We start from the raw sequence: 520,690 nt of genomic DNA on the forward strand, positions 1-520,690 counted from the left end.
ATAATAATAAATAAATAAAATTATACGAGCTCTGACTGCATCGATGTGAAAGATGCACTTCTCAAGAGAATGTCAAGGAATTTGCAGCGCTATACAAATAAAGCGTAGTAACAATAATAAAGAACTGCGGGGCACTTAAAGCAGTCTCAAACTGGGTTATTTCTGCAGTATGGATTGGACCTCAAGCATTTTTAATTAAAGTCCAAAACACACTGCAGAAATAATCCCGTTTGAGACCGCTTTAACTGCCCTGGCTGAGTGCTAGGGAATCCTGGGAACTGTAGTTTGTTGTGGCGCCAGAGCCCTTTCCGACAGAGAAGCCTAAATGTCTCACAAAGCTAAACATACCCAGTCTCTCCTCATAAGGCTTTATGGTTTCCAGGCCCTTCACCATTTTAGTCTCCCTCCTTTGGAGACATGGCTCCAGTTTCTCAATCTCCTTTTTCAATTCTGGGGCCCAGAACTGGACACAATATTATCCCAGGTGGGGCCTGACCAGAACAGCATAGAGTGGCACTATGACTTCCCTTGATCTAGACACTATGCTTTTATTGATGCAGCCTAGAATCGCATTGGCCTTTCTGGCTGCAACATCACACTGTTTATGTCCCCAGTTTAATCCTCTTGTTTGTGAAATGGTTTTGGGTATACACACCGTATATATGTACATTGTATTTACAGTGGGGCCTCCTTATCCATTGGCTTGCCATCTGTGGATTTAAGCATCCAGTGACAACATGGTCCAATGGCAGTGCGCATGTCACATCACCGTTAGGGAGAAGGGGACCTGAGGTCCCATGTTTTGGTATCCACAGGGGGGCCAGAATGGATCCCCTATGGATACCAAGGTCCAACCATATTGTATTTATTACGGTTCTTTGTGATATGTGACATATAATGTAGATCTATTGGATCAAATGAAGCCACCCTCTGGAAGGCATAGCCAGGGCATGGCAAAGAGGGCAAAGTCATGTTTTCAATCATGCTGTGCCGCGTACAACAAACAAAAAATTGTAGATAGACAAATGAGTGCATTAGGGAAATAACACTTTAATTAAACCCATCCTAAGCACCACAATTCCTCTGACTTCACATTTTAAAATATAACCTTTAACAAAACTGATGCAGTAATTGAAGTAAAAGGGGAAAGGAGCTCGAATGCTTTCACTGCAGCCATCCATGATGCTGCCCAGAACCAGGATGGACACTTTGCAGACACTTCCCAAGCTGTTGTGTGGCTTTGAATTGTGGGCTTTTTATGCTTTGTATGCTTTATAGGGAAATAGCAATAGGAGCAGGAATGCCGCCTGCATTGCACTTGTTGTTGTGTGCCTTCAAGTCATTTCTGACTATGATGACCCCGGGGCCTAAGGTGACTCTATCATGGGTTTTCATGGATGAACAGGGAATCGAACCCTGGTCTCCAGAGTTGGAGTCCAGTGCTCAAACCACTACAAATTGGCTCTGATTGTCTCCACATTGCATTGCCCCTTCCCATTCCTGAAATGTGGCCCTAAGAGCTTTCCTAAATGGAATGCAAACCCCAAACTAAATAGGTTTCCCCATACAGACACTTTTTAAAAAAGGGTTTGAGAATTCAAAAACAGATTAGCAGCATGTAAAACAACAGGGAAAAGAATAAAAGAGTGAAGAAAGCCAGTGGTAATTTGCAGGAATCTGCAGTATTTGGAGGCATTTATAATATTATAATTATTAAAAATAATAGCAAAATAAATAATTGAGTGGAAAAGGGCATGTAAATAAACGCAGTATTAGAAGGCTAGGCCATTCTGAAAGGCACTGGGGGACCTTGAGCAAGTGACACTCTCTCAGCCTCAGAGGATGGCAATGGAAATCCTCCTCTGAAGAAACTTGCCCCAAAAAACATATTATAGGTTTGACTTTGGATTGCCATAAATCAGAAATGCTTTGAAGGCACACAACAAAAAAAAGTGTTGCAGTCCAAAACATTTGCAGTATACAAGGCCGTTAGCCTTTATTTTTATCAACCATTTAAATTTTGCATTCTAATGCAAAGCAATCTTGTAGCACCTTTTGAGACTAACTGTACAAAAGAAGTCGTAGCATAAGCTTTGGTAGACTTGGTCTACTTCCTCTGATGCAAGTCTATGAAAGCTTATGCTACTTCTTTTGCACAGCTAAAGCTGGTACAAAGATCCCTTTGCATCCTAAGTTTCCAGACTACCACAGCTATTCTACTTGCATCCTAAAGTGAAAGTTACCTAACACATATCATCTGTTATGACAAAGAAGCCTCCTTGACTATCAAACCCTTCAGATGTATTGGATGAAGTGTACAAGCCTCATAATCCCCAGGCATTGGGACCACTGACTGTGGGCGATGGGAGTTGTAATCCTGCACATCTGGACGGCGCCAGATTGAGGAAGCCTTCTCTGAGTTGATGTTATCTCTTTTTCTATTTTCATGGAATATCACTTGAGGAATTTGGAGATAAGCAACAACCTATATAAATATGCTGAAGATATTTTAAATATTTCTGGGGTGAGGTGGAGCGTCCGATGCCATACTGGTTTCCCTTTGGCTCGGCCACAAAAGATATAATGGCCTGTCAGGGCTGTGGCCTCTGCCACTCTGTCGCTGTTCAAAGTGGACATTAGCCTTTGTCCCTTACAGTTTATTCAAGGAACAGATGGTTTCCCTTGCAAACACAGAAATCTGCCTGACCCTTGGGTTTCTTGGCGGCTGAAAAACTCAAAGGCTTTGCTTTATGCATGCGACATGGATCAAGGCTTTAAAAAGATGGATAGTTAGGATAGTTTCTCACAGACACATGCGATATAAAGTGTGATGATTTCTGGGAAAATAGCTTTGTTGTTCAGGGGGGAAAGCCACTGACCTAGACAGCAGCAATAGTGGGCCCTCAAAGTGCAGAGTAGCATCACCAAATAAGAGAGGGCTGTTTAAACAAGAGAGATTGTTGGATGAGCCAAAAACCACTGGGAAGCTGATAATAACAAATGGGAAATGCAATGAAATGAAAAATACGTTCGACTTGGGCTTGGATCCTCTTAGTGTCTCATGCATATCTAAGTTTGCAGAAGCAGTTGGATATTATTGTGCAACGCAGAACGGCTGTATTCAGGTTGATGTCCAGAAGCAGAGATGTCCATGTGGTGCCAGTGTGCATGGTACATTCGTTTCCATTTGCACTGCATATGGGTGCACATTTATGTTGCACATGGTTGTGCACTACAGATAGAGATGTAGCCAATGTGATTCTAGGCTGCATCAATGGAAGTATAATGCCAATGGAAGTCATAGTGCCACTGTATTCTGCTTTGGTCAGACCTCACCTGGAATATTGTGTCCAGTTCTGGGCACCACAATCAAGAAGGACATGGACAAGCTGGAGTGAGTCCAAAGGAGGGCGACCAAAATGGTGAAGGGTTTGGAAACCATGAAGCTCTGTGAGGAGAGACTTAGGGGGCTGGGTATGTTTAGCCTGGGGGAAAGAAGGTTAAGGGGTATGGGGTCATATGGAGGATGTGGCGAGCTTGTTTTCTGCAGTTCCAGAGACTTGGATCGTCCTAGTCCATCAATGAAGCCGTTAGCCACGCTTGCTCTCAAAAGGGAATATAACGGTGGAAAAATAATTTAATGCTCCTATCATTGGACACTTTTGAAATGGTAAATGCAGTCTGGATTGGACAAATTAGATGAAGAGCTTTCCAGAATTTAACCAAAGAGGATGACACAGAGAAAAGGATAAATTCAGGTTTGTTCTTCCTTCCTCCACCCATCCCCAATATAAAAGGTAAGATACTTTAGCAATGCAGAGGCCATGGCCTCATTCCAGGGAAACCACAGGTCACTGTAAAACAAATTGTCAAGCTGTGAGGTGGAAAATGAATAGGAGACATGAGGCCAAGGGAGATAGTGGCTGACATCTTGCATCATGGAGACAGTTGCAGCTTTACACTCAGGCAGTTATGGGGAAGATGTGCAACATAGTAAATGGTGACATTATGCCGCTCGATGGGCATGGTGCATTGATGTGCATGTGAGATGTGCCTCAATATACAGCAATGCATGTCAATACACAATGCATAGTGCTCACCAGTGTGTCAGTTAGTCAGTTGTTACCCAAGTGCAATGGCACCACATTCAAACTCTGCTTCTGCACCCAAAACATTAATATATCAGAATAGTGCAAAAGTTTGATAAGTCAATTTATACCTGCATACATCAGCAACAAGATGCCATCTGATTTCAGAAACAGTCATATAAGGCACATATACTTGCATAGCCTTCCCATTCTTACCACCATCCCCTCTCTATGGCTCCCACTGTCTTGGTTTTTTGAGGCACAGTCTGAAAGAAAAGCCCGTTTCTTGGCACCAGGGTTCAAGAAAGACATGTCCAGAGGAGGGCAACCAAGTTGGGGAAAAGTCTGGAAACCTTACAAGGACCAGCTTAAGTGTATGTGTTCTGTTGTGTTCCTTCAAGTCTTTTCCAACTTACGGTGAGCCTAAGGGGGTTTTCTATCCCCTATCATAGGTTTTTCTTGGCAAGATTTGTTCAGAGGAGGTTTGACTGAGGCTGAGGGAATGTGACTTGCCCAAAGTCACCCAGTGGGTTTCATGGCCAAGTTGAGAGTTGAACCCTGGTCTCCAGAGTCATAAACCAGTGTTCAGACCACTATGCCATGCTGGATCTCTCAACTTGCAACCTGTGAAACCAAAGAGGAACACCTTTGTTGCGTTCCTGTAGGTCTGAGCCACAGATTGCCACTGTCTTTTAAGAAAGAAAAACATCAGACATTTGGGGTTTAGCCGTATAATAAAAATCTCATCACTGTCACATTTATAATCCAGATGTCTCAATTGAGACCCTCATATACTTTTTTAAAGAAAACACACCTGCACTCACCTAAATCTACAAGTGCTCTGTTTGTTTCATCTTTCCCTCCCTAATTTATTACAGCGTCTTTAATTTCCCTTTCCCTTCCCCTCTGCTGAAATCCAGGATGAAATAAATGCCTCTTTTTAGTAGAAAGCTCAGAGGCTTTCAGAAAGACGTCCGCAGCTGCCAGTATCTTTATTTTTTTTTAAAGGGGTAATAAATTATGTCACAAAAAAACTTCTCCGTATGTTCTTGGTGTTTGTTTAAGTTTTGGGATGATCAGGAACTACCAATAGACAGGATGAGCTCTATCTGTTCATCTCACCCCTTGGCAAGGTTTCATTTATCGCTGGTTTTCCACCAAACAAACAAAAAAAAGGAGTAGTAATGGAAGCTGTTTCAAGAGCGGAGATATAGATATAGATGGGAGGGGGGAAAGAGAGGGATAGATTTAGTTCACAGCAAGAGAAGCTCAATAGTAAGTGCTATTTGTGGTTGCATCTGATTCTGCACTGCAGAAATAATGCAGTTAGACATTGCTTTAATTGCCATGGCTCTGTATTATGGGATCCTGGGATTTGTAGTTTGTGGTGGCACAAGAGCTCTCTGAGAAGGAAGGCTAAATAGCTCACAAAGCTACAGATCTCAAGACTGCATAGCATTGAGCCATGGCAGTTAAAGTGGTGCCATTAATTCTGCAGTGTAGATTAGACCTGAAAAGCAATATGGTTGTTGTGTGCCTTCATGTCATTTCTGACTTCTGACTTCTTATGAGAAACATTCCAAAATCTTTGAATCTTTTCATAGTTTGGAACTATACATTACTACCCGCCAAGTCTTTGCCCAGCAATGTGGCATTAAAAGTACATAGCTTGCTTTGAAAACAGGGAACCCTAAAAGGGAGCTTGTTGTTGTCGTCGTGTGCCTTCAGGTTGTTTCTAACTTATAATGACCTTAAGGCAAACTTATCATAGGGTTTTCTTGGCAGGTTTCTTCAGAAGGGGTTTGCCATTGCCATCCTCTGAACCCCAGGCCCCAGAGTTGTAGTCCAACACCCAAACCTCTACACCATGCTAGATTCTCTTAGCAATATAGTAGTGATCTTTAAATGCCAGAAAGGTATTGTCATGTAGAAGATGGAAAGTCATCCACTGCTCCAGAGACTTGAATACAAACCAATGGATTCAAATTACAAGAAAAGAGATTCACCTAAACATTAAGAAGAACGTCTTTACTGTAAGAGGTGTCTGAGAGTGAAATAGACATCTTTGGAGGGTGGTGGACTTGTCCTCTTTGGAGGTCTTGAAAAGGAGAATGGTTTCTGCAACCTTGGACTGATTCTGGAGATTTTACAGCAGATGAAAATGTCCAACCACTGCCATAAGGAAACATATTAGTGCAAACATGGCCACTTATGCAAACATGGCCACATGGATAGTGGTGGAACCTCCTTCTTTGGAGATCTTTAAGAAGAGGCTGGATGCGCAACTGTCGGGGGCACTTTGATTGTGAGTTCCTGCATGGCAGAATGGGGTTGGACTGGGTGACCCTTGGGGTCTCTTTGAGATCTGTGATTCTATGATTCACTATGTCTCTGTTTGACTTGACTTCTGACTAACCAGAAGGCTGTCTCTCATCTTTGTACCTGCCATTCCTTAGCTTTATCCAGTCCATTATCAACATCAGATGAACCTCCTTCAATTTAGATCAATGATTCCCAAACTCTGGACCTCCAGGTATTTTGGACTTTAGCTCCCAGAAGCCACAACCATTTTGGCCAATGGTCTGGGATTCTGGGAGCTGAAGTCCAAAAACACCTGGTAGGCCAGAGTTTGGGAATCACTGATTTAGATGGACATGAAACTATTTGGTACCCTCAGGAAACTGGTTGCACTGAACCCCGTAATTCTGAATTACATCTCTCATTAGTGTCATGTCTGTGTTAAGTAGCAGGGGTTGAGAGTTGAAACACCGAGGAGGCACCACAGAACAAGAGTGGGAATAATGCAGCTTTCCAGATGTTGCTGGACTACAAATGCCAGCAGCCCTAGCCAGTAGAGCTAATGGTGATGAATGCTGGAAGCTGCAGTCCAACATGGGATGCTTGGAAGGGGCCACAAGGGCCATCTAGTGCAACTAAGGAGTGCAAGAATATATTGCTAGGGCGCTCCCCAAAAAGATGCTCATCCAACCTCTGTTTAAAAAGACCTCCAAAGAAGGAGACTCCACCACTTTCTGAGACAGTCTTCTCCACTGTGGAACAGTAAATAAGTTCTCCTTAATGCTTAGACGGAATGTCTTTTCTTGTCATTTGATTCCATTGGTTTGTGCTCTATTCTCTGGAGCAGCAGAAAACAAGCTCACTCCATCTTTTACATCACATTCTTTCCTACAAGTCGCCTGCTGACTTATGGCAACCCCATCAATTCCATTGGGTTTTCTTAGGCAAAGAACACTCCTGAGGTAGTTTTGCCAGTTTTGGTTTGAGCATTGGACTATGACTCTGGTGACCAGGGTTCGATTCCCAGTTTAACCATGGAAACCCACTGAGCAAGTGACATGCTCTCAGCCTCCTGGGAAGGCAATGGGAAATCTCTTCTAAACAAATCTTGCCAAGAAAACCCCATTATAGGTTCAACATAGGGTTACCATAAAATGACCTGAAGGCTCACAACAACAACAACACCGCTGAAACCGATCCTCCAGCACCTGATCTTTGCTGGCAGTCTCCCATGCAAGTACGAGGACTGACCTCCCTTAGCTTCCAAGATACCTTTAGGCTTTTTAGGCCTACATGTGTCCATACATAGACATATTAATTTGTAATTAGGGCAATAGGAGAATGCAGCATGTGCTTTAAGTATTCAGAACCAGTATACCAACACACCACCTTTTAAAACAGTCTCTAGTAACTTGAAACCACTAAACCAGTCTGTCATTCATCAGCATGCCAGGGAGCACCTCATGCTGATCCTTTGGTCTTTAGTTTGTCCAAATGGATGGGATGGGAGAAAAGATGGCTCAGTGTACCAAGACGGGATGCTTCATTGCAAGGGTTCCTGGCTGGTGTGCTCCGTCTGGAAAGAGGGGGATGTAACTTCACACCCTCCAACATTTCACAGATGAAAACAGGGATACATGTGGCCAAGGAACATCAGAGCGTGTTCAAGTTGGCAAAAACTATTAATGAAGAAGAACACATGTTGGGTGAGGCTGAATCAGTTTCCTTTTGCTTGAGCCTACTGGGAAGGGCAAGATTCTTCCCCATCTCTTCCCTAAAGAGTTAATCAAGTACAAACTTGAACTAAATTTGCAGCAACTCAGTGGATTCAAACTACAGGAAAAGAAATTCCACCTACATATTAGGAAGAACTTTTTGACAGTAAGAGCTGTTCGACAGTGGAACACACTCCTTCCTTGGAGATTTTGGTGGAGTCTCCTTCCTTAGAGGTTTTTAAACAGGGGCTGGATGGCCATCTGTTGGGGATGATTTGATTGAGAGTTCCTGCATGGCAGAAAGGCGTTGGACTGGATGGCCCTTGGGGTCCCTTCCAATGCTAGGATCCTATGATTCTATGAATCCATTGCTCTCAGTCCTAGTCTTTGGAGCTGCAAAAAACAAGCTTGCTCCATTCTCCTTGTGACACACCTTTAAATACTTAGGGCTATCATATCATCTCTTAACTTTCTCTTCTTCAGGCTAAACATACCTAAGAGAAACCAGGCCATTTTTAAAGGATCTGAAAAAAAGTGATGTGGCAAAGGATTTATCAGGACTGACTATCAAAACATGGCATCATAGGATGGGTGTTGCTGTAAGGTACCGTTGGCCCTTAGTATACCAAAAACCATGGGACCTCAAGTCCTATGGGTTTTAATGGTGGCACATGCGCATGCACACCTACACAGCTGCGGCTGTGTGCATGAACTGCCCTTAGGACCAATGGGGCTTGCCATTTGCGGATGCTGAAATCCACAGATGGCAAGCCCATGCTTGGAGCAGGCTGTATAAGCATGTTTATTCAGTATTGTAGTGTTTTAGTTAAGTAGAAGAATGATGGGAGGCATTGTACTAGTGGAAATAATTGGTGGTGATTCAAAGGGATGCTTGGTGCCAGGAATGTGCAGATGTGCGTGGGAGGAATTTTCTTAGCGTTTGCTGGTGGGAAACAGAAAGTATGGATCATGAGATCAAGACAGTATTGGAAACTGTGGGAACGAGGGGACAAAACTGATTGTTTTAACTGATGTTGCTTGTCTGTTAATGGTTGTTGTCCCCTGGCGCGATCCATGGGGAGAGGCGAGTAAGTTATTATTATTATTATTATTTGCAAGAGGGGGTTGGTATGTTTTAATTTGTAAATGAATGAAGATGGAGCCAGCAAGGTTTAGAGGTGGGATAATGTTAATGTTATCCCAATGTCTGGAGATGATGGCACTTCTTCAGTTGCTAACACCTACAATTTATTTTTCTGGAATAAAATTTTACTGTTTGCAATGCAGCAGATTTGTTTGCTGAACTCCTGGGGCAAAGGCAGCTCTTGACGCTGTCTCTGCCAAATCTGGACAGTTGGAGGGCCTGTAACTTCTCCTGCCTTCTCCTCCATCCTCAATGAACAAGGAGTGAAGACAGGAGGAAGGGATATCAGCGCCCAAAGACATGCAGATGACACCAAACTACCAGCTGAAAACGTTACAGACTTGGAATGATCGCTAAAGAAAGTCAGAGAAAAATGTGCAAAGGCAGGCCTAATGTTAAACTTAAAGTGAACAGAAACAATGATCACAGAGGATTTACATAAATTCAATCTAGGTAACAAGAAAACTGAAATAGTTTTAAGATTTCTCATACCTTGGATCAGACATCGATCAGAATGGAGACTGTGGCCAAGAAATCAGAAGAAGATTAGGAATGGGAAGGGCAGCCATGAAAGAACTACCATATATACCAAACTATAAGTTGAGAAATCTATGCCCCAAAGTTGACCCTAAAATCCTGGGTTATGTACAGGTCAATAACTAGTACTGCTTAGAAAGGCCCTAAAACAAGCAAACCTGATGGTCCACTCTTGGTGCCTTGAGCCGCTGTGTTTTTCTGTGTGTGTGTGTGTGTGTGTGTGTGTGTGTACACAAAAGCGGCTCCCAGTCCGATTTGCAGCCTTTTCTTCCCATGGATAAACTCCCTATTTAACACCACTTGCTTTCCTTCTCAATCCGATATTAAAACCTCTCCTCCGGCACCTGGGATTTGGTGTTAGGTGGTTGGGAGAGGTCCAGAGAAGGAGGGATGGAAGTGGTATTTCCCCCTTTCCATCCTTCCTTATAGGCCCCTAAGTTTTACCCTCGTTTTATCCACTGGTCATATCAAAATCCATGATTTTGACCCTGAACCCTGCCCTAGACCTATAAGTGAGGTCAACTTGTACATGTGTATATACGGTAGACAAAATTCTAAAGTGTAAGGATATAATAATAATAATAATAATAATAATAATAATAATAATAATTTCTTCAAGCCATTGTATTCTCTATTACCACGTATGGATATGAGAGCTGAGCAGACAGGAAGAAAATCAATTTCTTTGGGATGTGGTGTTGGAGAAGAGTGCTGAGGATCCCATGGACAGCCAAAAGGACAAACCAATGGGTCCTTGAACAAATCAACTCTGAACTTTGCCTGGAAGCCAGGATGACAAAACTGAGGTGAAGCTGTTGTACTTCAGACACATCATGAGAAGGAAAAGACAATAATGCTAGGAAAGGTAGAAGGCAGAAGCAAACCAGGAAGACCACATGCCAAATGGATAGACTCAGTTGGGGAGGTCATGAACCTGAATTTACAAGACCTGAGGGCAGGGAGGCTTGGAGACATCTCATTCACAGGGTTGCCATGAGCTGAGTTTGAGTTGAAAGCAGCTAACAACAACAACAACAACAACCATCCTCATCCCAGGAGGGCCATAGAAGTGACACCACAAATTATTGCACTGGGTGACACCAATCCAAGTGAAGCCACAGCTTGGATCCCATCCTGGGAAAAACAGAGTGTAGAAATTAAGCAAACAATATTTGTTTCTCCAGCCCACCTTCACCATTCTCTCATTGCTGATGCCTCTAAAGAATATTTAGCTAGACGGAAGACAGGAAAAGTTGGCTTGGGGCCTTTGAAAGCTTTGTAAAAAGGAGCTTTACTGCCAGAGGGTTTGTTAACTAATGTATGCATCTAACAAATTGAGTTTACCACACTGGGGTGAATTTCGGCATTAAAGAGAGATTAAAGTGCATTTAAAGCATCCTGTAAATGAAGCGGAAATGGCAAGTAGTTGCGTGAATGATTATCACACACAATTGCAATAAAAGTGATATCAGAAATGCATTGTCGCTGAAATCCCAAAAGTAAAAAAATGTGTGCTAATGCTTCTTTGTGACCACTTTAATGGCAGTTTTTGTGCGACGTTGTGTGAAATCGTTTCACGTAATTATGCTATTTTTCAGGATATTCACGGGATAAACTCCTGATCTCCTTCGTGTGATAAACTACTGTGAAAGCCACGAGGCATAATGGTCTGAGCATCAGACTATATCACTGGAGACTAGGGTTCAAATCCCAGTGGGTTTTCATGGCTGATTAGAGATTTGAACCCTGGCCTCCAGAGTCACACTCCAACACTCAAACCACTACGCCATGCACATGCTTAGTGACATTACTAGGGGTGTCCTTTGTAGCGTCATTGCAGAAATAAAGCAGTTTCACACCACTTTAACTGCTACAACTCAATGCTATGGAATTCTGGAATTTGTAGTTTTGTGAGTTTATTAACCCAGAATCCCACAGCATGGAGCTATGAAATTTAAAGCAGTTTTAAGCTCCATTATTTCTGCAGTGCGGCCACAGCTGCCTATTTAAAAAGTAAAAAAACTTCGAGGAGAAGCAATGCCCCTCTATTTCTGACCAGGAAAGGGAAAGACTGGCCAGTCTGACGAAGCCAAGGGCCAGCGAAACTGTTCTGGGGGCCGCCGCAGACGATCCCAAACCCATCCCTTAGCCAGCCCTGAATTAAATTTGCTCCTAGCCCAGCAAATACCTGCATTAATAAAAACCACAGAAATGTTAACAGGACGAAATTCTTCCCTGCACGCCTCATCGGCCGCCCAGCGGGATCCACCTCAACCGATGACTAAGTAAATGCAGTTTCCACTGGGCTCCAGTTGTCTTTATTTATTTCATTTCCAGGCCCATTTCTTTGCAGGGCCTCACTCCCAAGCTGCTTCCCTTCAAGCGTCACATTATAGACCCCGGCGCTGTTCATTTCATTTACAGCCCTCGCAACTCATGCCAGCGCAAAGAGAAAGATACATAAATGGGCACTCGCCTTGCGTGTGTACATATATACTCACATGCACACCAGCTGCAAATTGGTCGAGAGCGAGCCAGGAGATGGAGAATATATTTGGAAAATATATTCGGAGAAGCCTATATCCATCAGGGCTGGCCTGAAAAGATATTTTTGCTATCTGAGAGAAAGCAGCAAATGAGGACAATCCCCCCCCCAGTTACTTTGCAAAAAGCCCCCACAACAGAGTGACCAGACGTCCTCCTTTCACCGGACATATTTGCAGATGACACCAAATTAGGAGGAATAGGTAATACTCCAGAGGACAGGATCAAAATTCAAAATGACCAGAATAGACTAGAAAGCTGGGGCAAAGCTAACAAAATGAAATTCAACGCAGAGAAATGTAAGGTACTGCACTTAGGACAGAAAAATGAAATGAACAGATATAGGATTATGGGGGATGCCTGGCTGTAGGAGAGACTTATCAGTGTGAAAGGGATCTAGGAGTCCAAGTAGACCACAAGTTGAATGTGAGCCAACAATGTGATGCTGTGGCTAAAAAGGTCAATGTGATTCTAGGCTGCATCAATAGAAGTATAGTGTCTAGATCAAGCGAAGGAATAGTGCCACTCTATTCTGCCTTGGTCAGTCCTCACCTGGAATACTGGGTCCAGTTCTGCTGCCTTTCTTACAACACTGGATGCCTTCCAGGTGAGTATTCAGGTGAGGCTCGACCAAAGTAGAATAGAGTAGCACAATTACTTCCCTTTAGTCCAACCCTTTGCCATGCAGGAATTCTCAGTCAAAGCAACCCGATGGATGGCCACCCAGCCTCTGTTTAAAGCCCTCCATTGCTCCATCTACTAGTCTCTGGAGTTATAGAAAACAAGCTCGGTCCATCCTCAACATGACCGCCTTTTAAATACAGTGTGCCCTTGATATCTGCTGGGGTTTGGTTCCAGGACCAAGCCCCCCCCCCCCCCCCCGCCCCGGATACAAAAATCTGTGGATGCTCAAGTCCCATTAAACTTAATGTTAAATGGTGTCTCTAATAGAAAATAGAAAATCAAGGTTTGCTATTTGGAAAGTATACTTTTTTGGGGGCAACATTTTCAAACGGTGGATGTTTGAATCTGTGGATAAAAAAATCTGTGGATAAGGAGGGATGACTGTATTTAAACAAGGGCATTGTATCACCTCTTGACATTCTCTTCTCCAAGCTAAATATACCCAGCTCCCTCATAGGGCTTGGAGGTTTCTTGACCATTCAGTACTTTGGTCACCCTCCTCTGGACACATTCCAGCTTGCCAGCTTTGAGGGATTCAATCTCCTATAGCTATTATTCCAGCTCACTCTGGTGGGAGCATCTTTTCCCTTGAAAACCAGATCTTGTGCCCTGTCCAGGATTGCAAGAATTAGTGAGCAATGATGGCAATTTCTCCCCGTTGGACACCGCTGTCCCTGGCTCCTTCCAGCTCCTCGGGGAGGGAGCCATTCAGTAATGATCTGCTGGCACAGCAGCCAGAGGGGAAGAAGATCGCCTTTAAGCAGACCCAAGAGAGGAGATTCAGTTCTGCTGCAATTAGGCCTAATGATGTGGGCTGGATCTATGGCACGGCCATTGACCACAGCAGCAGTGAGAAAGACATCCAGCTTTGTTTAAAGGCATCGGTGCGAAATTTTGCAGCCCTCCGGGTGCTGCATACTTTCCACCGCATTTGACGGTGTTATCAGAATATTTTGTTGCTCCAGCCATACATACTGGATATGCTCATGTATAATAAGTCTAGAAATTTTAGTAAAAAAATTGACCCAAGGAATCTGAGTCGACTTATCCATGGATCAATGTAAATACTGTACTTTAATGCTTATATATATAAAAAAGGAACCATCCCCTGGTGAAAGTGTCATCTGTCCTGGAAACATTGACCCTCTTCTACTCTCTCATCCATTCATCCTTTAGCGTGAGCACAAACAGTTATTTCTGCTGGAATGTTGTAAATTCTTCGGCATTGTTTTCCTTTGCTTCATAGATCCTTTGTTACATGGCTCTAAATCAGTGGTTCCCAACCTGTGGGTCGGGACCCCTCTGGGGGTCGAATGACCCTTTCATGGGGGTTGCCTAAGACCATTGGAAAACACCTAATTACAGTTATGAAGTAGCAATGAAAATAATTTCATGGGTTTGGGTCACCACAACATGAGGAACTGTATTAAGGGGTCGCGGCATTAGGAAGGTTGGGAACCACTGCTCTAAATTTTACCATCGACTTATCCATGGGTCATATCAAAATTCATAATTTTGTCCCCAAAAACCTGCCCTCAACTTATACATGAAGTCAACTTATACTCAAGTATATACAGTATATCATTTACTTTGTTATCTTATCAAACACATTGTCATGAGTACATTATTACTTACGCCGTTTCTTTTCATAATATTTCAAAACTGGGTTCCATGCCTGTTCAACCTCAATGACAGATGAAAACTGGGACACTTTTGTGGCCAAGTGGCTCCTCTTCCTCCTGGAGAGAAGTGACCAGTGGGGTGTCCAGTGGGGCTCTGTCCTGGTCCCAGGGCTATTCTTAGATAAAAGAATAGAGGGCATGCTTATCAAATTTGCAAATGACACCAAATTAGAAGGAATAAATGGATCCTGGATCAAATCAAGGCTGAATTCTCTCTAGAAGCCAAAATGACTAAGGTTCTCATACTTAGACTCATCCCAAGATGGCATGATGGATTAGAAAGGACAATCATGCCATAAGAAAAGAAGGAGAGACTCAAGCAAAGAAGCCATAACTGCCCTGAGTTTGCAAGACCTGAGCAGGGCTGTTAATACTAGAGTGCCTTAAGAGGGATTTCATTTATAGGGTTGCCATAAGTCAAATCACTTAACAACCAAAAATTGGGACCCAAGTGATTGTTTCCAAAATAGGCATGTACATGGTTTTAACTGTTTTAAACTTTTAAGCTGTTTTAACTTATTGCATGTGTGTTGTTTGCCTTCAAGTCATTTCCAACTTAGGCCGATCCTAATAGGGTTTTCTTGGGAAGTTTCTTCACAGGTGGTTTGCCCTTGCCATCCTCTGAAGCTGAGAGAGTGTGACTTGCCCAAAGTCACCCAGTTGGTTTCATGGCCTAGCAGGGATCCGAACCCTGGTCTCCAGAGTCGCAGCCCAACGCTCAAACCATTACGCCACACTGTCTCACTTTCTAAATTGTATTAAAAACAGTCAAATGTAGCTGTACATGCAAATGTAGCACTGGACAGTCTCCTGACTGGCTTCCCATATTTAGGAAAAGAAGCTTCAAGGGAGCCTCTCTGTTCTGATGTTGCTGAATTATAACCAGTTTAAGGAAATCTGATTCTTATTTGGCCAGCATAACGACAATGGCTTTTTCTCCCAAACCGACTGTGTTAGTCAACATGCTTCCCAGCAGCAATTAATGTTTTTAACAGCAATTACTGTTAAAAACAAACAAACATTAATTGCTGCTGGTAAGCATCTTACTTATCTTCTGCCCAAATTAGTTTTTACATTGAACTATCACCACTGGCCCGGTTTGCAATTGAGGGTCATTTTTCATCTATCTGGCAAAGGGAGCTGGAATACACAAATCTTGATGCCAACACACACACACACTTTATTTTTTCTGCAGTAGTTGTACAAACACACCCTGCATGCGCTAGGAGTAACTGCAGTAAAGGATGTAAAACTTCATATCGATTTATTAACTACTGAGAGACTAGCTCTGGGTGTGTCTGCACCACACAGTTATATCTGTTTCAGACCATTTCAGTTTTTGTGTCTCCACCTTCGATAGTCCTGAGATTTGTAGTTTGCTGAGGTACTAACATGTACCGGGGTAACATATGAAGGGAGGGACCAAGCCAGAGGGTGAAGTGGTTTGCATGTTGGACTGCGAATTTGGTGACCAGGGTTCGAATCCCAGGTCAGCCATGGAAACCCACTGAGTGACCTTGGGCAAGTCACACTCTCTCAGCCTCAGAGGATGGCAAGAAGAAACTTGCCCAGAAAATCTCACGATAGGTTTGCCTTAGGGTCACTATAATGCAGAAACAACTTCAAGGCACACACAAAAAAACTATTCTATATTATAGGCAGGCATTCAGGGTACTATGAGAACTTTAGTTCAGGTGAACGGACTAATGCTGTCTTCCAAAAATTCTAAATACCTCAGTTGACTCAAGTTCAACTTGTGGTCTACTAGGACTCCTAGATTCCTTTCACATGTAGAAGTCTCCTTAAGCCAGGTGTCCCACGTCCTATATCTATGTGTTTCATTTATTCCGCCTAAGTGCAGTACTTTACATTTCTCCCTGTTCAATTAAAATCAATCCTCCTGTAACTTCAAACCTGGTCCTTTCTTCCAGGGCAGCAGAGAACAAGCCTGACTGGTCCTCTATGTGGAGCCTTTGAGATATTTAAAGAGTGTGATCATGTCTTCTCTTCACCAAGCTAAACATGTCCAGCTCCTTCACCATCTCCTCCTATGTCTTGTTCTCCAAACCCCTCTTCATCCTCATTGCCCTTCTCTGAACCTGCTCCAACTTGTCTGTTATCCTTCTTAAATTGAGGCTTCTGGAACTGAACACAGAACCCCGGATGAGGACTGACCAATGCTGAATATTGGGGGATTGTTACTCTTTTGAGATGTGGGTGCTGGAGAGGTTCATATGGACAGACCAAAAAGTCAAACAAATGGGTCCATGAACAGATCAAGCCAGAACTCTCCCTAGAAGCCAAGATGATCAAGTTGAGGTTGTCATATAATAATAATAATATTTATTTGTATACCGCCCTATGGCAAACCAATCCGGGCGGTTGACAACAGTAAAATATAAAATATAACAATTAAAAACACTTTATCCCCCCCCCCCTTAAGACAGTATTAAACAATATAACATATTAAAAACACAATATCAAAGCATAAAAACAACAATTAAAAACTAAAACCCCTGATATCCCTCTGTTGATCCTCAACCATCACTAAGATGGGGCCACGGGAGGAATGACGGAATCAGGGAACCTGGGCCGGGATGGTTAATCTGGAAAGGCCTGCCGGAAGAGATCCATCTTGACCGCTTTTTTAAAGCTGTCTAATGATGTTATCTGACGGATCTCATCCGGCAGGACGTTCCAGAGTTTGGGGGCGACAGCAGAGAACGCCCTCTGGGAGGTTGCCGCAAGCCTAGATTTTAGAGGCTGCAGTAAGTTCTTCCCAGAGGACCGGAGAGCGCGGGGAGGATTGTACGGGAGGAGGCGGTCCCTGAGATAGCTTGGACCCAAGCCATTTAGGGCTTTAAAGGTGATAACCAACACCTTGTACTGGGCCCGGAAGCTGATAGGCAGCCAGTGGAGGGACCTCAAAACCGGAGTAATGTGGTCCCTCCTGGATGTTCCTGAGACAAGCCTGGCTGCCATGTTTTGAACCAGCTGTAGTTTCCGAACCAGGCACAAGGATAGCCCCATGTAGAGCGCATTACAGAAGTCAAGGCGTGAGGTTACCAGCGCATGCACAACCGTCTCGAGATCCCTTACTTCCAGAAAAGGGCGCAGCTGGCGTATCAGCCGAAGCTGATAACAGGCACTCCTGACCGTCGCATTCACCTGATCTGTCATCAGGAGCGACGAGTCAAGGAGCACCTCCAGACTGCGAACACAGTCACTGGAGGAGAGTGTGACCCCATCCAGGACTGGAGGTTGCAACCCAATTCTTGGTTTCGGGGCTGCTACCATGAGCACCTCCATCTTGTCTGGATTCAGTTTCAATCTGTTTTTCTTCATCCAGCCCATTAGGTCCTGACCTTTGGTCATGGTCACATCATGAGAAGGCAGGACTCACTAGAAAAGATGACAATGTTTGGAAAGGTAGAAGGCAGTAGGAAGAGAGGAAGACCACATGCCAGATGGATGGACTCAGTGAGGGAGACCATGGGCACGAATTTGCAGAACCTAAGCAGTGGAAGACAGGGGGTCTTGGAGATATCTCCTCCACAGGGTTGCCATGAGTCGGGGCAGTTAACAATAATTATTCTCCCCTTTGAGAAGTTATGGGTCCACAAACTACTGGGCGGTGGAGGAAAGCAGGGTGTAATCTGAGTTTTGAGTCCTTCACACCGATCTCAGCCCCCAATGAGTTATAGAGAAGGGGAGAGCCAGAGGGCCTGCCAGCCAGTATTTATGTCAGAAGATTCAGCTCTCCATCCAAACAGGCACCATGTCTTGCCAAGAGTCCGGTGCCCAGGAACCGTCAGGTTTGTTTTCCTAAAATGTAGCTTCATTGACAATAAATCAGAGAGCTGGAAAAACATTTAGGAAAGGAAAGCAGGGAAAGATAGAGGGAAACAAAAAATTGCCCAGTGCTCCAAAGCCATGATGATTGGTGGCTGGCCGAAGGAAGAGAGCGAGCAAATCACCCCAATCGGATGGAGGGACTGGGCCTTGCACGGAATGGAAAGAAAGACAGATTTTTTTCCATGCTAAAAACGGGTTATTGAAAGAAAAAGTGGAGGGAGGAGGAATTACCCTGCACCATTGGTGGCCAAGGCTATGGGGGGGGGGGGGGGGACAGATGAATCACAGAATCCTAGAGTTGGAAGGGACTCCAAAGGTCATCCAGGCCAACCAAATCAATCAATCAATCCCATTCTGCCATGCAGGAAGACACCATCAAAGCACCCCCGACAGATGACCATTTAGCCTCTGTTTAAAAACCTCCGAAAGGAGACTCCACCACACTCCAAGGGAACGTCTTCCACTGTCTAACAGCTCATACCATCATGAGATTCTTCCTAACATTGAGGTGGAATCTCTTTTCCTGTACTTTGAATCCATTGTTCTGCATCCTATTCTCAGGAGCAGCAGAAAACAAGCTTGCTCCATCCTCAATATGACATCCCTTCTAATACTTAAACATGGCTATAATGTCAGCCCTTACCCTTCTCTTCCCAAGCCTAAACACAGATGAGATTAAATGCTTCTGGATAGCTTCAGATTTCATATGTGAAAACTACAGGAGCAGCCATGCTGATCATTAAACAAAATATGGTGATGTCAATCAGAATGTGCAAAAACAAAAGGAAAAAAAGTTAACTTCAGAAACTCATTGGTTTCTTCATCAGGCAAATATGTTGTTTTAAAAAACACTATGCAAGGGAAAGATAAGAAATGCTGTTGGAGTCCCCCATGTCTTCAGTTTTGCATCTTTCTCTGAAGATGCCAGCCACAGATACAGGCAAAACATCAGGAATAAACTCTTCCAGAACACAGCCACATAGCCTGAAAAACTAACAAAAAAACATGGATGCCAGCCGTGAAAGCCTTCGACTTCACATTGGATGATCTCCAGTTAGTTGACCATACCATACTATGCAGGATGGCCCAAGGCTGAGACCCAGTGGAAGGTAGCTACTTGTGACCATCTTGGCCTTCCCCAAACATATGCCTGCTCCAGATGTGTTGGACTCAGACACAAAGTGTTCATGGTAGCTGTAGGGAAGAGACCAGCAATTTGAGAACTCAGGAAAAGCAATAAATGGAGTAATAAGCATTGCTGATTTTCAGAGTTGTCTCTTTGGTTTCCTGGCAAAGCTCCTACATGTCTTTACTTATGGCACAGCAGGCAGAAATCCAACAGGGGAAGTGCTCCCCATCATTGTACTTTCATGCAAAGGATACACTGTACCCGCTGTGCCTGTGTCTGAAGGTAAAGGGATCCTACCACCTTTGCAGAAAGAACGAAAGCTGGCAAGGATGGCAGGTTCACCCCCGTGGGCAGTGCCCTTATCTTGCCCAGTCTTCTGCCAAGGCTCACCACCTTTCCTCCATCCTGAAAATCTATCTGAATCACCTCTTATCTCTCTGTGGCAATGACAGACAATCATTATAGGAACAGGTTCCCTCCCCAAAGATTTATGTGGTTTCCTTAACTCATTGGAAATATGACAAGGCACTGAAAACCTCATGCTCTGTCTAGGATCTATCAGAACAGCAGGCCAAGGAAAACCCTCCTATGTGTCATCCTAGGCCATGATTCTATTTTGAAGTCATCTTTACCACAATGAGTCCTGACATCCAAAGGAAATTCCAGAAGACAACCGCTGCTTAAAGGTTAATGCTCTTATTAAATAGCATTTAAGAGGCAAGGTTATTAAGGGGTTGACAATGCACAATTACCTCTCCTAGACAGCAAACTTATTCTGAGACATATGATGAAATCTATTTATCCTTCCCTGCCCTCTTACTTCAACAATCGGTCAATGAATGCATTTGTTTCTACACTAGAGCCTGCTAGTGCTGATGAAATACTTGTTTTTCTGCAGCAAACTAGAAGTAGACTATGTACAGCAATAGCAGTACTAGGATAAGTGTCCACCTTGCGTGCGTGACCTTAAATGCGGTCTTTTTAAGCCTCCCATCCAGCTAGAGTCTGGGGTACCTTCAAAGAGAAACACAGATGCCTTGCACCTGTATAGAGTAGCCTAAGGCCTACCGGATAAATGAATGTGCCAGCCCTGAATGAAGCTTCTTTTTGGATGGTTAGGGGCACCTCCCATCTAGGTTGTAACTGTAGCCTGCAGAGAGATTTGAATTAACTAAAATTATTTAATCTATAAAAAACCCCAAAAAACTAGAGCTACACATTCCAAAGTGTCCCTTTAGAATTCAAATAAGAGTCATCATCATCATCATCATCATCATCAGCAGCAGCAGCAGCAGCAGCATTTTCTATGCTGCCTTCCTTGCAGAAAGGGAGCCAAGGTGGCTCACAAATAAGACCATTTAAAACGTTACAGTCCAAAAGCCCTTTTCTAGTGGATAAAATCCAGTCAGAAAGTAGGGTTAAGGCTATGCTAGACAGTGAGTTTAGGCAGCAAAGGCGAGAGGGAGGAATAAGGCAAGGCAGGAGTGGACAATGTGTGTGGGTGTGTATGTATGTAATCTCTGCTGATTTTTAATTTTTGCCCCATGATGGGCTGCATTTTTGTCAGGACAGATGTGATACCATGTCATTTCCAATCTGGGTCAATTTTGGCAGGGTTTGGAAGGTGGGAAATAGCAAAACTGCAGCATTTGAAGACTGCCATTTTGCCCAATTCCAAGCATTTTTCATGCATGTACCCCAAAACAAAATATTTGGAGAGATCTCCAGGGGATGTCCTGGAAGGCTGCAGAAAAAAGGCTGGGTCCCTTGTGGTGTAAAGTGTTGTCAAAAAATACACTAACTCAGGGGAGAGGGAATTTCTTGCAGAAAGAATAGCAGATATTTACTCTTGACACGAGCCGCCCCGACTTCCACCTAAGCCACATTTTATGAGACTCTATTTTCTGCATTAGTTGTCTGCATCACCGCTATGTTATCTATCTCCTGGAAACTTCCTCACCACTACAATTTGTAGGTATGGTTTTTTTTAAAAAATAGGCAACCATTTCCTAGCAAGCGCAGGACATAATGGCTGAAATTCTACAACAAACCAGTGCAGTGTAACCCTATGCAATTCCATGGCCCCTCTGTAAACTTCTTGCTGTGTGCCTTCAAGTTGCTTCCAGCTTTTGGCAACCTTAAAGTGAAGAAGTCATAGACTTTCTTGGTAAGACTTGTTCAGAGTGGGTTTGCCTTTTGCTAGCCCTTAGAGTGTGTGAATTGTCCAAGATCACCCAGTGGGTTTGCATGGCCAAGCATGGATTTGAACCTTGGTCTCCAGAATCATAGTCCAATGCTCAAACTACTACACCACGTTGGCTCTCCCTCTATACCTTAACAACTCAGGAGCAGCTCCTACTGCTGCTACTTACAAGTGGAATGGGGAGGTATTGGGAAGACAATTTAGATGAGGCAAAAGCAGCTGGTTTTGGCTCAAAGAGAGGAAGAAAGGAGGTCCACTCCCAAAAGAGGAGCACCCCATTTTACTTCCCCTCAGAGCCCACACCAGCCACATTTCATCATCTGAAATACACACCACCACCAGTAAGCAGCAGCAAAAAGACTTTCCCCTCTGGTGCTTGACAGCTGCTGGAGAATTAGGTTTTACAAAGGGTGAAAGGAGATAAGAGAACAGGTCCCTGCTGAGTCAAAAAAGCTTACACACATAAAACATATATACATAAGAAGAAACATACACATGATGCTAACAGGATATTGTCCAATATTCCCAGAAGGGGTAGAAAGTTGGGAGTGTGGTGTGTGTGGGAGATACACTACAAAAAGGCTCCAAATATTGGTTGAACCCAAATTAGGATGAAAGGTTTCCTTCCCTGAGTTCAACCAATTCTGTAAATATAACAATTGTAGTCCTGTTACATGCAAGAGATTTCTTTATTCTGGCACAGAGTTGCCATCTCCCATCAATTACGACCAAGAAAGGAGATCTGTGCCATACCAACAACACAGCAGGCAGAAAACCAACAGTTGCAGCTTCCCCCAATGTCTCTAAGCAGCGATGGGGAACATGGCAATGATGCGAGGGACTGCCTGCCACACAATTGTTTATGGCACAGATCCTCTCTCAGGGAAGATGAAGTGACCCTAAAAGCAACAGTCCTCCATGGGCTTCTTTCTGCTAATTTTCAGTGGGAAGCTATTTGGGTCTGCCACCTGTTTGGCTTAATTTTACATTTTTGATTGTGCCACTAACATCACCATCAAGTTGCCAACTTTTCCCTCCTGGCAGTACACCTGTGTCTGTAAACAGCTGCACCAGGTGCAGGCATGAGTTGAGAGGCCCATGGTGACTCATAGAAACCTGGGCATTTGCCCTCAGTTTTTGGCCTACTTGGAATGGCTTTCAACAGTCCAAATTAAGAGCGTGTTAGGTATGAGGAAGCCTGTAAGCCAAGCACAGCACAGAGGCCAAACTCTCCTGGTTGTGCCAAGACAGTGGAAAAAAAGCTGAATCGTAAATCTGTGAAGGACGGAGAGTGTACTACCTGAATACAACTCCACAATGCACACTCACAAAGTGTCTTCTTCAAGGCCTAGAGCTGCTCAAGAGCTCCCAGGGAAAAAGCTAATGCTACTTTGAAAACAAGCCTTGCAAAAGGTCCTTTTTTTGGACTACAATGGTCAGAATCCCAGAGCCACCTCAGTCACTGGGTGAAATTCACTCCACAAACTGCTGCGAGGAATAACTTGAGAAAGCAACTGATGTATGAGGGTTTATTTGTTTATTTATTTTGAAAACAGGTTTCTTTGTGAAAGAGTACACGAAAGAGAGCATAATCCCCCCCACCCTTACACACACTTTTGTCAGTCATAAAATGTAGACTGTCTTGCCATCAACCAGCACAGAAGTGTTGGGGCATGCACTGGGCTGCTGACTCCAGTGGGAACTTCCTCCTGGTAGGTTTCTGACATCGGATGCAGGGCCAAATGTCCTCAATGGTCTTATCTCTGGGAAGAGAAAGGGCAAAGGAGATGGGAAAAGGTCAATGCTTTGTTCACATGATGCCTTTCTGTTTGGGAGCTTGGAGGTGAGAATCCTACAGCCTGAGTCCTGGCAAGGCCCAACAGCATTCAGCAAGAGTGTGAATGGCAGCAGGCATTACACAGGGCAGGAATAGACAATGTGTGCCCTTCTGGATATTGCTGGGCTCCAACTCCCATCATTCTTCACTACTGGCTAGCTGGCGGATGAGAGTTTTAGGCCAACAGCATATTAGAGGAAGGATAGGAATCATACAGCCATCCAGATGTCACGGAACTTTAACTCCTCACAGCCTTAAACCACAAACACACAGAGACACACATACACTGGTGAGGAATACTGAAGGTTGCAGTTCTGCAGCCTGAAGGCCGCACAATCTCTTCCCCAAATCTAGAGCAGTGGTTCTCAAACTCTGATCCACCAGTCATTTTGGACTGCAAGAAGTCCCAGCTAGCTTGGCCAGCAATACACTCAAGTCTCATACATCGAGAGGATCAAAGATGGAGAACCACCGATCCCAGCAAAGCTGGGAGATGTGACTTTTTTTTTTACTGCAAGCTGGAGTTAAAAAAAGGAGCTGTAGTGAAAAAACTTTTCAAAAGTACAGGCTACACGCAATCCACTCCTACCTAAGTGGATTTTCTGCAATATGCTAGCAGCCAGTTTCATCAGTGGTTCAAAGGAGTTCCTCTGAATGAACACCTCCGAAACGAGTGTGCCATTTTCTTTTCTTTTTTTTATCAAAATTCCTTTCGCAGACAGATTGGCCTTTTAGAAACCACTTGGAAGCCATGAACTGACAGATCATCCTCTATTCAAGGCACAGCCCACAAAGGGCTTCCTCTCTCTTTGGTTCCAGTCATTTGAACTGGGTGGGGGATGCAGGGTGACACACTGCCTAAAAATGCTCAAATGCCAAGCTGTACAGGAAACCTTTCTGAAGGCTTTACATTCACCCTCCAGCCCTCCCCAAGTTCAGAAACAGGCCTCACTCTACTGTCCCACAAGAACAGACCAGTGAAGGCAAGAGGGGCCCTCCTTCCCTCCTTGCTGCATCTTCTCACAGTACTTGCTGTGTGGTAGAATTCAAAGATACAGCTGTGTTAGTCTGTAGAATCAGTATGTACAGAGATATTGTAGCACCATTGAGACTAGCTGAAAGAAAGAAGTTGGCAGCATGAACTTTTGTAGACCAAAGTTTTCTTCCTTCCAAATGCATTTCAGGAAGTAGGCTTAAGTCTACGAAAACTCATGCTGCCCTCGTCTTTCTTTGAGTTAGTCCCAAAAGTGCTACAAGATCTCTCTAAGTCTTTCCTGTGGTATCGCAGCACATCCCCCTAACCCTGGCTCAAGCACAGCTGTGTCTCTGGAGTGAAGGGACCCAGGATCAATGACGCAGGGCAGAGGACGCAGAGGCAGCACTGAGAGAGTGGCCCACTGCTCAAGATTCTCACTGGCTGCTAGATTTTAATTTCCTGCTAAACTTCCTGCCTCTTACAAGCTAAACTTCTTACCTCTCCAAAAGCTAGCTAAACATCATGCCACACTGGGCTATTGGGGCAAAAAGTTGCACACAGACAAAAAGCAATTCAAAGGCATAGCCATGTTGGTCTGCAAAATTAGCATCTAAAGGGATCTTGTAGCACCTTTGAGACTAACTGAAAGAAAGAAGCTGATAGTGTCAGCTTTTGCAGACTTGAGCCTACTGATGTATGTTTACTGAGAAAGTAGGCTCAAGTCTACGAAAGCTCATGGTACTAGTCTCTTTCTTTCAGTTAGTCTCAAAGGTGATGTAAGATCCCTTTGTATAAAGACAAAAAGTAAACATGCTTTTTGCCCACAAGCCACTAACTAAGGTGGGTGACCTTGGCAGGACTGGAGGGCATTTTCCATTAACCCATCAGACCCACTATTGACCTCATCAACCCCTTCTTGTGAATTTGGAAGTGACCAGCTGATCACTTCTAGTTTCTTGCAATTTGTGTATGTGTGTGTGTGGTTAAGACAAGATATTAGAAGGAGGGATGTTTTAGTGGAGAATCAAACCCACTGGAGTTTGGTTTTCTCTTTCAATACAAAGTGCAAGAGACTGGGGGCTCTGTGGCTACAAAAAGAGTGCTGGCAGTCCACACATGGTTGGTGACCATATAATTCCCATTTCTGCATGAGGGCACTTACTGCCATAGAAGTGGCCAATGGTCTCTATCTTAACTGACTCTCTGCCTCCCCGCCCCCCCACCTTTCCCCAAAGATTGGGACTCAAGGAGGATTACAAATTAATATGTTTACAATATTGTGAAAAATATACAAAATGTCAACATTAAAAAAGAACTAATAACAATATTAAAACATTTTGAAACATAAATGATTATTTTGCTAATGATTCTTTAGCCTATGCTAAACAAGGATGCAAATCCAGGTAACACAACCTCCATTTCCAGTCTACCCCTCAGTTGTCAATGATTGGCCCAAATGGGGAGGGCTACTTTGTTATGCCCCACTTGTTAAAGGGCAAAAGGTTGGGCCAGAAGGGGTCTTCAAGCCCTCCAGCTAAGAAACCCCTCTCTCTTACGTACCCTTGTATCCTAATCGTCAATGTACTCAAAAGGCTCTGGAGGCTCCGGTTCCTGTTCTTCCTCTTCAATCTTTGGCCCATGAGCTGCCACAGGCTCCACTAGTTCTTCTGTATCCTCACTGGTGTCTCTCAAGACAATGATGCCACCAATAGAAAGCTGGAAATGAGGAAGCACAGAGTCAAGGCTGCCTCCACATTCCACATGAGGATCACAGCACTGTCAAGGAGACCACTGGCATTTAACCACTGCACCACCAGGGCTCCTTATTAATACCCTGAAATAGTGATAAGACAGTCAGCCAGGGGGAAGAACTGAATAGGGTTTTGGGAAGTCATGAATGACTGAACAGTTCAGGGATTGTTTGATTTGGTTGTGCATTAATAAAAGACGTAGCTGTGCTGGGCAGGACAAGTTTCTAGGATGAAGGACCATCGCCTCCCAAAAATAATATTCTGTGGTGAACTCGCCACGGGTCAGCGTAAGAGGGGTGCTCCAAAGAAGAGATACAAGGACTCCCTGAAACAATATCTCAGGCTTGGCCAAATTGATCACCAACAATGGTACGCTCTGGCCTCACATCGGGAGGCATGGAGACGCACTATCTATGATGCTGCAGCCTTTTTTGAAAGCTCACACTGAACAAGTTTTGAAGAGAAACGACAACGCAGAAAGAACCACAACTTGGAAATGTTACCCAAGGAGACATTCTCCTGTGCTTTCTGCAACCGGACTTGTTTATCTCAGATCAGCCTTTTTAGTCATCAACGTGCTTGTAGAAAGCGCGGGATGAGTCCTTCCTGAATCTTCGTTCACAAAGAAAAGCCAGAGGAATAAACTTCTACCTATAATTTTTTGAGGGTTTTTTGGGCTGTGTGGCCATGTTCTGGAAGAGTTTCTTCCTGACATTTTGCCAGCATCTGTGGCTGGTGAAAAGTCAGGAAGAAACTCTTCCAGAACATGGCCACACAGCCCGAAAAGCCCACAAAAACTATGGATGCTGGCCATTAAAGCCTTCGACTTCACAAACTTCTACCTGTTTGTTGTTGTTTTTTTACAACTGTGTCTGGCTGTTCTTGTAGTTTTGACAGACAGGAACACTTACCACAAGTGAACCCACTGAACAACATATCCAATAGTCTATATAGGGATCACCTTAAGGCACAAGTACCCAATCCAGGTAGGGATCTTGGGGGAAAAGGGGAAAAGGGAGTGATAGGTTCCCAAAGGAGAACCTGGGGGGCCAGTCTGGAGAAGGGATCTGTTACACCCCCTGCTTCATAATGTTGCCTGCCAGAAGAAAGACAGCTGTTGGAGACCAGAGGAAGGAAGGAAATGCGCATGCGCAAAGGGATGGGAAACAGGCGGCCCATGAGTACATACAGGCTCCAGGACTGTTATTGTGAGACATCCCCCCCCCCACCCTGAAATCATGCCACCGAAATCTTGTGGCAAGTCATATTGCTAAATTGTGGCAGCAGCCCAGGAGAACCCCATTTAGAGAAAGCATTTTGCTTGCTTCAAATAGTGTCTTGATTCCAAAAGTCAGCACTAAATTTGGAAAATCCTGTTTAAAGAAAGCAAAACGTTGGCTGCAACTGGCTTTTTAGCAGATTGATTTGAAGGGCAGAAAAGAGACACCAGTCAAATTGTCTATCCCAGATATAAATGGATGGCATGAACTGAACCCACCTCCTGCCACAGGTTTCTCCAACTGTAAGTAACACATTGGGCCACTGTTAAGGGCAGCAGAGTGGGAGTGCGGCCGGTAGACAGATCTGGCTTGAATGGAGCCAGGAACAGGATGACAGCCTGCCAGGGTATTCCCCAGAGATGGTCCCAAACATTTTGATGCCCATAAATTCAGAGCTTGGAATTTTGCTATTCTTAAACTGTCTCTTGTCAACAGATGATATCAGCAGTGGGATTTCCTGCCTCAAGGACCAACATTTTGGGGCTAGCTGCACCAGGCCTCCCTGCTCTCCCTTGGTGCCGTCCAGTAAGGAACCCCCTGATTTAATTGTCTCAAGTTATAAAAACTGATCCATATTCTGTGGTATGAAAGAGGCTGCCAGTGGCGAGCTGCACTTACAGGTTTGAAAGGCTGGTATCGGCAACTCTCTGGCATTGTGAGGACCTTGAGCTGGGCAGGCATCACCCGGGCTGGATTATCAAGGATCTGAAAAGACGGCTCAGGCTCTTTCTTCTTTTCCTTCTCTTCCTTCTTCTCTGTTTCATCCTATTTAGGTACGGAGAAATGAAATAAACCAAACAGGCCACAAGTTAATGTAAATAAAGGACAGGAACATTTCCTCATAAACATTCATATTCACAATGCCAGGATTTGACCTCATCCCAGCTCCTTGCTTGCCATATTCTTAATGGCCACCCCCCAGGTCTGGCTGAACCTCTCCTACAGTGCTGCCATTCCTTCCCTTCCCTGTCTCATGGGGCACAGTGGCATTCTGGTTGTAGCCAGCCTGCTTCCAAGGCACATGGACACAATGTGGCAGCCAGGAATGCAGTACTAGCAGCTACAGCAACTGACAAGCATGTGGGTACAGGGTTGTTGCTACTCTATGTGAATATACTGTTCAGGTGTTCTCTCTTTGATAGCACCATATTTCTAAGAATTAAAAGCAGGAAAGGCAGGGAATCCTAATGGCTTGCTGTAAACAATAACAGAATCCTAGAGTTGGAAGGTACTTCAAGGGCCATCCAGTTCAACCCCATTCTGCCATGCAGGACAACCCAATCAAACGTTCGCAACAGACCATGCAGCCTCTATTTTAAAAACCTCAAAGAAAGAAACACCATCATTCTCTGAGGCAGCATTGTATTCCATTGTCAAACAGCTCTTACTGTCGAGAAGTTCTTCCTAAGGTTGAGGTGGAATTCATCCTAGTCTCTAGAGCAGCAGAAAACAAACTTGCTCCATCCTCAATATGACACCACTTCAAATATTTAAACAGGGCTATCACGTCCCCTCTTAACCTTCTCTTGTCCAAGCTAAACATACCCAGCTCCCTAAGTCTCTCCTCATAAGGCGTCGTTTCCGAATCTTTCACCATTTTGGTCTCCCTCTTCTGGACAAGCTCTAGCTTGTCAATATCTCTCTTGAACTGTGGTGCCCAAAACTGGACATAGCAATAGAAAGAGAAATTCCATATTGTGGTGGTGTATCATAAATCTACACTCATGCAGTTAAAGTGGTGGTTGCACTACACCACTCTTCTCCTAAATATTCACACTGTACAATCAGTTGCGTATGTCCAATAGAGACTACTGCTTCCACAGTACCAGTGAATCAAGGGGTATACTGAAGGCACTGAGTAGCAGCTATGCACTATCCAAGAACATGCAGCTGCATGTGCAAGAGTTACATCTGTGCAACTCTGCTTAAGCAATTGTGAGCTGAATATAGACATTGTACAATGGTGAAAAAAAGCAGAGCTACACTGTCCTTAGGTAAACTCATTAGCTCTTTTGGTTTTTCCTACCATCTCTATGCCGATGACACCCAGTTATATCTTTCCACCCCTGACCTTTCTCCAAGGCTTGAACAGCAAGTCTCGTCTTGCCTTACAGCTGCCTCGCAGTGGATGCGCCATCGGCGTTTGAAGCTCAACATGTCCAAGACGGAGCTTCTTGTCTTTCCTCCTAAGCCCACCCTTCAACACTCCTTTTCTGTCTCTGTGGACAACATTTCTATTCAACCAGTCCAGCAAGCCCGGAGTCTTGGTTTTATCTTTGACTCTTCTCTGTCGTGTATCCCTCAGATCCAGACCACAGCCAAGGCTTGTAGATTCTTTTTGTATAATATTGCCAAAATCCAACCATATCTCTCCGCCTCTACTGCCAAGATCCTGGTCCATGCCCTAGTGATCTCACGACTTGATTACTGCAACATCCTCCTGGCTGGGCTTCCTCTTTCTCACCTCCGTCCTTTAATTTCTGTCCAGCATTCAGCTGCACGCATTATCACTTCCACCCACTGCTCTGACCACATCTCTCCTGTGTTGGCATCCCTTCACTGGCTCCCCCTCCCTTTCCACATTCAGTACAAACTCCTGCTGTCGACATTTAAAGCCCTCCATGGGCTGGCCCCTCCTTACTTATCAGACCTTCTTTCTCCTCACCTTTCCACTAGGGCCCTCCGTTCTGGTAGTCAAGGCCTGCTGTCACAGCCCAGGATTTCCTCTGCCCCATCCCGGATTCGCCCCATTTCACTCGCTGCCCCTCACTCCTGGAACCTTCTTCCCCCGCGAGCAAGAGCCATCACTTCTTTAACCAGCTTCAAAACGGAGTTGAAGACCATCCTGTTCAGGGCAGCGTTCCCAGGCATTGCATAATTGTCACTTGCTATTTGATGTTCTTTTGTTGTCTGTTTTATTGAATCATTTCCTGTATTGCTATGCATTTTATATGTATTATCCTACTAGAGATGCCCCTTCCCCACCACCACTCCCTCTGTGTCGTGTCTTTCTAGATTGTAAGCCTGAGGGCAGGGAACAATCCAATTAAAAAGATTGTATGTATAGTGCTGTGTAAATTTACAGCGCTTTATAAATAAAGGTTAATAATAATAATAATAATAATAATAATAATAATAATAATAATGTGGAAGGGAACCTATATGTTCATAAAACAACAGCTGGATGCGAGTCATATTTTTATGCTGGTCCAGACCAAATTCAACTTCTGGGCTGTAAAGCTCTCTTTAAAGATGGCAGCAGCGAGAAACTGGCTGACACAGACTGTCCTTTGTGGTTGTCTTTAGCGAATCAAGACTGGAATGCAAGCCTTTTTGTTTCAACCAGCCTTGTTAAAATATCTCAAAGCCTTTGTCATGCTTTCTCTCCTACTTAATCTTTTCAGGTATGTAGCTTGTCCTGACGAGAAGTGAGGAGGGCTTTACATTCCCTGAGAGTTGGAAAGGAGAAGTGGAGCCTGGAGGACGGTGGCCACCCACTCGGAGCCAAAACCACAATAAGATTGAGACAAATGGTCCAGCTTTTGTGTTTTGCCTTCATCAAGAACTCACCAGGAGGTCTTAGGGCAGCCATGATCTCAGCTTCAGCATGATGGTTGATAACAGCACCAGCAGCAGTGATGGTCCTACTTGCTGAGCTTGGAAATGTTCCTTTTTGGATCACAACCCCACATACTGGCTGTGGGATTTTGGGAGGTATTATACAAAAAAGAAATTTTTCCAAGCAGTGCTGAAGGGGATTATGTGGAAAGTACTTAAAAGCCTTCCTGAGGGCTACAAATCTAACCTCTCTGCTCCTAAACTAGACACTATCCCTAAACTCTCATCTACCTGCCCCAAATACCAGCTCCAGGTCTTAATATGAACAAGAGGTCTTCACTGCCCTCCTCTTTCCACACTGCTATGACTGCTGCCAATTTGGGACCCTCTTTCTCTGAGACCTATGTACTCTATCACTCAAAAGACAAAGGCTGCACCTTTTTTTGCTCCCACAGAAGTTGTTGTACTGCAACTTTCAACAGTCTTAGCTGGCATAGTCAATCATGAGGAATGCTGGGAGTTGTAGCCCAGCAATGTCTCTGGAGAGCTGCATGATTTCCCACCCCGGGTGAAGTAAGTGGGCAATGCAACAACGAAGAGGAAGAGGAGAAAGAGCAAGAAGGGACAGAGATTCAGGGACCGACCCTGGTCTTACATCTACCCCATGGAGCATCCTTCAGCAGAGTTCAATTTAAATGTGGAAGCACATACTGTGTGGTACCTACAAGAACAAACAATTCTAGCAAGTGATCCTAGCCAAATGGTACAAAAGAAACTGAACCATGCTAAGAAAAAGTGGTGTCAGCAACTTGTGGCCCTTCAAATGCTGCTGGATTGCACCCCAAAACCCTTGGGCTACGCTAGTTAAGAATGGCTAAAAACCCTAAAGGCAACAGATCCCATCAGCTCTTGGAAGCACAGAAGGCTCAGGGAATGCTGTGGATATAGTATATCTTGATTTCAGTAAGGCCTTTGACAAGGTTCTCCAGGACATTCTTGGAAACAAGCTTGTAAAATGTGGGCTAGACAAGGTAACTGTTACATGGATTTGTAATTGGTTGACTGGCCGAACCCAAAGGGTGCTCAACAATGGCTCCTTTTCATCCTGGAGAGAAGTGACCAGTGGGGTCCCACAGGGCTCTGTCCTGGGGCCAGTGTTATTCAACATCTTTATCAGTGACTTGGATGACAGAATTGGGGGCACACTTATCAAACTTGCAGATGATACCAAATTAGGAGGACACCAAATTAGGACAGGATCAAAATTCAAAATGACCTGAATAGAGTAGAAAGCTGGGCTAATGCTAACAAAATGAATTTTAACATGGAGAAATGTAAGGTACTGCACTTAGGGCAGAAAAATGAAATGCACAGATATAGGATGGGGGATACCTGGCTGAATGAAACTACGTGTGAACGGGAGTCCAAATAGACCACAAGTTGAACATGAGTCACCTGTGTGATGTGGCAGCTAAAAAGGCCAATGCAATTTTAGGTCGCATCAATAAAGGTATAGTGTCTAGATCAAGGGACGTAATAGTGCCACTCTATTTTACTTTGGTCAGGCCCCACCTGGAATACTGTGTCCAGTTCTGGGCACCACAATTCAAAAAGGACATTGAGAAACTAGAGCATGTCCAAAGGAGGGCGACTAAAATGGTGAAGGGTCTGGAAACCATGCCCTATGAGGAACGCCTTAGGGAGCTGGGGATGTTTAGCTAGGAGAAGAGAAGGTTAAGAGGTGATATGATAGTCCTGTTTAAATACTTGAAGGGGTGTCATACTGAGGAGGGAACAAGCTTGTTTTCTGCTGCTCCAGAGAACAGGACCCGGAACAATGGATGCAAGCTCCAGAAAAAGAGATTCAAATCAACATTAGGAGGAACTTCCTGACAGTGAGGGCTGTTCGACAATGGAACAAACTCCCTCGGAGTGTAGTGGAGTCTCCTTCCTTGGAGGTCTTTAAACAGAGACTGGATGGCCATCTGTCAATGGGGATGTTTTGATTGAGAGTTCCTGAATGGCAGAATGGGGTTGGACTGGATGGCTCTTGTGGTCTCTTCCAACTCTATGATTCTAGTACTTGGAGGGGAGACCACCCACAAATATCAGTTGCTGTAGGCTATTTTTCAGAGGAAGGAACTGGCAAAACCACCTCTGTGTATTCCTTGCCTAAAAAAATCCTATGAAATTCACGGGGTCATCATAAGTCAACTGGTGGCTTGAAGGCACATACACACAGATGCCAGCTAAGGCCCCTGCAGGCCCACAGGTTGCCTGACTGGTACCTGGAGCTTAATGGGAGGAGGGACAGGTAGTCTTTTTTGATCTCTAACATTGCACTTAGTTGAAACGGGAGGCATTTTAGAGATCCGCTCAACCTCTTGGGGAACATTGTTTTTTATGGGACAACCAGAAGAAAATGATGCCTTGAGACCACTGGGAAGAAAACGGGGTGTGAGTGTATAGCAGCCATCCGTTTTCCTGACAACTTTTTCTAGATTCTGATGGAATCACGGCTTCCCTCCTCAAAGCAACCCTTCAGAAGCAGTCTCCTTATCCAATCCTATAATTCTGTCCCCCAAGCTGTGGTTAAAAATAGCCCTTGTTCGTTTATGACCATTTCCTTGCTCTTCTTTTCAGCATGGCTTGGGGTGTAGTGTTTTGCTTGAACTGTGGGATTTCTTTCTAATGAGGGGCCGGACATTGGGATGAGCAAATAAGGGCCAGGCACAGAGAGAAGCTGCCCTACTGCCCATAGCTGATCCTCTGTCTCCCTCTCCATGCTTGATAGATTCCAGACACCACAATCAGTCTCTGCAAACCAGATAGCTTCCTGCATGTGAGGCGAAACAGGATGGGCTCTTGGGATAAACTTGTTCAACTACGCTCCTACCATGAGACTGCTGCAGAAGCTACTGAGATATTGGGGGGGGGGGGGGGGCAGAGAGCAAAAAGGATTGAATTTATTCTGAGATGGCTGGATTTAAAGCAAAACTAGGATCTTCATCATGCGTTACAGCACAACAAAAAGTCAAAATAAGCAATTGCAAAATACAGTCTGCCCTTGTCTTACTTGGACTTTGCATACGCTGCTTTGAGTATATGCGGTTTGTGGGTGGAAAGGGGGGAAATGGCATGCAGGAGTGTGCCACCATACTAATTAATGAGACTTGAGCATAGGTGGTTTTCCCCATATGCGGGAGAGAGGGGGTCTGGAACAAATCCCCTGCGTATGGGGAGGACAGACTATTTAGTGCTGCATAGCAATAGCATGTATATTTCTATACTGCTTATCAGTGAACTCAGCACTCTCAAAGCACTCTCTGCAAGGCTGAGTCAACCTTGGAGCCCCTGGGATCCAACTCACAACATTGTGGCTGCAGTACCGGCATATAACCACTGTGCCACTGCGGCTGACCAAATGGTATCAGAGTTCAGGGTCACCTTTTTCTTTTTCTTCTGCAGTAGTAGTAGTAGTTAAAAGCAAGATTTATCTACCTATTGACTTTTGAGTTAAGTGTCATAGCAAGAATGGAGAAAACCAAGTCTGAACTCTCCCTATAAGCCAAGATGACTAAGCTGAGACTGTCATGCTTTGGACATATAATGAGGAGCCATGACTCACTAGAAAACAATACTCTTTAAAGTGGATGAAGTGAGAGCCAGCATGGTGTTTTGAGCACTGGACTAGGATTCTGAGAGTCATGCCAAACTAATCTTACCTCTTTTTTTGAGAGTTACAAACTTGGTAGAGCAGTGAAGTGATGTGGATGCAGTATACAGTTGGCCCTCTGTATCCACGGATTTTTCATCCATGGATTCATGAAAATGTTCAAAAATATATATAAATTCAAAAAAGCAAACCTTGATTTTGCTATTTTATATAAGGGACACCATTTTACTATGCCACTGTATTCTGACTTGCACATCCACAGATTTTGGGGGGTCTTGGAACCAAACCCCAGAAGATACCAAAGGCTTAGTGTATTTTGATTTCAGTAAGGCTTTTGATAAGGTCCTCATGATATTCTTGCAGGCAGGTTGATGAACTTTTGGCTAGACAGTGTTATAGTTAGGTGAATTTGTGATTGGCTGACAGATTGAATATGGACAATACTCACTGATGGCTGCACTTCACCCTGAAGAGGAGTGACCAGTGAGGTGCCACCTGAATTCAGTATTAACACCTTTAAAAATGACTTAGATGCTGGAATAAAAGGCATGCTCATCAAATTTGCAGATGACACTAAATTAGGGAGAGTAGCTAATATTCCAGAAGACAAGATTAGAATTCAAAATGACCATGACAGATTGGAGAACTGGACCAAAACTAACAAAATGAATTTCAACAGAGATAAAATGAATTTCAACAGAGATATATGTGAAGAGGAAAAATTAAATGCACAAATACAGGATGACTGACACCTGGCTTAAAGAAGTACATATGAAAAAGATCTGGGAGTCTTAGTAGATACAAACTAAACATGAGACAACAGTAAGGCAGCAGCCAAAAAAGCCAATGCAATTCTGGGTTGCATTAACATAATAATAATCATAATTTGTGTTATCTATATACCGCTATTCCAAAGATCATAGCGGTGAACAGCAAGTAAGCTAATTAGCAAGTAAGCTAATTTGCCCCCAACAGTCTGGGTACTCATTTTAGCGACCTCGGAAGGATGCAAGCCTGAGTCGAGCTTGGGCCCTTTTGCTGGTCTTGAACTCGCAACCTTGTGGTTTCGAGTGAATGGCTACAGTACAGGCATTTAACCACTGCACCACCAGGGCTCCAACAGGAGTATAGTGTCCGGATCAAGGAAAATAATAGTCCCATTCTATTCTGCTTTGGTCAGACTCATATGGAATACTATGTCCAGTACAGGGAATCCAGTTCTTCAAGGCAGTCAACAAGTTGGAACATGTCCAGAGAAGAGTGACTGAGATGATAAAAAGATCTGGAAATCAAGCCTTATGAGGAATGACTTAGAGAGCTGGATATGTTTAGCTTGGAGAAGAGTAGACTGAGAGATGACAATTATAGTTAACTTTAAGTAGCTGAAGGGACGTCATGTAAAAAAATGGGGTGAACTCTAGAACATGAACCAAATGGATTTATATCACATGAAAAGTGATTCCTCCTAAATATTAGGAAGCATAGTTTTACTGTAAGTGCTGTTCAAAAGAGGGACAGGCGGTGTCAGAGGATGGTGGATTTTCCATCTTTGAAGGTCATTAAGCAGAAGTTGGATGGGCCTCTTTTAGGAGTACTGTAATTGTGTATTCTTGCAAGGAAGGAGGTTGGATTAGATGACCCTGGATGTCCCTTCCAACTTTAGGAGTCTATGATTCTGTTTGTCTCCCCCAACTTTCAACATGGCCAAATGAAAAGAGGCACAGCCAGCTAAGTTCTGAGGGCCCTTAGACTCACAGTTACTCACTCTACTCTAGGTTTTTAAGGGCTTTCTCAAGGTTTACAGCCATCCAGTTTGAGTTGACCCTGGAAATCGCTGCCACAAGATTGATGAGTTCTGCACAATAATTGGCAGCTGCGCTTTGGGGGCAACTGCAGATTTCCAGACCATCTTCAAAGACAGCTGTAAGTGGAGCACTTGACAGTAATCAAAACTGATATAATGGGAATGAGTGAGTGATGTCAGGTCTGTTTCTCTTTTAGAAAATTCAGCAGCTGGCAAAAGGGCTGACATTGGCGGGAAGAGGAATGGCTCTTGGCTGCTACCACCGCTTCCATGTGGAGCTTTATAGAAGAGAAAATACTGCCCCTGTTCTTGGAGGCCTTCACAGCTCTTGCCAAGATGTTGTCTGTATGCCTTTCTAGGGTAATAGGACAGTGTTGATTTAATATAGTGATAATTTAATGGTGTTCCCCTGTTGACTGATACTGAACAGAGTCAGAGATCATTATTAAGTGCCCAAAGATCCACTAAGACAGAAGCAAGATTGCTCACAGCCAGAAGCTGGGTGGGATGACCTCATGGGTCCCTTGTCTTCCCAACATCCCACCAGAGCATTCCTGGAAGACATTTCAGAGGTGCTGAGAGATTGCAGACTTACCACTTCCATTTTCTCCTCCTCTTTTTTCTCTTTTTCCTTTTCTTTCTCTTTCTTCTTAGCCTTTGCAGTGATCGACAGGACAGCAGTGGACACCTGAGGCATTACAACAAAAACAAGCCAATAAAGGTTCTTTGAGGCACATGCAAAGAGCATGCTCAACTATAGCAGGATGTGGACAAGGGAGAAGAAGGGGTCAAGATGTGTCCAGATGGCCTCAGGGGCAGTGTTCCACACAACAGGATTGCTCAACTAAACGTGGATGCATTTCACACTTGCTCACAAAAGATTTGTTTTGTGCAGACCACTGTACTTCTGAGTGCTTAATATATCATAACTTAATACACCATAGTTGCTATATTACTAAAACAGAAGCCTAATCTAATGACTAGTTCCAACTAGTGCAAACTCAAGGTGTATCTGCACTACGGAGGTTTATCAGTTTCATACCACTACTACTGTCATGGCTCCATTTTACAGGATCCTGGGATTTATAATTTGGCAAGATACATACACTCCTCTAATACAAGGTGCTAAAGCACTCCCCTGCGCTACAGTAGAGAATACTGTGTCCCTCACCAATCCACAAATCCCAGGATTACACAGGATATAACCATGACAGTTAAAATGGTATGAAACTGCTATAACTGTGCAGACAGCTACACCTTCACCAATTCAGTTGCTGAATAACAAGTCAACAATTACATAAATTCCACTAATTCAATGGGTCTACTCTAGCTGGGGCTAGCAATTGGAATTTGGCCAAAGGGAAACCCATCACCGTCCTGCTGAAAAGTTGATAAATAACACAACACTGTGGAGGGGGGAGGACAAGAGAAAAAAAGAAAAATACGGTGAGGGAGAAAAAAAGAAGAAAAAAAGAATAAAATGTGAAACTTTTTCTGGGTGATCTCAAGCCAGGCACTGGAAGGACTGAGCATGCAGAAACCCAACTGGCAGCCTCTTCAGAGGCCAGGCTTCTTGGCCACCCAAATGATCCCATGACTTCTCAATGCAAAGATGGTACAACTTGGAAGGAAGCTGGTCCAGAGCACTGAAATCATGTAAAGAGAAAACGTCTGCGGCCAGAGAAATTTTGGGCCCCTGGCAATTCTCTTCTGTGAAATCACTGTGTGGGCCTTAGACAAATGACTCCTTTCCAACCTCAGTTTGCCTCATCGTTACCTGCAATATGGGGAGAATAATAACCACCCAAAGATTAAAAGGGAATAACAAAATGTGGTGGGAGATTCAGGGCAGATAAAAAGGAAGCCCTTCTTTACATGGTATATAGTGAAACAGTCACTTTCACAAAATGTTAAGGCTTCCAGGTTGTACAGGTTTAAAGGAGACTGGATGCACTCATGGAGGATGAAGGTTCCCAGAGGCTGGGGCTATCCATGGTTATTAGACAAAATGGTTATGCATCACCACAAGAAGCAGAAGGAATAGGCAGGCCTCTGTATATAAGCTGCTGGAGAGTGCAGTATGGAGGGTGCAGTTACAATCTCTGTGTTTTCAGAGGGAACTGGTGCAGAACAGGCCAAAATGCTGAATACAGAGTCATATAGGATGCAAAAGCCCATTAAAAACACCTGCATCAGCTCAGTACCATTTGTGTCCTATCAATATTCAATACTTCGAGCTGCTTTCAGGGTCAATTTGCAGTTTACTGTTCTGTTTCTTTAAAGAGACATGTATTGCCTTCATCAAAGTTCAAATGCAGTGGGTAAATGAAACAAGTAATGTGGGAATACATGGCCATTTAAGTCTTGTGGTGATGCATAACCATTAAGCCTGTTATAACTCTGGTGGCACAATGGTTAAATGCCTGTACTGCAGCCACTCACTCAAAACCATAAGGTTGTGAGTTCAATACCAGCAAAAAGGGCTCAAGCTTGACTCAGGTTTGCATCCCTCTGAGGAGGGAGCTAAAATGAAGACCCAGCTTGTTGGGGGCAATTAACTTACAGTTGTAAACCGCTTAGACACTGCTAGTTTGGTATGAAGTGATATATAAATGAAGCTGTTTTGTTTGTTTGATTTTATGATGTTTGGAACGAGTGGGACACTCACCAAGGATTCAGGGTTGCCTGGTTCCACCACCACCATGTACACCTGTTTGCTGCAAACTTGGGTTAGCTAACATGTTATGGCTGATATCCTATTAGTGACATACACAAGAGTGTAATGCATGCCTCCATATATCTGGTTTTGGTTACTACCGAGGTTGGTATTCTCCTCTCTACAACAATCAATGCATCACCCTCCATCTCCCATTTCACTGATAACCTCACTCCACGGCCATTTAGAGGTTGATGGAGAATAGTAGGGGGAATCAGAGAAGTGTGGACATGTCTCCATAGCCAGACATGATTCAATGACATCATCAGCTGGGACCTCCAGAAAATACTGACAGACCAAGGCAGATAATGTCATAGTTCTGTGCCTGATTATGCAGACGTAGCCAGACACTTTTTAAATCCCCTTCATTCTCCAACAGCCACTAAATGCCTTCAGTGACTCAAGAGTGAGTCCGGGAGGGAACTGAGAGGACATATGTAATATATTTCCCTCTTTGAATTTTAAGCTACACTCTGCAAAATAGGATTTCAGCCAATGTCTGTAAAAGCCCATAAGAAAGCTGAACACATCAGAGTGGCTAGAGAGGCCAAGCGGTAGCAAAGGAGCTTGTACTAGATGCCAACAAAGCCCTAGCTGGTTCTTGGACATCTTGCTGTGATGTGTGTGTGTGTGTTTTGGGTTTTTTTGCCAATGCCAGAGGCAAACATGACAGTGGTACACCCACCTTTTCCTTCTCCTTCTCTTTCGGCACCTCCAAAGGGGCTGGGTAGGCAAAGGTGGAGGGCTTGACGTTAGATCTGTACTGCACTTTTGGCATCTGCAAAAGGAAGACAGTTCTGAGAGTACTGTTAAGAGGCTTGTGGCAGACCTCATGCAGTGTGTGCTTGTGGGGAGACGCACACAAATCACGTAATGCATAAACGCTTCCTCTAGCACTCTCCGGAAGCTTTGGAGTCATCAGCGGGTGTGTGTGCTCCTCTGGAACATCATTATTCCATTAGCAGGCAATTTAGCCTGGTGAGGCATCTTTACTTTCTCTAGCTCCCGCATGGTACAGCATATTGTTTACTCTCTGCTTCGTTTCCTTGCTTTTACTTTTCAAGCTACAAGTGGACAAGCCACCTTCTACAGCAGGGTTGTGCACACAGAAAGCAATCAGTTTGGTACTGGCTACCAAATTCAGTATCTTGAGAATGTCAGGCTTAAAAAACACAAACTAAGTTTCCAGCTCTACTGGGCTGCAGAACTAATTCTCAGAAAGGTGGAAACCACCTCTTCTAAAGGGTAGAGCATAAGAAAAAACATTATAAAATAGGTTTCTAAGAACAGTGACCATATTGCTGTATGCAGTCTTCTGCTCTTCCCACAACTTTCACTAGCATCTCTTTCCTCTGTTCCACTGCCAGCCCAAATGCCACAAGCTCCATCTTCCTCATCCAAGTTCTCTTCTACTGGGCTGCTTTACCAGCTAACCAAGCACAAGCACAACTACTTTCAGGAAGTTTCTGATGATGATGATGGAAAGTGAAGCAATCACAGAGCTCAGACGAGAAGGCAAACTCCCTTATAACTAGGTGTGGTGGACAAAATGTTTTCCCTGACCTATTGGTTTCCTATATCTGAGGAAAGTTTAGTCAAGTTGTGCAGCTGCCAACATTCTGAAATGGTAGATTTAAAAATGCTCACCAGCTCATTCACTGGCTATGAGAATGAAGCTGCCAATCAAATGCCAGTTGCACCAGTCATTCTGCTTGTGGCAGACTTTCAGAATTCGAAATCATACCATATTAGCCTGAATCAGTGTGTAAAGAGATTTAGCACCTTTGAGACTGAGACTAAGCTTTTATAGACTTAAGTCGACTTAATCAGATGCATGGAGTGAAGTGCCAATGGACAGACAGCGAGGAATAGCTTCCTTGATGGCGTCAATCCACTTGTAATGTGCTCTCCCTCTCCCTACCATCTTCCACTTTACCAAGCATTATTGTCTTTTCTGATGAGCCATGCTGTTTCATTATGTGCCCAAATTATGCATTTGATGAAGCAGACTTAAGTCTATGAATCAATATGCTACTAACTGCTTTCTCTCAGTTAGTCTGAAAGGGCTTACAAGATCCTTTTGCATACAGGACAAAAAGAGGCAGCCTGGTTGCTAAGGCATGTGCACTTCACATGCAGAAGCTTTAGACTGTCTAAAATTGTGTTGTAAATCTTCTCTCATCCAATGGTTCTTATGGGGACCAAAGCAGATGAAGATGTGCTGGAAAGTACAGAACCATAGAATCATAGAATCGTAGAGTTGGAAGAGACCACAAGGGCCATCCAGTCCAACCCCCTGTCATACAGGAACTCTCAATCAAAGCAGAAATAGTCCAGAAATATAAGAGGAAAGGAAGGGGTGCTACTGATACACCAAATGGATGTTAATACCAGCTCTAACAGACCAGCAATACTTTAACTAATAATAACTAGTGGCTTAGCTGGCTCTTTGGTAAAGACAAGCACAAAAGCAGCAGTGGAACCTCCATGTTCGGAGGGAATATACTTTTGAACTCCAGATTTCAGAGTGTAAAGAACAGGGGAAGTTGTGCCTTTGTGCTCTCCCTACCTTATTCATAAGCTTCTTAGATATGCTTGGCTAGCCACAGATAAGAAACAGATGCTAGGATCAGATTCTAGGCTATGCCAGTTCAAGTGATGGACATGGCAGCAAAAGAAGGAAAAGTAGGTGGGCACACTGGGAAGGCAGAGACAGCTACCTTCATCCAAAGAGGAAGCTGGACACATCTCAGCCACTTATACCTGCAATTACAAGTTTTAGGCAGGTTGCCTTGGAAAACTGTCTGTGCAGGATAGCAGATTTCCCAAGGCAGCCTTCTTAGTCTGAGGACCCATCCAGGAACCAGACGCTTCAGAGACAGGCTACTTTGAAATACCCAGCTTCCTCTCCAGAGGCAGTAAAACAGCTTTCCCCTGCCTTGCTCCTGTAACTTCCACACTATCCTGAAAAAAAGTGGATTTTGTTAGTACAACCAACCACTGCAGTGGTGTAGGGCACCAACAGGATTCCAGCCTAAATGTGAGATATTTCAAGAGAGAAAAATGCCCTCAAAGTGGCTATATTTTTAAAAACAACTAATATGTTTCAGAAAAGTATATCAAGCCTTTGTCAGGGACAGAGGGATATAGAGTTTGTGCACTCTGGAAACAGATGTGAAAGGCACAAACTTTTCTTCCAGCTATACTAATGAAGAGTCTACTTTTCTTAAACTTGTCAGGCACTTCAGTTAAGTACAGACATTTTGAGAACTGTGTTTTTCTCCTGGTAGTTTAGTTTGGTTTTCAAACTATTTTTTTCCTCTCCGTACTTCACAAGAACTGAAAGCAAAGCAAAGTGCCATGTGGAGATTTTGGAACACAGAATTACCCTAAGAAGGCAAACTGGGCAGGTTTTTATATCTGTTACAGAGTTTTGCTCGAGGGTATTGGCACTACAACTGCCAGTAAGGGGAACATAAAGCCCTGATTTACCTGTTAGAGGATTCAATGAAGGGGGCTGCATTTTGAAGGTGGGCAATGCAAATTACTTGCTAACATACCCAAAACAAAACCCTCTCTACTCTCCAAAGTGGCAAGCCACTTCTCCTTTGCTGCCAATGAGGAAAAAATGTCTCCCAGTGCTCAGGGTGGCAAAGAAGATAATTATGGTCTCAGCTCAGAATGCATTTTCATCTAGGTTTATTGGAGACGTAAACTTTCCAACCTTGCCTTGACTCACATTTTCAAGCTATTTGAGTTGGACCTACTGATTTACAATCACTTTCTTAATGTAACCAAGAAATGGCTCCCTTTCCACCCCAAACCTAATAGCTGAGGCATCTTCTCATCATGTTTTCCACAGCTGGGAGCACAATATCCTCTCTGAGCAGGAAGCTTGAAAGATTAACCTTTCCAAGTGCCAATGTGATGCTGTGCTTACCACTGATGCCCACAGGACTCAAACAGCATCTAAACTTAGTGTGTGTGTATGGGGGGGGAGGCACAGCTCCACCTCATATATTTAATTAGAAAGGATGATACAGAAGATAAGGAGGAGATGGAGTTGGCAGAAGCTTTCAGGGATTGAGCCTGGAACTTCTACACACAATGCTTAAGTATCATTGTGCTTGCCAATGAAGCCACGACACCCGAAAGCAGAAATCCCAGTACAGGGCAAGGAAAATATTCCATGAATACAGGACTGCACAAGTCTGACAAAGAGTTGATCACCAACTAGGTGATCTTGAACCAATTCTTGAACATGGAGAGTATCAAGTCCAATGAGTACTGACAACCATTTCAGTCCATGGAACACTTACCTTTAGGTCTTTGTTAAGGCCAATGACACAGGTTGGGGTGAAAGCCAGAGACAAGAAGTGAGAGAGTGGAAACCAGAACCAGAACTGGGTGAAGACCAGCACTCCAACCACTGAAGGCATGTGTGTGTGTCCAGTCCTTGACTGCAGTGAAATAGTGACATTGTGGCCACCTAGGGAACAATGGAGGCAATGGTTTTGATCAACAGGAACTCCAAGGAACTGTAGTGGTTACGTAATGTGTTACATACAATCAAAGCTGTTAGATTTGCAAACAAGGTGGCTAGGAAGCATGCACCAGTAAGAATTCATTTTCCTTACTCTTACCTCTTGCTTTTTATGTACATCCACTATCTAAACATATATGGCTTTTTTAATTTGTCTTTTCTTTTCTACATGGCAATTTTATCTATTCCTCTATTTAATTGTTATTATCTTAGAGTGTACGCCTTGGGCAGGCTTTTATATACTCCTTAATTTTACCGACTTTGTACAGCGCTATGTATAATTACAGCACTCTAGAAGTAAAGTTTAATAATAATAATAATAATAATAGAACAGAGCTTGCAGAAGTTGTTTTGGACTATGTGTCTCAGAATCCCCAACTGACATTGTCAGTGTCCCTAGACCAAAGGCTGTAGTGGCTGTAATCTCCCCCAAAAGAAACATCCACATGATTATTGTAGAGATCATTTTATCAGTGGCTAATCTGACTAGGTGAGCATGCAGCCTCTTAGAAAAACTGTCAAGAACCTGAGAGCAGAAATGCTGGATCAGACCAAGTATCCATCTAAACCAGATCCCTGTTTCCATCTGTGGTCAGCCAGGTGCTTCAGAATGTGCACGTAGAATATGAATCATCCTGTCCTGTTTTCACCCCTCCCCTGCCCAAAATCTGAGATACACTAGCTGAGAACACAAAGGTCCTATTCAGATGTTCTGCAGATATGTGGCACAGTAAAAAATTATTTGCATTCACAACTTTTCTGCATGCTCTTTTTTTTATTCCTGATACACTCCTCAGATCCTATCTTTCTACTGTCTCACCCACCTACAGTAGTTGGAAGCAAAATTATTTTTCCACTCACTTTTCCTCTCACCCATCTGTAAATCCTAGATCTTCTGCCATTTCACAAACCCTCTAAGAGTCTAAGGAGAAGGGAAAAGTCTTCCAGGGTTCATAGTCCCCACCCACCCATGCCTCCCTTCCAACTCAGAAGCAGCTTCAAGATTTGCTTCTGTCTCTCTCTAAAAAAACCTCAGCAACAGAATTAATCCTGCTGAGTATCCAAACTCTGCCATTTCATCCCCACAGTACAAAGATCAGATGAGTCTGTCAGGCTGATGTTACACAGAAGCACCCAGTTAAAGTAGTTTGGCCCATAGACGGTGTTAATCTGATTTCCTGTTCTCCATCCAGTTTAGCTCAAGTTGAACGGTGATCATTGGTGAGTACTGGTAAGTCCAGGGGACAGAGGGCATGAGCTGTTAGGTGCAGGCAAGCTTTAGGCCATTTCCATGGGAGACCTACAGACCCAGTTACAAACAGGGACTTTTTGTGGTCTTGTCCAGTCCATGGTAGTGGGCCAGAATGTGATATGGTCAGATGAAAAGTCATAATCATATCACAGGTAACCATACGGAAAAATTCTAAATGTGTAAAGCAATGGTGGGTAAGTGATGGGGATTAGGGGACTGCACAGTCCCCCACACAGGGAATCTTGGAGGACTGCACCTCAACCTCATCTCTCTTATTATTTTTTCCCTGAAATGTTCTCTAGCACCACTCTCTGGCCCAGGAAGGTCTTCTGTTCCAACAAGTCCCAGGTCACTTCTCTCTCTCTCTCTCTCTTTTTTTTTTTTTTTTTTTTGGGGGGGGGGCTAAAAAGCATGATAAACATGTTGCAAAATTGCCCTCACAACCCTCCTAGGGCAGTGGTTCCCAATCTTTCATCCTCCATGTTTTGGACTTCAGCTCAAAGAAGCCCCAGCCAACTTGGCCAACAGTCAGGAAATCCAAATCTTCTGGGGGACTAAAGGTTGAAAACCACTGTCTTAGGGTGCAGTTGGAGGTAGGTCAGGGCAAAAACGGAGGTGCTTGGGAGCCAAAGGCATGCTATGGACTACACTTTCCCCACCCCTGGTATAAAGTATATTCAGGAAAGGGGATATTCTGTCTGCATTGCTGAAGATTGTGGGCTGTCTGCCCATCTATTGTGGTGTAGAGTACACACTCTCTCTCATCACTCACACACACTCCTGTCTGGAGTTCCTTCAGGATGCTTTTGCATGCCAAGCACATGTTTCATGCTGAAGCCCATCATGACTTAGGTTTATAAAACTCTGGAATTTTATTTTTCAACATTTACCCTTTAGATGGAGACTGCCTAAAATCTGGCATTTCTTGAGCAGCTGACCTCATCCCTGAAGTATTGCATTCACCCTGTTACTGTTTTTGTTCTCTTAGCATGTCATCCTCTCTTTCTATTGGCCTAAATCTTTCTTCAAGCTTGTCTGGGGAACAGGGAAGGTGTGAGAGGCTTGTGTTGTGTTGCTGCTCATCTCAGAAGAATTCTCTTTCAAGTCAAGCTTCAGGGACTTGAAAAATGGCGTGAACATAAAAACAATCAATCAATCAATCAATCAACAAACAAAACTCATCGAATTTTTAGATTCAAGATCAGCTTATGCCCAACTGACTTATGGACAATCGGCTCAGAAAAGGCAGTAGTAGGTGCAGCTTGTTTATCTTCATCTTTGCTCCTCACATGCAGCCCTGTTGCTGAATCACGGGGCTTCTTCCTATGCAATGCCTTCCCTGCTGTTGGCTCCAATTCTAGTCCACGCTCTGGTGATCTTTGTTCTTCTCCTCTTAGGCTTGCTCTGGTCAATGCTTGACACATGGCATGCTGGCTGGAGGGGCTTCTGGGAATTGTAGCCCAAAACAAAAACATCTCCAATTTCTGAGAAAATTAAAGCTGCCAAAATTACTACCCCATCACTCAGACCATGTGTTAGCTTTGCTTCCCTTGGATCAATCATTCCCCAGGGGAGGAAGCCATCTCATTTGTCTCGTTCCAATGATGTCCCTAGGACATGGCTAAGGAGTGTAAGGCCATCCCAATGTTGCTGAACTTCAGCTTCTAGATTGTCTTCAGCTTCAACATTGTCTGTGCTGGTCAAGGCTGCTGGGAACTGAAGTGCTCCCAATTGCTCAAGGACAACATGATTGCCACCCCTGTGCCCCTGGAACTATGATATATCATGACGTAATGTTGTTCCCACAGAGCCATTCACCAGGAGGGATACTGTATGGAAATGTCAACCAATGTGTTATTTATGAAAGTGAGTGGAAAGCTATCTGTTACCCCGATGCTCAATGGTTTGATTATTCAATTACAGCCACTCAGACCTCTAATTGCTCTTTCTGTAACTTTCTGAGATGGCTCTGGATCTCTAAGCCCCATGAAATTACTACAGTCTAAACAACGTAGGAAAAAATCACGATTATACCTCCTAAGACAGAACGTTAACCCAGTTTATCCAGGTAGCTAGCCATCTGGGCAGATCCAATTGCAGGATAGCTACAACTCAGCCAAATGAGTCAAACACCCAATAAAATCTGGTAGGAAGAAACTCATGCACCTCCCCAGAATGCTGATATGCTTTCAACTAATTAGTTTCTAATGACTTGCTACTAACAAAAAAATTGTGACAAAAGACATTCAAATGTGGGTATGAAATGTTTAACATACGGGTTTAAGGGGACATTGGAAAAAATGTTTCTTGAAGACTCCTCCTGCACCTTGAAGATATATGTTTAAATGCCTGATGCTGCCATGAATTTAGTAGAGTGGCCCTTCGCAAGCCAGTAAATTCTAGCCTGTGCTATGAGCAATAATATGGGGACAATAATAATTTCCCACCTTACAGGGCTATTGTAGAGATTACTGATATAACATACATAGATTCCTCTGAACACTCTGTCAGCCCCCTAGAGATTGTACTCTCCAGATGAGTTGAACTATAAATGCTAGAGTCCCCAGCTGGCTAGCTAGCTTCTTATATCAAAGTGACACCCGTCCAGGGACAAATGCAAATGTTCTAGGGCAGAGGAGATAAAAGGCCATTGTAACTTAGCTATACCAGCCACAGCACACAAGATGGCTAACCTGAGCTCTGCAGACGTACTAGCTGAAAATGTAAGCCTCCACAGCTCATTGCCTCCAAAAAGGATTTTGCACTGGGCTACAGCAGTAATGGAAATCAGGAATTAAATGTAGCTTCTTAAGAGCCTCTTGGGGAGGAAACAGGAGGATGTTGGTGAGGCTCCACCAATTCAAAGCTTACTTTAGCAGTGCAGCCATTTCTTTCAGTCCACAATTAATGTGCAAGTAGCAATCTGTTGAAATGCAGATTTCTATCAGGGATAGATTTGATGTCCTGAATTATGTAGAAAATGTTGTTATACCTAATAGGTAAATTAAGGTAAAGTGTAGTTATGTGTGCAATATATGTTATGTTATAAGGTAACGGTCTGTTGAGAGGGGTGAGAGAATGGGATGTTGGGATTGACTGGCAATTGGCTGAAAGTTTGAAGGGATTAAAAAAAACACTATTGGTGCATACCAGTTGGATGGAGGAGTTAGAGATGTTAGGAGAGTCAGAGCTGAAACAGACTGGCTCAAAATGCCAGCTTTCTGGCAGCTTGGAGCCGTGGCATACACACAACGCATGCCCCGCCGCTGCTAGGAAGTTGCTGGGCTGCCCACAAGTGGGCTGGCTTTGCTGTGCTCTGGCAGTGAACCATTTACATGCTGTACCCTGCAGAAGCACCATAAAGCTGCAGCAGGGAGGAAAAAGCCATCTTTTTGCTGACTCAAAAAGGAGTGGCATTTTGCCTCTTCTTTTTGGGCCGGCAAAAAGCCAAATTGGGGCTGCGGTGTGCGGTTGCCGTGGCCCTAACCCAGCTCTCTCAGGGGTGGCTTCAAGCCCCTTAATCAGGGGTGGCTTCAAGCCCCTTAGTCAGAGATTAGTTAAAGTCAGGTCAGAGCTAGTTAGGCTATGAGTGAGAGATGTGAGAATTGCTGTCAGTCAAGATTTAAATGTATAAAATAAGTAATCTTTGCTGTTATGTTCAGTTTCTGGTTAATAAATCATTTTTGTATTTTGAGCCTCTGGAATGCTAAATAAGGACTATTGGAAAGATGAGTTTGGACATTTGTTGCCTGTAGTGCCAGCAGTTATTCAAAGGCGGTGGTGTATGGTGAGGAGATTAGGTGAATAAAGTTTTGAGCAGGAACAATGAGGGTAGAATTCAGAGACAAAACCATGTTATTCTGGAATACCAAAAATCTCTTTGCATACAGAAATCATGAGGATATCTCAAAGGCCTCCACATTTGATGCCAGAGTAGTGGGCAGGCCAAGGCATTGATAAATGGAAGCCCCCCCCCCCCCCCCCAATGGTCAACACACGACCAGACAATTTCATGAAGTTTGGAATTTTTTTTAGGCCCCTGTCCCTCCCGCATTGTTAAAACATGGAAATGAAGCAGCACAAAACCCCAACACTTCATCTTTAAGCAAGGTGCATTGGGAGGGTGCACCTGGTTTTCAAGCAGAATAATGTTTGTAAAAGCATTATTTAGCTAGAAAGCAAGCCACACACTTCCGATGCTCCTTGTGTTAAAGGCAAAGGCCAGCCTTTTCGAAGTCATGCTGCACCACCACATTTTGGCAGTGCAATGGCAAACCCAGCAATGGCAGGAGTAGGGACAACCTACTAATCTATCACCAATGAGAGAGTAATGTGCCCTCCAACTTGAAGTTGCCTGACTCCTTTACATGCTATGGCAACAGTAATAAAATCTCCCAAAGTGAGTGGTCTTTAGTTTTTTGTGCACAATTTTTTGCCTGAATCCATGCAGGCACTATCCACTTAATGAACTATGCCTCCTCCTCCTCCCAAACTGAAACAGGCACCTGCTTACTACATATCCCAGAATGTTTCATGCAAGAAGAATACAAACTGGTGAAACTGCCTTTCATTACATCACCACCATGGCAGACAACATCATCTGGTCAGCAGACAAATTGATGATAACATCTACATTAGTACATATCCCCTTCACACTGTACTTTAACCACACAAAAACAATGTAATTACATTTAATGCACATCCTACCCTGGCATCTATATGCAGAAGGCAGATTAAAGCTTTGTGCCTGTATTTTTCATGTGCTAAAGCAACCAATTGTTTTGTATTGCCTGCTTAAAGCATCTCTTTTTGATGTGTTTGTTTACCAGGCTACTACATGTAAAACTGCTAGAAGTTGGCATCTATCTATCTATCCATCCATCCATCCGAATATTTATACACCATCCTCTATCTAAAGATGTGGAAGCAATGTACAATAAAATCAATAAAATTAATGACATCCTGTTTTTAACTTGTCAAATTGTTTAATATGTTTTTACTCTAAGTTATTTTTTTCTTGTTTTAAAAATCTTTTAATCTACTCGAATTGGTTTTTCTCATACTCCCCCCTGAGATCTTGCGATACAAGGTTCTATTTAAATATTTCAATAAAGGACAGAATAAATAAATAAATAATAAGCACTTGGTACTAGACAACAAAGGAAGGATTCGGTGTGAGAACTGAAGATATGTCTGGTTTATTAAAAAACTCAAACCTTGTGCAAGCTGGCAAGTTAACTACATTTATTCGTTCAATGTGTTGAACCAATTAGGTGAATGAATGAGATGATTTTTGCGGGACTGACTGAGCGCATCAGTTCACTACAGCAACAAAAGTTACCTGCATCCAATATGCCCTGGGCTAGGATTGCTCCAAACTTGGCCATGACGTCATCATGTTTATCATTAATGACTTTGGAGTAAAGCTGTCTGAACTGGCTGACCTGCAAAAGAGAGAGAGAGAGAGAGAGAGAGAGAGAGAGAGAGAGGGGGGTAAGATTTAAACATAAATATCAAAGAGAGTTACAGAAATCCAATGCACCATGGTGTATAAACAGATGGCTCACAAATCCAAAACATTAAAAACAAACCTTATTTCCATAGTATTTTAAGCACGCTGCTTTACAGCTGTCTTAAGAAGAAGGTGTGAAAACACATAAGAAAAAATACACACTATGCTTGCAACTCTTTTTGGGGACTTTAGTTTTCCAAATATAGAAGAATTTGGATACCCACCTCAGCAAGTGGGTAATGTGGATCAGTGGAAACAATAGTGGCCCAACATGTTTATGAGCAGCAGCCACCACCTGGTCATGGTGCAACCAATAAACCTAGCCAAGACATTTCTGTACAAGCACAGAAAGTATGTTCCTACAGCAGGAAGCTATTCCTCTCCGTTACTCAATTCTCCCAATAAATCATACCGAATTATGGAAGCAACTAATATGATTCCTTCCTAAGCCAATTCCTCTGCATGTTTAGAATTGCTTTAGCATAATGAATGGAGCAGTGTTTCCGTAAAAGCTGCTTGTGAAGGAAAACAAGGAAGCTACCGACAGACACACACATATGCACACACTCTTTAGTTCATTGGATGAATTTGAAATCTTGTAGAAAATCTTTGGGATGGAAGAGGATTCACAAGGGCTCTGATGTTCCCCAACATGAACTCATTTAGGGCTTGTCATCTCCACAGAAGTTTCAAGGAGAAAATTCAATCCAATGGTGGGGGGGAGACACAGACTAGGATATTTCGAATTGTACAAAGTGATCTTTTTTGAAGATGATTATCTTCTGGGGGAGACTTGAAGGGTCCATCCAGACTTGTGACTTGTGACTCTCTGTACACTGGCAGCGCCAACATGGCATTCCTGTATATGTCAGACCCACCACCCATCCAGCTTACATCTGCTACACATAGCCATTTACTACACTTGATTCTTATGTACTAAGAGTCAAGATACATACACTTCAAGAATTATGGTAAGAATTATGGTAATTCTGGAAACTTGCATATGTGTGTTGGTGGAGACCTGCAGGAGGAAAAGAGATTAGATGATGCCAACTCTGTCCATCCTGGTACTTTCCAGATGTGTTGGGCTACAGACTAAGTTGGAGGCGGCTGCCCCATATCTGGTTAACCCTACAATCCCTCCCCTGAACTGAGGTTCTCAGGGTGCCAAATTCCTCTCTTGGTACAAGAATCTACTCACAAGAAACACACACAGGTCTAAAATCATCCAACAAAGCAGGAAGTGTTCGGCTTAAGCATCTTTCAACACTTTGCACAGCAAAAAGGAACATTCCCAATGAGGAGGAAAGTAAAAGGCATAGCAGCAAAGACGTTGAAAGATTAAAGCCAGGTTGCTTTTCACTTGGGGTGCTGCCACTTCATTCCTGTGGCTCCAAGGATTGGTGGGTTCAAGTTGTTTATATGCCCTTGACAGTTGCTATAAACTTTGAATTTTTTTTTAAGTTGCTAGCCCACACGGTCCATGATCTGGAATTCACACAGTAATCAAATCTTCAGGGAAACAGATCCTGGACAAAGCTGGGAGACATTCCGCAGATCTGCTAATGTTCACGCTGGCGTCCGCAGTCTGACAGAAAAAGGCCTCTGTGTACAATGGGGCAAAGACAGCTGGCTGGGTCCCTACTTGAGGATGGAAGTGATTCATTAGCACCACAGGTTACACACAAGCCTGAAGGCCAGGGACTGGTGAGGAGCATCCTACTGGAAGGTGACCTGACTAAAGTGGGTATTAACAGCTTAAACACATGTAAGATCTCAATTAAAACTGAAGATACATCACCATATCAAAAAAAAGGCTCACCTTCTAGAACATGGATGAGAAATAATTACTCACTTCAGAGCCTAGACACCAGCTCCTGGAACCCACCAGCTATGGGCATTGTGGCCTGGAGATTTTGGGAATCCTTGTCCAAAGTGACTTACTCAAGTTCTAATAATAATAATAATAATAATAATAATAATAATAATAATAATAGGATTTATTTATATACCGCCCAATCACTGGGAATCTGGGCGGTTTACAACAGAGGGGATAATAGACGGTTCCCTGCCCTCAGGCTTACAATCTACAAAGACACGACACAAAAGGAGAAGGGAATGGTGGTGGGGGGGAGAGGATCAGGTCCAGCATTCTTCTCTCCCTCTGAGGCCTGGAACAAGGCAGATGGACTGGAGGGAGGGCCCTTCTTCTTCTCATCCCCTTGCATCCTCATCCACAAAGTATCATTTCCAAGCTCTGATTAAGAGACGCTCTCTGCTTGCTGTTGCTGCACCATTCTCTCTATGCAGTGCCCGATTTCTAGAGATCCATCTCCTTCCCCCAAGAGAAGGCCAAAATGAATCTTGCACCACCAGCCCCTGTCCTTAGATCTCTGAAAGTGAAATATCTAAGTCCACAATTATACATTAGACATACAGAGTAGGAACGGCAGGACAGTGATGATTCATGCAAATGACCAGCAAGCAGTCTTTTCTACAGGCAGGTACTTTTGCTTCCACAGAGTATTAATTTATTCGCTACTTCACAGTCTGCTCGCAGGATCGTAGCAGCATGCGGTTTGCAAATGAATGAGTTAACTAAACTATGGACAAGGCTCATTTTTAGTAACAGGAACAGATTAGATCACTCACACTCTCTTTCACACACACATACGAAGATGAGTAACATTTCTGTAGTTTAGACTCTAATGGGGTTGGAAGGGAGATCTGAGCTGGAAAATAATGCATTAATTCTCCCATCTCTAAAAGTGATGCTTTTTTTAAAAGGCTTGTCTGCATTTGATGGGAACATTATAAAAAATCAGCAGAAAGCTTAACCATACGGTACTTATTTAAGATGGCATATCAATGCTATAGTTCAGTACCAGTTTTCTGAAAGCCCCCAGCCTGTACTAAATTAGAAAACTGGGTGTAATGGAGAAGAAACCTCCCTCTTTTTATGATTCAGGATATTTGTTCCAAAGGAAGATTTAGTCTTTCTTGCTTTCACCTAAACGATATAAAAGTCCTTTGCATGTGAAGGAGGGCATTGATTATATTTTCATTTTTTCAAGAGAAAATAACAGACATTTGGGAGAGTGTGAAAAAACTTCCTCAGATTTTCTTTTTAAATCAGTGAAATGCTTTTTCAAGACAAGGATTTATTCACTCTACAGCACACTCTACATCAATATGGAATGTTCTTTGTTTAAGCTGTACAGTTTAATCTTCACAGCTTCATTAAGTGCAGCCTGATATCCAAATATGCTATTAGCCCTTCATGTTGTGACTGAAATGTTTTGTCCAATAACTTCCTTTTGATTATGACAAAATGTGCTATTTTCATTTTTCCTGCTTTCAAGATGGCAATGACTAAGACAAGATGTACTTACAGGCTGCTGCGATCTGCTTCTCTCTCGCTGTAGTTACCTGATATATTCACAATTTCATTTGTACAAAACTAACAGATTTATCCATCTGAGACTGCAATCCTTGGCATGCTTACTTGAGAGTAAGCATCATTAAAGAGAGTAGCTCTTACCTCTGGGTAAACATACACAGGGTTAGTTATGAAAGCTACCTTGGGGAGAATTTCTATCCTTAAAGGCAGTGTACAAAAAGAACTGAATATAACTGCTCTGTAAATCTCATACATGTGCCAAAAAATGGTTAATTTTATATGCTGTCCTTTAAACTATGTATTTATTTTATTGTTAAAGCAGTAAAAAAAAGGCTTGGTAAGAAAGTAAATGGTAGTTATATGCCATGCCCCATGTCTATTTTTAAAACCTGGGAAAACTTTTCCCCCCAGGGATTCAAAATTTTTTGGAAATTTCACATTTCTATTTAAATCCAGTAATTGTTTCTTCCTCCGAATCACCATGAGTACATTTCTCATGTTCTGAAGAATTATGGAGGCCTCAAAACATGTCTAGTACTCTTGAGACTCCTCAACAAGTGTGGGGCAGACAACTAAATCTATAATGTGGCTTTAAACAGTGTGGAAGGGCCGTGGGGGCAAGAACTGCTGCAATTGTTGGCTGTTTTGAGCTCATTTTGCCTTTTGGGGGTTTGGGGGATTTGGAAGGTTCAGCCATAAAAACGTCCCCCGTGGGCCACAAGTGGACCACTTTGCCCACCCTTGTAGTACAGAATCCCAAAAATCAGGCATCTGCAGCCTGGTACCCCCCAGATAGTTTGGATACATGTCCCAAAAGCCTGCAGCTGGCCCTATATCTCAAATTACGAGGAAGAGAGGCAACACAAGGAAGTCCTTCTCTGCAACCCTCATTGAAATGAAGAGGGATGAACGAGAACACTTCCCTTTACGGTAAATGTTGGACTACATGTTTCCAACCCAACTCTACTCCAGACCCCTTTCTTAGTGGGAAACTGTTCCACAACCTCAACTCTTTTAAGTGGGCCAGAGCAGCAGCCAGAACTCAGAAGAATGTGCCGCATGGCATTATTTTTAGAACAAGGTATGAAACCGGAGGGCGTCCTGTCCTCCACCCTTGACAGAATTTCATGGCTCTTTGAAGCTTTACAGTCTTGGAAAGGGCCTGCGGGGATTCATTTGGGTCTGGTCCAGGGCAATGCTGGAACACAGGCAGTGATTCACTACACCTCCTTTACAGCCATTTAGCACCATTGACAGAACTATGCAGCTACCAAGCTCCACAGAAGTTAAAATATGACCAACCATGATGTTAAAACAATCAGTCAGGAGGACTATGATGTATATGAAGGGGTGGGTGAAGTATGTGGACTGCAACTCCCATCAGCCCATCCAGTAGGGTTGCAAAGAATATTCATAAATATTTGAAAAATGGATGAAAGCAGGTTTTCAAATGTCAGGAAATCCTGAGTCAAGTCTAGGTGGGTGAGAATCTTCACAGTTCAGGACCTATTCTGAACGAGTGAGCAAGCAAGCAAATAAATAAATATGTGGGTTTGGGCACAGAAAATAGTATTTTCTGCACAGAAACAGTAGTTTGTTTGTTTTTTGGCAAAGAAAACAATATTTTCTGTAAAAAAAACCCAGTTTACTGTACAGAAAACAGCACCTTCTGTGTAGGAAAATTGCTTTCAGTGCAGAAATGGAGTATTGAAATAGAAAAATTGTGTTGTTAATAGCCCTTGAGTGGATTGCAGCTCACAGCGAGCCTTTGGTGAGATAACTCCAAGCCCCCCTGTCCTTCACTACTCTGCTTAGGCCCTGTAGTTTCATGCCTGTGGCCTCCCTGATTGAGTCTATCCATCTGGCATGCAGTCTTCCTCTCTTTCTACAACTTCTACCTTTCTTGGCATTATTGTCCTTTCTAATGAGTCATGCCTTTTTAAACACATTATAAGTCCCCAATTATAAAGAGTACTCAAAAGCAGCCAAGAGAAAAACTGTTTTATTTGCATTTTGTCAGGAAGAAAAAAAGTTATGAAGCTGCCTTGGATCTCATCTCAGGAGAAAGGCAGGACATAAATTCAATAAATAAATAAATCCAGTATGGTCAAGGGTAAAGAATACTGAAAAGTGTAGTCCAGCAACATCTGGAGGGCTGCACTTTGCCCACTCCTCCTCTTGAATAATGTAACTGCTGTCCAAAAGCAGTGGTGGTGAAGGTGGGTATAATTTGACTGCCTTTTTGGGCTCCTTCAGGCCATTTTAGGCCCAGAAGATGACTTTCTCCCAAAGAAAGTGACCCAAAAGTTGACTTTCTGATCACTACCTGATGGGAAAAGGCTTCTTCTGGGCCCAAAAATGCCTGAGAGAGTTAAAAAAAAGTGGCAAAATTCTCTCCACTGTTTCCTATGAACTTGGAAACAATTCCAAAGGGTAAACCCCTGACAGTTGCCCACCCCTGTTCTAAAGGAATCTTTTGGCCATCCTTATCAAAGAAGAGTTATACCAGCCTTCTCCAATGCTATCTGCTCTAGAAATTTTGAATCAAACCCACACTAGCCTGCTGGCCATATTGCCTGGAGCTGGTGAGGTTTATATGATTTATTTATTTGATTTACTGTATATACTCAACTATATGTCAACCTCATGGGCAAGTTTGGGGCCAAAATTATGAATTTTGATATAACCCATGGATATGTTAAGGGTAAAACTTAGGGGGAAGGAACAAAGAATTCTGGCAGGCATAACTGTTTGGGCTCACACTAAAGTCTGGATAGATGAGGAGGAAACTATGGGAAATGGTGGCTGTGCGATATGGGAGAGAGTGGGAACCGGGCACAGGTGGGGATAAGAACATGTACACATGTTGAAAAGGATGTAAACACAAATCAAAGAAAATGGAGACTATGTTATCAGTGATTACAGACTGTAACTTTAATGTAACTTTGCCTGATTTCAACCCATAAAAGCTGGCAAACACACAGAAATGTCTTATTCAGATCCCTGAAAGCCCAATTCCCTTTGGTGCACCTTTGAGGGGAAGTGTCAAAGAGCTGCCACTGCCACCATTTTGCCACCAAGGCATTCAAAAAGGTCAGATGCAGCACTGCAACAGAGTAGAGAGGGTTGGTGCTTTTTTAAGGTTCTCCTGGAACTGACTAAACTCTCACCTTTCATTACTCTACTCAGAGAAGATGATGGTTCCTTTTTTTATAAGAGTTAAGGTACAGTACCTATACTGCCCCACGGATAGGTCAACTCAATTTTTAGGTCAATTTTTGACTAAAATTTCTAGATTTATACATGAATATATACAGTATATTCTGCCTTTCACCCAAGATAGGACTTAGGGTGGCTATATCCCAAAACTTCTGTAGGGTACTCAGTTGAGGAAGAGTGAATTATATGAACAGCCTGGATCAGGCATGGGCATTATGTATTGTATCCTACCGCCATGTCTTGGAGAAGACTGTGTCCAAGCCACTTTATTTGATCAGAGATTTTTGGTGATCAGTCAGGAACAAGAGACGCCTAAATCCAATCGCTGATCCCAACCAGAGTGGTTAATTCCTGAACCATAAGTTAATGCTTATATAAAACCCACTGATTCAATTAAACCTGACTGTACTGCTGACTCAGAAGACTGATATTCCAAAGGTACATATAGGCTGGGATGTTTAAGTTACAGTTCAGAAACAAAGCCAAGAGAAGTTCCAAGGAGTCTAAGGAAAGGAAGAGCAAGAAGTAGAAGGGGCATGGATAGGAAGCAAGGCAAGAAAGTAAGGCAAAACACTGGATCTCTTTGCTGCAGACAGGATATACTCATTGCCATAGGCAGGAAAAGGAAGGTTCAACATAGTAACGCAGCTGGTGAAACTGCCCAAGTTGACATTTTGAGCAGATAAAAGGTTCCAACCCATCTCCCAAGGAGCTCCTTAGTTTGACACTTCCTAAGGAAAGCTGAGTGAGGAGGGCTTCACTTAGGCCAAAAGAGCAGAACTGGCCTTTGTGAACAATTTTGTTTAATTTGTCACTCTTGAAGATCAATTAGCTAGCACCTCATTGGTAGTAACAGGCCTGTTCTTTGAAGAAAACAGTAACACACACAGACACAGACACATATTCTGATGAGAGCCTTACTTGTGCTTAAAATATTTTATTACCACACATGATGCTCAGCAATGGATGCAAACTACAGGAAAAGAAATTCTACCACCACATGAGGAAGAACTTCCTGACACTGAAGGTTATTTGACAGTAGAAGGCACTGCCTCAGAGTTTAGTGGAGTCTCTTTCTCTGGAGGTTATTAAAGAATGGCTGGATGGCCATCTGTCAAGAGAGCTTTTGACTGTATATTCCTGCATGGAAGAAAGGGATTGGACTGGTTGGCCCTTGGGTCTCTTCCAGCTCTAGGATTCTATGAGTCTACCATTGGAAGACCACAGGTAGAAGAGTCTCAAAGAGCAACTAAATATGTGGCACTGAAACATTAAGCTCTTCCAGTAAAAGAATATACATGAAGTAAGACTTATCTGCATAAACTAAGACTGAATAATCACAAAGGCAGACATAAGGGTGAAATTAGTTGAAAAGCTTGGGGAAAAGTCTGCTGCCTTTCTTTCCCACATTTAAGTCTCAAGAACTGGTTAAAAGTCTGGTTTCACTGAAGGTCTCCTGGGAAGTTCCAGTAATGCAGGTCTGGGCCATGTGGGCTGACCAATGGAGTGAGAGCTGGTTTCATACCAATGTCTCATCTGTCACTTAAGAATTTAGAAGGCAGCTCCATTCAAAACACACCACCCCCAAGGTGACACAAAGGACGCACCACGCCTAAGATACAGAATGAGTTATCGAAACTGAGTGTTTTAGCTTACCCTCATATTAAGAGAATGATTCTCCCTATCACATAAAAGTAATTTAAAGTCTTGTGTTTCCTCTGTGAAAGTGCAATCAAGCTTTTCCATACCCTTGTCAGGTGGAAAATGACAATTATGGACTTCTTAGCAAGAAATGGAAAGTAACAAGTTACAGGCAACACTATTTTCTTTAATCTTCCTGGTGAGAAGAAAGAACCATATGAGTCTACCTGAGTTGTAAGACTCTGAGGGGAGGGATTTCTCTTGGTCTCACCACTGTCATGGTCCCACCTGATGTGGACACAGGAAGCATATTTTCCATGGCTGCTCCTGGGCTCTGGAACTCTCTTCCTAGAAAGCTTATGCTGGTCTCCTCCTGGTATCTTTCTGGTAGCAAGTGAAGACATTTTTTTGTTTTGACAGGTCTTTACAATACTCAAGGAAAGATCCAAGCTAGGTGCATGGCAGTGTCATTGCACAGCTTTTAATTGTTCCTTTATGAGAGACCACACTGGGATGCTGGGAGCTTTAGAGCAAACAAGGAATTGTTTCAAGCCCTGCCATTGTATGAAGATAGTTTGGTAGCTATCCTTGGTACTTATATATAAACTGACAAACCAGTATGGTGTAATGGTTTGGGTGATGGACCTATGACTCTGGAAACCAGGGTTAGAATCCCTGCTCATCCACTGAAATCGACAGGGTGAATTTGGGCAAATCACACTTTCTTAGCCTCAAACAAAGCTGAAGAGAAGATCCAGAAGAGGATGATCAAAATGGTGAAAGTTCTCCTCTATGAGGAGCAGCTTAGACAGCTGGGATTCTTTAGCCTGCAGACGAGAAGGTTAACAGGAAACATGATAGACATGTTTAAATATTTGAAGGGATGTATGATATGGGAGAAGGACCAAGCTTGTTTTCTGCTGCTCCAGAGACTAGAACACAGAGCAATGAATTCAAACTACAGGAAAAGGGATTCCAGCTAAACACTAGGAGGAACTTCCAGACAGTAAGAGCTGTTCAACAGTGGAACACACTGTTAATGTATAATAATAATAATAATAATAATAATAATAATAATAATAATAATTATTATTATTATTATTATTATTATTTATAGCCCGCCCAATCACAAGGAATCCAGGCGGGTTACAACAGTAAAAATAAAGATAATAAAATAAAATACAATAAATAAATAAAATACAATAAAATTAAAGAGAGCGAAGTGAGTACATTCACAGTTAGGCCTGATGGAAGTTGGGCCTCTCTTTTTCACTCCCTCCCAGGTCTGATGGTGATGTCATGGAGGGAGGGCTCTTCTTCTTGAGGCAGGATTTTATTTTAATTAATTTTAATTTAATTCTTCTCATTAAATTTAAGAGAAGAATTGGTGGACAGAGTGACATAAGTCACAGTAAATGGGGAGTAGAACTAGGTAGGGAAGGCCTGCCGGAAGAGATCCGTCTTAAGAGCCTTCTTAAAGGCTGTAAGAGTAGAAATGTCACGGATCTCCTTCGGCAGGTCATTCCATAGCTTCGGAGCTGCGATGGAAAAGGCCCTCTGGGTGACTGAAGTTAGCCTAGATTTTATTGGCCTCAGAGGGAGCCATCAGGCAGACCAGCAACATCTTGGACTGCCTGAAGGAAGAGGCCCCTCCCTCCTCAAATGTCATCTCGGCCTCAGAGGGAGCCATCAGGCAGACCCAGCAACATCAGGGACTGTCTGAAGGAAGAGGCCCCTCCCTCCTCAACTGTCACCTCGGCCTCAGAGGGAGCCATCAGGCAGACCCAGCAACATCAGGGACTGTCTGAAGGAAGAGGCCCCTCCCTCCTCAACTGTCACCTCGGCCTCAGAGGGAGCCATCAGGCAGACCCAGCAACATCAGGGACTGTCTGAAGGAAGAGGCCCCTCCCTCCTAAACTGTCATCTCGGCCTCAGAGGGAGCCATCAGGCAGACCCAGCAACATCAGGGACTGTCTGAAGGAAGAGGCCCCTCCCTCCTCAACTGTCATCTCGGCCTCAGAGGGAGCCATCAGGCAGACCCAGCAACATCAGGGACTGCCTGAAGGAAGAGGCCCCTCCCTCCTCAACTGTCATCTCGGCCTCAGAGGGAGCCATCAGGCAGACCAGCAACATCTTGGACTGCCTGAAGGAAGAGGCCCCTCCCTCCTCAACTGTCATCTCGGCCTCAGAGGGAGCCAGCAGGCAGACCAGCAACATCTTGGACTGCCTGAAGGAAGAGGCCCCTCCCTCCTCAACTGTCATCTCGGCCTCAGAGGGAGCCATCAGGCAGACCAGCAACATCAGGGACTGCCTGAATGAAGAGGCCCCTCCCTCCTCAACTGTCATCTCGGCCTCAGAGGGAGCCATCAGGCAGACCCAGCAACATCAGGGACTGCCTGAAGGAAGAGGCCCCTCCCTCCTAAACTGACATCTCGGCCTCAGAGGGAGCGATCAGGCAGACCCAGCAACATCAGGGACTGCCTGAAGGAAGAGGCCCCTCCCTCCTCAACTGTCATCTCGGCCTCAGAGGGAGCCATCAGGCAGACCCAGCAACATCGGGGACTGCCTGAAGGAAGAGGCCCCTCCCTCCTCAACTGTCATCTTGGCCTCAGAGGGAGCCATCAGGCAGACCAGCAACATCAGGGACTGCCTGAAGGAAGAGGCCCCTCCCTCCTCAACTGTCATCTCGGCCTCAGAGGGAGCCATCAGGCAGACCCAGCAACATCAGGGACTGTCTGAAGGAAGAGGCCCCTCCCTCCTAAACTGTCATCTCGGCCTCAGAGGGAGCCATCAGGCAGACCCAGCAACATCAGGGACTGTCTGAAGGAAGAGGCCCCTCCCTCCTCAACTGTCATCTCGGCCTCAGAGGGAGCCATCAGGCAGACCCAGCAACATCAGGGACTGCCTGAAGGAAGAGGCCCCTCCCTCCTCAACTGTCATCTCGGCCTCAGAGGGAGCCATCAGGCAGACCAGCAACATCTTGGACTGCCTGAAGGAAGAGGCCCCTCCCTCCTCAACTGTCATCTCGGCCTCAGAGGGAGCCAGCAGGCAGACCAGCAACATCTTGGACTGCCTGAAGGAAGAGGCCCCTCCCTCCTCAACTGTCATCTCGGCCTCAGAGGGAGCCATCAGGCAGACCAGCAACATCAGGGACTGCCTGAATGAAGAGGCCCCTCCCTCCTCAACTGTCATCTCGGCCTCAGAGGGAGCCAGCAGGCAGACCAGCAACATCTTGGACTGCCTGAAGGAAGAGGCCCCTCCCTCCTCAACTGTCATCTCGGCCTCAGAGGGAGCCATCAGGCAGACCCAGCAACATCGGGGACTGCCTGAAGGAAGAGGCCCCTCCCTCCTCAACTGTCATCTCGGCCTCAGAGGGAGCCAACAGGCAGACCAGCAACATCTTGGACTGCCTGAAGGAAGAGGCCCCTCCCTCCTCAACTGTCATCTCGGCCTCAGAGGGAGCCATCAGGCAGACCAGCAACATCTTGGACTGCCTGAAGGATGAGACTTCTCCCTCCTTTAACTGTATTTTTATTGTATTAACGATTTTACTGTACACCGCTATGATCATCGCGGAATAGCGGTCTATAAATAAAACATATTATTATTATTATTATTATTAAGTAGATTCTTCCCCGAGGACCTTAGAGTGCGGGACGGACAGTATGGAAGTAGGCGATCTCTTAAGTATTCTGGACCCAAGCCATGTAGGGCTTTGAAGGTAATCACCAACACCTTGTACCTTATATAGAGTTGTATGAAAATGTTCAGATGTGACAAAATGGAAATGGTCATTTACTTTGCAGAAGCCTGGAATTGGCTGCAGCTAGGACTCAAAGCAGCAGGTGATGTCCAAGGTCACAGTGCGTGCCAGAAGCACATAGCAATATGTAAATATACTGTGTTATCTTTGCAAGGGGGAAAATATTCCAAGATGCACAGGAACTTGTACAGGAAGGGGCTGGGCAAGGTGGCCGCATGGCAAATGTGTGTATAAGCCCAGATGTCCATTTGTACAGCTTGTTGGGGGTTTGTAGTTGGTGGTGTTGGTAATTGTTCTCGCGTGTGTCTTTGCAACAAATAAACAGAGTGCCTCTTCGGAGATAAGCCAGGCTTTGGTGTGCATTCATTTGGCAGCTGTTTTCCTGGCATGCTCCAGCAGCTTGCCAGTTGTTTATCTTCACACAAGCTTCCAAGTTTACTCTGCACGCTTATTCTTGCATCAACACACACTGCATCAAAGAGCAGTGGAGTCTCCTTCTTTGGAGGTTTTTAAACAGAGGCTGGATGGCCATCTGCTGGGAGTGCTTTGATGGTGTTTTCCTGAATGGCAAAATGGGATTGAACTGGTTGGCTCTTGTGGTCTCTTCTACCTCTATGATTCCATTATTCCCCTTTGTGCGTATGTGTATGAGTGAGGTGTATATTTTAGATTGAACACCTTTGGCAGGACTGGCTGTTTTTTCTTGTTGTTTTACCTGTAAAGCACTATGTACATTGATGGTGCTATATAAAACAATGATCATCATCAAAAAGTGGTACTACTAATAACACTGCATTCAAAGGCAGAAGCTGACTTCTGATTTCTCAACTAAATGTAATATGCAAAGGAATAAACGGTTGTTGTGTATAAGGGAGTTATCAACCGGTGTCCTTACCATATAACGTGGAATTGGATCAACTCTGAAAAACATCTGCCAAGGCCTTTCATTGCAGGCATCTTGCTTAGTGATTTTATATAAACAGGGAAGCCTAGAAATGTGGAAGTTCTCATATGACTTCTGCTGCAGGTGTACCATTTTAAGCTTAAAACATACTCAAGAAGCAATGTATTATTTAGAGATAGAATTTCACCTTTTAAACTGTTGAAACAACTTGACAAAAGAAGTCCTTCCCAGAAAATACCACAATGAGCTGCCAAGGGGGAAATACTTTTAAAAAGAAAAATTAATGGGGGGGGGGGAGTTTTACTCTTTTGTACATTTTGCAGTTTGCTATAGAAACTGGAATGGTAGAAAATGACTTGTGGCTTTTTGTGATGACAAACCATTACAAAACCTTCATACCAGACTATTAATTTGTATGAACTAAGGCCAATATCCGTGCACCTAGACAACATTCTCTCTCACTGGTATCCAGTCTTGTCTTATAAATGTAAAAATAAAAGAAAAACACTAAATATGTGGGTTAATTTCCTAAAGAGCAACACTTCCGAGAAAGTTTGAGCAAGGAGCAAACTGAAATATGAGTCACCAAATCAGACGATGCATCAGAAAAAGGGAAAGTCCATTTTAGGCTGGCAGAGGATGAAATACTACTTGACTCAGAAAATGGATGGCCTTTCCAGAGCTGGGAAAAGTTACCTTGTTTAAACTACAACTCCCAGAATCCCCCGGCCCACACACACACCTGCTCCAAATCTAGACTAGGAAGGACATGAAAGCCTAAATGCAAAACCAGAAGATGAGACTTGGAGCTGGAAGCTGGACTCAGAAGTTAATTAGACAAATGGAAGATGAGAGCCATAGTGGTGCAGTGGTTGACTGTTGGGCTAGGACTTCAGGAGACTAGGGTTCAAATCCTGAGAAAACATACTCTCTCATCCTAAAAAAAAAACAATGATAAAACCTTCTCTGAAGAAATCTGGCCAAGAAGATCTTAGGACAGGGTTAAGTTGGAGCCAACTTGAAGGCAAAAGATCCAGCATGGTGTTCAAGTGTTGGATTAGGACTCCAAGAGACCAAAGTTCAAATTCCTGCTCACCCACCAAAACCATCGGGTAGCCTTGAGCAAGCCACATTCAGCCTAAGAGGAAGGCAATGGCAAATCTTTCCTGAAGAAATATCACCAAGAAAACCCTATGATATTAACAAGAACAAATATGGAAAGCCATTTTACACACATCCCAGGCTTGTTATTGACGTTTTGTCACTAGCAATGGGAAATTAATGCCCCTACCATTCAGCAGCTATCAGGACTCTGGCCCCCATTCTGTAACACCATTCTCAGTAATGGACTTAAAATAAAAATAAAAAATCTTTTTGAACACGATGGCTGGACGCATCAAGCCAACACTTATGCACCAGAAGCCTCCTTGTTTGTTTTGCAAGGAGCTCTGCTATTTTCATAAATTGTACATGGATCAACACCCAGTAAATTAAGGTAATGACTCAGCCAATTGTCCATTTGTGCTGTGCACATGAACTTGGGCCTTTCAGAAAGAGCTTTAATCTATCTCTATTTAGCTTTTCCTTGTCTTGAGGTTGAGTCACAAAGCCAGATAACTGTGTAATGTGAATACTCATTAGTTTCCTATTTCCATCTCTGATATCCTGCACCTTCAGCATAAATGTTTGTCCCTATTACATAAATGCTCCCATTAGCTGCCAAACAAAGCAATGACATGTAATAAAAATCAGAAAAGAAAATAGTAAAACAAAGCACGCAGGCTAACTAAACAAGCTAATATTGCCATTTCAAATTGGGTTTCAAAATGGATTTTGGAACAGAAGCTGCCTTACTTACCTTATGGGATGACCTTTGCTGAGAGAAAAGCAAGGGAAGTATAGCACTGAGAAAATTACATTCCATGTTATTGACTGTAGTATTTCTTCTGGACAGACTGAGTGAGTTGGGTGCTGGGGACACTGCTCTAGAAATTGTACTCTGGGGCATTAATTTTTTATTCCTTGGGACACTATGCTCTGATGTCTCATTCTGCTCCTCCTTCACACTGATGTGAAATGCCGAAAGAGACTGTTCAGGGCTTTTGGCTTATGACCTATAAAGCCTGTATGGTTCAGGTCCAGATAATCTGAACCTGAAGCCTGACTGGGTTTTGAGATCTTCAAGGGAGGCCCTTCTCTCTCCATCCGACCACAACCACCCCAGGCACATTTGGTGGAAATAGGGGAGTTTAAAACATCACAACAGAAGAGATAAAAGCACAGTACACCATATTAAAAGATCCTTCCACCACATGAGTTTAAGAGCCAAAGGCTCCATCAACCTGAAGAAGCTGGGCACAAATCTAGAACTTCTGTATTCAAAGCAGACATTCTATTACTGAGCTATGACCCTTCTTGAATAGTGTTTACTACTCAACACACTGCAGCTCTTCTCATGCAGAGATAGTATCCTCTGAGATGCTTTTAAATTAGAGATGATGGGAACTGAATCTGCAGCCTTCTGCACAAAAAGCTTTACTCTCTGCATGTTTTCTTTTGCTGGTTTATCAGATCCGTACCAGTCAGCCTCTCCCTACTCCAACTGTGTTCAATCCAACATTCCAGAAGTTCACATGAATCCAAATTTGACCCATGCGCTCCTCAAAGCAATTACATTCCTATGTGCACACAGAGTATTCAGCCAAGTGGAGCCTCTGTATCCACAGGGTTACAAAATTTGATGCTATAAAATCCTGAACTGTTGAACTGGAAAATCTAACCTGGACTACTTTAGGTAAAAACGATGCAATTACATAGGTTTGCCTGGATTACCTACCAGGCAAACTGGGGGTCAACAGTGAATCAGTAAGAACAGAATTTAACAAGACTAGCATGCTGCTTCCTGTTTAAAATGAAAAGGAGAACACTAAGGTGAAACTAAATTAAGATTACAGAACCTCAGAAAAATTAATGATGCAGTACAGGCAATGTCTTGAAGCAGCCAACTCCATATTTAATAAATAACTGAGAAATCCTGTACATATCTCAAAGTGCTACTGAGTAATGTCTCCAGTAGCTCCTAATCCATTTTTCAATGCATATCATCTAAAACAGGGCTGAAGCTTGTGATAAATCTCCATGATTACAGACTGAAGTATTCGTTCACCGAAGTGCACACTATAAAATGAAAGAACTTCTGTTCAACAGTGGTATGGACATGTCTGGCAAATAGAAAGGAACCATGCTGTCAAACCCTCAGCAGTTCCCCAACCCTGCTCTAAAGAAGGAAAAGCTGTTGTCCTTTGCTCTCTGCCTCTTCAGAAAAGTGAGACAAGTGCAATTTATGTGTTCAGATTTCAGAGCAAATGTGTTATACTGATGCTAGATACTCAAGCACCTTTGTATAATTTACTTTGTATAATTTACTGAGCTCAGAGCATTTGGGGGGAGGGGAGGATTAAGTTTTCAAAGCTCATCAGCAAGTGTTCCTCAGAGAAAGCTGACTGTCAAAAACTGCTGCTGGAGGGCTGTGGACACTTTATCTTCTTCAGCCAAAGGCCGTTTCTCTTGTATACTTCTCTGGCTGAAGATCCATCACTCACCTTTGGACAGAGGATCTCTGTCTGCTGGATCATGATAAGGGCAGATGCAATCAGCGCGCCTTGACGCACATAGTTCACCGGATCATTTGTCATCGGCTCCAGCAAATTAATTGCTTCCTATCAGAGAGAGAAAAGAAAGCACACAGATTATTAACCTTACTACTCTTCAAGCACCAGGCTTTCATCAGGATTACTAGATTATGATTCCTATGATTCCTCAAGCACTGCGACTGATGTGTTTTGCCTGTCATGTGGATAACAGAGAAATAAATAGTATGAAAACAGTGGGGGTTTTTTTTAGAAGCACTTGCTCAGTTTATGTTCAAAAGTTCAAGAATAAGTCAGATCTAACGCTTTGCTTAAGGGAATCTGCATTCCTTGGAAATGTACCTGTGAGAACTATTAAGTAAGAATGAATTTCATGTCAGAAATGATACCAATGTTAGGGGTTTTTTTTTGCTGTGTGTTCAGTACCACCAGTCTCAGGGCTACTTCTGATAAATTGCAATTGCACCCACCCCCACTTTCACCATCCTCATAGAGCAGACTCTGAACTGTACCTCCAAAATCTTAGCAGGGTCAGAGCGGTGTATAGAAAATGTGATCAGCCCTTGCAATACATGCAAGTCCCAGACTACACAATATTTTTCAGGTCAAAACATGTATGGTTGAATCCCTTACTTCTTGAGAAATCAAAATTGTTAAGGCTTCCATGTGACGAAAGCTAACTTTTGGTACATAGGTATCAAGGTATCCTGATTACTAGAAATATCTGTCACTTGCCTATTTCTTCCTCCAAGGAGAAAGACTTAAAAGTGTGTTTCCAAATGTAAGATATTTCCATATTACCCAGAAATCTGGAATTTAGGTATGTGCATTTAAGCTTAACACACTCTGGAAGGACTGATTTATATCATTTATAACATTAAATACATGTTTACATCTAGCTATCAAAGCCCAGGACAAAAAAGATTACTTCACACATACAAAGTGATACAATCCAGTCTTACCACAGACCAAGCAAAGAAGGAATGTTGGGTTCTGGGGCTATTACTACCTCGCATGATTGAATTATAGTTGAGGGATTTCCTGAAGCAGGTATGCTTTTTAACATTTACATGAAACCGCTGGGAGAGATCATCCGGAGGCACGGGGCGTGGTGTTATCAGTACGCTGATGACACCCAAATATACTTCTCTGTGCCCCCGACTGAGGCAGTGACCAGGGATGGCATCTCTCCTCTGGATGCCTGTCTGGAGTCGGTAATGGGCTGGATGAGAGAAAACAGACTCAGTTTGAATCCAGAGAAAACGGAAGTGCTCATGATAGGTTCCCCGGGCCCGGGGATGGCTATTTCTCCATCTGTCCTGAACGGGATCTCGCTTCCTGTGAAGGACTCAGTTCGCAGTCTGGGTGTGCTCCTTGACTCGTCGCTCCACCTTACATCTCAGGTGGATGCGACAGTCAGGAGCACCTGTTATCAGTTTCGGCTGATACGCCAGCTGCGACCCTACCTGGGCCGGAGGGACCTTGAAACAGTAGTACATGCTCTGGTAACCTCTCGATTGGATTTCTGTAATGCGCTCTACATGGGGCAACCCTTGTACCATACTCGGAAGCTTCAATTGGTACAGAATATGGCAGCTAGACTGGTCACTGGATCTTCCAGGACCAGTCATATAACACCGGTTCTTAAAGACCTTCACTGGCTGCCTATTCGCTTCCGGGCGCAATACAAGGTGTTGGTTATTATCTATAAAGCTCTAAATGGCTTGGGCCCAGGGTACTTGGAGGACCACCTCTCTCCATACAATCCGCCCCGCACACTCAGGTCGTCCGGGAAGCAGTTGTTAAGAGTTCCGGAAGTGAGATATTCCACTAACACTCAGAGGGCCTGCTCCATCTCGGCCCCTAAGCTCTGGAACTCGCTTCCCGGCGAGCTCCGCTCAGCCACCTCTCTGGACCAATTTAAAAAGGGGCTTAAAACACACCTGTTCCAGCAGGCATACCCCTAATACTCCGAAGTACTCCCACCCTCCCCTCTCTGTTGCACTATTGTGCTAGCTGGAGATGTTAGTGTATTGTAGCAATTGCTGATGTTTTTTGACTAATGTTTTACTGTATGTTTTTATGGACTGTATGTTGTCAAACTTTTATATGCCGTTACCCGCCTTGATCGCTGGAAAGGCGGGCTACAAATAAAATTATTATTATTATTATTATTATTATTATTATAGTATGTGAATTCTGTACTTGCAAAATCAGCCCAAACTTATTTAATGAAGTCTTTAATCTTCAGGAGTGGACTAGATGACCCACTCAGTGAAGCCAATTCCACACTTTTAATTAAAGGCAGGCTGAAGCCAAGTACAACTCTGTCTTTTTTTAATGACTTTTTTTCACTGCACAAGCTTTCCAAAACTTTCATCCTAATTATGTAAAGTTGCCTTTTATAAGGCTGAGTTGTATTTTTGTGCATTTATTGGTCCATGCTTAATCTGTAAGGCTGCGTGAACTCACAGCTATATAAATAGAGGATGCAAGATGGAAGTGCCTCTTTGGTCTAACTAAAAGCTTAACTTCATTTCCAATCTCCTAAATTCTAACATATTAACTTAGCCTTTAAAATATGTTGATGTTGATACAAGCCCCAGAAGACATACTGATATAAACAGATGCCTGAGATCTCTTATTTTAGTAATAAACAATAAAAGTACAGAACTGCAGCCAGGCAGGTTCTATTATCCTGCCTATACAAATTACAGAGAAATAAAACAGACTCAAAGAGTATGTACCAATGGGTTGCCCATTTTTGTCCAGTGCAGGCAAACGTTGGCAATAAGCACAGTAATGAAATGTGCTATACTGCTCATCCTACATCACAGGTTCTCAAGCCTACATCACTCTCAGGAGGGATACTGGGCCCCTTCAAAGGGAGGCAAGGAGGGCCTGGACTTCCACAAGTTCAACACATTTCATAGGACACATGGGCCAAGGGGACTGATCAAATGGCAAGATGAAAGCTGTTTTGGATAGCATACTGGGAGAAAATATATATAACTCAAATAAATAAATAAATGAAATGACATTCTGGATTGCTGAGATCAGTTCTGGAAGATACTGTATACACTTGGCTATAAGTCGACTTCACATATACACCGAGGACAGGTTTTATGGACCAAACTATGGCTTTGATATGATCCCTGGATAAGTTAAGGGTAAAACTTAGGGGCATGTAACAAAGGATCTACAGGATGAAGCAAAGGAAAACAATGCCAAAGAACCTACAAAATTCCAAAACGGATGACTGTGTTCACACTAAAGGTTGGATGGATGAGAAAGCAGAGGGGGATCAGTGTTTTTAGGACAGATTACACTCTTGCCTTTCACCAGGGGATGGTTCCTTTTTAGTTAAAGCATAGTATTGCTATTGACCTGTAGATAAATCAACACAAGTTTTTTGACTAAAATTTCTAGATTTATACATGAGCATATACAGTAATCTACATACATGAAGGAAAGGGAAGAGAAAGATAGAAAAGAGTCCGAATGCAGTGGAATTACAAAGATCATGGCATAAAGAAGAAAGAGGGAGGGATGCAATGTGGAACAAAGACTGATCTCTCTCTAGTGAATACTCTGAGATACAGAAAATCTGGCTAGAGGAAAGGGAAGTTTATACAGAAGCAGGAAATGGCAGACATCAATCACATAGCAAGGTGGAGCAAGGCAAAGAAAGAGGTGGTCTGCAGGAGGCCTGTGTTTCCCCACAGAGAAGCACTGGCCCATGAAAGCCCCCATTTTGAGTCCACCTGAGATTAATGACTCTGACATGCCAGAGTGCTACTGTTTAAGTCTCTCTGTACAACTAAACAGTCTGCACAGTAACCTTCAATCCAGTTTACTACTTAAGGACATGGGAGAAAAGAAAGGTCCGCATGGGCTCACAGCATGCTTGTATTTTTATTTAGAGGCCCAGCTGAATGTAAGAGCTATAAACTGGGTTATAATGGCGTGTTGGAAGTCTCACTTGAGCAAAAGTAGTTTATCAATGGCAATCCTGTTAAAAATACTGGCTTATATTTTTGGATTTTCTGAAAGTTAGGGTCTAAACCAAGGTGCAACAACTGTCAAATTTTGCTTTTAAAGATCCCAGAAATACCCAGTAAGTGTAGGAATAGATCCTTTGAAGAAAAACTCAGTGATAGCTAACATTTTAATAATAAATTATTTGCATATCTCAAAATAAATGTTACACCTTTTTTTCAAAAATATTTTTGTCCATACGTATTTTCTCCCAAGGGACAGCATCAATCAACTACACTTATTTAAATCACACGACAACCCCATTTTTCTATTTTGCAGTCTTGATTTTCCACTGGAAAAAACGTTCCTTGGGAGAGAATCCTTCTGAGAGCTCAAAAGCTGAGGACCAATGTTCAATATGTCATGCAGGGTGCGCAGTGAGGGCAGAAGCTAATTTTTGCCAGAACAGTGAGCCACGTGGCATTTTCAACTAAAAACTGAGGGGGAAAGACTTCTGGAAGTGTCTACTTTTGATGTATTTTTTTTTACATTTTGATTGTCTGGTGGTATTTTAGAGGGACTTAATAAGTGTTAACAATGTGGAACCAACACATTTGAGGGAGAAATTGGCAGGGTTTGGAGGAATTTGAGGTAGTTTTTGCACCAATGTTTTTAAATTGGGGTGATCTGGGGTTTGGGACGGATTAAGAGCAAAAAAAAAAAAAGGGGGGGGGGAGGAGCGGTCCAGGACCATATGTAGCACTTTCCCGATCCCTATTGTAGTTTCTGGTGTGATGAACCTACTGGATAGCTGGTCTTTCTGAAGCTCCTTCCAACCTTAATGGAACCTTAATGGAAGAGGAGGTATAAAAAGCCAGGGGATGGTTTAACCTTACCTTGTTTCCTGTCCCAGCACAGCAGATGCCCAGAGCCATGGCTGCCCCATAACGGACATGGGGGTTATAACTTTCTGACAACAAGGAAACCACACTTGGACACTGTTCAGGAGTCCTGAAAAAGAAAACAAACAGAATCGTTATATTTTACTGGACTTTAGAGACCACTGCATCTTTTGATGTGAAAACTACCAAAGTCCTGCAATCCGATTGAAGGTGACCTGCATTTTATTTTGGCTAAAGAGAATGTGAGTTTGCTGCAGCCTCCCAAGGCAACTCTGACTACTTACATAAATAAGAAGGTGAAGCGAACTGAAGGTCATAGTTAAGACAAGCAGCACCAGGCCTCTTTCTGAAGGGTTTGAGGACTATAAATTGGATCACAGTTTGAGGACTATAAACTGACTCATATGAAGCTACTTGTCACCTTGTTTTCAAACAACAGCTCGAAAGCTGGCAAAAAATGAGCTGCTGTGGAGATGGGAAGAGACAAGACTTTGCACAAATGAAGCAAGCTATTATTCACAGTGGTGGAGATTTTAAGGCTGGTGTACCAACACCTTTGCATTTTGCAAAGGGATCTTGCAGCACTTTTGACGCTGAAAGAAAATAAAATGGTAGCATAAACTTTTGTAGATATAAGTGTACTTCCTCAGATGCATCTGAGACTTAAGTCTACGAAAACTCACATTACTAACTTCTTTCTCTCGGTTAGTTTCAAAGGTGCTACAACATCCCTTTGCATACTGATCCAGACTAACATTGCTATATGTTTGCATTTTATGACCTTTGTATTTTGAATGCTTTAGCAACTATTCATCAAGGAGCTTCTTATAAAATGAGCAATACTATCTTTATTTGTTTTTAGTGTTTTGTGTAGAATGGGTCATAGAACATTAGAACCAAGATCTACTTTCATTAATTGAACAACTGAGGTGGGGGGGGGGGAACCTTCATTTTATGAGCAAGCTTTTAAAACGAATTCCTCAAAAGCAGAAGGATTTCAAAACAAGCTTTATATGACGGGATTATTCCCAAACTGTTAATGTCAGCAAGGTCTTCAGGCAGGTCACCAAAGATTTTTTTTCTCCTTTAAAGGTTTCTGACTTAATTATTTCAGTAGGCAAATCCTACAATAATGAATGGGTGGTCTTAAAGTAAAAGTGCTAAAGGAGCGGGAAACAGACAGTAAAATCTGGTATTTGAAAAACCAATAAAAATGGAGAAAGAAACCTTCCAGTTGAGTGATGAAGGGAATTTATAATAATAATAAAAAATGATGTAAACTCAATTGGCAAAACATTAGTGACAGCCCACCCCCTGATCCCTAGTCCTAGTACATCAGCCAGTCCAGTCTTTGCTAAGTCTCCAGTACTCTACAAATGTCCAGAGGGGTAGTAGCCCTGTTAGATTGTTCCTGCAAAAACAAGTCTGAATGAACCTCAAAGATTAATAAAATTTATTACGGAGTAAGTTTTCATGGACATTGTCCACTTCATCAAATGCAAAGAAGACATACTCCACAGCCACAGTCGACCTTACTTCAAAGACAGTGGCCTTGTCCTTCACACTTATATACTACTCCAGGTCAAACTCGGGAAACCCAATCTTGAAAAGGAGTCCCAAAGTAGAGAGCAGGATGCGAGGGTGTCTATGCATCCCAACCTCTACTACCAAACGTGAGGACCTCCTCCTCTCCTGAAGGAGGGTTTTTCCTCTCATGACACCACCATAGCATCAAATGTGGGGACCTTCCCGATGCCCTCGTGGTTCCTATGGGATAATTTATGCACCAACTCCCACCACTGGACACCACCACCCTTGAATAACTGTGGCCACCACAAACACAATGTGTATGAATTCAAGCATTCCCCAAACCCTTATGCAACATTCTCAGAGGCACACAAAAATTATTAAACTGAAGTTCAACATAAAGATTACTTATTTAAAATTTCAAAATCTTGACTGACCAAAGCTGCATCTACACTGCAGAATTAATGCAGCGTGGCCCTGCCATGGCCCAATGCTGTGGAATTCTGGGACTTGTAGTTTAGCCTTTTCCGTCAGAGCACTCTGGTGGCACAACAAACCATGAATCTCAGGATTCCATAGGATGGATCCATGAACGTTAAAGGAGTGTCAAACTGCATTAATTCTACAGTGTGGCAGCAGTCTCTTACTTGCATCTCATTCATATTCCTAAGTGTGACACTTATCTTTCTCACTTGTCTGTCTGTCTATCTATCTATCTATCTATCTATCTATCTATCTATCTATCTAAATCAAACCTCTATCACTTACTCTCACTCCTCACATTGACACACTACATGCACTTCAACACTATCTGACCCCATCCTCATGTGGATTAATTTTGTTTTAATTTTTTTGTTTTATTTATATACTGCTATTCCAAAGATCATAGCGGTGAACAGCAAGTAAGCTAATTAGCAAGTAAGCTAATTTGCCCCCAACAGTCTGGGTACTCATTTTAGCGACCTCCTCGGAAGGATGCAAGCCTGAGTCGAGCTTCGGCCCTTTTTCTGGTCTTGAACTCGCAACCTTGTGGTTTTGAGTGAATGGCTGCAGTACAGGCATTGAACCACTGCGCCACCAGGGCTCCCTACATTCATTTCTTCCCCCCACCACAGGCTAGTTTCATTGCAAAACTGGACCTGCAACTTCATCTCCATACACAAAGGGTTTGTAATTTGTATTGACATCCTCACACACCAATGGTGTGTGGGTGTGTGTGAGTGTGTGTGTGTGTCTGGCTTCCACACCACCAAATACATCTGAAGAAGTAGACTGAAGTCTACCAAAGCTCATGCTGCCAATTTCTTTCTTTCAGTTAGTCTCAAAGGTGCTACAAGATCTCTCTATGTTCTCATTCCTCACTGTCCAGCTGTTACATACGCCAACTTTTTAAAATCCTATTCAAACAGCCAACAGCTTGTCACTCCCAACAGTTACTATAAAAATGGTACATGCATATTCAGCACAATTGTCTTTTCTTGTCTGCGCATGATATGTACAAAGTCTCACTTTAATCATCTTGGCTTCTAGGCATATACCTAATCTATGCAGACCACATGTGCAAAGAAATGTCTCTTTTAGTCTGCACCCATAATATGCAGATTCATACACAGATAAAGGAGTAAGATCTTCTGACAATGAGTAACTGATAGTAAGTGTTTGTCTCTCCAGTCTTGTTGAATAATCACAAGGTGGATTTCCTAAGAAAATTGTTGCTGTTGTGTGCTTTCAACTAGTTTCTGATTTATGGCGACTCTAAGGTGAACTTATCACAGGGTTTTCTTGCCAAGATTTGTTCAGCAGAGGTTTGCCACTGCCTTCCCCTGAGGATGAGAGAGTGTGACTTGCCCAAGGTCACCCAGCAGGTTTCATGAAAATTACTAAGTACCAATGTGGTGGTGATAACTTCATAAATGTCATCATCACATTGAAAATTAGTTATGCAAAACAGTTCCTTGTGGTATCACTTCATACAGATATTCAAAATAATTGTGTCAAGTACTGTTTCCCATATTGTCCTTAGGGAGCTACCCAAATCAAATTCCACTGGCTTTCTTCTGCACTTAAGTTTTCCACAACTCAAGAAAAAGGTCTTACATACTGTATATACTCAACTATAAGTCGACCCCATGTATAAGTCAAGGGCAGGTTTTGGGTCAAAAATTATGGATTTTGATATGCCCCATGGATAAGTCGAGGGCAAAACTTAGGGACATGTAAAAGGTGAAGCAAAGGAAAATGATGCCAAAGAATTTACAAAATTGTGGCAAGCATAACAGTTTGTGCTCACCCTAAAGGTTGGATGGATGAGAGTAGAGATGGTAGCTGCTTCTTTTAGGTGCTCCCAGGATGGACAAAGTGCTTGCCTTTTGCCTCTCTACTCAGACAAAGGAGGGACTGACTATCTATCTATCTATCTATCTATCTATCTATCTATCTATCTATATCTGAGTTAAAGTACAGGACTTACATTGACCCATGGATAAATCGACTCATGTTTTCTGGGTCAATTTTTTGAACAAAATTTCTAGACTGATACATGAGAATATACAGTATATGGTTGTTGATGCTATTATTAATTGCAAGTGAGACAAGTTGAAATGTTTTTCAATAGGATATTTTTTGCTTCTGTTTCAAGAAAGACTTCTGTTGTTGTTGTTATTTGCTGTCAATTCAACTTTGACTTATGACGATCCTATGAATGGTCCAACAAGCCTCAACTGTTCTGCTCAGGTCTTGCAAACACAAGGGCTACATTCTTCGATTAAGTCTATCCACCTGTGACAGCTCTTCCATTTTTTCTTACTGCCTTTAACTTTACCAATTATTAACATTTTTCCTACTGTGTCATAGCCTCTCATGATACAAAGACCAACATCCTCAGTTTAGTCATTCTGGCTGCCCAAATCATATATTTGCTTCCACAGAACTATCCTCCAGCACCACAGTTTAAATTCTCTTCCTCTCTGTTTTCTTCACTATCCGTCTTTCATAACCATATGCAGAAATCAGAAATGTCATGGAAGGTTCTGACTTTGGTATTCAATGATATATCTCTGCACTTGAGGAACTTACCTAGTTCCTTCATAGCTGTCCTTCCTGGTCCTTCTCTTGGCCCAAACAAAGATACAGAAAATCTATAAATATCTTGTACGCTATATCACTATAAGGTTCAACCATTTTATTGTGTCATCAGCTTTCAGGGATGAAATTCCATCCATCAGATACAAAGGTGGAAATCATGAGACAATCCTCTTAAATATCTTGAGAAGGTAGAAATCTAAAGACATCACATTGCTCCTCTGAAGAAGAGATGACCTTTCAAGAGGGAGCAAAAGCTGCATATCTGTGTGAACTGAGGTGATAAAGCCTATGATCTAATCCCAACATGGAAGAGGCAGCCACACACCTTTGAGCATGGTGCAAACATTTAATTTTCACTCCAGCCAGAAGCCTAGCCCCCTGCCCATGCCAAAAATAGCTATTTGCCTGATGCACAGGACAAATAATGAAAATATTTGAGGCAAATCTATGTATTCAAAAGCCACCCACACAATACATAACTCCTCATAGAAAGAAGGCTGGATTTCTTATGTCCAGAATAAGATTTGATATCCCTACATTTCTATTTTATAAGTCTCACAATACTTTCAGAGGGGGGCTATCTTCAGCCTGTGACACAATCTACAGAAAGAAGTTGCCAGATAAAAAGAATCACTTTAAAAGACACTATGTTCCAAATTTAATGTAAAGAAAATACCACATTTTTCAGTGGGTGACATATTTAGGCACTATGTCCATCATGCATTCAGAAGAAAAGTGGAGACAGTAGTGCTCACTCTGCCTGCTCCTGTCCCATCATCAGGCTTATTGCTGGTACCCTCTCTATGCTGGGAAGGTAAATCTTTCCTCTACCTTTGGTGGCTCCAGAGGTTATCTGTGAGCTTGAACCTCCACAGCTCTAAATTGCATAGGTGAATGTAGAAGGTTTCCAACTGCTGGTGGTTTGCTTCCTAACATGCATAAAGCAAAGAAGTCAAAGATGAGGGGATGATCAGGCATGGCCAATGGTTTCACCCTTGTGCTTCTTTCTCATGTGATGAGGGAAGTCCTGGGGGAAGGGAGAATGCCCAAACAGGGCTATAGTCATTCAGAAACATAGCCATGTTAGTCTGGAATATCAGTGTGCAAGGGGATCTTGCAGCATCGTTTAGACTAACTGTGCAAAAGAAGTTGTAGCATGAGTTTTTATAATTTATAGATTCGGTTTACTTCCTCAGATGCATGGAGTGAACTGATGCCTAGGAAGGACCTTTGTAGACTGTATGTAGTATACCCATGGAAATGAAAAACCTATAGATATGGCACTGAGGTGACAAGTTCAGTTTTAACAATTCCAATCCCTCTGCACAGGGCTGTTACCAGCTAAGATATATGCTTTTAAGACACATCTTAAATTCAGTTTAAGAGACCAGCCATTTCTAGTTTCCACCCCCTTTCAACATTGCTTTGCCCACTAATAAAATTCAAATTCCTTCAAACTCCAAGTTAAACAAAACAGCAGTAAAGGATGGAGACCTTTCTCTGCCTAACAACCTGGGAAGCCATTGCCAGTCAAAGTACACAATCCTGGATTAGATGGAAACAGACCAGAAATAAGATAACTTCCGCTTCTGCATGAGCAACCTATCTGTGTTGTAGATGACCCTGAAGTACTGTAGGCGCTAGCTGGGAGTCAATCAAAACCCTTTCCCAGAGAAACCTTCACCCCAGAGCCATTTTCTAGACTTCTATGCATTTTAAATGCTTTGACTAGCCTGTGACTCACCATAGGGCTGGCTCCTGTTCAGGCTAAATGAGGTTGGAATGGCAGGTACCATTCTCAGCTTACGCAGAGCCACCCTGCTGTTAGGCAGATTTGTGAGGACAGTAGTAAATTGTCAATTATTTCATTGTATTTTTACCACTACAGGGGGTACCATTTGTATTTTCTGCTTGTGACATTGTGTGTGTCAGATGGATTTTTCATCATACAATCATGCTAATCACCTTTTCATCATTTCAGATCATTTGAAAGGGAGGAACATGAAAGTGCATCCTGCCCCAAAAAGTTGTATGGAGGTAAATTTAAAGGGAGATTTCTTCCCCGCTCATGTTTTTACAGGATGATTCTTAAAACACTTCCACACAGTAAGGAATGTTTATTTAATTGACTTCTTCACCTAATGCAGCTTCCCCCAATCTGGTGCCTTCCGATCCTGCTGGACTACAAATACATTTTCCTTAATCCCTTTACAAAGGCACTTAGGTTTATGGTGAAATCACTACATCTATATGACATAGTTAATATTAGTTATGTTATATTAACACTTCCTTGCAAGACACACTCAAATATCCATTAATGGTAGGAAAAGCACTCCAACTCAGACTTTCTCACAATATGGAAATTGCTATAAGCAAAAAAGTATTTTCCATGTAATTTGCACCTTACTGTCTGAAACAATAGCAGCAATTGTATATAACCGATTGGCATTCTAAGGGCATAACATCCCAAAAATATGAGAATGGGTCCTTTTTATAGCACAGCAAAGTGCAGGTCATATTACAAAACATCTGATGTCTTAGGGGCCATACACATAAGCAGAATACACAGGCCAATCCCATGATATCCCAACCACAGTTCTGCCCCCAGCCTGCCACACCAGGCTGCTCCATATAAATTGATCCTTGGCTACAGATGGGTGGGTGTTCACACACCCATCTGCCACTACACCATAGAGCCGCCAACAGCATGTACCCCTTTATCTACTGCCACCATCATGGCCCTCTCAGGAAACAAGATGGTGGCAGCAGGTAAGGCGATACCTGGCTTCATCCACATATCCAGGTGACCCCCTCCCAACAACACAGGGCATGACTGGGGCCTTTTCAGGAAATGCAATGGTGGCAGTAGTTTGGGGGGCACTAAATTATACCAGGGTAACAGTGCCTTGGGATCAGTTCAGAACTGCCAGATCAGCATCCAGTCTGGCTGATCCTGGCCCAGGGTTATTGGCCTGCAGGCCAGAGGGAACACAGGGCTTTTGGTCCATGCATTCAGCCTTTTTGAGGCCTAGAAATCTTGACTGATTTACCTGTGTTCAAGGAATGAGCTGTGGATCAAGTTGTCAACCAACTGTGCTGGAGAGCACCCTAGAGTCTGGCTCTGAATTAAGTATATAAAGATGGTGGGACATACTACCACCTCTCAGTTTGAGTTGAGTAAAACTGAAGTCAAAAGGAGAGAGCTTGCTGGGAATATCCACAAAGCAAGGACTGTTCAACACTTTGAGCACTTGATGCGCTAGATAGATTAGAGATAAAGCAGAGTAGGCTAGTGTCACACAGGCATGCTGACTCCCTAGCTTTAGGGAAGGATTAAAATCCTTCCGATACAACTCAAGAGCAGCTTGTGCCTGACTTTATAAGGAACAAGGAATTATTACATGGTCCAGTAAGAAGAATGGTCATTTGCTGGTTCAGTCCATTTAGAGTTAGGGACATAGACTGTGTGCTACAGGCTTGGAACATTGGATGGAAAAAATAGTGGGAAACAACCTTTTGTGGCTCTTTTCCAGACGCAAAAAACAAAAAGGAGTGGGGGAGAGAATCTCAGCTCATTTGTTGCTTCGCTTTTAGGCGCTGCAGCTGGATGCGCTGGAAAGAGTCAATCAACAGATGATGCCGGCAGACTGCAAGTTTAGGTAACAAATGAACACAGAAGACGCTGCACAGAAGGAGAGATGTAGAGGAAGGGCTGAGGAATACCCAGGAGACTTGTTAAGTATGTAAAAATTACTGGAAGAATCAACAGCGGCAGGACAGAAGGACGGAAGCACCGGATTAAAGTCATTTTCCTCTTCTACTTGACAACAAAAAAGACATCAAGGGCTTAATCTCAAAGTGAATCTCACTGTGTTGGAAATTCAGTTGTGAAAGTGCGTGGCTGGCTGTCTTTGAAAAAAGCAATGCAGGAAGACATAAGAAAAATGTGACAAATCAAGAACACAGACTCTTTGGAGAAACCGATCCAGTTCACCTAGGAAGAGAATACTTCCAAAAATCCCCAATTGAGCAAAAATAAAGTCACGGTAAGATACTGTTCCATCCAAACAACTAAAAGTATAACTATTGTTCTGAGGTTACAAGAAGTGTAACATGCCATGTGTATGGGAAGGTGATTATCGGAATAAACAAATACAAAGGCAGGAGTAAAAGAATTGATTTTTATGCATCTGTCTTTGAGAGGGAAGGAAATGATCAGTTTCCCCTAAATTCAGTGCTACCATGAGCTAAAGTCAATAGTTCAAGAATTTACAAACCTAAAATCTAGTCTGAGATTATTATACTTTCGGATTTGATTAAAGTGAATTCCAGACAGTTCCAGGCTATAAGCCTAGCTACAAATACCAGGGAAAAGTTGGACTGAATTTAAGGGGAGTTCTTTCTGAGCAGACTTGCAAAGTTATGGCTTAACTATTAAAATTATTTGGATGTATATTTTAGATACTATCTATCTTTCCACTTAAAGAGCAGGGAAACATAAACTGACAAGTATCTAGATCAACCGGCCAATTGCAATTCATTTGAAAAATTGAATTCTATAGTTCTATAATTCTATAGAAAAGAACATTTTATCTTTAGATAAAAATAAGAGGAATATGATATTTTTAAAATTTATTCTCCTTTCCCTCTTGATTTCAAGTTTGTTTTTTTGCAACAACATAGATTGTATTTTACCAACAATATATATAAATGTCCACTATAAACCAGCATCCATGTTCAATGTAATAATTCTTGCATGTCAACTTAAAAATTTGTATGTTTACCATTTTGTTATCTAGGGGGAATTTTCAGCACAAGTTCTTGGAATGCCAATGTATGAAAAAACCAGGAGCTAATCTGCTGGACCACTCAACTGCTATTCAGTGTTTAAACTCTTCTCTTTCAAGAACATCCTGATCATTAGAATCTATAATTAGCGATGGACGCAAGTCGGCATGCTCATTTTTAAATTCATGAGCATCCAAGGAAGGAATAGGATAGAAAACTGTGGAAATGTGTGACCAGAGCAGGAACTGTTGCAGTAACAGATTAGCAGTTTACAATGCTGATATTTCACCAGGTCTGTACTAGGAGGGAGAAGAAAACCTAGACTTTGTAAAATGTCCGAACAACACACAATCTCAGAACACGTGTCAATGGATTGCAAAATGAACACGTCAGACTATGGATCTGGGCAACCAGACTATGGCACATTGCGTTGGGCAGCTCTGCTCACCCTAATGGTCATCATACCCACCATCGGAGGAAATATTCTGGTTATACTGGCTGTATCGCTGGAGAAAAAGCTTCAATACGCCACCAATTACTTCCTCATGTCTCTGGCAGTGGCTGACCTGCTGGTTGGATTGTTTGTGATGCCACTGGCCCTTTCGACGATACTGTCTGGTAAGTGTTGGGCTCTAGTTCTCTAAAGAAACAATGCATGCATACATTTTAATGCACTGACACGGTTCAGAGTTCTCCTGACACTTCCTTTCCCTTTGCAACATGGAAACTTAAGCATCCACTGACTCCTCACTCCCTGATCAATACACAAAAACAGAAAACACAGAGAGGGAAATACAAAACACCACTCTGAAATAGCCCTCCACTTGGCAGAGGCTCTCTGCTCCTGCTACACGCAGCTGTTACAGTTTTCGAATCTGAAGAAAAACACACCCAATTCCTATAAAGCCAAGGCAAGGGGTCCATAATATACGCAAACCAGATGCGAATTCTCCATGGTCGCCAATAAGAGGCAACATTCTCACAAGCCCATCTTCCGCAGCTTTGTCACATAAGAGACTGACACTGTTGACTGATCCAACTCTGTGGGGGAAAAAGCTCATTTCAGAGCAACTGTAATTTGTTTGTTTGTTTGTTTGTTTGTTTACAGAGCAACTGTATGCAGGGTTTCCCCCATTTAACATGTTTTCTAACAAGAATTCATCAAATTGTCCTCTGATTTTAAGAAAGCTATGATTCTCATTATGTATGTGGAACTTAGTTAAAATTTCAATTGAGAATTTTCATTGTCATCTCTCTCCCTTCTTCCCCCTCCGGTTTTGCTATGTTACAAAAATCTCTGTCTTCTAAACCTATGGACCTAGAAGAAAGGGCCAAGAAACTTACACCGACAGTTGTAGGAATGGTCTCCGCAGGACATAGGAAAGTGGTGAAACCACATGTCATATTTATTAGTTTATTAGAAATATTTATGAATTGCTTTTCTATCCATGAAGACTCTGATGAACAGGGCTTTAAAGTATGGGAAGAAGCTACAGTTTCAACCTTTAGTGAAGGTGAATTATCATTGGTCTGAAACAGCAAAACACACATACACACTATAGCAGCATCAGCAGCAGCAGCAGTAGTGATGCTGATGCTGCATTTCTGTGATGGCTACACTACTTCAAAAAGCACTAGCACTGTTCATGTGAATCTACTCCTCCGTCTTGTTTCTAGTTTGGAACAAAGAATTCCATATTCTGCCTGTTTCAAGAAACCTGGCCAAAATGACAAGAATTTATTCCAAACACCAGACATTGTATTTCCGGCTATACAATTTACAATGTTCTGAAAAACTGAGAAAATTCATTGAACAGTACTAAATATATTAGTCACGTGTCAAAAATTGCACTGGAGGATTAGTTGCAGTCTTGGAGTAGTGCCTAGGGAAAAGCAGCCCTAATGATAAAATTCTGGGAAGCCTGTATCCTGGCATTAGATACTTAGGTCCAAACACACAATCTGTGACAATAGGTTCACAAGATAATGTTCAAAAGTGGGTCAAACCCCATGAATGGATATAAAATTCACTTTAATAAAATTCATAATTGAAGGCAGAGACTCTCATGTGAAGAGATGGTTAAGAGGTGATATGACAGCCCTGTTTAAATATTTGAAGGGGTGTCACATGGACCAATGGATGCAAGTTCCAGGAAAAGAGATTCCACCTCAACATTAGGAAGGACTTCCTGACAGTAAGAACTGTTTGACAGTGGAACACACTCCTTCGGAGAGCAGTGGAGTCTCCTTCTTTAGAGGTCTTTAAACAGAGGCTGGATGGCCATCTGTCAGGGATGCTTTGACTGAGAGTTCCTGCATGGCAGAATGGGGCTGGACTGGATGGCCCTTGGGTCTCTTCCCACTCTATGATTCTATGATTCTTATTGTGTAAGCTGCTCTGGGATACTTTTGGCTATAAACAGGCATACATGCTTCAAGTAAATAAGTGTTTATTTATTTACTCATATGTTTATATCTTGCTCTGCACTGGGGGATTTCAGGGTGCAGTACAGATCAAATAAACATCTGAAAACAATCCCAGATTAAAACAATAAATTAGCTTGTTTAGGAGAAAATGGCTTAAACATGACAACAAGCTAAGTATCTTTAAAACATCCTTGAAAGCTACAATGATTAAAAACCAAGTAAATTTACATTTAAAGTAATTAAAGGCCCAAATGTTTTAACAATAATAATAAAAAACCTACCCTGTAGCACTGGAAAAACAAAACAAAACAAAAACCAACACTGGTAGCAACCAGACCTTCAAGGGGATGACATCCCACAGTTGGGATGCAACAGCCAAGAAGCTCCTCTCCCATGTCCTCCTGCCCCCCATGATGGGACATAGAGGAGGGAGCTTCCTGCAGACCTCAGTCCTTGGGCAGGTAGGCAGACAGGCAAATACAGCTGGCCTCTTGTACCCACATATTCTGCATCCATAGATTCAACCAACCATTCGCACACAAACATTTCCAAAAGCAACACTTGATTTTGCTGTTTTATACAAGGCATGCCATTTTGCTTTGTTGTTGTTAACCACTTTTGGGTCTATCTTGACCATGGCCTATGTCGCTGTATATAATGGGACTTGAAAATCCAGAAATTTTAGTATTTGTGGTGGATCCTGGAGACAAACTGATGGCCTACTATAGTAGATATAGTTCAGTGGAAAGAAAGCAAATGATATACTATGATCCCTAACATTCCAGTTAGGGCATTCAGGGTAATAACAACTCTGTACAACGTGCTTTACACAGACTATCTTGCTGTTATCCTAGCAACAGCCCTCTAAAATAGGACCTTGTGGCCCACACATCTGCAGATGGTGGTGGTGGGACTAAGAGAAGGTGGCCAACCCAGAGGAAATATTTACATCAGGGATCTTCTTGATTTGTAACAGAATTTCTTTAAGTTATGATGGTAACCAAGGAAGAGATTGCGGCCACAGGCATGTTTGCACCTGAGAGGACAGACAGTGAGCTCTTAAGCACTATGATGAAGTAACAGAAATAAATTCTGCCTAAAATGGGTGGTTACTGCCATTTCTTCTTTTGCTACCAGTACAGCTGGGATGAATGGATATGTCTGTACTCTGGTATCTGACTTGAACAAGGCATCCATACAGGGGCACTTGGTTACGATGATGTGACCTGTCTCCACAATCCCGCTAAACATGACTTAGGCATCCCCTAAGACAGTGATTTCCAAGCTTGGGGCCCCAGATGTTGTCGGGACTAAGATGTCGGTCCCATGTTGGCCATTTTGACGGAGGATGAACAAAGATGAAGTCCAACAATATCTTGGAACCCAGGAATGGACCACCTGCAACACCAGCTATGAGACAAGAGCATGCTCTTTCTACATATTTCCTGGAAGGCTGTTTCCCTATTCAGTTTCCATTGGATTATTTGAGAAATGCTGCAATGTTACACTCATAAACTGAGAGTTGAGGAGGCTGGGGAAGGACCACACAAAAGTGTTTCTGATCGCAGCAAAAAAGTGGCAGATCTTCTAACTAATTTGAGCCTTATTTATGCCTGGCATTTCTCTCTTTCTAGTCTCTAGTTTTCTTTTATTATTACTACATAATCTGCCCATTAATCTCAAGCTAAAGTTGTTGCAATCAAATCATAAAGACACACACATGAGGAATCTTAATTTTAAAAGCTATCTTTTCATTTTGCAGGAAGTTTATATGGGGGAGGGGGGATGTTAGAAATAAAAATTTAAAAGGTATGGTGAAGCTATTTCCGGGCACTTTGAAAACCTCACCAACATAAGAGCTGAATGCGCTTCCATCTTTCTATTTCCCCCCTTTTTTTGGCCTCTGTAGGAACAGTTTGAAGGGAAAGCATTTACACTCGGAGCAAAAAGCCTGGAGTTAGTGGACAGAAGAAAGAACTAGTAATCTCTTAAAAATTCATTAGCCAGATAAATGTATAAATAAAGTGTCATCAGTGCCAAAATCAGCCAATTATGCCCTTTGAAGACTTCACAATTGTTTCCAGAATTGTATAGTATCTTGACACACAATACAAATACTATTTTCTTTGATTTCTGACAGCTATTTATGTGGTGGATCTAAGAAAGGAAATGTATGAACTGTTTGAAACAAGGCCATCTTAAATTTTTATGCTTCCTGAGAGTGATCTGTTGAACTAGTTTGTGCGACTCTGGGGTTCAGTGATTTCCAAATTGCTGGTATACAGTGGACCCTTGTTATACGCTGGAGTTTGCTTCCAAGATCCCCCGTGTATAACAAAATCCGTGTATGCTCAAGTCCCATTAAATATAATGGCAGAGCAAAATGGTGTCCCTTATAAAAAATGGAAAATCAAGGTAAATTTATACTTTTTTGGAACATTTTCAAACCGTGTATGCTTAAATCCGTGTATAAGAAGGGCCGACTGTACTTTCTAAATGCGAAAACTAGTAAATGGGCAGTGTATTTCTGCAAAAGACAGCTTGCTGACTCCACATGGCAAGCTAGAGACCATTTCACTCTACACATTTATAGCACTATGATTCCACTTTAACTATCATGGTTGCATCTCATAGAATCCTAGGATTTGCAATTTAGAGAGGGATATTTGGTGACCAAACTACAAACTTCAGGATTCTAGATGATGTAGTGATGTCAATTAAAGTAGAATCACACTGCCATGACTGTGCAGTGTGAAGGGGTTGACCAACTTCAGACTTCAGGGATTTACACTGGCCCTATACAGACAGGCCAAAATAAAGCTGCTTTAGGTCACTTTGGAGGTATGGTGTTTCAATGATGCATGCATCCTAAGAGTCTGGAAGCTGCACCAAAGCTGCACTCCATTCCTTAAGACTGGAGTGTGGCTTTTGTATGGCTTCTGGACTCTTAGGACACATGTATCATTTAAACAGCATACTTGCAAAGTGACTCGAAGCAGCTTTATTTTGGCTTGTCTGTATCAGGCCACTGTGTTTTATTGGAAGCAATAGATCGACCATCCATAAACTGGTCTAAAACAAATACACTTAGAAAAAAATGATTCTAAGCCCACAAATTTTGAATGCCAGAACCGAATGAAGCTCACTGTGGTTCCACACAAAAAATGACTACTGGCCACTTCAAACTTCCCCCATTTTAGTAGAACAGTTTAGGCAAGACAAAAGTCATTTTGTTGCTGCTGCAGTAGTAAAATAGCCACAGTCTGAAATCCTTTCTGATCAAATTCAAGCTGCTCAGAGGTCCACCAGTACATCTAAACACCATCCACTGCAGCTTTGGCATGTACTTTCCTTAGATACAGCAGCAGTGTCCAATTGAAAAGGTCAATGCTCCAACACATATCCTAAAATATGCTCAAAATTTCTTTGCAAAGCACAGGGGGCCAACACTTAGAGGATCATCAGCAAACAAGGTAATCTAGATGGCATGATCTGATTCAGAAAACTTGAAAGCCAATGATTTAGGCCACTGACAAATGGAGCTTCAGAAACTCACCGTGGCACTTTAAGGACCAGAACAGACAGGCAGGAAAAAGTGGCTTGATGCTGGGTTTTCTGAAAGCAGCTTGAAACCCCAATGTCCATACAGCCCACTTCGAAGGTGGGTCAAACACCATTCCACAAGATGCTGAGCTGCATGTATGGTTATTTTATTTTTGTCACCTTCCTATCATGCATGCAAACTACTGCACAAACACATCACCTGCAACCTCCAATTATCTCTCCCTCTTCTCATCCAGATGCCATTCCAATGGATGCCAGAGTGTATGGTCAGCCAGACAGTCACACATGTGATGCACTGCCTGTATAGTGCATCAGTGTGCCAAGTGATACATTGGCAAAGCACAGTTATGGAGGGGCCCCATACATGCCTCCTTCACTCCATGCCCCCTCCCACTGGCCCGTCTGATTTGTGTATGCTGTAATTACATCCATTGCATTTTTGGCCATTGCGTTTTTGCTTTACCGCCTTGAGTAACACAGCTTCTTTTTGCTCCAGTTTTTAGCCCCGGAGTGCAGCTTCATTCCACTTTCCACCCAGTTTCGCCTATGCATTGTCTAAGCAGCAGGCTTCAACGTGGTTAAAAGCTGCTTTATTTGGCTGGTGCGGATGGTCCCTTAAATATTTTCATAGAAAAGTGTCAGAAGTTAACCCACCATCATAGGAATTGTTGCTGAGTTTCTTCACATTTTGATTCCAAACTACAACAGTGTGCTTATAGGAGACATCGACGTTTAGAGAGAAAGAGCGGTGTGTCCACACACTTGTATAAATGCATGTGGATTTTGCAGTATGAAAATCTAACCCAATTGGGAACGATTAGCAAAATTGTGTAGTCTTCCACACTAATAATCTCAATGCCCATTTAAGCCAAGGTTCAGCAATAATGCAGCCAAGATGTGGCTATTATAACTCAGGCTCTCTCTTAACCATGATTTATTTAACATTTGCAAATTCTAATGACTCCTCTGGTTTAGGTCTAGTTAACAGTGCTACTGAAGTTACATTTTTCAAGCAAGATTCTTAGATGCTTTCTCCAGGCACCAGGGACTGTCCTAGCCAGGGGATTCTGAGATTATAATCCAAAAAAGTAACTTTTCCAAGCACTAATTTGATCACAGAAGGTGCTGAGGGTGGTTTACATGCACAGTCAAAGTGAGATTTGATTTGGAGACCTCAAGGTCTGTAGTTCAGCCTTGGATTCTTCCACATTGTCTCACTATTGCTTCCAGCAGTGTCTCAGTCTTCTGTGGGAAGCTCGTTTTTACTCCTACTTCACTGGGGTGGGATGGGACAGAAATAGATTAATCCAACTAATGCCACAATTGGTCAGCCAAGATGAAATTTGTACTGAATAACATCCAGCATCTTATTCAGTTAAGCACAAAACAATAAAACATGTACACTTAACATTTTAGATAGCAGTCTTAATGTTGCACAGTAAAATATAGTGCAAAAAATAAGGAAATGCAAAACTTTGGCAACAGGGGGTGGGAAGGGGGAAACTAATGCAAGAGCATAAGAAGGTCCCTTTTGCTGCTGGGCATGAATCCCCCTCCTCAAAGGGATTAGACAGCATCTAAGGAGCACTGTATAAAGTGGAGGAAACACTGCATCATTCATTGGAGATCCAGCTAACCACTAGCCATCCTCCTCTTAACATGAAAAGCATACACCTGCACACAAAAAGGCCACACATTACTTGGTTTCAACAACTTTACTTTAAAGCATAGGAAAAATGCTGGCTTTGCTTGATCGAATCCTAGGGTTTCAAACATACCCATTTAATTGGTTATTTGAAGCCTTTATTTCTTCTGGCAAGGCTGCGTTCTGGGAAGGAGAAGTTTTAAAAATCTAATAAATTCGAGAAAGGCTTTTAAAGGGTTGTTCAGCAGCTCACCATCTATTCAACTCTTTCTATTTCAGTCCAAATGCTGTCAATTCTTTTTTTAAAAAAAACCCTAGGGCTTTTTTAAAAACTAATACCCACTATAACAGAACTGGGTGACAGCATGTTGTAGTGGCATGAACAATGGGCTACAACTTTGGAGATCAGGGTTCAATTCCTGGTTCAACCATGGAAACCCAATGGGTGACCTTAGTTGAGCCACATACTCTCAGCCCCAGAAAACCCCATAATACAGTTATCATAAATGAGAAGCAACATGAAGGTACACAACAAATCACAGAACTGACTTGACCTGGGTGTGTGTGTGTGTGTCAACCAAGCTCTTGTCTTTATGACTGCTAAGAGCCAACATGAGAAACAGTCACCACGGGGGACTGTGTTGGACTCACAGGCCACCCAATTGGTATACTGTAGATACTTTGCACTAAGTTGGTGTAAATACTTTGGCTTAGGTGACGGCAACAGAAGAAAGATGGATCAGGCCCAGCACTGGGTGGGCCATGTGGCCATGAAGCCATTGGAGAAATAGAGCCAGTAAATTTTGTGTCTTTCCTTACCACCACTGTGGAAAATGTGCAATGGCTAGAATATTGTAGGAATGGGATTACAGACAGAGACGGCAAAAAACCTCACCAGTAGGACCAGTAATGTGGTGCTATTATCAGCACCATGGGCCCTGTACAATCTCTCTATAGAAATTTCATAACCAGTGTACAGAAGGGTAAAATATCTTTGCATCGTTCTATACTTCTCAACATGCAAATCAGGGGGGCGAAAAGATGGATTGCAGAGTTTCAAATTGCTGGTATAGTTGAATATTTTCATGTGAAAACAAAACAATAGCAGTTCTCTGCGTACAAGAACTTTTGCACGAAAGTGAGAATGCTGAAACATGTAGCCCTCCATTTGTAGTCTTAAGTCCGGAAATAAACATACAATCTTAAAGTTTATTAACAACTATTTCCCCATGGACAAGCAATAGGGAACCTTTGACAACCTGGTATCCATCGGATGCACTGGACTAAAACTGTCATAATCTGACAGTGATGACAATTATTATAATGATGATGGTTATTTATTTATTTATTTATATCTTGCCTTTCTCCCAAAACTGGGACACATTGTTTTAAAAAGAACAATGCCAACATACAAAAAGTGAATGTTAAAGTGGAATTAAACTATTCACATTATTAAAATGATTTAAAATTACACTGTAAATAGATAAAATGTAATTAAAAGATAAAGAGCAATTAAAACGGTTCAGTTTAAAACAACACAGCACCCTCAGCCCATTCCTTTAAAACTTTATCTTTTAAAAGACTTTCAAGAATAAAAGTAATCCTAGTATGGCAAATGTTTTAAAACAGATTCTATACTTCTGTTTGCATTTTGCAATTAGGAACAGAGTGTACAGGGCAGTGGTTTAAAAACAGGGTTCCCACAACACCAGAGAAGTCCTCTGCCTCCATTCTGGATACAGCTGATATGTCTGAGAAGCTGGCTTTTCCATAATAATAAGCAGGAATATAACATTGTTTCTAGTTAAATAAACCAAATGTATGTCTTTTGTCTTTGTGATCAATGTCATAATGCTGTTTTGACACAAGAGAGAAAGACTAACTTTCTGTTCCTTTTGAGAGCCATATTCCTTCAGAGGGCAAGATGGAGCTATATCTTGAGGGTAGGATGGATCAGAACCAGCACCAGGTGCATCCAGAGCCAATCCTACCACCTCCTTCTCTTAGGATCTCCCTCCCAATGTACACTGTTTTTCTCTCTCTCTTCCCTTCCTCCATCCAATCAGACACACTGTTTACACACACGGACAAGGACACAAACACACAGAGCCATACCCCCACCAGATACATAGTTTTTCATCCATCCATTCTCCCTCCCTCTCTTTCTCTCTCTCATATACACACAACAACACTAGATATATATTTTCCATCCATCCTCCCTCCCTCTTTGACACACACACAGAGCACCATACCTCCACCTGATATATATTTTTCCATCCATCCATCCATCCATCCATCCATCCTCTCCCATCTCTCTCTCTCACACAGCTATACCTCCATCTGATATATATTTTCCACCATCCATCCATCCATCCCTTTCTCTTTCACACACAGTGCCATACCTCCATCAGATCCACCCATCCTCTCCCCCCCCCCACACACACACTTTGTTTTCATGTACACAATCACATCAATGCCCACTTCACCCTGCTCCAGCATTAGAGTTTCACCGTTGAAATGCCAAGAGGCCATAGCTCAGTATCTTTTAAACACACCCTGCAGCATGTGTATTATACACTATACGAGTTCCTACTGCTGTCACTACATCTGGTACACTGCATCAACAGAGACCAGTGGAACGATCTTCATGTATCTCAAAATGTAGGGATGCAAGCAACTCATTGCTTTTGTTCCAAAAAAAGAGGGGTGGAATAAGCCTAAGACAGCAACTTGGAATGGATGCCTCTGGAACACCTTGTCCCATTTTAGGGCAGAGAGCTGACAAGGAGAGAAAAGGGAATGGCTCGTGTGTCTTCCTATTTTTACAAATGTCTTTCAGAATAGCTTTTTAAAACTGCTGTCAGATGAATGGGGAGGTTACATCCTCCATTTCATTGAACTAATCATTTTTAGCTGTACTTTGTTTTAATTTGTTGCAGTCTGCCTTGAGCACTGCACTGTAAGAAAAGTGAGGTATAAATGAAACAAATAAAATGAATGGATTAACTCCTATAGCCCTAGGAAAAGAGGTTTCAGCTGAAGGCACCTTCTGCCCCCAAACTCCAAGGGAAGACTCTAACCCTCTGTCGTTTTCTTTTAGAGACACGATGGCCTCTTCCACGGGACTTGTGCCCTGTCTGGCTGTTTCTCGATGTCCTCTTTTCCACGGCATCCATCATGCATCTCTGTGCCATCTCACTGGACCGTTACATTGCCATCAAAAAGCCCATCCAAGCCAGTCAGTACAACTCGCGGGCTACAACCCTCATCAAAATAACAGTGGTGTGGTTGATCTCAATAGGTACGTGGCAACCATCTAAGGGGCAGTATATTTTTCCCTTGCTACATGGGTTGAATGGTGGTGGTGGTGGTGAAGCAATAATGTGCAAAATAAAAGCAGCCTAGAAAGTGTGAGCCAGCCCCTGGTTCAGTTCCTCAGGTTACGTCCAAGCTCTTCATTCCAGAAGCCAAAGCTAGAGCTCTGAACTAGATCCAGAGCCTTAAGCAGAACAGGCAGGAGGCCACACGCTCTGTATTTACAAAATTTCACACTATCTGTCTAAAGGGCTCCTGTTGCACAGCTTACATTTCTTTTCCTGCCTAAAGAAGGTTCAAACCCCAGATCGCACACATGCCTAGATGGTGCCCCTAAGGCAAGCCTCAAGCCAACCAGTTTGTGAAAGAAACATCTGACACCTTGAGAAAAACAGATGAAAGCGTGAAAACCCAGCTAAGTTTGCGGAAAACCGTGTAATATATTTCAGCTGTAAAAGCTGGGTTTCTAGGACAAAATCCACAAACTCCCAAGCCCAAGAAGATAGAATTTCAGCTTCCTATGCTAGTTAATGCTCTCGGCCCAGCAAGCATCCCTTTTCTAACATGTAGGAATCAGACACTGCCTTCAACACTTCTGATTTGAAAATGGAGTGAATTATGGAAAGTGAACGCCCACAATACCAAACAGGGAAAAAAGGACAATGGAGAATGGGTTGGGAGAACTGGGAAATGTTGCTGTTAAGAGAGGTAAAGAGAGATGAGAAACCGTGAGCGTGTTACCGAACGTACACAAAGCAAACGGGTCCAATAATAAATGAGGTGCAAATGAATGGTTTATATTATGCTTCTCTGTGAGTTTTGAACTCTCTGCAGATGGCACACTGCCCACCGTTAATGTCTAGAGGGTTTTAGCACAAAATGTAAACTCCAGACAAGAGAACAAATGAGGGGATGGGAGGAACCGAATCAGTGATTCCAAACTGCTAGCTAGGAACAGCGATGAAGCAAGCACAATAGATTAATTGTACAGTAAACCACACAGAATATGTTTAAAGCAATGTCAAGAATAAAAATAACTCGCAGATCAGTTACACAGCAGACAATGGAAAGGTGGGAAAGGATGCATCCTTTCTGGCCACTGACTACACCCATGATAAAAACACTACTTCCTATATGAGTCAATTCATGAGCTCCTCTGGCAATCAGAGGAAACAATAGGCCACTTTTGAAGGCAAAGAAAGGAAATAGATAAGAGGCAGAACTCTTTGAAAATTGCTTTCTTTAGTGGCATAAATCAAGCACTCCTCATGTTATCATTTATTAAATGTACTCAGTCTCTGAACTGCATCTTCCCTTAGGGTTCAGGGTACTTTAAAAACTGTCTGGAAGATAAATCAGTGAGTGCTGGATTAGAGAGAACATTAGTCTGATACAGCAGGGCTCTTCTTATGCTCTTTTCAGGGCTGTTCCAAGTCCAGTTCAATAAGTTTCTGATTACTAGGTTCTGGGGACTCACAGAAAGATGTTGTGTTCAACTTCTAGTGGTGGGCTTCTCTGAGGCATCCAGAGATTGGAGGAGTTACTTTTTTGGACTACACTGCCCAGAACTCCCCAGCTGGTGTGTCTGAAAAGTGTTCATAGCTAGGTAGTGAAAGCTTTTGATCAGTGCCAGTCCAAGAGGATTCCCAGATAATGTTGTGCTTATAAAACCACCGATCTTTTATTTAAAATACCCGTTCCAATATTTAGAATCCAACATCAATATTGTATGCTCTGAGACTTTAAAATCTAATACTTACAGGGATTTTTTTTTACCCCCAACAACTAACTAAACTTCTTGAGGTAGTTTATAATACATTTAGAATCTACTAAAACAGAACAGTTCTTAGGAAGGAGCAATACAAATCCATCCTCCTAACAGACCTCAGATGTTCCAGATGCTATTTCTGAATTTTTTGACACAATATAGATCCCAGCAGAAATAGCTGCTGAACTAGCAGCCAACTGTGAGCTCTTTACGAGATTTGGCTTCTTCACTGGGCAACCATTGCTGCCTTCTAGACCACTAGAAGCCAAGATGTAGATGTAAAGTCTAATGGTCACAAGTCTCCCATTGTTCTCAGTTTTTCTTATTGGATTTCTCTTTCCCCTCCAGGTATTGCAATCCCAATCCCAATCCGTGGCATAGGAGATAGTGGTAGGAACCTTACAAAATTCACCTGTGAGTTAAAACCTGATCGTTTTAAAGATTTCATCATATACGGTTCAGTAGCTGCTTTCTTCGTTCCTCTGGCTATCATGATAGTCACTTATTTTCTCACCATCCGAGTTCTGCGCAAGAAAGCTTACTTGATCAACAAACCACCTCAGCGCCTGACCTGGAGTACGGTGTCTACAGTATTTCAGCGGGATGTAACACCTGGATCATCGCCGGAAAAAATAGCCATGCTGGATGGCACTAGGAGGGACAAGCCTGTATCTAATGGAAATGAAGAACTGCTAATGCGCAGGATGTCCACAATGGGGAAGAAATCCGTTCAGACCATCACCAATGAACAACGGGCTTCCAAAGTCTTGGGGATTGTATTCTTTCTTTTTCTGCTAATGTGGTGCCCATTCTTCATAACCAATATCACTTCTGTTCTGTGCAAATCCTGCTGCAATGAGAAACTCATCGAAACGCTCATGAAGATATTTGTTTGGATAGGGTATGTTTCATCAGGTGTGAATCCACTGGTCTACACGCTTTTCAATAAGACGTTCCGGGAGGCTTTTGGCAGATACATCACTTGCAATTACCAGCCCTCAACTCCGGGGAATCCCCTTCGGAAATGCTCTAGCAGACTCTCATTCAGAAACTCTGTGGCTGAGAACTCAAAGCTTTTTATGATGCACCACGGAATGAGAAACGGGATTAACCCAGTCATGTACCAAACCCACAGGCTTTGCAGCTCACCAATCCAGTCTTCGTCAGCCATCCTGTTGGATACACTTCTACTTACAGAGAATGAGGTGGGCAAAACAGAAGAACAAGTCAGCTATGTATAGCTGGCTGAAAAAGACAAGCCACGGCATAAGCCCACCGACAAATGCTAGTATGTGTTTGTGGTTTTCATGTTATTTATACAAATCCTAACTATAATTTCAGCCATTTGTTTCCTATAGAAGAGGCGGCTTTTCTTGTTCCAGACCACCTCCATATATATTCCACTGTAACAGCAATTTAACCTGTTACAAAAAACAAAAAAACAAGTATCTGAGCACTGTACTTTATAAACGGAGGAGTTCAAATAAATTCAGCTATGACAATTCTTATGTTTCCGAAATCAGATTCCCCCAAACCCTCTCTTTCAAAAGCACAGTTCTTCAAGGTAATCCCTATTCAGCGTTGAAGGCAAATGAAGAAACAATCAGGACAAATAAAATACTTCTTCACACAATGTGTAGTTAAACTATAGAACTTCGTGCCACTTGTTATAGCAATAGTTGCCAAATTGGCTCTGAAAGGGGACTTGATAAATCCATCCATGGCAACTAGTCAGGATGACTATATGTCACCTCTGGTACCAGAAACAATATGATTTTGTGTATCAGTTGCTGGAAGCATAAAGGAGAGTGGAGATGCACTCATGCCTTAATGGTAGGTTGCCAGAAGGGCAAGGGTTTGGTCATTGTGTGAACAGAATTTTGGACTAGGTAGGTCTATGTTCTTATGATATAAACAAGCCCACTCTTATATACTCACTTTTGTTGAATTACCAAAGCCTTTATACACGTACGCTTAATCTTAGTACAGTGCGCCCTTGCTTTACACGGGGGATCCATTCCGGACTCCCCTGCATAAAGCCAATTCCGCACCTGCTGAAGCCCCATTTAAATGAATGGGGCTTGTGCATGCGGTGGCGTGCCATGGGCACGGGTTCCATTACTCCCAATGGGATGTGCCGTCCCTTCCTCCCCGTGCGGCTTTCAGCGTATGTACAGGCATACCTCAGTTAACAAAATCAACGTGCTCCTAAGCATGACTTCTTTAACATAACATTTTGTATCAGAGGGAGAAGCAACATGGAAAGAATAGAGATAGATTCCTACACCACCAAAAAAAATATCACTTCAAGATGTTTTAGCAAACCTTTGAATCAAAACCGACATGTTTGCCCAAAATAACAAAACAGGTCAAACTGACTAAATGAAAACAATTTGAACCTTCTGCAAACCACTTGAAGGGTTTTTCCAAAATACATCCATTCCATGGATGATGACTTGTTCTTTCACCAGCCTACACTTTCCATTTTGGAGACCAAATATACAGATCTATGGTTGCTGTAATATGTTGCGAGTAGCTGATGAGGCAAGTTTATATCTGTTTTCACCTTTCTGCTGTTCATGCATTTTCAGTAAGGATTCTGCAGGCAGCTGCTGCTTACCTTGTCTGTTGTAGGCAGGCACACGCAGCTACAGGAGAGCTAAAGTAGTATTCAGCTCAAGTTTTATTGCACTGCTTACTACAGACACACCAGTGTAACTCCACACCATAAATATGTGTTCTTCCAGCCCTCTTTCCCCAGCTTTCCAAAGCTGATGCTCCCTACAAAAAACTTCAAGCTAAGGAGAGAATGAGGTGGAAAGGGAGCTGAGCAATCATAAGATTTTGTAAAAATCTTTGGTAGAAGCTTTGTTAATTGAGATATGCCTGTAACAAAATGTACATCTTTAGACCCTTTAGGGCAATGGTTCCCAAACTTTGGTCCTCCAGATGTTTGGGACTTCAGCTCCAAGAATTCCTGACTTTGGCTAAGCTGGCTGGGGTTTCTGAGAGCTGAAGTCCAAAACATCTGGGGAGGGGGGCCAAAATTTGAGAACCACTGCTTTAGGGTCTTGATCATAATACTCCAAAAATGAACATACAGCTATTTTATAAGGGAGCAAATTCAAAATGGAGCAATTACAGCTTTCCCTTCTACTTTTGTTTTCTAAAGACACGTTTTGTTATCCTTCAAAATCTTGGTCCTAGCTCAACTATATAATACTCATTTTGAAAAGAAGCTGCTCATGGTTGTTTAATTTCTGTAGTGTATTCTGCATCCTTGTTCCTGGCCACTGATGGCCAGCTCCCTACTCCAGGAAATCCTGCCCTGACCCACTCTTCTAATATCCAAGATCACCTGTCATAAGAAGAAAGTCTTGTTAACTCAATAACATAAAAGGTCTGTTTAATCCTATGCAGGCAGAAATTGCACCTAATGTAATGTTCCTGAAAGTTCACAAGCAGAATTTGCGGTTTGGGCCATGTCTCTTAACTCCAGGCAAGGAGCCATGTTGTCAGATTGGTCTTTTAATCAAGAAAACAAAACCTTGCAGGATGTAAAATCCATCCCCTGACCACCTGATGGCAGGCAGAGCAACCAAGAGAGCTACTGGATCCTGGAGAAAACTGCAAGGGGGCTAGCTTTGCCCCTACATAAGCAGGCTCTCAAGTTCTGCATTCCAAGGACCTTTCTACACACATACACATACACAGAGCAACCTATATAAATTGTTTTAACACAAACTTTTTGAAATACAGTTAGCCCTCCAAATCCACAGATTCAAGCATCCATGGCCTGAATTTTTTTTAAAAAATATCTAAATTCCAAAAAGGAAACCATGATTTTGCCATTTTATATAAAAGGCATAATTTTAATATGCCACCACATTTAATGGGACTTGAGCAACCACAAATTTTGGTACCCATGGGGGGTCCTGGAACCAAACCACAGCAGATACCAAGGGCTCACTGCACACTGACCAACAAACAGCAGGAAAAGTCAGGATTCTACGATAAGTAGATGACATACCTGAAATGGAATGATGACCTACACCAATGGAATTACTGCTATCAGGGAATCAAGGGATAATGGTTTCCTTTCCCTACTGCAAACCCTGAAACCTGTTGCAGATAACTGTTTATGTATTTAATTAAAATGTTGTCTCTAGGAATCTCTAGCTCCTCCAGTGCAACTCTGTTGGACGTTAACCATAGAGTTGTACTGGAAGACATAGAGAAAACACTTCTCTAGCCATTTGTAGGTCCTCCAGCATAATTCTATGGTCAACCTTTGGCAGATATTGACCACCGAGTTGCACTGGAGGATCTTTGGTTTCCCAAACAGGTGTTCTCTCAGGTTAAAAAAATAGTGGTTCTTTATTTGTGGTTTTCTCACATTCATGGGGGTCCTGTGCCCCTATCCCCAGCGAATGTGGAGGACCCACTGTAAATGGCAAACAGACATAGGAGAGACAGATAGATATGCAACAAGCTTGTAGATCTGCTGGGGGAGAGAATCATGGCCAAGAGGTGACATGCATCCCCCAATCCCACCCACCCCCAAACTGCATATCATATCCTTTAGAAGACTTTGCAAAGGTCAGTGGCACTTTTATGAGCCCCCTTCCCAGTTCAATGCTTTAAAAAGCTTTTTTAAAATATCAGGAGTAAGCAGCTGGAAATCATGCTAAAGTGATCTCAATGCACTCCCCCTGTCTAGCTTCTTTTGGTGGAATGACTGGCTATCTGGGGTCTCAAAAATGCAGAGGTTAGGCCTTCTAAGGTTAGGGCTGATGTAAAATGGCCTTTGGACTCTCAAAACTTTCTCTCTCACACATACACACACACATTTTAGGTACTTTGGCACTGTTTCTGAAATTAACATCCTAGAAACACAGACAGTCAAGAACTGGAGAAGCTCAGTAGAAAAGTAGTTATTTTCTTTTTCTTTTTCCTATATAAGAGGTGTGGAGATGCAAATCCTAGCCCTAGATAATAGTTCAAGTTCACGTGATCTCTCAGATATTATATGGTTTGGAGATATGGGGTGATAATGAAATATGCATTAGAGCACCAGAAAAGGAATACATTTCTCCAGGAAGACTAGGATTGCCCCCAGGGAACGCAGCATCCATCCTTTGAGCAGAGGCTGGCTGGCCCTCAATTAAAATACTGTAAGGAAGCATATGCTACTATTGAAATTTCATAAACTTATGCAGTTATTACCAGATGAGCAGTTGGTAGCAGTGGCATGTTTTTCTTCAAGTAGAATAGAAAATCAAAGTGGCATTATTCATAAATTGTTACAAGTGTATAATTTCCACAAAGCGTTTAGGGGTTGAGTAGCAAAAAAAAAAGAGAACTAAGGGACAAGCTACTGAGGCCAAGCTGGAGAGGTTATGAAATCGTTAAATCTTCTCAAAGATACTGCCTCCCTAAAAAGGACCAATGACCTCAAAGATTTAACATTCTTCCTTGCACACTGCTCTTCTGGACTACGTTCACAGCTTATAACTTCTGACACTTCAGACAGCAGATGCAAATAATTCTGCTTCCCAATGGATATGTATCTGTAATTTGAATCAGATGGAAATATAATTCATCAGACTCTGAAATGCACCTTATAGTATAAAGCCAAAGAAAACATTCTTTGAAATGTATTTATGTGAAAAATTACAATGTGTATTTATGTAAACAATTTGTAGACAATTTGTAACCCACCGGGGAAGCTCTATCTGGAGATCCTGAGCAGAGGGTTCGATTTGAAGGTCCACAGGACCCTTTCCAAGACTTTAATTCTAGAAGATTTGCACACTTTTAAGACAGTCTGGTGCGCTTGAGATTTAATGACACTCTGGATGAAAACACTAGAAAAGATGGAAATATTTAGTGCAGGCCTTTCATAATACTGCAAGTCTAAGATCTTTATAGTGCTAGCTTTAAATTTATTTCACTGGTAAAAGAAGTTTTAATTTGTTTTTAATTTTTTTAAAAAAAATTGAAACTCAAAAAAATGTGGGAAATATATCTGGAAGTTGCCGAGACCAATGGAGAGTACAATAAAGACAATGATGAAAATACCCCAAAATAGAAGGGCTGTGATTCAAATAAAGTGCTTGGAATCTCAAAAGACTAGTAATAAATAGCCCAGTGGAAATGTGCTACTTTTCCTCTTCGTCTCTTCTACAGAGGATGTCACAAACATCTTATCAGCTCTCTCAAATTTCAAAAAGTTTTGCACATGGCATTTGGGAGTGGAGAAGGGATTATTAGTTGATATTTGCATGCTGGTGGTGCCATCCTCTTAAAGAGCTGCGTGATACTTAATCACCAGTTAGTGAATGATTAAAGAACTTGTACAAATAAACCAGCTCTCTATCCTGTATATCTCTACAGTTAAGTAAACATTTGTCCTGCGCACAGACTGCCACAAAAGAAGCTATCCATATTGACATTCTTCAGGTTTTCAAATGCTTCGCGACTGGACGGTACTCACAAAAATCCAATCCAAAGGCCAACCAACTGTAGCCTATTGAAACTGTGCCTGGCTCCACCTTAATGAACTGAGATGAGGGCCATGCTGTGGAGAAATTATTCCTGCAGAGTCATTCTTTCCAATTCCTTTGGCACAGCCGAGATATTTCTGCAATGCTGCAACTTAACTTTCTGCAGTGTTGAGTCAACAGTGTGATGTGGCAGCTAACAAGGCCAATGCGATTTTAGGCTGCATCAATAGAAGTATAGTGTCTAGATCAAGAGAAGTAATAGTGCCGCTATGTTCTGCTTTGGTCAGGCCTCACCTGGAATACTGTGTCCAGTTCTGGGCACCACAATTTAAAAAGGACATGGAGAAACTGGAGCCTGTCATAAGGAGAACAACTAAAATGGTGAAGGGTCTGGAAACCATGTCCTATGAGGAACGACTTAGGGAGCTGGGGATGTTTAGTCTGGAGAAGAGAAGGTTAAGAGGTGATATGAAAGCCCTGTTTAAGTATTTGAAGGGGTGTCACAATGAGGATGGAGCAAACTTATTTTCTGCTGCTCCAGAGAATAGGACCTGGACCAATGGATAATAATAATAATAATAATAATAATAATAATAATAATAATAATAGGTTTTATTTATATACTGCCCAATCACTGGGAATCCGAGCGGTTTACAATAGAGGGGATAACAGACAGTTCCCTGCCCACAGGCTTACAATCTAAAAGACACGACACAAAAGGAGAAGGGAATGGTGAGGGAGGGAGGGAATCAGGTCCAGCATTCTTCTCTCCCTCTGAGGCCTGGACCAAGGCAGATGGACCGGAGGGAGGGCTCTTCTTCTTCAGGCTAGCCCCTGATGGAACTGGGCCAGCCTACTCTCTCCCTCAGAGGCCGAAAGATGACAGTTAGGGAGGGAGGAGCCTCTTTCTTCAGGCTAGCCCCTGATGGTACTGGGCCAGCCTTCTCTCTCCCTCAGAGGCCGAAAGATGACAGTTAGGGAGGGAGGAGCCTCTTTCTTCAGGCTAGCCCCTGGTGGTACTGGGCCAGCCTTCTCTCTCCCTCAGAGGCCGAAAGATGACAGTTAGGGAGGGAGGAGCCTCTTTCTTCAGGCTAGCCCCTGGTGGTACTGGGCCAGCCTTCTCTCTCCCTCAGAGGCCGAAAGATGACAGTTAGGGAGGGAGGAGCCTCTTTCTTCAGGCTAGCCCCTGGTGGAACTGGGCCAGCCTCCTCTCTCCCTCAGAGGCCGAAAGATGACAGTTAGGGAGGGAGGAACCTCTTTCTTCAGGCTAGCCCCTGGTGGTACTGGGCCAGCCTTCTCTCTCCCTCAGAGGCCGAAAGATGACAGTTAGGGAGGGAGGAGCCTCTTTCTTCAGGCTAGCCCCTGGTGGAACTGGGCCAGCCTCCTCTCTCCCTCAGAGGCCGAAAGATGACAGTTAGAGAGGGAGGAACCTCTTTCTTCAGGTTAGCCCCTGGTGGTACTGGGCCAGCCTTCTCTCTCCCTCAGAGGCCGAAAGATGACAGTTAGGGAGGGAGGAGCCTCTTTCTTCAGGCTAGCCCCTGGTGGTACTGGGCCAGCCTTCTCTCTCCCTCAGAGGCCGAAAGATGACAAAGATGCAAGCTACAGGAAAAGAGATTCCACCTCAACATTAGGAAGAACTTCCTGACAGTAAGGGTTATGTGACAGTGGAACAAACTCCCTCAGACTGTAGTGGAATCTCCTTCTTTGGAGGTCTTTAAACAGAGGCTGGATGGCCATCTGTCAGGGATGCTTTGAGTAAGAGTTCCTGCATGGCAGGGGGTTGGACTGGATGGCTCTTCTTCCAGTCTGTTCCAACTCTAGGATTCTATGATTCTCTTGTGTAGGATTCAATTCTATGAATACAGCAGTATGACGCATTTAACCCAACATGGATACATTCTATAAATGCTTACTAAAGAGCAGGGGTCGGCAACCTCCGGCCCGCAGGCTTGATGCGGCCTGCGGAGGCCTTTCCGCCGGCCCCTGCCTGTCCCGGCCGCCACCGATTGCGGCTTTCCCCGGCTCCCGGGTGCCGCCATTTTGAAAAACAAAATGGTGGCGGCCTAGAGGCAAAGTCTCGCACAACCACAAGAAAGGTCGCGCGAGACTGCAGCCGCCGGAGCCCTCGAATAGGGAGGGCTCTTGTTGGGCCCCAGCGACGGCAAAAGGGCCGGCAAAGAGGATGCGGCCTCCAGCACTGGCGGCCCCTGCTGGCTTTTTTGCCGGCCTCTGACGGGGCCTGGGGCCCCATCAGGGGCCGGCAAAGAGGGGGAGGCCTCCTGCGCTGGCAGCCCCCACCAGCTCTTTCCCGGCCTCTGACGGCAAAGAGGAGGAGGCCTGGCCCCTGGGGGGGTGGAAGCTCCGCCCCTGGCATGCGGCTCCGCCCCGGAGGGTGGAAGCTCCACCCCCGGCATGTGGCCCCGCCCCCGGAGGGTGGAAGCTCCACCCCCGGCTTCGGCCCCCCAGTTGTCTGAGGGACAGCAACCTGGCCCCCGGCTCAAAAAGGTTGCCTACCCCTGCTAAAGAGCATATGCCCAAAACAAAATGCCAATGTAATAAGTGCCTAAGCACACTCCACAATTCCTGATAGGGAGCACTGTGATCATTTCAATACATGATTTAGTTTGCTTTCTATATGAGTATTAAACAGAATTGTTAGAAATTTGGTGGTGGTGATGGAGAAAACCATTCTCCCCACCTCTCCTCTGGATGGGAAGGAGATAGTCTTGTTCTACCAGTCCACTGGGCTCAACTGTGTGGGAGACACACTCTCAAAAGAAATCAGAAGATACTAACAACTGTAATGGCAGCAGAAACTTTGGTGAGGGCAGCAAGCAGTGCAGTCTCTGAAGGGTCTGGAGAGCCACAAGGACAGGGGTAGGCAACCCTTTTGAGCCGGGGGCCGGGTTGCTGTCCCTCAGACAACTGGGGGGGCCGAAGCCAAAAAATAAATAATTAAATAATTTTAAATGAATGAATGAATAAATAAATAAATAAACTGGGACAAATGTAGGACAAAATTTTCAAATGGAGGACACTTTTAAAAATAAAAATGGAGGACATGTGAAAAAAATTTGCTGATTTTTAAAAAAATGTTAAGATAAATGCATTTTTCTGAGGCTTCTATAGACAATTGCCCCACCATGCCCCTCGCGCGAGACGCCAAAGGCCTCGGCGGCAGGACAGGGCTGGGGCCGGTCCCAAGGCCTCGCCAGGCCGCATCCAACCCGCGTGCCGCAGGTTGCCTACCCCTGCACTAGGATGTTGTTCATCCCTTGTGTCTGGCATAAACTGGACCATAAAAGAGAGACAACTAGAGCAGTAATCTGGTCTGCATTTACACAGAAAAGAGATACACAGCAATTACTGCAAAATGAACAACTGGCTTTAAACTCAATTTTCATGCTTTTAGCTCTGAAAAGCACTATTCACCTCTTTCCTACTTTTGTTCATTATCAAAAGAAGGCCTTTTGCAATATATAGGAGCAGTGATTCCCAAACTCTGGTCCCCCAGGTGTTTTAGACTTCAGCTCCCAGAAGTCACCTTGGCCAGTGGTCTGGGATTCTGGGAGCTGAAGTCCAAAACATCTGGAAGGCCACAGTTTGGGAATCACTGATAGAGGATGGATCTTATAGGAAACACTTCAGTCAGTTTCTCAGAATGACATCATGGAAGACTTTGAACAGAGATCAAGTCTTGAGAAATTCCCATACAATTTAACTAAAGGCTGAACCTTTTGCCTGTTGCAAATCAAGGGAAGGTGTAAGTGCTGAAGGAATAGAGAGGAGTATATGTTAAAGTGAGATTTAATTTATCCAAATGTTCCAACCCACAGGTTTCCATATGTAGCCACTGTTATGCCACAGTGCTGCATGCAAAGAATTTCACAATCATGGCTCAAAGGGATGCAACACAAATGTCTGGACTAGAAGTCTCTTCAACCCTACCTCAGCATGCAAATTATAAAGTATTCTGGGAGATAAAGTCTAAAATATGTGGCAGGGAAAGCTCTTCTAAATATCAGAATTAGTTCAGAATGGGGATCCACTTTCAGGAATGAGACAGATCTCTGCCTTGACCACTTCAGTGACAACAATGGCATTGGAAGTAAGTACTGGTTACACTAGTGGTCTATTCCCCTCAGTATTATCTTCACCAATGCATTTCCCATTTCCTGCTGCAATATGTGAAGATGCCAAACATTATATCTGTAGTCTCCACATACAATGGGCACTACTACTTTGGACCTTGATCAGTAACAAAAACCTTCCTGCAACCTCAAAGAAGCAAGACTTAAATTAAAAACCATTCATTCAGTTGGCAGACATTAAAGCTTTGGAAGAAATAAATGTGGTTTTATTTGCACTATCTTGTAAATACAATTCCAACCACAGACTCCCGTGCCATTGTCTCTGTTGTTGCTTCGTGCAGAGCACAACATAAGTATCCATTAGGGAGAATAATGGAGGTCCCAATGTATTTAAAAAGTGATCCATCAAATGAGAGAAATTAGCATGACATCCACCAGAACACTTAGCGGATAAGTGACTTCATTTATCCATGGAAGAGGATAGTGATAGCTTGACATGCTACCTTTTAGGCACAGCTGGTAAACTTTATGAGAGGTTGCATCATCTATATGTTAAGGGTAGGTAGCAAAGAGTAAAAGCCTCAAAGAAAAGCACTGAGCCAATAGAATTGGCCACAACTTCCTCTCCTGTGTGGAAGGGATATCTCAGGAGAAATACTAGACAATGAAATAATTAATCCAAAGAACAGAGAGAGTTAAATGGAAAAGAGAGAGTAAAACCTGTGGACTGAACAGGAGCTCCTATGATTACTCTCTGATGTCATTCATGTGGATTTATTATGAATCAAAAACCCTCCTGTCTACTTGCTGGACATCTCTTTGCTCAACAGCTGAAGTGCTCCTCAAGCCATCTTGTTAATGCATTCAGGTGGAATTCTGAAAAACCAACCACCTCTGTACCTCCAAAGTAACAACTTCAGGCTTATGGGGTCTATTTCATTATTTAATAAAACTCAGAGAATGACCAAACAGACCGAGGCACAAAACAGTGATTCAGGTCAGTAGAAAAATACTGTACATTATGGAGAGTGTACTTCTGAGAATACATTCACTCAGACAAAAATCCTCATTATCCTCCAAGCATTTGTTCACTTTAGAAGCCTAATTTGGGACAAGGCAGACATTTATTGCTGTTGGAAATATTTATTTCTGTTATTACTGTTGGAGAATTGTGAGTCAAACCGTTGTGGATCTACTGCAGATGCTCAAGACATACAACCATCTTTCATGTCATGTCTTGCTTGAGCTTCTCCAATTGCTTCTCTTTGGACAATGCCCTTGAATTAACATATCCATCAAGGAATACATACTGTACAGTCAGCCCTCCACATCCACGGATTACTTATCCACAAATTCAAGCATCCACAGTTTAAAAATATTATATATATATATATATATATATATATATATATATATTCCAAAAAGCACAGCTTGATTTTGCCATTTTATATAAGGAACACAGTTTTGCATGCCGTTATTTTTAATGGGACTTGAGCATCCATGGATTTTGGTATCCACCGGGGATCCTGGAATCAAACCCCAGCAGATACTAAGAGCCCATACGTGTGTATGTTGATCTCATATATAGGTTGAGGGCATGTTTTGGGGCCAAAATGAAGGATTTTGTTATGACTCGTGGACAAGTCAAGGGTAAAAGTTAGGGGCGTGTTATAATAAAACATGTAAAGGATGAAAGAAAGGAAAATGATGCCAAAGAACATACAAAATTCCAGCAAGCATAAATGTTTCTGCTCACCCTATGAGGAAGGAAATATGATGAATGAGCAGGGAAACATGGTAAATGGTGGCTATGCAATATGTAGGAGAGGCAGGCAGGCACAGATAGAACTAGGAAAATGTGCACATGTCAAAAAGATGTAAAGACAAGACTCTCTGGCCTGTTACAGACTGCCAAAATAAAGCTGCTTTGGGTCTCTTTGGAGGTATGCTGTTTAAATGATGCATGCATCCTAAGAATCTGGAAGCTGCACCAAAGCTGCACTCCAGTGCTTACGAATGGAGTGTGGCTTTGGCGCGACCTCCGGACTCTTAGGACCCATGCATCATTTAAACAGCATACCTCCAAAGAGACCCGAAGCAGCTTTATTTTGGCAGTCTGTAACAGGCCTCTCTCTCTCTGGCTTTGCTTCGCGAACAAAGATTCAGGAAGGACTCGTCCCGTGCTTTGTACAAGCGCGTTGATGACTAAAAAGGCCAATTCGGGATAAGCAGGTCTGGTTGCAGAAAGCACAGCAGAAGGTCTCCTTGGGTGATGTTTCCAGGTTGCGGTTCTTTCTGCGTTGTCATTTCTCTTCGAGGCTTGTTCGGCGTGAGCTTTCAAAGAAGGTGCAGCGTCATGGATAGTGCGTCTCCATGCCTCCCGATGCGAGGCCAGGGAGGACCATCGTTGGTGATCTATCTGGCCAAGCCTGAGAAGTTGTTTCAGGGAGTCCTTGTATCTCTTCTTTGGGGTGCCCCTCTTATGCTGACCCGTGGCGAGTTCACCGTAGAATACTATTTTGGGGAGGTGATGGTCCTTCATCCTAGAAACGTGTCCTGCCCAGCGCAGCTGCGTCCTCAATAGCATGGCCTCAATGCTGGTGATCCCTGCTTGCTCGAGGACAGCAACATTCGTCACATAGTCAGTCCAGTGTATATTTAGAATTGTGCGTAAACAGCGCTGATGAAAGCGTTCAAGGAGTCGTAGGTGTTGGCGATAGGTGACCCATGTTTCAGACCCATAGAGGAGAATAGACAGTACAATGGCTCTATACACACTGATTTTTGTACTTCGCCTCAGATGTTTGTTACTCCAGACTCTTTTGTGAAGCCTTCCGAATGCGCTATATGCCTTTGCCAGTCTGTGATCGATCTCTTTATCAATCTTGGCGTCTGAGGAGATGATGCTTCCCAAGTAGATGAACTGCTGGACAGACTTAAGCACAGATGTGCCTACGGTGATGTGGGGATGGTAGTGTTCTTCCTGTGGTGCCGGCTGGTAGAGAACTTCCGTTTTCTTCAGACTGACTTCCAGACCAAAGAGTTCTGCAGCTGTTGCAAAACAAGATGTTAGGCGTTGCAGAGCTGCTTCCATATGGGCAACGAGGGCAGCATCATCAGCAAAAAGCAGCTCACGGACTAGATAGTTTAGAGTCTTAGTGCGGGCCCTCAGGCGGCTTAAGTTAAACAGGCTACCATCAGTACGGTAGCGTATGTAAATGCCGTCTTCTTCTTTGAGATCTGCCGTAGCCCTTTGGAGCATCATGCTGAAGAAGATTGTAAATAAAATTGGAGCAAGAACACAACCTTGTTTTTTACACCATTAGTTATTAGAAAGGGCTCCGAGAGAGCATCGCCATATCTGACTTGACCTTGCTGGCCTTCATGTAGCAGGGTGATCATTTGGAGGAATTTGGGGGGGCATCTTAGTCGTTCCAGGATCTGCCACAGACCTTTTCTACTCACAGTGTCGAAGGCTTTGGTGAGGTGGACAAATGTTACTTCAGATACAGTATTAACTCCTACCAAGGAAGGAATCATCCCCTTTTCAGAGAAGAATGGTGAAAGGTGAGAGCTTAGTTCAACCTCAGGAACCTAAAAGAAGCACCAACCCCTTCTACTCTCTTGGTGCTCCTTTGAGGAGTTACATCAAAAAGCCACCACCATTTTCCCATCCAGGCATTCAAAAAGGACAGAAGCTCCACATTCTTTTATGTTTTCCCAGGACAGACTAATCTCCCGCCTTCCACCACTTTACTCAGAGAAGGTGATAGTTCCTTTTTTGATAAAAGTTAAGGTACAGCACTTACACTGACCATTGGATAAGTTGAACCAGTTTTGGGGAGGTTCATTTTTTTGACAAAAAAGATCTAGACTTCTACAGTAACTACAGTGGTATAACTTTATTCCCGTATTATGGAACCCTTTGTTTTCAAGCCCAAGATGTCAATGCTGGGTAAGAGTTTAATATAAGTTGGTTAATAACCTTGGGTATAGCTGGGTAGCTTTGAAGGAACTAGACAAAGTTGTAAAATATATAATTGAATACCGAAGGATTGTCCATGCTATCATAGTTCAGTTTCTATGTATGGTTATGAAAGCTGGATAGTGAAGAAAAATGACAGGAAGAGAATTAACACATTAGATGATGATGGCAGTGAGTTCTACAGATACCACGGGCTGCAAAACAGACAAACAAATGGGTCCTAGAGCAAATCAAGCTTGAACTTTCTCAAGAAGACAAGGTGACTAAGCTGAGTCTGTTGTACTTTGGACATTTCATGGGAAGACATTAGAAAAGTCAGTCATGCTTGGCAAGGTACAAAGCAGTAAGAAAAAAGGAAGACCACATTACAGATGAATAGACACAATCAAGGAAGTCAGAGATGCTGAAGCTGCAACTACGTTTATACCAAGGTGACTTGGGTGTCTCTTTTTCATAGGGTCAATCCAAAATCAACTTAATGGCAATTAACAACAATGGCAAAACTGGTCTGATCTAGCATGGCAATGTATTTTCAAATCAGAGCTTGGAAATGTTACCTTTGCTCACAGGTAATTTAACAGAACCACTAGCCAGGCTTTGGGAATTGCAGTTCAAAAAGTATTTTTTCCCCAAGATCCAGTCCAAATCACCAAGGCCCTTCAAATTAAGTGTTCTGAATGTAACAGAGGCCAGCCAGATGTCTTTGCAAGTCTACAAGCAGAGCATGAAATAAATGGCCATACTCTGTTCATTCTCAGTGTCTGGTACTCACAGGTATCCTGCCTTCTACCCTGTACAATTCAGGCTCCAGAGAATAGGACCTGGAACAATGAACACAAGCTCCAGGAAAAGAGATTCCACCTCAACATTAGGAGGAACTGACAGTAAGGGCTGTTCAACAGTGGAACACACTCCCTCAGAGATTTTGGTGGAGTCTCCTTCCTTGGACATCTTTAAACAGAGGCTAGATGGCCATCTGTCAGGTATGCTTTGGGAGTTCCTGCATGGCAGAATGGGGTTGGACTAGATGGCCTTTGTGGTCTCTTCCAACTCTATGATTCTAGGCAAACCATCGTAGCTTCTTTACAGAAAGTCTTTCTAAGGGAGCAATCCATTTTTGTAAGAGGAAAAAATACTGAATTTTAGACTTTGGCATAGCAACAAAATTAAAAACAAGAACTTAGAATTTGATAAAGGAGTTCCAGGAGACAGCACAAGTATTTCATAGTTTGAAGCTTTTTAATTCAACACAGCTTTAAAATCCAGTGTGACAAATTCAGGCTACATAAATTCAAGTGTATGTGGGTTGACAAAATTCTGCTCTTGGGGTCTTTAAATACAAAAGAGCTTGCCAGGTGGGCTAAGAGGCAAGAGAGCAATTTTAAACTAGCAAACTTAATCTCCCCTATCTTTATTGGGAACAAAATATGAGAACAAGTTCCAGTGGAAGAAAAATGTCCATGGAACACCATTACAATAACTAGACAGGTTTCAAAGAGGCCAAGGAGCACAAGTGTGTACATACATACATGTCAATTTTCTTTTCCAGACACTATATTCACATCCCATGGAATCATTCCAGAAAGACAGTTTTAATGAGAAGAGGAGATGGTCTTTTGTATTTTGGTAATTTACAAGTGATGACCTTACCTCCATTTCTAATCCCTAAACTAGAGGACTGTTTGATCTTGTAACTATTTTGAGAGAAGGCATTTACATCTGAAGATGGATACTACACCGTACGGTACAGCAACACAATCTCAAGTGAAGAGATAACACTGGTAATAGCACAGGAATTTATTGGTAGGAATGAAGATGAAAGGAATGGGCAAATCTTCAATGCTTTCTTTAACTTTTATACTATATACATACTGCCTTATCAGCCTAAATACCCTAAAGCAGTGATGGTGAACCTTTAGAGGCCGAGTGCCCGAATTGCAACCCTAAATCCCCTTATTTATTGCAAAGTGCCATGTCCCTCTGGCTTTCCAGTAACAAACTCTGGCAAACTCTGTGCTGGGGTGACAGCACATGTGCCCACAAAGAGGGTTCTGAGTGCCACCTCTGGCACACGTGCCATAGGTTTGCCATCACTGCCCTAAAGGCATCAGATCCCAGTCTGACCTTGGAAGCTAAGCAAGGTCTGCCCTAACTAGTATTTCCATGGGAAACCACTAACACATACCAGGTGCTGTAGGTGATATTTCAGAGGAAGGAACTGATAAAACCACCACTGAGTATTCCTTGTCTAAGAAAACCCTATGAAATGAATGGGGCCTTCATACGTCAACAGGTGATTTGAAGGTGCATGCGCACACACATTTTAGATATTTTTTATTTTAAAGCACATGCACACATACCATTTTAGCTATTTTTTGATATAATTTAAGTTGTACACAATTTTCGAGTCCATTTATGGAGGAAAGGATGATATAAATCAAATCAAACAATAAAATGGGGTAGGGCTGCACTGGACCTTCCACCGGCTGGATTCCTGGACAAGATTACCTTCCTAGGCCAGAGGTTCCTGTTTTCTGCCCTACAGTTTACTTCTCATGCTATTTTCAGCCATTTCTCCCGCTATTGAACCAGCAATTGGTACCATGTTTGTGCCAATGTGCTATATTTGTTCCTTTCTTTCCTGGAAACTTTCCACAGAACAGCAACCAATCGCTTTCAGACTGGTACTGGTCTGTAGACCACCACTTTTAAGTAGCACTGTCCTAGATAACTGCTTAGTGTCACAGACATTTTGAGAGACGTTATTGACATTGGACTAACCTAAGATATAACACCACCACGTTAGGCTTGGGAGCAGATGGATACCAATGCTCCACTTAAAACAGTCAGAACTGGAACAGATATAGATCCATTTTGGGAAAAATACCAAGTAAAAACTGGAGTCGGTTTCCTGCACATAATATGACTAATGGCTCTGAGCCATTGCTAGCAGGATGAGAACCAATGTGTTAAACTGCAGCTTGGTAACTGAGCAAAGTCCTGTAAAATTAAAGGTTCCAGACACTAAAAGAACACACACATATTAAACATATACACAAGCTACTTCTGTCATCACCCCACTTCCTTCTTTACTACACTTCCAAAAGAGAAGGTTTTTCTTGTTCTCACCTTCCAGCTGATAGAGATAGCTAAATAAACAAAAGGGGATTTTGAAAAGTTTATACGATATTCGCCAGCATAACACCAGCCCTTTTTTGGTCTTTTTGTTTAATACAGAAAAGAACTGTAAAAAAGACAAAAACTTTAAGGTTTTAAAGACATATCAAAACCTAAATGTAGTGTTAAGAAACAGCTTGAAATCAAACACAGGAAGATGCCTTATAATAAATCAAGCCCTTTGTCCATTAAGAACAGGCCTGAACGTGCTTAGCTTCTGAAATCAGACAAGATCAAGCTTACAAAGCAGAGTTGGAAAAGTCTGCAAGTTTTGGACTACAAACCCCAGAATCCCCTGCCAGCAAGACCACTGACAGTGCAGGCTGGAAAATTCTGGGTGCTGTAGCCTAGAAAACGATAACTTTTCCAACTTTGAACAGTTCTGTGTTTTAATCAGTTTTGCATATACTATTTTGACCCTGGAGATGGGAAGGGGAGCAAGAAGGCAAGAGATCTTCTCCCTCGCCTCATAGGAAACTTAGCTCTTGGACCTAGCCCTGGATTCCAAAGCAGTGTGCAGACCAGGGGTGGGTATGAAGAGTAGGTACCCATTTGCATCCCTCCTGTGGGCCACACTGTTTTATTAATTGTATTCATTCATACACTGCTGCATTTTGATAAACCGGCCACCATTTCAGCTGATGAGGAGGGTCTTTTTCCCCAGTGCTTAGAGGGCATTCCAGGGATGTGGGAGACCTAAACCACTGCATTTGGGGTCTTTAGGCAAATCTTTGGGCAAAAAAATGTCCCCAAATCAGTACTTTCTTAAAATTAGTGGTTGGGGGCTTTGGTATTCTGCAGGGGAGGCTTCATGGACCACAGACATGGGGTTTGAAGGCTGCACCTACCCCACTCTTGGTGTAGACAATTACTGTCATTCAGAAATTGTGATGGCTTCCACTGAATCCCATTACAGTATGATGATGAGTTCATCAGTCTGGAGTTTCTTCCAATCTACAGTCCAAATTCAGTTTCAGGGAAGTTCTCCAGTGCAAAATTTCAACGGTAGGCAAAGGAGTAGGTTCAAAAATAGGACTAATATTTTAGTTTTAAACTCTTTCTTCTAGAAATTAAGCCTTAGGAGAGGCAGTTCATAGAATCATAGAGTTGGAAGAGACCCCAAGGGCCATCCAATCCAACCCCATCCTGCCATGTAGGAAGACACAATCAAAGCACTTTCGACAAAGGGCCATGCAGTTTCTATTTTAAAACCTCCAAATGTGATTCTTTCACTGTCAAAATAGCTTTTGACAGTGTTTATCAAGAGTTCTTCCTGATGTTTAGGTGGAATCTCTCTTCTTGTAGTTTTAATCCATTGCTTCATGTCCTAGTTTCTGGAGCAGCAGCAAACAAGCTTGCTCCTTCTTCCATATGAGATCAAATATTTAAACATGGCTATCATTTCACCTCTTAATCTTCTCTCTCGCTAGAAACCGAAATGACTAAACCGAGATGGTTGTACTTAAATATTTGAAGGGATGTCATATTGAGGAGGGAGCAAGCTTGTATTCTGCTGCTCCAGAGACTAGGACCTGGAGCAATGGATGCAAACTGCAGGAAAAGAGATTTCAGCTCAACATTAGGAGGAACTTCCTGACAGTAAGGGCTGTTCGACAGTGGAACAAACTCCCCCAGAGTGTAGTGGAGTCTCCTTCCATGGAGGTCTTCAAGCAGAGGCTGGATGGCCATCTGTCAGGGATGCTTTGATTGTGATTTCCTGCATGGCAGGGGGTTGGACTGGATGGCCCTTGTGGTCTCTTCCAACTCTATGATTCTACTTTGAATATATCAGGAGATAATATAGCTCAACAGAAAAAATAATGCCCGATTAAATGGAAGTCAGTAGGAAAAGAGGGAGACCACACTAGTGGTGAGTTGATTCAGCCAAGAAGGCCATGGCCCTGAGTCTGCAAGACCTGAGCAGAGCAGTGGATAACCAGGGCTCATGGCAGTCTCTTATTCATAAGATTAGGGCCAGGCTGATGAACAGAAAGAACAAAAAGGTGCTTCAACCTTTTGAGAATAAGGGAAAAGACTGTACAAAACCTGAGGTATCAACCAAACCATGGTGTCATGGAAAACTAGTTGTGGGTCCCTGATGAACTCCAGAGGATCACTGTCCCAAATCTCCACATCCATGTGTAAAAAAAGACCTCTTCCCCCAAAGAGTGTATGTCTTGTCCTTTCTACAAACAAGATACTCTGTCCTTCACCAGTAACCCATCAGGTTCTTGCATAGCTTAAGTGAACGTTGTACCTGCAGTTCGTCATTTACGGTAATTGCTTTGATATAACTCTCAATACAGTAATTGTGTGCCTGCTATAAAAGGATTTTCACGTTCCAAACACCCCTTTAAATGAAGAACCATTTTGTTCTACAAGAAGCACCCAATTAAATAAATTCTTCCAGAACATTTATTTCAGAGGATTGCAACTGAATTTGCATAAAGTTGTTAAAGTACATATGCCAAATAACTCTTGCAATGAGCAAAATACTATAAACCTCCCAAGTGTTCTGCTTCCATCAAACATGTTAATTAGCTTCCAACTCAATTATATTTTATGGCTTAGGTATCTCACTTTTTTCCAGCTGAAATCTCTGCTGACAAATACATTTTGAAATACTCCAAAAATGGGAGGGGAGATAAGCTGAAATAATTTAAGATGAGGCTGCTTCATCTTTATATAATAGATGAGCAAGACATTTGCAGTTTGCTTTGGATGCACTGTCACATTTAGCTACATAATATTGTGTCAGGACAATCAGTGAGTCCTTTTTACTCTTAGCTTGCACGTTTTCTTTTAGTGGTCCCATGCTAAGCTCAAACATTTGATTTTAATAAGAAATCCTACAGTGGGCCCTCCCCATTTTCAGGAGGCACAGCACCCTTGAGAAAATGAAAAAAACATAAATTAAAAAACACTAATTTTTCTGCCTGAGAGAACACCTCTCTAGAAATCTCTAGGTCCTCCAGCAGAACTCTATGATCAACTTCTGCTGGCATTTGACCATGGAATCACACTGGAAGGCCTACAAATGCCTAGAAAAGTGTTTTCTCTAGGAATTTCCAGGTCATCTAGTGTGACTCTATGGTCATCTGACAGATTCATGCTGGAGGACCTTGAGATCAGGAGAGAGAACATATTAATCAAATACGCATATGATCAATTACGCAAATATCAATGCTGCAAATGTGGAAGGCTGGCTGTATTAAAATATACCAATTAAAAACACAAGACATTTTTAAAACTATTTCAGTAATGAATTAAAGCATTAAAGTACGAAGAACAGCACACCAATTACACACACACACACACTACACAGGCAAAATTTATACATCAAAAGCCTGTCCAAGTTAAAATGTCTTCATGTGTCAGTGAAAAAAGGGCAGAGAAAAGGCTGCTCAGATCTCCGAAGGAAGGAAGGAAGGAAGCCAGCCCTTCTATGCTTATCTTAACACTCAGACTGGCTTATATAGGGAAATATAAGTCCTACCTCTCGGGCAGATTCCAGATGGTGCCGCTTGGGGACAGTTGTTTGGCCAAGAGGGAGTTCAAGTCGGGCATCCCTCAAGGCACAATTCTGTCCCCAATGCTGTTCAACATTTACATGAAGCTGCTGGGTGAGATCATCTGGAGACATGGGGCGGGATGTTATCAGTACCCTGATGACACCCAAATATATTTCTCTATGTCTCAGACTGATGCAGTGACTAAAGATGGCGTCTTTCCTCTAAATGCCTGTCTTAATGTGGTAATGGACTGGATGAGGGAAAACAAACTCAAATTGAATCCAGGTAAGATGGAGGTACTTGTAACAGGGAGCCCTAATCTGGGAATGGAGTTGTGCCAGCCAGTTCTGGATGGGGTCACACTTCCCCTGAAGGACTCCGTCCGCAACTTGGGGGTGCTCCTGGACTTGTCGCTTCAACTGATGGCTCAGGTGGATGCGACGGACAGGAGCACTTGCTATCAGCTTTGGCTGATATGCCAGCTGTGCCCCTTCCTGGAGCAGGAGACATTGAAACAGTAGTATATGCACTGGGAACCTCTTGACTCGACTTCTGCAATGTGCTCTACATGGGGCTACCCTTGTGCCAAGTTCGGAAATGTCAACTGGTACAAAATACGGCAGCCAGGCTGGTCACAGGCACATCCAGAACTGCCCATATTACACCAGTTCTAAAATCTCTCCGCTGGCTGCCAATCAGTTTCTGGGCAAGGCACAAGGTGTTGGTTCTAACCTTTAAAGTTCTACATGGCTTGGGTCCTGACTACTTGCAGGAGCGCCTTCTTCCATACAATCCACCCCACACACTTCGGTCCTCTGGGAAGAATCTGCTACAACCTAAGAAGACCAGACTTTCAGAGGTGACCGAGAGGACCTTCTCATCAGCCACTCCCAGGCTCTGGAACGACCTGCCGAACAAGATCCACCATGTTGCCACCTTGGATACCTTCAAGAAGGCTATTAAGATGGATCTCTTCCAGCAAGCCTTCCCAGACTAGGTTAGATCCATTAGACTTGCTTCCCCCTCTATAGACACCACTATTGCTACTGATATAAAATTGTTTGATACCATCACCCCCATCCCCCCTCCTCTAGAGGAAGATTGATTTCTTCCGCTAATCTACCCAAAATTTTAATGCATTCCTATTGGATAGTTTTAAAATTTTTGATGTTTAATCTGTTTTTATGGGTTGATCACTGTTTTTATGATCTGAGGGAAGGTTGGGGTTTTGGGGTTTTTAAACTGTAATTTTTAATTGCTTGATGTTTTAGTTATACTGTTGGAATCTGCTTTGATTCCTTTGGGGAAAAGCGGAATATAAATTATTATTATTATTATTATTATTATTATTATTATATGATCTACTACGTGATCTTTAAAGGAACCATTAGCTATACAGGATAAATTTCTTTCTTTCAGTTAGTCTCAAAGGTGCTACATGATCTCTCGATGTACTGATTATGCAGACTAACATGGCTATATCTTTGAGTATTTCTTTCTGTTCACTGGACAATCTGGGGTAATAGTAATGTTCCCAGTTATTAAGCAGGATAGTTTGATAGATCCTGAGGCTATAGTTTATCAGCTTCCAGACTGATTTTTCATTTAGAAAGCTCTAACTCCCAAATGGGCAACATATGTGAAAAGTGGCTTGCAACATCAAAATAAATCAACACATAAAATACAATTAAAATCAACAGCAGGTTTTTTAAAAAGTAACAAAATAGCCAAAAGTACAGAGTTAAATTCCAAATGCCCAAACTAAGGTTTTGAAGCATGTTTAGTATTAAGCAAAGAAGAATTCCTGAGTTTGAACAAGGATGTTCCATTGGCTTTAGTCTTGCTTGCTAAAAGCTGCTCCAGCCCCCTTTATTCCAGCTGCATCCATATAACCGTTTCTTTGGTCTGGATTACTTTCATATCCATTTTGACAATACAAACATCCTGCCAAGACTGCTGCTTTCTTGGATCTGCTGTCCTGTGTTTTGTGGATTTTGGAAAATCTCTACTTGTTTGCTCTAACTTCCCTCTGAATTTGATCTGTACTTTCCCATCAGAAATATCAGGGTCAGTAATCATGGTGACACTATGGTTTTGTTAGCTAGATTCCTAAAATGCAGTTTCCGCTTTTCTGGCAGATCATGGGTGTTGAGCCCAGAAAGAAGCTTCTTCTACCAGGGTGATGTTGGCACCAATGTTACAGGAACTTTTGCATTGAAAATAGGATTGGAGTGGAGATATTCACTCACCACTTTACAGCTATAACTTGCAAGAGAAAACCTCTTCCAAGCTGAGGGAAAACAGCATTTTCCTTCTGCCTGCTCTTTCTTTGAACAGATTCCATATAAGACAATCTTCAAGCTTCCTTTGGTGGTGGCCCCTGGCTTTGAAACATCCCACATAAAGGCCTGGCCAGTCCCATATGAAGCCACAACCATTTGACCCTTCTAGGCATTTTAAGCATTTTAATAATTTGTTTAATTATTTTTGCTTTAGTCCCATGGGGAGCTTTTTGGCTCTGATGGCTGACTTTACTTTTATGTTATATTTTATTATGCTGTGTTGGCATGTATTTATTGGGCTTTAATGCCGAGATGGATTTCAGTCATTTATTGAGATTTCCATTGTTTTATTAACATAATTTTTGCTATTGTACAGTGCCTAAAGTATGGGTTTTATGAGGCATGTAAGAAATATAATAAAACTCTGCTGTGTTTTCTGCTCTGAACTAAAAGTATTATGGGTGCGTGCTTTTGTAGGCAAGATCCAACATCAACAGTTGCGTAACTAACAACAGATTCTTCAGTGCAGGAATCCTAATTCCATGTTGCAACCTAAATAAAACTGGAGCAGCAGTTCAAATGCTACTTAAGGTCTATTCTGTGTTCCACAAATTATTGTGTGTATAACTCTCCTTTAATGGTACTTAGTTTTAGCCTTTGTTGTTGTCCACCTTCAAGTCATTTCCAATGCTGACCCTATCATGGGGTTTTCTTGGCAAGATTTGTTCAGAGTGGGTTTGCGTTTACCTTCCTCTGAGACTGAGAGAGTGGGGCTTGCCGAAGGTCACCCAGGAGGTTTCCATGACTGAGTGGAGATTCAAACCCTGGTCTTCAGAATCCAACCCTCAAACCATTACATCATGTTTGCTTACAGTTTTATCCTTGGGTGTCCAAAATTCTTCATGGGGCCAGAAGACAGACTGATAGCTGGCCCAGGATGCTGGCAGGCCATTTCTTTCTGATAGCTACATCCTGTATCTGAGCAGCAAGTTGCTTAGGTTGAAGCCAGGTCACTGGAAGCAGCTTTGTAAGACTAGTGCTCAGAAATAATTAACTACAATCGATTTGTTAACCTTATTGTTTAACATAAACAACAATAATTTTAAAACACAGCCCAAGCTGATATTTAATCCAACCAGAGTTATTTTTTGAGTGACAAACTTTCCGGATACTTTATTTTGTGGGGAGTTGCAGAGGTTGCCATAATTTACACATTTTGTAAAAATTCAACAATCTATTAACGTCACAATATTATCTTAATATTTAAATATTAAATAATGAACTAACATTCTGCAATGATTTATGTCAACAACAAATTAGTGCTAACATTAACACTGCTGTTGTTGTGTACCTTCAAGTAGTTTCTGACTTATGGTGACCCTAAAGAAAACCAATCATGGTTTTTTTTTTATTCAGAGGAGGTTTGCTGCTGCCTTCCCCTGAGGCTGAGAGCATGTGATTTGCTGAAAGACATCCCATGGGTTTCATGGCCAAGCTGGGAATCGGACCCTAGTCTCCAGAGTCGTTGTCCAAAGCTGACATCATTATGCCACACTGGCTCAATAGCAAGTTATATATGGCCAACTGAACCCCTGGCCAATAACTTGTTTCTCCTGAGTCCCTAAATAAATAAAATAAATTGCACATCTTGACCATCTTTAGTGGCATTTCTAAAATGCAGCAAACAGAAACCTAGCTGTTCTCTCCTCCTGAAAGCTGATAGAATGTCACAGATTTGTGGAACTCCCTCCCTTGGAGACCCAATTGGCACCAATGTTGGGGTCATTTCAGCACTTGGCCCAATCTTGCTTTTTATTAAAGCCTTCAGGCCTAAGCGATTTTATCCAGGTTGCACATATCTTATGTCTGTACTATTTAAAATTGTTTAACCACTTTAAAATGGTCTGGGTTTTAACTGAAAATTTATTTAATGTATTTTAATCATTTAAACTGTTATTACAAGCTGACTCTCCCTCACCCAGATTTCTGAAAAATTCCAAAACCAGAATTTTTTTCATGGGTGGCTGAGATAGTGACACTTTTATTTTCTGATGGTACACATAAATAAATAATGCACAAAATTATTTAAGAGACTCTATAAAATTACCTTTAGGTTATGTGTATAAGGTGTGTAAATAAATTTTGTGTTTAGACTTTGGTCCCATCTCCAAGACATTCATTATGTATGGATATGCAAATACAGGTATTCCAAAATAAAAAGAATCCAAAGTCCAAAACACTTCTGGTCCCAAGCAGCTCATATAACTGAGACTTGACCGGAATTTATCATTTTAAATTGATTTTATTGTAATTCATCCACCCTGAGATTTTCGAATATAGAGCAGGATATAAATATGTTAATAAAGATAGCATGAGGTTTTGTTTTTCTGCTGCCTCTGAAGTCTGGTTGTATTTGTCAATAGATATGGCTTGTAAAAATCTAAAATGCTAACAATATTTCCATCTCCATTTGCATTTCCTTTTACAAAAAACAAATTTAAACACATTCTCACCTGGAAAGCCATATCTGCAGATTAAAAGATTCATTAAGGCATACTTCTGCTTGATTAGGCACAGGGGAGGACTGTTTAATTCCTTTTTGTTTCTATGCCAATAAATCACATACTGCCTTTTGAACAGTTCTTGTATATCAGGAATTAAACAATGTTCTCCTACTGTTCTTCAATATTTGCTCATTTAATCACTTGTAAGAAAGCTGACCACCTTGCTTTCCATGACTCCACGAAGGGACTCCTGACATAATTCTGCAGGATATTATAATCTTCAGCATATTATTATTATTAAGCTTTATTTATAAAGCACTGTAAATTTAAAATTTAACAAAATCTAACAAAATTTAAATTTTGTTAGGCTCTGTTATACTTGGCTTGGATCCAGAGAACCACACAACTGCTGCTGAATGCCTGAAAGGGCTCAAGGCTTGTGTTTCTTTATCAGCAAATCAATGTGCCAATGCAACCCATTTTTGAACCTAAGTTTCAAAGGCAACAAATCTCAAGATATCCACTGGGCTAGCATTCAAGCATTTGGATTCACTTCAAGCAGCTTTTTGGACCGTAGAATGTGCATGGTCTGCCTCTATTATTCCAAATGTAACCTATGGAAAGATGCTGCCACTCAGAACAGATGATGCTAGATTAGAGGATTGATCGTCTGCTACTTAGGTCCTGATGCCTTAGATGCAAAATAGCATAAGGTGGAATTCTGGATCTGCAATATGTCTCTCCTGCACTGAACATCAAAAAGCCACTCCTTAGGGTCAAGGTGAACCTCAAAATGGTGTGCCACAGAGCTCAGATGGCTGCAGCTATGGGACCCCTTGCCAATAATTGGTGGCACTTCCTCCAACCCCAATATCCAACCAAAGATTATAGTTGCTTATGTTAAGGAAAATGCAACATGGGATATACAGTGAAAGAAATAAAACATGTATGTGAGAGTCAGGGTGACTCAGCAGAAGCAATTAGAAGCCACAGAGGTGTAAAAGGTAATGGAATTAGCAAGTCCTAAATGCCAGGGACAGAAATGTAAAGTGGATAATTGAACACACCTGAGAATTGTTAAGTGGTCAAGGCTGAGATGATGAAATCATTAATTGTGGGTTGAACCAAGAGAACCAATGAGAGTGGATGTACACGCCCACTGGGTGGAAACTGACAACAGTGGGTGGTATTTTGCAAGGACTATAATAATGGCTATGAATCCCAATGTATTTTGTGGGTAGTAGTGAGGAGTTGTGTTGGAGCTGTATATAGTAGAATAAAGTAGATCTTTTATATAAGACTACTGAGTTGTCTGGTGTCTTGAGTGAAGATACAAGAGCCAGCTGGATCCTGAAGAAGTGGGAAGACTTCTGTGGAAGCAAGAGTGAGAAGGCTTGGAGAGTTTGTCAGGGTCTTCAGCCTATTCTCTGTAACTCTGCTGCTTTAGAGCAAAGCTTTAACCACTGGCCAAAACTGGTCAGCACCGGTGCGTAACAAGGTGGTGAGTTCGAGCCAGAGGTGAAGAGCTACAACTCCCATCATCCCTGACAGCTTACACAGGCAGTCTCTTTGTAATCCAGGCAATGGCATTTTAAAGGTTTTTGAAAAAACTAGCTTTTTGTTGGGTTTCAATAAGGACTTTCTTGCATTTCATAATGTCTATTGTTAATTGACTGTGAAGTCCACTTCAACTTATGGCGATTCTATGAATCTCTCCAAGAGCTTTGCTTAATTCCTGCAAAGTCAAAGCTTCCTTGAGTGAATCAATCCACCAACAATTCAGTTTCTCTCTTTTCCTATTTCCTTCCACTTTACCAAGCATTATCATTTTATCCAATGAGCCTTGTCATCTCACGATAGTACTTTGATATTCCAAAGTACAATAGCCTCAGCTTTGTCACTTTGACTTTTAGGGAGAGTTCAAACTTGATTTACTGTAGGACCCATTCATTTGTCTTTTTAGTGGCCCATACTATCCATAGAACTCTTTCCAGCATCACATTTCAAATGAGTTGATCTTTTTTGTGTCAACTTTTTTCACTGTCCAGCTTTCACAACCATATACTGATACCAGAAATACTATGGCACGGACGATTTTGACTTTGATATTTAATCACAATGCACCCATCCCATATGCGGGCGTGCCGTATGTGGCTTTCAGCTTACGCTGAAGCCGTACAGCGGGAGAAACAATGGTGCATGCGCTGCGCTACACACACATGCCCCATTGTTTTAAATGGGGCTTGAGCATACAAACTTTTCTCCTACATGGGTTGTATGTGTGCAGAACGGATCCTCCGCGTAGTAAGGGAAGAGCCCGCTATATATATATATCTTTATATGCCAGGATCTTGCTTAGTTCTTTCACAGCTGTCCTTACAACTCTTCATCATCTTGACTACACTCTACGTTTATATTAATGAATGAACTAAAATATAGGACATGTTTAAATATTTCAATACTATATCTTCATTTTGACTTTGTCTACAATTGTAAAAAATGTGACATGCCCCTTTATATCTTAAATTGAGATTTAAGTAACTAAAAAGACGTCTGTATAACATGGATAAAAATCATGGGGTCCTCCAGATGCTGTTGGGCTTCCAACTACCAGAATCCTTCACTACAGGGTCTGCTGACTAGGGTTGCAGGGACTTGCAGTCTAAAAACATTTGGAAGGCCATACAATTCCCGTGCCATGTACAATTTCAAAATATTTTACAACTGAAAGGACATGGTTTCAGGCCATTGTTCTTCAGGTTCTCGGTTTATTATGCTAAGTAGTGCAAATCTGTTCCTTATATTGTCACTAAATTCTGTTGAGATGTTGTTTAGATCATATTTTGGTACGATGACTGGTTTTGTTTTCTTATTGACTTTTACTTTTATTTTTGATATGAGTAATTCATGATGTGTGCCACAGTCAGCCCCTGGTCTAGTCTTGGCTACCGGTATGGAGCTTTGCCATCTCTTACTTCCAATTATATAAACGATTTGGATTTTGTGTTGATCAGCTGGTGATGTCCATGTGTATAGTTTAACCATGAGCTTTCAAAGGTTCCAGAGTCTGAATGGTCTGTGAGGGGAAACAGCAGCCTTGCACATTAACACATACCAGACTTTTGCTCTTAAAAATTTTAAATTTAAGACCAACATTACTTGTCCTTAATATCTGTTTTCTAAGATACGTTTCTGTCGTCACCTGACTAAAACATAGTCCCACGCCAGCAGTTTATGTTAAGAGAAAGACATTCATTTACGAATTCACCAAACAAAGATCAAAAAGTCAATAAACACATGGTGCTCAACAGCTGGGACACAAGGGGTATGCTCAGAGTATTCTAGTCCTCTGAGTGTTCATTAAAGCTGTCCTTCACTCCTTTATTTGGCATGCAAGCTCTCAACTTTGAAATGACTTGAACGCCCAGAAATTAAAAACACAGCCGTTGAGGGGGAAAGACACCCTACAGCAGTTCAGGCAGAGACTGTGTTCAGAGATTCATATGTAGTTCTCAGTGGAAGATAACCAGTGTTTCATCACCTGATGAGAGCGTGTTTGTGCAAACTGAGGTCAACTGGAGGTCTATAAAGGATGCTTGCTTTAAAGTAGGCAGAGTCAGTTGCTCAAGGATGAAAAACAGAAGCTCTCTTATCCTCAAATGTTTAATGTTGGATATATTACCAGGAAACATCACTGGGCTGTGTCTACATGATACGCCAGCACTAAAGGTGGAGTGTATCTTCATCTAGCATATGATGGGATGGGGGGGGGGGAGAGACAAAACCTGAAATCTGCAACAAGGCTTCAGGCTAGAAGCTATTTCCAAAGCTAAAGCTCAGGTCTGGAAAGATTACATGAGGACTCTGACCAATAGGCAATCTTCTCACCAGTCAGTAACCAAATCCTTGCCCCATGCCTCTGGAAACAGGAGACAGATCTGAGGTGAACAGGAATCATGGAGGGATCAGGATCTACTGTTGCACCAGACTCAGCCACGTGAGCTTCGGCCTGAGCCATAACATTTATTGTTGTAGGGTTTTGTGGGCATTGGGCCCTCACATGGCCTAGTTGTCCACAAGAGAAACATTTAGTAGCCTCTTTGCTCTTGGGCCTTCCCTGTGAAGACGATGAGGATTGTTGAGATGCTTGTGGCTGAGAAGCTTGTGGCTGAGATGCTTGTGGCTGAGAAGGCTGAGACTGACGGGGTGGTTGGGGCGGATTCGGTGTAGCAGCCTTGGGATGTTGAGACTGAGAGATGTCCTTGCGTTGAAAGTGATGTCCAGGCTGTGACTTTTTGTGATATCCAGCACTGAGCACTGGAGGTTGGGCTCGCTGGAGGTCCAGGTATGTATCCGTAGCCTCTGCAGCTTCTTGCAGTGTCTTGGGGTCCTTGTCCAACACATGATGGATCACGTCAGGAGGAAAATAAGTCAAGAATTGTTCCAGATCTATGCGAAAGAAGAACTCTTCCAGCGAAGTTATCTTAGCTACCTGCACCCAAAGTTCTCTGTTGCGTTGTATCGCATAAGCCAGGTCGACGGCGGAAGCGTCCGGTTTCTTGGGTGTGTCCCTGAAGCGCCTTCTGGCTGCTTCCAGGGTGATACCAAGGCGTTGACGCACCTTCCGTACGAAGAGCTGAAAGTTCTGCATTTCCCCCCGTGGCATACTGGTTTCCACCTCTCGGAGAACCCCTGAGATCTGGGGCCGAAGTTCCTTCATATACTGATCCTCCGCGACCCCGTGGAGTTCACACGTCCGCTGAAAACTTTCCAGGAAGCTTTCAAAATCGTCGCCGTTCCTGTAAAGGGGAAACCGGCGAGGTGGTTCAAGCCGCACTGATGCTGGTGCAGGTGTAGGTTGGTCGTGGCGCAGCTCATTCAGGAGCTCGACCACCTGTCGCTGCAGCGTCTCATTACGTTCAGCCAACTGTCGATTCTGTTCAGCCATTTGACGCTGTGTCTCTGTGACTGTGGCCAGCATCTGGGCCCACGTATCTATGTTTGGTGGGGATGCTGTGCCAGGTGATGAAGAAGCAACATTGCCTTGGGTCCCTGCATCCGTGCTGGGTGGGGATGCTGGGCCAGGTGGTGAAGAAGCAGCATTGCCTTCCCCTCCTGGGGTCGGCTTAGCAGCCTTCTTTTTTCTATTCATGGTAGAGGCTGTTGCACAGAGCAGAAGCCTATTCTAAAGACTAACTGAAATGCAGACACGCGAAAGCACTAAGAAAACAAACAAACAAAAATACAATAGCTTGCTGAAATGAATGGGTGTGCTTAACCAACTGCACACCATGGGCCAGAGAGGAGAGGGAGAAGAAGAGAAAACCCCAAATCAGGCCAGGAGATCAAAGGGATCTCTGTGTTGCCCCTAGCAACTCCTCCTTGATGCCTTCCTCCCCTTCCCAACTCCTGCGTCCCTCCTCCCCTTCCCTCGAAAGGAGAGATCAGAGAGAGAGAGAGAAAAAAGTCCCTCACTGGCGAGTTTGCAATTCCTTTGTCTCAGCAAAGTGATCAGATCACAGCTTTTTACAAGCTGGATCTCTGTCTGTTGGCTCTCAGCCCAACAGAATTCCCAGCTGTTAGGTTTAAAGGGATGCTGTGGGCAAAGCCACCCCTCGTTTCCCTAACAGCAACAACGCACAAAAACTGCTTTCCTCTCTTCCCACCAAGGAGATTGGAAAGGAAAAAAACCTGAAGCCTACTCTCTGTTTGAAAAGGAAGGCTACCCCCCCTTCTCCTCACACCAGAGCAGACCCACACAAAGAAAAGAAGGAGTGAGAGAGCGAAGGTTTCTCCTTCCCCGCCCCCAGGCAGGTAAAGAGAGAGCTAGAGAGATAGACAGAGAAGAATCCAACACTTTCTTCAAGCACCTAGCTGAAACTACAGCTCCCAAAGCGAAAACACACTTGCCTAGCAAACTATGTTTCCAACAATCCGAAATCCGCATCCCACCGCTGCCACCATGTGATGATTCCCTGAGAGCAATGCCCTGTGCGTGGCCCTTACTCCCCTTTTAAGGGGAGTCCCTTAAAAGAACTTTTCTTCCGCTGCTACCACTCAGTGAATTGTCAATGAACTATATTTCCCAAGCACACACTGAGACTTGCTTGGGAGAGAGATCTAGTTTCCTTTCTTGCTAACCCAGAGCAATCAGTAACCGAGTTAAGGCACGTGTACAGGAGCAAAGAGACAGCAGATGCTTTTAAAAGAAAGAAGTTTATTTTAAAGAAATAGCATAGAATAGAAAGGTATCACTCATGCCAGGCCTCCTTGCCTTGCAGGTCAGAAAACACAGTTACAAAGATATTCATTTCAGGCAAGCTATTAGATAAACATAACAAAAAAAAACTAGACGTACTGACTAACACTGTTCCTGAACTACTCACACAATGATGGGATTTGTAGTCCTTGTGGAGTTCTTGGAATCAGGGAGCTGGCTCCTTGCCAACTCTACCTGCATTCCTGAGCCGGTCCTCCGGCTGCTCAGAGGACAAAAACAAGCCTCCAGTTTCCCCAAACAAAGCCAAGATGGAGAACAAAGGACAAATGGTCCTAGAGGGGTATTTAAAGCCCTCTCTTTGAATCTTTTTGAAACTGCCGCTCTGGCACTGTTGATTGGCCAAGTGAGCCTTACCTCAGCTATGATGTAGCTGCTCATTAGCATGTGATGTCAGCTCTCATTAGTATGTAATTCCCCCTAGATTAACCCTTTGTAGTCAGGAGAAGTTTCCAAATGACAGGATGACCTAGTCATCACAGCAGCCAAAAAGGTAGGGGCTTACTTTCCAGCGAGTTAAGTCTTACTGATTTCAACTGGGGTTACTTCTGAACAGAGATGCGTAAGAGTGCACTGAGTACTAAAAACCAAAATCCCATAACTGAACCTTGCCTAACTTTGAACTCATGAGTATTCAAAAAGAATGTCCAAGACAGCCAAGACGCACAAGTCCAAGACAGCTTATGCTAGAAATTAATTTTTCTCTATTAGCCTCAAAGTGGCTACAGGATTCCCTTGCACTCACTAGGCCACCTTTGGGGAAACGGTTTCTTTGAGGCTCAGTACCATACCCCATCCAGACTGCTGTATAGCAATAATTCTGTTGGGCTACCTTGTAGAATTGTCAAAGGGATTATAAGGCATACATGCAGTGCTTTGGACACCTTGAAAACTTTATCATATAGCTTAGGAGAGAGTCCTACACAAGAGAATCATAGAATATGAGTTGGAAGAGACCGCACGGGCCATCCAGTCCCACCCCTACCATGCAGGAACACTCAATCAAAGCATCCCCGACAGATGGCCATCCAGCCTCTGCTTAAAGACCTCCAAGGAAGGAGACTCCACTACACTCCGAGGGAGTTTGTTCCACTGTCGAACAGCCCTTACTGTCAGGAAGTTCTCCTAATGTTGAGGTGGAATCTCTTTTTCTGTAGCTTGCATCCATTGCTCTGGAGCAGCAGAAAACAAGCTTGCTCCATCATCAGTATGGCATCCTTTCAAGTATTTAAACACGTCTATCATGTCACCTCTTAACCTTCTCTTCTCCAGGCTGAACATCCCTAGCTCCCTAAGTTGTTCCTCATAGGACATGGTTTCCAGACCTTTCACCATTTTAGTTGCCCTCCTTTGGACACGCTCCAGTTTCTCAATGTCCTTTCTGAATTGTGGCGCCCAGAACTGGACACAATATTCGAGGTGAGGCCTGACCAAAGCAGAATACAGTGGCACTATTACTTCGCTTGATCTAGATACTATACTTTTATTGATGCAGCCTAAAATTGCATTGGCCTTTTTAGCTGCCGCATCACACTGTTGACTCATGTTCAACTTGTGGTCTACTTGGACTCCAAGATCCCTTTCACACGTAGTTTCATTCAGCCAGGTGTCCCCCATCCTATATCTGTACATTTCATTTTTCCGCCCTAAGTGCAGTATCTTACATTTCTCCTTGTTGAAATTCATTTTGTTAGCTTTGGCCCAGCTTCCTAATCTATTAAAGTCATTTTGAATTTTGATCCTGTCCTCTGGGGTATTAGCTACTCCTCCTAGTTTGATGTTATCTGCAAATTTGATAAGTATGCAAACAAAACAGGAACATGTGAGCAACCATCCATGGTTACTTCCCTCCCTTTGCCCCTCTCCTCTCTCCTAGTTCTCCTTCAGCCTCTTATTTGGTAACAAGAAAAGCTTACTTTACCAGATTATTAGAAGGATAACTGAGATGGAAGTGTGAGAAAGTCGATCTTTGGCATGTTCTGATGCAAACTGAACTAACCAACATCTCTCGAGATAATATGTAGGTCAGAAGTGAGCAATACAGCAGCTTTCTCATTTCTCTGGCTCTGTTATGCAGTTCTTCACAGTTAAATAGCTATTCTGGCAGGCGTTTTAAAAAAAAGATAACAGCAGAGGAACACACAAGCAGAGAACAAGTAAAAACTAGGAATATGTACATACAAAAGTGACACCAAAAGAAGCGGGCAGATCTTTCCCACATCTAAGTCATAGATGTAAAGCATTTAAAACAGTTGAAGCACTGCATAAATGCTGCATAACAATGCTGTTTTTCAGCCACACTAACATGTCAGGGGTCAATCTTAACTTGTAGGAAAACTGGTGGATTCACTGCATTCCCTCAGCTGAAGACACTGACAACCCTGGCCAGTCCATTATTCTCAGGGAAGACAGAACCAAATGGTTAACCTCAGAAGACACCGTCTGGCAAGAAAACTCTGAGTTTCCAATTATGTTTTTCTACTTGGCTGAGTATTGAAATGACAGTGATATCAGAGAGCAAAAATGTCCCGTAAGAACCTGTTTGGGTGAAAAATTCCCTGGAAGTATGGAAGGAGTGTGTGGTATTTGCCTCTCGACACACACAGGCTGCGTTCAGTTAAACAGTACAAGTTGCCCCTCTGCGCTGGGCTTGGCACAGAGGACTGGCTTCACCGAGCCACACTGTGTTAGGAAAAGCTCTGCAGAGACACCTGCTGCCAGCCCAGAGAAAAAGGAAGAGTGGGAAACCAAATTATACGTGGCACACGCCGGAAACATGCAGGAAGGATGCTTGGGGGCAGACAACAGGAGGCCTTGACGGATCCAGTTCTACAAAGCTACAAGTAATGTAGCCCAGTCTCTCAATGCCTCCCCTCAGAAGTTCAACATGCTCCAAACATTTTTAGTTTTAGATATACTGTTGGCCCTCCACATTTGTGGCTTTGCCTTTTGGATCCGTCTCTACGTATGTCATCTCAAGTAGATGCGTCGGCTAGAAGTGCTTGGTATAAACTTCAGTTTATACACCAACTGCGACCCTACCTCGACCGAAAGGACTTTGAAGCTGTAGTACATAGAATCATAGAGTTGGAAGAGGTAATCTCTCGTCTTGATTTCTGCAATGCGCTCTACATGGGGCTACCCTTGTATCAAATTCGGAAAACTAGTGCAAAATGCGGCAGCCAGGTTGGTCGCCGGATCCTTGAGATTTGACCACATAACACCTATTCTGAAAGATCTACACTGGCTTCCAATTAGCTTCTGGGCGCAATACAAGGTGTTGGTTGTTACCTTTAAAGCCCTACATGGCTTGGGCCCAAGTTACTTATGGGAATGCATCTCCCTATACAATCCGCCCCGCACTCTTAGAACAAATGGGAAGAAATTGTTAGAGGTACCAGCATCTAAATATGCTTCTACTTCCCAAAAAGCATTTAGTATAGCTGCCCCCAGACTATGGAATGGACTCCCAGAGGAGATCCGCCTTGCTACATCCCTGGAAACTTTCAGGAAGGCGGTTAAGACAGAGCTTTTTTGACGTGAATACCCACCTGACCTTCTATGAATTACAGACTGTTCTGTATGGAACAAGAGCATCTGACCCCATGATTGTTGATTTTATGTTTTTAACTGTGGTTTTAACTTGTGTGGTAATAATATTGTAATGTTTTAATTGTATTTTTTAAACTCTGCTGAGATCCTGCCTCAATCCAATTGAGAGAGGCAGGAAGATATAAATAAACTCTATTATTATTATTATTATTATTATTATTATTATTATTATTATTTTGCAGATTTCATTCTTTGATTAATATGTTATCTCTAGGAATTTCTAGGTCCTCCAGCACAATTCTGTTGGAAGTTGACCATGGAGTTGTGCTGAAGAACCTATAATTTCCTAGAAAAAACACTTCTGTAGACATTTGTAGGTCCTCCAGCATGTCTCCATAATGAGCTTCTGGCAGATGTTGACCACAGAGTTGCACTGGAGGATTTGGGGATTCCTAGAGAGGTGTTCTCTTATGTAAAAAGAATAGTGTGCTTTTATTTAGGGTTTTCCCACATTCACAGGGGTCTTACACCCCTAACCCCAGTGAATGTGGAGGGACCATTGTATGCTGATACTATACCTACTGTATAGTATCAGCATACAATTTAGGTCAAAAAATTGACCCCAAAAAAACCTGAGTTGACTTATCTTACCTCTTATTTAAAAGAAAGAACCATCCCCTGGTGAAAAGCAAGAGTATAATCTGTCCTGGAAGCATTTACCTTCTATATTCCCTCATTCAACCAGCCTTAAGACTAAGCACATAGTTATATCTGCTAGAATTTTGTAAGTTCTTTGACAATGTTTTACTTCGCTTCATCCTTTAGATCCTTTGCTATATGCCCTTAAGTTTTATTCTTGCCTTATCCACAGGTCATAGAAAAAGCCATAATTTTGGCCCCAAAACTTGCCCTCGAAATATACATGAGGTCGACTTACAGTCGAGTATATACGTTAGTTACATATACCTATTCTATACAGAATAGTCTCCAGTGTATAATCTTATCACATGAACACAAGGTATGTATTCTGATATTTATGTACTACGCACATTGTGTATCACTTTGAAATTTTTTAAGCTACATAGTTTGCAAATACTCATAAACAAATGAATAAACATAACATTGATTTGATGCTGAATTTTTCTAGATCTCAAACTAGACTAGAACTCTCTCCCTCACCCCTTCTTTTTTCCAAGGGAAAAAGCAGCTAGCAATCAATGCAAAAAAGCAAACATACATGTGAGTGAACAAAAAACAAGGAAGACTTCATAAAGTGTTGAAGTGAAGAGCGAACAAGACTCACACAGGCCTTTTGGGAAGAGCCTTACCCAACTAGAATGGTGGCAAGGCATCACTGCTACATCCAGGCAACAAGAAGGTTTACTTCTTGGCTATATGTAGCAAGATTGGTCTCTCTGATCCTCACTGCCAAAGGTGAACAGGAATTAGAGGAGGACATATGGCAAGAAACAGCCAGAGATCAGAGTTGTTTGCTCTGCATCCTGCATTTCAGCGTCCAATTCGACCCACTGACTCCCCAGTGAAAATTCATGTATAAGCCACCCAAGCTCCTAAACTGACACTTGATCTACCCAGTGCAAATTTAGAGAACTTCCCTCCACTTTGTGTTATTCATCATATTTACAATTCACAAAGAACCTGTCCTATTGCTCTCCACATGGGAGATTTTAAATTTTAAATTTGGATTAAATGTGTATTCTAAAAAATTTAAATGTGGATTGTTTTAATATGTATATATCTTATTTGTCTTTTTAAATTGATGTGTGTTTGAAACTGATGTGTTTTAAATGAAGTTGTTTGTTAACTTTTGTTGTCCATTTTGAGCCATGGGGACAGGTGAGCAAGAAATAATAATAATAATAATAATAATAATAATAATAATAATAATGGGAGGGAGCAGTTGCTGATGATGATCACTGGACTCTAAAGATAACCATCTTTAATAAAAGCTCTAAAGCAAGGACATAACTACTTGATCACCTACAGGAATAATACATTTTCGGTGGTCCATTCAGTGAAGATTACTCAAGTATGAAAGCGAGCTGCCATGTCCTTCTTCTTCAGGAAAAGGTACAAGGTGGCAAATCAGAAAGGTTTTAAAAAAATTAGGTTGAGACAAGCAACTATCATTCTTCCCTTACAGCAAACGCCCAAAAAATAAGTCTGACCTGTGCAAAAAGGGAAAAGGGAGCAGTGGGAATTACCTATTTAAAGTCAGACAATTGGTCTACTAAGTTCAGTCATGTCTGCTCTGGCACAATCTTTCCCATCACTGTGACATTTTGCTTTTCAAACTGAAGATAACAGGGTCTGAAACCGGAACTTTCTATATGTTACGCCAATCATTTCAACTGGCTCACTGTTGTTCCTTTCTCTACATTGTTGTGTTTGGGGTTTTTAATAGATTTGTTTGTTTTGAGATTTTATTTGTATTTTATTATTTCTAGCCACTTTGAATGCCCTTTTAGTGGAACAGTGGGATATAAATTTAAATGATAAAAAGTAGGTACTCTACAACTCTGTTGTTCCTGAGCAGTGTTTGTCATTGCTAATCTAGTTCATGAAAAAGGAATAAATTTGTCAGACATAAATGACACAGACCCAATTTAGGTAGTCTGAGGACATTTTTACCTGCTATCCCAAAATACTTTACTAAGGAGTCACTCTGGAAGAGTCTTTTTAAAACTCTACATCCATAAAATTACTGCAATTCCTTTTCCCTAAAAGTTAACAGCATTCACTGCTTAAATATTGCCCATCCTTGATCTGATACTTCCCAGACACTTCACTTAAACGATGTCCTCTTAACAAGATTTCACAAACCTAATTCCACTGCTGGCAACTCTTAGTGGAAAATTTTAATAAGAGTTATATTGAAACTGCAGAGATGAATCTCACATGCCGGAGACTCTCAAAAATGCAATTCAATCCAATGTTTCTGAGTTCTAAATGAAGAAAGGACTAGATTTATTAGTAAAGCTAGGTCTATTCAGAGTGCTTTGTACTTTGCTACTGGCTTCCTTTTCTGTATTGAAGTTGATTATTACCCAAACTTCCCAAAGGTACATATTTCACAGAAGTGCACAATTTCACATCCGCTTTACCACGGCTCATCTTGGTTTGTAAATATAACCACTCTTGGTTCCTTTAAATTCTCTTTAGGACCATCACTGAGACTGAATATGTCACCTTATCATCAGATCCACATGCTTTGGTATATATGTCTGCCTACAGAGGCTTCGCTATCTGGTAAAGTGGGTTGGAGTACAAGAAAGCTTATGTGTCTTTTTCTGGTTTCAGTCTCAAGGGTGTTATAAGATTCCTTTGAGCTATACATCCAGTAAACAACTCCAATGACATTCTCAACATCCAACATGTTCTGTCTGCGAAGTATGAATCACTACTCTTTGCATCCCTGCTGCTCATCACATTAGTATGATATGGATAACCAATTTCCATTCTAACCACTGTCTAGGAAACCACAGAGTTTCTCAACAGGAAGATTAGCAGTAACAGACAACATCCACCAAGAATGGCAAACCTTACTGTTCTTTTTCTGGAAGAATCCCATTTTGGGAGAAAAGAGGGATATAAATCCAAGAAAGACAGATGCCTTTTCAGGAGAGTACTGGGTGTATTTCACAGTATGCTCTCCATTCCAGAAGGAGTAACAGTGAGGCAGAGCACATCTGTCCTGAGCGTCACTGAAGCAAAATTCACACACCCTAGATCAGAATTTACCACAAATAATACTCTTTATTATAAATGTGCAGGATATAGCTCTGCAATATAGGACTGATATCCAAGTGTAAGTGATTTCCAGAAGCCAGAAAGTTTGAAAGAGACCATGGTTAAGGTGTGTGTCTCACTTTAAGGCTTTCACTATCTCATAGGATACAAGTATTGGTATTATAAAGAATTCTTCCTTACTGAAGGAAAAAATGGTAGTTAATTCTCTGCTTAAAAGGATTGTCTTAATACAAAAACCTGTTGTGGGACTGAGCGGAGGTGTGGGGAAACAACATTTCACTAATATTTTATTTCATTGACTTTCAAGCCCTTTCAAGTATTATCCAACCTGTTGTCCCAGGAGTTGTTATATTATAAATAGAAAACTGAATCTTTACAAGTGTGTGTTTGTGCAGCTGACAGAGGCCAGGAGTTAAAAAATCCAAAGTTAGTATCATCAAAAGGAAGGAGCAGAAGACAACAGACTTGCATCTCTCTTACAATTCCAAATCAGATATTTTATCTGAAGCTTTTAACAGCAGCTGATTTTATTTATCATTTTAAAATAGTTATTTATGACTTGTCTCATAAAATATATCCAAACAGCATAAAAGAAAATGCCATAAAACAATTATTTGCTAAAATGAAACAAAGCTATTCATTACCATCAGTAGACCATACACAAAAACTTACATATCAGTAAATTAGTAAAAGCCAAACCAAATTTTAAGACGTTTTCATTGTGCACCAAAATGCAAGAGAGTAGGCGTACTGTTAAAAAAAAATCAGGAGTGTGATATCCCAGAGAGTGTGTATCACCACAGCTCTTCTTCCTAGCTGTCCCCAAGTGAAATTCTGTTTTCTCTCTGAAAAACTGGACAAATATGCAGCCTTGGACACTAGAAAAATCTTTGTCACAAGAATGACAGCTACAGCATTTGGAGCTTTTCTCCAAAAAATAGCTTAGGTTGAAAGCCAATTCACAAATCAACAGCAGTATGGGAACTGCTTCCCTCTGTTGCAGTCTTATATTTCTCCAGAAACCAATGTAATGTACTCCAGACCACATTAATAAACAACAGACGCAGCATGATAAATGTTCTTGGGAAACACCAGAATAGTAGGAGAAAAAAGCTGTACCTGAACAAAATGAAACCCAGGGATTCAACAGCTGCTCGTCTCACATCATCATTGACATCACTAACCTATCAAAGAAGAAGAAAGTGATGTTATAATCTAAGTAAACAGTTACAAACATGGAAATACGAGTAATTATGTAACTTCTGAGATAAGTATATGGTTTAAAAGTAGGCGTGAATGCCATGCATCATTAGTGTTTGATCTGATCATTAGCATCAGATCACTATGCATCAGCATCTTTCTGGACTACCCAGCTAAAAACTAGTAACTGAGGAACTGCTGTTCTACCCTATGGCCTTTGTGTGCCATCAGGAACCATTTGTTTTATTGGAGGTGTTTAAACAAGAGATTGGCTGGCCATCTCTCAGGGTGCTTCAGTAATAATAATAATAATAATAATAATAATAATAAATTTTATTGATATTTCCCGCCTCTCCCGATGGATCGAGGCGGGATTACAACCATAAAATAGCCATAACATCTAGATTACATGCAATAAAACAATACAGCACTCAAAAAAAATCAGTTTATTTTTTTAAATTTTATTAACCTTTATTTATGAAGCGCTGTAAATTTACACAGTTCTGTACATACAATCTTTTTAGTTAGACGGTTCCCTGCCCTCGGGCTTATAATCTAAAAAGACATGACACAGAAGGAGAAGGGAGTGGTGGAGGGAAAGGGTAAGAGGTCCAGCAGTTCCTCTCTACCTCCAAGGCCTGGACCAAGGTCTTTATTACAAAACAAAACAAATAACATTTACCTAAACCACATAACATAAAACATATAACATATATAACATATAACATAAGCATCTTATCAAAATACACAGTCATCCCTAATCCACATCCCTCCCTCCCTCCCTCAACCCAACATAAAAAAAATCAGTTTAAAACAATAAAAACATCATCTAAAATGCACAATTACAGCCAGATTTTTTTTCTTAGATTCTTTATAATAAATCGGGTGGGTAGGCCCGCTGGAAGAGATCCGTCTTAAGTGCCTTCTTGAAGGCATCTAAGGTGGTAATAAGACGAATCTCTTCCGTCAAGTTGTTCCATAATTTGGGGGCTATGGCTGTATACGCTTTATGGGAAGTTGCTGTTAATCTGATCTTTGAATATTCTAAGAGATTCTTCCCAGATGTTCTGAGAGTGTGGGGTGGATTATGCAGGTTTTAGCAGCATGACAAGGGTTTGGTCAAGCTAGCCCCTGAGGTCCCTTCCAACTCTATGATATTGTCTCCCATGCTACTCAACGCCAACATGAATCTGTTGGAGGAAGTGATCTACAAATTTAGAGCTTGGGTGTCACCAGCATATGGACATCAAGCACTTTGCGCCTTTATCTTGTTTCCACAAAGGTAGTGAAGGCTCTAAATAAAACAATACCTTGTAACAGTTTCACAATGTACAAGGGTGAACCAATAGAAATTCAATCCAGACAGGGCAGAGATACCATCGCCTGAGAATTTCTGCAGTCTAGGGAAGGAATCATTTAACACTCTTGATGTTATTGAACTGCAACTCACAGCTGTCCCCATCACTGATTTTGCAGGCTAGGGGTGAGGACATTGGCTGTCCAACAACATCTGGAGGTTGTACGATCCTCACTCCTGATCAAGGAGGGCATATTCAGTTTGTTTCGGAATGGTCTTCTTACAAACATGTACACATACACACGTGAGTTTTGTATCTTGCAAGGGCTCCTGAATGGCCAAACACAAGCACCTATTAGAACTGCCCTTTACCATTTCAAGTGGTGAGTGATTTCAGCCTCTCTTTCAAAACATGACTATGTTTTTGTCATTCATGCTCATGTCACTTCCAGGACACATTAGTTCAATGTACTCTACATAGAGCAGTCCCTGAAAACAATTTAGAAACCTCACATAATCCAGATTGCCACTGTCAGGATTTTAATGGAAGCCAGAAAAATTAAGCCTTCTGCCATCTGTACTGGTTATGAATGCATTCCTGGATTCAATTCAAAGTGTTCTTTTGGTCTCAAGAGTCTGAAATGACCAGTGGACATGGTGGTTTAACCTTCATGCACCAGGCTGAAATATTTGGTTCCATCAGCAACACAAAACTAGTATACATCCTAGGCACTGTCACCAGAACAGTGGCAAGAAATTTCTCCCAATTTTAGATATTTGTCATGTGAAAACATATTCCAATAAATTTATTGCTTTTTCTACTGAGATACTTTTTATGGCCATTGTAAAATACTGGGATAAAGACATGATGTTATTTGGTTAACCATGACATAGTGAAGGACGAGCAACATGCTCTGGTTGTGTGTAGGTTGGTGCAGGGAAAGGGAGGAGTGGAACTGAAATTCTCATTGGGGCAAAAAAAAATACTTTCCGACTCATTTAGAGCAATTTGTATTATCTTCTTTTATTACTCTCACGCTCTGTGTCAGCATTTCCATTAAACATGTTTCCCAGATTCTTTTCTATCATTTTCCAAAGGAGAAATTGCCCATCTAACAATTGGAAATCATTTCTTGTCTTGCATTTATAAGGGAAAAAAATAAGATCCTTATGATTCAGCTGGGTCTTATATTGAAAGCAGTTGTAGAATAAGACAAAGGTTATTTTCCCCAGATGGGGCATTTTCTGTGATAGCACCAAGAAAGTCCAAACACCAAGACAAACCACCATTAAGAAAGCTTATGATTAGTCTTGGTGTCTAATAAAACATAATTGCTGATCAGCTGGCAAATCAGAAACCATGGTTTGAAGTAAGTTTTCAAGACATGGTTTATTCTACTATTGGTTTCAAGTATGTCTGAACTGAGTGTAGTTTTAGCCACTGCCCCAGCTGCAAAGGCTGATATACAATGGCAATGGACAGTGAAATTACAGACCAGTTTTGAGGGAACAGGAAGTGCAGGTAAACAAGTTGAAACCATGAAATGTGTCTTGTGCACAAGAAGTTGAAACCATATTTTAACTTCTAAACTAAAGAGTAGCACAACCCATGGTTCGCATTAATGTCAGAATTAGCTTGCCCCACAAAACAGCTATATAACAACCAGAATGATCCCATCTTCTCCTCAAGAGCCAGAAGTACTTACAGCAACATGCAGCAGACGTCTGATTGCCTTGTTGTTTCCAGAGCCACAGTAAGCCATTGCGACAGTATACATCCCTGAACGACGGAGGATGGGATCCTGGAAGAGGTAGTACACTTTAACATCTAAATTACTAGTCAAATGGGGGGGGGGGGGGAGTTAGAGGAGTCTTATAGCAAATAGCCAGAACTAAGGTGCATGCAGAAGATTCCAGATACAATTCCCAACATTTTAATGTAGAGTAGGAAAGATGCTGGTTCCAAATCCACAGCAGCAGCTTCTGGTCAGTGTGCACATTCCTAGGTTAAGCCAGTGGTCTGATTAGATACAGTGTTGGTTCCTGGAGCTTGGTTTTCAACTCAGTTTAACCACTGGAAAACTATATTCCTACAGGAATTGATATCAACACCGATTTCTTCCTGAAACTGCTCCATGCAAATTAGAAGAAATCCTTATGTGTGATGCTGCATGGTCACTGTTTTAATTTATTTGAAAATCAGCTAGTATTATAAAATAAATTTGTTGATAACTCTCCTATAGTATTTAGGACTGTTGGGGTAGCCTCTTCATTTTTGGAAATAGTGAAATGTTTTTATCACACATTTATAACAGCAAGGCTTTTTCATAATCAAACCTAAAACATCAGACTATCTTTCAGTTAGTCTCAAAAGTGCTGCAAGATCCCTTTGTATACTGATCTTTCAATCTCACTTACATTAATAATAATAATAATAATAATAATTTGTTTTATTTATATACCGCTATTCCAAAGATCATAGCGGTGAACAGCAAGTAAGCTAATTAGCAAGTAAGCTAATTTGCCCCCAACAGTCTGGGTACTCATTTTAGCGACCTCGGAAGGATGCAAGCCTGAGTCGAGCTTGGGCTTTTTTTGCTGGTCTTGAACTCGCAACCTTGTGGTTTTGAGTGAATGGCTGCAGTACAGGCATTTAATCACTGCGTCACCAGGGCTCATTGCTTGCAATAACGATCAACTGTATGGATTACTGTAAACAATCACAGAATCATAGAGTTGGAAGAGACCGCAAGGGCCATCCAGTCCAACCCCTGCCATGCAGGAACTCCCAGTCAAAGCATCCTCGACAGATGGCCATCCAGCCTCTGCTTAAAGACTTCCAAAGAGACTCCACCACACTCCGAGGAAGGAGTGTGTTCTACTGTCGAACAGCCCTTAATGTCAGGAAGTTCTTCCTAATGTTGAAGTGGAATCTCTTTTCCTGCAGCTTGCATCCATTGCTCCGGGTCCTAGTATCTGCACAGCTGAAAACAAGTCAGCTCAGTATGACATCCCTTCAAATATTTAAACAGGGCTATCATATCACCTCTTAACCTTCTCTTCTCCAGGCTAAACATCCCCAGCTCCTAAAGGTTAGATATTTGCAGAGTGGTGGCACTGAATTTTAGCCTTAACACTGTACTGTTTTATTAGTGTATTATATAAACTGTGAACAAGCTGGTGCCCTCCACCTATTTGGGGGTAATTCCCATTATCACTGATGATCATCCATGTTGACTTAAACTGACAGGATTTTTTGTCTAAAACATCAGGACGACATCACAGTGGAGAAGACTTAATTTTTTGCTTGAATCATGCCATGGATATCTGTTCTTTTGAAGATACAGTATATGGAATATAAAAATTACAAACTAACAGAATTACCCAGCTATGCAGGTGTTAGAAACATCTTTACCATCTAGTGATTAAAAATGGTACTGCAGGGCACAGACTGATTTCAGTGAAGTAACTCTAATGAAGTATTAGAGACAGATTTCTGCAGAGGAGGTTGGCAATTGCCTTCTCTAGGGCTTAGAGAGTGTGACTTGCCCAAGGCCACTAGGTGACCTTCGCCAAGTCACACTCTCTAAGCCCCAGGGAAAGGCAACTGCCAACCTCCTCTGCAGAAATCTGGGCAAGAAAGCCCTAGAATTGTCAGTTAGCTTGAAGGCACATAACAATGACAACACAATAGTTATTCCTCTATTTCAAAAACAAAGTAACTCAAAGGTGCAGATTGCTAGGATCCTAGCAATGTTACCATGATCTTGGAGCTATGGTGGAGAGAGACACACAGAAACACATTCTCTTTTATTATTTTAGACAAGCTAACATCCTAACAGTGTTAAAAGCTAAGAATGAAGATACTTTTAGGTTAAAATTGACAAATTTTGAAGGGAGTACAGTCGGCCCTCAATATCAGCGGGGGTTTGGTCCCTCACTCCCTTATGGATACCAAATATTGCCGGGCCTCAAGTCCCATTATCTTCAGTGGATGCAGAGAAGTATGTGACCACGTTGGTGTGGCTGTGTTCATACGCCACCATGGATGATAATGGGGCCAGGCCATCCATGGATGCTCCAAACCCCAGATGGCTAGCCCGCCAATAAGGAGAGCCTACCATAGTTCAGTGGTTCAGGAACAGTGCAAATCATTTTGCAAGAAGAAAGACACTCACCTTATCTCTGCAAAGACTCTCTATAAGTGCATCTGCTTCTTCCATTCTTCCATACATCACCAAAGCAATGCCAACAGCAAGGCCTCGCAAGATCTTCTCATGCTGGGTTTCTTGAGCATAGCCCACCATGTCCTCAATTGCCTGAGCATTTTTAGATCCTAGCATCACCAGTCCCAGAGCTAGACCAGCCGCCTCACCTTTGAGGAAAGGGGAAAAAAATAAGGACAGATGTCAGGTGCTGTTTTTGCTTCTTACCTGCTATGGTGTTAGGGGAAGAATAAAATACAATGATGTGATATTCAGTGTAACAAATTATATAAAGGAATGGCTATCACACTGATGGTATGCTAACAGAAAAAAGGCCTCAGACATGGACTGTAACATCCAAGGTCACTGGGCCGAAAGATATAAAAATAAAGAACAAAGCAGAGAGAAAGTATTGGAAACAGTATGGGAAAAGGGGGAATCAGGGTTGTTTTGAATGTGTAACAAATCAAGGGCTCGCCAAAATTTTGAAATTATGTGTGTTTCACTTAGATAATGTTAATGCTTGCTGTTTAGTTCTGACAAGAACATCTCAGTTGCTATACTTGCTGAATAAAGGTTTGCTGAGTTTTGGTTCATGAAGCCTGAATTTCTGAACTTGGTTCATTGCTGGAACAGAGTACCTCAACATCCCTGATATCTCCCAAACATATAACAATATAGAAGGCCAAATGGTGGCATAGCAAAATGAAGCAATTTCACATTTTTCATCTCTAAGATTCAAGGTAGGTCTTAGGATAACAAAAAGTAAAAGCCCACCAGTGATATCATCCTTAAATGGTGGTCCTCTCCACCTCCAGATAGTCCCCTAGTAATAAAAGCTAAACACTCTTTCTAAAGCAAACAACAAACAAGAACTCCACTCATTCCAGTGATGCTGAACTTAATTTACATTCAGTAAAGCTGCACTGTAATGCTTCAGAAGCTTTTGTTATAATTTCCCACATGGCAGCCATCATGTAACAAAATGGGGTGAATGATCCTGTGAAAAACAAACCAGAGAAATTATTCACAGCTCAGGTCTTAGAATTGCTGTAAAATGTAGCTCAGCTTCAAATTCACCTGTCCCAACAGACAAAAGCTTCTGTTTGGGATCTGCCACTTCAGAAGCCATATCAAGTCAGATCAAGGGTGAATGAGCCTCTTAAAAGTCCTCCTACAGTTGAAATCTGCATGTCAGGGAGAAGGTTTCTAGCTCAGCCTTCCACTTCATGTTTCCTAGACCTGGAAATTATTTTCCATGAAGAAGCTTTCTACCATACCAGTCCTTATGTGAAGTATGAAGTGGTACATCCCAGGCACAGACCTATTTCCCATACTCACAGAGTTATTTTAAAAGCAGTAACATACCTGTCACTGCATCATCCTGGTACAAGTTTGTTTTCAGGAGATCGTAGACATCCTGACGTGCCGTTCCCATGGCAGCCAAACCAAGCCCCAGGCTACCTCCATGTCGGACAATCTACAAAAATAATAGCAAGATAAATGTCTAAAATGCCAGTACTTCACTTCTCATATGGTCTAGACAGATTGCAATCAACTCCAGAAGTTAATCAGATGACCTGTCAAAATCCCATTTTGTTCCAGTATTTTGCACTGCTGCTCTTGTTGCAGAATGTAAATATTTTTCTAGCTGACCTAGAACAGTATAGGAGTTTGATGTAGTCAAGTAAAGTTGGGTTTTTGCCAATGACACTGCTCCAAATGCCTTCAACTACAGGAGGATTTGCAAAAGATGAACAATTATATCTGGCCTAGCTGGTAATGGCCTGGGAAAACTGACAGGTTCCCCTCATGACCCTGAAACACAATAAGCAAAGAGAATGCCTGTCTGAAGGGGAAACATACTGCCACAACGAGCACTTATGGAGAAGGAGGCTGAATTAAAATAGACCAAGAAGAAACTGCAGAACAGACAGACATAATGAGAATGCGGACAAAGGGGCGGAAGGGGGGGGGGTGTTAAGCACAGGAATAGTTCTCATCTCAGAGAAAAGTGGAGGGGTGTCTTTGTGAGGAAGGAACCAAGGAGGAACAGCATGAACATGCTTGAGATATATGCACATGTCAATGGGAGAGTGACAGTTCACTTTGGATTCCTCACCAGGTTCCTAAGGAGCAGCATGTATAGTTGTTTGAGTGTTGGACTAAGACTCTGGAGATCAGGGTTCAAATCCCTGCTCAGCCATGGAAACCTGCTGGGTGACCTTGGGCAGATCACACTCTCTCAGACCCAGAAGTGGGCAAAGGCAACCACCTCCAAAAAACCTTGCCAAGAAAACCTTGTGATAGGTTCACCTTAGGGCTGCCATTAGTCAGAGTCTTACTCCAACACAAACCACCACACCGGCTCTCTCTTTTTACATACCAAACATAATAATTTTATACCAAGCCTAATTTTGCATGATACATTTTACGTTCCTAAGGTAACAGTGTGACTTTCAATCGGTAAAGGGTGCTAATTTTAATTATCTAAATTTCTCCTCCCTCAAAAATAAGACCCTCCCCAGCCCACAAAAGCCCTGGTTTTCTTCCATGGCTTCAAAATGTCTAAATATTTTATCTAAACGGTACACACATTATTATTTTTGTGGGATTTTCAGAGATGCCAGCCACAGATGCTGGCGAAACATCAGGAATAAATTCTTCTAGATCACAGCCACATAGCCTGAAAAACCTACAAAAAGCTATGTATGCTGGCCATGAAAGCCTTAGACTTCACATAGTACATACATCATTGCTCGCATTCTTCAGCTGATTCAGCAAGTAGTCGATGATGTCACCTCCATGGTTGGCATGGATGAGCCCCAGGGCATAAAGTCCACCCCCCTCCTGATAGGCTGACCCTGGGGATGTGTCTTTTGGCAGGTATGTTGCCATTAACTGAAGAGCTTCCTTCTCATGACCCTGTGAATTCAAGAGGAAAAAAAGATAAAATACAGATTTAAAAAATATCTGAGGCTCTATCTACACTGCAGAGTTAATGTCAGCCCTGGTGGCGCAGTGGTTAAATGCCTGTACTGCAGCCACTCAGGTTTGTGAGTTCGATCCCAGCCAGGAGCTCCGGATCGACTCAGCCTGGCATCATTCCGTAGGTTGCTAAAATGAGTCCCCAGCTTCTTGGGGGCAATTAGCTTACACTTTGTAAACCAGTTAGTACATTGGTAAACGGTATAAAAATGTACTTATTATTGCCATTGCTAATGCAGTTTGACATTGTTTTAACTACCTTGGCTCTATGTTATAGAATTATGGGATTTGTAGTATTGTGAGATATTTAGTATTCTCTGTCAGAAGGCTCTGGTGTCACAACAAACTACAAAACCCAGGATTCCACTGGATGGAGCCATGAGAGTTAAAGCAGTGTCAAACTGCATTAATTATGCAGTGCGGCAGCAGCCCAAATCTCTCCTCCTCTTCCATGGCCTTTAGAAAGATGGCAAAAACCTCCTACTTGAGGAAGAGTGTTTGAACTGCTATCTTACTGCATGAAGTCTTTACCCTCTTTAAGCTTTGCTCTTTCCTAGTTAGTTTCTATATCCCATGATTTTAAATTTTGTCCCACACAGGACCAAAACACACTGCAGAAATAATCCCGTTTGAGATTGCTTTAACTGCCCTTGCTCAACACTAGGGAATTCTGGGAACTGTAGTTTTGTGAAACATTTAGCCTTCTCTCTCGCAGAGCTCTGGTGCCACAATAAACTATAATTCCCAGGATTCCCTAGCAGTGAGCCAGGGCAGAGTTAAAGCAGTGTTAAACTGGATTATTTCTGCATTGTGTTTTGAACCATAGAAAAGAGACCAGTTAATTAAGAATGCAAATAAACACTTAGCAAAGATTCTTTTAAAGATCCACTTCATAGATTATGGGCTGGATCCAGCTTAATTAAATTAACTGATTTTGTTTAATTTAATTTGAGATTCCACCTCAACATCAGAAAGAACCTCCTGACAATAAGAGCTGTTTGACAGTGGAACACACTCCCTCGGGGTGTAGTGGAGTCTCCTCCTTTGGAGATCTTTAAACAGAGGCTGGATGGCCATCTGTCATGGGTGCTTTCATTGTGAGTTCCTGCATGACAGGTTGTTGGACTGGATGGCCCTTGATGTCTCTTCCAACTCTATGATTGTATGATACAACCTACACAGTTAAATACCCAGGCTAAATTGACAGAAAGTAGTTCCAACTGAAACCAAAGACTAGTAACTAACTTGCCCCCCATTAATTTTGGTGTCAAAGTCTGAAAGAGGGTAATGAGGTCCCTGCCCACTGAAAAATTACCCATCCCACTATTAGAGAAGAGAATTTAACATGACAAAGAAGTGTTGAGTTCTCATGCTATTGCATAAACACATTGCACCTGCTTATTTTTTAAAACGCAAAGAGACTACCCAATTTTCTATCATTATCTAACAGCTACACAAAGACATATCCAGCATATTCCTTAAAGCTGGGCTCTGACTGCATTATGAAGATGAAGATAATTTTTAGACAAAATATTATCAAAGCTATGGTACAATAATTTGGTATTACCTTATGTATGACACCGAGGCTGGCTGTAGCAGTAAACTTTGCCCAGTTGGTAGCCCTGGCAAGCCACTCCAAATTATCTCTGCAGAAAGAAATATTGGAAATTTAATAGAGCCCCTTAAGCTGGTCAAACCTTCATAACACAAGGAAATAGCATCAAGTGGGAATCACTGGCCCTTCCAATGTTGTTGCACTGCAATTCCCAGCAGTCTTATCCAACAGAGCTAATGGCAAGGGATGCTAGCAACTGCAGTTCAACAACATCTGGATGGCCGCATGCTTTGTACCTCTGACACCAAATACTGGTAGCCAATGAGAATGAATGAACCAATGATTACTACTTTTGCCATATCTGCCTTGGATTCAATGTTAGCAGCCAAGAACTTTTGCATTCTGAGTTCAAGATGTTCACACAGTGAGCATAAAGGAAACAATGGATTGAAAGAGAACTAAATCATTACGAAGATGCTTATTTCCAACAAGTCTGCTTGACTTACACAAGCCAAGAATACATATAAACACTTTCTTGTCCTGACCAAAGGGCTAAGACAAAAACCCTGTAAGGTTGGTTAGCTTAAGAGGGAGGTCTTGACTGGGCTAGATGTGCTTTATAGGTCAAATAAAACTCTAACTCTAGATCCTGAACAATCAAATCCAACAAACACTATTGAAGGGGAAGCATGCTCTAAGGCAGTGGTTCCCAACCTGTGGCCCTCCATTTGTTTTGAACTTCAACTCCCAGAAGCCCCAGCCAATGTGATCCATAATTAGGAATTATGGGAGATGAAGTCTAAATCCTCTGGACGACCAAAGGTTGGGAACAGCAAGATTCCCACCCCAGATTACATCTCCCTAGCTTGAATTCCCCTGTCTGAATGTTCACATGGTGCCCAACTCAATGTTTTTACCTAAGGAACTGGTCACTGGTTGTTCCACAATGCATAAAGGAGTTTGCTATAACAGTCGCTGTGTGACAGACAGAATTCCGCACTGCATCCTGAAGAAGTAAAATAGCAAAGAGTCACCATTTTAAAAAGACAGAGAACAAAAGCAAGCAGCTAAAATTCATTTAGAGCAATACAAAGTGTTCTGTACAAAGGCTGAAAAGCTAAAAAATGGTTCTGGAAGGGAGTGTGGGAATCTCACATTTTCCAAAAATGTGCCCTTAGTATATTTGTTTTCCTTTCATCTTTTCTGTTATCTGACTGTGGTGCTCTGTTGGCATACTCTTACAATACAGTATTCCTAAAAATATGCTATTAGCTTTTTTCCCCTGTTGGTGCAAGGTTCTATGATTCCTATTAAACAATTTAGAAACAGCAGCAAACAGCAAAAACTTAATTAAAAATAAATAAATATAGAAAGCAAGTCACCCGAAGAAAGACTAATGGAACTGGGTTTATTTAACACACAGACAGCTTAAACAACTTCACCCAACCTGCTATCTTCCAGATGTGTTAGATTACATTTCCCTCCCTCATAGAATCAGATGATGAGAGCTGTAGTCCTAGACATATAAAAGGCAACAGGTTGAGGGAAGTCAGATTAAACTGCTCCTAAACTATGGAACAACCTGCCGGAGGAGATCTGTCACATTTCCACTCTGGTAGCTTTTAAGAAAGCACTCAAGGCGGATCTCTTCCGGCAGGCCTTTCCAACTTAGTTACCCTCCCCAGATATAGAGATATTTGTCCCCTCATCTGTCTATTTCCCCCCGCCAATGTTTCTGCCTATTTTTTGGTTGTTCAATGTTTTTAATGTTTTAATATTATTGTTTAATTCTGTTTTAGTACTGGGAATGGGGGGGGGGGGTGGTAGGTCTAGGGTTTGATTTTTTAACTCTAATGTAATTTGTTGTATTTTATTGTTGTAACCCACCCGGATTCTTCGTGATTGGGCGGGCTAGAAATAAATTATTATTATTATTATTATTATTATTATTATTATTATTATTATTAAAGGATAATACTGTTTGAAAATGTATGGAATGGCACTAGGGGGAATAACCAGCAGCACCCTTGCACAAGGAAGCTGGTTTAAAGGTAAAAATTAAGGTATTCTCTCACAGCAGAAGTCACACAGAAATGTAAGATTCAGCCTTATACCATATCAGGCCATTGATCCATCTGACCCAGTACGGTCAACTCTGAATGACAGTAGCAGCTCCCCAGGTTTCAGCTAGGAATGTTTTTAGGGGAGGGTTGCTGGTTGCTGCATTTTTATCTTTATATTTTTACCCTTGCTGGTACATTTTAAATGATTTTATACTTTTTAAAAACAATGGATTTAATATGATAGCTTATTTGTGTTCTAAGGTTTCGTTTTATTGTCAGGTTCTCAGCTTGGCCACCTAAGAAGAAAAGAGGAATATACATAAAATATGTAAAGAAAGAAAGAGGCCCATCTGGAAACCACTGATATCACCTGATGATCTTGTAACCATATTGACCAGGCTCAACCCTACTTAGCTCCCAAAAATCAGATGGTACTGGTATTTTCTGAAGGGTTTGGTGTTAAACATCTAACAAGCTACCTCTGAGGGAATTTTCTGACTCGTATCCTCTGAGCTACACGGAGTCTCATGCCGCACTCCCCTAGTGATGTGTCCTTCAACATCTGCAAGGCAGAGTGAATGGGGAAGCAGGCTAATCTCCAAGGAGGTCCAGTCCATAATGTTCTCACATTCTTCTGGAGGAAAGACACATCAAACACAGAACAAAGTGCTCAGAAATTTCGGTTGGCCAAAAGAGCTCCAGCCAAGTTGTTAACTGGGGCTGGCTACAGGAAGCAGACAACTCCCTTGTTGCAATGGCTCCACTGGTTGCTGGTCCATTTCTGGGCACAATTCAAAGTACTGGTTTTGACCTATTAAGCCATATATGGCTTGGATCCAGGTTGTCTGAAGAACCATATCTTCCTTTATGAGCCTATTAGAGTGGTATGATCATCCAGAGAGGCCCTTCTCTCTGTCCCACCTTCTTTTCAGGCTTGTTTGGTGGGAAAATAGGAATCATAGAATCATAGAATCGTAGAGTTGGAAGAGACCACTAGGGCCATCTAGTCCAACCCCCTGCCATGCAGGAAATCCAAATCAAAGCATCCCTGACAGATGGCCATCCAGCCTCTGTTTAAAGACCTCCAAGGAAGGAGACTCTATCACCTTCCGAGGAAGTGCATTCCACTGCCGAACAGCCCTTACTGTCAGGAAGTTCCTCCTAAGGCCTTCTCAGTGGCAATGCCCAGAATTTGAAACTCCCTCCCTAAAGAGGCCAGGATAGCCCTATTCCTTGCCTTCCTTCTGTCAGCAAGTCAAAACATTTTTGTGCTGGCTTTTACAAACTGACTGGGTTGGGCTTTTAATGCTATATGGTGCTGCTTTTAAGGTTTGTATACAGTATTTTAATGAATTTTGATATTCTTAATGTTTAATGTTTTATTAATTCATAAATTGTCTCACAAATTGTTTTAATTGTTTTTTAAATCTTATACTTTTATTAGTTTTTATAGTTTTAATGTGTATTGTTTTGAATATTTTCTTAGTCATTTTGAGTCCTATTATTAGCAGAAAGGCAGGATACAAATGAAACCAGGCAGCTTTGGGATTCCTAATTTATCCTTGACTTTACCGGTTACTGGGACACACAGCCTTGAGACACACAGAAAAAAAAGAATCTCTCCAAATTTCTTGAAGCTCTAGGGAAGAGAGGATAAACAAGTCTTACCTTTGTGTTTTTGAGAATCATGAGATCTGTGTTGTTGTTTCGTATTAAGAACTGGAGATGTAATTCAATGGCCATTTCACCACTTAATATTTTTATCATTTTGGGGATCTGGTCTTTTGACTCGGAGCTCTTCAGACATACAAAAGAGAGAAAGGTACAAAAAGATAAGTGATTAGCAAATTCATACAATTTCTCCTACCAATCTTGGTAATTTATTAATTACAGATTGTATAACAGTATGTGGTAAAATGTCTTTTGAAAAATTGTACATGTTGGTAAAGCAAGGTGATTTCTAGTTCATTCTCTAGTGGACATAACATCTCAAACACATTTTTATTATAAATCACTTGGGCATATTGCACAGAAAGATAACACCACATTTAATAAATTAAGAGAAACTTCAAAAGCAAGCCCCTCCTTACAGAAAGACCTCTTGGGATGAATTTCTGCAATTTAAAGAAGAATCTCTTTAGTTACCTATGAATTGTCACTGCCATGAATACTAATAGCATTAACTACCATTAATGTTTAATTACCATATTGTTTAATGAACTTTGTTTTTAGAAAACCAATTAAAATGGCATTTTAAAAAACCTAAAGGCAGAGCATTGGGTATGAGGGGGGGTCAAGCTCTTTGAGCAAATAATACAGCCAAACAATGTTCAAATGCCATTCTACTGAAGAGTACTACGTTTCAGACCGTGAGGCACACAGGCAAGCCTTTCTGTTTTTAAAATCACCAGTTATTCGGATCACTTGATGATCTGAACTGATTCCCTGTGTCTTAATATAATATGAAATACAGTTGGCCCTCCAAATCCATAGATCTTTTTATCCACTGATTCAAGCAGCCACAGCTTGAAAAATTTTTTTTTAGAAAATATCAATTCCAATAAGCAAACTTGATTTTGCCATTTTATATGAGGGACATCAATTGACTATGCCATTATATTTAATGAGGACTGAGTATCCACAGATTTTGGTATCCATGGGGGGTTCTGGAACCAAACCCCAGTGGATATCAAGGGCCCACTGTAAAGCTTTTCCCATCTCGCCTACCTAACTAACCTAGTAATTACTTATTCAGGGATGGCTAACAAACTGTCATAAGCCAGCTCATATACAATACACAGACACAAATAAGTTAAAGATGGATACACAGTTAGTACTTTCCAAACATCAAGGCACACACTATATATTCACAAATCAGACATCTGTTCCTCACTGACAAGTCTGTAGAAGGTATAGATATAAATGTGTCCACTTCTGAAAAATAAGATGGTTTGGCAGTTCTTACCCATAACATGCTAATAGGAGCACTACAGACATGGTATTTGCCCTTAGACAACTGCAAGAGAAATGTAGAGAGCAGAACAAAGGACGCTATGTAACATTTGTCGGCCTCACCAAAGCCTTCAACACTGTGAGTAGAAAAGGTCTGTGGCAGATCCTGGAACGAGTAAGATGCCCCCCCCCCAAATTCCTCCAAATGATCATCCTGCTACATGAAGGCCAGCAAGGTCAAGTCAGATATGGCAATGCTCTCTCGGAGCCCTTTCTAATAACTAAAGGTGCGAAACAAGGTTGTGTTCTCGCTCCAACTCTATTTACAGTCTTCTTCAACATGATGCTCCAAAGGGCTACGGCAGATCTCAAAGAAGAAGACGGCATTTACATACGCTACCGTACTGATGGTAGCCTGTTTAACTTAAGCCGCCTGAGGGCCCGCACTAAGACTCTGAACTATCTAGTCCGTGAGCTGCTTTTTGCTGACGATGCTGCCCTCGTTGCCCATACGGAAGCAGCTCTGCAACACCTAACATCTTGTTTTGCAACAGCTGCAGAACTCTTTGGACTGGAAGTCAGTCTGAAGAAAATGGAAGTTCTCTACCAGCCGGCACCACAGGAAGAACACTACCATCCCCACATCACCATAGGCACATCTGTGCTTAAGTCCATTCAGCAGTTCATCTACCTGGGAAGCATCATCTCCTCAGACGCCAAGATTTTATTCAAATCATTTATTCAAATCTGTTTTATTCAATCATTTCCTGTATTGCTATGTATTTTAAATGTATTATCTTACTAGACAGGCCCCCTTCCCCACCACCACTCCCTTCTCCTTCTGTGTCGTGTCTTTTTAGATTGTAAGCCTGAGGGCAGGGAACCGTCCAATTAAAAAGATTGTATGTACAGCGCTGTGTAAATTCACAGCGCTTTATAAATAAAGGTTAATAATAATAATAACAATAATAATAATATTGATAAAGAGATCGATCACAGACTGGCAAAGGTATATAGTGCATTTGGAAGGCTTCACAAAAGAGTCTGGAGTAACAAACACTTGAGGCGAAGCACAAAAATCAGTGTGTATAGAGCCATTGTACTGTCTATTCTCCTCTATGGGTCTGAAACATGGGTCACCTATCGCCAACACCTACGACTCCTTGAACGCTTTCATCAGCGCTGTTTATGCACAATTCTTAATATACACTGGACTGACTATGTGACAAATGTTGCTGTCCTTGAGCATGCAGGGATCACCAGCATTGAGGCCATGATATTGAGGACGCAGCTGCGCTGGGCAGGACACGTTTCTAGGATGAAGGACCATCGCCTCCTAAAATAGTATTCTACAGTGAACTTGCCACGGGTCAAGAGCATAAGAGGGGCGCCCCAAAGAAGAGATACAAGGACTCCCTGAAACAACATCTCAGGCTTGGCCAGATAGATCACCAACAATGGTCCGCCCTGGCCTTGCATCGGGAGGCATGGAGACGCACTATCCACGATGCTGCAGCCTTTTTCGAAAGCTCACGCCGAACAAATCTTGAAGAGAAACGACAACGCAGAAAGAACCACAACCCGGAAACATCACCCAAGGAGACTTTCCGCTGTGCTTTCTGCAACCGGACCTGTTTGTCCTGGATTGGCCTTTTTAGTCACCAATGCGCTTGTACAAAGCGTGGGATGAGTCCTTCCTGAATCTTCGTTCGCAAAGCAAAGCCAGAGAGAGAGAGACCCATAACAAAAGGAACCTAAAAGACCATGCACAATTCTAATGCAAAATAGTAATTTAACTCTAGACATATTCAAATTGTACTGAAACTGTAGTAAGACCAATAGGCGTAGAGATAATTTTTAAAGAGCCTCTGCATAGTCAAGTGCATCTGGGGGACTGTAGCAGTTGTTTGGATTGTTATTACACTTCACAGAAAGGCCTCAGAAACTCTTTTGCACAGTCACTGTCCACCCGCTACTGTCAAGCAACTGTTAAATTATTTTAGGAACAGGAACAGAGAGTTTATTTACTTCAAAAACTGGTTACAGCAGCTGGCAGATCAACTACCCGCTACAGTCAACCAGCCCCTTCTTACTACTTGAAAGCTTTACTTAGTATCTCTGTGTGAATTAACTCCACAACTTTTCTATTCTGCAATGACAAGGTTAATTTTTCACCAAGGAAATTATTAATATTACTATTGTCCTTAAGTACAGCACCTAGCACTGTACTTTCTTCACCAGAGCTTCTCTTTTAAAACAAACAACCAAACAACCAGAAAACCCTAACCCAAAACCAGAAAATTAGCTTGCCTTGGTTTAAAGATCATTACTTTTGTTGCAATTTCCCCCTGAGTTTTCTGTAATTTTTGGACCGATAAGGAGTATATTTACCTGTTGACACACTAGAAGCATTAGTGTTGTAAAATTACTGAAGCTACTACATAAGAAAGAGTAACAAGGAAAGTCTGGTACTTATGAATAGTTATTTAACAACAATGCAAAATTTACTAAACTCATAAATGACATATGCTTACTCCAATAATACAATTTAAACCATCCATTGGAATAATAAAACCATAGTCAATCTAGAAAATAACCATACAGTAAAAATATTTTAAAGTGACCATTATGTAAAGGTATCCCATCCCTAAAATTTAAAAAAAAAAACACCATCAAGGAAACAATTATATGTGAGTAAGGTATAATGTCCAATAATTCAAATATGTCCATTTAAAGTAGATATAAAGTTTATGAAGTTTTTGATTTAAGTTTTACACAGTATAAAGTCTGAAGATCCTATGAGTTAAAGGAATCTTGGAAATAGGTTTTATAGAACATAAGGTTTAAGATCCTGTGACTTTAAGTAACTTGAAGAGATGGTTCTTTCTAGAATCTTTTAAAACTGTTTCATGAAGTCTCCATCAGTCTTTTCTTTTATCCTTCTTTTACATAACTCAGGTATAATCCTCTAATGTTTTTTAATTCTGTAATGTCTGGTCACTTGGTTCAGAGACTTTCTGTGTGTAAGGGTATACTGCCCTATATTGCCCTTTTAGCTCCTACATAAGCCCAGACTTAACCATGGCTTGGATGAGACCAATGAGTGCCATGTTAGACTAAGACGACTAGGAACTGACGGTGATGATGATGATGATGATGATGATGATGATGATGATGATGATGATGATGATGATGATAATAGATTTATTTCTAGCCCGCCCAATCACGAAGAATCCGGGCGGGTTACAACAATAAAATACTACAAATTACAATAGAGTTGAAAAATCAAACCCTAGACCTACCCGCCCCCCCATTCCCAGTACTAAAACAGTATTAAACAGTAATTTGATGTCTTTGGAGGTTTTTAAACAGAGATTGCATGGCCATCAGTTGGAAGTGCTTTGATTGTGTCACAGAAGTACACAATCAAAGCACTCCCAAAGTTGAAGAACAAAGAACAAAGCTGTTCAACAATGGCAAATGCTGCTTTGAAGGGTGGTGGAGTCTCCTTCTTTGGAATTTTTAAACAGAGGCTGGATGGTTCTCTGTCAAGGTGCTTTGTGTACTCCTGAATGGCAGAATGGGGTTGGATTGAATGACCCTTGGGATCTCCACGATTCTATGAAAAGCAAGTATAACTTTTTTAAAAAACCAAACAAATGCTGGTTGTCTTACAGGTTCCTTTTTTAAAAAATTACTTTATTCCATTTAGTGCCTTTTGTCCAAGGCCCTCAAAGCAGCTGTAAAGTGTGACATCAGCCACTTAAATATTTATAGTTGAAATCAATGGCCAAATAGGACATATTTGATTTCATGTTCTCAGGCACAACCCTTATAAAACACTCTAATGGGCTGAACAGTAAAACAGCAATAAATCTTTACATAAGCTCTACTACTAATGACAGCCCTGGTATTTTCTTGAAAGAAAAACCACACCATTTTAAGTAAAACATTCTACCCCTGAGAAATACAGGATTAGTAACTTTTCCAGCCACAAACAGTCACTATCATCCAAGAGTAACTTGCTGTATACATTCTGACGGCTGTACATTCAGGATGATTAGGACTACAGTTTTGGCCAACTGGTCATTCTAGCTGAGAGTCACAGGATTTACAGTACAAGACATCTGGAGGGCATCAACTTGGCTTTGGGGAAAACAATTAACACTATGCACCAAGGTTATAATAAATCTCATGGTAAGAGGCAATGCTGCATACAAAGAGGAGGTTTTTGATAATGGTACTTACAGTTTGGGCAGATTTTGCTGCAGCAACAGAACTACTTGCTTTTTCCTCTGTCTCCATAGTGTCACTGAAAAATAAACAAATCATCCCTAGCTTGTATCATCATTTATGACAAGACTATATCCAGACATTTATGTCACTAACAGCTTGAGGGTCATCCAAGAAGATTAATGGATTTTAAACTTCTATGTACATTTTTCTGGTGTTCTGTACATTGGTCTTAATATACTAAAGTCACTTTGAATCCCATTGTTGAGGAATGGGTGGGATAGAAATGAATAAAATCAACACTAATATCTATTTCTCATGTTCATTGAAAACCACTGTTCTACCAATCAGCATTTCTTACTATCAGGCCAAGTGGTGATTAAAGTATCCTCCACATATTCCCATGGGATGTTGAATTTAAAGAAACTTTATCTAGTTATTCTGTGGACTAAAGAAAGACAAACTGAACTGTGACTCTCCTGCTGGGTCATCTGAGACGCAACCATCTGAGACACGACCAAGCCATATTGTTACAATGATCTGAGGATTTTTCTCCCTTCCTGTAATTCTATAAGGGAAATATTGGGAAGTCCAGCAAAACTCTCAGTTCTTTCACCAAACAGTAACCCTCAAGGACCTTAATGGTGGAGGACGATTGTGATAATTCAACTGATATGACTTTGCAAATGCACCCACTATGTCGGCAGTATTAGCATGGACAGTACAAGGCAATCCAAACTGCAACATAGCTCTTTATAATGCTTACATTTCAAGGCATAAGTCATTCTTATACTGGCTGCCTTACCCTTCCTTCTCTGACCCAGGGACAGTCCCTGTATTTGTTGACCCAGGGACAGATGCTATAGGGGTGCCAACAGTGCGTAGGTTCTGAATCACAGAAGAGAGGAATTGTTGGCTGGCACTTTCATACAAATCAAAACAGATCTGGTATGCCATGAGAAGGTTGTCCTCCTTCACTAGCTTCTCCAAGATGTCACTAACAGCTTGAGGGTCATCCAAGAAGATGAGGCACTATAGGAAAGAGAAAAAGAAATTTTAAAAAATGATAAGGTATTTCAGCTTGGAAGGAGGAGATTCAGAAGGCCTTAACAAAAAGAGTGGCTGGAATTCTGGTATTTTATGCACACGTGTGCATGTGGTTGTACTTTTTTGTCTTATGACTGTAATGTCTTCATTCAAGTCACAGTTGTATAAGAGAATTTTCACAAGTGTAACAATTTCACTTGCAGTTAAGCATTCTTGGATTGTGCCTAACTTCAACAGGACCCTCACTGGACCATCTGATTCACTGAGAATGCAGAAACAGCCACTGAGCATTCCTCACTGCAAAGCACTGCACATTTGCAGCTGCTTGCACCATGCTGATATTCAGCAGATGGGTAGTCTACTAAAACCATCTGTTAACTGGGTGAGGGTAGATTTACACCAATGCTACTCAAACCTGGAGTCCCTAGACCAGCCCCATTCCTCGGTCATTTCCTAGGGATGGGGGTGGGACCAAATAACTGTATCAAATGGGAACAAATATAGTTCCAATACCTGGCACACAGAAAAAATAATTCTCCACATCAGATAACCTGAGAAGTTACATAAACAGGATGTTGGCTCTCAGCCACCTCGCCTTTCTGCATAATGGTTCCTATAAGAGTTATGGGCACTAAAAGGAAATCTTCCACATACTGAAATCATCAAATGGAAGATAGGATACTGGTCCAGCATATTTATACTGTGTCCTTCCTCAAAACTTCTCAGAACCATGTATATGCAGGTCTTATCATTTTTATTTTTACCAAAGGTCTGTGAGACAGGTTTGATAAAGAGGCTTTGTGGCTGAACAGAAACTGAATTCACTATCTCATATACCACACTGGTGCCTCCTAAGGTCCCACTGGTTAGGAGTGAAGAAAGTAACAACACCAAAAAGTGGTCACAACAGCTAGTGCTGCACTCTAGCGATAATTCCACCCCAGTTACTTCAGTATAAACACCGATTCCTCCTTAATCTGAGGCAAGGAGCACATAGAGAAATTTTGGCAAGGTTCTAGGATGGGCATGCTAGAATTCAGTGGGCAACACCATCTGACTTTCTGCTCTTCTGGAGCAATATAATCGCACCATCATTGTCACCATTTTGGAAACTAGAAGTGATTATGTATCAACTTAGAGTGATCTCTTGGGCTGTTTAGGGATTGGGAGCCGCCTAGAATAACAACCAGTGACCACATAATGGATTTTTACATTGAAAATGTTTTTGCCCCCCAAATTTTGAGTGTGCCAGAGCTTTTAGGGGTTCAGTGACGGTTACAAGGGCCTTATATGGCCCACAAGTTGTACAATTCCCATCTCTTTTCTAAGGCTTATCCCAATTATTTACAATTCTTTAAATTACCTTTTCTTCCCCCACAAGAGGATCTCTACTGATCTGTAACATTTTTATCACACTCTTCCTCCAAGGTGTGCCATCTTCTGGCTGATACTATTCCCAGCCCACATTCCCCCTCCCACTGCCCCAGAGTCTGTTTGCCATGCTGACTGCAAGCCTATGTGCACCTGTACCATTAAAACTCCCACCATAGTACCTGGCACACGTTGATGAAGTCAGGTTTTTCTAGGTTCATGTAGATTTTAACCAGAACTCTCAGCACCTGGTTGCGAAACTGTTTATTCTGCATCAAAGACATGCAGAGCTTTAGGCTGTAGGCCAGCATTCCAGGAACATCATTCTGTGAAATAAAAATATATAGCCTTCAATTATTCTTGTCCAATATTCAATTATTTTTTAGTATCTAAAAATCCAATCTCCTGTCTCTTGGTGGTAAGAAAACTGATTAAAAGCACATCTCATAAAGCTGTCTTGCGGTATACCACCACTACCAAAACAAATTGACTGGATGAACGCACCATTCTCCATGCAACATAAGTAACATTCTGAGGAGTGGTGTCCCATAGGCTCGAAGAGTAAAAACTATGAGGCAAGAATGCCACAGTTCAAGCTTTATTTCTGCCCAAAAGTGGAATACAACCAACACTAGCTGGTCTGTAAAGAATAAGACTTTCTTCATTTCACCCCATTTATCTAATCTGCAGTGTTATCTTAACCTCATTCATCAACTTTACCATGATAAGCATATCATCACTTTCTATCAAGGGTAACAAGAAAGCACCATTGCTTTCTCTAACTTTTATGTTGGCCTCTAGGTTGGAGGTTTCCACATCCCCTCACTATTAAAGAAGGGTGAGTTGTACAAGCTAAGAAGAATTATATAAATTTCCTGATATATTTAAGTCAGCAATTTGCCATTTCCTGCTTTTAATTTGATAAACGCTCTGTGTATGCATCAAAATCATACTATGTGCCTTTGCCTACCGATTCCAAAATGGTTTTCTCAAAGATATCTAGCCTGCGTGTCTCCAAGGCAATCCCAATGGCTTGTTTGTACTTGTGATCATCTAAACAGCGCTGGAACATCTTGTTGACAATCCCTTCCAACCGTGGGTCAACGGCCTTCTTCGCTCCCTCAACAAGGTCAGCATTTTCTACGCACTGCTTGGTGTAATGGTCGATGCACTTTGCTGGGAAAAGAAAAACATGCACCTCACTGCAAACGTCAAGGCACAGTGTCATCATGTTGATATATCTTTGGTGTGGAATACTGGCATATCTGTCTAATCACACTTACAACTGAAATTATGTTCTGAAAACATTTACTTCACAAAATTAATGATTCATTTAGCAATGCTATAGAATCAGTACAAGATCTATTCTCATCTGAACCACATAAAGTTTTTAAAAACATGACTCAAAGATTATAAACGTGGATGTTAAGAAACTAAGTTCCTATCATATGCCAAATTGTGTGTATAGCTCTGATACTGGCTCCAAAAGGTGGATTTCTGGCAATCTCATCTTTCAGTATTTAAAAACACACCAACTCTCAATCCCTCAAAAAACTGTCAGCAAAATAAAAGACACTGCACTGTTTTTTCTAACAATGTTATCTACACCTTTCTCATGTTCTTCAGAGTAGTGCACCTCTAGCCATCAATTTCCAGACATGCCTTTTACTCTCTAAGCAGAAATATGTATTTTCTTGCCCTGGATAAAGCTAGAACTAAAGTACTGGACTTAGATTTAAAATGCAAACCTGCTCAAGAAAAATGAGCAAATTTACACTTAGAATAGAAATATTTTGTGATCTTCAGAAATTATGCATCAAAACACCTGCTTTCTGAATGGCAAAGCACCAAATCTGGGTGCTTTGTGAGACATTTCACCCAGAATATTTATTGACCTTTGCTAAAAATAAGGGGGGGTGGCATACCAGAACCCTCTTCAGTGGACAATGCGCAGCCTTACCAATGATAGTCTCCACATATTCGGAATTGTCAGTGACATTGAAGAGGTTGCCTGCTCCAAGGGCATAATTCAGAGACTCTTCAAATGCACCAAGGTGATAAAACACCTTTGAAGCCACCAAAGCCGCAAATTCACGACTCCGGAAACCAACATCTTCATACAAGATTTCACTACAGAAAAAGCAAGGAAGAAAGACTCAGGTAAATACTGCTCCACAAAGTTTCACATTTCAATCCAATTAGCATCTAGTTGGTGAGGGATCTGCAGGTCCCAAGCAATGAAAAACATCAATTCCAGAAATATGGAGCCATGCATTTTCTATTAACCAAGATGTAGAACCACGACATTTTCGCCCCTGTGCTGTACACCGGGCTAGCCTACTCTCGTGTATAAAGTGTTGTCTCTTACATTTTGTCCACTGACTCAGAGATCTCTGCCCAGAAATCATTGACAACAGCATTCAGTTTGTGAAGAGCAAATTCCTGGGGGGAAAAATGAAAACCAGTCAGAGGAGTACAGAACTATGTGAAATGGTTAAAATCAATGAGTATCTCTAGCTTGAACTCCAAATCACTGTATTCTGTCATGTATTTACTTAGAGTAGGGATTGGGAGAGCAGAGAATGTATAACAATAACACATTTGATTTCTTTGACCTCCTCCTTCCATCTGCCCCCCTTCAAACCTCCCCTATTTTAAAAGTTTTCAGATGAAGAAGTATCCCATGATGTTATGCATCAAAACACCTTCTCAGCTGACACCCAAAACTGGCTCATATCACAATTGCCCACTTCTGCCTAAAATAACTACCATCAGCAGGTTACTCAATAATGGGAAGAAGCAAGCAACTATCTAGATCAGTGGTGGCGAACCTATGGCACAGGTGCCAGAGGAGGCACTCAGAGCCCTCTCCGTGGGCACATGCGCCGTCACCTCAGTACAAAGTTCGCCAGAGTTAGTACCTAAAAAGCCAGAGGAATGCGGCACTTTGCAATAAATAAGTGGGTTTAGGGTTGCAGTTTGGGCACTTGGTCTGTAAAAGGTTCACCATCACTGATATAGATCCAGGGTGGGGAATGTATGACCCTCCACACTTTGTTGAATTGCAACTCCCATTAGCCTTAGCTAGTACAGCCAACTGTGAGGGGTGATAGGAGCAATGGTTCAGCCACATATGGAGGGCTACAGGCTCCCCATCACTGATCTAAACATAGAGACCATTAAAAACATAAGGCAAGCTGTGCTAGAAGTTGTTGGGCAGTTGCGAGGGCATACAACTGCCATTCCATGACTCCTTCCAGGCCATTCTTTCATGCCTCTTTCCTACTTAGAGAAAAACTACCACACTTTCTTCTCCCAAATAGTAAATTATGTGTGGCTGATTATGCAAACCTGATAGGACCCAGAATTCTTCCTCCTTTTTTCATTTGACTTACTTGCTCATCAAAGGCAAGAGTTATTCTCTTCTTGCTTTTCAGCCTAGCAAAGTTTGTCTCAAAGCAGTGTTGGGAACATTTGGTCTACAACTTCCATCAACCCCATCCAGCACGGCCAACAATGCAAGACAGCTAAAACTGTACTTTAAAATATCTGGCTTGTTCCCACCATTACTTTAAAATTTAAAAATTCACTCCAGAGCCCACTAGTATTTATCTTGCCTTGGTTACAGATTCTCTTCTAAGGCTGACATTATATTTTACTTGACCTCTTTCTGTACTATGTACTGCAGAAATCCCTATGTGGTACATATCAACTATTTGCAATATTTAATAAGCGGCCAGTGCAATGTATGTAACTGAAATTAGCTGCATTACTCAGAACCTGAAAAGAAGGCAATCAAAGCTGTTTTTTGACATTAGCTCTTAAGAAACAAGTCAACTTCAGTGCCTAGAACTGTTTCAACTGAACGTCGGTTATAATTTTTGCATTTTCTACCCATCTATCCCGGGAAGGTAATTGTATAGAACCACCATATATGTTCATATCAAACTAATTCTCTGCTATTGTTTTTGGGAAACAGTTAAGAAATACAGTCGGCCCTCCATATTCATGGACTATTTGTCCACAGCTTGAAAGTATTATATATACATATATAAATTCCAAAAAGCAAAGCTTAATTTTGCTATTGTATATAAGGGACACCATATTACTCCCTAATGTATATAATGGGACTTGAGCATCCATGGATTTTGGTATCCACAGGGCGATCCTGGAATCAAACCCCAGTGGATACTAAAGGCCCACTATAAAGAATCATTAGAGGTCTTGAATATCTATTGTTCCTAAGTCAAAACAAAAGTTTACAAGCTTACCTTGAGTTCTGGCTCTTCCTCATCCAGGAGTGAAATAATTCCAGCTACAATACAAAACCATCACAAAAATTAGAGCATAAAAATAATTAGCCTGGCCACAGAACAGTCACAGCAAAAAGAAAAAATGTGGTTATGAAATGTGTGTACAAATTCTGATTTTAAAATTTGACTGGATAATAACTCTATCAGACAAGCGTAGTTAGCTCTAACTTTTAGTATGGCCCCTGACTCTGTCAAGAACTCTTGCAGAAATAAGACTGTGAATCTATGCATATTTACTTGGGGGTAAATCCCACTGAACAGTAGTGAAAATTCAACTATGAGTCTAGGAAGCAATAAAAAATGACTCAAAGCTATTATTTATATCTGACAATCTGTCGCTTATTTTAGAGCAATAATCCACCAATAGCAGAATGGGCTGCATGGACGGATGACAGACTATTACTGGTGGCTGTTTCTTAGGGTAAAAGGTTAAAGCAAGGGTGGGAACCCTGCATCCTACCAGATGTTGTTGGACAGTAACACCCAGCAGCACAGTCAATGGTGAAGAATGCTGGGAGCTGTAGTTCAGCAACCTCTGGAAGGTTTATGATTCCCAACCCTGGACTGTAGAAATTTCCCTCGCCAAAGAATTGTAAACAAACTATCCCAGTAAAAAAATTACTCCAGGTGGTTAAGAAATATAGTGAAGGTTGTGCTCTTTCATTCTTTTTCGGGCAGCAGCCACTAGCGCCAATGTGTGCAGCTGCACCGTCTGCCAATAAATGTTATGGGTCACCAAAGTGAAGGCATCTGTTCAGGTAATTAAAAAATAAGATTATGGATCTTACAGCCTGCTTTTGTATGACACAGATCACATAAATTACAGAGCCACACAAGAGCCAGGTTCTGACTGCTGGGAATGCTAAATGTTTCTTGTAAGAACTAGCAGAAGAGACAGGAACGGGCGGGAGGCAAAGGCACAGGAGTTTCACCCATTTCCTGCACCCACTGTTTCTATTTACTCCCTTTCAGCTTGAAGTATTATCTAACTGCAGTACTATACCCACTCGCCTGGGATTAAGTTCCCCTGAAAGTACAAGCTGAGTTTCCCTTATTTGAAATGCTTAGGACCAGAAGTGTTTTGTATTTTGGAATATTTGCCTTGACATAGTGAGATATCTTGCAGATGGAACCCAAATCTGACATGAAATTCATTTTTGTTTTGTTTACACTTCATGCACATAGCCAGAAGGTAACTTTATACACAGTGTTTTTAATAATTTTGTGCATGAAACAAAGTTTGTGAAGCAAAAGTGTCACTATCTTGGCCACCCATAAGTCCACAAAGCTGGACTGTAAATTAAACAAGTCCCTAGTGCCAACTGCTCCTGCTCCTCTTTCACCAAAGCCCTCCAGCCACCGGAAAAGCATGAGTCCAAATGGCTCTATGACCCACCTGAACCTCACTCTGGGACCCTAAGGATGCCTTCTGAACTCTCCAAAGTCAGATCCCAGATTGCAATATGGCTACACTTCAGGCCACATGTGCGACACTTTAGACAGGATCTGAGAAATAGTCTGCATTCAGCCCCAATTCTTTTATTCGCTTCTCGTATTCAACTGAACCCGTCTGGTACTCTATTTTCTTTTTCTTTTCTTTTTTTAACTGTTACTTAGACTCTTCCTCAAAATTGGAATTAAACTGCAGTCCCTCAGCAATGGACTGAACAGGAACAAGGATTCAGTAAGGCCTTTGACAGGGTTTCCCATGACATTCTTGCAAACAAGCTTGTAAAAGGGGGGCTAGACAAGGCAACTGTTAAATGGATCTGTAATTGGTTGACCGGCCGAACCCAAAGGATGGTCAGTAATGGCTCCTTTTCATCCTGGAGAGAAGTGACCAGTGGGGTCCCACAGGGCTCTCTCCTGGGCCCAGGGCTATTCAACATCTTTATCAATGACCAGGATGACAGAATTGGGGGCATACTTACAAAATTTGCAGATGACACCAAACTAGGAGGAGTAGCTAATACTACAGAGGACAAGATTAAAATTCAAAATGACCTTAACAGATTAGAAAACTGGGCCAAAGCTAACAAAATGAAATTCAACAGAGATAAATGTAAGGTACTGCACTTAGGGTGGAAAAATGAAATGCACAGATATAGGATGGGGGACACATGGCTGAATGAAACTACATGTGAAAGGGATCTAGGAGTCCAAGTAGACCACAATTTAACATGAGTCAACAGTGCAATGCGGCAGCTAACAAGGCCAATGTGATTTTAGGCTGCATCAATAGAAGTATAGGCCCCATACAGACAGGCCAAAATAAAGCTGCTTCAGGTCACTTTGGAGGTATGCTGTTTAAATGATGCATGCGTCCTAAGAGTCTGGAAGCTGTGCCAAAGCTGCGTTCTAGTCCTCTTAAGATGCATGTGTCATTTAAACAGCATACCTCCAAAGTGACCTGAAGCAGATTTATTTTGGCCTGTCTGTATGGGGCCATAGTGTCTAGATCAAAGGAAGTAATAGTGCCACTGTATTCTGCTCTGGTCAGGCCCCACCTGGAATATTGTGTCCAGTTCTGGGCACCACAATTCAAAAAGGACATTGAGAAATTGGAGCCATGTGTCCAAAGGAGGGCAACCAAAATGGTGAAAGGTCTGGAAACCATGTCCTATGAGGAAAGACTCAGGGAACTGGGGATGTTTAGACTGGAGAAGAGAAGGTTAAGAGGTGATATGATAGCCCTGTTTAAATACTTGAAGGGATGTCATATTGAGGAGGGAGCAAGATTGTTTTCTGCTGCTCCAGAGAACAGGACCCAGAACAATTGATGCAAGCTGCAGGAAAAGAGATTCCAGCTGAACATGAGGAGGAACTTCCTGAGAGTCAGGGCTGTCCGACAGAGGAACACACTCCTTCCTCTGAGATTCCGGTGGAGTCTCCTTCCTTGGAGGCTGTCTTTAAACAGGGGCCGGATGGCCATCGGCTGGGGATGCTGTGATTGAGAGTTCCTGCATGGCAGAAGAAGGGGGTTGGGCTGCATGGCCCTTGGGGACTCTATGATCCTAAACACACTGCAGGATGATGGGCCTTGTAGTCCTTGAACCTGCGGCAGAATTCAGAGAGACACTGGTCCAAAGCCCACTGCGTCAATCATCCAATTGGAGGAGGCTGCCAATACTGGGAGCTGTAGTTTCTTGTGGCCCCAGAGCTCTCTGGCAGAGAAGGCTCACTGTCTCAGAGCAAAAACTACAGTTCCCAGCATTCCCTAGGACTGCGCCAGGGCAGCCAAAGCGGCCTGTCTCTGGAAGGCAAGGCAAGGCAAGGCCTGCGGAGGGAGACGAGAGAAAGGGACCCTGGGCTCACCGGCGGAGGTGATCATGGCGGCGCGGGTCGGGCCTCCCTCGGAGAAGCAAACGGCCGGGTCCCAAGGAAGCCTTCGCCAGGAGCCGCTCTCCGTGGGCACTCAATGACCAAGCTGATTTGCCGCTTCCGGAACGCTCACCCGGAAGTGACGCGTTAAAGCCCCGCCCGCGACGGTCCGCCCTTCTAGGCCCCCTCCTTCGCCGTCGCCTCAGCAACCGGCTCCGGGGCTGTCTAACGCAAACGCCTGCTTCGAAGGATCGGCTGCCTAAGGGCCTCAGCGCTAGGGATGCTGGGAACTGTGGTCTTGTGAGACATTTGCGTTGCTGTTGATGTTGGTGTAAACATTGTACTCATTGTATTAATAGGGATTAATTGCATTGATTGTATTAATGAATACAATGGATCCTTTTAAAATCGTATTGCAATTGTAATAAATGGCATTCGTTGCATTTTAGATTACTTATTTTAAATTAATATTACTTTAATAATATATTGATATTATTATATTATATTATTATATATTATGTATTTTATAAATATATATATTATTCTATTATATGTTAATATTTATTTTAATATTAAAATATTAAACACTTTTAATAATAAAAGAGTAATATTAAATATTAATACAGGAATAATAATAATGTATTAATGTTTTACTATTATATTAAAATGAATCGTTATATTAATATTATTTTAATAACATATTAATATTATTATATTTTATATCAATATTTATTTAATATTATATTTAATATAAAATATTAAACACTGTTTTAATACTACAAACAGTAATATTAAAATATTAATACAATGACAAATAACAACAACGACAACATTGTATTAATGTTTTAATATTACTGTGTTTTACTATTGTCAGCTGCCCTGAGCCCCAGTTTTGGGGGGAAAGTGGGATATAATTAAATATAACAACAAATATGATAATAATAATTTAGCCTTCTCTGTAAGAGTTTGGTTCCCCCATAATAAACTACAATTCCCAGGATTCCCTAGTACTGAGCCAGAGCAGTTAAAAGCGGCCTGAAACCGGATTGTTTCTGCAGTGGGTTTTGGACCCACATCTCCATTCTGTGGAACCCTGGGAATTGTAGAACAGGGCTCTGGTGCTGCAACAAACTACAGTTCCCAGAATTCCAGAGCATGGAGCCCTGGCAGTTAAAAGCGGTGTCAAACTGGATTATTTCTGCAGTAAGGATGCAGCCTCGAAGAGAGTCGGGGGTGCGGCTGTTGTTGTTGTGTGTGATTTTTGCCTTTTGGCGACCCTACCTGACAACAGCCCTCTGTGGAGATGCATTTGAAGAATGGCCTCATGTTCACAGAAGTTGTTCTTGTGTGCCTTCAAGTCGTTTTTGACTTTTCTTATGGAGACCCGCCTGGGCGAGAGACCTATCGCACAAGATTTCTTCAGAGGGGGGTTGCCATTGCCATCCTCTGAGGCTGAGAGAGTGTGACTTGCCCAAGGCCAAGTTTACTCCCTCGGGGCGTATTGTGGTCTCCTTGCTTGGAGGTCTTTAAACCGGCTGGATGTCCATCTTTTGGGTATGCTTTGATTGTGAGTTCCTGCATGGAAGAAGGGGGCTTGGACTGGATGAGCCTAGAGTTCTCTTCCAAGTCTCTCTCTCTCTGTGTGTTTGTGTGTGTAGCATGCTTAATGATACCACCAGATGCATGGAATTATAGAGTTGGAAGAGATCATTCACCATTTTAGTCGCCCTCCTCTGGAGACGCTCCAGTTTCTCAATGTCCTTTTTGAATTGTGCGGCCCAGAACTGGACACAGTATTCCAGGTGGGGCCTGACCAGAGCAGAACAGAGTGGTACTATTACTTCCCTTGATCAGTATACACTATCCTTCTATTGATGCAGCCTAAAATCACATTGGCCTTGTTAGCTGCTGCATCGCAATGTTGACTCATGTTCAACTTCTGGTCTACTTGGACTCCCAAGATCCCTTTCACACATAAAAGTTTCATTCAGCCAGGTGTCCCCCATAATCCTATATCTGTGCATTTCATTTTTCTGCCCTGTGCAGTACCTTCCATTTCTCCCTGTTGAAATTCATTTTGTTAGCTTTGGCCCAGTTTTCTAGTCTATCCTTGAACAGATCAGCCTGAAATCTACCTGGAAGCCAAGATGATCAAACTGAGACTGTCATTTGATCCCATCATGAGAAGACATGATTTATTAGAAAAGACAATAGTGCTAGGAAAGGTGGAGGGCAGGAGAAAGAGAGGAGGAGAGTATTCGCGATGTATAGACTCAATTCAGGAGGTCACAGATCTGAACGTGCAGAATCTAAGTCTAAGAAGAGCAATGGAGGACAGGGTCTTCTGGAGATGCTTCATCCACAGGGTTACCATGGATTGGAGTTTACTTGAGGGCAGTTAACAACAGGTAAGTTCTTATGGTGAAGGAAAAAAATAAGAATAATTGACACTAATGCACAAAGTGAAGAATGCTTCAGTGCCCAGAGAGACAGCCTGCCATCCTGCAGACAAGTAAAAAGGGAAGAAAACAATAGTTAACAATGGTTAATGATTATCCCAAACAATGTTGGATACTATAGCTAGTTTGTAATAAAAGCAAACATTACACAATGCCATTAACCTTCCATGGAAAAGTAAACTGCTGTCCATGGCATGGTCCAGATTCCTATGGGGTTTGTCTGAAATAAGAGTTGTCAGGTTAATAATAACCCCAGTCCTGAGAGTTGAGGGCCAAAACCTACAAAGAAGGAATGACAATTTTAGGCTGCATCAATAGAACGATAGTGTCTGATCAAGGGAAGTCATAGTGCCTCTCTATTCTGCTTTGGTCAGGCCCACCTGGAATACTGTGTCTAGTTCTGGGCACCACAATTAAAAAAGGACATTGAGAAACTGGAGCATGTCCAAAGGAGAGTAACTAAAATGGTGAAAGGTCTGGAAACCATGTCCTATGAGGAACGACTCAGGGAACAGGGGGTGTTCAGCCTGGAGAAAAGAAGGTTAAGATGTGATATGATAGCCCTGTTTAAATACTTGAAGGGATGTCATATTGAGGAGGGAACAAGCTTGTTTTCTGCTGCTCCAGAGACTAGGACCCGGAACAATGGATGCATGCTACAGGAAAAGAGATTCCAGCTCAACATTAGGAGGAACATCTTGATAGTAAGGGCTGTTCAACAGTGGAACACACTCCCTCAATGGAGAGTGGTGGAGTCTCCTTCCTTGGAGGTCTTTAAACAGAGGCTGGATGGCCATCTGCCAATGGGGATGCTTTGACTGAGAGTTCCTGCATGGCAGAAGGGGGTTGGACAGGGTGGCCCTTGTGGAGAGCCAGTGTTGTGTAGTGGTTTGAGTGTAGACAACAATATTATTAAAACAGACAGTTAAAAATGGTTTGAAATACACTTAACATCTGAAGTTCCAAATGGGACGTGCAGCCAGTTGAAGTTATTTTCTTCCAAAGAAGAAATAAATGTTCTTCCAGAGCTCAAGACAAAAGATAAAAGATTTCCTATAGCGATTTGGACTTTATATGAGCACTGAAAATTTGTCTAAACAACTCCATTTCCTGGGCCTGCAGGAAAAGTATGGCGGTCCACCCACTTCTTTCCACGTTTGTCACAGCATAAAAAGAAAACAGAGAAGACGAGAGAAAGAACCTAACAGAATCTTTAAGACTGGTTTATTTCAGCACAGGCATTTTGTGAAAGAGAGGCAGTGTGGTGTAGAGGTTTGAGCATTCGACTATGGCTCTGGTGAACAGAGTTCAAATCCCTGCCCTGTTAAAGCGCTTTTGATGATGTTGCACAGTGCGTGAGGCCACACATCAACGTTTGGCACCAGATTCTCCACCTTCGTGACTGTAGTCAGCAGCTTGTGAGCTGGAGAAACACCTCTCCTTTCTCAATGAGCAAAGAGACACTGTAAACCTCTCTCAGATGAGGCTTTTGTTCTTAGAAGAAGTTCCACTGTGTAAAACAGTATATACATCTGTAGCGGGCGAACCCCAAATCCACAAACCCGAAGGCCCGTGGCCTGCCAGAGGACAAGCAGAGTCAAAGAGACCGAACTGGCTAGGATAAAAAAAAACGCTTTATTTTCTTGGCCAAGGGCAGCAGCACGCACACACACAGCAAGGTGGGCGTTATCAAAACTGCAGCGCTGAGGGCCTCTTGCCATCTTCTTTTATGCCCTTCTAACTCTACTTTTCCTAGCGTAAGCCAATCACAAAAGCGAAGCAGCATTGTGTCCTACATTTTCTTTTTGGCATTACATTTGCTTGGCATTACATGTGCTTGCTTGCTTGCTTGGAGCCTGGAATGTGCACAGATAACTGTAAGATACATACTCGGCTAAGCTAGGCTCTTCAAGGCCGCTGGTTAAACACAGGCCATTGTATTCAGAGCCCTCCAGAGGAAGGAGGGGGTGATTATGTGAGTGTGTATACTACTGCCACACATACAGAAAGAAAGGGTGGGGGCCAGCATAGCCCATTTGCACTTTACTCTGTAGGCTCAATCTATGGGCCTTCTGTAACTATTGATTCTTTTGCAAAGCAAAGTACAGAAGCAAGAAAGCATTATTATTATTGTGTTCCTCTCACATCAACACCATCCACCATCCAGACTAGTAGCAACCCACTCTGAGTTAAATGCTCATCACTACTCTAGCCAAGGCTCTGTGGGGCCTACTAGGCCTTGCCTCTCTGGTCTCACAAAGGACCCAACCTCCCTCCTGAGTGACAGCATTCTACAGGACTTCACAGCACTTGCTGAATATCTTTTTATGTCACTTCTTGTTTAAATGCCTAATAATTATGGCTCACAGAAATCCTTTAATGCCTGATTACTATCAAAACCCACATTGTACATTTTCCTTGTGACTCTATATCCCAATATGCCCAACTATGGAAACCCACTGGGTGAATTTGAGTAAGTCACACACTCTCAGCCTCAGTGTATGGCAATGGCAAATCCTCTCAGAACAAATCTTGCCAAGAAAACCCTGTGGCAGAGCTGCCTTAGGGTCACCATAAGCCGAAAACATCTTGAAGGCACACAACAATAACGGATTCTGTGGATATCAGACCACATCTTCAAATGCATTTCCAGCATTAACCCCATCAGTGCATCTGAAAAAATGGATTGTTATTAACAAACGCTCAGGCAGAGATAAATCAGTCTTAAAGGTGGTATTGAAATCCTCCTTCTTTTCTCATCCACTTCTTGTCTTTGTGTGTCTATCTGTCCTGTATTTATGTGCATTTACGCATACGTTCCTGTCCACTTAATAGTGACCCCATGAATGCCATATGATTTGCTGACCTGCAATTTCCACTGTTCCTTGTCAATGGCTATGCTGTCTGGCTCAGCTGGAGGTTACAATCCAATGATATCTGAGAGGCCACATCCACCTCTATGTTAAATGATCAAGGCTGTATCTGCACTGCAGAAATAATGCAGTTTGACACCACTTTAACTGCCATGGCTCAATGATATGGAATTCTTGGATGTGTAGTTTTGTGAGATAGTCATACTTCTCTACCAGAAAGCGCTGGTGCCCAAACAAACAGGATTCCATAGGATGGAGCCATGACCGTCAGAGCAGTGTCAAACTGTATTATTTCTGCAGTGTAGATGCAGCCCAAGATCGAAACCAATCCTGAAACAATGGACCTATAAATAAGAGGATTCCACAGGACTATACACTGGAGACTGCTGTGATAAAATAACACACTTTAGGCTTTAATGGCATTGACTGCAGAAGGTGCACAATGTACTACAAGTGCAGAAAAAGGGCAAGAAAGAGGTGAGCAACACATGCTCAGCTTGCAAAAGGTGGTCCTATGAGGTAACAGTTCACAAATCCAGTTTGAATCTGAAAAGGTGACAAACCAGGAAAGTGTCCCCCCCCCCCCCCCCGCTCTTTAATGTCCTTTCTTTTCTCTCAAATGCAAGGACGCAGCCTAAGGATATTTCTCATCCTTATTGCACATCTCAAGGCAAGGATTCCTGAAGAAGACAGACAACTTCAGAAAATAATTAAAAAATTAAAAAGGGATAAGTCACATTTGGCAAAGGGCTACTGCAGAATATAATTCCAGTGAAAACAAATGTACCACTTCAAATGCTGTGCTCCAGGTTTAAAGGGCACTCCAGTGTGTTTCCTGATGCCAAGAGGATGCCCATTGTTACTGGAATGAAAGCAGGAATGAGCTAATTTTTGCTTTCTGGAAGTGCAAGAATTTCCCTTGCATTGTAAAAAGAAGGCTTCCACAATCAAATTTAGAGAAAGCAGAAGAACTGACAGATGGGCATCAATGTTCTCTTTCTCAAGAGCATATCAGGAGGGTCTGACCCTTAGATTCTGTTATTTTCAGAAGCGAAGGAAGGTCTTTCAATCCCAGCACAGCAGCAAGTGGTTCAACCAAGATCCTAAGTGCCTGCCTCGCCACAGGCTTCTTCATGGTTCCCATTGAGTGCCATGTTAAGTCAATGCCAGTCCTTCATCTTGATCTTGGGGGGTATCTATGTTGGGGTAAAAAAAGAAATGTCAGTTTAGGACAACTCTGTTAGAAATAGAGCTTGCAAGAAATGACATTTTTGGAATGCAGTTTCTAATAGGGGAACTTGCTGCCAAGAAGGTAGCATTAACTTCACAGTTTTAAGCAACATAAGGACTAGAAACTTTATGAACTTAAAAAAAAGATTAGCCAAGACAGGGTGACCAGATGTCCTCATCACAAAGGAGGACAGGGCACCACAAAATGTAGAACGTTCAAAAAATGAAGTAAATTCAGCCCTCCATAGTTGCAGCTTTGACTTTTGCTGATTTGACTATTTGCAGATTTGATTGTTTTCTCTAGGAATCTCTAGGCCCTTCGGTGTGATTCTATGTCAACTTCCACAAAAACTCACACAGAAGGACCTAGAGATTCCTACAGAGAACACTCCTCTAGGGATCTGTAGGTCCTCCAGCTCAATTCTGTGCTCATCTTCTGGCAGACGTTGACCACAGAGTTGTCCTGGAGGACAGAGAGACTTCTAGAGAGATGTTCTTACACATTTTTTAAAATGTTTTCTTTATTTGTGGTTTTTCCACTTTCAGAGGGGTCCTGTGCCCCAACCCCAGCGAATGTGGAGGGTCCGCTGTACATGACAAAACAAAAGACAAAAACAGTAATACAAATATAAATTCAGGCTTCTTAGCCGTGCCAAAAATGGAGAACATTTTGGAAATTCCTCTTGGACAGAAGGGTGAAATGTAGGACATGTCCTGGAAAAGGAAAACATCTGGCCACCCTGAATCAAGATCAAGTATCCAAGTGCAGCAGATGAAGACCTGACCCAGGAGTGTTGCTATGATTAGAATTCAGAGACAAAGCCATGTTAGTCTGGAAAATCAGTAGCAAAGGGGTCTTGTAGTACCTTTGAGACTCACTATGTGAATGAGTATGTAGCATAAGCTTTCATGGACTTGGTCTACTGCATCTGAGGAGGTAGGCCTAAATCTCCAAAAGCTTGTTCTACAACTCCTTTTGCACAGTCAGTCTCAAAGGTGCTAGAAGAACCTTTTGCATCCTATTCAACTACTAACCAGACCTGACCCAGTTTGTGTTGTTTGTTGTTATGTGCCTCCAAGTCATTTCTGATTTACAGAGACCCTAAGGCAGCCTTTCTCAAATAGTGGGGTGGGCCCCCCAGGGGGCGCACGAGGCTCCATAAAGGGGGGCGCGAGGCTCTGTTATGCAGAGGTGTACTTATAACAATTTTATAGACAAATGATACTATTTACAGTCGCGCGGGGGGCGCGAAATGTTTTCTTCTTCCTAGGGGGGGCATGACAGAAAATAATTGAGAAGCACTGCCCTAAGGCGACTCTATCATGAGGTTTTCCTGGCAAGATAGACCCATGGAAGTTAAAGTGACATCAAACTGCGTTATTTTATTATTATTAATAATAATAATAATAATAATAATAATAATAATATAACATACATACAGTAAAATAATATTGGAAAAATGTCTTTTACAGTGTTGCACATACAATATGTAATAAATCACATTAATTATTCATTCTTAATTACCTTATCTGAATCTTATTCATAGTAAACCATTTAATATTAACTAAACCAATAATTTAAAAAACACATGAAATTATTATTGATATCTTCCTTCTTATTACTATCTTCTTTTCAACATATATTGTTCGTAACATATACTATCCACTAAAGTATAATACTATTAATTTATCCATCACCAGACCCCATTATCTTAATGTTACTCTACCCTCCAAAACGGTAACTCTTCCTGTGGAGGTAAACCGCCTTCCTCTTTTACTAAAACCTTTTGGACAAATATTTTCCATATTGCTTCAAAATCATTCCTCTTAATTATTCCTTTTTTAAAACCTTGATTCCACATCTTAACTTTTCATTAATTGCCATTTGCCATATTTCTTTAAACCAGTTTTGTATTTGTAGATCTCCCTGATCTTTCCTCCTTCTTCCCCCCCCCCCTATAATTAGTCTTGCTGCTGTTAATAAAGTTGTAATTAAGTCCTTCATAGCCTAGGTGCAGTTCATGTTATCATATATAGACAATAATGCTGTCTTTGGGCATATTTCTAACTCCATTTCTGTTACCTCTTTAAATACTAATTGCCAAATGTTCCTTATAGATCTGCAGCCGCACCACAGAGGAAGATAAGTACCAATTGCTTGGCATCTCCTCCAACACAGCCTTGAAAGACTGCATTGTTTCTGCAGATGCAGCCAAGGAAGGCTAGGTTTCTCACAAAGCTACACAACTGCTTCCGCAGAGGAACTTGCTTTCTGCCTTCCGGTAATTTCTACGTATGGCGACCCTAAGGAGACCCTATCCTGGGGTTTTCTTGGCAAGGTTTGTTCAGAGGAGGTTTGCCATTGCCTAACCCTGAGGCTGAGACAGTGTGACTTTGCCCAAGGTGGCAAACCCCCAGTGGGTTTAATGGCTAAGCGGAGAATTGAACCCAGGTCTCCAGAGTTGTAGTCCAACACTCAGACCACTACACCACACTGTCTCTCTGACCCTTTTTGTGTCTTCAGGCTATTTAGGCTTCCCTGCAGCACTTACCTTCATTAAACTTGCTTTCATCTGTACCCAAATGTCCTTTTCTTTGCTGCCTCCTTCTGCCCCACGGAAGACACTTTAAGAAGAGAGGGAGTCTCTGCTTCTTGGGTTCCTCCTCACCTTTGAAAAGGGAAAAGAAAGAAAAGAATCAGATATATGCTTGACACAAAGCTGATAGCAGAGAGGTTGCTGCTGATGTTGTTGTTGTGTGCCTTCAAGTTGTTTGTGACCCACGGTGGCCCTAAGGTGAGCCGATTGCAGGAGTTTCGAGGCAAGATTTGTTCCCGACAGAGCGCCATCCAGCCTGTCTGAAAACCTCCTCTACACTCATCCTTCCACATTTGCGGATTTCATTATTTCCCGATTGTATTAATATCTTCTCTCTAGGAATATCTAGGTCTTGTAACGCAACTCTGTGGCCAACTTGAACCAAAACTTGCCTAGATTGCTAGAGAGAGCTCTCTACTTGGCATCTGTGGCGCAATGCAATGGTCAATGCCTGGCAGATGCTGACCGCAGAGTTGCCCTGGAGGACCTAGAGGCGACTTAGGCCTCATTCCCACTGCCTTTTAAGCCGGATCGTGATTCGGTTTAAATAATAAATAATACAATGTGTATTTCTATTTTCCTGCCTCTCCCGGGGGATGGAGGCCGGGTTACAGCCTTGTGTAAAAATACAAGTACAAGCACAACAACAAAGTGCATAAAGAATTGGCAATTACAAACAAGGTTTGAACTGGTTTAAATGATCCTGGTTCCCACGTAATCCGAAGAGGAGGCCATGCTCTGGACCCATTTAAGCTGCGTCTTTGTGGCCCTGATATCTTCCGCTTCTTTTTTGATACATTGATTCCACGCAAGTGTGAACCCCAAGCGGATTGGAATCGATTCGGATGTCCCCTTCGGCCGTCTGGATCCGACTCATTTTGAATCGGTTCCTTCATGAATAGGAGCCAGAAGTGGGTTATTCTGAGGTGATTAGAGGAGAGAAAGTGTGATTGGGGCAAATGGAGTGGGAGCCATCCATTGATTTGGATCAGAGACTGATTTGTCTGTGAGTGGGATTGAGGCCTTAGAGGCACACAACAACAACAACAGCAACAACAACAGCAATCTTTGTGTGCCATCCTAAATCAAGGCAGAGATTGTGGTCAAGAATCCCAAAGAAGACGGAGAGATGGAAATCTCTTTCAGGTGTATTGAATTCATATGGAGTTAATATCTATGTATCTGCATAGAAGTATATAAAGAGTAAAAGGGAGGTCTGCCAATGTCACCTTTAGACTGTCAGATAGTAAGCGCATGGCTGATCTATGCAGAATGGAGGGCTCTGAGGTGGATAGAGATGGCTATGATAAGGCCATGAAAGCCAGCATCTGTGGGAAGAAGGGAGAGGAGGAGAGGCAGGGAAGAAGCAGGGCTTTCCTTGTAGGTTTCCCTGTTGTCTTTGGCGGAGAGTGTCCTGCTCTCAAGGCAGAGTGTCTTGGGATTGTGTTGCAATTGAGTGGTGTTCATGAATACATGGAAAGAGAAGCCCCAGACGAAAGAGAGGCTGCAGGAGGCGGAGGCGGAGGCGGCGCAGTCTCTGCGGAGATGCCTGCCAGGAGGCCTCCTCCTCCTCCTCCTCCTCCTCCAGGGCAAGCGGCCTCTCTTCTCTCGGGGGGCTCCGAGGCGCCTTCCTTCCTTCCTTCCTTCCTTCTGGGGCGGTGCTGACCTTTGGCTGCCTGGCTCCGGCGGAGGGCGGCTCGGAGGGCGCTGCAGGCGGCCGCCCGGACCTCTCGGGCCCCGGCGCCGGGCCTGTGGAGGGCGGCCTGGAGGGTCTGGGGCGGCCTGCCGGGGCCCAGCGTCCTCCGGAGGAGACGCTCCAGTTGGCAGCGGGCCTCCTCCGCTCGCTCCGGCTCCCGCTGCTGGGGCTCCTTCTCCGGCTGCAGCAGCAGGGCCACCCCGACCAGGGCCAGCGGGCGGCGGGGGGCAGGCAGACGGAGGGCCAGGTCCCGCAGCATCTCCCGCAGCAGGCGCCGCTCCCGGGGCTCCAGCAGCGAAGGCGCCCCCGCCAGCACCAGCACCAGCCCCGGAGGAAGGGCCCCGGGCAGCGGAAGAGGCCCCGGGCAGCAGCCCAGCCGCACCCGCACCTCCCGCCGGAGGAGGCCCCGCTGCTCTGCCTCCTCCTCCTCCTGCTCCTCTCCCTGGCCTTCCTCCTCCTGCTGCTCGGGGCCGAAGAGTTCCCTGGCGAAGGCCTGCAGCCCGGCCTTGGTGCCCGAGGGCCCCTGGCCCACCAGCAGCACTCGCCCGGGGCCCCCCGCCAGACCCAACAGCCCCGACCAGGCCGCCATCGCCACGCCAAGAGCCCCAGCAGCAGCAGCCCCGGAGGCCCTCGCCCTCGAGAGAGAGAGAGACAGCCTCCCTCCCTCCCTCCCCCTCTCTCTCCCCCTCCTCCTGCCCCGGAGCTTCCCAGGACAAGGGCCGCCAAGGCCTGGCTGGCCTCCTGGCCTTCGCTGCCCGGGGGGAGGAGGGGGCCTTCCGGAAGAGCTGGGCCCTGATGCTGGGGCTGCCAACAAACAAGGAAGGGAGGGACGCCTCTAGAACACGGGCCCAGAGCCTCCTCCTCCTCCTCTTCCTCCCAGAGACTGAGTTGCCCCAAGAGGCCTTTGCAACTGATGCTCCTCCAGAGGAACAGGGCTGGGGCTCCAAGGCCTTCCTCTCCATTGCTGGGCCCTGAACCCTGCCAGCCTCACCCACAAAACACACAAAGCCTGGCATTGGCCTTTCTTGACTGATCAACTGCTGCCAGGGCTTTCTTGCTCATTGGCACACGGACACTCGCCTTCCCTGGGACACAAGTCTGAAAGGCGGACTTCCTTTGGCTAACGTTTGCAGGGTTTCAGTGGAAGCTGGGCATCGCAATCCCCAATCCCAGAAAGATGCGCTTAGGACTTGGAGCCATGCTCCGCAGAACAATCCTGCCTTTGAGTCTGCCTTCTGGGCTGAACTTGGCTTTGCTTCCAGAGGGACTTTAGTCAACACTGACTAAGCCAAAGGTAACCACACACACAAGGCATACACTTTGGTCTTTATTTACCTTCATGGTTATGCCAACCCTCTCCTAGAAAAAGATCTATTATTCTGGGTAGCCATGTTGACAATGCAGCAAAATACAACAAAATGCAAAATCCACAAGCAGTGATACTTTCCAAAACATAACATACATGATGCAAGCTTCCCTGGCTTCTTCATCAGGCAAAGATGTTAAAAAGCACACAGGGGAAATGGGGGTGATTTTAGGTGCTGTATAGGTAACATCAATTCAACAGGTTGACCTATGCAGCATCTATTTCCCCCTCCCCAGATGCAACATAGAGACTGAGGAATTTGGTGTTACTAAGGCTGCATCCACACTGGAGAAATAATCCAGTTTGAGACCACTTTGACTGCCATGGCTCAATGCTATGGAATGCTGGGAATTGTAGTCGGTTGTGGCACCAGAGCTTTGCTTCGCATTGAGCCATGGCAGTCAAAGCGGTCTCAAACTGGATTATTTCTCCAGTGTGGATGGGCTCTAAGAAAGGAGCAGTTAGCTTTGCACAAGGCAAGAACACCTGGATCTCAAAAGAGATGTTACTTTTGTGTTGTTAATTGGAAGTTCAACTTAGGACAATGACTATCATCACCATTTTCCCCCTGTATGATTTTTAGCATCTTTGCCTGGCGAAGCATCAAACATTAGCATAAATGCATTTCATGAAGTGGAGCTGGACCAATCAAGCTATCGCTGCTTGTGGATGTTGCTGTATTTAACCCTCTCCGTTTTCTTGGGCAGATTTTGTCAGAGGAGGTTTGCCTTTCATTTCTTTAAATTAACTTTTTTTTGGGGGGGGGGCTGTTTGTTCCCATGGGAATTTTGAAATTATTTGCCTCCAAGAGTGTCTTTCTGAAGCAAACAGGATGCCTGCATGAAGAACCATTTTAAACATGGCCCCTTGGTTGGAACATGACTGCTTCAGTCACTAGAATGGTCAGAATCATCAAGTACCGCTCACTAAACCTTTCAATATGTGCCTTGTTGATCTTGCTAATATTGACTTGGGCAAGAGGACAAGGTCTACCTTCCCTGTTGCTACAAAGCCTTGAGCAAAACTACCTCCAAAAAAGACCACGTTGGATAATTACCATGAAGCTGCATTTTGGGTTGTCGAGAAGAGGAGTCCACACAACCTCCTGCCTGTCTCTGGGCGGTGATAGGAGAAACCCAAATGGTATGGATTCCTTCTCTCATCAACCCAGGGAAGAAATTTGGCACTTCTGAGAGGAAACCATTCCAAATGGACGCAGACACATGTACTCAAAAGTATGCACACAATACTTCCTGATCCAAGCAATGGCTTCCTGGTCATAGAAACCCCCACAGAAGAGTGGCAAAGTTCATGCTCCTTGCTGGAAGCCAGCTGCTGAAAACTACACTAGTCTTCAGTGACTGGCAATTGTTATATATGTGGCAATAACTGGTTGCTTGTTTTAGGACTGATTGGTTTTGGGATTCTGGTCAAAGTCCAAAAAATGAAATGAACTAATGCTACCAAGCTCTGCTGATAACAGACAAAAAACACCCAGCCCTTGGAAATGCCCAGGAATACCTCAGTCGGCAGAGCAGGCTTTCCTGGATGTGACTTCTATAACAGAAAAGTTGGTACCAGAGCAGAAACAACACGGGAAGAATAAGACATTTCCTATATGACAAAAGGAACAAGAAGTCAACGTATTTCAGCAAACTTTTATTCAGAAGCAATGGTAAACTCCCTCTGAAGAAACGTGACAGTAAAACCCTATTATAGATTTGCCTTAGGATTGCCGTAAATCAGAAACAACTAATAGCACAAGTGAAATGAAACAACCAGGTTTGGCAAGCCTTGCTCAAGTAAACAATCTATTTTGAACTTTGTTGTTGTTGTGTGCCTTCAAGTAATTTCTGACTTATGACAACACTAAAGCAACCCAATCACAGAGTTCTCTTGGCAAGTTCCTTCAGAATGTCTGCTATCCCCATCCTCTGAGGCTGAGAGAATGTGACTTGCCCAAGGTCACCCACTGGGACTCATGGCCAACCAGGGAATTGAACCTTGGTCTCCAGTCATAGCTCAACACTTAAACCGTTACACTAAGCTTGAACCTTCTAGGGATCGCTTGAAAGGTTCTTCCAACATGCACTGAGGTGCGACATTATATTTCATCACTCTGCTTTTCTTATGCATTTCATTTTGGTAGTCAAGATCAATTTCCCCCTAAACATTCTGAGTGTAGTTGCTGAGGCAGACTCCTCTGCTCTCCCCTTTTCTGTTTCACGGTTTGTGCTTGGCTCAAATAAGCAATTCTGGAGGCAGGTGCTGCTTAACTTGTCTTTTTCAGGCAGACCAAATGTCAACCAACACCACAAAATGCAGGCCATTCAAGAAAAGCCTAGAACATTACAAGATAAAAGCTAAGAACATTACATTCATTTCACATGGTTCACTTACACCTATGCTAAATGTACCATATTTTCTGATGTACTCAGCTGCATTTTTCTGGTGTTCAAATCCCTTGACTTGCAATATAATTACAGATCTCCAAGCAAGACAAATATTTAAAATTGTACTTTACTAGAAACAAACCCTTGACTGAATCTGCATTTATTCTTTTCATCTGTCCATTGTGCTAAAATTAAGAGGGGAAAACGCCTTTCAACATTTCATTGTGTCCTCAAGTAGCCCATTGTCTGACAGGATGGGGTTTGACCTGCTACACACAAGTATTGGATGATTCTTCAAACATTGCACTGCCAATCAAAAACAGGAGCATCACCACAACTGCATTTCTCAGTCCTTTTCCAATAGGATTCTGAAACTGGCTTCCAAGAGTTGTCTACGTGTTTAGTACAAGTCCACAACTGTATAGTATCAACATGGTGTTAGGTGGGTGATGCTGCCTAACTTTGGCCATGTGACATCTGAGGAAATGCATTAATACTTACACATTGTGGTGAGCAGATGGATCTTTCTCAGAAGACCAAGGTGTTGGTTTTCCTCCCCTGCTCTATCTTAGCAGAAAGGGAACACAAAGCTATGTTTCCATCTGTATATGTCACAACAGAGTATGGCTCTGAATTTAGTTGCCCTAGCAGACAATCTCTTTACTCTCAATTACTCCCTTTCCTCATAAGAGCTGTCCCCTTGTAAGAACTGCCTGAGTACATGTCCTGCACTGTTCAGAACTCTGAAGTGCAGCACACAGAATTTAACTTCCAGTCACCTATCAGTGTTCGCTCAGTAGAAAACTGAAGATTGGGAATTGTTTGGCTTATTCCCTATGCAACACTAGGGAGACTCTTACAAAGGTCCAGAACCTTTATTCAAACATTTTCTGCTGCTTGTTATCTGTTCTTCAACTCCACTTCTGCAAAAGGTTTCTATACTTCAAATAAGCACCATATTTTAGATCTATAAGCCATATTTAGTTCAGATTTGTGGAGAAAGGAACAGGGAAATCAATATAGGATCTATCAAGCATTATGGAATTATTTCTCCCACCTGTTAGGCTGCTGAAATTACAAAGTCCTGGGGAAACCAGGACTGGACTTTTTGTGAAAGGACTGAAAGCTCATTTTAGCACTGATGCTAAATGGAAAATCCAGGCTGTTCTTTAAATCTCTTTATCTCCTGAATCTTGCTTTGGATGGTGAACCTTGAGTTTGTGGTAAAAATAAGGCAAAACTAGCAACTCTGAAGCGTGGACCACTGGCTGAAAAATGAGAGAAGTTAAAATCTACTATGAACTAATATGCTTTTTGACAGACATGAAAATGATTACACTGGGATTAAAATTAGCAACATGGAGTTGCTGGAGAGGAACGTATTTCAGATGTATCTTCAGCATCTTAAATCCTCATAAATAACCTGAGGAAGAACACTAACAGTGGAGACTGTCATGAGTAAGAGTTACAGCTTTATTTTAAAAATAACCTGCCATTTTAATGCCTTTGGCAACAACAAATAATTTTCTACCGCCCTTTTAGAAAGCAAATCATCTTACATCTAAAGGACATGGATAATTAACAAAAGGCAAGACAAGACCAAATGTACAAAAGTGGAATATATTTTGAATTTTATTCTCAGTCCAAATTTAAACTCTGGATGGGTACAGCATCTACAAAAGAAAACAACAACAAAAAAGAGAAAGGTTAGGTTTCGCAAGAGGCAACTAGAGAAGCGTCTCATGAATAGCAAAGAAAACCTACTAGTAAAATGATTAGCTTTATGATTTCTGCATTAAAAGGAAGCAATCCTTCAAGAACTGCTAATCCTACACCCTTTTAGGGATTGACAGACATTTAATCAGCATAAACTCTTCTTGGACACACTGGAACTGTCCTAACTGCCATGCCTATTCAGGAGCACAGAGAGAGCTGCTGCCTTTTCAGTTAGCATTCCTAAAAGGCAACAGAAACATCTGAGCAAAGCCCAGAAGGGAGAGAAATCTTTCAATCTGTAAGAAGGCCTCAGAGCACAAGTGCAATGGCCCCCGGTTGCACCAATAACCACAGTCAATATTGCTGGGGCAAGTACTAAAGCTCCTTTCTTCTCAGCTACCTTTACAAGCATCACCAGAAGCAGGTTACATTGGCAGCTGTGGCTGACAAAGAGTCCAGCAAGGATAATTAACCACGGCTTCTATTAGCTGTGGTACCACACCAACATGTAGTGTTTAATTTATTAGGAACCATGGCAAAACAAAGAGCCTCTTGAAACACTTGGTGCACATCCACAGCATGTGATTTTAATTCTTGATGTAGCACCACAAAGCCCTAACAGCTGCTAGCTCCAGTTTTCCACATTGTGAAATACACAACTGCAAGGCCTAAGAAAACAGGAAGATGCAAACCAAATGAGCTACTGACAAAAACTCCTCACTCATCTTTCATTAAGAAAAAATGCATTATCTGTCTTTCCATTCATTAAAACAAATCTTCAGGACAAAAGTATGTTGCTGTTCATTCCAAAGACCAACCAATTTCTTTCCTCTGGGATTTAGGCCTGCTAAAGTTAAACACAGCTCTAGTCCTCACCACTCGGATCCTGTGTCCAATGGCTTTGGCAGGCAGGTTGGATCGGAACTTTGCTCGCACCATGCCGCTGTTTCCATGGGCACGGGTCACCTTCCCCCAGATTACTCGGGTCCTGTTGGGTTTGCCACCAGGAGTTACCGTGTTGCTGAAAAGAGAAACAGGTCAACCATTAAAATCCCGTCATCTGCTATGCTTGGGCCAAATACAGGAATGCTCTATGCTTTCTGAAATTCTACACTTGAGGAACGTATGTGCGTCCCTTGAACATGTGAATGGCATCTAACAAAAAATACTATAGATACACAGACAAGTGTATCTTGTACTAGTCTAGTGATATGAAAACTCTATGATGACTCGCTCACACTTTCATGTTGTCATTCAACAACAAACATGTGAACCAGGTCCCTGGACATAAGACCATCTCCACAATGTGCATTTTATCCTAACCAGTGCTTCAGCCCAGGGCAGAACAAGCACAGAGGAAAACGGGACCCTTCCTTTGGGTAATTTGTGAAGCTGTACAACAGTAATTCCAAATGAGCTAGTCTTACAGAATCAGAGTTCCAGGTTTGCCTTTCTCTGAGGTTGGGAGTGTGACTTCCACAGGGTTACCCAGTGGGTTTTATGGCCAAATGGGGATTTGAACCCTGGTCTTCAGAGTCATTGTCCAATGCTCATATCACTATACCATGTGGGGGTTTTTGTTTGCTTTCTAAAACTGGGACAGTACTAACATTTTGGCAGGTGTCTACTCTATGTGTGTGTATCTTCAGTAGGCACAAGCTTTACCTCATTTAGCCATGTAGCAAATATGATTAAATCAGTAATATGGCAGCAACAAACAAAGGGAAAACCAGGCTAAGAGCACGCAATACATTAAACTCAAGCCTAGTATTCCAAACTGAAAAAGCAGACCAAATGAAACCACAAAGTGATAATTAAGTTTCACTGACCAAGCTAGCAGAGGGGTGTGTGTAATGTCACTCTTGAGATGCAGACACTTTTTTGAGATGAACTACTTTCTTTAAAAAAAGAGGGCAACAAAAAATTGTAACACTAGACAAGAAATAAAGGCAAATATCGCAACCACCAGTACGAAAACTGTTCAGCTGCCTAAAACTTTTATTTCAGTGTACAAAGTTTTTACCATTTTAGCCTAATGACATCATCCCAGGATTTAAGTCCAATTATTTGCCTTTGCAGTTCAGCATCTGACAGAGGCCTTTCCTCCACTGTCTCAAGATAAAGAGATTTCTCCCAATACTCGCTATCTGATCTTTTTCACTGGAGATGCTGGGAAGTGAACCTGGAAACTTCAGCATAGGATGCAGGGGCTCTACTGCTGACCACAGCTTTATAAAGTGTGTTAGACTGAATGAGAGTGACATAAGCCTCCCTGGCCCAGATGTATCACTTTCTGTTGCACTATGACTCTCTTGCTCACTGATGGTACATACTGTAACTGAACCTGAAGCCATATTACTCTAAATAGGAGCATGAAGACACAGCAAAGCAAAACAAACCCATGCTTTTATCCCCATGTATTCCTCCCACTCACTAGTGCTTAAATGCTTATTGTATAATGGCTGAATGTTGTTCTAGACCTGAGCTCATACATTTCCAAACAAAGGAAAATACGCTCTCTAAGTCACAGCAAAGGCTAACACTAATATGATTAGGAGAATACTCAAGAAAGATGCAAGTGTGAAGCACAGAAGAAGGGAACACTCACTTTTTTGCTTTGTAGACATAGGCGCACTTCTTGCCTAAGTAGAATTCTGTCTCATTGCGGGAATAAACCCCCTCAATCTTCAGTAGAGCTGTGTGCTCCCTCTGGTTTCGGAGGCCTCGCTTATAGCCAGCAAAAGTGGCTTTGGACCACAACCTAGGGAAGAAAGTACACACAGAATTAAATCTTGGACATGCCAGCAGACTACGTTACAACGTAAGAGAAGGTTGTGAAGCAGATGCAGTGCTATATGGACTGAATACCGCATACAGCCTTGATTATGACGGGAAACTCCACAAAGCTGAGGAGTTTTAACGTACAATAATACTTTTGCAGTTGACAAGGCAGTGCCACCTGCAGAGTCCCTACGTTCTACAACAAAACTATGTCAGATGCACACATATGAAAAGATATCCTACACAAAGGGGTTTCCAGAGAAAACACTGCCTTACCTGCCAGTCATGGTATTGCTTGAAGTCCTGTCCCCAGCAGGCCTAAAGGAAGGAAGGAAACACAAGGAGTGGCAAGTTGGAAAGTGCAGTGCCCAGTATCAGCTTAAAGGACCTTATTGAGGTGGAATGCTTAATCAGCCAGCCATAGACAGTGAGCAGAGAGAGAGACCAGATACCCCAGACCTTCCTTCCATACAGTTAAGTTGGCAGAACTTAACTATCCAGGAAATTCTCTTTTTGGGATCTAAACGCACTGTTTACAATTTCTTCCAACTCCATTCAGCTTTTAATTTGTATCTGTGGGACTCCACAAACACCATGACGCCATTAAAAACTTACCTACATACATTTATAGGGACAAAAAAGGTTCCCAGCTTAAAATGTAGGGGGGGGGACCTGGGTGGGGCCCCTGCCTTTTCTCCACCTTTCCTCTAATCCTGTGTAAGAAGGCCAATTTAGTACTTTAGAAACATACAGAGGGGATGAAGTCAGACAAAGGTAGTATCTGCTCTGCTGTTCTCTCCTTTCATGTTCTTGTTGCCTTTCTTGTGCCACTGATTAAGTTCTGCAGCTTTACATGACTTAGACACCTGGGAATTATGAATTCAGGGGCTGCGTCAACATTTAGCATGCCTTTTCCCTTGCATGCTCATGAAAGCCGAACAAGGCTTCTCTCCCACTGGATAAACGGCCTTCAATAGCAGTAAGAATACAGTGGGATAAACCCCTCTTCTGCCATCCTCAGCTCCTTTGACAGGTTCATCGTGTCCAAAGGACTCCAGAGCTCTAGCAATACATTGCTCCAAAAGAGGCATCAGTGGGTCTTGGAACAAAGCAAGCCTTGACTGACCCTCTAGAAGCCAAGATGGCTCAACGGAGGCCGTCTGCTGTGGACACAATGCCAGGTGACCGGCCGGAAAGGAGGCCCTGCTGGGTGGGCCAAGCGGAAGGAAGGCAGACTCCGCTCCAAGTGGACTCAGCCTATTATCAAGCCATGGCCAGCCTCTGCAAGACCAGGCCCAGGGCCTCATTCAGAGGCCCACCGGAAGACAAAGCTGGTTGGAGGGCAAATGAAGAGGCAGCGTGGGGCAGTGGTCTGAGGGCAGGATTATGGCTCTGGAGACCAGGGCTTGAACCCTGGCCTGCCTTAGGAAACCCTCCCAAGGGGCTGATGGATTAGTTCTTGCAGCCACGTATGTCCTGCCTTTCTCCCAGTCCAGGGACCCAGGGAGGCTTCAGAAACTCGCCAAGAATGGCTCTTATGCACATATTACATATATATATATATATAGAGAGAGAGAGAGAGAATGGCTCTGATTGATATACAGACACGTCTACATAAAATAGCGGCTCTTGTATATATATACACAGAGAGAGAGACTTACGCGGCATGTCTGTGTATTGTGTCTAAGGAGCATGGCTCTCAAACAGCGTCCTCGATGGGAGCCTTTGTGTGTAAGAGAATCATGGCTCTCATTTCCACAGACAGACATGGCCCTCCTTAGAAGGCAAAGGCAGGGAGACCCCAGGGCCCCAAAGGCCGCCATCCCGGGACTAGCTGCCCTCTCTTCTTCCAGGCGCCCTAAAGAGCCAGCCATCCATCCATCCATCCGACCCCCCGAGGCCTAGGCCTCCTCCCGGCTCCATCCGCTGGGCATCGGCGCCATCCCGCCGCCCTCCTCCCCGGGGCCGGGCTCCTTCCCTCGGCCGGAGCAACCCTCTCCCGCCCACCGGGCTCTGGAGCCGCTTCCCCGCCTCCTTCCGCCGCTTCCAGCCCCGAAAACGGCTCCCGGCTGCTCACCTCCGCGACTCCGGCCCAAAATGGCGGCGAGAAAGAGCGAGCCCCGCCGCGGCGCCTGATGGGATAGCAACCGGCGAGGACCCCCGAGGTGGCCGCGCCATTCGCCTGAGCGAAATGCCCCGACGGGCGCCTCCTCCCTCCGCGCGATCTGGCCCTTGGGCTTTCAAGCCCGGCTTGCCTTCTGTCCTCTCTGGGCTCCGGAAAGGAAATCAGGCGCCGCCGAGGGCGACCCTGGCCTCCTGAAGGCCCCCTCCGGAGGGAGCGGTCACCATGGCGACCCCTGAGGCGGCTCCGGGGTGAGTTTCAGGCCTCCTCTCGACCCCAAAAACAACCAGGCAGAGCGCAAGGCCTGGCGCCTCACCGAGGTCTTCTCCAGGGCTCTTTCCGCACAGCAGAAATAACCCGGTTTGGCGCCGCTTTCGCTTCCACGACTCAATGCTGTGGGATTCTGGGAGTTGTAGTTGTGTGAGGCATTTCGCCTTCTCTGCCAGAGAGGCCTCTCTGAGGCCACAACAAAAGCCCAAAACACGCCGCAGAAATATCAAGTCTGAGAGCGCTCTCGCTGCGCTGGCTCAGTGCGAGGGATTCTGGGAAGTGTAGTTTGTTGTGGCAGCAGAGCTCTCTGACAGAACTACACTTCCCAGGATTCCCTGGCACTGAGCCAGGGCTGTGAAAGTGGTGTCGAACTGCATTCGTCTTGCTGTGCGCCGGCTGTGGATGATGGGAGTGAGCAGCCCAAGAGAGCCTGGCTCTCTGATTCAAGCCTCCCTTTGCTACGGAGACACCATCAAACCCGGCGATGGCTTGCCTTGTGGCTGCCCTCCTCAGTCCATGACTTGAGGGCACACAGCGGCAACGAAGGGCAGTGTCTGGATCAAGGGAAGTCACAGTGCCTCTCTATTCTGCTCTGGTCAGGCCTCACCTGGAATCATCCTGGGCCCAGTTCTGGGCAACACAATTCAAGAAGCAGCTTGAGAAACTGGAGCCATCATGTCTCCAAAGGAGGGAGACCAAAATGGCAAAGGGCCTGGAAACCATGAAGCCCTGTGAGGAAGGCCTGAGGGAGCTGAGTATCTTTAGCCTCTAAGGCTAGCGGAGCAAAGGAAGGGAGACTCTTCCCATTTCTGACTTGTGAACACACTGAGAGAGACACAGAAGGGAAAGTAACAGTGGCATCCAAAACCAGGACACACACAGCAAGACCAAATGAAGGCCATGCCCCACAAGCAGGGGTTGAGGGAGCTGGGTGTCTTTAACTTGGAGGAGAGAAGGGGACATGGCAGCAGCCCTCTCTAAATATTTGAAGGGGTGATATATTGAGAGGAGGAGATGGAGCAACGGGTTTAAACCACAGGAAAAGAGGTTCTACCTAAACATTAGGAAGAACTGCCAGATGGTAGGAGCTGTTTGATAGAGGAAGACACTGCCTCAGAAGACGGCGGAGCCTCCTTCTCTGGAGGTTTCTAAGCAGAGGTTGGATGGCCATTTGCCAGCAGGGCTTTGATGGTGTCTTTGTGCCTTGCAGGGGGTTGCACTGGATGGGCCTCAGCATCTCTTCCTTCCAACACTAGGATTCTCTGCTTCTCTGAAATGGTGGATCCTGGGCCAGATGGCTGACCACACAAATACTAATGTCAACCCAGGCTAAATAGTCCCCAGAGAGTAAAACTGTGTTAATTTGTCAGCGTGGTATAATGCAGTTTTTTGGCCTGGTACGTCAAACCTGCTGAGTTTGCTTTTTTCTGATTCAGGAAGCTCAGTTCAGCTTTTAGGCAACTCACTCACTATATTTGCTGTTAAGTCTTGGGGAAAGAACTGTAATGACTCTGCCCAAAGGAGAAAGAGTAGGGAAAGGCTTATTTATTTTAAGTGAGAGGAAGGGAGATTGGCTGTATACTTGCAGCCTGGGACTATCTCACTCCCAAGTGGCCGCTGGTAAGTCTGCAAATATATCAGGATTCTGCTTCTTTGGGCAGCTCCCCTTCCCTCCTCTGCCCACTTTGGGCTGGTGATGTAGAAGGCAAACACGCCCATCTTTCCTGATGGAAATTACGTGCCAGGGATTTTAAATCTCTTTCATTTCCATCTGGGTGGATGGCTCCCTGTTAAGCACATTGACAGGCTTTGCCATTTTCAGAAGCTGCTTTATGAACCAGCTGTCAGCTGCTCAAGTGTCCGCTGTCTCCTGCTTGGATAGTCAGGAGCCAGCCATTAAAGACTGGCCATGCCCAGTGATACCAACAAGCAAGCTGAAGTTAGAGCGTGTCCAAAGGAGGGAGACTAAAATGGTGAAGGGTCTGGAAACCATGAAGCCCTATGAGGAAAGACTTAGGAAACTGGGTATGTTTAGCCTGGAGAAGAGATAGTTAAGAGGTGATAGGATAGCTCTGTTTAGGTATTTGAAGGGATGTCATATTGAGGAGGGAGCAAGCTTGTTTTCTGCTGCTGCAGAGAATAGGACACAGAGCAATGGATGCAAACTGCAGGAAAAGAGATTCCACCTCAACATTAGAAGGAACTTCCTGACAATGAGAGCTGTTAGTGGAACACACTCCCTCAGAGATTTTGGTAGAGTCTCCTTCACAGGAATGTGGAAAGTGTCCCAGGAAAAGATTGGTTGGTACCCTTCTTAGAAAACTCCTGTTCTTCATAGGAAACCATATATCCAGCCAAATGGCACCTGAAGTTTGGTTTTCCTTTACATGTTATTTTAACCTAAATCTGTCTAGTCAAGATCATGCAGGTCTTTCCCATCATGGAAGACTCTTCCTTACCAGCAGAAACTGCAAAGCACTCTTACCTCTTAGATTAGTGGTTCTCAATCTTTGGTCTTCTAGATGTTTTGGACTTCAGCTCCCAGAATGATTGGCCAAACTGGCCAAGGTTTCTAGGAGGAAACATCTAAAGAACCTGGAGGGACCAAAGTTGGAGAACCACTGCTTTAGATAACAGGTTAAGAGTTTTTTCTCCAAGACCTTTAATGGCTGGTAATGGTTCTGCATTTTATCTCATAGATGTTTAGCTGGTTGAAACAACAACAGATGATCTGCTGGCTGGTTGGTGCTTTGTCCATTTTATTACTTTAATTGGATGACTTTTCTTCCGATCTAATACTGGCTCTACCTCAGAAAAATAACATAAATATTTTCAATAAAAATGTTTCTTTTTATTATGTTTATTCTCTATTCCCTGCCATAAAATAGTAACATGCCAGGCAGTGAACAAGACTCCAAACCAATGACGCAGGAGAGTACAGTGAACTTAAACCAGAATAATTTAAAGGTGGAAAACATGGAGTAGGTAGAATAAAATTTCAAGTAGTACAAACTGCACATCACAAGAAGTCCATTATTTTTCTCTTGGTCTTACCCATTCTCCCAATCCATCCTCTTCCCTCTCTCTTTCTGTTCAGAAGATGTTGCAATCTTCCATGGAGAGCCAAGGACTACATTTTATGCACTGCTAGGTGGGCCAAGAAAATGATGCCACCTGGCTCTATTTGGGATGAACATAATGTTTCTGAACCTACATTTAAGCCACTTGGATATGCCATATTTTTCAGGGTGCATCTACACAATGGAAATAATGTAATTTGGCTTGACTTTAACTGCTATAGCTCCATCCTATGGAATCCTGGATCTGTAGCTTTACAAGGTCTTTAGCTTTCTCTGCCAAAGAGGGCTGGTGCCTTAGCAAACTACAAATCCCAGGATTCTGTAGAATGGAACCATGCCAGTTAAAGTGGTGTCAAACTGCATTATTTCTACAGTGTAAATGCACCCAAGGATTCTTGAACCTTCTGGTTATTATTGTTATTATTATTACTGTATTATTCCCAAAGTCAGGAAAAAGCACACAGCAGTAGTATGAACTGAGTGAGGTTCAGGGCCTTGAGTTCCTCTCTAAGCACTCCTTTGATATTTAAGTAACTGAACTAGACCAAATGGGATAACACAATTATTGTACCATGAATTGTTTATTCTTCAGAGTCTTGGCAAAAGGTTTTGCTAGCTAGGGCTGGGGCATGAGAGATTCAAAGCCTGTGCTAGCCCAGTCTTCCCCAGCCTGGTGCCCTTCAAATGTCCTGGATTATTACAGTCTCTGACCACTGGCCCCACTGGCTGAAGCTGATGGAAATTGTAGACTAAAACATCTAGAAGGCAGCTTGAGGAAGAGTGTGCTAACTGCTGAAATCCCATCCACCCACCCATCACACAGCGCCTGGTAGGTGACTTCCAGTATCTCTTGGCTTGATACCTGAACAATGCCCTGTCTTTTGTCTAGGGTGGTTTCTGCAAGAAAAAAGCCACCGGAGCTGTCAATTCTGGATGCCATCCGACAATCTGCTCCCCTGGAAGACTGCACAGACCAGCTCACCATCCTTGGCTGCATCATGCCAGTTTCGTATGAGGGCAGGAAAGACATCAGTGATGTGAGCACTACACACGCACAACTTTGAAGGGAAACCAAGGGTGTATACACCTTGTTTCCCACACAATCTGGAAAATACAGGTTTCACCCAAAGTATAATATGGTGTCACAAACCCCCCACCAGATGGGAGTGAAGAGCAGTCACTATTTCTTCCCCAAGGTCTCAGGAAGAATCTCTTTCCACCCTCCCAAACCCCTTAACTAAGCCTGTGGCATATCAGATGCAGCTGCTTTGCCATACACACAGACCCTTCCTACATCTGACCTTTAACAGTAGTTGTGGGCAATGATTTCAGGGTAGGCGGCTTCGTTCACCCACACCCTGAGACAATGGGGGGCTGTGTTGTTGTGTGTCTTCAAGTCATTTCTGACTTATGGTAACCCTAAGGCAAGCCTCTCATAGGGTTTTCTTGGCAAGATTGGTTCAGAGCGGGTTTGCCTTTGCCTCCCTCTGAGGCTGAGAGAGCATGACATGCCCAAGATCACCCAGTGGGTTTCCATGGCTGAGCAGGGATTCAAACCCTGGTCACCAGAGTCCTAGTCCAACACTCAAACCGCTACTTCACGCTGGCTCACTACACTTAAAGGACTGTACCCCCTGCTATATTTTCTGTGTCAAACAAAAAGAGGTGTGGCTTTTGTCCCCAAATAGCCTCTGGATGTGTGGACATTTTTGGCATGTTTTAGGGCTCCCTTGGCCATTATCGAGGTGGGAGAGGCTTTATTTGCAACAGAAATTGACCCAGAGTCTTCTGTTTGTTTGTTGTTTTAAAGGCCTCTCAGCAGCTTAAAATGGCCTAAGCTCTCCACCACCAAAACATGGCAAAATTGTCCCTTGCACCTGGCAAAACCCTTTTCTTAAAAACATCTGGTCCCTCTTCAGAAACACCCCAGGAGGCACATGGTGCCCATCAATACTTTACAGTGTGAGATTGGAGTGGATATTTTGCCTTCTCTGTCAGAGAGCTCTGGTAATGCAACAAGCTGCAGTTCCCAGGATTCCATAATATTGAGCCTTGTCAGTTAAAGTGGTGTCTAACTGGAGTATTTCTGCAATGTGGATGCAGCATAGATGGACTAGCAGTTTCTGTGGGAATAAGCAACTTCATATGCTCTGGTGAAATAAAAATCCTGTTGATTTAACAAATGCATCTGAGATTTGGAGAAAAGCAATGGCAAACCTAGTACAGTATATCTGGCACCTGCTTTGGATCATTTTTTAATAGCCTCCTCCTCTCTTCAACAGTTCTGATGGAGCTGGCCAGGCAAAAAGGCAGAGACTCACTTTCCCTCTCAGCCAGCAAAGCTGCCAGACCCAGAAGGCAGCCCTTCCTACCAGTACACTAGTTGACACCCCTCTGAGATGTCACCCAATGTAGTCTGAACCCCCGCGCCCCCTTAGTGATGCCCCTGGTTAGAAGAAATGTATGCTCTAAGTTGCTACCAAGTGTTTTGCTAGATAAGATGAGACCAAGAGTTCCTCTGGGGCATTACGATGATGCCTAGACAAATGTTTCTGGATAGTCTTCAAGGAGGGCCTGAAAGCAACAGCCCTCCAGTGTTGGTTGCTTCCCATATATGCCTCCTAATTGTTTTGCTATGGCTTCACTGAGCTCTTTCCTTCTTCAGCTTCTGTTTCCTTTGTTCACTATTGACTGTTGTTGTTGTTGTTCCTGTTCAGCTCGATGAGCAGGAGCTCAAAGCCATTCTTGGGAACCAGAAGGAGCTGAGCACTAAATACAAGAACCTTATGGAGGCCAGGGCCGAGAGCCAAGCCAAAGTCCCCATTGAGCTGGGCAGGATCACGGAGCTTGGGCGGCAGCTGGAGGATACCAGCAGTGACTTGAAGAAGTCCAACCACCTTTTCAGCTTGGCCACGAAACAAAGCTCTCTGTCATCTGATAACCTCAAGAAACTCCAGGCAGATAGGTGAGACCTGTAAGCCTGAACTTTTTCTTTAAAAGCCCTGCTTTGGAGTTGAGAGGTGCCACCATGGAAACCCAACTCCCTGCTGTGGAGTTAGGAGATGGTACTCCAAAGATAATCTTCTATGGCTGCATCCACACTGTTAATGCGGTTTGACACTGCTTTAACTACCGTGGCTCAATCCTATGGGATCCTAGACTTTGTAGTTAGTTGTAGGACCAGAACTCTCTGACAAAGAAGGCTAAATGCCTCAAAAAACTACAAACTCCAACATTATGTAGGATGGAGCCATGGCAGTTAAAGTGGTGTCAAACTGCATTATTTCCTCTCAACCAAGGATCACACAGTATGTATATATACCCCACTCACTTCCATGCCAGCATTCTCTGAAGATGCCAGCCACAGATGCTGGCAAAGTGTCAGGAATAAACTCTTTCAGAACACAGCCACATAGCCCATAAAAACCACAAAAAACTATGGATGCCAGCCATTAAAGCCTTTGAATTCACCTTCCCTTTAAACTTTCCACTCTACTGCTGAAGGCATGGGACTTCTAGACAGATTGCTCTCATGATCTGTTTGTTTCAGAGCTTCCATTACCCTCAGAAATGTGGAACTCCTGCCTGAGGCATTGTTGTAAAGTTTTATCCCTTTGTCCTGTGCTTCCTGCCCTGGGCTGTGGCTCTCTCAGAAGGTCAAGATTTTTCCTTCAGCCAACAGGGCAGGTGTAAGAAGCTACCTTTCTGTGCACAGACAAATGCAGTAAGTAAAAGAGGAGGATGGATGCAGACCCTGCAGTAAATGTCTAGTTGTTGTTGTGTGCCTTCAAGTATGTTTCTGACTTATGACAATCCTAAGGTGAACCCCTCATGGGGGGTTCTTGGCAAGTTTCTTCAGAGGGGTTTGGCATTGCCATGCTCTAAGCCTAAGGACAAGAGAGTGTCACTTGCTCAAAGTCACCTAATGGTTTTCCATGGACGAGCCGGGATTTGAACTCTGGTCTCCAGTTTAATGAATGAGAGTCACTCCTTTATCATGGGCCGACCCCTTGCTATCTTTCCCTGGCAGGCAATGGGCACATGACGTAATTTGGGACACAAAGGATGAACTGCTGACACTGGGAACCTTTCGAAGCCTGGAGTTAGCTGTTGAGCTAGAAAATGCCAAGAAGGCCAACATGCATGACCTGATCCTGAGGTGAGAGTTTCTTCTAGAAGAAGTCGGCTTCCACTGGGTCAGATCATCTAACCTGTGGATCTTCTATACTGCAGAATTATAGCAGTTTGACACCACTTTAACTGCCATGGCTCAGGGCTATGGAATTCTTACAAATGTTACAGAATGGATTTGTAGTGGTGGACGCTATTGAGCCTTCTTTGTCAGAGAGCTGTGGTGCCACAACAAACTACAAATCCCAGGATTCCTTAAAATGGAGCCATGGCAGTTAAAGCAGTGTCAAACTGCATTAGTTCTGCAGTGTGGCCACACAATATGAAAATGTCTGAGAATGCCTGGGATATTATTAGGAGAGAAACTCCAGATGTACAGCTACTCTGCTTTCTCAAGTGATCAACTAATATTCCATCACTGGATGCTAATAACAGGAAATATTTCCCTAATACCTAGAGATTCATCAGACATTTGGACCAATTTGTCCATGAGCACACAAAAGGGAGACATCCTGTTTGGCTGCGGGATGGGAATAGGAAGGTAACAAGTTGTCGTTAACTGCCCTTGAGCTGGCTCCGACCCATGGCAACCCTGTAGTTCAGTGATTCCCAAACTCTGGTTTTTCAGATGTCTTGGACTTCAGCTTCCAGAACCCTCAGCCATCTTGGCCAATAGTCTAGGATTCTGGGAGCTGAAATCCAAAATACCTGGAAGGCCAAAGTTTGGGAATCACTGCTGCAGGAGAAAGCCTCCTTATCCTCCACTAGCTCTGCATAGCTCCTGTAGATTCTGGCCCATGGCCTCCCAGACTGAATCTATCCTTCTGATGTGTGGTCTTTTCTACTGCTTCCACCTTTCCAAGCACTATTGTCCTTTGCAGTGAGTCATGCATTCTCATGACATGGCCAAAGTAGGACAGCCTCAGTCTAGTCATCTTGACTTCCAGTGAGATTTTAGTGTGATCTGTTAAAGGACCCAAGGAGGGTTTGGACTACACAGGAGAAGCTGGCCTGGGAACATTGTTAGAGGGGTCCCTCTAATTTTCCACATTTTCTTTTCCCTTTTCCTTAAGGGGCTTTTGGGTACTTCTGCTCAGAGGAAGTGAGTCAGAGACTTGCTCTGAAAGGAGCTAGTCTACATAACTATAAGGCCAGTGAATTGAACTCAAGGACAGAGTTTGGGGACAAAGGCTAAGCCATCAGGGGGTCTTTACACTTGTGTTTAGCAGGGGAAACCCACAGTTTTTTCAGAGTTTCCTTAAGACTTCTCAATATGGACACTGAAGGCCCTGCTGCAGTCACCTGCAACACCTGTGGGATGTTTGTCTTCTTGCCTAGGGATATGGGGAACTTTACCTGCCCCAAGTGCAAGTTGGTAGCCCTCTTAGAAGAGAAAGTACAGCAGCTGGAGGTCCAGGTCGCTACACTTCAGCATCATAGGGAGGAAAAGGTTTTCTTGACCAGAACGGACCAGATGGTCCTGGACAGGAAACACACAGAGGAAGTTGCTGGGGAAGAGGAGGTCATTTCACACACAACAGAAGTAGATAGTTGGAGGAAGGTCACACACAGAAGTAGGGAAACCAGGGAACATTCTGTAAGCTTACAGCTACAGAATCGATTTCAATCTCTCTCTACTATCAAGGATGATGAGGAACAACAGCAGGGACAGACTTCAGGGACAGAGCAGGGGACCCAGAGAGCTCCACCAAAGGGAACGGCCGCTACTAAGCCTCGGAGGAGGCGTGTGGTGGTCATTGGGGACTCTTTGCTGAGAGGCACTGAACCAGTGGTTTGTGGGCCTGACAAGATGTCTCGGGAGGTCCCTCCCTGGAGCAAAGATCTGTGATGTGACAGAGAGGCTGACAAGACTAGTCAAGCCTACTGACCATTACCCCTTTCTTTTGGTTCATGTGGGAACCAATGATACTGCAAGGCATAGCCTTCAGAATATCATAAGGGATTATGAGGCTTTGGGTAGGAAGTTGAAAGAGGTGGATGCACAGGTTGTCATCTCCTCTCTTCTCCCAGTCGAAGGGCATGGTCCAGGAAGGGAGAAGAAAATAGCGGATGTAAATAACTGGCTCCGTAGATGGTGCCGCCAAGAACGATTTGGATTCTTGGACCATGGGCTGCGGTTCCATGAGGAGGGACTTCTGGCAAGGGATGGGTTGCATCTCACACCAGTTGGCAAAAACATTTTTGCCAATAGCCTCAAGAATTTGATCAGGAGGGCTTTAAACTGAGTTATGTGGGGGAGGGAGACAGTATTCTGGAAGGCAAAAAGGCTGGAGAAGATAGTCAAACTGACAGAGAGGGAATAAGACAAACAGTGCAAGGGCCCAACAGTGGGAGGAAAAAGAACTTGCACAGGCAGCAAGGAAAGGGAACACATGGTCTTAGATGCCTCTACACTAATGCACAGAGCATGGGAAATAAGCAAGATGAATTTCAACTCCTAGTACAACAAAGCAAATATGATATAATAGGCATCACTGAAACCTGGTGGGATGAGTCTCATGATTGGAATGTGGAAATAGGGGGGTATAACCTTTTCAAGAGAAACAGGCCAAACAGGAAAGGAGGAGGAATAGCCCTATATGTCAGGGACATATACACCAGTGAAGAGATCCAGGACATCAATCCTGGAAGCCAGGTGGAGAGCATCTGGATAAAAATTAAAGGGCAGGGAAACAACAAGGATGTTATGGTGGGAGTCTACTACAGACCCCCAAGTCAGACAGAGGAATTGGATGGTGCCTTTCTAGAACAGATGACCACACACTCAGAAAGGAGAGATGTAGTAGTGATGGGTGACTTCAACTACCCTGATATTTGTTGGAAGTCAAACTCAGCCAAATCCTCAAGATCTAGTAAATTCCTCACTTGCCTTGGAGACAATTTCATGGTCCAAAAGGTGGAAGAGGCAACAAGGGGATCAGCTATTTTAGATCTGATCCTAACCAACAAGGATGACTTGGTTAATGAAGTGCAAGTGGTGGGATCCTTAGGTGGAAGTGACCATGTTCTCCTGGAGTTTGTTATACAGTGGAAAGGAGAAGCCAGGCATAGTCAGACACGCATCCTAGACTTCAGGAGAGCGGATTTCAGTAAACTTAGAGAAATACTGGGGGCGATCCCATGGTCAGGAATACTAAAAGAGAAGGGAGTTCAAGATGGATGGGAGTTTCTCAAAAAGGAGATACTGAAGGCACAAATTAAAACAGTTCCAGTGAGAAAGAAAAATGGGAGGTGTTGCAAGAACCCAGGATGGATGACAAAGGAACTTTCAGCTCAGCTAAATTTTAAAAGGAACAGGTATAAGAAATGGAAAAATGGGGAAATCACCAAAGAGGAATTCAAACAAATAGCTAGCATGTGTAGAGATAAGGTCAGAAAAGCTAAAGCGCAGAATGAACTCAGGCTTGCTAGAGAGGTTAAGAACAACAAAAAGGGCTTTTTTGGATATGTCCGCAGCAAAAGGAAGAAGAAGGAAACAGTAGGGTCACTGCGTGCAGAAGATGGCAAAATGCTAACAGAAGACAGAGAAAAGGCAGAATTACTCAACACTTTCTTTGCCTCAGTCTTCTCAGAAAAGGCAAAGGGTGCTCAACCTGAGGATAATGGAGCAGAGGACAGAATAGGGGAATTCCAGCACAAAATAAGTAAAGAGATAGTACAGGAATACCTGTTTAACCTAGATGAATTTAAGTCTCCAGGACCAGATGAGCTACATCCAAGGGTATTAAAAGAACTGGCAAATGTAATATCGGAGCCATTGGCAATAATCTTTGAAAACTCCTGGAAAACAGGAGAAATCCCAGCAGACTGGCGAAGGGCAAACGTTGTCCCCATCTTCAAAAAGGGGAAAAAAGAGGATCCCAACAATTATCGTCCAGTTAGTCTGACATCAATACCAGGAGGGATTCTGGAGCAGATAATTAAACAAAGAGTCTGTGAACATCTAGATGGCAATTCCATAATCACAAAAAGTCAACATGGGTTTCAGAGAAACAAGTCATGCCAGACAAATCTAATCTCTTTCTTTGATAAAATTACCAACTTGGTAGATGAAGGGAATGCTTTGGATATAGTATATCTTGATTTCATTAAGGCCTTTGACAGAGTTCCCCATGACATTCTTGCAAACAAGCTTGTAAAATGTGGGCTAGACAAGGCAACTGTTAAGTGGATTTGTAACTGGTTGACCGGACGAACCCAAAGGGTGCTCAACAATGGCTCCTTTTCATCCTGGAGAGAAGTGACCAGTGGAGTCCCACAGGGCTCTGTCCTGGGGCCAGTACTGTTCAACATCTTTATCAATGACTTGGAGGAAAAAATTGGGGGAATACTTATCAAATTTGCAGATGACACCAAATTAGGAGGAATAGCTAATACTCCAGAGGACAGGATCAAGATTCAAAATGACCTGAATAGACTAGAAAGCTGGGCCACAGCAAACAGAATGAACTTCAACAGGGAGAAATGTAAGGTACTGCACTTAGGGCGAAAAAATGAAATGCACAGATATAGGATGGGGGACACCTGGCTTAAGGAGACAACATGTGAAAGGGATCTAGGAGTCCAAGTAGACCACAAGTTGAACATGAGTCAACAGTGCGATGCGGCAGCTAACAAGGCCAATGTGATTTTAGGCTGAATCAATAGAAGTATAGTGTCTAGATCAAGGGAAGTAATAGTGCCACTGTATTCTGCTTTGGTCAGGCCCCACCTGGAACATTGTGTCCAGTTCTGGGCGCCACAATTCAAAAAGGACATTGAGAAACTGGAGCATGTCCAAAGGAGGGCAACTAAAATGGTGAAAGGTCTGGAAACCATGCCCTATGAGGAACGACTTAGGGAGCTGGGGATGTTTATCCTGGAGAAGAGAAGGTTAAGAGGTGATATGATAGCCCTGTTCAAATATTTGAAGGGATGTCATATTGAGGAGGGAGTAAGCTTGTTTTCTGCTGCTCCAGAGACTAGGACCCGAGGCAATGGATGCAAACTGCAGGAAAAGAGATTCCACCTCAATATTAGGAGGAACTTCCTGACAGTAAGGGCTGTTCGACAGTGGAACACACTCCCTCGGAGTGTAGTGGAGTCTCCTTCCTTGGAGGTCTTCAAGCAGAGGCTGGATGGCCATCTGTCGGGGATGCTTTGATTGTGATTTCCTGCATGGCAGGGGGTTGGACTGGATGGCCCGTGTGGTCTCTTCCAACTCTATGATTCTATGACCCATTTGTTTTTCTTGCCTTGGTCCAGGCCTCAGAGGGAGAGAACTGCTGGACCTGATCCCCTCCCCCCACCATTCCCTTCTCCTTTTGTGTCATGTCTTTTTAGATTGTAAGCCTGAATGCAGGGAACCGTCTATTATCATCCCCTCTGTTGTAAGCCGCCAGGATTCCCAGTGATTGGGCGGCATATAAATAAATCCTATTATTATTATTATTATTATTATTATTATTATTAGGCTGTCCACAGGATCTTCAGCACTCTTCTCCAGCACCATATCTTAAATGAATTTATTTTCTTCCCATTGGCTTTCTTCATTTTGCAGCACTCAGAGCTGTACATGGGAAGATGGGAAATACAATGGCTTGGCTGACTTCACTGCTCAGTCTTTACACTTTAGGATCTCCCTCAGTGTGGAGTCTCCTTCCTTGGAGGTCTTTAAACAGAGGCTGGATGGCCATCTGTCAGGGATGCTTTGACTGTGAGTTCCTGCATGGCAGAAAGGGGTTGGACTGGATGGCCCTTGGGGTCTCTTCCAACTCTATGATTTTATGATCTTACCTTTTATGGCTGCCCTTCCCATTCCTAGCCTTCTTCTTATTTCTTGACTGCAATCTCTGTTCTGATCAGTCTTTGATCCAACGTATGGGAATTCTTTAACTATTTTGATTTCCTCATTATCTCGGTTGAATATATGTATCTTGAAATCAGGTCATGGGGAGAATTGGGTATTTCTAGCTGGAGGGAGTTCGAACTGTGAGTGCAATCTTGCCAGAATGCTTCTTTGCTCTGGGGGTGAGGAGGGTGCCATGATTTAACCTCATGTATGGTCCGTTTGTACAGTCAGCCCTTGGTATCCATGGATTCAATCCATAACTTGAAAATATTTTTAAAATATATAAATTCCCAAAAGCAAAGCTTGATTTTGCCATTTTATATAAGGGACACCATTTTACTGTGCTGTTGTATTTAATGGGATTTGAGCATTCACTAATTTTGGTATCCATGGGGGTCCTGGAACCAAATTTCAGTGGATACCAAGGTCCCACTGTATATTTGCAAACAGAAAATGTTACAGAGACAAGGGCAGCTAAGCCCTGTAAGTATCTTCTGTCCTGTTTTTGCTGTTTAGAGCCAATGTGAGTAAATTGAGGGCTGTATCTGAGCCCCAGGACCATTTCTGGGGCCCCTTGAAAGGATATGTGTGTGTCAATATTTTGTTTTTGTCAAAAAACATTTTTTGCCCTCAAATGGGGCATTTTGAACAAGTTTTGCCCACCGCCCAGGAAGGCCTTTCTTAAAAATGGAACCAGAGGTGACTTCTGGGTTACTGTTTTGAAAAAAAGGCCCCAAGATGGCCAGGGAATGCCTAAAAACATGGCCTGCATCTGAACTGCAGAAATAATCCAAGTTGACACCACTTTAACTGCCATGGCTCAATGCTATGGAATTCTGGGAAGGGCACAGCTAAAGTAGTCCAGATGCAGCCATGGTGGACATGGCCCCTTTATCCCTAGACAGTGTAGAGGTGCATTTGGGGGCAACAAACAGGGTTTCTTTGAGGAGGGGTGCAGCGGGGAGTGTGCCTCCAAAACTTCTACTAGCCTCCCACAATTGCCCACCCAGGGTTTAGGTCCTTCTTCCCTTCTCTTCCCTTCCAAACAGGGACAAAAGCTCGGCTGTGCCACTGCTCCACTGCTGCCAGAGAACAAAACAGGGAGGCATTCTTTTCTTTTGCACACTGGCTACTTGCCAGGGAATTCCCTTTCTTAACAAAGGCTTTAACAACCACAACAACCGCATCTTGTCTTGTTTGTGCTTTGAGCCACTGTGGGAATTTTCTCTGCCTCCTCTCCCTTCCCCTTCCTTTCTAGGGAAATGATGGGAAGGAAGAAGGTGAAGAGCCTCCAGAAGCAGCTCAGTGACATCAAGAGAGAGAAGGATTATGAGCTGCAGGTGAGCCTGAGACAATGATCTTCCCTCAATTCCCTTCATTTCATGCCAAACTGAAAACAAATGGAATAACCTCCCTTTTAGGAACCCAGCAGAGTGCAGAAGGTTACTGAAGTATGTCTTGTTGTTTTGGGGGCCCAGCCCAGGCACTGAAATCCTACAATCTTAGTTGGAAGGGACCTCAAGGACATTTAGCCTAACCCCCTGTTACATGTATGTTGCATGCCTTCAAGTCATTTCTGACTTATAGCGACCCTAATGCAAACATATCCTGAGGTTTTCCTGGCACGCTTTGTTCAGAGGAGGTTTGCCATTGCCTTCCTCTGAGGCTAAGACCATATGACTTGCCCAAAGTCAGCCACTGGGTTTCATGGCTGAGTGGGGAATTGAACCCTGGTCTCAGATTTGTAGTCCAGCATGCAAACCACTATTCCATGATATATCCAGGGGCAGCTTTGTTGGCCAATACAGCAAAGTACAATAACATTCAAACTCCATAAAACACCAATGCCTTTACTGGGCCAACTAAAATGCACAAATACATGATGCAAGTTTTTGAAGCTCCACTGGTTTCTTCATCAGGCAAATGTGCTAAAAATCATTTTAAATTTATTTTAATTTAGTTTGAAAATCAAAAGTGCTTTTTAAGACTTTTGCTTGATGAAGAAGCCAGTGGAACTTCAAAAGCTTGTATCATGTATGTTGTTCATTTTAGTTGTCCCAATAACCAATGGTTTGTGCAAATGAGAAACCAGTTCTTCTGCAACAGCCTGTCCTAGAGTGACTTCAGAAGCAGGCAGAGCCCCCCCCCCCCCCCTTTAACACCGGAGATGACTGAATAGAATTTTAAAATGATGTTTAAACAGATATTTGTTTGCCCTTAATGGTGGAGCAGAACCTTTCTTTGTGGGCTTAGTTATCCTTCAGATGATCAACTTGTGTTTGGACTACATGGGTAGATGGGTGATGGGGTACACATAGTTAAAGCTCTTCCATTAAAACCAAGCACTATGTTGTACAGTTTGCCCTCCACATCCATAGATTCATCCACAGCTTGAAAATATTCCAAAAATATATAAATTCCAAAAAGCAAACCTTGATTTTGCCATTTTAGTGCGCCATTGTATTTAATGGGACTTGAACATCCCTGGATTTTGGTATTCATGGGAGTCCTGGAAACAAACCTCAGAGCATACCAAGGGCCAATACTAATACCCCACTATATATGTAATGGGACCTGAGCATGCATGGATTTGGGTATCCACAGGGATCCACACTGCATACTGTGGATGCATTGTATACCAAATTGAACACATTAGAACAAGCTGCCTCATCCTTTGATCCTTCAGCTGTTTTGTACTTTAGCTCCCAGAGATCTCCCAGGGATTCTGGGAGCTGAAGTCCAAAAGCTCTGGTGGACCAAAGGTTGAGAACTATTGCGTTAGTAAAATGAAGCTTTTATATGGAGAGGCTTTCAGTGGCATGAGCCCTTAGCCTCCAATCTGATCCAATTGGTTTTCTCCCAGTAAGCAGAAGGCTGAGTCTCTCATAGATACAGACTGAGGTAGAAGTCTACCCAACACGCCTGAAAAGCAGGGCAGAAGACAGTCTAGGCTGGAAGAATGCAACCTAATGATGCGGCAGAGCAGCATGTTGCTTCTGTTTAGGGATATAAATAAATCTTCATCCTTGGAAAATGAATAATTCAACCATTTTGCCCTCACTGCAAGAATGCTGTCGAAAACTATTTTCAGACTATTTTCAATTCAGGGTATATTCTGTGCAATCTATATCTAGATATAGGCATGTGTTTTTGTGTGTAGAAAAATGGCATTTTTTGTGCAGAAAACATTTCTGTGCCAAAAACAAATTTATATGGCATTCTTGAACTGAAAACACCATTTTCTGTATAGGAATCTATGTAGGAATCTTGTTTTCTACATAGAAAATACTGCCTTCTGCACAAAACCCATGCATTTCTCCCCACAGATTCTCACTTGTCTAATCTAGTTTTCCTGGTCAGAATTTTTTGACGCTTTCCAACAATTTTTTGAATATTTTTGGCTGTTCTTGCCATCCCCTTCCTTCTCTCCCACACTCTTCAACTCTCTCTCTTGTTTCATAGAACCGGAATGAGATGGTGGCGTATCTCAAAGACCAGCTTCAAGAGATGAAAGCTAAAACGGAGATGGAGAATCGCTACGTCAAGAAGGACAGAGGGCTCCAGGTGGCTCAAGTGCAGAAGAAATGCGCTGGGGCCGAGACAGATTTGCTGAATGAAATTGAAGTAGGTTCACACTCTTTCCTGGGCAGGCACACTGGGGGCAGCAGCAAGGAGGTCATTTGGGGGAGGAAATGGCACAGGTGAGTTACCAACAGGTAGAAGCTTTAAATGCTCTCAGGCTGCATCTGTACTGCAGAAATAATCCAGTTTGACACCACTTTAGGTGCTAAGGCTCAGTGCTGTGGGATTCTGGGGACTATAGTTTGTTATGGCACCAGAGCTCTCTGACAGAGAAGGCTAAATGGGTAGGTAGTCACAAAATTACAATTCCCAAAATTCCATAGTACTGAGCCAGAGCATTTAAAGTGCTGTCAAATTGGATTATTTCTGCATTGCAGATGCACCCTAAGATACGTAGTTAGTGCAAGGGTGGACAAAGTGTGGGCCACAGACAGTGGTTCAATAGGGATGTGTGGACCACACCGCGTGACTCCCCAGAAGGGTGTCACTTGGTGGGATGATACACCCAGGGGAGCAGCTACTGCCCTCTGGTTCTTGTGTGGCAACCGCTATGTGGCACTAGGAAGGCCTCAGGAAGGTGCAGGGTGTGTATGTGTGGTTGCTTCCTTTCTTTTAAAACTTTTGCATGGATAAGACTTTAGCTGTTCTAATTTGTTGTAAGCTGCCTTGGTGCCTGTTAGTTGCATATTTAGCATATGTGACATCTGTTGTGGATAATTTTTCTAACATTCTCCTTGATAAATTATTATTGCAGTAATAATAATAATTGGAGAGCCAGTGTGGCATTGTACTTGAGTGTTGGACTATGATCCAAAGACTCTGGAGACCAGGATTCAACACCCTACTCAGCCATGAAATGCGCTGGGTGACTTTGAACAAGTCACACTCTCTCAGCCTCAGAGGAAGACAATGGCAAACCTTCTCTGAAGCAATCTTACCAAGAAAACTCCCCTGATAAACCTATAACCTTAGGGTTCCAACTTACGGCAACCTTAGGGTTGCCGTAAGTTGGAAATGACTTGAAGGCACACAACAACAACAACAACGATTCAGTAGTGGTGGGAGAAACATGGAGTTGGTCCTGTTGCAGTGGTGGCTGCTGGGACCCCCCCAAAGAGTCAAGGAGCAGCTGTGGATGTGGGGCAACTTCATGTTTCTGCTGCCACATTACTGCCCATGTCTTTGGGGTCCTGGTAACCCCCGAAAAGATGGACAATAGCAGCTGTAGCAGTAGTCACAACGGCAAGGCTGACTCCACATTTCTGCTGCCACGTCCTCCTTGCTGCCTGCCCTTTCACCCACCTGGCAGCCTCTTCCGGGTCTGGAACTGCTATTGGCCAGGGAGACAGAGGAAGGGAGGAAACCATGGCCGCTGAGGCTTGGTGGGTGGAGAAGGTGATGTTCACCTCCATGCTGATGTTGGCTATGAGTGCGGTGAGCATCTCTTTTCTCTGTCCATTGGGTCACATTTGATTCTATACCTTCAACATTTGGGGCACAGTAGTGTCCTCCCAGTTAGGGTGTCACCCAGTGTGCCCACACCCCATTAGTGATATTCCTGGTTCCTATACAGAGAGAAAAGAGAGAGCTATAAGTTAAATCAGTGATTCCCAAACTTTTGTCCTCCAGATGTTTTAGACTTCAACTCCCAGAATTCCTGGCAATTGGCCAAGCTGGCTGGGACCTCTGGGAGTTCAACCCCAAAACAGCTAGAGAACCAGAGTTTGGGAATCACTGAGTTAAATGAATGACCAAATGAATAAAATAAGTCAGTGGTCCATGGACTAATACCGGCCCCTGAGCCAAATCAGCAATTTATATAGTATCATAGGCCTGTTACAGACGGCCAAAATAATGCTGCTTCGGGTCTCTTTGGAGGTATGCTATTTAAATGATGCATGGGTCCTAAGAGTCCGGAGGTCGCGCCAAAGCCACACTCCATTCCTAAGCACTGGAGTGCAGTTTTGGTGCAGCTTCCGCATTCTTAGGATGCATGCATCATTTAAATAGCATACCTCCAAAGAGTCCTGAAGAAGCTTTATTTTGGCAGTCTGTAACAGGCCATAGTAAATTATTCCCTCCCCACAGACAACATGGCATGATTCAAAATGTAATCATTTGCCACCAAAGACAAATGACAGCAACAGATCATAATCAATTTCCAAAGTGTGCTCCTGACAGCTTCCAAAGCATCATACGGTTCAATGGTGGGCCATGTCTAGAATTTGTATGTGACATGTATGTTATGAATGGGTGCCATACAGTCTCCAAAGTGTCTTCAGCTGTTTTGCCTCTGGCAAGGTGAAGTCTGAGTGTCAATTGCTCTAACAATAGGAGAGTCCAAATTTGATCTGACCACTGACCAAGGATAAACCTTGTAACTTCTTCTGCATCCTTGCTATCTCTGTCCTTGTTGCATAGAGCAAGGTAGTTATAAGATCTTGACACGGGATATTTTCATTTGCTTTATCATAAACTGACAAAAGCAACAAAGAACTGTGCATCAATTTGACTAGTTATGTTAAAGCAATCACAAACCGCCAGCCAAAGTGTAATTATTTTAGGGCAGCAGACCCATGTGTTCCAGTTTGCCAGTATCATTACAGTATCCAGTTTGCCAGTATCCGCCCCCCCCCCCTGCAAACTGTGCATTTTGAGTAAAAATAGTTTATGAGAGCCAACATGGTGTAGTAGTTAGAGTGTTGGACTATAACTCTAGGAGACCAGTTTTTGAATCCTCACATGGACATGGAAACCCACTGGGTGGCTTTGGGCAAGTCACACGCTCTCAGACTCAGAGGAAGGCAATGACAAATTTCCTCTGAAGAAATCTTGTCCAAAACAAAACAAAACAAAAAAAAAAAAAACAATCCCATGATAGGTTCATCTTAGAGTCACCATAAGTCAGAAATGACTTGAAACCACATAACATTTTTACACAATAGCTTATTAATTGGGGTGGGCCCCTGGGGTCTGGACATATGGTCTTGGAGGGAGGGAAGCAGCCCCAAACCCCAGTCATCTGTTGTGCTCAGCCTGGCATGGAATGGCATAGAGTGGATGGGTTTGCTAGAAAGATAGAAAGGGAGCCCTGATGGTGCAGCAGTTAAATGCTAGTACTGCAGCCACAAGGTTGTGAGTTCGATTCCAGGGCTCCAGGGTTGACTCAGCTTTGCATCCTTCCATAGATCGCTAAAATGAGAACCCAGCTTATTGGGGGCAATTAGCTCACATATTGAAAACCGCTTTGAGACTACTTAGTACTGTATTAAACAGTATAGAAATGTAAATGCTATTGCTAAATACTATCAGTCCAGAGAGGCACCTTAGAACATATTTGGTTCAAAGCAAATTTTTCGCTTTCTCCTCTCTCAGAAACTGAGGAATCAAATAGACCAAGAGATGAGGGTTCACAGTGACATTGAGAATTTCCTTAAGCAGCAGCAGGTGGTGAGTAATGATCCATTTTCTGAGGGTCTATTTATGGTAGTACTGAGAGTAAGAAAACCCACACATTTTTTGTCTTTTCCTCCTTCATCCACTTTGGCCAGAGTCTTGCATCCAAGCCTTAAGTTCCCCTACAGAAGCAATTGGACATTTTTGCCTAATGCACAACATACACATTCAGGGATAGGGTTTTCTTAGAATTTTAACTGTATCTTGTTTTATTGTTGTAATCCGCTTGGATTCCAAGTGATTAAGCGGAATATAGATGATAATAATAATAATAATAATAATAATAATAATAATTTGAAGGTTGAATAAGTGGAGTAGCACCTCCTTGTGCTGTCATGGGCACACTTGTGGCTGCGCATTGTGTTGGGCAATAATTTGCACATGGCCCTTCAACACAAAAATTGCATTGAAAAAATTGGGGGGTGGCGGGGGGGGATACACAGTGCTAAGTGTTTGTGTTTGTGATTGTCCCAGAGCATAGAAGAGAAGCTGGAGTACTGGGTGGACAAGTACGAGAAGGAAACAGAAGCTAAGCAGCAAGAACTCAACGCCTTGAAGTCTTCCAGAGCAGCCGACCAGGCAGCACTACAGGAACTGGCCAAGCAGGTAGGAAGGAAAGCAAGCACTACTCAGAAACAGAAACCCTCTCCTTAAAGAGAAAGTTCTCAAGGAGACTGCCAAGTTAGGCACATTCCAGACACGCCAATAGTACGTGCTCGGCACGTACTAGGGTTATGAAAGGGCGTCCGGAACGGACGCCCTAACCCTAGTACCTGCCGAGCACGTACAAAATGGCGGTGCCCATTCTACATGGGCACCACCAATTTGATGTAGCGGACGCTTAGCGTCCGTACGTCGCAGCGCAGAAATGACGCCGCAAGTGTGCCATTGGCACCTTGTGGCATCGTTACCGCGCCGCAAAAAGAACCTGCTTTTTGCGGGTTCTTTTTGCTGTGCCAAGGAATCGCGCAGTTTGTCCGCTGCGGTTCCCTGACGCAGCAAACACCGGCACCGGCAGACCGCCCTTTTGGGTGGTCTGTAAAGTGCCACAGTCTGTTTTCTCATGTGGGGGGAATCTAACAGCACCTCTGAGACTAATATATTTCAGGATGAGGTTTTGTAGACTCCATACCACTTCATTGGATGCATCAGAATTAATCAGATGCATCATTAGAAGCCTCTGTAAGCACATGCATGCATGCGCACACACACAGAATCATAGTGTTGGAAGAGACTGAAGGGCCATCCAATCCAACTGCCTGCCATGCAGGAAATCACAATTAAAGCATCCCTTGTGACAGATGGCCATCTGGCCTCTATTTAAAGACCTCCGAAGAAGGAGACTCCACCACCCTCTGAGGGAGTGTGTTCCACTGTCAAACAGCCCTTATGTCAGGAAGTTCCTCCTAATATTGATGTTAATATCTACACATACACATATGCATACACACATTTTGAGATGTGTGGTGCTGGAGAAAAGTGCTGAGGTTACCACAGATGGCCAAAAAGATGAACTAACTGGTCCTAGAACACATAAAGCCCGAACTCTCCCTAGAAGCCAGGTTGACAAAATTGTCATACTTTGGACAAACCATGAGAAGTAAAGACTCATCAGAAAAGGCAATGATGCTAAGAAAAGAGGGGATAACTCCAGAAGGCTATGAGCAATTGGAGAGACTGTGGGCCTGAGCCTACAGGGCCTGAGCAGGGAGGTAGAGGATAGCGGGCCTTGGGGATTTCTCATGAGTTGGGGATGATCGAAGGTAAACTAACAACAACTAGAACACCACACACACACACACACACACACACAAACACACAGAGTTGTACATACACAAAACATGTTGGTATGATTGGCTGGAATTCATAATCACATCCATAACTGACTTGTGTTCATGATCCTTATATATTCACGATCCTGGTAATAGAGTGGGAAATATACAGAGATCATAAAAGTCTCCCATTACTGCATTACTGGGCATCAGCCACTGTGAGCAATAGAGAGCTCTATTCTCCTGTCAGTCAGGATGCAATATACTCATATTTCCATTCCCCTCCTGCCAGGGATCTCCGATAAAGATCGCTGTCACAATTAACAGACTTCTTCTCAGCAGCAGCAGCTGATGCTGTCAGGCTGGATCGGGTGGACTGAGCCAGCAAGTGCTACTTAGCTTTACTCTTTAAAACCACTGCTAAGACAATTACCAAGAGTCTAGATCAGCTACTTAGTATTCTTATCTAAGAAGCTGGTCTAGAATCTCGGTGTCAGGTGATGTGTTTGCATCTTACCTGCCATAAATTTAGGGGTAGATTGAGTTACAGTGATAGCCTATGCAGTGTAACAAATAATGTAGAAAAATGGTTATTGCACAGGTGACATGATAACAAAATAGGGGAGGCAGGCATGGGTTGTAATGTCCAAGGTCATTTGGCTGGGAAGAAGGTATGGGAGAGAACCAGAGTTGTTTTGAATATGTAACAGAGGAAATACCAATTCACCAAGATTTTGAAATCGGATGTGTTTAATTAAGCAATGTTAATGCTTGCTGTTTAGTTCGGACAATGGCCGTTTCTAGTGTGGACCCAATTACTGAATAAAGGACTGCTGAGTTTTAACTCCTGAAGCCTGAATTTCTGAACCTGATTAACTTCTGGAGATGACACTCAGTCATTGTCTTACTGATGACTTTAAAGAATAGCTAAAAAGGACAAAGGTGGGAAACACCTTTGCATTCAAACCAGCAAGACAACATATTTTGTATTTCTGTCATTTCAGCTCCCCTCCCATTTGTTTATGTCTGTCTTCAGAGGATTAACTTCACACATCTGATGAAACACAGGCTGGCTCCAACTATTAGTTGGATTAGCTGACTATCAGCTATGTTCCAATTCACAGGAATACAGTTTAAAAATACATAAATATCTACTGGATCAGTTTTCTAATACAAAATTAATGTGTTGCAATGCATCCAACCACTGGGTACACCCACATCAAATGGCATTTCAAGGATTTCTTTTGAAAAAGCCATAGCAGCATCCAATAAACTCAAAATATTGTGTGTGTGTTTGCTTGATGAGTTGCAATTTTAAATCTGCTCAAAAGCTAGACATTGAAACTAGCCAATTTTTACTGATCAGCTTTATAAGACCACACAACTCTTAATTCCATTTGATTCTCACTTCAAAGAGATCAACTGACATGTTTTCAAGAGTATTTATAATCCTGCAGTGTCAGAGGATACAGATTGGGTTCAATGCCTGCAGACACCCTTAAAACAAGTTCTAGACAATATGCCTTTGCCTTTTTTGCAGTGCCTGGCATGTGAGCAAGCCATCATTGAAGACCGGAAAGAGAAGGAGAATGCCCGGAAGAAGGTAGAACGGGATGCGCTGGAGATGAAGAGCATCCTGAAGGTAATACTGAGTGGATTGACATGCCTTCCGGGCCTTTGCTGGCCTGAGGATGGGGGAGAGGAGAGAACCTCTCCCTGTTCTCAGGTCTTCTCTGTTCCTGCTCCAAGAGCACACATGCAGGACTTGGTTTTACTTGTTTGATTCTACAGTTAAGGGCAAGGGACCTTTTCTTCCATTCAGGGCTGTATACCAGGGTGGGCTCACCTGCTTTTCCTTTTCTCTCACCCCTGGCAATGCTCTTGCCAGAAATCTGAACTGTTCCCCTTTCAGGGCATTTGAAATCAGAGCAAGAAGAAAAGCAGCATGCTCTGCAGCCTTCACCTAAAGGGGTCTGGAAGGACATGATCTCCTTTTATGTGGCCCTAGTGGCAGCAATATGCAGGAAGCAGCCTTCTTCCTTCCCCCAATACATTTTTACAGTCACCATTTTTGGTGGTGGTGGGTCCTTTGAGGCCTCTGCCCAGCTCTACCTCCAACAGAGCCATCTCCTTAAGACCGTTTTCTGCTAAATAAGTTGTGGAGTTACTCTGGAACTGTAGCTGTATGGTAGGAGAGGCAGCCAACATCACCAAGAGCTGCCTTACCCAGCATGCTCTTGCTCCTTTGAGTCCAAGTGGTGCCCTGGTGGCGCCCTGGTGGCGCAGTGGTTCAATGCCTGTACTGCAGCCATTCACTCAAAACCACAAGGTTGCGAGTTCAAGACCAGCAAAAGGGCCCAAGCTCGACTCAGGCTTGCATCCTTCCGAGGAGGTCGCTAAAATGAGTACCCAGACTGTTGGGGGCAAATTAGCTTACTTGCTAATTAGCTTACTTGCTGTTCACCGCTATGATCTTTGGAATGCGGTATATAAATAAAACAAACAAACAAAACAAAAACAAGTGACTGCAAGATTGGCCTGGAAGGAGAGCGGAAGAAGGAAGCCACACAAGCAATGCCTGAAACCCTACTGAGGCCGTCACCATCTCCAGTGCATCTCTGTCAGCTGTCGCCTGGAGTCCCTTCTGAAATATATTTAGTCCTTTGGGTGTTTACATAGTATATATGCAAAGGATATACATATATATCAACAGTGGGCAAAGTGTGGCTCTAGAATGTTCTAGAATGCCCCAAATACACTATAGGGAGTGTAAAGGATGTTTCACAATGAAGCCCACTGGGAACACATTTTGCAAAATTGTTCAAAGAATTATTTTGCCTTGAATTGCCCCCCCCCCCCCCCCCCAATTTTGGGCTCAGGCCAAGTAGAGGCCTTTTTCGAAACAGGAGGCGAATAGGAAATGGCTTCTGCTCACTTCCTCTTGTTATAATAATGCCTCTCCAAGGCTTAAAATAGCCCCAGAAGCCCCCAAACATGTTAAAAATGTATCCTCTCTCCTTGAGGGCAAAACCTTTTTTTATTTTGTGAAGTTGAAGGCTTTCATGGCCAGCATCCATAGTTTTTTTGCAGGGTATTTTTGGGCTCTGTGGCTATGTTCTAGAAGAGTTTATTCCTGACGTTTCACCAGCATTTGTGGCTAGCATTTTCAGAGAATGCATTCTAGAACATGGCCACAGAGCCTGAAAAACCCACCAAAAACGATTTTTTAATTTTCTTATGGGAGCAGTTTTGTTGAGAGATGTGGCCTTCCAAGGTCTTGGGGAGGGAGGGGACAGAGACATAGTATGGAAAAGCAGCATGCAAAGGGGTCTTGCACCACCTTTGAAACTAAGGCTGCATCCACACAGCAGAAATAATCCAATCTAGCACCACTTTAACTGCCATGGCTCAGTGCTGTGGAATCCTGGGAATTGTTTGTTGTGGCACCAAATCTCTCTGATGGAGGAGGCTAAAAATGTTTCACAAAACTGCCATTCCCAGAATTCCATAGCACTGAGCCATGGCAGTTGAAGTGGTGCCAGACTGGATTATTTCTGCAGAGTGAATGCAGCCTAACTGAAAGAAAGAAGCTGGTAGAATCCAATCTATGAAAGCTCATGCTATCAGCTTCTCTCTTTCGGTTAGTTTCAAAGGTGCTACAAGATCCCTTTGCATACTTATTTTTAAGAAGCAAAGAAGGCAAGGTCTGCTATGTATCGTGAAAGCTCATGCCACCAACTCTTGGTACAAGATCCCTTTGCCCATTCATTTTTAAAAGAGGAAAAGTGGGAAAGGTCTGCTATGTATTGGTTGGAGTGACTGGAGCGCTGTACTGGAGATGGGAGAAAGGGCAGGGAGAGAGAGAAAAACCCTCTCTAGACAGCCCTGTATTGGAGGCTTGTGGAGACCGAGACTCATCCTGGACTCCTACATTTACTGTCCTGGGTGCATCAGCTTGTCTTTCTGATCTGGATTGTGGGGATTTCTGAAACACATGCCAGTGTTTCCCCAGCCAAATGCTTCCTTGGAGTGTGTCCAAGTCAGGCCTTTCTGAGGCTTGAGCTGGCAGCAATAAGATCTATGTGGGCATCAGATGCCGTGGCCAACTTAGTACAGACAGGCAGCAGATGGAGCCCTGGGAGGCAGGCCAAGCCGCTTCCTTCAAGATTTGAGGGAATCCACAAATGCAGGACCGTTACAGAGCAATCTTTCCTGGGAACCCATGATTAGCCATGCATACTGCTGAATGGCTGGAAAGGAAAGCAGGCGCCAAAGGCTTCTCTCTCTGTTTCTCTCTCACCCTCTTCCTTTTCCTTCTTTCAGCTGCAGGCCTGGTGGAAAGGCATGATGGTCCGTAGATTCCTGGGTCCTTATAAGGCCCTTAAAAAACTCTTTGAAGAAGAGCAACCAGTCAATGAAAAAGGAAAGAAAGGCAAAGGAAAGCCTGGACCAAAAAAGAAAAAATGAGGGTGACCAAGGATAGCACCACCACCAGCTTCACACCGTGCTTTTGGGCAACAGAGTGGTTTGCAAGGGGACACCTGTGTTCAAAAATAAAATGTTTAGCACTTAACTCTTTCATTCTAAACAGTGAAGCACGATCTTGTGAAAGTGAGCAGGCACAGAAACACAGGCAGACTTTTTGCATCGGTTACTCTGGAACATGTGCTATTTTGTGCTGTGTTTTAATAATTTTTATTTCATTTAACAAATGGAAAAAGGGAATAAAACATGAATAGACACATCTGACTCATCTAAAGATCTGTTTCCCCCCCTAAGGTTCAGGGAAGCTACAGACAGCAATGTGTATTTCCGATATATTTGAATCCCAGTGGTCCCCTTCATAGATGTGCATGAACTTGTGGAAACCAAACTCTGCACAAGAAGTTACAGAGCCATGGATTCTGTTGATAAATTCCAACTAGGGTAGACCCACTGCATCAACTGTTGAATTGTGAGTTGCCATGTATGTAAATCCCAATGATTCAGTGGGTTTGCTTATCTAGGGTTACCATTCATATGCAGGCCAGAGTCCTCAGGTAGTGGAATGGGCTACCTCAGTGATTCCCAAAGTGGGCGATACACCTCCCGGGGCAGTGGAAGGATCCCAGGGGACAGGGAGGGAAAAGGGAGCAGCAGAAGGGGGCGGCTTTGGTTAAGCTATTGGTGTGCATGAAAGACAAGGGGAACCAGAAGTTTTGGGGACCACAGTGGGGGTGGGGAATTAGAGCACATGGCAGTGGGGGAGAAGCAGCAGCAAAAAAGTGCTTTTAGATTTGGGACCCTTCTTAAGCTTTGTGAGCTTTGTGCCAGGACTTGGCTGGGAGGCTGGAGCTGTTCTGCTGCTCATGCTTTCTCTGGTCAGAGAGGGCAAAGGAAGAGGTAGCAGAAGAATGAGAGTTTTGTGAGGGGAGATGCCTTGAAGTTGTGTAGAGAAGGCACTTTTGGGGGGAAGGAGGAGGTATAGTATGTGGGGTTCATTCTTTGAAAGAGTCCTCCGCTTACAGATTGAGAGTCCTTCCTCACCAGGGAAAACCTTCTCCCTTTTCACCCAGTCATCTTAGGAGGAGCAACTGAACAGCCAGTCAAGCAGTGACAGAGAAGCATCTCACCCATGCCAGTGTTCACTGTGGGGCCAGCACCGGTGAGAAATTTCTTGGTTGCTATTCAGCCAGTTGCTGTTCCCAAGGTGGCCACTGCTCCACCAGCTGCTTAGGCGGAGCTCCTTTTGCATTCACACACAAGAGGCTGAGGAGCAGGAGGAGGTGGCAGTGATGTACTGGATGCAGCCAGGGTAGATCATTTGGTTGGCTGCTGCACAAACAGTAGACCCAGTCTCAAGAAATAGGTCACTGGGTGACCTTGGGTGAGTGACATTCTGTCAGCTTCGGGAGCAAGCAATGGCAAAATTCTGAAGAAATCTTGCCAAGAAAACCTATGATAGGGTCACCTTAGGGTTGCCATAAATCAAAAACCACTTGAAGGGCGCACTCATCATAATCATCATCGTTGTTGTCATCATCACCTTAGCAAACTACCAATGCTATATTGTGCATTCATAAGAAAACTCTCTGAGCAGGCAAGCACAGGATAGGATTGCAACTTGCACTGTAACTTCATAATACAGCATCCAATTTGTAGGGAACTGAGACTGGGTATCCTCTTCCTCTGGGCTACAACCAACCAAGGACACCTGAGACGGGACAAATCTGTTACAGAATAAATGCTTCTGTTCACAGAGGTAGGTTTTAAAGCTTGAGCCTTTATTTCGGATCACCTGGGTTTGGAGTTTATAATATCATGTGCACTAGAAATTGTCCGGCAGCATACAGGCAAAATACATGATATTATGATGTTTATACTTGATAATCTTTGCAAACTATGGAATGTATTTACAGACATACAAATACAGGAAAGAATATCTTTAAAATCCTTTAACTATGCTACTAATTACAGGTTTACAGTCTGCAGAAACAACAAGAGTGAAGTCTTGATCCTCTGGAATTTCTGCCAAGTGCCAGCCCAAAGGGGGAAAATGACTATGTAGAGTGCACTGGAAATGTGTTTTCAGGAGATCTGCAAGATCTATGTCATAATTAAACGTACACAGATTAACCAATAAAACCTTACAATGTTTTCTTTTTTAAAAATAATAGCACCAGTCATTATTGAACAGCCATGACAAGTTCCCTTAAATGTTTTGCAGCAAAGGCCTGTCAAGAACAGCTCCTGCACAAGTCCACTAAAAGGAGAGGTCAGTTTTGCAACAACATGTCTTCTTAAGACACTTTTATCAAGCTTTGTTAGAGGTGTGTGCAGATGCTGTGCCCGAGACAATGCTTGTTAGAATAAGCAGCAACAAAAAGGGAGTCTGATACTCTCCATGCATTCAGAGGGGAAAACGCAACAGACCGCCTTCTGCCAAATGGGCAAACTCTCTTTAAGACCGAAGTTACAGGGTCTGATCCAGCAAGAACTTTAATAATCCCAGAGCCTTACAGGGAAGCAATGAGTGTCTACCTCCCCCAGTCATTATGTGGTGGAGTGCTTGACTCGACCAATATTACACCTGGAGAGATGTAACTTGCCCACTGTTTGTTGCAGAAATAATCCCTCACACACGAGATAAAATGACCCTGTATGCAACAGAAAGAAATGTGATACCTTTTCATTGCTTCCTACACTTGGAGAGATTCAAGGGCACAAACTTCTAACCGTTACCCCAGTGGAAGAAATTCTGATCAATTATTGCTGGGACCTCGGAATGAAAAACGACCTGCTTGAACACTGCTGGTTCTCACAATATTCACAGCTGCTTGATACTCTGAGGGGATATTTTTTAAAAATAATCCACCCTTCTTCAACCTGATATTGTTCAGATGTATTGGATTGCAGCTCCCATCTCTCCCAAGTCAAACAGGACCAGGTTTAAGAAGGCTGATACAACTGCAAGCACTTAAGTGCAGAATGGGGACCCATGTCCAGAAGAAAAGGACAGTCACTTATTGTTGCTTCAACACAGAAAATAGAATTTTATAAACGTTTCTTTAAAAACTTATTTTCACTGAATACAAGGAAAATTGCACATAAATATAACAAAACACAAAAAATTCCCAAGCTATTTCAAACTTGCAATGGAAAACTCAAGTGTGGGTGGGGTTTTTTTTGGTATAATACACCTTTAAAAAGATCCAATTTCCTTCCTGCTTGTAATATCCATCTGAAGTGGAGCTTCTACCATCATGAAACCAGAAAACAAAGAAGTCCAATCGACAGTTAACACATAACCTAGCGCTTAAAAAAAGGAAAACAGAAAAACCAAACATGTCCTTCACTTCCAGCATGTTGGTACTTGCTTGCATAGGAGACATGAGTAGTGGTTTGTTGTGCTTTTTAACTTCTGGCAGCTATCTTCTGCATTGCTGCTTGCGCAGGTGGAAGAGCCCATGCACCAGTCTGCTGGCACGATTGATGCCCAGCACTGCATAGAGTTGGATGTCTTTGGTAGGATAGTGATTCCTTCTGGGTCTTCTTGCCCAGCATGCTGGCAATTCCTGGACCTTAGCAGTTGTGGGACTCAGCCAGCCACACTCCTTGCTCTCCTGACATGCCTTGGACTGAATTTTTGCAGCATCAAACACATCACATTGTTTGAGGTTAATTTTCTCCCCCTGAAGCTTAAGATGATCTACATATCTAGGCTACACAGAGTACTCCTTCCCAAGCCAACATAACATACAGGTCAAGCCCCACAGGCCAAAGGATTCATAGCTTTACAGTATACTAATGTGCCATTTTCAGTGACTGTGTTGAAGCTCCAAAACTGTTTCATGCAAAGAAAAAGATGCAGGAGTGTAAGAGCAATATACAAACCCTTTATGAAATGTCCATCCTAGAGTAGCTTAGTCAAAAGTTTTCTTTCTTCCATTTTGAGAAAGCCTGCCTTGCATAAAGCACACTACGGGATATATGTGAATTGAACAGGTTGCTGAGAACTGGAAACGCAGAAAGAAGGTGCACCTATGGTGCAAATCAGGCCCTCCAAATATGGAAATAAATACATTGCAGAAAGAGAATTGAAAATAACTCGTTACACTTTTTAAATAACCAGTGGAAGAACCCTATTTCACTGCCCCAGTTAGCAGTAATTAAGGCTGCAAAGTTTTATACTGCACCATTCAAGAGGATCAGGATGAAGATCTTCAGTACTTCTACTGCATCCAATGCCATTCTTCAAGAGTTACTACTTCGCTGCAAAACTGTACCCACAAGATACCAAACACCATTTTGCAATGGGACAGATAGTCCTGTGGTGTTTCAAATACTTATGGGGCCGCAGGCAGCCCCTCTAAAAGAAAAAAGTTATTCCAAGTGTATGCTACTGTTTTGCTTTAAAAATTCTTCATGTGTTTTAAGACGGCAGAGGGGCCCAAAGTATCACAAACATCAGGATGACAAGGTCTCTCCTGACACAGGAACCTAGAGAAATACAATTCACTTGGAAGGGTATCAAAATAGAAATTAAGCAAGTGTAGGTGTGGAGGGGAAGGACACAGCTAAGCTGGTGGTTCTCTTTCTAGATTCCTCAGTCAGTTACCTATAAAATTCAGTTAAATTATTCTCTCACTCCCTCAACCTTCCACAAACCCACCTCTGCATTTTCTGTCTTGTTATAAAGATGTCACATGCTATGACCATCTACTCCTCTCCACCTGCAAAGTGTTTTGAAGTCACAAGAAGCAGTGCCTTAACCCTAGCACTTTTAAGATCTGGCTTCTCCAGCTGGCCTCAGCATCCCCTGTAATGGTGGAGGGTTGCATACTGCTTCCTTGCCAACCTAGAAAACAGTGCTTCCCTTAAGTCAGTGGTTCCCAACCTTTGGTCTTCCAGATTAATTTGGGACATCAGTTCCCAGACTTCCTGACTGTTGGGCTACTTGGCGGGGGCTTCTGGAAGTGGGGGCTTCTGGAAGCTAAAGTCCAAAACAAATGGAGGATCAAAAGCTGGGACCAGCTGCCTAAGTGATTATATGGGTTACCTGTTCAACAGGGATTCCAAATGCCCAATGTGCCATGATGCTTCTTAGTCATGGAGTCACCAGGAGCACCACACATGATTGCGAGTGCCCACAACTGACTCTATCTCAAAGTCCCTGTTAGAAATGAGGAGTGGGTGGGTCTGAAGTGTATTACAGCTGGAAAAACAAGACGCAATTCTTGAACCTCCAAATGCTGTGGACTTCCTCCCAGAGCAATAATATCCCGGAGGATAACTCCAGAAATGGCTCAAGCCTGCCTTTGCCACAGCTGCCGGGGTGAAACAGGGATACCCAAGGAACTACTGCCAGATTCAACACTAGCTCTCGTTCCAACTCAACTCAAGTGCTTGCTAGTAGACCCTCACTTTTGAAACTCCTGACATCATTTTCAGCATCATCTGCATACTTTGGAAAGTTACATTTTTAAAAGCACACCAAGGAGACAATCGTTAGGGGCCCAAGTCAATGGGGTGGGAATGGACAAGTGCAAATGGAAAAGCTGTGCAGGGGGAAAATCCCCTTAGAAATTATTCTTTCAGACCTAATGAAAAAGATCTGTCTTTCTGCAATGTCAAGCAGCCTCCATCAGCATCAACGATCCATTGCCCTGTCCAGCTATTTCTACCGTAAAAGACTGATTCGACAACACAAGCCAAATTCAAATCAGGGACCCTGATATGCTTCTTGTGTGTCCTCAGAGTGCCAGAGAAAGACCTCCTGTTAAAAGGGATTTTTGTACAATATCTGGTGAGAGTGAAGCTGAAAACAGAAAGCCATCTAAATCGTTTGCTTCAGAAGGACTGATGGAGGGCTGCAGAAGAGTTTGTGTCGGTCTAATCTGCCAGATAAGGAATGGGTAAAAGATGGCCTTTAGGTTGCATGCCTCCCCTAACCTTTTTTTGAATAAATGTTTGCTTTTTTAACACCAAATGCCCCCATCAGGTGTAGGGAGCAATTCTGCCTTGCTCACCCTTCTCTATAGGTCCAGGAAAGACCTTTGTTAAAGCAGGAAATCATTTCCAGTTTACTTCCTGCTTTTAAAAAGGTCTCTCCTGGGCCCAAACAACATCTCTGACCTCCCCATCTCCAAAAAAGGGCAAAATTGCACTCTAGAGGGTGTGTGTGTGTGTGTGTGTTGGGGGTTGGCAGATGAGTAAAGGGGGTGCAGCCCTACGAGGCCCAGTGAGGGGTGTGTGCAGCCCCCGGGACAGTTGTTCACCCTGTGTTAGATACACATTGTGGGTACAAGCCATGTTGAACTAAAGGAAAACACTAGAATAACGTCCCTCCCATATGCATTAGGTACCCTAGGGATCTGAGTTTTCAATGTTTCTGGGATAAGAGGTCACCTTCCTTCGTTTATCCCACATGCCCCTAATTTTGCTACAGTCACATTTTTTTAAAAAATAAAGCCAACAGCAGATGAAATTCTGTCCTGGTTCTATCTCACCGACTCGCACCGCACAGGAAAAATCACTTTACAGAGATGCTTTTAAAAAAAACAATGAAAGAAAACAGGTTCAATGGAAACTTTTGTGGCCTCCAAAAAAAGTGGAGAAATGAAGCAAAATTATTCCCATTAGGAATCCCGGACACAGATTTCCTTCTTCCAACATAACGCTGCCTGCGTCTGGACACGCTGCGCCAGCAGTCACATCCAGGAGTTCTTCGGCTTGGACAAAGGGGGGAAAAAGAAGCAACAACAAGGTCTCAGGGCTCTTTCTACACAGCAGCCAAGTGTTGCTGCTGCTGCTGCTGTTGTTGGTAGTGATGGTGCTGTTTAGGAGGGGCCCGTTCCAGAAGTGCCTGTACAGTCTCTGCCACCCGCGTCAACCCTCTCTCTTCTAAAATATGCAGAGGCAAACATAATCGCTCCTAGATGGGAAAACAGAAATACAAAAAAAAAGAAGACATAAAGAAAAAACAAAAATGGATGAAAACTAAAAAAAACAGGAGAAAAAAGACAAAACCCAAATTAAATGAACACTGTGCGTGATGGAAATGGGATATTATGAAGAGGAGGGGGCAAAAGTTTGGTGATGGAGCAACATACAGCATGCATGCAGGTTTAGGTCCACAACATTTCCCCCCGCCCCCTCTTTAAAAGGATCTTGGATAGAGGTGATGGGAAAAGCCCTTTCTCTGGCTGAGACCCTATGGAGCTTCTGCCAGTCTGAGAAGATAGGATGCCAACCCACAAGACAAAAAAAGATGGCAAACTTGAGGACAATCCGTTCCATCTGGACAACTGAATTCAACAATCACATCCCTCCCATTGACCCTCAACATTTTGTGTCTTGTTTCTTTGAGACTATACATCTTAGGCATTGTCTGAGTACTAACTTTTTGTAAGCTGCCCTGGGGGTCTTTTGGTTGAAATGCAGGCTGAAAATTATTTAAATAAATATATATGTATGTATGCAAATTAGAATGGAACATATGTTATTTATACTGGAAGTTACTTTGGGGTTGATTTGACAGCGACATCTACAAATGGTTAAGTCCCCCTCACTATCCAGGAAAGAGAGGGATCACATAACAAGATCTTGGGGAAGTGTTAGCTGACAGAGGAATTCTCTTTTAGGGCTCCACACATGGCTAGATTTGAGACAGATGATAGAGTAAGGAGCCCAAGGAAAGAAGAGTAATGCAGAGGAAAATAGGGGGGGGGGGGAGTTCCCTTTACCAAGACAGCATGCCAGTGTTTGAGAGAGAATATGGTTAGCATGGGTCCCAGCAAAGATCTCTGTGGTTCAGCATTTCAGAGCAAGGTGAATCTCCCATAACAACAACCCAGAACAACCAACGGGTAAATGCTCTCCATGTTGCCTCATGGATGCACAAGATAGGGCTATTTTTGAAAGAGAACAAGTTTAAAAAAAGTACCAGGATACCCTAAAAGTAGGTGCATGGCTCTTTCAAAAATCAATGGAGCTACCCTGGCTCTGGGTGAATGATAGGTTCTTGAGAAAGCACATGTGGGATGTCTACCAGAATCCATGGGTCCAAAGCCCATCTGGAAGATTCCAAGAATCCATGCAATGGGTATCATGGCCAGTCAAGGGCCAAAAGATCACTCAAACTACCCTCTCCAACCTGAGAGCACTGACAACCGAAAGGTGTGGGTGGGAAAATGCCAAGCCATTCCCATTGTCATGAGGTATCAGGGTGTCTAGGGCTTCTGCTCTGTGGGTTTGTAACTTGCAGATGAATCTGGCCAGTTTGTTGATCATCAGATGTGAATTGACTCACTTGGCAACGGTCTGTAACATTGCCAGAGACCTAGGAAAGCAAAGGATGCCTAGGACACCAAGGGTCCATTGTATTTGCCTCATATCAACATGGAAGATCAGAACTGCTATGGCAGCTGGAGCTCACATTGTGGAAACCACTGGAGGCCTCCTTCTGTATCACTTTCTCGGTTTGCTTTGGCATGTCTACAGCAGCTTCGCATGGAGCTCCTCCACAAGATCTGGAGCAGTGATTCCTGAACTTTGGTCCTCCAAAAGTTTTGGATTTCAGCTCCCAGAATTCCTGACTGTTGACCAAGATAGCTTGGGTTTCTAGGTGTTGAGGTCCAAACAGCTGGACTCTGCACTTTGACATACTTCCTTGCTTGTATTTTCTTACCATTCAAGGGCAGCCCCTCCCTACTGATGCCAGTGCCATGAGAGAACACCAGAAGGAGATTGGAGAAGAGAAGATTCAGAGGGCAAAGCCAAAAGTAGATTGATTTAAAAGAAAACCTAAGGGAGAAAGGCCCTGCTATCAGGATGAGAAAACTGCGAGGAAAGAGAAAGTGCAAGGAGTAGCAACTCTGTTCTAGGCAAAAGGCAATCTGGGAGAAAGTTTTTAGCATTAACTTTTAAAGCAAAGATTGGGTGATCTCTGTCTTTCCTGGATCGTGGGAAACCATAACCCGTTGTGAATTCCTTTCCATACCAACTTGGGAATCCTACCTTCCACTTTTTGGGCCTTTCTGGTTGCAAACAGACAGATGAATACTCCAGGGGCCAAAAATACAAAACATTTCAAGAAGAAGTGAAAAATAATTACTGTTTTTAATCTTCACTATTTCTACATCAGTATCACAAACCTCACCCTACTTGCTCAAATGTTTGATTATTTTTAACAACTGAAGGTAAACCTTTGGCCATTATTCCCAGGAGAAATGCAGTGTGTAGTTTGGTCTTTCATGCTATCATGAGAGAGACATGCAAATGGGTTGTATGGCATGCAGATCAGCCAAGACCCTACTTTTCAGAACACATTCCCAACAAAATACTCTGTTGCCCAGCGCTGGATTGAGCAACCAGTACTGTGTGTGTGTGTGGACAAACCATGAACAATAATAAGCCAGCCAGACTCAGCGACAGGAACTTTATTTAATCAACACATTAAAAAATAAACAAAACCCAAAAGAAAACCACACACGCATGTGTGTGCACTGCAAATGCACACACACATACAGACACACATAAATAAACAGATAATTGTTAGAGACTATGTAGAAGGTAGAGCAGGGAGGAAGAACTGTTTTTCTTTAAGTTCCAGGTAAACCAAATATTAAAACTATATTTAATATGAAAAATTTGCTACAAAGAATACATGCATAACACATGAATGGGGAGTGTGTGGATATAACAAAAACTGTTCCTGCTACAACTAAGGTAATAAATTTTTAATGCTTAGGGCTTAAATAGGATTTGGTTTTCATGATCTCTCTTTGAGTGAGTACACAAAGAGATCGGTGGAGGGAAACACAAAAGTAAGATACAGTTTGCTTTTCCTGTTTCCAACATATAAAACATCCTTTTCTTCCTTCAGTCATTACGCAGCTAAGAAATTAACATTCTGTTAAGAAGCCACATTATTCTCACAGGCATCCTTGTTGCTTATAAAATGTTCTCCAAAAGTTCCCCATTTAGAAACAACTTTTTCAAAAATATATGAAATCAGTGTTTCAATACATGTTTATACACATAACTGAGGTGCTTTGCCTCCTTAACCAAGTCAGGATCAAGACCTGAAAAATGAACAAAAGCTCTGGCCACCCCCCACTTCTTGCCTGTGGCCTGCTACTGATTCCAGGCTGGGCCAGAGGCAAAATGCTTAAAAAGTCTGTGAAGGAGGATAGGTTGAACACTTGAGGTCTGGGATTTCCCTGATCACAGTCCCCTGAACACACATAGAGAGATTGCAGAAAGACAGTGAAGTGAGTTTGCAGTAGCAAGAAGGACATGAGCACCTTGGAGACTAACATTACTGAGGTATGATGGGCTTCTAGTGACCACCATCTGCTGTACAGTCTGCTGGTGCAAAATTCAAACCGACATGAGGCCAATGCCTCTGGCCTACAAAACAAGCAAGTGGGTCCAAGAGATGAGTCGCATGCTGTAACTCAGATGTTGGGCCACCTCCTTCACATGTCTTTAGAGCCTGGCTATTCAGTACCATACAAGAAACTGAAGTGACTGGCCATACTGAAGGAAAGGCTTGGAAAAAACACCCAGGTTTTATTTTTTATTTACTGGTACTTCCAGGATTTATATCCTGTCTTTCTCCTACAATGGGATCCGAGGCAGGTTACAATATTTAAAAGGTTATAACACTTGAGAGTAATTAAGTTTGACTTATTGCACCAAACCTGAGAGAAGTTACTGAAGTGAAACACTGCACAATGTAAAAGATATTTGGATAGTTTGGAGATGTTTGTTTGGTTCAGTTTGCAGGGGAAAAAGTGCTTCTGTTTTGCTACTACATTTTTACGGCTGGGCTCTCTGGAACCCTACAAAGGGTGCCAGTCCCAGCTCTAAGCTTGCACAGCAATGGAAGATCCATATGCAGGTAAACTTTGATATGGATCTCAGCACCATCTCCAATGCTAGGGAGATTCTGGGACATATCTCTCCATTGAGCCAAAGGTCTTAACTGCTGGTCCTAGCTAAAGCCAATCCACTGAAGGTTAAATTAACACATAACTTAATCCCACTGATTCCATGGTTCTACTATAGCTGGGACTAGAGATTGGATTTATGGCTGGAACTGCTTTCCTCAACCACATTGTGCCCCACAGTTTTCACAAGCATACAAAGGAGACCAATTGAGACTGAGGACCCTTTCACATGATAGCACTGTGCCTTCACTTTAGCTGTCATGGTAACATCTTACAGAGTCCTGGGTTATGTAGTTTGGGGAGGCATTGGAGTACTCTGGCAGAGAATTCTCTACACCCCACTAAACTGTGCATCCAGGATTCCACAGGACAAAGCTACAGCAGCTGAAGTGGAAACAAAATACTATGAGTGTGGGGTGTGAAAGGACCCTTAGTGCATGTTCACAATGAAGGTGAATCAACTGATTGAGCTAGACATGAACCCAACTATCACAAGCCTTCTCGACTGGCTAAGGTCAAGCCCATTATGAAACTCCTACTTTCCAGGACTCCCAGCAGCACAGTGATTCATCTATCCTCTGGGCTGGAAGCCTTTCTGATCTCCTCCCCTTCTATACTTATACCACACAGCAGCAGAAACCTACTCCCATGATTGAATTGGAAAGCATGTCAGTAATGGACTACTGGTCAATCAAATAAGGCAGGAAATCAAGTTTTTTCCAGAAAGAGAAATTCACAGTCAGTACTTAAGTATAAGAAGGAAACTAGGTGCTAACAACAAGTCATGCCCAAGAGTACTACCCAGCAGATGTGCATGTCTGGGGCAGATGGAGGTCATTATGTACCTCTCCTCTACTAAATACAGATGTTGAGTGAGGTAGGGAGAAAAGCTATGATGAGCATGGGACTCATCTCATGGCCCTGTTGCACAGCTGGTAGGCAGGGACGATCTGGAAAACGAGAATACCCATCCTCTTCAGAACCTGAGAGAAGATGTAAGGCCTCAGTGTTGACTTACTGGAAAAGCAGGTAAGGCTGCGAAAAGTGGCAGGTGATAGAAAAAGACAAAAACCACACTGCAAGTAGGTACATGATCAAGGCAGCCACAGTCCTGTCTTGCAAGAGCATAGCAGCTGATGACTGGGACTCTTGGAGGTCTCTGATTCATAGGGCTAGCATTAAGTCAAAGCCTGCTTCATGGCAGGCAACAAGAACACCACCACAACAAAGCCTCAATGAACCAAGAAAAAGGTCCTGGGGGAAAAATGCCTCCCTGATCAGGAGTCCTGGAAAAATCACATGGTCAGTCTGAACAGCACATGAAAGCACATGCCAAACTAACTCCCATGATGCTTCTTAGAATTACCGCTGTGTGTCCGCAAACCAGCCTCTGAGCTACAGTGAGGTAAGACACCAAAGTGGCAGAATACTATGGGACTGGTAATGTGTGTGAAAACCCTGAGAGCTAACCATTTGCAGTCAATTATTCCTGGACAAACTGATACCTGCTTGATTCTTCCAAAAATGTAATTATTGGGATTTGGAACACGGGCAAAAAGGAACTCTTGTGCTGCTGTGCACTTCATTATTTATCTACTTATTTACTGAATTTATACCCTGCCTTTCAAAGGGAATGGGATCCAAGGTGATTACAACTCTACCATTGGTGTTTTAAGAGGCACCAAAGGCATCAGAGGGAGCCATCAGGCAGACCAGCAACATCAGGGACTGCCTGAAGGAAGAGGCCCCTCCCTCCTCAACTGTCATCTCGGCCTCAGAGGGAGCCATCAGGCAGACCAGCAACATCTTGGACTGCCTGAAGGAAGAGGCCCCTCCCTCCTCAACTGTCATCTCGGCCTCAGAGGGAGCCATCAGGCAGACCAGCAACATCTTGGACTGCCTGAAGGAAGAGGCCCCTCCCTCCTCAACTGTCATCTCGGCCTCAGAGGGAGCCATCAGGCAGACCCAGCAACATCAGGGACTGCCTGAAGGAAGAGGCCCCTCCCTCCTCAACTGTCATCTCGGCCTCAGAGGGAGCCATCAGGCAGACCAGCAACATCAGGGACTGCCTGAAGGAAGAGGCCCCTCCCTCCTCAACTGTCATCTCGGCCTCAGAGGGAGCCATCAGGCAGACCAGCAACATCAGGGACTGCCTGAAGGAAGAGGCCCCTCCCTCCTCAACTGTCATCTCGGCCTCAGAGGGAGCCATCAGGCAGACCAGCAACATCAGGGACTGCCTGAAGGAAGAGGCCCCTCCCTCCTCAACTGTCATCTCGGCCTCAGAGGGAGCCATCAGGCAGACCCAGCAACATCTTGGACTGCCTGAAGGAAGAGGCCCCTCCCTCCTCAACTGTCATCTCGGCCTCAGAGGGAGCCATCAGGCAGACCCAGCAACATCTTGGACTGCCTGAAGGACGAGACTTCTCCCTCCTTTAACTGTATTTTGTATTGTATTATGATTTTACTGTACACCGCTATGATCATCGCGGAATAGCGGTCTATAAATAAAACATATTATTATTATATTAAATGCTTAGCCCTTGCTTGAGCAAACAATGCAAAAAGTGGCTGGCAGTTTCCTCCCTATGTTGGTACTTTCCCTCCCTAAACTCATACTATAGTATTGAGAAGAAAGCTGGTATTTGCTTGTTTAGTGACTACAGAATTGGAGAGGAGAGTGCCCGTCCCGTCCTCTGCAGAACTCAACTGATCGATGCACACACTTTGTGAGAGCAACAGGCTGCCATTTAGAGAATTCTTTTATGCACATAGCTCTAATAATCCTTGCCTTGTCCTATATGCCAACTTTACAATGTTCAACAAATACTCATTTCCCCTCTGTTTTATCCAGAACCATTGCCTGGAAATGATCAGAAAATGAAGGGGACAAAACATGTCATAAGATGTTAGTGCTGCAGCTATACCCTAGCCAAAACAGAAGTTAATTGTGTATTTCTGAAAACTATGTCCTATAAGGAGCGGCTTCAGGAGCTGGATATGTTTAACATGGGGAAGAGAAAGTTAAGAGATAACAGGATAGTCAAGTTTAAATATTTGAAAGGGTGTCATATTGAGGATGGAGCAAGCTTGTTTTCTGCTACTTCAGAGAGTAGGATATGGAACAATGGATGCAAACTACTGGAAAAGAGATTCCACCTAATCATTAAGAAGAACGTCCTGATGGGAAGAGCTGTTTGACAGTGGAGCAGATTCCTTTGGAGTGTGGTGGATTCTCCTTCTTTGGAACTTTTAAAAGGCCACATAGCCATCTATTGGGAGGGCTTTGATGGTGTCTTCTTGCATAGCAGGGGGTTGGACTGGATGGCCCTTGGGGTGTCTTCTAACTCTATGGTTCTATGATTTTATGATTTCAGGAAAGGAAGGAAAAGTGGATCAACACATGTCTAGAAGAAAACAAATGATTTAGTATGTGCTTGTAACAAGGGCTTCACATATGGCGGAACTGTTAAGGCATGGGTGGGCAACTATGACCCTTTAGGTGTTTCAGCCTATAACTTCCACAATTCCTCTCCATCAGCAATGCTGACTAGGGATGTTGGGGGCTGTAGGTCAAAAGCACCCAGAGGGTCACAGTTGCCCACCTGTGATTTAGTGAGTGACACACGAGTAAAGGAAGCAGCAACACTCTTAAATCAAGAAGTGCCTCTATACTGAACTGACATATATGCAAAGTTTACAATGATCCTATAATTTCCCTTCATCTGTCATTTGGACTAGCAGGGATTACAGGGCTACATACATGCTGTGATTCTGTGGGAGCAAAGACAACGCACAGAATGAGACACTGTGTGGGTCACTGAGCTTCCTGAGAAACATGATTTTCATTTTTTAAAAAGAGCACAGGCTGCTAGCTACTATGTCTGTTAAAGGCATAGTTATAAGTATCAGAAGTGTGTTTAAGTAAGATTCGCTGTGAGCAAGACTTCAGTAATCCATTGAACCTTTCTCTTAAGGACAGCAAAATTAGAATAAACTAGGAAGAGCTGTTCAGCTCCACACCATTCATATAAAATTGCAATATTCAGGTTTTCTTTGAAGAAAATTATAATTCTTAGCACAGAACACAAACATCTCCTGCTTTAAAGTGTGTGTCTTTAATTGTCACTTTAGTGGTCTCTCTTGGCCTGGCTTAATGGTGTCTTTCACAAACAGTGGGAGGTAGAAAGACTCGTGATTTCTGAAGTGCAGTGCAGACACTGGGCTGAGAAAGCGGAAACAGGCACTTGGCTCAAACGTTTTATAAATCCAGAAAAGTAAAGTCATAAGCCCGCACCAGAAACTGGTATGACTGTGAGGTATGTGGGTCTGAAACAAGGAATGAATAACAGACATAAAAGCAGCCAATCATCCACTTTAAGGGCAGCAAGTTCTGCTGGTAAACACTATAACACAGCCTACAGCAGGGGTAGGCAACCTGCGGCCCACGGGTCGGATGCGGTCCGGCAAGGCCTTGGGACCGGCCCCAGCCCGCTCCTGCCGCCGATTGCCGCCGGAGCCTTTTGCCTCTCGGGTGAGGGCGTGGGGCCTTTGACCTATCAGGAGGAGGCGGGCAAGGGGGGGCAAGCGGCAGGCAAGGGGGGCAATTGTCTATAGAAGCCTCCGAAACATGCATTTATATTAACATTTTTTAAAAAAAAATCAGCAAATTTTTTAGCGTGTGGTCCATGTTTTTTTTTTTTTTAAAGCGTCCTCCATTTGAAATTTTTGTCCTACATTTGTCCCGGTTTATTTATTTATTATTTTTTTAAAAAAATAATTATTTATTTTTTGGCTTCGGCCCCCCAGTTGTCTGAGGGACAGCAACCCGGCCCCCGGCTCAAAAAGGCTGCCTACCCCTGGCCTACGGAATCCACAATGATACATTGTAAGTCTTCCCATTTAGGAAGCAACAGACAGAAAGCAAATAGGAGCTAGTGAACCTAATCTGGGAACTATGAATACATGCAACAAAGTTAGAGCAAGGTATGTCTGTATCTTCCTTGAAACAAACTTCATGCATGCAATGTTTATATTCATGTGTTTACACAGAAAACCTACTCAAGCGATGGTCCTGCCCTCAGCAGAAATTTGCATTTGGTTAAAACAGTGTCTAAATACATGTATTCTTAGAAATGCAAAAATACAGAGAAACAATTGTTCTTTTGTCAGCTGTTTAGCTCCCAAGCAAACTAGTGCAGCAGAGCATGAAGGGTAAGTACTAAAAAGTCTGTATGGATTTAAGGCTGCTAGGGTAAGAAAATTCTGACATTGCTGGCTTTTCAACCATCTCTCTCCTCAAGGCAAGAGGGCAAAATGTTTGTGCTCTGAGATTTACTTTAAAAGTAAAGGTGTCCCTGAGAAAGCCAAGAGCACATGGCATGGACATATTCAAAAGGCCCAAGCTTTAACCTGGATGATACCTGAGCTAGATAAACTGTGCAGAGTCAAGGTGGCGGCTGGGATGGCAGGGATATCTTGTTCCTATTTCCTAAGAGAAACAGGCCAAAAATGGATTCATATCAGTGCTGATGAAAGCATCTTGAACTCTTAAGCAGAGTTTGTATTCTATATGAGTGGACACATATGTAAGCAAAGAATTTGCTTTGAGAGGAATTTCTATATTACAAGATCTGCTCCCTGTTGAAGAAAATTTCCCAACTCTTAGGGAAGCACAAAAGAGCTTGAAAACATGTGGAATATTTTCTGGTAGTATATTAAAAGCCAAAGGAGACTGACCTAGATTTCCAATAGTCAGAATCTCGGTGGGCTCTCGTATTTCCTCATCCCTTTTATTTCCCCCTACTCTCTTTTATGCTGAGCACCAGAAGATGACTTTGGACCCCATAAAGAAAATGCCTAATTTGCTACATACGGCTTTCTTTATGTGAGATTTGAGCATTTAATCAGACACAGAAGTGGCTAATAATTTGCAGCTAAATAAATTATAGATTCCGTGAATAGGTATTTTAGCTACAGAGCAGCTCTCTGAACAGTACTGTGACTATTTATTAGGAAGCTAAAAGAAAGACAGAGAAGCTATGGGTTTTAACAACTGTAGTTCCTAAAAAGAAGAAAGTAAGTCTCTAATTTCTAAAGCATACAAGTGCACTGAGGACTGGTTCTAGAAATGCTGCCTGAAATTCTTCTTGAGTTGAGATCTACTAAAAAAAATGCAATAGCTGGAAAGTACAAAACATATTAAATTAGCACTTCTCTGTGCAAAAATGGTGAGAAGCGCAGTTTGTAGGTATAGGAAAATGTGAGGCGTGTTCCCCACGCAGTGCTTTACATAATCAGTAGCTAAAGGCAACAATAAGAGCTTGAGCAGACAACACTGTAGTGGGCTTACTGGCAGAAATATTAGCTCAAATGGCAGAGGGGATTCATAAAGATAACTTCTCAATGGTTACAAAAACATTCACATTGTGGCCTTTCTTACCCAAGAAGGGTAAAAGTAAGCCGTCCCTTCTTTTAATGTAGACCATTTGTGCCAGTAATTATTTGTGTGACTTATAGTAACATCTGCACTGACTTTGAAGATAGTCTGCCATCTTATTTTCTCCTACATGACCGAACTTGCTTTGCAAATGTAGATATGCTCAGGAAACAGAAAGGAATCTTGGGAAAGCAGCATGGCTTTAGATGATGCCCCAGTCTGCACAAAAATAAGATCCCTGACATATAGGCTTGAGGCTTTGAAGAATCCTGAGCAATCTCCACATTTTGCTTTTAAAAAGATATACTCCTGATATTTTTGAAAAAAGCTTGAGAAAAACATTTTGTAGTTTAATTCTTAAACTAGAAGAGGTCTGAATTGAAAATCTTACCGCGAGGAAGATTTTCCTTCAAGGTAGCATCTGAGTTCTCTCCAGTATCAAGAGTGCTAAACACCATTACTGTCTACCCACGCATCCCAAAATTGAGGAGAGAACTATTTGTTTTACAAAAATATCCAGAACTATATATTTAGAATAAATTAATGTGCATGGGTCTTTTTTTAGCAAGTATTCCAACTGTATAATATGAGTATAAGATGTTTTAACTATACAGATATTTTTTATCTAACAGCAAACTCTGACTGACTAGATCACAGAGTCTTTTCCACACCAAACAGAGTGAGTTGCTGGTGGATTAGAAAGAACATACACAGACAATATTCTCAACTGAAACACAGACTAGTTACCAACCGCTTGGAAGAGCTGGAGCAAGTCCGTGGCACCCCTTGAGCTTTAGTTAGAGGAAAAAGACCCAGCGATAGAACACACAGAGCATTAGCATCAGAGCACAGTAAAATGCCGCAAAGCCACAAAGCTGGGTGGAAAGGGAGACAAGATTGGGTTCTTCTGAATCTGCCCCCAGAGAAAGAAGAGATTCTACTGTCCTTTTAATGCTGAGGTTTAGCTGGAGAATGTCAGAAGGGGAACAGAGACTGTCCTGTCCAGAGTGTGAGCAGGAAGGGAAAACAGACAGAAAAAAAATTAGCGTCAGTCTTAACAGCCATGCAAATATCCTCGAAGAAGTCAAGAAAGTGCAATGCCATCCATTTTTCCACACAGGAACTTTCAATTATTCTTCCGTTATCTATACACGTCTATTCAATAACAAGCAAGCAACTGAAAACTATAAAAAGGAAATGTTGCCAACAGGCCTTTATTTTGTAGGAAGACATTTGATTCCAAGTAGGACCCTTTCTTGGAATACTTCCGGTGGCATGAGGCCATATACACCATAAACGTTTTTTCATTTTTGTTCAATAATGAAAGGCTGGTCTCTGAATGTAGTATCCTGCATAGGTATCCAGTGTGTCTTCAGCTGACACTTTTCTTTTCTTTTTTTTAAAAAAAGGACTGACATTTTTGGACTTTCCACTTTTCTGTCAGACGGGCTAAAGGCAGCGAGGCCCAAAGATTCTTCTGCTTTAATTTGTGCTCATCAAAGCATATAAACAAACACATTTGTGATGGAATAGTGGAAGGAGAAGTGTGGCTCTATGCAAGATACTACCTTTAGAGAACAACAGTTTTTAAAAATTATCTAATCTGCCCTCTCCAAAGGTAAGTATTTCTACATAGGGCCATACTCAGATATTTCTCTATGTTATATATAAATTAAGCAGAAGGGGGTACAACTCCATAATCCAACTCTGCCTGGCCTCAGAAGCAACTATGCATCTTGGGCCAGGCTGCAGAAACTTCACTGTCTTCAAACAAAACCAACAGACCACTGCAGTGAATGGAGAGGACCTGATTATATAATCTCTACACGTATTTCAGAGCTCCTGTGAGCACCAGATTTCAGGAAGTGTCAGTACTTTATTTTAGATCAAACAGATAAAGAATTCAGATTTCCCACAGGATGGAATCTGGGATTTGCTTCCTCTATACAGATTGTATGTAATCCTGATTAGACAACAACTTTTAAAATCAAGCTTCCTTAAAAGTTTGTTCCTGAGAAGAGCTGAACTAATGCTTGAACAACTGCCTCTAGCCCTACTTGGATTAAATGCTAGATGGATCAATGATTCCTATGAATTCCCGGATCATTGTCAGTGCATTGCCTGCTTTGCCTGCTCCTTCCAAACTGAGGTAGAAAACCTGTTTTCCCCTGGTTCCTTGACCCCACTGACAATCAACAGCCCTCAGCTTATCAAGCACAGATTTTATTTTCTCTGCTTTCTTGAGACACAGCCACCCACCAACTCCCTGCATCTTATCCACTGACCCCAGAAGTTTGGCTGGAACCTACCTGGCAAGGGTCAGCCTGTGTTCACTGCTCCTTCTATCCTGTGTCCATCAAAATTTGAATGAAGTGGATTCTCCCAAGAATACAAATAGAATAAGCAAGTAAAACTGGATGGGCAAACTCGTTCTAACCTAGTCAGTTTTATCTTCTCCTTAACTCCACTTAACCCAGTCAGATTGTGGAGAGGCTGTTACAGACTGGAGCAATTTGGGTTTGGTGATTTATAAAAACAAGTGTGCATGACACTTTGTCTCCAACTCCAAGAGACAGAGTAGTTGTTAGGACAGCAAGAAGGGAAAAAGACAAAAATGAGGAACATTGTGGTTAAAAGGTGGCATGGACAAAATGCCTGGAGGACAACGGCGACAAACTCGTTTATTCCTGCCATGTTCAAATCTCATGCACCTTCAGCTGGCAAACTGCAACTTGAAATTCACTTGTGGCCCCTGGTGTTTCAAATACAGCTCCTACTTCAACTCTCCAAATCCTGCCCACCTCTCTGATCTTCAAGGATGCTTCAGTTGATGGCTGCTATTGACAGGAAGAAGTGGTGGATGCATGCTATGAAGGGAAAACTATGAAGGTGAAGGATGATGCTGGGAAAACATGCTGAAGAATAACTAGTACGGGAGCTAGTGGTCTGCATCTATGTATCTTTGAGGTCAGGTAAGGAAAGATGACACACCAAGAAGGGTATGGAATTTGGTTGAAGATTTGCACAGCAGGTCTGAAATCCATCAGCCAATCCAAGATGTCTGTACACTTTTTCTGTGTATAGCTCTTATCTACCATCCAATTCACAAGTGGGAATCATGTGGCTTTCCAGGTGTGTTTGAATGCAACTTCCAGCAGTACTAGCTGGAAAAGCCAATGTTTCATGAATTTTGGAATTTAAGATTCAACAGAGGGCCACACTATTCCTACGCTGATCTATGTGTCAGTATATAAAAAGTAGGATGCAGTGGCTTAGTGCTTAAGACACAAATTCTGATGATTTTAAGTTCGAGGCCCAAGCACCAGGTAACGGAGTGAGCTGCCATCACTAGTCCCAGCTTCTGCCAATCTAGCCGTTCGAAAGCATGTAAAAGTGCAAGTAGATAAATAGGTACTACTTCGGTGGAAAGGTAACAGCGTTTGGTGCAGTCATGCTGGCCACATAACTACGGAAGTCATTTTCGGACAACTCTGGCTCTTCAAGTCAGTAGCAGAGATTAGCATCGCCCCTACAGTCAGTTATGACTAGACATTCATGTCAAGGGGAAACCTTTACCTTTTATATAAAAAATACTGCTGCTTGATAGTAAAGGTCCAGTGATTCTTTGCCAAAGCAGTTGTTTGTATCAAGACACTGCTAATGATTTAGCAGTAAAAAAAAGTTTGTCCATCAAAAATAAAATCTAACAGTAAATGTCTAATTCTTCCAGTGTAATATACCAAACCATACCACTGGAATTGTTAATGCTAAGAAAGTGCAACACATGCTGCCAGACAGATTTTTGTATCATCTGGGATGCTATAAAGGGCAGTGAGTAAAATTCAGAAGAAAAGAAGCTGATGGCTGTCACAGGATGTGCTGAACTGCCTTAATTCTGCCTTGGAGGAGCTTCTGTTTGAAGTCACCATGTACAGCTATTTGAAACATGATGTGTCAAGTCCAGAAATTGTTAGCACAACATTCAAGTAAAGTTAACAGCCAAAGTGAGTATCTATGCTTGGATACCAACGCTCAGAGACCAGCTCAAATGTCACAATATCGAGGAAAGCACTAGAAAAAAATTAAAATTTTCACTTAAAAGTTCTCACAACAACAGGAGCTTGGATTGATGACAAATCTATGGAATCTGAGTAAGACAAATCTGAGATATAAGCAGACAATCTTCTGTTTGCTCTTAAATTGCTGAATAAACAATTTGAAGACAATATAGGGCCCATTTTATGTTTCTTTATAGTGACCCTCAAATTTCTCCTCCGAAACAAAAGCATAATTAGTCTAAATATGATGGGATCTTGGGAAAAGCTTCTTAGGATATATGCACGCTTGAGGGACCTGGGAATGATTAAGAGCACCATGAATGATGCTAACAGAAAAGGGTGCAAAGCCTCCTTATGTTACAATTTTCATTAGTCTCCTTTGAGCAAGTACTGCAAGGTGGTATAGACAAATGTTAATCAAGTTATACTCTACTACTATATTTTATACTTTATGTATTCTACAACCAGTGATATGCTTCCCTCATAAACAGAAAACCCAACCTATCTGCCAACCCAGTATTTGGGGAAGAACCGGTATTCCCCTCAAGTTGCATCAATGTGCTGCAATATTAAGCTTTCTTTTTCCCCCTTAGCTGTCTATTTTTTAATAGAAACCTTCCTTCAGATAAGCACTCAACATTCTTTGATTTTACCTGCTCAGATACAGTATTATGAAAGGTTGGGCTCTTGGGAGGTTAGCAAGCATCTCAATCATACAAAATGGGTGCATGCAGTGTAATTTAAATAAATAAATAAATAGGAAGATTTTCTTTCTTACCTGAGGCACACCAATCTTCCTGCAAGCTTCCAGGAAATTTTCAACGTTGCGTCTACACTTGGCCATTGTTAATTTAGGCTTCAAAAGAGAGGAAAGACACGTGAAACTCTTCATCAGCAATTCCTCATTCAGAATTCTTGAACATTTGTTAGAAGAAATTTTAGACAACTACTTTAGAAGAAAAGCAATGGAACAAAAACTGATGAAGGATGTGCATTTCCTTCCCACACATCATGAATCCTCAACCCTTTATAAGCCGGAGGTCCATTTATCTTTTTCCTTACTACTTGTCTTCAGTATTGCTCTTTTCACTCACTATTTTTCAAATTTCTTTCTTGATTCTACTGCTAGTAACAAATTCTAAAATGACATTATTGCCTCTGTAACTAGGGCAATTAACATGAAAGTCTGATGCTACTGACCTATTGCCAGATGTCTCCTTATACCAAACTGAAAAAGAATTGTTTCATGTTATCTTCTTTGCCAGTTCACTGGACACTCAGTAGAGGCAGGGTCTTCTACGTAGTGTCTCTTTCTCTTTTGAAAATATTACATCTTGGGAAATTTGTAGAGCTAACTCATCCTCATTCTTCTTATCACAACAGCATTTCAAATACAGCACACCACTTTTTGCCATTTTATAGTCTTACTTTTTGGAGGGTTTGTGTTATCTTTCAGCATACCTTATGACAATTTTATTGTGTTTTATTAACCAATCAGAAAATCTTTCAACTGGAAAAACAAAACTTTGAAAAAGGCAAGATATCTAACCAGGTGCAACTTCTATCAAGGTGCTGCAATGTTACCTTTTGAATACTTACAACAGCTGGTGATGGAACATGAATACTAGGAACAGAACGAGGCCGAACATGATTAGCTAAATGGCAAAGCACCACGCCATCAGTCAGTGCTGCTCCAAGATCACTGGGTAAGGACACTTTCAACCGTGCCTCAATATTCTGGAAAGGGAGGGACAGCAGAGTCAGACATTTAGCTTTGTTACCACTAAAAGATATACAGTGTACCCTTGTTATATGCTGGGATTTGGTTCCAAGATCCCTCATGGGTAACAAAATCTGTGGATGTTCAAGTCCTAATAATAATAATAATAATAATAATAATAATAATAATAATAATAATAATAGAGTTTATTTATATCTTCCTGCCTCTCTCAATTGGATTGAGGCAGGATCTCAGCAGAGTTTAAAAAATACAATTAAAACATTACAATATTATTACCACACAAGTTAAAACCACAGTTAAAAACATAAAATCAACAATCATGGGGTCAGATGCTCTCGTTCCATACAGAACAGTCTGTAATTCATAGAAGGTCAGGTAGGTATTCACGTCAAAAAAGCTCTGTCTTAACCGCCTTCCTGAAAGTTTCCAGGGATGTAGCAAGGCGGATCTCCTCTGGGAGTCCATTCCATAGTCTGGGGGCAGCTATACTAAATGCTTTTTGGGAAGTAGAAGCATATTTAGATGCTGGTACCTCTAACAATTTCTTCCCATTTGTTCTAAGAGTGCGGGGCGGATTGTATAGGGAGATGCATTCCCATAAGTAACTTGGGCCCAAGCCATGTAGGCCTTTAAAGGTAATAACCTTTGTATTGTACCCAGAAGCTAACTGGAAGCCAGTGTATACCTTTCAGAATAGGTGTTATGTGGTCAAATCTCAAGGATCCGGTGACCAACCTGGCTGCCGCATTTTGCACTAATTGGAGCTTCCGAACTTGATACAAGGGCAGCCCCATGTAGAGCGCATTGCAGAAATCAAGACGAGAGATTACCAGAGCATGTACTACAGCTTCAAGGTCCTTTCAGTCGAGGTAGGATTACAACTGGCGTATCAACCGAAGTTGATACCAAGCACTTCTAGCCGTCGCATCTACTTGAGATGACAAACGTAGAGATGGATCCAGAAGTATGTATTCCCAAACTGCGAACTTCGTCCTTCAGGGGAAGTGTGACCCCGTCTAAGACTGGTTGATAAATTTCTTTCCCCGGGCCTAAGGATCCTATGGCAAGTACCTCCGTTTTCTCTGGATTCAGCCTGAGTTTGTTTTTCCTCATCCAGCCCATTACCGACTCAAGGCAGGGATTCAGAGGGGAGATGTCATCCTTAGTCGCTGTAACAGTTGGGGACATAGAGAAGCATATTTGGGTGTCATCAGCGTACTGATAACTCCGCGCCCCATGTCTCCCAGCGGTTTCATGTAAATGTTAAACAGCATGGGGGACAAGATGGTGCCTTGAGGGACGCCAGAGGATAGCTGTTTTCTAGAAGAGCAACTGTCCCCCAGCCTCACCATCTGGAATCTGCCCGAGAGGTAGGATCAGAGCCACTGGAGTGCAGTGCCCCCTATGCCCAACTCCCTCAGGCGTTCCAGAAGGATACCATGGTCAATGGTATCGAAAGCCGCTGAGATGTCTAAAGAGCACTAACAGGGTCACACTTCCCCTGTCTGTGCCCAGACGGAGATCATCGATTAAGGCGACCATGGCTTTCTCCACTCTGTATCCTGCCCTAAAGCCGGTTTGAAATGGGTCCAGATAATCAGTTCAATCCAGGACAGCTTGGAGTTGGAAGGCGACTGCTCTCTCAATCACCTTGCCCAAGAATGGTAATAGGGAGAACGGTCTGTAGTTATTTCTCTCCAGGGGATCTAGGGAGGGTTTTTTTAAGAAGTGGTTTAACCACTGCCAATTTTAGCTGAGATAGATATTTGCCCTCCCTAAAGGATGCATTAATTATGGATTGCAATAGTGCAATCATAGCATTCCCTCCCTGGGCGGTCAACCAAGATGGGCAAGGATCGAGAGCGCATGTCATCTTCCTTACACTTCCAAGGAGCTTGTCCACTTCGTCGGTATTTACAAACTCAAAGTGATCCAGTCTAACATGGTCCACAGAGTTTCTGGACACCTCTCTTATTGTTTCTGTTATAAAGCTGGCATCAAGATCAGCCCTTATCTGAGAGATTTTGTCTGCGAAAGTCATTGAAAGCATCACAGCAGACTTTAGTTGGTTGAAGTAAAGGGTTCAGGGTGGGAGGCAGTTGGGTTAGCTCTCTAACCACCCTGAACAGTTCTGCTGGATGGGACTCTGCAGACGCGATATGTGCAGCATAGAAAGAATTCTTTGCTGCACCTTTCGCCACTCCATAAGACTTCAATAAGTTCTCAAGGAGTGTCTTGTTGGATAAGCGCTGATGTTTCCGCCAGCAGCGCTCTAGTCATTGCGCGGCCCGCTTCATTCGTCGGAGGTCTTCTGTATACCAGGGTTTCTTATTCGAAGCAGGCCGGAAAGGACGCTCAGGAGTGATACTGTCTACAGCCCTGGTAATGTCGTTATTCCAGGTATCGACCAGGGCGTCGACAGAGTCGCTGTCAGTCCCATTCATAAAACCCTCTAGAGTTCTTGGAACCTTTCGGGTTCCATCAGCTTTCGAGGGTGGACCATCTTAATAGGGCCTCCACTCCCCCGGGGGGGGGGGGGGGGAATCTGGGTAATCGCCTTCAGTCCCACCTTGACTAGAAAATTGACATAGCAAAATGGTGTCCCTTATAAAAAATGGAAAATTAAAGTTTGATATTTGAAATTTATACTTTTTTTGAACATTTTCAAACCATGGATGCTTGAATCCATGTATAAAAAAAATCTGTGTATAAGAAGGGCCAACTGTACTGTCAAGATGGAACTTGGAAATTCTGGCAAAGCCCACAGGCCACATGTTCTTAAAAAGTGCATCCTGCAGGCACTGTAAAAATGCAGAAAGAAGAGGACTTGGCCGTATCCTGCATTACCACTCGCATTTTTCAGAGTGTGCCACAACATTTCCTCTGAGATTACAATAGTAAATGTGAAAAGGATTTAGACACTTATTGAGACAACATGCATAAAATCTAGGCTGGATGAAGTCTCCTTCCTTGGAGGTCTTCAAGCAGAGGCTGGATGGCCATCTGTCGGGGATGCTTTGATTGTGATTTCCTGCATGGCAGGAGGGTTGGACTGGATGGCCCTTGTGGTCTCTTCCAACTCTATGATTCTATGATTCTAGGCATGCCAAGGAACTAGGAGCAACAGGAGGTTAGGTATGTCTAGAAACACTTCCCACATTACTTGCTAGTCCCTGGACCAAGCTGCAAGAAAACAGCCATGCACAAAGCTGTTAACCCAGGCTGTGGCTTCTGCACAAAATGGTAACAACAGTCCAGTTATAATAATAATAATAATATGTTTTATTTATAGACCGCTATTCCGCGATGATCATAGCGGTGTACAGTAAAATCGTAATACAATACAAAATACAGTTAAAGGAGGGAGAAGAATGTTATGAATGCTGAGGCTCAACTCAATAAAATGTTGAGTCATGACATGCATAATGTTTTAATCAATAACAGAAATTGTATCTACAGTATTCCTCATGAATAATTCAGAACAGCATGGACTTTGGAAACCAAAAAGGTTAGTTAATCTGCATTTTAGTCTACCCTTCCTGGACTTGAGAACTGGCATTATTATTTGTAGAAACCGAAGGCAGATAGCTGTGCATCTCTGGTCCTGACATATAAATTTAAATGATGGAGATAATTACATCAGTAGAAGCCACTGGTATTCAGTGGTGGTTAAAAACAACAGGATCATAACCTTTGGCCCCAAATACAATTCCATCACTTCACACCATTTTGTGATTTTCCGAAAGCACATTTACTTCTTCAAACAATAAAGATGGTGAAAACACAGCAATATACATCAAACTGCCCTTCTAAATCTTCACTGAAAACAAAGGTTTTCCGGGCAGTGCTCCAATTGCCGGATCCTGTCTGATCTGTGCATTTCTATCTGACAAGACACATACACATTCTAGTGCGAAAGCATTCCATGACTTCACAATTATTGGCTCCTGACTTTATATCTTGCTTTGAGGATTTCTTTGGTTAACCACATAACTAGACTAGATGAAATCTGGCATCACATAGGCAGGTCATGATTATTTTCTTCAACCCAACAGAGAAATCTTTGTTACATACTTTCCGCAGTTGCTCTATCAGCTCAGCTTCTTCTTCCCGCAACTTGGAACTATGGTTTGCACAATGGTCTTCAGAGCTGATTGCTGGTGTTGTTGCGGAAGCTGGTGATGATGCAGAAGCTGGTGGTGATGATGAAACAGCTAGAAAGGGCAAACAAAAATAGTGGGAACCATTTTTCAATTCTACAGTTCCACTGCATGCAAAGTGAAGTAGTTTAGGAAGCCTTACTAATAATTTAAGTAAGGCACTCTTGCAACTGGATCTGTTCTCTGTCTTTAACTTGCATCTGATGAAATGGACTATAGTCCACAAAAGGTTATCCTAGGCATATATTTTTCTCAGTTGTCTCAAAGGTATTATGGAATTCCCTTATTTTCTAGTACTTGGCTATGTGCACAGGTAACATGCATAGCTTGCTATTCAATCAGTTTGAATAACCAGTGTCCCTATTTCTTGAATGAGGCTGGTGTGAGAATTTGAAGAGCATTACTCAGAGTTCTTCAGGATTAGAGCTGAAAGAAAGCCTATTAAACCCAAACTTTCTTCCAAGACTCTTTTCAGCATGCCTCTTGAGGTCAAGCATGCAGCTACTAGAAACTAGAGAATCAGCCTTTTTTTTTTAATGGCAACACCCAAACTGTGGAACTTTCTTTGTATGTTCATTCAGCTGTCACCTTTGCTATCACTTTTTAGGTACATCCATTTTGTTTACTCATTGTATTCATTTTTTAACAGATATTATGTGGGTTTATATTTTTATTGTGCTGTCATCTAGTCTACTGCAGTATTTATGATTTTCATTACTGTTTTAAGGAATGTCTATAAACTATGCTGAGAACCTTTAAAATCGAATGGTAGCTGTAAAGATTTTAAATGAACAATGCAAGCAAGCATGGTACAACTTTAATCTATGCTTCACAGAGGCAGAGCATGTGAGGAGCCATTCTGTCACTTGCTGAAAAAGCATCATCATGCAAGTCAGATGTGGGATGGTTCTGCTAAAATGATGATGGGAAATGCACTGTAGCAGCATCCTAACTGTGGAACGCCCTACCCAAAGAAGTTAGGTTGTCCCCATCTCTGTTAAGCTTCCAGTGGGCAGCCAACACACTGTTGTTCTGCACGGCTTTTAATGCTTGAAACTATTTTGAAATTGTCTGTTAGGATTGTTTTTAGTCTGCTGTTTCAAAAGTGTATTTAATGTGTTTTTAAAATGTTTTATTGTTTTTTGTTCTAACTGTTTTTGTTTGTTCATCGTCTCAGGAGCCCTTGTGGGCTGGGAGGCAATATAGAAATATCTTAAATAATAAAATTAAAAGGATGGAAAGTAAAACATCATGATGTTACATTTTGATGTTGGAATGGTCCTCACCCTTCCATCCACAAAATTCAGAATAAAGCGTGCTCTAGGAGAAACAGGACATTTTACCCATTGTTACCTAGCCAAACACAGAAAGTGGATCTTTAAATTTAGTTTTTTAGAAAAAGTAGAAGCAGACAGGTTCTGCTACTTCAAGATTAAAGGTATTGAATGTTCTTCTGTATTAAAAAAAAACCCAAGTACATGAGGGAGAGCCTAATTTCCTTTGCATGTGTCGTCATCCAATGCAGAAGGGTGTTTGTTTTTTAAACACATGGAAGAACCTGTGGTCAGGCTGACCCTCACCTGCAGTCTGAGGCAGTACAGCCCTGACACAGCTAGAACCCCTTTATCAGCTCTTTGTAAGAGTTAGGCCAAATATTATACCATAGCAACACAACTGGTTAACTCAGACGCTGAGACTACGTAGCCATGCTTTTACTTGTCCAAGCTGTACTGCCCACCTTTGGTTGTGTCATCCCTTGCAGCGTTTCGAAAAAGGAAGCTCTCAGGACGCTGAGGAGAATTTCTGTAGGCAGGAGGAGTAGCAGCAGCAGCAGCAGCAGCAGGAGGGCCAGGATATGGAGCAGAAAGGTGAACTGAATGCCGACATGCAAAGTTGGGGAGGAAAGATGTTTAATATTCTGTGCTCACATGGTATAAATAACAAGAGCCATAAAAACAGTCACTGTGAGAACCACATAATTTATAGCCCAGCATTTTAAAGATGTGAGGCAAAGACCAGCTCTTTCCAAAACACTTGGAACCATACCCATTCCATATATCCCTCTGCACAGAAGACTTCTCTACTTTACTGCTTCTGCACAACCTAAATGAGCCTTCCCTAATCAAGTGTTCTCCAAATGTCTTGGATTACAGCTGACTGAAAGCACCAAAAGAGCCTGATTTCCTGCAAAAACATGTGACTAAGCTCTCAGTTCAAAACTGATGTTCAGATTATGATCTTCCTGTAACTTCTGAACCCACACCAATGAGTTGTGTTCTAATAAAATGTGTCTCACACTCGTGGCATAATGGTGCCTTTATCTTAAAGTTTTGGTTTTCTGCTGGATTGCCTTTTAAACACAAGCATGCTGTTTATTAGTGGGAGAAATGTTTGCTTGCTACAACTTCAAAACCACATCAATAGATTATAGGGATTGTCTGGATCAACTTCATTTGTGGACAATTTTCCCATTTACAGTGTGACCCTAACATTGATGCAGCAGTACTACAATATAAATTAGGAGGATTACAAACACTCTGAACATTCGAAAGTGCTATGTAAATGTTTAAATATTAATATTATCTACAGATCTATGGCTGTTGTAAGCCCAACTGCATTGTCTTGTCTTATGGACAAGTGTAATATTTTAGGTGGCCCACAATGACCCTTGTTGTGATGTTTACAGTGGCTCTCAGGATCTGGCCTAAACCTAACACAAGCCAGCTTGCACAATGATAGCCTTCTCAAAGCCCCAGTGATGAATGTGATTTGTCTCTTCTCCCCACTCCCTCTCAATTACCTGTCTGAGAAGCAGGCGAATTTGGTGAGATGGTGGTTCTGTCATCACTCTGTAGATAAAAGAGAGAAATGAAGCAGCAGTAGTAGTATATGACTCATGTTATAGTTTACTAAAATACAATGACAACACACACAGAATACAATTTCAGGGAAGGACAGGTAGGGTAAAAAGTATATTGGGAGGGAGGGATAGCTGACTGTTTAGGACAAGGATGACGAATATGTGCCCCCCCCCGATGTTGTTATATTGCAATTCCCACAATGCCTCACGGTTGCCTTTGTTAGCTAGAGGAGAAAGGGCCCACTGTTCAATCACATCTGGAAGACATGTTCTTTGGCCCCACCGTTAAGGAAGGGGAAAACTTTCTAAAAGATTTATCATAATGCTTCTGAAAATAATGTAATGGGACAACATTATTAATTCTTTGCTCAAATAAATGCATTTGAGACAACACCCACAAAAGAAAAGAAGTTTCAATAAGCCAGCCATCAAAAAGCAAGTACCGTATTTTCCAGCGTATAAGACGACCCAAAGACTACCCCTCTTCCAATGCACACCAAATAAAAATTAAAAAAACAATAGATTTGATTTCAATATGGTAATTTTAATTCAAATGCTTATGACATGCAGGTACTTTCCACAAATCCTGATGAGTGGGTTTTCTTCTAATGCATTTGTACAGCGCCACTCTTTCTGCTTTCATACGGTCACTGCATAAGGCGGGAATGCAGCCGTGGCCATTTTTGAGCTCCCTCCGCCATATGTGGCGACCGCAGATTCTCCAATCCGGCTCAGAAGTTTCAGCACCCGCCCTATAAGATGACCCCCGGCGTATAAGACGACCCCTGACTTTGGATTAAAAAGTAGTCCTATACGCCAGAAAATACAGTAATTAAATGTTGCAAAGACATAAAGCAGCACTTTTGAATACAGGCAAGACCTTCACCAAAGCCAAATAAATACAAAGCCAAAAACTCAAGTGCAGAGATCTCTTTAGTTTCAAATTTTAATTTCCATTTGTAAGGAGTTCTTATTATTGGTCAAAATTTCGGTCATACTCATACAAGATAATCATGTTAATCAATGGGAGTGAACTTGTCAGGGTATGGATGCACACAAGAGGGACTCTTCTGCTCAAGGTACAAAGCATTTTTCATTTTGTAAAACGCTTAAGCAGCAAGCTTTTAAAATTCTCTGACAAACATCCTTCTGTTTCCTGCTTGTTACGTATCTAATGGAAGAAGACAGATTTGGCTCCAAATTTAGGAACAGATTTTAGAAAAACTGCATGCAGACATATTAATGAGCTACAGTTGCTTTCTAATGTCAAGTGCAAAGTTGCCAATGAGAATCAAACTAGAGAACCACTAGAAGCATGGTAGGGAAGGGGGGATCCTGATTCTAGAACCTGAGAAAGAAGGCTAATCTAGAGAGACCAACTGGAAGGATTTCCCCAAATAACCTAGAACTGCTCAGGTGCTGCCTATGAACCTTTCCAATAGTTTCCAGGTCTTACTTATTTCATGAATCAGAGGAGAGACCATTTTCACCATTACCCCTGGCCTGCACTCATCTGATAGATGGGTGCTACATCTGATAACATTTGTATTGTTGACTCAGCATAGTGTAGTAGTTCAGGTATTGGACCAGGACTTTGGGAAACCAGGGCTCAAATCCCCACTGGGTGACTTTGGGAAAATCACACTCTCTAGCGTTATCATATATTGGGAGTTGGCTTGAAAGCACATAACAACAGCATCTTGCAGCAACTGCATTGCATGTTCATAATTTAGTTTTGATTGAAATTATTCTGGAATATAAAAAAGCCACAGAAAAGGATATCAACACCCAATCATTTTCACTATGAAAAGTGAAAATGGTATTTACTAAAGAAGTTTGCAAAGCTTGGGTTCCCCATCCTTGCCTTAAAAGAACATGGGAAATCTCCATTTTGAAGTAAGCCAGGCCAAGAAGAGGGTTCAGCACTGCCCTCAACATCAGATAGGCAGGAAACATAAAAGAGAAATCCAGCCAAGACAGTCACACACACTACATGCTTGTCACCTGGTTGAGTGTCCCCGGCCTCCTTTTAATGGTGTTGGTGTTACTGTCATTCTCAAACACTAAGACAGGCTCAAAGCCATTCTGTCAGGGATAGCAGAGAAGGGGGGAAAGAGAAGGAATAAGGTAGAGAATCACATGTAGAAGACAGAAGGTGCAAAGAAAAAGAAACAAATAGAGTTCTCTTGGCAGCAGGCTTAGTACTGCATACAGATGGATGAAGCTGTCTTATACTGAGGCCTGTTACAGACTGCCAAAATAAAGCTGCTTTGGGTCTCTTTGGAGGTATGCTGTTTAAATGATGCATGCATCCTAAGAGTCCGGAAGCTGCACCAAAGCTGCAGTCCAGTGCTTAGGAATGGAGTGTGGCTTTGGCGCAACCTCTGGACTCTTAGGACCCACGCATCATTTAAATAGCATACCTCCAAAGAGACCCGAAGCAGCTTTATTTTGGCAGTCTGTAACAGTCCTGAGTCAACCTACTGGTCTGTCTAAACCCAATAAACACTACCTTGACAGCATCTCTCTAAGGTCTCGCAGACCTTTTCAAATCCCTGTAACACACCATTTTACTGGCAATACCAAGGACAGAACATGAAGTCTTTTGCATAAAAAACATGTGTTCTACCAATGACCTATGGCCCCTCCTTAAAATTACATTTGCGTAAGACTACTCTTATGCCAATGTGGTGTAGTGTTATAGTGTAGGCTACCACCAATTGGATGGCTAACCTGTAGCACAGGGTTGTTGTGAAGATTAAAAGTTGGTAAGAAATGATTATGTATGCCACCAAGAACTCCTTGAACGAAAAGCTGGTTAGAAATGGAGTGCAAAAAACACAACCAGCCCATCATATCTAGAGATGTGGAGGTCTAGCAAAAAACAATTTTGTGGGGAGAGTAAATGTTTTTTGCCTTTTTCCCATCACAGTCTTTTCTTCTCAGAAAAACTGGAAGAAAAATGGGTCATGGAATGTTCTCTTTCAGAATCAAAAATGAAATATTTAAGACAAGGTGTTCACCTATTTTATGCCCTCCCTCTTATTTCTATACACTATTTAGCAAGTGCACTTTTATGTAAGACTTTATACAGAGTTTAAATCACTGCAGTCTTAGTTTCCTTTTCTCAATACTTTTTATGGGAATGAGTCTCCTTAACACTATGGAGGATCATAGGAGACAAAATAATTTCCCTTGTTTTACTAATGTTGATAGTTTCTTCTATTTTTTATTTTTATTTTTTGTCAGCTCCTCATAAACTAGAAAAAGGAAAGAGGTTTCTTCTAGTTCTGGGGTTGCTCAAAGTTCAGGACTTTATAGCTCCATTTGTAATAAAAAGTAAAATTTGAAGATGTAAATTCAATTTGTCTTTATTTTCTGGGGGAAAACTACCTCTATATTGTTAACTTATCAAGCATGATACATTTATGCCAAGCCAAATTATACATAATGAATTTTATGTACCTTGAGTAACCAAGTGACTTTCAATCTGTTAAGGATGCTACTATTGCATTTTTTCCAATGTTCCCAAAAATGTGAAAAAAACTTTCTCACTCAAAATAATAGAGCATTCTTTCCCCTGTATGTTCAAAATTTTCACAAATTTAACATCTCTAATTCTGTCATGCTGAAATGTTTATAGTATGGACAAGCAAAGTTGTTTCAATTTGGAAAAACCATCAACAACTGCATGACTGTTATGGTCAAAGATTATAAAATGGGCAGAACTATTAATATTTTACTACAGTACTTATTTTATATTATTAGCTTAGTGTTTTCAAATTGCTCTCATTGGGGTGAACTAGTATATTTAACTTAATTTGTATTTTAGCATGTATAATTTGTGTTTTGATTTGAATCTGCTTTAAGTATACAGTTGGTGGGCTTGCCTTCAGCGGCTTTAAGCTCACGCGGAAGTCAAGCCCAGACAGAAATAATGGGGCACGTACTTGTGCTGCGTGTCCTGTGCGCAGCTGCAAGCATGTGCCCCATTATTTCCTATGGGGCTTCAGCATACGCTCTTTTCCCCATATGCAGGGGGAGGGGGGTTCCAGAATGGATCCCATGGGTATGGGGAGGGCAGACGGTACTTTAATTCACTATGCTTCCCACCTATGGGAAAAGGCAGAAGAAAGGCAAACTAGGCAGTCAGAGGAACTGTATTGGCTAGTTACCTTGGTGCATTTCAAAGGGAATGATGATCCCATAAGTTGGTCCAATAACAAATGTGACTGAACAGATTTTTAACATTCCTAATGGGATTCTGAAACATCACTACTACAAATTACTTAATAAAAGCCTCTTCAGATCCCACCAGAAAGACTACTTTTTTCTGTGAAACTTCTGACTGGACAGTATCCTCATCCACAATTTCAATGAAACCTAAAACATATGTAACTGCACTCCTCCATCTCCTGTTATTTCTAAGATTTCCCTTTTGCCTTTCCCTCTCCTCCTTCCCTCCTCAATGTTGGTGTTTAGAGTGTGAAATCCATCAGTCTTGCTTCAGTGAGGTGCCATGTATATTGACAAAAACATAAGTCAGTTTTAGTCCTGATGGGGGAAGTGCTAAATTAGAATGAAACAAATGCTGCACCTGTTATGCTTTCAAGTATCCTTAAGCTTATTTCCAAGGTTCTCTGGTAATTTTGAGGGGCAAGGTTTGCTAACATGGACTGTTATCAGCAGTAAGAATAGCAACTATTCTCCTGTCTTTCTTGTTCTCTGCCAGTGAAATATCCCTAGCCCTTGCACTGCCCCTTTGCTTTGCTTTGCAAACTAAAGATCTTAATTAGATTTTTTGTGGGATTTTTGGGCTATGTGGCCATGTTCTAGAAAAGGTTGATTCCTGACATTTTGCCTGCATCTGTGGCTGGCATTTTCTGAGAATATTTATTTCTCTGAAGATGCCATCCACAGATGTAGGTGAAATGTCAGGAATAATTTCTTCTAGAAGATGGCCACATAGCCCGAAAAACCCACAAAAAACTATGGATGCCGGCCATGAAAGCCTTCAGCTTCACATTTTAATTAGAGTTTCCCACAATATTCTCTTATGAAGTGAAAGCCTTACCCCATATAAAAGCAAGAATAATTCAAAGGACTCTGAAATAGATGTGTAAAAGATATGCTAGGAAAGGCTGGTATTGCCTGAGTCCCAGCCATCTCAATGGTGCTTGCAAATGCTGGATTGTTCCAGACTAACAGGAAACAATGCAAAGACACACTTGAGATAAGAACACAGTGTGCCTGCTTCATAAGCGGGTGCACCATACGCGGCATCCACTTTACATGAAAGCCGCGCTGCAATCAAATGATTGGGAAACGCGTCCCCCCACCACCGTGAGCCCAAGCCCATTCAATAGAATGGGGTTTTGCTTACGTGGAATTTGCCTTATGCGGGGGGGTGGGGTGGGGTGTCCGGAACAGATCTCCCGCATAAGGAGAGGCTCCACTGTATATTACGTCTAACCACAACTCTTACAAGAGGACAAGAAGATAATCTAAATCAGGGGTTCCCAACCTTTTTGACTCGTGGAGCCCTTTTTCGAATCAATTTCTATGGCGAAATAGAGACCTAACCTATGTCTTACAAGTTAATGGTGTTTAGGAGTAGTGTTACTTTTTGTTTCTTATTCTTTAATTTCATTCAATTTTTATTTCATTAATTTTCTTGGAGCGGCTGTAGAGAACCTGGGAAGTGCATGCAAAACCTTAAAGGCTCCACAGGGCACAAGTTGGGAACCGCTGATTTAAACCAAACAAGTAAGTCAAATATATTAGCCTCCATCCCACACAAATCCCACTTTCACAGGATTTATGAAAATCAGGTAGGGAGAGAAAGTGAAGGAAAGCATCTTACATTTACATGTGTAAGAATGCTGGAGGGAAAGGAACACAAAAGAGCAACTCAAGATGACAATATTCTGCACAACATTTTGGTTATTAATTGGATAACTTGGATACTAAAGAAAAACAATCATTTTCAATAGGCTGAAAATTATCTAGTTAGAAAAGGCAAAATGTCAAAAAAAATTCTGTTTCTGATGTTATCCTTAGATATGTTATTGGCACACAGTAAAATTCAACCAAGGACCATTGCAGATATAACATGGCTTGTTTCATACTCTGTTAAGGCCTCGGGGCTGTTGGCACCACTGTTGTTCTGCCCCAATCCTCTTTAAGATTTAGATTTTTACCAACTTTAACCAGAATGAATACCAAAACAGGATTCTCAGACAAACTTAGGAAACCATTTTCTCCTCCTTCCAAGTACTCTTTAGAACTTGGACAGGAAAATTCATACTCTGAATGTAATAGCTAAGACAAAGCGTGAACAAGTCTCATGATTTCACACCTAGATCAAGTTTCACTGTTTCACCTGAGCTGGTGAAACAGCAAGTGCACATGAAAACGACAGTGTACATAACTGAAGACGGTATAAATGAACGAATACCCTGGAAGCATGCAAGTCATGCAAGGGAAAGAAGGCAGAGCAGAAAAAAATTCTACAGACAAAGGAAGACAAGAAAGTGGATTTCAGTAACAATTTTAGGATATCAGCGGTGGAAAGAAATAGCATAAAACATGTAAATGGTATAGGGACCTTCACTGATTTAAATGGTGAGGCAATAAGTGTTTAGTCTTAGTTAAGAGTTTGTCAACATATTCACGGGGATCACCACGAGTCATTCAGATAGCTACTTTCCAAAGCTGCTACAGAAATACAGAAACAAGAGGAGGTCCTCAGTGAATGTCCGCCACACATTATTTAGGCAAAGGGGATCCAGTAGCTCGATGTAGGAACTAGATGATATAGCCAATTATGTATCTTCCAAATTGGTATCACATTCTCATCAAGGATATGGCAAAGCTCAATAGGAGACCAAAAGTCACATTTGGGCACTGTAAGGAATGGGTTATCCACATCCAAGAACAGGACACAGAGGGTTCTAAGATCCTGCGCTTCTGGGATTATCTCTTCTAAAGCTTGTTTACAAACCATGTTTTAATAAGTATGCATTCACAACATCATATCAATCAATGAATCTATGACTGACAAGCAGTACGTTAGAATAGGATGTTCAGGAAAATATCATTGTGAACATTATCTTAAACCAACTTGAAAGAAGGAAGAAATGAGGCTAGGGTCCAAAACATACTGTGGAAATAATCCAGTTTGAGACTGCTTTGACTGCCCTGGCTCAATGCTAGGGATTTCTGGGAACTGCAGTTTTGTGAGATATTTAGCCTTCTCTTTCAGAGAGCTCTGGTGCCACAACTACAATACCCAGAATTCCCTAGGGCAGTTGAGCTAGGGCAGTTGAAGTGGTTTCAAACTGGATTATTTCTGCCATGTGTTTTGGACCTATGGTAAGTTTCAGCACAACTGCTATTGGGCAGGTAGACAGGGGCTGGACAGCCATGTTTTATGCTATTTAGAGCAGTTGAGAACTACTAAATCTGAGCAAACTATAAAGGGCGTGCTAATTATGATCTAGGCAAATGACACATAAACAGGCCACTGCGTGCAGAATTCTTACCACCAGCAAGGCACTATCATCAGTGTGCTGAGACCTTCTGGATGGAAAAGGACACTGGGGATGTGGGAAATATGGCAACGTCAGAAGAAGAAAACACCACAAGACAATATGCAGACAAACAGAGACATCTGGAATTGGTAAGGCTCTTTACTCAGAAGGCACATGGCAGCAATCAGTAAACTATAAGTGAAACAACAGGCGGGAGGGGAAAGAATCCCATTAGCCTTTTAATAATCTCTGCATTCAACACATCTGCAAGTGATTCAGGAGCTATTTTGCTTTCACTTATGGTCTCCAAAAAGGAGCACAACTCAGTATTCAAAGCTGTCCCGTGGAGAACAAGGCAATAGACAGGGCAGAACACACAGACACAGCTTCGGAGGAACTGAAACAAAGATAAAATAAAAAGAATAGAACTATTTGAAACCAGTCCAGAGTCAGGAAGCATAGACTACTGGAAAGTACTGTCTATATATTTCTGGTATATTAAGTTACATTTTGCGATCCAGCACATCACAAAGTAAAACATTATTTTCCATTAATAAAACAAGAAAATCTAGCCTCATGCTGTCCAGAAATGTCTTATGGTGAAATACAAATGCCAAAGGGGCAGGGGTAGGAAGAGCTGAGACTCAACCAAAATTGTGCTTTAACTCAATATGGGACTTGAGTGCTGACAGTGTTACAAGTGTATCATGGTTGCTAGAATTTTATGAAAAGAGCATGCCACAAAGCCAACATGTTCAGCTCTGAAGCAAGTGTGATGCCATGAAGCTGCAACTACACAAAAGCAGAGACTGACTGCTCAATGGTGTTAAGCAGTGTAAATGTAAAGTTCCTTGTTGTTCACTCCCAATAGTTTTTATTAGTAACTTCAGAGGTTTAGATGGGAATTCAGCTAACTTGTTAATCATAAAATGGATAAACAGCAAGGAAAAGAAACATCAGCATCATTAGAAGTGCTTTTTAAAAGCATTCTCAGTATATTATCAGCTCTAGCCTAAGGATTACTATTTTAAGATAATGTTTTAAAAAAATCTAAAGTTATTTACATATGCATATTTACCAGATATAAAAGAGAGACTACAGAAACAAACGTACAGTCCGAAGTGAAAACAGTGAATTGGGGGAAAATTTTACAAGGTAAATATAAAACAAAGTCAACTCTGCCACAGCTAAGTACAGTAGCCAAATATTTTTTTTTATTTTTAGGTCTGTTCCATGGGTTCCAAGTGGAGTTCATTCTCCAGCCAGTAAGCTAACAAGCAAGGCCTAAATCACAAGTATTTCCCATAAAGATTGTAAGAATTACAAAAGGTAGCTTTCTGCTTACCTCACTATCCAGAGTGCTTTGCTTCTGAGGACTCTGGGATGCTTTTTGCTTTGGAAGAAAGAAAAGGAAAATATAGTAAGGTGTTTGCTGGGGGGCGAGGGACGGACATAAGCACACAGACTTAAATCTGAACAAAAGCATGTGATGGTACAACAATAAGGGCAGGGAAGATTTTGGAGACATCAGAGTACTTGTTTCAAGGAGAACCAAAGCAGATGTGACACGTTCTGGTGTTATTACAGTCAAAAGGAGAGGTTTATTTCTCTGAATGAAAAGTATCACAAGGGATAAACATTTTTTTCACAAACATTGACAATTCCTAGACTGAGCTAATGTAATGATCAATATGGCTACTCCTGGATAAATTTAATGACCTGTGAACCCATCTGCCTAGGAGAAAGAGGTTAGAGTTGGAACTATATATAAAAAGCTTGGTCTATGTAAATATAAGAATACCAAGGGGCAGAAAACAGTAAGATTTTCATTCGCTCCCTTACTCTCTCTGTGTTCTGAACTGCCACCTTAAATACAGCTCACCTTTATTTTGAGCAACTGAAGAAGGTAGAAGCTGATATATGGATATATGCAATTAAGTGAGAAGCTTCTTATTGATCCAGTGTGGCGTAGCACTTTGAGTATTGGACTACAACTCTGGGGACCAAGGTTTGATTCCCAACTTGGTGATAAAACCCACTCAGTGACCTTGGGCAAGTCACATGCTCTCAGCCTCAGGGGAAGGCAATGGTGAACCTCCTTTGAACAAATATTGCCAAGAAAACCCCATGGCAGGCTCACCTTAGGTTTACTGTATGTTAGAAATGACTTCAATGCACACAACAGCAATAAGCTCCTTTCAGTAGGAATGAGGGTGTTTTAAATGATAGTGAACAAAATCAGGATTTGTTTTATTCCAACACTAAAGCATGATGAACTGGTAAGAAAAGGAATCATACTTAAAACTGCAAAGGTAACGGTGATATTTCAACCTCAGTATGTAACACTACAGAACTTCCCAATGCTTGAAGCAGGTAGAATTCGTAATATATTACACTGCCCATTTTTACAATTGCATTGAATTCCACTATCTTTTGTTATATTTCCTTCTATATATATAGCCAGCCATATACTGAGACAGCTCCATTATTTTCCAGTCCCAAGCTACCAGCAGGAGAGCTCACCATGCAGTGAGAGGAAAACCCCAAAGAACAGATGATGAAAACAGCTGAAAGTGATTTCAATTCCAGTAAAATGCCAGACACAGAATATGTGGAAGGACTTACAGTTGTATAAAATCTCAAAGCTCTTTCTTTAATACTTCTTCCTCATCAAGTTTCAGAGGAAAGGGGAAAAAAGCAGCTTGTATCTTAGTGTTTTCTGGCAAATGAAGTACCGTAGCCAAGTGCAGGACTTTAACAGGATCCATGTATAATTGCAGACCCTAGTGGGTGGCTTAATGAATTTGAGATGTGGCAGCTCATGGTACTTACCATAAGACCTACTCAGATACATGGGCCACCTCTAAAACTTCAGCTTCTATGAACTGTTCAGAAAAAGAAAAGCAGATGCTCTGAGAGGTGTTTGCATGTGGTAAAGAGGATTTGCTTCTCTTCAGAGTATTCAAAGTAGTTGTGGTCACAAACCAGGCTAAGGGTCTGTTTGTATGTACATATTCATATGTGCTAGAGCATAATGTGGGTAGAGTAATGATGCCTGCAGCATTCTTCTGGGACAGAGATGGGATGGAGAGAGAGATCTTGCACCCTACAGTTCAGAATAATATTTGCATTGCTTTAAAGTGTTCAGTTTTTTAGTTTTGTCAGAGCTTGTTTTATTGCAAGGCGGTATGCTGCTGTTCCTTTCCTCAACAAAAATGAGATTTTTAAATATGTAGCCCCAAGAAAGGCAATATACTAAGGCCCCTGAATACACAGCAAATATGGAACTAATGTCATCACTTCTCTCCTCAGAAGGTTCTTACTTTGACAAAGTCAAGCACAGCTTCCCTTTGGATTTGTTTCGTCCTCATCTTCTCCTCCTCATACTGTAGCGCGGCAAGCTGGGCTTCCCTCCGGGTCCGCTCAACTAAATGCTCACGCTTTTTGTGTAGATCTGCATCTGAGTGAGAGGCCTGGAACAGAATTGTTTTGGAGCATGCATTTTGTAAAACAAAGCAACCAGCCACATGCAAAGCAGAAGGCAGAATGTTTCTGAATGTGCAACAGAAATGCAGTGAGTCTGTTACCTGATTGTGATTGGTGGACAGCAACAGCATGCAAGAAGAATCACTGGAGGCTCTGAGGGGAAAAGAGAACTTTATAGCACACAAAAACATAATGCTGTCTTGGACTTCACTATACATAATACTAAAATACAATTAATATCGACTGCAGAATACAGTTTTTCTTCCAATATCTACTGATATGTAGCAGCACCATAAACTACAACTGCCATAGTTATCAATCATATAAAGTAGGTTTAAGACTGAAATGTTTCCAATGAAAAATTTGTAGTATTGAATAAATTATGCCAAAGATGTTGAAACCAGGTCTTCTGGACTCATGGGTAACAATTAATTATTCACCATTGTTCCAAGACATTGCAAGCTATGATCACTGTTCTCTTTCTTTCACCATTTGTGCTGACATCTCACTATCTCCTGTCCAGAACAAACTATGCTATACTTCTTCTGCACCCATATCACCACATCCTTTATTACACAACTAGAATGAAGGTGAAGATTTATATAATTTATCCAAGTAGTGAGACATGAGATTGTGGGTGGCATCATACCTCAGTGAAAAAATGGAGCCTCTGACTCTTCCCATTTCCCACAAAGCTCTTTCCCATCAGGCACAGTGCTGACAGTCAACTGATAGCCTGGAATCACCAACACACATGTATGTGACCAACAATAAGGAGGTCACCCTTCTTTATTAAGAAAACTGGCCTTCTGCATCCATAGCTTTCAATTCCACACAGGACATCCAACAGAGAAGTGATTGTTGATGTAGCAAAATGCTCAAGAAGTTGCAGCACTAATCTCCAACAATCCTTAGCAGCTTATTACTTCTCCTTCCAAACCATAAGATCTCAGGAAGTCTGGATTCCTGTAACCTCCTTAACTCATGCAAGCACCACAATAAACTACTGAACTGCAGCAAGAAAGCCTTCAAGACAGAATCCACAGAAAACATCTCCAATATATGCTTCCTTGGCAAACAAGGAACAATGTGTAGAACTACGAATGTCATGAAACTTTCATATCTTTTGTTTAGGCTACTGTAGTTACAAAGCAGCACACCCTCACTGCCCTTTTAAATATAATCATGACTCAGAAAAAACTATGGACCTGAGTAAGGCCTGTTACAGACAGCCAAAATAAAGCTGCTTCGAGTCATAGTGGAGATATGGTGTTTCAATGATGCATGCGTCCTAAGAGTCCAGAAGCCACACCAAAGCCATGCTCCAGTCCTTAGGGCTGGAGTGTGGCTTTGGTGCGACTTCTGGACTCTTAGGACACATGCATCATTGAAACACCATACCTCCACTGTGACTCGAAGCAGCTTTATTTTGGCTGTCAGTTTGACAAACAGAAGCTAGAGCATGCCAGGACAAAATGACATAGTTTTCTTTTCCTTTGGCTGTAAATTTCATGTCTTTGTTTTATAATGTCTACTGTTTCTGGTATGTCTTTGTTTTACAAAAGAAAAGAAAAGAAAAGAAAAGAAAAGAAAAGAATGAATTTGGATACACACGCACACATGCGCATGGTTTCTCCTAGTCATTAAAAGCCACTAGGGTCAGAAGTCTCCATCTAGACTTTGCATGCAGAACTCAGAGTATTCCAAAAGGAAACAGAACCCAAGTTCAAGTTTGCACAAAATTATCATGGCACAACAATTTGGTAATATCCTTTTTATTTTCAATACCTTCCTCTCAGTAATGCAAGGTTTTAAAAAAGAGTTAACAGTATTAGGGAGGAAGTGGGTTTCACCATGAGTTTATCATCAACTGACCAGGGAAGAAGCTCAAGTTCCACCAAGTTTATTTTACTGATCAGGGAGGCTGAAGTAGAACTACTTTATACACTTTGAAGTACCACACAGTGCAGGATTCAAGGAAACTTAAAAACGTTTTCCTACCCTAATTTCCCCATCACTGACTTTCACTCTCACAGTGGCAGGGTGAGGCACCCTTCCATAATTCATGAAAGAAAATCCCAGTGCTCCATTATGCAATTTACCGAATGAACTCTCACTCTGACAAAACCTAATTAAGAACCTCATTTGGAATAGCAAAGCATTTGCATTTTAATCTCTCGCTAGTTTTCCTGTTCTCATTATATTATCTGTTATAACTCATACATTCCAAACCCTATATCATTTACATCTCAAGTTTAAGAGCTCCCATTTCCTTATTTAGCCTCAGCAACACCCTCACAGCTTTCCTTCTCCCTCTCTCTCCCCTCCCCATTCTGCAAAGTTAAAGAGTTGGTCTAAACTTACCTCTGTGTATATAGTTATTGTGCCCATGTGTGCCAATTTGGCGTAGTTGTTCATCTCTTGCTCTGTCTTGTAACAAAACAGTATTGTTTTATCTAAACCCTGGCCTGTTGCCAGTTGCTAATTTTCACTGGTATAAAGAAAAGGGCATTTTCTAGTGGTGCCACGTTACTCTACGCCTGAGATCACGGATGCATACGTCAGACAGTTACAAGTCTTCACATACATACATTTTCATATGTGACCGAAGACACACATTTGTCAATGTGTAAATACATTGATTATGGCATAGGCAATAGGATATTATTTGTGCAGTCACTGAAGGATGTTATGCACTACACAATACACAACATCATGGTAAATACACTGATGCAATTAGCTTTTGAAGAAAGGCTTTTCTACACTAAAACTATCAATAAGCCAAACTCAGGCGAGTTACAAACGGCCCTCAAGGGGCAGTTTTCCCGCCGTCGCCATTCGCTGCGTAGGGAAACCCCAGCGGCCAGACCGCGAGGCTTCCCCGCGCAGCGAAAAAGGAGCGCCGAAATGGCACTCCTTTTCGAAACGCGGAAGTGGCGCCGCGTCACTTCCGCCGCGACATGTCTGGACGCACAGCGTCCAAGACGTCAAAATGGCGGTGCCCATGTGGATGGGCGCCGCCATTTACGACGCACTCCGCGCGTACTGGAAGGAAGGGCCGTGAGGAAGGTAAGAACCTTCCTAACCCTAATACGGCCCTTCCTAAACCTAGTACGCGCAGAGCACATACTTTATGGTGGTTTGTAACCCGCCTCAGACTTCATTTTAAAAGGGGAGGGCTGCTGCCATCACTTACCTCTCTGCCCGGTCTAAGTAGCTCTTTAATAGTTGCTGCCGCTCTCTGTCATGCGTCAAGCTCAGACTTTCAGGCCGTTTTAATTCATCCACATCCCTGCAAGTACACACATTCAGTGGGAGGTGTTATTGATCCAATGAAGATGTATGAAAAAAACATAAATGTTACAGCTCTACAAAATAAACCCCAGGCGGCCATTCATTCATTCATTCATTCATTCACTTTATCATCCCACCTTCCTTCCAAATTGGGTTACAACAAAATACAACTAAAAACCTGATGATACAAAAACTAAAGAACAATTAAATAAGCTATGATTTTAAAACAACCACTAATTTAAAACTGTATAAAATCGTTTTAATAACATAACAATAAGAAAAACCGTTAATGTATAAATAACACAAAAATTGTTTTAAAACATAACAATAATGACAAAAAAAATCATTAAACTCAAAAATTCATGTGTGGGGGCTCAGCCTGCTTCTATATTCAAAATACAACATCAACTGTTACAGTCAGTGACATTTTAAAAGATGGACAAATATGGGATCCTTCCTCTGACACTGGAACTTCACAGTGAGGAAATGATCACTAATGATCCTTAATGTGCTGAGAGAAGGGCATGGAATGAGAGAAACAAATGGCAGGGTCACTTTTTGTTTTAAAAGTTCACTTGGACATGGAATGCAAGTTTCAAAGCTGACATTTAAATTTCCAAACTGCACTTAAAAAACAACAACAACTGCTACTGGGAAGAATCTCTGCTAGGTCAGCATTCTAGGTCAGCATTTTCTGAAGATGCCAGCCATAGATGCAGGTGAAACAACAGGAATAAACTCTTCTAGACCATGGCCACATAGCCCCCAAAACCTACACAAAATTAATCTCTGCTAGATCTACAAACTATGGCCTGTTACAGACTGCCAAAATAAAGCTGCTTCAGGTATCTTTGGAGGTTTGCTATTTAAATGATGCATGGGTCCTAAGAGTCCGGAGGTCGTGCCAAAGCCACACTCCATTCCTAAGCACTGGAGTGCAGCTTCTGGATTCTTAGGATGCATGCATCATTTAAATAGCATACCTCCAAAGAGACCCGAAGCAGCTTTATTTTGGCAGTCTGTAACAGGCCAAAAGCTTCTGTTTAAGACAAAGTGAAGAAGTCCATGCATCAAAGCTATCGGATCAACTTCTTTACCACTAACAAGGAGCTTCCTAGAATACCACTTCCTTGGAGCTCCATTTCAGGTGAGCACTAGGAAGCTTCAGGGTCAGACTAATAAAAGTTTAAATCTTTCACGCAAGCATGTACTGGAAAGACTGCATCTTGGAAATGTATGTATAATCATGACTCAGAAAAAACTATGGACCTGAGTAAGGCCTGTTACAGACAGCCAAAATAAAGCTGCTTCGAGTCATAGTGGAGATATGGTATGCAAACAAGCAGATCATGGGGGGGGGGACGGGGGGACAGAGTACGCAAGCATCCAAAGAAACAATGACAACCTGTAAAAAAATACTATCAGCTTCTCATGTAGCAAAGATCATACAGGTTGAGTCTGTCTTATCTGGAAAACCAAAATCCAAAAAATTCCAAAAACCAAAACCTTTTTCATGCACAGCTGAGATAGTGCCAGTTTTCCTTTCTGATGGTTCAGTGTATACAAACTTTACTTTATACACAAAATTATTTAAAATATTGTATAGAATTTTATCTTCAGGCTATGTGCATAAGGCGCAGATGAAACATAAATGAACTTTGTGTTTAGACTTGGGTCCCATCTCCAAGGTATCTCGTTATGTACGTACAGTATATGTAAATACAGGCATTCAAAAACAACAACAAAACCCCAAAACACTTCTTGCCCCAAGAATTGCAGACAAGAGAGACTCAATATAGACATGATCAGATTTGCCACTAGTGCTGCAATTCTCCCTTTCTTGCCCCCCATCCACCATATCCATATGCATATCCTAGGGAAACTTAAGCCTGGTGTGAATTATATCATGTACTGTGTAGCTTTAAAAAAGCTTCTTAAATTGGCGTGAGTTTCAGCAGATCTATTTTTGTACTGATAGCCACCACAGATTTTATTAGCATAAGCTAATTCTAGACAGCCTCCCATTCTTATGCCTTTTTCTAATTTAAACTTCTCAGATCCTGGAGTGAGGATCATCATTATTATGCCCATTTTTGGTTAGGTAATTAAAATCCTACAATCAGTGTTCAAATTCTTTAGAAGTGCATTTACTTTACTTTAATAGTCCCTGCACTGTACAGATCAGGTATTAAACTCGAGATGGGTGGGGTGGGGAGAAACCCCTCTTTTAAAGACTTGAATTTCAGGAAATGTTATTCTATAGCATTCCATGATGAATAACTATCTAGCAAGTCACTTTTTCTGTTCCAACAAAGTTGGTTGGTTACTAAAGCTCTTTATAAAAAGAAATGTTGCATATACTGTACTTTTGTATAAGACAGTGATTCTCAAAGTGTGGGGTGAGATGCTGGGGTGGGAGAGTTGCTGAAGGAGGATGCAAGACTTGGAGGCCCTGATCCTTCCTCCTTGTCCTCTGCTTTCCAAGCATTTTTCCAGCCTGGAGGGGAAAAGAAAGGCAGGGAGAGTGCTTGGAGCAGCTGCCTCTGCCTGAGGGTGGTGGAGAGAAGGAGGAGAGTGGGGAAGCTCACTGGATCATGGCCTCTGGTAGGACCCATCCTGAGCTGCCATTTCTTCTTCTCTCCCCCCCCCCCCCCCCGTCCTATTTACTGTCTTGACTATCAGGAAGAGACACTGCTGCAACCTCAATCAGTATACCTATTTAGTCCAGTGCACACTAGGCACACAAAGTCAGCATCTATGATGGCCGCCAGTGGTGGAGAAGCTGGCAATGCTTCTTGCTTGGGGCTACTGCTGTCACCTCCTTCTGGCTTGTCCCCCTTGGAGACAGAGGAGAAGCAACATTGGTGGCTCCACTCCCAAACAAATGGCACATCAGATCAGCTTCTTGCAAACTGCTGGAACAGAGCATGTGACTGGGCTCACCACTGCCCTATGTCACAACCTCCAGAGGCTCCCCCTGACAGTGATCACCCAGGGACTACAGCAACTGCACAGCCCACTCTTAAAGTGGGCTGTTGCTGCTGCCCCAAATGAGCCGCCAGCAAGGAACGCTTTTTGCACAACTTTTTCTGGTGGCCCTGCACCTTAGACCATCTCTTAGCTGCAATTAGAAGATCAGGATCTACCCACTGACTTGCAGGTTCCTTTTCTTCTGTAAATTAACCAATCCTCCTGCAAATATACCATGGTTCAAGAACAGCATTCATGTATTGAGAACAAACATGATAATAGTAACATACATACACAGGATTTGTGACCCCTTTTGGGGGTTGAACAATCTTTACACAGGGTCGCCTAAGACATCAGAAAAGATATATTTCCAATGGTCTTAGGAACCAAGACACCGCAATTTTATGGCTGTGGGTCACCACAACATGAGGAACTGTATTAAAGGGTTGCAGCATTAGATTGAGAACCACTGTTCTATACTAAAATTGGAATAATATTAAGATCACTAACTCAGAAAACATACTCCATTCTCTGCAGCATGACATCCTGGAGATTGCTAGAACTCTGGACACATGAAACAAAACTACTTACTTGTTATGGTGCAAGTATCTTCTTGTATCTTCTGATCTATGGCATTCTCGGATTGGTACCAGCTTCACTGGGGAGCCCTTAGCAAAAGAAGAAATGGGATACAAAAATAATCAACATTTTCAGTACTCTGACTGGTCTAACACCAGTACTCTTTTCCAAATTAAGTTTGGCATTCCCAACAAGTCCTATTGGTCTTTAAAATGTATGCAACAAAATAAATTTCCCAAAAATAATTGAAGCAGGCAACGAGCTGAACTTGCAGAGTATATTATTAAAATAAAAAGACCACCTGGTGTTTTAAGAAAGCAGTGCCTACAGCTCAAGGTAAAGCTGCATAAGTTACACTTGCACAAGGTGTGAAGTCAGCTGGGGAGCTCTTCTCTGTGTCCCACAGGTAAGGTCAACATATTGTGAGGACACAGAAAATGGCCTTCTGAGCTGTGGCACCCAAGGTGTGGGACTCACTCCCCAGCAGGCCTGAATGCCACCAAATAAATGGCTTCATTTAGGTGCCAAGTAAAGAAGCTGCTTTTTATCAAAACCTTGGGGGCCTGGCCTAAGTGATCCATGCATTGGTTTTAAACTGTTTTAACTTTTCTACCTATTTAACTTGTCAATGTGTTTTAATATATTTTTTGTTTATTTAAATTACAGTGGGCCCTCGGTATCCGCTGGGGTTTGGTTCCAGGACCCCACATGGATACTAAAATCTCAGGATGCTCAAGTCCCATTAAATATAATGGATAGTAAAATGGTGTCCCTTATATAAAAATATGTGGATATGGAGGGCCAAGTATATTTTGATTGTTTAAACTGATTATATTTTTACTTATAAATTGTCCTGAAATCTTGTCACACAGGATAAGTATATTATTTAATAATGAGAGCCAGCATCATGTAGTGGATTGAGAATTGGACTAGGATTCTGGAGACCAGGGTTTGAATCCTGGCTTAGCTGTGTAAACCCACTGGGTGACCTTGGGCAAGTCACACTCTCTCAGCCTCAGAGAATGGCAATGGCAAACAACTTCTGAAGAAACCTGCCAAGAAAACCCCATGATAGGTTCGCCTTAGGGGTAGCCATAAGTTGAAAATGACTTGAAGGCAGACAACAACAACAACAACAACAAATAAAAATATATAGTCTAAAGCGCATCTGAATACAGAAGTATATGTTGAAAGGAATGGTGCACTTTTTTGGCCTGAAGATCACACCTTATGGCAGCTGGGAGGGGGCAGGAGTTACACATGTACATAAAAATAAAAATGTTAACAAGCTGAGGGCCCCTGTAAACAATCTTAGGGGGCCACAAGTGGCCCATGGCCAACTTTCCCCACCCTTCTGCTGCAGTAATGAGGCTCATTAATATTAACTGAAAAATTAGAAAAGAGAACAAAAGTTCAACTGCCGCCAGAAGAATTTACCAGGTTTAGTCAGCCCCTGTGAGACAAAACAATTAGCCATGGGCCTTCACACCAGGGTCATAAGCCAGGTTGTCCACATTAAGCCTGCAGCCATGGCTTATGTTATGCTTGCACAAGAACCATGTGCTTTTCTTGAACCATGGCCAAGAAAGTTTACCTAATTTTTGACTTGCAGGATTAATCTGTCCAGGGCCAGAGCTTAGCTCAGTGTGGTAAACTATGATTTTACTCTGTATTAAAGCTTTTAACCACAGTTAGCGTATCCCTAACCACAGTTGCATGTTAGCTTCTATTGAATCTTAAGGGGAAGGGATTTCATAACGAAAGCATCATCACTGAGATAAACTGCTGTTCAAGTTTTCCTATGACTCTTTGGGCAGGCTATTTGCCATAACTGATTGAGTTTTTCTTAGGTAGTACACTTAAAAATGCAACTGCAACTAAAAATGATTTCATTTCATAAATATTCTATATCTGATTTTAATAAGGTGTCATCTTGGTAAGTAAACCTGTTAGGTTTTTTTTAAGGAGAACTTTGTCTAAACTGCCCATGGGTCTTCCCTTAAAGTTTGCCTTGAGCAGCAATGCCACTCTCTTGAGTCATTACTAGGCTTGCAGAACTAATATATGGCTAAAGGAAATCTGAGCCACTGCAATTTGAAGAATGGTAATTGGGGGAAATATAAAGGACCTTTTTAGCCAGCCACTGAAGAAGCTGTAATTAAGTTGGCCCACAGACATGGAGATATCATCCCACAATGCACAAAAGCAGCACATTCAGCCCCAGGGGGAAGCCCTAATGCACTCAACCGGAAGATCATCTGGGTAATTAAGGAGCAAGTCTCACTGTTGCTTAGCCTGAAGAGAATAATGGTGGCTATGTTGGGTCCTGAGTGCGTATGTGGGATATAACGTGGACCAGACTGTGGGGACACTGAAAGGCTCACCAGAGGAGAACAATAAGTCAATGAAAATGAGCTTTAGCCCAGCTCCACACAGTAAGCAATGTATGAAGGCACAGACTGTAACCCAAACACAGGGCACATAGCTTGTTAAGCAAAGCAGATTATCCCATGCAGGCTGCCTGCGCCACATGGGATGCAACCTGCTGTTCCAAGCCTCCTGTTACACTTACACAGAAGAGTTGAGATTGGAGGCCACAGAGGAGCAAACCCATTACAAGAACGTTTCCTGAATTTTATTTTAGGCTTATTAACAGCTCTTCCATTTCCTACAGCACAGACGGTCACAGCAGGGGACAGTTTTCCCCTCAATGTGCTTGCCACAGTTAAAAGGCCGAATCCTAGGTGATGGTTTTCCAGCCTCCCCCCACCACATCAATTAGTTTGAAAGGAGATGCACAAAAGAAGAATCAATATCAAATGGTACAGTGTCATTAAACCCCCTTCTGAAGTTTGCAAATCCCCTTCAAAATCAATCAATTTACCATTAAGCGCAGAGACTTTAAAAAAAATGTATACACACCAATGCTCAGATAGCACTTTAATACTTTATGTAAGTATTTGGAGGCCAGTATGGTGTAGTGGTTTGCATATTGGACTATGTGCCTGAGGTAAAGAATTCTTGCATTACTTATTTTTATAAGGTGCTCTGGATACCTTTTAGAGGGTTGGACATAGATTACTTAAATCAGGGGTAAGGAATTTGTAGGTTGCAGAGGCCTCCCATTTGGGGGGGGGGGGAAATACTTTTTTGTCCCCAATTGCCATCTAGGACAAAACTTTCCCCCCACAACATGAACTGACCCATGACTTCCAGTCACTTCAACAGAGGCTTCTCATGGGCTGAAACAGGCTAGAGAGCCCAAAATGAGGTAATATCCCCTGCCACCATGTAGGGGGGGAGGTCTGCTAGGACATTAGGGACAGCTTTTTCAGGAGTGGAAGAGGGGGGTGGCCCTAAGGTTCTCTGAGGAGGGGCAATACAGACTCATAATCCCTTGAAGTTGGCCACTCTTTCCTTATCATTAAGACTTCTGCTTTCATCATCCCTGACCATTTACCATGCTGGCTGAGACGAAGCCTGAAGGCCAACAACATCTGGAGTAACATGGGCAAGTCTTGCACTCTTGATCTCATGTTTAAACACTAGAAAGGTCTTTGGCACCACAGCAGGACAATGAAAATGTGGTTCTGTTATCTGGACCTAATCTGTTACTGTGAAGCTATGCTGAAATTATCTGAAATCAGGACATAGCCTCTTTTCTCGTCTCTTTCTTGGAAAGGAACACAGTCTGAGCCACAAAGTAATAGGAAATTCTAAAGTAAAAAAGCTGGTGCAATGAAATTAGTTTGGACATCTAAATTGTAACCTTTCAGTTCAAATACCACAGGGCACATTTAAACCAGTACAATTCTTAAAGATACAAGCAGTACATTGTTCAAGCTTATATTCTAAGTATAAACCCCAAAATTGGCTGAATGTCTTTATTTCTTCAAAAGACAGAAAAAGGAGTACTTTATGGACGCTTGACCTTTATTTTTGCCTTCCCTTGGGCATCAGAAATTGTCATGATAGTATACTGGGTGGGGTGGCCTTGTGCTAAAGGGCTAAGAAACCTCTCCCTCCATGAAGCTTAGTGGGATGGGTCTGGATTCACACCAAACATCCAATTGCTAATGACAGAATATCTAATAGAGGTACAAGCACTAAAACAGAGAATGCAAAAAAGATAGTGAGTAAAAGGCAACCATTACAAATGGATCAGAATGGCATGGATTTATGTATGATAAAGTGACAACTGTATAAACTAACATGTTACTGTATATTGTAATCACCATCATCATCATACTGAAATAATAACAGATGACACCATCCTTTTACCATTTTAGCACCTCTGAAAAAAGACACTTTGCTTACTTCTTCTCTGTGTCAAGGTTTTGATAGTTGTGTAACTATGGGTTGCGTAACTCAAAGGTTTTATTTTACTCATGGTTGCCTTAACAAGGAAATCAATTTGTCCCTGAGAACAGGTTTACATTATTGCCCATATCACACAATTGTACAATAGAAACCACACTTCACATTTAATGAAAACAACTGTGTCTATACCTATTTCAAGTACTCCATAATGCACTTCACACAAAAGTGCAAATATTATGAAACAATCCACACTGTCTTCCCCCAACCCATAACTGGCATCAGTTCTTTCCACTGCCTTTATCCAAGCCTAAGGGCTGCATGGACACCAGCACTGAGCGCAGTTTCGTCTTAATCAGGATCTGAGAGGTTATTGCCTAGATCCACTGAGTCAATAGGATCTACACAAATGCAGCCGTACATACAATTCAGCAGTCAATTATGTAAGTTTACTGTAGTTGGGACTAGCAACTGGATTTTGGCCTAAAACTCTGCGTTAAGAGCAAATGCTGGTTACACTGGAGAGGACATAATGATAGTGAAAGCTGGTTATAGAAGGGAAAAAGGAACCTTGTGTGCAAAGCCAGTGGGTTCACATAATCCCTTCACCACTGTTTAAGAATTGGGGACATTATATCTTGAAGAAATCTTAGGTGGCTCTAGGATTAGGGATGCTGATGGATCCAAGCCAAACTGTGCAATACTGAAGACCAACTAAGAAACAACAATGAAGTTGAACCACAGAAAGAAACAAAATATGAGTTTGGTATTTGTGAAACTATCACATGAGAAGCTGGATAGTTATGAGAAAACATAACCAAGGAAAAACATTACCATCAATCAGGGGAGCTATCAAACATACGTCTATAGACCCTAATAATTGCTTTTGCTCTCATTGCTCCCACTAACATTGATTAGTGAATGTCACAACCAATATCAATTAAGGTGTCAAATATAGTACCAAACATAGGAGTCAAATATAGTATCATGAATTCTGCCTATAAGATTACAGGAGTCTTGCCACTTGAATGAATGCCTTGTCTTAGTTCATCCACATGTAGCACTGGAGCTGCTCAGAGAACTATCTGACTCAGTAAAGTTCAAAGCCAACTAATAAAAACACTAGAGAAAAGAAACATTAACACAAAGAACAGTCACACCATGCATACAACAACCAACTGAATAGGAAGCACCACCTCATGAGATATCCTCCGCTGTTCAATGTATGCCATGAACTGTGAGCTGAGGCTGTCTGACTCCATGCACTTGGGCTGTCTCACCTCTTCCTCCTCCTCTTCAGTGACACAGCTGTCAATAAAGTCGATCTGATCCAGATCATGTTCCACTTGACATACACAAAGAAAAAGACCATAATTAGATAAGCAGCAGGGGAGAGAACAACAGAAGTCGAACTGCAGCTGCACCCTCAGTAACTTTAAGTTTTGCTTGCAGGCACTTCAAACAGGTTTCATACTTAAGATCTGGTTATAAAATCTCTTGCCACCTGCCTGGCCTATAGAACCAGAAATCAAAATGTACATATACTCTTCATAGAAAGTGCTGACTGAGAAGATATTCCAATTACTAAATCTTAAGCAATGAGCCACTTCACGGTTTTGAATACATTATAAAGAAAGAAAAATCTCATGGCATTGGGTTTTTATTACCCATTAATGTAACCAGAATTGTCTAGTTAATAATAATAATAATAATAATAATAATAACTTTTATTTGTATACCGTTTTTCCCTAGATCAAAACAAATCACTTCCAAAGAGGACATTATGCTGAAGTGTATCTAGCAACTTAACTTTGGTTCACCTGCCCTGAATTATCAATTAATTATAAGTAACAAAGTCAGTCTGTGAGGACCACTTCTAGTGACATAATTTGCAGTGACAAGTTGGGGGGGGGGGGAAACTCTGCGTATTGCAAAAGGCTGTCTGGAGTCTAAATTTATCTGTGAACTCAGAAACCACTGTACCAATTTCCAGAATTAGTGATTAAGGTGTACACATTAACATGTACAGAGGTATCAAACTAACCAGTACAGATCTGAAAAATGATTTCTGGGAATGGGCTTTGCTTAGTAAGAAAGTTCAGCAAATACTAAAGATGAATCTTGCAGCCAACTTTTTTATAATACATTGGGTTCTTGTTATCCATTGGGGTTTGGTTCCAGACCCCCACGAACACCAAAATCCATGGATGCTCAAGTCCAATAAATCAAGGGTCCGGAAGCTGCACCAAAGCTGCACTCCAGTGCTTAGGAATGGAGTGTGGCTTTGGCGCGACCTCTGGACTCTTAGGACCCATGAATCATTTAAATAGCATGCCTCCAAAGAGACCCGAACCAGCTTTATTTTGGCAGTCTGTAACAGGCCAAGGTTTGCTTTTTGGAATTTATCATTTTAAAAAATATTTTCAAGCTTTGGGTGTGTGAATCCATAAATAAATACTCTGTGGACACAGAGGGCCACCTGTATTACTGTCTGTTACTTGCAAGCAAGTAATGTGAAAGGGAGGAAGAAAAAGCTTTATAATTATAAAAGGGAAAAAATGAGGACATACACACATTTAGAAGCATATTAAAACTAGAACAAGAGACTAAACCACAGAAGAGTTCACTCCCATTGATCTTGCTACTCATTACATTAATTAGGGCATTGTAAATTCATTACTCCTCCTGTAAGTCTAATAAGGTTTTGCCATATTTGTGCTCATGACAAACCTGCTGAAAATACTACATTTGACCCAGCATCTAGAATTCTTTGGGGACTGAGCTGTTATCTTGCAGATGAGAATCAAATTTAATACCAACCAATATTTTGAAAAGCTATTTTATATAAATTGGTTTTTAAAAATATATTTTATATCATTTTCATGTATTTTTATTGTTTACATGCTGCATGTCACCTTGGGGAGACTACAGTCTTGAAAAGCAGCTTTGAAACTGACTAAAATAATATAAATACATATATTGTACAAAGTGAGGGAGAGGAAGGTTTAAAAAAGCATTGTGCTACACAGAAGTCAACATGAAATAGATTAAGTTTCTCTTAATTTCCTGTTGCCTTGGTGTCTTGTATTTGGGAGAAAGGCAGGACATAAATCTAATAAACTGAAGATACTGTATACCAACATGTTTGAGGGATGAGGAGAATACATCCCTTTTGCCTACTACAAAAACACTAGCTAGGACCAACTGGCACATATCCTCTCTCTCAGAAGGAAGAGATGGTGTTTCCATTACTAGATGTTTCTGCGTAGCTGTATCTGAGACAGAAAAGCACTCCAAATTCTACTTGGCTCTTATCCCTCCCACAACTGCCACCTCTAGATACCATGGATTTCAAGCCATGAAAGGACACAGATTACTCTACACAGCGTGCCAGACTTCCACAGTCAGGAACCAAGGAAGCAAATAAATGTGTAACAAGAATAAAGTTAACAAAATGAGTGGAATTTACCTCCACCATTAGTTACAACTGTGTTCCCTCTGTGTTCCTGGTATTGACTTTCTCTCCTCAGCCTCTGTTCTTTTGTAATCTCTGCCACCCGTAAAGGAAGATCTGAAAATTCATCTGTTGGCTTAATTCAAAATAAACATGATCAAGACAGACACGCTGACTCACATGGTCTTCCATCAAGTTTAAGATCTGGACTACAGTCAGTTCCCACAAAGAGTTCCTCACTAACTACAGAAGGTTAAAGGGTATGCAGCTAAAACCAGAGTCCAAACAATATATAACTTCTCTTTAATTTTTATATTTGTTTTTGCACCCTGCTAATATTAATTTTTAAGCAAGTGAAGGCTTCATAGTTCAGACTGAATGAGTAAATACCTTTGAGTATATTACTCAAGGACAAAAGGAATGTTTAGAAGTGGTGGTAAATGACAGGTTCACAGTTCTAAAGCAGGTTGAGCAGAAAGAAAAGCTCTAGCGCAAATAAAACACATCACTCCTGTGTATTTGTATAGCTGGACAGCACTGGAGTCTCATCCAGAGTCCAGTATGTAACTTTAAAATTCCTTACGAATAGTAATGGTTTGAATGTTGTACTATGACTCTGGAGACCAAGGTTCAACTCCCCACTCAGTCATGAAACCAAGTGACTTCCCCACTGGCAAGGTAACCTTGGGCAAGTCACATGCTCTCAGCCTCAGAGGAAGGGAAGGCAAACCTCCTCTGTACAAATTGTGCCAAGAAAACCCCATGAAAGGGTCACTTTAGGGTTGCCATAAGTTGGAAATGACACAGCAACTACTTTAATGCATCATAATATTTTGTATTTTAATACGATATTTACTAGACATGCACTTGTACTGTCAGAGCCTATAAGATTATTCTTGATTTATTATGCTGGTTTATTAATTTATTAAGACCACTGACTAGGTCCTTTTTAAAATCTCCAAGTAAGAGAAAAAATATACAAGATATTTAACTTATTCTTAAAATTCTGTGAAGCACTGAATCTGAGCAATTCAAATTTACTGAAAGAAATCAACTGAACAATCCGCAAAAAGACAACTATGACCATTTTGTTTCTGAAACTTCCTTTAATGCCTACCACAACTTCATTTCAAATTAAACTTTTAAATCTTTTCTCCCCTTATACGTTTAGTGTTGTAAAATAAGAAGCAGCACAAACTATGCTATTTACATGTCCCTCCCCGACCCTGTTTTGTTAGTTTCTTTTCAATCTGAGATTTGAAAAGACATGCTGGCTTCAGTCTTAGGCGGCTTTAAAATAAGTGTTTCAAGATTACAGCCCTCTGAGTTTTAGCATTTAAGCTTTCTACTGCTGCTGTGCCTTGTTTTCTTTCCCTTTCATATAATTATCCTCTAAACAAAAGCAAACCAAGTACACTTACTTCATTTCCTGACCACCTTTTGTCTCCGCTGTCCACACTATTGAAGCCAGAATCCAGTGCTCCATATGGTCGGCTGGAGTATAGTTCCTCCTGGCTGTCAGGCACATGAAGTTTTAGTTATTTCACTACCAAAGTAACAGAGAAATTCTTTGGGAAAGATTAGATACCCGACACCACCAGGGGACATTTTCAACCTGTTAGTCATAGAGCATTTTCCATGCATAATGGGATCCTGCTAAAGAGGCCCTATTCTTCCAGGCTAAGAAATGTTCCTTTCTGCTAGCCAACTGTTTGGAACCTCTATGTAGTTGCCTTAATCTCCAAAGCATTCACTCACACCAAAGCTTCAAGCCCTGAGAACCTTACAGGAAACCACCTCAAGAAATATACCTTATCAACAAACCAAGATCCCCCAGTCATTGGGATATTCAAATAATAAAGTGGGATAATATTATTATATTGCTATATCTTTGCTACTCTCCTTCTATCACATTTTCTTTCATTCTCGCCCATCTTAAAAAATGACTACCATATATACACGTGTACAAGTCAACCTCATGTATAAGTCTAGGTAAGGTTTCAGAGTCAAAATCATGGATTTTGATTTGACCAGTGGATAAAACGAGGGTAAAACTTAGGGGCCTATAAGGAAGGATGGAAAGGGGGAAATACCACTTCCATCCCTCCTTCTCTGGACCTCTCCCAACCACCTAACATAGACTCCCAAGTGCTGGAGGAGAGGTTTTAACATCATAATAATAAATAATAAAACTTTTATTTCTACCCCTCTTTTTGTAAAAACAATCAAAGGGGCTAACATCAGATTGAGAAGGAAAGCAAGTGGTGTTAAATGGAGGTTTTCTTGCATGGGAAGAGAAGCCTTGTAAATCAGACTGGGAGAGAAAAACACAGTGGCTTGAGGCACCAAGAGCAGGGCATCAGCCTTGCTTGTTTTAGGACCTTTCTAAGCAGTACTAATTACTGACCTGTATATAAATCGACCCAGGATTTTAGGGTCAATTTTGGGGCATAAATTTCTTGACTGAAATAAGATAACCACAGTTTTGTAAGGCCAGAGAACTCAAGTGTTTTGGAAATTCACAAGGTTCCCTAAAATGGGTATTAGTTGGACTTTAAAACCTCTTAACTCCAAATGTATATGATGCAAGCAATCAGATTTTTTAATCAGTTAAAACTTTTAACCTCCCTGTCAACCAAAACGCTAAAAGTAGCTTGTAAAAATCTGGAACATGCTTACACACAACATGGAAAGCAATGCTAAAATCACTTCAGTGTTCTGCATTAAGACCCTATAAAAGTAATCAAACGTATTTCAAACCAGTCCCCAAGGAGCCTGGACATAGCTTTCATTCATTAAAACTAGTCATTTTACTGCCATCACAAGACACCATATGCACGCTATTAGGAGATGAGTGAGAAGATACAGAGAAGAGTGTATGTATGCAGCAGTCTCTCTACTACTCTACATATAAAGAAGTGACTAGACAGTTCAATACCACAAGTATCCCAGACACTGTATTTGGAAACCACCACAGACAGCAACAACATAAAAAGAGACTCATCTGACCCACTACAAATGGTCATTTAACAAAGGATTGGCTGTCTAACTGGCCCTTGATGCCCCAGGGAGTTCTGCAGCAAGACAGCAACAATGGGCAAGTAGGAAGTACAGCCAATGCTGCAGCCAGGCATTGCTAATTGCAGGTCATTCTGTGGCTGGTTGTCACTTTCTTTGAAAAACTGAGAAGCCCTCCTCCTTGGAAAATAAATTTGCAATTATTATTACTCATAAGGCACCATGTTTACACACAACAGAAGGCTTTACTATGAAGCACTGCTGTCTAAACAGGGCAGCTCTCAAAAAGATTATTTACACAGAATGAGTAGCAAATATTAGTACTGCTATAGCATGATCTATTTCAAGTCAGATGACATGAAATAAACCATATTTCTATTTATTATTATTTTTTTAACATGGTCCACCTTGGTTCTCTTCTGCTTGTGTGAGTAGTATTAGGGCATTCTACTCTGAAGTGGTGCCACTGACAACAGAGTTCAGCGTGTGCACCTGTAATCAGTTTGTTACACTGTACCTGTTTGTAACCACACAAACAGGTACAGCCTAACCCCAGTATCTGCAGGGGATCCATTACCATGGTTGTTGCAGATAAATGTAAACCACAGTGAACAGCGAACGCTATTTTCCGGTGGATGCTGACCACAGAATTGCGCTCGAGGACCTCCAGATGCCTAGGGAGACCTTGCTTTCCCCAGACGCTGGTAAGTAAAACTACTGATCCTGCTGATATGGGGTGTGTGTGTGTGTGTGTGTGTGTGTGTGTGTGTGTGACTGTGTTCATGAATTTCACCATGTAAAAGCTGAAGGACACAGAGTTCCCCATTCTGAGAATCTCCACCTGTATTTGTATTTTAAAAACAGCCATTGCCAAATACAGTAGCTGTGAGGGCAAGTCTGAAAGCAAGGCAGCAATGTCTGGTAAAGCCTCTAAAGCTGAAAATGTCTAATCTCTATAATGTCCAGGAAGTAATTTGAACAGGGTTTCTTTAGTAGTTACATGGTAGTTCTTTCTAAAGAATTCACCATCTTTTCCCATGACTACCAAAAGAATGACCTATACAAATGTAAGTGAATTTGCTCAATTCACTTGATCTCTATGTTGCTACAGTGATCCCTCACATTCGCTGGGGTTAGAGACACAAGAGCCCTGTGAAAGTGAAAAAAATGCAAATAAACCCCCCACTATTTTTTACCTGAGAAAAAAACCCTCTCTAGGCATTTGTAAGTCTTCCAGTGCTGCCAGATGTTGCCCATAGAATTGCACTGGAGGGCCTACTCTCTCTAGGAATCTCTAGATCCTCCGGTGTGATTTTTGTAGACAGTGCCCACAGAGTTGAGCTGGAGGGGCTAGAGATTCCTAGTCAAATCTGTGAATAATCAAATCCGCAAAAGTCAAAGCTGCAAATGTGGAGGGCTGACTGTATTTCATTACAGGTGGGTGTAGTTCTTCATGTGCTGACTAGGACATAGGGCATTTTAATGATTTTAAATGCTAACTTGCACAAATCTACTCCTGCCTCATTTAAATGTTACAAGATACTGGAAATTTTTCTTTTTAATCAATTTTTATTGTTTAATTGTTCACCAGTTGTGGAGATTATTATAAGGACAAGATGTAAATTTAATTACATAAAAGTGGAACCTGGAAGGAATTGACATTATAAGAAATGATGAGAGCACAGGATGCCTTTTCATCTGTTCTTGTGGCTTTAAGATTTGCTTTTATGCTTAGTTTTGTGTGTGAACTCATATGTCACAATGAAACAGAATCCTAAAGAATCCTGGCTTGCTGTGAATGAACCAGGAGGAGGAAACACACTGGTTAAGTGTTGCAGCTGCTGCAAGGTGGCGTAGCTAAACAAACCACAGTCCTTTCATTCATGGTTTGTTCAGGGGGATGTCTGAACCCAACCGGAGATGGAACTCTTACCCTGTTCCCATCCTAACAAGTCAAAGCACTGTCTTATTTTGGGTTCAGATATCATACTAAGCCAGGAATGGGCAACAGTTGTGGGTCAGCAGGTCTCTGCACAATGGAAGGAGGTCTACATACTGAATATTAAAAGAAAAAGTGTGTGTGAGAGAGAAACCCATGAGAGAAATTGAAAATGGGCTGAGCCATGCTGTCTTCTTCTCTGTCCAGCATACCAATCAGATCTCTGATATTTTCAGCAAGAGAAGGAAGGAGAAAGAGAAAGCATAGAATCCTTGTATATTCCATTCACCACCAGGAAATACAATCTTCCCCAAAATCGATTAGAGATTTTTTTTCAGGAGCCCAATTTAGCTGTTACAATGAAAGCAGCCTTTCTGAACATTGCTATGTACCAAGATCAAAGACATTTTGCCTGTTGAAGAGTGTGTGTATTGAGACTGCCCTCTGTTGCAGTGTGTCTGCAATCTGGGCAGGGAGGAGAAAGCAAGCAAGCAGGTGGGAAAACTTATTGGCCAAAAATGATTATTGCAAAAATGATTTCATAGAATCATAGAATTGTAGAGTTGGAAGAGACCACAAGGGCCATCCAGGCCAACCCCATTCTGCCATGCAGGAACTCTCAATCAAAGAATCCTCATTGACAGACGGCCATCCAGCCTCTGTTTAAAGACCTCTAAAGAAGGAAACTCCACTACACTCTGAGGGAGTGTGTTCCACTATCGAACAGCCCTTACTGTCAGGAAGATCCTCCTAATGTTGAGCTGGAATCTCTTTTCCTGCAGTTTGCATCCATTGTTCCGGGTCCTAATCTCTGGAGCAGCAGAAAACAAGCTTGATCCCTCCTCAACATGACATCCATTCATGTATTTAAACAGGGCTATCATATCACCTCTTAACCTTCTTTTCTCCAGGCTAAACATCCCCAGCTCCCTAAGTTGTTCCTCAGAGGACTTGGTTTCCAGACTCTTCACCATTTTAGTCACCCTCCTTTGGACACACTCCAGTTTCTCAATGTCCTTTTTGAATTGTGGTGCCCAGAACTGAACACAGTATTCCAGGTGGGGCCTGACCAAAACAGAATATAGTGGCACTATTACATCCCTTGATCTAAAGACTATATTTCTATTGATGCGGCCTAAAATCACATTGGCCTTTTTAGCTGCCGCATCACACTGTTGACTCATGTTCAACTTGTGGTCTATTTGGACTCCCAGATCCCTTTCACATGTATAAGTCTCTCGTTCAGCCAGGTGTCACTCATCCTATATGTGTTCATTTCATTTTTCCACCGTAAGTGCAGTACCTTACATTTCTCTATGTTGAATTTCATTTTGTTAGTTTTGGCCCAGTATTCTAGACTATTCAGGTCATTTTGAATTTTGATCCTGTCCTCTGGAGTATTAGCTATTCCTCCTAATTTGGTGCCATCTGCAAATTTGATGAGTATGCCCCCAATTTTGTCCTCCAAGTCATTGATAAAGATGTTGAATAGCACTGGCCCCAGGACAGAGCCCTGTGGGACCCCACTGGTCACTTCTCTCCAGGATGAAAAGGAGCCATTGTTGAGCACCACTACTTATATTCTCTCTCTCTCTCTCTCTCTCTCTCTCACACACACACACACACACACCACCCACACAGGCTTTAACATACGGAAGAATGAGACTTGAGAAAAAAGCAAAGAAAGCTCTAGAAAAATGTCTGTGTTGACCTCACAGTGAAATATGTTCTCGGATGTCAGGCCCAGACAAGGAACTCTTTGGCAAGTTCCCCTTTTTATTCACTGTGCATCACTCAGCACTACATAACAGAAACACAAACTGCACTCCTAGCACCCATCAACTTAATTTAGCAACTCATAATGTAGCTGACTGTGTAGGGATTTACTAGGCCAAGCCAATAAGAGAGTATGCCAAGAATAACACCGCCTGCTGATGGGAAATGAGGCATTTACACCTGTGGTTAGACCAGTCCATTATATAATCCTGTACAAAAGATTAAAAACACAGAGTAACATTAACTAGTGATTCCCCACACACTATAACCAACAACAATAACAACAAATAAAAACAAACCCAAAACCCATTAATCATTTAATACAGAAAGCAAAGAACTAAAATTTCTCCAAATGCTCTCAAAAACAGTGGATATCAAATCTATGCACACTCACCAAGACCCAAAGCCAATTGGCCGTCTGTCATAATCTGGAAGATCTGGTGCTACCTTGCATGCTTCCATATTCAGATACTTAAATATGTGGACTTTTCCTTTTATGCATATCTACAAGAGAAACAGTAAAATATCAAGGAAGTTTAAAAGCAAAAAAGGAATAGTTTGTATCAGCTGTGTCTCCAAATCACCATCATGTATTAGATAACGATAATTTTGATTAATATAATTATATTTTAATAATGAGAACCAGTGTAAGACAATGGTTTAAGTGTTGGACTACGGCTTAGGGACGCTAGGGTTGTATCTGCACTGCACAAATAATGTAGTTTAACATTGCCTTAACTGCCATGGCTCCATCCTACTGAATCCTAGGATTTATAGTTTGTTGTGGCACTTGAGCTCTCTACCAGAGAAAGCTAAAAGTCTCACCAAACTACAAATCCCAGAATTCCACAGCATTGAGCCATGCCAGTTAAAGTGGTGACAAGCTGCATTATTTTTGCACTGCAACAGCAGCCCACAGGATTCAAATCCCCACTGAGCCACAAAAGTCCACTGGACATCTTTGGGCAAATAACATGCTCTCAGCCTGAGAGGAAGGCAATGACAAGCCTCCTCTGAACACATCTCACCAAGAGAACAGGTCAGAGCCCCAATTGTGGGGAAGAAATCAGATATAAATAAATCTCCTCTTCCTCCTCCTCCTCCTCATTATCATCAAGTAACCAACCAGTCCACTAATAAAAACATTAAAATAATCAGTAAACTAAGTGACCATAGGAGGAGGAGGAGGAGATTGTTGTTGTTGCTACTATTAATAATAATTTCTGGAGTACCACAGCTAGGCTGCTGAGTTCTTCAAAGAAAGTGTTATAAATGAATATATTTTCTGCTTATTTTAAAAACTAATATTTATATTCCACCTTTTATAATCAAAGAACATCAAAAGGGCTAGTGCAATTAAAATTGCATAACAGAAATACAATTTCTATAGTAAAATCACAAGCCTAATAAGTTAACTGGTTTCACTGTCTCTATTTCAGATGACTGCAGCACTAGGAAGGAATTATCAGTCTAACACAATGAAATGAGGATGCAGAGGAGTAGCAGCATACAAATATCCCTCTAGGGATAAACATTCTCTGTATGAGTTCCCATAGTTCTTGTAATCACAAAGATAGTGCCTGATTCAGCTGCCTTTGCTGCGAAAGCTAAAACCATTAGCTGCCTGAAGCTGTTAAACTGTTCTTGCTCAGGACTCTGAGATGTCCTCTGTGAGCTGAGGAGCTGCTATACCGCTTCCAGAGATAACACACTTTTTAAAGAAAATATTCTGGAGAGCCCTTGTTCCTGGGATCCACATCCATCATTATTATGGATTTTTTTTCTTTACAGTCTAATTTGTTATGAAAGGATTTTAGTGAACCTTATTTTTTTAATACTTCACCTTCTTTACTGTGATGTGTCTTGAGTGAAGGGGAATAATTTTAAATAAATAAATAAATAAATAATAAATAATGACAGGCAATTCCAACTTATGGCAACTATGATAGAGTTTTCTTAGCAGGATTTCTCCAGAGTGTGTTTGTTTTTGCCTTCCTCTGAGGCTGAGAGACTGTAACATGCCTAAGGCCACACAGTGGGTTTTCATGGCTGAGTCAACCCCCAGAGTCATAGTCCAAAGTTCAAACCACTACACTACAACCACTGCATTACACTACTGTGTCATCCCGGCACAATAAAACCAAAACAGTCACCCCTTCAAGTCCGTGCACTTGAGATCTGTGAACTTGGAAATCCATGGAGGGGCAACTGCCATTAACGGCAATGGGGAGCGCATCCATGGCGGGCCCCCACATGTACGCACCCCATTCAAGCCTATGAGGCTTGAATACACGCAATATTTGTAACTCGCGCGGGGGGTGGTGGTGGTGGTGGTCTGAAATAGTAACAACAATAATAACAACAACGATGATGATGTCAACATTTCCATTATGCTAAATTCTGTGCTATGACACTGTTTACTTTTAACTGATACACTACCAAGAATGCAGGGTAGAGTTCATATGTAAACATTTATCACCTATCCAAGAAGGAAGATTTTGAGGGGAAGGCCTGCCTAGTGCTTTTTAAAAATCTTTCTGTTACGATAGCAGTGGATTGCACTGTTTTCACTGTATAACTTATCCATGTACAGATAGAGCCGTTAAGAATCACTCACAGAAAAACCAAATCCAAAAGCGCATCACAATATTTAAATGTCCCCATTCCTTAAATAGTATCAGTATGACTAGCTCCCTAAGCAATTTGCCTGCAAAGAGCACATTCAAATTATAATAATTATGAAATAAATATCATAATATTAAGAAAGTGTAAATTAAGCTAAAAAGTAAATGCAAATTTTTCCTACATCAGACTTCTACACATAAAGAGAAACTGTACTCAGGTCCAGTTTAGTGTTGTAACCATCTTCTTATACATTTAATTATTACATTACCTGTGCGGGGGGTGACTGGAGTGGGTTATTATCTAGGGTGATTGTCTGTAAGTGCCTGAGGTTCCGGTAACAAACTGGGATTGTTGTGATTTTATTGCAGGAGAAATCTAAGCGAATCAAAGGCAGCTCAGCCAGCTCTGCAGAGGTACACACAGGTTAAAAAAAATGTTTTACTCAGTCAATCCACTGTAAAAGAAACACAGCATTTGCATGGATGATCAAGTATCTAAAAAATAAAAGCAGTCACACATTTCTCTCCCACAATTCTTACCTTCAGGTAAATGTACCAAGTGATTTCTCCGGAGGTTCAAGTCCCGCAGAGAATCCAGATTACCAATCTGTGATGGAACTGTCTGTATTTCGTTACAACTCACATCCTGGGAAACAGAGAACAGGAAGGATCAGTTGCTTTAATAAATTTAGCTTGTTTATTGTAGTGTGTCTTTGTATGAAAACACCATTTTAGCAGCTCAGAGTCTTGGCCTATAAAGCATCAAGGCAGGCACATTCCCTGCTTTGAAGAAGTCCAGATGGATGGACTCAGTCAGGGAGGTCACAGGCCTGAATCTGCAAGACCTAAGCAGAGCAGTGGAGGATGGGGGGGGGGGGGGGCTTGGAGATGTCTCATACACATGGTGGCCATGAGTTGGGGCCGACTTGAAAGCAGCTAATAACAACAACAATAGCATTCTATAATGTCCCAGTTCAGTCTTCAGTTCACAGGAGTGCAGGGAGCAGAGTTAGGTGAAGCCTCATCCTGAGATTCTGAGATACTGTTGCTGTCAGTCAAAGTAGACAGCACTGGACTAGAAGGAAATGTGGTTTAACTCAGCATAAGGTTTGAATCCCTGCTCGGACATAGAAACCCACTGGGTGACCTTAGATATGTCACAGTTACACATTCTCAGCCTCAGAGGAAAGCCATGGAAAACCCTCTCTGACCAAATCTTGCCAAGAAAACCTATCAAGTTTTCTTCATGTCACCATAATTCGAAAGCGACTTGAAGACACACAATAACACCAAAACTGCTTATAAGTTCAACCTATTTAGATTGGCTACGTTACCTTTGGGACTAACTGCGCAAAAGAAGTTGTAGCATGACCTTTGGTTGATTTGTATCTGAGAAAGTAGACCAAGTCTATGAAAGCTCATGCTACAACTTCTTTTGCACAGTTAGGCCCGTTACAGATGCGCATAAAAGTATGGACTGGGTCCATATTAGGGTTAGAAAGGGGCGTCACTTCCTGACGCCCCTAACCCTAGTACAGACCCAGTCCGTACAAAATGGCGGCACCCATTCTACACGGGGGCCGCCATTACGACGTCACAATTGCGCCGCCTCTAAACGGGGCAGTGCGGTTGTGACATAGTGGGACCGCGTGAGGGCGCCTAGAGTGCCCTTTCTGTGGCCCTGGAAGGAGCTCCGTTTTGGAGCTCCTTCCAGCTTTGCGTCGCTGGGCGCAGCCTTTACATGACTGCGCCCAGCGACACAGAGGAGAAAGGGGCCAAGCGGCCCCTTTCTCCTCCTCCCCACTGCCATCGGGTGTCCTCGGGGCTTGAAGCCCCAAGGACACCCCTTTCCAGGCCACGGGGAAGCGCCCTTTTGCAGCTTCCCTGCGGCCTGCAAAGCGGCGGATTGGGGCCTCGGAGGCTGCCGTTGTGGGCCGGTTACAGGCCACCCCAAACGGGCGGTCTGTAATGCGCCTTAGTCTAAAAAGTTGCTACAACTCTGCATGCTATATATATATAGTTGCATAGAGATACGTGATAAGATGCAAGTACCTGTATTCAAGCAAGTGATATGGCTCTCAAATACAGCCCCCAAATTACCAAAAACTCCTGCAGTTCAACTGAGTTACATTATCTAGTTCTGCTAAGGAAACTGTGAGCTAGCAGTGGTAAATGGATGCACATATTCAAAACAGTAAGAAAGCAGCTACCAAAAATTGCTAATCCCCTACTGGTGACATACTTTGGAAGCAAGACAGTACAGGGCAGAAATACATATTAGGATTATACAGATACACCTTGTAATATTGTTGTATATTTTTGTAGCATTAATCCTCTAAGGTTATCCATGGCCCGGTACAGACAGGATTATTGGGCGCCCTCGTCATGTGCTAGGAGTTGGCCGAGGGGACTCCACCCACACGTGACGAGGGTGCAACAATGGCAGCGCCCTGTACAGATGGGCGCCACCATTGGTACGTGCAGGACGCTTAGCATCCACACGTCACGGTGCCATTATCACCCTGTGAGTGCGCCACTGGTGCACTGCAGCGTCATAATCACGCTGCAAGAAGAACCCACTTTTTGTGGGTTCTTTTTGCTCCATGGGGAAGTCCCGCGGTCTGGAGGCTGCGGATTCCCCACGGAGCAAAACTAAGCGCCGGCTGACCACCCTTTTTGGGCGATCTGTACCAGGCTTAAAACAGTCTTTAAAATATACCTAAAAACACAGCTTCAAATAAGCATTCCTGAAAATTCCAGTTATAAATCTGCAGTTGTTTAGTTGTTTCTTCTCCTCCAGTTATACATTTGCAGAAAACATAAAACATTTTCATGTTTCCAGTTTCCAATCTACATCTGAAACAAAAGAGGAGATGCCGACCTGCCATTTCAACAAGGAAAAGTCTATCAACTGCATGAGTCCAGTGGTTCATCTTCAAGGCCCAGAAGATGTAATTCCCACATCCCTTCAATAAGCACATGGGATTAAATCTCTGAAGGTGCTACAAGAGTAGCCAGGTAAAGTTAATCTAAAAATTAACCTGGGATAATACATAGATGTTACTAGGACAACTTTTACATCAGGGGAGTACCCTTTGGCTCAGCTGTGAAACAACTTGTAATTTTAACCACTACCTTCATGTATCAAACAATGACATCCACCAACTGCCACTCAAAAAAAAATGCGAAGGATTCTGTGAAAAGGATGAAGTATGCACAATCAAAACTGTGTTCTGGCTCTCCTCAGTGTGTCACCATCTCATAAACTAATTGAGCATTTACTTTAGCAACTGACCATAACACTAGACTAAGACAACAAAAATCTGGCAACCATCCCAACTAATTCAAAGAGAGCTGAAGAAAGCAGTATGCCAAGCTTTAAAAGCAGTACACACCAATAACATCCAGCCTGTTGCAACTGGGTTAGAAACAGGGTTTGTGGGACACAGAGCACAGATAACCTCCAATGATATCAAGATATTTGGGGTGTAATTCTTATCTTGATTACTGAACATATGGGCAGTATTTTGCACCCTTCCCTGGCTATATGGCTTCAATCATAAAGGACATCTGTCTAGCATTAATCAGATTGGACAAAAAACTGATGCTTCATCTATAAAGGCTGAAAGAATTAAGGAATTAAATGCTGAACTAGTAATACACTTACAAGCTCCATCAGGTGTCTAAGCTGTCCGATTTCTTCAGGCAGGGAGACCAGTTTATTATTGCTTGCTATCAAAACTTTCAAGGGTAGGCTGCACAGATGAACTGGCAATGTCGAGAGCTGATTCCGGCTGTCCAGGGAGAAGGAAAAAAGTAAAAACCGTAACCGTCAAAACACAAGAGGAAATATTATCAGTTCATGTGCAGCATGAAAAAACAAACAAACTACAATCATGTCAGAGCATAAGAACACCATGTCAGTTTTGGCACATGTGACTTGCACCTTGGGAAGGGGAAACATGAGAATTTGGTATCCATTTTCTCTAGATGCATTTGAATTACAGATACTAAAGCATAAAGCAATGTTTTCGGTCACTCATTTTTAGATCTATTTACAGCATAAGAAACAGTGAACAGCAATATTGTAATAATGTTTAATCCTTAGATCAGGCTGCACAGGGGTCCCAAAAGGCTGTTTTGCTGCCCCCAATGATTCTGCCAGTGCTGATTTTTTAAAAAATGAATTGCTTCCTCCCTTTTCTAATCATGGAGGTAAAAAGAGACCCACGTGGGCATTTTATATTTCCTCAAGGAAAAATAGGGGGCTGCATCTACACTCTCACCTCTGTTTATGGCCCAAACAGTGGGCAACGCTAATTTCTTTTACATTTACTCAACAAACTGGATAAATTCAGAGGAGGGTCACTAGTATTGGCAAGTGACCTGGTAGCAGATTATGAAAAGGGGCAAAACAAAGTTTGATAAAACGTGGTAAACATATTACTAATACTACAAGAATCTCTTGTTGAAATTTAATCTAGTGGACTCAAGGAGATTCACCAACCCAGGTGAAAAAGATTATACTTTCTATTCTTCAAGACATCTCACATACTCAAGATTGGATTACTTCTTTATATTAACACCCCTTGCTTTGGATATAATGGGAACTGAAACTGGGCAACCAACAATTTCAGATGATTCATAATTATTCTTAGCACCCAGAGAACTATTAGAGACCGTATACTCCACCATGGAGAATACTAATTTGCTCATACATAGCAAGACTTCAACTATCAAAAAATCACTAATACAAGGCAAAAAATCCACCAACCACTGGAAATTGAAAAATTAGAAAAGTGCCACAAAAGACAAACAGAAATAAAAATTTACAAGCAACTTGTTTGCAGAACAAAACTTAAATGTTTAGAAATGAATAAAGTATCAACTTCATAAGTACTATGGATTTGGAAATAAAAATTCTAAATTGTTAGAACATAACATGCTTTTAAAAAAGAAGAAACTACAGTCAGCAATACCTCTGATAAAAACTGAAGAGGGAGATCAAATCTGGGACACAAAAAAGGTAGGAGTACATTTTAGGAAATGCTTTGAAGAAATTATATTCAAGCGATTGTACTCCTACTTCAAAAACCAGACAGTATCTCAATGGTGCATAAATTACTAAGATCACTGACAAACATCAGAACATTTAACACTCCCTCATTCAAACTGAATAAAAGATGCAATTGATAAAATAAAATAATCAAACTCCCAGGTATTGATGGTTTTGAACATTTTGTAATAAAAATAAACATTTACTGATACAAAAGCTTCTTGATTTGCTCAATAATATTTTGGCGGCGGTGGCAGCAGGGATTCCACACTCTTTGAGAATATAAAAGTAACAGTGATTTTAAAACCAGGGAAAACCCCGAAGAATCTTATAAGCTAATATCACTGATAAATCAAGATGCCAGACTATTAACCTCCATCATGGCATCTTGATGTAATAAATTCATAACTAACGACATTAATCAAACAGATTTTACACTCAGAAGACAGATGTCAGACTCCATTAGACACAAATAATACACTTCTGGAAATCTCTATCTAACAGACCTCTCCTCTAACAAATATGTCAGGGGATGCCTACAAGGCATTTGACAGTCTTGAATGGAATGTCCTGTATGAAGTCCTACAAAAAATGGATATGGGAGAATAATTTATCTACTTCATTAAAGATTAATACTCAAATACTCAGCACTCCAGCACCACATCTCAAATGCATTTATTTTCTTTCTATCCCCTTTCCTCACTGTCCAGCTCTCACATCCATACATGGTAATAGGGAATACAATGGCTTGTATGATTCTAACTTTTGTGCTGAGTTGTCTATCTTTGCATTTAAGAGTCTTTTCTAATTTTTTCATAGCTGCTCTCCCCATTCTTTCTTTTTAAAAATCCTTCTTCTAATCTAAACAAAGGGTGGAAGTAAATAGGCGTTTGACTTCCTGAAAACCTTGGTAGAAGTAATGTATGTGGCACCTGCTAACTTCCAGATAGTGCCATTCTATTCATTTACACTGTTTGAAGTCAAGGCAGAAGGACAGAAAAATCAACCGCAGAGCACTGTGGGAGGCTTGCAGAAAAGCAAATTAATTTTTTGTGGTCAGTGTAACAGCTCTAAAAATGTAACTATCCAAGGAAAAAGATGTGACAGGTTCCTTCGTGATGAAAGTTCATTGCTCAGATCCTACAAAGTAAACTATGGCTAAAAGGAGATGCCTCCTTCAGGAACCATGTCAGACAGAAATATTTTGGCATTAATGGAAATCTGTAATACCAAAGAGTCATTTCAACAACAGTGAAGCCAAACATTGATTGATCTTTGGCCTGTTACAGACTGCCAAAATAAAGCTGCTTTGGGTCTCTTTGGAAGTATGCTGTTTAAATGATGCATGGGTCCTAAGAGTCTGGAGATCGCGCCAAAGCCACACTCCATTCCTAAGCACTGGACTGCAGCTTTGGTGCAGCTTCCGGATTCTTAGGATGCATGCATCATTTAAACAGCATACCCCTAAAGAGACCCGAAGCAGCTTTATTTTGGCAGTCTGTAACAGGCCTTAGATAACTTGTTCAGGGGTAGTGGAAAGAATTACATGGGTTTTCCAGTGCACCTAAACAGTGCAGGCATGGTCAGTAAATTATTAAAAGACCCTTCCCTCCCTCCAACCTGAACTTCTTTGTTAGCAACAGAAATAGCATTTACATTTCTATACCACTTCATACTGAGCTAAGCAGTCTCTAAGCAGTTTACAATGTGTAAGCCAATTGCCCCCAACAAGCTGGATACTCATTTTATTGACCTCCGAAAAAATGGAAGGTTGAGTCAACCTTGGAGCCTCTTGGGATCAAACTCACAACACTGTGACTGCAGTACTGGCATTTATCCACTGCGTCCCCACTGCACATTACTCTAGCAATGAATGACATTGGTGGAACCTGTTCATTCCGATGGGAAGCTCTGAAGTCTGTTTGGAATTTACTCTATCCTCTGGCCCATCTGTATGGATGTGAGAGCTGCACAGTAAGAAGTTAATAAAATGAACATCAACTCGTTTGAGATGTGGTGCTGGAGAAGATTGCTGAGGATATCATGGACAGCCAAAAATACAAACAAATGGATTCTTGAGTATATCAAGCAAGAAATACCTCTACAAGCCAAGATGATCAAACTCAAGCCATCATATTTTGGCCACATCATGAGAAGGCATGAGTCACTAGAAAAAAAAATAATGCTGGAAACGGTTGAGGAAAGATGAAAGAAAGGAAAACTATATACCAAATTGATAGACTCAATTAAGGAGGTTATGGGCATGAGTCTGCGAAACATAAGCAGAGCAGGCAGTCTTGGAGATGCCTCATCCACAGAGTCTCCATGAATCAAGGCTGACTTGAGCACAGTTAACAACAAGAGCTAGTAAATGCCTTGAAGGGCAGAATTGCGGCAGAGGAGGAGGAGGAGGAGGAGGAGGAGGAGGAGGAGGAGGAGGAGGAGGAAAGCTGAGTCAGTGGCCATTAGGTCTGCCTTGGTTTTTGGGGGTTTTTAAATTATTTTTTAAAAATATAAAATACTTATTTTATTTTATTAATTTTTATTATTTCTTGTTTTTATTTTATTAATTTTATTATTGCTTTTTTCATTATTTTTATTATTAAATATATACACCCCTGTCTCATTTTTTATTTATTTTTTCATTATTTTTATTATTAAATATATACACCCCTGTCTCATTTTTTATTTATTTTTTCATTATTTTTATTATTAAATATATAAATATGGCCAGAAAGGGAAGTCCATTTCTGCCATCTGTCTAGGAATAATGCCAAAATGTCCTCCATTTTGATCTTGCCTTAGAAACATGCATTTAGATTAACATTTTTTAAAAAATCATCAAAAATTTTCGCCTGTCCTCCATTTTTATAAAACATGTCCTACATTTGAAAATGTTGTCCTACATTTGTCCCGGTTTGGAGGTCCTGGCTTATGGCAACCCTAGCAGTAGAGGACAGAGGGGCTCAGAGATGTCTCATACACAGGGTTTCCATGAGTCAAAATCAACTTGAGGGCCACTAACAACAAGAATTGGCCCATTTACCATGCTACGCACTATGCTACACCATGGGGCAACATCATGATGCCTGCTATTTTACCTCTCTGCTTTGGCACCAGTGGGCAGCTGGGTGTGTTTCTCTAATTGAGGTTTACAGATTTTAATAGTCCTGTCTGTGGGATTAAGGCGGGGAAATAACCCATCTCCAAGATACTATCATCCAGTGAAAGAAAATAGCTAAATCTTTAATATTGAAAAAAGAAAAATTCTATTCTTTTTAGTGAAAGAAATCAAACTCCCCACGACAAAAAACTCTTCAAATCGTAGGCTGCCTAGCGTCAATGGCAGCACATCATAAATATTCTGAAATGCACAAAAAGAGGAAGTTGTCGCTCTGACTCATACCCTTTTTTAAAAACACATTGTAAAACACAAAGGAAGCCAAGCAGAGCAGAATTGGCCCAACCACGGTGCCAAAGCAAACTCTATTACTTATTTTTACATTGTTTTAATTATCCTCGCTACACAAACATCATAAAACGCTTCTTGAAATAATACACAGTACTACAGAGTTCGCATTTAATATAATAGAGCACTTTCCTATGAAGTAAGCAGAGATTCAAGTCCATGTGATAACAAGCTTTTAAATGAATATGAAAAGGAACCTAATAGATAATTTTCTGACTTTATCACCCACCATATCCACCCAGCTGCAGCCTCTCACATATCACACTCCAATTGCAACCACAACAATGACTTGAAAAGTCAGAGGATTCCCCATTAGGTCTCTTCCAACTCTATGATTCTATGAAATAGGCCTACAATGTAAAATAAGGAACAGGAAACCTGGAATGTCCTGCCATGCTGAACTAATTCCTTGGATCACAGACAATGTTTTTAATTGAGTTTAGCCCCTGAAAATGGGTCCCGAATGCTTGAAATGTGAGATATGGCTTCCCTTTCCCACAGCGTCCCCCCGCCCCAACAATGCATCACTTTGGCTTATTTTTCTTTCCTTTTTTGATATAGCCTTTTCCAGCCTGATGAGTGAAAAACTGCACAATGTAGGATGCAACTAGTATTATGTCATGGTTACCTGATATTCAGAAATGTTAATGACTGCAAATTCAGAATGGCTTCTGGAATATAACGAATGCAATTCTGGTACAAATTAAGGCTCTCGAGGGAAACAAAGAGACAAGTTTCTGCAGGCAGCTCTGAGAGTCTGTTCCGTGACAAATCTGAAAGAGAAGCAAATACACAGTGTGAGGCTGAATGTACTGAAATGAATGGAGTACAATCCACCGCAGAATGGAATACAAACAGGATGTATGTGGCTAAAAAATCAGTACTTTGTAAATGGCAGCCAAGAAGGATAACAAAAATGAGTCAAAGTATAGTGTCTAGCCAACTGCCAAACTCCTTCAAAATCATACTTCTTTCCTCAAAACAATAATATTTAACTGTCAGTTAGATTTTTTTAAAAAAAAGAATAGTTACAAATGATTTCTGAATTGTGGGAAGGACTGCAGAAAAGGAGTTTTAGAGAACCATGAGCAACAGCAGAAAACAATGTAAAAAAGATTGTTAACATACAAGCACTGCCTTCCTATACACATTTTGCACACCCTTTAGGCAGCAGCAAATAGTCCTCCTTAAAGCAGAAATACCAGGAAGACAGGAGGCACCTCCTTCTGTACAGTAAGCAGAGAAATGGGAACTCCCTGGCTTACTGGGAGATAGCAGAAGCAGGCTTCATCTACAATAAATGGGATTGCATTAGAATGCAAACTACATTATACAGCATCTTCTGCATAGGTTTTAAATTCTGTGCCCTAGTTTAACTGATAGTCATTGGATCAAAGGTTCTCAAACTTGGTAAGGTTTCCTTTGTATTATGTTTCACAGGATGTCCTCTACCAGCTTAATTTCTTAAAACATACTGCAGATTGCTGTATTACGAGGTTACTTTACATGTAGGCTGCAACTGGGCTTGCTTGCTTAAGTTACAAACTTCTAGTGCTTGCTTTATGCTTGTGACACAACCAGAGTTAGGCTCATTTGTACTGGCCACACACACACACATTATAGTGGAAGCTATTCTATTCTAAAACACATGGCACATCTGTTATAGGGTGAATCATACACTCAGGTTTAGAGGTACATGACATAATGTTGGTTGGCTAGCAGTTACACATCTTACTACTTATGATGGGATCACAGTGATGAGAATAACTAGGAGAAGATGACACTATTACCCGATTCCCATGGAACTTTTATCCATTGTGTGTGTGTGCTCCGATTCATACAACATGAGATTATTTCAATCATTTATCAATTCCTCTAGGATCAACTCTTCCAAGTACAGTATAATCCAAATCCACATCAGACCAGAATGAATTGATTTGGATCAAAGATTACTTAAAATAATAAAAAAGAATAGTAGATTTAAATTAATGACATAAACCAGCTTTCCAATTAATTAGTTCATGTATCTCTTTCTACAACTGTAACTGCTACTAATGAAAAATATACTTGCAACTAAAACTGATTATAGAGCTAACACATCTTTTGAATGTGATATTTATACGCACTCATGCAAACAACTGTGAAATTAAGAATTTATGTATGGTTCTCTCTATATTTGTATGGTGTGATTTACAATATCCCTTACTCAAAGTGCCCAGAATCTTCTAGAAGCAAAGGTTTGGCAACCACTCTGAGGAATGTTCTTCCACCGCATGGAATGTAAATGTACACACTCTTCAACTGACAAGAATCTAAATATTCAAAACTTTCAAATTACATCTGCCACTGTGACATAATTATAATGCTTGACCTGAAAAGGTAGGTATTTGCCTTGGCTATTCTTTTAGACGCAAGGATTTAAAACCACACAAAAAACACAACAGGTTTTTTGAGAGAAATACCAACATATTTATAGGATAATTTAAGGAAAACAGCTACTAGATTGTTTATTTCTTTACATTTCTATAAAAGTATTCTTGTGGCCAAATTTATGATTCACATCCATTATATTATGTACATATATTAGTCAAGAGGGCCCTCAAATTCTCCTTAGTTCCTTGTAACCCATCTATATTATCCGTTTCCTATGGTAGGTTTTGTGTGGGCAGGAACCTATTTATCGGTTACAAAACTCTGTAAAACACCATGCACACCGGTGAAATAAGAAGTCTGGCACTATAACAGTAAACCTTTTAATGTTTTGCCATTTGTCTCCCCTTCATCTGCCTCCCAGATCTTCTCACCAACTCCATCTGCCCAAGAATGCTCTTGCCTCCTTTCTCTTGAACTGCAGTTGCCACTGTTTGGACAAGAAACCTTCTAGAAGTAATAGAAGCTGCAAAACACATCTAAGACATATTACAAGTCTCTGCTAATTAAAAATAAAACAAAGCAAAACTACCAATAAATATGAGTCTGGTGGCTGCGGCATCCCTCCGGAGGGAAAAAGGCTGCTGGCAGGCCACCCTTTTGGGGCGGTCTGTCCCACGTCATTGTTATTTCATTTGCACAGTTTTTGGGAAACCTGTTGTGGAGTGACAGCCAATAGCTTGTGGGCTGGCAGAGTTCTACAAGCCACTGACCTAGAGAATGATTCATTTTGGGATCCTATGCTCAGAATAAATTTAAAGAATAAACTCTGGTTGATCTTGGAAACATGATTTTGTGACCCAGTAAAATAGGAACGAGGTATCTTTTCCCACTCTGAACGTGGCAAATCTCAAGGTCAATCTGGGAAACATTTGATCTGACTGTATGTTTTCCTCTTTGGTGCAGCAAGCACTGAAACAAGGCCCCTTGTAATAAATATTACTTGGTTCCAAGTTTGGAGGATTTCCTGAAACAGGAGGGTAGGATGATCTCACGCCTTCCTCCTTGCTGACCAAGGCAAAAATATTTTTTGACCTAGGTTTATTTTAAAACCACAGGATTTAATGCATCTTATGAAACAATATCATTTCTTCTGCCCACAAACCTTTCTTTAAAAGGAACTCTTAACTCTTTTCATCCCCAGCTGGCATTGCTCCAGCTATGCATATTACTATGAAGGCTGTCACGGTGAAGATAGGATGGAGCATTGCACTCTACCTTTCCCAAGGATGGTCAAACTGGTGCATCCACGAGCTAAATTCATTTTGAGATCCTGTTCCAGCCAATAAAATAAACCTGTATGCTACACTTCAAAGAATTTTTAAAATTATAATTTAAAAAAAATTTCCTTGTGTCTTGATTTCGTGACTGTATGATCTTACAATAGACTACCTGTATTAATTTATACTTTTTATACTACTGTTTAAATTTATTATAGCAATATTTTATTAATGTTATAATTTTTTCTTGGTAGTTTTAGACTGTACGCTGTAGGCAGGCTTGTATTTGTATTTTGGATTGTTCTGCTCTGTAAAGTGCTCTGTAAAGCTTATGGCACTCTTTGTTAAGTTCATTCTCTGTGCTCCCCTCCTACCATCTATAAAACGGGGAAATGACCTCTTTCACATAGATGCTGAAAGGATAAACAAAAATCCTGACTTCTAAGGCATTATGAATCAAAGATATCCTCCCATGGAAATTCACCTACATTATAGATGATAAGAGTGTCAGATCTAAAAATAAACCTCACAAAAGGAGGATAATCTGGGCTAGGGCTCAGCATCTTCCCAGCCTTGTCAGAACAGAGGTGGGCTTAGATTCTTTGCCTTAGAAGGATATAATCTCTTTCACTGTCAAAATGTACAGTTAAGCAAGATCCTGTCACTTGTTAAACACTATGAAAGATGATCGTTTTGTAAACCAGCTTCATGTTGATACCTTATGTAATCTTAACTCAGTTCTTTATGTTCAAATGCCTATATTATATATAATTATCACTTGAAAAGCAAAATAAGTCCTCCAATCACTTTATAACATATGCAAAAAGAATGACAAACCGTACAGCACATTGTACTCTTAGCCTAAATACCCTAAAAGGCAACATATGCCATCTGATCTTGGAAGACGAGCAAGGTCAGCCCTGTTAGTACTTGGATAGGAGACCACCAATGATACCAGGGGCTGCAGGCTGTATTTCAGAGGAAGGAACTGGCAAAACCGCCTCTCATGTACTGACAGACAACTTGAAGGTGCACACAAGTGCATGAGCACGCAGATAGACACAGACACAGACACAGACACACACACACCATCAGGAGAATAAGATAATTTCCAAAATCTACAAAGGAGTGTCACACTTATTAGCTAGTCAAAATGCACAAAATGCATCATGCAATTTTTTGAAGTTCCACTGACTTCTTCATTAGGTGAAAGATGTTAAAAAAAAAAACCACACAAGAGGAAGAAAAGTGACAGTGGCGCGATACATACTGGCAAAATATAGAGTGGCGACGGCGGCAGTAGGGTTAGGGAGCATGCACCATTCAGACACTCCCTAACCCTAGTACGTACTAGGGTTAGCCTAGTACGTACTAGCAGCGCAAAATGGTGGTGCCCTGTCTACAAGAGTGCTGCCATTTTGACGTGACAGACGCTTAGTGTCCATGCATCCCGGTGCGTTTGTGATGCTGCAAGTGCACCATTGGCGCACTGTGGCGTCACAAACGCGCTGCAAGAGGAACCCACTTTTTGTGGGTTCTTTTTGCTCCACAGGGAATCCCTGCGGTCTGGAGGCTGTGGCTTCCCCATGGAGCAAACCCGGGTGGCAGCAGATCACCCTTTTTTAGGCGGTCTTTATCCCACCAGTGTCGGAATCACAGGCCTACATGTTGTATAGATGTTGTTTCTGCTCTTGTTCAGTTGGAGGAATGATAAAGTATGCAGAGGCCATGCCTCTCTTAATCATGTGGGGACTTAGACAATGGCTAGTAAAATTTAAACTGCATGGCAGTAGAAAAGTAATCCTTCTTGGGATCCAGGGTGGCCATGTCTCTTGTGAAGCATTAGGTACAAAGTGTCAGGACGTCAGCAGGTATATGTCCTGTTGTTTCTGACCCTTGTGGAAACCCTAAGGTGAACCTATCATGGGGTTTTCTGGGGCTAAGAATGTGTGACTTGCCCAAGGTTACTCAATAGGTTTCCATGACCAAGCAGGGAACCAAACTCTGATCTTCAGAGTCGTAGGACAACACTCAAACCACGGCACCACACTGGCTCTCGTTGTTGTTGTTGTTATGTGCCTTCAAGTAGTTTCTGACTTATGGTGATCCTAAGGCAAACCCATCACAGGGTTTTCTTTGGCAAGTCTCTTCTATTAAAAGATGCTTAAAATTGCAACTGACTCAATGAGTGCAATGGAATCCGAAGTAAAATAACTTGTGGCTCTGCATCCCAGAGAATATGCAGCAGAACTATAATGTTTGGTTTTACTCATCTTCATACAGATTTTCTTCAGCCGTATCTTTTTGTTTACTAACGCTTGCTTCAAGATTCTACACTTAAAGCCTGACTAAGCAGCTACCATAAATCCCAACGATGTATTTTTAGAACGGCAGGCAATCTGGAGCAAAATAATAATTTGAAATTGCAATGTGGTTTTTAGACCAACATGCCAGATGTCTTCTATGAATACCACAAATAAGAATGGACCAGCTTCCCAAATGAACCCTGGAAAAATACTTTCTGTTTTACAGAAAGAAAAAATACCCAAACCAACCTGAGGCCCTGCCTGTTTAAGTAAGCAAAGTAAGTGACTCCACAAAGCTGAACGGTTGCTCTGATCGCTGTCACACAAGGAGACAAGCATGAACAATGGCCCTTATAAGGAAAAGCCTGTTTTTAATAGGCTTCCAATTTTCTCTGCTCCAGCAGAATGAAAGTCAGATTTTCACTGACTTCACAGTAACTTTCAACTCATAAAAAGTTCTTCCCATGCAGCAATTATTCCAGCATTAACAGTACATATTTTTATAAGTATTTTTCTCTTGCAAATTCAAGCATGTTTAAATGTGACAAAGGGATAGCAATAGCATGGAGATAGCAAATGCAGGATTCAATTCTGTCCAAAGACACTTGTCCCTTATTTGTACTTTTTTTAACCAATTATATTCATATGCATATATACATAACTTATACAAATAAACCTACCTAGAAAAGACAGTAATGCTTGGAAAGGTTGAGGGTAGAAGAACGAAAGGAAGACAACATGCCAGATGGATAGGTTTAGTTTGGGAGGCCACAAAGATGAGTCTGCAAAACTTAAGCAGAACAGTAGAAGACAGGGAGTCTTGGAGATGTCTCTACCACATGTTTGCCATCAGTCTAGGTCAACTTGAGGTTAGCAAGTATATTTCTATAACTTGAGGTTAGTTAACAAAAACTAACCTACACGAAGAGCCAGAGCGGTGTAGTGGGCTGTGCATGGGCTACAAAGACCAAGGTTCGAATCCTCGTTTGGCTATGGAAACCCACTGGGCAAGTCACATGCTCTCAGCCTCAATGGAAGGTAAAGGCAAAGTCCCTCTGAACAAATTTTGCCAAGAAATTCTGAGATAGGTCCACTTTAGGGTCATTGTAAGTCCCCAAATACTTGAAGGCATGCAACAACAACAACAACAACAACCTAGCTATATGACTACTGGTGTGAAGGGCTGAGCCTCAAGCCTCTGAATCTAAGGCACAATTAACTCCATTTGGCTTTATACTATACATCAAACTCCTTAAGTCAGCATGAGAGTAAGGATGGGCTGGAAAGAAGAGGCCAATCAATAGAAACATAAGTTCAGAACCAAATGGAACTAAATGGAACAGCAAATTCAGAACGCTTTCCAAATTTATAGGATCCACTCTCCCTGCTGCTTCTTGCAAAATTCCAATAAAATCATCTCTCTTACAGCAGTTGAACCAACCTTTCCCCTCTTTAGGCTCCCAGCCAACAACTTAAGCAGGTTTCTTTTTCAGGCAAAGAGACAACACTGAGCCAAGCTGGTTAAAATAAGCTGAACTAAATAAACAAATGCAACAAGTTAGTTATGGTGCAGAGTGAAATGGATGTCTCAGCTGGCTTAAAAGACCTGGCACAACTAAATAAGCCCACGGTCTTAGAGAACGGGCTTTAAATCAGTCTCTGCTATTGCTAAGCACTCTACAGAAAACTAATTCAAATTGTCATACTTTGAAAAGGGCCGAGACCCCCTTGCGAATAGGTGAAAAATGGCCTGCCCTTGTCTAATTTATTTAGAAGTAAATCAGCACTAGATTGCATTCTGATTCAATCACATCATTGCATTCTAAAATGAGAAAAACAAATACCATGTAGATTAGAATATCGTCAGCTCTTAGAGAAGAAATGTCCTGTAGTTTAGCATATCCTAAACTGTGATGAATCTGAACAACTATTTGTTTGCTTCTTTACAGCAGTGTTGCCCTGTGCAGTCATTCCTGCATGAGGCACATTCAGATGTGCTTTGAAAAATGAAGCCACCAAAGATGCATCTATCACTTTACACATGGAATAGAGCAGTCTTGGCCCGAAACAGACAGGCCAAAAGAAGCAGTTGCCAGCCACTTTGGGAATGTGGCATTCAGATGTCCTATGCCTCCAAAGCGTCTGGAAGATGCTCCGAGGTTGCCAAAGGCATCCCAAACCTGCTGGAAAAAGAGGCAGGAAAATATCAGCTGCTCGTGGCTGCTGGTTCCAGGGCCATGTGGTCACCATGGTCCTGGGCGGATCACTGACAACAAAAGTACAACCGGCCCACCATATCCACAAATTCTGCATTCATGGACTCAACCGTGCATGGCTTGAAAGTATTTTTCTAAAAAATATAAAAAGCATACCATGATTTTGCCATTCTATATAAAGGACACCATTTTATTGTGTCACTGTATAAAATATGACTTGAATAGTCACAGATTTTGGTATCCATCCACAGGGGGTGGGTGGGTCCTGGAATCAAACCCCAGCAGATATCAAGGGCTCATTGTATATAGTCAAAGCATCAAAAATGTAGGGGACTCAAGCTATAGACTCCAAGAATCTCTACATTAATTTTTGTGTCAAATGAACCGACTAGCAGGGGGACTTAGGAGTCACAGATTCATAGAGTTGGAGGAGAATTCATGGGCCATCAAATCCAACCCACTGCTCACTGCAGGATCTCCAGATAAAGCATCCCCAACAGGTAGCTTGTTCAGCCTCTTTCTGAAGACATTTTAATGCACATTTAAAAACTGACAAATTAACAAATATCCATTAAAACTGTATGCTTAGGTACATCTTTACTGCCCCATCCACATGGCCTACATCTACTAAGGTAGATGAAATGTAGGGGGATGTACATATTTTAAAAAGTACTATATCCATTAAAACCTAACGTTTCAACTCTCGTGCACATTATAGTGGGAAAGCAATGGGAAGGTAGGTATAATGGCAGTCTTATAGCACCCAATAACCAAGGAAGCCTCCAAGGTAGATGTGGGGGGGGCATGTTTTCCCTAGATATGTTTACTGATAAAGGGATAGTATAAATTACGCCAGTCACGAAGGAGTTTCAATGTAGTGTCAAGACTTTTTCTCCTAAGACTGTATAATAGTGCCATGAGAAACGATTACGTGACACAGCAAGGTCACCAAATTGCCTTGTTCTATAGCAGACCCTACGTAACGTCTTCAAGAGAATAGTCAGTAGCCATTGAAAAGAAACATTAGGGCCTGAAGTCTGATGTTCGCTTTGAGACTCCAATCCTGTCGCTGACATCATCCTTGACAAAATAGACTGTATTATAATCCCTTCTCTCTGCCCTGCCCCGTCACTCCCACTACTTCTTCCCGACACACACCACTTCAATAGGACAGTTAGCACATTTCCAAAAAAAAAAAGCTGGGTTGGCGCCAACTTACTGGTACTGTACAGCATAAAGCAATATTCAGACATGAACTGACAAGACATGCTTTCAGAAAATCATGACCAAGAGATGTCAAAGTATTAAAGTAAAAGAAATTCTTAACCCAAGTTTAAATTTAGCTCCTCAAGTCAAAAAGGTCACCTTGGTCCTAAAGAGTACACACTATGCTCAAGCAGCAACCACATGTCTATGGCCAGTTATATAATTACAACTATCTTGTGCTGATTTAGCTTTTAAAATGCTGTAAATGGAAAACGATGGTTTTCAATGGATTAGAACAGCTAAGGCTCACTATCTCTTCATCAAAGACTGCAGTGAATCTATCACTTCTGCTGAACCACAAGTCTTTGTCGATCAACATGGAAATTCGGGGTTGGAGGGAGAGGGAGCTATATAAACCTAATCCAGAGAGAAAATTTAAATCATTTGCCCATAGGAACACCACCAGCATGAGGTGAGTGACTCTGCACCCCTCATTTTGTATTCATCAGAAACTGATATACAGAAAATTTTAAAAATCCAAAATTCAAATTGGTGATACTTTGTTACAGAAGATGTAAAAAAAAATTACGCTAGCTTTCAAAGCTCACGGGCTTTTTCAGCAGACAAATATGGTAAAAAATAACCATGCAGGGGAAATAAACATGAGTTCCAAAAGATGTTACAGTGAAAATGTTTTTCTGCTGGCAGAAATCTGAGTCCGCACCTCCCCACCAAAGGAGCCATCAAGGAATAACAGAGAAAAAGACTGGTAAGGAAGGCCATAAAATTTCAGTTCTTTGCTGTAGCCATAAATTCTCTTCTGACCAAGTGGAACCAAAAAGCCCTTATTCTTAAAGCCTATATTTCACAGCAAAGGCCACTCTGAGGGTTCCCATCAAGTAAAATCTTATATGTATTAAGTGGTAGCAGAGAATTTTCAGTAAGAGCACTTCAGTTGTGAAACACAATTCATATACAATTTATGCAGACACCAACTGCTGTCATTCAAAAGGAAGCCCAAATATATTTGCTCAGTGAAACTTTTATTGGCTTTTACCATTCTACAATGTTAGTGTCCTTTTCTATGAAAAGGATACTAACATTGTAGGATGTTTAAATTTTAATGATACTGTTTTAATAATCTGCCAGTTTCCCCAAGTTTCAGATCGTTTTTTATTATTCTTCAGTCATTTAACTGCTATTATCTCTCTTACTCATCCATACAGTACTCTTTATCACTAGAAAAGTGGCTTATAATTCACGCAAAGTTGTTTTTTTTAGTACAGTCCGCACTCCCGATATGTGGGGGATCTGTTCTGGACCCACCCCCCGTGTATGAGGAAAAGAGCATATACTCAAGCCCCATTGAAAGTAATGCGCCCCATTACTCCTGCCGGGGCTTGCCTTCCATTTAAGCTCAAAGCCTCGGAAGGCAAGCCCGCCTATGGGAAGAGCCGACTGTATTCTTAGGTAAAAGATGATAGGACATAAAATACTTGCTCTGGATAATGCATTTTGACAAGATTGGCACTGATATGTATAGTACATAACCAATCAGAAAAACTGAACACTTGCAATTTCCATACTCCAATGACCACCTACTCTTCTGCAGGAAGGGAGTTAGAAAATATATGGAAACCTATGAGGTTCATCTCAAAATGGCAGACAGGTTTCTGAGGGCAGGAGAAGTCACCAGAGCTGACGGGAAGAAGCTAGCATGTCAAAACAGTCAGTGTAGGTATCTTTATGAGCTTTGCATAATTAATTATGCTTGACTGATGGTATCACAAAACAACCTAATCTCATTTCCTCTCATAATCCCCACAATCCCTTTGGTACCCTCTTCTGCATCTAAGAGCTCAGAATGGTCTTCTCACCTCCATTTCCCCCTGCAAAAGAATCTTGTAGCACCTTTAACACTAACTGTGTAGAAGGAGTTCCAGAATAAGCTTTTTGAAGACTTGGTCTATCTCCTCAGAGGCAAGTCTATAAAAGCTTATGCTAGTACTCCTTTTGCAGAGTTAGTTTCAAAGGTGCTACAAGACACATGTGAATACTGATATTCTAGATCAGTGGTCCCCAGACTGTGCTCTTTAGGGGATTTTGGACTTCAGAATCCCTGATTATGCGGCCGAGGCTTCTGGAGCTGAAGTCCAAAATCTCTTAATGAGCACAGTTTGGGGACCACTGTTCTAGAGTAATATGGCTCTGTCTCCACATAAACTAATGCTGTAAGCAATTTTACCCTGTTTCTAAAAGGATAAACATCTCCAGAAGAAGGTAGATGACTGGGTAAATCTTGCAGCAAAACCTGTTTTGCTGTTTAAAAACCAACAAATGTATTAAGGCATAAATTGTCATGGGAGTATAGGCCACTTGATCAGAAGTACAAAAAGCTAGTAAGAGTTTCAGGTACATATAAAGTACACATCAGAAGGGGGAAGGACTGCAGACAATAAACTCAGAAGGAAATTACATGCTACCCACTAAATCCAACTTATCCAATGCCAGCGTAGCCGTGTAATTTGCAGCAATGATTCTGTGAAAGGCCAGGGTCAGCTATGTAATTGGCATTGCCAGGACCTTCTGCCAGAGATCTGGGTTGGTAAACTGTCCAAGACGGAAATTTTTCTGATGCTATATTTTTCCATGGAAAATTTTCCACACTGTATGTTTATCCCCAGTAGTTTGGCCTGTTGTACTGTAATCCATCCTTTAATGAAACAGTAACACCAAATTAGATGCACTGAATCTGATTTTTCTCAGCTTTAAACAGAGCTGGTTAACTAGGATAGAGAGTGATTCAGTGAAACTGAAGGTACTGCAGTTGAAGCGAAACAAAAAGTTAAACTGTTGATACAAATTACATTAGATATAGCTCTCCTTTTTTAAAAATGAAATTAAGTACAGTATGGCCCGTTACAGACGGGCACCCTAGGCTGGACTCAGTCTGTGCTAGGCTTAGAAAGGGGCATCTCTTCCAGATGCCCCTAAACCCAGCACGGACTGAGTCCGTACGAAATGGCGGCGGCCGTTCCACACGGCCGCCGCCATCTTGACGTAGCGGACGCATTGCGTCCGCACGTCGTGCCCCGGAAACGACGCTGCAAGTGCGTGCTTTGGCACTTGTGGTGTCTCTTCCGGGACGCAGGAAAGAGCGCGATTTTCACGCTCCTTCTTTGCAGCGTCCAGGAACCACGCCATTTGGCTGCTGCGGTTCCCGGACGCTGCAACCGGCAGAGGCGTGAAACTGCCCCTTCTGGGCGGTCTGTAATGGGCCTGTGGCCCGTTACAGACGGGCACGAAAGTACGCGCAGAGCGCGTACTAGAGTTAGAAAGGGGCGGTGCTTCCACACACCCCTAACCCTAGTGCGCGCTTTGCGTGCACAAAATGGCAGCGGCCATTCCGCACAGCCGCTGCCATAAGGACATCACGACTGCGCCGCCTCTATATGGGGCGGCGCGGACGTGACGTCCTCGCTCCGCGCCAGGGCGCATAATGCACCCTTTCCGCGGAACAGGAAGGAGCTCCGTTTCGGAGCTCCTTCCTGGTTTGGTCCGCTGGGCGCAGCCTTCAGACGGCTGCGCCCAGCGGACCAAAGGAAAAAGGGGCCAAGCGGCCCCTTTCTCCTCCTCCCCACCACCGCGGGTGTCCTTGGGGCTTGAAGCCCCAGGGACACCCCTTTTCAGGCTGTGGGGAAGGGGCCTTTTGCCACTTCCCCACAGCCCGAAAAGCGGTGGATCGGGGCCTCAGCGGCTGCCGCTCTGAACACTGAGGCCCCGATACAGCGGGGAAAGGGGCGGGTGCAGCCCGCCCCAAAGAGGCGGTCTGTAACCCGCCAGAGTGTCCTAAAAATAGTATTCTCTCAAGTATAGTCATTTTTGCTCTGTTTTGCTCTGTATTTTGTTTCTGCTATCCTCCTTACATTATTATAAATATTCCAGTAAACTAATTTCTGTATGAAGCTTTGCATGAGTTTGAATAAAATATTTAAACCAAATATGACAAATCAGATGACATTATTTAGAGCACTGGAAAATGTTTCCAGAAAACCTACATCATTGGTTTCTGCATGTAATTCCCTTTATGGTTTCACTGTTTTACACCTCTGTCCTCATGTATATTATGGCTGCATCTGTACTCTGCAAAATTAATGCAGTTTTGCATGACTCAGTGTTACAGAATTCTGGGATTTGTAGTTATGTGAGATTTAGCCTTCTCTGTCAGAGACCCTGGTGCTACAATGAACTACAGATCCCAGGATTCTGTAAGACACTGCCACGGCAGTTAAAGCACTGTTAAACTGCATTAATCCTGCAGTGTGGCAGCAGCCTATATAGATGGAATGTTGGCTAACATTTCATGAACCTGATAAAGTGGCTGTACTCCACACAAACTGAAGCTGTAAGCAATTTGTTAGCATTTAAGGGGGGTAGGAGAGTCAGAGCGGTGTAGTGAGTGTTGGACTATGACTCTGGAGACCAGGGTCCGAATTCCCTGTTCGGTCACAGAAACCCACTGGGCAACCTTGCCGCACCCTCTCAGCCTCACAGAAAAGCAATGGAAAAACCCCTCTGAACAAATCCTGCCAAGACAACCCTGCAAAAGATTCATATTAGCTGGAAAGAACTTCAAGACACACAACAACAAAAGTCCCAAAGTCTCAAGATGAAAATTAATCACTGGTGAGATTCATCTGAGAACCACCTCCTTTATTTACATTTTGGGAGGCTCTTACAGATTAAGAAACAAACAAATTTGGAGACACTCACTGGGACAACTTTGATAAGCATAGATTTAGAAGAAAACAGCACACTGGGAGGTATAATGTATGCAACTCTATAATGAGATGTGCAACTATGCAACTATAGTTGATTAAGGGCACCTTCAAAAGTGAGCTCTTGGGCATCTTATCTCTCCAGTTAATGCTTCCCTATTGCACAGCAGTAAATAACTGAAATTGGCTTACCAAGGATCTGGATAAGGCATGTATGCATGTGCCCATACACCTCCCCTCCCGGCTGTGTAACCTAAGCTCTAGGTAATAAGGTCAAAACACGCAAAAGAAGCCATTCCCAAACCCATAAAAAGTATTATTAGCCTAACTAGTGGTCAAAATTACTATTGGGGTTTGCTTTAGTTCCTAGTAAGAGGAAAAACAAAGTGTTAGTATGTAGTTACTTGGCTTGCTAGAAAGGCTGCTTCTCTGAAGCTGAAATATACATCTACTGAAGCCACACAACCCATATTATAGGAACATGGAATGTGACAAACACATGGGAAGCTAGACATAGTAAAACAATAAGTGGAACACTGCAATACTTAGACTAAGGGAGTTAAAGTAGATGGAAATGGGATATTTTGGGTCAGATGATTACACAGTGTTTTACTCAAGAAATGAAAATCTAAGAAGAAATGGGGTGGCAAATATTATTATTATGTTTATTATTAAGTTTATTATTATTGTGTTCATTTGTATAGCACCATAGAGTATACATAGTGCTTTACAAAGGAGAGAAAATAACAATTCAAAATAGAAAGAAAAGCCTGCCTACAACGCACAATCTAAAACCACAAACAAGTTTAGCGAAGAGAGATGCAGCAAAAGCAGTCAGAGGATATAATGTAGAATCTGACTGAATCATGGCAATAAGACTTCAGGGAAAACCCATCAATATAACTATAATTCAGGTTTATGCTTCAGCTACAGAGGCAGAAGAAGAAACTGAAAGATTCTATGCTGGAGTCCAAGAGGAAATTGATCACACACCAAAACAGGATTTCTTGTTAACCACAAGACAACTGATATGCAAAAGAAGGAAACAGAGCAGAATCAAAGAGGGTAGGAAAATTTGGCCTAGGATCAAGAGAGCAGGAGTGTGACTGATTTTTGTGAGGCCAACAGTTGTTCACTGCAAACACACTGTTCAAGCAACCGAAGAGGCGATTTTATACAGGGGTATCACCAATGGTCAATACAGAAATCAAATAAATTATATAACAGAAAGGAGAAGAAGGAGAATGTCCATTCTTTCTACAAAAGTAAGACCAGGAGCAGATTGTGACATAGACCATGATCTGCTAATATCAAAAATCAGAGTACAGCTAAAGAAGAACACTAAAAATAAAAATAAATGGATTCTAGAACAAATCAAGCCTGAACTTTCTCTAGAAGCCAAGATGATTAAACTCAGACTGCCGTACTTTGGCCATATTATGAGAAGGCAAGAGTCACTAAAAAAGACAATGATAACTGGCAAGGCAGGATGCAAGAGGAAAAGAGGAAGACTGCATTCCAGATGGATAGACATAATCAAGGAAGCCACAGTCCTGAATATGCAAGACCTGAGCAGGGCAGTTCATGATAAAGGGACTTGGAGGTCTCTCATTCACAGGGTCGCCCATAAGTCAAAGTCAACTTGATGGCAGTTAACAACAAATTGGTTTTGCCCCTTTTGCCAAAACAACAACAACCACCAAAAAAAATCTGGATAAAAGACCCAAGAAGGGCTAGTGAAGAAGAAAGAAAAGAAGGAGGATGAGTGTAATCAGCAACATTCTAAAGATTATGCTCCTTGCAGATTACAACTTAGAACCTTTCTATGTGTCTATGTCCCTTCAAGTCATCTTCCTCTTCTGAAGATGCTAGCTGTCAAAATGCCAGGAAAAAAACCCTTCTAGACACGGCCATATAGCCCAAAAACCCACAAAAAACTAGGGATGCCAGCCATGAAAGCCTTCAAATTCACACTGAGAGATGGTTTTGCCAGTTCTTTCCAGTGAAATACACGTGTCCCTCCACATTTGTGGCTTTGACATTTGCAGATTTGATTATTCACAGATGTTATTAATATGACATCTCTAGGAATATCTAAGTCCTCCAGCATAATTCTATGGTCAACTTTAACCAAAAGTTGCAGTGAAGGACCTAGAGATTCCTAGAGAGAACACCTCACTAGACATTTGCAGATCCTCCAGCGCAATTCTATGGTCAATGTCTGCCAGATGTTGACCACAGAGTTGCACTGGAGGATCTAGTGATTCCTAAAGAGGTGTTCTCTCAGGGAAAACATAGTGTTTTTGTTTTGTGATTTTCCCACGGGGGTCCTGTGCCCCTAACCCCAGCAAATGTGGGGGGGGGGGGAACAAGTGTATAGCCTAAAGCACCTGGTATTCCTTGATGGGTATTCCATTCAAGTACTAGCCAGGGCTAAGAAAGAAATATTAGATTAGATAAACAGAGATGAATTTCATTTCTATGTGAATTAAAAATTACAACAGACACATTATAAAAGCATTAAACTTTTAATCCTACAAAGAAGTTAATCTGGATCAAACTGGTTGGCATATTACCATGGAAGACAATTTTAAAGATTGAAGGTGTTCATGGCTGGCAGCCATGGTTTTTGTGGGTTTTTCGGGCTATATGGCCATGTTCTAGAAGAGTTTATTCCTGACGTTTCACCACCATCCTCTGAAGATGCCAGCCACAGATGCTGCCGAAACATCACAAATAAACTCTTCTAGAACATGGCCACATAGCCTGAAAAACCCACCAAAAACTATAATTTTGAAGATGTTATTTGCACACCTGCACATGCATACTGTGTTTTTATTTAGAACACAAATTACAGTAAGGTTAAGGCAGAACCTTTCAACTCCTAGGCAGACTTGGTTTTGTAACCAAGGCTCATGCTCCCTTAGGGCACTAGTGTCATAAAGTTTTAAGGTGTGAACAACACCGCCCTGTTTTAACTTATTCTGCCAAAAAAAGCTCTACTGGATTCCAATGATGGAAAGCAATCCTTCACACCAAACCTCAACACAGCCTGTTGGGAAAGGTGACTGGGTCTTTGCCTCAAGTTTAGTTCTTTCTCTCAAACTTTTTACATAAGCACCTTGAAAGAAGCCCAAGTCTAAGGCAACTGGTGCAGTACAACATAAAGCCAAAGCTAGTTCAAAAACAATAGCGATGAAAAGAGAAATATTTCTGCATGGTTTGTTTGGATTTTTCTGGGGGGGGGGGGAGGTACACTGCAATTCAATTCTTTTAATAATTTCAAAAACACTAAACTTTGGCAGGGCTCTCAACTGAATTTTCAAGTGTGAATTCAGATCCTGATACAATGAATTGGGGCTTCAGTTCCTGTTGTTGTTAACTAACATGAAGCTGAATTCAACTTATGACAACTCTATGAATGAGAGACTTTCAAGTCACCGTATCATCAACAACCTTGCTCAGGTCTTGACACTCAGGGCTGTGGCTTCCTGGACTGAGTCCATCCATCCGCAATGTGGTCTTCCTCTTTTCCTAGCTTCAGTTCCACTGGCTTCACATTCTCATGTTGTTCCTACAATTAGCCTCTACTTCAGGTTTGATCCATCTTAATTCAGAGGCCTATGCACAAGTCTGAGCTTCTAGGCTTTCAGGCATCTTGTAAGTTCTTAGAGGAGTTGGGAACTTGTGATCTGCTTGATACTAAACACTCACTTCACCATTGGTTAAATTGGCTAGGGCTATGCTGCAGTCCAACATCTGAAAGGCCTTAGCTTCCCTATACCTGTTTCAAGCACTTTAATTAAAGCCTATTTTCTGGACACAACTCAAAATGCTGGGAATAATGTTTTATAATGCTGATACAAAGTCCTAGAACACTGTTTACATCAAGGAAGGCCTTGCCTCTTACCACAGAAGCTTGCCCAAACATTACAGTCTTCCTTTATAGTCTTTATAGTCCCCCTCCAGGTCCTACAACTAGGCAGGTGATACCTGGTGAGAAGGACTGCTGAAATATGGCACCTCAAATTTGGAATGCTTTTTGCCTTAAGAAACTCCTTCAAGTGCCAAAAAATAAAAATAAAAATAAAAAATGAAATTAGCACCAGAATGTTTCTATTTGTCCAATCATTTCATCATGATGAATATTGTGTTTAATGATCTGGTCTGATTTTATTGTGAAATGCTGCTATTATTGTATCTTATGCTGCTTTACTGCTTATTTTAAAATATTACTGTCTTACTCTTTTAACTGTACATTACTCTGGGATCTTAGGCTGAAGCGTAGCTTGTACTTAAACAAGCAAGCAAACAAGCTATTTACACTGAGATGGTTAAAGAGCAGCCCAAAAGTGACTCTCCCCATAAAGAATTCCAGTTTACTTTCTAGTTGGAAAAAACCTAGGCCTGAAACAGCCAAAGAGGAGGAACAAGATGAAGTTGCCCCTAGGAGGGGTGGAAGATATTTTTGTATTCTTGTGTTTCTCCTTGCAATCGTGAGAAACAATTCAGATAGTGGGTGGAACAACTGAACGTGGAAACCTCCTGAGGTCTCATGGGGGTCAATGTGTCCCCCAAACCACAGCAGTTGCCCAGTCTTGCTTTACCCCTTATTTAGGGAAGGAGAAGATGATTTACTATTGCCAAGGGATGGACCCTGAAAGGCTGTTATAAACTTTAAAATGAATTAATTATACATCATAGAATAACAACAAAACCTTAGCTAATCAAAGATACAATGTCTGTCCATTACTTATTTCTTAGCATTCAAATACATAACTGTATTAGTCTGGAAAATCAGTATGCAAAGAGATCTTATAGCGCCTTTGAGATGAACTGAAAGAAAGAAGTGAGCTTGCGTAAAACTATTGCCTATTTAAGTTCTGAGGAAATAGACTCAACTCTACGAAAGTCCGTGCTACCAGCTTCTTTCTTTCAGATAGTCTCAAAAGTGCTACAAGATCCCTTTGCTTACTTATTTCTTAGTTTTATCAAAGTACAGGAGCCTTCCTTAAGTTTCTACAGCCAGCTACAGGATTATAATATTGCAAACTTGGGAAACAAAGATAAACCGATAAAATCTACACTTTCTGTTCAACACAAGAGACGAGACAAACAGCCAAGATGAGGTTATAAATCAAGGCGGACTGAAAGCCACTGTCCTGGTTCAGGTTTCTGGCACACTCACAGATAGTTGCTAAGGAGGAAGCAACTTACTCCCAGTGTTTACAGATAATGACAGTATAGGCAGTAAATAAAACACAGCCTCTGAAAGCAACCTTGCCTGGAAGGTTCATTGGAAGGAGACAAGCAGAAGAGAAGTCAAAGCCAGCCTCAAGGTCTGAGTGCCAAACAGGGTCATCAGCCAGTCCAAAGGTCAGGGTCTTAGGGATCTGGAGCAGAACCACAGGAAGGCCAGGCCAGAGTGGAAATTGGAAGGAACATGGGTCAGAGCTGCCCCTGAAATTGACTGCAGACAGCTGTCCTTGATTAAGAGGGCTTCTCCTTTGGCTTGGCAAGAAGCCTCATTGATCACTTTTCTTCTGCTCTTTTAATCCACCAGCCAAGACTGAGAGCTTAAGGGTCAGGCCTCCTCATTAATAATCAAGCAATTAATTAATTAATTAATTAATTAATGTAGTGCTGGATCAACTGTTTGATCCAGTTGACCTGGTGGTGCCTGTGTTTGAGCAGTCTCAGGTGAGTCTTCAGGCTGCCATTCCACAGGCTGAGCTGGAGAATCATCCTCTTCCGTTAAGCTGAGTCTTGGCCCAGGGCACCCACAGTTAACAATGCCCTGCAGCACATGAAAATTATGTGGATATTACAAAATAGTTCATCATGCAGAAGGCAGGATTCAGAATACTTTCCTAGCACACTTAAGTTCTACACAGACTGCAGAATGACCTGCCGGAAGAGCTGACTATGTTGTCGGAATTTAAAACAACACTGAAGACTAGTCTCTTCTGGCAGGCTTATCCAGACGATTTTTAAATTGTGACTTTAGATTCTGAATTTTAAATGTGGACAGTTTTACAATGTGTGTGTCTTATTTGCCCTTCTAAACTGTTGCATGTTTTAATTAATGTGTTTTAACTTATGTTGTTCACTGCTGAATTGTTGTTCTCTGCCTTGATCCATGGGAAGAGGCAGGTAAGAAATTACTACTACTACCACTACTACATCATACTGGATTTTCTCTATGAATATGCAATGAATGTGATTCCCAAATGTGTAATCTGCAATGGTTCAGCCCCAAAATCAGTTAGCCTTCGCGTCTTTGTTTAAGTACAAGGAAATGATTGAGCAACAAGGCAAAGCTATTTATTTCCAATCTGGAGAAAAACTTTGGTATTACTGTATCACAGTCACATGCAGGGTGAAAACAACTTTGCTTCTCTTTTCTTTTTTTAAAGCACAGAACCATTATGTAACATCTGTTGAGCAGGAAGTGAGGAACACTGAATCCCATTGACCCTGAAGACGGTGGTGCCCAACAGGACAAAAGCAACAATCTGAGCTGGCACTCAGTCAAGACCAGACTCTAATGTCTGTGAGAAGAGTACTGGAGCTCAGAGACCTGTTCACTCCAAGGGATCAAATGACAAAGCTTATTCATTACATTAATACCAGCATCAAAGATGAACACAAGGTAAATGAGAAAATGTTCTTGGACAGCACACTTTTTGGCAAAACAAAAACCAGGCATGTTTTTCCTTTTCTTTTTGGAGTCTCTTCTGCTCTTAACTTTTTGCAAGGAAGCCATAGATGCAGCAATAGCTCATATTTAAAAGTGTTTCACCAGAAATAAAAATGGCTCAGTAGTACAGAAAACAGTTTGTAAATCAATAAACCTATTCATGCCATTTGTAAAGGTGCTACTGAATTTGCATGAGAAATGAAGCAATTCATTCAGTTTCCCTCTTGCAATGCTGGACATACACTTGCAATTTCTTTCAGTGATGAACAAAAAATTAGCAACGAAGCATGAGACACAGCAACTGATTTGACACAGGTTATGTCTTTCAGCAGTTCAGGTGATCTCCCATCCAAATGCCAACTAGTGAGGAAGTCTAGCTCATGCTGCCAATTTCTTTCTTTCAGTTAATCTCAAAGGTGCTACAAGAGCACTCTACATTATTATTATTATTATTATTATTATTATTATAATATCAAAATGAGGAAGTAGACTGAAGTCTAGGAAAACTCATGCTGCCAATTTCTTTCTTTCAGTTAGTCTCAAAGGGGCTACAAGATCTCTCTACATACTAGTTTTTAACTTGTTCAAGAAAAGCTAGATAACACCATAGATGAAGGGGAAACCTAATATTCTGTGTAACACAGCATGCAAGCAAGAATCAGTTCAAACATTTATAAAAGTCATGCTCAAAGATGCTAATCACAATCACAACACACATACATAGCCAGCAGAATTTAGAGTCCAAGTCTAAAGAGTGTGTTTTGTTTTTATAAAGTCTATTTAAGCTCCTCAGCCACTTTTTTCTGAAAGTGGGCTAAACAGGTTTTTTAAAGGGCCCGTCTGCTTGAGGCCACAAGAGAAAAAAGACACTAGTAGACAGGGAAGTTTGAATTGGATTTAGCATTGATCAGGCACTCTTGGACCAGGCCCCCTGCATTTTACAATATAATGAGCCCAACTTACATAATGCATCAATCCAATATAATCTGATACATTGTTTAGATGCAGACGTCAGTTACATCAGTCTGCATCATCTTCCAAAAACTAAAAATGACAAACCCAAAGGTATAGGTTTCTGTTTCAAAAGCAAAGCAATGCCTGTAGACACTCCCCTCTGTTAAACATACAGACCAAATGTGACAGCATCAGCAGAGAGGAAGCAGGATGTATCTCTCAACACCAAAAGGAAGACTACATCAAGCAACAGGAAATGCAGAACACATACACAGGCTGCTAAGTAGCTCCGAGATAAAAGAAGGCACTAAAAAGGAAAGAAAGCTGGCATTTGACTGCCAAAAAATGTAGAAAACAAACATGTAGAAAAATAAAGCATAGAAAAATATCCAAGATAGCACTGTTGACAGATTTTTTTATTTGTAAATGTTAAGATGCTGATCTGAAGATAGCTATCAAAATAATAGCTTAACCTGTACACAAGGAGTTTCCACATAATATACTCTACAGTCGGTCTGCCCAACTACAATGCTGCACAATTAACTTTTTCCATAAGCATACCCAAAATCATCACATAGCAAGCACACAAGCAAGACAGGTGCTAACTTTATTGAGAAAACCTTTGGCTAGACCTACACTAATTTTCCCCCTGCGGAAAATATAATACATAAGCATCTTATTATGGCCTAATCATTAATGATACTGAGCCCAATTTATTTTGTGACAATTAGACTATTCATTAGCATTCAGACCTGCAAGGTGTCCTGTCTCTGAAGTGTCCAACAAATTAAAAGAGGGGGAAAATCATTCTGTGGAAAAATCACACACATGAACTCTTCTCTGTCTTTTTAAAGGTCAGAAAGGTACGGACTTTTTGGGAAAATCTGAATCAGGAATTTTTCTGCTGCCATAAATCAATATAGAATTAGCAAGCCAGACTTAATTTTATAAAACAAAATAAAAAATACCTCCTTATTAAAAGAACATTAGGATATGAATAAATGTTTTCTTCCCAAAGTCTCAAATAACAGAAGTGAAATACTGGTGGAAATCAAAGTATAGCCAATGTGATTCAAATGCTATGCTCTAACTAATTCAGAACTTTACATGGGACATTTCTGCTGGTATAAATACCATACATCTTTTAACTCAGCAGCATGCATTGTGTTCTTTGGATTCTGAGGGCAAAAACCTTAAGGCAGTGAAAATGGTGAACATATACATTCTAACTTACCTATATGCATAAATATAAATGGTTTCTAGAGAAAGTCACTCGAAAAGTTAATTTCAGCTCTGATTTTAGATCTGTCTAGAATTGTACTTATTTCAATTGCTAACCCCACCAACAAGAAGCAATTCTTTGGATGCTCAGACAACAGCCTGTTTACTAGCAGAAAAGTTTTTGCTTACTAATTTCGGCTGCCCTGTTTGACTTGGACTAATCAAATTTAATAAACATTTTCTAAAAAGGAAACAATTAGTACATAAAAAGGCAGCAGTGAAGAAAAACTTCCCCCTGACATCAAAGAAACAAAAACAAATAGCTTCATTTATATACCGCTTCATACTGAACTAACAGTGTCTAAGTGGTTTACAACTGTAAGCTAATTGCCTCCAGAAATCTGGGGACTCATTTTAGCGACCTCCTCGGAAGGATGCAAGCCTGAGTCAAGCTTGAGCCCTTTCGCTGGTACTGAACCCGCAACCTTATGGTTTTGAGTGAGTGGCTGCAGTACAGGCATTTAACCATTGTGCCACCAGGGCATCAGAGGGAGGAAGATTTAACCACATCCTGGTTTGAAATGCATGCACCTCACTTTACTCTCCAGATTATGACAACATAGAAAGAAGAGGATCAGTTATTGCTCCATAAGGTTCCTAAAACTCTTAAAGCTGACAAACCAATCCTGATAGCAAGACAGCAGAACAGTAGCCAAAATCACATGAGCTCATGGTGCCACTCCCATGAAATAGTCTTGAAAGCAAGTACTGTATCGAATGGAAAACAACTACCTGACAAGATCCAGAAACACTTTTGTTCGTTTTTGATGGCCACACATACTGTTCTGTTAAGAGATGGCTAGAATGCCTGTCTACTTCATGATTCCTTTTTAAAATTTTGGGTTTTTTTATTTTGCAGAACTGTAAATAAAATGACATAGTAAATTATGTTAATATAAACAGAATAATAATAATAATAATAATAATAATAATAATAATAATAATAATAATAGGAGCTACATATGTGTTGAATTCACAGGCTGAATTTTTTCAAGGGGTCTATTCTATTCTAGTTAAGACTAAGAAGTGAACTGAGCCAGAGTGTCCTACTTTGGCTGGAAACAATGCTGCCTACTCTGCTTAAAATACAGCTGGCCATATGTCAAACTCTTCACATGTACAAATCTCTTTCTTAAAATCCACTTGACCCAATCTCTATTGCTAAATTGATTACAGTTTTGGCTACTGGTTCCCTTCCTCCTTCCCCTTTAACCATCTGGGAGGATTCTGCTCAAGTCAAGGCCACAACCTAAATGCATCTTCTGGCAGCATAGTTGTTTCTGTATATACAAAAGGAACAGAGACTCTCCATAAAGACAACACTAACTACAGTCTTAGATGTAAGAAGCCTGAGTGCTGTAGTGGTGTGAGTGTTAGACTCCAACTGTGAAGACCAGGGTTTGATTCCCTGCTTGGCCATAGAAACCCTATGTCAGAAAGGACTTGAAGGCACATGACAACAATCTTAGATGTAATGGGCAAAACTAAGACAAAAAAACCAATTCAAACCAAACAAAAACTTCTTTATAAGCTAATAAAAGAATCAGCTTTCAGTATTTTAGCTGTAAACGTTATTGCTAATAATCCCCCCCCCCCTTTAGCAATATTGGAATGTCTTGTGTGTCAAACAACTACCAAGCTTATACTGCCATCTCTTTAAAAGTTTTACTAACATTTCAACAACTCAAAATTGTAGGAAGCAACTATTTCAAGTAATTTCTCTTCATCACAGAACTCTACTGTTTATTTTGGCGCATTACTGAACTCCAATTCTTAATAGCAGACATAGAGCTATTTGTCAGTTTAGAAACTGATACGATTGGGTAAGACTAGCTCTTTCGGAAGATGGGCTAAGCATCCAAGTAAATATTTGTAGCACCCCTGTCTTTGTTTCAAGACACATTTATTTTGATTTGCCTTAGTACTGATGTACAACCATTCAAAGCTCACTCACTACACTAGCCAACTTCTAATCTAGGCTTAGCCATGAACAAGTCATCAGGAATGCTCTGTGAAGCCAGAGTTCACTATGATGTCCAAACTGGCTAAGAGATTTGAGCAAGGACAGGATCAAAATTTAAAATGACCTGAATAGACTAGAAAGCTGGGCCACAGCTAACAAAATGAACTTCAACAGGGAGAAATGTACGGTACTGCACTCAGGGCGAAAAAATGAAATGCACAGATATAGGATGGGGGACACCTGGCTTAAGGAGACAACATGTGAAAGGGATCTAGGAGTTCAAGTAGACCACAAGTTGAACATGAGTCAACAGTGCAATGCGGCAGCTAACAAGGCCAATGCGATTTTAGGCTGCATCAATAGAAGTATAGTGTCTAGATCAAGGGAAGTAATAGTGCCACTATATTCTGCTCTGGTCAGGCCCCACCTGGAATACTGTGTCCAGTTCTGGGCACCACAATTCAAAAAGGACATTGAGAAACTGGAGCGTGTCCAAAGGAGGGCGACTAAAATGGTGAAGGGTCTGGAAACCATGAAGCCCTATGAGGAACGCCTTAGGGAGCTGGGTATGTTTAGCCTGGAGAAAAGAAGGTTAAGAGGTGATATGATAGCCCTGTTTAAATATTTGAAGGGATGTCATATTGAGAAGGGAGCAAGCTTGTTTTCTGCTGCTCCAGAGATTAGGACCCGGAACAATGGATGCAAGCTGCAGGAAAAGAGATTCCACCTCAACATTAGGAGGAACTTCCTGACAGTAAGGGCTGTTCGACAGTGAAACACACTCCTTCCTCGGAGTGTAGTGGAGTCTCCCTCCTTGGAGGTCTTCAAACGGAGGCTGGATGGCCATCTGTCGGGGATGCTTTGATCTGGATTTCCTGCATGGCAGGGGGTTGCACTGGATGGCCCTTGCGGTCTATTCCAACTCTATGATTCTATGATTCTAAGTCCTCAAAAGGGAAATGAACCTGTGGCCTGCAGAGCTAATTGAAACCTGATGTAGTCTGCCAATATGAAAATACACAGCAAAGCGTGACTCAATCAAGCCAGGAAGAATTCATTAAAGACAATGCACCAAGAGAACAAGGAGAGAGGAAGGGAATAGGAAGGACATTTGTTCAGGACTTTTGGAAAAGATTGGGAGTAGACATATAAACACTCTACTGACTTCACTATTCTGTTGTAATTTAGCCCATATACTTTCATTTGGTTTCTCAAAATTTCTGTATAACTGAATCAAACAGCCCTGTAATAAAAACGGATGGAACAAACTGTTTGTTGCTGTGTGCCTTCAAGTCACTTCCAGCCTACGGCGACCTAAGGCAAACGTATCACAGCATTTCCTGGCAGGTTTTGTTTAGAGGCGTTCTTCATTTTCCCGTTTCTGAGAAGTAATGTAGATCCTTTGTTTGTTTTTACAAAACAAGTGGAGGGCCACTAGCCTGTGGTGTGAAACATTCCCTCCTGGCTACATAGGCCCAGTACAGACTGCCAGAAAGTGACAGCCTGGGGCTGATTTGAGGGCTCGAGATTGCGGAGCAACCGCATGAGCCCAAGCCCTAGTATGCAGCGGCGCCGCCATCATGGCGGCCTCCCATCCACACAGCCCCATGATGAAGCAAGCTTGGCACCATGCTTGCATCATCGATGTGTGACAGTGTGCCAATGACGTACTCATGGCGCCCCCCACCCATGTAGACTTTCAGCGGGTTCTTTTTAGTCCTGATGGAAGCCGCACCGTTTGCTTGGTGCAGCCTCCGTCAGGAGTAAAAATGGGAGGCTCCAGCCTGCCCTTTCGGGGTGCTCTGTCAAGCCCCTCAGTTTCAGCTCAACAGCCAAAGCAGAGAGTATAAGGCAAACTCAAACCACCTGAAGTTACTCCTCCCCTATTTGTAAGATTACACCACCATAACCGTACTGCTGTCAGCCCTCAAGTAACTGCTGACTTGCAGTGAACCTATCACAGGTGAACCTATCTCAGCAAGATTTGGTCAGAAGTAGTTTGTCATTGCCTTCCTCTGAGGTTGAGAGCGTGTGACTTCCTCCTCCTCCCCCTGCACCCCATCACCTCCAAGTCCCATATAAGAAATACAAAACTTCATCTCTCCCAACACATAAATGGTAGAGAAAAATGAAGAACTTTGTGAAGCATCTACAAAGGCAGAGATATGGTTCCCTTGAGTCCTCTGCAATTTATGCAAAAGGACCTGATGTGGGGATCTATGAAGCCACGAATTTCAGTTTCATCCAGTTAGGAACAATAAATACCCAGTCCAAGATGTTGTGCATCTACTTCCTCTAGGGCATCTGTATTGCCATCATTAAAATTATGAAGACCCAAGTTCAAACCCACACTTGGCCATAAAGCCAACAGGATTATCTTCAACTGGTCATAACCTCTCAGATTAACCCATCTCCCAGGCTGCTACCATGACCTCCTTAGAAGGTGTGTAGGCTATGAATGTAGTAAGTGAAATGTTATACACAAGGAAATAACAGATAAAGCACAAACAAAGCATACAGTAATTATAAATAGCAAATAACTAAATACTGTAAACTATATCCACATGTCAAAGCCAAAATCAGCATTATCGTAACACCTACACAGTTTTGTAAGTTTTGAGAGACAAGCTTTGCATGTGATAAGAACATCCTTCCAAAAATCTGCTTGTCAGAAAGGTGGAAGGAGATTCCCTTTATTTTTTGTTAACAAAACTGAAGAAGGGAAACTAGTACTGTATTCAAGAAAGGCTTCATTGTTGTTAAGCCCTTTAGAAGCTCTTATAATATGAGGCATTTTTCCCCAACAGCATTGTAGTTCAGTTTCTGTTCCACCAAATTTCAATGTTTGGATTTAGTTGTCTATCTCTCTGTAATTTCAGTTCATGAAGCCGTTAACAAAAGAGCAATTATGTCTCTGTGCTGTCAAAGCCTATTTTCCTGAGAACAAGTTGAAAATAAAAGCTTTGGAGAAAGTATGGATTTTCTGCTTAGAAATGTTGGATGTTTGATTTAGCACTTCTGAACTGCAGTTGTGAGCCGTTGGGCACTGTCGCCATATGAGCATATAAGTACCTTTTACCATACAGCCTTTCTAGGAATTTGGAGAGCAACTTTTAGTTATTGATGCTAACCTAGCTAGGATGAGATACCACCATTGTATTTATGTTTCACATGATTTAAAAAAAAAACCATCTCAAAGATTATTTGATAGCTACAGGGAAAAAGGGACTACAGCTTTCACCTACCTAGAGTGGCCAGCAAAAATGCTATAATCTCTAGGGAATGGACAGTTAACATCATCACCCGCCCAATGCTTCAGTTCCCCGTGCCTCCAGAAGAGCCAGGAGCTGAAGACTAACCAATTGCTAAAGAGCAGGAAGGGGTACTTTCCCAGGTCTCATTGGGTAACCTTTAAAAAGCAGAATTTGCAGCATAACCTCTTTTTCAACTGTGACTTTTTTTCTTGGTGTGTTAATTCAATTGTGCCTGAGAACAACAATGGATTGGACCAGGGCAAACTGAAACTTAATCCAGGAAAGATAGATGTGCTTTTGGCCACTCAAAAGGCAGATCAGGTAATAGGAACAGAGCTTCACTCCACCAAAAGAGGATGGTTGGTTCATTGTCTGGGTGTTTTGTCTGGATGTACTCTGGAATTTATACACACATGTGGATTTACAGGCTTCAGTGGTGGCTGGGGAGGCCTTTGCATAATGAAACCTAGGTGCCAGGTCAGCCATTCCTGGACATAACTATGGGGACACATGACTTAGTTATAACCTTTTTGAAATGGGAGCCAGCATGGCATATTGGTTTCAGTGTTGGACTACAAGCTCTGGAGACCTGGGTCCAATTCCCTGCTCGGCCATGAAACCCACTGGGTGACCTTTGGCAAGTCACTCTCTCTCAGCCTCAGGAAAGGCAATGGCAAGCTTCCTCTAAACAAATCTTGTCAAGAAAACCCCACATCCAGTCAAATCCCCTGCCATGCAGGAACACAAAATCAAAGTACCCCCAAGAGATGGCCATCCAGCCTCTGCATAAAAACCTCCAAAGAAGGAGACTCCACCACACTCGGAGGCAATGCCTTCCAGTATCAAACAGCTCTGACCATCAAGACATTCTTCCTGAGATTAAGTTGTGATCTCTTTTCCTGTAGTTTGAATTCATCGCTCCTTGTCTCAGTCTGGAGCTGTGGAAAACAAGTCTGTTCCCTCTTCCATATGACATCCCTTCAAATATTTAAACATGGCCATCATGTCCCCTCTTAACCTTCTTTTCGTCAGTCTAAAACATTCCCAACTCCCTAAGCCGCTTTTCATAGAGCATGGCTTCCAGACCTTTCACCATTTTGGTCACCCTCCACTGGACACACTCCAGCTTCTCATTATCCTTCTTGAACTGAGGTGCCTAAAACTGGACACGTTATTCCAAGTGAGGTCTGACCAGAATACAGTGGTACTATCACTTTCCCTAGACACTATATTCCTATTGATGCAATCAAGAATCGTGTTGGCTTTCTTGGCTGCTGCATCATACTGCTGATTCATGTTCTGCTTGTGGTCTACTAAGTCTCCTAGATCCCTTTCACATGAACTGTTGTCTAGCAGATAGTGTTTCCCATCCTGTATCTGTGCATTTTATTTTTTTTCCTGCCTAGGTGTAGGTGCTTCTATTTCTCCCTGTTGAAATTCACCTTTGTTAGCTTTAGCCCAGCCCTCTAATATGTCAAGGTCATTTTGAACTTTAATTCTCCCTGCTGGGGAATTGGCAACCCTTTCCACTTTGGGATCATCTGCAAATTTAATCAGCATGCTCTCTATTCCTTCATCCAAGTCACTGATAAAGAAGTTGAATAGCACTGGGCCCAGGACAGATCCCTGTGGCACTCCACTAGTCACCTCTCTCCAGGATGAAGAGGAGCCATTGCTGAGCACCCTTTGGGTTCAGTCAGTCAAGCAATTTACAAATCCACCTAACAGTAGCACTGTCTAGGCTACATTTTACAGAATGCTGCAGCAAGATAGGCTTGCCTTATGGTCTCCATAAACTCGGAAAAGATTTGAAAGCGCACAACAAAAACAAGGCACTCTACATGGGGCTGCCTTTGAAGAGTGTTCAGAATGCTGTTGATTGGGCCTGGACACAAATAAAATAGCTACTGTTCTGTTTCTGCTGTTCAAAGTGCTGGTTCTGTTCTAAAAGGCTTCATGCAGATTGGGCCCAAGGTTATCTGGAGGACCATATTTCCCCATGTGGACCTACCCAGGTTTTAAGATCTGCAAGAGAGGCCCTTCTCTTTGTCCCATCACCTTCAATCATAAGTTTCGTAGGGACATGGGAAATAGCAAATTCATCCAAGCCATTCTTAAATTATGGACTGCCCACTCCCAGGGAGATCAGGCTCCTGCTCTGTTTTTCTTCATGGGCAAGCAAACACTTTTTATTCAGGAAGGCCTTGAATAACTAACCGGATCTACATGGATCCGGTTAGTTAAAAGCTGGACTTTTAATGTTTTATTTATGTATTTATTAAGGTGGTCTTTTTGTTAATGTTTTAAATTAATGTAAAATTTTGTATTTGTAACTCATTATTAGATATTTTAATCTACTCTAAACTGCCTCTTTAAGTGAAAGGCAGGATACAAATGAAATTTAATAAAATAAATATTGTAAACTACTGGGGAGATTTATAACAAGATAGGAAAGTGGGACAGAAATGTTTTAAATAAACATTCCATGGCCCCATACAGACAGGCCAAAATAAAGCTGCTTTGGGACGCTTTGGAGGTATGCTGTTTAAATGTTGCATACGTCCTAAGAATCCAGAAGCCACACCAAAGCCACGATTTAGTCCTAAGGACTGGAGCACAGCTTTGGTGCAGCTTCTGGACTCTTAGGATGCATGCAACATTTAAACATCATACCTCCAAAGTGTCCCGAAGCAGCTTTATTTTGGCCTGTCTGTATGGGGCCCATGTCTACAAGTTGCAGCTTTATATCTTTTTCAGTGTTATTATAAAAGAACAAATAGTGCTGCTTATGAGCACTTAATTATTCTCAAACAGCTACAATGAAAATATTAATTACAACAGATGGGAGCCTGAGTGACAACTAGTTTCCCCACAAATTGCTGTAAATGTATAATAAATAAACACTAATGCAGATGGTAAAGAGAACAAATGGAGTATTGTTTATGATTCTAACTAATCATTCATTCTGAGGATGATTTTGTGCAACTGCTATTCACATACAAGCTTTCCATCACAGGACAATAAGACCTGTTATTACAGCCTCAAGTCTCCTCTTTTCTTTTCTTGATGCATGAAACAGCTTCAGAGTCAGTGCAATATAATGGGTAGTGTTCAAACTGGATCCAGAAAACCTGGGGTGAGATCCACTTGGGATGCTGCCACTCTGCCAGAATAAAGCAGTCCGACACTGCCATAACTTAATTTTACAGAAGTCTGGGACTTGCAGTTTTGTTAGATATTTAGCCTTCCTGTCAGAGAGCTCTGGTGCCCCACCCCACCACAAATCCCAGAATTCCATAGCATTCAACCATGGAAGTAAGTGGTGTCAAAGTACTTTATTTCTCCAGCGTGGCAGCAGCTTTAGTCATATTTAGAGTATCCCAGTTAAAATGAATGGCACTTAAGTTAGCTTTGAATAACTTAAATCCAATTTATTCCAACAAGGCTACTCAGTGACTATATCTGGATCCATAGAATTTCATAGAAAATTCTATGGTCCAGATATAGTCACTGAGTAGCCCTATTGGAATAAATTGGATTTAGGTTATTCAAAAGTAACAAGCTGTGGCTTTAATTCCTTGCCCAGCTATCAAGTTCAATCCTTGAACAAATCTCTCTCAGCCCAACCTACCCCACAGAGTCATTATGGAGGCATTACTCAATGCATTCCTTGCAGAAATGGCAGAATATGAACGTGATAAGTAAAATATAAATATAATAGCTTTGGATATGATATATTGTCAAAAACATCTCACATGTTACTGGAAAAATCAAAATTTTACACCATCAATCATAATGCTTTGTTCTGAATCCCATAAATCAGAATGTTTAGATTCTGGATGTTTCTGCACCACAGGGACAAGTGGCTTCATAAGCAACAACTTGGACTGAGAACCTGGACTTGTATGAAAATAAGGACATGACCAGCAAGCCAAGATAAAAGGCCCCGGTTCAACTCAACCTAATTTTTCTTGTTTTCTCCTTTGTAATGCTTAGGATAAGAAGACCACAGCAAGGTCTCAGACTAAGCAACTAAGACAAAAAAGGAGCCATTCACCTGATACGGCATTGCTATGACTTTCACCCTGAAAAACAAAATGCTTTGGAGTATCCAAAACAAACACAGTTACTATTGGCAACCATATAGTAAAGGGAAGGTAGCTTATTTTACACACCACAGGGTCCAGACTGCCTGAACTGACTTGTATATTGGAGGGCCAGGGCAATTTTTGTTCCCACACCCAAACTTTGTTTCGACTCAACTTATCCATGGGTCAGTATGGGCAATGTTTACATTTGGGATAATCAGAACACTGAACCTATCACTCTGATGTGGTAATAATGCTTTTTGTGAATCAGAAATTTACAACAAAGCATTTTTCCTCCATTCATCCAACAGGAAGTTGTAATAATGGATGGGTGGAGGAATGGAGTAAACAACTGCATCTGATGAGAATCAACACAGGGCACAGAGAGAGTGCCTACGTACAGCAAACAGAAGAGCAAAATGGAGGAGCGCCTACAGTCCTTTTTACTGACCGAAAAACATGAAGAAGTGGGTCATTCTCTTAAACAAGTAAGGGGGGAAATTTCATTGAGCCTGTCTACTCCCAGTTTTACCATCACTTAAACTGGTAGCATAAAATCTCTATTACAAGAGTGGGCAAATTGTGGCCCTCCAGATGATAGTGAGTTGAGATTCCCATCAGTCATTCCCATTAGCTATATCCAGCAACATCTGGAGGGCTCCAACTTGCCCATCATTTCTAAGAAAGCTCTGTGCATCTATCATGCTTTCTTCATCATTTGTTAAATCTCAAAGCCAGTAAATACCTTTTGTAACATGACAGCCCTATTGTTCTTGAGTCGAGGACTACCTAACACTATGTAGGTCCCCGAGAATTACTATCCTAAAAAAGAAGACACACATTTTATTAAACACCTCTCATTTGTCCCCTGAAAGCAACCCTTATTCACCATAGGTGATCATAAGAAGTATTTGTAAATCTGATGCGGGTCCAAAACACACTGCAGAAACAATCCAGTTTGAGACCTCTTTAAGTGTCCTGGCTCAGTGCTAGGGAATCCTGCAAATTGTAGCTTATTGTGGCACCAGAGCTCTCTGACCAGAGATGGCTAAAGGTCTCACAAACTACAGTTCCCAGAATTCCCTAGCATTGAGCCAGGGCAGTTAAAGCGGTCTCAAATTGGATTATTTCTGCGATGTGTTTTGGACTGTGGTACTACTTTCTTGCAATGTGTTAATGATTATAAATATTTTAATGGTTGCAGATATTTTAAGTAAAGGTAACCTGCCTTGACAATAGCTTTATCCACTGGACGCAAAACCACTTTAAATCACCATAAAGTGTTATAAGAATGTTTTACTACTACTACTACTGCCATGTTTATATGATTTCAATGTTTTTTGCACTGTACGAAACCAAAACAGTTTCCTTTCAAAGGCAGACCAGCAATGAGATTGAGGCCAAGGCTTGGTAAGGCAACAGTAAATATGGGGTAAGAGGCTTAATTTCATTCCCTGTCAGTTTTCATTTAACTGACACATTACGCATGAGAAAGCACTAAGTTGTTTTAGGCAAGTGCTGCTGATATTGCTGTCTTCCATTTATTTATTCATATCTACTTGAACTTCTCTCATCACTAACCTCAAACAGGGTGGGGTTTTTTTTAGTGGAAATGGGGTCATAGCTAAACATTGTTCACTCCATTTCATAGCGCTTCTATGAGATCTGTTGAATATTTTATATCTCTGTTCAGAAAAGAGTGAATAAAATGTGCTCCTCAGAACCTTTCCTGCTTGTTGTTATTGTGTGCCTTCAAATCATTTCCAACTGCAACACTCTTATTCTGAAGTGTCCAGCATCACAAAACTCATAGTAATAGTAATAAACAAGCCAGGCAAGTTCCATCTCTGGAGTCAACTATCTTTTCCTATAAATATTCTTAGAATTCAAAGCTATAGCCATGCTAGTCTGTAGAATCAGCATGTAGAGAGATCTTGTAGCGCCTTTGACTCTCAAAGGTGTGGCAAGATCTCTCCACATATAAATATTCTTGTTCTTATTTTGTTGTTGCTGCTGTATGTCTTAAAGTCATTTCCGACTTATGGTGATCCTAACCGCTATTGCAGGGTTTCTTAGCAAGTTTCTACAGAAGGGGTTTGCCACTGACATCTTCTTAAGCTGAGAGAGTGTGACTTATCCAAGGTGCCTTGTCCAGTGGGCTTGGTTGAGCGGGCATTTGAAGCCTGGTCTCTAGAATCATAGTCCAATGCTCAAATCGCTACACCATGCTGGCTCTCTGTTCATACTTTAGCTCTATACACAAGTAGCCCTTGCTTAATTTTAATAAGCAGATTGCAAAGCAACCCTGCCCATCACTTTGAGTGAGGTTTCACAACTCTGGCTTGCTAACAAGAGAGAATAAGTGGCAGAACTCAAAGAAAAGACTTGATGTCACTTTTCCTTGAAAAAGCATTCAGTAAAAGCAGTTCCCATTCCTCCAATCGCACTTTGCACAATGCAGCACTAATGACATCTGACATTTCTAAAACGGAGAAGGGTGTGGGTGACTGTGTATACTGTATTCTGCCCCAAACATCACAGCAGCGCAGAAAACATAAGCAATTATTGATTCTGTAGAGAGAAAAGCAAACAGAGATGGATTGGAAACCACACTACATTATACAGTACATCCAACCTTAAATTTTCACACTTAAAAGCTGGTCCAGACTATCTGCATCACTGTCTTAAATATATTTAATTATAAATGTAAATAACTTTGACTTTATTTTCATATAAGTGTGCTCAGAATACAAACACATTTGATTTCATTTTGATGAGGTAAAGGCCCGAAAGTGAGCATAAGCTGCAGATACAATATCACAGTGTCACATTTTGAAACTGCTGTGATTTTTAAAGACACATGTCATTCGGCAAGCCTATCCAGACAATTTTAAATAATGACTTGTTAATTTGTGCATGAACTCTTACGAGTGTATTTTAATGATTTTATAGTATTGTATTGTATTAACTGCGGGTTTCTGTTGTTTTAATTGTGTTTTGTATTTTAACATGCTGTACCCAGCCTCAAGCCTTAAGGAGAGGTGGTAAAGAAATAAAAGTTGTTGTTGTTGTTAACATGTGCTATGAACCAGAAAGTCACCAGAACAAATCTCAGTTCAGGGAGTTTAACCCGCTAGCTGGCCATAGGCCAAACAGCCCAGCCCCTTGCTAATGCTGGAATTATCCAAAGGCACACACAATACTAAATAGTTTAAAAATAGGTTTCTCAAATACTATGTTTATTAATGTTTTTGGAATTTTCTGCAAAGCCACAAAAGTACAATAATATCATAACAAGTTTATGACTCACTATACTATCACCACAATGTCGACATCATTTTGCCAATCAACCATATCCTTCATTCATGATTATTCACAACGTGATGTTGCTCTTCCCAGGGTCACTGAGCAAGTCCCAAGGTTTGTATCCAGAACATTTTTGGCTGGATCCTTTTTCCTGTAGACACCTGATCTTTTTGAAACATACCAAGTTTTTCAATAGTTTTATCAGTTTCAAAAATGTGCATCCATGGATGGTAATATCTGAATCCATTTGACAATGAATACTGAGAGGTGTCTCAAAGCTGAATCCTTATGTTTATATTTGTAATGAACACTTCCAGTCATAATCACATGTTAAATCATATGAAGTAAAAACTGTACTTCCAGTTACTGAATTATACTTCTTCCTGCCCAGCTATTTGTCTGCTCATCTGGGTCCATCCACATTCTCTTCATCCTACGCAGTCCAGTTTGACAGCTTGCTCTCATTTAGAGAAGCCTCTAAATGCTTAATCCACTTTGTGTTATTTTAATGATCTTAAATACTGGCTGTCATGTTCAGGTTCAATTTACTTATAAATGTGCTATGAAAATGGCCATTCTTCTCAAGGCCAAGGCCATATTTAGAGTGGAATGTTCAATTGTGCAACAGGTAGCTATAACTTACATGTCCACGAGAGGAGATTTTGTTGGGGTTTTTTGCATGCAGACCAGAATGGTCTTACACCATAAATCAGAAATGACTTGAAGGCACACAACAACAGCAACAACCCCAGAGCCCAAACTCTAAATCTTCTCAACATTATGGCTAAACTACTTTTAATCATTCCCCACCTTATCCCCAGATCTACAGTGGGCCGTTGGTATCTGCTGGGCTTTGGTGCCAGGAACTCCCCTGGATATCAAAATCTGTGGATGCTCAAGTCACATTAAAAACAACGATGTAGTAAAATGATAGCCCTTATATAAATTGGCAAAATCAAGGTTTGTGTTTTGGAATGTATATATTTTTGTAATATTTTCAGGCCTTGGATGTTTGAATTTGTGGATAAAGAATCTGTGGATATGAAGAGCAGAGTGTATACCTAATAGTGCCCACTCCAACTGCCCTTAAGCATTGCCTCCACTGTCTGTTGGGATGTCTCACACGTATGGCCTCATGCAATTTGTGAAGTGTGAGTATGGAAGACAGGGAAAGAGATCCTAATGTGACATTACTACACACCACTTTTTCCTTGCAACTCAATGTTCCCAGAAGTGTACTATTTTTGCTAGCAAGTTTTTGAAGGAGGGCCTCCTTTTAGTCTCTCTCTTGTCTGAGAAACAGAAAGGAACCATGCTTCTAAATCACAACCCCTATGACACTCCTTCTCTCTTACACATCCTTTCGTTTCAACCATAACACTGGGAAGGGAACAGAGATTTGTGTGAAATTACCAGGATGGTCCCTGGCCCCTTCCACATCTTCAGCTTCAAAGTAAGGAACAAGCTTTTCATTCATCATGCTTGTTAGAAGGCAATATGACATATGTATGCTGAGCATAAATGGTTGAAACCTCAGGATCTCTATGTCCTATTGGTAAAGAATATAACTTTGCCAAAGCAAGTCCATCCACCATTAGCCACTACTGAGTGTTGTTAATTGCCTTATTGCATTGCAACTTGTAGGAGGTGTTGTACAGCAGTGGTACTCAAACTTTTTACGCTTGGAACCTGCCGTTTAGATCAAACAGTGCCTTCCCACTCAACACAGTATATGAATTAAAATACATTGTTATTTAGTGTGCATATTTTCATTTGCACATACATGTATATTCATATTTTAACATTCTATAAGGAAATAACATCATTCAAATTAGAACCCATGCATCTGGGGAAGTAGGCTTAAGTCCGCAAAGGCTCATGCTACCCACTGCTCTCTTTCAGTTAGTCTCACAGGTGATGCTCAAATTAGAACAATTTTATTTAAGTAAATTCAACTCAACGCATGTGTAAATTTTACACACAAAAAGTTTGGGAAGCGGAAGAGGTGGAAGGATCAGGGCCTTCATGTGTCACCCCCCTAACAATTCTCAAGCCCCCCTGCGGGTCCTGCCCTACCTTTGGGAACTACTGCTGCACAGCAACAGGTTGTATGTTTCTACTCACATTAATCCTTTATTAGCTTTACCTCTTCTTATCCCCAGGCATTCTTCCTTCTCTTAAATTTTGATTGTGAAGCTCCTCAGGGCAGGAACCTACTTTATATTCTCTCTGTCTCTCTCCATGTAAACAAGTCAGCTGATGACACCATATAACATATAACCATTACTTCCCTCTGTGGATTATTTTCCCACAAGGCAGATGGGAAAGGTTAATAAACATTTTAATATTTAGGCAAAGCTACACCAACATTTGCCACGACCCAGTCTACTTCTGTAAGTCCTTTTTATTTTGCTTGTTTTGCTCTGGACGCATACTTTCGGAAAGAGGTTTGTAAGCCACATAAGGTGTGACTACTATATTTTAAAAGTTCTGCTAAATTTGTATGTACACAGCCAAGTCTACTCATGTTTCTTTATAAACTGGTCCTAATGATTTCTATGGGACTTAATTACAGAACTGTAGAGCTGGAAAAGGTCCAAAGTGCTTCTCAGCATTTCTGATGTGGGAGGCCAGCTTTTTTATTTTTAATATGCCCAGGAACAGTGCCATATTTGTGCCCATTGGCTACTAACTGTTCCTTTCTTCCTGGAAATTTGACATGACCAATACCTCCTCTCTCTACTGCTGTCAATACAGGACCCCCAAGGCCAAAGTTTCTCTGACCCAACCTCTGTTTAAGGCTCTCAAATGAACAAAAAGCCCACAACTTTCACTTGCAGTCCACTGACTGTCAAACAACTCCTTCCATCAAGACATTCATCCTAATGTTTCAGTGGAATTTCTTTTCTCGCCATTTGAACCCAGCAATCCAGGTCCTACTCTCTGGAGCAGCAGAAAACATGCTTCCTCCATTTCCTATACAACAGCTCTTCAGATATTTAAACAAGGTTGATTATATCAAGGGCTTGGCTTCCAGGCCATGGACTATTTAGGTTACATTCCTCTGGGAGTTCCTTCTTGAACTGCAGTGTTCAGAACTGGACACTGTAATCCAGGTGATTTGTTATTATGACTTCCGTTGCTTACAATAGTACTACACCTCTGTAATGCAGACTACAACTGCATGAGCTTTTTTGCCACAGCACCAGCCTGGCTTATGATCTACCAGGATCTTCAACATTTTTGGGACTGCAAACTGTTATTTGGAATTCTGTGTAAATATAGGTAATGCCACTCACTTCATTGCCCTCCCTCTTCTGCACCCCTCTCCAAGTGAAGCTTCTCTATGTTTATAGGGAAGTAAGCCTCACTAAGGCTGCATCCGCACTGCAGAAATAATTCAGTTTGGTACCACTTTAACTGCCATGGCTCAATGCTATGGAATTCTGGGGACTGTAGTTTTGTCAAAGAGCTCTGGTGCCATGACAAACTACAAATCCCAGGATTCCACATCACTGAGCCATGGGAGATAAAGTGATGTCAAACTGGATTATTTCTGAAGTGCAGATGCAGCCTAAGGTTGGGCAATGTGTGGTCCTCCAGATGCTGTTGCATTACAATTCCCATCAGAATGGCTGGCTATGAAGGATGCTGGGAGCCATGGTCCAGGAATTTCTGGAGGTGAATGCTTTGCCCGCCTCTCTGCTCCAAATCCATTATGGGTGTTTTGCCCTTAAGTGAGCAGGTACATTGTAAAAACAATTTTACACACATAAACCTCTCACTGGGAAAGAATCAGGCTGTTATTGTTGTGCTGTTAATCTGTAACACACAAACATGTCATTTTATTATTTTGAATGTAATTTGTATCCCGCCCTTCCTGACAGGAGCCCAGGAGGTGAATCCCAGGCACAAACCAGAGCCATGATGCTGGGCCTCTCTTACCACACCTGATCCCATCTCTTCTCAACACTACTCTCAGCCTCATTTTGTTTCTTTATTCCCCACTTTTCTCCCAAAATGGGGATCTGGCCCCTCTTTGGTCCAAAACACACTGCAGAAATAACCCAGTTTGAGACTGCTTTAACTGCCCTGGCTCAGGGCTAGGGAATCGGGGAATTGTAGTTTACTGTGGCACTGACAGAGAAAGATAAATGTCTCACAAACCTATGGTTCCCAGAACCCCTTAGCATTGAGGCAGGGCAGTTAAAGTGGTCTCAAACTGGATTATTTCTGCAGTGTGTTTTGGACTTGAGAGTATAGCTCCCCTGCTTTTTTTTAAATGCAGATCATCCACAGCCACTTAAGTTCTGGCTCTAAAATAAAGTTGAATAGTTTGGTGTGTCAAAAGCAAGAGAGATTTTTAAAAGAGGCACCATTCCTTTGCGCTCTCTCTCTCTCTCTCTCCTTAAGTCCTGCATTAAACCACAACTGAACAGCGAGTGTTAAAACTCCCACAGAATTAAAATTAAAAAAGACAGGTCCAGGCTGAGACTGACTTATATGAAATGCTGGGCACCAGAAGTGTTTGGGATTCGGGAATCCCTGTATTTGCATATACATCCATAAGGAGACCCCAGCCTAAACAGGCAGTTCATTTATGTTGCATATATGCATACGGAGCCTGGAGCTCATTTTACTCAATATGATAAAATAATCTTCTGCGTGAAACAAGGTTTGTGTCTGCGGAAACATCCGAAAGAAAAGGTGGCACCGTTTCAGTTACTCATGCAAGAAGTTTTTGGTCTTGGAATACTTTGGATTTCTTGAGTTCTGGATAAGAGACTCAGCCTGTCTCTCACAGAATGATTTAAGTCCTGCCACTAAAACACAGGCAAACATGTTGCGTTATCTTAACATCGCCAAGGAATGAGGATAAAAACAGATCTGGCTAAATCTTTCTCCCATCATCTCTCTCACAGACAGAGGCGGCTAAGCCAGAATTAGAATACAAAGCAAGGCATCGCTAAATCTTTCTCTCGCTGCTGTCTCTTTTTTCAGGGACACACAGGGCTCACTCCTGGCACAAAAACACAACTGAGCATGTCTTTAAACCGCCACAGAATGGGACTGTTTTTTGATAAGAACAGATAAATCAGCCACACACCTAGTTGACTTCTGGCCCTGAAGCAGGTCTGGATAGCTTTGTGTCCCACAACCAGCACAGGGTTATGACTGTTGTTTTAAAGAAGAAAACAGCCCAGCGAAATTATGGCATCACAGCACAACTGAGTGTGTGAAACTACCACAGAAGGAAAACAATGTTAAAAGACACCGGCTGAAGGTACAGCTGCAGGAGAGAAGAAAGACGAAGAGTGTCTTGGCCATGGACCCATGGCCTCTCCTCCCGCCATATAATCTCCATCCATATATACAGATAGATAGATAGATAGATAGAGGTGTGTGTGTGTGCATATGCATATATACAGTGGGCCCTCAGTATCCACTAGACACCAAAATCTCCAGATGCTTATGTTCCATTAAATACAATGGCGCAGTAAAATGATGTCTCCTATATAAAATGACAAAATCAAGGCTTGCCTTTCATAATTTGTGTGTGTGTGTGTGTCTGTGTGTATATATATATATATCTTGAAAATGTTCAAACTGTGGCTCCTTGGATCTGGGCAAAAAAAGAATGTATCTGTGTATATGGAGGGCTGACTGTACACACACATATTCACACACACATCACTCTTTATGTTTACACACAGGTCTATATAAACACACATATATAAACATCTATTGACACCTCCCTCATATATTCTCACTCTCTCTCTCACACACATCTTCACACACATGAACCCACATATACATCCACACACCCACAAGTATATATATGCACATAGATAGATGTATTCTCTCTCTATGTACTGTGTACACATAGACACTGACACACATATATATTCACACGTATTCACAAACATACCTATTTGCACACAAATGTATCTATATACATACATAGAAAGGCATATCCCTACTCTCACATCCATACACATTCTCACTCATGAAGACACACAGACCTACAAACATAGACCTGTATATAGTCACTCACGCAAACACAGCTATAGAGGCAGATACATCTTCCCGCTCACAACCACAACCAGACCTATTTACACACATAGCTATCCACCCCCACATTCTCCCTCTTCCAGACTCCCAGATGCATCTCTCTTCCCCCACATTCTCCACTGACACACACTCACACCTTCGCCCCAGCCCCGGGGCGCCCCCTCGGGGCCCATACCCCCCGGAGCCCCTGCCCTCTCCCGCGGGGGACCCACCGGCCTTCGTGGTGTCGCTGAGGTCGTGTCCGCTGGCGCTGGCTCTGGGGAACTCGCGCAGCTTCCTGCCGCTGAGGCTCAGGGCCCCGCTGGCCGACGCCTCCTCCAGCGCCCGCTCCAACGATCGCCGCCACGAAGAAGGGCCCGACGAGGACGAGGACGAGGCCCCCGGGGCCGCGCTCCCTCCGCCCGACATCAGCGCCACGGACGGAGACCCAGCGCCGCCGCCCTCCGCCGCCAGCGCCGCCACCGCCGCCGCCATCCTCCTCCTCCTCCTCCTGCTGCTCTTCCCTCAGAGGAGCCTCCGCTCTGCGCATGCGCGACCGCCGCGGCCGCCGGCCCGACCGAGGGAACCGCGACGCGCATGCGCGGCGAAGGAAGGGCGGAAGTCCGCCAGCAAGGGCTCCATGGAGGGAATGCGCCTGCGCGGAAAGGCTTAGGAGGGAAACGTATACATCCCCGTTACTCTGGGAAGCTAAGCAGGGCCAGGCCCGGCCAGCCCTTGGATGGGAGGCCGCCAATGAAAACCATTATTTCACAGGAAGGAACTGGCAAAAACACCTCTGAGGATCCCTTGCCCAAGGAAAGGCTGGAAAACGCTAACACTTTGAAGGCACACGGGGCCTAAATGCCCCAAAGGCACCAAGCTAAGCAGGGTCACCCCTGGTTAGTACTCAGATGGGAGACCACCAAGGAAGACCAGGTACTGGAGGCTCTATTTCAGAGGAAGGCACCGGCAAAACCACCTCTGAGGATCCCTTCCCTAAGAAAGCCCTATGAGATTCATGGGATGATAGCCATTACTTGAAGCCAAACAGGGTCTAAATACCCTAAACTGGGGGCCAGATGATCCCATCGGATCTGGAGGGCCAGCCCTGGCTAGTACTTAGATCATGGGATACATCTTAAATGTTTAGAAGGAAGTACTTAAGATGGCAGACCACCAAGGAATTCCAGGGGCTGAGAAGGAACTGGCGAAACCAACCGGCAGCATTTCTTCCCTAAGAAAACCTTATTAAATTAACGGGGTCTCCGTCAGTCAAAGGACTTGAAGGTACACACACTTGAAGGCATGAAAGTTGGAGGAGGGAACACCGAGTCAAGAGAGGGAGACGACACCCCATCACTTCTGGCAGAAGACAGCAAACACTGGGAACAATTTCAGAGAACAAAGTCAAGCAAGAAAGTGCCAAGGCAGGTTGATAGTTGAACATTAAGAAGAAGAAGAAAATGATCACGGCTGATTTACGTAACTTTCAAGTGTAACGATCTCATCCCTGGGAGCAAACATTGATGGAAATGGGGACCGCAGCCAGGAAATCGGAAGAAGATTGAGAATGGGGAGAGCAGCTATGAAAGAACTACAAAAGATCCTAAAATGCAAAGATATGCAACTGAGCAAAAAGGTTAGAATCATACAAGCCATTGTATTCCCTATTGCCATTATGGATGTGAGAGCTGAACAGTTGATAGGAAGAAAATCCATTATTGGAGATGTGGGGCTGGAGACCAGTGCAGAGTGCATGGATGGTCAAAAAGACAAACAAATGGGTCCTGGAGCAGATCAAGCCAGAAACCTCCCTGGAAGAAGCCAAGATGACCAGACTGAGACTGCCATACTTTGAGCACATCCTGGGAAGGCACAACTCACTGGAAAAGACAATCATGTTGGAAAGGTAGAGGGAAGTAGAAAGAGAAGAAGACCACATTCCAGATGGATGCAGTCTATTAAGGAGGTCATGGGCATGAATTTGCAGGACGTAAAAAGAGCACTGGAGGACGGGGGAAAGGGGGTGTCTTAGAGAGGTTTCATTCGGGGTCACCATGTATCGGGATCAACTCGAAGGCTGTTAACAACAACAAGGTAGATGTTTGAATATTTCAATGGATGTCATACTGACGATGGAGAAAGCTTGTTTTCTGCTGCTCCAGAGACTAGGACACAATGGAGCAATGGATGCAAGCTCCAGGAAAAGAGATTCCACCTCAACATTAGGAGGAACTTCCTGACAGTAAGGGCTGTTTGACAGAGGAACACACTCCTTCCTCAGAGAGTAGTGCAAGCTCCGTTCCTTGGAGGTCTTTCTTTTTTTTAAGTAATTTTATTGTGGAAGGTCAATCAAGACAACATACAGTACATGGGCATAAAGAAGATTGGGGGGAACTTCTAGACTACCTAGAGAAGAGGATGGAGGCCTTCTTTCAGGGGTACTTTGAATGTGTATTCCTGAGTAGCAAGGGGTTGGACTGGATGGCTCTCGGGGTTGCTTATGACTCTCCACTTTCTACAGAGTGTTCCTGCACACAAGGATTCTATTCAACCAGTCCAGCAAGCCAACAGTCTTGGTTTTATCTTTGACTCTTCTCTGTCGTGTATCCCTCAGATCCAGACCACAGCCAAGGCTTTTAGATTCTTTTTGTACAATATTGCCAAAATCCAACCATATCTCTCCGCCTCTACTGCCAAGATCCTGGTCCATGCCCTAGTGATCTCATGACTTGATTACTGTAACATCCTCCTGGCTGGGCTTCCTCTTTCTCACCTCCGTCCTTTAATCTCTGTCCAGCATTCAGCTGCACGCATTATCACTTCCACCCACCGCTCTGACCACATCTCTCCTGTGTTGGCATCCCTTCACTGGCTCCCCCTCCCTTTCCGCATTCAGTACAAACTCCTGCTGTCGATATTTAAAGCCCTCCATGGACTGGCCCCTCCTTACTTATCAGACCTTCTTTCTCCTCACCTTTCCACTAGGGCCCTCCGTTCTGGTAGTCAAGGCCTGCTGTCACAGCCCAGGATTTCCTCTGCCCCATCCCGGATTCGCCCCTTTTCACTCGCTGCCCCTCACTCCTGGAACCTTCTTCCCCCACAAGCAAGAGCCATCACTTCTTTAACCAGCTTCAAAACGGAGTTGAAGACCATCCTGTTCAGGGCAGCGTTCCCAGGCATTGCATAATTGTCACTTGCTATTTGATGTTCTTTTCTTGCCTGTTTTATTGAATCATTTCCTGTTTGCTATGTATTTTATATGTATTATCCTACTAGAGATGCCCCTTCCCCACCACCACTACCTTTGTGTTGTGTCTTTTTAGATTGTAAGCCTGAGGGCAGGGAACAATCCAATTAAAAAGATTGTATGTACAGCGCTGTGTAAATTTACAGCGCTTTATAAATAAAGGTTAATAATAATAATAAGGATTACTTTACATCCCTAGACAAATAAGGTTGTCCTAGAACTTTCTTCCCAGTGAATGTGGTAGCATTCTGCTACTTATTTCTTCAACTGACTGGTGGGTAGCAGTCCCAGTACAGGAGTTGGCATCCCTTTGCTGGGTATGAGGCTTCCAGTACAGAAACAACTGGTGCAAAATGCAGCAGCCAGATTGGTCACTGCAGCATCTAGGTCAGACCACATAACGCCAGTTCTAAAATCGCTTCACTGGCTCCTGATTAGTTTCCGGGCGCAGTACAGTGTTGGTTTTTACCTTTAAAGCCCTACGTGGCTTGGGCCCAAGTTACTTGAGGGAACGCCTCTCCCTACACAATCCGCCCTGCACTCTCAGAACTACTGGGAAGAATCTATTGGATTATCCAAGGACCAGATTAAGATCTACTTCCCACAGGGCATTCACTGCTATGGCTCCCAAATTGTAGAATGGCTTGCCAGAGGAGATCCTTCTTACACCTTCAAGAAGGCACTCAAGACAGATCTCTTCCGGCGAGCCTATTCCCCTGATCTGCTATAACAATTATAAGAAGACACTTCATTTTGAGCATGTATTGGAAGTTAGATGTTGTTAGGGAATTTCTATAGGATTGATTTATTCTTGTGTTTCTATGGACTTCATTTTAAATAAATTGTAATTTTAACTGAACTGTAATTTTAAATGCACTGTTTGTACTCCCGCCTCGATCTGCAGGGAAAGGTGGGAAATATAAATAAAACTATATTATTATTATTATTATTATTATTATTATTATTCTGTCTTACCTTTTGATTTCCCAGCTACAGAATACTAACAATTGTAACAATACCCCTTGTCAGTGCCTAAATATGCAAACATACGTTTTGAAAAAATATATATTAATGTATATTAAGAAGCTCCATTTCCATTTCAGCTGGCTTTTACAGTAACTGTCTTCCCATCACAATTTTAATTACTTAAATAAATGATGTGGTCTGAGCTTTGGATTATGATTCTGGAGATCAGGATTTGAACCCCCGCTTGAGCATAAAATCCCACTGGGTGACCCTGGGCAAAGTCGCACTCCCTCAGCCACAGAGGATGACAATGTCAAACCCCAGCTGAAGAAACTTGCCAAGAAAACCCTATGATCGGTTCACTTCTGGGGTCACCATAAGTCAAAAATAACCCAACAACAAAGCAATTGAGTTTGCTTTCCTACCCATTGCTGGAATCTGAGTGAACCATAGAATCATAGAGTTGGAAGAGACCACAAGGGCCATCCAGCCCAACCCCATTCTGCCATGCAGCTTTAATTTTTTGGGAATTCAATTCCATACTTGAGAGCACTCTTCTTACAGAAAGCACAGCCAATCTATTCATAGAATCATAGAGTTGGAAGAGACCACAAGGGCCATCCAGCCCAGCCCCCTGCCATGCAGGAACTCTCAATCAAAGCATACCCAACAGGTGGCCATCCAGCCTCTGTTTAAAGACTTCCAAGGAAGGAGACCCCACTACACTCCAAGGAAGGAGTGTGTTCCACTGTTGAACAGCTCTTACAGTGGTGGTTTCCCATCTAACTAGAGCTGACCCTTCTTTTCTGATTTTTCAGAAATCGGAAGATACCAGCCACAGATGCTGACGAAACATCAGGAATAAACTCTTCTAGAACATGGCCACACAGCCCTAAAAACCACAAAAAACTAAGTATAGTCCTTAGGTTTTTGTGGGTTTTTTCGGGCTATGTGGCCATGATCCAGAAAGGTTTCTTCTTGGCGTTTCACCAGCGTATGTGGCTGGTATTTTCAGAGCCCAAAAAAACCCACCAAAAACTATGGATGCTGGCCATTAAAACCTTGCTTTGAGGAAGAAGCAGGCTCTATTAGTTAGCAGATAAGGATTTTTTAAAGGATATTGGAGCAAGACCCATGCCAGGAAATGAATTGGGCCCCTAAATTGCACCTAACAGTTAATCCAGCTTTGTGACCACTGTATCTTAACCCTCATCCTTTACAGAAGCACTAAATGCACATTTAAATAGCTCTCTATCTAATCTCAGCCAGCCAAGGCAAAGCTATTAGGGCAAGCGCTAGGCTCAAAATCCCTTAGTGATAAAGAGCATGGCAGATTTCCGACTGGTGACTTGAAGTTGCATGAAATGGGAAGCAGATTATAAAGGAGCAGAGCTCAGGCAATACGTATGGCTGCTAAGTAAGAGGCTTAGAGGAAATGTTGGTTTCCAGTAAGTTCATCAGGACTTCAATGCTTCATCACTAATTTTTTAAAAACACTTATACAAAAACTGAAGGCAATATCATAGAATGCACTGGTCTCCCTTTCCCCAAGCAGGACCATCCTAGGACATATACATATCTATTCATTCATTGACTACAATGTCTTTAAACCAGTGACAATGGCGGGATACAGACCACCCAAAAAGGGCGGGATACAGACTGCCCAAAAATGGAGGTCTGCCGCTGCCCTGGTTTGCTGCGCGAGGGACAAACTGGGTGGCTCCCTCGTGCAGCAAAAAGAACCCGCAAAAAGCACGTTCTTTCTGCCGTGCCGTTATGTTGTGGCGTCACAAAGGCGTCGGGACGCTATACGCCCATCACATCAAAATGGCGGTGCCCGTATGTACAGGGCACCGCCATTTTGACACCCTCGTCACGTGCGAGGGGTGAGTTGCGTTTGGAAGCGCCGCCCCTCGCACATCACAAGGGCGCCCCGTAGGGCCCGTCTATCCAGTGCCAATGATAGAATTTTCAAATATACCTCTTCAGTGTTGTGAGCCCAAAAAGTAATTTTTCAAATACACGTGGTTCACAAAATAACTTCCCCAAGTTATGTAACCCTCCTTAAGATTAGTGTGCTATGCAAGTACTTATATGTCGTATCAAAGATGTGGGAGATAGTAAGTGCTAAGTGATCTCTTGCAAATAAGCGGTTGCAAAAGTCAGTCTCAAGTGCACACCACCACAGCCTTGGAACATTTTTATTTTTAAAAAGTGTAACAGTTTTAGAATAGTATTAACTTCTCAAAAAAAATACCAAAAGGTACAGCTTAAAGCATATTCTCCTTAAATACAAACTAGCTTTCTTGAGATGCATTGCATCAATGTTTTGCATCCATGTTGATGCAAAAGGATTTTTTTTACTTGCATCCTGGTAGAAATCAAACACAGGATGCTTATCAACATACCATCTACATCAGTTCTAATAGATTTCTTCAACAGAATTCCTACTAACAAAACGTAAAAAACCCTTTAATATTCCAAATGTGTTGTTGTTTTTCATTCCAAAGTTACAGAAGGTATTTCAAAGAATTAAAAAGAGAAGAATTTAAACACTAATTTTCATGGGTGCATGACTACCTTAAAACTGCTCTAAGCGGGGCTCTAAACGGGTCTCCACGACTGCCAGGGAGGTTTTTGCCATGACCCTTTATGATAAACACATTATTTGGGACTTATTTTTTAAACAGAAAAATAGATACTGTCTCAAATATACCAGGTCTCTGAGACTGAGCAAACCATGAAGAATCCTTTTGTCGATGTTCCCCAAATGCACCACTATGGACATGCTTAGTCCAGGAAGCAAGTGGTATCATGACAGGCCTGGCTCAAGCCATGCCTCTTAACATGGCTAACCTCAGTTAAGTCTGGATGCCAAACTCAGGGATGCTCAACCTTGTACACATCCTGAAAATGATAACGCATGTCCATTTAAATTAAAAAAGCCAGCACACGTGAAGGTTTGAGTGTTTGCTGATATGTTGACTCCACCGCTTCCAATCCCTTGGTACAACAGGAAGGTTTCTTGATCCCCATTACACTCACCTGTTGAAACTACTGCCAACTACAGGAGTCACAAAAGTCACATTTCTACAACACAACAAAGTAACAAATAAAATAATTCATCCGGTAACACAAAATGGTCATCAACGCAGAGTTTCAGCTTGTGAATTCTAAAGCAAACAGTCACTGTTTTTTTAAAAAAAGAAACCTACCACACACATTGGTTAAACATTTTACCCACAGAGACCAATGTGTTCATTTCTCAAGCACAAGGACTAGATTCATATTGACCCTCAGATGTGCCTTACTAGTAACTTAAAAAGTGTGATAATAGGTGTGATGGAAATGGCTCATTACACCTATTTTCCTCTGCGAAATGTTGCATTGTTATATCACTGCTTGTTTCCAAACAACTGAACTTCCAGTGCGTCAGGCAAACTGCAGAACTTTAAAGGATCCAAGAACTCTGAAATAAAGCAGCAGGAAAGTGGCCAGGAAGGGGTCAATGTTCTTCACTGCAAGGTGGATGCCAAGCGATATTTCAGATGTTGGCAGCAAGGTATAATAAAATGACACGAGTTGTTGCTTTGTAGCAATGGATGGAGCAAAGACCAATTCAGCACCAACATCCGTTGGCTGCTTAAGAAATCAAAGTCAGCACATTTGCCTTTTCCCTCCTTGGGGTTATGTGGGCATTTTTCCTCTTCCAGGTAACATGAAACTATTAAATAAGCATACTGAATTTTCTTGTTTTTATGGTCCACTATCATCTTAGGGTTGTGTTTTTTCTCCAACTATTTTAAGTGAAATCAATCTTTATTTTAAAAAAAAAACCAAACATGTTCAGCTTCATCAGCATCTTGAGACAAAGTCCAATATATCCCCATACTTTTTGGCCCACTGTTACTTAGAAAGATGGGATGTCTCTTGGTGGCCCCTAGCCCACAGTTACAAAACGGCTGCCTTTGTTCTGAGAGATGGTCGTCCGTTGTTCCTTCAGGATCCCAAAACGTTCATTGAGGGTCATGTTAGTCTATAAACAAAGGAACACATAAGTTACCACAACATTCATGCATTGAAATAGCCTGAAGAGGGATAAAAATGACAACAATAACTGGTTAACATTGTCATCATTATCATCCTCCATCCATTTACAACCCCACACCACCTCTGATTTTTCTCAATAACTGGACTCAAGGCAGCTTACAAATGATAAAACGGGGCACCATAAAAGCCCATCACAGTTAATTCCTAAAAGCCTGATGTAATAGGAAAGTTTTGACTTGCTAGCAGCAGGGGAGCAAAGAAGGAGCCATCCTAGCTTCCCAGGGAAGGGAGTTCAAAAGTCTGGGAGCAGCCAGGGACAAAGTCCTCTCCTGTGTTCCCACCAAACAAACCTGTGAAGATAGTGGGACAAAGAAAGATCTCTGCCAAAAATCTTTGAACATGAACAGACTCATGCTTATTTTCAGCTGCTTCCCTTCAAACATTAATGTATGTACTAAGAAACCATGCCCTATGAGGAGTGGCTTAGGGAGCTGGATATGTTTAGCTTGGGGAAGAGAAGGTTAAGGGGTGACATGATAGCCCTCTAAATATTTGAAAGGGTGTCATTTTGAGGATGGAGCAAGCTTGTTTTCTGCTGCTCCAAAGACTAGGACACAGAGCAATAGATTCAAGCTACAGGAAAAGAGATTCCACCTAAACGTTAAGAAAAGCTGCCTGATTCTAAAAGGTGTTTGACCGTGGCATACACTGCATTGAAGGGTGATGGGGTCTCCTTCTTCAGGAGTACTTTGGCAGTGATTTCCTGCTTGGCAGAATAGCATTGGACTGGATGACAAAACAAACAGCTTAATTTATATACCACTTCATACCAAACTAGCAGTGTCTAAGCGGTTTACAACTGTAAGCTAATTGCCCCAACAATCTGGGTCCTCATTTTAGCTCCTTCCTTGGAAGGATGCAAACCTGAGTCAAGCTTGAGCCCTTTTGCTGGTACTGAACTCACAACCTTATGGTTTTGAGTGAGTGGCTGCAGTACAGGCACTTAGCCACTGTGCCACCAGGGCTCCCTTAGGGTCTCATCCAACTCTATGAGTATATATATATATATTCTAGGCCTTAATTGTAGAAGTCACAGACTTGAGATGGAACCTTGGGGAAGGGATATCCTATTTTCTCAGGTATCTTTAGTCCATAAAGTTAGGTCAGGCATAGGCAACATGTGACCCCCCCCCCCTCCCAGTCAAACTTTGTAGCTTCTACCATAGGTTTTTTTTGTTTTTGTTTTTTTGTTGTTGGTTTTTTTTGTGGTGTAGTTGCAACAGTGGAAAAATTGTTGCACTTTCCTACATACACAACGCACCTGGTGAGCATGTGGCTTATTCTTAATATGGACTGCACTTCCTGATGCTCTGAGAATTATAACCCACTTCAAAAACCATTTGTGGCTGGTGAAACGTCAGGAAGAAAATCTTCTAGAACATGGCCACATAGCCCAAAAAGCCCCACAAAAAACCAGTAGTCATGGTTTGGAATACAGCCCATGGATATTCTGGAGGTCAAATGCAGCACCTTAGCACCTAGAAATTGCCCAACAATGAAGATGGGGGGAACCTAGCTCCTAGATAATGTCGACTGATCCTGCAGGTGTCTTAGTTCTGCAAGAAATCCTAAGAAGAAAATTAGCAAACAGGAGAAAGAGGAACCACAAATTTTCCACAGTTTGGCTCATCTTCCGGAGTAACCAAGCAGAACCCTTCTTCAGATGCCTGAACATCTTCACTGCTTTGACTGGCTGGTTCGTTCGCCTGCTCAACAACCAGGCCTTCCAAGTGAGTGAACAGTGCTAAACCAACACTTGACCCTAGTATGAGCTTCAGTCAACATCTTTCTCCCCCACTGGACCTTGTAAGTGAACCAAGACAAGTGGTGATTCAATAAAAGTGGAAGCAATGAAAGAAAAAGGGGAAAGAGATTTATGCCACTGTCAAAAAGTCTCCTCAAACAGCTGTGAACACAAACTATTTACCTTAAGTGCACCTACTGAACATATGATTGCAACTTGGCTTAGTAGGGGCAGAAGAGAGGGCCTAGGTTCAAACTGTTTAAGAAATATTGCATTAAGGTCCAAGCAGAGATGGTCTAGATGTGGAAGGATGGAAATCAATCAGACCAGGGGGAAAATGGTTTATCTTGATCAGAGTGGATTCAGTGGAGCAGACTGTAAGGCTTCCAATTTTGGAAGAACAAGAAAGAGGAAGCATAGTTGAAAGGGGGAGAAAAGAAGCAAAAATGAACGGATGTAGGGAAAATGTCTTTTTTTATAAAGTAACGTGCTGGGGGAGGGAGGCAAGGCCTATCAATAGAGAAAGAAAATTATGTGAAATACCTTATCAGACCACTTTCTTGCACCTGGAATGTGCAAGTAGCTGAAAACCATTTCAGAAAGAAAGCTCTAACGTTCCACAGCAAGCTCTGAAGTATAATGAAGCAGCCCAAATATTATCAAGTAAAATAAAACAGCCCAATATGGGGCATATTTTTGTGTCAACACAGCACTGCTGTTTTATCTGAATGCAGGATAGCTTGGAATAGCTAACCTGTTTTCCAACACTGTTAATGTCAAACTGCAGTGGGACTCCTTTAGGAACCTTCTTCTCCTCTGACTGTTCCCGCTTCATAAGAAAGGGAGGTATAGGCGTACTGCTTGCCCTTGGCTTCAAAGAACTGTAGAGAAAGAAATTATAATGGCACCTTAAACAGTTGCAGCTGAAATGGTTTATTTCACCAAAACTTAAAATAGGAAGGGAAAAGGGTCTACTTCCAAACTAACGATTACAAAAGAGGAAGACTGATTCAAGACATGTGGCCTTATGTCTTGAATCGGTCTTCCTCTTTTGTAATCATTAGTTTGGAAGTAGATCCTACTGCTGGACTTAAACGCTACAAGCAATCCTTGCCAGCTAGGAGTATATTTTCTTCAGTTCCCATACCTATCCCCATCAACCAAGACTTTGGAAAGTAAAGTGGCTTTACTCACATTGGAGAAGGAATTGCACCAGGATTGTCAATAGATACAGTCAAAATTCCTCCATTAGTAGTGGATGTTCGCCATCTGGTTGGGAGAAATAAGAACCATATTTCCAGACCAATATACGGTCAACCCTTTGGCATTATATAGCACACATTCCTCCCTAGGTGATACTTTAACTATAGCACAAGAATGGAACTCTGAAGTGCTGGGTAAACAACTGCCAGTCCAGGAGACGTTATACAGCAGTTAGCCACAAATCCCCCCTGTGTACAGACAAATAGTACAAGAAATTAGCTGTGCAATGATAAAACTCATTTTTTGTGTGTGTTAGCTATTTGTTTTCAGCTGACTGCACTGACAAGTCCATTTTTAAACTGGATAAGTGAAGACTATCAGGACAAAACAGCTGGCTGGCTGAGAAATTATGTTTAGCCAATCAATATAGGCTCCCACATGGGAAGCAACAATTTTTTAACTTTCTGGTTAACATGTCAGTATGCTTTGTGTCTGATGAACCACAGGAGAGCTGGCTAGAGAAAGATTATGTTGTCTACAGCATGACAGCATATGACTAAATCTGCAGTTCTGCTTCAAGCAGCTGAATCTGGTGTCATAAAGAAAACCCATAATTAGATTGGAAGGAGGACAGTCACAGGCAAATATCCTCTCACATTTGGGCAGAAACTCTGACTCTTTGATGGCAGAGCTGAAGGTTTGTCACTGCATTAGAGCTAGTGAAGAAAGGCTCTGCTAGAAGCAACCACTCAGCCAGCAAAATTAAGAAGACACACAGTTTTTTTCACCAATGGATCTTAAAAACAAGAAGCAAAATGTGGTAGGCTTTGAGGTGAAGAAGCATCTGGACAGGCCAACTGTCTATCTCGGTGATCTCAGGATCATGGCCTGACTACAATGTAGAGCTTGGACATAATGCATGCTTCTTCATTTACAGATTAAATTGTTTTAAATGGTTTTAAAATGCTTCAAACTGTTTTAAATTACCCTATAATGTTTTATATGGTTTTAAATTGTTGTTTTACTCTCTGTACCCCAACTTGAGATCTTCTGATATAGGACAGGGTATAAATAAAATGAACTGTCCTAAATTAGCAACAAAGCACAACCCTTCTGGTACTCCACTACTCCTGCTGCAGCTCTTACTGCTTCCAGCTTCACAAGGCAACAGATATTTCCAGTTGCCAGAATCAGACATACATCAGCAATCTGGTTCTAGTAGCATTAAAAGCTGTTACACCAGCCAATGATAAAATAAATTATCAGCCTGAACATCCACTCATAATCTGTGATTGGTTGAGCCATCTAAATTAGAAGACCTACGGACGAGTTCCTTTTGCGCCCTGGCCACTGAGATCATCTTCTGGATGTACTTGTGCTTGCACCTAGGAGAGGGAAAATAGAAATATTTAGTCATACAAATACAGCAAGCAAGTTGAAGCCCATGGGGGGTGGGGGGAATTACCGAGAGTGTTGGGAGCAGGGAAAAACTGATGAAGGAAGTAATTGCCACTACTCAATAAACCATTGTAAACTTTGTCTCAAACTTAACTAACACAGACCTCCTAACTGGTTTAGGGGTTGGCAGTCACATTTTCCACAAGAACCCATGTATGTGTTGCAATAGGAATCTACAGAGCAGACTGGCATAATAACAATACGATGGTCAAGCCAACTGTTAATTGCTTTGAAAATAAAGAATTTTAAAGCAGAATGTATCAAAATAAGCCTCAATATACAGAGACCCTCATTTTAAAGGGCTTAGTGAATCCCAAAGGTCAGGTGATGTGTGGGAGATTTCGACATTCTAAAGTATTACTGTTCCAAGTCCACAGGCCCATCCAGTGCTGCAAAGACTGGGTGTCTAGTAATGTACTGAATAAAATGCTCTCTCACATATCTTTTGCTCTGAGTGCCCCTCCTTGCCCCTCCAACTCAAGTATTTTGTTCTTGCTCTCCCAAGAGTTGCTCCCAACTTCCAACACTGTGTAGGCACTATGTTCAGGACCTCACTTTACAGCTACCTGGCTTTGCTTTAAGATAGTCTGCTTCTATACATATGATCTGCTGCTTCAGTACATATGCTCACATCAGTGGAATGAAACCACAGTTGACTTTCCAGAAAAAAATTCTGATCTCCCCCCCCCCCCCAAAGGAATGATGTACATTCCACTTTTTCATTTTTGATTGAAAGTTTTGCCAAAACATGAATCAAGTCTATGCAAATCCTGCATTATCATCGTACAATCCATCCTATCTGATGTCCTTAGGTTGCACCTTAGATGCACAATGCATACCCAAGACTACACTCTGATATGAACTCTTCTAGTAATGCTACCAAATCTTAATAGCTATCATAAAACAGCATTAGAAGCAGATCTCAGGTGTGTGTTTTTTTAAAAAATCACTTTTAGCCACGTTTTCTTCAGATTTTATCTGGATTATCAGACACCTCAACTAGAGAAATGCAGGAAGAGTTTAGCACATTTGCTGTGTCTTCTACAATACCTTCAGGCCCCTCCTGAAGAGAAAAGTTGCCTGGCGTGTGTCTTTCTGCTGGTATAACTTATTCCCAATCCTGGCAGAAGGGGATTGTATATTAGTTCTGTAAACAATGATAAAATATTATAATAATTATCAAAACAGTACATTACTCTGTTAAGAGGAAATATAACAAATAAATATCACAAAAATACATTTTCCCTGCCTCAAGGTTACAATCTAAATTTTCCCCGAGGAGAGTCTCAAGGAAAAGGTACAAACAAGAAATGTCAAATATGTGGAAATTCAGTATTTCCAGCTATCAAACAGGTTTTAAAAAATGGATAGAACCAAACAAATTTATCAACCCCAAGTAGACCACTGTAAATGCAAGTCACTGACTCTCAGTCTCAAATCAAAATCTCTCAGTCAGCATGGCCTCAAGTAACATTCACAAGCTCTGAAAATGACCTGGGCACAGCCATATGTAAAGACTTGTCAAATCTACTTAACAGAAAATATTTGATATCAATACTTTCATTATCCTTTTTCAAGAAAGGGGGAAAGGGGGGGGGGAATGACACGCTTACCTTTATCCAGCTTTGAGTCAAATTTGCCATTACAGACAAATGAGAAGAGATGAGAGATTGGATGAAATGGACTGCTGATGAACCCACACACAAAAGACATCCATTATGCACACCCTGTGCTTATAGAAAAGCCCCAGAAAGCGGTGGTTCCTCTACATCAGAGACATGCTGTGACAGCTGGCCATATAATTACTGCTTTTAAAACTGACTCCTCTTTAGCCTCCGCAGGAGAAACTCCTTCTCTGCTATCTTTTTTTTTTTTTTTTTTTGAAAATTATTGTTTGAACACCGCATCTCATACTAAAGGGACGGTATCACTTATCTACAAACATATCCTGGAAAATTCATATGGGAAAGGCCAATATATGCACTCATTCTGGCAAACAGAACTGAAAGCCATGATTTAAGAGGCTGTATGGGGTCATATTTGGTCTTCACCCCCTCCATACAAATTCCACTCAGCATCCATATACCCTGAAAACCATTCATAGATAGTATCTCACATCTGTTATACTGTCCAAAATAGTTAAAACACTTTCTCCAGATTGCTGGAAGGGTTGTAAATCTAGAGGCTCTTATATACATATGGGGATTGAATGCCCTAAAGTGAGAACATTCTGGGATGCAGTCCTTTAATAAATTTCATGTATCACTGCTCAAACCATAAATTTTGTTCAATTTTAATTTTGCTTTCTATATTTGTTAAATACAATTCTAACTTGTAACATAGGAAATTGATCATTTTTCTCCTCACTATTGACAGATTAGAAGTAGCCAAATGTTGGAAGTCAGGTGACCTGTCCACTGAAAACTGGTGGGTTAGAATTTGGGGTATGTGATTGATTATGTGCTATAAAGAGATTTTGCATTGGTCACAGAAGGAATGAAACATTTCAAGCAGACTGGATTATCTTTATTGACTATATTTATCATCACTCCCTTTGGATCCAACCTCCTACGTCATAGGATCATAGAATTGGAAGAGACTGCAAGGGCCATCCAGTCCAACCCCAGTCTGCCATGCAGGAAATCTCAATCAAAGCATCCCCAACAGATGGCCATCCAGCCTCTGTTTAAAGACCTCCAAGGAAGGAGATCCCACCACACTCTGAGGGAGTGTGTTCCACTGTCAAACTACATCACAGATGGATCTCTGGATGGACACTCTACAGCTAGATAGGCCAGATTCCCTGGCTCTTGCAGAGGACCAGTTTTGTAACTCTGCTGCAAAAATTATTCATCTGACACATACCCTTGGCCCTGTAGTTAATGGTTGTTGTTGCTGTTTTTGTCACGTTATGCAAACTTTGTATATTTTAATGGAAAACCTAAAATAAAAAAATATATATTTTTAAAAAACGAGAGATGGGGAAGTTGAGAGGTTAGAAGAGAGAGGGAGAGGGAGGAAGAAAGGAATGAAATAAAAGGAATGAGGAAAAAGCAGTTTAGATGAAGGGAAGAAAGAAAGAAAACAAGTAAAACAAGAGGGCGAAAGGATTATATAGCAGAGTCAGAGGGGCTGAACAGAAAGCCCTTTTACCCTACTGTTTGGGCAGCTTTGGAGCGCGGCATTTTGATGCCACATGTCCAGAAGCTGCCTTGAAGCTGCCCAAAAGTTGGGTGGCTGCCCAGACATTGGTGGCTTCATGACAGCCCAATGGCATGCAGCATGAAGGTCCAGCAGCATGTGGCATGCAGCCACAGTGAGGCCGGCAAAGCCGGCTTTTCCCTGATTGAACAAGGAGGCGGATCCAAGGCAGATTGGGGCCACGGCATGTGTTTGCCGCAGTCCCAATCCGTCTTTGGAAAGGGTGGGCCGTCTGTTCTGGCCCTAACACATAGATAAGTAAAACAGATTAAAGTTAAGAATAAAGGCTTGAAAGCAATGAGATATACAGAATACTAGTTTCGCTCCAGAAGGTCCACAAAATAATGTCGCTGTAGGTATAAGTGTTGTTTGTTATGTGATTGTTCAATGTATGTATGAATATATGTTTCATAATTTTTAAAAAAATTAGCCAAAACCTGACTTCTCTTCTCCTGCTCCAAGTTCAGCATAGTTTATCCAAATATCAGTAAGGCCTTTGACAAGGTTTCCCATGACATTCTTGCATACAAGCTTGTAAAATGTGGGCTAGACAAGGCAACTGTTACATGGATTTGTAACTGGTTGACCGGCCGAACACAAAGGGTGCTCAACAATGGCTCCTTTTCATCCTGGAGAGAAGTGACCAGTGGGGTTTCCAGTGGGGTTCTGTCCTGGGCCTAGGGCTATTCAACATCTTTATCAATGACCTGGATGACAGAATTGGGAGCATACTTATCAAATTTGCAGATGACACCAAATTAGGAGGAATAGCTAATACTCCAGAGGACAGGACCAAGATTCAAAATGACCTGAATAGACTAGAAAGCTGGGCCACAGCTAACAAAATGAAATTCAACACGGAGAAATGTAAGGTATTGCACTTAGGGCAGAAAAATAAAATGCACAAATATAGGATGGGGGACACCTGGCTGAATGAAACTACGTGTGAAAGGGATCTAGGAGTCCAAGTAGACCACAAGTTGAACATGAGTCAACAGTGTCATGCGGCAGCTAAAAAGGCCAATGCAATTTTAGGCTGCATCAATAAAAGTATAGTGTCTAGATCAAGAGAAGTAATAGTGCCACTGTATTCTGCTTTGGTCAGGCCCCACCTAGAATACTGTGTCCAGTTCTGGGCGCCACAATTCAGAAAGGACATTGAGAAACTGGAGTGTGTCCAAAGGAGGGCGACAAAAATGGTGAAGGGTCTGGAAACCATGTCCTATGAGGAACGACTTAGGGAGCTGGGGATGTTTAGCCTGGAGAAAAGAAGGTTGAGAGGTGATATGATAGCGCTGTTTAAATATTTGAAGGGATGTCATATTGAGGAGGGAACAAGCTTGTTTTCTTCTGCTCCAGAGAACAGAACCCGGAACAATGGATGCAAGCTACAGGAAAAGAGATTCCACCTCAACATTAGGAGGAACTTCCTGACATTAAGGGCTGTTCGACAGTGGAACACACTTCCTCGGAGTGTAGTGGAGTCTCCCTCCTTGGAGGTCTTTAAACAGAGGCTGGATGGCCATCTGTCAAGGATGCTTTGATTTGGATTTCCTGCATGGCAGAATGGGGTTGGACTGGATGGCCCTAGTGGTCTCTTCCAACTCTACGATTCTATGATTCTATGAAATAGCACAGATGGGTAAATTCACCCATTATGACACCAGAGAGAGAATTTCTCTTGTACACAGAACATTTTCTCTTTATCAAGTAATTTATTTCCAGATGACTGGAAAAAGTACATTTCTTTCTCCTACAGCTGTCAAAATGGAATTGTCAGGGGAACAAAAATCATTTGAAAGGGCTGGCATTTTCAAATGGCACATAGATCTCACCTTCTGTTTAACAAGGTAGGCCTCCTGAAAATAGCTCCTTGCTTCCTCTGTAACTCAGATGGTCTTTGAATGGTTGTCTTCCTTTTCAAAACTGAGTAGTTTCGCTGTATGTTCTTTTAAAAAATAGAAGTCTGTATTAGAAGTTAGGCCTACACATTCCCAGAGAACAGGCAGTGTGAAGCCTATTTAAAAAAATTACTATATACTACCCATTCTTTGGGCATTTAAAATACTCATAGATTCACTGCAGAAATAATCCATTTTGACATTGTTTTAACGGCTTTGGTGCTAGGGAATCCTGGGAAATGCAGTTTTCCAGGCACCAGAGCTCTCTGACAGAGAAGGCTAAATGTCTCACAGAACTACAGTTTCCAGGATTCTCTAGCACTGAGCTAGGGCCTTTAAAGAGGTCTCAAACTGGATTATTGCTCCAGTGTGCTTTGGACTTCAGTTAGCTATTAAGATGCCATGAGACTCTGTTTTATTTAAAATAATTTTACAACATCTTCTATTACAAAGTTCAAGCTACTGAACAATACAGTAACAAAGAAAGATCCAACACTGAAAATGACACTCTTTTCTCATTATATTGAGTAAATCCGAGCTACCTGGCTGGACCCCAGAAACCTTGTTGTTTTTACATGGGTATTTTGTACAAATAAGGAAGGAATGTTTGGAATGGTCTCTTATGCTTTCAATATAAATGTATAGCTTCCTCATTTAGCTATACAACGTATTCTTCTTTCTATAATTGTGTATGTGAAGTAAGGGAATAAAGAGCTTTTTATCTTTTAAATTGCCTTTTATTCTTCTAATGAATGTGTATTGTTTTAATACTGTAAATAGTTTAATTCTATTTCAGTGTTTTCTTTTTGTATGTTTTTAATTGTATTGTTCTTTTAAATTGTGAGCCACTTTAGTTTCTAATTTTTTGGGAAAGCAAGACATAAATATAAATATTAATATAATAATAATAATATAACTGTTTAGCCTGTCTTAAAAAAACCGGCTTTTGACAAAGAAGAAGTAAAGAAATATGGAGAAATATGGAGAAGAATTAAAAATAGATGTATATGTTAAATATGGATATGTATGGAATAATGGAATGTATATATGATTTATGTAAAACTAATAAAGAACATTTGAAAAGACAAAGAAAGCTGCTTAAGCATTGGAAGCTGCTCATCATCTGCTGTTAATCTGTTGCTGTGCATGTTGGCTTTATTGAGATGTCTGGATTATTTTTACTATTTGTAAATTTCACATGTGTCTTTTGAATAATACAAGATGGCATGATAAAACCTAAAAAATAAATAATAATACTATATGGTACATAAAACTGAATGATCTTCCAACAGCTTCAGTGAATGAATTAAAACTGAAAGTCATAAACCATTGTTGCAAGTAAGTCCACAATGTTAGTAACATGCTTGTTGTCGTGTGCCTTCAAGCAGTTTCCAATTTATGGCAATTCTAAAATGAACCTACCATGAGGGTTTTCTGCGGCTGAGAATGTGTAATTCACCCAAAAACACACAATGAATTTCCTTGGCTGAGTGAGGAATTGAACCCTAATCTTCAAAGTCCTACTCCACTACTCACACCACTACCCTCCATTGGCTCCTAATATGCTAACACTTAGTTATATATGCATGGATGCACGCGCATACACTTCCTGTTGCCCGTAGCTTAAGAAAGGACATTTTGTGAAGTTTCCAGCCTGGTCACCAGGAGGCAGCTCTTGCCTTCACGAATCCAGCCACTGGAACAAGAACCTCCCCACTTTACCACAACACAAGATTATCATACTTGTAGTTAGTGGAGATGGGAGTCTGGTCCTTCCTGGTTGCACCTATCTACCTATCTCAATTTTTCTTCCTTTGCTTCAGCTTTCAGTCTGGTTTCAATAATTTGTTTCTTTCTTTTCACTCAATTTTTATGTGTTTTATTTTGATGGTGTGTAAAATTCAACAGTTCTAAGCCTTTGATAGGATTCCATTTTGGACCAAAAGGCCAGAATAAATACTTGTCATACGCTGGGGTTTGGTTCCAAGATCCCTCATGGATAACAAAATCCGTGAATGCTCAAGTCCCATTAAATACAATGACATAGCAAAATGGTGTCCCTTATAAAAAATGGGAAATCAAGGTTTGATATTTGAAATTTATACTTTTTTTAACATTTTCAAACCGTGGATGCTTGAATCCGTGTTTAAGAAGGGCCAACTGTATCTTAAAATTCACTAAGGCTGCTATCTTATGCACATTTACTTGAGAGCAATTAAAATCAGTTGACTTCTCCAGGCACTCTTTTATCTCCATCCCAAATTGTCACTCAAGGCCTGAGAGGAGTCTAGTTGGTTCTCACCCACGTATTTTTATGCATTATAAATGGCTTTCTAAGAGAGCTTTCACAGTGGAACAAATGGAGTAAACCAAGCAAATGAAACAAAAATCACAAAAAACCATCTTCCTCTTTCTTCGCCTCCTCCTCTAACTATCACTTCCTCCAACTCTGAGAAATAAAGAACCGAAGAAATTTTCTTGACTTCTCCATTCTTAAGCCTTTGTAGGTGATTTAGAATGAGGGGCTCCAAGAGCTACAATAGGGGTCTAAGGACCACATACCATCTGTGGTGGGCAATTTGCCCACCCTGCAACTGCATTCTGAGTATAAATGTGTAAGATTGGGTTGCAACATTAAGGAGGAAGTGGAAAAAATCCACCACATTAAATACATCACCTGGACTAGGTTTTAGAAGGAGGAAAAAAGGTACATGCATGGGTGAAGCAGGCAAGGGAGGAAACTGTTCATGTTCTCCATCAGACACAATAACAAAGTCTCTGGGTTAATATAAGACTTGTCTACCCTTATTTGCATTGAAGGATAAAGCAAGAAACACTTCTGCAGTGCCTGTCATTTTTGAAATGGAAACACAGGAGTTACTCTCATTGCCAGCTCTGTCAAAACCATAACTGGGGGAAACATATCCTGAAGACTTGTGGAAGATGGCAGATCTGGCACCGAGTCCAGCATAGCAATTCCATTCACGGAAGGAGAGGCCGTTAATTGATTTTTTAATTACATGGTAGAATAGTGTAGATAATGGTGTGGTTTTTATCCTGCATGTCTTTAATTTTTGTTTTTAATGTACTTAAGCTATTTTTTACTATCTGATTTTAATAGCATTGTTTTTTAAACTCTATTTTTGTTTGTAAATTTTAGCCAACTTCTATTTTCAATTATTTAAGCCACCTTGGTTCCCTTGGTGGGAGAATGTTAAGAGTACCTCAGTTTACAGAAGGGTTTCTTCCATAAGTGGACCAACTATGCTGGATCCCTTCCATTTGAAACTATGGAGCAGACAAAACACAATCACAGCAATTTTCAAAACATAGCAAATCAGACACTTGTTGCATGCTTTCTAATAATGTCCAACTTATGGTGACCCCTAAAATCAAACTATTAATGGGTTTTTTTTGGCATGACTTTTTCAGAGGAGCTTTGCCACTGCCTTGCTTTGACACTAAGAGAGTGAAACTTGCCCCTATATCATCCAGTGGGTTTCCATGGCTAAGCCCCTGGCTCCGAGTCCTAGCCCAACAGTCAAACTACCACATCGCTCTAGCTCTCAAATCACATACACAAAGGTGGAGCAATGTCTCCCCAGAAACCCACTTATTCACCTTTTCACTGAGAGGTGATCTGTTGAGAGGGCTTATGCCTTTGTGGGTTCCTAATGCTTTTCTAGCTGCCAGGCCAGTTTTAACAGTGTATGGGTGCCTCTTCCCTGCTAGCCTCCTTCTGCGCCCGAAGCGGTTCTTGCCAAAACCTGAAATGGAGAACAATAAATAAGAATATGGTAATAGGGCAAAGGACAGAACTAAGACTGAAATGAAGCCTTCATCTCAAGTGGCAATGAAACTAAAAATTTGGAAGGGAGGAGGAATCTATGTCAGGTTTATTATAGAAAGAATAAAAGGAAAGAGAGAATGGAAATATATTTATCCCTTAGATGTAAAATTACTTTAACAGTTTAGGAAGATAAATGCACTTTATATGACTTGTCACATGCCCCTGCATAGTTTTATACACAAAACAGACAACCTACTTGTGTATTCCTGGATTCCCCACTTGGTTCTCCTCATCCTAAATTGTTGTGTGCCATTCTGTTGAACTCCCCTCTTCATTCTGGGGATATACTGCTTCCTCTCTTCTTTCTTATTCAGTTTAATGATATCATCTGTAAAAAAAAAAGGGGGGGGCAGTGCTTCAGCATCTCAGGGGAAACAACAATTCCAGAACTTGCATGCTGTCTACAAACTTCTCACACTTTCCCACAAGTAAACATCCAGAATCAATCAATCCTTCTGGAAGCCATGATCCCTAGCAGGCACTGAAACCAATATTGTCTGTTTAAAGTTGACTCGCAAAACCCACAAGCAGAAGTAAAACTCATCAACTCTGTATTTTGCTGCCTGTGTCCTTGTTCAGACTTTAAGCTAGCAGCAGACAATCCACATCCTGCAAGTATCTTTCTTGAATGAGTGCTCCCATTAAACCCATTTCTTCCTGAGCTTAGTTGAGAGATTGGCCACCGAGATCTTTTGCCATGCTAGCCTCTTTGCTCTCTGTTTCAAACACAAGTTTCTTGAGAGAAGAACCACAGGGTGAAGTAGTTGGGACACTGTAAGGGATGAAAGAGTGCCCAAAGGCTTCTCTGTTCTGACAGATAGGAAGCAGTCCCCTCTCCACCTGAGCAGAAAGAGAGAGGCTCACTAGACCTTTAAAAGGCATTCTTCCACATGCATGCTGCATGCCAGTGGACCTTCTGGGAGCATAGTTTCTGTAAGAAGAGGTCAGATACAAGGAACATGAGTGGTGTAGGAGCAGTGGAGGGTTGTGGCTGTGCTCACCTCACCCATGCAAGGTCAGAATAGAGCAATGAGAGGTAAAATGGTTGTCCATCATCCCTTTCAAAAATCAACAACGTGTAAACTTTTTATTGTCATAGCATGTTACCTGCAATATAGGCCAGTTTCTGTCTCTCACGGATGGGAACACAGACAGACACATAGCCCAAGGAGGGGCCACAGCACAATTAAAGTTCATACACTTTGCATGGTCCAGCAGCATCTTCACATAAATTTTAAGAAGTCAGAGAGCAGGAGGAAGAAATTACCTATACTGTTGTTATTATTATTATTATTATTATTATTAACCTTTATTTATGAAGCGCTGTAAATTTACACAGCGCTGTACATGCAATCTTTTTAGTTAGACGGTTCCCTGCCCTCGGGCTTATAATCTAAAAAGACATGACACAGAAGGAGAAGGGAGTGGTGACGGGAAAGGGTAAGAGGTCCAGCAGTTCCTCTCTACCTCCAAGGCCTGGACCAAGGCAGATGGACTGGAGGGAGGGCGAGGCTTCATAATGGATGGTTAATCATTTTCCAGGGAAAATACATACTCTCAAGCAGGATAATGCATATACAGTACATAGCAATACAAGAAATGGTTTGATAAACAGGCACCAAAAGAACATCAAATAGTAAGCAACAATAATGCAATGCCTGGGAAGGCTTCTCTGAACAGGATGGTTTTCAACTCTGTTTTGAAGCTGGTTAAAGAAGTGATGGCTCTTGCTTGTGGGGGAAGAAGGTTCCAGGAGTGAGGGGCAGCGAGTGAAAAGGGGCGAATCCGGGATGGGGCAGAGGAAATCCTGGGCTGTGACAGCAGGCCTTGACTACCAGAACAGAGGGCCCTGGTGGGAAGGTGAGGAGAAAGAAGGTCTGATAAGTAAGGAGGGGCCAGTCCATGGAGGGCTTTAAATGTCGACAGCAGGAACTTACACTGAATGCGGAAAGGGAGGGGGAGCCAGTGAAGGGATGCCAACACAGGAGAGATGTGGTCAGAGCAGTGGGTGGAAGTGATAATGCGTGCAGCTGAATGCTGGACAGAAATTAAAGGACGGAGGTGAGAAAGAGGAAACCCAGCCAGGAGGACGTTACAGTAATCAAGTCGTGAGATCACTAGGGCATGGACCAGGATCTTGGCAGTAGAGGCGGAGAGATATGGTCAGATTTTGGCAATATTGTACAAAAAGAATCTAAAAGCCTTGGCTGTGGTCTGGATCTGAGGGATACACGACAGAGAAGAGTCAAAGATAAAACCAAGACTGTTGGCTTGCTGGACTGGTTGAATAGAAATGTTGTCCACAGAGACAAAAAAGGAGTGTTGAAGGGTGGGCTTAGGAGGAAAGACAAGAAGCTCCGTCTTGGACATGTTGAGCTTCAAACGCCGATGGCGCATTCACTGCGAGACAGCTGTGAGGCAGGACGAGACTTGCTGTTCAAGCCTTGGAGAAAGGTCAGGGGCGGAAAGATACAGCTGGGTGTCATCGGCATACAGATGGTAGGAAAAGCCAAAAGAGCTTTTCCTACCATCTTTCCACATACTGGAGATGTGGAAAAGCCTTATCCGCTAGTTATGGGCAGAATGGCAAAGAGACTGATGATAAACAGCAGCTTTATATTATTCCTCTGTGTGTATGTGTATATGTTCATATGTGCACATCTTCAGGTCTCCTGTTGACCTATGGTGAAACTGCATGAATTCCTTGGGGTTTTCTTAAGCAAGTCATCGTCTGAGGTGGTTTTGCCAATACTTTCCTCTGAAATAGAGTCTATAGCACCTGGTATTCATAGAATCATAGAGCTGGAAGAGACCACAAGGGCCAGCCAGTCCAGCCCCCTGCCATGCAGGAACTCTCAATCAAAGCATACCCAACAGGTGGCCATCCAGCCTCTGTTTAAAGACCTCCAAGGAAGGAGACCCCACTACACTCCGAGGGAGTTTGTTCCACTGTTGAACAGCCCTTACAGTGGTGGTTTCCCATCTAAGTACTAACCAGAGCTGACCCTGCTGAACTTCCAACATCAGATAGGATCTGGTGCCTTTTAGCTTCTCTCCAGCTGTTTTACAGGATTAGGAGAGTTCCTGTGATGTTTTTTGAGAGCACTGAAGCTTGTGTACCTATGCAACAACCTAAAATTCTCCTATTCCTCCTTAGGGCACCAGTTGAGCAAGGAGTAGCTCTTTCCCTCACTCACAGATCGTGTGCAAGAATAACCAAGCTTCACTTAGAAGCCCCTTTTCTTTCACTGACTAGGCACAGTTTGATCACAAACATGCATGTCTACACAACCAATTACAATATACAATTCTTTCTTTCTGCAGTTTAAGGCCAGCTGAATCCTCGGATGGCCTGACAGCACTGAAGGCTACAGGGAGGGAAACAAGTAAATAAAACCCATGCACAAGGAGGGAAATTAATATTTAGATAAACAAGAGTCGTTTTTGAATCTCAAAAATGTAGCTTAACTGCATGAAGCCAATTCTTTCTGTCAGTAATTCAGAGTGACCCAATTTTTCTTTGGCAAAATGTATTGTAATTTACTCAGCACCACTTCTGCATTGCTGCAGACATTTGTGGCTTGCTTCTGTTCCAGCTATAAAAATTAGAAACGTAATGCTAGAAGAAGTTTTGCAAGAGTTATCATCACAGTCTTTGCTACAGCACTGTAATGCCATACACTGCTTTACAACCCTTATCATGGTCATCCTTGCCAACAGTGATTTAGAAAGAGGCATTGTCATAATCCTGCTGGCCTTGAAAAAGGGGTAAGTACAGTTATTTAAGGGGAGCATTCAGCAAATGAACATTCAAGTCAAAACTGACACTCCAGCTGTTCCTAGCCCTTAATTAGAAAACACTCCCCTCAACTACAGATGGATTGTTGTTGTTGTGTGCCTTCAAGCTGTCTGCCACTTATGGTGACCCTAAGGCAAACCTATCATGACCTTTTCTTGGAATGTTTATTCAGAGAGGATTTTCCATTGCCATCTTGTGTAGCTGAGAGAGTGTGACTTGCCCAAGGCCATCCAGTGTGTTTACGTGGCCGAGTTGGGATTTGAACCCTGGTCTCCAGAGTACTAGTTCAATGCTCAAACCACTATGCTATACTGGCTCTTACAGATTATTATTATTGTTATTAACCTTTATTTATAAAGCGCTGTAGATTTACACAGCGCTGTACATACAATTTTGGCTTCTCTTCACTTGCTCAACATAAAAAAGCACCATTTCAAAAGTGCAAATATAAAAGTTAAGCTTTATAAGCTTAATAAATAGTGCAGAAATACAAAAAGTGACAGTTTTATTGACAATGAAATTTCACATAACACATCATGCAAGCTTTCAAAGTTCCACTGGTTTCTTCAATTGGTGAAACTTGTTAATATATCATACAGGAGAAGAAAAGCTACAGTGTTGGAGTCACAGGTCTAGAGTGAATACTATGATGAAGGACCTAGAGAGTCCTAGACAAAACACTTCTCTTAGTATTTGTAGGTCCTCCACTGGAAGACAACCATTCTATAGTTGCCTTCTAGTGGATGTTGAACAAAGAGTTGCACTGAAGGACCTATAGATTCCTAGAGAATTTTTTTTAGAGATCTTTTATTTGTGGGGTTCCCACTTTCATGGGGGCCCTGTGCCCCTGACCCCAGCAAATGTAGAGGGCCCACTGTACAAAACACTTATGGCTTTACTATCACTCTAGCAGGGCCATCTGAAAATTGGATTAATATTCATGAAAAGATCATGCTAAAATAGATCAGTTAGTCTTGTCCAAGCCATGGAATTCCTCATTACCATGTATGGATGTGAGATCTGGACAGTGAAGAAAGCAAATAGGAAGAAAATCAAATTATCTGAGATGCAGTGCTGGAGAAGAGTGCTGAGGGATACCATGGACAGCTAAAGGGGTCCTTGAACAGATTCAAGCCCTGAACTACCCCTGAAATCCAGGATGACTAAACTGAGACTGTTGTACTTTGGCCACATCCCAAGAAGGCATGACTCATTAAAAAGGACAATGATACTAGGGAATGTAAAGGCAGCAGAAAGAGAGGAAGACCATAGGCTTGAGGGATGGATTTAATTAAAGAGGCCTGCAGGACCTGAGCAGAGACGTTGGTTAGACTGAAAGCAAGGAGGTCATGGACCTGAATTTACAGGACCTGAGCAGAGGAGTGGAGGACAGGGCATCTTGGAGAAGTCTCATCCACAGGATCACCATGAGTCAAGCTCATCTCAATATTTTTAATACAGCTGGCCTTTCTTATACACAGATTTTTTTATACACGGATTCAAGCATACACAGTTTGAAAATGTTCCAAAAAAGTATAAATTTCAAATATCAAACCTTGATTTTTCATTTTTTATAAGGGACACCATTTTGCTATGTCATTACATTCAATGAGACGTGAGCATTCACGGATTTTGTTATACATGGGGGATCTTGGAACCAAACCCCAGCGTATAACAAGGGTCCACTGTAGACTGTTTCTTTAATTATAAAACGCTTTTGCAATACTCCTTGTTAAATCTATACAGTTGTCCCTCCACACTTGTGGCTTTGACTTTTGTGGATTTGATTATTCACGGTTTTGATTCATATGTTCTCTCTAGGAATCTCTAGGTCCTCCAGTGCAACTCTGCCATAAGTTGACCACAGAGTTGTGCTGGAGAACCTAGAAGTTCCTATAGAAAACACTTCTCTAGGCTTTTGTAGGTCCTCCAGCATGATTCTATGATCAGCTTCTGGCAGATGTTGACCACAGGCATGTGCTGGAGGACCTGGAGATTCCTAGAGAGTTGTTATCTCAAGTAAAAGAATAGTGGGGGGTTTTATTTCCACATTCTCCTATATTCACAGGGGTCCTTCAACTCTAACCCCAGTGAATGTGGAGGAACCACTGTGTTTTCTTTTAACTTATACAGTAAGCCACATTTTTAACTTACAAAGGGGTCCATATCGAGGGATATTAAATCTAAATGAATAAATAATTCCAGAGAGGCGTGGGAAAAGAGAACAGGGTACAGTTGCTGTCTGTCTTAGTACACAATAGCATGGTGTGCCTCCCATTTTGAAGTTAACACATCAAATCAAGTGTTTCTCTGAAGAGTACTCTGTTACCTTAGAGAACATTCTACTACACAAAGCTCTGTCAGACAACAACTTACAAGACAGTTAAAAAGAAGGATCAAACAAAATCCTTGGATGGCCATGCCAAAGCCTATTAGCTGCGATACAGAGGCAATTAGGGTACTTTTGATCTTAGCACTCTTCCATTTGGCAGCTGGTTTTACTTTGGTTTTATGTGCTGCAGGGTTTTTACTATTTCCTGCTGGCCTTATTATAGGCTATTTTTATTCACTGTATTCTTGCTTGTATTTTATGTTCCTCATATACACTACACCACCCAGAGATCTCTGGTTTTTAGGCAGTCTAAACATGCAATAAACAAATAAAGCCCACGTTTCCAAACTTCTGTTTTGTGGGAACCAGAGAAGACAAAGCAGAGAACAGGAATCCAAAGCAACCACAGCACTCTCTCCTCAGTAAAGAGGGCTAAAAGGAAACTTTGGCCTGTTACAGACTGCCAAAATAAAGCTGCTTCGGGTCTCTTTGGAGGTATGCTGTTTAAATGATGCATGCACCCTAAGAATCCGGAAGCTGCACCAAAGCTTCACTCCAGTGCTTAGGACTAGAGTGTGGCTTTGGCGCGATCTCCAGACTCTTAGGACCCATGCATCATTTAAATAGCATACCTCCAAAGAGACCCGAAGCAGCTTTATTTTGGCAGTCTGTAATAGGCCTTTGATTTTATCATGATGTACAATTCCCTGTTCCCACTCCACATAAGAGACAGTTGCTGAGCAAAGTGGAAGAAGGGAGAAAGATTATGTTAGGCCAGAATTGAGTACCTTCAGTAATTTGACGGAAGATACATGAACACTTACTTTCTGAAAGTTCTACAACTTTCTAATTTTAATCACATATTTTACAAGCTCCATTTTGAAATGTGTCAAATTAACCCACCCTTGGAGAGGCTGAACTGCCACATCTGTGCAAGGAAACCATGGCCATCCTTCCACAGCCGGGAGGCAGTCTTCATAGAACAAAGGCTTGTACAGACAGACAGACAGACAGACAGACAGCAGGAGGCTTCCCCAAGGGGCAAGTAATTCTCAGGCTTACCCACATCAGAAGTAAATGGATCATTGAACCATTCCCAAAGTGTACAAACAGAGCAGAATTACCTACCCACATGCAAACCAACAGGATGCTTTCATTAATTTATGTCCTGAGTTGCAGCACCAGCCGTTCTCTCTTTACACTAGTGTACCCCAGGGACAAAGCTCTCTTAAACTTTCAAATCAGTCTAGATTTTAAAGAGGCCATTTGCTTTTTATTGTAAACTAAAAGAAGAGATGGAATGGCAAGTTGTTGTCTTTCTCCAGCTCTCCTCACAAATATTCATCCAACCATTGCAGCGTTTTGCAGGCAGGCAAGTGATTCAGGTGCCATCTTGAAAGACAATCTCTTTAGTGGACAAGGGAAGAAAAGTTTTCTACTAGCAGGATCTACCTTGATGTTTAATTTATTTTATTCTGCTAGAACCCCAGGTCCACCAACTGGCGTTAGATATAAAGCCATGACTCAGGAAAATCAACAGAGAATGTCAGAAATTGATTTTCAATACTAGAAGTAGAGTTTACAGACAAATCTTCTCTCATATGAAATAATTACATTCTTCCCAACTACCGTTCTATTCCAATTAATAAATAAATTCAGAAGCTACTTTGAACAGAGACAGTGAACTTTTTTATTTCCCTCAAAAACAATGAATGTTGCCTAAATACTTTCTAGCTGGGTATACCGTTAATGAGCAGGTAAGGGAAAGTGGGCTAGGAGGGGGTGTTACCATGGTCCACAAAAATAACTTCACCTTGATCAGGATACCTATCCGTAAAACTGACCACATTGAGTGTATGTACCTTCGCCTGAAGTCCAGGGATAGCCTGGGGATTCTGTTGGTTTATCAATCACCCCGTAGCTTAACAGACTCCATAGCCGAGCTGACACAACTGCTCTCGGAGCTGGTGTTGGAGACCCCCGGGCTTCTTGTTCTGGGGGACTTCAACATCCCCCTCGAGACCAGTTCTTCTGATCTCACTGGCACAGCTTGGGAGTTCAGACTTAGATGCCGGCATTAGTACAGAGTCAACAAGAGAAGCGTCTAGTGACTCCATTAATGAGGTTATCTTGGATCAATTTCAGTCTATGAGTACTGATGATGTACTCAAGCTGCTTGGTAAGGTGAAAAAAGACCACCTGCCCTCTCGATCCCTGTCCATCTTGGCTGGCCATCCAGGGAGGTGAGGCAACTTTGAAGTTGCTACAATTCATAATCAATGTCTCCCTCAGGGAAAGTTGTTTTCCATCGAGCCTGAAATTAGCAGTGCTGAAACCCATTCTAAAGAAACCTTTCCCTGATCCCCTGGACAAAAATAATTATCGGCCAGTATCTCTTCTTCCCTTCTTGGGTAAGGTGATTGAGAGGGCGGTTGCAAACCAGCTCCAAGCAGTCTTGGATGACACCGATTATCTCGATCCATTTCAAACTGGCTTCAGGTTGGGATACGAAATGGAGATTGCTCTGTTCGCCTTGGTCGATGATCTCTGTCTGTGCATTGACAGGGAAAGTGTGGCCCTGTTGGTGCTCTTGGACATCTCAGCGGCCTTTGATACCATAGACCATGGTATCCTTCTGGAACACCTGAGAGAATTGGGAATCGCTGGCTCTGTCTTGCAGTGGCTACGTTCCTACCTCTTGGGCAAATTTCAGATGGTGATGCTGGGGGACAGCTGCTCCTCTACGAGAGAGCTGACATCTGGTGTCCCTCAGGGCGCCATTCTGTCCTCCATGCTGTTTAACATTTACATGAAGCCGCTGGGTGAGATCATCCGCAGACATGGGGCGGGGGGTTATCACTACGCTGATGACACCCAAATTTATTTCTCTATGTCTCGGACTGTTTCAGTGACCAAGGAGGGCATCTCCCCCCTGAATGACTGCCTGAAGTCGGTAATCGATTGGATGAGGGAAAATAGATTTAAGCTGAATCCAAATAAAATGGAGGTACTCGTGATAGGTAACCCCAATCCAGGTATGGAGATAAGTTTGCCAGTTCTAGATAGGGTCACACTTCCCCTGAAAGACTGCATCCGCAACTTGAGGGTGCTCCTGGATTCATCGTTTCAACTGTCTTCTCAGACTGATGCAACAGCTAGGAGTGCCTGTTATCAGCTTCAGCTGATATGCCAGTTGCGCCCCTACCTGGAGCAGCGGGACCTGAAAACGACTGTACATGCTCTAGTAACCTCTCACCTTAATTTCTGCAATGCGCTCTACATGGGGCAACCTTTGTGCCACGTCCAGAAGCTCCAATTGATATAAAACATGGCAGCCAGACTGGTCGCTGGAAAATCCAAGCTCAACCATATTACACCTATTTTAAAATCACTACATTGGCTGCCTATTAGCTTCCGAGCTCAGTACAAGGTGTTGGTTATCACCTATCAAGCCCTACACGGCCTGGGTCCAGTCTACTTGAAGGAACGCCTCCTCCCATACAATCCTTCCTGTACACTCCGATCCTCCGGGAAAAACCTTTTACAATCTAGAAAGACCAGACTGGCAGTGACCTCCCGGAGGTCCTTCTCTGTCACCGCTCCAAAAATATGGAATGACCTGCTGGAAGAGATTCGCCAATTATCCTCGCTTGAGGCTTTCAAAAAGGCGACAAAAATCTTTCTCTTCCGGCAGGCCTTCCCCGATTGATAATGACCAGAACCACTTGAATCCCCCTCATTATTATTTTTCTTATTTGCGGTTTGTTTTTTAATTTTGATGTATTGTTATGTGCTTTTTAGCCATGTTTTACTGTTTAATTTTATAGTTGGGAGGGAGGGTTGGGCCGGGGTCTTGTTTTTATTGTTGTAAATTGTATTAACTTTGCTGTTACCTGCCTCCATCCTCAAAGAGGAAGAGGCGGGATATAAATAAATATTTATGATTATTCTAAAGGCAGCAGATCCTATCTGACATTGGAAGCTAAGCAAGGTCATCCCTGGTTACTACTGGGATGGGAGGCCAACAACAAATACAAAGGTGTTGTAGGCTCTATCTCAGAGGAAGGAACTGGCAAAACCTCTGGGAATTCCTTGTCTAAGAAAACCCATGGAATTCATGGTGCCACCCGAAGTCAACAGAGAACCTGAAGGCAAATACACTCTTACTTACAACCACTGGTACTTGGTAATGAACTGTATTATCACCCAGAGATCTACTAACAGAACCTGATCTAGCTGTCAGCCACCTCAAGCCTTAAAAAGACAACACAGTGAGAAGTGTCACTATATGGAGGCCTACTCAATAAAAAGTAAGTCATTTAATTTAAAAAGGAGGAAGAGAGGAGACACGAGTTTTCATGGATATAATCCCACTTTTTTGGATGCAGCATTGAGTGATATTAAGGCCGCAGGAATAAAGCATATTTACACATGTGGGAGTGGGACAGAATGTAATACGATCCACAAAGATGCAAATTATGTCCCTTGTCATAAATTTTTAAAGACCTGTGTAAGGTCATACAGGTCTTCCAGATCTTTACAATGGTCAGTTAGTGTTGATGTGTGAAAGCAATATACACTCTTCCCTCCCCATTCGCAGACTTGAGATCTGCAATTCTGGTCCTTCGCAGACAGCAAGCAGAGAGGGACAAAATTGGGCACGCGCCTGGGGGAGCTCGGCCCCATTATAACCAATGGGGCTTGAATATCTGTGGTATTTCTGATTTGCGGAGAGGTGGTAGTGGTCTAGAACAGATTCCCCGCAAAATTGGGAGGGACGAGTGTATTTGCTGACCAAAATGGCTCTGTCTTGTTGGACTGAGCAGACGCAACTGTATCTGCAAAAAATAGATTTTGTTGTGTGGATTGTTCCAGGGCCAGGTTGATAGTAGTGTGGAAGTTGTTGAAATCCTGGTGGAACTTCTCAAATGACTGCTTTCCATATGGCCATATTACAAAGATGTCATCAAGAAATCATAGGTAGAGTTTTGTGGGTGCATATGCTGAGGAAGCAATGTTCGAGGTCAGCTGTGAAAATGTGGTACCATGCAGGTGTCCATGGCAATGCCAATGATTTGGAGGTACATGTTATTCCCATAGGTTATGAGTAAATACAACATGGCAGAATTTGGTAGATATGTCTCCTACAGGCTCATTCAGGATGGTATTCTTGATGGATTGTAATCCATCTTGATGTGAGATGTTTTCAAAGGGCTGGGTGCTCTTTTAAAATTTAGAACAAGGGGCATAATTTCCATCTTTCTAGGTCCTATTACATTCTATCCCACTCCCACAGCTGTAGAAATATGCATTATACCTGAGGTTTTAACATCATTCTGTACTGCATCTGACAAAGTGGGTTTATATATACGTTAAAATAAAACCAGTTAATCTTAAAGGTGGTGTCCCATTCCTTTTTTTCTCCTCCTCCTGTTCTCATTTTTATGCCGCAAGAGACTAACATGGCTACTTCTTTGAAAACTGTAACTGATTTAGGATGTGTATCAGTACACTCAAGGAAAAAATTTCCCAACACTATTCAGATTCTGGCCTTCAGACAGGCTAAGCATAATCTCTTCATTATTAGCACAGAGTAGCAAACAAAAGGTGTAAGGCACCAAATTTATAACTCCTAATGTTACTGCAGCTTACGTCCACTCTGACTCAATGCAGGTATTACCATACAAAACCAGTTTGTGAAAGTGTAATGTCCTAATTCTACATCAAAAATCAATGTTTCCCCCCAGCACTAGGAGACAGAATGGCAGATCTGTAAAGATCCTGGTAGATCACTGGATGACCTTAAGCAATCTATAACATTCCCTCTGCAGTCCCAGATTTATCCTCTACTAGTGTACAGTGGACCCTTGTTATACGCTGGGGCTTGGTTCCAAGATACCCCGTGTATAACAAAATCCGTGTATGCTCAAGTCCCATTAAATATAATGAGATAGCAAAATGGTGTCCCTTATAAAAATGGAAAATCAAGGTAAATTTATACTTTTTTGGAATATTTTCAAACCGTGTATGCTTGAATCCGTGTATAAAAAATCTGTGTATAAGAAGGGCCGACTGTATGTGCCTTCAAGGCAGTTATTGGCACATAAATTAATGAATTTCAAAACTGTGAACAGTATTCACTACTACTTAATATTTATATGGTATGGTATGCTCAATGGTGTAAAAAAATTGTCGTACACTTACAAACCAAGTTGGCATAGTTCTGACAAAAAAGGGTGATACGGAGGATCCGACGTCAACGTTCTATAAAACTGGAAGTGGAAAGTCAGTAGTACAGGCCAGCAGACAACAGGGTATGTGTCATTTCATAGAATTTAGTTTTGACAAGGAAGAAACATCAAGATCTTTCAGTGTGAAACAGTACAGAGAAACATTGTCACTTAACCCCTCCTTCAAATCATGGAAGTTGGTCCAAATACAGGGACTACAAAAGTTCACACTTTCCTTTCTGGACATGTTGCCAAAGTAAGTACAGTATATTCCTGAAATGACCAGCCTGAAAGCTTCTTCACACTTCTTGGCTTAGGAAAGAGTAGGGTACTAAGAGTCTCTGTGAAACTGCAAAGGTGAACCAAAGTCTCACCAACGCCAGTTATTAGTCTCTCTGATAATAAAAACCCATAACCATTGGCACTCAGTAGCTGAGGTCCTACATCACTTTAGCTTAACGTAAATATCCACCAATAGAGTCATGTTAAACAACTCTTGTAGGGAATGCCAATGTAGTGCAATGTATATGGATCAATGGTCAATGAGCATGGTTGACAACATGTTGGGCAATTGCAATGCATAGAAACCATGTGAATACACATGCCACTCTGTCCACTTTAATGTTCTATCACATGTGCAATAGTCCTGCATATCCAACTATGTTGATACCATCAGCTGAACACAATTCTTACACAGGGTCATTGCAGACCGGACATTAAGGCAGGTCTGGGGGCAGAGTCGGGGTGTGGCATCCATACGATGCATGCCCCAACTCCACCTCCTGGCAGTGTGATGCCGCACACCGCACAACACAGTGTGTGGTGTCATGGCACTCCTCTGGTGTGGTGTCATGGCACTCCTCTGGTACTGCATTTAGATGACAGCTCCAGAGGAGCACCATAAAGCTGCAGCACAACGGCTACAGCGCCCTTACCAGCTCCTTTTTGTGCCCTTGAAAGGCCAGATTAAGGTTGCGGCATGCGGTTGTTGCGGCCCCAATCTGGCGAAGATGGAGGCGGCTGCAGGCCTCCCCTTAGGTGCAGTCTGCACAGCCCACTGTGTTCAAAAAATGTCACTCCACATGAGTAGCCATTGTTGTGTGAATGCAAGCCACTTCCGATTGATGATGATTTTATCATATGATTATCTTGGCAAGAGCTGTTCAGACTGGGTTTGCCATGGCTTTCCTTTGAGGCTGGGAGAGTGCCACTTCCCTAAGGTCGCCCAATGGGTTTCCATGGCCAAGAGGGAATTTGAACCCTGGTTTCCAGAGTCCAAGTCCAGCACTCAAACCACTACTGCCTTCTGGTGCCACTTATGTCTGTATAAATCATTAAAAATGTCTGGCATTGATGAAGCACTGAATTCAAAACTGTAATGACAATACCTTTTCCTTAATGCACACTTCAGTCATTCTGGCTGTTAGATCTGCAGTTAAAGATCAGCAAATTGACTCCCCCCCCCTTTCAATGCAACCTTATGGATGAAGAGGAAACTCCCAGTTGCTTACAATGGCAGGTACAAAGACAGAATGTATGTATTCTTCCAGATCATCTCATATAAATTGCAGAGGTAAAATCCTGCCTACATGGAATCTACCTCTTTGGAGGAAATTGGACTGATGACATGCAAACCCAGTAAACCTACACAAGCACATGTTGTGATAAGAGTGTTGGACCTTAATAATCTCAATTCATGTCCATAAAGAGCCATGAAAGTAAATGGGTGAACCTGGGCCAGTCATGCCTTCCCAGCCTGGCTTACCTCGCAGGGTTATTGTGATGATCAAAAGGAAAGGAAGAGAGTAATGTATCACAGTACTGGTCCATAGACCACTGCTAGGCTGCAAACCATCAGGTTCCAGTTCATGGTAAGTTTTGAGGAAAGACATTACTGTAACCAATGGAAGCAAGTTAAGTTATAGGCCTCAGATACATTGGAAACAATAACATACAGCCCTCCACATCAGACAGGTTGAGAAGCATTGGTGTATAGCCCATTGAGTCAAAGGCAGGATACAGTTGTAATTCACAGACTTGGTAAAAAATAGACGCTCTCTTTAAATTTAAATTAAGAGAACCCTCCAGATTAAACTCATGCCAGAGAAGCATGCCTCAGCCTTGCCTTAAGAGGTGCCAGGTTGTTCTATAGAGCAAGTTCTAGAATGCCTTCTCTCAAACCTCTTCCTCCCCATAAATGCCTTACCTAGGAGAGGAAACCATTTTCTAATTTTATTTTAAACACTATTTTAACACTGTAATAAATTAATTCTTTTTTAATGTACCTCTTTTCTATGTTTTTAACCGTATTATTTTTTAATATTGTGAAGCCGTTCTGAGTCCCAGTTCTGGGAAAAGAGCGGGATACAGATAAATTTAATAATAACAATAAATAATAATAATAATAATAATAATAATAATAATACAAGTCCCCCGCTATGAATCACCTTTTAAGCTTCAAGGGGCTGCCTAAGGAACTAGTCAAGACGACTGGTCCATGTAGTCCAGGACTGTCAATTGTCAGGTTTGGTTTACATCTGCCTCCATCTCAGTTAACAGCTAGAAGCTTAAGCTTATTTCCAAACTTGCCAGTCATTCCGCACAGAGAAAAGTAGGACAAAATAATACTAGCTCAAACCAATACTAGCCTTCTAAATTGTGTCCAGTACCAGTCAAATAATCGCCTAAAGGAAGCATCCAGAGCCCTTGTCTTTTCCACTCCAACCAAAGGCCTCTAGTGATATAAATTCTATTCCTTGTTTTCTTTTAACTGCCTCCTTCCTGTTGATCCATAGATTGCAAGCCATGGAGAGCCAAACCTGTCCTCTGGTACACTTCCGTGGCAAAGGATGGCAAAATGACAACGCAGAGGGTGGCTGCAGGAGGGCCAAAACCAAGGCACTGCCACCTAAAGAATTCCTCCGTCCCCTAAAAGTATTCCTTCTGAGATGCATCTGAGAAAGCAGACGGAGCTCTAGGGAAGCTCATGCTGCCAACCTCTCTCTTTCTTTCGGTTCGTCTCAAAGGTGCTGCAAGATCTCTCTGTGTACTGATTCTACAGACTTACATGGTGATGTTTTGGGACTCTTTTCTCCAGGCTGAACATGCCCAGCTCCCAAAGGCTCTCCTCACAGGGCATGGTTTCCAGACCCTTCACCATTTTGGTCACACACTTCGACCAAAGATCGTCTCCAAAAAGCACCCTTTTTGAATTGTGGCGCCCAGAACTGGACACAGGATATTCCAGGTGAGGCCTGGCCAAAGCAGAAGAGAGTGGCACGATCACTTCCCCAAACTGTGCCCTTTAAGAGATCTTGGACTTCAGCTCCCAGAAGCCTCAGCCATGTTGGCCAACAGCCTGGGTTTCTGGGAGCTGAAGTCCAAAATCCCTTAGAATGGTGGAGTTGGAAAAGACCCCAAGGGCCCTTCCTTCAGTCCAGCCCCATTCTGCCATGCAGGAACTCTCACTCAAAGCATCCCCAATGACAGATGGCCATCCAGCCTCTGCTTAAAGACCTCCAAAGAGGGAGACCTCACCACTCTCCACTGCGCATCCTCAGCCCTCTGCCTCTACAGCTGGAGGCTCCACCAAGCCCCGCCCCCTTTCCTGCTGCCACTCAGCCTCGCCTTGCCCCGCCCACCTCCCTCGCCCCTTTAAACCCTTCCTGCAATACTCGCCCTCCCCCGCAAACCGATTCCTATGGTTCAGTCCATCTATTCTCTTCCCCCAGAAAACACAGATGGTTCGTTCCGCGCATGCGCAATCACAACCCCCCCCCAACGCTCGCCTTTACAACCGCCCCCCTTTCGCCGCCTCACCCAAAGACATGTCGATCTTCTCCAAGGTTTCGCTGCTGGGGCTCCGGAGCGGGGCGCCGAAGCCGCTCATGGCCGCCGCGCCGTCGGGATCCTCTCGCCACACAACCGTCTGACGGCGGCGAAGCTCGCTCTCTGTGTATATTTTTTTTCGCTTCTGCGCATGCGCGGAGGGCGCACGACGCATGCGCGACGGAAGCCAAACGCCTCCGTCGCTTGCGTCGACCCACGGACGGAGGGTGGGGTCTGTTGCTAGGATTCGGCGCGCATGCGCAGGAAGACCGCTGCTTTTATTGCTTCGTTGCGAGCGAAACATCGCCCCCTGCAGGAGAGGAGGAGCAAGCGCGGGTTCATTCCAATGCCATAAATGCAAATAGAATCTGGACAAATAGTAGATTTAACTCAAAAGTGTGTTTTTTTCCTTTACACAAACCCTTGGTTTTATTTATTTGTTGTTGTTGTTTTGTTGTTGTTATTTAAATTTATTTTCTAAATATAAAACACAAAAACAAATACAAAAACATCTGTTCTGTCATTACACTGTTACAGTCACAAATTGTAACTACTGTATTACATTTCTACTACAGTCTTGTATAACATTTACCTAACATTTGCAATGTCCTCTATAACTCTATAACATTAACACTATGTCTAAATATGTTTCCACAGTCTTTTCTTGGCAATTAATCCTGTCGCTAGAAAGTAAGCATTATTTATCTTTATTCCCCCCAAAAAAACAAAATATTTATTGGTTAAAACAGACATAACTGAGCAAGACTTCGAGGGCAGTCAGTAGCTTATGCCAATACTTAAACAATAAAAAGCTAAATAATAATGATAATAATAATAATAATAATAATAATAATATCTCCATCTTTGGAAGTTTCTAAACAGAGGCTGGATGGCCATCTGTCCCAAGAAGGGATTTAATTGAGAGTTCCTGCATGGCAAAAGAGAGTTGGACTGGATCAGGGCCCTGGGGTATCCTCCTCCAACAACAACAACAACAACAACAATATGTATTTATTTATACCCCCCACTCTTCAGCCAAAAGGCTATCAGAGCGGCTTAATTAGACATTAATTAATTAACCCTCCAACTCTGAGATTCTATGATCCTAATAATAATCTGGTCATTTGCTTGAGTTTTAACCTTTTTTATAAAAAAATTCTCATCTCAAAAATGCCGAGACTCAAAAGGTGTAAAATCATTTAAAAGCGTAAATCAGAAACACAGCAAACCTTCTCCCTAAAAACAACTCACTGCAACCAATTAAACAGTAAGCGGCCCTAGGATCCTTTTCGCTCCCTCCCTCCCAGGCTTTCATGGCCAGCGGCAGCCATCGTCTTCTGTAGGTTTTTCAGGCTGTGTAGTTGTGTTCTGGAGGAATTTATTCCTGATGTTTCGCTACCATCTGCAGCTGGCATCTTCAGAGAACGCTGGCGTGGAAGAGAGTGGGGTACATTATACACACACACACACACACACACACACACAGTGTGGCCCTTGGTTGAGAGGAAGTGATTTCCATGTTAATCTCTGTTAATGGTCTGTTGTTGAAGGGCAAGGCCTCAGGATGCCTATTTAATTAATGATCCATTGTCTATTGGGAACCCCCCCCCACCAGTTTTCATTTGCATTTGCTGGGTCTTCATTTTGGTATTTTTCAGGACTGTAGCCAAACTTTGTTTAATGTCAAGTCAAAAGCTTTCATGGCCGGCATCCATTGTTTTTTGGGGTTTTTTCAGGCTCTGTGGCCATAGAATCATAGAGTTGGAATAGACCGCAAGGGCCACCCAGTCCAACCCCATTCTGCCATGCAGGAACTCTCAATCAAAGCATCCCCATTGACAGATGGCCATCCAGCCTCTGCTTAAAGACCTCCAAGGAAGGAGACTCCACTACTCTCCGAGGAAGGAGTGTCTTCCACTGTGGAACAGTCCTTTCTGCCAGGAAGTAAGTTCCTCCTAATGTTGAGCTGGAATCTCTTTTCCTGCAGTTTGCCAAGTTCTAGAAGAGTTTGTTCCTGAAGTTTCGCCAGCATCTGTGGCTGCCATCTTCAGAGAACGCTGGCATGGAAGAGAGTGGGATGTTCCCAGCAAACAATGGATCTCTAATTAAAACCTCTTTGCATATAAACCTTTTGAGGGAGCCATCAGGCAGACCCAGCAACATCTTGGACTGCCTGAAGGAAGAGGCCCCTCCCTCCTCAACTGTCATCTTGGCCTCAGAGGGAGCCATCAGGCAGACCCAGCAACATCAGGGACTGTCTGAAGGAAGAGGCCCCTCCCTCCTCAACTGTCATCTCGGCCTCAGAGGGAGCCATCAGGCAGAGCAGCAACATCTTGGACTGCCTGAAGGAAGAGGCCCCTCCCTCCTCAACTGTCATCTCGGCCTCAGAGGGAGCCAGCAGGCAGACCCAGCAACATCTTGGACTGCCTGAAGGAAGAGGCCCCTCCCTCCTCAACTGTCATCTTGGCCTCAGAGGGAGCCATCAGGCAGAGCAGCAACATCTTGGACTGCCTGAAGGAAGAGGCCCCTCCCTCCTCAACTGTCATCTCGGCCTCAGAGGGAGCCAGCAGGCAGACCCAGCAACATCTTGGACTGCCTGAAGGAAGAGGCCCCTCCCTCCTCAACTGTCATCTTGGCCTCAGAGGGAGCCATCAGGCAGACCAGCAACATCAGGGACTGCCTGAAGGAAGAGGCCCCTCCCTCCTCAACTGTCATCTCGGCCTCAGAGGGAGCCATCAGGCAGACCAGCAACATCTTGGACTGCCTGAAGGAAGAGGCCCCTCCCTCCTCAACTGTCATCTTGGCCTCAGAGGGAGCCATCAGGCAGACCCAGCAACATCAGGGACTGTCTGAAGGAAGAGGCCCCTCCCTCCTCAACTGTCATCTCGGCCTCAGAGGGAGCCATCAGGCAGAGCAGCAACATCTTGGACTGCCTGAAGGAAGAGGCCCCTCCCTCCTCAACTGTCATCTCGGCCTCAGAGGGAGCCATCAGGCAGACCAGCAACATCAGGGACTGCATGAAGGAAGAGGCCCCTCCCTCCTCAACTGTCATCTCGGCCTCAGAGGGAGCCATCAGGCAGAGCAGCAACATCTTGGACTGCCTGAAGGAAGAGGCCCCTCCCTCCTCAACTGTCATCTTGGCCTCAGAGGGAGCCATCAGGCAGACCCAGCAACATCAGGGACTGTCTGAAGGAAGAGGCCCCTCCCTCCTCAACTGTCATCTCGGCCTCAGAGGGAGCCATCAGGCAGAGCAGCAACATCTTGGACTGCCTGAAGGAAGAGGCCCCTCCCTCCTCAACTGTCATCTCGGCCTCAGAGGGAGCCATCAGGCAGACCAGCAACATCAGGGACTGCATGAAGGAAGAGGCCCCTCCCTCCTCAACTGTCATCTCGGCCTCAGAGGGAGCCATCAGGCAGAGCAGCAACATCTTGGACTGCCTGAAGGAAGAGGCCCCTCCCTCCTCAACTGTCATCTCGGCCTCAGAGGGAGCCATCAGGCAGACCAGCAACATCTTGGACTGCCTGAAGGAAGAGGCCCCTCCCTCCTCAACTGTCATCTCGGCCTCAGAGGGAGCCATCAGGCAGACCAGCAACATCTTGGACTGCCTGAAGGAAGAGGCCCCTCCCTCCTCAACTGTCATCTCGGCCTCAGAGGGAGCCATCAGGCAGACCAGCAACATCAGGGACTGCATGAAGGAAGAGGCCCCTCCCTCCTCAACTGTCATCTCGGCCTCAGAGGGAGCCATCAGGCAGAGCAGCAACATCTTGGACTGCCTGAAGGAAGAGGCCCCTCCCTCCTCAACTGTCATCTCGGCCTCAGAGGGAGCCATCAGGCAGAGCAGCAACATCTTGGACTGCCTGAAGGAAGAGGCCCCTCCCTCCTCCACTGTCATCTCGGCCTCAGAGGGAGCCAGCAGGCAGACCAGCAACATCTTGGACTGCCTGAAGGAAGAGGCCCCTCCCTCCTCAACTGTCATCTCGGCCTCAGAGGGAGCCAGCAGGCAGACCAGCAACATCAGGGACTGCATGAAGGAAGAGGCCCCTCCCTCCTCAACTGTCATCTCGGCCTCAGAGGGAGCCATCAGGCAGAGCAGCAACATCTTGGACTGCCTGAAGGAAGAGGCCCCTCCCTCCTCAACTGTCATCTCGGCCTCAGAGGGAGCCATCAGGCAGAGCAGCAACATCTTGGACTGCCTGAAGGAAGAGGCCCCTCCCTCCTCCACTGTCATCTCGGCCTCAGAGGGAGCCAGCAGGCAGACCAGCAACATCTTGGACTGCCTGAAGGAAGAGGCCCCTCCCTCCTCAACTGTCATCTCGGCCTCAGAGGGAGCCAGCAGGCAGACCAGCAACATCAGGGACTGCCTGAAGGAAGAGGCCCCTCCCTCCTCAACTGTCATCTCGGCCTCAGAGGGAGCCATCAGGCAGACCCAGCAACATCTTGGACTGCCTGAAGGAAGAGGCCCCTCCCTCCTCAACTGTCATCTCGGCCTCAGAGGGAGCCATCAGGCAGACCCAGCAACATCTTGGACTGCCTGAAGGAAGAGGCCCCTCCCTCCTCCACTGTCATCTCGGCCTCAGAGGGAGCCATCAGGCAGACCAGCAACATCTTGGACTGCCTGAAGGATGAGACTTCTCCCTCCTTTAACTGTATTTTTATTGTATTAACGATTTTACTGTACACCGCTATGATCATCGCGGAATAGCGGTCTATAAATAAAACATATTATTATTATTATTATTATATCCTCCCATCCTGAGGCCTTACCATTCATCAACAGACCAACACAGACATTAGCATGGAAATCCCTCCCTCTCAACCAATGGTCACACAGTATACATATATTGTGCGCGCGCGCGCGCGCACACACACACACACACATATATATATATATATATTCCATGCCAGCATTCTCTGAAGATGCCAGCCACAAACGCTGGCAAAACATCAGTAATAAAGTCTTCTAGGACACGGCCACACAGCCCGAAATACCCCCAGAAACTCTTTAATTTGGCAGAACAGAAATTTGCTAATAGATGCTTCCCTGACTGTCAGCCGCCATGCGTTTTGACTGACCTTTATTGGTGCTTTGAAAACCTAGTAATGCAAATATCGACCTCAAAGCTTTTGTGTGCTTAATCCTTGAACAAATTTACCAGGAAGATGGGCGGCAGATGCTGCATCTCCAGATGGCGGCCGCAAGTCGGAATAAACGCAGACAGAGAGCAGAGGAGGAGCGCAGCAGAAGCTTTTATTATTCAAGGCAAGAGACCAAGCTGTAAAAGAAGACGGATCCAATCCAAAGGGCTATTTATGCACCATTTCTCAATGGCTCCAAATGCAAAAGTCACTCTGGGGCTGCATCCACACTAGAGAAATAACCCGGTTTGGCACCGCTTTAACTGCCATGGCTCAAGGCTGTGGAATTCTGGGAGTTGGAGTTTGTTGTGGGGAAATAAATGCTACTGCACTAATAACAAACAGTGTGCGGCGTTCACATTGGGACTTCACAAAAAGTTTAATTTATGCTACAGTTGGGAATAAACCATTAATCTGTTACACATCAGAAAACAAAAGCATTGAAAGTCATACCTACAGAAAGGTCTCAAAGGCACACGACCACAATAAACATGTAGTATATACAATGGTATTGTTTTACATTTATATGACATTCATGCAGTACTCTATATACATTTCAGATTCTGTGTTATTACATTTTAGCTCTTTTCTAATTGCTATAGGATTTCTGTAGGATTTTATAGTGTGTTTTTACTTGTTTTAGTGTTATTTTGTGTTGTTTTGAAATAGGGCTAATCAATAAACATTTCTTCTTCTACAATGGTCCCTCCACATTTGCACAGGACCCCTGTGAAAGTGGGGAAACCGCAAATAATAAAACAATAGCTTTTTTAACCTGAGGAAACACCTCTCTAGGAATCTCTAGGTCCTCCAGAGCAACTCTATGGTCAACATCTGCCATAAAGTGACCATAGAATTGTGCTGGAGGAGCAACAAATGGCCAGAGAAGTGTTCTCTCTAGGAATCTCTCGGTATTCCAGCATGATTTATGGTGGGGGATGACCATAGAGTTGCGCTGGAGGACCTAACATTTTTGAATGTTGTTTTAATGTGTTTTTATCTTGTGTGCTGCCTTGGGTCCCTAGAGGCCTCTTTGTGCCTCTATTGTGGTTCCATCAAATTCCAGACCAAGTGCTTTGAAGTTGTTTCCAACTTATCAGGGGGATTCCTTGGCATCTTTCTTGGGGGGTGGGGGGGTCTTTGCCATGGCTATTCCCTGAGGCTGAGAGAGTGTGGTTTGCCAGGGTCACCCTCTGGGTTTCCATGGCCGGGCCAGGATTCGAACCCTAGCCTCCGAACTTCCTAGTCCAAAACCACATTGGCAGCCTGAATCCTCTTTCTCCTTCTGCTTTGCACAAATATCTCCTTTATTTTGGGAGAGATTTCCCCACTTGGGACAGATGGTTTGGACTTCCAGAATTCTTGACCATTTGTGATAATTTTTGCAAAGCAGCATTGCCAAGAGGTAATTGGCGATCCTTCGAGTCCAATCTTGTGGTTGAGACAAATCCTCATCCCCAAAGACTTACTGGCAGTCAAAGTTCAGAAACCCAATGTAATTCTTGGTTGCTTCAACAGAAGTGTAGTATCTAGATTATTATTATTATTATTATCATTAAACTTTATTTCTAAAGCATTGTAATTATACACAGCACTGTACAAAGTCAGTAAAATTAAGGAATATATAAAAGCCTGCCCAAGGCATACACTCTAAAAGTAATAACAATTAGATAGAGGACTAGATAAAATTACAATATAGGAAAGAAAAAACAAATTAAAAAACATCAGATATAAAAGCAAATCACATCAAACATTATCAGACAGCCAGATGACAAATTCTGAGAACGCTTCCCTAAACAATATGGTTTTCAGCTCAGCCTTAAAGTTGGTTAGGGAAGTGATGAGCTGTGAATGCAGAGGAAGAAGGTTCCAGGAATGAGGGGCAGCAAGAGAGAAGGGATGGATCCGGGACGGGGCAGAGGAGATCCTGGGTTGAGAGAGGAGACTTTGGCTGCCAGAGCGGAGAGTGCGAGTAGGGATGTAGGGAGAGAGAAGATCAGTTAAATAAAGAGGGGCCAGCCCATGCAGGGCTTTAAAGGTGAGTAGCAAAAGTTTGTACCTGATGCGGAAAGGAAGAGGGAGCCAGTGAAGGGAGGACAACAGAGGGGAGACATGATCATAACAGCGAGCGAGTGAAATAATGCGTGCAGCTGAATGCTGAACAGAAATTAATGGGTGGAGATGAGAGAGGGGAAGCCCTGCCAAGAGGAGGTTACAGTAGTCTAGTCCTGATACCACTAGGGCATGGACCAGTGTCTTTGCGGTAGAAGCTGAGAGATATGGACGGATTTTGGCGATATTGTAGAGAAAAAATCTGCAGACTTTGGCTGTAGTCTGGATCTGAGGGATAAATGACAAGGAGGAGTCAAAGATGAAACCAAGACTGTGGGCTTCCTGGACCGGCTGGATAGAGATGTTATTGACAGAAATAGAAAAGGAATAGTGAAGGGTGGGCTTAGGAGGGAAAACAAGAAGCTCGGTCTTGGATATATTGAGCTTCAGACACCGATGGTGCATCCAGTGGGAGACAGCTGTTAAACAGGATGACACTTGCTGCTCTAGCTCTGGCAAAAGATTAGGGGTGGAAAGGTACAGCTGGGTATCATCGGCGTAAAGATGGTAGGAGAAACCAAAAGAACTGATAAGTTTGCCAAGGGAGAGTGGGTATAAAGAGAACAGAAGGGGACCCAAAACAGAGCCCTGAGGAACTCCAACAGATAAGGGGACAGAAGACGAGGTCTGACCACCCGAGACCACTGAAAAAGATTGATCTGACAAGTAAGATGTGAACCAATCGAGAACAAGGCCCGAGAAACCAAGGTCAGAGAGTACGTCTATTAGGAGACAGTGGTCCACGGTGTCGAAGGCCGCAGACAGATCGAGAAGGACGAGGATAGAGTAAAGGCCATTCACCTTGTCCCACAAAAGATCATTTGAGATCTTAGTGAGGGCCGTCTCTGTGGAGTGCCGTGGGCGAAAACCAGACTGGAAGGGATCCAGAATGGAGTTGGTTTCAAGAAACTCAAGACAGCGTGAATAGACAACTCGTTCCAACACCTTAGAGAGAAAAGGAAGAAGAGAGATTGGACGATAGCTAGCCAAGGAAGAGGGGTCGAGAGAGGGTTTTTTCAGGATAGGGCAAACTAAGGCATGTTTGAAGACCAAGGGGAAGGAACCCAAAGAGAGAGAGAGAGATTAAAGATATAGAGGAGGGAGGGTAACAAAGAGGGGGCTATAGAGATTAGAAGACGAGAAGGAAGTGGGTCAAGAGAACAGGTGGTAGGTTTGGATGAGTTCAGCAGCGAAGAGAGTTCTTCCAAAGAAACAGGAGGAAACACAGAGAGTTTATTAATAAGAGGGGCGAGGAGATTAATGGTGGGTGCCATTCTGAGTTAACTCAGAACGAATAGTGGTGATGTTTGTAATTGTGAAGACACACCCAACTAAAGGTGGTGGCAGGTTTGGATGTGCAACGCCGGTACCCTGGTGAGATCAAACTCTTTACCCCAAAAGGCTCTGAAGCTGAATGTAAAGTTCAAAAGGGGGGAAATTTGATTTAAAGGACAAAAATAAAGAGTTTTCTCCTCCCCAGCTCTAAATAAAAGATACTTTACAGTTTTAGCAATCTTCCGGATGTCATCTTTCTGAGTCTGATATTGGTTTGCTCTCCTCACTCAATGGAGCTGGTGCAGGGTCTTTCAGCTCCTGAACTCCTTTATTTTCTTGCTGATGGTAACTAATTTGGCTAAATTGGTAACTATAATGGCTAACGTACTTGGTAACTAAATTGGCTAAAGTGTAAGAAATGCCCTTTCTGGCTGTCTGGGCCTGTTTGCCACCAAAAGACAGCTGTCTGCCTGCTCACAGCAAAGACTGCTCCAAAACTAAAAGCTTCCAGCTGCAACAGAGTATGCTGGGAAAGGGCAAACCAAACCTGGAAATAATGCAGGGGATCCTACAACTAATACAATGAACTTTTCTACACTAAAATAATCTATGGCCTGAACCAAAATGAAAGAAAATGCAGGGGAAAGTTTCAATCAGTCCTGGCAGGACATCACAGTAATGAAATAATTAGATTGAGGCAAATGATAGTACAGTGGGCCCTTGTTATCCGCTGGGGTTTGGTTCCACTTCCAGGATCCCCCACAGATAACAAAATCCACGGATGCTCAAGCCCCACTGAATGAAATGGCATAGCAAAATGGTGTCTCTTATATAAAATGGAAAATCAAGGTTTGCTGTTTAAATCTGTGGATAAAAAAATCCGTGAATAAGGAGGGTCGACTGTATTCCACTGCATTCTGCTTTGGTCAGGTTTCGCCTGGAATAATCCTGTGTCCAGTTCTCGGCCCCACAATTCAAAAAGGATGTTGAGAAGCTGGAACAGTGTCCAAAGGACAGCAACAAAATTGGTGAAGGGTCTTGAAACCATGAAGCCCTATGAGGAAAGACTTAGGGAGCTGGGGATGTTTAGCCTGGAGAAGAGATGGTTAAGAGGTGATATGATAGCCCGGTTTAAATATTTGAAGGGATGTCATATTGAGGATGGAGAAAGCTTGTTTTCTGCTCTCCAGAGAACAGGACCCGGAACAATGGATGCAAGCTCCAGGAAAAGAGATTCCAGCTCAACATTAGGAGGAACTTCCTGACAGTAAGGGCTGTTTGACAGTGGAATATGCTGCTGCCTGGGAGAGTGGTGTAGTCTGCGTCTTTGGAGGTCTTGAGACTGAGGTTGGATGGCCATGGGTCTCAGGAAGAGCTTGGATAGTGTTTTCCTGCATGGCAGAACGGGGTTAGATTGGATGGCCCTTGGGGTTTCCTCCAACTCTATGATTTTAGGATTACAAAAAGGCGATAATTGAATAGCCGCAAGACTGAGAATCCACATTAGGCATTCCTTTTGCATTCTGGCATCTCCTAGCCAGCGTCTGGATGACCATCAGGATTGCCTCAATGCCCCTCAGTGCCTGTTGCACATTGGGTCTATGGTGCATGAGTCGCTCCACCATCAACTATTGCACAGCGGTTGTCTCGATGTTGTAATGGCACAGCAGCCCCTGAGGTGAACACGGATATTGCAAAAGTACTTAATTATGTTCTCCACACATGTAAGTCTGTTTACAAAGACCTAAGTCCTATGCCCAGTTGCAGTCATATTCCTAGAAACTGGGAGCAGCCACAGAGAAGGCCCTGTCCCACATTCTCATTAAGTGTGAAGGTGGTGGGATCCAGAGTCATTCCTCCCCTGAGCATCACAGCGGCGTTGGATGTTTTATGAGATTGAAATCCTAACATCTGATCACCAGTGCTTAATATATGAGAAGAAATCTGTTAGGAAGGCCATGATACCCAAGTGACCAGATGTCCTAAACACAAAGGAGGAGAAGGCACCATGAAATGTAAGGCCTCCAAGAAAAATGTAGGACAAAATGAAAGCTAAAAACACGAATATGGTCGGCCCTCAGTATCCATGGATTTTTTTAAATCCATGGATTCAAGTATCCATGGATTGAAAATAGTCCAAAAATATAAATTCCAAGTAGCAAATGTTCATTTTGCCATTTGATAAAAGGGACACCATTTCACTATTCCATTGGATTTAATGGGACTTGAGGATCCACAGATTTTGCTATCCATGGGGGAATCCTAAAACCAAACCCCAGCAGATAACAAGGACCCACAGTAACAACAATGTCCTCCGCTTAATCCCTGCAAAAATATTAGCATGGACTAAAAGAAAAGGAAGGGATGCAAGAGATATGCATTAATAATAAACGCAGCCTAGATGGAAAACATATAGCCAGGCCTCCACATTTGCAGCTTTTGATTTTTGCGGATTGGATTATTCACAGATTTGAGTAATAGGTTCCAGATCCTCCAGGGCAACTCTGTGGAAGGTTGACCATAGAGTTGTGTTGAAGAACCTAGACATTCATAGTGAATCTCTAGGTCTTTAGGCATTTGTAGGTCCCTCTAGCACCATTCAGTGCTCAACTTCCAGTGGATGTTAACCATAGAGTTGCATTTGTAGGTCCTCTAGCACAAATGCTATGCTCAGCTTCTAGTGGATATTAACTATAGAGTTGCACTGGAGGACCTAGAGATTCCTAAACAGATTGTGTATTCATGGAATACGGCTGGACTGGATGGCCCTTGTAGTCTCTTCCAACTCTATGGTTCTATTGCTCTATCTGGTAAAATACAGTCTGCCGTCTGTATCTGTGGATTCAACCATCTGCGCTCGGCAAACCTGCCTTGTACCCAATGGTGGAGCATGCAGGAGGCCATGCCACCATTAGAGACAGACCTTGTTGTTCCCAGTGCTGCGCCACCATAAGAGACAAGTCCCATTGAACCTAATGGCGGTGCAGCCTCTTGCGCAGGCTGCCACTGGGGACAACGAGGGCTGTTCCTATGGCAAGGCAGTCAAGTGCATGTGCCACCATTGAAGGTCCATTGTCCCTAATGGTGACGCAGCTGCGTGGTTGAACCGCCATTGGGGGCAATGCGGATTCGAGCCTCTGCAGTTCCTGATATCCACAGGCATACGGAATGGATGCCCTGCTCCTGCCGACTGTGTAATGCATTGATTATTTGCGGGTTTTCCACTTTTGTGGAGATCCTGCTCCCCAAAACCCAGTGGATATGAAGGCCCCACTGTATTAAAAATGAAGGTGCACAGATGGATATGCCTCCTATTAAATTGCTAAGGAATAATGCAGTTGGCCCTCCGGAGCTACAAAGAGCCGCCGTAAACCCCTGGAATCAATACACAGCAGGGAAACTCAGTCTCTGAAATGTTGGCATTGGATGTGGCATCATGCACTCAGTGTGTGTGTGTGTGTGTGTGTGAGAGAGAGAGAGAGAGAGAGAGAGTCTTTGTTTATGTTTCTGTCTTTTAATAAAAACAGTCATTTAAAACAGGAAGAGTTGCCAACAAGCCTGGCAGATCATTCCCCAAAATGTTTGTCCAAAACCCACTGAATCCCCCCAGATCCCACGGAATATTCAGCCACAATTCCCGGAAAATTCCCATAATGTTAAAATGGCGGATGTTTTGCAAATAAACGTAAACATAATTGAATAAAAATAATTGTAACTTATTTCAACTCTCAAAATCACCATTGAACCAAACAAAGAATCTTTCAGTCCTTTTAAGATCTTTATTTTGACATGAAGGGGGTTCAGGAAGCTTTGTGCCAAATAGAAATGTGTTCGGCTGCAACCGCACTGCAGAAATAAATCCAGTTTGACACCCTTTTAATGGCCCTGGCTCAGTGCTAGGGAACCCTGGGAAGTGTAGTTTTCGGAGACATTTAACCTTCTCTCTCAGCAAACTCTGGTGTGACAACAAACTACAATTCCCAGGATTTCATAGCACTGGGCCATGGCAGTAAAAACGGTATGAAACTGGATTGTCTCTGGAGTCTGAAGATGCAGCCTGAGTTGGGTCCAAGACACACTGCAGAAATAAACCAGTTTGAGACCGCTTTTACTGCCCTGGCTCAGTGCTAGGGAACCCTGGGAATTGTAGTTTTGTGAGAAAGAGCTCTGGTGCCACAATGAACTACAGTCCCATGCATCTGAGGAAGTACGCTTAAGTCTAAGAAAGCTAGACTTAAGAGGGAATCGGGGGCTGAGAGAGAGAGAGAGCGAGAGAGCGCGCGCTTCCTGAGGGCGGCGACTGCTCTCCAGTCCTCTCTCTGATTGGCTGAAAACTGTTAATGTGTGACACTCCAAAGGGTTGGTTGCTCTGTAGCCTGGCTCTGAGAGTCAGGGCTGGAGCTGAAAGAGGCAAAAGTCACCAAAAATGCACTGAAATAGAGCCAGGCACCAAAATCACACCAAAAGCTCTGAAAAGTCCCCGTTTCCGTGTGAAAATCACCACATTGGCAACACTCTTCCTGAGGACGGAAAAGCCGGAAGCAGTGCATGCCGGGAGCCGTAGTTCTTGGCGGGCACCGGAAGTGGAGGCGGGCGGAGGCCTTGTGGGGGTTGTAGTTCTCCGGAGGCGGTTCCTGGTCAGTTTCTGGCCCCGAGGGCGAAGATGGCGGGCGGCGGAGGAGGAGGCGGGGTCCCTGGGCTCTGACTGCCGCCTTCCTTCCATCCCAGCCGGGAAGGAGGGCGGGATGGAGGTCGGGGAGCCCGAGGAGAGCAGCAGCAGCAGCAGCAGCAGCAGGTGAGGCCCAGGAAGAGGAAGGGGGCGCGGGCAGCAGGGGAATGGGCTGCGGAAGGAGGGGTTGCTTGGGGGCAGAGGCGAAGGGATCAATGCGGGGGATGAAGGGGATCTAGGGGGGGAAAGGGAGGCAGTCATGGGGGAAAGAGGGAGTGGCTGGGAGAAGGGCTGGAGGGTGTGACTTGAGGGACAGAGCAGAGGTAAGAGGACGGTGGGAGTAACTCGGGGGACAGGGTTGAAGTAATGGGGAGATATATGGGGGGAAAGGGGCAGAGGGAGTGACTTGGAGGAGGAGAGAGCTGAGGGGGTGGGGAGGGGGTCACCTGGGGGAGAGAGGAGGGATAATGGGGTGATGAAGGGGGTCGTCTTTAGGGAGAAAGAGGGAGTGACTGACTGGTGAAACCAAGGGAAGGGCTTGGGAATGTGGAGGAGGGAATGGGGTGGGGGAGTAGCCTGGGGGAGAGGGATAGGGAGAAGATGGCAGTGCCAACCAACACAGCTGAGAGTCTGGGTGAGGACAAGAGGCCACTGTCAGCAGAGAATAGGGAGCATCAGAATGGCTCCCCATTGGCAAAGGAGCCAAACAAGGCTGCATGCTTTTGCCCTCTCTCTTCCCCTTGGATGCAGAACATACTATTTTAGGAAAAGCAGGAGGAGGAGGAGGAGGATTGGAAACGGGAGGAAGGGATATCAGCCACCTAAGATACATAGGCAGATGGCACCACAGTACTAGCAGACAACCTCCCAGACCTGGAACAACTGCTAAGGAAGATCAAGGAAGAAAGTGCAAAGGCAGGCTTACTGGGGAACATTAAGAAAACCAAAATAATGACCACAGAGAACTTACATGCATTGGAACTAGACAAAGAGGACATAGAGAGAGCAAAAGAGTTCCCATACCTGGGATCAGACATTGACAGGAACAGGGACTAGCCAGGAAATCAGAAGAAGATTAAGAAGGGGGGGGGGGCTATGAAAGAACTAGAAAAGATCCTAAAATGCAAAGACACACAACTCAGGATCATACAAGCCACTGTATTCCCCATTTCCCTGGATGGAGGTGACAGCTGGAGAGTGAAGAAAGCAGATAGGAAGACGATCCATTAATTGCAGATGTGGTGCTGAAGAAGAGGGCTGAGGATCCAGCCAAAAGGACAAACAAATGGGTCCTAGAGCAGATCAAGGCAGAAATATCTCCCTGGAAGAAGCCAAGATGGCAAGACTTTGACTGTCATACTTTGGACACATCATAATGTTAGGAAAGGTGGAGGGAAGTAGAAAGAGCGGAAGGCCACATGGTAGATGGGTGGACTCTATTAAGGAGACCATGAATATGAGTTTGCAGGTGCTGGGCAGAACAGTAGAGGACGGAGGGGGGGGCCTGGAGTTGTCTCACCCATCGGGTTGCCATGGGTCAAGATCAATGTGAAGGCAGTTAACAACTACAACAAAATGGGGGCAAGAGGAGGAGAGGGAGTAACTGGGGGAACTGAGTGAGGTAATGGGGTGGGGAGGGGATATAGGGGGGAAAGGGAATGAGCTAAGAGGGGAAAATAGAGTGGGGAAGGGCTGAGGTCACAAAGTGTGGCCAGGTTTAAAAGGCGATTGGAGAAATGAATGGAGAATGGGGCTATCAGTGATGACTAGTTTTTCCAGTATGAGAGGCTGTCTTTCCTTGTATATCAGGTGCCCTTCCATGGCCTCTTGATGGGTTTCCCTTGGGCATCTCTTTGATCACCATGAAGCCATTCACACTAAATAATTATAGTGCTATAATTCCACTTTAACTGCCATGCCACATCCTATGGAATCCTGGGATTTGTAGTTTAGGAGTCACAAGAGTGAGAATCTTTGCCCTGCAGAGGGTCCAAATTCGGAGCAGCAACTCCACCAAGGCGTAGGGGAAAGTTTTTTCCCTGCAGAAACAGCTCCACCAGGAAAGGTCCAAAGTGAGACAACTGAGTGTTTCTCAGAGTCCAGCTTTTATATCCCTTTACAATTTGGTAATTTAGCATCTTAGATCAAAGCACATCCTCTCTGTCGACCATTAATCTACACCTTTAGGCTGTTCCTGGAGATGGCTTTGTTTGTGCTGATCTGTTTATCAAAGTGAATAGTATGTCAAATTGAGTAATCAGGAACTTTTGATATTTACAACAAAGAATCTGTCACTTAAACAAGGAATTTCTGGATTAACACTTGTAAATCAAGTAGGAAATCCCCCTTCTTAGCTATATCTTAAACACAAGACAAAGACAGGTGTAAGAAGCAAAGGGTCAAAAGTGACTTTCCCACTTCTAAATCATGGAGATCTTAGGGCTCAAGAATCCAGCTCAGGAATAGTGCATTTCTAGCAAAGAGTGATGGCTTATGTTTATTATTTTCATCTCAAGGGAAAGGTATTTAGCATTGTCAGTAGTGCCTTGTCCAACTACACATGCTAGGCTCCCATTGCGCTTAAAGTGGAGTATAGTGCTATAATTGTGTAGTGTGAAAGAGCCCCTTGTAAATAGAATGTTTACTTAGATCAGTGGTTCTCCACGTTCCTAATGCCGCAACCTTTTAATACAGTTCTTCATGTTGTGGTGTCCCTCAACCGTAACATTATTAATATAATAATATAAAATATGTGTTTTCCGATGGTCTTAGAGTCATTTGACCCCCAAAGGGATCGCCATCCACAGGTTGAGAACTGCTGGTTTAGATGGTCCTGTGCTGTGATGTAGCATGGTTCTGAAGATTCATACCGTGATGCATGAGATCCATCCCTTAAAGAAAAAGCCCACAGACTAACCATTAGCATCAAGCTTGAGAAAGATTTCCTTACTTCCTCACAGATCTCTTCTAGGAGACATTGGGCTCTCTCTGTGCTTCTGTGCAGGCAGCTGTGTAGTTGGAGTATATCTTTTGGTTTAGCGATGTCTAGTATTTGATTTATTTGTGTTTATTGTTTATGCCTCAAATGTCTGCTTGTTTGCTATTTTATAGTTTTAACATGCTTAAGTGTTATATGGGGCAATAACAACCAACAGGGATGCATTCTGGATGGCTTATCCTGGGCATAAGCTGTCTACCAGGCCTGGCAGCTGAAACTGGGTCTAGAGCAGCAGTGGGCGACTGTTTAGCGGTGGGGACAATTTTCATTTCAAGTGATGTCAAGTCACTTCCAGCTGCTGGTTTATCACAACAAGAAATTGTCTGGATATATCCAACTGTAATCATACTAAGACTGGCAAAATATCTTCTTCTAAGGTGGGGTAGATAGTCTTTGGCCCTCCAAATGTTCTGTGACTCCCATCATCTCCTACCATGGGCTTTGTTGACAAATGCTGAACATGCTGCTCTCAAGGTTCACTCTGCCAAGCCTCTTTTATCTACTGTACATACTCATGTCTAGAAATGTTGGTTGAAAAACTGACCCAAAAACCCAAGTGGACTTATCCACAGGTCAATGTAAGTACTGTACTTGAACTGTTATTTTAAAAAATGAAACCATTCCCTTGTAAAAGGCAAGAGTGTAACCTATCATGGAAGTACTGATTCCCCCTCCATTCTCTCATCCATCCAGTTTTTTGAGTATGAGCACAGTTACATCTCCTAGAATTTTCTAAGTTCTTTGTCATTGTTTTCCTTTCCTTCATCCTTTCAATTCTTTGTTACATGCCCCTAAGTTTTACCCTCAACCTATCTTTGCATCATATCAGAATCATAGTTTTAGTCTGAAAACTTGCCCTTAACTTATACACGAGGTTGATTTATAGTTGAGTATATACACTAGGTTGTGCTACTGGCTCCTAGGTTTCACTCTTCTGAAAAGTTGCTGGAATTTTACTTTTGAAGTTATTCTGCATGAGGTGCAGCTGGGACATTACTTGAATCAGAAGTTAATAGGTGGTTCAAAGCAAGGCGCCAGCTCAAGACCTTGCATGTGTTAGTTGTGAAAGAACAGGCTGAGATCTGACCTCTAAGTCCTCTTGGAGAAAGAGTTCCAGGACAGCAGGAGAAGACATAGACCAGGTGGTGGAACTACAGGTTCAGCAACGAAGGAGTGCTGGAAGCAGCATTAACATGCTCATGGTCTAAATAGGGGTAAGAGGCAGGACTGGCCTAATCTAGGAGGCTTCTCTTTTCCTTTTTTTGGGGGGGAGGGAAGACCCTCCATTTGCTTCGCTTGAGCTTTAGTCAATGTGGGAACAAAGCATATCGGTGACAGTAAGGCTTTATTAAGAATGCCATGACCAAGCTGGCACAGGGCTACTTTCTGCTAGGCGCGTTACAGACCGCCCCTTTGGGACGGCCTGTAGGCGCACCTTTCCCTGCCGGATCGGGGCCTCAGCGGCCAGAGCGGCAGCCGCTGAAGCCCCGATCCGCCGCTTTCCGGCCTGCGGGAAAGCGGCAAAAGGCCCCTTCCCCGCAGCCTGGAAAGGGGTGTCCTTGGGGCTTCAAGCCCCAAGGACACCCCGCGGTGGCGGGGAGAAGGAGAAAGGGGCCGTTTGGCCCCTTTCTCCTTTGGTCTGCTGGTCGCAGCCGTCTGAAGGCTGCGCCGTCTGGAGGCGGCGCGGTCGTCACGTATCGATGGCAGCGGCCGTGTGGAACGGCTGCCACCATTTTGTGCGCGCACAGCACGCACTAGGGTTAGGGCGGTGCGGAAGCACCGTCCTGTCTTAACCCTAGCACGCGCTCTGGGCGTACTTTTTAGCCCGTCTGTAATGGGCCTAAGTCAGCCAGCCACTTCAATTCTTGGGCACATCTTTTGCAACTTAGTAAGGAAAAGAGCTGCCATTCAAGCACTATTGCTTTAGATTATTTCCCAAATGATTTACGTTTCTGTTTCTCAGGAGAGCTAACGTTTTGTGAGAAACAAGCCTAACATAAGCCAATTTGCTGCTAGTTGTCTAGGAAACCAATGCCTTGTCTCCAAAGCTGGCTATGTGTAAGTCACAGCTTCTCAGCCCACTTTTTCAAGTTATGAAGCAAACATTGGAATGGCCTTTTCAGAATTCCTGCCTGGGAGGTGGCCCACAGGAGTGACTGGTGGACAAGATTGTTTTTCTGTCATTAAAGCTGCTGTGCGGTATGCAGTTACCTAGAAGTAAAATACCATTCAGCTTGTCTTTCTTCCTTCTGTGACAAGAGTCTTCTGTTAATGTCTTTTCCACTGAGCAACCCCAGAATCCCCGATGCACAGTGCTAATGTTGGGCACTTTCACATTTCAGGAATAATAGGCAGGAAGTTGTTCTGTCTAGGCTAAGAGTTTCACAGAGTGGCTGTGCAGACCAGCCATTAAGGCTGGCCAAGGGCTGGAGTCAGGGTTCGGCGTCCATACGACACATGCTCCAGCTCTGCCCTCATGGCAGTGTGATGCCATGCACCGCACCACACAGCGCTTGGTGTTGTGGTGCGCCTCTGGTGCTGCGTTTAGATGATGCAGCGCCCAAGGGGCACTGAGAGTGTGTGTGTGTGTGTGTATTTTGGGGACAGTATTGTCCCAGTTGTCAAATGTCTTGCTCAAGTATCCATGCTTAGTCACCTGATCTACATTGTGTCGTCTTCGATTATGGACAGAATCACAAATTTGCTGCTTGCTTTCTCTTTTTGCAGTTGTTGTGTGTTTGTTGCTTTGTGCCTTCAAGTCGTTTCTGACTTATGACGCCCTAAGGCGAACCTCTCATAGGATTTACTTGGCAAGATTCTTCAGAGGGGGGTTTGCTATTACCATCCTCTGAGGCTGAGAGAGTGTGACTTGCCCAAGGTCAACCAGTGGGTTTACCAGCCCTAGTCCAACACTTTAAAACTATTAAACCACACTGACTCTGGTTCTCCACTATGCCTTAGTTATCTGCCCCAGTATACATTTGAAAATTACCGACAGGTATGAAGAAATGTCAACAGTGCTGTTAGTATGATCCAGGAGCTCTGTGTCAGCATGTGTCATCTTGCTTTATAGCCCACACCAATGATCCCAAACTCTGGTCCTCTGGGTGTTTTGGGGCTTTTATTCCCTGAAGTCTCAGTCATCTTGGCCAATGGTCTGGGATTCTAGGAACCAAAGTCTAGAAGGGCCAGAGTTTGGGAATCACTGACATATATATTCTCTGCATATCAGAGTATGGTATATATAGAGGTCTGAGGAAGAACAAGTCAGGATAATTCATGCCTGCTGACTTTCCTGCTTACCTGGTAGCTTTGAAACTACAGTTTGCTATCACTGCCTAAGATATGCTTGCACTGAAGGGAAAGCATGTGAGCATATGGGCTCCCTTCACCTATTTCAACGGCTGGGCCTGTGAGTTATTCCTAGCATGTCACAATTTTCATTTATATACAGCAGCCATTCTGCAACCTTCTTAACAAATATGGCACATACAGCATGGATGATTGTGAAATGCAGTTATTTGGGTAGCAAAAATATGTAACATTGGTCCTGATTGGTTGTGTTGTCTTTTACCTATGTTCTGTACTGCTATATTTCTTAGATCAGAGATTTAGTCACAGGACGGTGTGCCTCTTACACAGTTATGCTGTACTTTCATAAAGTTGTTGAGAAGAGTTCAGAAGCGCTTGTTATGTCATTGTGCTGCAGGAAGAAAAGACATTTGATGGAATGTCCTGTTTTGTGTTAATGCTAAAAAGCTCAGCTATTGAAAAACTGGCTCTTCTACCTTAGGCTGAGTACATTTGAAAAAATTGTTGATTTTTTAAAAAAGAGAGTTGTTTTTCAGACAGCTTGACTTGGTAGCAACACTTCGTGGCTGTGTTCTGAGTCACTGCAGCTGACTCCATCATGTTTCTTCAGATGAGAGGCAGAGAGCTTCTGGCATGTGCTTAACATGGCACTCAGGCTGATTGTATAGAGTGTCATATTTATTTAAATACATTATTTTCTGTCCTTTGGATTAATTGTGGGCATACGTAAGTAGAAGGAGCTGTGGAATGGGATTAATGAGTTCATGATCCTGGGTTTGATTTTGGTAGTTTCTTACAGCTGAAGTCAAGAAAACCTCTGTCTCTGACAGACAAAAGTCACAGTCAATAGGAGTAATCAGTGGGCTACTTGGGTGCCTTGCATATTTATTTATTATTTATTTATGGTATTTATACCCCATCCTTCATACCTAAATGCTCTCAGAGCGGCTTACAATTATTATTGTAATATGGACTATATCCATTTTGGGAAATGGTTGTAGGTCACATTTTGCAGATAGAAGAACACAAATGCAGTCTCCTGTACTTCTTGAAAGGCTATTAGGTAACAGACATTGAGACTTTGGAGAACTAGAGTAGGCTGTGATCCAGAACACACTGCAGAAATAATCCAGTTTGAGACCACTTTAACTGTCCTGGGTCAGTGCTAGGGAATTCTGGGGACAGTAGTTTTGTCAGATATTTATCCTTCTCTGTCAGAGAGCTCTGGTGCCAGAATAAATTACAATTAGCAGGATTCCCTAGCACTGCCCCAGGGCAGTTAAAGTGGTCTCAAACTGGATTCTGCAGTGTGTTTTGCACCTGTGTTGGGCAAGGTGACCAATTAATAGTTCAAACCAATGTTAAACAGCTTCTTACATAGTTGTGGTGTCACATTGTTCAGTTAAGCCAGTTCTTCAAGCTTCTATAGCGTAAATTTACTGGGAACTCTTTTTGATCCTCGAAGGTACATGTTGGCGATTCATGGTGGGTAAAAGGAAGAATTTTACACAATTAAACTATGGAGTTCACTTCAACAAAATGTAGAAATGACTAGCAGCAGGGATAACTGTAAAAGACAATGAGCAAATTCATGGAAGATAAGCCTATTGATGGCTGTTACCAGTATGTCTCTGTATACCAATTGCTTGGAATATACAGAGGAGGAAGCCATTGTACACATGTTGGTCTAGATCAGATAGGATGTGGAAGGAACAAGAATTATTAGGTGTCATATAGAATCACAGAATTGGAAGAGACCACAAGGGCTATCCAGTTTAATCCCATTTTTTCCATGCAGGAACACAGAATCAAAGGACCCCCGACAGATGGCCACCCAGCCCCTGTTTCAAGACCTCCAAAAAAGGAGACTCCACCACTTTTCAGGGGAGTGTGTCCAACTGTTCAAGAGTTCTTACTGTCAGGAAGTTCCTCCTAATGTTGAGGTGGAATCTCTTTTGCTATAGCTTGCATTCATTGCACTGGGTCCTATTCTCTGGAGTAGCAGAGAACTCAGGAGTTTCCTAAACTAGCTTTGCTCCTGGATAAAGAGGTAGCAGCTGTGTCCAGCTTTGCAACTGTACTTCATTATTAAGTGACTTCAAGACATTTCTAACATATGGTAACCCTAAGGCAAATCTATCATGACTGGGCAGGGATTCAGATCCTGTTCTTCCAGAGTCCAAATTTGAACCACTACATGTTGGTTCTGCGATCTTCTCTAGAAAGGACTAATCTTACAACAGTTTACACAAATACAGTGGGCCCTTGTTATCCGCTGGGGTTTGGTTCTAGGACCTCCTGTGGATAACAAAATCCATGGATGCTCAAGTCCCAGTAAATATAATGGCAGAGCAAAATGATGTCCCATATATAAAATGGCAAAATCAAGGTTTGCTATTTGGAATTGATACTTTAAAAAAAAAATTCCAACTGTGGATGCTTGAATTCATGGATAAAAGCATCCGTGGATAAGGTGGGCCAACTGTACCTTAAGTTATTTCCATTTTAGACCATTGTAATGTACTGTACACTGTTTAGTTGGAACGTGGGATGTGGAATGTAAATGATTTTTCAAATGCAGTTTTACCTTTAACAAGAAGAAATGATGGCAATTCCAGTTTAGAACAGTGACTCATTTGCAATGATGTGTTTGGTTGGCATCTGTTATTATTCTTGAAGCCAGGCTTGTAATCATTTGCTGAAGGGTGATGATGATTTACCACCCTCCCTTTCCTCTTGCCATTGTGCCCTTTATTCTTCACTATTTCCCTTGGTTGTTACTATGTTGCTTGTTCAAGGGCTAACCATTCTTTGAAAAAGACATTTCCACCACTAATTGGAATAGAGTAATTTCTTACATGAGAGAAGGAAGAAGGACTGTAGTCCCCAGCATTCCTTGATATTGGCTTTACTGACTAGGGCTGCTGGCTTTGCTGGCTAGGACTTGCAGTCCAAAAATCTCTACAGGACCAGATGATTCCTGTCCCTGATCTATCGTGCCTAGGCCCAGCAGTTGATGAAGGGCCCTCCATCCATCCCAGCTGTCACTGCTGTGGCCTCAAAGACAATAGCCAGCATCTCTTGAACTCAATCTCCTCCCTGGCTGCCATCCCCTTTTCCTTGTGTGTCCGATATTTTTAGACTGCAAGCCACAGGGCAGGCAACTGTCAAAAATTGTAAACTGCTTATATAAAGTGCCATGTATACTGCTGGTGCTATATAAATAAACCATCATCAGATAAATGGTGAGATGGCCTGCAAAGGCAAAAGTAGTAATAATAATAATAAAAAAAATTCTTTCTATCCCGCCAATTAAATAAGATCGAGTATAAAGATTATAAAATTTGGTTGCCTCCCTTCGGTATCCATATTGCTTGAGTTTGAGGCTGCAAGGGTTACACCAAGGGCTACCGGGCACACGTGTTTTGTGAAAGGATTTTGAGTTTTAGAGGATCACAATGATATGTCTTCTTTGAAGAAATCTTGCCAAGAAAACTCCATGATAGCATCGCCAAAGAGTCACCATATGTTAGAAAGGACTTGCAGGCACACAACAACAACAATGGAAAAGAGAATGAGCAGAATTCATTAGACCTCAAAAGGTAATGGACATATTCTTGGCCAGCAGAGTGTTGCTGTCATGAACTACATAAAGCCCTCACATTTACATGGTGCTTCCTTCCCTCTTTGGTATGTCTGCATTTGGAAGCAGGAGTATAAACAAATGCTGCTCAGGAAGCCCTAAGAGTGCCACATTTGCAATTTATGTTTGCTCACAAATAACTGCTACTCCCTTCTGAAATTGGCAAATTACCAGTGTGCTTTTTCCATGTCAGTCCACTGACAGTAGCATTCTTTGGCATTCTAAAAACATTGAGGGGTGTGTATGGGTGTGTGTGTATATATATATATATATATGCACACATGCCTAATTGGTAAGTAATGCCACCATTCCTGAATGACATGTAGAAAGCACTCAGCATGCAGGCATTCTTTCCCTGCAATATGGTTTTGCAGAATGCATTTTAAGAATAGCTCTCCAGGAAGAGCAGCAGATTTTCTCCTGTGGCTGGTCTTTAACACAGACTTTCAGTGAACTGAGCCCTTTTTTAAAAGCGGTAAACTAAGCAGCTTCTGTCCTAGGGTGGCCCTCTGAGTCTTCATGCCAATAAGTGTCCAGCTTTGTTGTTAAGATGCAAAGCACATTCTTGCAATGCACTAAAAAACAGGAGGAAGTTTCTAAATATAGGCCTAACTCAGTGCCTGCCAGCCCTCAGTTCAATTCTTTCTGGCTTATGGAGTCCTTGATCTTGAGCTCCAGCATTCTCAATTCCCCAGCCTTAATCTTTGGTCCATCCTTTCCCGCTACTCCTTTATATCTGGAACCCCTTCCAAGAACATTTTACACGACACTACTATTTTTCATCCTTTAAATCCCTTGGCTTAACTCCTTGTCGCAGTTGAAATGAATTCTAAAGATGTGTAATATGTTGTTTCATTCTAAAATACATTTAAAAATCCTGAACTCAGAGCAATGCTCATTAATTCACTATAACATGAGTCACTCTGCCTCCCTCTGTTGAGCTATCAGAATATCAATTGTAAGCTTCTTGGAGCAAGGACCCATCTATTTTTGCTTATGTTTGTAAAGTGCCATGTACTTTGTTATTGCAGAAGCTGTCTGGATTGCAGCCTTTTTTCTTTTGACTGATCTTCAATTTATGATCTAGTAAATTCTACCTAGATTTTATTATCACCTTTGGAAGCCAACTTCATTGGTTCACCAGCCAGATCAATATGTTTAGAATGTATTAGAAATAAGCCTTCATAGTCATGGCCCCATCTGTTATATATTTTTTGCTTTATGTACAGTGCTGTGCAAATCTACAGCACTATATAAACAAATAAATAAATAAACAAATAAATAATAATAATACTGTGGACCAGGCTCCTGAGGCTTTTGTTGCTTCTAAAAGGGCTTTTATAGCTTTGTTTTCTGTGACTTGTAGATACTTATTGAGTATGCTTCTCCCTTTTTTGGTTAGTTAATTTTTGGGTTTGTTTTACTGCAACGGATAGTTGACATTATATATTGCAAGTCGCCTAGAGAAGGCTGTACTCTTGAAAGGCATCTAAGAAGTATATAAACGGTCTTCAAGGTAGCTTCTCTCCCACATAAATTATTTCTAAGCAGCTGGTATTTGGAGCCAGAGACTTCTGAATCTGAAAGTTCAATTCAGTTGCCATGGCTAATGGCTCTTAATGAGACCTTCATGAATCTGTCTCCACTTTCTTTTACTCCAGAGGCCATGGCCTCATCCTGGGAAAGAACACTTTATAAGTTAATTATGTATTGTGAGCAGAAGAACCTCGTTTTTATTACTCTGAACTGGCGAATTTCTTTGGATTCATCTATTTCTGAGTGAAAGAGGCAGGGATGTGGACAGACACACTCACAGAAAGAATTGATATGAGATTAGAATTGTGAGCAGACACTCACACAAAGAACCATGCTTTTGAGTGTTCCTAGATCCATTATTTTTATGTGTAAGAGGCAGGGGAGGTACCTAGAAGCGTGGGCAGACACACTTATCCAAAGATTCCTCTGAATGTTGGAAAGCCTACAATTCCTTCTTTTAGTCAGAATGATAATGAACCTGTACATTGTGAACTTGTAAACTTGCATCTTAGGAAGTAGGCTAAGGGCCTGAACAGACAGGCCAAAATAAAGCTGCTTTGGATCACTTTGGAGGTATGCTGTTTAAATGACACATGCATCTTAAGAAGCCAGAAGCTGTGCCAAAGCTGCGCTCCAGTCTTTAGGAATGGACTTTGGCTGTGGCGTGGGTTCTGGCCTCTTAGGACGCATGCAGCATTTAAACAGCATACCTCCAAAGTGACTCGAAGCAGCTTCATTTTTGGCCCTAAGTGTACAAAAGCTAATGCTTCAATTTCTTTTGCTCAGTTATACAAGATTTCTTTTCATACTGTGAAGACAATTGAGGACTCATTGTTTGTTTAGAAACCCAGGCCCCTAGAGACTAAATGTCGGGCGGGGGGGGGGGGGGGAGGTGTGTCAGGGTCTGGAGCAGGAACTCTGAAGCCAAGCAGTGTAGCTGCAGCATTGTCTAGTGTAGGTGAAATAGTTGTGTTGCACAGCATTCAGATCTCTATTGAAAGTGTAGTTGGATCTGTGCTGCTATTACATTGTTTCCCAAGAGGAGATTATGGTGTTTCTGGTGTCTGGAAACAATGCCTTCATCTACACTGCAGAACTGACAATGGTTTGTTGCTGGTATGTTTTCAGGAAAGAGCACTGGAAGCTGCTGGGCAACTTGAAGACTACAGTGGAAGGTTTGGTGTCAATCAATAATCCCAATGTCTGGTCAAAATATGGCGGCTTGGAGAGGCTCTGCAGGGACATGCATAGCATCCTATATCATGGTCTCATCCCAGATAAGGTAGGTTTCCCCGTGTTGAGCTATCAAGAATTTATGGCTGTGCTTTTGCCACTGGTAGTTGTGTCTTCATCACTTTACTTGGAATTGTCACAAAATAACGTATGAGGAAAGGGACACTTGAAATGGTCTAGTCCAAGGATAGGCAACCTGTTAGCCCCAGCTGCCAATTTTCTGTCCCTGGGACACTGCAGCTGCCATGCAAACCACCAGAAATGCCCCACAGATGGGGAAAAAACAAAATGAAAGTGTTCAGGAGTCAATTCAGGTTTTGAGAAACAAGTATTTATTGATGCTAAATGGCCACATGATTTATTTAGAAGGTGAGTGACCAATCCTGTAGGCTTCTGAGAGAGGCAATTCAGTCCCCCCCCCCACTTTGTCCAGAAAAAATTGTCCAGGGAAGTTAGATGGGAAATTGAGAGCCGCAAAAACAACCTTGGAGACACCTGTGATCCCTCCCCTTGGCTGCTCTTTGCTCACCCCTGATATAACTTCCCACTCCTTCCCAATGTACTACGTCTTGAAATAAAGTAGACACAAATATTATTGAACAGATTATGACCACTGAACAAGGGATATGAAATAGGTGAGTTAAAGAATGAATCAAGGACCAACTACTGTTTCTATTTTTAAAAGAGCAAATGTACAGTGCAAGCTAAAAGACTCATCCAGGTTTCTTTCTTTCTTTCATATCCCGGATATTTAGTGGCCTTAAGCAAGTACGGTACTTTTCTCTCTCCACCTTAGAGCGCTTCCTGTCTATCAAAAGCTTGCAGCCCTTCCTATATGAGAGGGTCTTGCTTCCTTAATGGCCCCTGTATTATTTGTTTTTACCCTTCTATTTTCCTTGTTCATTGCTTACTTGGTTTTAACCTTTTCCCATCCAAATTTCAAGCTTACCAGCCTGATCTCCTGTCTGTCTTCTCAACACCTATCTTGGTTGGAGAGGACATTCTCCCATTCCCCTATCAAGTGATAGAAACTTCTGGATACAGTGGTTTGGAAGTGATCTTAAGAGAAACAATGGTGCTGTTACTCCTTCATCACAGAGGGCTGCACACTAAGCCAGATATCTGGCCAGCTTATCCTCAAGAGACCTCCAGAGGTTATGACCCTTCCTAGGTAACCAATTTCATTGTCATAGAACACTAGCCAGGAGATTTTGCTAGTGACCAGTCTAAAGGGCAAGGCCTTGAGGGCATGCAGCAACCTTGGGGAAGCTGAGCAGGTTTGTATCTTGCAAGTACCTGGATGGGTGACTACCTGCAAATCCCATGCATGCCACTTCTATCTAAAATAGGACACAGATCTTACTTGATTTCTCTCTTGATGCCTTCTACATAGATGGGAGAGTACAGTTTGAATTCTTGGGATCTGCTAGAAATTATAAAAGGCGGGAGAGCATCTGACAATCCTTGAGTTCTCACAAAAAAGGGGAATCATATGCATGCACAGCTGATAATCTGTAATGCTTTTTCAAATGAGCTATCAGTACATGAGAGGTTTTTTGTGGGGTTGTCCTGAATCTACTGCCAGTCAGTTTCTCTTCCTGAACTAATGATGTTTTCCCTTCACTCTTATATAGACCCATTTTGCTTCCTCTTCCTCACTTTAGTTTTTATTGAAGTGGTGGAACTTTAGCCCACGTTCTGTTGCCACTGCCTTTGTTGAACTGCAGTTACTACATGAATAGCAGTAGCAGCAAGAATCAATCATTAACTTGCCTTGATCATTTTGTGGCTGGAATATTGTACTTTTGAGATAAGAGTTGGTAATATCTGTTCTGCAGGGCTTTCCCCTGCCTCCAAAGATACAACCACAAGAGGTATCATAAGAGCAGAAATGCTATAATCCATGTTATGAGTGATCTTTGGATTTTCTCCAGACAATAAAATCAGTAAATCAGTTTCTCCCTTTCTGTCTGTGACACACGTTTACACCTACGCCCTTTGCATTTTGTGAAGGTGATCCTAAGCTTGAAATTGTGTATGGTGTACCTTTTGATAAAATGTGATGAATCAGAAGGAGAAAAGAGGACTTTCAGTGCTTAAAATAGGATTTAAATGCTTTAAAAAATCTCTGATTTTATAAACAAAAGAAAAAACCTAAGCCATCTTAGTAAAGCGTGAATTCTGGAAATATGATTGACACTATGCCTATTAGGCACCTTCAGTATTGGGCTGAGGGGGATTTTTTTATGCCCTGGTTCCTGTTAGCTTCAGATCTGAGGGTTAGATTTGCATGTTCTGTAAACAGAGCTCCAGAGTCCATGGTCGGGTTGCTTCCCCCCTCCACGTATATTATCTGCCACCTTGCATATACAGTGAAGTTACGTCTTCTCATTTCTTGTAAACTCATGAAAAGTATTTGTGGTGCCACCCTTAATTGTTGCTATGTTGCCCCTGTGCTTCTTACAAGTAATTACTCCATGGCACAAGCACCAATGATGTCTGCCCCATCAGGGGTGCTGGAACAACTGACATTTTGTTACTTGTATCCCTTTCAAGCAATGAATTGGCCTCTAGATGTTGCTGGACGCTAATTCTCATCATCTTAGATCATTGGATACATCTGCTGGAGCTGATGGGAATAAGAGGCTGACAAAAGCTGAAGGGCCAAAAGTTACCCATCCCTTAACCCAGTGCTGCTTAAAATATCTGATATAGGGTTGGCAGATTATTGTTCTCCAGCATCCCAGGGACCAGTACTATGTTTGTGTCCATTATCTACTATTACTTCTTTCTTTCTTGGAAACTCCCTGCGACTGACAGCCACTAGGCTCATGCCTAGTTTAAATCCATTTCAGTCCATCTTCTTCAGTCTCCTTGATGACCATTGTCAAGGGAGAGAACAAACCTTTTGATTGTGCTTGACCTCTCTGTGACTTTTATAATAAAAATAAATAAAACTTTTATTTCTATCCCGCTTTTTGTCAAAATAATCATAACATCGTACAAAGATTAAAATACCCCAATATATACATACTATCTCCCCCCCCCCCTTAAAAAAGGATTAAACAGTATTAGGATAAAAATTCAACAATTAAAACCAGAATGATAACCAATAACCGATAACTATGGACTGAATCATCACATGTGTGGCAGAGTCTTGTGTGGCTGAGTATTTTATTCCAGGAAGGCCTGCCGGAAGAGATCCGTCTTAACAGCTTTCTTAAAACTGTCTAAATTAGTGATTCAATGGATCTCATCCGGCAGGCCACTCCATAACTTGGGAGCGGTTGCAGAAAATGTCCTCTGGGAGGTCGCTGTCAGTCTGGTCTTCAAGGTCTGTAATAAATTCCTCCCAGAGGACCTGAGTGTATGGAGCGGATTATATGGAAGCAGGCAATCCCTTAAATAAATTGGGTCTAATCCATGTAGGGCTTTAAAGGTGATAACCAACACCTTGTACATAGCTTACCATGGTATCTCCTTGAAGTGACGCTATGGGCTGGGCCCAGGAAGCCTCAGTAGCTAGGAGTACCTCTTTTCATCTCCATCTATTTTGCTAATTATCTTTCCTGAGCAGAAGTAGCTTGATTAGTGATCCATCCTCTGGAACAGGGATAGGCAACTGTTTTGAGCCGGGGGCCGGGTTGCTGTCCCTCAGACAACTGGGGGGCCGAAGCCAAAAAATAAATAATTAAATATTTTTTTTAAAATAAATAAATAAACCGGGACAAATGTAGGATAACATTTTCAAATGGTGGACACTTTTTTTAAAAAAGTGGAGGACACGCAAAAAATTTGCTGTTTTTTTAAAAAATGTTAATATAAATGCATGTTTCTGAGGTGTCTATAGACAATTGCCCCCCTTCCCCCTGCGCGCGAGAGGCCAAAGGCCCCGGCGGCAATCGGCGGCAGGACCAGGCTGGGGCCGGTCCCAAGGCCTCGCCGGGCCACATCCGGCCCGTGGGCCGCAGGTTGCCTACCCCTGCTCTGGAAGGTATTTCAGTCTACTATAGATGAGACAACACTTTAAGACAATTCTGAAACTATAGCTAAGCACAGAGACAGCAGGCTAAATAGTGAGGTGTTGCACTGGGATAGCTTTACGCTACTCATATATTGATTAATTAATATATTTCATCCCTCCCTATGGCTAAATATCTGAAGCTTACAATAAAGTTAATCAATAGGATCAATTTAAAACAATAAATTATGACAATAACATTTAAAATATTGAAAATATATTAAATCATTTAAACCAGATTATTTGAAACCACTTAAAACAATTTAAAATAGTGCTAACCATAGCACATGCACAAACAGGATAAAATCAGTTAGGCCCAAAGAATTAAATAATAATAATAATAATAATAAAAAAATTGAAGGCCATGTTCCGACTTGGTGCCAAAATGATACCAGGTTGGTGCCAAGTGGGTATCTATAAGGAAAGTATTCTACAACTAGAGTGCCACCACTGAGGTAGGCTTCTCCCAAGACCCTCCACAATGTATTTACTCTACTGATGGGATAGAGGATGGCCCTTCCAATAGACCTGAAAGATCACTACCTCTCATTTGAGCCTGCCAGAAATTTGAGATTTTCAGAGAAGCTTAAAAGAGATGGCGCCAGTCTAATTTCCTCAACCAGGGATTTCTACAGTCATTGTGCTGCTACAGAGAAAGGCCTCTTATAAGGACATCTAACCTGACTTCAAAAGGTATTGGGGCATGCAAAAGGTCTTGGCACAAGCCAAATTAATCTATTTCAGAGTAAACAATATATTTATTTTAGCAGGGGTTTTGCCAGTTAAAATCAATGAACTTCAACCCAAGGAAGCACATGCTAAAATAAGTTGGCCTTAAATGTGGTGCTAGACTTGTTGTTTTTTTTATCTTACTCACTTTACTTTCCACATGTGTAACTGAGACTGTGCAACTGCAGCCTCCTTGAATCCCTTTTTGGGAGAAAGGCGGAGGTATAAACCCCATAAATAAATGAACACTATTTTGTACATAGGTTATCATGCTTATCTTCCTGCTTTAAGGTAAAAGGTAAAATAAATCAATTTTGATTGATAAAGATTTACCTGGCTCACTTTCAGTGCAGTGCATTCAGGATAAAGAGATGTGGTGCCATACCTAAATTTTTGGCTTTGCTTCTGCCAGATGTTCTACTGGCAAAAGGAAAGCTGTGTGTGGAGTGTTTATTTTTTTTTTTAAATTATTGTTATTTTTTGCAAGTGCATGTTCAATATAACAGATTGTTGCAGAAGTAGTACTTTGGGTCACCTGATAAGCTTTGGTTGGTAGTTCAAAGCCAGCAGCTATAAAGGAGTTAATTTCCTTCCCCTTTCTAGGCTGTTCTCCTATTGACGGCTTGTGTGTACTCCCCCCCCCCCCCCCCCAATGCAGTGAAGGTTGCACTGTCCTCTCAGTCTGGACTCTGAGCACTAACCAAGCCGATGCTGCCAAGAGAATCTTAACTGTGCGTGTTCCTTGGGCAGGTGTGTTGTCGGCAGAGGGATTACTGGCAGTTTGTGAAGGACATCCGATGTCTGAGCCCACATACGGCCCACCATGTGGAGAAGGTGAGCTATTTGGGGGAAGTGGGGAGGGAAAAGCCTGAATTTTGTGGGGTGGGTGAATGAGTGGAAAGGAAGAACTGTGATGAAGAGCAAAGAAGAAGGCTTATCATTATAAACAAGGTGAGTGGAGGTTGCCTGCTTCTTTGTTGTTTTGACCTTTGCAGAGGGTCTAAAAAGCAAATTGCAGAGAGGTAGTCTAAAAGGAAATGGTATGTAGGTCAGAGAACCTATGCTGTTTTCTGGTTTCTAACGTATGTTTTAATATTAGTATTATTTAACTATTTAATTTTTTTTTACAATTAATGTTTTAGCTTTAGTTCTTTAAATTATTGTAAGCTGTTTTGAATCCCATTTTGGAAGAAATGCAGGATATAAATCCCATAAATAAATAAGGTGGTGCTGAAGGGGAGTGGGAGAAGCAGACAGCAAGCTCACAGGTGGCACATAGAGCTGGGCTTGCAAGCTACTCAGAAGAGAAGCATGTGGCCTCAGACTTGGGGGAAAAAACATTTGCAAAATACTAAGGGAAAGAGCTAGTTAAATTGGATTTTGTTCCAGCTCCTGTTGATATTTTGGAAGGGCTTATCAGGCTGGGTAAAAGTGAAAGCAAGGGTTAAGTGTGAATGATCTTTTGCAGTGGTCAAGCCTTTGCATTGCTCAAATAGTTTTTTAGCAGTGGTGATCTGGTCCCGGTGATGGGAGTGGAAGTATTACTTGCTCTATTCTTGATGTTTTTGGCTGTTCCTCTCACGTTTCCATCCTGAAGTAATTACTAGCTTGTGGCACAGTGCCAGAATCCAACTGACACCCTTTGTGAGCATTCATGACATAAAATCAAAGGTGGGAAGAGGATATCAAAATGGGAGAAGGGGATGATTTGGACAGGTTTCATATTGGAGTGCATGCAGACTCCTCTGGAGACAAGCAGTTAAACATGTTTTATGTGCTGCAGAAATTCTCATTTCAAGATTTATCAGTCCAGAAGATGTGGTCAGGCAAGGGCAAATGCAGTTGCTTCCTTCCCTGGAGAAGTACAAAGCAGGTCTTCTCAGTCTAGTCCCAGGAGGCCATTATTTCCCCTGTTTGCCCACAGCTCAGACCACACTGCTTCTCAAGTGTCAGGTGGCGCCTCAAACAGCCACTATGCTAATACTTTCTGGGAGCTTTGCAGACTGAGAAGGACATTTAATCGATGATGAACTGATAGACTGCTGTCTCATTACCTCCTGGCCTTGGTCTGCATTTTCTTGCAAGTCCTATCTGTTTTTCAGTTCATCAGTCTGCATGAGAATGGACAGCGAAACACTGATAGCGACCGAGCCATTGCAGAGCTGTGGCTCCAGCACAGTCTGCAGTTCCATTGCCTGTCAGCTCAGCTGAAGCCTCTTCTTGAGAACAAGCAGTACATCAGGAAATTCTATGCAGGTAAGATGAAATTGGCACCCAGCATGTGTTGTCTTATTCCTCTTCCTGATCAAAATGAGTGGTGTGATATTCCCCTCTGCTTGGGAGATTGCTTTGAAGGTTGTATCCCTGTGGTTAGCAACTGGCAGTCTACACACAAATGTGACTTCTCTCCTCCTTTTCTTCTCCCTCCTGCTTCTGCTCCATAGACCTGCTTATAGGCAGCTGGGATTAAAGCTGTAACCTGCCCATGTTGTCAATATCTCTTGAACTTCATAAGGCGAAAAAGAAAAAATGGCAGAGGTTTACATTGCTGGCACCATGAGCATTTTCAAAATTTTGAAAAGCTCATTTGAAAAAAATAAATACAAAACTGTTTAAACAAATAAAAATATTTAAACAATAGTGTATGTTTTACTGACGCTGGTTTCAAAAAGTAGAATTAAGTTTGTTCCCTGCTTGGATATATTGTGGCACTGAGCTATATCTGATAAAGGGTAACTAAGTGAAAATTCCTACCCAGTTGCCAAAAAGACTGGTTTGGCTTTAATCTCTGTTTGCATAATTGTGAGAGAGGATCTTCCTTTCTGATTGGCTGAGATGATCTGGATCTAGTTTCAAGCTATAGTCTCAGTAGGGAAAAAATTGTTGTATGGAAACATCATGTGAACAAGAGACATGTTTTCATCACCAATTGTTATTTATTTTATTTTATTTATGGTATTTATACCCCACCCTTCAGCCCTAAAGGCTCTCAGAGCAGCTTACAATTATTATTATTTTTAATTAGACGGTTCCCTGCCCTCAGGCTTACAATTTAAAACATGTTTTATAGCACTCCAGTCAAAAATCTCCCAAGTTACCTTGCTTAAAATCAATAAAAACAAAACAGGCCCTGGCTGCAAGCTAGTCTAAAAAACACAGCACAAAAGGAAAAGGGGTTGAAGTAGAAAGAAGAAAGAGAAGCAGACTTGGGGACTAATTCCTAAAGTAGCATAGTACTGTACTTCTTATAATGATCACCTGAGATGGAAACCATTCAGGCAGAGGAAACGCCAAATGGGGTTTTCTTTTGCAGCCTGATACTGCCACATAACAAACTGTAAGCCGCTCTGATAGCCTTTTGGCTGAAGAGCGGGGTATAAATATATTATTATTATTATTATTATTATTATTATTATTATTATTATTATTATTATGTTATAACTACTTTATTTATTATTTAGAAGTTATCAGATTTCCTTTTCTTCTTTCTGTCTTTTTATTAAGTTCATTATTTATCATATTTCATATGGTTTATCTGGTTTTCATTTTATCCGTGGATGGGTTGAATATATTTGACTAACAAACCAAGATATTAATACAAATTAATACTGTACTCCCAACTGATATCTAATAACTATGGGCCTGTTACTAAATACATGGAAGAAGGAGAAATTGGAAGCAGGGAAATGCTGCCAGCTATCCTTTTCAGGATACATTCTCTTATCACTAAGCTTTACAGAAGAATTAATAAGGCTTCCAGAATTGGGAAAACAAACTGTCCTTGAAAACGCCCCTGTGTTTGTGCTCACGGGAGGAGGTTTGGAGGAGATTTTAAAAGATTTAAAAAGATGGCAAAATTTAAATATATCATGGATGGGAAAAACAGCCACAATCAAGATGTCAGTTTTACCAAAAATTATCTTCCTTTCCCCAAAATCTCCCCATATTTGTTAATGACGAACCATTTAAAAAATGGGAAAAAGATATATCCAGTTTTATCTGGAACAACAAAAAACCTTGAGTAAAAATGAAAGTTTTGCAGGATTCAATAGAGAAAGGAAGTTTAGCAGTACCGAATTTAAAATGGTATTACTATGCATGTGCTTTAGATTGGCTATCAGATTGGATAAGATTAGAAAATAAAAGAACAATAAATTTGGAAAGGACTGAATTAAAATTTGGATTTCATGGGTACCTATTCTATGAAAAGGTAAAATTGGATAATAATTTTAAAAATCATATAATTAGGAAAGCACTTGGCTCAAGCATAAAAACCAGGAATCTGGGAAAAAATATAAATTAAGATGGTGTCCAGAAATTCCAGTATGGGCATCGTCTAATGAGGGGATGGATATTCACAAGAGAAGAACTTGGTGAGAATCATTGGGTTACATATGCAGATATTACGAAGGAAAACAAGGAAAGAGAATAATGAAAACTCAAGAAGAATTGTGGGAAGAGGGTCCCTCCTGTAACTGGTTTGCTTATAGACAACTGAAAGAAAGATTTTTGATGAATCAAAAATTAAAGATACATTCTCTTATTAAAATGTCCTTACCCCCTAAATTACATTCTCTTTTCCAGACATTACCATTAACACCCTCTCCCACTTGCTTTAAACGCTGGCAGGTATCTATAAGTACAGTGGTTTTTAATAACCAGAATTCTTGATTTCTGAAATATTTTATATGTATTAGTTCCAGGAAGGGCTTCACTAGGAACTCAGAGGAAGGGTTTGGCTGGTAGATCATAATTGCTTAAAACTGGAGGGACAAGCTACGGAGCTTCTCTGGGAAATGCATCCCATAATTGTTGGCTTTGCCTTGGGGAGAGTCCAAGTTCTTCAGAAAAACAACAACATGCTAGTTAAAGCATTACTTTTAAGACTTTTATGTTTGTAGGCTTTTACTGTACTGTCAGGATGACTTCTATGCCGCTATGCTAAATATCCTGCTCCTAACAACTGCAGAGTTAATTTCATGAGTGAGTGGCATCACCAGGAATACCTCTCCAAATGATCTCAAAGACCTAATAGATCCATGCATCTGTCAGGGCACCAGAGGTGTGGTAGCCAGCAGTGTCCCTTTCCTTTGGGTTGCATTCTTATCTCCTTGTTGAGTTCTTTTAATCCAGCCTGAGTATGCTTATGGTTTGTCATTGTGTGCCTCCAAACCATTTTTTACTTATGGCAACCCTAATAGGGTTTTCTTGGCAAGTTTCTTCAGAAGGGGTTTGCCATTGCCATCCTCTGAGGGCAAGAAAGTATAACTTGCCCAAGGTCACCTAGTGGGTTTTTATGCTTGAGCCAGGAATCAGACTCTGATCTCCAGAGTCATAGTCCAGCACTCAAACCAGTACTCCAGGCTGGCTCTCATGCTTATGACCATAGCCTGTTAATTTTCAGAGTACAAAGCCTTAAGTGTTTAAAGCTTGTACTATGATGGCGGGGGTGGTGGTGTTTCCCTGTTCCAACTGATGTAGTCTGAAGGTTGATATCTGAGAGGCTTTTGTTTCCATAATACGGCTGCAGAGGCTGTTGTGCAACTATTCTTTTGAGATGTGGGGTGTCCATGTTTATGATGCAGCTCTTAAATAACACACCAAATGCTGTTTCCTTCAAAAGTAGCTATGCTGGCACGAAGTTTGTTAAGATTTTTTTAAAGAAAAAATTGCATTTCTATACATATCTGTAATTTGTGCCACAAGTATGCTTATTCAGAGACTTGCCTCTAAGGTAAACAACTTTGTAAAACTGAGAGCAGCTAAATAGGTACACAGTGGAGAAGTAGGCAGCACTGTTGCTAAAGCTAGAACAGAGGAAGTATCTTGGCCCAAATGCCTTTAACTTGGCCGCTTCCTTTACAGACTGCATTTAACTGCAAATGGCCCTGCTTAACTTTTCATATGTCATGTCAACATGGAGATACACAGAGGACCTTTTGGAGACTGCCTCACAGGCGTAGAACTCACTTGTAGCTCACTGGAACGCCAGTGTTTTCTCATTGTCTTCTTAGACCAGGGGTAGGCAACCTGCGGCCCGCGGGCCGGATGCGGCCCGGCGAGGCCTTGGGACCGGCCCCAGCCCGGTCCTGCCGCTGATTGCCGCCAGGGCCTTTGGCGTCTCGCGCGAGGGGCATGGTGAGGCAATTGTCTATAGAAGCCTCAGAAACATGCATGTATCTTAATATATTTTTAAAAATCAGCAATTTTTTTCGCGTGTCCTCCGTTTTTATTTAAAAAGTGCCCTCCATTTCAAAATTTTGTCCTACATTTGTCCCAGTTTATTCATTTATTTAATTTTTTAAAACTTATTTAATTATTTATTTTTTGGCTTTGGCCCCCCAGTTGTCTGAGGGACAGCAACCTGGCCCCCGGCTCAAAAGGGTTGCCTATCCCTTGTCTTAGACCAATGATTTCTGGTCATTGGTCCTCTAGATGTTTTGGAATTCAGCTCCCAGAATTACTGACTGGTGGCCCAGCTGTCTGAGGCTTGTGGGTGTTGAAGTCCAAAACCCCTGGAAGAAAAAAGTTTGGAAATCACTGTCGTAGTTCACTCCTATCATTTTTTTATTTTAAAGTTTATTATTATTACATTCAAATGTACAACAACAGTGTGTGTGTATAAACTAGGAGTTCACTCCTAGCATTTGAGGAAATCAACCTGGTCTACGAAAGCTTATGCTACAACTTTTTTTGCACAATTAGCCTGAAAAGTGCTAGAAGATCCCTTTGTATATTAATTTGGTTTAGCTTTTTGATCATTGGCTTTGTCAGTTATGAGGTCATTCTGCTATTTTATTTTTTAACATCTTTATATTCTTAGTTTTTACTACATACTGTTTATTTTTAGCATTTCTGTGTGCATGTCAGGGCAAAAAACAAAGTACATATTAAGTCCCCATCTTCTGTCTGGAAGCCTTTAGATTACTTCTCACCCACATCCCATCCCAGTTCCCTGTTACAAAGCCCATAGGCAATGGAAATGCAAACATTATGTATGATGTGAACCAACAAACAAAAGAGCAATAGGCTGTTTGAATCTCAGTTCCCTCATTTTCTTCCCTCTTCCTTTCACAGACTCAGCTTTTCTGCTCAGTGATGCCCATGTCACAGTCATGCTGCAATGCTTAGAGGCTGTGGAACAGAACAATCCTCGGCTGTTAGCTCAAATAGATACATCCATGGTGAGTGGGGGCCATCTAATTTCTTCTTGATTTGTATCTTTTTTTATCTGGCCCTTGTCCTTTCCTTCCTTTTGCCATTACTTTGCTGTTGTCCTTCACAAAGTGCCTCATTTAGGAGCAAACAAAGGCCTTTTTAAATATATGCCTTGATTACTTGACCCCAGAACTTAGATGCTAAATGCAATTGCAGCAGAACTGCAAAACAGCAGTCAAGACAGAATCTCTCAGCTGGCTGTATCTATAGATAGGCTGCAGCATTCATCACATAGGTAGAAACACAGAGCACTTGCTCCAATTATCTCAAGCTATTTGAGAATCTCTCCTGGATAAATAGCTTTCTAATCCCACTTTCAGAAAGAAGAGGGAAATCTTTTTTCATCATCCCTGCTGTGGATAGGATAAGAGGCAATTCGCCTTCCTCCAAATATGTAAAAGAAGTTCAAGCCGGTCTCTGCCAGGCTACTTTAGATGTATAACCATGAGGTGGCAGTTGGATTTAATTAGTAATTTTTGTACTGACAGAACCTAAATAAAAGAGCAAAAATGGATCACAGAATTCTCTGAAAGACAGTTTGGCAGCCATTTCCCATCTTTCCTTCTGTTGCAGAATTGCAGGAGGTTGTTGAGCACTTTCTCAGGTACATTCAGTTCACATGAGACAACTGTGTTTAATAATAATAATAATAATAATAATAATAATAATAATAATAATAATTTATTTATAGCCCACCCAATCACGAAGAATCCGGGCAGGTTACAACAATAAAATACATCAATTACAATAGAGTTAAAAATCAAACCCTAGACCTACCGCCCCCCCCCCCCCATACCCAGTACTAAAACAGAATTAAACAATAATAGTGTAAAAAAACATTAAAAGCATTAAAAGCATTTTTAAAAAAGGCAGAAACATAGGTGAGGAAGAATAGACAAATGAGGGGACAATATCTCTATATCTGGGGAGGGTAACTAAGTTGGAAAGGCCTGCTGGAAGAGATCTGTCTTGAGTGCTTTCTTAAAAGCTGTCAGAGTGGAAATGTGACGGATCTCCTCCGGCAGTCGTTCCATAGTTTAGGAGCAGTGGTAGAGAAGGCCCTCTGGGAAACTGATGTTAGCCTAGATTTTTTTTGGCTGTAGTAGATTTCTTCCAGAGGGACGGACCATAGGGAAGAAGGCGTTCCCTCAAGTACTCTGGGCCCAAGCCATGTAGGGCTTTAAAGGTAATCACCAACACCTTGTACTTTGCCCAGAAACTAATAGGCAGCCAGTGCAGGGACTTCAAGACCGGTGTTATATGGTCATTCCTAGAAGTTCCTGTGATCAATCTGGCTGTCATATTTTGTTGATGAGGCACAGCAGATATGCCAGTATCCCTCAGCCATATACCAGAATCTTTTGCAGTGCACACACCATGAATGGTCTGGAATTCCTATCTAAACAAGTTATCATGGAAAGCCTTCCCTGAATGTAGACAACTCCCTGGGTACTTTCTGTCTCTGATTCTGTACCTCTGTTTTCCTTTGTGCTATTGGCTCATTAATTCCTCCTTCCTTTCAGTTCGCCAGAAAAAGTGAGGTTTCCATGCCTATAACGAAGAGCCGAAGCCTCACGGCACTTTCTGGTTCCATATGTACCCCTCCTGCTGAATGCACAGCCCAGCGTTATTTTGGCTCCTTCTCAGGTGTTAACACAGCTGCTGCCAGTATCCAAGGTAAGCAACACAAGGTTTGTTTCTCTGTGCTTAGAGCAAAGTTTCCCTGCCTTCTGTTTTTGAACTGCTGGCTTACAGAGTTCATGTCTAAAATTATGGCTGTTGTTTGTGTCTTCCTGAGTAACACTTCAGTGGCACTGTTTCTCTAAACACTAGTTGCTGTGGAGTGGAGGGAACAAAGGAGGTTCATTGTTAACTTTTGAGCCCTCCTTGCATACTTCATGGAAGCATCTGGTTGTCCACTGTTAGAAACAGGATAGTGGGATAGATCAACTACCACTCTGATCCAGTAGTGCTTTTTTTTGTGTGAGGCAGGTCAATATTCCGTTGTGGATATTCATCTTCCTCTGGGCAGTTGGAAACCACACAGATGAAGAAAGAGCTGCCACATTAGGGTTCAGATGGCTTGTTTTCCACTGCAGTGACATTGGCAGAACTGCACACGTTTCCAAGACACACCTTGTAGACATGGAAATAAATTTAGAATATGAAAAATATCCATGTTCTTCTCTTAAATAGAAAAGGATATTTTTACCCCCTAACAATGTGAAGGTAGGCTTTAAGAGAGTCTATATATAACAGTTTGTGATCTCATTTGCTAGAATAGGAGTCTAGAAAAGCCATGTGGGAATCTGAAGGCAGCATTGAATCTAATCGTAGCATACTAAGTTGAAAATATACTTTTTACGTGGGGGGGGGGGGGGGTTGTAACCCACTTCTGCCCTGGTGGTAGCCTGAGTGTTACCCCTACAGTCTCCATCTTTCCACTACTAGATGTGAGTGTGTCGATTCCTGAGAGAACCTGCTCATGAGTTTACTATAGTTGAATTCATCTCTTGTAGGTCTTGTTAAATCTGAAGAGTCTAACTTTCTTCTTTTCCTTGCTTCTTTCCAGACAGGAGGCTATCAAGCACTTTGGTTTGCAGTAACTCCAGCCAGCCTCAGGAAAATGCCCCGTGTGCCTCGTCTCACTGGCAGCCGGAGGGCAGGTCCCCCCAACGCCTGACTGCCCCTATTCCACAGCTCACTGTCTCTTGCCCAAAAGACTCCTCCCCAACTGGTGAGATGAGTGCCAGCACCTCATCTAACCCAAATGATGACCCCTGGGCAAGGAGCCTGGATGACACAGATGGGCCGGAATACCTGGCCATTGGGAACCTGGGCCGGCAGAGTCGCTCTTATGACAGCCCAAGTGAAACCAGCACAGCCACCACCAACAGTATTGGGAGTAGCACCTCCAATCTGTTTTCATCCAGCAGCTCTCAGAAGCGGGAGTCTCCCTCCTCCTTGAGGGAGCAGGGAGCAAGTGGTGGCAGCAGCAGCTCGCGGGGAACCAGCCTCTTGCGCAGGTCCAGCTTCTCAGAGGGACAGACATTGGCTCCTAAAGGGACACTCAGGAGGAGCCACATGCGCTCCCACTCGGACACCAACGTGGCCTCTGGGAAATTGAATGGTAAGATAGGCAAAAGGGCTTCTGGATAAAGCCTTTGTAATCCCTGCTGCTCTTTAGTAGGTGCTACTGCAAACAAGAGCCAGCATGGCGATGTGGTTTGAATTTTGGACTACCACTCTGGAGACCAGTGTTCGAATCTTCACTCAGCCATGGAAACCCACTGGGTGACCTTGGACAGGTCACACTCTCAGGCTCCACGGAAGGCAAGGGCACCCCTCCTCTGAACAAACCTTGCCAAGAAAACTTTGTGATAGGTTTACCTTAGGGTCACCATAAGTCAGAAACCCCATGAAATCATAGTTAGTGGCATCAGAGCCAAAGTGGGCAAAGCTAGCCCTTTTCTCTTTATTTCTCTTTCTGCCACCACCTTTTCTTTCTCCTCCTCCTTGCTGCTTTATGGGTGGCTAGAGAAGGAACAGCTGCTTCTCACCAGGGGTCTGAACTGATTCCTTGCAAATGGTTTTGAGAATTAAACTAAGGACTGGAAGTTCAATCAATCAATTTTTATTATGGTCAGCAGCCAGCACTGAGAGCTGGCAATTACCCACCCCTACTCTAAAGCTCAATTACTAAAATTACTATAAGGAGAGACTGGGCTGCTGCCTTTGAGGCCATTACTTGTGTCAAACAAATGCCACCTACAGTGGCTGCAGGATAATATCTCCTCCTGGTCACCATGGTTCTTTACAGTATCCCTGCACGAACCTACAGGCAATACTGGAAGCATCAGCAGCCAGTACAAGTGGCACAGGAAAAGGCAGTGGAGATTGGCTGGGGAAGTGGCAGAGATCTGGATGAAGGGCTCAGTCAATCTGATGTGGGTTACATTCTCTGAAAGGAAACTGCTTAAAATGTTTGGCAGTCTCCCCCCTGAAGTGGGAATATTTCATGGTTGGGGTGGTAGCTAGCCCTTTCAGGCATTTTCAAGGGATGAGGAAAGGCACTGTCCTCAAAGGGGGGCAAGCAGGACTCCTCCTTGGTAAGTAACTCACCTCTCTTTTCTTTCTCTTAACATTCCCTTCTTTTCTGCTTTGCTGCATGTCCTTAGGAGGGCACAGAGACATCAGCATTATAATAGAAGATCCTGTAGCAGGTTTGGGACCCAGCATGTTGATAACCACCCACACCCTACACCCAACATCACTGTCTATCACAATGACTTAAAAACCTCTGTTAAAACTCTGCTGTCAACTTCAAAAAGCCTTTTCTTATGGGGAGGCTACTCCTTCAAGCTCAAGGGAGGGCTCCTTTTTAGCCTGAGGAGAAAAAGTTATGAGTTTGTTAGCTGATGGATTTAGACCGGTGTGCAAAATATTAAATACTGGCCATCCTTACCTGGATTGATCAGTGCTACACAGAAGTGTTGTCTGTGTTGGGAAAAAAATAACATGCCCTGATTTTAGTTATTGGAGTTGATACCAGCGTTTGTCTTGCTACCTTCTCTCCTCTTTGCTATTGCATGTTCTATACATTTATTCTTTCATGTGTCGTTTTCCTTCCATCTCATCCTTCATTTCCTTTTTTGTACTTCTCTTCATACCATCAATAAGTGGAATAAAGTGCAAAACCATCAGTTGTCCAGTTGCATCTTTATGGTTCTTGAAAATTGATTGTGGTGAAGTTTAAACCAATGTTTAGGTCAAGTTCTGCGAATCTTCCCCGTAGTAATTGTGTCTCAGAGTCTGCCTTACTCCCATTACTCTGCAAGGGTAGGATGAAGGCAAACTTTGTGGGATGATGGGAAGCTGCAGAATCACCACTGTGGACCAGATCCATCTAATTCAGAGTTCTAAAGAAGCTATGAAGAGAGAGCTTCAACAGGAGGTCAATACCAGAGTATGTGTATGTGGTGAATTTATAATGGTGCCACTTTATAAAGGCCAGTGGTACCTTGAACTCCTCAGTTAAACTAAGGCTAAAATTTCCATCATAGAATCATGGAGTTGGAAGAGTCCATAAGGGACATCCAGTCCAACCCCCTGCCATGCAGGAATACACAATCAAAACATCCCCAACAGATGGCCATCCAGCCTCTGTTTAAAACCCTCCAAAGAAGGAGACTCCACCACAATCTGTGAGGGAGTGTGTTCCACTGTCAAACAGCTCTTACTGTCAGGAAGTTCCCCCTAATGTTGAGGTGGAATCTCTTATCTTGTAGTTTGAATCCATTGCTCTGGGTCCTGTTCTCTGGAGCAGCAGAAAATAAGCTTGTTCCAACTTCAAAATGGTTTCAATATTCCTTCTGCTGTGAGGAGGAGTGCTTCTATTCCATTTTACAGAAATGGAATCTGGGCTTCAGTACCTTCATGGGAAGTGCCTAGTGAATTTCAATGAAATTTTGAACCTGATTTTCTGAGATTTGAGTGACATTCACTAGCACAACTTTTGCTGCTATAGCTATAGCTAGATGGGATATCACCCTTTTTAGCTTTCTGCATGATTTCCATTCCATTTCCCTGGAATTGTGCTTCGTGGCTATATCTCTGCCACTGTTCCTGCTAGACTTCCATTGGCCCAAATATTCCCATTCCCTCCTTGTTGGTTTAATCCCACCCCCCCACGGTGCATCATTTTGTTCACATCATTCAGTTCTCTTGGTTTTCCCTAGACTAGTTCTCATCATGACACCTGATGGTTTCTTTCTTTTATGTATTATGCCTAGAGTCCAGTGATGATATTTCTAGGTTCAAAGGCAGCTCAGTGCAGTGTGGTGAAGTCAGTACTCCTGGCTCTGAGTTCGGTGAGTAGGATGACATTGTTTTACTCCAGCTTCCCAGCTCTCCTTTGGAGTTGATGCTCAACATGGTAGACAAGGTTGGGTCTCCCTTATGCAGAATTCCAAAATCTGAAATATTCCAAAAAGCAAAACTTTTTTCGTGGGGGACTGGGATAGTGGCGCCTTTGCTTTCTGAAGATAGCTCACTGTTCACAAATTTTGTTTTATGTACAAAATCATTTAAAACATTGTATAAAATTACCTTCAGTCTATTTGTATAAGGTGTATATGAAACATAAATGAATTTTGTGTTGAGATTGAATCCCATCTCTAAGATATCTCATTATGTACCTGCATGCAAATACAGGTATTCTGAAATCCAAAAAATTCTAAAATCCAAAACACCTCTGATCCCAAGTATTTCGGATAAGGGAGACTCAGCCTGTTTAAGCATTTATAGACTTTCTATAAAAGAGCTTATGGATAAGAGCTATGGCATCTTTCCCAACCCATAGAGCCTGGGGCGATCTACAGAATGGCAGAGAAATATAGCACTTGTTAGACCTCCCATGTCTTTCCATAGCTTTCTTGGTTTCTGCCATCTTACTCCTGGTTATCTGAGTCCTATGAGTCCTCTTGACCAAGTTCTCAGAATCTGAAGATGAATTTTCATTTTCATTTTTTACCCACCAGATATTGGGCAACATCTACATTCCGGTGAAGGGATGTTCCGGAGGCCCTCAGAAGGCCAGTCCCTAATCAGTTATTTGTCAGAGCAAGATTTTGGCAGCTGTGCAGACTTGGAAAAGGTGAGCATTGGAAAGAGTGAAACTGGATGGTCATCTTAACATGTAGGAAGGAACCCATATAAAACGAGCATAAAGAAGGAGTCAAAAACATTTTGCTCTTCCTAGTGCTTCAATCTTAAATAAACCCTTTGGATTTCTGCAAGAAAGGTATGCCCTAACCAATTTTTTTTAACAATCCATACACCGTAAAGCCAGTTCCTGTTTTTCACTAAAATAATTCTCTATTGCATATATTCCACGTTTCCACAAGAACAATAACTTCAGGCAATTAACAATATTAAATTGCAGAATTAAAAGCCAAGTCTTGACGCAAACATAACATATAAATTAAAAGCATAAGAATAAGAGCCAGCATGCAGGTAATTAAACACCCTTCAACAGCATAGAGGCCTACTTCAGTAAAAAAAATGTCTTGACATGATAGTGGAAGAATAGAGAAAGTCAGTCTAGTATCCTGTTTTTAGGGAGAAAAGTCCCTTTCATGCCAAGGGGAAGAGTTGGAAGACAGACTACCTTACATCAGTTCCCTGGTTATATCCATCTGTCTTACCATATCCTCATCTCTAGGAGCCTTAAAGAGAAACCTGTACCTCTAAGGATCTGCATAAGGAAGAGAAAAGTTAGACACTGTGTCATTCCATTTAGCTGAAGGGCGAGTTAAATTGGTAATACCCTTAGGGTGTCAGTGGTATAAAGAAAATGGTTTGTGTAGCTTCTGTGTTTAAGGGAGCTTAGCCAAACTAATTTTTGACTACACATTGGTGGAGGTGATTGTTGATGGTGACCTCTAAATAGCAGAACATAAGCTTGTTCTGTCCTCAGCATGACATCCCTTCAGATATTTAAACATGGCTGTCATGTCACCCCTTAACCTTTCTTTTCCAGGCTAAACATACCCAACTGCTTAAGCCAATCCTCATAGCAGCTTCCAGACCTTTCACCATTTTGGTCACCCTCCTCTGGACATGCTCCAGCTTGTCAACATCTTTCTTGAATTGTGGTGACCAGAACTGTACGTAGTATTCCAGCTGAGGTCATTCTGTGCCCTGCTCAAAACTTAATATATCTTTCCTTTTCCTACAGGAAAATGCTCACTTTAGTATCTGTGAGTCACTCATTGGTGCCATTGAGCTGATGAAGTGCAACATGATGAATCGGCAATTGGAAGAGGAGGAGGAGGACAGCGACAAAGAGATCCAGGAGCTCAAACAGAAGATCCGCATCCGGAGGCAACAGATAAGGACCCGACATTTCCACCCAGCTTACCAGGAAATGGGTTCTGACAGTGAGTGATTCCTTCCATCTCTGCTTGTGTGTCAGGCAGTTAGAATTTTACCATCTTGGGAGTGAAGATGGTGTCTTTGCAGGTTTACAAGATTGTGGGCAGCTTGAGTGTATTTCCAAGACTATAGATTTAGGACAGTGATCTTGAATAAGCAGTCAGCTATTCATGTACTCTTAGGAGTGGAAATCTTTGCCCAGGAGAGGGTAGTCTGGGAAGCTGACTATATGATGCAAAGCTTAGGGACCTTTGTAAGTACTTCTGCTTCTTGTTATTTCTGAGCTGGAGGGTTTATCTTGAACTTCTGTTTCTCAGCCACAGGAACTCCTAGTTGACAATCTTTGTATTTCTGTCCAAGAGTTTATTAGAAGCTAGTGCTTTAAAAGAGAGAGAGAGAGAAAAGAAGTGAGATTGTCAAAGTGCAAAGTTCTATGACCTGTGGTTCTGTGATTCTATACCAAATTCCAATTGGGGCAGTGTCAGTCAGAGAATGTGAGGTTTGTTTACTTTTGCAATCAGAGAATGATGAAATATATGCAGAAACACCCATGCCAGGATATGAGTATTTGGGTTAGGATGCAGTTTGCTTTGAGGACTGCTCTGAGGAATACTTTCTTGGATTTCCTTCTCCTTTCATTCTATATGAAGAAGTGGCTTGAAATCCACAAAAGCTCATGCTAAAATAAACCAGTTAGTCTCAAAGGTTCTGCTAGATTCCTTGTCCTCCACCCTTTTCTTTTCCCCAGCATGGACATTCTTGTTTCCCTCATACATTTACTGGAAGTAAATAACAAAGAGGAGAGGCAGAAGGTAGCAGAGGCAAGTCAGTGAAGAGAAAGGGAGGAAGAGAGATGAAAAAATGGAAGAGGTACCCTTTTCCTGCAAGTCTTTTCTGAAACACCTATTTTCTGATAATTGATCAGGAAGGACTCAGTATGCTAAGTGGTCAGGACCCTTACACGGGTCTGTTCCAAAAATTGCAAGATTAGCTGTGCACCTTTCCTACCTATCTTCATTGTATCCAAAGTAGGCAATGTGAGTCCAAAAAGGTTTATGCTGAAATATACCAGTTAGTATCAAAGGTGCTGTTATATTTCTCTCCCCATCCCCTATTTCCTTTTTACATACCTTATTTCCCCCCGTGATATAGTTGATTGGAAAGTAATTTGTGGCCATGACAGAACCATGATAGAACCAAATGTATGGAGTTAATATGGGCTTAAAGAGAAAGCACAGCATAGTGGTTTGAATGCTGGACTATGACTCTGGAGGCCAGAGTTTGAATCCTGACTTGGCCATGGAAACCCACTGGCTGAGCCTGGGCAAGTTACATTCTCTTAGCCTCAGAGGATAGCAATGGCAAACCCCCTCTGTAGAAACTTGCCAAAAAAACACCATGATACTGTACATATATTGTACTGTCACCATACATTGGAAATGACCTGAAGGCACACAATAAAAACAAAGGGACATAGTCCATTTTAGGTCATGGTCTTAAGTGCTGCATGTAGCAGTTGGTGCTCATAGGCCTAGCATCTTAAAGATTGTCATCTTCTACAGGTAGTTGTTCACCTGCCATTCTGCTGGACTTCTGCATTAATTGCAGAAAATGCCAAATGAGATTAGAAAATCTTGTGTGAGTGATTTGGCAGTACTAGGTTACCCACTGGTTCTCTTTCTTCCTTTTACCTTGTTTCAGTCCTGAGTTGGAAACTGTTTGGAAGTGAAATAAGGTGATCAGTTCTTTGGAGAAGGTGATGCCGACGGTGATTCTTTTCTAAAGCACCATGCACAAAGTAAAAATCAGATCATCCCTCCACATAGGTTTAAAATCTACTAAATATGGCACAAATGTGGGTTTGGGGAAATGCGGGGGTGGGGAGGGGGAGAGAAGAAAAGAAACAACCTGAGGCATTGATTTTTCAAGTTAAATAGTTCTTTGAATGCCTATTTGAAAGTAAACAGGCCAGCAGGAGAAGCAGCAGCTGATATTTCAGTTGAGTTGGTGAAATGGGCTTTGCTGTCTTATCTCTTGCTCTGCAGTGATCTGGTGGAATAGGTGGTAAAAAGTTACCCAATGCCTTTGAGGGATGCAATGGCTTAGTAGTTAAGACACTGACTCTGACAATTACAAGGTTGGCAGGTGAGCAGTTTGAGACCTAAGCACTGTGAGATGGAGGGAACTCCCATCACTAGTCCCAGCTTCTGCCACCCTAGCAGTTCAAAAGCATGTAAAAGGGCAAGAAGATAAATAGATACCACTTTGGTGGGAAGGCAACAGCATTTTGTGCAGTCATACTGGGTACATGACCATGGAGTTGTCTTTCACAACGCTGACTCCCTCAGCTTAGCAACGGAGATGAGACCCCTCCCCACAGTTAGACACGACTAGACAATCTTGTCAAAGGGGAAACCTTTACCCTTTCCAACGATGCTTTCAGGTGTGTTCAAAAAAAGAAGGGAATCAGCAGAACATTTTCTGGAAAGCTATTATAAAGGTCTGCAGACTGTGCAAACTCCATCCAGTTCTGATGTTAGCTGTCTTGATTTTTTGTTCTATGATACTAGAGACGTTTTGTGTTCACATATCATTTTCTTTGTCTTCTTTGCTGTCATTCTCCCAGGCCTTTTAGTGACAGACAGCGGATCCCACTTCAGCTCCCGAGATTCAACACACCTGTCTGACTCAGGATCTGCTGAAGAGGTGGATGAATATGAGATTAAAGGTAAGATGGATTTGGAGGAATGAGTGCTATGCTTTCATATCTTTATACAGACTAATGAACCTGCCTTATACTGAGACAGCTATCTGTCTAGCCCAGTGCTTCTACTCAGATTGCCAGTTACTCTATAACATTTTTGGAAGAAGTGTTTTCGCTGTGTGAAGTTGTTTCTCATTTCATAAGATACCATGGACTCAAGCCTTTTGCAAGTGAAGCATGTAGTCTGCCATTGATCTGTGGCCCTCTTAACAGAACTATGTTCAGCTCTGAAAGTAAAAAAGAATATCTTTGCTTGCCAAAATGGATTACTCCTCTTGTATCAAAGCAACAAGTAGAACACCTACAGGGAGGTGCAGATGATGGGCCCAGAGTGAGATAGATAGATAGATAGATAGATAGATAGATAGATAGATAGATAGATAGATATATTTGAGACAATGCTCATGTAATTTAATCTATCTAGAGAATGGCCCTGAAACTTTTTGAAAAAACTGATTGCACCTTGATAACCTTAAATTTGAAGGTGTTTGTCCAAATGGAAAAAGTTTTGCCTATGATAGTTTCATTACAACATGAAATACACTGTCTAATCCCCTTTCAAGACAGGATCAGTAGAAGTATTTCTTTCTGTTTTGAAAGTAGCTGCAGCACAGATATGGATGTGAAGTGAGGATTTCAAAACAGAAAGAAATACCTCCCCTTGTTCTGTCTTGAAGGGGAATCAGACAACAATCTTGAGGGGGAGAGACGAGGCCTGGCCTGGAAAGACTAAGAGCCCTCCTCCCGACCACCATCTAGAGGGGGAGAGAGGCCTTGCAATTTTTTGTATTGTATTGCAATTTTTACTGTACACCACTATGATCATTGCGGAATAGTGGTCTATAAATAAAACTTATTATTATTATTATTATTAAGGTTCTCATTAGTGAAAGGCACAAACAGTTCTTTTTAAAGTTACAGGCCTATTCTCTAGATAAAATATTTACACACACACACACACGCACGCGCATGTGTGTGTGTGTGTGTGTGTGTGTGTACACAGATGAAATCATTTGGGGCTAGAGCCCACAGCAGATTTGTACTTGTTGAACTTATGGATATGAAGTGGGGATTCAGAATGTGCTTCACTACTGGCCCAGAGCCCAAGATAGACAAGGCAGAGAAATCAGCCCAGGAAGTTACCTTAACACTAGTATACTGAAGCCACTCTTGATCTTCCCTAATCCCCAAGACCAGTGTTTCACAGCCTTTTGTATCTGATATCCCAAAGTTATCACTCTGTCAAAGTCCCTGAGTCCCACCATGAGGGAAACATCCCCCTCGGCAATTTTCCCCAGAGGGAAGTATGTGTGTTAAAAAGAATTTTGTTGGTATAGTTATAATTTCTGGTAAATTTTAAGAACATAAAAAGTCACCATGATAGCGGTAGCAAAAATGATAATTCCATTAGTAGTTCAAAGGCTTTTAATTATAGTATAAACTATACATTTTACTACAAATGTAAAACACAAAAAAGATAAGCAAAAATTGTGGTAATATTATAGAGAATAATTTTTGTTACTATGGATAAAATTCTTATTATCGCATGTATAGTATATCAGTAGTACACGTGCTGTCGGATGAGATCCACCGTCCTCATTGTGCTTGTTTACCAGTTAAAACATCTGGAGCATCTTGTTGCCTAGAGACCATATCTCTTTTTCCTTTGCCTTTTCCCTGCTTTATTTTCACTCACACCTTGTGACAGGATTTGCCAAGAATTCAAAGAAGGCTAGCCTAGTATCAGTATATCAGGATGCCTGTGCATTGCGGAGAGTGCATCAGAACTACTTGAGAAACCTCTGGACAGAAGTGTTGTAACTTTTTAATGACACATGTTAAATCCCCCACAAAGAAGCGATTAGATTCCTGTGAAGCTCCTAAGATGTTAATGTTTCATGCCTCTCCCCAATTTCACTTGCTCTTGCCCTCTCTTTAGTGTATTCTTGTGTTCAGTCAGCCATTCAAAGAGATTACAGAAACAGATGTAAATAAGGGTATGGTTCATCTCCAGCAAAATCACAGTGGAGTGGTGTGAGAGCTTTAACATAGCTTTTAAGCAACTGTTACATTTGTATGTTCCAAGAGTAAAAGAGACCTGGAGGGAAGAATCCATGGAGGTGAGGCTATGATCAGACTACAGTATGAACCCCATATCAATGGGGTATACACTCCGGACTTCTGAAAAAATGAAACCACAGATAATAGCAAACCCAATTGAAATAAATAACTTTTAGAGGAAGTTAACCATATAGTTGTGTGGGAGTTGTGGAGATGCCTAGAGAGAACACCCCCCTAAGCATTTCAAGGTCCTCCATCACACCTCTTATTGTCAACCTCCACTGGAAGCATACTACAGAATTGTGCTAAAGGATCTAGAAAATGCCTAGACAGAACATATTTTTGGCAAGCAAAAAAGTGGGTGCCAGTCCTATGGATATGGGAGTTGTACTGTACTATGTTGGGAAGAGGGAGGGGAGGACAGAATTAGGAGCCCACAGTGAGCAAGCTCTTCTGAATCCCTTAATGCAGTGGTTTTTAACCTGTATTATTTGGAATTCCAGGATGTCTCAAAAGTTTCTGGACTTCCTCAGTGAAAGTATCTTTCTCTAGTGTTACAGATCTTCCCTGGTAATTACAAAAGGTGTATTGGTTGTATTCTATGTTTGACAGTGGGGCTGGTGCATGCCTTTGGTGTATTTACCTGAGGATATGCCCAAGAATCATCTTGGATAACTCAGGGCTGGAAAATAGAAAACCATTAGTCTGGTCTGCAGGGTCCATTGTTCTTGCCAGTGTAGAGGAAGTCCTCACCTATCCTCCATCTTGTGTTTAGAACCTGTCCTCCCCTCCTTCTGCTGACATGCAATATTTTGTCATCATCATATCATGCAGATGGTAACGATGGATCTAACCTCATTCAATTGTCCAAGAATGGCCTGTCCGTCTCAATGGCTTCCTTGTTTTCAGGTAGTAACCTCTCTCCCAAGCATCTTTGTGTACATGTCAGTCAGTCTGTGTCTAGGCACAACTAGTTGGATCCCCTTAGCATAGGCTGCATGTTAGCTGAGTGCTTCCCTGCAGTATTCACATTTCACAGTGTCTCCTTGGTTTTCCTCCCTTACGCTATGGTAATTAGAGGCAATCGTCAATCGTGCAGAGCTTCTGGGAGTTTAAATAACTTTAGGGTGGGTCACCATAAACATATCAACCAACCTTCCAAAGGGTATAATAGTACAAATGTGCAAGTCTATTTCATTCTTGTTATAAGTATTAAGGTGCACAAACTTGGGAGTGCACAGTGCAGTTTCTGTGGATGTTATGGTATTTTATTATATTACAATATTTAATGTGTGTGTGTGTCTGTATAGATAGATAGAATGATAGAGTAGAGTCAAGTTTTAGGTTGGCTTATGCTTATGCTCTCCGAAGATGGTGGCTCACCAAGTGTGGATATGAACATAAGAATTTGGCTTGCTGGATTAGGCTGAGATATAAAATGGCTGCTGTCAAAATATTGCCTTTTTCAATGACCAGTCAGCTGTCTCTGGAAGCATACAAGCAAGTTGTAGTCTAGCAATGGTGTGCACATCTGGATAAAATCTGTTCTCACATGGCATGATTGTTTGAGGAATGCATCTGAGCCTAAAGGATGCAGGGGATGGAGAGGGGAATGAACCTGTCTCTCTGAGATGAACAGAACACAAGTATTGATCTTGTTCCATAAGAATCTTGGTGTCATGTCCCTATGTCACTGACTAATAGACCCCGATATCCTTAGGCCTAGTTCTCTCTGAGGTGAAAAACCCATGCTTGGCCTACAGGAGAGAGTTGACATGCCACAATGTTCTTCCGCATCAAAAAGAACTACCATTTCCCTTGAGATACAAAATTATCATGAAATGAACATGGATAGAAACTTCTCCCAGACATAATGGTTTGTGTGTGAAAACAGGAGAGGCAGGTCTTGTAGAGAGTCAGTGTGGTGTAGAGCTTTGTGTGTTGGACTATAACTCTGGAAAGCAGGGCTCCAATCCCTATTCAGCCAGGGAAATCCTCTGGCTGACATTGGGCAAGTCACAGCCTCAGAGGAAGGCAGTGGAAAAACCCCTCTGAATAAATGTTGCCAAGAACATCCCATGATGGTTTCACCTTAGGATCGATCACCATAAGTTGGAACCAACCTAAAGGCACACAACAACAGTCCAATAGTCCAGGTGTAGCCATTGCTGGCCACATATGAAAAAACTTGTCATTAGTCCTATGAACATAGCTGTTCATAGTACTTTAAATTAATTGTGATAGGCAGAGAGCCATATCGCTAAAATTCACAAACCTACCTGAGGACCTTTGTTTTTCATGGCAACCAAGGTTGCATGCAATCTTCCACTTTTCCGTATATACTATCATAAATATAAAAGGTACAAAGGCAGCGAGATGTGGATGTGCAATGTGGAAGTATTTGAAGGGATGTCACATTGAGGATGGAGCAAGCTTGTTTGCTGCTGCTCCAGAGACTAGAACACAGAACAATGGATGCAAGCTACAGGAAAAGAGATTCCACCTCAACATTAGGAGGAACTTCCTGATAGTAAGAGCTGTTTGACAGTGGAACACACTCCCTCAGAGCGTGATGGAGTCTCCCTCCTTGGAGGTCTTTAAACAGAGGCTGGATGGCCATCTGTCAATGGGGATGCTTTGATTTTGAGTTCCTGCATGGCAGAATGGGGTTGGACTGGATGGCCCTTGCGGTCTATTCCAACTCGATGATTCAATGGTTTTGCCATTCTAGCCAGTGAGAGGCTGGCATCCAGTTTCATGCCAGAGTTCATCTTAGATTAGGCATTTGCCTTTAAATCAGATCAAACCAAACAATGTTTTAGGGAGAATATTTGTTTTGTATAGTCTGTGGAAATTTTTCCATTGTGGCTGTGAGGAGACTGGTATTAAGACTGCCAAGTTCAGATGGCTTGACTATGTAATGAAAAAAATCACACTTTTAGTTATTTTTTTCCCTTCATTTTCCCTTCATATCTGTAGCTTGTCCAGCAGGTAATGAAGGCTTGCAGAAACGGATGAGGGAGAGCGAAGGGACCATGTCCCGTCTCCTGCCAGGCAGCCTGTGCATGCTGGGGGTGGTTTATAAGTACTCAACGCGCCAGTTTTCCATGTTTTAAGTCTAGGGCACTTAACAACAAGAATGTAAACAAGTAAGATACTTAAAATAATTAAAAACGAAATATTAAATGCAAAAGTTAAAAACCAAACAGCAAGGTTTTAAAACATAAGAAAGCAGCGAGTAGAATATTCACAATAGCAACAACAGTGAGAGAATAAACCAAATAACCTTATAGGCCTAAGGTCTTCTCCCAAGAAAAACTTTCACATGGCATTAAAAAAGGCACAGTTGAGGGAGATGTACAACCCACAATCCTTGGTCCCCCGGGGCATTTCCCTTGTGACCCACCCAGTGGGCCATTCATAAATCACTTTCCTTGTAGTCCACTCAAGGCCACAAAAACAATACCTGGCAACCTGTATCGCATACTCATTAGGACTTAGCCTTGCCTAAAGTATTTTCACATGCACTGAGTGACTAGTCTTATTTACTAACTCCTCTTAACTGGCTTCTTTTGTCATATGTATGTTTGCTAGGGTTGAGTAACAATTAGTGACTACTCATCTGTGTGACTTCGTAAGCTTTGTGGCCTAATCCTGTTGTAGTCTTGCAAACTGTTTCTAGGCCTCTTATAACTGTCCCTCTCACTCAGCATCCTTACCAGTAGTGGCCAGCCATGTGCCCTGTAGAAGTTTATAGACAAAAAAATAATGTAATCTCCATCCCATATTACTAATCCAAAAGCAGTCACTTCCTTTCCCCTGAAATTGAAACAATAGACTAATAGGTCTCTGTTGCCCCATCTTCCATGTAGGTATTGGATGTCTACATATTATTAAAATGAGGTGTTTATTCTAGTGACTATTATTTTGCCAAGGCAGGATGTTTACAGTCATTCCTCCGTTTTCGTGGGGCATCCATTCTGAAACACACACCCCCCAGCCAAAGTGGAAATTTGCAAATATTCGAGCCCCATTGTCTTGAATGGTTGTATGTTCCCATGGGTGCACATGTCATTTTAACGCTCTCTGCTTGTTGGTCCACGAAGGACCGAGACCATGGAGTCGAAGTCCGCAAAAATGGAGGGACAACTGTATATCCTTCTAGAGCTGGGAAGGCACATCTTAAAACATGATAGCAAACTTCTTCATCTTTGGAGGTGGGGGTCAAGCTTCTTAAGGAACAGTGGCCAAACAGTTTAGGCAAAGAGATCCCAGCTCAAGGATCAATTAGGCAACCTCTTCTTAGGAAATAACTTACTTTCTATTTAAAAGTACTTCTGTCCAGCAGTGCCCAAGAAACAGCACTGGCCAAAAAAGAAAAAAGAAGAAAAAGAAAAAAGTGAGTGTAGAATCACTCCGACCGATAAAAAAAATCAGCCTGGAGGCCTCTGTAATTGCTTCTCACTTCTTTATGGGAAGAATGCAGGCTGCAGAAGAGAGTGTATATCTCTTATGTCCAACCTCACACATACTGGGACAGAGTGGCTCAGACAAATGAGGGGTGGGGCATAGTTCAGCTAGCCATCCTTCTTTATGCCATATATGTTAACCATAGAAACCTGGAAGCACACTCTGCAGCATTCTTTGTGAGGATGGCTCAGTGTGGATGGCACAGAAAGTGGGCACAGATTTGAGCTGGACCACTGTATGAAGAATAAAGTGCCCTGCCAAACAGCCCTGTTTGCCTATCGCTGCTGTAGAACAGATCCTTGCTAAAATAGTTAACATCTTTGTAGTATGGTCATTATTAAATGTAATTTCTTTCTTCCCTGTTCTCACCATGCTATGACCTAGATGCAGACATCAAGAGGAATTCAGCTCCCAGCAGAAAACCCTTCCATTTCTCTGGCACCACGTATGTATCCATGCTATCATGCAAAAACAGCGATGAAACTATGGCCTGTTACAGACTGCCAAAATAAAGCTGCTTCGGGTCTCTTTGGAGGTATGCTGTTTAAATGATGCATGCATCCTAAGAATCCGGAAGCTGCACCAAAGCTGCACTCCAGTGCTTAGGAATGGAGTGTGGCTTTGGTGCGACTTTCGGACTCTTAGGACCCATGCATCATTTAAATAGCATACCTCCAAAGAGACCCAAAGCAGCTTTATTTTGGCAGTCTGTAACAAGCCTAAGTGCCTGAGTCTATTGAACCTCATTGCATCCTCAGATGTAACTTACTGTTGACTCAGTTGGTTTCTGTCACTTTACAGACCCTACTCCCCTATGCTTTGGCACCAACATCCATAAGATGTATTGCTAATAGGAGAATAATTTTTGTATCCTAACTAAATCAACATACCTGTTCCCCAGTCATGGAGAAAAGTGACAGTGGGTGGGGGGGAGTATATTTATTTGGTTAGGGCCCCAGTATTATTTTCTTGTCAGTGATGCTTCTTATTGATGTCTATGCTAAAATATAGGTAAGTAGAGTCTGAAGAGTGATAAAGAAAGCAACAGAGGCACCATTGCTATACCTAAGAATGGGACAAGGTTCATTTGACTCAGGCAAAAAACTGTGACCTCTGACAACAGGGAAAGAACCAATAGTTAATCGTTATATCAGGATTGGGCAACTTTTGGGGGGGGGGGTGGGCTGAGGGAGGGCTGCATTAACTCCACAGGAGAACTTGGAGGGCTGCATCCAATCCCTGCAAAAATGCCCCTAAATGTTCCCAAACTCCCCTTAGGCTGCATGGGGAGCATTTTCAACATGTTTTTAGGTCTCCTGGGCCATTTGAGACCCAGGAGCGGCATTTTATAAAACAGGCCTCACCATGGCTCTCCAAAACATAGTGAAACCACCCCATGCCCTCAGATGGTATTTTGAGACAAAAAAGAAAGAAAAAGAAAAGAAAAGAAAATGCAGCACTCAGCAAAAGAGAAGTTTCTTGTAGTTGGAAATGAAAACAAGAGGGTTAAGTCCAAGATTTCATGGGAAAGGTGGCTTTCAGGCAGGATGTGTAGTAGGGATGGAAAGACTACTTGAAAATATTTGCAAAATGGTCAGAAACCATGTTTTTCAAGTGTTGAAAAACCCTAATGGGAAGAATCTTGGACTGATGAGAATCTCAGCAGTTTGAGACCTAATCTGCTCAGAATTCGTACATGGTGGTTCTGCACAGGAAACAGAATTTTTGGTGTGGAAAATAATATTTTAATGCAGAAATATTAATTCCTGCATAGAAAAAATGATGTTTTCTGTGCAAGAAATGCTGTAATTGAGGATTTACTTTGCACTTAATTCGAACATAGAAAACAGCATTTGCTGCAGAGGAATTAATATTTCTGCATGGAAATATTATTTTCCATGCAGAAAATGTTGTTTTCTGCACAAAACAATAGTGTGTAAACTTTGTGCAGAATAAATCCTGAACTGTGAATACTATTTGAAAACTGCATGATTTCTTGCAGCTTGAAGAAAATTGCTAAAATTACTCACTGTCACCTTTGGAAAAAAAAACACCTTAGTGGCGAATTACATCCCTAATATGCAGAGGGAAAGACAGAACTGTCTCCACTACTGTGTCTCTACTGATATCTGCCAATTTGTTGAAGCAGGTTCCACTCCTTTCTCAACTCGAACTCGGCTGAAGCTGTGGCCATGGGCCTTCTGAAGCAGTTTGAAGGGATGCAGCTGCCTGCAGCTTCGGAACTTGAATGGCTTGTGCCAGAGCATGATGCCCCGCAGAAAGTAAGCTTCTTGCAAACGGCTCCTCAGTACCACCAGCTCCCCTTCTCGGCTTTTGTTTGAGTAGGCTCTAATAGTGATTGAAAAGTGTTTGCTGTTATTGCAAACTGCAAGAAAACCACAAGATGACACCCTTTTGTGGTGTACATTGGAATGTAGTCTCCTGTTGTCATGTGGATTGATAGGGGAGGGAATGAGAGCCCCAGTGAGAAAATAGGGGCTTGCTCCATGATACAAAGGGACTTGGGTGTCTTGCAGGACTTAGCATGGAATAGAAGACATGGCTGGCTCAAAAGTCAAAGGGATACAGCAGTGTGATGGGTGTACAAGTCTAGGGAGAAAGAATATCTCCAAGGCTATATCCAGAGATCTACAGGCTTCAAATTCTAAATAATGTCAGACTGTCAGAGCAATTCAGAATGGAACAATCTCTTTGGGAGCTTAAGGAATCCTTGTTTCTTGTCTTTTAAGAGATGATGGGAATGTGATTGGCCTGTTTTTGTACCTGAGGTTAAGAGTCCGAACTTCATCCCAGCCTCTTTTCCGTAATTAACTTGGAGCATAATCTCCTGGGGAGTTCTCATGTGCAAGACCTCTTGCTGTGTGCAGGACATGCAAAGGAGCTCTGCCATGGCCTCTTCAGTAAAGTTTGTGCCTAAGACCTTTCTCCCAGATTATGCCCCAGTGCTATCTTCTGCTTAGCTACCCAGACTCCAGTGATTGCATCACCTTACCTCGTGTTGGGTTGGCTCTGTTCAGTTATCCTACTCTTGGCATTAGTTGGAGCCCCTTTTTCAAGACGTATGATTCTATCATACCACTCTGCTCCTCTGTGAGGTGGCAGTTGACCCAGGATTCCATGTAGCACCAGTAACACTGGAATAGGTATGCCCATATGCAAGATAAGGAGCAAAAGATCTTGAGAGTCACATAGAGACCAAATGTGAATCCTGAATAAATTCAGCCAGTAGCATTTGGGCAGCTTGAAATATGCCAGCTACAGTAAGGTCTCTGTGCTTTTTTCTTGTTGGCCTAGAATAGTTAATCAGGGAGAACCACTTTGATAGATCATTTGTTGATTTTCAGGGCTTACGGCTGTCTATTAAAAAGCTTTTTAAGCGACCCAAGTGGTATAAGAAAAGACAGCTTTCCAAAAAGCTCCTGCTGGTATGTCCCAAATGGGAAGTGTGCCAGAAAGTGTGTGTGTGTGTGCTTAACCAGTGTGCTAACAGCCTTGTATATAATTCCCATCTGAAATAGTAGGAGGTGAATGTGTGCGCACTCCTTGAAGAAATGTCCTTGGTTTGGAGTGCTGAATGAGCTCTTGTTGCAAAGATCAATGGGAAATCAAATTTGTAACTGGAGCTATTCACACCTGAAGTTGAAAGATAGCAAAACCAAGCAAGCTCATGGTAAATGAAGTTAATTTACAGAGTCCTGCAGATATGTGTGTGTTCTGATTTGATGCTTTGCTCTGCACTTCATGCTTACAGGAGATTTGGCTCAAATTTTATAGCTTATTTTTATGTGGGAGGTCACTGGGGAAATGCATATTCGGCATGTCTTCAGTCTTACACCTCTGACATACATGTGTTTAACAGTTCAGTAACTCAGAAATCTTAGTGTGTTTGAAAAACAAACAAAAGCACATAGCCTGTCCTGGGTGAAAGTTCAGATGCCTGGCAGAGAACAAGGCATTGTAGAAGGGCAGCAGTCATGAAAGAAACATTGAAAATAAGAAAATAAAATAGCCCTAATTGTATACCTTGATGAGATGTAAAGGCCTGCCGAAAGCTGATGTTCTGTGGTGTTGATGTGGATGCTACATTTCAGCATTGCTAAGAAGACCTAATAGCCATTATACTGAGCTAGTGCAGCATGATGCAGGACTCCTGTAAGCATGCTCCTGCATCCTGCAGCTAATTAATCCCATGTATGCTGCATTGGCTTTGCAACTACTACAGGTGTGTGGGTAAATCCAAAATGGCTTCCAGTAGCCAAGAATTCCAATATGGCCCTCTGTTAGTAAGAGACTTTGTATTCTATATGCACACTGAGATTACAGTACTTAACAGGGTGGGATATTTGAACCTTTTCCAAAAACCTGCTATAAGAGATTGCACTAGCAATTTCTGCATCTTTTTTGCAGGTCTGGGATGGAGAAAAATAGTTCTCTAGACTATGATGCTTCTCTTTTCAATGTGTGTGTCTTAGCACTGGCTCTGTCTTGTTCTTTTACAGCTGTTGCCAATTCCTGATTCTGTGCCCATCTCACCTGATGATGGGGAGCATGCAGACATCTACAAGCTCCGCATCCGGGTTCGTGGAAACTTGGAATGGGCACCACCACGGCCACAGATCATCTTCAATGTCCATTCAGCACCAACGTAAGTGAACCGGCTGTTTACAGCCTGTAGCATTCATTCTCCTTTGCTAGATGATAGTTGCTTGTTGTCAGTTTCTGCCAACAGCAACAAGTCTTGTTTTCCCATACATAAGAATTAAACATGATCTCCAAGGTGCATTTAAGGGTGAAAGGCTTATCTTATGCTGAGTTAGACCAAAGAGACAGCTAGCTGAGTATGGTTTATACCAGCCTTTCCCAGTCTGTGTCCTTTCAACTGTCTTGGACTTCAGCACCTGCAAACAATATCCATTTTAAAGCTATGCACTAGTTAGGGAAGGCTGCCGCCTAGTGACTAAAGATGGAACTGCAGGCTTCAAACATATGGACACATTAAAATTTGTTATAAAGACCAAGCAATTTTCCAAGGAGCAGAGCCATAGAGACCTCCACATTTTGGGTGTCTAGGTTTTGCGGTCTTGGAGCTGTAGCTCTGACAGACACAGGCATGCATCTCTCTCTCTCTCTCTCTCTCTCTCTCTCATTTTATCATGATTTTATATCCATGTAGGAGGAAAGTAGCAGTAGCCAAGCAGAACTACCGCTGTGCAGGTTGTGGCATCAGAACAGACCCTGGTGAGTGCTTGACTTGACACATTCTGGAGGTGCTAACTGTGCCTGAAATGTCAGCACCTTTGACTTGAACATGTATTATTATTCCAGTGCCTTCCAGTTCCTGCCATGCATGTCCATTGCTATAGTTCAGCATTTCGGGAGGCCACAGTTTGTGGAAGAGTATGTGTGTACATGTGCACACATACATTTTCTTACTGTAAGCGACTTGACTTTAAACAGAAAAGTGGAATAAAATTAATCAATTTACTCAAATATGATTCAGCTTGCAGGCAGGTAAAGACAGTATAGTTAGCCCTTCAGATCCAGATCCAACTATCCATGGCTTGAAAATACTTTAAAACATATATGTAAATTCTAAAAAGTAAACCTTAATTTTGCCAAGGAACACCATTTTACTGTAACATTCTATTTAATGAGACTTAAGCATCTATGAATTTTGGTGTCCACGGGAGTCCTGGAACCAAACCCCAGAAGATACCAAGGGCTACTGTATGCTGGTTATATATATATGCATCTGTCTGTATGGAGCTAGGCTTCTGAAGTGGACCCCATGGACATTATCACTCTTCATCTTGGAATACTCTGTAGGCAAGCCAAGCCCTGGTTCTCCAGCAAGAGGCTAAATAAGCTATATTTGTTCTCTTCTCTCTCTTCCTTCTCTTGGGGCTCTCAGATTATATCAAACGCATGCGCTACTGTGAATACCTTGGCAAATATTTCTGCCAGTGCTGCCATGAGAATGCCCAGATGGTCATCCCTAGCCGGATCCTACGCAAGTGGGATTTCAGCAAGTATTACATCAGCAATTTCTCCAAAGACCTGCTAACCAAAATCTGGAATGACCCCCTTTTCAATGTGCAGGACATCAACACTGGCCTCTACCACAAGGTCAAATTGCTCAACCAAGTCCGGGTAAGGCACTCTGCAGCCAGGCTATCCCTTGAGACAAGGCAGGAAAAGTGTGACCCACCAGTACACCCAAGCCCTCCAGACCTCTCCCCCAAATTTGATTTTGGGTGGTCTAAACTCACCAAAGCAACCACAAAAATTCATCAAAAGCATTTGACAAAATATGGTCGAAACTAAAGCTGAAGCAAAACTGCTACAAGTATTGCAGCTATATGTACATAAAATTTCCAGTACTGTGTAACTGTGCTATCTGTTGAGTTGTGAAAGCTGGGATTCCCTTTATAGGGAGAGATCTGTGTATGCTTTCACACACGCAGCTGTATGCTGCAGTCTACATACCTGATCCTTCTAAAGCAGGTGTGTACCTGAGTTATGGGGAGAGGCTGATTTTAGGCCTCATGGGCTGTATCACAGTGTTCTGGAAGTGAAGTTATGTCACTTGCCATTTGTAGCTGTTTTTTGGCATGGGGGGTTAATCCAAACTGTGTATCTGTGTGCAGGCTTGATGTGTTTGCAATCAGTGTTGGATAGTAAATTGACTAGAGTTTATTTATCAAAAAAGTGTGCGGCGGGGAGGGAGTCCAGGGTACACTAGGAGACTACCAGGCTTCTATGGCTGCAAAGATGAGGGTTTGGAACCTGCCCATGGCCTGTGGGCCATACTCCCTCTCTTCTAAATTGATCAGTTATTGAAAATAAACCTACTGACCTGATTATTTGTTTCCTTGGTGTTTTTTCTAGCTGTTGAGAATCCAGCTGTACCACATGAAGAACATGTTCAAGACCTGCCGTCTTGCTAAAACGTAATTACTGTGTGGATTCTGGCAAGACAGTTGGGTTCTAGCACTGCAGTGGTGGTGATGGTAGTTAGCAAAGTGAACGTTAGGCAGATTAGAAGCAGCAGTGAGTTGCCCCAAGAGAGCCACTATGGCATAGTGATTTTTAGTGTTGCACTATGAGTCTGGAGACCAGGGTTCAATTTTCCTGCTTGGCCATGAAACCCACAAGGTGACCTTGAGCAAGTCACATGCTCTCAGCCTCAGAGGATGGCAATAGCAAATGTCCTTTGAACAAATCTTGCCAAGAAAACACCATGATAGGGTCACCTTAGTGTTGCCATAAGTTGGAAATGACTTGAAGACCCATAGGAACAACAGAGTTGCCCAGAGCATTTCATACAAGTTGCAGCACCCATCCCAAAGCCTCTAGGCCCTGCTCTTGCCTCATGAGGACATCCAGCTCTGTTCACCACCACTCTTGCATGCCACTATTTCCCCTATATAACATGTAAAATATGCTCTTGTCTCTTTTAACAGTTGCTTGTATTTGTAGTTTATTCAGTTGCTTCCTGAATTTTGATCCATGACACCTGTTGAAATCCCTCCACCTAGATCCATGAGGACATAGGAGTTATTGTTGCCTCTATAGTAGTATATACTGATGTAAAACTATTAGCAAGAACCTAATTTTGCCATGACAGCAGATTCCCAGAATGTGTTTCCCTGCTCAAATTGTCATATGGTGGGTTATCTTAAAACATTTCTTCCTCTTTCAGCTTTTTCTCAATCTACCACCCTCAGTTCAGGTGTAAAAAAGGACATGAATAGTGTCATTCATGAAAGAGACCTGGATTGGCTTTGGGCAGATGACACAGATCCTCTAAATCTGAACAGTTGGAAAATCAGGCTCTAGTCAGTTGTTAGGACAAAATCCAGGCAATTGGCAGATGATATTAGATAAATGAAAACTAGCCATTCATGGGAAAAGGAACATCAGGACAGTGGGAAGATGGTTGGGTATGGGAAAGAGCTGCTAAATGTTCTCTTAAATAGCATTCATTTGCTATTATTCTGACTGCAATATTCCTTGAAGATAAGGAAACAGTGGTTGACGCAGAGTGGAATCTGTTTGTTTGTGGTAGTAAGTGTCTTTGTTCTCCATTCTATGCAGGCTTCTGGATGCCTTTGATGCTGTGCCAGGTCATTTGACAGAAGATCTCCACCTCTATTCCTTAAATGATCTGAGTGCCACCAAGAAAGGGGAGCTTCTTCCCTGCCTGGCAGAACTCCTCAGGGCAGGAACCCTGCATGTTGAGAAATGCATGGTGGGTAATCTTACTCTTTCCCCCTCTTCTCATTTCTTGCATTTGTTTGGCCTCTATTTCGCCACTTAGTCAATTTTGAATGTAAAAGTAAGCATGTTAAGAAAATCTGAGTTCTAGAAAGCACTTGGTCTGTGCACAGGTGTATACATTTGGAGGGAAGGGTTGTATGCCTCCTAAGATGTTTGCTCTTGGCTTTTCCTAGTAGCAGAGTGCCTTTAAAACAAATAAGTCTGGAAGACCTTTGGAAGCAACACTGGATGAACTATACAGCTGCTGCATATTTTGGTTATAGAAACTTTAGTAGACTCCATAAAAGAAGCACATTTATGCGACCAGCTTAAAGCAAATTGAATCTAATAATAGCAGCACCTGCCAAGACTAGGAAAACACCTTGGGGAGGGGAAATGTTTTTGTTTCTTGGAAAGTTCTTGTTTTGAATTTTGACTTGAAACTAGGCACTGCAACTTTTTTGACATACAGAAATATTATCTGCAAATTTTGAGGCAAATTGCCCCATAATTTATGGCTACCCCTGCCCTTTAGCTTCTAGCATGCTAATTCATTCATGCTAATGAATTATGGCTGCCACAGACAGACATTCCTGATGAATAGGGGGAATGAGAAACAACTGCTTTGTGCTTGTGGATGGTACTTGCACAAACCAGAGCACTTAATTTTTAGCACTTGCCTCTAAAGCCCCCTTTCCTAAAAAGCTGCTCTTGAGGGTTGAGGAGGGTCTGCTCCAGAATAGCAAGGGATATGGTACAGAGGACTGCATTGGAGAGGAAGGATGTGCAAAAATCTTGGATTTTTCCTTGTATGAACAGAGTTGTTTTCCACTACTGCAAAGTCACCATTGACTAATCTCCAATATATCACATATATAGCTGGGATCTTCACATATAGGACAGGATATAAATATTTTAAAAAATAAAATAATAAAAGATATATCAATTTCTGTATCATTGCATAAAGAATATAAGGCAGCTGTAGAAGATTGATCAGGACTATTATTTTGGTATTACATGTGGCTGAAATTAAGAGATTCCCCAGTGAAATTCAGACTGGAAAATTTAATTTGCAGCTTAGCTCAAAATAGACACCTGATTTTGCTCCTCCCCCCTTTACCCTCATTATCACTTTTGTATTGTGTTCATTAGATTCTGATGCATCCCAACGGCTGTTGTCTTAAATCTTTGTGCAGGAATTCTAAAATTTTAGGTGCTTCATAAATAATTGGAAAAATGCAATGATACTGAGTGAATTACTAATCTTGTCAGGAACTTCTAGCTTCCTTATATGATGACAGTTTGCTGAGTTTCTTATTTGGAAACCTCCATGTTGGTTAAACCAGAGGTTTGGTGAGTTGGGGCTGGGGCTTGGTAGCTACAGTAATTGCTGAAGAGATAAGGAGGCAAGGTGGGCTCAGGGAGACAAGAGGAATTAGAGGGTTCTCTATTAGGCCCAGGGATAGGAGGGATATGTGCTTTGGTTAACTGAAGATGGGCTGTTAAAAAGCAAGTGCCTTTCTTTTGGCATTAGGCATAGTTTTCTCATTTTCTGCAAAGGCTCTTTGTAAATCATTTCCTCTGCTGTATCACATAGGTTTGACTTCATTGGAAAAGAGCAAGTCATCACCATCACCTATATGTATTTCATACAATATATAGAAAAATGATTGTGTGTCAGATACCCAACATCCCACCAGGCTCAGTTAGAAGGCAGCTTTGCCCTTACAGTAACTTTTCCAGTCAAGAAAGGCACAACACATGCAAAACATCACTGAACCATTCAGCTCAAGAAATCCTCTTCAAGCTGCACAGTTCATTTGGGAGCTGGCTACATGCCCCCCTCTTCCCTGTTTTTCTTGACCAGAAATGAATCCTGTGAATCCCACTGTTTTCTCTGATCACTGCACAGAGGTAACAGCATGGTCCCTTTGCTCCTTCTCTGTTGAGATGCCAAGCAGCACATGTGGGAACTGCACTGCACCAGTAGAGAGATCAGAGAAGAAGGAGGTTCCTTAAGCCAACCATGGGCCAAACAGAAGACCTCTAAAGGCCAGGTTAGGCCTGGAGGGCCAGAGGTTGCCATCCCCCGGTTTTAAGGGATCAGCATGGTTTTCTCTGATCTCTCTGAAATAAAACACAGCTGGGTTTGCACTTTCTACTCTATTTTTCATCTTCACTCTTCTCCATTTCTCTTTCCTCCCAGCTGTGCCAGGCTAAGGGCTTCATCTGTGAATTCTGCCAAAATGAGGAGGACATCATCTTTCCCTTTGAGCTGAATAAGTGCAGAACCTGTGAAGGTAGGCAAGCAGGAGCCATGTTCACCAGCAGCTGGGTGCCTGGGGATCTGGGAATAGTAATGCTCCAGTCCATATTTTGGCATTTGTGGGAAAGGACTGGGTTTCATTTAAACAACTGTGTTGTATTTGGGTCATATCTGCTCTACTAGGTAACCAGTTTTATTTACTACATAGAAATGTCATTGCTTGTTCCAGAAAATCTCAGGAATTGTGGCAGGGAAATATTTAGAGTTCCATTAGTGAATCCCTCTCTTCCTCCTCAAAGAACTACTGTTTTGTAAAGTTGAAGGCTTTCATGGCTGGCATCCATAGTTTTTTGTGGGTTTTTTGGGCTATGTGGCCATGTTCCAGAATTGTTTCTTCCTGACGTTTCGCCAGCATCTGTGGCTGGCTGTGAGGGCAAAACATTCTCTGAAGATGCCAGCCACAGATGCTGGTGAAACATCAGGAAGAAACTTTTCTGGAACATGGCCACATAGCCCGAAAAACTCACAAAAAACTACTGTTTGTAGTATTCTTTTGCGGGGAGATGGGGAGAGAGAGAATAACCATTAAAACCAGTTTAATTCTAGAATAGATATGCATTAGCTCCTGACATTCATTCCTTGTTAAGGACTTCATAGCTCTTGCCAAAACACTTTGCTTACTCTGCATGGGGACGTTGCACATGCCAAGAGAATATTTTGCTGCATTGCAGAAGATGCTGAAGTATTGCCCTCAGATTGCAGAAAGATCTTTTGTACGAAAGGATCCTAGCATAGCTTCAGCGTGTGCTGCTCTCTCAGTGCCCCTAAAGTGTGGATGGGGTGGTAGTGTCACCTTTTTTACAGCACAGGATTGTTGCTCCATAACTTATTCATTTCAGAGCTTGGAATCATGGCTTTGAGGGACTACAGCTCCCTAGCCAGCAATTCCTGAGCCAGCTCAGCTTAATTTATCCAGACCTTTTCCAGCACTTCTCCAGTTCTGGATACACAGATGCTGTGGGACTGATGCAGGTTATGAGTTTGTGTCCTCTTGAAGCTTGGCCTTTCTGTATTTATGATTGGTTTCCTCTCTCCTGTGCAGAATGCAAAGCCTGCTATCACAAAACCTGCTTCCGGTCAGGACCTTGCCCTAAGTGTGAGCGGCTGCAAGCGCGAAGAGAGTTGCTGGCAAAACAGAGCATGGAGGCAGACCTCTCAGACTATGAGGATGAGCAGGAGGAGGATATAGCAGGAGCAGCCACGTGACAGTTAACAAGACTGGAGTTTGGTGCAAAGCCTCTGTCTCCAGAATCTGACAGTGAACTGAAAATAACCCTTCCATGGCTAACGGGCTAGCTGGAGTGGAGAGATTGCAAAGGGGTCTTTTGCACTTGGCCGGGGGGGGGGGTCCTATTTACCACTCCTTGAGAGATGCAGAACAAGAGAGAGAAGGGTTTTGTTGCAGTTCCTGCCACTGACTTTGATGCACTACAAAGCTAACCTTTGCTGCAGCCACAAAAAGAACAGCTGCTTTGGTCTGAGTCCAAGACCTGAGTGCCTGGACCTTGCCATGTTCTAAGAAAAGTTGGTGATGGCAAGGGCTGAATGTCTAAGTTCCTGGTGAAGTACCAAAGCACTCCGAAAGGGAAAGTAACCCATTCAAATAATTTTACTCACTGTTATGACTACTGTATACCAGAAAAGGCCGCTTTTATTTTGTTTTTCTCTTTTGCCAAAACCACTGCCTATAACTTTGCTGCTGCTCTTCACACATCCAGCTATCATTTTGTGCCTGATGTCCTTATGACATGACAGGGATGCCAGAGCTGAAGGGCTGTAAGGAATGCCCTTTTTCTGTTCGGAGCTACCTAGCTGCCTGAAAACCAATGTGGAGGAAATAAGCTGATAACTGACAAGTGAAACCTGAATAGCTATTGTATATTTTGGTTTTGGTAAGAGTTGTGTGGTGTGATAGTGGTGGACATTCTGTTTATCTACCACAGTCCTAATGTGTTAGGAAGCGATTAGAACCACCAATCAGGTGCCCACCAAGTATTGCATTATAGCTCCCATAATCCCTAGCCAGTATGGCCAAGGATGAAGGGAGTGGTAGATCAGCATATCAGGGGGATGTTTTGAAAGGTATGGGTGCTTCCTTAGATCAGCAAGAAATTAACTTTTAATGCTCCTGTAGTGATGCATCTGTTTCTCATCCTGCTGTGTCTGCAATTGGATCTGCAACTTACAGAGGAAGAAAGGGGAGTTGAAAGGGATGGGTACCTGATGTAAGATTTTAGGTAGGTGTGAAGGATGGGACATTTTCTTTAGGGAAGCCTGGTGGTGCTGAGCAAGTGTAGTTCATTTTGTCGTCCCTATGGGAGCTTAGCAGGAGAGAGCTGAGAGGATGCAGGTAGTTCTCAAAGAATGGAGTAGTGGTCTGTATCAATTTCCCTGCTATCTGCTGGCCTTGGGTGGTGGAGGAAGGAGGCTTAGTTGACATGAGCACTGAATGCATCTTGAATTCACTACAAATGGAGGCTACAGGCTGGTAGCAAGTCAGCCTTGCTACAGTCTGAGAGTTTTGTTACGTTACTTACCTTTCTCTCTCACTCTGTGTCTCTCATTGTTAAACACCAAAGTATACACCATCTACACAGCCTTTTCCATAGTGTCTTCACCACTTATTTCTGCTCTAAGCGATTGAAATAGCCAGCTCCCTCCAGTTCAGTTCTTGAAATGCAGTTGCTCTTCCTCCTGTTAAGAATCATGGAGCAGCTATACCTGTGGGGTTCTGAAGCTGCTCATCCACCCATGTTCATGGCATATGTGAGAGCTCTCTTCTATGAGCTGGATTAATTAATCAGATTTCACCCTCCTGTTGACTGTTGCCATTTATTTCTTCTCTGTCCTTGTCAGCTAGGTGTGCACTAAAACCCTTCTGCCAAACGCCTTGAAATGGGCTGTGTGCCTTTAGTGGTAAGAGAATAAAGTCTGAAGCTCTTGAGGCAGCTGCCTTCTAGACTAAACTATTGTACAGAGCAAATTTTCATTCCCAGGTACATTGCTTGCCAGTGTCTTAGCATACTATATACAGCTTGTATCATCTTCCCACTCCTCCCATTCTCATTTGTGTTGCTGTCTGGAAACTAGACATGTACCCTTGCAATACAGGCAGGCTTTCCAGAGCACCTTGAACCACCCTACAGTATGTCATTAAGAAAGGTTTTGCGAAAGTGTGTAAGAGTCAGTGTGTTGTCTGAAAGTGGGCATTGTATGACATGGTGTCCTGAAAATGTAATTAAGAACTGGCTCAAGCGGTACTAAGCAGAATCTCCTTGTTTTTTTGAAACATCTATTTTTGAGTTTTTCCGTCATTTTTAAAAACTGTATTGGATAAAAAAATCCAGTTAAAGTGAGAGGCTGTTGTCAGGTATTTATATACATATGCAAAAATAAGGAGTACAGGCTCTTCAGATTTGTGTTAATAAAAGATTTCTAAAGGGATCCTATCCCTGCTTTTCTTTTTTATAGTCATAAAATTGTGGATTTTAGTTTATTGAGTTTGCAAAGTACCAGGAAGCTGTCCCTTCCTGCTTCTTCTCAAATGTGACAGTGGAAGAAGCAACTGAGGGTTATTTGTGGTTTACACTCATTGAAAGACCATCTTTTCCACCCACTGGCTCAGAAGTTGTGTTTTTTATGAATGTGAAATGCCTAGTGTCCAGGTATAGTATGCCCAGAGTTTTGCAGAAGCCTTGTGGGATCCACTTCCAAACTTCAGAAGGATAATGCTGGGATAATTGTTTTTTGGAATGTGCAGACTTTGCGATGGTTTTGTGTTTTAATCTATTTGTCAGCAAGGAGGAAGCAGTTCCCAGAACAGAGTGCTGGAGCAGTAGAAGCAGAGGAACGAGGAGCAGGATGCATAGGTGTCTCTCTGAACTCCCTTGGCAAGATAAATGATGGAGACATGAGGGACAGAGGTGCAATATAAATGTCCTTATGATACAATGCTTTGAGTGTCTGTATGTTCCCTTGAGATGTGTCTCTGGTGCTTGGCAGCCAGATTGTCTGTGCTCCTCATCTTACTCAAAGGCAGTTCCCACTATGCCACACAGAACTGAGGGACCATTCATCTAGTAAACCACCCTTCCTATAAGCTTTCAATTTCTGCAGGGGCCTCTTTTCTCAGAAGAAACTTAAGTATGTTGCCTGAAAGGAAGCCTGTGTTTCCCAGACAGCACCTGGTCTAGGATTTGAAGAACGGAAAATGAAAAGTTTGTGGCAATGTTGAATCTTAGCTCCCTGTTGCCCAGATCCTCCCCTCTCCCTCACCCCTTCCTCTGAGAGTTTGAATTTGTTAACTTTGAAAGGTGACATACATTCATCAGCTTCCATATCTGACAAATAAACTGTACTGGCCTCGATGTTTTGTGCACTGCATCCAACCACCCTGCTCTGTTCTTGAGAATTTCAGGCCCAAACTATGCATGATGCTCATCATGTGTTTAACATGGCTGCTCATATTTTGGAGGAGGCGAAAACAGCTTTAAGGCCATATTCCAGATTGTGATTTTGTTAAGACTTGAAGCTGCCTTCTGCTTCAAACTAAAAGCAACTAACCCAACCTCCCTCAGCATGGTTCCTCTGTGGATGTATAAGATTCTGGGTAGGCTGAGTGTGTTTGTTTAAAGATATGGCTAGCATCATGCATAGTTTGGGTCTTGGTGCTGCCTCACTTGAGACTTAAAATGCTCAAATCTGCACAGCAGCCCTTCTTTAACGAATTCCTCTAGTGTGCTGCTTCTCGGAGATTGATTTCTTAGGAAACTTAGGTTTGTCCACCTGTTTTTGTGAACACATTTAGCACTTTGGGCTATTTCTTCATTGCTGGCAAAGTCCTCATTAACAGCTGTTAGGTTGTTTTTCGTTTTTTAGAAGCACTGATTTTGGTTTCAGGAGACTGGGTAGCAGGTTTTATGTTACATTTTATATTCAGAGTTCTGGAGTGGCCAAAAAGCCCCAAAGGGAAGAGGATGTGCAGCAGAGAGGTGAAGAAGCCACATTTTGCTCATCACTGATGAAGCTGTCACTAGTTTTACAGTAGTTTGGTACTGCAGGATGATGCTATCTGTAATGTTGTAAATGGTATGTGAAAGCTCTTTCAAAAGTCAGAAACTGCTGTTCGGTTGCACAGCATAACAATGAAAGTACCGTCCTTAATAAACTATATTAATAAGCACAGTTTTCTTTCTTTTTTGCTGTTTTATATTTAGAATGGAATAATCTCTCAGGTATTTAGTGTGTTTGGGGAGGGTGGCAAGGGACAATATCAGGTTACTAAATTCAATACTTCCAGCCCGAGCATTTATCAAATCCATAGCTTCCAGAAATGCATTACGTGGGGCCCAGGAAACAGTGCTCTGGCACTTTCTTGGTGGAACTACACTGTGAGGCATCCGGAAGGCTTTGTTTCTTAACTCTTCATTGTTGTGTAAATAGGGGCCATCCTTCACATTAGCATGAGAGGCAACATGGTGTAGTGGTTTGAGTGATAGATTATGATTCTGGAGACCAGGTTTCGATACCCCTGCTTGGCCATGAAACCCACTGGGTGACCTTAGTCACATACTCTCAACCTTGGGAAAGAAATGGCAAACCTCTTCAGAACAAATCTTGCCAAGAAAACCCATGATAGGGTTGCCATAAGTCAGAAATAACTTTGAAGGCACACTACCACGATTCATATTAGTGCTGCAGCTGTGTGCACTGTTAGCCTGAAAACCCATTTTTTCTGGTCTGAAGCACCCCAGCTGCCATCACCCTCATTGTCGGTGTTCCTCATCCATGTTTGCAACACAGAGTTGAAGCAATGGGACAGAGGAAGTATTTGGCTGTAATGGGAAATGCCTTTTGTTCAAGAGCTTTGTCAATAGTGGAGAGACTGTTTGGGTAACTTCCATGTTCCTTCAGCATTATGTGGCCTACCCTGAAAGCAGAAGTGGGCAAACTGCAGCCCTCAGCCTGCTTTTTTTCTGGAGGAACAACACAACGTAGGAGTTTATCACACGAAGGAGATTGGGAGTTTATCCTGTGGATATCCCAGAAAAACCGTGTACAGTGGAACCTTATTATACGCGGGGGATCCGTTCCGGATCCCTCCGCGTATAAAAAAATCTGCCTATGCTCGAGCCCCATTGTTTCCAATGGGGCTCGTGCGCAGCGGCGCACGAGGCGCAATGGGTGCACGCGCCCATTCAATTGAATGGGACGCGCCGCCCCTTCCGCCCCGCGTGCGCTGGCGGCTTTGAGCGCCTATGCTCAAAGCCGCCTATAAAAAGACCGCGTATGCGGAGGCTCCACTGTAATTACGCGAAACAATTTCACACGCCATTAAAGTGGTCACAAAGAAGCATTAACGTGCATCTTTTTACTTTCGGGATTTCAGCGACAATGCATTTCCGATATCACTTTATTTGTGGAATTGCGTGTGATAATCATTCGCACAATTACTTGCCATTTTCACTTTATTTGCAGAATTCTTTAAATGCGCTTTAATCTCTCTTTGATGCCGAAGTTAACCCCAGTGTGATAAACTCCTTAGTCCCATTGTACAAAACCAGTTGTAATTTCCAGCCACTTCCACTTTCATCTGATTTTTTTGGCATTCTTGAGGCCCCTGGACCAGTCCCCTACCCTTGTCTTAAAATGAAGGCTACATTCTCCCACCACAATTATTTAAAGCATCACATCTCAAAAATAAGAGTTTACAATTGCATTTTCTTTCTTTTTTTACTAAAGCAAACTTAGAAAACGCCATGCGCTACAGTTGTGTAACAGTCACTCCCAAACTGTTGCTTCTGCCACCACCTGAATCAAAAGCCCTTGTATGTTGGCTCGCAGAGGACAGAACATTAAAAGTCTACCAACCCTGAGTTTTTGAAATCTGAAAACAGTAAGTAAGCAAGCTGTTTTTTTGTAACACGTAGACTACTTTCCCCTGTATCCTTAGAAGGAAGCTTCTTAAAGCATCTCAAATTTTGATGCTTCAGAAAGGCAAATGAAATTTGCTCCAGATCCAGGCTACCAAAAAGCTATTTTTTGGGCCAGGCTGGTGGTCTGGGAGTTATATTCCAAGTTCTGCTTCCATTCCATAAAACCAACAACCAATCTCAGACCATCTAGAGCAATGGTTCCCAAACTTTGACTCACCAGATATTTTGGACTTCAGCTCCTAGAAGTCCTGACTGTTAGCCAAGCTGGCTAGGGCTTCTGGGAGCTGAGGTCTCAAACATCTGGAAGACAAGTTTGGGAATCAACAGAGAAAGCCAGAAAGCTGCATCTGGCCCAAGACCTGATGTTCTCTAACCTATCTGACAAGTAATCCTAACAGCAGCTCAGACAAGCAGAGAATCTTGAGAAGGAATTATTTCCTACTACAAATGGATCTAGACACTGACCACCCAAGGCACAATGAATTGCGTTGCAGCAGTAGCAGAGAAATAAATCATACTCTTTGGAGAAGAGCTAGTTTTCCCTTCCTGTCAGAGCCAAAATACTCCTCCCTCCCAAGCTGTGTTTCCAGTTTGGACTTCTGCTTGCCGCTACTGGGCAAATTTGCGAGGGCTATATTTGCGTTCAAACTGGCCGACGTCGAATTTCCTCTTGCAGCCGGCATAATTCATGTAGCGGATCTTGCCGAAGACGGCCCGTTCAGCCCATCCTTGGTCATGGATCCCGCAAATGGACCACATGCATCCTGGAGGAGGCAAAACAAAAGCACGGGGGATTAGTCTCTATCTTTCTCTTATGCTGGGAAAGATGTGGTCAAGAAGAATGCAGATGGCCCACAGGGGCATGCAAGTGAATGGGGGACACCAGATTCTTAACAGCTGCGAGGGGCTTCCTTGCATGCCTTTAGATCAACTAGCCTATTCAGGATTACAAAGGGGTCTCTCAGACTACATAATTATAGCAGTTTGATCCCACTTGTATGTGGCTCCATCTTATGGGATCCTGAGATTTGCACTTTTCTCAGATACTCAGAATGCTCATCTAGAAAGCTTCATCAAACTACAGATCCCAGGCTTTTGCAATATGGACCCAAGACAGTTACAGTGCAATAGCCTTGTAGTGTGAAAGATTGATGACAACCCTAAAGAATAGTAGCATAGGGTTTTCTTGGAAAGATTTGTTGAGAGGAGATTTGGTGGTGCTCTCCTTTGAGGCTGAGAGACTGTTACATGCCCAAGATCACCCAGTAAGTTTCCATGGCTCAGCATGGATTTGAACCCAGGTCTCCCAGAGTCCTAGTCCAACACTGAAACCACTGCACTATGCTGACTCTCCAGGTTTTCCAGGACTCCTAAGAAAAGCCTTTTTCAATTCTCTGTTTTCTCCGAACAGCTAGGAGACTTCAGGCCACCCGGTATTTTGCACTACAAATTCCACAATCCCTTCTCATTGGCCAAGCTATGTGGTGCTGGAACGACAAAAGCTCCCAACCCTATCCTAAAATTAATTTTGCTTCCCAAAATTGAAGAGCCACTGGGGTTAGGAACATGGCTGTATACATCCTACAAAGAAAAACAATGCAGACTGAGGGGCTGGGTGCCGAATTCAGTTCCCTGAGAAGTATGGTATTTTTTTCCAAAACAAAACAAAACTAAACCAGTGGAAGTTTCTAGCCCCTATGGTTATAAAAGTCTGCTTAATCCTGAATCAGTGTGAGTGTGTGTACCAGGAAGACCAGATGAACTACACCCAAGAGTATTAAAAGAACTGGCAAATGTAATATCGGAGCCATTGGCAATAATCTTTGAAAACTCCTGGAAAACAGGAGAAATCCCAGCAGACTGGAGGAGGGCAAACGTTGTCCCCATCTTCAAAAAGGGGAAAAAAGAGGATCCCAACAATTATCGTCCAGTCAGTCTGACATCAATCCCAGGAAAGATTCTGGAGCAGATCATTAAACAGAGAGTCTGTGAACATCTAGAAGGCAATGCCATAATCACAAAAAGTCAACATGGGTTTCAGAGAAACAAGTCATGCCAGACAAATCTAATCTCTTTCTTTGATAAAATTACCAGCTTGGTAGATGAAAGGAATGCTGTGGATATAGTATATCTTGATTTCAGTAAGGCCTTTGACAAGGTTTCCCATGATATTCTTGCAAACAAGCTTGTAAAATGTGGGCTAGACAAAGGAACTGTTAAATGGATCTGTAATTGGTTGACCGGCCGAACCCAAAGGATGGTCAGCAATGGCTTCTTTTCATCCTGGAGCAAAGTGGCCAGTGGGGTCCCACAGGGCTCTGTCCTGGGCCCAGTGTTATTCAACATCTTTATCAATGACCTGGATGACAGAATTGGGGGCATACTTATCAAATTTGCAGATGACAACAAATTAGGAGGAATAGTTAATACTCCAGAGGACAGGATCAAGATCCAAAATGACCTGAATAGACTAGAAAGCTGGGCCAAAGCTAACAAAATGAAATTCAACACAGAGAAATGTAAGGTACTGCACTTAGGGCAGAAAAATGAAATGCACAGATATAGGATGGGAGACACATTGCTGAATGAAAGTACATGTGAAAGAGATCTAGGAGTCCAAGTACACCATAAGTTGAACATGAATCAACAGTGTGATGCGGCAGCTAAAACGGCCAATGCAATTCTAGGCTGCATCAATAAAAGTATAGTGTCTAGATCAAGAGAAGTAATAGTGCCACTGTATTCTGCTCTGGTCAGGCCCCACCTGGAATATTGTGTCCAGTTCTGGGCACCACAATTCAGAAAGGACATTGAGAAACTGGAGCGTGTCCAGAGGAGGGCGACTAAAATGGTGAAAGGTCTGGGAACCTTGCCCTATGAGGAACAACTCAGAGAGCTGGGGATGTTTAGCCTGGAGAAGAGAAGGTTAAGAGGTGATATGATAGCCCTGTTTAAATATTTGAAAGGATGTCATATTGAGGAGGGAGCAAGCTTGTTTTCTGCTGCTCCAGAGAACAGGACCCAGAACAATAGATGCAAGCTCCAGGAAAAGAGATTCCACCTCAACATTAGGAAGAACTTCCTGACAGTAAGGGCTGTTTGACAGTGGAACAAACTCCCTTGGAGTGTAGTGGAGTCTCCTTCCTTAGAGGCTGGATGGCCATCTTTCGGGGATGCTTTGATCTGGATTTCCTGCATGGCAGAATGGTGTTGGCCTGGATGGCCCTTGTGGTCTCTTCCAACTCTATGATTCTATGATTCTATGAAGCAACTCCAGGCCCTACATGGGACCTTATTCCTAATCAGTTAACATGCAACACAAGATTTTATGCCGGTTGAACTGTAGCATTTTCTGCCATTTTCTGGCAAAGCTCAGTTGAGAAGCTAAATCTTCCTCTCTCAAACCACCCCATTACTATCTGGAGCATACACACCTACTTCACTCGGCGGATGAACTGATTCTGACAGGCAAGACTGCACAGGTCCCTGATGTGTGGGTGAGGTAGATCACACACAGACCTGAGGCTCATACATACCTTTTCCATTAAAATCACAGAACTGCAGAGTTGGAAGAGACCCTAAAGGCCATCCAGTCCAACCCCATTTTGTCAAGCAGGAACTCACAATCAAAGCACCCCAACAGTTAGCCAGCCAGTTAAACAGGCTAAAACCTGTTTAAAAAGCTCCAAAGAAGACTCCACCGCCCTCCGAGGTAGCAGCCTATTCCACTGTTAAATAGCTCTTACTGTCAGGAAGTCTCTCCTAATGTTAAGATGGAATCTCTTTTCCTGTAGTTTAAATCCATTGCTCCACGTCCTATTCTCTGGAGCAGCTGAAAACAAGCTTGCTCCATCCTCAATATGACATCCCTGCAAATACTTATACAGGGCTTTCATATTACCTCTTAACCTTTTCTTCTCCAGGTTAACCCCAGTTCCCTAAGTCTCTCCTCATAAGGCATGGTTTCTAGACACTTCACCAATTGAGCTGCCTTCCTTTGGGCATGCTCCAACTTGTAAGCATCCTTTTTGAATTGTGGTGCCCAGAACTGGACACAGGATTATTCCAGGTGAGGCCTGACCAAAGAAGAATAGAGTGGCACTATTACACCCCTTGTGTTGGGTATGCTTTGACTGAGAGTTCCTGCATGGCAGGGGGGTTAGACTGGATGGCCCTTGTGGGCCCTTCCAACTATGATTCTAGGCACTATACTTCAACTGGTATTCCATTGCCTTCCTCCAAGACTGAGACAGTGTGACTTGCTCAAAGTCACCTTGTGAATTTCCATGGATTTGAACTCTGGTCTCCATAGACATAGTCCAACACTCAAAGCACTATGCCAGTGGTTCCCAGCCTTTGGTCCTCCAGACCTTTTGGATTTCAGTTCCCAGACTTCCTGACTGTTGGCCAAGCTAGCTGGGGCATCTGATGGTTGAAGTCCAAAAAACCTGGAGGAGCAAAGATTGGGAACCACTGCATTACACCATTGCTTACCCACATAACCATTGGGGTCCCTGCCATCCAGTTCGTAGCGGTCATTGAGGTAGATGCTGAATTTCAAGGCCTCTTCTGGAGAACTGGTCCACTCCAGGATTTTCTTGGCCCAGTACATCCGCAGGAAGCCATGCATCTTCCCCTCGTGAACCATCTGGAGCTGAAGAGGTTGGAGGGGTATTGAATTACAATAATAGGAAATTCTCCTGGAGAAACGTGTGGCCACATAAGAGTATCTTCAACCAGTCTGTGCTACGATAATCATGCAAGGACGCAAGAAGAAGTTCCTGACTCAGACTGAGGGTCCATCTAACCCATCATCCTGTTTCTGCCACTAAGCAGTGAGTTGGTTCCCTAAAGCCCACAAGCGGAGCAAGATACTCTGCTTCTGAAGGAAAAGATTCCTTTTGGCTAAGGGAACTAGCAGCTGTTGATAACACTTCTCCTTTAAAAAAGTAATTAGGTACAGTTACAGTTCCAAGATCCCCAACGTAGTTAGTCTTACTTACAAGTCAACTTGCAATGGACAATTAGTTATTTGCTACCTCTGGACTATCACCACATTCTACAACATGGATTCACACCAGTTAACTAGGTGTTGTATGAAGTGGTACTTTTCCATTTTGGATCAATCTAACAAATGGCTAGTAAAATTAGCGAACATGATGGAAATGGATCAAATTACTTATTGGCTGAAAAACAAATCGCTTTAAAAACTTGAGGAAGAATGGTCATGAGTTAAAAACTATTGGAAAATTATGTGGCCTAATTTGGAAAGCATCTATTAAAAGAAATTCCTCTTAAGTAAAGAAAGAACTGAAATAGAGGACTTGGATATCAGAGAACAGAAGACCATCTATTAGTAGAAAATAGCAATGATTATTATACAGTTACTAAAATGGAAAATGAATACATTTTCACAAAAACTCAGTAAGGCTCGCTGAGAAGTTGTAATCAGATTAAACTAAATGAATGACAAGTACTATAAAGAAATGTTTTTATTTTTTAAATTTAATACTAACACACAAAGTTTCTACTGTTTAGAGAACTCAACATTATAAATAAAAATCTGTATTATATTAAGGGTATAAGTAATTGTGTAGACACTTGTGTTATCTTCTTAATTATTTTAGTTGCTATTATGCTGTTGAACAAAACATATTTTGAAAAATTAAATAACTGGCTGCAACGAGTCTTTTTATGGGGTGTATGCTCTTTTTAAAAATGATTTTACAATTTAGTGTAATGGGATTTAAACATGATAACTTATTTAATTGTATTTCAACCTTTTTGTTAGCAGGTTTATTTCTAAGCCACTGTGGGTCCCATGCTGGGGGAAATGTGGGAGACACATTGTTGTATCCATTTGGGTTTGGTTCCAGGACCTGTACAGATATGAAAAACCTCGTATGTTCAAATCCTACATTATTGAATGGCAGCAACATGAACAAGGAGAAGAAGTGCTGAGGATTCTGTAGACAGCCAAGAAGAGAAACAAATGAGTCCTAGAGCAGATCAAGCCAGAAACCTCCCTGGAAGCCAAGATGACCAAAATGTCATACTTTGGCCACATCATGAGAAGGAAGGACTCATTGGAAAAGACAATAATGCTGGGAAAGGTGGAGGGAAGCAGAAAGAGAGGAAGGTCACACACTAGATGGATGGACTCTATGAAGGAGGTCACAATGGGTTTTATGGGGATGCAGGAATGAAGCAGAGCAGGGGAGGATAGTAGGTCTTGGAGATTTCTCATCCATAGGGTCGCCATGAGTCGAGATCGACTCGAGGGCAGCAACAAAAACACAAAACATGGACACTTAAGTACGCATGCGTTCATGTTGCTGCCATTTAATATGGGATGCTCAATCCATGGTTGGTGGAATTTGTGGATCCGGAGAACCCACTATATCCATACACATGTGCACATATATATACAAATAAAATTAAAAAAAACCAACAAACTCCCCTATCTGGCAATCTATCACTCTCCATATTTATTGGGCTACCATGTCAATCATTACACCAGCCATATTAGCAGAGAGTGGTGGGAGATGTAGTCCAACAGTGCCTGAGAAGAGATGCACATCTCCAAACACAGAACCCACATGGTCCACAAATCCCCAACCAACACATGCTCACCATGGGACCCACCCACCCCCTAATTCTTTGGCGTTGTGGATACCTGTGCAGCATTCCAGAGCAGGTCGTGTGTTTTTCCTTCCTCCAAGTGTTTCAGCGTGTACAGGTGAGGTCTCTTGTCTTTGGCATGAAGTTTCAAGGTGGTCTTGGCCCAGTCGTAAGCCCCTTTGAAAGGTAACAGACAGTTTCACATGGTTTAACCAAACAGAGAACTGTGACACAGCCATGGTCTTAAAAGAGGGAAAATAATTAATGGTTGGAATCCTCTTGGGACTTTATGCTAGTGAAGCCAGGATCACCCCAATGGATATACTTTTCTGACATTGCATAATGAGTGGATATACTTTTCTGACATTGCATCCAGGACTTCTTATGTAACAGCTCCCAGGTGCAACTTGTCTCTCTAACACAAATATTCCCCATATAACTCACATCCATGTTAAATCAAATGGCCTCAAATGGGACTGTTTCAAATCTTGTGGCCAATACTTATCCCTAATGTACAGTATAGCAACAGCACTACCAGATGTAAAGTCGAAGGCTTTCATGGCCGGCATCCATAGTTTTTTGTGGGTTTTTCGGGCTATGTGGCCAGCACTATAAGAAGTAATTTCAGCTGAGATTGTACATCAAAGATGTGGAGTGTAACTTGATATTCATGGAACAGTGTGATGATTAGTGAATTGCAACACTGTGTCAATGAATGTGGAAATGTGAAATGAATGTGTGCAATGCTCCATGGCCATGCAAAGTACAATGGTATCACATGTGCAATGGCACTGCATGCTAAATGCTGCTTCTGAAACCTTCAACTGAAAATGGACTTCCACACCAGGCAAAAATGTCCAGTCACTCTCAATGGGGCTTTTATGCACCCACAGTTCATGAACAGGAAGCCAGCCTTTTGTTTTATGTGCCAAGGGATTGTTCTATTTGCCCACTGTGAGGGTGACTGCCTACTATTCTCTATCTTAAAGCTACTATAGGAAGGCAAAAGCAGCCGGTCCCATTACCTTCAACCTTGTCATAGTTTTGGTTGTAGTAGCAGAAGTTGTCCGCCAGCTCCCTTCGGACTACAGCTTCTTCAATAAAGCCTTCCACAGATTCTTTGTACCGACTGCGGTGTTTGCGTACCTCCAAAATGGCACGCTGGACAGAAATCTGACCTGTGGGAGAGATGAGGGATGAGATGCAAGATGGCGCAACATGGGAACCAGAAGCAAAGCCAAGTGTGGACTGCAAGCCACACACAGAGGCCCAGAAGGGTCCATCAGTACACTATATTTATTTTTCAAAACTTAACCCCTATGCCATCTGGGCAATATGGGTAGTGAACAAGTTCACCACACAAATAGACAGACCAAGACAGAGCTTATTTAAGCCTGGCCTAAGAGAAGGTTTATTTAAGCCAGGAAATAGTCCAGAAATTGTAACAGGCTGGGAGGGAAGTCCTTTAAAGAAGGTGAAATGTCCTCCTATACCTCCTAGAAGCCATAGGGGACAATGGGTTTTATTTTTCTCAATTTTTAAAAAAAGATTATAGAGGGGCATAGGCATAGTGTGGCCCTTTCCCGCCAGCCCCCAAATCTTGTCTGAAGCAGCTGTCTAACTCTACTCAGCGATAAAGCCAACACAGTTAACCATTAGTTCAGATGCCTGAATTTTCTACCAGGCAGGAAATGTCAGAAAATTTTCTGCTGTGGGTTTGTGAGTGTTGTAGTAAAAAAAAGGTAACACTTCTAAAAATAGCAATAGCGATAGCATTTGCATTTCTGTACTGCTTAATAGTGAACTCTCTAAGCGGTTTACAATTTGTAAGCCAATTGCCCCCAACCAGCTGGGTACTCATTTTACTGACCTATGAAAGGATGGAAGGCTGAGTCAACCTTGGATCCCTGGGATCGAATTCGCAACCTTTGTGGCTGCAGTAACCAGCATTTAACCACTGCACCACCAGTGCAAAAAACAGAGCTTCCAAACTCTAGAGAATAAACAATTCATCAGTGGCTCCAGCTAAAGACCTCCAAAGAAGGAGACTCCACCACTCTCCATTGAGGGAGTGTGTTCCACTGTTGAACAGTCCTTACTGTCAGGAAGTTCTTCCTAATGTTGAAGTGGAATCTCTTTCTGTAGCTTGTATCCATTGCTCCATTGGGTCCTGTTCTCTGCAGCAGCAAAAAATAAGCTTGCTCCCTCCTCAACATGACATCCCTTCAAATATTTAAACAGTGCTATCATATCACCTCTTAACCTTCTTTTCTCCAGGCTAAACATCCCCAGCTCCCTAAGTCGTTCCTCGTAGGGCATGGTTTCCAGACCTTTCACCATTTTAGTCGCCCTCCTTTGGACACTCTCCAGTTTCTCAATGTCCTTTCTGAATTGTGGAGCCCAGAACTGGACACAATATTCCAGGTGGGGCCTGACCAGAGCAGAATAGAGTGGCACTATTACTTCTCTTGATCTAGACACTATACTTCTATTGATGCAGCCTAAAATCGCATTGGCCTTGTTAGCTGCCACATCGCACTGTTGACTCATGTTCAACTTGTGGTCTCCTTGGACTCCTAGATCCCTTTCACATGGATAAGTCTCTCGTTCAGCCAGGTGTCCCCCATCCTGTTTCTGTGCATTTCATTTTTCTGCCCTAAGTGCAGTACCTTACATTTCTCTGTGTTGAATTTCATTTTGTTAGCTTTGGCTCAGCTTTCTAGTCTATTCAGGTCATTTTGAATTTTGATCCTGTCCTCTGGGAGCTTGTGACCATTGCTGTTCCTGACTCCATCCCACTGTTCCAAAAAGCCAGTTAAACTCAGACTTTAGAAGTCTCTTTCAGAGAACTCCTCACTCACCAAAATGGAACCAGGGCGAGAGGTTGCTGAGAGCTGCCCGGTTGGGGTTGTTTCGGTCCGTACCAAAGAACTTCAGCCGCTCCTTGATGAACTCTTCCAACACCATTAGACCAGCTGCTGTGCCTGGCTTTGCCCATGCCACCTCTTTCACTGAGTGGTCCACCTGCAGGCTGGCATAGCAGGCATCCCAATCGATAGGCTAGAGGATCAGTGAAAGGAAAAGCAATGAACAGCCAGGAACAGGACTGTGGGACAAGTATATTCTGGAATGCCGTCACACTGAACACAGAAATCTACTTGGAAAATATCATCACAGGATCTAATCACATCACCCATATCATCATAGGTACAGGCTGAGCCTCCTGGGATAGTGACACCTTTGCTTTCTGATGGTTCAGTGATCACCAACTTTGTTTCATGCACAAAATTATTTAAACTATTGAGTATAAAATTACCTTCAGGGTATATCTGTATATGAAACATATTTAATTTCATGTTTAGACTCAGACCCCATCTCTGAAATATCTCCTTATGTATATGCAAATATTCCAAAATCCAAATAAAATAAAATAAAATTCAAAATTCAAAACACTTCTGGCTCCACGCATTTTGGATGAGTGAGACTCAATCTGCATTTTCAGTTGTTCGACCTCTGTGTATGCCATCCTTTGTCAATTATGTCCTTTAGAACTCTACATTGGGTAAACAGGCCATTCTCTGTGCCAGAGCATAAACAGACATAAATCGGACATTTAGGGAATACACCAAAACCAGTCGCAGAACACACCAGTCTTCCTGGGCATTCCATTTCAGATGTCAGAACAGACATCTTTCGGGGGGAACCTTAAAAGGGAGATTGGAAAGAGAAACACCAGAACTGGAATATATCCACAAATACCAGTCCACTGACAGTGGGTTGACAATGATTTTGTGGCACATATATTATAAAACTAGTTAATACCCCCAACTTCACAAAGGCACTCCTGGTAATTTTATCACATTTTGTTTCTGGTTGTGGCTAGGATGTGGGGTGAGGAACCTCTGAACTGCCAAATGATTTGGCTTGAGTTCCCAGAAGACCAAGTCAGCATGGCCAATGGTAATAAAACATGGGAATTGTAGTCCCTAAAATTAGAGGGCCAATGACTTCTGAATACTGAAGATCCCTCACCATCCAATACTAGTTATTACCTTTGCCTGGAATGCAGCCGGGTGAGGGTGCCTGATGGCAGGAGGGAATTCGGTAAGGAACTCTGCCAGTCGGTCATGAATCTTCCGCCGTATCGTCCTTGCCCCATATTCCTGCTTTTCTGAGGCCACCCAGCAGGGAACAATATTGTGGGCATCAACCTGGAGAACAGAAATGTAAATGAACAAGGGACAGATTGAGTCTCCCTTATCTAGAACTATGAAATCCCAAATATTCCAAAATCCAAAAGTGTCCAGATGCGTGGCTGAGATAGGGACACCTTTGCGTTCACTGTACACTGTTCACACACAAAATTATTAAAAATATTGGCCCAATACAGACGGGCCCTTTGTGGCGTGGCAGTGGCGATACTAGCAATAGGGACTGTGCGGCAACCACATGGTCCCTAACCCTAGTACAGAGTGGTGGCGTAACAATGGCGGCATCCCGTGTATGTGGGCGCCACCATTGTGACGTAAATGCCACGTAGCGTCCAGATGGCACAGTGTGTTGCTTACATCGTGAGTGCTCCATAGGTGCACTCATGACGTCCGCCATGCAGCGCAAAAAGAACCCATTTTTTCTGAGTTCTTTTTACTCCAGAGGGAAGCTGCGTGGTTTGGTGGCTGTGGCTTCCCTCCAGAGGGAATTAGGCCGCTGGCAGGCCGCCCCTTTGGGGCAGTCTGTACCGCACCATTATGTACAAAGTTACTTTAAGGCTACATGTATAAGGTGTAAGGACTTGGGTCCCATCTCTGAAATCCTTAATACTTCCGGTCCCAAGCATTTAATATAAGAGAGCCTATATGCGAAAGACAGGAGCTGCACTTGGGCATGTTTGCTTGTGGAAGGGAGCTTCGAAAGCTTGCAACAAGTATATTATGCATTTTGGTTGGCCAATAAAGTTATCACTGATGGATTTTTGTTTATATTTATTAAATGACCAACACAGCTCCCCCTGCATGTTTTACATGTTATAATTACTCTTAGCCAGTTTAACATATCTCCTTGCTGGTTCCCAGCTTGCATACACCACTTTCTAAAACTCCCTTCACCATTCACGTGGTCATCCACTCACCCTGGCCTTAGGCAACATCCTTCCTCCTGACTTTGTCCCTTAACAACCATTGTTAAAACTGAAGACATCACCTAATCACGATACCCACAAGTTTTGCATTTGTATGGCTATTCATACAGTCTGATGATAAAGGTCTTTCCTGGGTATCCACCCATACCATGCATCTGAGGATTTAAATCAAGTACAGTTGCCCTTGGAATTCGCAAAGCATCCATTCCAGACCCCCCTGCGAGTTCCATGGGCACACACCCCATTAAAGTCAATGGTGGCTGCTCCTCCGCAGATTTTCAAGTCCATGGATTTCTAGACTGCGGACTTGGAGGGGCGACTGTATACAAAAGCTTATGCTACAACTTCTTTTGCGCAATTAGCCCCAAAGGTCTAATAAGACTAACACAGCTATGTCTCTGAATAACTGAAATGAACAGTGAAGCTGTCCTACACTATCTACCCAGGAATCCAGACAGAGGAACGTTAACATCTATTTTGCCAGAAAAAAGTGTAGTAACCATCCAGAGTTCCCGCTCCCGCACTGACCAACCTTTGTAGAATCCCCACCTGGACAAAGGGCACATCGGATGGCAGTCTGTCTCGGACATCTTGCACCCACTGCATAGGAACACGAAGCGGGGAAAAGTCCGTCACCACCCCACCAATGCCATGCTCCGTCACAAAGTTAGGCAGACTGTCTTTAGCAAAACCGATGAGCAAGTGGAAGGGGATGTTGAGCTCCTGGCATTCCTGGAAAGAAGGAAATGAAACACAGGACATTCCATCAGATGGTGACACTGGGATTCATCTCCCTGGGTATTGGGTTTCATACAAAATAGGCTTACACTGGCTATTTGTTGTTGTGTGCCTTAAAGTCATTTCCACCTTATAGTGACCCTTAGGTGAATGTATCATGGGGTTTTCTTGGCAAGATTTATTCAGAGGTGGTTTGCTAGTATTGCCTTTCTCTGAGGCTGAGAGCATGTGATTGCTCAAGGTCATCTAGTAGGTTTCATGGCCAAGCTGGGGATCAAACCCTGGTCTCTAGGGTCATAACCCATCACTCAAACCACTCTGTCACAGATCTCTAATGCCAGAACAAACTACAGTTGTCAGGGTTTCATAGCATTGGGCCATGGCAGTTAAAGTGGTGTCAAACTGGATTATTTTTGCAGTGCAGATGCAGCCAACACTGAAGCTAGGGATTTGTTAACTGAATGCTTTCGTATGATTCCCACCTTCTTTCCTGCCCTCCCATGCGCACCCACCAGTACCTTGGCCACTTCCTTGAGGCCTCTGAGCATGAACCCAAAATGGCGAATGGTGGCATCCAGGAATTTGGGCACCAGGCAGAAGCAGACATGCAGTGGGAGCTTCTGCTTTAAGGCCAGGCGCTGGGCATACAGAAAGGCCCAGTTATCTGAGAAGACAAATAGGAAAGCATCAGACAACAGATCTGCAACAGGAAGGCAGTGGTTCCAAGAGTCCCACATCAAATATTTCAGAATTGGGCCTCTACAAATCTGTACAGCCAGATCTGTGGGAGCAAAGTTCCTCCAGTGAGTCAGAGCATATAAATGCCTTCCATGCGGGGCTGGTGACGGGGCTTATATGAAGGTATGTCCTAGCAAAAAAGTGCCAGCCAGTGTTCTGGGGAGGAACTGGTTGCAATTCCAGGCTCTCTGGAAATTTCATGTGATGCTCAGAACTGTCACACATCCTAGTTTTAAGTTGCCAGACTGAAAACTGGAGAGGAGTCCTATACCTTTAATAGTTCTGTAGAAGAGGGAATTTCACCAGGTGTTGCTTGTCACACAACTAGATAGCTAGCAACCTCTACTGAAATGTCCTGTTCTGCATAACCATTAAAGGTACAGGAATCATCTCCAGCTTTCGCTCTAGCAACCCTAATTAGGAAAGTGTTGTTGTGTGCCTTCAAGTCATTTCCAGCTTATGGCAACCATAAGGCGAATCTATCATGGCAGTTTTTTTGGCAGGTTTCTTCGGAGGGGGTTTACCATTGCGATCCTGAAGCCAAGAAAGAGTGACTTGCCTTGAAGTGCAGTGGAGTCTCCTTCTTTATAGGTTTTCAGAGAGGCTGGATGGCCATCTGTCACAGGGAGTGCTTGGATTGTGTATTCCTGCATGGCAGAATGGGGGTGGACTGGGTGGCCCATGGGCTCTCTTCCAGTTCTAGGATTCTATAATCATAAGGAGCAGATAGTTGCCGCTGGCTTGCTCACTTGCCCTGTTCCAATGGACAAGAAAGAAAATTAGGCTCTCCTAAATTAAGCCAGAGCCAGTGTGGTGTAGTGGTTTGAGCACTGGCCTGCGACTCTGGAGACCAGGGTTCAATACCCATTCGGCTGTGAAACCCACTGGGTGACCTTGGACAAGTCACACTCTCTCAGACTCAGACAATAGCAAGCCCCTTCTGAAGAAACTTGTCAAGGAAACCCCATGATAGGTAGGTTTGCATTAGGATCGCCATAAATTAGAAATGACTTGGCACACAACAACCACCAAAAAATTAAGCCAAGATAGGCTGCAACCCAGATCTTGGATGGAGGATTCTGGGAGTTGTAATCCAAAAATATTCTTTGTCCAAGTTCTGGCTTGCAACTTAGGCTAAGGGCCAGTTCTTACCTTGTACTCTCTGATCCCGCGACATCCAGTACAGGATTCCCTGAGCTCCTTCCTTGAGATCTGAATTTTCTGAGACCAGGCGGACCCGTTTCTTGTTATATTTGAACTCCGCGACGGAGGATGCTGTTTTGAGGCGGACCTCTCTCAATGCCTCTGCCAAGTCTCCACCTCCAGCACCCGTGTCGGTCTTCATCACCTTCTTCTTCTTCTCCCCCTCCTCATATGGTATGTTTGAGGCCACCTGTGCTACTTTCCCACCATTTTCTGACCTGATGGATGTGGCTCCGTCTTCTGCTGCTTCATTTTCAGACTCTGCTGATCCAGGTGGCTTCCGCTTCTTTCTCTTCTGAGACATGGCTGCTGTTGCTCCCAAGAGAGTCTGCAGTCCGCAAGGTCCCCGGAAGGCACCGAAATAAACCAAAATGCTGGCAAACCTTCTTGGGAGCAGATTGGAGACTACCTGGAATAAAACACAGAAGATTCTCTGCTGGATTAGACCAAAGGTTCATTTAGTTCAGGGATGACAAAAATGCTGTCTATATGAGACCTATTTCATGGCCACTGAACCCAACAAATAATAATAATACTAATAATAATAATAATAATTTATTATTTTTATCCCACTCTCCTGCAGGATTGAGGTGGCTTACAGTGTCTGGAAAAAAATTGGTCACCTAAACCATTAGTGTTAGGAGTCCCTGCACTCCGAACACCCTTTAAAACCTGGGGGAAAATACTTTTTATCAGGACACATTTCAGCCAAAGCCCTCCACAGTGGTCAAATATATGGCTTTGTGATAAATAAATACAGTGGGCCTTGGTATCCGCTGGGGTTTGTTTCCAAGAATCCCCATGGATACCAAAATCCGTGGATGCTCAAGTCCCATTAAATACAATGGATAGTAAAACGATGTCTCTTATATAACATGGAAAAATCAAGGTTTGCTTTTATATGTGGATAAATAAATCTGTGGATATGGAGGGCCGACTGTAACTAAATAACCCATAAAGAGCCCATGGGACTTTAATTCACAGTTTAAAAATCATTGGGATAAGCCTGCCGGGAGAGACTGGTCGTTGATGCTCTTTTAAACACAGACATTGTACCCAGCTGCCGAATCTCTTCCAACAGGTCATTCCACAATTTGGGGGCAGCTGAAGAAAAATAGAGAAGGCCACAGATGACCTCTTCCTTAAAATTAAGGCACATCCCCAGACAGAAGCAGCTGGGTATCCTCATTTCTCAGGCAAAGCAGGGCAGAGCTATGCAGCGGAGTGGAGGGCAATTATGCAACGGGCGAGTAAAACTCCTTATGCAACCGACAAGGTGAGATTTACAAAGGAAGATTGGTTCCAGAAAAAGGAAAACCTGAACAGGAAAGCAAAAGAGGTAAGAGAAATACAGCAAGCTGAAAATAAAGATTGACAGCAGATCCCTTTTGTTTCTTCAAAACCTTTGTATAAATTAGCGCAGTGGTTCTCAGGCATTGCTCAAGGGAGTGTGTGACTTGGAGACCCTAATCCTTCCTTTCCCCCCGAAACTTTTGTATGTGTCATATTTACACATGCATTGAAATAAATATTGAATTTATAGTCAGCCCTCCATATCCACGGGTTTTTTTATCCATGGATTCAAGCATCCACAGCTTGAAAATAATTTTAAAAATATATAAATGCCAAAAAGCAAAGCTTGATCTTGCTATTTCATACAAGGCACACCATTTTACTATGCCATGGTATTTAATGGGCCTTGAGCATCCACGGATTTTTGGATTTTGGCATCCACGGGGGTCCTTTAGTGGTTCCCAAACGTTGGTCCTCCTGATGTTTTAACCAAGACCCAGAATTCCTAATTGTTGGCCTAACTGGCTGGGGCTTCTGGGAGTTGAAGTCCAAAAACCTGGAGGATTGATGTTTGGGAATCACTGCAAGTTATCTGGGCCTCTGCAAGACAAATACTCCCCAATGGAGACCCACGTTTATCCTAAAAGAAAAGACATTCAGAAGTGAGAAAATCCCCTCAGGACCCCATCTTATAGGATCTGCCTTTGTACAACAGTCCTGTAAGGTAGGCCAGAATCAGCTAACTCTACTTAGCTGATCCTACTTAGCTTCCAAGATCAGATAGGAGCTGGTGGTGTCTTTAGGGTATTTATTATTATTATTATTAGTAGTAGTAGTAGTATTCTGCTCTTTTCTCAGAAATGGGACTCAGACCAGCTTCACAACATTTAAAAAAACCCAGTATACCAGTAATTAAAAATATAGAAAAAGGTACATTAAAAGGGAATTAAATTGTTACAATATTAAATGAAAAAGATAAAACTAAATATATAAATAACTGCATCCAAATGTATTGAAGTGTCCTTATTTATGCCTTAGAGTCGCCTGTCCCAATGGAGATCCCAAGAAGGGTTTTCTTAAGCCAGGAATCCTCAGAGGTGGTTTTGCCAGTTCTTTCTCCTGAAATAGGGCCTACAGCACCTGCTCCTCCTGGGTGGTCTCCCACCCTTGTACTAACCAGGGCTGACCCTGCTTAGTTTCCGAGATCAGACGGGATCAGGCGCCTTTAGGGAAAGTTTATGTGTGTATTTGCAAGCCTCCAAGTCACCTGTTGATGTATGGCCTGCTTCTCTCTTTTCCTGGAGCATGCATCCATTATTATTGTTCCTGGTCCTGTTCTCTGGAGCAGCAGAAAACAAGCTTGCTCTCTCCTCAATATGACATCCCTTCCAATATTTAAACAGGGCTCTCATCATATCACCCGCGGCCTTAATCATCTCTTCTCCAGGCCAAACATCCCCAGCTCCCAAGTCTCTTCTCATAGGGCTTGATGGTTGCCACACACACACAAAGAACATGCCATGCCATAGAAGTTTTCAAAAAGAGGTTGAATGACCATCTGACACAGGGAGTCTGCTTGGATTGTGAGTTCCTGCGTGGCAGAATAAAGTTGGACTGGATGGCCCTTGGGGTCTCCTCTAACTCTAGGATTCTATGAACCCCCTTCCTCCCCCCAGTTTTATAATCTCTGCCTTGGCACAACAGTCCTGCAAGGTAGGCACGGAAGAAGAACCATCCAACCCACCAAAGCAGGGATGGGGAGGAAAGGGGTGAACTCTTAGGGGCAGATCAGGGCAGAGAAGCCACTCACCGGTGGTCCAGATGGTCCCTCCGCCTAAGCCAGGCCCGGCTTACACAACCCAGAGGCGGCTCCAGGGCGGGGAAAGAGGCTGGGCTTTGGGGATCTGGGCCTGCCTTCCCCAGCCCTGGAGGAAGCACAGCTCCCTGGAGGTGCATTCTGCAGGATTTCCAGTTTTGATACTGTCCGCACTGCAGGATGCTGCGGAACCGTCGCGCGATAAGCTGCAGGGCTGTTACAGTGTTACTGTTTTTGTGAATGGAGCAGCCAGGAGCGGATGGAACGTTACAACATTGTTGCCACTCGCTCTCTGTGTGACGTCACTTGTTTACTCTCTGCTGGAGCTGCAGCCCCGCCTCCCTGGCCTCTCCTCCACCAATAGAATGGGAGCATTGGGCAGATGGGCAGGAAGCCACTCACTCTGATCCCAAACCCAGGCACACTGCAGAAATAACCCAGATTGAGACCGCTTTAGCTGCCCTGGCTCAATGCTTGGAAGTTGGAACTGTAGTTTATTCAGACACCAGAGCTCTCTGACAGAGAAGACTAACACATGTCTCACAAAACTACAAATCCCAGGATTCCTTAGCCAGGACAGTGAAAGCAGTACCAAAGTGGATTATATTCTGCGGCATGCTTTGGACCTCTGTTAGGCTGCGTCCAGACTTCAGCAGTAACCCCGTTTGACGCTACTTTGTTTTAGTTACACTCATCCCTCCATATTTGTGGCTTTGATGTTTGTGGATTTGATTATTCACGAATTTTATTAATATGTTCTCTCTAGGAATCTCTAGGTCCTCCAGAGAAACTCTGTTCTACTTTAACCAAAAATTGCACTGGAGAACCTAGAGATTCCTAGAGACAGGGACATAGCCAAGGGGGGGGGGTTCTTGGGGTCCGGACCCCCCCTCCCCTTCCGTTAGAAAATGCCACACCGAAGCCCCAATATAATGGTGGCACTTAGTCTGGACCCCCGCCTTCCTAAAATCCTGGCTATGTCCCTGCTAGAGAGAAGACTCTGCTGGGCATTCAGAGCTCCTCCAGAGCAATTCTATGGTCAATGTCTAGCAAATGTTGACCACAGAGTTGCACTGGAGGACCTAGAGATTCCTGGAGAGGCGTCCTCTTAGGTAAAAATATGGTGTTTTGTTATTTGTGGTTTGTCCATATTCATGGGGGTCCTGTGTCCCTAACCCCAGTGAATGTGGAGGGACAAGTGTATTTGATTTTAGCATGGAATTTGTTTCAATCATTGTTGTAATTTAATTTTGTTTTAATACACAGTTGGCCCTCATTGTCCATGGATTTTTTTATCCACAGATTCAAGCATCCACAACTTGAAAATATATAAAAAAAGTATAAATCCCAAATAGCAAACCTTGATTTTCCATTTTATATAAGAGGCACCATTTTGCTATGGCATTGTATTTAATGGGACTTGAGCATCCACGGATTTTGTTATCAATGGAGGGTCCTGGAACCAAATCCCAGTGGATACCAAGGGCCCACCGCACTATTTTTTGTATGTTTTTAACTATATGGGGTGATTGGGTTTTTTTTAATGTTGTAAGCCACCCTGAGTCCCAGCCCTGGGAGAAGGGTGGGATAACAACAACAACAACAACAACAACAACACTTTAATGGCCATGGGTCAATGATGTGGGATTCTGGGAAGTGTAGTTTGTTGTGGCTCTGGAGCTCTCTGACAGAGAAGGCGAAAAGTCTCACAAAATGACAGAACCCAGGATTCCATAGCATTGAGCCGTGGCACCTGAACCGACGTCAAACCGGATTGTTTCTGCAGTGCGGATGCAGCCTTAGAATAGAATATGGAGAGACAGAAAGGTTCCCAATTGGCAAAGAGGTCAGGCAAAGAAAGGGCCTGCATTTTATCACTTTATTTGTTCAACTTCTGTGCAGAAAATATCACACAAAGAGCAGGTTTAAACTCAGAAGAAGGAGAAGTGAAGATAGGAGAAAGGAAGATCAACACTCTAAGATATACCTAAGATGACACCATAATACTAGCAGAAAATGTCAAAGAATGAGAGCAGTAGTCCCCAAACTGTGCCCTTTAAGGGATTTTGGACATCAGTTCCCAGAATCCCAGACTATTGGCCAACATGACTGAGGCTTCTGGGAGCTGAAGTCCAAAATCTCTTAAAGAGACTAGATTAAGATCTACTTCCCACAGGGCATTTACTTCTATGGCTCCCAAATTGTGGAATGGCTTGCCGGAGGAGATCTGTCTTATTACCACCTTGGACGCCTTCAAGAAGGCACTTAAGACGGATGTCTTCCAGCGAGCCTATCCCCCTGATCTGCTTTAAGATGAAACTTCATTCTGAGCATGTATAGGAAGTCATATGTTGATACTGAATTTTATTGGTTAGATCTATTGCTGTGTTTCGTGAAGGTGTTTTAATTGAATTGTAATTTTAAATTTGCAGTTTTACTTGTTTTTAGCAATGTTGTAAACCACCTTGATCCTTGGAAAGAAGATATATAAATACACTTTATTATTATTAATATTACTAATGTTTTAGATCTATATGTGAGTACATTGGTCCCTCCACATTTGCTGGAGTTACGGGTGAAGGACCCCCATGGATGTGGAAAAGCCACAAATAAAAAACAATATTCTCTTTACCTGAGAGAACACTTCTCTAGGAATCTCCAGATCCTCCAGTGCAACTCTATGGTCAACATCTGCCAGAAGCTGATCATAGAATCATGCTGGAGGACCTACAAATGCCTAGAGAAGTGTTTTCTATAGGAACTTCTAGGTTCTCCAGCACAACTCTATGGTCAGCGTCTGGCAGAGTTGCACTGGAGGACCTAGAGATTCCTAGAGAGAACATATGAATCTAAAATGCAAGTAATCAAATCCACAAAAGTCAAAGCTGCAAATATGGAGGGCCAACTGTACACTGTACTAAAAGTCAGTGTCTTCATTTACCAAGAGCCTTGGGCCCTGTGCAAGAAGAAACAGGGGATGTGAATTAAATAAAAGAAATAAATAAATTATGCACCATCCAAGAATGAGCAACTGCATGTGAAAAGTTTGCACGTGATGGAACTCCATTTGTGAAGGGGTGAAACAAATAAATCTTGCATAACAGCTAAAAAAAGTACAACCACGTATGTGTAAAGGAACATACATTAGGTGTATGACACCAGCAGGATTCCAGCATTCAAAAACATCATTTTCTAAAGATGACTTTTCAGTTAATGCTATTGAAAATGGACTGAGTGACAGGAAAGGTTATTTGTCAGTTCACTTAAGTGGGTAACAATGATGTCCATCCGCGGAATGAGGAACTTGGAAGGAGTACGGTGTCTTACCGAAAGAGATTAGCTTCATGCGCTTGAATAGGAAAGGGGCATGGAGGAAGTGAGGTTTCTCAAAACAAAGCCCAGCAGGGGAAATCCCAGCATTGCTCTCCCTCATTAATTTAACAGCCTGATGAAGCTGTGCTAAGAACACGCTGTAACCTAGACAGCCATTTCAAAATCAGGGGTCTGATGCCTAGAAGGAAATTGGGAGATGGGGGGTTTGCCATTTTACTTTCTAGGAGGAGGTTAACCCACTTGTTTCCTTGAGAGCTCCTGGAAATAGGCAGCTGTTTTCAGATCCAAAAGGACAGGGTTTCGCATGTGTTTTCAGGCTGATGGTCACTTTCAGCTGTGATGGTCTGCGATATACATCTGTCTCATTTCATTGTTGTTGGGGTTTTCCCAGATTCTGCACAGACATTGGAGAGAGACTGAAGCCAAAAGTCAAAATTCACAGGTTTCTCTGGAGTTTATCACACGGGAGGAATTCCTCTTAATTTCGAATGAAAAGAAAGTGGGGCCAGAATGCATTCAGCGAATTTACATGAATTCGAATTGCATTCAAACTGACTTCCCATTGCCTGAAAATAGCTTGCCATTGCCCAAAATTGCATGTGATCACCTCTCACACAATAACATGAAACACCATGACTGCGTTCGGACTGACTTCCCATTGCCCAAAATTGCGTGTGGTAGTCTATCACACAATAACATTAAACCCCATGATTGCGTTTGGATTGCCATTGGATTATACTTCCAATTTCCCTTGTCTGATAACATCCTCTGAGTCTGTTGTTGTTGCACACCTTCAAGTCATTTCCAACTTACGGCGACCCTAAGACCCTAAACCTATCATGGGATTTTTGTGGGTTTTTCAGGCGATGTGGCCATATTCTAGAAGAGTTTGTTCCTGATGTTTCACCAGCATCTATGGCTGGCATCTTCAGAGAATGGGCTTTTCTCAGCAAGTTTTGTTCAGAAGGGGTTTGCCATTGCCATCCTCTGAGGCTGAAAGAGTGTGATTTGCCCAAGGTCACCCAATGGGTTTCCATGGCCAAGTGGAGATTTGAACTCTGGGCTCCACTGATCTCAAACCATTACGCCACACAACAACAATAACAACAACCCATCCCTTCCCCCCAAAATCTGTGAATTTTGAGGAGTCCTTTTTGCTTCAATACCTCTTTAGTGTCTGTGGATAATCAGGAAAAACACCTGATGTTCTTGGTGTTTTTCCTGATTTTCCATAAAGACTGGAGAAACATTGAAGCAAAAACAGATTCCCCCAAATATACACATTTCTTTTTGGGATGACAAATCTTTTATTTTAAATAAAAAACTTCTTTCACCATGCACTCAGTGGCAGCTGGCATTTTCCACCTCAGTACGATGGTGGATCTGCACCGGGTTATAGACCGAACATTAAGAAGTATTTGTTGATTTGCATAGTTAAGGCAATCATGGAGGAAGACAGACAGAAGGCTGGGATTCAGTTTGGGACATATGTCTACATGAGCAGGCTTACATCTGCAGGAACTGAGCAGTTTCTCAATGACGTTATCAGACAAGGGAAATTGGAAGTATAATCCAATGGCAATATGAACGCAATCATGGGTTTTCACGTTATTGCGTGAGAGGTGATCACACGCAATTTCGGGCAATGGCAAGCTATTTTTGGGCAATGGGGAGTCAGTTTGAACGCAATTTAAATTCACATAAATTCGCTGAACTAGTGAATTCACGTAAATGCATTCTGCCCCACTTTCTTTTCATTCGAAATTAAGAGAAATTCCTCCCGTGTGATAAACTCCATAGTCTATATTTAGAAGGGGCTGCTGCTATGAAGGGGAGCCAGCAAAATGACCCTTCTGCATTGGGACCAAGGTGCATCAGATGTTTCTGATGCCCATCTGGACAATGGCTAGGGACCGGGAAATATGAGAGACAGTAAGCAGAGGTGATCTTGGTGGTCAGTCGAAAGACAGATCAGGGAATAGGGACTCTGCCTGTGCTGGAAGGGGCTACTGTGTTTGTTGTTATTGTGTGCCTCCAAATCATTTCCAGCTTATGATGACTCTAAGGCAAACCCATCATGAGATTTTCTTGGCAAGTGGTATCAAACTGCTATAATCACACAGTGTGGGTCTGCGGGTGAGTTGCAGTTATGGGAAGAAGGTTGGTTAGGTTTGGAGTGACCTTCAACAGTTTAAGTACATTTGAGGGTCTTATTTAGATGGAAAAGATTGATCAGTGCAGATTTTTGAGCAGCTTATGGGTGATGCTTCAACTAACCCCCCCCCCCTATTTTTCTGAGAAAGAGCAGAGAGATTTGGGGGGACGTGGGGGTGAAAGAAATGGGGTGATACCACCCATGGGCTGCAATTCCTCCCCCCGTTCTAGAATATTTTCTGTTTTTAAAAATTTTGTAATAGGCACCTGGAAATATATGGTCATTAATTATTGTTGCTGTGTGCCTTCAAGTCATTTCTGACTTTCGGCGAAAGCATCACAAGGTTTTCTGAGGCTGAGAGTGTGTGACTCACCCAAGGTCACCCATTGGGTATCCATGGCTGAGCAGGGATTTGAACCCTGCTCTCCAGAGTCATAGCCCAACACTCAAACCGTGTCTCTCTCTCCATTCATGATGAGTTGTTATTGTTATTGGTGCTGTTAGGCAATCTCTGCCATTGTCCATGGCATGCCTGGACTTGGGTTTATCCCTGCGTGATCTATTCTTTGAAAACATACAATGCGTTTCATTCATTATCAAAAGCGAAAAGAGAAACCAACTATGGGCACTCCACCCTCTCTCTGTTCAACCGGAAAACTGTAAGAAGTGAGTGAAAAGCCAAGGATTTCGAGCAGCACCATCTCTACTCTTCCAATACTCAGAGCAGGTGTAGGCGCCAAACTGGAAGGGCATTTAGAAGAAGTACTGCTGAGATGGGTCTCCATCATTTGAAGATGGTGCCAGTGTTATTCCTGTGGCTCCAGAACTACAGGATCTGTGTTGGTAAGTGAATAACCTGAAGACAATGTTATGTTGCAGGTGGTGGGAGATGGACATGCTGGTTCCAGGGTGTCCAGACATCCTCCTTTTCCAGGATGCATCCTACATTTCAACCTTCTGTCCAGGAGGAATTCCAAAATGCCCTCCATTCTGAGCAAGGCTAAGGGGCCCATTGAGTAATACCATGCTTGCTCTTCCCCTTTGAAAAATTTGCCTATTTAGCAGCCTATCCTCGCTGCAAATATGGGGATAGGTTGGATCCTTCTCAAGGTTTTCCCTAGGAGTAGAAGTAGCAGACAAGACTCACACCCAGAGCTCCTGGTGTGTTTGTTTCTCAGAGGGGAAAAGGACAACAAACGCATTAGGCAATGGGCTGCTTGAGGACATAATGCAAATCTTGAAAGGGTTTCCCCCTCCTTAATTTCAGCACAAATGCGAGGAATGATTTAAATGCAGATCTAGTCAAGGCTTTTGTTGGTGGTAAAGCACAATTTTAAGTGCATGTCTTGCTTAGAGTGCTACAAGTATATTGCAAGCCAACAAGACATTTTAATGAAAATACGTTCATCAGAAAAGCACAGTTCAGTATGTAATCAGCCATGCAAACCCACTGGGGGACCTTGGGCAAGTCACACTCTCTCAGCCTTAGAGGACGGCAATGGCAACCCCCCTCTGAAGAAAACTGCCAAGAAAATCCCCAGGATAGGTTCACCTTAGGGTTGCCATAGGTTGGAAACGACTTAAAGGCACACAACAACAACAAAACATAACAAAATGCAGTATAAGTAATACAGCTGTAAGTAGACCATATGAAAAAAATATTTTTATGTTTTTAGCTTTTCTTTTGCATTTTTCTTGAATGTCCTACATTTTGCAGTGCCTTATCTTTCTTTGCCGTGATGACATCTAAGTCCAAAACATACTGCAGAAATAATCTAGTTTGAGACTCCTTTAACTGCCCTGGCTCAAGGCTAGGGGATTCTGGGAACTGTAGTTTTGTGAGAGGTTTAGCCTTCTCTGTCAGAGAGCTCTGGTGCCACAATTAACTATCATTCCCAGGATTCCCAAGCACTGAACCAGGGCAGTTAAAATGGTCTCAAACTGGATTATTTCTGTAGTGTGTTTGGGACGCTGTCTGGTTCTGGAATGTGGTTCGGAAAATGCAGGAAGTCCAGGGACCACTTTTTTTGGTTGCCTCTGAAGGCCACACATATTGCCAGATGATCTGATGATTGTATTGCAATATACGAATCTTCCAGAGTTGTAAGATCTACAGGTTTTATCTTGGTCCTGCTGAAACAGGAAAATTTAAAGCCAGGAAACACTTGCAAATAGTCGCAGGATACAAGGATTTTATTGCATATGCAAGACACAGCTCCCGAATCTTTCCAGAGAACTATGCAAAAAGTTACAGGGGAACTAGCATTTTATATCTTCATTATAAAAAGAAAAGAGTGTTCTCTCCTCCCAACAGCCTCCCATTAGCCCCCTCCTCAGAATGCAATGTCCATCCCAGACATACGTGCCTATCATCAGGAAATGTCCCAGACAGTAGAAAAAGAGGAACCTGCTTCAGGGGTTTCGGCAAGCATGCGGAACTCAATTAGCAAAGTCTGCAGAAGCTAAAGTTGAGGTCTGTTCTTAGTCGAATTCAGTAAAAGCTGAGGTCTGACTGTTGTCTGACCTTCTATAGAAATCAGTTCATTATTTTATATCAACCCAAACTCATGTCTTCTAATACATTTATTCAGCCAACTTAAATAGGCAATATAAGCATCCTATATGTCCTATTTTTCCTTTATCACTGCCACCATCACAGGAGACATGGCTTAGATTTAGACTATCTGAAAGACCATATCTCCTTGTACAAACTTCCCAGAGTGCTAAGATCCAGTAGCGTCACTGGGGGTGTGTGGACCACACCGAGTGACACCCAGGAGGGGGATGACACCCCCAAGAGGGAGGTGACACCTGGTCAGCTCCTGCACCCCCTATGATCAGTCCCCTATGATCAGTGTGCTTCTCCATTCTCCCCATGTGTGCTGCTTCGTCCTCACACATGCTTTGTCTCATGCGCACAATCCTGTCCTTTTCCAGGGGGCAGAGTGGCGCACACTCCCTCTCCCCATACAGCCCCCTGCACATGCCGTTCCATGTCTCCATGTGTGCTCCACACCCCTGTGCTCTGGCTCTTTCCCACCACTCCCTCCTTTTCCAGACTGGTGCACATATCAGGGGATGGAATGGCATGCACAGGGTGGTGGTGGTGCAAGGAAAGGGAATGTGTGCCATCCCAGAAGCCCCACTCCCAGAAGTCTTCAGAAGTCCCGCTCCTGTTAGCCCCATCCCACACACCAGGTGAGACCAGGTGCAGGAACGCCGCTGCTGAGATCTCCAGGGCAAGGCTTTCTCTCAGTTCCCTCACCATCAGAGGCTTGTTTGGTGAGAACGCAGGAGAGGGCCTTCTTGGTGGCTGTTCCCAACCTCTGGAACTCCTTTCCCTCCTTGCTTTCCTTTCACCAGAATTCAAAGACATTTTCATTTAAGCAGGCTTTAAATGTGTAAACAACGAAGCTCCTTCATTGGGATGTTTTATTCATCTTTTAAAACTTTTGCGTGTCTTTTAAATGATTTTATACTGTTTGGAGTGGCATTTTTAATTGTTTTAAAAACATTTATGGTGAAGGTTTTTTAATTGACGCTATCTGGGCAACAAGGTTGGAGAGAGGGAAGAATTTGGCCCTATGATGTTGCTTGTGTATGTAAAATCTGGTAACTGTTGGGAAGAAGAATTAACAGGGCTAAATGAACTGCCTATGGAGAAAAGGCATTTTAAGGACAGTTTTGAAGGAAAGGAATGATGAAGAAAGAGAACACATTGATGGAGTCCCCATGTAAGAGCAAGTTATGCTTCTAATGCACAAAAATATATACAAAGCAAACAAACTGGTTCTTCATAGCATCCTAGACTCATAGAACTGGAAAGAGCATCCAATCTCCTGCCATGCAGGAATTTTGGCTGTTGAGGATGGGAATCAAGAACAGCTTGGAAATGGACTACAACTCCCAGAATCCCCCAACCAGTACGGCCAAGAAAGTAACTTTTCCAAACCCAATGCACAGAAGGTTGCTTATGTCTGGTGAAATGGTTTGTCTTTCTGACCTAGCAATGTCTACTTTGATTCAACTCAGTTCCTGGTTAATATTCATTTTGTACCAGAAGGTGGGACGTTTATCTGTTGTCTCCTCTCTGTCTTCCTGTCCAGGTGAAATCACAGTTCGGAGCACAACTACTCCTGGAATTACTCCAACAATTTCTTCAACCGCTCAGACCATAATTGAAACTGACACTTCAGCAGATGTGGCTGCCAGAACTGTAAGAAGAAATACCAGTGCTACCATTGAAGAGACAAGCTCAACACGCCTGTCTTCCTATGTTCAGGACTCATCAACGGCCGTGTTTGTAGAAAAATTACTCTCTCAAAAACCAGGACATTTTTCCTCTTCTCCAGGTGAAAACATAACTAAGCTCAGAATTTTTAGGCAAAGTATTGCAGTCACTGCAACAGCTCACCTTTCTCCATCTATAATTGCTGTAATAGGGAGGTGGTACAGGACATCATTTCATTTGTCATACATAAATAAAGATTTATTCCCAGAATGTGATGGAAAAGAGACTTATATCCATATGTGGTGAGAATGTAGTAAAATACAAAAAAATTAGAAGGAAATAAAACAAGAAATAAATAATGGGAGGATTTGAATTGGATACAGAAAGATGTTTAACTCTGAACCTGAAAAATGTGGAATTAAATAAGGATAAGGAATTTTTAATAGAACAATTATTAAAAGTATCACAATCAGGGATAGCATATGGAAGGAAGGAAAAGGAAAGATGGAACCTTAGTAAATTGAAATATTATGTATCAAAATATGTGATACTTGATTATTTAGTGGCAAAAAAGAGGGATTTATATGGGGCAACTGAAGGTTTGGTTCAGAAATGGGAGAATATTGATTGAGAATATAAAAGAGAGAGGAAGTACAAAGAGGTGAACAGGAATATTAAAACAATACTCTACATGAAAGCTAAAGGAAATGTATAATAAATAATTAGACTGATCCCTGGAGGGATAAATAAAAAAGTATATAGATGAGGATTTTGTAATTTAGTTCCAATTTAGCTAGCAAAGGATCATATTATGCAGTGTATCGTGTGAAATGTAGAACTGTGTCCAAGGGTTGCTGTGTTGGCCATATAGCAAAGTACAATATCATCCAAAATCCACAAAACAGTGCTACCTTTATTGGGCCAACCAAAATGCACATTCTACAGGCTGCAAGCTTTTGAAGCTCCACTAGTTTCTTCATCAGGCAAAGGTGTTAAAAATCATACAGGAGAAAGACAAAAAAAATTGGGATGATGTTAGTTATAGCCCTGCGTTTGGTCATGATGTTTCAGTCATTGTCCTCAGTTCAGATGGTATGAAAGGGTATTAATGCAGGCACTGGAAGTTTCCATCTGGGAAATAAGCTTTAATTTCCATTAGCAAGACAAAAAGCTATTGCCTTTGAGATCCAGTTTGTCTCAAATCCTTTGTGAGGCTATAAGCCTCTTTGTTAGGAGAACACTGAATTTTTAGAAACTATGATAACTGTATGATAACACCTGAATATGGGAAAAAACCTTTTTCTCCATCCATAGCTGAGACTACAGATGAAATGACAGTCACTGCTGAGGTGATGACCATAAGAAATTCACTACTGACAAGCCTGCCTTCCAGCAGATCACCAACTGAAATTACAGCTGATATGACATATCCCATTGGCACTCCTGATGAAGAACTACTCACAAGTGGAGCAACACCCTTCACTTCCATTTTACCACTTGAAGCAACAGCTTTTGCCAGCACTTTAGTAGATGAAGCGTTGGATGATACAGCTACTTCAGTAGAAATTATTAGTCCAACAACTCTATCTTCACACACTCCAGACAAAACCACATTCACAACAGAGCATTTTGCTACATTAATGCATACTGTCACTGGAGCCAAAACCAATGCTACCACACACAGTGGAACAGATAGTACCCAATCGCTGCCTCTCTCCACCGTCTCAGATGTTGAAACTGCACCTGCCTTCAGCAGCATTACAGAAGACATTCTCACATCCTTCCATTCAACCATGTTGCCATTTGAAACAAGAGTCCCCACTCACATTTTAGAAGATCAGGATACAGCTCATACTTCTGAGGAGGTTGCTACCAGCACTTCAGGAGTTACAGATGCTCCTTTCAGCTCCCTCTCTACCAGCCCAACTGTTGAAATGTCATCTGCCTTCACCACCACTATGCAAACCATTTCGACAGCTTCACTTTCCAGTACATCGCCACTTGAAACAAAAGCTATCACCGGCATTTTAGCACATTGGGGCACAACTGGTCCTTCAGAAGAAGTAATTGGCAGAACAACGGAAAATATGAGTCCTGGCATCAACTCCCCCATTACCATCTCAGCTGTCGACACTCCATCTGCCTTCCGCACCATGGAAGAAGTCACTTCAACAGCCCTCCATTCAGTTATATCACCACTTGAAACAACAGCTACCACCGGCATTTTAGGAGACTGGGACACAATGTCCGGAGAAGCAACTACCACCGAAGATATAACTGCTACTATCAGCTCCATCACTACCAGCGATGCTGTTGAATTGCTATCTACCTTCCACACTATGACAGAAGCCATTTCAGCATCTTCTCAGTTCACTATGTCATCACCTGAAACAACAGCTACCACTAGCTTTTTAGCAGATCAAGTTACAACTGGTACTTCAAGTGAAGTAGATCCCAGCACTATGGGAACTACAACAGCTTCTATCGGCTCCTTCAACAGCTCATCTGTTGAAATTCCATCAGCCTTCAGCACCACTGCAGAAACCACTTCGATAGCCCTCCCATCCACTACATCACTACTTGAAATGACAGCTACCGCTGGCGTTTTAGCAGACGAAAACACTACTGGTCATTCCAAAAATATGACTGCCACCACTAGCTTCCTCTTTACCAGCCCAACAGTTGAAACTCAATTTGCCTCTGATTTCTCTACAGATGCTACTACAGGTTTCCTTTCTATAGTTTCACAATTCAAAACAGCAGCTACCACTGGCTTTATAACAGATGCAAATACAACTCATGCTTCAGGAGAAGCAACTATTAATATTGAAGGAGAAATGACTGCTAGCACCAGTGCCTTTCCAGCAAAGCAGAGCTCAGTAGCCTTATTCTTTCCATCTGAAACCACAGCTGAAGTATCATCGAATCCTACAGGCAAAACTATTCCAGTAACTCAGTCTAGTACCTTTGTGAGTGAAGCATCATCTGCCTTCAGCCCCACTACAGAAGCCACCTGGACAGCTTTCCCTCCCACTATTACACTGACTGAAATGGCAGCTACTACAGGCAGAGCTGCCACTGGTACATTCAGCACCAGTAATTTGGGCGAAGTGGCTTCTACCCCAGCAGAGATGACCTCCAGCACTGCTGCGGATGAGATTAGCCTAGCCCAACTGTTTTCACATACCCCTGATAAAGCTGCAACTGAAACTGGCTCCCCAACTACAGTGGAGCTCATAGCCTTTAGCCAAACCGTTGTAGCGGCTTCAGCAACACTCTCTTCCTTTCCACAAGCTGAAACCACAGGTAAGATTGCAACCACTACTGGTGTTACCTAAATTGCAGGGGGCTGCAGTATGGCACTCACAAATTGTACTCAATGGAGAAATTAATTTAGCTCAATCAGAAGCATTGAGAAGGCTCCAGTAACATAAGGCCGGGATCTTGACCCGTGTATAACGTTTCCAAATCCAGAGAACTTCAGAGGCAGTTTCCAAATTAATTTAGTTCATTTAAAAAGGAGAGTTCACAAACAAGCACACTGTTTCATGCACATATGCACACAAGAACTAACAAAGCAAAGGTAGTAGGTAATAGTGAGTTGCACGGTTGCTAAGAGGTAATACTCTATCTATCCTGAAGTATAGCTCCGGTTGAAGAGTTACTGGATTGAAGATGGCTCAATAGCTGCCTGTGGAAGGTGGAGTGGCCAGCTACTGAGGTGTCGAGTCAAAATTGAACAGAGGTTCTGCTGGTTTCAGACTAGACCAATTTGCTAGTGCCTAGGCACTCATATTTATAGCCAGAAATGAGTCCTAAGGGCAGTATTTCAAGAGTTGATAGGTTTAAGTAACTTTCCCAGGGAAGAAGAACGGGATGCAATCCCACTTGCCACCATCACTATCTTTAGTGAAGGGATTATGCAAATTCTGATTTTAAATGATTTTGGTTCAGTGCCTTTGGCTTCTCCCATGCTGAGCCCTTCAGATTTCTATATATGGCATAGCTAGTTTCCTGCCCTGGAGAGCCTCCCTTTTGGTTACTTGCCTCAAACACCATTTTTGATATAGAATTGATATAAAAGGTCACAGATGGGTGACTGAGGGCTGGATCCTGGGCTACGCTGACATTTCAACTGCAGAGACTACACCGCCAATCCTCCTTTTCCCCATCCCAGGTGAAAGAACAAAATCCTTTAGCACTTCTGCAGAAGATGCTCTCCAGAGTAATCCAGTCCCTTCCACATCACTACTTGAAACAACAGCTAGCACAAGCAATTTTGCAGCTGGAATGACAAAAGATGAGGCTACCAGTCCTGCAGAAGAGTTTGCTACCCCTATTACCAACACAGCAGTTGAAGAAACTCCCCCTGCAATCTGGTCTTCACCTGCCAAAACAGAAAGATTTTCAATTTCAGCTATCACAACTCCAGCATCAATCCCTTATATTTCACCAGATGAAACCTCATCAATCTTTGGTGCCACTTCAGAAGCAACTTCAACAGTCTTTACTCTTCCTACGTCACCAGTAGAAATCACAACAAAAGCCAGTATTGCTACAGATAGTGGCACTAAAAGTGTTAGCACTACAAAAGGAAAGACAACCTCAGAATTGCCATCTGCTAACACCAGCCTGATTGGAAGAACAGTCACGGCAAAACTCCCAACCCCATCAGACACCATCACATCCTTGTCAAATAGCAAACCACCAGCTAGACATGATCTAGGTAAGCCCATTTTGTGCTTCTTTGCAGATTCCACCTCAACAGGAACTTCCTGATGGTAAGAGCCGTGTGACAGCGGAAGACTCTGCCTCTGAGTGGGATGGAGCCTCCTTTTTGGGGAAGTTTTTAAACAGAGGTTGAATGGCTGTCTGTCACAGGGAGGGCTTTGACTGTGTCTTCCTGCATGGCAGAAGGGAGTTGGATGGATGGCCCTTGAGTCTCTTCCAACTCTATGCTTCTATGAGCTCCAGTCCATCAATATCTGGAGACCCATATAATTCCTAGCCCTGATGTAATTGGATATTGAGGACTAAAGCTAACTTGTGGACCCAGCCAAGTAGACTGATGGAATCAAGGGAATGAACACAGAATCCTAGAGTTGGAAGAGACCCCAAGGGAAATCCAGTCTAACCCCTTGCCATGCAGGAATACACAATCAGAGCATCCCCTACTGATGGCCACCCAGCCTCTGTTTAAAAACCTCAATAAAAGCATAAGTGTTGTCTCATAAAAGCATAAAATATAAGTGTTGTCTTCTCACAATGGTGCCAAAGGTTAGAGAAACACCCCTGGGGTCATGAGCATGCAATGTCGCTACATGCCCCCTTGCCCTCCAACATTTCACAGATGAAAACCATGACATATGTGGCCAAGCAGCATCAGTGTCTGGTAGACATGGCAAATGTTATGAATGAGGAAGAGCACACAAGCTAGGTGAGCCTGAAGCAGCTGGCTTTTGCCTGAGTTTCCTGGGAAGGGCAAGGTCTCACTCTTGAAGGCTTTGATGATTGAGTGACAAGTGAGGGATATTTGATGGCTGCATTGTATGGAATGCTGGAATTTGTAGTTTTTAAACACATTTCCAATTCTCTGCTAGAGACTTCTAGTGCTGTAGTTCTACTAGAGTAGTCTAACCATTGCTAAGTGGTATTGACTGTAATGTTACCTAAATCATGGAAGTGATTACACATTTTCCGATTGTACACATGGGGTGAGGCATTTACTCAGAGCTTGGAAAAGTTCCCTTTTTTGGACTACAACTTCCAGAATTCCTCTAGCAAACACCTCACCTTTCTTATTGCAGAGTTTGCAAATGTTATTTGTTTGTTTGTTTGTTTGTTTAGGACAATGAAACCGAGATTTTGCCAGGCAGTATGGCAAAGTATGGAGTTACTGTCCAAGACTAACACTTGCAAATCTGTTTTATTTATAGCACATCTTGTAGATGTATATTCCTTATGAATTGTTTTCCTGTAGAATAATGTATTTCCAGATGCATGAGAAGCCCCTGTGGAAAGAAGAGAGTAGCAGTGAAGATACATTGCATTTTACATGATACCTTTGAATGAATAATATTCTGTGCAACCATGTTTTTTTTCCAGTACAGAAACCACATTTTTGTGCAGAAAGCATGGTTTCTGTGTAAGAGATGGTGTGTGTTGTTTCCTGAACAAAATATATTCTTTATGCAGACAATCCACATGTATTTCTGTGCAGAATAATTTCCTCAGACACATTGCAAGGTGCGAATACCTCTTGAGAACTGCACAGAAACCTTTGCTTTCTCCCTGGAAGGAGACAATATTATAGAGAACACCATTCTTGCTTGTGAAGATGAAGATTGTGAAGATATTGCATCCCTAAAATGCAGATAATCTTAGATAATATTTGCACTTTAGGGATGCAATATCTTCAGTCCTCATCTTTGCATGCAAGAATGAATATGCATGCAAAACCTTCTTGTAGTTGGCAGATGGTCCTTGCTTAGGAAGGGGAAGGTGGTTCTGAGAAGGGTCTGTATATACAATGTGAATAAAATGCTGTAATTAATGAACCCGCACGATGGGTTTTTCTCCTCCTCCATGCCCCTTCCACGGCTAGGGAGGATCCACTTCATCTTGTCCATGAGCTTGACCACTTCTCTGAACATCACGGACCCTGCAGTCAGAGATGCTGTGGTGAAGAAGGTACGATTCAATTCTCTGAAATCAGACCACTCAGGTGAACCCTTGTTTGGAGGAAGGAGATACTTTAGGAGGAATGTCTTCCCTTTAGACCAGTGGTTCCCAAGTTTTGATACTCCAGATGTTTTGGATGTTTTTCAGCTCCCAAAATTCCTGAATATTGGCCAAGCTGGCTAGGGCTTCTGGGAGTTGAAGTCTAAAACACCTGAAGGATCAAAGTTTAGGAACCACTGCTTTGGATCATCTCTAGGGCATCTTCTTGGCCTGTAAGGTTAGTTTTACCCAGATTCATCGATTGGAGGGAGGGGATCATGTGGTCCTTCTGATGTTTTTGGATTAGACGTCCCAGCAGCTCTAGCCATCATAGCCAATGGGGAGGAAAGCTGGGTGTTGTAGTCTAACCATCTTGGGAATGAGTACATGTTTCCCTGTTATAGATAACCTGATTTCTCCTCTTTTGGTTGCTCATTACTTGATGGAGGCACACACTGGGTGTGTGAGCTACTTTCGCTTGACAATCTGAGATGAGAATTATAGAATCATAGAATCGTAGAGTTGGAAGAGACCACAAGGGCCATCCAGTCCAACTCCATTCTGCCATGCAGGAAATCTCAAAGTATCCCTGACAGATGGCCATTCAGCCTCTGCTTAAAGACCTCCAAAGAAAAAGACTCCATCACACTCCAAAGAAGTGCATTCCACTGTCTAACAGCTCTTGCTGTCAAGAAGTTCCTCCTAATGTTGAGGTGGAATCTCTTTTCCTGAAGACAGTTGTATCACTTGTGTTTCATCTGCTGCCATTCCACTGCCTTCGTGTCTCAAAGAATTGAACCCTTATTGAGCAAATTGCAACGTATAGGTTGCATATGAACTTTGGGGTCCCAAACAGAGGCCCATGAAGTGTCCCCAAACCGTCAGACCCCTAAAATTTTAAAAGAAATTCCCACAGATTTTTCACATGCTGTAAAATGCAGCAGTTTTGCTCCTCCATCCTTCCATCCTGTCACATACCTTTGTTGTTGTTGTGTGCATTCAAGTCACTTCTGACTTATAGTGACCCGTTGTTGTTGTTGCTGCTGCTGCTGCTGCTGCTGCATGCCTTCAAATTGTTTCTGACTATGGCAACCCTAAGGCCATCTACAAACCAAAACGAGCAGCAGGCTTAAAATATAATTGACAAGGAAGGAGGGAAACAAGGGTAAATTGTAAAAATAATTAGAATAACTGAAACAAGGAAGTGTCTAATTTGCAATATATGTATGTATGTATGTATGTATGTATGTATGTATTATAAATACTAAATTCCCAGTGGTAAAAAGTCTAGCAACAGTATACAACAACAAGCTGGCTATGGGAAATGACTCTTCTGAATCCTTTTGAATATCAATAATAGTCCAAACATATGAGTAGAGTGTCCAAAGTGTTAGCAGTAGAATTATTCGAAACGGCCACATATTACTCCGGAGGTAGCCATCTCCACTATTGAAAGAGTACAGCCATTGAAGGACATTGCCACCAGTGAAAATTACACTGTTTATCTTCATGCTACCATACTACATGTACCATTATTGATTCTTCCCAGATTTTTGATTGGATATTTTTGGTGAAACAGCAGAATAATTCTACTGCTAACACTTTGGACACTCAGGCAAAAATCACGCCCATCAGGACTGGACGCGAACGGGTGCGCGACGGGGAACGGAACGGGGCCTCTTGGAGGACTGAATTGTGTGCGATAAAATCCGTTTTTGGGCGGCCGCGCACGCACACGAGAGTCCTCCTCCCGTCCCTAGAACGTTTATGTTTCTGTGTGCGATAAGGTCCTAAATAACTCACAAAACTACGATTCCCAGAATTCTATAGCATTGAGTCATGGCAGTTCAAGTGGTGTTAAACATCATTAATTCTGCAGTGTAGAGGCAGGCATATGTTCAAACACAGTAATTAAGCATTGTAACAATTAAATATGCCTGAACCAAGATCAATGACAGTGTATTTGTGTTTTCTTTCCTCCAGTTTCATCAAGATTTGCATGCCAGGTTTCCTGATGCTGGCTTCAGTGTAACATGGATTGGGCAACAACAGGAGAGCTGAATAGGAATTCACTGGAAGATCCATAAGCCACAACATTCAGGACTGAAAGCAGAAGTCCAGCCAGAGTACAGGAGAATATGCTTTGTCATCTGAGCATCAGCTCTGGTTAAATGATGTGCAATGACTTTGGTCAGAATCCAGGTATTATTCTAATATGCAAGCAGACATGTTTTGTGCAAAAGGAAATAAAATATGGAGTAGGACATATGGACTTTAATAACATTATTTCTTCAAATGCACACATGAAGAAAGATTAAGAAGTAGAAAATTGAAATGACTACTGTCACTTTTTTCATCATCATCATCATTGTTGCCCTGTGCTTTCATGAAGACTCTAGTTTATGGTGACCTTATCACAGGGCTTTTTTGGCAAAAGTTTTTCAGGGGAGGTTTATTCTTGGCTACCTATAAAGTCGAGAGAGTGTGGCTTGTCTAAGGCCATCCGATGGGTTTCCATGGCTGAGCTAGGATTTGGATCCTCAACTCCCAGAGTCCTATTCCAAAATTCGAACCATCATACTTAACTGGCTTGGAGAGGGCAGAATCTTGTCCTTCGCAGCAGGTTAAAGCAAAAGCCAACACTGCAGCCTCTTCTACCTTGTGTGTTCTTCTTCAGTTATACCTTTTCCGACATCTTGATCACATTCTGCTGCTGTTGGCTCAATGTGTCCTGGTTTTCATCTTTGAAATGTTATTAAAGAGGACAAGCACACAAGGTAGGAGAGGCTGCAGCAGTTTGCTTTTGCCTGAGGCTGCAGGAAATGGCAAGAATCTCCCCCCCCCCCCCCCCGGTATCTTCTCTTCCTCCCACTGAGTTAATTGAGTGCAAACTACCTTTGCATTTTGAACTCAGTTTGCAGCAACTCAAGTTAGATGAGGATCAAGGATGGAAAATGGGAGAGAGAAAAGCAGCTGAAAAAATGGGATGACATGGGATTAGTTGGGATTGACTCTCCCAAATCAGGACAGTTCTGGAGTAAGCCATTAAGAGAAAAGCTGGCCATCTCATGAAGGACCAAGAAATAAACTTCCTCCTTCTAGGGAGTTTATCACACAGAGGGCAAATTGGTAAAATCCCATGCACAAATGGGATTTTAAAATCCAGGTGTTGTTTGTCAGATGCGTTGGTGTGAAAGAGAAATTACACAAAAATAATCCGAATGGAAAGCTCTTGTGTACTTTCGGAATTTAGAGAAAGTAAAAAGGAGCTGGTTTTGACGACTTTGCATCCGGGTTATTTTTGTGTTATTTCTCTTTCACCCAAACGTTGTCTGAAAAACATCCTGCAAATGCAGGTTGTTTTCAGTTTAAATTCAGTTTCTGCACGGGATTCGTCCCGTGTGATAAACTAGTAGGAATCATTTGAACAATGTCAACATTTTCTTCTTAATTTTGAGCTTGAGTAAAATGTGACATCGTTCAACCTTTTCAAGAATTGAAATCACTTTGCATTAAACCTATTTACTTCTTATTTGGGTTTTGTTTTCTATTCACTTATCACACCCAACTGAAAGCCAGCATGGTGTAGTGGTCTGAGTATTGGACTAGGACCAGGATTCGAATCTCCACTTGACTATGGAAACCCAGTGGTGACCTCAAGCACATCATACTCTGTCAGCTTCAGAGGAGGGCAATGGCAAAGCTCTCTGATTAAATCTTGTCAAGACAACCCCATGACAGGTTTGCTTTAGGGTCGTCATGAGTCTGAAATAGCTTGAAAGCATGCAACAAGAACAATCATGCTGCACCCTTCCAGCATTTGCTGGTACACACTGGATTCGCCATTCATGATACTGCCAGCAGTTAATATGATTAGAAATCCAACCACGAAAGAAATGAAAACTTGTTGCAAAGAAGTGTCTTCTATGGCCTTACTGAGAACTCTTTAATGCACAAGGAAGCAAACCATGCAAATCATTTTTTTTAAAGAAAGAATTAAGATTTGAATGCAATAGACCTTCTGAGAACCACCTCAGTGGAAAAAACTAGGAGGCTCAATGTCCCATCTAAGAATTTTCTCCTTGCATTAGAAAAGCTTTGCAACACCTGAGGCCATTCATGTTCAACTGAATGGTTCATGACTTTGCCTAACTCTGTGACGCCACTACCAGCACCACTGCGGCTGGTATCCAGTTCATTAATTTGGAAAGCCACCTGGAGGGCATGAAGGCAATCCTCTGGCATTCTCCCACCCACCTGCCCACACCCCCGCCTCGCGCCAGGTTATGCAAGAGCCTGGTCACCTATTAACTCTTCAATCAGCTTGGTGAAATCAGTCCAAACAAACTTTCTGAATGCCAACCATTTGGCTTAAATGTCACCTTGGAAGAATGTCATGGAATCAGAGCTTTGGAGAGTTGGAAGGATCCCCAAGGGACATCTACAGCAGTGGTTCCCAGCCCTACATCCTCCATTTGTTTTGGACTTTCGCTCCCATAATTCTTGACTGTTGGCCAAGTTGGTTGGGGCTTCTGGGATCTGAAGCCCAAAGCAAATGGAGGACCAAAGGTTGGGCATCACTGATCTAGACCAACTTCCTGCCAGTCATGGAACCTACAGCTCAAGAATACTTGACAAATGTGTTGCCTAACTTACCATGAGTGCCAATTTGTGGCTGCGGGCACAGCAGGGGTTGGTATCAAGTCCCATGTTCTAGGGCTTTCTAGGAAGGCCATGTAATTTTCCTAAGCTCTGATATGGACCAGGAAGCCCAGCTAAACAGAGGCAACTTGGCTGAGGAACAAATGAAGCTCCATTCGGGTCCATTCCTGACCCATAAGGTCCAGTAGATGGGATCTGTGTGCCCATTATACCTACAATACCCATTATGACAGGATCCCTTATGGGATCTTGGTGTGTGTGTGTGTGTGTGTGTGTAGGCAACCAGATAATAGGAACAGATGGCTCTGCTTCACTCATAGAGGGCAGGGGAACCACCCAATAGCTTCCACCCATATGGATTCCTCTATCTGTCATTTCAGCACAAGCCAGAAGACATGCTTGGCAAATGTGTTTCCTGTAGTTGGCAGATGGGTTGACCAATGCCTGGATGTGGACCCATGTGGTGGACCAGGCTCATGGTGACCAGATCTCCTAACTGCAAAGGAGGACAAGGCACTGCAAAATGTAGGGCATTCCAGAAAAATGTAGGGCGTTCCAAAAATTAAAGCTAAAAACAGCCATATACCTGTAAATATAAATCCATGCTTCTTAGTCATGCTCTAAGTCAAGGACATTTTGATATTTCTCCTGGACAGAAGGCTGAAATACAGGATAGGTCGTGGAAAAGGAAGAGCTCTAGTCACCCTGGCCAAGCTATTCAGCTCTAGCCAATAAAATAGTTGGCTCTTCCATCTCAATAAAATGTGGTCTGGTCCTGTTGATTCTAGCTAAATGCAAAGCCCTACATTCGCTGCTGGGTCTGCAAACAGATATTCTGCAAATAGATATTTCCTCCTTTTAAAAACCTCGAGCAAAGGAGACTGCCAGAGTGGTACGGTGGTTTGAGGGTTGGAGTCCAGGAGACCATGATCTCAATCCTTGCTCAAATTGTCTATATATCGGTATCGAATTGTAATTGCTTTTCATATGTTCTGCAATAGTGCAAATGAACTGTGATCGGAAAGCCATTCACGCTTTTCTATCAGTAATGGGTTATTCCAATAGCATGATGCTTCCAGGACGTTACAAGAATGATAGGAGGATGACATTGTGTGAAAATCTTTTCCCAGTCGCACAAGAATGATGGTAACAATACACTTCCTTAATGCTTTTAACCCCATATGATAATCTTCTAAACCATGGTATCCAGAAATGGGCACAGTACTTTTCAAGTGCTTTTTGGCTACCCATGGCCCGAATTTGAAAATGGCTAAGAGGGAAGAGCTGAGAGGGATTTCCCCCCTCATTTTTATCCCATCTTTCTGCCAGATAAGGACACAAGGTGGGTTTTTATCACAAGATAAAAACATTTTTAAAACTTTACAATAATGTTTTTAAAAACAATTAAAATCATCTAGTCAAAACAGTATAAAACAGTATAAAACTAACATACAAAAGCATACAAAACATGCACACATGGTTGTCCACGAAGAAGGACATTTGGCTGTGCTTAAGGCAAGAGTACGAATCCTGTGATCCGCCACATGTAGTGTTGGACTACAACTCCTATCAGCCCTAGCTAATGGTGGGGGATGCTGGGAGTTGTAGTCCAAAAACATCTGGAGGATTGCATTCCTACTTCTGTTATGAAGCAGCTCTTTCCCCACCTGGAAAAACTGGTGGTGCAGTCTTGGGTATTACCTTCAGTGCAATTCATATCAAGTAATTTTCAATCCTTCGACTGACCTGTTGTGTTTTTAAATCCAAATTCTATCACCATTTATAAGAGCCATTTACTCAGAACTGGAGGAGACAGCAAAATATTTTGGGAAATCACTTTAAAGCCATTTACAGCTCCAGAAAACAAAATGGTTCTTACTTTGTACCTATAAAGTCAACAAATTTGGCAGAGTGGAAAGATAAGAGGAGGGATGTTTGCAGATGAGGAGCTTATGTGAGCCAGTACTCCTAAGTTTTTCTGGTTTATCTCTAAAACATAAGTCCAGACCCAGATAATGGTTTCTTTGGGGATTGCAGCTCCCCAAATCCTTTAACGGGGGATTATGGGTGTTGTAGTGTCCAAGAAACAAATTTCCCAAGCTTTGCAACAGATGTGATATTAGACCTGTATACACCAGACTGATGCAATCATGACAGGCTGTGGTTTTTTTTTCCATATGGGGTGTGTGTTTTAGTTATCTATTTGTCTTTAGTATGTTTTCATGTTAATTTTTTACTGTTTTAACTAGATAATTTTAATTGTCTTAAAATTCTCATTGTAAAGTTTGTAAAACGTTTTATCTTGTGAATCACCTCGGGTCCCTGGGAGAAAGGCGGCATAACAATGAAATCAATAAATTATTTTTAAAATGTTCTAGATCTACTGATGTCTCAGGATTGCTTGTAGTTACTCATCAGAGGATGCAAGGCTTTTTGTATAACCTCAGAGAAACTATTGCCTTTATTGTTTATTCATATATTCTAGGATTGTTGGACAGCATGTATTTTTGGCATCCAGAATTGCAGACAAAATCTTGGAAAATTCCATTCCCATGGAAAAAATATCCCTTCTATGAGCGTTATATGAGGCTCCCTTTTATGAGCTTTGAACAAGAACGAAAGCTGGAATTCACCTCTTAGGTGGGAGTGAGATGATAACTGCTTCCGTCTTTCTAAATCTTGCATGGTCTTCTGTTATCAAGAGGGCGCAGTGGCACCTGCCTGCGTCACCTGTTCACCAGGTAGACCTGTTATCAGTGGTGCCAGCTTGCATCGGATAGTGACACCATGCCCTTTTTTTCACTTTGCAAGATGGAGTCCAGGCATTAGTTCTGGGTGAGCAGAGAGCCCTTGAGCGATTCATGGTCTGTGACCTCATCATCAGAGTTAATGGGCCATGAGGACATTGGCGGGAATTGCCATGTTTATATCTCTGGAGCCCTTCAAGCATGACCCAAGACTCCCTTGGCATCGCATTCCCAACTCTCTCTGGAGTGGGTGACTCTGGCAAGCGATAGCAGCTGACCCAGGCAAAAGTGGGTTGTGAACCAGCTCACCTCTTGAGGATCCCACACCAGAGTGCCTCGCCCAACTGGGTGTTTAGCCCAATAAGCCCCTTATAATTAATTAATCAATCAATTAACATTTATTTATATAGTGCTGTAAAATTTTACACAGCACTTTACGTACAGGAGACAAAAAGAGACATAAAACCTGCCAGACAGCGTACACTCTACAAACCAAGCAAAGTTATAAAATTCAGGCATCACATAACAAAATACTGAGAATTATAAAAGGGTACAAGCACAAGGAAGGTGTTACCAACTGGCGAATAAGGTGGTGATCTGGAACACTTCCCTGAACAAAACCTTCTTCAACTCAGCTTTAAAACTGGCCAAGGAGGTGGTTTTCTTTTTAAAAAATTTGAACTGAGGTTTTCTTTCTTTTTAAAGAATCTGTCGGGGTGCTTTCATTGTGTATTCCTGTATGGCAGAATGGGGTTGGACTTCATGGCCCTTGAAGTCTTTTCCAGCTCTATGGAGATTATCACACGGAGGCTTACCATGTTTAAATCGCCAGCAAAACGCTCCAGAAGCACAAAGGTGTGATAGTCGTGCTTCTGAAGTGCCACTGAAGCATCCCCTCTCCTCTCCCATCAGCAAAGCGTCTACGGAACAGCTATTTCTTCATAACGGACGTTCCCATTATTGAAGAAATGGCTGCTTTGTCAACAAGAAAGGAGAGGGGATGCGTCAATGATGCTTCAGAAGTGCAACCGGCTATCACACCTCCATGCTTCTGGAGTGTTTTGCTGGCAGTTTAAGCATGGTAAGCACCTCCGTGTGATAATCCCCTATGATTCTAAACACTTGGGATCATATTACAGTGGGCCTGCTGCATTCTCTGGGGTTAGGGGTACAGACAGTGGCATCACTAGGATTGGTGTCACCCAATGCAGGGGGGAATGAACTGCCTTGCCTCCCCTATGCAGCCCCCCCAGTGGGGCAGACTCAGAAAGTAACCCCACTGCCATGCTGGACTCTGAAGGTAGTGACCGCCCACCATAGGCCTTCTGAGTCTGTGTTCGCCTTGGAAGGCAACGACCTCCCCCCCGCCACTAGCCTTCTGGCCCGCCAAACTCCAAAGGCAGTCCCCCCCCGGCACTCGGGTGGCACTCAGTGTGGTCCGTATCCCTGCACCCCCTAATGATGCCACTGGGTACAGGATGCCTGTGAAAATGGGAAACGACAACTTAAAAAAAAACCACGTATGTTTTTTACATGATAGAACACATCTCTAGGAACCTCTAGGTCCTCCAGCACAACTCTATAGTCAACATCTGTGCTGGAGGACCCAGTGGCGTCACCCAGTGTGGTAACTCATGGTGTCACTCACCCCACACCGTACAGAACCCTTAGTCATGTTTTTGGTACTAATGTTACTTATACATCACAATTCCCGTATACTGTATATTTTCACTGAATGTAACGGCGATAGTTGTGACATCAAACAACAAGCAAAATTAAAATTACAACATCTTTTCACACAGCCTAAATGTATTCACTTGTACATGGTTTCATATGTTTAAACTGAAAATTTGGTGATGCTTTTAAAGAATTTTTTAGAAGGAAAAATGGGCTATGAACACATTGGTGGGAATGAGCATGTTTATACTGTATCTTTGGAACCCACCAAGAATGACCCGAGTCATTTGCTGGCTGGAGAATTCTGGGAATTACCGTATGCTCCCAAAAAACTAACATTTCCAAGCTTGGCTGTATTTCCATAATTATAGTCTTTCCAGCACTTTTCCTTCTTGTTTTGTTTAGGCTCGTCTTCCTGAAGGCAAAAGACACTTTAAGTCTTGTCCAGGGTCACACAATGGCTCCGCAGTATAGCTTAGGGCAAAGGCTGTGAAGTGTCCTTTCCCATGGCAGGGTAAGACATTATTGTGAAACGCAAGTTGTTAACTAGGAAGTGAAGAAGGTTAATGCTGCTATTGCAACCCAAAATGCCATGTGACCCCAGGAGGCAGTAACTGATAGGAACCTGTCAGCTGAGCTTCCAGCTTTGTGCCTTTGCTTGGTTTTACATTCTTGAAATATACTTTGCCAATGTCTTGTTTCTTGACTCACATCACCAAAATTCTGAGGCAAGCCACCATAGATATACAATTGGAAGGCATATTAATCCTATAGTTGGAAGAGACCAACGCAAAGGCCATCCAGTCCAAACCCCTGCCATGTAGGAACTCACAATCAAAGCACCCGACAGATGGCTATCTGGTCTCTGTTTAAAAAACTCCAAAGGAGGAGATTCTACCACAATCCAAGCCAGTGTCTTTCACTGTCAAATAGCTCTCACAGTGTAGTTCTTCCTAACATTGAGGTGGAATCTCTTTTCCTGTACAGTAGTATGTATCCACTGATCTGTATCCCAGTCTCTGTAGCTGCAGAAAACAAGCTTGCTCCATCCTCAATATTACACCCCTTCAAATATTTAAACAAGGCTCTCACACCACACTTTAACTTTCTCTTCTCCAGGCTAAACATCCCCAGCTCCCTAAGGCGTTCCTCATAGGGCATGGTTTCCAGACCCTTCACCATTTTAGTCACCCTCCTTTGGACATGATCCAGTTTCTCAATGTCCTTTTTGAATTGTGGGGCCCAGAACTGGACACAGTATTCCAGGTGAGGTCTGACCAAAGCAGAATAGGGTGGCACTATTACTTCCCTCAATCTAACGATATACTTCTATTGATGCAGCCTAGCATCACAAGGGACATCTAGTTCAACCTCCTGCCATGCGGGCATGCACAACTAAAGCACTGCCAAAAGATGGCCATCCAACCTCTTTTTAAAGACCTAGGAGACTGTTCTGTTGTTGAACAGCTCTTACAGTAAAGAAGTTCTTCCTAAGCTTTAGTTAGAATGCCTTTTCTTGTGATTTTAATTCATTGGTTCATGTTCTAGTCTCTAGAGAAGGGGAAATGCTCTATCTTCTGCATGACATCCTTTCAGGTATTTAGAGACAGTTGTATTGTATCACCTCTCAGTCTTCTCTTCTCCAAGCTAAATATATCCAGCTCACATAAGACCTTTCCAGACCTTTGATTGTCTTGGTCAAAGGTCTTGGTCTGGAACGGGGGTGCCCAGAACTGTATGGTTCAATGCAGGGATGTTTGGACATGTTTGTAAGTGGCTTAATTTCATGGATGTGAAAGACAGTTACAATCTAGACCTAAACATGCTTATCTGGGAGTAAGCTCCAATGAGTTCAATAGAGTTACTACCATGAGGATGAGCTTAGGATCTTTGTGATCCTTATTCAGCTTTCTGAAGCTGAATGCACAACTGGTGCCCACTTCATAGCACACAGTTATAGGGCTATGATTCAACTTTAACTGCAGTGACCACATTTATGTGCATCTCTGCGAGTTTGGTTGCTCACATATGTCTGCGCTCAAATAAAGATGGAGTCAATGATGTGAATGTATTCAAAGCACCTTCAAGGCATGCAGAATTTTATCCTGGCTTATCCTGGGTCTATTTTGGAAGTTTGCCCTTTCCAGTTGGATTGGGCAAAAGCAAACTGCTGCAGCCTCTTGCCACTTGTCTATTCTTTCCCATTAACTTTTGCCACCGCGACTTCATTTTGATGTTGCTTGGCCACATGTGTCCTGGTTTTCCTCTGTGAAATGTTGGCAGGTGTGCAACACAGAGGAGTCATATGCTGGGTTTTTGATTTTGCATTGTGTGTTCTTTCTCTTATGGACACTTTTAGCAAGGCACACCTGGTTTGCTCCAGCAGTCTGTTTGTGCAAGCTGTAATCTGGTGGTTAATATAGGTTGCATATTAGCAAGACGTGAGGAGGCTGGAGGGGGTGGGTTGGTTTAGTTGCTTCCAGAAATCCATCTCGCACAGGAGGGGCAGGCAGGGAAGGGGAGTGGTCAGAGCCAAACAACTCACTTATTTTTCCTAAATTGCCTATAAATATCTGAAAAAATGTGAGGGACAGTCCACAAAGTCCTGCCAAAGGACTTCCATCTGCTCTGTCACTCCGGTTTAAAACCAGTTCAACCTACTGGTGGATGGGGACTCAGAAAGAGATGTTTTGGATCTTCCTAGGTCTCTGGGCTTGCCTGCTGTGCGGTAAGTTTCCTTGTTTTTTGCTTGTATTTTTATTCTAGGGAGGCTTGGTCAGTCTAAGATGGGGTGGGCAATGGTGTATCTTCCAGGGTTTTAGGCCTGGGAGACCCTTCCCATTAATGAAAAGGTGTTCTCCATCAGTACCAACTGAAATGCAAAGCAACAACAGAAGAGACACAACATCATGATATAGGTACCTACCAAAGGTGCTATTATCCAACTGTAATTGTGCTTTTCTAGCCTCATATGATAAACTCCATGGATGCAACAGAAGAGTAGTTGCAAAAACATTGTGATCTAAGAGAGATGGATAGATGAATGTTTATGATAAATAATGAACCAATAAAGAAGGCAGAAAGAGATTGGATGCCAGTCCTAGAATACTGGATTGAAGTATGGTGTATAAACAAAAGTCTTTTCCAGAATTGAAGCTTAAGCAAAAGAATTAAATTAAATCATAAGAAGAAAAGGCGATGACATTAATCTATGTGCATATATATAAACTGATAAATAGCAAAATGAGTAACTTAAAGGACAAACATGTTATGCTACACACACACACACACACACACACACACACAGAGAGAGAGAGAGAGAGAGAGAAACAACAAAAAAGGAATAGAAATATATCTTTGTTACTGACTGTAACTATGGGATTTATACACTGGTGCGAATAGAAACCAGTCAGTCAATAAATCGATTGACTGATTGATTGAAACCAGGTAGTATTATTTAGTAAAAAAATGTTCATATATAGACTTATTATATGGAAACGAACTATTCAGATATCGGGATTTTATTTTTTAGAGCAGTAAGGTTATTCTGTGCAGAAGATGAAATATGAATGGAAGTGATATATGGAAATGTTCAGACTAATAATACAAAAATGATTTCAGAAATTCATGTATGATGAACAAAATTTTGTTATTTTTTTAAAAAGCCTCCATGGATAATCAAACAATAAAGCACTGACAAGCAGCCAGAAATCCGCTTCTGTGTTTCAAAAATAGGTATTTTAAAATTGTTAAATAGTATTGCTGTTGTTGTGTGCCTTGAAGTCATTTCTGACTCATGGCAACCCTAAGGCAACCCTATCATGGGGTTTTCTAGGCAAGAGTTGTTCAGAGGAGGCTTGCCATTGCCTTCCCTGAGGCTGAGAGTATGTGACTTGCCCAAGGTCACCCAGTGGGTTTCATGTCCAAGCTGGGAATTGAACCCTGGTCCCCAGAGTCACAGTCCAACACTCAAACCTCTGTGCCACACTGGCTCTCGCAAGCTATTTAGTTACCTGTCACATGTTAAGAATAGCATCGTGGTGTAGTGGTTTGAGCATTGGAATACAACTCTGGAGACATAGGGTTGGATTCCTGGTTCAGCCACAAAACCCCATTGAGTGGCCTTGGGCAAGTCACATACTCTCAGCCCCAGAAAACCCCATGGTAGATCTACCTTGGGAAACACCTTGAAGGCACATAACAACAAACATAACAAGTTAGGTTATATATCAGAGGCAAAACTGCTTTTGAGGATTCCTTGCCTAAGAAAAGCATGTGAAATTCATGGGGTCGCCATAAGTCGACAAGTGATGTGAAAACAACAAGTTACCTCTTAAAAGGGTTTCATCAGATATTTCATGCTCAACAATAACAGGTAGTTCTGGGTGGAGGCAACTACATTACTGATGTAACACTGAGGTTGCATCTGCACTGCACAATTAATGCAATATGACACCACTTTAACTGCCATGGTTCAATGCCATTGAATTCCAGGATTTGGAGTTTTGTGAGATACTTAGCTTTCTCTGTCAGGGAGCTCTGATGCCACAACAAACTACGCATCCCAGGATTTCATAGCATTAATAATAATAAATAATAATAAATAGTTTATTTATATCCCGCTTTTCCAATTTTTGATCAAAGCGGCGTACAAGTTTAAGTAAAAAATACTTCAAGATAAAAACAATTAAAACAGTATCTAAAAACAGTCACAATAACAATAAAAACAACAGGTTCAGCTGAATGGGGAAATCCATAAACATCACAAAGTCGTCAAACCGAGGGGGTAAAACATGAACTAACATCTCATGGGGGGAAGGCTTGAGAAAAGAAGAAGGTCTTGACGTTCTTTTTAAAAGTATCTATTGAGCCGTGACAGTTTAAAGTGGGGCCAAACTGCATTATTTCTGTGGTGCAGATGTGTTCCAGTTACTTTTGAAAGTTACTTTTGGGGGGCATTGAAAGTTTTATGTCACTGTATTATCATTATCCTAAGGACTATTTGTTTTAAAGAGCAATAAAAGGAGCAAAAAATCAATGAGCAACACAGAAAGGTACTCCTTTAACCCTTGCAAAATGGTTAATGGCAGTGGATTTCTTTCCTAACCCTGTAATGAGTAACAGGAGTTAATTACTTAAAACACATTTTTAGGCTATGCTGCATCCAGGCTGTTCTTTTCATGTCAGTGAAGCAGTCAATTTGCTCCAGGAATTCATTCACGCTTTAAAAGAACTAGTAATAGTCCTGAACCCTATCACTCTCATACATGCCTAGCACCTTGTGTAACTATTTTAACATTCAAACTAAAACCCAGAGAAGCTTCACCATCCCATTGGGATGAGAGTAATCAGCAGCCATTGAAACCCACTTGGGCCAGGATTCTTAGATGTGCATCAAAAATCTTGGTCCAGTCAGTATACCTCTGGCTGCACCCACAATGCAAAATTAATCCAGTTCGACACTGCCTTAACTGCCATGGCTCAATGTTATGGAATTCTGGGATTTGCAGTTTTGTGAGCTATTTAACCTTCTCTGTCAGATTCCATAGCATGGGGCCATGGCAGTAAAAGTGGTGTCAAACTGCATTAATTCTGAAGTGTGGCAGCAGCCTTGGTTGATGAAGTCGATGTATACCTGGGCATGACTGGTTTAACAGAAAACGTGGTAGCAGAGGTTGATATAACATGGAAAGAATAGGTGTAGATTCATGCATCAGACAAAAGAAGAGCAGTTATTATTATTATTATTATTATTATTCACGAGTCTCCACTTTTCTTAGGATTTCCAGTTTGGTGGCTTAAAATCTATGCTTCTTTTAAGAAAAACCATGCTGTTGGGGCAGGCTAAGCTGTTCTTTCCATTTTCTCTCTATTTTACCATTCACACATTTTTGGTTAGGGATTCTGGGGGCAGCTGCTGTTCACCTTGTCTGTTCTAGGCAGACACACACAGCTATAATAGGGTCGGCTAGAGGAGAATGCCATTATTTCCTAGCTCAAGCTTTATTGCATTGTTTACTGCAAACATGCTAATTGAATCCAACACTGAAACTCAGGTGTTTCATAGAATCATAGAATCTAGAGTTGGAAGAGACCCCAAAGGCCACCCACTCCAAGCCATTTTGTCATGCAGGAACTCACAATCAAAGCACTCCCAACTGATGGCCATCCAGCCACTGTTTAAAAGCCTCCAAAGAAGGAGACTCCACCACTCTCTGAGGCAACATCTCCCACTCTTGAACAGCTCTTACAGTCAGGAAGTTCTTCCTAATGTTGAGGTGGTGCGATATTTAGCCTTCTTTGTAGCAGAGCTCCTCTGGTGCAATTGCAAACTACCAATTCCATAACTCTAGCATTAAGGAGTTAAAGTGGTATAAAACAACATTGATTCACCAGTGTGATAGCAGCCTGAATTAAAGTGATGCAGAAATCAAGGGGTGAAAATAATTATGAGGGGTGACAGGGGTGCCAAAATATTTCTTGCCTAGGGTGGCAAAATACCTAGAGCCGGCCCTGGTGGAATCTCTTCTCCTGTAGTTTGAATCCGTTGCTCCGAGTCTTATTCTCCGGAGCTGCAGAAAACAATCTTGCCCTATCTTCTGGACGACATCCCGTCAAATATTTAAACAGGACTGTCATATCACCTCTTAACCTTCTCCTTCTCTTCTCCAGCCCCCCTTCACCAAGTGCTGATGTTGTTAAATGCTGATGTTGTAAAAAAAGAAATTCCAGTTAGACAGGTGTCAAGGAAGAAAAAGTAAGGACTGGGCAAGTGTAAAAAGTCTTTATAGAAAGGAGCTCCTTTGTCAGAGGTTTTGTTAACTGACTGTATGACTCTAAAGATAGTCATCAATTTCCCTGAATCTCTGGGAAACTCTGAAACTCTGGCCTTGACTAAATGTTAAGCAAATTATTAGAGACCATATAGAATTGCTGGATTTGGCTTGACTTGGCTTGACTTGATGCCCTCCTTCATCATGGTCTGCCATTTCTGATCTCAATTCCATTTTCTCATAACCTGGCAATGACAATTAGGAAGGTTTCAGCAAGCTATTGTTTTAATTGGTAAATTAATAAGCTATGCTCAGAATCCTTATGGAATCTTGCACATGCATAAATTCCCTACTGAAGCAGGTGGACATTTTTGTGCAATGCAGAATGGGCCCCATTCAGTTCAAGGTTGCAGCAGTAGCACTGTGCGTGTAGATATGTGGGCGCATGCATGCATGCTCACAGGGATGTACATATATTGCATATGGAAGGAGCCCTGGTGGCACAGTGGTTAAATGCCACTGCTCTCGCCAAAACATTGTGGGTTTGATCCTGCAGGGCTCCAAGGTTGATGAAGCCTTCCATCCTTTCATTTGCTCCAAATTTAAATTGGGGAACCAATACAGTGGGCCCTCTCTTTACACAGGGGATCCGTTCCAGACTCCTCAGCGTAAGGGAAAATCTGCATATGCTTGCGGCCCATAGGAAACAATGGGGCCCATGCACATGGCAGCGGTGCGGCGTGTGCGCGTGTGCGTGTGGGTGCACGCACCATTGTTTTTATTGTCGTGTGGCTTCTGCATAAGCAGGAAGCCGCATACAGTGCGCCTGCGTATGGCGCGGGTGCACTGTATTTTGAGCCCATTTCACTATAAAATCTTCACTTGTTACCCTTTTTATTAAAGTCTCAACAATAGTTTGGCTATTTTAGCAGTTAAGAGTTCATTATCTGTACATAGTCAAGCTTCCAACTCAGGCCTTATTCTCACTTACAGAAAAAGTGGTTTGCGATCCGAATTGATAGACTGATTCAACAGTGGAGTGTGGTTCCCACTACATTTGCTCCGATTGCGTTTTCCCCCAGTAAAATAACCCACTTGTAGTTCACATTCATGAATGAATCGGTTCAAAATGGACCCATTCCAGCTGGCTGAAGGGCAAATTTAAATCAATTCTGATCCACAGCTGGTTCACACTTGCGCAGATTCGATTTATTCAAAAAGATGTGGAAAACATCAGTGTCAAAAAGACGCAGATTAAATGGGATTCTAGCATGTGGTACCCCTCTCCAAACTGCTTCAGCAAATTGATTCAAGTGGGAACCAGGGTCATTTGAACCGGTTCAAAGCGATTTGTGATCCAGTTTAAAAGGTAGTGAGAATCAGGCCTCAGATTTAAACATTTCAAAACCATGATTTTTAAAATCCATTTTAAAATCTTTCTCTTAATTGTCTATAAGCAAACCAATTTAACAACACATTTTTTTCAGATGTGGAAGCTTAACCTTACTTTGTCACTTCCTTGCAGAGCCTGGGCTAACAGCAGCGATTCCCGTGGCTCCCACAGAAGCAGATGTCTTCACAGATACTGACTACCTCTCCTGGGCGACGAGCAGTGACTATTTTGACCCCACCATGCCCACAACCACAGAGGAGACATTCACAATTCAGAGCACAGTCCCATTCGTAGCGGATGGAGGAACGCCTGAAGAAAACCCAGGCGCTAGTAAGGAGGAAAACCCCTCTAGCCCTGCAGAAGAAGAAACACAGGAATCTGTGTTGGCCTCCAATGTTGATTCTCCCACCAAGGTCCCCAACCAAGTAGAAATCACACCACAAAGAGAAGAGATGGAGGCAGCCACAGAGGTCCAGGTTAACGAAAAGGAAGGCTTGGCCAAAGGAAATTCTTCAAACACTTCTTCAGAAAAGAGGACAATTCAGACCACTCCTGCTGTGTCAGAGCAAGCAGCTGCTTCACCTGTTTTGGGCTCTGCGGAAGTACCCTCCACTTTTTCAAACGAACAGCCAGAAACTGGTGCGACAGATTCTTCGCTTGGCGCTGCACCTGCCGCCTGGGAGAAGACTGATGACATTGGTTTGAGTGATGCACCTTCTTCAGGACAAGAGAAGACCTTGGACTCAGCTACTGGAGAAACAAATGCAGACAGTGAACAGAAACCTACTCTAGGGGAAGATGCCACAGATGATGTTGCAGAACCAGAAGGTGAAACACCACAAAATTTCCCAGATGCCAGCAGCGAGACAGTGTCCATCCCAGGTGCTCCTTCTAGTAACATTGAAGATCTGCCTGTGGCAGAACCAGGTGTGACTCCTGCCAATGATGGACATCTTGTTCCATCAGCCTCAGGGGATGGCATCGAAGGAGAAAAACCAACACCAGCAACTGGGTTGTCCCCTCCGGATTTGCTACCACCCAGCAACACACCTTCTGAGTCCTCAGAGTTGAGTGAACCTGCCACTGCTTCCATTCAACCATCTCCCAGTGGCAAGGACAGCTTGGGTGGCGAACCTGCCATTGTAGAAGGAAGGGGTGACTCAGATAGCTCTGTGTCAGACACAGTGTCTGACCATGATGCAGAGCCAACCATCACACCTTCCTTGGAAGACCCAGACCTGGGCCCAGAAAGCTCAGCTGATGGAATCCCTGCAGAATCAGAAGACTTTGTGGGTGCAGAAGTATCTAATACCCCTCCAGCAGATGATACAACAAACTTTCTACCTGGCATAGCCTCTTCCAGTGGGGCACCATCAAGTCCTTCAGATCTGGGTTCTGATGCAACAGTAGGTTCTCCACTTGGACTTCCCATGACTCCAGTTTATTCTTCTCTGTTGCCAGAAGATGATGAGATACAAACAGCTTCTGTAACTAAAGAAGAAGCAGAGGAAGGCTCTGGAACTGCCAGCAGTAATGAAACACCTTTCACGCTAGCATCTCCAGAGCAAGAAAAGGAAACAGAGGTACCAGAGGGAGCCTTTTCAGCAACAGAGTCACCAAAGGGAGATGTTTCTGCAGACATGGAAAGTGGAACAGCCTCCCCCTTGAAGCCTGGGGAAAAACTGGCAGAAAATGGACAACCTGGTGCTGCTATCCAGAGTGAAATGATTCATTCATCTTCAGAGAGGACACCTCTCAATTCTGCTGGGGAAGCAGGAGAGAAACCAGAAGGCTTGTTTGACATGGATGAAACTTCTCCTTCTTCTTTGGAGAATGAAACAAAAGCTAAGGATCAAGGAATGGCTGGAGAAACAGCCTTCCCCCCATCTCAGAGTGGCACATCTACTGAAAGGCAAGAAGGAGACTCTCTCAGTTCAGCACCTGGTTCTCTTTCTGAAGGCAACATGATGGTTCCAGAACTAGGTGTTGCTTCTGGATCGGTCGCAAGTGAGGAAGGGGAGAGCAGAACAGATTTCCCACCATCTGACACTGAGCTGGCCCCAGCTGATGGGACACAGCTGCCCATAAGAGGCTCAGAGCTCTTGATGGATGGAGAATCTTCAAGTCCATCACCTTTAGAGATTACTGTGGTTCCAGAGTCTGATACAGCAGAAGCGCCATCAAATGGCTTACCTGGGTCTCTGGGTTCTTCCCAATCAGATGATAACATGCAAGCAGACTCAGAAGCCACTGAAGGGTCTAAGGAACCAGAAGACACCAATGCCAATGCCATGCCCACCACAGACACTGGATCAGCTACTGAGGGAGCAAAGTTTCCTGGCAGCAATGAAAAAGACTTGCCCTCTGGAGGTGAGATTGCTGGGGCTGCTTCAGAGTCAGAAATTAATAATGGAACTATTTCAGAGAATAACAACAACCTTGATGAAATCAATACTCTGCCTTCAGAGCTAGGAACAGATGCAGAAGAGGGAATGGTGGCTAATACAGGAAGCGTTGCAGAGATAACGGATGATGGTTCTGGAGACTTTTCTCCTTTTCCTGCAGGCAGTGGGACCTCAACAAAAGCTGGAGAACTATCAGAGGAAAGATCTTCTTCTACACTTCTTGATGCTACATCTTCTGAGACTTTCACTTCAGAGGCTGAAGAAGGAAAAGACTTCACAAGTCCACCTTTTGGAGACTTTAGTTCTTCTCCTTCAGGAACTGAAGCTCCAGGAGGCACCAAGGATGGAGATGGCAGCACAGGACTGCTTACAAATGAAGGATCTATGACAACTAGTGGTGAGATCCAGATTGGTACTGACATCTCAGATGCAGAACCTGGATCATCTGAAGGAGCAAAGCTGCCTCTGGGACAATCAGGAAGCTTGCGTGGTGGAGAAATTTCAGGACAGCCTCTTTTGGAGGAGGGAGAGACATCTATAACTGCCACATCCTCAGGAGAAGAATTTCCTTCTACTTCAGCTTCTTCTGCAACAGATGGAGAGACATCTGCAATAAGTGTGTCTGCAGAAGACTCTCCTTCTGGTTCTGGCAAAAATTCCTCTCCTTTTCTTGTTTCAAAGTCATCAGGAGTTCAACCCAGTGGGCCCTCTGAAACTCCAGATTCCTACCAACCATCTTCAGATGATGCACTGAAATCAGAGTCTGCAATAGAGTCTTCAACAGGGTCTGAAACAGAGAGCCAAGAGCTGGGAGATACTTCCAGTGTGGCTGAAAAGGGGGCATCTTTGGATCCATCAGGTACAGAGTCACAAACAGTTTCACCCTCCACTGAAAGACTGGGAAGTGCTGGATCAAGCTTGGAAGATGGTGAAGAACCTCAACTATTTCCAGATGATACAGCTTCTGATGTGGCAGAACAATCAGAAGGGGAGGGGGAAATGTCTATGGCTCCATCAGCCACAATGTCACAACCAGCCTCTGATGGAGTAGAAGCAAATGGTTTAGCAGTGGCAGGGAATGAGGGATCTCAATTGTCTCCAGATAGCACACCGAAAATGGAATCTGAGTCAACTTCTGGGGCAGAAAAAGAACCTGAAGATATTTCTGTTGTAAGTGGAATGAAATCATCTTCTGCTGAAGGAGTGGAAACTTCCTTCTCAGGAGCAGCAATGGGATCTCAGCCATTCACAGATGGTTCCACCAAGGTTGGCACTGTGGCAGATCTTGGAGCTTTTGATGAGATGGAAAAATGGGAAGGCTCTTCCCCTGTAAATGAGGAGAAAACACCACCAGGCTCATCCTCCACAGAGTCACTTGGAACATCTGGATATGAAGATGTTTCTGGGGGACTTGGGAAAGAAAGGCCTTTCCTCTCTGCTGAAGGAATGGAAGCTGCTACCTCAGAATCAGAAGCTAGCAAAGGATCTCAGCCATCTCTCAATGGTGCAACAGCGGGGGCTGGAGATTCTGATGGAATAAAAATACCAGAAGGCTCTTTCAGCATGAGTGGGGAGGAAGCATCTTTGGCTCAATTAGCTATAGAATCACACTCAGCTGCTCCGTCTGCAGAAGGAGTGGAAACTGCCAGTGCAGGGTCAGCAAATGAGGGAGGATCTCAACCATCTCTAGATGGTGGAGAGGCAGATCATCCTGGCATGTCTTCCAGTGTGAGTGCAGAAGGGGCATCTTCGGCTCCATCAGCCACAGAGGCACAACCAGGATTTTCCTTCTCTGGTGGATTCAACAATGATGGTTTATCAACATCTGGCTCACCAACATCACCTGGAGAAGGATCTCAGATGCCTCCAGATTATGCATCTGGAGCAGGATCTGAAGTAGGAGAAGAGTTGGGAAATGTTTCAGATATGAGTGGGAAGAAATCATCATTGACTCTTTCCAATGAAGGAGAGGAAATGTCTGTTTCAGGACTGGGAAGTGATGTTGGATCTCAGCCATCTCCAGATGATGCTGAAGCAGCAGCAGAAGGATCAAGAGTTTCTGAGGAAGCAAAACAAGGGGGAAGCTCTTCTGCTGCAGTGGAGGAAGAAGCACCTTTAGGTACATCTGCCATAGGGTCAAAGTCACCTGGAGCATTTCCAGGTGAAGGGCCAGCCAATAATGCATCTTCTCAGACATATGGTGCAGCATCAGCAGGAGCTGTAGCTTCTGTGAAGGAGGAAGAATCTGAAGATAGTTCCACCACAAATGGGAAGAAACTACCTTTGTCTTCATCAGACACAGAATCAAAGTCACCTGGGACATCTGCTAGTGAAGAGATCTCTGGAGGACTTGGTGAGGAAGAATCTTCCCTTCCCTCTGCTGGCTTGGATTCAACAGGTACCCAATCCACTTCTTCCTCTGAGACAGGCCTAAGTCCAGAAAATATAGCGGAGCAGCTGGGAGAAAAATCTGGGCCAATGAACACTGAAGAACCTTCCACTCAGTCCTCTCCTGCTGACGATGGGTCAGTGGTGGCAGTAATCAATAAAGGTTCAGGAGAAACCTTGCTTTCTGGTTCCATCTCTCCTGATGGGACTGTTAATCTCCAAGGAACACCAGGCCAGGCCTCTGGCATTACAGATTCATCTCTGCCGCCCTCAGAGATTGGGGGTGTGGGTGGCAACTTTGCAAGCCCAGGAAGTGCAGAAAATTCTGTGTTGACCATGAGTGGGCAACCTGCTCTTTCTTACAGTAATACCCTGGGTGAGGCAGGTTCTACATCTCCCATGGCAAAAGGAGATGCAGAGGATCTTGCTGGGGGCTTGGGAAGTGGCACAGTGACCTCCAATAGCATTGGGGCTTCTCTTCAGTCATCTGGATCTGGAGGCACAAAGGTGGCCATAGATCAACAATCAGGACTGCCATTGTCTCCTTCAACCTCCTCCTCCTCCAGTGAAACTCAGCCATTTGGATCCTACGAATCAGGTATTGAAAGCCCAGGAAATGCACCTGGAGAAGCATCTTCTCAGAGTCAAGCAGTGGAAGCCAAAGAAACAGGCAAAGTGGTCTCTTTCCCCAATGGAGCCTCACCCAATGGGCTTGCAAGCTCTCCCAATGAAGCATCTGTGGGGGACATGAAAGGTTTATCCCCCACAACTTCAGAAGGGAGAGGGGATACTGACAGCTCTGTTTTGACAGCCGACAAGGGGACATCCACAATATCTGGTGAAGCTCATCCCTCTCTCTCTGGCACACCATTGTGTCCAGCAACAACACCACAATTGCCTGCTGTGGAATCAGGGTCTGAGGTCAATGCAGGAGTATCTCCTCAGTCTTCCAAGGCTGAAGTCACCGAAGATGTTGGACACACACTTTCTGGAAAGCCATCCGCCTCTGTCCTTGTATCTTCCAGCAGCACTGCTTCAGGTTCTGAGGCCACAAAGTCAGGATCTATGACAGGCATCTCATCACTGCCTGATTCCTCTGTTCAGAGTGAGGCAGGTGCAACAGTCAGCAAAGACACATCTGGTGATGCCAAAGCATCTTCCACATCTGGTAAACCAGATGCCTCGCTTGCAGCCTCAGGAGTTGGCCTAGAGGCAGCGAAACCCTCACAGACTGCCAGCAAAACATCTGATGATAAGGAAAACATCAAGATATCAGACAAGAAAGAAGATAGCAAAAAGTCAGAAAAGAAAGAAGACAGCAAAAAATCAGGCAAGAAAGATGATAGCAAAAAATCAGACAAGAAAGAAGACAGCGACAAAGAAGACAGCAAGAAGTCAGACAAGAAAGAAGACAGCAAAAAATCAGACAAGAAAGAAGATAGCAACAAAGAAGACAGCAAGAAGTCAGATAAGAAAGAGGACAACAAGAAATCAGACAACAAACCTAATTCAGTTTCCCAAAATTCCATGAAAACAGCCACTGCCAATGAAAACTCAGCAACATTGAACTCTGTGCCTGCAGTTCCAGTTTCAGGTTGGTAGGCTGGGGATCTATATTTATGTATATAATGTAGTATATAAGCTGAAGTCTTGCTATAAGCTGAGTATCCTTTATCCGAATTCCAAAATCTGAAATATTGCAAAATCCAAAATTGTCCACACAGGTGGCTCAGATAGTGACACATTTCATTTCTGATGGTTCAATGTACATACTTTGTTTCATGTAAAAAATACTAAAAATATTGTGTATAAAATCACCTTCAGGGTATGTGTATAAGGTGTATACAAAACATATATGAATTTCACATTTAAATTTTGCTCCCATCTCCAAGATGTCTCATTATGTGTATGCAAATATTCCAAAATCTGAAAAGCTCTGACATTCCAAACACTGGTGGCCCAAAGCATTTTGGATAAGGGAGATTCAAGCTGTACTGATAAAAATTCTAGGTTCTTCTGCCCCTCTTGACTTTTGTAGCTATGTCTTGATATCCAATCACACAGATTCCATCCAATCCAAGTGACCCCATAAATCTTGGACGGGAATCCTGAAGTCCTCCAGGTGTTGTTGGACTACATTTCCCAGCATTCCACTCACCCTTGGCTATGCTGGCGAAGGCTGTTGGGAGTTATAGTCCAGCAACATCTGGAGGGCATCAAGAGTGATTTTCCAGATAAGAAAGAAAAAAACACTGGGATTGATAAGTCAATGGAACTAATAATTACATTATTACTTTGGCCTTTATGATTACTACTGACACAAGACATAGGAGACAGCCATCAGCCTGAGTTGCTTTTAGAAATGGGTCAGGATGTTTCAGAAAAACCGTTTTGGTTTCTGGAAGAGATTTCTTATCCATGCCTATTAGTCAGTCACAATAGCTAAATGGTATCTCTGTGTTCACAGATACTGTTCCTCTGAGTATTCCTCATTTTCAGTAATTAACCTACCTGTGTTTTATGTGCAGCGTTCCTGTTTGCATATGGACCAAAGGCAAATGATAAAGAATATGTTGAAAGGAAAGTGGGTTTTAACTCTCCTCTGTTCGAGCCGGAGATTGGAGTCCCACTGGGAAATATGCTGCGTGACTCCCTCTATGTGAGTCTGTAATAAATTATTTCAGATTGCTTTTAATGATCAGATATTTACAATGCTATGAAACAAGTCCCTCCTATGGGAGAAGATGGGCAAGGAAATCCCCATTCAGCTGGGAGAGTGGGCCCTTAGTGTGGTTCCAGGACCCCCCATGGATACCAAATCCATGGATGCTCAAGTCCCATTAAATAAAATAGAGTAGTGAAATTTTGTTATATAAAATAACAAAATGAAGGGCTGCTTTTTGGAGTGTGTGTGTGTGTGCGTGCGTGCGTGCGCGTGTGTTGTGTGTGTATTAACACACACACACATTGAATATGTTCAAACCATGTGCATATGGAGAATCTGTGGTTAAAGAGGGATGATTTATATACAGTGATTTATATATGGATGATTTATATATGGTTCCAGCAAAGTGCATGACAATATTTTACAGAGCTACCATGGCTTGTATCATGCTGGTGCCTAATGCATCTTTAAATTCCCTTATGAAAGTGGTTGGGCATTATTGTCTCATGTAGAACATCAACATTCAATTCAAAGTTATGGAAGCAGAGTTACACATGTGCTGCTGTTGTACATGCAGAAGCACATGGAGTTGCGCACGTGATGCCACTATGCATGTGGTGCCATTTCACATTGCACAGGCAAGTGTGCATGCAGCATTGCAACCACTGATTTTACATCTTGTTTGCCCATTCTGTTGTGTGCTGTTGCAATTCACCAATGCACAATCATCACATAACTCTGGGAGTGAAGTTACACTTCATCTCCTTGATGTAGTATCTCTGCCCATATGTTTGTTTTTAAAGCTTCCTCCAAAGCTTACATTTAGCATAGAATTATCCAGAAATACCTAGACCAGAACTCTGTTGGTGTCTTATGCATGCACAAGTTCTCCATGGAAGTGGCTGGGTGTGTTCATCCAATGCAGAATGTCCATGGTCAGTTCAAGGTTGTGAAAGTGAAGTTGTACATGTGGTGTTTTTGCACATGGAGATATACATGTGTATGAAGATGTGCAGTGGTGCATATTTGGGTGTGATATTTGGGACTTTCTCAAAAGGGAGATACTGAAGGCACAATTTCAAACAGTTCCAGTGAGAAAGAAAAACGGGAGGTGTATCAAGAAACCAGGATGGATGACTAAGGAACTTTCAACCGAGCAAAGTTTGAAACGGAACATGTATAAGAAAAGGAAAAAGGGGGAAATCACAAAAAAGGAATTCAAAGAAATAGCAGGCATGTGTAGGGGTAAAGTCAGAAAAGCTAAAGCGCAGAATGAACTCAGGCTTGCTAGAGAGGTTAAGAACAATAAAAAGGGCTTTTTTGGATATGTCCGCAGCAAGAGGAAGAAGAAGGAAACGGTAGGGCCACTGCGTGGAGAAGATGGCAAAATGCTAACAGGAGATAGAGAAAAGGCAGAATTACTCAACACCTTCTTTGCCTCAGTCTTCTCAGAAAAGGCAAAGGGGCTCAACCTGAGGATAATGGAGCAGAGGACAGAATAGGGGAATTTCAGCACAGAATAAGTAAAGAGATAGTAGAGGAACACCTTGTTAATCTAAATGAATTTAAGTCTCCGGGACCAAATGAACTCCATCCAAGGGTATTAAAAGAACTGGCAAAAGTAATATCGGAGCCATTGGCAATCATATTTGAAAACTCCTGGAGAACAGGAGAAATCCCAGCAGACTGGAGGAGGGCAAACGTTGTCCCCATCTTCAAAAAGGGGAAAAAAGAGGATCCCAACAATTATCGTCGAGTCAGTCTGAGATCAATACCAGGAAAGATTCTGGAGCAGATCATTAAACAGAGAGTCTGTGAACATCTAGAAGGCAATGCCATAATCACAAAAAGTCAACATGGGTTTCAGAGAAACAAGTCATGCCAGACAAATCTGATCTCTTTCTTTGATAAAATTACCAGCTTGGTAGATGAAGGGAATGCTGTGGATATAGTATATCTTGATTTCAGTAAGGCCTTTGACAAGGTTTCCCATGACATTCTTGCAAACAAGCTTGTAAAATGTGGGCTAGACAAAGGAACTGTTAAATGGATCTGTAATTGGTTGACCGGCCGAACCCAAAGGGTGCTCAACAATGGCTCCTTTTCATCCTGGAGAGAAGTGACCAGTGGGGTCCCACAGGGCTCTGTCCTGGGCCCAGTGCTATTCAACATCTTTATCAATGACCTGGATGACAGAATTGGGAGCATACTTATCAAATTTGCAGATGACACCAAATTAGGGGGAATAGCTAATACCCCAGAGGACAGGATCAAGATTCAAAATGACCTGAATAGACTAGAAAGCTGGGCCAAGGCTAACAAAATGAAATTCAACACAGAGAAATGTAAGGTATTGCACTTAGGGCGGAAAAATAAAATGCACAGATATAGGATGGGTGACACCTGGCTGAATGAAACTACGTGTGAAAGGGATCTAGGAGTCCAAGTAGACCACAAGTTGAACATGAGTGAACAGTGTGATGCGGCAGCTAAAAAGGCCAATGCTATTTTAGGCTGCATCAATAGAAGTATAGTGTCTAGATCAAGAGAAGTAATAGTGCCACTGTATTCTGCTTTGGTCAGGCCCCACCTAGAATATTGTGTCCAGTTCTGGGCGCCACAATTCAAAAAGGACATTGAGAAACTGGAGCGTGTCCAAAGGAGGGCGACAAAAATGGTGAAGGGTCTGGAAACCATGCCCTATGAGGAACAACTTAGGGAGCTGGGGATGTTTAGCCTGGAGAAAAGAAGGTTAAGAGGTGATATGATAGCCCTGTTTAAATATTTGAAAGGATGTCATATTGAGGAGGGAGCAAGCTTGTTTTCTGCTGCTCCAGAGAACAGGACCCGGAACAATGGATGCAAGCTACAGGAAAAGAGATTCCACCTGAACATTAGGAGGAACTTCCTGACAGTAAGGGCTGTTCGACAGTGGAATGCACTTCCTTGGAAGGTGATAGAGTCTCCTTCCTTGGAGGTCTTTAAACAGAGGCTGGATGGCCATCTGTCAGGGATGCTTTGATTTGGATTTCCTGCATGGCAGGGGGTTGGACTGGATGGCCCTAGTGGTCTCTTCCAACTCTATGATTCTATGATTCATTCAGTTGTGCAATGTTGCCTTTCAACCCAAGTGTGGCATAGCATGATCAGTGCATTAGTACACACAGAGATACATGATGTAATGGTGATGTCGGATATAAGCCCGAATCTTTATAGTACCTCTCAGTCTGTACTCGTCTTCTCAGACCTTACTTGCACTTATTTCTCTATTTAGTTCACTAGTAATGGGCAAATAATTTTCCCAGTCTCTGGGAAGGACATTTCCAGTGATCCGAACCCACCACTTGGAGGATTTAATGGCCATGAAAATCTACCAATGGTTGCTGTGTTTTGGGACAATGCTGACTTCTCCAAGGGAAGCGGGACCATCTTTTACCAGGTAAGCCATCCCTGCTTTACTGTATGTAATTCCCTTTCATTGTTTTTGCAGCCATTAATAGACAACAGAGGATTGTGTTTGACTGTCTGAAAAAATGTTGGGGAGACACAATTACCAAGAACGCTTATAGATAAAGCACAATTGTTTAACAATATCATTGCACAATTATCATTTGGAAGAAGATTAGACAGTTATTTTATTTTAAAGGAAAGAACTGCTAGGAAGGAAGTTAGTATTTGTATAATTTACAGTTTATTTTATGTGTGTGTGTATGTGTGTGTGTGTATCTTTTAGGCTTTTAGGAAATTATGTGTTATTGCAAGTTGTGTTGAGAGATGTTGTTAGTTACGATTTGTTTTGATATTTAATAAACATATTAAGAAAAAAGGGGATTTTAATGGAAGATGTACATTCATTTTCTATCTGACATTTGTTCTAAAAATGTATGCAGTCTCCTTCGTATTAATCAGCCAGCCTTATAAAAGTCAGTGTGGTATAATGGTTTGGATGCTGGTCTAGGACTCTGGAGACCAGGGTTCGAATCCTGGCTCAGACATAGAAACCCACTGGGTGACCTTGGGAGAATCACACTCTCTCAGCTTCAGAGGATGGCAATAGCAAACTCCCTCTGAAGAAACTTGCCAAGAAAATCCAATGATAGGTTCCACTTAGTGTCACTATAAGTTCGAAATGACTTGAAGGCACACAAGAACTGTATTGGAATACTGAAGGAAATCAGAAAACCTTCCTGTCTTCTCTCATAGAAACAACTATTTTTAGGTTTCAAGTTTCACCACAGAATAAGAACCGCCATCACAGGGGGCCATTAAAAGTTCTGTCAAGGTTCGTAGAATAAACTTCCAGAAAATGTGTAGGCCAAAAGCTATATAGCAGATCCAGAGAGTGCCAGAGAAAGAGAACTCGGAGAAAATCAAACCTTTGGACTACAACCCCCAGAATCCCCCATCCTGCTGACTTGAGGATTCTCGGATTTTGTAGACTGAAAGGTCATGTTTCCATGCTCTCAAGGCAACACAGTTCCTTAAAAACTCAGCAAATTCATTCTTACATCAAACTCATTATTGCCTGCACCTGATCCATGTTTTAGTTTTACCTCTTGCTCTATGCACAAAAGTAGAGTGCACCACTGCAGCCATGAAGATATATGCCAGGCTGCAATGATATATCATTTTATGGGCTCCTCTCTTTTCCGCCCATTAAGAACTTCCAAGCAGTAGTGGCTGCTGGCTCCTTTCTAGTCCAGATTTTACAAGACCTATTCAAGATGCTGAAAATCAGCATGGTGTAGTGGTTTGAGTGTTGGACCATGACTCTGGAGACCAGAGTTTGATTCCCAGTTCGGCCATGAAAACCACTGGGTGACCTTGAGCAAGTCACACGCTCTCAGCCTCAAGGGAAGGCAATGGTAAACCTGCACTGAAGAAATCCTGCCAAGAAATCACAATGAGAATCTAGCCTTAGGGTCACCATATGTCAAAAATGACTTGAAGGCACACAACAACATTAAAGATGCTAAACATCTTTTGGAGGATAGGGATCATCAACCCGAACAGCTCCTTTAAATTTTGGATTGAAACCCAAAGTAGATTCACCACCCCACTTAGATGGAGCAGCCATCTTTCGAGGGCAAGTTCTGGGACCAAAATTCTGGATTTTGATACGACTCATGGATAAGTTGAGGATAAAATGTAAGCCATGTAATGAAGGATGTAAAGGACAAAGCAAAGGAAAACAATGCCAAAGAACTTACAAAACTCCAACAGACATAACTCTTTGTGCTCATACTAAAGGCTGGATGGCTGAAATACTAGAATGGGGTCTGTGCTTCCAGGGCAGATTAAACTCTTGCCTTTCACCATACACACACACACACACACACACACACACACACACACACACACAGACTCCCCTCCTAATGTGCAGATCTGAGACCCACACCCTTGAATATACATGAAGGAGTGACCTCCACTAATTGCAATGGCGCACGCACCCATCGTTCCATTCAAGTCTATGGGGCTTGAATAAGCATGAGCCTCCGTTTTCACTAGGGGTCTGGAATGGATCCCCCATGAAAATGGAGGGCCATCTCTGTGTGTGTGTGTGTGTGTGTGTGTGCGTGCATTAAAATACAGTACCTACATTGACCCATGGATAAATCGACTCAGTTTTTTTGGGTCAATTTTTTAACCTAAATTTCTATACTACTCTATGCTATACATTAGTATATACAGTACTTAGATGGAAAGAGACTGCTATAAATCACACAGTGAGTTTCCATGGCTGAGCAGGGATTTGAACTCAGGCCTCCAAAGTCCTAATCCAACATTCAAACCACTACATCAAAGATCTTAAAGATTTATTCCAAAGAGGTTTGATCTTGCCTTGCTTTGAGGTTGAGACTGTGTAACGTCTCCAAGTGGGTTTCCATGATTATGCAGAGATTTGAACCTTGATCTCAGGGAGTCCAAGACTCCAAGCACTATACCACCATGCTGTTCTAGAGACCAGTAATAGTTGTTGGGCTTCTAGACTCATTTTGCTTGGTTTTCCAGTTCCTCGATAGCACGTGAAGCTGCCAGTTTTAATATTACTCTTCTGCCACACACAGGAATATGTTACACAGAACTCTGCCAAACACCCTCTTGTCCAAGGTGTGGAAACAATGGTTCAGCAATACCTGAAGTCTTCCTATTCAGCCCGATGGACACTCAAGATCACCTGGGTCAAGACTCAGCACTACCCAGCACAGAAGCAGAGCAGCAGAGTGAGTTCTCTTCTGCAAATGAAAAGGTCGGATTCAGATTTTGGAGCATGCAGCTGAACTGGTGGAACTGGAGCTGCTTCTCAGCCCTTTAGCTGGAGAAAAAAATCTGTCTATGATTTAGGAACAACTTCAAGAGCTGTTTGATGGAGGGATAGATTTCCTTGGTGCCCAGGGTGACCATATGCCCTCCTTTTCCAGGACACCTCCAATAAATTAATATTTATAAATAAATAAATATTTCCCAAATAAATCGATTCAGCCCAAAAAACACTCCATTTTACCAGTATCTTTTTGATGTGGGTTAAATGGTAAAAATGGATAAAAACCATGCCCCCCCTTTCTGAATAGCATCAGGGATTCAAATTAAGTGGGAACCATGGTGGTTTAAACCGGATCATTTGGAATCATGATCTGGTTTAAACCATAGTGGGAACAAGGCCCAACAGGCTCTCCATTTTGAGCATGGATTTATATTCATATGAGTGTTTTTAGCTTTGATTTTGTCATGTCCTACATTTTTCTTGAATTTCCCACATCTTGCAGTGCCTTGTCCTCTTTTGACGTTGTGATATTTGGCCATCCTGTGTGGGAACAAAACGAGGACATTGTCCTACAATAATAATTCTGCCCCTCCCCATGAAATTGTCCTCAATTACCCACATTTCTACCATTGCAGAGAGTGAGCCACTGAAAAGTGTTCATACCAAGAACTCTTCTGTTTGATGGATTCACATTTCCTGGGTCACTTTACCTGCCCCTTTGCTTTAAAAGCTTAGGACTTTTAGGACAAGACTAAAAAGCGGAATTTTAACAGAATAAAAGTGTTTTGGGCTGATACTTACCATACAATGTCATGTCCATCCTGCTGCTGACTTGCACTCCATTCGTGACTGTAGTGTACCTTTTCACTGATGGACAAAACCCATTGATAGGCTCCCGGTCTCACTGCTATTTCATTACTGTCTCCATACAATAAGTTCCTTCCGCTGCAGTTCTTCTTCTCAGGCAGCTATGTGGTGTGAGTGGGTGTGATTCTGCTCCTTTTCCACTTTCCTTCCTTTCTCTTGAAGTGATCACAGACACCAACATCTTCCTGAAGTTGGCTGCTGTGTGCGCATCCACACAGCTGGCTTTGGGAGGCAGTTGGCAGCCACTATTGCTCTTTCCCACCTTTCTTCCCAGAAGGCAGCATTTGGAGTGCAGGAAACATATCACATAACCATAGATCACCAAAAACCTATTGTGGCAGAAAGTGTGATAAGAAACAATTGCAAACCAATATGCTTCCATTCTTTAATTGGCACGATTGTGGCTGGACAGGTGTGATTAAACTCCTAATACGGTGTTACTGACTGTGTATCTGCACATGTGCTTGCTGTTTCCACAATCCCAGTGAATCATAGTGGTACATTGAAGGCACTGAGGAGTAGCTATGCAATGTCCGAGAGTACGCAACTGTATGTACAACAGTTATATTTGCAGAACTCTGCTTAATGCAGCTGTGAACTGAATACAGGCATTATGCCACAGTTAAGAAAGTACAACCACATCAGTAAGGGAACTTATGTACCCACAAAATACAAAACATCATCTCACCCTTTCCATATATCTTCTTGCAGACAAATACTTATCAAGCCATTCTGACCACAGATGGGTACAGAACATATACTCTTTTCCTATACCAAGCTGGTGGGATGCAGTGGGACTACACCAAACTCTCTTCTACAAATGTGCTGATCGGATACACCAGGTATGATCATTTCCTGAAAAGAGGATCTAAGAAGAGAAGGACATGCCTTGGATTGCATGGTTGCCCAATGGCAACTGATGACTTCCCTGAGAATCAGGGAAGAAAACATGAATCCTCTCAGAGTTTTAGCCTGAACTTTAATGGAGGTATTTAAGGTACTGAACCTTTGCTGTTCTTATGTGCTGCCGGTCAGCTTCAGTTTACAGTGAATGAGAGACTTCCAAGAGGTCACAAGCAGCCCTGCATAGATCTTGCAAAGTCAGGGCCACTGTGACGATTTCTCAGAGCCTAGCTCCTCTTCTCTGGTCCTCAGGGTGAGAATGCTACTTTTCAAAGTGTGTATGTATTTTCCTCATCTGTTGACCTGGTGTTTTTTTTGTATTTGCACAACGATTGCATTACCATGGTTGATGTTTATTGCATCAGGCTTAATTATATCACCAAGGGATGGTCCTTCTAACATCATCAGGACCCAGCCTCCTGTGGGCACAAGGGATTGTCGCTGGGTCTTAGGTTCTGAACCTGAAATATCAGGGCCTGGGATAATTCTGACTTGCCTTGGCGAGTGGTGGAGTCTCCTTCTTTGGAGATTTTTAAACAAAGGCTGGATGGCCATGTGTCACAGGGAATGCTTTGACTGCATCTTCCTGCATGGCAGAATGGGGTTGGACTGGATGACCCTTGGGGTATCTTCCATGATTCTGTGATTCTGATTGTATGGCCCACTTTAATGTACAAAAGTTGTTAAATCTTTCTTTGATGGGATAAGATGAGGCAAGGGGGTGGCAGTTGAGAAGATGGAGGATAGGGCAGTGTGGTACATCAAGTTCTGTCTTTCGGGGGAGATGAACACCTGGAGGGCTCATGGGGAACAGCTGGGGCACAAATTGGGAAGAATATTGTGCCTCCTTGGAAATACGAGGATCATTTCTCCGCTTCTTTGTTTTCAGTGGTGATGGATTCTTCAGAAATGACGATCTGATGTCCGAAGCCCCGGCTGTGAAATATAGACCTGATCGCTTCTCAGGTTACAACTCAGGTACTGTTGATAAGTTGTGGGAGCTCACATCCACAAAATATGTTTCCCACATCTGTGCTTTGCTTGCTGGAACTAGAAGGACTTTCTAATTTGGGTATTGGTTTTGTAGTAAGGAGGGGTAAAAGAGCCAGAGGAGATATCAGGTAGAAAAAGGAGATGCAGAAAGGACTGCCATCCTTGAGGTTGTAAAGTGGTTCAAGGGTAAGTCTGAGGGCTCATCTACACTGTAGAAATAATGCAGTTTGATACTACTTGAACTGCCATAGCTCCATCCTGCAGGATCCTGGGATTTGTAGCTTTGGTAAGGCACCAGCACACTTTGCCAAAGAAGTCTAAAGACCTCATAAAACTAAAAAATCCCAGGATTCCGTAGGATGGAGCTGCAAAAGTGGTATCAAATTGCATTATTCCTACAGTGTAGCTGCACCTCCTGTTAGGACTTTTTACACGGAGGAATGTATCACCATCCCAAAAGAAGAAGAAGGGGGGGAATCCAAAAATGCAAGAAATTACGTAGTAGTTCATCAAATGCACATACACCCATCCAAAAGAGAAAGCAGTACAAATACTAATGAAATCATCACATGAGTACGTACCCATTGGCTTCTTGATTTCAAATTAGCGTCTTTGCGCATGCGCAGGGAGGACAGCATCCCATGGCCAACAGTAATCCCATGGCTGAACTGGAGATGCATTTCATACTAACGCAAATGTGAACTGACTGCAAATTCGTAGTGGAAAAGGATTTATAAATTCGATATTTTTCTGAATTCAGCTATTCCTGGGATGTCTCACGATTGCGTTTGGATTGCCTTTTGTTTGTGTGCGACGTTGTTTGAAAATCTTCTGTGAAATTACATGAAATACCTTGAATGACCCCAGATTAACCTGTGGTTAACCTTCCAATTTTCCCCGTGTGATAAAGCCCCTAGTCAGGCATATGAGTGAGAGATATGAGTTAGTTCACTAAGGATTTAATGTGTTAAATAAGTAATCTTTAGCTTTATGATGAACTTCTGTGGTAATAAATTAATGTTGCATTTTATACTTGTGCCTCTGAGAATGCTACAGAAGGGCTATCGGAAAGCTCGAGTTCAGACACACGGTGTCTGTGGTGGCCACCATTATCCAAAGGTGATGGTGGGATTTGACAAATGAAGTCTCTCACAAGAAGCATGAGGGCATCTAGAAGTTTCCCGCATTTGATGCCAGAGTGATGGGACACCAGGAAGTCCTCACATTGTGTGGCAGATGCGGGGAGAAACGGTAGCCCTCACAGGTGCCCACATCATCCACCTGCCATTTGAAAAACTCAGTGGCCACTGTAGCAGCTCTATGGTACCAGGGGTTGTAAGTGTGCCCTTCAGCATCACAAATACTTGATGAAGCCATGCTGAGGCCTTGTGCTTTGTCACTTTCGGGAGACCTCATCACTCCAAAATGTTTGTTATGGTATGTACAATTTGCAATTGAGTTTTAAATTGGTCCAGCCTTCTGATCAACATTTTTCTATTTGCATCTCCTTCCAGGTGTGCACGGGCTCTGGATCTATAAACTGGACAGCCGTGTTCGCCTGAACTATAGGCAGAGATGCCTGGACTGGCTGAGCAACGAAAGACAGCCGGCTGTTTGGAACAAGGACCTGCCATCCTGCCCTTGCTCTCTGCAACAGGGACTGTCGGATTATCGCTTCATCCGCAGCAGAAGAGGTAGATTGTATGGAGGGCATTTATGCACCCTGTGGCTTTCAACACTGTGCTCAGGTGCTTAAGATGTACCCAAGAAAGGAGATTCTGCTCCTGGTTTTAGTCCAAACTTTAAAGGAGATATTCAAGGTGCTGAAGCTATTTGGAAAGCTTTGGATAACTTTAAGCCACCATTGGATTATTGGGATGCTTTTCACACTGCACAATTACAGTTGGCCCTCTGTATCCATGGATTATTTATCCATGGATTCAAGGATCCGCAACTTGAAAATATTCAAAACATATATAAATTCAAAAAAAGCAAATCTTGATTTTGCCATTTTATGTAAGGATCACCATATCGCTGCACTATTGTATTTAATGGGACTTGAGCATCCATGGTATTCATAGGGGTGTGTGTGTCCTGGAACCAATCCCCAGCGGATACCAAGGGGGTCCACTGTATACCAATATGATTCCACTTTAACTGCCATGGCAAAATCCTATGGAATATTTGGGTTTGTTGTCTGGGGACGCAATCAAGCTCTCTTGTTGAAAAATCTAAATGCTCTTCTCTTAACTACAAAGCTCAGGATTCCATAGGAATTATACAATATTTGACTACAGCTGCGAGACTTCAGTATGCACAGAATGGAAGGACAAGACGATGAGGGAGGATTGGATGTTGAAATAGTATGATTTGGTTGAGATGGATAAATGGACTGTTTTAATTTGAGAGAGATCTCTGAATAGTTTTAAGAAAGATTGGGAACCAGCAATTGCTTTCTTACAGATACAACAGGGGAAATTTTCAATAGTTGGATTTGAAGATTAGCAGAAATGGTAAACAGTAGAAATTTCAGATAAGAGATTGGCAAAGGAGGAATTTATGATATCTAATTTTCTCCCTTGTCAATCTCTTAAATTTCTACTGTTTCCTAATTCTACTGATCTTCAAATCCAACTCTTGAAACCATTAAGTTGGCCCTCCACATTTGCGGCTTTGACTTTTGTGGATTCCATTCTTGTGGATTTAATTGATATGCGCTCTAGGAATCTGTAGGTCTTCCAGCGGGATTCTGTGGTCAAATTCTGGCTGATGTTGACCATAAGGTTGCGCTGGAGAGATCCCTAGAGAAATGGTCTCTCAAATTAAATTTTGTTTTTTAAAAAGTTGTGCTCTTTTCACTTTGCTGGGGGTTCTGTGCCCCTAACCCCAGTGAACGCAAGGGCCTACTTTAGTTGAAAAGCTGGAAGTCATTGTGCCAAAACACACTGCAGAAATAATCCAGTTTGACACTGCTTTAGCTGCCTTGGCTAAATGCTAGAGACTTCTGCGAATTTAGTTTTGTGAGATATTTAGTCTTCTCTGTCAGAGAGCTCTGGTGCCATGATAAACTATAATTCCCAGGATTCCCTAGTACTGAACCAAGGCAGTTAAAGTGGTCTCAAACTGGATTATTTCTGCAGTGTGTTTTGGACCATTATTACCTCCCCTGCCTTTTTTTTAAAGTGAGTTTGTAATTTTATGTTTATGTATGTTTTACACGTTTATATTTCTTTTGGATGTGGTATTATGTAGTTTTATAGTACTGTAAAGTAGTTTTATTGTATAAAATGTATATGTAGTTTTATAGTATGGAAAATATATTTTAATACTAAATATATCTATATCTATATATCTATAGATAGGTCGATCAATAGATCTAACAAACATCTTCCATTCTTGCAGGTTTGCTGGACTCCAGCTTCACTATGCTATATACCTCTCTCCCAAACAAGTATGGCGCTGGGGTCCGGTGTCTCTACAAGAACCCCAAAGGCCAGCTTGTGGACGGTCATCAGGAAAGAATCTGGAAAGGCTCTAGGAGAAACTTCCCCTTCAATGGTAAGGCATGTTGGAAGGCACTTTTGCTCAGGCACTTGTAAGAAATAACCAACAGAGGCAAAAAGGGAAGACAGCAAGGTGGACCCAAACTATCGCTCCCTTTCCATTTTCAGAGTAACTGCTTATTGATATGTACACTGCTATTCTGATGCTCTACTTCCTCCCTGCTTTGTCTCCTAGGGTGCATCTACATTGTAGAAATAGCGCAGTTTGACACCACTTTAACTGGCTATGGCTTTATCCTGCAGAATCCTGGGATTTGTAGTTTGGTGAAGTGCCAGCACCCTTTGGCAGAGAAGGCTAAATAACTTGTAAAACTATAAATCCCACGTTTCCATCAGATGGAGCTTCAGTACTTAAAGTGCTGTCAAGTGGCATTATAGTTATCTTCCTTGTTCCACAAAGAGGCACCTGTGTGTGTATGTGCCTTCAAGTAACCTGTTGATTTATGGCAGTCCCATAAATTCCATTGACTTTTATTAAGCAAGGTATACTCAGAGGTGGATTGCTCAGTTCCTTCCTCTGAAATATTGCCTACAGCACCTGGTTGTTCCTATGCAACCACTAACTAGGGATGATCCTGCTTAGCTTCCAAAGTCAGATGGGTATTTAGTTCCTTGAGGCTTTACCAAATCATCCTCCCATCATTTCCTATCCTTTTTTCTCTTGATACTTATGTCTAGATGAAGAGTTGAAACTCTACAATTGGTGTTGCTACCAAGCTGGAAAACAACAGTTCTGCGATAAGTACCACCAGAAGAGACCCAAGATTGGCTGTGATGGATACAGCCCTCCAGTCTGGGGTGAGCATCCAATTATTTCAAGAGAAGATGGTGACGGTGGCTCCCATGTTGGTGGGATGGTGAATCAACTCCAGGATTTATTCCAAACTCTAATGGAGCTATCAAAGGCATTACATCTTTTTTTGGGGGGGAGGGTTTAATTTTTGAATAGCTCCTTTACAGTTTAAACTAAAACCCGGAACAGATTTACCACTTCACTAATGTGGGTGTACCAGCTGCCAATGAGGGAAGCAAACAGCTTATGATATAAATTCATTTCCCCTGCACCTATTCATAGCATCATATGTATTATCACAAATACAGTTGGTCCTCCATATCTACAAATTTGACTTTTGCGGACTTGATTATTGGCAGTTTTGATTAATATGTTCTCTCTAGGAATCTCTAGGTCCTCCAGTGCAACTCTGCCATAAGTTGACAATAGAGTTGTGCTGGAGAACCTAGAGGTTCCTGGAGAAAAAGACTTCTATAGGCATTTGTAGGTCCTCCAGCATGATTCTATGATCAACTTCTGGCAGAGTTGTGCTGGAGGACCTAGAGATTCCTAGAGGGAACATATTAATCAAAAACTCAAATAATCAAGTCTGCAAAAGTCAAATGTGCAAATATGGAGGGCCAACTGTTGCACATAAAATGCTATTTACGCATATGACGTGCATGAAAGGTATATTTGGTTTCAAACATGCATTCAGTGTGCGCCTTTATGTTTAGTGCAAGAGTTAATTAGCACAATCTATGCACAGCTGCACATGCAGAAATTGACACTGTGCAATCCTAATGTAGGATCTCAGCCCCTGTGTTTTGAACCAAATCAAATGTTTGTTCCTTTCCTTGTAACCAACAGCAACATCATCGGAAGAGAAGCTGAATAGCAACGAAAGAGGTGAGACTGTGTTCTAGTCTGGCCAGAAAAGGCAATTTGGGTCACTTGCAGATTTCCACTTCAACTGTGGCATCTATCCTGCTTTAAAATGTTCAGAATATTTGCATCCATTGGCTAGTACTCAAGCAAGAACACCTTTGCCAAAAAACAATTGCAGTCTGCTCTAATTAAAGGGGAAACTTGGCTTATTGAGGATCTAACATTCTTATTTCAGGCCAAAGTCCATGTCTAGTACAGCAGAGGGTCAAAGGCTCACAATTATTATTGTCATTGGTTGGTTGATTGGTTGATTTCTCACCTTTTTGCCAACCCTGGGATTCAAAGTAGCTTACAAATGTTAAAACAAATACAGCTAAAAGTACACACCATACAAAAGTTAAAATATAATTAAACTACAGGTTCAGTCTCCCTTATCCAGAAATACAAAATATGCCAAAATCCAAAATTATCCAGATGGGTGGTGGCTGAGACAGTGACAACTTTGCATTCTGATAGTTCAGTGTACACAAACTTTGTCTCATGCACAAGATTATTACAAATACTGTATATGAAATTACCTTAGGGCTATGTGTTTAAGGTGTATATGGCCCAATACAGATGGCTGAAAAGTGCCGTCATGGGGTCGATTTTAGGGCTTGGGAGAGCGGAGCGTCCGCATGCTCCTGAGACCTACCGTGCAGCAGACATCCCCATGGTGACCACATCCAAATACCACCGCACTGCACATACATCACTGGTGCACCTGAAAGGGGCAATGGCTTCCTGTGCGCATCCTAAAAAGAACCCACCAGGAGCAGGTTCTTTTTATGGCTCCTGGAGGCCACACGGTTTGGTTGCTGCGGCCTCTGTCCAAGGAAGAAAGGGGCGACATTTTGCCTCTTTTTTCTCCCCATCTGTCGAACCCCTATGAAACATAAATAAATCCCATGGGTCCCATCTTCAAGATATCTCTTTCTGTATATGCAAATATTCCAAAATCTAGAAAATATGAAATCCCAGAAATCTTAGCCACCCATGAAAAATGCTTTGGTTTTTAGGATATTTCAGATTTTGGCATTCCGGATAAGGGAGACTCAACCTTTACTGCTAAAAGACATTGGCCAGATTTTTCTTTCAAGGTAGATATTAACATTTCTGCTTTCTTTCTGACAGACTGAGAGATATCTGCTCCTTCTCCAGGTCTCATTTTTAACAGAACAGCCTTGGTGAGCCTCGTTCCTAAGAAACCTTTTTGCTCCTCTGTTTTATGTAGGGGCTGAACTAGAAAGTTATTGTCTTTCAGGCTGGAATAATAGAGTTTGCTGAATAAAATATCTCCAACTCTTCTTCATCTCGTTTTGGTTTTATTATTCGAGTGGGAGATTAGGACATATGTGGGCAGCTGAGGGTGGTGGCGGACGGCGGTGAAGGACTACAAACCATGGACCAGTTTGTATCTGGATGCAGGAGCAGAGGCTACATTTAGACTGTTTTTATTCTGTCGTTTTTTTAAAATCTTGTACAATACATACAATACATATTTTAACAAAATGGAGGGTTTTCAGGATAAAACTAGTCTCTTCATGATGAGCAGGTGCTAAATGTTCCTCCTTGCATTTAGAGGATGAACAGGTGACCGTGACCCCTTTCCCACATCTATTTCTTGGACTACAACTTCCATCAGCTTTAGCCAACTGGCAAGGGATTGTGGGAGCTGCAGTCCAAAGATTTCAGAAGGGCCACCGGTGCCTACATTTGGTTTAGAGAGCCTTTACATCAATGGCAATATCCTCAACAGATAAGAAGGAACTAAGGAATGGTTTTTGTGGGGAAAAGAACATCCCTGCCCCTCTGACTGAGCTCTGAAGTAGCACTCAGTTGTATAGGCAGAGAGATTTGTGGATACTGAAGAGGGTTAAGATGTCCAGCTGGAATCCTTAGGCATCAGGTGGATAGGCAGACTCAGAACTGTGATTCAGATCAGGCGTCAAACCGGAGGAGGATGAGGAACAGCGATGGGCATGGTCAGCCTAGCTTAAGAGACACAAACAAAGTCAGTCCTGGGAAATTAAAAACAGAGCTGGTAGCAGGTAGAGAGGTTCCAGGACCAGTTTTGGTATGAGTTGAACAGGACCTAGATCATCTTTCCACAGCCTGTTGCCCTCTACGGCTGCAATCCAACATCCCACGGGGAGATATGCTACCCAAGCATCACACAACCTCCAACCAGAATTGCAGCATTGCACAACATAAATTGGTGATTAAGTGCTGTTATGCAATGAGCAAACACAAACTGAAAATGCCATGCATAATGTGCAGCCGTACACCACAATGCACAGTGTGCAACCACAATGCACAGCAACCATGCACATTGCACAACAATGCTGTGTATGGAACTCTGCTTCTGCTGTTGCTAGCAGAATATATCTGGTGCAAATAATTCACTTTGTATAAGTAGCATGACTTACACACACATGCACCCACACCACTAACAGGATGCTAGCCCCAGTTTGTTGTACTGCAGTTTTCACCTTCGCAGTCAGCGCATCTGAAGGACATTGGATTGAGGAAAGTGGAGAAACAGACCAGGAGTGATTTGGTCAAGTCAAATGATAGAAGGTGTGCCAGCAAACAGGTATAAGAGCTGGACTCAAAGGAGAAAGGGGGACCCTGTGAGTGACGATGCCTGTCTGTTCCACCTCCAGGCCTTGGCTTCACACAAATGTTCACAGAACCACAGAGTTGGAACAGACCCTAAGGGCCATGTCCAACCCCCTTTTGCCATGCAGAAAGACATAATCCAAGCAATTCTGACACATGGCCACCCAGCTCTGTTTAAAAATTTCCAAAAAAGGAAACTCCGCCATACTCTGAAACAGAAGTATATTCCAAACAGCTCTTACTTTCAGAAAGTTCTTTCTAATGCTTAGATGGAATCTCTTTTCCCTTGAATAAAGGTCTCCTAGCCAGTAATGGCCCTGGACCAACTGTGAACCATGAGCAATCTAGCCCTGGCTGACTCTTAGTTCCTCCCTTGGCTTCTTAGTTTTGTATAAATCTAAAAGGTAAAAAGGAAGGGAGAACATAACAAACGCAGCCCTTCCTCTTTTCATATTTACCTTTTCCGTTCCCAATGGGAAAACATTTTCTACCTCTTCCAGATAGTTCTTATTCTGTTAAAGAATCTCCCAAAAACATTTTCTGAAGGCTCATGTCCCACGTTCTCCATTATCTCTGATGCTGTCAAGAATATGTCAGAAGTCTTGGCTTCCAAACTCACAAGGTTCAAGACTAAACAAAGGAGAAATGAAAAACAGAAAAAAAAAAGTTATGATGCTAAAGCATGACCTCCAGCATTTCACAGATGAAAACTAGTACATGTGTAGCCAAGCAACATCTGAGTGTGGCCAAGATGGGGAAAGTTATTAAGGAAGAACACAAAAGATAGGAGAGGCTGTAGAAGTGTGCTTTTGCCTGAATCTACTGGGATGGTTAAGATTCTGCCTCTCTGCCTCGTTTCTGCTTGCTGAATGCAAATTAGTTTGCCCTTTGAACTCAATTTGCAGCAATTGAAGAAAGCTGAAGGGAAAGAGGGAGGAGGAGAGAGAAACTGGGTCATTCATATCTCTCTCCACAGGACATGAAACTGGGCCATTTTAAAAGCAGCTGAAAACGTGGGATGGCAGAGGATTAATCAGGACTGTCCCTGTCAAATCTGCACAGTTGAAAGACATGGCAAAGATATCATAGGTGAGGCATGGCAATATGCAGCCAGAAAATGCACACGGCAGAAAACAGATGAGTTGGCTATTCCGCACTCAGAGCTTTGAAAAGTTACCTTTAGGAACCAGAATCATCTTGTGCTTTTCTGCCAGTGTAACTGGAGGTTACTCTATCATAACTACTTTTCCCAGTGTTGTGTACGGTGCCATCTAGTAGCTCCTTATGCAACAGGTTTGCCAGGCTTTTCAGTGGCTGCCAAATGAACCCATGCCCCCCAGCCCCATATGACTACAAAATGGACACATGGGCACACCAGGAAAGTCCCTTTGCCTTCTTTTTGCAATGCCTGGATCTCTCCAGAAGTGTGCTGGAGGAATTGTATGTTCCACCAGCTTCAAGAAGGCTCCCAGTCATGGATACCAACTCCAGCTGTGGGAGTTGTAGTCCCCCAACAGGAACATTTTCCAAGCTATACCCACCTCTTCTCTGCTTGGGTCTGGCTCCACGGCCCATAGCTAGTAGGAGAGACAGTGGAGTGAGACTCAAGTAGAGAACATTGTTAGAGGGATGGTCAAGTATAAGCTCCACTCACCGGTTGCAATGGCATTTACTGTTTCCTTGCGATTTGTCTCTTGACGGATGATTTCTAGGGATAGGAAGACCCACATGTTTTATGGCTAGAAAGAGATGTCAGCTCCCCCATCCCAGAAATGTCATGTATCAAAAGACAAGTTGGAATCAAATATACCTGCGTCAGTAAGCCAAAATACCATATTGGTCTTTGTGCAAAACTAGAATTAGTTGCAAAATGATAAACAGAATACCCATACTATAACACACACACACATATATTATACATACACATGCAAATTACACAAAGTCTAGGTCCTGTTGGTGAATTATTATGGCATAGGTCAAGGTTATGCCATTACCACTCATTGCTTTGGTTGTTTTCAGGGTTATAGCCATGTTAGTCTGAAATATCACCCTGCAAGGGGATCTTGTAGCACCTTTGAGACTAACTGTGTGAAAGAAGTTGTAGCATGAGCTTTTGTAGATTTGAAGTGGATTTCCACTATGATTTAAAGCGAATTGCTGATTGGTTTATACAACTGTCGTTCCCATTTGAAACTGGTTCCAATCCTACTTTGATTGATTTCTGTTGCGATAAAGCGAGGCAAACGCAAAAAACCCCAAGCTTTTCCAGACACTAGTTTCCTAGCAGTTCTTTTGAAAAGAATCAATTTGGAAGCGTGTTCAACAAACAAGTGGAAATGATGGATCTGCATCGCACCATTCTGGAGGGGAGGGACTAATGGCAGAGGGGTGTTTACCATCCCTTCTCAGTATTTGGGAGATCCACCCCCCCCCCCCAGTGCTGCCTTTGTGCTCATGGGGTGGCCTATGGGAGCATGGTTTTTTAAAAATAAAATTGATAGAAGATTTGATTGATTTTGCAACTACTTACAATCAGCAAAGCAAGTGGCTGCAAAACAAATTAATCAAATATTCTATCGATTTTTTAAAAGAAAAATTGATAGAAGATTCGATTCATTGCTTTTGCAACTACTTGCCTCACTGATTGCAAGTAGTTGCAAAATCCATCAATCGAATTCTATCAATTACATATATGTGTATATATATATATACACACACACACATATATAGTTCCCAAGCCAGGCTGCCCGGGCTGCTGCTTACGCCACTAATGACACACAGATGATTGACATGCATTTTGAAGTGGCACAAATTAGTGGGGATGACAATTGTGCCAAAAAAAAAAAGTGATTACAAGGGGATAATGAAAAGATCCATTTTCATAGTGGGAACGACTGACCTTTTGGAATCGATTTACCAACACAGAACGAAGGCAAATCGCACACCAGTTTAAATGTAAGTGGGAATGAGCCCCCAGGTCTACTTCTCAGATGCATGGAGTGAACAGGTTCCCAGAAATGATTTTGATAAGCAGACTGCATGAATATCCATGGAAATGGAAGATTTGTGGGTCTGGTGATGAGATGACAAGTTAAGTTTTAATAATGGTCACTGAGGGTCAAAGGCAGGGGGAAAGATGTTGCCTAAGCCAGGTTGGGTGGATGTCATTTTGAATGTTGGAGGGAGTTTGGGAATGGGGTATGTGCAGGCTGGGTTAATTTAAACTGACTCGGCCAATGGGAATTAAAAGTAATTGGTAAATCTGGGAATACCCTTAGGAATACTTCAGGAAGGGGAAGACATCATGTTGAATTCCAAAATAAAATAAGTTTCTACTGGAACAAAACCTGGGGCTTTCAGAGACTTTTTTCTTGTTTGGAGAGTCTCTAGGGGTGCATCTGACCTGTAGAAACAATGCAGTTTGACACTACCTTAACTACCATGGCTCCATCCTACAAAATCCTGGGATTTGTCATTTATTCTGGGCCAAAACTAACAAAATGAATTTCAACATGGAGAAATGTAAGGTACTGCACTTAGGCCAGAAAAATGAAACACAAAGATATAGGATGGGGGACACCTGGGTGAATGAAACTACGGCCCCATACAGGCAGGCCAAAATAAAGCGGCTTCGGGTCACTTTGGAGGGATGCTGTTCAAATGATGCAAGAATCCTAAAAGTCCAAAAGCTGAGCCAAAGTTACGCTCCAGTCCTAAGGACTGGAACGTGGTTTTGGCGCAGCTTCTGGACTGTCTGTATGGGTCCTACGTTTGAAAGGGATTTGGGAGTCCAAGTAGACCACAAGTTGAACATGAGTCAACAGTGCGTTGCGGAAGTTAAAAACTAATGCAATTTTAGGTTGCATCAATAAAAGTATAGTGTCTAGATCAAGGGAAGTAATAGCACCACCCTCCTCTGCTTTGGTCAGGCCCCACCTGGAATACTGTGTCCAGTTCTGGGCACCACAATTCAAAAAGGACATTGAGAAACTGGAGCGTGTCCAAAGGAGGGCAACTAAAATGGTGAAGGGTCTGGAAACCATGTTCTATGGTGAATGATTTAGGGAGCTGGGGATGTTTAGCCTGGAGAAGAGAAGGTTAAGGGGTGATATGATAGCCCTGTTTAAATATTTGAAGGGATGTCATATTGAGGAGGGAGCAAGCTTGTTTTCTGCAGCTCCAGAGACTAGAACCCAGAGGCAAGCTCCAGGAAAAGAGATTCCAGCTCAACATTAGGAGGAACTTCCTGACAGTAAGGGCTGTTCGACAGTGGAACACATTCCCTCGGAGAGTGGTGGAGTCTCCTTCCTTAGAGGTCTTTAAGCAGAGGCTGGATGGCCATCTGTCAGGGATGAGTTCCTGCATGGCAGAATGGGGTTGGACTGGATGGCCCTTGTGGTCTCTTCCAACTCTATTATTCTATGATTCTAGTGAGGCACAGCACTTCTTGGCAGAGAAGGCTAAAAACATTGTAAAACTACAAACCCCAGGGCTCCATAGGATGGAGTTACAGCCAGCACTTAAAGTTGTTTCAAACTGCATTATTTCTACAGTGTAGATGCACCCTAAGTTATGGTTTAACTGATTAGTCCTCATCCTAAGAGATGTTATTTGCTCGTACCTGGGCCAGTTCCTTTCCCCTTCTTCTTTTCTCTGCATTTGCCTTTGGTGAAATGTAGCCTGTAAGCTCCATGGGGCAGGGAACTAGTCAATGGTAGCTGGGGTCTCTCATGCCCATGGAGAGGGCTGAATCTGCTCCTGCCATTAGTCTGAACTTTAAAAGAATGATTAAAGTGATGAACTCACTTTTAAAGTTCACATTTCAAGCCCAGAGTGCATTAATTACCCCTTGATATGAGAGCTACCAGCTGCCACTGAAACGAGTGTCTGCTTGCAAAAAGACCTTTCAAAATACACTAAAGCCCTGTAATACTATTACAGTTGGCCCTTCTTATACACAGATTTTTTATACATGGATTCAGGGACCCATGGTTTGAAAATGTTCAAGAAAAGCATAAATTTTAAATATCAAACCTTGCTTTTCCATTTTTTATAAGAGACACCATATTGCTATGTCATTATATTTAATGGGACTTGAGCATCCACGGATTTTGTTATCCATGGGGGTCCTGGAACCAAACAAGGGTCCACTGTACTACAAATATTGGAGCAATATGGATTCATACTACAGAAAAAGAGAATCCACCTAAGCATTAGGGAGAACCTCCTGCAGGTAAGAGCTGTTTGACAGCGGAAGACATGGCCTCGGAGGTTGGTGGAGCCTCCTTATTTGGAAGTTTTTAAACTAGGGCTGGGAGTGCTTTGGTTGTGAGTTCCTGCATGGCAGGGGGTTGGACTGGATGGCTCTCGGGGGTCTCTTCCAGTTCTAGGATTCTATGTTTCTATGATTCTAATAATAGTAACAATTAAAATGATGCTTGCCTAAGAGCTTGATGGCTCCCTCCCTCAGACCATGCCGGGGGTTTTCCAGGTAACTAAAGGCCTGCTCCATGAGGATGTTTTCTGCTTGTTCTCTGTAGCGCTTCACCTGTCAGGTGGGAGCCAAAGGAGAGGTGGACTGTTTGACAGGAAATCCTCATGTCCTGGCTTCATAAAGAACAAAATTCAACCTTTTCCTTGCAATCAAACAGGGAGGAACCTGGGCATCGGTGTCTTCAGCTGGAATGGGCTACAATTCCAGGCCACCTTCAGGAATTGGGTTTATCAGAACTGCAGAAATAAAGCAGTCTGATGCCACTTTCACTGCTATGACTCCATGCTAAGGAATCTGGGAATTGTAGCTTTGTGAGATATTTAGCCTTCTCTGTCAGGGAGCTCTGGTGCCACCACAAACTACAAATCCCAGGACTCCCAAACGGTATTATTTCTGCAGCACAGATGCAGTCCCCATCGCACATCCCAATAGCTAGGGTGAGCAAATTGGTGAGGGGAAAGTTGTTCTGTTACAGAACTGTGTGTAGTTCCAGGGCTCTGGACATTGTCACATGCAACTGCTCTTAGATCATCTCTGTTGGTGGCAAGTGATGTTGGAGATGGTACCCAACAGCATCCCAACCCTTTCATTTATGAGGCCCAGCACCACCCACAGCCAATGGAAGAAATGGGCCCCAGCTACCAGTTCAACCCAGACTACCTAGCCAACAATTTAATTCAGTTCCCCATGGCTGGCTATGAAGCCCCTGGGCTGGCGTGCATCCCCCAGATGAGGCTGATGGAAGATGGACTCCCAAAGGTTATGCAATGCACAAGCAAGCAAAGAAAACCAAACTGCACAAGCATGTCCAGAGAAGGGTGACTAAAATGGTGAAAGGTCTGGAAACTATGAAGCCTCCTGAGGAGCAACTTAGGGAGCTGGGTACGTTTAGGCTGGAGAAGGTGAAGAGGTGACATGATAGTCCTGTTTAAATATTGAGGGGATGTAACAATGAGGATGGAGTAAGCTTGTTTTCTTCTGCTCCAGAGAATAGGACATGGAGCAATGGATTCAAACTACAAAAAGAGATTCCACCTCAATATTAGGAAAAATTTCCTGATGGTAAGAACTATTCAACAGTGAAAATAGGCTGCCTTGGAGAGTGGTGGAGTCTCCTTCTTTGGAAGTTTTTAAACAAAGACTGGATGTCCCTCTGTCATACGGGGTGCTT

At 42.6% G+C, this 520,690-nt stretch overlaps 10 protein-coding genes and 1 pseudogene across 27 annotated transcripts in view; 4 read left to right on the forward strand and 7 right to left on the reverse strand.

Moving 5' to 3' along the window:
- Positions 1–23,399: 23,399 nt before the first annotated feature.
- LOC149317893 (26S proteasome non-ATPase regulatory subunit 1) lies at positions 23,400–164,695 on the reverse strand. Of its 2 annotated transcripts, XM_089508619.1 has the most exons (26): positions 164,556–164,695; positions 161,199–161,242; positions 159,296–159,369; positions 158,888–159,057; positions 157,898–158,103; positions 157,110–157,253; positions 155,315–155,541; positions 154,525–154,588; positions 148,993–149,121; positions 146,179–146,267; positions 145,274–145,352; positions 143,470–143,643; positions 142,087–142,198; positions 140,692–140,888; positions 138,220–138,315; positions 135,136–135,200; positions 72,236–72,350; positions 67,314–67,430; positions 65,570–65,587; positions 50,614–50,716; positions 43,797–43,966; positions 40,163–40,255; positions 37,357–37,449; positions 28,342–28,488; positions 26,253–26,408; positions 23,400–23,642 (listed from the first exon to the last, which is right to left on the reverse strand). In XM_089508619.1, the coding sequence occupies exons 1-25, from the start codon at positions 164,569–164,571 to the stop codon at positions 26,262–26,264; spliced, it is 2,889 nt and encodes a 962-aa protein (XP_089364745.1). In that variant the 5' UTR covers positions 164,572–164,695; the 3' UTR covers positions 23,400–23,642; positions 26,253–26,261. The 2 variants fall into 2 exon arrangements, with proteins under 2 accessions (XP_089364745.1, XP_089364746.1); XM_089508620.1 differs by lacking the exon at positions 65,570–65,587.
- On the forward strand, positions 81,874–95,805 carry LOC149317894 (5-hydroxytryptamine receptor 2B-like). Its single transcript, XM_089507489.1, has 3 exons — positions 81,874–82,258; positions 92,377–92,577; positions 94,708–95,805. Exons 1-3 carry the CDS (start codon positions 81,973–81,975, stop codon positions 95,598–95,600), a joined length of 1,380 nt encoding a protein of 459 aa, XP_089363615.1. The 5' UTR covers positions 81,874–81,972; the 3' UTR covers positions 95,601–95,805.
- A 5,784-nt stretch (positions 164,696–170,479) lies between the features above and the next one.
- On the reverse strand, positions 170,480–176,005 carry LOC149317895 (uncharacterized; annotated as a pseudogene). Its single transcript, XR_016280297.1, has 4 exons — positions 175,871–176,005; positions 175,387–175,840; positions 173,676–173,792; positions 170,480–171,089 (listed from the first exon to the last, which is right to left on the reverse strand). The product of XR_016280297.1 is annotated as an uncharacterized LOC149317895 (transcript).
- A 4,776-nt stretch (positions 176,006–180,781) lies between these two features.
- LOC149317896 (large ribosomal subunit protein eL33-like) lies at positions 180,782–185,812 on the reverse strand. The gene is made up of 5 exons (XM_089508624.1): positions 185,750–185,812; positions 183,949–183,990; positions 183,500–183,652; positions 181,768–181,912; positions 180,782–180,848 (listed from the first exon to the last, which is right to left on the reverse strand). The coding sequence occupies exons 2-5, from the start codon at positions 183,957–183,959 to the stop codon at positions 180,825–180,827; spliced, it is 333 nt and encodes a 110-aa protein (XP_089364750.1). The 5' UTR covers positions 183,960–183,990; positions 185,750–185,812; the 3' UTR covers positions 180,782–180,824.
- A 119-nt stretch (positions 185,813–185,931) lies between these two features.
- LOC149317897 (dynein regulatory complex protein 9-like) lies at positions 185,932–212,678 on the forward strand. Of its 3 annotated transcripts, XM_089508621.1 has the most exons (10): positions 185,933–186,045; positions 190,034–190,181; positions 191,862–192,109; positions 193,175–193,303; positions 200,385–200,466; positions 202,589–202,750; positions 206,084–206,158; positions 206,639–206,770; positions 209,477–209,578; positions 212,260–212,678. In XM_089508621.1, exons 1-10 carry the CDS (start codon positions 186,020–186,022, stop codon positions 212,401–212,403), a joined length of 1,248 nt encoding a protein of 415 aa, XP_089364747.1. In that variant the 5' UTR covers positions 185,933–186,019; the 3' UTR covers positions 212,404–212,678. The 3 variants fall into 3 exon arrangements, with proteins under 3 accessions (XP_089364748.1, XP_089364749.1, XP_089364747.1); XM_089508622.1 differs by lacking the exon at positions 206,084–206,158 and having other exon boundaries at positions 185,932–186,045; XM_089508623.1 differs by lacking the exon at positions 193,175–193,303 and having other exon boundaries at positions 185,932–186,045.
- Positions 212,679–214,178: 1,500 nt separating this feature from the next.
- On the reverse strand, positions 214,179–328,365 carry LRCH3 (leucine rich repeats and calponin homology domain containing 3). 6 transcript variants are annotated; one of them, XM_089508626.1, is made up of 22 exons: positions 328,126–328,365; positions 286,768–286,912; positions 281,282–281,408; positions 278,155–278,260; positions 277,884–278,020; positions 275,385–275,494; positions 269,679–269,772; positions 268,273–268,393; positions 266,000–266,148; positions 260,499–260,575; positions 256,840–256,935; positions 253,745–253,796; positions 253,481–253,630; positions 251,503–251,550; positions 250,170–250,223; positions 244,630–244,710; positions 242,566–242,614; positions 241,504–241,638; positions 239,680–239,819; positions 235,464–235,601; positions 234,643–234,720; positions 214,179–219,349 (listed from the first exon to the last, which is right to left on the reverse strand). In XM_089508626.1, exons 1-22 carry the CDS (start codon positions 328,319–328,321, stop codon positions 219,197–219,199), a joined length of 2,436 nt encoding a protein of 811 aa, XP_089364752.1. In that variant the 5' UTR covers positions 328,322–328,365; the 3' UTR covers positions 214,179–219,196. The 6 variants fall into 6 exon arrangements, with proteins under 6 accessions (XP_089364752.1, XP_089364757.1, XP_089364751.1 ...); XM_089508625.1 differs by lacking the exon at positions 214,179–219,349 and adding an exon at positions 225,830–230,804; XM_089508631.1 differs by lacking the exon at positions 244,630–244,710.
- Positions 328,366–334,281: 5,916 nt separating this feature from the next.
- Positions 334,282–365,906, reverse strand: FYTTD1 (forty-two-three domain containing 1). Its single transcript, XM_089508632.1, has 9 exons — positions 365,756–365,906; positions 349,772–349,903; positions 349,347–349,492; positions 345,660–345,772; positions 341,674–341,770; positions 340,489–340,550; positions 339,157–339,231; positions 338,717–338,843; positions 334,282–336,144 (listed from the first exon to the last, which is right to left on the reverse strand). Exons 1-9 carry the CDS (start codon positions 365,823–365,825, stop codon positions 336,049–336,051), a joined length of 918 nt encoding a protein of 305 aa, XP_089364758.1. The 5' UTR covers positions 365,826–365,906; the 3' UTR covers positions 334,282–336,048.
- A 16,609-nt stretch (positions 365,907–382,515) lies between these two features.
- On the forward strand, positions 382,516–436,665 carry RUBCN (rubicon autophagy regulator). Of its 6 annotated transcripts, none has more exons than XM_089508635.1 (21): positions 382,516–382,533; positions 391,575–391,728; positions 397,180–397,263; positions 398,532–398,685; positions 403,507–403,613; positions 405,171–405,324; positions 406,220–406,777; positions 409,440–409,517; positions 410,187–410,302; positions 411,386–411,587; positions 414,209–414,310; positions 417,242–417,316; positions 421,262–421,322; positions 423,027–423,159; positions 425,398–425,543; positions 426,072–426,136; positions 426,810–427,048; positions 427,787–427,848; positions 428,996–429,149; positions 431,364–431,457; positions 432,526–436,665. In XM_089508635.1, coding segments are annotated over exons 1-21 (2,904 nt in total). In that variant the 5' UTR covers positions 382,516–382,531; the 3' UTR covers positions 432,690–436,665. The 6 variants fall into 6 exon arrangements, with proteins under 6 accessions (XP_089364761.1, XP_089364760.1, XP_089364763.1 ...); XM_089508634.1 differs by lacking the exon at positions 382,516–382,533 and adding an exon at positions 387,150–387,210; XM_089508637.1 differs by lacking the exon at positions 382,516–382,533 and adding an exon at positions 388,815–388,869.
- A 1,255-nt stretch (positions 436,666–437,920) lies between these two features.
- LOC149317901 (deoxyribodipyrimidine photo-lyase-like) lies at positions 437,921–459,686 on the reverse strand. 4 transcript variants are annotated; one of them, XM_089508640.1, is made up of 10 exons: positions 459,538–459,686; positions 452,805–453,264; positions 451,433–451,578; positions 450,726–450,908; positions 449,092–449,250; positions 447,901–448,099; positions 446,065–446,217; positions 445,095–445,216; positions 442,913–443,072; positions 437,921–439,182 (listed from the first exon to the last, which is right to left on the reverse strand). In XM_089508640.1, the coding sequence occupies exons 1-10, from the start codon at positions 459,601–459,603 to the stop codon at positions 439,028–439,030; spliced, it is 1,803 nt and encodes a 600-aa protein (XP_089364766.1). In that variant the 5' UTR covers positions 459,604–459,686; the 3' UTR covers positions 437,921–439,027. The 4 variants fall into 4 exon arrangements, with proteins under 4 accessions (XP_089364766.1, XP_089364767.1, XP_089364769.1 ...); XM_089508641.1 differs by lacking the exon at positions 459,538–459,686 and adding an exon at positions 455,959–456,222; XM_089508643.1 differs by lacking the exon at positions 459,538–459,686 and adding an exon at positions 455,416–455,433.
- Positions 459,687–484,156: 24,470 nt separating this feature from the next.
- On the forward strand, positions 484,157–512,584 carry LOC149317902 (uncharacterized). Its single transcript, XM_089513254.1, has 12 exons — positions 484,157–484,217; positions 489,788–496,042; positions 496,977–497,107; positions 500,388–500,552; positions 503,182–503,337; positions 504,957–505,087; positions 506,038–506,126; positions 507,656–507,835; positions 509,544–509,699; positions 510,383–510,502; positions 511,347–511,385; positions 512,538–512,584. The coding sequence occupies exons 1-12, from the start codon at positions 484,157–484,159 to the stop codon at positions 512,540–512,542; spliced, it is 7,488 nt and encodes a 2,495-aa protein (XP_089369380.1). The 3' UTR covers positions 512,543–512,584.
- A 6,851-nt stretch (positions 512,585–519,435) lies between these two features.
- LOC149317903 (maestro heat-like repeat-containing protein family member 7) overlaps positions 519,436–520,690 on the reverse strand; it is a 32,795-nt gene continuing 31,540 nt past the window's right edge. Inside the window, exon 18 of the mRNA XM_089513255.1 lies at positions 519,436–519,573. Coding sequence (XP_089369381.1) covers positions 519,436–519,573 — 138 coding nt within the window. The remainder of the gene's footprint in view (positions 519,574–520,690) is intronic.

This window comes from Sceloporus occidentalis, unplaced genomic scaffold (assembly GCF_023333645.1).
Source record: "Sceloporus occidentalis isolate IW3139 unplaced genomic scaffold, rSceOcc1.0.p SCAF_2, whole genome shotgun sequence".
NCBI lineage: Eukaryota > Metazoa > Chordata > Lepidosauria > Squamata > Phrynosomatidae > Sceloporus > Sceloporus occidentalis.

Bases quoted from the DNA above. Each gene is read 5' to 3' on its own strand.
- LOC149317894 (XM_089507489.1), top strand. From the start codon at position 81,973: ATGTCCGAACAACACACAATCTCAGAACACGTGTCAATGGATTGCAAA. The intron at 82,259-92,376 runs GTAAGTGTTGGG...GTTTTCTTTTAG, and splicing joins CCTTTCGACGATACTGTCTG to AGACACGATGGCCTCTTCCA. The intron at 92,578-94,707 runs GTACGTGGCAAC...TTTCCCCTCCAG, and splicing joins GGTGTGGTTGATCTCAATAG to GTATTGCAATCCCAATCCCA.
- LOC149317893 (XM_089508619.1), bottom strand. The intron at 157,254-157,897 runs GTAGGCAAAGGC...TTTATTTCACAG, and splicing joins AGAAAACCATTTTGGAATCG to AATGATGTTCCTGGAATGCT. The intron at 138,316-140,691 runs GTGAGTGTCTTT...TACCTCTTCCAG, and splicing joins AGAGTCTTTGCAGAGATAAG to GATCCCATCCTCCGTCGTTC.
- LOC149317896 (XM_089508624.1), bottom strand. The intron at 181,913-183,499 runs GTGAGTGTTCCC...TTCTCTTTTCAG, and splicing joins TATGTCTACAAAGCAAAAAA to CAACACGGTAACTCCTGGTG. The intron at 180,849-181,767 runs GTGAGGACTAGA...TTTCTTTTGTAG, and splicing joins TTGGACACAGGATCCGAGTG to ATGCTGTACCCATCCAGAGT.
- LOC149317897 (XM_089508621.1), top strand. From the start codon at position 186,020: ATGGCGACCCCTGAGGCGGCTCCGGG. The intron at 190,182-191,861 runs GTGAGCACTACA...GTTCCTGTTCAG, and splicing joins GCAGGAAAGACATCAGTGAT to CTCGATGAGCAGGAGCTCAA. The intron at 200,467-202,588 runs GTGAGCCTGAGA...CTTGTTTCATAG, and splicing joins AGAAGGATTATGAGCTGCAG to AACCGGAATGAGATGGTGGC.
- LRCH3 (XM_089508625.1), bottom strand. From the start codon at position 328,321: ATGTCGGGCGGAGGGAGCGCGGCCCCGGGGGCCTCGTCCTCGTCCTCG. The intron at 278,261-281,281 runs GTAAGTGTATTA...TCTGTTTCCCAG, and splicing joins TTAGACACCTGATGGAGCTT to GATGTGAGTTGTAACGAAAT. The intron at 242,615-244,629 runs GTGACAAGCATG...TTTTATCTACAG, and splicing joins GGCCGGGGACACTCAACCAG to AGTGATGACAGAACCACCAT.
- FYTTD1 (XM_089508632.1), bottom strand. From the start codon at position 365,825: ATGAGCGGCTTCGGCGCCCCGCTCCGGAGCCCCAGCAGCGAAACCTTG. The intron at 349,493-349,771 runs GTAGGTTGTCTG...TCTCCATTTCAG, and splicing joins GGGAATCCAGGAATACACAA to GTTTTGGCAAGAACCGCTTC. The intron at 336,145-338,716 runs GTTAGCTATTCC...CTTTGTTTATAG, and splicing joins TTAACAGTGTTGGAAAACAG to ACTAACATGACCCTCAATGA.
- RUBCN (XM_089508638.1), top strand. From the start codon at position 391,549: ATGGTTTGTTGCTGGTATGTTTTCAGGAAAGAGCACTGGAAGCTGCTG. The intron at 397,264-398,531 runs GTGAGCTATTTG...TCTGTTTTTCAG, and splicing joins CGGCCCACCATGTGGAGAAG to TTCATCAGTCTGCATGAGAA. The intron at 403,614-405,170 runs GTGAGTGGGGGC...CCTTCCTTTCAG, and splicing joins CTCAAATAGATACATCCATG to TTCGCCAGAAAAAGTGAGGT.
- LOC149317901 (XM_089508640.1), bottom strand. From the start codon at position 459,603: ATGCGAAACCCTGTCCTTTTGGATCTGAAAACAGCTGCCTATTTCCAG. The intron at 450,909-451,432 runs GTACTGGTGGGT...CCTTCTTTCCAG, and splicing joins GCCTCAAGGAAGTGGCCAAG to GAATGCCAGGAGCTCAACAT. The intron at 439,183-442,912 runs GTAAGCAATGGT...TGCCTCCTCCAG, and splicing joins GGACCCCAATGGTTATGTGG to GATGCATGTGGTCCATTTGC.
- LOC149317902 (XM_089513254.1), top strand. From the start codon at position 484,157: ATGGGGACTCAGAAAGAGATGTTTTGGATCTTCCTAGGTCTCTGGGCT. The intron at 506,127-507,655 runs GTACTGTTGATA...ATCTCCTTCCAG, and splicing joins CTTCTCAGGTTACAACTCAG to GTGTGCACGGGCTCTGGATC. The intron at 509,700-510,382 runs GTAAGGCATGTT...ACTTATGTCTAG, and splicing joins GAGAAACTTCCCCTTCAATG to ATGAAGAGTTGAAACTCTAC.